The sequence below is a fragment of the Crinia signifera genome, chromosome 1, assembly GCF_055691185.1.
Source record: "Crinia signifera chromosome 1, ASM5569118v1, whole genome shotgun sequence".
In the NCBI taxonomy this organism is placed as follows: domain Eukaryota; kingdom Metazoa; phylum Chordata; class Amphibia; order Anura; family Myobatrachidae; genus Crinia; species Crinia signifera.
In genome coordinates this window covers 106,433,295-107,010,010 of record NC_139217.1, presented here as the reverse complement: position 1 = coordinate 107,010,010, position 576,716 = coordinate 106,433,295, and the positions used below count along the sequence as shown (strand labels likewise).

General features: G+C 43.4%; 2 protein-coding genes and 1 non-coding gene across 8 annotated transcripts; 2 read left to right on the top strand and 1 right to left on the bottom strand.

Annotated features, from left to right (window-relative positions):
* Positions 1 to 149,152: 149,152 nt before the first annotated feature.
* PALLD (palladin, cytoskeletal associated protein) lies at positions 149,153 to 499,315 on the top strand. 3 transcript variants are annotated; one of them, XM_083171059.1, is made up of 21 exons: positions 149,153 to 149,275; positions 151,068 to 152,088; positions 294,827 to 295,005; positions 296,255 to 296,321; positions 301,073 to 301,178; positions 302,707 to 302,784; positions 314,016 to 314,157; positions 321,490 to 321,513; positions 328,492 to 328,611; positions 338,845 to 339,157; positions 443,184 to 443,876; positions 448,800 to 448,935; positions 449,158 to 449,259; positions 455,901 to 456,122; positions 470,860 to 471,009; positions 473,550 to 473,644; positions 477,418 to 477,550; positions 481,615 to 481,822; positions 485,782 to 485,947; positions 486,973 to 487,106; positions 495,887 to 499,315. In XM_083171059.1, exons 2-21 carry the CDS (start codon positions 151,082 to 151,084, stop codon positions 496,048 to 496,050), a joined length of 4,239 nt encoding a protein of 1,412 aa, XP_083027185.1. In that variant the 5' UTR covers positions 149,153 to 149,275; positions 151,068 to 151,081; the 3' UTR covers positions 496,051 to 499,315. The 3 variants fall into 3 exon arrangements, with proteins under 3 accessions (XP_083027185.1, XP_083027191.1, XP_083027196.1); XM_083171065.1 differs by lacking the exons at positions 149,153 to 149,275; positions 151,068 to 152,088; positions 294,827 to 295,005; ... (5 more) ...; positions 328,492 to 328,611; positions 338,845 to 339,157 and adding an exon at positions 398,874 to 399,113; XM_083171070.1 differs by lacking the exons at positions 149,153 to 149,275; positions 151,068 to 152,088; positions 294,827 to 295,005; ... (5 more) ...; positions 328,492 to 328,611; positions 338,845 to 339,157 and adding an exon at positions 403,790 to 403,887.
* LOC146045928 (5S ribosomal RNA) lies at positions 487,747 to 487,865 on the top strand. The gene has a single exon (XR_014465685.1). It is a non-coding gene; the product is annotated as a 5S ribosomal RNA (ribosomal RNA).
* A 10,707-nt stretch (positions 499,316 to 510,022) lies between the features above and the next one.
* CBR4 (carbonyl reductase 4) lies at positions 510,023 to 531,463 on the bottom strand. Of its 4 annotated transcripts, none has more exons than XM_083171047.1 (6): positions 531,317 to 531,463; positions 526,255 to 526,396; positions 523,143 to 523,260; positions 512,918 to 513,054; positions 511,683 to 511,817; positions 510,023 to 510,510 (listed from the first exon to the last, which is right to left on the bottom strand). In XM_083171047.1, the coding sequence occupies exons 1-6, from the start codon at positions 531,383 to 531,385 to the stop codon at positions 510,332 to 510,334; spliced, it is 780 nt and encodes a 259-aa protein (XP_083027173.1). In that variant the 5' UTR covers positions 531,386 to 531,463; the 3' UTR covers positions 510,023 to 510,331. The 4 variants fall into 4 exon arrangements, with proteins under 4 accessions (XP_083027173.1, XP_083027176.1, XP_083027178.1 ...); XM_083171050.1 differs by having other exon boundaries at positions 531,231 to 531,366; XM_083171052.1 differs by lacking the exon at positions 531,317 to 531,463 and adding an exon at positions 530,978 to 531,099.
* Positions 531,464 to 576,716: the final 45,253 nt, after the last annotated feature.

Here is a 576,716-nt window from a genome sequence, read left to right as displayed (position 1 = left end):
GGTTGGATATTCCTATCATGCCTCCTTTACATTCGCGTCCAGGGGTGTTTCAGTCTTAATAAAAAAGTCTGTTGCATTTGTCTGTAACAAAGTGAAAACTGATTCTGGTGGTAGATACGTTTTTCTCGATTGCACAATTAATAACAAGCAGATATTGTTACTTGCAGTATATATCCCCCCACCCAGGGGAGCCGAGAGAGGGGGGGAGCAGGTACTAATTACCCGGGCCCAGGCTTGCTGGAGGGGCCCTGCAGGGGCCCTGGTCCGACCCCTCCCTTCCCCCCCTGTCCCTCCCGGGTAGCAACAGTAGCACACACTTCTACAGCATGTGCTGTCAGCACAGCACATGCTGTAGTTGTGTGCTGCCTCTGAGATTACAGTTTTTAGAGTTTTCTTTCACCCTCCTCTAAACATTTTGGGGGCGTGGCCTAAGTGTGGGAGGTGCCCACACCACACACACTTAGGACACACCCCCAAAATTTTACCGGGGCCCGGCATTCCTCTCGGCTGCCCTGCCCCCACCCAAGGGCATAACTACCATAGGTGCAAGGGGTGCAGCTGCTATGGGGCCCGGAGCTGAAGGGGGCCCATCTTTGCTGTCTAACTAATATGTTTTACATGCATTTATCACCATCAGTTGCTAAATAGGGGGCCCTTACAAACTTTTGCTATGGGGCCTACAAATATCTAGGTACGCCTCTGCCCCCACCCTTTCCATACGAAGTCCTTACCAAAGCAGCTAAATTTGCGGCCTTGGCGCCGCATGCCCCTGTGGTCTGTTTAGGAGATTTTAATAACGTGCTGGATCCCCAGGTCGATAGGAGGAGTGCGGGGCCCGGGTAGGCCAGGGGGAATAAGGGGTTTGTAGAATTTATAAATAATATGGGATGGGCGGACCCATGGAGGGAGCATAACCCTAAGACAGTAAAATTTTCATGTTATTCGTCATCGCACCAGACCTTCTCCCGGATCGATCTGGTTTTGGTCTCCCGGAGCTTACTGCCACAGGTCACTGGAATAACGTATAAACCAAGGGGGATCTCGGATCACTCCCCAATCATGGTGGAACTGGCCGAGACTAGCATGAGAGGGCAGTGCTTCTGGAGACTAAACCCAAATTGGATAGAACGTATAGGGCAGAGTGAGTCCTTGATATCACAGTGGGGTGAGTTTTGGGACCTTAACCAGGGGTCAGCTACAACGGCAGTGATATGGGATACATTTAAGGCGTATGTGAGGGGTACCTTCAAAAAGTGTATAGCAGAAATGAAGAGAGAGAGTAGAAATAAAATTTTAGAAAAAGAGAAATAGTGTGAGGATCTAGAAGCAATCTACCTGCAGCATAACCATAGAAACTGCAAACATAGGAGACTGCAGGGACACCATGGAGCGCTCAGCTAATAAAGAGGAGAGGCGAGCTGCATGCTGCCCAGCTGTATACTGAACTGAAAGCAGGTCCGCGGCTATTTTGAATTCTCCCGCTGGACCGAGAGACAGTAGGAGCTCGCAGCCGGCAGCCAATATGAAGCCCCCATTGCCGCTCCTTATTGTCTGCCGGACCGCGAGCTCCTATTGGCTCGCGGTCCAGCAGCTGCAGTAGCATTCAAAATAGCCACGGACGGTGGCAGACCTGCTTTCAGTATACAGCCGGGCAGAACGCAGTTTTCTGCCCGGCTGTCACAGCTACTTCAAGAAGTTCAAGTACCTTGTCAGCGCTCTTAGCCACCGGTTCTGCAGAACCGATCGTATATTAGGTATCAGTTCTGCAGAACCGGTGCGAACCGGCTGAATCCCACCACTGGTCAGGACCCACAGTGACAACCGCTGACATAACCTATACAGTGTATATATAGGCCCCAGTGGCATTTGAATGCAAAATCTAAACTATAAAACTATACACAGTACATTTGGCACTGAGCAAACACTCTCAGGTGTATAATTTCACCCAATTATCATTTTGGAGGGCCCTCAATACGGAGGATTAGATGGCCCTCTGTAAACATACAGGCATCCTTGACATCCATGCCCTCTTTGCCCCAGAGGTTGACACGGCTCTTTCGGCACTAGTGGGGGGGGGAAAGACCAGAGATATTCCACTAACAAACTGTTAAGGAAAGTTCTGTTTAAAGTGTCTGACACTGCCAGCCTATTATTATGAATCCTGTATAAGGCAGAAAAAGAATGCAGGCTCTCAAGATTCCCTAGTACAGTGGTTCCCAAACTGTGTGCCTAGGCTCCCTGGGGTGCCTCAGGACACTTGCAGGGGTGCCTTGGGTTGGTGGACCAGGATCAATTCATATTATTTATGGTCAAAGTACCAGGCAAAACCAGTGCTGGTGGCTGACAATCATAAAATATATGGACAAACAGAAGCAAATCCTGTCCCTCACCAGATAACTGTGACATATAAACACAATGCACTTAATTAAAAAAAATTTTCCTGAATTTCTCGATAAGAAGCATTTGGCCTACGGGTGCCATGAAAATATTTTGATGCTCTAGGGCGCCGTGATTCAAAAAAGTTTGGGAACCCCTGCCCAAGTAGCTTCCAAGATGGCCCCTTTGAAAGCTATCAACAGAGCCACTCTAACATGATTTTATATCTAATACCCACAGAACTCGCTGGTATACTGTAGCTACCAGACCAGCAGATGTCCCAAACGTCATAGACTCTGACCCTTTCAACCTCGATTTTATAGACAAGATTAAACTTATATATATATATATATATATATATATATATATATACACACACAAAAACCCCAAACTTGCGCTCAAATCAGAATGTTGGCTGCGCCACTGCGGAGTCCCCTGTAAGACAGGACCCAGGGTTTTAGAGATGCAAAGAAAAGGGAAAGCGGGATGCACTAATGGATATAATCACAGCCACTGAATAAAGAACAATTTATTAATAACAATAAAAAAAAGCCTCTAGGGCAATCGTAAACATCACTTCATAAAACAAATGAATAATTTCATTGAGGGTTAAGACTCCCAAATTTGAGTAGAATGCCCAACGCGTTTCGTCATATAAAATAACTTGCTCAGGGGTGATGGAAGTTTCCTTCCCTTTTTTTATATATATTTATAAATATATTTGATGTTTTTGTATGTGTCACTCATTTTTGTATATTGTAATTTACAGTATAAATTGTAAACTTCCATCGCCCCTGAGGAAGTCATTCTATATGATGAATGTCATAATGTGTGTGCTATTAGTACTATGCTACTGTGTTGCATTTATTCACTTCAGTCCCGAGTCCAGCTATTATACAATTGGCATCGCTGTAGCTTTCCCAAACAAACGAAGGCACCGGGCACAGTAGCAGATCTTCAGGAGTTGAGTGCCGGCACCCCACTACTATATAAACATATATATATATATATATATATATATATATATATATATATAGATATAGCCTGGAAATCCTTTGCAGACCTCAAAAGTCTGTAACCCTTCAAACGGCCCTTTCGTCGAGAGGGTCATTCTGCCGGAGCCATCAGTTCGACCCAAGTCCTGCTGATCCCAGAGGGAGCTTCTCCCAGACGAGAGTTATGAGAGCCACAGCGTCTGACAGTACATACCATCCCAAGAAATATGGAGGTACTGTATGTCTATTCACTTCCTCCTCTCTGTCTTTCCCAAGCATCAGCCTCCTGTATGCAGATTATCATGGAAAGGTGGTTGCTAAAAATTGTAGAAAAAGGTCTCTCCCTCCCCCTTTTTCATTTTTCCTGCCAGATATGTTCCTGTTTAAAGAACGCCAGTCCAATATTAGACAATATTCTTTCCTTTTGACAGAGCAAGAAAGAGTTGGCAGACACCTCCCAGAGAGGCTGGGTCAGCCATCTTTTCCCCTGTAAGGAAACAGGATGGTTCATAAAAGTTTAGCCAATGTACCCTTTATGCTGAACCAAAACAACCATTGCATCAAAATAGACATGAAGTAGGCCTTTCATATCTCTTAAGATTCTTATGGAAGGATGTCTACCAATGGACCATTATGGTCTTCAGGCTGTTCAATGCCCCTTAGACCTTTACACGCCTCATGAAAGTGGTCGTTACACACCTCAGACAGAATGATATTCTCTCCTCCAAGATCTACAGTAGGTTTCACATTCAATCTAGAGAAATCTGTTTTAGTACCATACCAGTCATTTGTCTTTCTGGGATATTAATAGATTCCCTGTCTTTATCAATAGCGATTTCCACAGACAAATGGAAAGCTATTCAGAGATATGTTTCTCATAGTAACATAGTTACATAATAATTAAGGCTGAAAAAAGCTAGTTAAAAAAAACTAGTTCATCGAGTTCAACCTATCTAACTTGTAACTAATGACTTGAGTCATATCTATATGATTCCCTTAGTGGCCAAAAATGCATCCAGTTTTGATTTAAATTAATTAACAGTGGTTGCTGTAATCACCCCCATCTGCAATGAGTTCCAGAATTTTACTGCTCTAATGGTGAAGAATCCTCTTTTTAATTCAGTACAGAATTTCTTCCTCCCATGTCTCTCCTCCTTCCTACATCAAAAATAGTCTGTGTCTAGACAACAGGACTGCATTCTCATATTTTCACAAAATGGGAGGCCCACAGTCCCGAATTCTTTGTCAGGAAGCAATGGAGATCTGGAACTGGGCAGTAGACTGGTTGATACTGCAGTTCACAAATTACGTTCCAAGGAATTTAATGAATTAGCCGATTTATCATCCAGGAACAGGATCATGCTGGATCAGCAACTCTCAGACCGGAGACCGGAGAACTTCCTCAACAAAGACTAGGCGGGTCTGTTGACAACACTGTCAATTTTGTATCCAAAATTTTGACCTAAGGGGCTCTACACATGGACACCACGTGTCCTTTCTGTGGACCAACATTCCCCTCCCGTATGCCTTTCCTCCCTCGTTTCTTTCCCTCGTATCCTTGCTGCTATGAGTACTTCACAAGATCAAGACAGACAATGTGTCCCAAGTAATTCTAGTATATCCTGTCTGGCCCTCCAGAGTTTGGTTTCCCTTGATCAACTTTCTTCGCAAGTGCCCCAATTTTCCCCTAAGGATGTCAAGAGACTGCTTTCAGTGGACTCCAGACCTCCTAGAGAGCCTTCCACACAGCATGTATAATGCAACATTACTGGGTTGTTGACCATTCCAAACCTCTCGGCCTCTTCTGTGACCTTTATTACTGCCAGCCTAGAACAAGATCCAGATACCAGTACATTATAGATACATTTTTAATCTGGCGGTCTTCTCAGATATCATCTGCAAATTCCATATCTGAGCAGAATTTTGCTATGGATTTCCTCGCTACTAGATTCGAAACAGGTTTAGCTTCTGCAACAATATGTTCATACAGTTCGGCCCTAGCTCTCCTTATATCATCCTCACAGAGAGTAAGTTATGCCTTATATTGATCAAAGGTATCTTGCTATCGAGACCATTATGTACACGGAATTCTTACACGTAGGACTTTACCCTTTTTTTGATTTTTATAGCCATATATGGGAGAAATTTACTAAGATGTGTATTCTACATCACATGTGATGTTGCTATGGTCAACCAATCAGATCCTGTCTACTATCTTCTAGAGGGTGCTAAATAAATAGGAAGTAGATTCTGATTGGTTGCCCATAGCAACATCACATGTGAAGTAGAATACATATCTTAGTAAATTTCCCCCTATACCTTCTGATCTTCCTGGCCTTTCAAAAAAGTTAGCTTCACTGCTAGCCCTTACCTTTGCAGCCATAGAGGCTGAGCTTTTCTTGATCCACTTATCCAAACTATGGATGACTCCTACTCCAATGGGTTTCCATATTGCCCTACAGTTCCAGATATTTGCATAGTCAGTTTCTTTTCTGCTTAATTTATCTATCCTTTAAAGCATCCCTGAGGGACGACATCTCCAATCTCTTAATCACATGTCTGTTTGGACCCTCTACGAAAAAGACATCTGAGAAATGTCTGTATAATAGACCGAAATGCATTGACAGAGGAGTGTAGACAATCATTTTTTTCTCTCCCTGTGAAAAGGTAACCTACATGCCTTAACACTTGGAAAATTCTTGTTTTTAATTTTGTTTATGTTTTTGTATGTTTTTTTTTTTTTTACTTTTTCGTGTCTGGACCTTTCTCCAGTTCCATCTTATACATGTATTTTATGGAAATTCTTTACTCATTTGGTGAATGTTTTGGAATAAACCTGTGCTGATTTTAATACCCAAACATTTATTGATATTTTGATCCATCCACATAACCAACATATTGGGAGATACTTGTGCAGCCAACACCTGTATGCCCTGAAGGAAAAAACCTTAATGCGCTTTGGAAACCTACTGTATACATTTATATGAGTGGGTGACTGAATACCATTTTAACCCGGTACCAGAGACTATATATGCACAAATATGATTTATGTATGCTAATTGATCGATAAAAATAATTCCCAAATTCACATTAAAGATAGTTTTATACACTTTAAAAATATCTAAGACACTGAAAGTTAGGGTATGCTTACTTAAAATACCCATGAGAAAAATACATTTTGTATATATTATTTTATTTTATTTATTATTTATTAATAGTTTCCTATATAGCTCAACAAATTCCGCTGCACTTAAGAATTGTAAACAGTGAAACAACAAACCGGGTATTTACAGATATTTACAGTTAAAGGTAGGAGGGCCCTGCTTGAAAGGTTATAATCTATAGAGAAATATGCATTTATACGCAAGGATACGTGCTCTCTATTGCAAAAGTCCACCAGAATGAAAGGCTATTGGTGGGCTGTATGATATGGTGACCCAGCCATCTTGCCCAGGGGTCAGGAGGATGATAAGTGAAATGGAATGTGGAAGAGGATATGTGTGGACTGTACACTGTGGATGTGTTGGATAGGAGAAGTTTATGAAGGTTATGTGGCGGGTTCTGGAACTTGATAAGCTTGCCTGAAGAGCAGTGGCGTAACGAAAACTTTTGCTCCCCCCCCCCCCCCCGCCGGGACAATTTCGCCGCCTCCCCCCCCCCCCGGGACAATTTCACCACTGCCCCCCCGTTAAAAGACCCCCCCGGGGAGCTGGCAGGGGGGTCCATGCGGCGCTGTGGTACCTGTAGTCAGGGAGAGCCTGGAGGCCCCTGCGGCGCTGAGTATGATGTTGCCGGGGTTCATGCAGTGAAGTTGAAATAACACGCTATCTCCGCCGCCCGGCGGCGTGGGAATCGCTTCTAACTTTGAAAACACTGGCTGCACACTGATTGGCTGAGATTCAGCCAATCAGCATGCGCCCAGTGTATTGAAAGTCAGAAGCGCTTCCCGCGCCACCGGGCGGCGGAGATAGTGCGATATTTCCACTTCTCTGCATGGACCTCGGCAACACCATACTCAGCGCCGCAGGCGCAGGGACCTCCAGGCTCTCCCTGAGTACAGGTACCTCCGGGCCGCACGGACCCACCTGCCAGCTCCCCGCTGCACCAACAAGCAGTGGGGAGCTGGCGGAGAAACAATATCGCCCACAGACCCCCGGCGCCTCCCCGCTCCTGCGGGGGCTGCGGCCCTATAGTTACACCACTGCTGAAGAGGTGAGTTTTCAGGGAACGCTTGAAGGACTGGAGACTGGAGGAGAGTCTTATTGTGCATGGGAGAGCATTCCTGATGTCACTCTTGACTCCTCCCTCTCCTTTGCACCCCACATCCAAGCCCTGGCCCATTCTTACCGGCTCCAGTTATGCAACATTGCTCGCATCAGGCCCTTTCTCTCACAGTGTGTAACTAAGCTGATCATCCACTCATTGGTCATATCACGGCTTGACTACTGTAATGCTCTCCTCACCGGCCTCGCTCAATCCCAACTGGCTCCTCTCCAATCTGTCCTCAATGCTGCAACCAGGCTTATCTTTCTCTCCCGCCGCTCTAATTCTGCCACTCCCCTTCAACAAAATCTGTACTGACTTCCATTCCCCTACAGAATCCTCTTCAAACACCTCACACTCACATACAGGGCCATCTCTAATTCCATTGCTCCATATATCTCTAACCTCATTTCCATTCATACACCCTCCGGCCCTCTACGGTCGTCTGACGGCTATCGTCTCTCCTCCACCCTGATCACTGCTTCCCATGCTAGAGTACGGGACTTTGCCCGTGCTGCACCCCTTCAGTGGAACGCACTCCCTCGCTCCATTAGACTCTCCCCGACCTTGCAAAGCTTCAAACGGGCACTGAAAACTCACCTATTCATCAAAGCATACCCTTCCACTGCATAAACCAGCTGGTTCTCCGACCCCTTGCCTGTTTACATCCTGCTATCTAACCACCACCCACTCGCTTGCACCTCTTGTAATCTGTCTGTCTCCCCTTCCTACTAGATTGTAAGCTCCTCAGAGCAGGGCCCTCTTCCCTCCTGTTGTCAAAGCCCACTTCTCTTCACATTTCACTCACAGCTCTCCTATACTCCAACACTCAGTGACCATCTTCGTCTGCATACTCATCTCCATCATTGGCATCAAGCCTCTAGTTGTATGTTGATTGAGTCCTCACTACTTACATTTAAGCTGTAATGTGTATTGATCTGTGGCGCTCTTTATTTGTACTGTATTTTTGTTATTTATTCATTGTTATGCCAAGCTTTGTCTCCCTGTATTGTTCCTTTGTACGGCGCTGCGAAACACTTGTGGCGCTTTATAAATAAAATTATAATAATAATTCCACAGAGTGGGTGCAGCCTGAAGAAAGTCTTGCAATCGTGAATGGGTGTGTATGAGATTAGATCTTTTGAGGAGCAAAGAGGTCAAGTTTATCATGGGGTGTACCATGATTCTAGGTCATTACATTTTTTTGAGCACTTATATACACACTTTCGTGAACATCACTTTATACTGTACGTAGAAAAGGACCATACAGTTCTACACATTTTTCATTCTTCTTTATTCACATATTCACGATTCTGTGGTGTGGTGTGGTGTGGAACTCCCTGAATATTTGGCAGGGACCACATTCTTTTATCATCTGTAACAATAGAAGAAAGAAACTCCAACTCCCTTGGGATCTTCACTAAAAGATACCTTTATAGGATTCCTAACATCCAAACCATCGTGAGTAAAGGTATGCTGTTCATCTTCACATATCCAGTGAGTGGGGTACGATCACTTCTCTCAACACTGTTATAAATAGAAAACATCTACATTGTGTTCCTGTGTTACTTGGACTGCTAAGGCTTTTGAAAAAATCTGCAACACAGTTTTGTATTTGTTTTATTTTTCTTGTATAGTCTTTATTTCACTGAATTTGGGACTTTCTCACTGGGAAATAAAACCCTCCGAAAGTGGAAGGAAAACCAGACCCACATAAGAAAGGAACGTATTGTATAACATCTATATCTTATTTGTGTGTGGTTTATAATTTATAGCACCTGACTTTTTTTGTAAATAGTGTGTGTGGCTCTGATGTAAAAGAACGACACTAACACAGATGCATGCAAATCAACATTTCAATCAAAAGCAGATTGTCATCTGGTCTGACGATAATCTCTCAGTTCCGTGAAACATTGGCTTTACATACTTCTCTGAATTAGGCCCAATGTGCAGTAATACCACTTCTTCCTCATATTGCTTAGTTATACATCTACCTCTGAGTCTGTATACTCAGAACTTGGCATGGAATGAAGCTGCAGCTGCTACTTTCTAGCACTTCATATACCCAGTCTCCCAACTGTCACCCTTTTCGCAGGACAGAAGAAACATTTTGTGATTGTCCCTGGACATGTCCCATGATAGGGAGGCAGTTGGGAGAACCCCCTGCAACTCGCTGCTTAGCGTAACAGCAGTGAATAGATACTGTGCGTATACACACAGCATCTATTCACTAAGTCAGAGGGAGCAATGCCAGCGGGGAAGCAGGGTGAGGCTTTGCGATAGGGGTCATTCCCATGAGGCAACACCCCAAAGGCCATGCTCTCCATACAGAGAACCAACAGTGGGGATGTATCAAGCTTCAAAAGTGATACATTGGAGTGAGATAAACATCCAGCCAATCAGCTCCTATCTGTCATCTTTTAAATCAAGCCTGTGACATGGCAGGTAGGTGCTGATTGGCTAGTTGTTTTTCACTCTCCATTTTATCCCTTTTTGAAGAGTGATACATCTGGCCCAGAATACTTACCTTCCGCCTGCATTCCTCTAACCCTAGGTCAACAGCACCCTAATCAAATGTAGACTCACACACGCACACACACACACACACAAATTGCAGTATATGTAGCCAGTATCAGTCTAACGCTGGCCACACATTGCCAACTATTGATCTATGATTTGATCGCACATATTGAAGCCCAACTTTCACAAATACATTATTTCAAGATATAAGCTTAATGTGTGAATTCACAGTGGATTTGGTAATTAGCTTCCATATCCAAATTCCTCATTCTTTCAATCAAATTGCCCATCCTTCCCAATCAGATTGAAATAAATATACATTCAAAAAGTTTTGGACAAATATTCTCTGCATGTTTGCCCAAAATGAGGGTTCCTGGAGTAATACTGGTAATCTCTCTTGATCTGAAAATAGAATTAGTTCTCCGTTATCCTCTTCTACTTAGTTTGCTATGATTGCCTGAACTGACTTGACATATTAACTGTCGCAGTAAATTGAAGATAAATTTTGAACTCGTTTAATGGTAGGTCATGGGTATGTGAATATTATTCTAAAAGTGTTTTTATTTTCCTTACGAAAACATAAAGTGAGACAGTAGCAGCCCTACTGGAGCTTGGAAATACAAGGAATAGTTTCTGGTTGTATGTACAGTATAATATAAAATAATAATAATAAAATATAACAAATAATAAAATCAAATTTTTCACTGTAACCTTCCGATATATAGTATAGAATGGTGGCATGGCTGAAAATGATTGATGCTATATAACAAAAAATAATTCACAGTTGTGTCTGGAGGAGCATTAGATTGCCACACGTGGATTCTCCGTTGGCCACTCTCTTAACATTAATAAATGAAACTCTAAGCCTTCTCTGTTTGTGTAATCCTCGCACAAGTGGATGGATAAATATTTCTTTAATAACTTACTGTTCATGGATGATGGTTTTGTTTTAAATCATTTACAATGAAGCTCATGCACAAAAACAATCTGTCAGGTTCTCTAGTGTGCCAAAACACTTGCTTGGTATGTTCTTAAAGTAATTTGTGGAACTAGTGGGTGGCCTAACTACGCAGATATATTTCAAAGTTTACTGCTCTGTTTCTAAACAGATGAAATATGTATTGGTATCTACATCACTGTACTCTCACTGTTTTATATACAGTTCCTTTTGATTTCATTACAATATGTGTTACAGAAATCCAAGAAGCAAAATGTTGAGAACTCAAATAGGCTAGGGCAGCAGTGGTTCCCAAACCTAGTTTAATCACGGTGACTGCAGGATCTCTGCAGTCAGGATACCGACAGTCAGAATACCAACAGTGGGATCCCGATGGTCAGATCTCAGTACATCTTGTTTAGTTTAGGGTTAGGATTAGTGTTAGGCACTAGGGAGAAGGTTACGGTTAGTCTGCGGTGGGGTTTGGGTTATGCTGTGAGAAGGAGAAGTTAGAGGTAGGTTGCTGGGGGGGGTTAGTGGTAAGGTACTTACAGTGATCCATCAGGATTATGACAATTGTTATCCCACTGTCAGCATTTTGGCAATCAGAACCCCAATTGCTGGGAGTTTGTACAAACCTCACCCTTGAAAATACCATGGCTTGGGGATGTAATTGTTCTGAGCAGTGTTCTGCTTCGGAACTGCAGTGTAGAAAGTAATCCTGGCCAGCAGCTATTAGGTTGTGTGCATGCATTACAAAATGTGCAATAAAGCCCCTGTTTGATGGTTAAAGGTTTCTTGGAAGTATATCATGTTACTTACAGTAGGACCCAAACATCACCATCAAGAATGCTTGCCAAAGTGGCCATAAAGTTGTGGTGCAAGGGTGCGGTTGGAATAATGTTCCTCATTGATGGTATCCCGAGCACCAAGTCATGCAGGAATTATAATTGAATCCTTAGTTATTATGACATTATACAGTATTTATAAGGTGCCACAAGTGGTCCAAAGCACCATACATATGGCTCACATTAGAACAATACAGCATACACAGAACTAACATTACAGTAACTGAAAAACAAACAGAGCACAACTAACAATTAACACCACAGTGAGAAGTTATAGATGTTCACTGAGTAGGAGAGAGCTGTATTTGAAGTGCAAGAGAAGAAGCTGTAATAACAGAGGGTAAGAGGGCCTTACTCCAAGGAGCTTACAATCTAGATGGAGGGGGAGACAGACAGGTGACATGAGGCACAAGCATGTTGTGCAGACAGGAATGTCCATTATATGAGGCAGGGTGCAGGAAGAGTAGCTTTGAGACTAGGTTATCCAGAAGGGTACACTATAATGAACAGGTAGGTGTCAGTGACCAAGCTTTACAAGAAAGGCCTGATGTGAAGGATGGAGTTATCAGAGAGGTAGCTGGTGAGAAGGCTGTATACAAGTCCCTGAAGTAGTTTGAAGGAGAACAGGAGAAGAGAGATGGGTCGGTAGCTAGTGGATGAGGAAGGATCAAGGTTGGTTTTTTTTAAGAATGTGTTTGAATGGCAAGGGAAAGATGCTGGTAGCAATACATGTAGAAATTAGAATGGAATCATCTGTACCAACACCTACAAAAATTATAATGGATTCCTGGTGTGAAGGGGTGCCCCGGAGCAGTGAGGGGATTACTGGGTTCCGAACGGGTTCCCGACAGTCGGGATCCCAACAGTCATTTACCCGACGTCGGGATCCCGTCCATGACCCCCATAGAGAGAGAATAGAATAGGTGGCTCGCATAGCGAGCCACCGTGCCCGCAGCGTGGCGAGCACAGCGAGCCTGCAAGGGTCTTTTTTGCGCTCGCCATGCTGTCTGACTCCGGGCAGTCGGGATCCTGACGTCGGGATAATGACTGTCGGGATCCCAACTGTCGGAGTCACATACCACACCCGGATTACTGACCCCCGTCCTGAAGCCACGGCTCCCAGTGCCCTGGTGGCACAGCAGCGGACGGGCATGGAGTCTGGCAGGATTCAAACTCCTCCAATAGAGGCTGGCAGCTGGGCGACTGATGGTAGAGCGCCGCATGATAGCCCCGTCCCCTCCCTGCATCAAAGTTCAGAGGCTGCAAGGTGGGAGCGGAAGAGGAAAAGATGGCGTCGCGGTGGCGAAGACTTGCGGAAGGAGAGCGGGCGCAAGAGAAGAGGCGGCGGCGACATAAGGATCCCCGGCGCCTGGAGAAGCAGTGGCGGCAGTGGTACAGGAAGAGCCAGCAGCAGGACCCAAAGACCCGGTAGCGCCAGAAGGAAGACCCTGGAGGCTCCCAACGGTTGGGGTAAGTGGCCCTGGGTGGCCACCACTTATTTATAGCCCCCTAGACCCCCGAGTGTCCGGGCGCTAGGCCCATGGGTAAGAACAGACCCTTCTGGTCTGTGCCGCAATAGCCAGGCTCTGTGAGCCTGCCCAGCACTATCAGGCCCCCTCGGTCTGTGCCTAATACCTGGCCTCCTCAGCCTGTATTTAATATATGGCCTCCTCAGGCCTGCACTCACTCTCAGGCCTCCACAGGCCTATGCTTACTCCCAGGCCTGTGCTCATTCCCATTATTTGTCTTACCTGTTCAGTGTTGTCTAGACATATTGGTTCATTGCTGTTTACATATAGTAGTCATTGATGTGAGGATTAATTGGTTGAATAAGGTTTTATGTATAATTGTGAAGTGTGTGCATATGTTTGTTAGCCTTGTGTAGGGAAAGTTATAGGACAGGGAGGCTGTGTTTCCCCTATAGGTGCGGGAGAGGGCCCGTCAAGGTGACAAGAGCCTGAAAGTGAGTATACTCTGCTTTTGTCAGTCCTCCCCCCTAAGCGCTGGCTTAGGAACTGCACACGGACGTGTGAGTCCCTTAACCAAACACCTAGGTACGAGAGTGCCCATAGGTGAAACTTGGTGGCTGAGGCTCTAGCTGATGATGACCATTCACCCAGCCGGTGAAGGTCACAGCCACCCATAGCTCCTGTACTCCATCCCCGAACAGTCAGCAGCAGGATTACATTAATTCTGCCTTTGTCCCCGGTAGTGCCGGCCACAAAGTACCTAGATGGGGATTAGAACCAAAAGGAAGGTTCGTCGTCTCGCGGCTCCGGGGCAACAAAGAAGGGTGAGTACCAGCCAAGAGGCCTGTTCCGTACACACTACATTTGGTACAGGTTGAGTATCCCTTATCCGAAATGTTCGGGACCATGAGCATTCCGGATAAGGGATTTTTCCGGTTTTTGGAATAATTTTTTTTAGGCATATTACCTTTCCCCTGGTGGTGCCCCGATGGTCCCTCGGCTCCCACGTTGTCACCTTCAGCACCGTCTCCGGCGTCTCCAGCGGTCCCAGGAGTGCATTGCGCGAGTTCCCAGGCGCGCCCGTGATGTCACCGTAGCGCATGCACACTCGCGCAATGCACTCCTGGGACCTCCGCCAGAGAGGATGCTGAAGGCCTGCTGTGGATGCCGGGGACTTGGTTAGTATAAAAAAAGGGTTAGAGGGAAAAAAAAAATGAATTGTTCCAAAAAAACACGGTTTTTGGAATAATTCGGATACGGGATGTACGGATACGGGATACCGTACCTGTACCAAGATCTGTATAAATTATAATGGACTTCTGAGTACCCAGACCTGCAGAAATTATAATGGAATCCTAGGTACCAAGACATGTATAAATTATAATGGACTCCTGGGAACCAAGACATGCAGAAATTATAATGGAATCCTGGGTACTTAAGGTTATATTTATTAAAGTGCAGGTTTTTATAATTGGAGATGTCTCCCATAGCAACAGCAACCAATCACAAACTAGAAGTTGCTAGACAAAATGATACATAGGGAGAAATGTACTAAAATGGGAGTTCTATTTCACATGGGATGTTGCTATGGGTAACCAATAAGATACTATCTATTATGTTGTATAAGGGGCTAAATAAATAATAATTGGTACCCATAGCAACATCCCATGTAAAATAGAACTCCCATCTAAGTAAATTTCCTCAAGGAAATCTGATTGGTCACTATCGGCAACATCTGCATTTCTAAATATCTGCACTTTAATAAATATACTCCCAAAACATGCAGAAATATAAAGTGCTGTATGTTTTTATGTTACGCTGAAACAAATGGAATCACAAAGCCTTGTTTTACCTTTAGATGTGCCAAGTGCATAATACTTTTACATCAATTCTAATATTAATGATTGCTACAAGGTATGTAAAATAATCAACGTTTATATGGCAATTAAAAATAGAGATTGTAAATCAAAAAGAAAACGGAGTCATTCACCACAATGTTGCAGCTCATTGAGATTTGCTGCAGATAACCAGACATCCTTCTACAGCTGTAATCTTTTAATCCATTCCAAATATTTTTTTGTATTCAAGACTCGGCAGTGTAAGCTGACCAAGCCAAACACAGACCCTCCAACATGACCCTTTCCACATGGCGCAACATGTTCCAGTAAATGAACTTTGTGAGCCGAGCATTTCTACTGGCGGGAAGGGCTTATGTTGCTGGAGGCTCTACAAATATACTTCTGTAGTTATTTATACACCCTGGGTTATATTTTGTGTTAATGATGAAACGGGGCAGTGAATGACCAGCCTAAACTGCTCAATTTTATTATCATTTGGGGAAAGAACAACCTAAAAAAAAAACACATGCAATACAGAACGCTAAATGTAATTCACTATTATTAGAAGATGATTTTGGCTGTAATATAAAAAATAAATCTTTTGTATGTTACCACATGTTGCCCAGATGCTTAAGACTCCTATGGAGCAGAATGCTGTAAGTGTTGTTAATTCCTATCACCTTGCACTGTGCTGGATGGGAACTTGTGATCACCTGCTTCAGCCTCTGTGGGGACCGATTGGAGAAGTCATTAGAATCCTGCAGACACAACACAGCTGTTGCATTTTTGGAGTCCACAAACACTGCACCTGATGAATATTATGTTATGTAGCAGAAGGCCACCCATGATGTGTGCAGCGCTCGGAGAATTCCTGACATACTGTAAAGTCGCCAAGCTAACAAATATACATGGCTCTCCAAGCCATTGCTTTTAATTTACAAATGGCAGACTTCACAATAATAGTGTTTGTTTACATTAACATTGAAAATTGTAATTTAATGCATTATGCCGATTTCGTCATCTTTTCCGATCTCAGTAGTGGCTAATTTAACTAATGCAAACCATGTGGTGTCTTTTTTTTTTTTTTTTCACATTCTTTTAATATTTAAAATGGAATTGATATACAATAGTAGCTCAGCACAGATAGAAATACTGAGTCTTAAATTGCATTTCATTTTGGACTGGTCAATGGTACTGGTAACAGTATGGGTTATGAACCTATATATATATATATATATATATATATATATATATATATATATATATATATATATATGTATTATATATATATATATATATATATATATATATATATACTTGTATCAGCTAACCAAATGTCCGGAATGTTTATACAGTATGTATGCAAGAACTAAGGTCCTTATTCTGGTTGACTCGCAAGGCTGTGAATTTCACAGCCTTGCGAGTCCCCCAGATGCCCCCCCCCCCCCCCCCGAACCCCCACAGGCATGTGAATGGATAATTTGCATAATCATCCATTCGCAGCCTTGGGTGCAGGGGAGAAATCATTGGTCGGCGAACATCGAAGGATTTCTTCAGCACTCGCAGATCTGAGACATGGTGTCTCAGACATGCGAGCGCCCTGTACGGGAAGCAGCTGATGTCAGCTGCCTGCCCCCCGCACCCACCTCATCGGGGAAATACTATGGGAACGCCCAGCATTCTCATGGGAACGCCCATGAAACACTGGGCGTTCCCATAGGCAAATTCCCTGGTGCTCGCACAAAGTGGCTTCACATGCGCATAAAACCCTATGCGCATGTGCAGTCACGAAAAAACGGTCCGGGTCCGATTGAATTAGAATAACCCCCTAAGTGCAATTTTAAAGACATGATTAGGGGGCCAATTCAGACCTGCTCGCAACAGCCCAAATTCCAATGGTGGTGATCTGAGCATGCATATTGTGCAATATGCAGGCCCTGGCTGTGAGCTAAAATAGATAAATATGAACAGAGGTTTCGTCGATGACTTCGTCAGTGGGCCCACTGACGAAGTCATCGACGAAACGCGTTTGGGCGTGTCCTACCAGATGCAAACTTACACACCAGATCTAAGTCTTACTGCGTGGAACCAAGGAGAGATCGCTGACCTGTCCCGTGAAGTGCCGGCAGCACAAAGGCGACCCTGTCAGGAGGCAGCTTCGGGGCTTGGATCTCAGGACCCTCTCTAGGTTGAAAGCAGCGGTCAGCAAAATCCATGATCTAGTGCTGTTTGGAAAAATTGGGACAATTTGGTCCGGTGGACTGCTGTGCACAAGTGCTTGCATTCTAGCACTTTTTAAGAACCCAGGCAGATAAGCTAGTGCTCCTCTAAAATCTCTCTGCATACATATATATATATATATATATATATATATATATATATACACATATATATAGACTGTGTATACATAGAGTGTACATTATTAATGCGTGTCATTTCCATTTACTTACTTTAGAAAAAGTTCCCCCTAGCTCTGGGCTGCGCCTCTGTCCATCACTAATCTTTTGTTTGCATGGGCCGGGAGGAGGAGGGTGGTGACTCAGTTCCTGGAGTCAGACTGACTCCGCAAAGGCCCATGGGAGGAGGAGCTGCTGCAGCTGGGCATGCGCAGCTGCCCTCTTCCCGGCCAGCGGCCATTTTACATATGGGCAGCCAGACATACAGCCCCACAGTCGCCGCTGCCGCATCCTATGTATGTTCATCAATCACTCGATCCGGCGCTACCGCCGGCGGGTGGCTTAGTGGTCGCGGTGCCGCACATTAAATAAAAACAGGGATTTCAGCATGCCGGGTGGGCAGCGGCACCGGGCCCCTTCAACCTCTTGGGCCCCGGTGCAGTGCACCGTCTGCACCGGCGGTAGTTCCGCCACTGGCATATATACATACACACCCGTTGCTTTATAAATTTAAAAATCCAGAATAAAGGTTCTGTGTACTTTTGCGGTGTGATAGTCCCCAGACTTAGTTCAGGGTTCGCAAAAACGCGCTATAGCGCGTATTTTACCCTAAAACGGACCCCGGGGACTCAGTTTTTAAAACTAAAGGGGTCCCCGAGAACGCGCTGTACTAAACCTGTCAGCCGCCGCTGCGAGCCAATCACTGTGACTGCAGCAGCCGCCGGGACCCAATCACTGAACAGTGGCCGCCGGCAGCCAATCACTGTAGGTTTTACACAGTTTGCTGCCGCTGCGCACCCTAAAGCCACGCACCCTGCATGAGAGCAGGTTACCGTTTCAAAGTAACTCTGCGTCCTTCGGCCTCCCCCCGCAATGTAAGTTCATTCCGCTGCTGAGAGCGGGGAGAACAGGATGGGATGTGGCTGTAACAGCCGCTCTCAGCAGAGTAGATGAGTGCGCTGTCAGGGTGGCGGGGGACTGGATGTGGCTAAAGCAACTTAGAGCAGCGTGTCAGCTATTCCAGCCACATCCAGTCCCCCGCCGCGCTGATAGCCCGCTCACCTACTCTGCTGAGCAGCATGTCGGCATGTTTTCCAGCCCTTGGGCAACGACACCCCCCCCCCCACCCGTGGCAACAAGCAAAAAATGCCCCCCCCCCTCCACTGTGGCAACGAACCTAATATGCCCCCCCCCCCGCCTCATGGCAACCAGCATAAAACGCCCCCTTCCCTGTGGCAACCAGCATAAAATGCCCCCATCCCCCCTAGCATGTGACCCCTGCAAGGAGCATATAACCCCTAGCAACAAGCATGTAGGTAAGCAGCACTTATGTGCTATAATATATACTGGGCATTACAGTGTGTGCTATGATGTGTACTGGGCATTACGGTGTGTGCTATGATGTGTACTGGGCATTATGGTGTGCTATAATGTGTACTGGGCATAACGGTGTGTGCTGTAATGTGTACTGGCATAACGGTGTGTGCTGTAATGTGTACTGGGCATTACGGTGTGTACTGGGCATTACGGTGTGTGCTGTAATGTGTACTGGGCATTACGGTGTGTACTGGGCATTACGGTGTGTGCTGTAATGTGTACTGGGCATTACGGTGTGTGCTATAATGTGTACTGGGCATAACGGGGTGTGCTGTAATGTGTACTGGGCATTACGGTGTGTGCTATAATGTGTACTGGTCATAACGGGGTGTGCTGTAATGTGTACTGGGCATTACGGTGTGTGCTATAATGTGTACTGGGCATTACGGGGTGTGCTGTAATGTGTACTGGGCATTACTGTGTGTGCTGTAATGTGTACTGGGCATTACGGGGTGTGCTGTAATGTGTACTGGGCATTACGGAGTGTGCTGTAATGTGTACTACTATGTGACAACACCACTTCCCCCCAAAAAACATGCCATACATTTTTACCGCGCGCCTTCTGCGCGCACTGTCCCTGTTTTGAGGTTTAGATAGTTTCTAGTATATATGTACCTCTATGCGATGGGCCATTGATACTTCCCCCGGTACTCTTTACCTAGATGGGCGCCAGCGATTGGAATCGCTGTCGTCGGGGGTAAAAATCGCGGGCATCGCGGGCATCGCGGGTAAATCGCGGGTACATAAAAATCTGCTACCCGCTATGACCGCGATTTTCCCATAGGGAACAATGGTAAAAAGGCAGATTGAGCGCGATTTTCATGTAAAATGCCTCAATGCCCGCGATTTGGCCATAGGAATCAATGTTAAATGGGCTACAGAGCCCAAATAGGCACAATTAACCCTTAAATGTCCCCCCAAATTTTTAACGCCACCCCACGATCCACGCCAACCCGAAGCGTGGCGAGCGCAGCGAGCCCGCGAGGGGCGGCGGTACGCGTCCTCCGACCTTTTCATGCCCTACTATCCACTAGGGTGTGGAGTGAGAATAGAATAGTGTGGCGAGCGCAGCGAGCCACCGTGCCCGAAGCGTGGCGAGCGCAGCGAGCCCCGCGAGGGGACGCGGATACCTTCACAGGTAAACGCGTCCCCTCGCGGGCTTCACAGGTGTCCGCGTCGCCACGGACACCTGTGAAGCCTGCGAGGGGACGCGTATAACTGTGAAGGTATCCGCGTCCCCTCGCGGGGCACGCTGCGCTCGCCACGCTTCGGGCTCGGTGGCTCGCTGCGCTCGCCACACTATTCTATTCTCACTCCACGCCCTAGTGGATAGTAGGGCATGAAAAGGTCGGAGGACGCGTACCGCCGCCCCTCGCGGCCTCGCTGCGCTCGCCACGCTTCGGGTTGGCGTGGATCGTGGGGTGGCGTTAAAAATTTGGGGGGACATTTAAGGGTTAATTGTGTCTATTTGGGCTCTGTAGCCCATTTAACATTGATTCCTATGGCCAAATCGGGTCCATTGAGGCATTTAACAGTAAAATCGCGCCGGTCGGGCCATTTAACATTGATTTCTATGGGAAATCGGGTGCATCGCGTCGCGGGCATCGCGGGTACATTTATGGACGGCCGCGACACGACCGACGCGATTTCCATGTTTAACATGGGTTTCAATGGGAAATCGCGGGCATCGCGTCGGTCGCGTCGCGGCCAGACATAAATGTACCCGCGATCACCACGACGGGCGCCCATCTAGGTAAAGAGTACCTGACCCACATGTACCATGCTAGGGAGAAGGGAAGAGGAGGCTTTATTTCGTTGGGACCCAGAAAAGGTCCGGTAGGACCCCAATTTTTAGAAGTGAAGGGTCCCCGGGACCCACTTTTTTGGGTGGTTTTCGCGAACACTGTAGTTATTAGTACAATTGGTATAGGCACTTCACTTGGCTCTCCTTAAGTCAGCCTCAATGATGGATTAATGCCATAGGAAATAGAATTTTTATACCTGAGACCTGGATGATTTTTGTCTCACTGGAGCTGGCTAGGATCCTGCTGCAGACCGCTCAAGCCACCCCGCTCAGTGGTCGCCGCCTGTTGATGGACCACTGATGCTGGAATCTGCATAGAAACGCAGGGAGGGCTGCGTCCGCCCCAATTTTGCGTCCATACAAGCAGCCGCTGAGTGACTCCTGGGTCATGCGGCGACTGCGAGCACCAGCAAGAGGAGGAGAGATCCTTCTATGGGCAGTAACCATGGAAGGAGTTCTCCAGTGGGTTAACTATAAATTTTGCTCCCCCCCTGCCAAAAAGTTTGTGGCACCCCCCATGGCATATACATATCCTCTGTGCAGGCGCTAGTGAATGGATGTGGACCCATTCTATACTTTATCAGAAGTACTGATATTCACAGGTAGTTCAAGCATTGCACATTTCTCAGGCACTTCACAGTTTGAATTGTGACATTTTGTGGATTATTAGGTCAACAATAATTAGGCTGACTATTTGTCGACAGGCAATAGGTTGACACATGAAAAATTTCAAATTGTCTAGTTCAACGTTGACAAAATGTTGACACACAAAAGGTTGAAATAGAAATAGTTGACACAGGAAAAAGTTTTGTTGGGGTGTCTGTCAAAATCTGCCGGCATGGACACTGTATAAGTGTACTGCGTCCCCACGCATGACTCGCTGCGGTCGCCATGCTTAGGACATGGGGCCTCTTTGCGCTCAGCACATATTCTCACTCTCTGCCCACTTGGGACATGAACAAGTCATGAAAAACTTATCCTGACCCTTTCACGTGTTAACCTGTCGACCTTTTGGTTGTGTCAAACTTTTGTCAATGTTGACATAGACCATGTCAAACTTTTTCATGTGACAACCTACTGCCTGTCAACCAATAGTGGATACACTTGGGTTTTAACAAGTGTTTTGTTAGAAATGTCTCAAGTCTATATCCCTTGCTCTGAAGACAATATTCAAGAAAAGATTGGATTTGAAGACCAGCTTGCAACTTCTTCTTTGGAATATGAAGATATGCTTTGCAACTAGATACTCTTAAGTGACTTATGACAAATGTCTTACCATTCCAAGCTTCAATCAATGGGTTTTAACTTCCTTTTCATTGTAACAGTGCATAAGGTAAGGTGTTTGCACAGAGGGGCTGTACATGCACATATACTCTGCCCACCTGGTTGATTCCAGTTTCCAGGAATGCTCTGTAGTCCCAGGTCTCCCTGCAGGGTCTGTCATGCTGACATTGTCTAGGCCTGAGCCTAGACAATGGCATCTGGGCTGGAGCTCTGGCCACTGGCTTGGAAAAGTATGCTTCCTTCTTGAGGTCAGTTGCTCCTGTTGCCAAGGTGAAGGAAGGAGGGGGGGGGAGGTATAGGAGAGTAAGTTGTGGAGGTTATGCTCCCATATCCTGGTCCCTCAAAAGAGATAGAGCCCTAAGTCATAAGGGCCATTGAGGCACTGCTGCTGTGGGATATTTGGGGTCAGATCCTGTGGGGCATGGTGTTTTAGTAGACAGCCTCCATCTTATACATTGAGGTGATGGCCCCAGGTTTACACTGAGAGGACATAAAGGTGTTTTATCCCTGGATGAAATGTAGATTTACCACAAATACAAAAAAATCCAGTTACCAGATTGACCTCCTTGGGGGAATATAATTACCATAAACTTACCAGATGTATAGGGAATTTGAGCACATCAGCTAGAATAGACAGGTGTCCCATTCACTCCTCACTTTCATGCTGCTGTACACTCCTCAGTGTACAGGCATTCAGTCTTTTGGGGTTTCACTATCAATGCATTTAACCTTCCCCAAGATGCGGGTAGTTTCTAATGAATACCAGGTTTTTATGAAAAATTTGAGTGATGCAACAACCCATCAGTTGCACCTGCAGCAGTATTTTTCTCTCCTTTACAAAGACAAAAATGAGCAGCATTGTTCTTTTGTGCTTCCAAAGAGGGTGCCCAACATGGCCCCAAATCTACCATGTGTAGAGGATCCCGCTCCCGCAGAAAACTCCTTGAATACTCGTTCCCATAGATTTCCCAATTACAGGAACCACTGTTGCCACTTGCTGGTTGCTCCTTTCTCTGTTTTGGATGTGCAAAGCCCAAATACTCCTGTGCTTTCTGTTTCACACTCACCCTCACCTGTTCCCATTGTCTCTTTTTATGCCTCTCTGTCTGCCAGTATTCCAAATGTTTCTACAGGTCCAATCCTAAATTCATTGTAAATGTTCCTGATGTTTCTGGTCATGATTGTGTGCATGCTCAGAAGAATGGCAGACAAACTGTATCTTCATCCTTCTCCATCCAGCTCACTAGTGGTTCCTGGAGGTGTTGTCCACTGTGATAACCATGTACTGATGTAATTATTGCATTTGATGCAGCATGATTGACAATCTGCAGCGATAATGGGGAAGAACGAGGGTGGCAGACTTCCTGGGCCAAAAGGTCCAGTTCCATAGGCCAGTCTGAGTAACCTTTGTAAACTGGCCAAACATTGCAACATCACAATGGTGATCCATAAATGCAGCAATTGGACTGTAAATGCATGCTGGAGGCGTCTATTTTTCTACATACTGTATGCCTCCTGTTGCATTTTCCTTTTATTTGCATGTTTTTTTCACAGTCCCTTCTTTGAGGCTGTACAAACTGCTATCAGGACGCCTTTTGTCCACGCTGCCTTTTGACTGCTGAAGTAAAAAAAAAATTCTCCGAAGTCTGTCAGCCCTGCATGACACTGCCAATACCTACTGATTAAATTCAATGATACAAATGTATCTATCCTATTTCATCTTTCTCTGTTGCTGCTACAGTAATTCTGCATTTTTTCCACTATACTCATCATTCTAGTTAGATGACATCTATTCCATGCACTGCCGGCAATAGAAATCTTGGGGACCTGTACACTGATACTTCTGGTCCCCCCAACCTTACATATATTTTTTATTATTATTATTATTATTATTATTAACAACAGTTATTTATATAGCGTTTTACAGAAGAAAGTTGAACATTCAGTCCCTGCCCCTGTGGAGTTTACAATCTATATTCCTTACCACATATACATTCTAGGATTAATTTTGTTGGGAGCCAAATGACCTATCAGTATATTTTTGGATTGTGGAAGGAAACTGAAGTACCCGGAGCAAACCCACCCAAGCATGGGGAGAATATACAAACTCTGCACAGTTAGAGCCATGGTGGGAATCAAACCCATGACCTCAGTGCTGTAAGGCAGTAATTACACGGTCTGTGCTGCCCATATAATGCCCCATTATAGCTGAGCCGTGCTCTGCCTCTGCTGCTGGGGTATGGTATGAGATGCCGACAGGTGGGATTTCAATGGTCATTAATCCAATGTCGGAATCCTGACTGCTGGGACTCTGACAGGGAGCTGCGCTCGCCATGGGTTCTATTCTTAGTCTATGGGGTCGTGGACCCCCATGTGTGAGAATAGCCCCTGTAAGTTGAGATCCTGACTTTTGGGCTTTTAACAGTCGGGATTCCGATGACCAAATGTCGGGAGGCTGTCCAACACCCTGCTTCTGGTCACTATGAAGGTAGAAAACAGAGAACAGGTTTCGGTAAAAAACAGAGAACAGGTTTCTCCCATACTTTTGGTGGCCATTTCAGATATGGCGCTGGCTGGTAAGCCAATTGGAGCACGCGGCCCAGCAGTCAATCACTGTGGCTGCTTGAGCCAGATTGGCTGGTGGCACATTTCATATGGCCACTGAGCACCAGAGGGGTTGGAGAAGCATGTGATCCTCCATATAGAAGCGCAACGGGGCAGTCGGCATTGGTGGGGGCAGTCAGCAGTGGCAGGGTAGTATGACCCCGCTAATGAGGCCACTGTGGCAGAGCTGTCAGTTTGCAGAGAACAGGATGGACCACCGAGCAGGCAGCTGAGTGGCTGGGAGCACAGAGCAGACAGCCGTGTACCCAGGTGCACAGAACAGATGGCCAGGGGAATGCAATACTGAGTACAAAATCACTGCCACCACAGCCATGCTCTGGGGCCCCTGAGATCGGTGGGGCCACTCACAGTTGTCCCCTAAGACCCCCCCCCCCCCTACCCTGAAACTGGTCCTGACTCCATGCCATCACTTGTCATGAAACACATTTTTGATACCCTGGCTCCAAAACTGTTGCATATTATCAAGCTCAAATTCACACATCCAAATCTGTGACTTGTCAAGCAATTTACATGAGAAGTGTTTGCAGGAATAAATGTCTCATTATCTCAGTTGTAGGGGCTGCTGTAGAGAGGACAGCAATCAAAAACACCTCATTTACAAAGGAAGGGAAAATAAACACATTGCCCGAGTGGATATTGATCCCAAACAATTAGGGTTTCTGTTTTCTATCATATAAAAATGAAGGTGTTTAGGAAGAATTAAATTAACACAATTACTCAATTGACCTGTAATAATATACAGATTTATAACTGACTTTAACCTTTCAATTCATGCCCCTTGGCATCATTCTAACCTAAACCAGGAAAAATAAATATTTCTAATCTCTGTATCTCAGATTACACACACTTATATTACATTTTCTGCAAATAAATTCCTATGCTTCTTGGTTTCAGTTGTCATTATAAAACACTGGAAACTTGATCATACGTGGCACTTTGCTAATTAATACACCCATTTAGGACTTTACGTGGAATAAAAATAAATGGTGCTTATATTTTAATATATTTGCATTAGGGTGCACCTGCAGGATTGACACATTTAGGAGCTAATGTGGAGTAACTCAGAGGGGAAATTTACTAAGAAGGCGGATCCCCTGTACGAACGGGATCAGCTGCAATCGGCCCAAAAATTCAAAACAGAGAATACGGCTAATTTAGAAAGATGCCGTATTCTTCGGATTCGTATTCTGATGGTGAACTGATTCGTATTTGGCTGCTGGGAAACCGGCAACCAAATACAGATGAGCATGAAGCTAACTGATCCGTGCGATGCTTCACCGTGTAAAAAACAAGAAAAATAAATAATAATTAAAAAAAGACATGCCCCCCCCCCCCCCCATGAGCATAACCAGCCCAGTGCTCATTGAGACAGTCCTAGTTGCAGAAATACAGGTGGAAATAAAATGGGGTCTCTCTGTATTTCTATAACCAGCACCAGGCTCTTGGCTCAGTCCTGGTTCCCAAAATATGGGGGATAAAAGGAGTAGGGGTCCCCTGTATTTCAGAAACCAGCACCAGGCTCAAACAGCCAGTGGTGTAATGCAACAGCCAGGCAGACACTTTTTACATAAGGTGCCATAGCCAAAGCATGATTACCACAGCCTGTGAGCCCTGGCCGGGTCCCTGGGGGGACACCCCCAATCAAGAACCCCTCCTTCAGGGGATCCCCAGCTTGGGTTGAAGTCCTCACCACCCCTGTACTGTGGGTGGTAGGCTGATGGTGTAAAACAGGGGTGGCCAAACCTGTCCTCAAGATCTACCAACGGTGCATGTTTTCCAGGCAACCTGTGGATCTATAGTAGGAATGAATGCAGCAGGTTTGAAAATGTGACAGTTAGTAATGACTACAGCTGTGCACCAGATAGGTAACCTCGAAAACATGGACTGTTGGTAGATCTCGAGGACTGGTTTGGCCACCCCTGGTGTAAAACATGTAAAAAATAAAGTGTCCCAGCATGTGGGGCATTAATGGACATGTAGTCCTACTACAGAACCAATACCCCAAGAACATATAGACACAAGTAGCCTCTCGGTCCGCTGGACATGGGTATTTGTATGTTTTTTATCCCTGGATGCTACTTGTATCAAAGAGGATGCGGTCTTCACTGGTATTATTTTTATTTACAGGTACCAATGTGGATTCTATTAGACAAGAGGACAGGCCTACGTAGGACCCTATACATAAGAATGTATGTAGTATGTATAAAAGTTTTATTTTTACAGGTGTGTGTATATTCTTGGGTATTTGTTCTGTAGTAGGACTACAAGTCCCAATGTCAGGGAGATTGCTGGGCCGTGTAGTTCTACTACAGAACCAGATATCTATATTTAAAAAATACATTTTTACTCATCAGCCCGCCACCCACAGCCCATGGGTAGCGGGGACAGCACAAGGCTTCAGCCTGGGGCTTGGGGGGTCCACACTCCCCAGGGACCCAGCCAGGACTGACCAGTCATGTTACTCCTGCTTTGGCTGGGAGACCTTATATAAAAAGTGTCCTTCTGGCTGTGGCATGACACTGCTGGCTGTTTTGACCCAGGTGCTGGTTTCCAAAATAAGGGGTCCCAAGAGCCGGCTGCTGGTTATACAAATACAGGGGACCCCATTTGATTCCCCCCCCTGTATTTCTGCAACCAGGGCCAGTTCAATGAGCCCGGGGCTGGTTTTGCTTGTAGGGGGACCCCATGTAGATTTTTATTTTATTTTTTACACAGAGAAGCCTGCATGGATGCAATTGATCCATGCAGGCTTCTGCCAAATACACCTAGAAAATAAGGAGTATTTTCCAGTTGTATTTTCTGCTGAATAACAGACCGAATTCAGCAATATAAATGATAGATAATAATGATAAGCACACCACCATTGAATTCATGGCCATATACTGTACAGCCGAGTTCTATCAATGGTGTATTCATTCGTTCACCAGAATTTGTCTGTGCTTGAATCAGCTGCCTTAGAACCCATTTGATCTTAGTAAATTTCTCACAGAGATAGCAAGTAACTGTGCACATGGGCAAAATGCCTCGCTGCAAAAGGGCAAATGTGTGGAGAGATTTAGATTTGGAAGGGGTGTGTTCCTAAAATTTTAAATTACAGTGTAACATGCTATCCAGCATTATACTGCTTTCACATTGCAGAAATGGGTAATGACACGGTATTCCTAAATGGGACTTTAAAACGGGTCTGAGCCTTGAGACCTTTCACATTGCAGGTGAAAACCGTTTTAAAAATCATTTAATACCATTCAAACATTCAACCCGTTTAACCCCCAAGGGACACGTTTCAAGCCATTGAAATAGAGCTATTCAAACTGCCAAAAAAAACGGCTTTAAAACGTGTAGGACTCTGCTTTTTAACCGTGTTGAAATACCGGTTAACTTTAACCGGTAAATCAACTCTGGCACTTTCACATTGCAGCCTTAAACGTTTTAAAATGGAAAAAAAAACGGCAATATACCGTTTTAAAAGTGCGATGTGAAAGGGGTATTAGTTAGCTACAGTACATGTAGCCAGTTTTTACCCTGCATTCAAGAAAAATAAATGTATACCATGTACAGTATGTAGACAAAAGTGATTGGACACCGATAGCAAATATATCAACAAGATTTTATTGATTTTAATACTTATGTATAGGTCCACCACATGCAGTGATTACTTTCAACACAGTTTTATTTTGTTTTGTTTTTTTTTTAAAAACAAAGTTCCCTGCATTTGTTACTTTAATCCCAAAACAGAAACAGCACAACAGTAACTCAGTTAAAGACATGGGCGACGATGTAGCAAAATCTCACACAGATGATATTTTGCACTGGAAATTTTTAGCAACAGAATCTTTACGTACTGCTTTTGCTTCACCAATGGTATTTGTAAATTACGAATTTAACAGTATGTATAGACTGGGAAAAGGATAACACTCTGGGGGGGGGGGGGGGATTCTCTAAGCTAAAAATGCGGTAAAAACCCTGTTATCTGGGTTTTTACCGCATTTTGGGATGCTGTAATCTGGCGATGCCCCATAGAAGCCAGTGGGCTTCTACCGCATCCCACCGCCGCCCCGCAACGCCCCCGCCACCCCGCACGGACCCCGCCGCATCGCCCCCTCACCTGTGTCACCTGTGACCTCCTCCCTGCACTGATACTCTTCCGGGTGCAGGGAGCAGGAGAGCCCGGCGCAGCAGCAGCAGCGCCGGGTGTAGGAGGGAGGGGGGAGCCGCCGGGACCTACTGGGACCCGGCGACTCTCACCGTAAAGGACAGCTCTTAACGCAAGAGCTGTCCTTTGCTATAATTATCTCATATGTTAGAACATATGAGATAATTATAATTGCGATGGGTGGCGAAGGGGGGTGGAGATTTTTAGAGAATCTCCCCCTGGGTCAGTATATTTTTGTGCTGTTGTGTAGTTGGGGTACTATAAAGGAGAGGTCCAGACACATAAAACATTATGGGGGAAATTTACTTATATTTAGCACCCTCAAGAAGATTAGACAGGATCTGATTGGTTGCCCATAGCAACATCACGGGGGAAATTTACTAAAATGTGTATTCTACTTCACATGTGATGTTGCTATGGGCAACCAATCAGAATCTACTTCTTATTTGTTTAGTACCCTCTAGAACAGGGGTGGCCAAACCGGTCCTCGAGATCTACCAACGGTCCACGTTTTCCAGGTTACCTAGCTGCTGCACAGCTGTACTCATTACTAACTTGTCACATTTTAAAACCTGCTGCATTCATTCCTACTATAGATCCACAGGTTGCCTGGAAAACATGCACCGTTGGTAGATCTCGAGGACCGGATTGGCCACCCCTGCTCTAGAAGATAGTAGACAGGCTCTGATTGGTTGCCCATAGCAACAGCACATGTGAAGTAGAATACACACCTTAGTAAATTTCCCCCCACATGTGAAGTAGAATTCACATCTTAGTAAATTTTCCCCAATGTGTCTGGTGTATGCCAATCATACATTAAGAGGGAAGACAAGGAGCAGAGCATTTTGTACCTAATGCAATGGGTCATGTTGGAAGGTGTATAACAGACCTTCCAACATGGCCCATTGCATTGGGATCAGTTTCTGGCAATATCACTTTTATGTAGCTGTACATAGATGTAGTCTAACCTGGTTCGCCCCATAAGCCATGTAACTAGGGTGGCCAATCCCGGGATCGGCGGGATCCCGGGATTTGGCCCCCAAAACGCCGGGATTTCAATCCCGGGATTGGAGTTTCCAATCCCGGGATTTTCGGGATTAGACTGCGCATGCGCAGTCTAATGCCGGGCAGCGTCTGAGCACTCGCTCAGCCGCTGCCGGGATACTCCCATACCCGGCAGAGCAACCCTGCGCAGCGTGACCTCTCAGTGTGACGAGAGGTCACGCTGCGCAGGCAGGCAGAGATGAAGCCGTCTGTCCACCTAGCCAGCCCACCCAGCAAGCAAGCAACTCCGCATTATGAAGTCGCCCACCCGCCCACCTAGCCAGCCAGCCAGCCGACCCAGCAACCCGGCTCCCGAAGTAGGAAGCTGCCCACCCGGTATCCCGGCTCCCACCCATCAACCCGGCCGCCGGCCGCCCCTGCAAATGTAAGTAAATGCGGGGCGGCCAGGGCGTTTTTTTATTAGGAAAGCCAATCCCGGGATCCCGGGAATCCCGGGATTGAGCATTTTTCAATCCCGAATCCCGGGATTGAAAAAATGCCCCGGGATTGTCTCCCCTACATGTAACAAGTCTCAGCTAATCCAGTTTTTTGGAACAGTAATCAAAGCTGTTTTCTGTAAGAGGGCTTCTGCTTTAAGTAAATTAAGTTTGAGATATTGGAAAACTACCATGTTATTAAAACTGAATTGTAGGAGCATACCTCCCAACAAAACCCTCTCCAGGAGGGACAAAATGCTGCCTCTGGAATTCCCTCTTAATGTATGATTGCTATCACCTGTTTTGAACAGGTTCATTGATAAGAAAGGCATTTCACCACAGGTGATGGTTATTATAAATTAAGAGGGAAGTCCAGGAACATAGCATTGTGTTTCTCCTCGAAAGAATCATGTTGGGATTAAAGTTGTTCCTATGGAGTTTCCCTTATGTACAACTCCAACATTTAAACTAGATACCCAAAGAGACACCTGCTTGCAAGGTCAGACATTTTGTGCAAAGCATGCGCCACTATGTTTTTGAGGATGAGCCGCATGTGCAGTCGGCTTCATATGGGAAATGTGTCTTCACAGATGTGTTCAAATAGGGCCCAAGGCACAGTGGGAAAAAAGTTAAGCAATAGCCGGTCATCTAACATGCACCTGTGATGAACATTTAGGCCATGGTCTAAATATTTCCATTTCAAAGGTGGATAAATATGTACAGTATTAATAACTTTTTTAATTTGAAATTTAAACAAAAATTGTCAATGGTTCTTTTTGTCTTATTGAGGAAAACTGGTACATATCTCCCGTAGGCCAGCCGGAGCGTAGCTAATTAGGTAAGACTGCCAGGTGGCCAGGCTCTGTGACCTTGCACAGGTTTCTCTGGATGTGGAAAACGCTGAATGATTTCTTCTCAAAAGAGCTATTTGTTTTTAAACTAATTATTGAATGTGCTGCGCGGAGCAAACATCTGCACACATCATGGTGTCAGCATCCAAGTTTTAACAGGACAGGTTTTAAGTCTAAGACCACCGTAGTGTGAAATAATAAATACATCTTCTCCTAAACATGGGTGTTCCAGCATTTTAAAGTGTCAGTAAACATTTTTTTTTTTTTTGTAAACGCATTGCATTACTCTGTTTGCATGTAGGCTTGCGTACGTTATTGTATAAATAGTCATAGGCATTTCATGGATGTAGTATAGACAAAATAGGGTAAAAATAAAATGTATCTGTAAGCAAGAGCAATAAACATATAGACTAAATCTGTGTAAGCTTTATAAAGGAGATACAAATCTAAGCTGTTATTGAGTCAAAACAGGGGTGTCTCAGCCAGGAGCGAATGTGTATTTTTAAAAGAATTCAACCTTGAACATTTGTTTTTGACCTTCCAGAAGTCCTGAACACACTGACCAAGACCACCTTACAACATATATACTTAATGTGTCCATCTATCTGTATATCTGTAAGTCAGCAGTATTTACAGTTAATGTTCTGCCTCCCCTGCACCTGCAGAGTGAGTACATTTGCTTCAAATTATATATGATCCTGAAATGTTTATAATAAAGATTCTGTGATTCATTTAGGACACAACACAGATTTATTTTACTGTTTCCATGCTGTAAAAATTGAGATACAGATGTGACCTTGGTTAGCCTGCATATAAACACAGGGGGGAATGTGCACATTTGTTTGTGCCATGTATATGTATAAAACTGCTGTGTAGCCGATCCACAATAATGTCCGTGACGAGGACAAAGACTGCATTGGAATATTATCCATTAAGCCACTGTTTGGGCACTATCTAAAACAGGCCTGAGGAAGGGGGTAGTGTGCGCAAAAGAGTTGTATATTATTTCTTCATCAAAATGCAGTAATTACATTTTTTATCTAACATCTGTATAATAGGTGCCGATTTATGCTTTTGCTGGTGGGTGCTCAAGCCAAAAATATAGGGGAGTGGCTTCCTGGGAAAGGGGCATGGCCACAAAATAAAGAAATAGAGAGGGAGGTACTTCTAAAACCCAAATCCCCCTAAGAAACTAATAGCGCTGACCACAATTGGGCCTTTATAACCAGTTATAATGCCCAACACAAATTAGTGGAAAAATCATTTAAGAAGAATTGGAATATTCTGCTAAAGGACCATATAATAGGGAACCATTTACCCAAAATCCCCAAGTTTATCTATAAAAAAGCACCTAATATCAAAAATAAGTTGGTACGAAGCTCTTACAATGCCCCTAAACCAACTGGGAGAATATTAACTAAGGGCTTCCACAGGTGTGGACTCTGCAGAGGTTGCAAACTCATAAAAAGTGGTGGCTGTTCAAAAACTACAGATCTGACCATTAATAGTAGCAGTGTGTCTATAGACAATTTTATAACATGTAATACGTCCAATGTTATTTATATTTTTGAATGCTCAAGCAATCTCTTTTATGTATGTCGAACCTCAAGACCACTAAAGGTTAGAGTAGCCGAGCATCTGAATAACATTAAAAAGGGTTTGGAAACCCATAGTCTTTCTCACCATTTTAAGATTATACACACCTCTAATATAGGGGATATTAAGAGATTTGTGGGTATTAAAGTGGTCTCTGATGATCCCTGGAAAAAGAACAAGATCTCTGAACTAGCCCGTGAGGAAATTAAATTCATTTATAATCTTGATACCTTGCATCCACACGGGCTTAACAAAGATTTTGAAGTAAAATGGTTTTTATAATCTGCTTTTACAAACCTTTTATTCACACCTTGGACCTTTTTTAACAATTTTTATTAACTCTTTTAATAATACTGTAATGTTATAATAAACCATTTTGTTATGTATTTATTTGTGCACTTATATGTACTGTACATAACTAATTATATTGTTCCCCCTTTTTTTCTTGTATTTTGCAAATATCCAAACCCCGCAAGAAATGGCCTCCGTCTGATAAAGCTAATCCATTCAGAATTGGATATATTAGTAGAACGAAACTGACTTCCTATACGGAGAATCAGCATCGCGATTGCGGTACAAGCCTCGCAATCAGATTAGATGACCGGTAGTGGGGAAAACTTACAGCGCCCAACATGGACGGAAGCGGGGAGAGAAAGCTGTGCTTGTGTCATCAATCGCTAACACAGACTTCCTGCTATAGACGGAGACACATAGTGGGGAGCCGCATCTCAGTCACATGATCGGGACGCCGGCTTACTTTGGCGCCAAAAACAATACGTACCTGATTGGTAATTTACCCTTTATATACCCTACCAAAAGACAGCAACGGATACATCCTTGAAAAAGACCGGAGTACCGGTAGAAACGCGTCGGATCCATTGCTGCTGTTACCTGGATACCTTTGGGGAGCTTCTCCTGCCGAAGTCTGCTGTGCTGCTTTTGTGATTTTCCAGGACTTTCAAATCAAAACGCTTTTGAGAACTTGTACATCTTGTTCTCCACAGACTTCGGTAATTGTTGCTTGCTCTCATTGTGGATTCCATTTTATTCCCCCCCCCCCTTGATTGTATATTTTAAACTTTGGCCACAAATGTTTGATATATTACTGCACTGAAAAATAAAAAACCAGTGTTACACTATATGGCCATATCCTTTTTCCTATTTATGTACACCTACGTATACGGACCACTGTGTGGAATGTCTGGAGAATTCACCTTCAAGCATTGATTGCTGTTTATTACCTGTGCGGAGAAGAGGAGACGCATATCCCCTAAAAGGGATGTACGGTATCTTCTCCCTATTCTAATAGAGTGGTGACGGGGATCCAGAATCACACTCCTTTTTGGTGATAAGATTATTGCACTGAGTCTAGAGGCGGAGAAGAGGAGTCGCTCTGCAATAAATAGGGATGTGGTAGCTTACCACTATTGTATAAATGTTTCACAGAGCGCCGGAGATCTGAACACTACTGTATGTGTCTTAGACACATAATTTTTCTTGTGCATATTTTTATGGTGTAGGGTCACCATTTAGTGTTTGGACCTCCAGCTGATCTGGAGCGCGGACTGTATATCAAATTCAAATCTCTCTTTGTACAAAATAATACTGATTTATATTACACAGTACAGGTGTCTCTAATATTGAAATTATGGCAACAGTGCAAAATACATAAAGGGGAGTGGAGTGGGACATGGGTGGGTGGGCCGCTGCTGATTGGGTGGGTTCTCATCAATTTCCGTGGTTGCTCAGGCCGTCAAGCACCCACAGAATCGGCACCTATGATCTGTATTGTACAATGTATGGTGGCCAATCCCAGCATCGTCATGCTCTATATTTGCATTTGAATTTGGTTTTCAGGAACTAAACCAACTATAGCCCGTCTACTTAATTTGCATGTAGGCCATCACTTGCTGTTGGATTTTCTATCTTTTACCTTTATTTTTACCATTATGGGTGGTATTCAATGCAAGGTCATGACTGTCGGACTGGCCCGACAGCCGTTACCCTGTCCCATTCTCGGCCAGCTCGACACTGATTTGGCAGGCCAAAAAGCTGCTTCAATCAGCCAGCACCTGGCTGCTGGGTTTAAAGCAGACCTATCACCTGGATACTACCTCCGTCAGGAGCCCTGATTTTTGGGAGAGACTCTGCTTTAAACCCAGCAGCCAGGTGTTGGCTGAATGAAGCAGCTTCTCAATACAGATGTAGAAATGAATGCTAAGCTGAACGATAAAAGGCTAAATCCCCTAATCCCCACTCTAATCAACCAGGACCATGTAGGTTTTGTTCAAGGAATACAGTCTCCTGACAAGACCTGACAACACTAGGAGAGTTATTGATCAGGTTGAGGCCTTCTCTGGGCCCAGGGACTCTCTTTTGCTGCTTTAATTGGATGAAAAGTAGGCTTTCGATAGGCTTCATCGGGACCTTCTTCGTGTCGTTTTATGCAAATTTGGATTTACAAGCCACGACCTGACGTCTATTTTCATTTTATAATCCACCCCATCGGCTAGGGTATTTGTGAATGGTCAGCTTTCTTCTTCCTTTAACATCACTTATGGCACTTGCCACAGCTGCCCCTTATCCCCCTTAGTTTTCACACTGCTTATTTGCAGATGATGTATTGCTTTCCCTATTGGATCCGGCGTTCTCCCTACCACATTTACATAGGAATATTCAATATGTTATACTTATATGTTAGTTGGGTGCCCACTAAGCTTTTTGCTTAGTTTTCTGCGTTTCGCCATGCTTCGGGCTCGGTAGCTCGCTGCACTCGCCACACTATATAAGATCAACTCCAAGCCAGCATGGATAGTGGGGGTATGAGCGTACTAACTATAGTGGGCGCATAACTAACATATAAGTAAACTATAGCTCAAAATTCTTAAAATAAATTGTAAACTGATCTAAAATGGAGGCACTCACTATTAATGTCCCTCTGGAACTGCTTCAAGGGTACTTATGTAGTATCTGGGCTGCCGATTTTGTGATTGTATGCCTTACCTTAAGGCATACAATCAGATGCGATGCGATGCGATGCGATTCGATACGATTTTGCATAGGATTCAATGTTAAGAAGGTCCTGTTCATTTCCCCACTATCCAAGTGGGCATAGAGTTGATTTTATATAGCGTGGCGAGCGCAGCGAGCCACCGAGCCCGAAGCGTGGCGAGCGAAGCGAGCCCCGCGAGGGGACGCATATTTCTTAAAAAGTATTCCTTGTACCCTTGCGGGGTTCGCTACGCTCGCCACGCTTCGGGCTCGGTGGCTCGCTACGCTCGCCACAGGTTTATATCCAACTCCATGCCCACTTGGATAGTGGGGAAAGGAAAAGGACCCCTTTTTCCCATTGAATTCTATGTTAAAATGGACTCAGACCATTTTAACATTGAATCCTATGGAAAAATCTTGACCATCGCATCGCATACGATTTGGTCGCATGCGATGCGATACGATGCGATGCGATCCGATCCGATTTCTAAATCGGCAGCCCAGATACTACATAAGTACCGCTTCAAGTATTATGAACTGAATATCCTTACGTCTAGCAGGATGGAAGCCTTCAATATCTGTATATTCACATTACCCCCACTTTAGAGGGTTTAATACAAGCTAACCATGTTTGAAAGGAGAGGAAGCCAAGACTAGCTCGAAAAATGTTATCCCTAACTAAACTGGAGGGTGGTGTGTTGTAGCCAGGCCTCCACTACTACCAACTTGCAAGCACTCTCTCTCTCTCATGTTGGGGCTTGGTTTGCAACAACTGACCCTAAAGTATGGGTGACTTAAGAGCGCAATTTATTGTCTGTTGCTCCCCCTTTGGTTGATATACACCCTTTAATTCAGGTTTCCTCTGTCCTGAATACGCATAAAGCATGGAAGTTGTTAGATTTATTTTTGATATATAACTGTTTCTTCAACTCCGGCAATGGATATTTTTTGTAACAGCAGCACCCCATGTTGTTCATACCCAACCTCTATATACATATGATAAATTATCAGGATCACATAGTAAAGGAGGTACTACTTGGTGGTATACCCTTCTAATTGAACTTCAGGAATTCCAAAAAATACCCTTCTTATTGAAATGGAAAACTGATCTATCTGAATCTATGGACGAGGATAAGTGGCGTCTAATTTTCAAAAATAATTTTAAACTATCCAAATGTATCTCTCATTCAGAACAATTCTTTAAATTACTTCATCAAATGTATTTTACCCCTGTTCTGCTACATACAATTAGTCCATCGAATTCCAACCTTTGCAGGTACAATTGTGGCAACGTGTGCTCTTTATATCATATTTTCTGGATATACCCAGATAGTCATAGATTGTGTTTGGAGGTCTTTGCCTTCATATCTATTATGTTGAAAGTCCCAATTAAACTAAACCAGAAATAGGCGTTATTTAATTTGTTCCATGGAGGCCTATCAAATAATGACTGATATATAATGGGACATATATTGATAGCTTCCAAATTGCTGATTGCTCAACATTGGAGATCAATTAATCAAAATGTTCACCATCATTTTATGAAAAGGTGGGTGAAAATCAAACTTCTTCTGTATCCAACCCCTTAATCCATCGGTATCCCTGGACTGAATATATTACTTCTAAATCTTAATTTATCGTAACTCTGCACCTTTTCTATTTGAGTGTAAGTGATGGTGGCGCCAGTCTCAATCTTTATCTTACTGGGCCGGATTAACAATGGGCCTGATCCTCCCATAGGGGTGTGACATGTTACTCATTACAGCTCATTACAGCTGATGGGGTGTGGAAAGAGAAAAGTATCCCTGTAATGGAGCACTCTTTGGACTAATAATCAAGCTGGTAAGTAATGACTTAACTAGTCAGATTGATTGCAGGCAATTATTTATTATTAAAATGTAACTTTTATTAATCCAATTAAAAGACTTTTTTGAAGCTAGCGAGATATAAACAAAAAAAAGTGTATGAAGTGTTCAAAAACCAAGTGAAAGAATGCCTTAGTTATAATAGTAGTAATACAGTAGTATATACAATCTGGGAGTATTATGACTGAAGAGCAGTGATATTGCCCTCACTGACCACTGTGTTGACAGTCAATTATATGTGCAGATTTATCCCCACATTCAGTTTTTTGAAAATAGTGCTTGTAGTAGCACTGGTCTAAATCTACATGCAGTATAGCACTGTTTTGACCCCAGTCAGCGTATTGAAGATGGTAGTGTCCAAATCGGTTAATACTTTGGACATAATTTAATATTCAAAAATAAAGATCATACTGCTCTGCACTGATTTGTCTTATGTAGCAAAATTATGGGGTCTAGCGCTAGTGTTGTCGTCGCTCAGGTGTAGATGTACTGTATGAAGCAGTGATAAGGGAGGAGAAGTGATAAAGTGCCTGGTAATTTATCACCGGCCAATCAGCTCCTGACTGTTCAGTTACAGGCTGGGTTTAGAATGTGACAGTTAGGAGCTAACTGGCCGGTGATAAAGTACCACAGGGGCAGATTTATTAAGCTTGGTGATGTGATAAATTGTCTGGTTTTTATCACCGGCCAATTAACTCTTAACTGTGAAGTAACAGGCTAGGTTTGAAAAATGACAGGTAGGAGCTGATTGGCCGGTGATAAAAACCAGACACATTATCACTTCACCGAGCTTAATAAATCTACACTGTTCTCAAGAGCAGCCCTAATGTCTCTGCTAGTCAGTGCTGAATAGTAATAGCACAATATCCACATTAATATGTGTTTATTGATCTCTGTCCACACTAGTATCAATAAACAGTGGTACTGTACTCGATCCTGACTAAGCCTACAATGATTTATATTCCAAAATCGGCTTTTTTATATATATATACAAAGGGACAGTGCTCCACATGATTTCTATAAAGATAAAGCACTAGTACAGGGGTGGCCAACCGGTCAGAGGTAAAGAGCCGGAAAATATCAGTTGTCAAGCCAAAGAGCCAACGTCATGAAAGGGGCGTGATCGGGGGAGTGGTCAGGGGCGTGGTCATATGACACAAGGAGAGTGGCCACATGACAAAACTTTATGCCCCCAGTGCCAGATATGCCCATCACAGTGCCAAACATCATATGCCCCCCACAGTGCCAAACATCACATGCCCCCCACAGTGCCAAACATCACATGCCCCCCACAGTGCCAAACATCACATGCCCCTCAAAGTGCCAAACATCACATGCCCCTCAAAGTGCCAAACATCACATGCCCCGCAAAGTGCCAAACATCATATGCCCCCACAGTGCCAAACATCACATGCCCCTCAAAGTGCCAAACATATGCCCCCCCACAGTGCCAAACATCATATGACCCCACAGTTAGGAAGCTGGGCCCTCCAGCACAGGTGTTGCCCACAGTGCAACACCTATGCTGGAGGGCCCAGCTTCCTAACTAAAGGGCCCACCTAGAGGGCCAGGAGGGCCCAACAAATAAATGAGCCACGGGCCAAGAGGGCCCGACTAATGCGCACACAGGCCAGAAGGGCCTGAATTTGCCCACGGGCCTAGTGCCCGACACCCGGTGGTCTAGGGTGGATGGAGGGTAGGAGGCCAAAGGCCCCTACCTGGTGTTGGGAGAGGCCGCTGGGGGGAGCTTCGTCAGCTCCTTTGCTTCCCACCCCCGCTGGCCTCTCCGGGAGCCATCTTCTTTTTTCTTGCAGAAGGCGCCGGAGATCTTCTGTCTTGATCCCGGCGTCTTCTGGCCTCTTCAGCGGCGCCGGAACTCTTCTCCCCGCCGCCGTCTTCTGCGCCATCCTCCGGCAGCTTCTCGCGTCTTCAGGAGCGCTCCTGCGCTCCGCTGGCGTGGAGAAGACTTTTCGCCCTCCCGCTGGCGTCTGATGTCAGACGCCGGGGGCAGGGCGGAAACGGCGCAGCGAGCGCTGATGGCTCGCCGCGGTCGTTTCCTATTGGCCGCCGATGCAGCGTTTTGAATTTGGCAGCCGAATTGGCGCCAAATTCAAAACCCCGCTTTGCAGACAGGAGGCTGGAGCCGCAGTTTACAGCTCGGCGAGCCGCATGCGGCTCGCGAGCCGCGGGTTGGCCACCGCTGCACTAGTACATATTATGATAAATGTTTAGGGGCAGTTTTTATCCAAAGTACTGTAAATGGAGTTCATCACTGGTGTTTTAACATATGTTATGTCCACAGCATGACTAATGTCCACACTGTTGCACATTTATAGGCAGAGCTATACCTACTTCAATTTATCTATAATAGCACTAATATTTTTACTTGTTACTACTTGGAAAAATGCTATTTTTTGCCCTAATGTGTATTTGAAGATAGTGCAGTGTACACATTCAGTGATCTAATAAGTATCCACACTGATGTATATCCAGTGACAGCGCTATTGAAGATGTGGTTCTTTGCCACAGTTAATGTTTGGAGAACACCAATTGTGCTTATGTTTGCACTGATTATTTAAATATCACATTCATACATGCATTATTGGACATATACAGACAGTTTGTGTCCGGAGTAAATGGCACTCTCAGATAGTGCTCTTTGTCTTTTATTAAACCATACACATGGGGAGCGCTGATTTGTATATCAATTAATATTGTGAAACAGTGTTGATATTCATGCTGGCATAGTTTGGCGCTACCTCTATATTTAATTTATATTGCTACAATATTAATGTTATACAATCATGAATTCAGCGTGTTAGCTATTGTTTGTATGTAAGATTCCAGACTCCGGTAGTCAGCGTGGCCATCCGGCCGATACTTTAAAACAGCACACTCCCTTTTTTAATTGCACATGTATCAGGCGTGTTTTCAATGCAAGACACTGGTATGTTTAATGGATTTCATATAGTCACAACTAGGACTGGGCAAGTTATATCACATTGGTTAATATATAATTAGTACAGACACAAGAAAATAAAGTGCATATGTTAAAAAAACATAACTCCAAAGTACGGAGCTACTGTCAGAAAATGCGCATTTCGCGGTAAGCTTCTTCTGGGCTCATCACATAGACTAATCATCTAACAGTGAATATAGTGGTCTGTGTGGATATTTCCAAACCCAGATTCATTACAGGTGATGTAAAGTCACTTTACACTATTATAGCACATGAGGCTGGGATGTTATCAGTGACAAACTTTTTGGAACATACTATAGATATTTGGGTAGATTCATCCAGTTATTTATCCTTGTAGGGGTCTGTTTTATTCTTTTGAATAATAATTTTTTATCTTCAGAAGGTAGGCATGGCGATGTGCCCCAGGTTCGTTCCTAGTTACACAAATATTTTTATGGGTGACTGGAAGGAGAAATATATTGGATGAAACATCAACATGGAGTAAACCTGTTGTCCTGGAAATGTTATATAGATTATGTTCTTTTGTTTGGAAGCAGGGTAGGGTCCTTTTTGGATTAATTTTTTTTTTAAATAATAATATTAATTTAAACCTTGAATTTACTTTTAACCCCTTCCCGACATTTGACGTATATATACGTCATGGCCGGGATGTACTTCCCGACACATGACGTATATATACGTCATGACTTTAAACTGTCACCGCGTCTAGGGACACGGTGACAGAGGGACGATGTCTGCTGTCCCTGACAGCAGACATGTCCCAGCATGCCCAGGGGGGGCGGCGATGCCTCCCCCCCGTCGGCGATCGCTGCGATTGGCTGTTCAATGTGAACAGCCAATCGCAGCGTTTTCCTGTGTTACCGGCGAATCAGACACTCGGTAACACAGGGATCAATCACCGCCGGGTGTGAGGGGGTGTGAGGGGGTCACCGGTGGTCACCGGTGATGACCACACCTCACCCCACCTGCCCCCAAGGCTGTGATTGGTCCGTCGGACCGACGGACCAATCACAGCCATGGCGCGTGATTTAAACTAACGGTGACTGCGCTGCAGACGCCATTCCGGTCTGGAATTGCGTGCAGAGCGGTCACCGTGCCAATCTGTCGTGATATACTGACCTGATCCTTGCCTGATACTTACCTGATCACCGCTGGTAGCGTGCTGCCAGCAGCTGGATGCTTCCTGGATCTTGTGACTTCCTGTGTGCTGCTGCTGCAGTGTCATAGAGTGAGAGATAGTGAGAGATAGTGAGAGATAGTGAGAGATAGTGACAGAGAGTGATAGAGAGTGCTATATTTTGTGTCTGCTGCCCCCCCTTTTGTGCTGATCAGTATATCTGTGCTGATCAGCAACTTTTTGAGGGTGCAGGTTTTTTTTTTATATATATATACCTGTCAGTTGCACCAAAGGTTGTGCTGCCTGTGCAACTGACTGCTGCCCCCCCTGCTGCCCCCCCTTTTGTGCTGATCAGTATAAATTAACTGATCAGCAACTTTTTGGGGGTGCAGGTTTTTTTTATATATATACCCTGTCAGGTTGCACCCACAGTTGTGTGCCTGCTGCCCCTCACTGCTAATCAGTTTTGCATCACTGCATCACTGATCTGCAGTTTTTTTTTTTGGAGAGTGCAGTGGGGTTTTGTTTTTACACCCACGTTGCTTTTGTGGGTGTCCTGTGGCCGCTGAGCGCTGATCAGTGACGTACATCACTGAACAGCATTTTTGGCACAGGGTTGATATAATTTTTTTTCTGCAGTTTTTGAAATGTACACTATACCCCTAGATGAATTCCCTGAGGGGTGTAGTTTGCAAAATGGGGTCACTTGTGGGGGGTTCCACTGTATTGGTGCTTCGGGGGTCTTGCTAATGCGACATAGCACCCACCATTCATTCCACCAGAATGTGTGCTGCAAAATCCAAATATCACTCCTTCCCTTCTGAGTCCTGCCATGCACCCAAATGGTATTTTTTGGTCACATATGAGGCATTGCCGTACTCGGGAGAAATTGGGGCACAGATTTTGGGGTGCTTTGTCTCCTTCATTCCTTGTGAAAATGAAAAAATTTGAGCCAGAACTGCATTTTTGTGTAAAAAAATGTAATTTTTCATTTTCACAGCCCAGTTGTACCACAATTGGTGAAACCCCTGGGGGTTTGAAATGTACACTATACCCCTATATGAATTCCCAGAGGGGTGTAGTTTGCAAAATGGGGTCACTTGTGGGGGGGTTCCTAACTTTTAGCATCTTATGGTGCCTAGAAACCTACATGGTGCCTAAAAAATAATCTCATAAAAAGGAGGCTCCAAAATCAAGTAGGTGCTCCTTCTATTATGAAGCCTGTGGTTTGGTCAACGTGCACATTAGGGCCACATATAGGATATTTATGAAAACAAAAGAATTGGGGGAATCATTTTTTAGTCACATTTCTCTAGTAAAATCTACTGTGTTCCTTAGAAAAATGTATTAAAATTGAAAATCTGCAAAAAAAATGAAATTTTGAAATTTCACCTACACTTTGTTTTAATTCCTGTGAAACACCTAAAGGGTAAACAAACTTCCAAAATGCTGTTTTGAATACTGTGAGGGGTGCAGTTTTTGAAATGGCATCATTTATGGGGGTGTCTCACATACAAGTCCCTCAAAGTCACATCAGAACTGAACTGGTCCCTAAAAAAATCAGTGTTTGAAATTTTCTTGAAAATTTGAGAATTTGCTATTCATATTTTAAGCCTCCTAGTGTCCAAAAAAATTAAAAGGAGGTTGAAATAATGATGGAAACATAAAGTAGACATATGGTCTATGTTAGTTATTAACTATTTTGAGTGGTATGATTATTTGTCTCACAAGCAGAAAATTTAACATTTTGCAAATTGCAAAATTTTCAATTTTTTACGACATTTTGGTATTTTTCACAAAAAAACACAGACTGTATCGACCAAAATTTACCACTAACTTGAAGTACAATGTGTCACGAGAAAACAATCTCAAAATCACTGGGATAAGTAAAAGCAAAAAAAAGTTATCCCCACTTAAGTGATACCTGTCAGATTTGAAAAAAAGGGCTGTCAGGAAGGCAAAAACAGGCTGCGGCGGGAAGGGGTTAACATTAGTGAAAGTAGTGTGGATTTTCTGGATTTTTTTTGTAGAAAATGGCACTTAACATTTACCAAACCCACCAGCTCTTGCACTTATATAAACAAAGACAGCTGCCACCACCAAAATTGGATTGACTTTATCCCTAGCAGCCAATTTAAAAGGTTAAAATTAATTGCACAAAAGATGTATATAAATATCAGGCAGTTTAAGATTAAGTTTAAGAACTGTGGGTATGATAATGAAAAGTTTGAAAAAGCAGCCGGAGAGGTACTGTAGATGGAATTGAAAGAGTTGATCTACTGAAAAAGAAACCGAGTGACCATAAAAGGAATGGCTCCAATAGATTCAAATGGGACTTTATAACAGGTTTCAATTGCCAACAGAAGAAATTAGAAAAGTCAATTAAAAATCATTGGGGGAACCTAAAAAAAAAAATCCCATTATGGGTAGTAAAATCCCCGAGAAACCGGTGTTTATTGATAAAAAGGCACCAAATCTTAGAAATTGTTTATTCAAGACCATGTAGAGATAAAAACCTTATCCAAACGAAAAGGTTCCATCAGTGTGGGGCATGTATTGACTGTTGGGAGGTTAAAAGTGAAGGTCCTACCAAATTTGAAGAAATTACTATAGACTTGCAAAATTCATTATTTTATTACCTGCAATGTAAAAAATATTATCTATATGATCAAATGTACCTGTGATCCCACAGCCTCGCAGCCGGGCTGTGGTGAGTGCTCATTGCTGCCCGGCCAGCATGAACACCACACAGCTCACATGGTGCACAGACATGTTATATAATCCCAAAATACAGGAATTGGAGTATCCAATCCTGGGATTTAAATTCTGCTGATTTTGGCCTCAAATCCCTGGATCCTGATGGTCCCAGTTTTGGCAACTCTAGATACTACTGTGTCGCATAATGTGTATAAGGGGCAATTTGTGTGGCATAGTGCATAAAAGGGGTACAGCTTGAGAATCCCTTATCCAAATATCCGTTATCCAAATTATTCCAAAAACCATAGTCTCCAAAATGTACTTTTTTTGTTTTTGCTAAAAACCTACTGGGGACATCTGTAATTGACACTACTGGGGAAATGATATGTAACTGGCACTAAATATGTCCAAGAAAATGATTGCTTGGCATTCAAATTCACAGTCTGAGATTGCACAAAGAAAGTATATTTGTGTGTATTTCATGTGTTTGATGTGCGTATACAACATAAATGCAAGATACCTCAAGATACCTCATTCAAATATAAAAATATTCCAAAATACGGAATAACCTGTTATCCAAAATGCTTCTGGTCTTGAGCATTTTGGATAAGGGATACTTAACCTGTATTACTGTGTGGTGTAAAACATTTAATGGGCCCTAATGTGTGGCCTAATGTGAATACAAAACACTACTGTGTGGTGTAATAAAAATCAGGGGAGCTACTTGCATCACAAAGGGAATACGATTGTGCTACTGTGTGGTGCAATTTGCATTGGGGTTCAATTGTGTGTCCATGCCCCTTAATTTTAATACCACACCCCTGTTTTTGTAGCACACACTGTCCCTTTATTGTTATGGAAGGGAGGGTGCAAAATTATAGTTTGAAGAGGGGGGCCAGACCTGGCATCCCCTTGGGGGTACAGAGGCTGGATGAAAGCAGGATAAAGGGGGAGAGAGATGCTAGACAGAGAAAATAGAGAAACATCAGGAAACACATAAAAGTCGGAGAAAGATGCCAGAGCTATGGAGAAAAGAGCAACAGCTATAGAGATAGGGGTCTGAATACTCCCAGACAGGGCCATCCTCAGCATTTCAGGGATCAAATTAGCATGTGACAAACTCCTCCAATCAGGACTCTTCTAATGCCATAGCATGTGCCGAACTTCTCTAATCAAAGCTCAGCACATGCTCTTCTGTTGAGTTCAGAGCGCAGTTTGGTCTATTTTCAAGTTAAAGAAAGTACCATCATGGTACTGCAGCAGCATGTGAGTGGGTGCAGGGGCTTCACCTGCTGCTCTAAGGGCCTGATTCAGACCTGATCACTGGGCCTCCTGCCCCTGTGCATGGCTGCAAATGGCATTGCAACTATGTGCAAAAGAAGAAATCCATTCATAATCACTCACCATCGATTGGATTCCACCACCCCCCCCCCCCCCAAGCTCCCACGTGTGCAGAAGCTGCATAATGCTAGGCTTACAGTACTTGGCACTGCAATGGCCCTGGAGAAATCGGGGTCTCTGCTGATCTCACAACAGCCGCAAATTTTTTTGACAGCACTCCCAGAAAATGCCGGAATGCTGCCCACAAACACCAGCCACATGTCATTCTTGGTGCAAACGGACAGCGATGTCAGCAGCAATCAGGAGGCCTGCAGTTTACTGGGTCTCCTCCTCCTTACCTTTGCTCTGATCTCTCCCCAGCCAGCCTTTGTGTCTCCCCTCCTATTGTTCACCCTCCCTGCTACCCGGCATCTCTCTATGCCCACCCTGCGTCTCACTATGCCCTGCCTATGTCTTATTATGCACTCCCTATCACCCTACATCTCTCTATCCCCTCTCTACTGCCCTGCATCTCACTATGTCCTTTCTGGTGCTCTGCATGTCACTATCTCCTCAATAACGCCCTTCATCTCACCCTGGGTGAGATGTATTAAAATGAAAATGCGGTAAAACCCCTGTTTTACCGCATTTTCCTATGTACCTATATCGCCGGGCAGGGTATCGCTACCTTTGGGTGGCGATACCCTATAGAAGCCTATGGGCTTCTTTTTGCCAGCCGCCGCCTCCGCTGCAACCCTGCCGCCTCGCCGACCCCCCCTCTCTCCCTCCCTTGGGCTTACCTTCTTACAGGTCTTCCTGGACCCGGGAAGGCAAGCCCTTCCTCCCCCTAGCAACGCAGCTGGACGTCCTTCCGGTTACAGGGGGGGAGGAGGCGCCGGGGACAGCCACGCTGAGCTGTCCCGGCTGCAAGGGAGAAGCAGGCATCTGGAAGGTGACGGAGACCCCCCGCATACCACAGTACAGGTATCGCGGGGGGGGGGGGCCTCCGTCATCGCACAGCGATATGTTAGTACATATGCACTGGCATCACGGCAGGGGCATGGCGAAGGGCGGCGATGCATATTAATACATCCCGCCCCATGTCCTCCCTAGCGCTCTGCACCTCACTTTGCCCTTCCTACTGTCCTGCATCTCACTATGACCTCCCTACCACCCTGCATCTTACTATGCCCTCCCTACCGCCTTGCATCTCTATATGTCCTCCCTACCGCCGACGCCATGTACCCGCATTAAAAAGACAGGTGAACACCTGCGCTCGCTATGGCCCACCCATCGTTTTTATGGGTGAACCCACCATTTTTAAAGGGGACCCTGCGCATGCGTATTTTATCAAAGTTTGGATGGGCTGCAAATCTGCAGCCCATCGGACAGGTCTGAATCTGCCCAAAGAGTTTGTTGCTGTACAAATTTAATTTACACAATACAACTCAATTGCCACTAGAGCAGTTAAATACTCAACAGTTGATGTCTGAGGAAGTTAATTGTACAGAAGTGTCTATAAATTGATGAAAAAATGACTCTTACAAATGCTTACTTCAGCTTGAAGAATGAGAGCAATGACACATAATAATAAACAAACATTAAATTAATGCCTAATGTGCAAGCAGCATTACTCTAATAAATATTTTATGTCAACAAGCATGTTTGTTGTAGTAACCTAGTGGTTTAAGTGAGAAGCCGGTACCATAAACCATCTTAGCCACAAGCCTGATAGGAAAACATACCCCTGCCGAGTAAAATCTACACTACAGAGACCACACAGAGTCAACAAAACATGGCAGCGATCCACAGGAAAGATTATGAAATCACATAAGAGGAGCATGTTTTGATGGCTTGTAGTACGAGGAATACAAATACTTGGTTTACCTGAGAAAATAAAGAATTAATGTTATGTAGCAACGTTAACTGACATATATTCAGACATCACAAGCAGGGACCACAGCAAGTTTACTAAACAGGGTTGTCTACAGCACATTGTTGCAGAGAAAAGGATATGGAAAATATTAAATTAATATTAAATGTGCGGATTCTTAGCAGACTTTATGCTGGGGTGGGGGCCATGCTGCATTCCGCAAAATTGCCTTCACTTGCAATGTCTTCCTTCGTCTTTCATGTACAGATGACAGAGGATGTCACTGGCGATGCACAGAGACAGGGGAAAGGGGAGCAGGCACACGGGGACAGGGAACTGGTAGGAGGGGACAGAGGAGCTGGGGCACATGTCACAGGGGAGGAGGGTAGTTTATAGCCACAGCGGCACTGCCAGAAGGTTAAATGACAGGGGCTGCAGTGATTGGACAGCAGCTAAATCTGCTGTCCAATCACATCAGTCCCTGTCAATTAGGCACTTCTAGAAGTGCCGCTTTTGACATTATTTTTAATAGGCTATTTTAGCCCACTGCTTAGCCCCACCCCAAGACCCAACCCCGCAGCTTCATTGGCTTGGAATTGCTAGTGGGAGGCACGTTTATCGGTGCCTCCCAAACTATTTTAAATACTGCAAGCTGCTAAAATAATATAAAGAAAATACTTATGACACAGAATATGTGTCATAGGTATATTCTTTGTATTATTTTAAATAGAATGACAGGGAAACACTGCCTCCCCTGACTGCACATCCCTGTGAAGTGCGCATAGCCAGCGACATAATGAGTATACACTAGAAGATTTGAAGGTTTGGTTGTTCCAACCTGTCGGAATCAGCAAAATTGTTCATATTATCATCTATTGCGTGTCACGGTCTGGGTTATCAAGCAGACATACTTACCATTAAAGTGTCTCCTCAGACAAGTCTAGGCTTCTATCTGCGCTGTTTGCTTGCAGTGTGCTGCACAGCATCTCCACAGTTCCTTTTCAGGTATCCCGGCACCACTGACATAACAGCTACTCAGCATATGCCTCTTGTCCTGACAGATGGTGTTTGCTGCTCTCCATGGCCTCCGCCGCCATTATTATAGAACTAAGCATGCTATTTCCAGGCAGACTTTAGTCAAATGACTATCTAAAGCCAATCCACTGCAGCCTGCACCCTAGCTGATTGCCCAGCAAATCCCTACTGGTTTGTAGGTATGTTTCCTGAACCAGCACTTCCTACAGTAGTTGTCAGTTCAATGGTTGTTTCACCCTGTTATGGTTGTCTAACCCAGTGTCGGATGTCACTGTGACCTTGATCCACTTAAATGGACCTGCACCAGTTTCCATGTTATACCCATTGCCAAGGATGTAATCCAGGTTGCCGGGGTACCATGTTCTGGGTGTAATGCTCGTTGCCTGGGGTGTAATGCTCATTGCCAGGGGTATCATCGTATAAGATTTGCATAAAGCTGTATCTTCTCCCTGTGGCATCAGTGCTAAGATGAACTGGCACTTCTGGGTAATGCTGTAGTACTGTGCTCCCTGTCAGACAGTAGAGACCAAATATGACCACTAGTGTCTGCCCTACTCCAAGGTGGAGGAGTGCTATAGGATGGAGGGTCGAGGAGTGCTATGGACAGGCGAATGGAGGAGCAGTCATCAGGGTCTAGCTATGGCAAGATACCAGTGCGAGGAACAGGTTGGCGATGACATTGAATTTGTATATATACAATCATGAAATGAAAATACTGTAAACATATTTTCCTACTATTGCAATGGTAGTATACCTTATTCTATAGAAATAACCATTAACAAAATGGAGTCTTTTTGTGATTGTGTAGCTGTGGAAGTGTCACTGTGGACAATTAGAAGACCAAGGCAACTGTGCACAATGCATCAGAAATACAGGTTGAGTATCCCGTATCCAAAATGCTCGGGACCAGGAGAATTTTGGATAACGGATTATTCCGTATTTCGGAATATTTTAATATTTCAATTATGTATTTTGAAGTATCTTGCATGTATGCTGTATAAACACATAAAATACACACACATATATTTTATTACCACATAAAATACACACAAATATATTTTATTTGTTCAAAAAACAAGGTTTCAAAACATGAAACAAAATTTGTGTACTATCTCAGATATTGAATTTGAATGCCAAGCAATCATTTTCTTGCACATATATAGTGCCAGTTACATATCATGTCACCAGTGATGCTGTTACAAATGTCCCCAGTGAGTTTTTAGCAAAAAAAATTTTTTTTTTTCACTTTCTGGAATGTATGGTTTTCGGAATAATTCGGATAACGGATACTCGGATACGGGATACTCAACCTGTATAATTGTACTTCATTTGTATGTGGTGTGACAAAGATAAACACAGTTCACTAAAGCTGAGCTATATTGGTCTTGTTTTCGAAAGCATACTGTACTTCACATATTCCTACATGTTATATATATATATATCATTACATGTTATACATATCATTATCCCCCAACCCAGTTGGGGAGAGGAAGATACAGACTGAATAAAGTAGAACTGCACATATCACTTACAGGCACACATGCTTTTTCAGCTTGCTATAAACACAATTCTCACATTACCTGGTTAAGAGTAGGGAGGCCAATCCCGGGATCGGGATCAGCGGGATCCCGGGATTTGCCCCCAAAAACGTTGGGATTTCAGTCCCGGATTGGAATCTCTAATCCCAGGATTTCAGGATTAGACTGCGCATGCACACTCTAAAGCTGGGCAGTGTCTAAGTACTCACTCAGACGCTGCCTGGCTGTTCCCGATGCCCCACCACTGCCGAAGGCTGAACAGCCCCTCCGCCCGCCCACAGCCGCACTGCATCGCTCCTTGGTCCGGCTCCTAGGCCTGCCACCAGCTCCCTGGCCCAGATCCAGCTCCCCAGCACCCGGCCGGCCCTCCAGCAGCACAGCCTCGCTCCACAGCCCGGCTCCCAGCCACCCGCCTGCTCCAATCCACACCCTGCCATAAATGTAAAATGTGGGTTTTTTTTTAATACTGTGTACTGAGTATAGGCTGCAGTTAGCAAAGCCAATCCCAGGATTAAAAAAAATGCCCAGGGATTGGCATCCCTAATTAAGAGGTATGAACATCCTCTAGTGACTGCTGAAGTAATATTTCATGAGCGTATCTCTACAACATGAAGTCCAATCTTATTGTCTAGCAATAATGGCCCATCGGTTTTAATTGAAATTGTTCTAAGAAGAACATGTACATTCAAGTACTCCACTGAAAAACAAACTTAAAATCAAGCGCTCAATCTATACACATACATAATAATATTAATTCAATGTTTGTTGGCTTCAAAAATATATATGCAAAATATAGCATCAAATCCCTGGTGTGTTTGTGTACACACACATAAATAAATTGGAAAATCTTGGTATCAATTTTTCAATATATGGAAAGGATAGGTGGATTTTGTGCTAATCTTATCAGGTGCATAAAGGCTGAATTAGAAACAAACAACTGTATTTAATATTAAATACTTTTCTATCATCTATCTATCTATCTATCTATCTATCTATCTATCTATCTATATATATATATATATATATATATATATATTTACAGAGGGGTAGTCGCACATCACAAACTTGGTCAGCAACTGAGTGCTCAGGCCCAGAGACATGGAGTAATGTAGAAGACAGAACTGTACGCCAGCAACATCAGATTTGGTATGAAAAAAAGATTTTTATATAGGCATATTAAAGTACATAGTGACAAAAAAGCCTGTTTCGGTGCTAAGAGGCACCTTAGTCATGTGCTGTACATGACTAAGGTGCCTCTTAGCACTGAAACAGGCTTGTCATGCCAATGACCCTAATGGAGGAGGATCGGATTACACTCTGCCATACATGCTGCTAAGTATCTTTACTTTTTTGTACGGCCTCCTCTTTATGAGAATTTAATATGCCTATATAAAAATCTTTATTTTCATACCAAATCTGATGTTGCTGGTGTACAGTTCTGTCATATATATATATATATATATATATATATATATATATATATATATATATATATATATATATATATATATATATATATATATATATATATATATATATATATATATATATATATATATATATATATATCCAGGGAGTTCAGCACTCACATCCAAAAGTGTTGAAGATAGGGGTGCACAACAAGGGTCATCCAAGCCAGATGGCCAAATAATAAATGCAGGTGCTTAATGAAAAGCGGAGGCACTCACCAAATGCAGAAGAGTCAGTCACTTTTATTCAGTGGTCATATCATAAGTCGACGTTTCGACCCGTATAGGGCCTTTGTCAAGACAGAGCAGATAAGATCCATGGGTACATTACTGCCTCTCTCTTGGTGTACCCATGGATCTTATCTGCTCTGTCTTGACAAAGGCCCTTTACGGGTCGAAACGTCGACTTATGATATGACCACTGAATAAAAGTGACTGACTCTTCTGCATTTGGTGAGTGCCTCCGCTTTTCATTAAGCACCTGCATTTATTTATATATATATATATATATATATATTCAATACATCACTGTCTCAACAGCGAACACCAGCACCAGTCCATGTAAGAATTTCAAAGCATATTTATTGGTCCTAGCCAGGACATCTCAATGCTCAAGTGTAACATATAGTGACATGACACCCAAACAGGCGAATACTCATCACATCAAGCAGACATCAAACGATGTCTGCTTGATGTGATGAGTATTCGCCTGTTTGGGTGTCATGTCACTATATGTTACACTTGAGCATTGAGATGTCCTGGCTAGGACCAATAAATATGCTTTGAAATTCTTACATGGACTGGTGCTGGTGTTCGCTGTTGAGACAGTGATGTATTGAATATTGATTTATGACCGGGCACAGTTAACCAATTACATACAGCAAGCGCTGTGCGATCACTTCTGTGGTTTATATATATATATATATATATATATATATGTCTAGTGTCCCTTTGTGTGTCTCCGTGTGTCTCTGTTGGCAGCGCATGAAACTAAATCTCTTTCTTTCTTACACACGCACAGAGGCAATCACAAGGTAGCATTAGCTTTGAGCGGGCTTACAGTACTAGTTTATTAATATTTGATATAAATCAACACATCAGGTGGCCACCTGACATCGACACTAGAAAAAATAACAGTAGAATGAATACCACATCTGTTAAAATATCATGATTTAATGTCCAGCTTGTATTTTACAACTTGAACAATTGTGTATGCCACAACTTGATTCAACCCTGTGTGTATGTTTTGGAAATATTTTATGTAGCGGAAGTTCAGGGCACCAAATGGACAATGGATTTAAATATAGGTATAAATCACCTGACCATCAAACATGGTACTCCGCTGGCAAAAGTTGATATGCGCTATGGAAGTCGGGACTGACGCAGGAAGGTACAGCAGCGTCTCTCACCTGCAGCTGAAGTGCCAGGGAGGGGCAGTCACATCTTCTTCATGTGCAGCATATCAAACCTATTGTAAAAGTGAGCAATCACCCATACATACTGAGCAATGTAGGTGATATGTCGTTATGAAACAGCATATTGTGCTGTGCGCACATTATTCCAGTGTGTAACCAGCTTAAGTATACATCATCAACAACTATAGGTAAGTACATCTCACTGTAAGAAAGTGTATTTTATTTACTCCTTAATTAAACAATGTCTGGAGCACACTTTACGCATATATATGGCCCTTATTCTGATCGGTGCGGATATTCCCGCATTCTTACGGTGCGGTCCGCACGCCACGGTGTTTTGCCGCGTGCGGCCATCGTCCGTAGAAACGCCCACGTGTCCTCCGCATTCGGACGGACTCACTCTTTAAGAACAGGGCGTGTTTACGGACGACATACAAAGCATGCGTGTGCGGGAGAAACACTCCGATTCGGCACGGTATTACAGAGTATTACAGAGTATGCTCGGGAATACCGCATCCGAACGGGAGCCAAGCGGTGCTACCGCACGTAAGCGGAGTATTTACGCCAAACAACCCACTATGAAGTATCTTCTGCTATACATCACATGACCCACTTATTCAATTACCTATCCTCATAAAAAACTTCTTATTTTGAATTGGAATCAATTAGATGCCAATATATCCTTACAAGCATGCCTAACACATGCATTGCACACATTAACCCTTACAGCAATTGAAGTGCAATGGTTTCAATTAAAGCACTGACAAGCGTCCTATTAGTGAGTAATGAGTAAAGGAGTAGATTCTATTGGGTTCAGGTGTTAATGGTTGTAGTCATTAGGCGTACGTTCGCCTAGCGCATGAACGAGTGGTGTCCGCAAAGCAATAGTACACTTGTGGACACCGCACATTTCTGCCCTTTTTGATCGCGTGCATTCGGAGTGGTTTCCGAATGTACGCCCCCCAACATAAGTGTACTCCCCCGTGTCCGCCCATGTTTCCGCCCCGTTTTGCCCACTTTGAAACTACGCCCATGTGTCATTCCGCATGACGCCCATAATACGCCCCTATTTCCCGAATGATAGCGGTGAACAGTTCTGGACGGGATCTGGCCGAACTGGTACCGAGTCAAGGCGTGGCACATGCGCGTTGCGTTCTCCACGCATGCGCAGACGCCGTAAACACGCGATCCGAAAGTATGCGGTAAAGTCCGCGTCAATCAGAATAAGGGCCATATTCTCTATAGTATCCTCACTTGGGGCCAGATTCTCTAAGCTTCAAAAGTGATAAAATGGAGAGTGATAAACAGCCAGCCAATCAGCTGCTGCCTGACATTTTTCAAACACAGTCTGTGACTAAGCAGGTAGGAGCTGATTGGCTGGCTGTTTATCACTCTCCATTTTATCACTTTTGAAGCTTAGAGAATCTGGCCCTTGGTCTTTGTGGATGACTTCATAGGGGCAAATTCAGTTGCAGGTGAATTTATTTAAAACTGGTCCAAGATTTTTGAGGGTATATTTACAAAAGGTCGATTTTTGGGTCAATGTTCATCGGTTTAAAGTCAATCTTAATCAATATTGTGCTTCCAGAGCTAAAACACACATTTACTACAGATTAATTTTTATATTTAAATGTTAGTAGATGTGTGTTTTAGCCCTGAAAGCCCAACATCGACCAAAATCAACCTTTTATATTTATAACCCTTGGTATCCAATTGGGCAAGTATCATTTTTCCTAACTATTGTGAGGACTTGGGGGTTATTCTGGTTCACTCCTTCTGGCAAATTCCTTCTCAAATGGACAAAACCATGTGCACTGCAGTTGGGGTAGATGTTATTTGCAGAGAGAGTTAGATTTGGGTGGGGTTTTACTTCAAAGTGAGATCTATATTGCAGTGTAAAAATAAAGCCGCCAGTATTTACCCTGCACAGAAACAAAATAACTCACCCAAATCTAATTCTCTCTGCACATTTTACATCTGCCCCCCTGCAGTGCACATGGTTTTGTCCATCTAATACCACTTTCACATTGCAAAAACCTGCTTTCAACCCGATTTTCTAAACGTGTCTTAAAACTGGTCAAAAGCCAGTTAAACCCCTTTCATATTGCATGATGTAAAGGTATATTGCAGTTTAAATACCGTTTTGTACCTTTCAGATTCAACCCGTTTCACCCATAGAAAGCCATACAATGTCATTTTAAATGTTTTTTTTTCTGCTTGTGGGCGGGGATCAAGTGTGGTTATCATGTATAGCAAATACCGTTTCTGAGCTGTTCACACTGCAGGTGAAACGGCTCCGAACCGTGTAGGATCCTCCTTTTAACACGTGTCAAAATGCCGGTTTTCTGTAACCGGTAAATTGACAATGTAGCTTTCACATTGCAGCTGGAAACGTTTTAAAGCACTAAAAAAACGGCAATATACCGTGTTACAGCTGCAATGTGAAAGGGGTATTAGAAGGAATTTGCCAGAAGGAGTAAATCAGAATAACCCTCTTGCTGTGGAAGCCTTTCGGCACCCACCCTAATGTCTAAATAAGCAGCTGGAAGTTCCCAATTATATTACTCCTCACCTAAAGCAACTACTCAGCTCTATGGGGGGGGGGGGGGGGGGGGGATTTAAGTGTTTTGTGTGCCTGCGGTCACTAGATGACACCCGGCAGAGCAATTTAGTCATTGATCGATTTGGACAAGCACATCATTTTGTCGGGCTGGTAACTAGTTAAACTATACTTCTATAGCGCTGTACTACTCCCCCTCTCGTCTCTTCACCAGAGTTACAATCATCAGCTCTACTACCTGTCACTCTACACCCAATCCCTGAAAATACTGAACTACACTGCCTCTAACCCTACATGACTACTTCTCACACATACTACACTAGCCCTAACCCTATATCTGCTCCCCGGACACATTGCATTACTCTACCTCTCATCCTGCACACAGCACCAACCTTCGGACGACTGCATGCTGATTTGTTTTTTATAAACCCTGCCGCGGGCTTTTGGCCACAAAAAACTTTGTGCCTGCTTTTTAAAAATTGAATACTGTATCGGGAGTGCGCATTCAAAAACAAGTGCAAGGTCTGTGAATTGTTTTTTGCTGTTGGAAATCCCGCACTCAATTGCATATGACCCTTATTTTCATTGACTCTCCATTTTGACATCATATCACACATTTGTTTGTGGCTTTCTGCCTGTGGAAACAGGTGGAATAATGAGTGACCCAGCCAAATAGATGAACTCAGCTGTGCCTGTTCAAAGACAGCCATGAAACATGACCTGCTGGGGCTAATGCTACTTAAGGACTTGAGTTGAGAGTCACTGCATTATTGGACGCTCATAAAAGCCTCATAAGTACAATGCTATTATATTTATTAATTTACCATTAAGGCAATTACATCATTATGTAATTTGTAAACAAAAATTGGCATTTCATTTGTGAAGACAATTATGTATTTACTGATTACTATCATCAGTCCCATGACTACGCACAGTGGGCCAGATGTACTAAGCTTGAAAAGTAATCAAATGGAGAGTGTTATATCACCAGCCAATCAGCTACTAACTGCCTTGTCACAGGCTGTGTTTGAAAAATGACAGGAGCTGATTGGTTAATAATTTATCACTCTCCATTTTATCACTTTTCACGGCTTAGTACATCTCGCCAAGTAGGATTATGTTCAATTATTTTAATAAAACATACTTACAAGAAAAATATTTACCTAATTAATATTGATGATTTCTTCTACTTCTCACCAAGTGATAGCAGAAATATAGGGATCATTGACTGCCAACTTCAGGGGTACTGAATGGAATGCAGTGGAAATTGTTAAGTAAAGACCGTCACACACAGGAAATACTGACTAGTTTATGAATGTGCTCCTTCATGTCTTATTTGTTGGAGCTAGTCTTCTGGTATGTGTGGGGGTTTTTTGTGTGTGGATTACTAATTGGAAAATGCTTTAAATGGTTTTATTTTCCATGATTCAAATGCAAATTGAAGAGTATATTTTGGTGCACAAAACTGTATTTTAAAACACTCTTACTTTGTGTTGTGGAGTTGACTGACCACCCACTAAGTAAGACTAGTGGACTATTTCTGACATCTTCATTTGTGTGTTGCCTAACCATCAGGAAGCCTCTACCATTACGTTGTGGTCTTTTGGCACACACATTAATGGCAGGAATCATTGGTCAGAATGTCTTTCTTTGTCATTACATGTCACCCAGTCACTATGTCTAGGTTTTCTATCAAGTGATTAACCCTCTGTGCACGTTGCACTGAACTTGTACAAGTATGTTGGCGAAGTCTATCATTAGAACAATAGACAAATTAAATAACTGATTATAATGGACATTGTTTAAAAGATAAACTAAGTCATTAATAGTATTTTGTGTTTAAATCTGCCACTATGATCCACATTTTGGGGGGGGGGGGGGGGGATTGCGTTATTGTTACGATATAGTTTATACACACTAGACAATATGAATGATACAGTATACTGTGAAGGATATAGTTATCGTGAATATCATTAACAATATAAGATCTAGCATGTACGCACCTTAAGGATTGTAACCAACAATAGGTAAAAGTCATGTCAGGCAACACACACGGTCCATGTTTCTGTAATCACCTGAAGCCTGAGAGCATTTGTGAATTAATACATTGTAAAATGCCATATATGGTTTGACCTGCAAATCGTGGCATTTTGCTGTCAGGGGCGGGTGTCAGGGGGCGGGATTAAGCAATATTGTTATTTTTTCGTAATTATTTTAAATAAATTTTTTTTGCAGGTTTTCCAATATTCTACAGTTGCGTGGTAACACTTATCCTTTGAATACAACTACAGTTCTATATAAAAGGCATGGGAGCCACTGCTGTCTATACCTGTGCACCCAGCATGCTTTGGGGCTGTGTATGCTAAAAGACAGAAGAAAGCCAACAAAAGGAAAGGAGAAGGAATAAGCTCAGATTGGGGACAATAAAGTTGCCAGAAGCATGGCAAGTGCAGAGAGCCATGCCAGGAGATGAAGTAAACTTACTTGGGGTCCATGTGCTAAAATCTACAAACTGACACAAAAACAAACTCAAGTCAAGTCAACCTTTTCATGTGTCAACCTTTTGTCTATTGTCCTTGTAGACCTTATGGGGTCAACCTAGACACTGTGGACCTTTTCACTGTCAAACTTTTCCAAAGCATGGAAAAAGGTGAGCCAACAGCAGGTCATATGACCTATGTGGGGTACACACCACGACGACCCGCTCACGATGCACATTGTGAGCGGGTCGTCAGTGTTTCTTCAGACCCGCTCATGATGATGCGGGGGGGGGCACGACCCACTCACGATGTGCACCGTGAGCGGGTCCGATCCGATGGTGACCCGCACCCGGCAGTATGGTCGTTATTCAGATCCTACCTGCAGCAGGTAGGATCTGAATAACGACCGACCGACCCGCGGGACCGCGCATCGGATCGGTATCGGTCCACACCAGGACAGAAAAGGGCCCAATCAGCACACAATCTACATCCAATTGGTCGGAATTGGATCTAGATTGAGGGGATCGGGCCCTAGTCCTCCTGGTGTGTACCAGGCATATGTATCTTCTGAATATTCTTAGATAGAGATAGAGACCTGGTAAAACAGGACGAAGGAGAGTGCCCCTCCATACAGAGTAAAAGGAGACAGAGTTATATGCTTAGATAAGTAGAAAAGCTGGCACTGCTATTAGGGATTCATCCCCAGCTGACATTTTATGACATAATTCTATACAGCAATGATAATTTAATTTAGAATTTATTTATTTAACCTTGTCTGAAAGTTTTTCTGGATCCACCCCTGAGCAGGCAATATGCTATTGTTCTCTTCCTTAGAATGCAGAAGCATGTTACTTTTCTCACAAGGAAAAAGGCAGTGGAAAATGTAGGCAGATGCTCTCCATGCCATGCTAGACACATCTTGCATATACAGCTAGCTCTGCAGGTTAAGGAAAGTGCATTCTGCATAAGCCCCTTTCCTTGATACCCCTGTCCCCCCTCCTCTGTCCTCTGCTGGGTTAGCCGACACAGGCCTAAATGGACACCACAAATCAACCAGCCACCAGCCACCGTTCTTCCAAGATTTTCTGTAACATGGAAGCCCGGTGATGCAGGCCACCCACAGTGATGCTGCAGCCTACCCCGTTCTTCTGCACATGCGCAGCGATGCGATAGCGGGAACCATCAATGGTAGGTTGTACAATGTTTTATAGCCATCAATGGTTCCCGCTTAAAAAGTCATTGATAGCAACCATCGATGGGCGATGTGTCGATGGCCATCCCTACTCCCTGCAATATAATTATAACCCTCCTCAATCTAACCCTAACAATCCCTTTCAGTCTAGCCATAACCATACACCCCCCCTGATAAATTATACTTTATAATCCCCTTTATTGATGCCCCCCCCCCCCCAAGTTTGTTGTCCAAGGCCCTTACAGACCTTAATCCAGCACTGTTCAAAGTACTCTGTATAAAAAGGTTATTCTAATACAAGCTTCTTAATACAGTAAACAATCAGTGGACTTACGGGAATTTATATTTATTTATTTATGACCAAATAACAAGCCAAGCACAGGACATTTCAGCCTATCATGGGAGGCTACATGCTGATACATACTTAAAAACGCCATTGAAAACCACCAGATAATTAATCAAATCTGAAAATAGAAGCTGCACTCATAAAGTAAATTGGTGTAAACTGCTTAACAGAGGACATATTGAATCAAGAAAACATTTCCTCCTTAATTTCCCGAAACACAATGACACAGATGAAAAATACTTTCCCAGGTTTGCTAGAATAGCAAGGTCTTCCCACAAAAAAGTAAAAGGGAAATTCTTGGTTTCCAGAGGGAAACATTAAATGTTGAAAAAAAGGGCAGTAAAATGTTGCATCCTACCACAAGTTACATTGTAGTTGAAAACAAATAAAATCTGAGTGTATGTGAAATTTAGTCATATGCTTTTATGTGGAAAATAAATGGCTTCTAATATTTTTATCCTTTTCTTCTTGGCTCTAAATAAAAAACATTATTACATATAGTATACAGTGTTAAAATGATGTGTGTGCAGGTGTAGATATTGCAGTGTTACTGTATATAGGCACACACCAGCAAATGACTCAAACTTTGAACAGTCTGGGTACTTACTCAATGTTGTTGGTTTATTAATAGGTAGCAGGCACATATGTACTCACTGTTACATGCACACTGATGATGGAGCAGAGCTTGAGTGACCAGCCGATGACTATATACTGCAAATGGGTGGTGTGCAGGATACTGGAACAGCATGATTATAGCTGAAAAAGATCCATTTCTCATAGGAGCTAATAAAGAAGATAACTGTCTCCACTGTGTTACTCTCACAGTCTCAAATTGCTCCCATGCATTAAAAATATATTTAGCAGCATTTTACAAAACTAAAAAGTTGGATAAGGAATATAAGGTACTTGTGTAGTTTTGCGGTGGCAGCTTAGCTATGCTGTTTGCATAGCCCAACGGCTTCGGCTGCGGGAACACTACACTGATTCTGACAGGGATGTTGACTATGCTAACTACGCTGCCCGTGGGAACACTACGTTGATTCTGACAGGGACGCTACACTAACTATGTAACTGCCGCCGTGAAACTACGTGTAGTGTGTAGTGTGTAGTTTCACGGCTAGCTTAAGCTACGTTGTGCAGCTATGTCTCCGGCATCCCTAGCAAGTTTAGAGAGCGCCTCTCACACAGCGTCGGTAACCGCCAGATCCCCTGCGCATCCTCCCGACCAGTTCATACCCCACTATCCACGTCAGCGTGGAGTTGATTCGATAAAGTGTGGCGAGCGCAGCGAGCCACCGAGCCTGAAGCGTGGCGAGCACAGCGGATTACTTCACATATATTCCGCGTCCGCTCGCCATGCTTCGGGCTGGGTAGCTCACTACGCTCACCACACTTTCTAAATTCAACTCCATGCCAACGTGGATAGTGTGGGTATGAACAGGTCGGGAGGACGCGTAACTCGTCCCCTTGCGAGGCTTACTGCGCACGCCACACTTCGGGCTGGTTTCTGTGGGCAACAGTACATTTTTCATTTTTAGAAGCTTTAGGAAATGTAAACATGTGTTTAAAAATGAACAGTTGAACAACATCAGTAAACAGGCATTTAACAATTAACTATAACAAGTGAAACTTTATTATACTCTAAGCCTAAATAACTTCAAGAAATATTTTATTTTTTATTTTTCATAGAACTCCATGGTACTTTCTCCAAAGCAGTTACTTCCTTCACTCTACCTGCAACTCACCCCTCTTTACACATTGCCTCCTCAATTATCCATTCCCCTCTTATTAACCTATTCTCATAAGCTTTTTACTTGTCATTAAACATTTACACTATTATCCATAACCTCAACCTAAACAAAAATCATAAACATCAATTATAAAATGATCTCTCTCTTTCCTGCTTCAGTTAGCTGGTGTCAAATTACCAAATCCAGTCCCCATCCATTTGCCTCACTCACCTTCAAATGATTTGCAGCAATATATAAATCCAGCTAACTTTATAAACATCTCCCATCACCCTCCAAATCACGAAAGTGTGCCTTTTGGAATGCATGAACTGTTCTAACAAATCAACGTCCATCCATGACCTCTTCATCTCTAACAACCTCAATCTGCTGGCTATAACAAAAATGTGGCTTACACAATGAGACGCAGTCTCTCCTGAAGCACCGCCACATGGTAATCTATACTTCATGCACACCTCTGGGCCTGGTAAATGTAAAGGAGGTGTAGTTGAAATATTAATGTTGCAATTTTTCACATAACAGTTCTGCCACAGATTACATCGCTTACAATTACATAATTTTACTTATATTCAATCTATTCCTGAGACTGCTTCATCACAACTGAACTAGCCCTTGAATAAGTAGCTCCAGCTACCCATAACACTAAACATTGAGTTAGCACCCAAAGTTAACAAGACACCTACAAAAACCCATATAAAGTAGGTCGGCAAGAAGAATCTTGTATTCCAAGCCACTTTCTAACTCATAAAACTATCTACCACTTCTAGCTTCATGTCCAGGACATTGCCACACAGACATTTCCCCAATCTCTTAAGTCTTTAAGCAATTTTGTAATACATTTGAATCACTTATGAACCCTCCATCACCCAACCACAAGCCACTATCAGTGCATAAGATCTTGCTTCCTACCTAAAGGACAAGATTGATAAGATCCTAAATAAAATAGTATGCACTTCTTCATCCAGTCTTCCACCTTCTCATTTCTGCTCATTTGTTAATACAAATGAGGATAAATTATCTACACTCTTCTCATCCTCTTACTCTTCTACCTGCCCTCTGGAATCTATACACTAAAAAATCAGTAAAGCTTGTCCTCCCATGCTCATCACAACTCATCTTTCCATCTCTGTTCAAGCTTTCAGCTAAATTCGTATCTTAACTCTCTCCCAAGCTACAGTACCATTCCATCTGTCAGCTCTCAAACTCTCCAAGATGCCTGAGAAAATTGCTTCACACATTTTCTTAACTTGCACAATGTATTGGACCCAGTTCATTCATTGTATGAGCAAAGGCTGTTCTGGCTCTTCCCTGAATCTGCCAGAAAACAAACTGTGTATGAGTAGTACAGTGTATAATGTAAAATATAAGCTGACTGACAATGACACTCACAAATCATTTCAATTAATGCTTGAAAGAGAGAATCACAGAAATTAAAAAAACTAATTTCTCGTTTGCACTTCTTGAAGTACATGTTCTGTAAAAAAGTGTTAATGTTATTACTATTATTGATATTGTGTTCATATTTTTACTTTACATTTGATAAAACGATGTAATGTTTGGACCTGCTGTTTTTCTTATTGTACTATTATTAATATCGACAACATTAATTTTCAGTTATATCCAGGATGAAATGACACCTTAAATCACAAAGATAAAAACATGCAAGATTTGGTTTTTAGATTTGAGATCTGACCTCATAGTGACCCTTCTCGATTCAACTTGAAAACCCAAAATTCCAGATATTTTTGGTTATCAACAAAACCAAATCATTCATCTCTATTAGAAATCTTACACAGACCCTGATTATAGGGATGATTACGTGACCTACAGTATTTCACTATTGTTTTCTCTGCAAATACATGACATTTGTAATGAGACTGAGTATTTGTAGATTGGCCTTGTAGATGTTTTTGATATATGTCTTTGTGTTTAGTGCATAGTTTAAAATGTGTTGGAGGTAACTTGCTTGTATATTAAGTAGAAATGTGATATTCATTTTTTACTCATTTCTTCCCTCTCCAAACGTGTCTAAAATTAGGCTAAATGTTAACTTTCAGGGTCTACTTTGATTTTTGTAGGCTATTCAAAAGAACATTTGCAGAAAGTTTATTTTTTACCCTAGTTTTGGGGTCCACATTTGGCGGGAAGAATCGAGTCCAAACCAAACTGCACATTTTTTTTTATTATGTAGGAGCATAAATGGAAACCTGCAACAGGCTCTTTTCTGGATTCCCATTCTTACAGTACTTAAAACCTAAATTTGGCTCCCAGATGTCTTCCATGTTCTCTAATTACATTCTTAGTAGTTTAAACAATCAAAGAACAATTGGATTTGAATGCAGATTAATGTCTTATGCTGTTTATTAATCTATTATTCATTTATTTACCTCAGAGACGACTCTCACAGAATTCCAACATATTGGATACACTGGCATTTAGTCATTTTAATGTACAAAAATAGACACTCATTAAAAATTCCATTCATTCTGTATTTATTAAGGCATGCATTGATGTTCTATTATTAAGTTGATGAATACATGTCTTCATTCTTTTTAAATGTAAAGGGACCATTGGCCATTGCAGGGTAAGTTGTGGGGGGGCTCAAGGGCAAAATTCAAATATGGGAGCGACCACAGACACTGCCAACTATCACTGGTTAGAACTAACCGCCAATTTGTGTGGTTCCACTATTTGAATTTTAGACTGTGTTGAAGCCCCACCTTTAAAACTGACGTTGAACGAAGCTAATGCTGACTTGGACACCTGTCCTGCAGCAGGGAAGCTGTCAGCTTCGGTGTTCAACTGATATGTACCTGCTTGTAAATGTATTCATAACATTTGAAGTAACAGGTCATACCAATACCAGGGGCTGTCTGGCAATGTTAGCCTGTAGAACAGGGGTAAATGCAATCAAGTAGCTAATTTCTGCTAGTCCTTTATGCATATATCCCTGCTGTCTTGTAGAATCCTTCCTGAAAAAATCCCTGACTGCCCCTTCCATAGCTTTTTCTCTTTACCCCCTAACATAGCTCAATCACTACCAGTTCCTTCCATATAACATTGAGCCCATTGCAGCACACACTGACCTCAAAGTCCTCACTGCTCACTCACTGCCCCCACAGCAGACACTGCCCCTTAACAGTACTCACCGTCAACTGACTCCCAGTCACAGTGTCAGACTGGACGTGCAGGAAAACCAATTTTGACTATTGTGTAGAGCAGGGCGGGGCAACAGTGGCCCTCCAGCTGTTGATGCTATGTTGCCATGCTGAAACTGATGCAAGGCATGCTGGGATGTGTAGTTCATCAACATCTGGAGGGCAGCTATTGCCCTGCCCTGGAGTCTAGTGTTCTAGTATAGTTAAAATCAGCCATAGTCAAAACCTCAAGTAAACATAGCCAAGATTATATTGTTCTGGGCTCCAGGGAGCTTAAGGAAATTTGCATAGGCAAAATCATACATAGCCAAAATCTCACCTTCTGGATGATGATGATGATGATGTTGCATCCTGCAGCATGGCCCTCCTAAACTATCTGCTCAATAACAAAAATAGACTGTGCCTGCACATTCTATTTTTTACTTGCGATACCGTCCTTACAGGGCCATGCATCGGTATGCGATTAACTTTTCTTGCGATTTTGACCAAATAGTCAATATCATAAGGAAAGAAAATTGCATATTGTTAAGGGGCTTGCGATACCGATGCATGGCCCTGTAAGGTCGGTATCGCAAGTAAAAAATAGACAAGCCCCTTAACAATATGCAATTTTCTTTCCTTACGATATTGACTATATGGTCAAAATCGTAAGCAAAGTTAATCGCATAGTGCATTTGCCAAAAGCAAAAGCCAATACAATCTTGTCTATATTTACTTGAAATTTTGACTATGGCCGATTTTGACTATACCAGGATACTAGACTGTTTACAATATAGCCAAAATTGCCTTGCCTGCATAGTCTATTTTTTCATGCAATACCAATCCCACAGGGGTGAGACTTGGCATTGTAAGCTACATATAGACTGTGGCATTTGTGCTAACTTTTCATCCAATTTTGACTATACTGTATAAAATCGGAAGCTCAAATCTCACCGTGTGTATGCACCTTTAGTTTTTAAATATTTAAGAACCAGTATCTTAGTATTATATTTCCCAGCAGTGACTAAGTTATTTTTCTAATTTCGTATTCTACTGACAAATTCCTGTTACCATTACAAGCCGTGTGGCCCAATAAAATGTAATCTGTTTCCTGTTGACCTTATGTGTATGTTCTATTGCCAAATACTATATTTATCCTCTTGAACTATGCCTTCTGAAGAGAGTGACACATTTACTCATGAAATCATTTAGAAGATTGAAGTTTTCAAATGAGCCAGTTAGAATACATTAAAAGAATGGCATTTGTATTACTGGATTGATAGTGGGCCAATGTTACGCTAACAGGAGCCATTACTACATTTGCATATTTGAGCACTTGGCGTCCACGATGACATTTGCAGCAGCATTAGTGTACAAATCAGAATGAGGCTTACACAGTATACTGTACATATAATAAAGCAATGGTACTTATGGTTTTAAGCTTTTCATACAGTATGATGTACACCTGGTATCACTCAGTCAACATGTAAAAAATTACTGTGGTCAATTGTAATGCCAATGTTTCAGCCAATTATTGTTTTCATCAGGGAGAGGGATTTTATTGGAACAAGGTTTGAAATAGTAGTACAAGTGGATGAAAGAAATTTTTGTTACCACTTTCCTGAATCCCGTCTTCATGAATCAGTAAATTGTCTAAATAATCTGTTCCAGAGCAGTAACCTTGTTTGGCCTGGTTCAGTTCTGCTAGTGACCAGTGACCTGATCTATTAATTCTGCAGGCAAACTAAAAGGGTTACTAGTGCTAAAGAATAACATACAATTAGATATCCAAGACAATTTATCTCATAAGAGTGTATATATATATATATATATATATATATATATATATATATATATATATACACATATATGAAAGAGAGCGCCAGACATCTGGGAAAATGATATATAAATTTACAAATTCATTTTCTAAGATTGAATTTCTTAAAAATATACACATAAAAACGATACATAAAAATTCATATATGAATTATAATTGCAAAATATCAGCTCCTCAATAGGTAAATATACTATCAAGTAATATTACTTAGCTAGACCAACTCCGGAGTGGTACCACACCTTCAAAGGGAAACTTTATTAGAGAAGTCTCTAAATTAGATACAGTAATAAAAGTTCTCCGTGTTACTCAGATTTTTATAAAACAGAGTAATTGTAACTGGGCAGTTCCTTTAGATCTCATAGGCCCTTATTCTGGTTGGTGCGGCCGGAGCCGCATATGCGGCTCCGACCGTGCAGGCGAATCCCCGCCTTCCATACGGATCGCCACGGCCGTCCGTACGCGGATATGTGGCGATCCGCATGAAATTGGACGGGGATACGCCTCCTCCATGGTGGGAGCAGCCCCTGCATTCGATGGTCGCCGAACATCGAATGCAGGGCCGCACGCTCCACCAGGTCCCGCAACACAAGACCACACGGACACTTGTCCGTGTGAAATCTTGTATGGGGGCGGGCAGCTGACATCCGGCGATGTCAGATGCCCGCCCCGTACCCACGCGTCACGGCCTCAATACCATGCATACGCCCCGCGTTTGCATGGGAACGCCCATGAAACGCGGGGCGTATGCATAGGGTAATGAGGATAAGTAGCCCCTCACGCCCCTCTACGCCCCCTGTGCGGCGTATAGAGAATCCTTGCGGCGAAATCGCCTGCACATGCGCAGAGTGACCTCTGCACATGCGCAGAAGATAAACATCGGCGGCCCGTACGCAAGCGGGAATATCCGCATCGATCAGAATAAGGGCCATAGTTAGGAGAAAAGTACATGCACTGATTATTCAGTACTTAGCCCGCATTTAATCACTTAATGAGTAATCCTCAGTAGTTTTATGCAAACAGTGGCAATACCTCTCTGGAAGTTATATGGATAGAGGGCCTTATTTTGGTTCATTCTTTCTGACAAAATCCTTCTTAGATGGACAAAACCATGTGCACTGCAGGGGGGGCAGATGTAACATGTGCAGAGAGAATTAGATTTGGGTGAGTAATTTTGTTTCTGTGCAGGGAAAATACTGACTGCTTTATTTTTACACTGCAATATAGATCTCACTTTGAAGTAAAACCCCACCCAAATCTAATTCTCTCTGCACAAGTAACACCTGCCCCACCTGCAGTGCACATGGTTTTGCCCATCTAAGAAGGATTTTGTCAGAAAGAATGAACCAAAATAAGGCCCAGAGTTCCTTCGGCAGCTGATGGAAGTTGTATCGGGTGCAGCTCCAGCTACATCCGCTCGGCGGTCGGCTTTTGCCTGCGGACCAACCTGTAATTTCGGCACCACAAAAAAAACATGAAAATCTCATGTCGACCATGCTACCTTCAGTCTAATGCCGGTGTCTAACTTCCGTTACTGTTGATCTAGACGTGGTCGACTATCTTTAGGAGTCTAACTAGATGGGTCCGACCATAACATGGTCAATATAGACATCGTAAATCTGTCGAACATATACGATTATGTGGTGTCTGTAGTATATTGGGTTCTAATGCTGCCTTTATTAAATGGTGGTCACTAATACTGTCTGTAGTAAATGGGATTCTAATGCTGTCTATGACAACTACAAAAGTTGTAGGAGCAAACAAAGTAAGATTATACATTGCACCTTATATCATATGTATTGTTGTAAATACTACGCTGGATACAACCGCCGTTATCAGTTTACTACAACTCTTCCGCCTGGGAGCATTGCAGTTATTTTTTTCTCTTTTTTTCTTTACTAAACAAAGCAAAAACAAAGTGGAGAGTGTTAGTATTCCACAGTGGAACAAACATGGCATGTGATCCGTTAACCGAAGTCCACAAATAAACACAGGGATGCCTGCCAGGGAGCTAAACTGAAAATCATGTTAGTGTTGTTCTTAGATTTAAAACCTGTGGCTCCCAATATGTTATCCTTGGTCTTAAAACATAATAGACCTGTAATGTCTCTCATTTTCAGTATTTATAACCGAATGACAGTATTATACTTTGCTTGAAAACATTTATTCTCTGAGGTACTATGCGCTGTGATTAATTTGTGGAGGTTGGGTAAATAAAAAATACAAGAAATGAGGTAGAACAAACAGAAGGGAATCACAGCCCCAATTGGAATGAAAATGATTCATAGTGATGTTGGAGTTTTTTCCTGGAAAGCTTTCAGAGACTAATCAAGTTACAGGATTCAGGAAGAATTATTGGCATCACGTGGACACTTGTCAGTTGGGTGACTGTGTAGCAAGGCTTCGGACAGCTGAAAGCATAGGTTGATTTATTGCAACAGGGTTTATCTAACTAAATGCAAACACATTTGGGCACAACTATTATTTTAGATTCCTATGTGCATTATGCAATTTGTTTGTTATGCATTTGCGCTGAAAAGGTGACTTTCTTTAAAACTGGTATAGTTTATTTACAAACCAGAAAAAATGTACATGCACAGAGCATATTTCATCAGTAAATAGGCGTCTTTTAGCTCCATAATCAGGTGCACCATGCATCCATTACACTAATGAGATGTACCCCTGCTCGCAGGGCCCACGCAAGGTTTATTGTCACCTAAAGCAAACCTTCAGCTTAGTGCTTCCAGCACCACCCACACACCAATACCGACTTTCCAGAACCTCAGGGGAACACATGGAGGTGCAGTCTTAGAAGTTCAACACCTGACATTTGCATTAAATTCAGAAAGGATGTTTCTCTTAGGGGTTTATTTACTAAGATGAGAGTTCTGTTGAAGATAGGGTGTTTCCACAAGGCAACCTAGGTGGCCGACAGGGGGCCCAAGCAGGTTCCAGGGGGGCCGCCATAAAGATATCCTGCCCATCCATAACATTCCCAGGGGCATTGCATGACTACCCCATGATGTTATGACATCACATGGACCTGCCTACACTCCAAAAGGGGTTTCATCCACTGTATGCAGGAGATTTACTTTTAATGGGATACAGGTGTTTATTTATTTATTTATAGTTTCTTATATAGAGCAGTAGATTCCGTTGCGCTTTACAATAGTAGACAGTGATAAAACAAACTGGGTAACAACAGACAGACTTGGAGGTAGGAGGGCCCTGCTGCAAGCTTACAATCTATAGTGTTAAGCCTTCTACTAAAAGATCTAGAGCCTGATTCATACGACATGCCGATGTTTATGCAACTGAGTACTTATAGATAGACTGTGCATGCGCCAAGTTACTGTATTAAGGTTGCCTGCAATCAGCAGCAAAAATATAGTGCTACGGCCCCATGAGGTCTAAATAAGCCTCTGGCTATGGGCAACCAATCATATTCTATTATGTCAAACTCAAATTCATCGGGGGCCGCATCAGCAGTTTGGTCACCCTCAAAGGGCCGGTTGTATCTGTAGGACTATGTGTCCACTCTTTATTATCATAAATTATTGTCACTGCATTCAATTATTGTATACTCAGCAGTAGCATTTCCCTCCTGCTATTGCTGTGAACGGCAGTGCATTGCACACACTGCCTGCACAGGGGGGCAGCACTCAGTCTTAGGGCATATGTCCTGCTTATTATCATGGGACACAGCAATTAATGATGGGCTGCAATGTGCCAGTGCACACACACACACACATAGGCAGAGAGTTTGATACTTACCCGCTCTGATGCGTCCACTCCAGTCTGAGCTGCTCCACCACCAAGGACACAGCTGCGCTCTCACACAGACGCATTTCCTCCTCCCTCCTGTGAGTAGCGCTCCTCGCACTATCTATCCAGGAGTGGGGGCAGCGTGCTCCCGGTCACTGTGCAGTGCACACTCAGCAGTAAGTGACCTGGAGCGCACAGCAGCAGCAGCACCATTCACCACGACGGACCTGCTCTTTCCTCTCTCTGGCTCCTATACAGCAGGTGGGAGCGGAGGAGGGGTTGACGACCGGCGGCACTGCGCTAGAGGGCAGATGTTCTCTGGCTTGTAGGCTGCCGCACATGCGCTGAAGAGGCGGCTTTCTTGTTTAAAAAAAAAATTGAGAATAAAAGGTGAAGGCTGGCGGCGGCTGCGCGGGCCACATGAAGAGGTCTGGTGGGCTGGATTTGGCCCGCGGGCCTTGTGTTTGACACCCCTGTTCTAGAAGGTACTAAATAAATAAGAAGTAGATTCTGATTGGTTGCTATGGGCAACGTCCCATTTTCAATAGACCTCCCATCTTAGTAAATAACCCCTCATAGTCATTCTTAATTTTGTGTAAGAGTGGCCCCCCCAGATTATTGCGCCCCTAGGCTAAACTAAACTGCATAATGGTAACAGCTATACAGCAGGTTAACCATTAAGGTTTTGGCACCCACTATAAAAGCAATCAGATTCAAACAGAAATCCATGTTAAGTACAGCCCACAGGCTTATTGGTTAATTGAATCTGACCCTTAAGGCCCATACACACTACGCAATGCTGGCCGTGGCCAAAATAGTTGACCATATCAGCCGTGAGTCGCTAATATTTGGTGTACCCACTGAATGATATTGGTAAACGTTCATTCACATCACCAGGACCCACTGAACATGCGGATGTACAGCCTTCAGGAGGGGGTGTTAATGATGCGCAGGAGGATATTATAAAAGATATAGGTCAGAAAGCCCTTTCGGAGAGAAATTTATTACAACATTCCCTAATGTGAATGGGGCTTTAGTGTGTCAATATTTTCAGTTTAGTTTTTCTTTCCTTTTTGTGGGCTACAAACTTTGCTAACCTTATTCCAATTTCTTGTAAATACATTCCTTATATTTTCATTTTATGAATTTCAATGCTCTCTTTATTCCCTGATTTACCAATATAGTTTCTTATTTAATCACATTGCTAGTCTTTTGATCCTACTGAAAAGGGGCAGACTAGATGGGCCAAGTGGTTCTTATCTGCCGTCGAATTCTATGTTTCTACGTCAAATTCTATGTAAATTGTATTGCTACAGTATAAAGGCCCATACACACTAGACGATATTGGTCATAATATCACTCACAAAGGGCTCGCTGAGCGATATTGTAAACAATATCACCTAGTGTGTAAGCTGTACATCATTCAACCGCTCCCTCGTCCAAACATGTTCAGATGGGGGAGACCTCGTTAATGACGGTGATGCTACTGTCTTCCCCTTCACAGGTGGTATTGACAAGTGTGTATGCACTTGCCGATGCCTGCCCCCCTGCCGGGTCGCTGCCGCCACCAATATCAGCAGCGGCAGGATCTTCTACTGTGTATGGGCCTTAAGACATAGTAATTCTGTTATTTTAATGAAAACTGTTTTAATTAAACGTCTATTATAGCTCTTCTATTACGTTAATTTTTTTATTTTATAAATAATTTGTAAACATTCCTTTATATGGCATTAATATGTACGTACAGTTTTGCAAAAAAATAATTAGCTGAAAGTCTTCGGTATTGTAGATGTTCTTAAACACTGAGATAGAGCTATTTGGCAGAACATGTTACAATGGATGCACTTTATACAACAAAAAGGCTGATTAACAAGTTTCAAACCATAGATAGAAGTGAGAGCAGCCAGGACTAGATAAGACACATAAACAGGCTGCAGGAAAACATAGCAACAGAAAAACAAATCTGCTATGTTTGTTGATATGGGATGTTCCTGTTCATCATAGTTAGTGGCAGCACAAGTCAAGCACCCACAGGTCAAAACCATTTGGGAAAAGGATAAATTCCACTCATTACAACAGCTGCAAATAATGCATATTAATGTAAATATGGAAGTCTATTAATATATGACAAGCTATGACATTTTATTTTGGGTTATTTAGGCATTGTCACATACAGTACAAAAATGCATACACAAAAGATAAATAATGATGATTTCATTATCACTGCTCCTTTCTGAACATTTATAACAGTAACGGAATACCATTTGATAGCTTTATATATAATTAGTGAACATTTGCTTTTAAACTGGCTGAGCGTCAAATAGACATGACGCCACATGAGCCCTATACTTTTGTGACCCTTTGTAGAAGCAGTGTAAAATGCTAGTGTCAGTCATAGGGGGTTTGGCCTCCTTAATCAGGTGACAAGAATATTCAGGAAGTGTTGGGTGTATTCAGTATGGGGGTATACTGTGACCCCCCCTTCTCTTGCTATCTTGTGGAAGCCCTCCCATCCACCTTTATTTTGTTCATTTTCAATTGATTCAATTTTATAGTCAGCTATTTAAAGCCAGATGGGTGGAAGGTCGCTACCAGCCAGCGATCAAAACAGGGCATAAGTGGTCATTGTGGGGCACACCCTTTTGGATGGATGGCAGGTGTGGCCTTCCCTTGCGGGTGGACAAAGGGCATTCCCATGTGGGAGTGTCCATTGCTCTGCCAGAGTAAAGCAATGCAGATTATGCAGTATGTGGCGGTGGTGAGCCCCTCCTCAGTTATTGTCTAATATCAAGTTGACTGGGCTGGCGTTTGGTAGCTGTTTTTACTTGCCATCTTCCCATGCTTATTTAAACAGGTCACATAGGGCCAGATGCTCTAAGCTTCAAAAAGTGATAAAATAGAGAGTGATAAACAGCAAGCCAATCAGCTCCTGCCTGACATTTTTCAAACACAGCCTGTGACATGGCAGGTAGAAGCTGATTGGATGGCTGTTTATCGCTCTGGATTTTATCACTTTTGAAGCTAAGAGAATCTGGCCCCAAATCATTAAATACTGTTGTGTGGTAATTTATTGTCTGTGTGATTATTTAGTGTCTGTGTCTTTATTTCTTAGGGTTAAGCTAGCTTAAGTATTTGATAAGAAGCATGTCACAATAAGATGAGGGGTGTCTTATTGCACCCCGGCAGTGGCTCCTACTTACTTTTAGCAGGGAGACTGCAGCTACCCCCGTGCCCTCAGAGGAGAAAGCTGCCAGCATTGGATGCAGACACCTGTGCAGTGGATCTGGCAGGTGCCTGAGCCCATAGAAGCCTACAATAAGCATGCTTTCTGCTTATCACAAAATGGTCTGGCAGTCTCAGAGAAAGGAAACACCTCCCAATGGGACTGCCCGTAGTGTCCATGAATGACAGGTAGGACTTCCGCTACAAGTCACAGTAAGGCCAGTGCAGTCACAGACCTCATCGCTTCACTGACTCAAATGGCTGAATGATGTACTGTGTCTAGAAGAATGAGTATGTGCCTTTGTATAATAATAACTTTCTTATAAAATTGGTCATGTCTGACAAAGGTACAGTATAGAACAGTGGCGTAACTATTAATTTTCCCCAAGTACAATTAACCCCCCCACACCTTACCCCACCTTACCCCCCACCCCACGCCTAACCCCTCCCGCGTCCGCCGCTGGTCTTGTCTGCGGTACCGTCCCGGCTCTCCTGGCTCCTGCTGTTAATGAAAAGGGACACTCACAAAATGGGTACCCCCATACAGCAGAAATTTTTAAGGATGCTAGAGGAGGCCGCCGCCTCCTCTAGCATCCACCAAAATGGTCTGCAGTATGGGGGCAGCCATTTTCTGAGTGTCTCTTTTCCTAAGCAGCAGGAGGGAGCCGGGAGAGCCGGGAGTCCGTGACCACAAACAGATGAGCCGGCGGCAGGTCTTGGCAGATGGCGGCAGGTCATGGCAGATGGCAGCGGGTGACTATAGACCCGCAGACCCCCCGGCGCCCACACTTTCTCTGCGCCTCCCCGCCACGGCATGGCTATAGTTACGCCACTGGTATAGAAGCCTGGTTGCTAATGTGGAAGATCAAGACCAGCGTGTTTTAGAAAAAAGGGTAAAAATAAGCATATGAGGACAAATAGAAGGGACAAGGATAAATGAAGTGAAAAGTAAGAGATATACTGTACTAATAGAAAATAGTTGATTATAAAGAACCAAGGGGTAGATGCATAAAGTGCTGTGATGGGGAACAATCAGGGCTTCATGGATCCAGTCTAGAAAAGAGAAAATGTAGACTTGAAGGAATCAGATTCCCCAAAATCTAGCTGATAGAACTAATGAGTATTTCAATGGCGTCATGAGAAGGGTCAGGGTGTTTAAAATTAGTCTTCTTGATCAGAGTCATGTGAGACACGTGAATCAGAAAAAGGTGTCTCTTCTTCTAGTAGCACAGAAGTGGCTACACTCCCACAACACTCGCAAGGCACTTCCACTAATTGAATCTCCAGGGTATACTTAAAGACAGACAGCCATACAGTTAACACCCAGAAATGTCTATTTCGAAGAGAAAAGTAGCCTGGCTGTGTGCATCAGGGAAGGTGCATATGCAGAAATATTCATGGTGTTGAGCCTGCTTTGCTTTCTGAGACGCATGTGTAGTTACTTGCTATTTGCTTAAGCATCTGCAGCCAAAGAGGACTCAGAATCAGGTCCATATCATGCAATATCAAGCAAAGACAGAGGGGAGTAGAGCTATGGTGTTACGATATGACAAGTTGGCTGTGGGCTCAAAAGTGGACAAAAAAATGCAGATCGCACAGTGATTGACTAGAACAGACAGAGTACATATAGGATAAATGGTTATATTGCCTGGTTATATTGCATGGGGGATTCTCATGAATTTATATTTGCAGATATCCATATAGGTATCTGGCCCAGCAGGAGACCCATATCTCCTCCAACCCATGTTGCCTCAGCTACCTTCAACTCCCTCTTTTACATCCTCTCCTTACCTCTACACTTCAGCCTCCGCCATTAATTTTGCGACTTACAAATACAAAATTGAAACCATCAATCAGAACATCACTACCACCATAACCCATTTGCTCCACCCTGTCCCATCTCATCCAGGCTTCCTTCCAACCTCTCCCTATCTTCCCCCTCCACCTTGACACCTACTCAGGCTTATGGAGATGGAGTCATGGCCCTCATTGGATACCACTTCCACATCTCCTTTTGCTCTTAGCCGCTCTTAACTACTTCAGCTCCCTGTCTCCTGTTGCCTTTTAATATTTTGCCAATCTTTTCAATATTTCTCTCTCATCAGGCACTGTCCCATCTTCAATCAAGCATAATCTTGTCTCTCCCATTTTAAAAAGGCCACCTTCAACCTGACACTGTCTCCCATCTTACTCGCATTTACCATTAAACTCAAGAGTAGTGTCTGCACACAGCTTATTACTTTTGTTTAGTTCCACTCTATAGAAACTGCCCTCACCGGTTGGTGTCCCCCCAAGGCTCTGCTGTTGGTCCTCTCTTATTCTCAGAGTATACTTTTTCCTTAGGTGGGGTTATTGGTTCTTGTGGCCACCAATAATATTTATATGCCTATTATACACAGATCTACTGACGTCTGAGCCCTTGGTGATGTCCTTCTCACCATCCCAAAACCTTCATAAACATGACAAGTCAACAAAGCTTCCGTTGTTTCACCATGCATTTATCACTTTTGGATAATGAAGGCAACTTCAACAGTTATATGCATATTTCAATCCTATGTGGTCATATTCAGTTATTAAGTCATGCATATTGTGGCAGGGTCAGCGTTCCCCCACATGATAGTAATGTGCAGGATTCAGACCAGGTTTTGGTAGAAGTAGCACAATCCCAGGTGTAATCAGCAGCACCTGGGATTTCCTGATATAAGGGTTTCCAGGGCAGAGTATTCTTGCTCTTGATAGTGGAATATCTACCCGAGTGATAGGCCAGGGCTGTTATAGTATAGGGACCATTGGAGCCTTTTAAGAGTCTGCTATGCTGAGAGAGCCTGTATGCTACTGCCTGTAATACCAACTATGCTGTAACCTGCTGTTAAGAATAAACAACAAAGTTGTCATCTGAGACGCTGTATTTGTGATCCTTGACACAATATGCATAGTAAGAATGGCAGGTATATAACACAATTTGGAATGTGACCTATTTCAATATACTGTATAAGGCTATACAGCATGTAAGAGTTCCTCCTATCCACAAGAATTGGGACTGCAGACCTGTTAATTAGGTACAGTATATGAGTGCTCACACTGCAAATTGGGCACCCACAATGTTAGTGACTAGGGATAAATCCCTAGAGACTCAGCAATTTAAATGGACATGCATCCAGCATTGGAATGATGAAACCCCCTGTACCATGCTGTGGTTCCCAACCTGTTTTTTCTCGTGTACCCCTTGATTAGACTTTTTATTTATAAGTACCCCTCCTTTCAATTTGATATATCCACAGTACCTACTAGAGGATTGGAAGTGAGCAGTTTGCATGTCCTTATATTAAGGAGTAGCCGAGTAGTAGTGTGTGTGGTCAGGACTCAGGACCCTCTGTCTGTCCGCTGGCTGTGTACTGTCTCCGGGGTTCCCGCTAATGCCTGTAGGATTAATGCCGCTGCTTTTTCCAACTGTGTCAATGCGGGGCGGAGGATCCCTGATTTGTGAGAGCAGAGAGGGTAGCTCCCTGTGGATTGCTGGATGGGCAAAAGCAAGAGGACGCTGATGATGCTGCAGACGGAACCAGAAGTGATGCAACATGGTTTGTCTCCAGGGCAACGGGAGACTTCTTCTGCCATCGGGAGACTTTTTCTTCTTCTGCCATTCCCAATATTATTTTCAAGTACCTCCAACCTGCCTGCAGTGTACACCCAGGGGTACAAGTATCCCAGTTTGGGAGCCGCTGCTGTATATAGTCTCAGCATTTGTGGAGAGAAGGGGAGGGAGAGATGTTATCACTCAAATATCTGCTGCAATGTTTCATACAGTGGGAGTGGGAGCAATGCTGTATTCTCTGGCACAGTGGTACTTCTGGGGAACCCTCTGCCTGGCCAGCATTCTATAGAGTAGCCCATAGGCTACAATGGGCTACCGCCATTCTCAGATGACCATAGCTGCGAATATTGGTAAACCAGGCAACATTGCACCCCTCCCATAGGAACCTGTAGGTGATGTGGCTGCATGCAGCAATGGAGGGATCACAGCAGGTATTAGAGAAACCTGCTGCAGTTCCTCCTTTGTACATGTGGTGGGACTTATATTTGTGGTAATCCCCTAAAAAGGGTGATGTTGGGAATACAGCAACAGATATAGTATGGTAAATGAAGCCCTAAATCTCTTTGTAGCCCTTGCTGCTGGGAGCTCCCAACTCTCAAGTGATGCTGGGAGCTGTAGTTTATTTGAAGTCACAGGTGGAAGCAAAAGGTAGGGCCCCCACCTCGGCCAGCATCCCTGCCTAGTGTCATCCTGGCTAAGGAGTAGATACGCCCCTGCATAAAGGGTTCTTTTTCTTCATGTGTTTTTCCTTCCTTTAATTACACTATCATCTCATTCCCATTGCTACCAATGACATTGGACCTCTTGTATACAGCCAAAGTTGCTTTTGATTTGTTTATATAGCTTATATCTCACGTTCTACAATGTTTTGTATTATAAATAGTCTGACAGTGTTTCTGCTTATGTACTGTGTGAAGCACCATGGGGCAATACTAATCATGGTGAATTGAGGTTGCCATATGTAAAGCAGTGGTTGGGGGTGGATCCAGAGAATCTATTTAGCTCCTCTGCACCTGTCATCATTGTAGTAGATACTTGCCTACTCTGTATGTACTGTATATCAGGCACCTGAATTTGTCATTGCTCTTTAGGACTCCCGGGAGACTAGTCCTGAGGCACAATGATGTAATTCCTTTATTTAACAGTAGGAAACATGATGACGCTTTTTGTGACACCCATCTTCACCCTAAAACTCCCTCCTGAACCTCCCATTATAGAAGGAATATAAAAAAATAAAATAAAAAAATAAACATTGGGCCTGATTCTGGTTCACTCACAAAAGCAAATGTAGGCAGATGTAACATGTGCAGAGCGAGTTAGATTGGGTGAGGTTTGCACTACAAACTGATATCTATATTGCGGTGTAAAAATAAAGCAGCCAATATTTACCCTGCACAGAAACAAAATAACACCCAAATCTAACTCTCTGCACATGTTACATCTGCCCCACCTGCAGTGCACATGGTTTTGTCCATTAGCGAGTGAGTTTGCTTTTGTAAGTGAACCAGAATCAGGTCCATTATGTATAACAATTGCAGACCTTCGCTGAGAACAAACAATTGAAAATATTTATCGACCTTTGCATGAAATTGCGCGCATCTGTGTCATCCAAATCATAACATGCACACACATATGTAAGCTAGACCACTCACCCTCTTTCAGAAGAGACTGATTTAGTCGATTTGGAAGTAACCACTCACTGATTTTATCATTTGAATGTGGTTCTCTCCCAAAGCCAAAATAACCTTTTATATTGTTTGTTTAGTACACTTAGGAAAATGTGGTCCTGTCAGTCACGCTGAAGAATTCGACATAGCAGGCAGCAAAACTTGTTTGAAATGTTTCATTAATAACATGTGTTTACTATTGGGAAAAGCCGACTTAGTGTGCGAAGATTTTGTTTGTCTATCATTTCTCTAACCCCACTGTTAATAACATACAATGGTTTGTGGTTATGCCACAATCTAACTCAGGTTTGAATATATAAACTACAGTCATGGTGGTCTGTACAGCACAGTGGCACAAAGGCATTGCTTAACCTGCTATATGAGCCACTGACCTGGAAAGCGCAGTGATCTAATCATATTCTTGGACTGGAAATGAAACAAAAAAGCATACTTGGGTTTGCACTCATGTGAGAAACACATTTTAATACTTTTTTCTATCGATCAAAAAAAAAAAGAAAGAAAAAGGAAAGAAGCGAGTATTTCACATTCCTTCTCCTTGAGTAAATTAAATACAGATATCACTAAGGTTTTAATTTTCAACAGCTTTTATGAGAACAAGATATTTTCCTATGTGCGCTCCGCTGTATAAGATGCCTGGGTAAACATAACAACGCTATGCCGTTCTCCCAAATTCATAAATTGTACAAATGTTTTGGATGGAAAAACTTTATTTTTGGAATAACGTAGGAGAATTGGACAAGAGTTTTCATTAATGGAAATAATATTTCTTGAAAGAGTAACAGATTTGAATGGGTGTGACGTGTGAAACAGTCCAGAACCACAAAGCGTACCATAGGGCCTGATTCGGAAATGGGTGCACTGTTGCTGCGATGGTCTTGTTTCAGGGGTCACAGTAAGGATTTATTCACAAGGTTAGTGATATTCAGGGTGGTTTTGTGAGAGGTAATGGGGGAGTGGCGGCTAAAAGCAGGTACCGTGACCAATTTGGGGGTGTCGCAAGCGGCGGATCTGAGATGCCTTAGGTGGATGTCATAATACAAATACGAGTGTCTGCGACATTTGCATACTTTTGCGCATACTCAATCGCAGCTGCCAAGGCCACAAACAGGCCTACTGTACATATTCTGTGAACATAAAATGCATATATTGTCCTTTATGCAATGTTGTTCATATGCCCCTATCGGTACGCTTGGTTTAATGCTTATCCAAGCACCTTGTATCAGTCCTCTGCTAGTAGCATAAGATACACATAACACAGTAACATAACATAGGCCCTTATTTTGATCTGGGCGGTACGGCCCGCGTGCGGCCGTACCGCCGATGTTTACACTCTGCACATGCGCAGAGGTCACTCTGCGCATGTGCAGGGGAATTCTCCGAACAAAAAATTTAGACGCCGCAAAGGGGGCGTATAGGGGCGTGAGGGGCTTAATAGCCTCATTACCCTATGTATACGCCCAGCGTTTCATGGGCGTTCCCATGCAAACGCGGGGCGTACGCATGGTAATGAGGCTATGACGCCAGTGATGGGGGCGGAAAGCTGACATCGCCGGATGTCAGCTGCCCGCCCCAATACAAGCTTTCACACGGACGATTGTCCGTGTGCTCTAAGCTTGCGTGAGCGGGGGGAGCGTGCGGCCCTGCCTTCGATGGTCATCGACCATCGAATGCAGGGGGCAGCTCCCACCATGGTGGAGGCGTACGCCCCACCATTTTCATGCGGATCGGCAGCCGTCCGTGTACGGACGGCCGTGCCGATCCGTCTTGTAGGCGGGGATTCGTCTGGTGCGGTCGGAGCCGCATATGCGGCTCCGCCGCACCAACCAGAATAAGGGCCATAGTAGGTGAGGTTAAAATAATAATTGAGTCCATCAAGTTCAACCTATAAGCATCCAACCTGGAAGCATCCAAATCTGCATAGCATTTTAAATTTAACTTCCTTAAGGGAAACATGTATCATTTATCATAAATATAATTTATTTATAAACAGTTTCTTATATAGCGCACACATATGCCGCAGCACTTTACAGAGTATAGTTGTGGCGCTTACAATCTATGTTCCCTACCACATGTACACGCAAACACAGACATTCTAGGGTAATTTTGTTGGAAGCCAATTAGCCTACCAGTATATTTTTGGATTGTGGGAGGAAACCGGAGCCCCGGAGGAAACCCACGCAAGCACGGGGAGAATATACAAACTCCGCACAGTTAGGGCTATGGTGGGAATCGAACCCATGACCTCGGTGCTGTGCTGTGAGGCAGTAATGCTAACCATTACACCGTCCGTACTGCCCCGTGATGCAATCATCTCCCCCTGTCTGACAGCATATCAGGGTTTTAGATACCTTCTTGCTGGGACAGCTCTTTCAATAGGTGATACATAGGTTTACGGGATTATGATCCAGGGATTAAAAGATCCCTTTCCAGGGATTTTTGCTAATAACACCATCTAATTAGCTTTAATCAGCAAGCTCAAGGTCTTGAAAGTTATGCTTTCTGCAGCTTGATGCATGTGTCACATTTTTTTATTTGACATATTATTTTCCTACATTACATGAGAATGCCTCATCACAATCAGTTTTCTTTATTGATTTCAGATATGAGAGGCAAAAGTGAGGGGCAGAAAGAGAGGTGAAGAGAGGGTGGGCAGAGGAAAGAGTTCAAAGTGGCAGATGCTGGGGGTTTGAAGACTTGGAGGAGACAAGGTTTTTGAAATGGAGGAAGTCTGCCTCGCAGCCAGACTTTTGTCCATTGACATTCGGAGGTTTGTGAACATTTTAGCCATTAGCTGTGCATTTGGAATGCCAGGGTTGAGGTGTTGATCTGTGGGGGTGAGCAGTGATCTCTGGAGCTACAGAGTCAAGGGCAGTATTAAGGGAGGCATTGTATAGCAGTAGCGCACGCAGGGGGGGTTTCCGAGTACCCAGAAACCCCCCCAGGAGTCTAAGGACCTGAGGCTGAAAACTGAGGGTCCCCTCTTTCCATGAGTACAAGAATTTTTTAAATCGGACCTTGGGAACCGGAGATATCTGACTTCAAAGCAGTGGTCCCCATCCAAGTCTGTTAATTGCTCTTCCCAGTCAGATATTTCAGGTTCTTTCTGACATAGAGTTTTTCTGAGGGTATATTCCAAAAGCTGGGACTCTCCCTCTGTGATGGACACTAGTAGCTTGTCTCTACTATTCCCAGAACCATAGATATCAGCCTTCCAGCAGCTGGTTACTGCTCCAGCTCCACACACCTGGTATGTAGTTTTATATACTCGTTGGCAGATTGCTCTGCCTTCTGAACTCCGATCCCCTACTCCCCAATACCATTTGGTAAGTGGGATTCTCTAGTTTTTAATTCCATTAAAGTCTAAGAAATCTATTTCCGGAAACTGGAGATATCTGCAGTCAAGCAAGTTATCCTCCCACCAGAAAATTATGAATAATTAGCCCACTCCACTATACACCCCTCCTCTGCGTATTAAAGATCCTCTACCGCCCCGGAAGTTATGTATCAGGGCCCCTTCATTCAGCTCAATGCCCCCTTCTCCCACCTCATCTCCCACCATCTGTGCAGTAAAGGGGTAATTAGTGGAAATTACTGATCCAGGCCCTACATGCTGAGCGGTTGATATAATACCCCCTACCACCCGCGGGACATCAAAGCATATACTGGGTCACCTAAGTGTCCATCTCCGTGCTTTGCTCCGCCCCTCTGGAAACCCCCTTCTGAAAATCCTGCGTTTGCCCCTGCATGCCCCTTCCCAGCAAGAACACACCCCTGTTTGGGCTGCGCACCGAAAGAGTGCACTGTTTCTATTTAAAATATTGCGGGTAGGAGCACCAAAATGTTGAATGCTATGATGAGGGTTGATGGTGCTGGGAAAGGGGAGAAAGGGTCAGAGGCGGAACTAGTGGTGGTGCTAGGGGGCACCAGCCAAAATCTTGCCTAGGATGTCATTTAGGCTAGGGCCGGCTCTGGAGGGAAGTCAGCAAGAGATTACAGAGAAATAAAGGTACTTGTGTATTTTGGCGGCGCCCATCGCATCGCATACCATAACGCATACGATGGTATGCGATGCGACATGATATCGTACGATAGTGCACGATGGCATACAATTTTGAAATTGTATGCCATTGTACATGGCATACGATGCGATGCGATTAAACATTGTATAAGCACCCTAATGGGTGCTTATACAATGTAAAGCACCCAAATGGGTGCTTACAATGTTAAATGCACCCCCACGCCACCCCCCCACTATAAACGTGAACCTGAAGCGTGGCGAGCGCAGCGAGCCCGCGAGGGGCGGCGGTATGCGTCCTACGACCTTTTCATACCCCCACTATCCATGTCGGCATGGAGTTGAGAATAGAATAGTGTGGCGAGCGCAGCGAGCCACCGAGCCCGAAGCGTGGCGAGCGCAGCGAGCCCCGGGAGGGGACGCGGATACCTGTGAAGCCCGCAAAGGGACGCGTTTACCTGTGAAGGTATCCGCGTCCCCTCGCGGGGCTCGCTGCGCTCGCCACGCTTCGGGCTCGGTGGCTCGCTGCGCTCGCCACACTATTCTATTCTCAACTCCACGCCGACGTGGATAGTGGGGGTATGAAAAGGTCGTAGGACGCGTACCGCCGCCCCTCGTGGGCTCGCTGCGCTCGCTGCACTCACCACGCTTTGGGTTCACGTTTATAGTGGGGGGGTGGCGTGGGGGAGCATTTAACATTGTAAGCACCCATTAAGGTGCTCAAAAGCACCCTTTAGGGTGCTTATACGATTTTTAATCTTATAGGGGGGCAAAATCGCGTCGCATCGCATCGTATGCCATCGGGTGCATGGCATGCGATGCGATCCGTTCATCGTACGTCGGACATCGGGGGCGCCGCCAAAATACACAAGTACCGAAATAAAAAATGAAAGTGAGAGATGCTCCAATTTCCAGACCCTGTGATGTGTGCTTGGAATATTAAATCATATAGGACACATGAAACTTATTGGGAGGGAGAGAAAAGGTGGGTACAGACTTTGCACATTCCATGCAGCATCTGGCAGTGAAAAAAACAATACAGGTAAACTAGGGGGCGTGGCCACAGCTAAAGGGGGTGTGATCACTGGTAAAGGGTGTGGCATAATAAGTCTGAGTCTGGTGGCCTGACTGCTGGAGTTCCTGGGGTTTGGGGATACATTCATCTATTTGTAGCTCTCTTAAAGGTCTACCTATCACAATCCGCATCTCAGATGCAAATCTGTGATAAACTCGACCAAAAGCTCCACCCCTGATCCACTTACGGTACTTCTATGGTTATTTTTTGTGATACTCCGCTCTGCTGCATCTCTTGCCTCCGTCTACCATACCCCCACATGACTTCCCACACAATATTACCTGCCGCCAGCACAGGGATCATTTCAAGATGGCAGCTGTACAACTGATCCTGTGCTTCGCTGTGACCCCCGGTGCTGTAGAGTGACACGCCAGCTTAACAGCATCACTTTACTGAACTGTTCCTGGGTGCCGGTTAGGATTCCTTTTATTTTTGTCATTTTTTAAAGGTTTTTTTCTTACACATTGATCACATGGCTGATCAAGGCTGCTGGATCCAATTCCAATTGCCGGCGTCCCAATATAGTAAGTCCCTGTATAAAGGTTCCTTTACACGGTGCAATAGCATAGTACAAAAAGTATGTGCTGCACATACTTTTTGTACTGTTTTCTGATCGCATCACATGCAAATCGCATGAAAAATGCATTAGATGTGAGCTGATTCAGCCCATAACGGGTGCAATAATTGCACCGTGTATGGGCACCTTAACAGTGAGGGTGAGATTTCGGGGGAGGGTAAGGCACTAGACAAGAGGGTTAGGGTTAAGTTGGCCTAACATCGTAGCGATTTCAATGGGCCATGTGATGACTTGTGTGTTTTTTTCTTGTGCACATCGGGAGGTGTTTAGGTATGATGCGCTGTCCCGCGGGACCTGAGGTCGAACCTGTGACCTTATGTGCTTCACGTATGATCTGAAGATGCAACTAACGACCAGAATGCTGGATTTGCAGATTTTACGATAGATCTTATGTGAAATTACACACATAAGCTCTATCATGTGTCTGGGAAGCTGTCAGGGAAATCATGACAGGGGGAAGATTTACCGTGTTTTCGAATGCTCTAAAGTGCGCGCGCCGTGTCTGCGCTGCAGAGGGAATTGTCAACTTTTGCTGGTTATACCCTGTAGAAGCCCAAGGGCTTCTCTCCACAGCACTGTGTGAGGGATCCATCATAAATATCTCCTAGCATGCCCGAAGGAGGGGGGCGAAAACGGACTATGGAACATCCCGCCGCAAGCTCTCGCCGTATGGTCATATTTAGTCTAGGGGGTGGGGGAGATCAGGGTTAGACTGCAGGGTAGGGTTAGGAACTAAGAGTGTATGGTTAGGGTAAAGCACTAAGGGGGTATGGGGAGAGAAAAAGATGAAAGAGAGAAAATGGGATGGGGAGAGATCTTAGGGTAAGGCACTAAGGGGGTATGCTTAGGCACTAAGGTGGTATAGTTACGATTAGGAACTAAGAAGGGAGGTGTAGGGATAGGCACTAAGGGGGTATGGTTAAGATTAGCAGCTCTTCCAACACACCCATGGGGTGGCTGCCTAATGTCGTTTTTTTTATTGGGGTGTCGCCAGTAGCCCTAATCCCCAGCTTTCTTTTCTGTTCAGGTTTATGATGATTTGGGCATGAGAGCTCCAACAATAATGGTCCATTAGGAACAGTTGGAATATATTGGAGCTCACCCTTAAACCTTCATACAATGGGCGCGACCCTGTTGCGTCTGTGGATTACATTCAGCACTGATGTTCCAATCCGTCTTATTAGTCGTTGCCACCAGAAGCGTGTGGTCTGATCATGACGTCTGCCACGGATCTCTTTCTGCTGATGCTGCAGATCTTTCAGTTCAGCATTTTTCTGCTTTATTTCAGCATGGTGTTCTATTGCCTGTATGGTGTCATTGGGAAGAGATTCTACCACTTCCTCCAGTTTGGCATTGGTCTCTGCAACCAGGCTGCCATTATCTCCATTCCCGGTGTCAGGCTCATCAGTGGCATTGGTGTCCCTTTCTGCTCTCACATCGAAGGTCCACGTTGAATAGTACTCCATGTGCATTTCCATCCAGCCATTATGAGGAGCATAGCGGTCAAATCGATGCATGATAGTATCACCGAACATCGCAATCTCCACTTTTCCATTCTCTCTGGTCACCATGAGAGTTTCCTCCTCAGGTTCTGCAGCCGTCATCGGTCTTAGCTCATAGAAATGCTCGCCGCATTGTTGTTCTCCCAGATCTTCGGTCATAGATCCCGAAAAAACTGAATTATTAGTGGGTGGTTCTCCCTCAGGACCTACACCCTGTTCTTCATTATATTCTTCTTCATCAGTCCATGGACTGGTAGATTCCCAATAGCTGTTGTTAGAGGAATCCATTTCAATATTAACTTGATGCTAATTAATAGCAAATACCAAGTAATAGCTGCTAACTCTGTACAGTGAGTAATAGATGCTTACTGTCCAGTGAGCCTACAGCAAAGACACTTGTCTGTGCAGTGAGCTGGGTTATGTAGCACAAAGCCATTGTGACATCATAATAGCAGCCTGTCCCTCTGCATATATTGGTTTTGTCAATAAAGTTTTAAGATTTTGTAAATAAATAAAAATAAATAAACACAGGCTGTAAGAGAGGAGGAGAGTACAGTAACTTAGCCTATCCTATGAAAGCGGCGCCCATACAAAATCTTTGCATTACCTCTCATAAATAGATCCACCCTACAAATTGGGCCTGATTTGAGACCTATTTGCAGGGCTGCAATTCCATAGACCTATTATCGATAGGCTGCGCATGCGCACGGTCAGTGCCAGATTAAGGTCCACATGGGCCTGGAGCTGCAATTTCCAAAAGGCCGAACCCCATACGGTCTAATGGAACCACTTATACTCAGAATAATCCCCATGGTAGCAGTGCCACTTATACACATAATAAATGCCCACGATAGCAGCGCTGCATACAAATTTTAAATGACCACTGTAGCATTGCTGCTCATATACATAATAAATGCCCATGATAGCAGATCTACTTATATACCAAATAAATGCCCACGATAGCAGATCTACTTATATACCAAATGCCCATGGTACCAGAACCACTTATGTACAAAATAAATGTCCACGGTTCCAAAACCACTTATTTATATATTAATTACCCACAGTAGCGGTAGCGCTTATCTACATAATAATGCCCACAGTAACAGATCCATCTACTGTGTATACATAATAAATGCTTATGGTAGCAGAAGCACTTATTTACATAATAAATGCCCACAGTAGCAGAACCACTTATATACATAATAAATGCCCACCGTAACAGATCCATCTATATACATAATAAATTCCCACAGTAGCAGAACCACTTATATACATAATAAATGCCCACCGTAACAGATCCATCTATATACATAATAAATTCCCACAGTAGCAGAACCACTTATATACATAATAAATGCCCACAGTAGCAGAACCACTTATATACATAATAAATGCCCACAGTAGCAGAACCACTTATATAAATATAAATGCCCACAGTAGCAGATCCATCTATATACATAATAAATGCCAAGGTAGCAGAACCACTTATATAACTAATGGATGGCCATGGTACCAGATCCACTTATAAACATAATAATTACCCACAGTTTCGGTAGCGCTTATATACATAGTAATGCCCACAGTAACAGATCCATCTATATACAAAAGAAATGCCCATGGTAGCAGTGCCACTTATATACATAATAAATGCCCCACACTCACACACTTCAACCACAAACAGCACACACACACACCCACACATTTCCAAACATATATACACCACCAAATATATACACACACAGTACAAACACACATTGGTGTAACTATAGCAACATTTTGAAAGCCCCACCATGAGAGAGAGAGAGAGAGAGAGGGTAAAAGGGGGAGAGAGAGAGAGAGGTCTCAGGAAGAGAGAGGGGGGAGTGGAAGGGAAACTGTGGGGAAAGAGGAGAGAGATTGAGGAGAAAGACAGACCAGGGATAGAGAGAGATTAAGTGATGAGATGGAGCTGGAGTAATGGTGTGTACACACTGTCAGATGTGCCTTAAGATGCGATCCACGATCAGATCAGATCGGATTGGGATCGGATCCCCAGGCACATCCGATTTGCATACAAGTCTGACTATATAGTGCAGATCTGCACTATATAGTCAAGGCAGACAAGACTTTCTGCCTTTGCGATACGTGAACGCGCATCGGGATCGTATCGGGATCGCAAGGGTTAAAACCCTTGTGATCTGCATCCGATTCTGATCCGATGTTGACTATATCGTCAACATCGGAAGGCAAATTGTACCGTGTGTACACACTATAAGAGAGTGTTAAGAGACAGAGAATGGGCAGGGGGAGATAGAACAGGTGAGAGAGAAAGAGCACACACCACATCTATGCCAGGTATGCCGACTCTCCCGGAATGTCCGTGAGACTCCCGGAATTCTGGGATATCTCACGGACTCCCGGAAGATGGCCCCTTTCTCCCGCAGCAGCGCTTCGCTGGTCCGCATTGCCTACTGCGCATGCGCCAGAGATAATCGGTGACGCGTGACGCCGTGTCATCATGTTGGCGACGTCATCGCCATTATCTTGCGCATGCGCAGAAGCCGTCGCGGAGCGTGGACCACGGAAGTAAAGGAAGCTGACTGAGACGGCTGAGAAAGTGAAAGAAGGCTGAGCCGCTTCGGTGCAGCATGCATGTAAGCATGGCTTTTTTTTTTTACAGCTGCACACCGCAAAAAGAGCCCACACACCCCAAGCAGAGCCCACACTACCCGGGGACCTTATTCACAGCCCCCCGACCTGAGGGCTGAGACAGTCACGATCACCTCACCCCTGCCCCCGGTCATCAAACAGCCATGCTTCCCCTGGTTCCCCATCCACTGGGCTAACATCAGAGCCAATTGTTTCGTCAGTGTACATGTACACTGTATAGAAAAATACAGCTGCACATGATTTTAGGGATAATGACCCCTAGCAGAGCCCACACACTCCCCAGGGACCTTTACTGTTAATTAAAGGTACCCGGGGAGTGTGGGCTCTGCTAGGGAAGATCGTCCCTAAAATCATGTGCAGCTGAATTTTTCTATACAGTGTACATGTACACTGAATAAACAGTTTAGTCAGTGTACCTGTACACTGAGTGTATACAAAAATACAGCTGCACATGATTTTAGGGAAGATCACCCCTAGCAGAGCCCACACTCACCGGGGTCCTTTAATTAACAGACCCCTGGTGCCGCAAGGTCCGCCCCCTGGTGCCACAAGGTCCGCCCCCTGGCGCCGCAAGGCCCGCCCCCCCTGGCGATGACTTTTCTCCCTGAAATGACTTTTAAAAAGTAGGCAACCCTGATCTATGCTCACACAGAGTACACACACACCGCATCTATACACACACAGCACACACAGCACACACACACCACAACATATATACACACATCACAATATACCATATACGCACACACAGTCCACACACACCGACCACATGTACACACTACACACATCACAACCTAAACAATACACACCACTCATGCAATACAGTATACACACTAATTGATGCTACTCATCAAGTAGCCATCACATAACACATTACATTACCTGCCAGGCTTCATGCAGCAGCTCCTCGTGTAGACTGGAGGTGGAGCTTGTGACTGAGTGGCAGAAGGAGAGTGCTGAAAGGAGGGGCAACCATCACACTGCCTGCACGCTATGCTCCACTGATATCAGGTGAGAGTGCTGCAGCCCGAGGAGGGGGGGGGGCATGGGAGAGGATGGCCGCAGTCTGTCTGTCACAGGAAAAAGATTTTTCCTGTAAAAACTGTCAGTGTCCTGTGGGCCTATTTACAATAGAGGCTTGGAGCTGCAACTCCATTCGACCGATTTTTAATCGGGCCCTGCGCACTGTACACGCACATGCATACAGTGACGGCCCTAGGCATAGGCAAACTAGGCAAATGCCTAGGGCATTTGGAATGCCTAGGGGCACCAGCAGCTTCTGCTGATTCAAATGATATGCAGCATGCCTATATTCTGTGTGTGATTGAGGCTGTATCTGCATATGAAATAGTGTATTCATTGAAATCACTGTAGTGTTCACGCTAGGCTTCTTTCACAGGGCGCTGCGCCCTGCCCCTTTAAAGCCTGCTGAATTCCGCCCTGCCCTTTTTTGCCCGCCCTGCGCCCTGCATAGTAAAACACTGCAGCTTACTGTTCCTCCCCGGCCGTGACAGGACACTCAGCTTCTATACAGCATGCCTCCTCCCCCATCGCGCTGACACGCCGCTCACCTCTGAGCGGCTGTCAGCTATTACAAAACGCATGCCTCCTCCCCCGTTGCGCTGACACCCCGCTCACCTCTGAGCGGCTGTCAGCTATTACAATACGCATGCCTCCTCCCCTGTCGCGCTGACACGCCGCTCACTGCGCTATTACAAGTAGCCTGACTCCTCCCCCTGCCTAGATGACACGCCGCTCACTGCCTTATGTGAGCGGCACTATTACAAGTAGCCTGACTCCTCCCCCTGCCTAGATGACACGCCGCTCACTGCCTTATGTGAGCGGCGCTCAGGGGCGGATCCAGGATAAAAGAGGGTTTAGGTGGGGGAGGGGCAGTGTTAGTGGTGCCAGTGTACATGCTAAGAGAGCGGCAGAGAGAGGGTGGGAATGGGACTAAAAATAGGCCCTAGCAATTAAAGTATGCAGGCCCACCATGACGACAAATGTGAAGGATGCAATTGTGCGCACGCCGAAGGCGCGTTCCAGAAAAGGGGGTGTGGCCACTCAACAGGGGGCGTGTCCTTGAGTGTAGTGTACAACACCATATACAGCTTCTACACATTATGCAACAAAATACTACACCGCATTATACTTGCCCCTTACACATGATGCCAAATGGAATGAGCCAAAATTCACATAATGCCACACGGATTGAGCCAGAATTTACATAATGCCACACGGATTGAGACAAAATTCACATAATGCCAAATGGATTGAGACAAAATTCACATAATGCCACATGGATTGAGCCAGAATTCACATAATGCCACACAGATTAAGCCAAAATTCACAATACGCTTCATAAACAGGGACATTGTGCGCCAAACGCGCGCATAAAACATTTACACCATAATGTCCATTACACGTTAAGTTACACGCTATTATGTCCATTATGTATTATGCCAAACACCATAATGCCTATTAAAAATTATGCTACATAAGTGCTGCTTATCTACATGCTCATTGCCAAGGGTTCCATGCTCATTGCCAGAGGTTCCATGCTTGTTGCCATGTGGGATTACATGCTCATTGCCAAGGGGTAATACATGCTCGCGGTAAACGGGGACAGCTGCCGCCAGGCAGAAGTGATAGCCACTGACAGTGGCAGAGCCTGGCTGTATTCAGAGCACTGCAGGTCCCGGCTATTTGAAAAAATACCCCTTTCACACCAGAAAATGCATTCCCAGGTTGGCCCCTTTTACACCAGCCTAGTCCCTGCATTTTCTGGTGTGAGGGGGAGAGAAAACCACCCCTTCCCCCCTTTAACCAGTTCTCTAATTTAACCGGTTATATCTTCGGAACCAACTGACCCATTTACATGAGACAAATATCATATTGAAGAACTTTTGAGTGGGCTTTGAATGATTTTGGTCCAGTGAAACTGGAACATTTGGTTCCAGAGTAATCTGCCCTCAAAGAACATGAACAGCCATGAAATTACATTTCAAAAATAAAAAAAAATTGGTTTACATGCAATATCTCTGAAACCGATTGACCGATATGGACGAGCCTGGTATCATATTGAAGGCCCAGCGATTTGGAATGGAACCACAAGCTTCTGCGATGCCAGGGGGGAACTGGCAGCGCCGGAACCGGGTGGGAGGTCGGAATTGACGGGTCCCATATTATCCTATGGGGAAAAAAACGTTACAGCTTTGCCAGGCAATATCTCTGGTTCCCGGGAGGCTAGAGACACGGGGCTGGGCTCGTTGGAAAGCCCTGGTCCTCAGCTACAAAATTAATGACAGGGGGGCACGTGCCCGGGTGCCCCCCCCCTGAATCCGCCACTGGCGGCGCTATTACAAGCAGCCTGACTCCTCCCCCTGCCTAGCTGACACGCCGTGCTCAGCACTACTGAGCGTGTCAGCTCTGTCAGCTTTGCCTGCCCACCTCGCCTCCTTGCCCAGCCCACACACAAGAAACACACGTGAAGCACTGTCAATCTACATAAATTCCCCCTCTGCGTAAATGCAGTTGGGGGTGAAATAATCTGGTAAGGTAGGAGGGCTGGGTTTGACTTTCCCGCCTTGGCAAACCCAGCCCTCTTGCAAGTATAAAATTATATAAGTGAGGACCCTATTGGTTGGCGTATTTTCCCTTTCTGGGCAGTGTGTGCTGCTTAGTGCAATGCACTATACTGTATGTCTGCATTCCAATGGACCTGGGCCACTTCAAGGAATTAATAACCCTGTAAGTAATTTGGGGCATATTACTGCTTATTTTTGCTATGCTTGTATTTTTTTATTGTGGGGGGTGGGTAGATTGGGGCCCGCCGTATTACGATGCTTTTGCTTGCTTATTGTAGGGCGTGGTGGTACTAGCCCAATTGGAATGCTTGTAATTTTTATTATGATATGCATATGGGAAGCTGTCATTGGACAGACAAGCATTAGGTTGACACCACTAGGTTGACATGCAGAAAGATCGACATGGGACAAGGTTGACATGACATTAGGTCAACATAAGTATTAGATCAACATGCACTAGGTCAACATTTAAAAGGTCAACATCCAAAAGGTTGACATGGGGTTTTTCACTGTTTTTTGAGCCAACGTGCCAACAAGTGGCATTTCATGCCCTACCATCAACTAGGGTGTGGAGGTGTTTATAATTAGTATGGCGAGTGAAGCATTGTGAGCCATGCGAGGGGACACAGAGCCCCTCACCCGTGTCCATGTCAACACTGCCGACATTAGTATAAAAAAAGTGAAAAACCCCATGTTGACCTTTCGACCTAGTGCATGTTGATCTAATGTTTGTGTCGACCTAATGTTATGTCGATCTTGTCCCATGTCGACTTAGACCCATGTCGACATTCCTGCATGTCGACCTAGTTGGTGTCTATCCAATGATCCATACATACCCATACATATATAACATAAATTACTTTGCAGAGTGATGTTTTTAAATTCAGGTGTCGCAAGATGGTTTATATATCATAAATGTGCTGTTGTTTGAAGCTCAGTTGTCACAAGATGGGTATAGATCATAAATGTGCTGATGGTGTGACGCTGAGGTGTGATAAGATGGTTTAAAACCATCTTGTGACACCTCAGCGTTAAAACATCAGCACATTTATGGCATAAAAGTACTGATGTTTGAAGTTCTGCTGTCACACGATGAGTTTTATAGCATAAATGTGCTGATGGTGTGACACTCTCAGGTGTCACAAGATGGTTATATAGCATAAATGTGCCGATGGTGTGACGCTCAGGTGTCACAGATGGTTATATAGCATAAATGTGCTGATGGTGTGACGCTCTCAGGTGTCACAAGATGGTTATATAGCATAAATGTGCCGATGGTGTGGCGCTCAGGTGTCACAAGATGGTTATATAGCATAAATGTGCCGATGGTGTGACGCTCTCAGGTGTCACAAGATGGTTATATAGCATAAATGTGCTGATGGTGTGATGCTCTCAGGTGTCACAAGATGGATTATATAGCATAAATGTGCTGCTGGTGTGACGCTCCGGTGTCACAAGGTGGATTATATAGCATAAATGTGCTGATGGTGTGATGCTCAGGTGTCACAAGATGGTTATATAGCATAAATGTGCCGATGGTGTGACGCTCAGTTGTCACAAGATGGTTATATAGCATAAATGTGCTGATGGTGTGATGCTCTCAGGTGTCACAAGATGGTTATATAGCATAAACGTGCCAATGGTGTGATGCTCTGGTGTCACAAGATGGTTATATAGCATAAATGTGCTGATGGTGTGACGCTCCGATGTCACAAGATGGTTATATAGCATAAATGTGCTGATGGTGTGACGCTCAGGTGTCACAAGATGGGTATATACAGTAGCATAAATGTGCTGATGGTGTGACGCTCAGGTGTCACAAGATGGTTTACTGTATATAGCATAAATGTGCTGATGGTGTGACGCTTAGGTGTCACAAGATGGGTTATATAGCATAAATGTGCTGATGGTGTGACACTCTCAGGTGTCACAAGATGGTTATATAGCATAAATGTGCCGATGGTGTGACGCTCAGGTGTCACAGATGGTTATATAGCATAAATTTGCTGATGGTGTGACGCTCTCAGGTGTCACAAGATGGTTATATAGCATAAATGTGCCGATGGTGTGACGCTCTCAGGTGTCACAAGATGGTTATATAGCATAAATGTGCTGATGGTGTGATGCTCTCAGGTGTCACAAGATGGATTATATAGCATAAATGTGCTGCTGGTGTGACGCTCCGGTGTCACAAGGTGGATTATATAGCATAAATGTGCCGATGGTGTGACGCTCAGGTGTCACAAGATGGTTATATAGCATAAATGTGCTGATGGTGTGACGCTCAGGTGTCACAAGATGGTTATATAGCATAAATGTGCCGATGGTGTGACGCTCAGTTGTCACAAGATGGTTATATAGCATAAATGTGCTGATGGTGTGATGCTCTCAGGTGTCACAAGATGGTTATATAGCATAAACGTGCAAATGGTGTGACGCTCTGGTGTCACAAGATGGTTATATAGCATAAATGTGCTGATGGTGTGACGCTCCGATGTCACAAGATGGTTATATAGCATAAATGTGCTGATGGTGTGACGCTCAGGTGTCACAAGATGGTTATATACTGTAGCATAAATGTGCTGATGGTGTGACGCTCAGGTGTCACAAGATGGTTTACTGTATATAGCATAAATGTGCTGATGGTGTGACGCTTAGGTGTCACAAGATGGGTTATATAGCATAAATGTGCTGATGGTGTGACGCTCAGGTGTCACAAGATGGGTTATATAGCATAAATGTGCTGATGGTGTGACGCTCAGGTGTCACAAGATGGGTTATATAGCATAAATGTGCTGATGGTTTGAAGCTCAGGTGTCACAAGATGGTTATATAGCATAAATGTGCAGATTGTGTGACGCTCGGGTGTCACAAGATGGTTATATAGCATAAATGTGCCGATGGTGTGATGCTCAGGTGTCACAAGATGGTTATATAGCATAAATGTGCAGATGGTGTGACGCTCAGGTGTCACAAGATGGGTTATATAGCATAAATGTGCTGATGGTGTGACGCTCTCAGGTGTCACAATATGGGTTATATAGCATAAATGTGCTGATGGTGTGACGCTCAGGTGTCACAAGATGGGTTATATAGCATAAATGTGCTGATGGTTTGAAGCTCAGGTGTCACAAGATGGTTATATAGCATAAATGTGCTGATTGTGTGACGCTCAGGTGTCACAAGATGGGATATATAGCATAAATGTGCTGATTGTGTGACGCTCAGGTGTCACAAGATGGTTATATAGCATAAATGTGCCGATGGTGTGACGCTCAGGTGTCACCATTTTGACCTTTTAAATTAAAATGTGCCCTCGCGATTGAAAAATGTGCCCTCGCGATTGAAAAATGTGCCCTTCCCGTGGTCAGCACCCTGCCCTAAAAAATTTCTAGAGTGAACACTACACTGTAACATAGCATTCCGTATGCAGGTACAGCCACAGTCACACACAGAATATAGGCATGCCACATATCATTTTAATCATCAGAAGCTCCTTGTGTGTTCTGGTCACATAACAATGCAAATAAGACGAATTTTCAGCCAAAAAAGGTACCCAACGTTAGCAGAACTGGCCAGGAGCTGCATGGCCTATTGAGGCAAGATGTATGAGGAAACATTTGTATCCAAGCAGAGGCAGAGGTCACAGTGTTAGGGGCTGTGCGAGTGCTGTCTGCGGGTGGGTTGGTTGTGCAATAGTGTTCGGCATATGTGTAAGGGGCATTATGTGTTTCATGTATAAATGCATTATTAATGTGCGACGTGTGTAACTGGCATTATGTGTGTCAGGTGTATAAGGGTATTAATAATGTGCAACATATGTGTAAGGGGCATTATGTGTGTCATGTGTATAAGGGTATTAATAATGTGCAACATATGTGTAAGGGGCATTGTGTGTGTCATTATGTGTATGAAGGGCATTAATAAAGGTTGGCATATGTGAGGGGCATTATGTTTATAAGGACAGTATTAATGTGTGTCATGTGTAAGGGGCATTACTGTGTGGTATCAGGGGTGCCGAGAGAAAGGGGTAGGGGGTACAAATTACCCAGGCCAAAGTCTGATGGAAGGGCCCAGTGGGGGCCCCGGGCCCCATCCCCTTAAGTGACAGCAGCAGCTGCAGCTCTTCTCCTCTGCCCAGCACACGCTGCTTTGTGCTGGGTTGCAGCGTGGCCATGGAGGTGCTTAAAATACAATATTTTCTCAGGATTTTTTTCTAAGGGTATAATGTGAATAATGTGAGGAGTAATGCATATAAGGTAAAGTGGTACTACTGTCTGTTGTAACGTGAATAATGGACACCATCGCATGATATAATGTGAATAAAGTTGCACTACTGTGTGGCATCATTTAAATTGTGGGTACTATTGTGTGGCCATGCCCCTTCCCAGCAAGAACACACGCCTGTTTGGGTTGCGCACCGAATGTGTGCACTGTTTCTATTTAAACTATTGCTGGTAGGAGCACCAAAATATTGACTGCTATGATGAGGGTTTATGGTGCTGGGAAAGGGGAGAAGGGTCAGAGGCAGAACTAGTGGCGGTGCTAGGGGGCACCAGCCAAAATCTTGCCTAGGGTGTCATTTAGGCTAGGGCCGGCTCTGGAGGGAGGTCAGCAAGAGATTACAGAGAAATAAAATATGAAAGTGAGAGATGCTCCAATTTTCCAGACCCCGTGATGTGTGCTTGGAATATTAAATCATATAGGACACATAAAACTTATTGGGATGGAGAGAAAAGGTGGATACAGACTTTGCACATTCCATGCAGCATCTGGCAGTGAAAAAAACAATACAGGTAAACTAGGGGGCGTGGCCACAGCTAAAGGGGGTGTGATCACTGGTAAAGGGTGTGGCATAATAAGTCTGAGTCTGGTGGCCTGACTGCTGGAGTTCCTGGGGTTTGGGGATACATTCATCTATTTGTAGCTCTCTTAAAGGTCTACCTATCACAATCCGCATCTCAGATGCAAATCTGTGATAAACTCGACCAAAAGCTCCACCCCTGATCCACTTACGGTACTTCTATGGTTATTTTTTGTGATACTCCGCTCTGCTGCATCTCTTGCCTCCGTCTACCATACCCCCACATGACTTCCCACACAATATTACCTGCCGCCAGCACAATGATCATTTCAAGATGGCAGCTGTACAACTGATCCTGTGCTTCGCTGTGACCCCCGGTGCTGTACAGTGACATGCCAGCTTAACAGCATCACTTTACTGAACTGTTCCTGGGTGCCGGTTAGGATTCCTTTTATTTTTGTCATTTTTTAAAGGTTTTTTTCTTACACATTGATCACATGGCTGATCAAGGCTGCTGGATCCAATTCCAATTGCCGGCGTCCCAATATAGTAAGTCCCTGTATAAAGGTTCCTTTACACGGTGCAATAGCATAGTACAAAAAGTATGTGCTGCACATACTTTTTGTACTGTTTTCTGATCGCATCACATGCAAATCGCATGAAAAATGCATTAGATGTGAGCTGATTCAGCCCATAACGGGTGCAATAATTGCACCGTGTATGGGCACCTTAACAGTGAGGGTGAGATTTCGGGGGAGGGTACGGCACTAGACAAGAGGGTTAGGGTTAAGTTGGCCTAACATCATAGCGATTTCAATGGGCCATGTGATGACTTTTGTGTTTTTTTCTTGTACACATCGGGAGGTGTTTAGGTATGATGCGCTGTCCCGCGGGACCTGAGGTCGAACCTGTGACCTTATGTGCTGCACGTATGATCTGAAGATGCAACTAACGACCAGAATGCTGGATTTGCAGATTTTACGATAGATCTTATGTGAAATTACACACATAAGCTCTATCGTGTGTTTGGGAAGCTGTCAGGGAAATCATGACAGGGGGAAGATTTACCGTGTTTTCGAATGCTCTAAAGTGCGCGCGCCGTGTCAGCGCTGCAGAGGGAATTGTCAGCTTTTGCTGGTTATACCCTGTAGAAGCCCAAGGGCTTCTCTCCACAGCACTGTGTGAGGGATCCATCATAAATATCTCCTAGCATGCCCAAAGGAGGGGGGCGAAAACGGACTATGGAACATCACGCCGCAAGCTCTCGCTGTATGGTCATATTTAGTCTAGGGGTGGGGGAGATCAGGGTTAGGCTGCAGGGTAGGGTTAGGAACTAAGAGTGTATGGTTAGGGTAAGGCACTAAGGGGGTATGGGGAGAAAAAAAGATGAGAGAGAGAAAATGGGATGGGGAGAGATCTTAGGGTAAGGCACTAAGGGGGTATGCTTAGGCACTAAGGTGGTATAGTTAAGATTAGGAACTAAGAAGGGAGGTGTAGGGATAGACACTAAGGGGGTATGGTTAGGATTAGCAGCTCTTCCAACACACCCATGGGGTGGCTGCCTAATGTCGTTTTTTTTATTGGGGTGTCGCCAGTAGCCCTAATCCCCAGCTTTCTTTTCTGTTCAGGTTTATGATGATTTGGGCATGAGAGCTCCAACAATAATGGTCTATTAGGAACAGTTGGAATATATTGGAGCTCACCCTTAAACCTTCATACAATGGGCGCGACCCTGTTGCGTCTGTGGATTACATTCAGCACTGATGTTCCAATCCGTTTTATTAGTCGTTGCCACCAGAAGCGTGTGGTCTGATCACGACGTCTGCCACGGATCTCTTTCTGCTGATGCTGCAGATCTTTCAGTTCAGCATTTTTCTGCTTTATTTCAGCATGGTGTTCTATTGCCTGTATGGTGTCATTGGGAAGAGATTCTACCACTTCCTCCAGTTTGGCATTGGTCTCTGCAACCAGGCTGTCATTATCCCCATTCCCGGTATCAGGCTCATCAGTGGCATTGGTGTCCCTTTCTTCTCTCACATCGAGGGTCCACGTTGAATAGTACTCCATCTGCATTTCCATCCAGCCATTATGAGGAGCATAGCGGTCAAAGCGATGCATGATAGTATCACCGAACATCGCAATCTCCACTTTTCCATTCTCTCTGGTCACCATGAGAGTTTCCTCCTCAGGTTCTGCAGCCGTCATCGGTCTTAGCTCATAGAAATGCTCTCCGCATTGTTGTTCTCCCAGATCTTCGGTCATAGATCCCGAAAAAACTGAATTATTAGTGGGTGGTTCTCCCTCAGGACCTACACCCTGTTCTTCATTATATTCTTCTTCATCAGTCCATGGACTGGTAGATTCCCAATAGCTGTTGTTAGAGGAATCCATTTCAATATTAACTTGATGCTAATTAATAGCAAATACAAAGTTATAGCTGCTAACTCTGTACAGTGAGTAATAGATGCTTACTGTCCAGTGAGCCTACAGCAAAGACACTTGTCTGTGCAGTGAGCTGGGTTATGTAGCACAAAGCCATTGTGACATCATAATAGCAGCCTGTCCCTCTGCATATATTGGTTTTGTCAATAAAGTTTTAATATTTTGTAAATGAATTTAAAAAAATAAACACAGGCTGTAAGAGAGGAGGAGAGTACAGTAACTTAGCCTATCCTATGAAAGCAGCGCCCATACAAAATCTTTGCATTACCTCTCATAAATAGATCCACCCTACAAATTGGGCCTGATTTGAGACCTATTTGCAGGGCTGCGATTTCACAGACCTATTATCGATAGGCTGCGCATGCGCACGGTCAGTGCCAGATTAAGGTCCACATGGGCCTGGAGCTGCAATTTACAAAAGGCCGAACCCCATACGGTCTAATGGAACCACTTATACTCAGAATAATCCCCATGGTAGCAGTGCCACTTATACACATAATAAATGCCCACGATAGCAGCGCTGCATACAAATTTTAAATGACCACTGTAGCATTGCTGCTCATATACATAATAAATGCCCATGATAGCAGATCTACTTATATACCAAATAAATGCCCACGATAGCAGATCTACTTATATACCAAATGCCCATGGTACCAGAACCACTTATGTACAAAATAAATGTCCACGGTTTATATATTAATTACCCACAGTAGCGGTAGCGCTAATCTACATAATAATGCCCACAGTAACAGATCCATCTACTGTGTATACATAATAAATGCTTATGGTAGCAGAACCACTTATATACATAATAAATGCCCGGTACTTATGTAGTATCTGGGCTGCCGATTTTTTGATTGTATGCCTTAAGTTAAGGCATACAATCAGATGCGATGCGATGCGATATCGCATCGCATCGCATCCGATATCGCATCCGATATCGGATGCGATGACCCGATTTTTCCATAGGAATCAATGTTAAAATGATTCCTATGGAAAAATGGGTCCTTTTCATACCCCTACTATCTAAGTGGGCATGGAGTTGGATATAAACCTGTGGCGAGCGTAGCGAGCCACCGAGCCCGAAGCGTGGCGAGCGAAGCGAGCCCCGCGAGGGGCCGGTATTCGTCCCCTCGCGGGGCTCGCTTCGCTCGCCACGCTTCGGGCTCGGTGGCTCGCTACGCTCGCCACAGGTTTATATCCAACTCCATGCCCACTTGGATAGTAGGGGTATGAAAAGGACCCATTTTTCCCATTGAATTCCATGTTAAAATGGACTCAGTCCATTTTAACATTGATTCCTATGGAAAAATCGGGTCATCGCATCGCATCGCATCGCATCGAATCGCATGGTCGCATGCGATGCGATGCGATCTCCCGATCCGACCCGATTTAGAAATCGGCAGCCCAGATACTACATAAGTACCAAATGCCCACAGTAGCAGAACCACTTATATACATAATAAATGCCCACCGTAACAGATCCATCTATATACATAATAAATGCCAAGGTAGCAGAACCACTTATATAACTAATGGATGGCCATGGTACCAGATTCACTTATAAACATAATAATTACCCACAGTTTCGGTAGCGCTTATATACAAAGTAATGCCCACAGGAGCAGATCCATCTATATACAAAAGAAATGCCTATGGTAGCAGTGCCACTTATATACATAATAAATGCCCCACACTCACACACTTCAACCACAAACAGCACACACACACCCACACACATTTCCAAACATATATTCACCACCAAATATACACACACAGTACAAACACACATTGGTGTAACTATAGCAACATTTTGAAAGCCCCACCATGAGAGAGAGAGAGGGTTAAAGGGAGAGAGAGAGAGAGGTCTCAGGAAGAGAGAGGGGGGAGTGGAAGGGAAACTGTGGGGAAAGAGGAGAGAGATTGAGGAGAAAGACAGACCAGGGATAGAGAGAGATTAAGTGATGAGATGGAGCTGGAGTAATGGTGTGTACACACGGTCAGATGTGCCTTAAGATGCGATCCACGATCAGATCAGATCGGATTGGGATCGGATCCCCAGGCACATCCGATTTGCATACAAGTCTGACTATATAGTGCAGATCTGCACTATATAGTCAAGGCAGACAAGACTTTCTGCCTTGCGATACGTGAACGTGCATCGGGATAGTATCGGGATCGCAAGGGTTAGAACCCTTACGATCTGCATCCGATTCTGATCCGATGTTGACTATATCGTCAACATCGGAAGGCAAATTGTACCGTGTGTACACACTATAAGAGAGTGTTAAGAGACAGAGAATGGGCAGGGGGAGATAGAACAGGTGAGAGAGAAAGAGCACACACCACATCTATGCTCACACAGAGTACACACACACCGCATCTATACACACACATCACATCATATAATATATACGCACACACAGTACACACACATCACAACATATATACACACATCACAACATACCATATACGCACACACAGTACACACACACCAACCACATGTACACACTACACACATCACAACCTAAACAATACACACCACTCATACAATACAGTATACACACTAATTGATGCTACTCATCAAGTAGCCATCACATAACACATTACATTACCTGCCAGGCTTCATGCAGCAGCTCCTCGTGTAGTCTGGAGGTGGAGCTTGTGACTGAGTGGCAGGCTCAGGACCCCGGAGAAGGAGAGTGCTGAAAGGAGGGGCAACCATCACACTGCCTGCACGCCAGACTCCACTGATATCAGGTGAGAGTGCTACAGCCGGAGGAGGGGGGGGCATGGGAGAGGATGGCCGCAGTCAGTCTGTCACAGGAAAAAGATTTTTCCTGTCAAAACTGTCAGTGTCCTGTGGGCCTATTTACAATGGAGGCTTGAAGCTGCAACTCCATTCGACCCATTTTTAATCCGGCCTTGCGCACTGTACACGCACATGCATACAGTGCCGGCCCTAGGCATAGGCAAATGCCTAGGGCATTTTGAATGCCTAGGGGCACCAGCAGCTTTTGCTGATTAAAATGATATGCAGCATGCCTATATTCTGTGTGTGAGTGAGGCTGTATCTGCATATGAAATAGTGTATTCATGGAAATCACTGTAACATAGCATTCCGTATACAGGTACAGCCACAGTCACACACAAAATATAGGCATGCCACATATCATTTTAATCATCAGAAGCTCCTTGTGTGTCCTGGTCACATAACAATGCAAATAAGACGAATTTTCAGCAAAAAAGGTACCCAACGTTAGCAGAACTGGCCAGGAGCTGCATGGCCTATTGAGGCATGATGTATGAGGAAACATTTGTATCCAAGCAGAGGCAGAGGTGACAGTGTTAGCGGCTGTGTGAGTGCTGTCTGCGGGTGGGTTGGTTGTGCAATAGTGTTCGGCTTATGTGTAAGGGGCATTATGTGTTTCATGTATAAATGCATTATTAATGTGCGACATGTGTAACTGGCATTATGTGTGTCAGGTGTATAAGGGTATTAATAATGTGCAACATATGTGTAAGGGGCATTATGTGTGTCATGTGTATAAGGGTATTAATAATGTGCAACATATGTGTAAGGGGCATTGTGTGTGTCATTATGTGTATGAAGGGCATTAATAAAGGTTGGCATATGTGAGGGGCATTATGTTTATAAGGACATTATTAATGTGTGTCATGTGTAAGGGGCATTACTGTGTGGTATCAGGGGTGCCGAGAGAAAGGGGTAGGGGGTACAAATTACCCAGGCCAAAGTCTTATGGAAGGGCCCAGTGGGGGCCCCGGGCCCCATCCCCTTAAGTGACAGCAGCAGCTGCAGCTCTTCTCCTCTGCCCAGCACACGCTGCTTTGTGCTGGGTTGCAGCGTGGCCATGGAGGTGCTTAAAATACAATATTTTCTCAGGATTTTTTTCTAAGGGTATAATGTGAATAATGTGAGGAGTAATGCATATAAGGTAAAGTGGTACTACTGTCTGTTGTAACGTGAATAATGGACACCATCGCATGATATAATGTGAATAAAGTTCACTTTTAATGTAGGAAGATTTTTAAGTAGGGGAAAAAAGTTACATAGATTTAAGATTGGACTTATTCTGGACTTAAACTGGACAGAAACTGCCAACCAACTTAACATCTTGATATCAAAGTGATTCAGAAAAACAGAAACTACAGCAACTCAGAAAACCAAGGGACTGCTTTGAGTGAGCTCACTTCATACTCACAACATACTACTCCTGGCTATCTGACTGTTCATCCAGCTTATCACCATTTCTGCAACTGCTAAAACTTTGAATATCACTGTTAATGCTTGTATTTGCACTGTCTGTTTTGAAAATGCCCAGCTGTACCTCTAATGACTTCACCACTTCTGCTCTTCCATTGATAGTAGGTGTCCCCCATCATTTTATTCTTGGTCCTCTTCTTCTATATCTCTATATGTCCTCTCTGGGTGAGCTTATTTGCTCACTTAACTTCCACTATCACCTCTATGCTGATAATACTAAAATCTACCGCTCCTTTCCTGATCTCTCTCCTTCCATCCTCACTCATATCTCCAACTGTCTCTCTGCTATCTACTCCTGGATGACCCAGCGCTTTTTTAGACTTAAAATATCAAAGACTAAGCTGACCTCTTCCCACCCTCCAGCATAAAACCTGACCATCTCTCATCCTAACCTACTGTTTATGCCCACTTCTTTCCCTTTTGTGTCACCCCTCTCTGTCTATCCCTCCCCTTTTAGAATGTAAGCTCTCACGGGCAGGGCCCTCTCTCCTCTTGTGCCTTTCTTAGAATATATAAACCTCTGCCACCCTGATGATTGCTTCAGTGTCCTGTCCCCTGATGCAACTATCCATATTTACCATGTACTTGTCCTAAACTGTCTTGTACTGTAATTTGATATATGTTTTTGCTCCTAATTATGCTTTGTAAAGCGCTGCGGAATCTGTGTGCGCTATATAAGAAACTGTTAATAAATAAATAATAAAGTTGCACTACTGTGTGGCATAATTTGAATTGTGGGTACTATTGTGTGGCCATGCCCCTTCCCAGCAAGAACACACCCCTGTTTGGGCTGCTCACCAAATGTGTGCACTGTTTCTATTTAAAATATTGCGGGTAGGAGCACCAAAATGTTGACTGCTATGATGAGGGTTGATGGTGCTGGGAAAGGGGAGAAGGGTCAGAGGTGGAACTAGTGGCGGTGCTAGGGGGCACCAGCCAAAATCTTGCCTAGGGTGTCATTTAGGCTAGGGCCGGCTCTGGGCATAACTAGTACTCTATGGGCCTCATAGCAAAATTTTGAAAGGGCCCCCTCCCCCCATTGTCACGACAATGGGGGGGGGGGGTGGAGGAGAGGGGGCTGTTGAGTAAGAAAGTGGAGGAGAGAGGGGGGCTGCAGAGGAGGACAGGGGGGTTGTAAAGGAGGAGATGGGGTGTAGAGAAGGAGATGGGGATTTTAGAGTAGGAGGGGGGTGTAGAGGAGGAGAGGGGGGATGTACAGGAGGAGAGGGGGATTGTAAAGAAGGAGATGGGGTGTAGAGAAGGAGATAGGGGTTGTAGAGGTGACGGGGGTTGGAGTTGAAGGGGGAGTGTAGGGCAGGAGAGGGGGGTTGTAGAGGAGGAAAGAGGAGTGTTGTAGAGGAGGAGAGGGGGTAGAGGAGGAGAGGGGGGTCGAGAAAGAGAGAGGGGTTGTTGGAGAGGAGGGGTGTTGAAGGAGGGAGGTTGTAGTGGAGGGAGAACAGGGGTTTGAAAATGTATTGACAGCCATTAATCCCCCTTCCCCTCAGTCATAATGCATGTACCTCCGGCTGCGCTCCTATGCTGGGCATCCTACTCAGTCCTATCCCCAGGGCAAGGCCTCCTCCTCCCTATCTGTGCCACGGTGTCAGGTTTTCTCCGCACAGCACCGGACCTCCTCCACCCGGGATCCCTGGAGCATGGCCTCCTACTCCCCTCGGTGCCCGGTGCGGTGCCTACTCCTCCCTGCGATCCCCGCCGGCGCTGTCTTATCTCTGTCAGTTCCTGCAGCTCTGTTGAGTGTGAGCATGAGACGAGACCCAGCACCAGAGAGATGCAGCCCTGTGCTGCCAGCACCGGGTCTCGTGCTCAGAGCTGCACGAACTGAGCCAAGACAGCGTAGCAGCCAATGCCGCACAACTTTCGTTTTTGGGGGTTTTTAGACCAACTTCAGGAGGGTGCAGGGGAATGCCTGCTGGGCCCTCGGGCCCCCCCAAGCCGCCAGGCCCCATAGCAGCTGCACCCTCTGTAGTTGCACCACTGACTGAAGGGGTTAATGTTTATTTAATGTACTTAAAAAATAATAAGAACTAAGAATCTTATGTACTCTACATAATTAGAGTGAAGTGATAAAGTGTCTAAAAGTATAGGTACAGTAAGTTCAGACGTAATCCAGTTATTTAGTTGCAGTACTGTGTTATAAATCTTAAATGTGGCACTAGAAAGACTTGTTCTAATATAATAAATATTGCTTGTAATTAAAGGTCCAATGTAATGTCATGCCACTTCATGGAATGTGACATATATGCTCAGCAAACAAATGATTTGATTCCAAGTAACAACTGTATGGTATCTTTTATTGTGTAACTTGTGTTTCCAACATGAATATTTTTCAACTCCACATGGAATTAAGTTAATGTTTTCCAGATCTCCTCACAGAATCACAAGTGAAGTAATTAGCTCCACCTGTGGATCTTTTAAAATGTGTCAGTCAGTAATGAGTGCACCTGTGCAGCAGCTAGTTTGTCTGGAAAATGTGAACTGTTGGTAGCTCTCGAGGACTGGAGTTGGCTACCACTGGTATAAGGTAAAATAGTAATCACGATCCTGACATTCACCCTACTCATAGGTACTGTATTACTAAAGGGAAGGTTTATCAAAACTTGGAGATAAATGGATAAAGTAGAGAGAGATATAAAGTACCAAGCAATAAGCTCCTAACTGTCATTTTTCAAACATAAAGAGAAATAATGCAGGTGCACTATTCAAACATTGCTAATTAGAATTGTAATAAATGTTGCAGTTGAGTATAAATTATTTTGCATAACTTTAGCCAAAGGTTATAGGCCTACCCTCCACGTTCACGGAAGCTCATTATTGGATGAGTCCCTAGCATTCTAGTGTTTCAAGTCTTGGGCATGGGACTACCCTAGGTCAGCCCAGTTTAACCACCCTAAAGGGGCATACAACCGGTGCGATTTGAGCTTCTGATTTTGACTATATATTCAAAATTGGAAGAAAAGTTAGCACAAATCGCACAATGGGGGTTATTCTGGTTGAATCACAAGGCTGCAATTCGCAGCCTTGCAAATCCACCAGACTCCACCCAGCGAATGAACGCCCCACCCCCCTCGCAGCGTGGTTTAGCCCGCACAGGCTGCGGATGGATGTTTAGCATAAACATCCAATTGTATGCCGCGGGTAACCTCCCACATCTTTCAATGGTCCCCGACCATTGAAAGTTGTGGAAGGTACACGCATATAAAAGTGACTTTCAAGTTACTTCCATATGCGTGCATGCTGGGACGGATATGGGCGGGCAGCTGACATCTGGTGAATTCGGCGAATGCACAGAGGACCGAATGCACTAGAATAACCCCCATTGTATATACAGCTTGTGATGCCTATAAGTGCCCTCATGGGATTCGCCTCACAAGAAAATATAGACTATGCAGGCAAGCCAATTTTGACTATACTGTGTACAATATAGTGTTCTAGTATATCAAAATTGTCCACAGTCAAAATCTCAAGTAAATATAGTCAAAATTGTGGTACATACAGTTATTATGCACAAATGTACATCACACTATACTGTGTTTGCACCTCAATAATACAATGTCATGATTGCTCTCTATACGTATACGATGGTATGCGATGCGACGCGATATCGTACGATAGTGCACGATGGCATACAATTTTCAAATTGTATGCCATTGTACATGGCATACAATGCCATACGATGCGATGCGATGCGATTAAACATTGTATAAGCACTCTAATGGGTGCTTATACAATGTTAAGTACCCTAATGGGTGATTACAATGTTAAATGCACCCCCACGCTACCCCCCCCCACTTTAAACGTGAACCCGAAGCGCGGCGAGCGCAGCGAGCCCGCGAGGGGCGGCGGTACGCGTCCTACGACCTTTTCATACCCCCACTATCCACGTCGGCGTGGAGCTGAGAATAGGGGCGCGCGCAGCGTGCCCCGCGAGGGGACGCGGATACCTGTGAAGCCCGCGAAGGGACGCATTTACCTGTGAAGGTATCCACGTCCCCTCGCGGGGCTCATTGCACTCGCCGCGCTTCGGGCTCGGTGGGACGCTGCGCTCGCCACACTATTCTATTCTCAACTCCACGCCGACGTGGATAGTGGGGGTATAAAAAGGTCGTAGGACGCGTACCGCCGCCCCTCGCGGGCTCGCTGCGCTCGCCACGCTTCGGGTTCACGTTTATAGTGGGGGGGTGGCGTGGGGGTGCATTTAACATTGTAAGCACCCATTAGGGTGCTCAAAAGCACCCTTTAGGGTGCTTATACGATTTTTGATCGTATAGGGGGTCATAATCGCGTCGCATCATATGCCATCGGGTACATGGCATGCGATGCGATGCGATACGTTCATCGTACAACGGACATCGGGGGCGCCGCCAAAATACACAAGTACCTGATATGGTTCTAGGCTCCGGAGAGTTCAAGGGAAAATCAAAGTCAAAATCATACATAGCCAAAATCTCACTGTGTGTATGCTCCTTTATAGCCCGGTGATAGCGACGTGCAGGTAAGTGAAAGCAGATTCTATGTGTAAGGAGTGATATAGGTGTGAATATATATGTGTGAAAAAAAATTGACATTGTTAAAAAACAAACAAACAACATACAATAAAGCGTTAATAAAGGGAAGCAACTATCTGGTCCCGGCCAGCGCAATCTGTGTCTCTATATTGCGCGATTTTTTTGGGGGGGGGGGGGGTGGCCTAGCGATATGAGGGGTGGCCTATTTCAATGAGGCCACGCCCCATTGTTGACTCTGTGGGGGCTTGACTAGTGGCTCTCTGAGCTGCTGGCTATGTCCCCAGCCCCTCAGGGGGACATAGGGAGGGGGACAAAGGGAGGGAGGACGTACGCAGGGTGGCATAGGACGCAGATTGTGAGGGGGACATGGTGGCACAGGATGCAGGGTAGGAGGGGTAACGCAGAGTGACAGAGGATGCAGGGAGGGGAGTCGCAAAGTGGTGGAGGATGCAGGGAGGGGAAACGCAGAGTGGTGTTGGTTGCATGGTGGCAGAGGATACAGGGAGGGGGGATGCAGGGTGGCGTAGGATGTAGGGTGACAGAGGGGAGACGCAGAGTGACATAGGATGTGGGGTGGCGAAGGATTCAGGTAGGGAGGGGGAGAAACAGGGTGGTGGAAGAAGCAGTGTGGGAGGGGGTACATTGTTTTAAGTCTGGGTGACCCGGGGCTGGCTGCGGGCATCTTTGATGAGGGCATAGTGCTGCGGCCGCGGCCACTATTCGTGTAGATAGCGTTCTGTGGCCCAGCAGGGACGGTGAGCAGCCCCAAATTACCGTAAATGAGCCAGCCCACCGGGAAAATGCCCGGTTTCCCAATGGGCCAATCCGCCCCTGAGTATTTAGTATAGTTTAATAGGTAAAATAAAAGAACTGATGTCCATGGCACAACCAGTGATTTTCAGCCTGGGTAACACAATAAAGAACCTTCACCAAAAAGTTTGCATAGACAAATAGAAAAATAGATATATTGTGCACCCCTGGTGATAACTTACACAATACTTAATAGTAGGTGTCAAAGTACCAATGTACTAAAAAACTTTGAAAAAGAAAACACCATGGTGCAAATATTTATGTCAAGTTTTACTAACAAGTTTGATCAATTGTATTATTGTTGTATTGAACTTCCTGTCATGGCGGTATAACTATATTCACATAAGAACCCAGCACAATACCTTTTATAAAGTTGTCAAGAGCACAACAAAATGCGTCATCTGCACAGGAGTATTTAATTGGGCCTATTGGGACTTAACATATGAGGAGTATGGCACCATGTACCCCATCTTGAACCAGCTCAGTCACCACTTAATTCTCCATTCAAGGCCCCACCCACCCTTGTTTGGGAATTTGCCACCATCACATGACTCCACCTGTACCCAACTGGACCTACATCCGCAAAATCGGGAGGCCACTGTCTGCTAAAGCAGAGTACAATGCCTCCAGCAGTTATTTATCATCATTGTTTGGATCACTGATTTCAGTGTATACTGTACCTACAGAATGGCTTAATAATTGTGGGGGTAACCTATTAATTCATCTACACAAGAGAGGACTGAGCAATAAAGAAACAAGAGGGATGGTATATTAACCCTGATCCTCTCTGTGCCCTTAATCAGTGCCCAATGGTTCACATTTTTAAATATGCTTTTATGTATTGTATTAATAAATGATCCTGAATTATGCCATTGATCCAACTTTTTATATTAATATTATATTACTACATATATTCATCTTTAGCGCTACTCTTTTCCTTTTTGTTTGCACATATTTTGGGAGGAACTGACCTTCCCTTGAATAAACCACTTGACAACATTCACCCTTAGGGTGCTGGATTTACCTTGGCAACTCGAATGTAATAGGGTGTGAAAATCAAAAATTGAGAGATTTTGTGAGAGTTCTCCTGTTTATTTTAAAGTAGTGATCATTTACAATGCAAAACTACAGGTTGATTTTGCCATATAAATGATTGCCACTTTAAACAAACTGGAGATTTCTCACAAAATCTCTCACTTACTGATTCACACACCCTATTACATTTGCCCATAGTCTCTATAAACCAAATGTTGTGTGATTGTGATGTAAATGACCCCCAGTGGGTTTTTTTTATCATCCCTTTGTGTGGTATTGGGTACGACCCTTATGTAGATTGTGTGTTGGTGATATAGTGGAGAGCATAGCTGCTTAGGGATGGCGTTCATCAATGGTTACCATCGATGACTACAAACTAATGGCTACAAACTACTAATTTAAATGATCATTGATGAATACACCATCCGATGGTCATCACTGTTGTTTTAAGACTGGTCCATGTGACAATAAGGACCTGGGGGCAGGGCTTTGTAGGTGTCAGGGGCAGATCTAGGCTCTGTGTCTTGGGACGTTATACTAAAAGAAATTACCCATTGGGTGTATAGCTGACATTGATGGCAGTAACTATCTGGCTCTCCCCAAAGTATTCACCATTGGCCATAAACCATCAATATATTGAAATCATCAATGGTGGATGGCCATCCTTATAGCTGCCTTCCTTATAGGGATTGGATGGCTTAGTTGTTTAGTGTGCATGTCTTTTACCTTCAGAGTGGCTTTTTCCTTGAATCCCATCCCTTGTGGACTGCCCCGTCCCCAAGTCTCCTAAGGCTCTCTCCTTATGTGGAGAGCTGAAGAATTCATTACTTATGGGGGTGCTTTGAACAACCCTGGATGACCCTGATTCTTGCAGCAGAGCAGAGGGAAGCCTGAAGTCCTTAATAACTACACAACCATCACCCTTCTGTTAGCCTTGCACGTTTTGTAAAATATGAAACATTGCAAAGAGACATGTCAAGAGGACATATATGTAGGACGGTGCAAATGTACAGTTCACAGAGGATGTTGAGCAGCCTAGCACCATCCCTGTCTTCTGTACCTTTTTATGGCTGCAATGTACCAGATGCCCCTTCCATAAGGATGTCTCCCAATAGCTAATGCCATCTTCTAAGCCTGTATATAATTGTAGCGTATAGGCTACAACAAGCAATCTGTTTTCTTCCATTAGATCCTTCTCCTGTAATGACCACTCGTGCATGCCTGAGCCAATGGCTACATGTAGGATTTCGTTTTGTCAGGTCTGAACTTGGAAGTAAGGCAATTTAGCAGGTGATAGGTCCCTTTTATCACTTCCCGGAGAGGAGATTTATGAAAGCAGAAAGAGATACAAACCAATCAGCTCACCTAATTTTTTCACACATAGGGACACAGGGGCAGATTTATTAAGCTCGGTGAAGGGATAAACTGTCTGTTTTTTATCACCGTCCAATCAGCTCCTACCTGTGAAGCTACAGGCTTGGTTTGAAAAATGACAGGTAAGAGCTGATTGGCTGGTGATAAAAACCGGACAGTTTATCACTTCACCGAGCTTAATAAATCTACCCCACAGTTCCTAAAATGGGCGCTCTATTGAAGATGGGATGTAGCCTATAGCATTAGTAACCAATTAGTTACCAAGAACCAATTCTTATTTATTTAGCACCTTCTAGAAGATAGTATCTGATTGGTTGCAATGGGCAACATCCCTTCTTAAAAAGAACCCCCATCTTAGTTAATTTACCCCATAGCCTTTAAAATGACACTTAGATACTGATTTATTGTCAAATTTTCTCTCTCCGATCTTTAATAAATCAACACAAACTTTTGTCAAAGTCCGTTACCCTGCAAGATATTTTCAATGCATACTCCAACAATAATTTCTTATTGCCGTTCTGATTCAGAACTGATGGCTGATCTGCAAAGTTGCAGATGACTGCAAGTAGACAGCTGCCACCCAGATTGCAAAATTATTGCAGATTGCTATTTACATGCAAATCCATATGCAATTCATAGACCATCTAAGTATTTTCAAGTCTGTTGAAATGTGAGTAACTCAGTCCCTTCCACCACACTGCCAGGACATGCCTCCATTTTTTTCGGATACACCCAGAAAATGGCAGGAATCCACCACCAAACATCGACTTCCTGTCCGTAAACCTCCAGACACATTGGGGAGAAAATTAATAGGTTGAGAGTTTCAGAAAGTGAGAGATTTGGTAAGATATCTCCAGTTATTTTAAAGCGGCAATCATTTACACTGCAAAACCAGTTTGATTATGAAGTGTAAATGATTGCCACTTTTAAAAAAAATTGGAGATGTCTTACCAAATCTCTCACTTTCTGAATCTGTCATCCTATTAAATTTCACCCTTTGCCTTTTTAATACATGCTCAATTGTTGCCGCTATTTGGGCTCCCTAATACACTGTCATTTGATAATCACTCAATTTGCAAATTCGCTTATAAGCAATGAATTCTGAATCAGGCCCAGTGTTATTATAGAATAAATTATGATTATCAGGGGCTAAAATACAGCCTATATATATTACATCAGCCCTTCAGTACTTGGAAATCTCCTACTGTTCTGAAATATCAGAGAAGTGGCTTCTTTATTCTGACATTTTTTCAATGCCAGTCTCGGGACCCATAGAGGGTGCCAGGCAATGTCACATGTGGTTGCTGGCAGCACAATCCCAGCATGTGTTCTGTGTTCATGCTATGTTCTTGTAGAGGAAATCTAAAGATGTTCAGTGATATAACTATGAATTCCACTATTGCCCCGCACACACAGTTCCATGTTGTCCATTTTTTCTATTTGATTTTGCTTATACTGTATAAGCAAAATTTAATTGAAATCGAATGGAAACTGAACGCATTCGATTTCGATTCAATCCCGATTTCTGGCCCCGCAGCATTGAAATCAAATAGAAAAATAGACTGTGCAGGAAAAACTATATAGTACAGATCTGTATTATATAGTTCAAATCAGTGGATGAAGTGGGCCGGGTATGCAGCAGTATGGCATACCAGCACTTCCCCACTGACTCGGAAGTGTTATTTTTTTAAATGAATAAAAGTGTGCAGTGCTCTGCATCCCACTAGCCCTACTGTGCCTGAGATTGGCTACCTGTCAGTGACTCCCAGCGCTGAGGAGCGTAAGTTGATGCTGCTGGGGACACTGCTTAGAAAATGGGAGAACTTGTAAGGAAAAAAAAAAAAAAAGACAGTCCCCGGGTTTAAAAGCTTTATTACAAAAATATAAAAATACACACATTTATAGCTATTATTCGCTCATCTTTCATATAAACTTTGCATATGATGCATCTCATTGTTCAATGAGATTTAGGACATACACATTTTGCATTCTATGATGTGTATAAAAAAATCGTCTTGCGGCCTCCTTGTGCTTTTATTTTATGGTCAGGCATGCAATCTTATATTCTGGACATTTTGCATAAAAAGATTTTGTCTGTACACTCTATTAAGTAAATGAAAATCTGTATCTGTTATACCAAGATCGTCCAGATCTTCTAACAAGTTTATTATGGCATGAAATAACCTTTACACCACCGACCTCTAGTGTCGGATCAGTATATAACATGGCCTTACAGAAAGATTAGGTGACTTCAATCAATTTTTCTTATTATCAGTTATCAGTTGCGGCTCTTACTGTTTTGGAGGAGAGGGGCTGCCGCAATGTGTCGCCCCCCATACGCTGCCAATGTCACCGCCGCCGCGCTCCACTGCTGCTGGTCCCCTACACGGGGCCAGCGCATGCGCAGTAACTTCATACATACTGCGCATGCTCTGGCCCAAGCCTCCATGGGCTGCCTTTGCCGGGTTCCGGAGCATGAGCAGTATGGTCCGCGATACTGCACATGCGCAAAACCCGTTTTGGGGGCTGCCGCACATTTGCGCAGAGAGGCATCCCAGAGGGAGGGAACACCTCCCAATGGGATGCCTTGAGTGACTGTCAGGTCGGACTTCCAATAGGAAGTCACTGCCAGTCACAGTTAAGCCAGAGCAGGCTCACAGACTGCATCTGGCTTCACTTTAGGCAGAGACAGTGGCGGATTTTACCTGGGTGGGGCTGTAGCCCTGCAGCCCATGGGTAAAAACCGCCCTGCTTATTATTATTATTTTTGCCTTTTATTGGGCAGGAGTGAAATGTTCCTGCCATGCCAAACTTGACATGAAAACTGTTTAATATATGGTGTCGCTGACCTTAACATCTATTATTTGAAGACGCTTCAACTGGATGCCATTGGTTGACAGTGTCAGAATAATTGCAAGTAATACAGCTTTGACTGTCATTCAGACACAGAGGGCCAGATGCACTCAGCTTCAAAAGTGATGAACTGGAGCATGATAGACAACCAGCCAATCAAGTCCTACCTTCCAAGTCACAGACAAGCAGGAGATGATTGGTTGGTTGGTTGGTTGTTTATCACTCTTCATTTTATCACTTTTGAAGCTTAGTGCAATTGGCCCAGAGCCTGGGCTTAACCTGCACCAATTGTTCTGACCCGGACTGGTGTATTTCTCTTAGCAATGGCAGGAAACAATTAGTACAATGGCAGTTTGTCTATTGGGGATGCTGGTAGTCAGAATACTGAAGCAGTCACCCTGACTTGCAGCCTCAAGGCTGGCACCGAAATCCCAACATCACCGAGAATGGCAACTGTAAGTATGCGGGGAGAGATAGCAATAGGCCAGGAGAAGTGTTAGGTTTAGGTACTAGCGGGGTACTTAAGTTAGGCTGTGGAGGGGGGTGCTGTTTAAATTTAGACTGTGTGGGAGGGGGCAGTTAGGGTTAGGCTTTAGGAAGGAAGGGGCAGGAGGGGGCAGGGGGAGGTAAGTTTACTTATAGAGCCCTGCCAGGATTCCCTCTATCGTTATGCTGGCATCAGTATTCTGACTGCCGACATCCCACCCTCCGGTCATCTGTATGTATTCTGTCCACTGTGCGTAACAGGATAACAAGGCTCAGCAGGTAAGATTGCAGGTCTTGCACCATAGCATTGTAACATAGCTGGTATGCCAGATATCATTAGATTATTACAAGTATTGATCACCTATAGTAGGTATGCACCACACAATAATATCATCAGGTCTTTATAGCAGAGATATTGTAATACATAAAGGTGACAATTTAGGCCAATTAATGCAGAAATCCTCAGAAAATGCCTTTATATAGTGTCCCTCTTAGTACTGTAATGATCATGGAAAAGCTACTGTTTTTTGCTTCTTTCCCATCTCAGAATCAGACCTGTCTCTGCAAGAGTGAGGACTGCAGACAGCAGACATAGGGGGTTATTCTGATTCACTCGGAAAGGCACAATCACTCTCTAATGGACAAAACCATATGCACTGCAGGTGGGGCAGATGTAACATGTGCAGAGAGAGTTAGATTTGGGTGAGCGGTGTACTTCAAACTGATATCTCTATTGAAGTGTAAAAATAAAGCAGCCAGTATTTACCCTGCATAGAAACAATAAAACACCCAAATCTAGCTATCTCTGCACATGTAAAATCTGCCCCACCTGCAGCGCATATGCTTTTGTCTATTAGAGACTGATTGTGCCTTTCCGAGTGAATCTGAATAACCCCCATAGGCCTAATGAAGACCTGACTATTTGTTCTCAAAATGGGAAAAACCATGCTGGACTGCAGGTGGGGCAGATGTACACACCATTAGAGTTAGATTATGGTGAGTTATTTTGTTTCTGTGCAGGGTAAATACTGGCCGTTTAATGTTTCCTTTGCAATTTAGAATTCGTTTTTTACACACCTCACCCAAATCTCACTCTTTCTACACATGTTATATCTACCCCACCTACAATACAGCATTGTTTTGCCCATTTTGAGAACAAATTTGCAGAGCGATCAGGTCTGAAATAGGCCCTTAACTACCAAACGGAGTTGCAAAATTTAGGAATGAATCAAAGATAATCACCAAGGAGGTTACATAGTAGCCATTCACATAGAGTTTATATAGTAAAATAGTCAATACAATGACAATGGATTAGCTCAATGATGTAAACGTGAATGGAGCATAAAACAAATCTTAAAGGGCAAAACGCAATGGAATGTCTTCAATGTTAATTATTTTAACGATTGACATTAATGCTCTGGTTGCTGGCAGCTGAAACTGGTAGTTCAGTTCTATAATACTGTACAAGTTAGTAAGAAGAAATGTCTGGAGACTTCACTTCTGGGGCGGAGTCCTCACAGTACGCCACAACTATGCTTGGTTCTCCTGCTATCTCTACCATGCAATTTAATAATTCATGATAGCTCAAGCAACCGCATATCTTGGATTCTCAATTTATGGGTGTGTAGAGTTCACCCTTTTTGGCCTTCAACGCACACCTTGGATATTGGCAGTTAGTTCAGTCCTATAATTATAGTATAGAATGCATGTGCTTCACCAGTTTATTGCTTTTGCTGTAATAATTGTGTTATGATTTTTAGCTTTGCCATAGACTACATCATTACTGTTGTAGAACAAGGGCATTTAAGGAAACATCTTGTGCTGGAGAGAGTGTATATACATTTGTAAATCAATAATATCAAACTGGATTGTATATGAAAGTGGCACAGAAGTACAACACGTGCTAGTAATGTCTTTCTGTCATGTGCTTTATGTATATTTTCTTTATTTTGTTTATATTTCTGCAAAAGAATCGGATTGTATGGAGATTTTTGGGCTAACTCCACAGAGCTGCTTCCTAGCAACCGTACAGTGGTTGCAAAGTAGTTGAATGCAGCTGTTCACAGGAAATTAGACTTTACTGCACACCTCTTGTCATGGATTAGTTCAAATGATTCTCATTAAAACTATTCCCAAGGCACGAAGTTCTGTAAGAACAGGTGCTTAATGCCCCTATGTGCCTCATGCAAAGAAGCTCAAATCAACACTAAGATCATTTTGTAATAAACTCAAGAATTTTGAGGGCAATAAATAATCAGTACTCACTGGCACCTCCTGGACATTTACCATGTTGCACACAAAATGCACATATACCAAGTAAGAGATAATGATCCATTGTATGCATGAACAACTAATGTAATTCTCCTTACAGTATCCCGTATTCATGTACAACATTTGTAAAAAAGGTACTTATGTAGTATCTGGGCTGCCGATTTTTTGATTGTATGCCTTAAGTTAAGGCATACAATCAGATGCGATGCGATGCGATATCGCATCGCATCGCATCGCATCGCATCCGATATCGGATGCGATGACCCGATTTTTCCATAGGAATCAATGTTAAAATGATTCCTATGGAAAAATGGGTCCTTTTCATACCCCTACTATCCAAGTGGGCATGGAGTTGGATATAAACCTGTGGCGAGCGTAGCGAGCCACCGAGCCCGAAGCGTGGCGAGCGAAGCGAGCCCCGCGAGGGGACGGTATTCGTTCGCTCGCCACGCTTCGGGCTCGGTGGCTCGCTACGCTCGCCACAGGTTTATATCCAACTCCATGCCCACTTGGATAGTAGGGGTATGAAAAGGACCCATTTTTCCCATTGAATTCCATGTTAAAATGGACTCAGTCCATTTTAACATTGATTCCTATGGAAAAATCGGGTCATCGCATCGCATCGCATCGAATCGCATGGTCGCATGCGATGCGATGCGATCTCCCGATCCGACCCGATTTAGAAATCGGCAGCCCAGATACTACATAAGTACCGTAAAAAATATTGGGTACTTGTTTCCTAGCAGCAAATTGCTTAGTGGGCGATCCTGCGTAGGGAAATCGCATTACATCACATCACATGGGCCATTTTAGTGCCGTGCAATGAGATGTGATTTTTTCATGTAATTTATTCACTGCTGTGTTAGCCCCAGGGGATTGCATCGCACCTCCCGCAAAATCGCATGCAATCGCATGTGATTTTATAGGGTGCAATGCCATGCCTTCGGCGCGCACACAACTCCATCCTTCACTTTTCACACCAAAGTGGGCCTGTGTACTTTAAATGTCAGGGCCTATTTCTAATCCCATTCCTGCCCTCTCTCTGCTCTCCTCCTCTCTGTCTTGCTTCACTCTCTGAGCGTGCACACTGGCACCACTAACACTTCCCACTCCCATCCCCTATCATGGTGCCCCCCCCCCTGCCATCCCCTATCATGGTGCCCCCCCTGGATCCGCCCCTGCACATTACCCTCTCCAGGAGGGACACAATGCTCTGTTCCTGGCCATCACCTGGAATGGGTCATGTTGGGAGTTATGCAACAGGAAGGGGGAGCAGGACCCAGGCCCCTCCATCAGATCCAGGCCCTGGTAAAAAAAAAAAGTACCCCCCTCGATGCCACTGATAACATGGTTTGAATGTCAATATTCAACATGTCTGCATTTTTTTTTTTTTTTAAATTGTGTTTATTTAGGACAAAGCATGAGTAATACAACAAAGTAAACCTCCAGATATTCACATATGGACATGATGGGGCCATCACAGATGAGCCTTCACCAAGTCAGGGTATAAAATTGGGTGAAACGCATTTAGCCACACTTGTCAAGTAAAGCAAAATATACAATGTTGAGAGTAATCACATATCTCTTTCAGTGGCCTGTGCGTTTTCTATGTGATATGTTTCTCCAGAGTAGAAGTGATTTTTAAACATATCATGCTTTTATCCTAACTTTTTCCAATTTTTTCAAACTGGTGGAACGTAAACATAACATTAAACAATATCTATCGGGGGTGGGGGGGGGGAGGAAAGACAGAGGGGAGAGGGGGGAGGGGGGGGGGGTGAGTGTAGCCTGTTAGTCTCTTTCTTTTCTCTTTGTGGAATCATCCTCAGAGAGGGGGTCATAGTTATAGTGCAGACTCAGGTAGTTCTAGGAGTTTGCAGATCTCTCTTTTCTGAGCCGGCGGGCGGCTGTTTATAAAGGGGGCCCAGGTCGAACAAAACTTAACATGAGATGTAGGCGAGGAGTTTCTCAGGAGATCATATTTATCATAATATAGATATTTAAGGAGTAAGGTTTCTACCTCCGTCACTGTTGGTATGTGGGAGGTTATCCATGAATTGAGGATGACCTTTTTGGCCACTGTTACCAAGAGGGTGAGAATAGGCGTGAGTCTAATTGTGGGGGGTGGTATCTGCCATGTTTCAAAATTGGCAAACAGTAGGGGTAAGGGGTCAAGGGTTGCTTCAAAATGAAAATTACATCTTATATATGTTACTACCTTGTTCCAGAATCTCGTTATGTGCCTGCAGGACCAGAAGTTGTGAATAAGTGAAGCTTTTGGGGAGCGACATTTCAGGCATGAACCATCTTCGTCTTCCACGTAAAAGCTCCGTTGGTGTTGAGACACATATGCCCTGTGTATAAATTTTATATGGACTTCCTGAAGCACGGATGACTTCAGAATCTTCAGCGTTTGCTGGTGGTGTGAAAATATCAGGCTTAAATCTGCTAATAAAATACTATCCTTCAGCCATGACTCTATTATTTGTTTATGGTATTTGGCTCCTGGGAGGGCCACAACAGGGTCATATAATAATTTGGATTTGAACTTACCCTTTTGGAATTTGGCCACAGCTCCGGATACTAACAACATAGCAGGCTCAGCTTGTGGGAGTGGGGGGAGGGATCGGATGTAGTGGCTGAGTTGTATAAGAGGGAATGTCGAGGAGTTTGGAAGATTGAATATGTTTTGTAATTCAGGGGTTGTGTATGGGTGCCCTCCTGGGTCAAACACTTGTGAGATGCTTTTTAACCCTTTATGGATCAAACGCTTGAAGCCTGTGCAATCTAGGCTGGGAGGGAACGCCGGGTTGCCCCATAGAGACATCCATGGTGTAATTAGTGGGGAGAAGCCGAGGGCTTTTGTGGTAGCCCACCAGGCAGAGTGGATGTCGCTGAAAAGTTTGTTTTGGGATATCTGTTTGGGTAGTTTGGTTTTTGGGATGTGTAGTAGAGCGTTTGGGGAAAAGGGCGCAAAAAGGGCACAGTCTAGGTCGTAGTCTGAATAGGTTCCTGTTTCTGTTAGCCATCCTAGTGCGAATCTACATAGCAGGGATTTAGAATAGAGTTTGAGGTCTGGGATGTTTAGGCCTCCTAAATGTTTAGGAGTGTGTAGTTTGTGTAGGGCTATTTTGGCTCTTTTCCCATTCCACAAGAACTTTGTTATTTTAGAGTTGATCTTTTTAACATCAGTGTTGGAAATTTTCATGGGGATCATTTGAAGGACGTATAAGAGCCTCGGGATTATTATTGATTTTATAACCTCCGCTCTTCCCAGCAGAGACAGGGGTAGGTTCACCCATGTTTCCATGGTATTCGTCATCTGTGTTATCAGAGGTTCAAAATTACAGGAGTATAATTTGTCCAACTTATCTGGAATTTGGATTCCTAAATATTTTATCTGTGTGGACTGGTGTTTAATCTTAAATAGGTCTGAATCCTCTGGGAAGAGCGGGGGGGGGGGCCTTTCAGCATTAGGAGTTCGGATTTTGTTATATTAATTTTGTAGCCTGAGAAGGAGCTAAAGTTTCGGATTAGTTTGAGGGCTTCGGGTAAGGAGTGTTCAGGGGATGTGAGAAAGAGAAGCATGTCGTCAGCAAATAGTGAGACACGCAGGTCAACATTTCCTATTTGGATGCCTCCGAATGTGGGGGCTTGACGTAGCGCAGTGGCAAGGGGTTCTAATGCCAATGCAAAAAGTAGGGGTGATAGTGGGCATCCTTGCCTGGTTCCGCGTTGTATGGGGAAAGGGTCAGAGAGTAAGCCATTGCACATTATTCGGGATGAGGAGTTGGTGTAGAGGGCGCGAATTAAATTGATAAATTTGGTTGGGATAGAATATTTGTTTAGTGTGTCGAATAGGTGGTCCCAGAGGACCATGTCAAACGCCTTCTCCGCGTCCAGGGAGAGTATCGCCAGAGAGGCGTCCGACATGGATCCCCGTGCTTTGTATAGAGCTGATAATACCTTCCTGATATTTGTTGCTGGGTTACGGCCGGCTATAAAGCCGGTCTGATCTGGGTGTATCAGTGAAGGCATTAGGAGCTTCAGCCTTTCAGCTAGTATTTTGGTTAAGATTTTGTAATCAATATCCAGGAGGGATATGGGTCTATATGAACCCGGATCAGTCAGGTCACGGCCTGTTTTCGGGAGAACTTTGATAGTGGCCAGGTTAAAATGAGGGGGGGCGATGTTAGTAGTCATAATTTGGTTGAACACATCCTTCAGGATGGGGGCAATTTTCGGGGATAATAATTTGTAGTAATCTGGGGTGTATCCATCTGGGCCAGGCGCTTTTCCCGAATGTAATCCTGCTATGGCTTTTTGAACTTCCTCTAGAGTGACAGGGGTGGATAGGGTATCAGCCTCATGGGGAGTTAAGTGTGGGATGTGGAGACCTTCCCAGAAGCTTTTGGCTTGATCAGAGTCTGGATGTGGGGCCGCGTACAAATTGGAGTAGAATGTGGTTAGGGTTTGGGCAATTTGTTTGTTAGAGGTGGTCACAGTGCCATCAGGGCGTTTTAATGGGTGTATTACCGATGGAGCTTGGTGCCCTTTTAGAAGGTTGGAGAGGAGCTTACTCGATTTGTTGCCATATTTATAAAAGCGGGCATTGGAGGCAAAGGTATATAGAGATTCTGATTTTATAAATAGGGCTTCAAAGGTTGATTTAGCTTTTTGATATTCCGTTTTATTGGCTGGTGATGGTATGTTCTTATATGTAACATATGCAAGAGATAGTTCTGATTGGGCTTTAGCAAATTCTTGGGCTATGGTTTTCTTTTGGAAGGAGGTATGGGATATGACTGCCCCTCTCACTGTAGCCTTAGAGGCTTGCCAGAACAGAGCCGGATTGGTTGTTGCAGTGGGTTGGTTGTGAGAGGAGAAGTCATCCCAGGCGTTATGCACTACTTCTTTTAAAGAGGAAGACACCATAAGATGGGACGGGCATCTCCAGGTTATGACCTCTCTCTTTTCCGGGGTTAAGCGTAGTTTGAGCCAGATGGCTGCATGATCGGAGAGGGCTATGGGTTCAATAAATGAGGCAATTACTGTCGGGAAAATGGATGTGGAAAGGAGAATATAATCTATTCGCGATAGAGTTCCAGCAGAGGCGGAGAGGCATGTGAAGTCTTTCTCTGTAGGATGAAACACCCTCCAGATGTCCATCAACTGCAGACTCTCGGCCAGTGCTGGGACTCCTAGTTTAGGTACGGGTCTGTGGGTTGGGATTTGTTTGTCTAGGTCAGGGTCAGATATAAGGTTTAGGTCGCCACAGAAAATAATTGGTAAATGTATGTATGGGGTCAGAATCTTGATTATATTTAGGAGGAACTGTTTGGAGTATGCATTGGGGGCGTAAATATTGAATATGTGATATTGGGATTGGGCCATGGTAATGCGACAAAGAGTGTATCTACCTTCTGGGTCTGTGAGTATGGTTTCGGCAGTGATCGGCAGTTGTTTTTTCGCTAGGATGACCACACCTCTTGATTTGGAGTTGTATGAAGCTGAGGAGAGAACCTGCCAGTTGAGCATCCGGAGCTTGGCTGTTTCGGGTTGTGTAAGGTGAGTTTCCTGCAGGCACATAACATCGACATGGATTTTGTTAAGGTACATTAGTATTCTTTTCCTCTTCTGAGGAGAGTTGATCCCACTCACATTCCAACTACCCACTGTCAAAGTAGACATTTGTGGGTGTCGGGTGTGGGTGGGGTCAAGTCTAACATAGGTATCACATTTTTAGTCAAACAGGCAATCAAATTGGAGACAGTATGACTACACCATAACTGGGGAAAAGGGTGGAGCCAGGGGAGGGAAAAAAGGGGGAAGGGAGAACTTATGAAGTAGACTTCCATAGGAGGTATCTGAGCATTCTCTTCTTGCATCAGAAGGCTCAGGTTCACGATAGATGGGCGTTGAGGCAGCGCCCCCACCAAGGCACTACCACCACGCTAAACAACTTAAAAATAAACATTAGCTAGCTCTAACCGTTATTCATTTTCATGAACATTTTCAAATTTGTCACAAAACTTGTCGCAAAACTTGTCGCCCGCCACAGGCGTGTATATCCGGGGGGGGGGGGCAGGGGGGGGGGGGAGAAGGGAAGGGAGGAGGGAGTTGGGGATGGAGACGTGGCATGTTTGGAATATAACAACAGGGTGGGAGTATGAACCGGAGAGGGGGAGTCTCATAATGTCCCATGAAAATGTAGGTTTGTATGTCTCTGGTAGGCTCTCTTGGTAGTTGGGTGTTTGGCTTTAGTGTCGATCTCTGAAGTGGGATCCTTCTGGAATTTTGAGTCAACCTGGTCACCTTGGTTATGGAGAATGGGGGTAGGTGGAAATGGGGTGGGTGTTTTGGGGGAGGGGGTATGAGTATGAGGGTTAGCTTAGGCGTATCTTCTCGGTAGTATATCTCGCCACTCGCCTTATTGCTATAGCTCTATAATCAAGGGGGGGGGGTAGGGGGGATGGAAGGTTGAGGATTGGTGAGGGGTGGTAGTACGAAAGGCATATGGATCTGGCAGATCCCGGGGTGTAAAGGGGGGTAGATGAGGGAGGGAAAAATGGTTGTGTGAGGGAGTTCTTTCTTTTGCGGTTTAGTATCGCTTATAAGAGGGTTGTCTCAGCTTATTCAATCACGAGTTGTCATCAGCCCAGGTATGTTGTGGTCTGGATTCTTCTTCCTGGTCTGTAAGGAAGGCTTCAGCGTCCAAGTGGGATGTGAAGTCCTTGTATGAGTTATCCTTAAATATGCGAAGTCTCGCTGGATATAGCATGGCAAATTTTATTCCATCTCTAATTAGTTTTGCACATGTGGGGGCGAAGTCTCTGCGTGCCTTGGACAATTCAGCTGAGAAGTCCTGAAAGATCAGGATTTTATGATCTTGCCAAGAAATGTCCCTTTGTTTTCTTGATGCAGTCCATATTAGTTCCTTATGCAGGAAATTCAAAGGTTTAAATATGACTGCCCGTGGTTTGGCGCCATCTTGTGGTCTAAGCGAGCCTAATCTGTGAGCTCTTTCTATAATAAGATCTTCACATCTATCAGCAATTTTTAAAAGATCAGGGAGTGTCACTCTTATGAAATCAAAAAGGTCTTGACCATGCAGTGATTCAGGCAAACCTATGATGCGCAAGTTGCACCTACGTGAGCGGTTTTCCAAATCTTGGACTTTATTGTGCAAATAGGCTATTTCTTTCTGGGATTGCCTTGCTGCTTCTTTCAGTTCCGCTATATCATTAAAGTTCTCTGCAGCAGTCTGTTCTGTCACATGTATTCTGTGCTGTAATTGAGTAATCTGCCCACTAATATCTGCTGTGACTTCTTTTAGTAAGGGGCCTATGGCAGCCCTTATGGCAGCCACCATATCCCCATATGTCACTGGGGCTGTTAGCGGGGGCAGCGGGGTGTCAGGTGCGCTGTACTCACTGTCCTGGTCAGGTTTGTCAGCGGTGGGTGAGCCTGGATTGCTGCCGATTGTATTCTCCTTTTGTTTGGAGAGCGGGGAGGCAGGGGGAGCCGTCCGAGTCCCGGCGTCCGGCGCCATCTTGGATCCCGGGAGCGGCCTTTCTCTGTCCCTCCTCGGCCGATTTGCGGTGCTGGGCATCGGGGTGAGGTGGCGTTTCATACGCCTGGGGGTCCAGGAAGGTTGTGGAGGGTGGCGGGCGGCTTTTTATTCCGGTCAGAGCCGCGTTAATTGCAGCGTGGTGTGCCCGGGCGGAGGAGCTCCTGTCTCCCTCTACCACTGCATGTGGGGGCGGAACCGGAAGTCACATGTCTGCATTTACAATGTTAGCACTGAAAGAATGTTAACAATGTTGATGTTGAGAAAAAGAATGTGGACAGATGCTGTTTGGATTGGGCTCTGTTGGGGTTAGGCTGTGGATAGGGATATGGTTAGTCCTATATGCGGGTTCAGTGCAAAAATGCATTGTTGACATGCTGGCTGTCAACAAACCATGCTGACATTCTGAAATTGATACCTTGTATGCCAAAATGATATACCGTGCTGCCTAGTGGCACTGCGTTGCAGACAGGAGTGCTCCATGGGGAATAATGGGAGTGGGCTGTGTGCATACAGGGGGCTGAGTGGAGTGAAAACCTGCCCTGTGCAAGTCTGCGATTGACTATATAGTCTGATATTGAAATATCACCAATCACCACCAGTGAGCATAACTGGGAGCATGCAGTTTTCCTGACACTCCCAGTAAACATCAAGTTACCACCCCAGGATGCTGACACTGTCAGTCAAGTTGCGAGGGGATTGTGAAAGAAATAATCTCTGATTTGTGTTGCTGTTTGGCCTTGGTTTGCGAATTCTCACAACAGCAATAAGGTCTAAATAATCCCCTTAAATCAGGCCTTAATCTTGGGGGTAATTCAGACCCGATCGTACGGCTGTGAGTTCTCAGCCGTCAGCACTCACCTTGTGAATTAATGTGCACGCTGTGGGAATGGAAGTGTACGCTGCGCAAAACCTTCACAGTGGTACAAATATGTTCAAAACCCTCTGTTATAGGCTCACCATCGAATGATTTGTCCACTGGTCACCAGTCGTTGCAGGCCAGAGAAGCCATAGGCTTATTCAGCAGCTGCGATGAAAACAAGCACATCCGGCCTGTGGCTGACATCACGCACCCTCCCCTGAAACAATTAGGCCCTTATTCAGATCTGAAAACAAATGTGTTCTCAAAATGGGCAAAACCATTGATGAACGCCATCCCTAAGCAGCTATGCTCACCACTATATCACCAACACACAATCTCCATAAGGGTCGGACCCAGTACCACACAAAAGCCTTTATTCAGATCTGATCGTAGTACAAATTTGTTTGGAAAATGGGCAAAAAGGTCGACATGGGTTAGGTCGACAGGGTCATTAGGTCAACAGGCTCATCAGGGAAAGGTAATTAGGTTGACATGGTTTTTTTTGAGCCAACATGTGACGACATGCGGAATTTCATGCCCTACATCCACTAGGGTGTGGTGGGAGAATCAAATAGTGTGCCAAGCGTAGCGAGCTGCCACCACATCATGCAGTCTGTAAGGGACAGAGCAGGGCTGCTGCACATGCCTAGTGTACCAGCTTCTTCTACCACATTTACTGTATGTGTGTATCTGAGCCCTCAAACATTGCAATGGACCAGAGAGCAGCTGCCAGGAGACAGGAGCTTTACCATGAAGTGGGAGATTGTGAGCTTAGAAAGTGTTTCTGTTATGTTTGTGTATTTATTTATTTATTTATTATGATATGTTTATCCTTTTCTTGAACACTTATTTTATTTAAATGTTTGAAACGGCCTATACTATAGACCAGTGGTAGCCAACTCCAGTCCTCGAGAGCTAAATACTTCACTTGTGATTCCGTGAGGAGACCTGGAAAACATTAACTGCTGGTAGCTCCCGAGGACTGGAGTTGGCTACCCCTGCTATAGATCATCTGTACTGTTAAATATTAAGTGGGGTATTCGAGCTGGCCCAACAGCCGTGACCCTGTCCCGTTCTCGGTCTGCTTGAGAAATTGCAGGCGGGATTCAATGTTCCGCTTGCCACGGGACGAGAAGGTAGCGTGGGCCGAAAGAAGTGGCCGGGAATCAGCGAGGTGCGGCCGGGAGCTTGCCAATTCCTGCCCGTTCTCAGCAGATTGAGCCCAACTGCTTGTGAAGTCAGGCTTGTTCTGCAAGATCCCCTATTCAATGCTGTCAAGAAAGATTGAATAGGGCCCCGCAGCCATCTCCCCCATCAGGAGACGGCTGCGGGAGATTGAATATCCCCCCTAATACTGTATTCCATACAGTATCCAGTGTATAAAAAGACCAATTTTTAGCGCTTTTACCATTCCCCCAGATTACCGTTCTAACTCCAATGCAAAGTGGGAGATTTTTGATTACATTTGGAAACCCCCTCCAAAACTCCTGCGTTTGCCACTGAGATTATGGTGTGGCTTAGAGACGTTTTATATTGTAGGAAGCACCAATAGATGATGGTAGACACATCTGATTGGCGGAGATAGACACACCCAATGGGCGGTGTTAGACATGCCCAATAGGTGGTGCTGGGCACACCCTTTTGATGGTGCACCCCATAATAAAATGTGCTGCGCACGCCTATTTTTTTTAACTCTAGTTGTAGGGGATCCTCTTTACGTCTTTTACCTTCCATACGTGTATATAAAAGTACAGCAGGCTGCTTACTGGCAATGTATAATCTAGGTTTTGCTTTACTTAGGGGCAGATGTATTAAGCCTGGTAAAGTGATAAAACAGTGATAAAGTGGAAGGTGATAACGCTCCAGCCAATCAACTTCTTACTGTCATTTTTCAAACTCAGCTGGTGCATTATCACCTTCTGCTTTATCACCACTTTAGCACTTTACCAGGCTTAATACATATTTTGTCAAAAATAGTATGTGTTATACCAAAATCTGTTTACAACAATATTCATAGCATGAAATAACTTTTACAACACTGACCTCTAGTGTTGGATTAATATATTGCTTTATAGAATGGGGCTTTTAGAGATAAAATGGATAAAATGAAATAGGGTGCAATGTTTTTGGACAGCTAAAAAAACAAAAGTCACCCATATCACCCATATCACACGTCATATATGCAATTTCAGACAAAAATCGCACATTACTAAAAATCGCACCTTATTACATTTCAACCAGTATATTTACTAAAATGTTGATTTTTTCGATTTTAATCGATTCAAAGCGATCTTTGATGGATGTTGGGCTTCCTGGGCAAACACACACATTTACTTACCTTTACATATTAGTATAAAATTGACCTTTAGTAAATATACCATTCATTTAATAGTTTTCTTTTTTTATTTTGTTTGGCCATAGAAAAATATTCATGCCATCCTTTATATAAATGTTATCAACATCTATATAGATGCATACCTCCCAACATTCATATCGGCGGCAGTGGGACATACATGCTTGCCGAAGGCAGTTTTCCCCGCTGTGTGGAGCATGGTCCCAGTCCCTCTGTCTCTCTGAATAGATGCTTTGTGCATGCACACAGTGTCTATTCACCTTAGAGCAATGAGTAGCAGAGGGTCTCCGAACTGCTCCTTCCACAGCGGAACACTCCGGCCCCGGTTGGGACGCAAGACAGTATAAAAAAAATGTAATTGTCCCGTGAATACTGGGACAGATGGGAGGTATGTATATTGGTGAAATGATTGTACCATGCATAATATCATACCTCCCAACTTTTGAAGTTGGGAGGTCGGGACGTCCCGAAAAGGGGGCGCGGCCTCGAGAAAAGGGGGCGTGACCTCACGGGGTGACGAAATCTCCGGCCACGCCCCCGTTTTCGCCGCTCGTTGGTGCTGAATAGACACTGTGCGCATGCGCACAGCGTCAATTCTCGGCAAGCTGGGGGGGCTCCCAACTGTCCCCCCCACCACGGGACAATGGCGGCCCCGGGCGGGATGCGGGAACGTCCCCGAATATCGGGACGTTCCCGCGGTAAGCGTGACAGTTGGGAGGTATGTAATATGTACTGGCTTTTTTTCTTGTTGCTGGGCAGCGGGGTGCTGTGATCAGGGGCAGGCTGCTGCGGATGGGCAGGGAGCAGAGGAGATAAGCGGAGGGCTCCGGCAGAACAGGGCGCATGAGCGTCTCTTGCGTGTACACCCCCTTCCTTTGGAGGATGGCAGCTGGATATTGGAAGGAATCGCCAGGAGCAGCTCAAATGAGATCTGCTCCATCTGTATTGTATGTAAGGATGGCAGAAGGCTCCTGAAGGGGGTTAATACCTTTCAGGGGCGCCGATTTACATTTTTCCGGTGGGTGCTCCCACAGACACCCCCCCCCCCCCTTCACAGACTCTCTCATAGTATGGGTCTATGTGTATTAGTATGGCTGCCCTTTGAGTTTGCACAATTTTCCTACTTGCTTCTGTAACACCCACATGAGATATTGGATACTGTTCAGGTAAGTATGTAAGATTTATCAATACAGGTTAACAGTATTTTCACTCAGACAACAGTAACACGTTTTCAATTCACTGAGGTAAGTTTTATTATACTGGGATCTCGTTCTTTCCTTCGGTACTGGATGAAAAGAGTTTAACAGATTTAATGAACAGGACGGTACATTTCACCGAGGTAAGTTTTAGTATACTGGAATCTCGTTTTTTCCTTCGGTACTGGATGAAAAGAGTTTAACAGATTTGATGAACAGAACGGTACATTTCTTAATGGAGTATCCGATTCCTTACAGAACCATTTATATGCATACAACTTATTAACGAATATGAATAATGTTAACCTTTTTCGTAACAGTAAACTGTCTATAAGGCAATTAAAACTATTATCATGGTATTATTGCGCAATAATGTCTATTTTGCTATATTATTTCTATCTACTAAATGAACCCTTCTTTCTATTACCGAATCTTTCCCCCCGCGTATACAGTTTAATGAATCCTGCAACAAATACATACACCACACAAACAACGGTAAGTTACATATAGTCCAACAGAACCTTACATTAGTCTCCTGTACTGTGCTTATTACAGTATGTGTCAAATTCTCCTAGAATACAGTTAAAACAAGTACCTATATGATCTTCACTGTGCACAGACTGGGGTTTGGTTTGTTTGGAAAAGTGATTAGACTTGCTGCAACAGAAGTCAGTAACAATATGCTGCTCTCTCTCGCCCTCATAATCCTTCCTGTCTCACAGTAGGCTATGCTGTCTCTCTTTCCACTCTCGGATTACATCCTCTTTAGCCTGGGTTTCCCCTGACCCTAGTGGCCGGGTTTAGCCCTCCGGTGCTGACTGCACTGATCTATTGCAATAATGGCTGTAGGCGTGTTTAGGTGGATGGGTGTATCCTGTGACAATCCTGTTTAGGGGCGTCCCCTGACCCTGGTGGTCGGGTTTAGCCCTGCTCTGATTGGCTGAATGTTGGCAAAGGCAATGCTCAGCAGGTTTCTCTAATGGCTCTCCGTCCCTTCTGTAAGCTGTGGCTATAGGGAAATCACTAACTGCAGTCCCTGTTAGATTGCTTTTCCATTGGATCGGCTGTATGTGGCTAACATTGATGCACAGGTTGGAAGGGGCGGTATTAGGCTAGGTAACATCCCTTAAGTGGCAGGACGCACACTCACCACTCCTCCAAGCCCGCCTCTCTCACAGCCTTCCTTCAATGGCGCCGCCTCCTCTTGACGTCTCTGTTAGAGGATCTGCACTGCCGAAGCCGTCCAGGTCACCGCCAGACGTCCGCCTCAATGCCTCAGCTTGCCCGGACCTCTGTCACCGGCACCAGAGCCCCCGTAAAATAAGTCTTTATTTTACAGCGCCGTCAATCCGGACAGCTCTGGGCACATCTCTGCTTGTCTTCCCGTCCGTGCACTGCGCCACAGCTCTCAACAGCCGCGGGTAACGTCTTCCAGTCCTGTGCCCGCGGCTGCATTCTCCCTTCCACCGCGAGCCATCCAACTTTATTCCAGAGACATGCAGCAACACCCGCTGTGTCTCCGGAACAGTATGTCAACAACAGCAGCACATTCAATAAAATACACTTCACCACACTATCAGGGTCCCCTATTGGGAGATATCTGTTCTTCCTATATTTTCATGGCATAACTTAAATAAAAATGCACATTCAACATGCTATAAACATACATGTGGGGTTCTACACTTCTATACACTATTTACATAACTATGCAAACTAAAATGGCAGCCATACTATTCTAGTGCGGCGTGTATGCAACACGACTTCGACAGTGTTGTTCTGTGAGCGGTGTGTTATGTGTGTGTTGTGTTGTATGTATCTGTTCAATGGGCCTTATTCTGATTGAATCACAAGGCTGCAAAATGCGCAGCCTTGAGAGTTCATCAGACGCCGCCCTTTGCCCGCAGTGCCGGCCGCCCCCCTCACACGCCGTGCCCCCCCCCTGCATGGCTGTGAATGGATGATTTACATAATCACCCATTCGCAGGCAGGGAGAACTCATTCAAGGGTCGTCGACCATCAAATGTTTTCTCCCGTGCCCACAATTCAGAATGACCTATATAGTTACTCAAAACTGCGGACGCCCTGTGCAAGGACAGGCCGGGCAGCTGATGTCTGGTGATGTCAGCTGCCCGCCCCCAACACCCGCATCACTGCCTCATTAGCCTGTCAACGCCCAGCATTCTCATGGGAATGCCCATGGAATGCTGGGCGTTCCCATATGCTAAAGGAGCTGCCCGGCCATCTCCATCTCCGTTCTCCCTCAGGGCGTGTGGGGTGCGTGCACCCGGCAAACTGAAAGTTTGCCGTGGGTGCATACAACGTGTCTGCACATGCGCAGACACACGCATGCGCAGACACTAAACATTGGTCCTCCATGTGAACGCACGGAGGACCGAATGAATCAAAATAAGGGCCTATGTGTAAGTGTGTGAGGTGCGCTACATATATATGTGTGCATAGTGTGTGTTCTGTGTTTCTGTATATGTGCAATGTGAAAGTGTGTCTTCTGTGTGTCTGTTTGTGTTGGACTGTTATAAGGTATGGGTGGTAATGTTTGTAGATGTGTGTTGTACTGCATGTGCTGTGGTTTGTATGTGTGTGTGTTATGTGCATCTGTCCAATGTGTAAGTGTGTGTGAGCTGAGCTATGTATATATGTGTGTAGTGTGCTGTGTGAGCGTATGTGGTGTACTGTGTGTGTGATGTGCGTACAATGGCCCTTATTCAGATCTAATCGCAGTACAAATTTGTTCTCAAAATGGTCAAAACCATGTACACTGCAGGTGGGGCAGATGTAACATGTATAGAGAGAGTTATATTTTTGTGAGTTATTTTGTTTCTGTGCAGGGTAAATACTGGCTGCATTATTTTTACACTGGAATTTAGATTTGTGTTTCAACACACCCCACCCAAATGTAACATTCTCTGCACATGTTACATCAGCCCCACCTGCAGTGCATATGGTTTTACCCATTTCGAGAACAAATTGGTAGTGCGTTCAGATCTGAATAAGGGCCAATGTGTCATACTTGCCTACCTGACCCTCTCAATGAGTGAGAAAATGCTCTCTTCCTGGACTTCCCTGGTAATGTAGGATTGCCATCACCTGTGGTGAAACACCTTTCTTATCAATTACCTAGCTCACCACAGGTGATGGCAATCCTACATTACCAGGGAAGTCCAGGAACAGAGCATTTTCTCCCTCATGGAGAGGGTCGGGTCAGCAGTGTAGCTAGGTGCCAAGGTGCCTGGACCAAGGGCCTGTTTCTCTCCCCTCTCCCCCCCCCCCCCCCCCCCCCCCGATTTGTAGCAGGCTTTCAGCAGGCTGCCACCTATTTTTTATATATATATAAATATATATATATATATGTTATATATACCTTTTTGCGTGGCTCCTCTCCTTGTACATACTCCTCTAAGTGTGTGACGCAATACGTACATGCTGGGGAGTGTGTTCAGAGGGAGGGGGAGACCAGGGAGTACATGGAACCTGGAGGGAGTGTTTGTCCTGACTCTTGCGCCGTGGCTCACACAGCCGAAATTGTGAGCCACGGCTTGGCGGCGCAGAAGTCAGGACACAGAAGACAGTGGGTGGCACACAGGGCAGGGATGCCATTTTCGGTGTGCAACTTCGGAGCCCTGTGAACTTTCGGTGCCCTGAGCTCATACTTTGCCCTCGCTATGCCCCTGGGTCAGGTAGGCAAGTATGCAATGTGTATGTGTGTGTGATGTGTGGTATATGAATATCCCCAATTATAATTGTTTAAAGCCTCCACTATAATGTTAGAAATAAACTTGAAAGCTTTGGAGTGGAGTCTAAGATGGTTGAATGGATAAGATCTTGGTTGCAGGACAGAAAACAGGGAGTTGTAGTAAATGGAGTGCAGTCAAAGGAGGGAAAGGTTACAAGTGGAGTACCCCAGGGATCTGTAGTTGGACCGGTGCTTTTTAATATCTTTATTGGTGATATTGTAAATGGAATTGAGGGTAAAATGTGCCTTTTTGCAGATGACACAAAGGTAAGAAACAGGTTAGACGCACCATTAGAGGAATGGTCAAGAGCATGGCAACTACAGTTTAATGCCAAAAAATGCTAAATCATGCACTTGGGTCTCAAAAATCCAAAGACCAAATATAGTATAAATGGCACTATAATGGAAACTACTGAGGCAGGTAGGCAATGTAACAAAGCAATGAAAAAGGCAAGTCAGATGCTTGGTTGCAAAGGGAGAGGTATCAGCAGTAGAAAGAAAGAAGTGATAATGCCACTGTATAGGTCATTAGTACAACCTCATCTAGAGTACTATGTTCAGTTCTGGAGGCCATATCTCCAGAAGGATAATACATTAGAGACTTACAAAGAAGGGCAACTAAAATGGTGCAAAGCCTACATCACAAAACTTACCAGGAAGGACTAAAAGAAAGCTTAAAGCAGAGAAGGGAAAGGGGGACATGATAGAAACTTTCAAATATATCAAGGGTTTTAACAAGGTATAGGTGGGAGACATTCTTCACAGGAAGAGTAGCAACAGAACACGAGGACATGCACTGAAACTAGAGTAAGGAAGATTCATGGGAAATTTGAGGAAAAATTACTTCACAGAAAGAGTAGTGGATAAGTGGAATAGCCTCCCATCAGAGGTGGTAGAGTCAAATGTGGTAGACACAGAAACAGTTTTTTCCCCCAAGCTACTTCCATAATAAACTCAAAGGTCAGCGATTCCACCCCATTGCGCTAATCTTGGCACTCAACACATTACTCTAAATACAACCTTGATGCCCTCCCCTTGAAATGATCCTGTATGTATTGGTCTGTTATTTATGTACACTGTGTGGGAGCAGTGGTTATCGGAAACAAATTCCCTGTGTATTATGTATGCTGTACATTGATATACTGTACTTGGCAATAAAGTGATTCTGATTCTGAAATACAGTAGAGCAATTTAAACATGCTTGGGATAGGCAGATTGATTAACTTACAAAGAAATAAGGATCAAATATGGTTTGAGGTAACATGTTTAAAAAAGGGGCAGACTAGATGGGTCAAGTGATTCTTATCTGTTTCTAGAATGTGTTTGCATTCATACTCAATGACAGCAATGAAATCAGGTATTGTTCCTTCGTCATCTGTTTCCCAGATTGTTGATCTTTTTTCCAGACCATGAATCAAGACAAATTCAACCATGGTGTTTTTTAAATTTCGAAGTGAAATTTTCCAAAAATGGCTTTGAGGTGCAAACCAGCAGGTCCAGAGGTATCTTGGTGTCGAATTTGGCGCCATGGTGTGTCCACAATGTGATAGAAATGCAGACACATGCACACACCCAATCTTCGACTTATATAGATAAGGTCTCTCAATACATTTTAAATTAAACATATCTAAAATATATAAATATTAGATGGCCCGTGTGAAAATTTGACATGCAAATAAAATACGATTAATTTTATATCGAGGTTGGTGGTTTGTAGTAGGATGAAAGAAGAACCGGTTCACTTGTGGCCATTTCGAATAGCCGAGCAAAACTGATTATCTTAAGGGGCCCACACATGGGGACATACTAAAGCATTCTAAGCGATGCTACAGATGGAGCAGCTCCCATTTGAGCTGCTCCTGTCGATTCTATTGCCAATCATCACTATCACGATGGACCCTACACACATAGCGATGGTGGAGCATTTTCTAAGCGATCTACTGTAGGTGTGTAGGCCCCATTAGCTGTGCCTTATTGACACTTCCAGGGGAAGTTAATTTTTAACTTTGATTTTTAAACAAACAATACAATGTGCAATTCTAAATTCTGTTTGCACCCCATTCTTAGGAATGGCGAGTGTGTTGGTACTTCTGTATCTATATGTTTGGGTTGATTTTTAATTAACCTCTGTTACTGTGATCATAGCTTTCTCATGCACCCTAGATAAGCTCATTTACCTGAAACATGTGACAGCTGCCCCTTTAATACTAATTCAGGTGCTGTGTTTGGGATGGACTCACCTTTAAAAGCCATAAGGCACTTGGCAGTTGAGCTTTAACCCAGGAAAATAACACATGTTCATTTTAGCTATGATGTGCATACAGTTGCCAGGTTCCCATGAAAACCAGTTGTTAGTGTAGGACTTGCAGTGAAATGGGGTCCCTTGGCGATGGGCTGCAAGCTTAAATGCATTGATCAATTCATGAACTAAAACACCATTATTTATTTAATTGATTATTTGAATGTTAAGGTGAGTTAGTTTGTTGTAGTGAGTGTTGGGCCCCCTGTGTTTATATATATATATACATACAGTGGTCGAAGTGGGCCGGTATACAGCGGTATGTCATACCGGCACTTCTACGACCACTGACCCGGAAGTGTGTTTTATTTAATAAAAAAGTGTGCAGCAGGAGGCAGCGGAAGTAGCCAGCCTGCTGCACATACTGTACAGGATGCTACTCGCGGGGAGGTGCCGGCATAGCGAGGGTCGTGCCGAGAACCGGACGCCGGCAGGGAGATGCTGACACTGCTGCGCCCTAGAAGGAAGGTGGAGACTGGAGTGAGACGCCGGCAGCGGGGGGGTGAGATGCCGCAGTGGACGGTGTGAGCAGGGCCATTAAACAGCAAGGGCATCTGGCAGCTACCCCCTTCCTCCTCTTCTCCCCATCCGCTGCCCCTGCCACAGCAGATATATATATGATCTCTGTTATGTGCATGTTTTTGGTGTCGCTGTCAGCATTTACAATCAGTGTTATTATGTAGGATAAGGAAAGGTGCATCTTATAACACATTTATGCCCCTTTCACATCACAAATGCCGGGTGGCACCCAGGATTTGGACACCCGGCATTTGCAGCGTTTAGCTGCACACAGCAACCTGGCTTATTGCCAGGTCACTATCATCATCTGGGGGGTAGAGCAGTGGCACTTCAGACAGGGGGCAGGGGAGGAGGAAGAACTGAAGCGACACTGCTGCCTCCTCCATAGAAGTGAACAGGACCAGGGTCATTTGACCCGAGTTACCCATTCACACTGCCTAGCAACCTGGGTCCGACCCAGGAATAACACTGCTTTTATCCCGGGACGCATGTCCGGGTTGCTGGAACCGGGATATTCAAAATGGCCATTTCACAACGCATGCTGATCCGGGTTGATCCGGCAACAACCCAGGATCAACCTCATTTTGTGTTGATCTTCAAATGAGAGACCTGTGTTCTACGTTATCCCTATACCCAATGCTGGACTACCAGTTAGTGTTACATATACAGGGTACCTTTACTACCTTATTACAGATAAAGAGTTCCCAACATTTAATATGTTAACCTAGGATGATCAATAAGTCAGTGTACTAAAAATATCATATGCTGCTTGATAAAAATGTATTATGTGTCCTACAGTATAGCAGTTCTGGAAAAGAAAACCAGTAGTGGACAGTCCCTTTTTGTTTTGCTAATAAACAGATGGCAGTAACTACATGGCAGTTCCTGTTACTGTAATCAGCTTCAGAAGAACCGTAGAGGGCGACCAAGGCCAAGACTGAGAGACAACGTTCCCAGGTGCCAAATCTACCCAGGGAACATTTAGTAGGATGTAAAGTTATTTCTGAACTGTGTCCCAAGTTATTTAAAGACCTACTTAAATGCCTGACTTGCCAAAGTGTTGTGCAGCTGCGGATCACTACATGTGGTCATTTGACATTTTTACAACACAAAGATACACACATTTTCTCCACCTGTAACCTTGTGTATCTACTTATCTACATCAAAACACAGAATAAAGAATCATAAGATGTGTTTGCAATTCCAATATGCTGCTGCCATCTTCGTCGGAGTAACAATTCCACCGTCCCAGTTCAGAAAGAACAGAGAGATCTGCCAAATGAAGCTCTGGACGATGGTACAATAATAAGGGAAACTTTTCACTTTTTATTTAATACGATCCCTGTTTTTCCTACTTTTTATTTTTTCCCTAAAATTCACTTCCCTGCACAATCCCCCTGGGTCTTCCTCACAGGCGTACCTAGATATTCGAAGGCCCCATAGCAAAAGTTTGTAAGGGCCCCCTTTTTCAGCAACTGATGGTGATAAATGTATGTAAAACATATTAGTTAGACAGCAAAGATGGGCCCCCTTCAGCTCTGGGCCCCATAGCAGCTGCACCCCTTGCACCTATTGTAATTATGCCTTTGGTCATCCTATTATTTTGGGTGTTGGATCACTCACAAATAATTTGTCGTCATTTGTTGATCACTATTCACAAAGTCACGTGGAAAATCTGAAGTCCTATATCAAATACACCAAACAGTTTTCGAAGATGATGAACATCGGACCCTAAATTTCAACATCCTTGTTGCATATAATATAATGTTCCTCCGATGAAACAAAAATTGTGTTAAGAACCTCCATTTTACTTCATGTTAAATTGCAGAGTTTATTACAGTTATTCTGATTAAAAGTGTTCTTAGTGCTTAGAGTGTGCACCTGCATTTTTCTTTTCTTTTTTTGCCACTACAAGTCTCAGAATGGTTGCACCTAACCTTAAGCTCCTTCAAGCCCTCTATCCTATAATGTGTTAAATTATAAATGAACTGCTTAGCATACTATTTAAACTTAAAATAATGATGCAAACACCAGAAGTGAAATCAAAATGTCCCAACATTATGAAGACAACATTTCTTCCAAAGCTGTAGCCAATGATGAAATTACTAACTGGAGGCTACCTGAAGACCTTTAATGTGAAGATGACACCTTGACACCTCCTCCCCTGTATTGGCTCAATACTAGTGGGCCAAATCTCTGGAAATAACACCAGTTCCCCCATTTAGGGTAGACACAACTTGCCCCTGAAAGCAATGCTATAAAGTACAGTGTAGTTATGCACTTCAAAACAAGGTACAGCCAGAAATCTGATGTGCACCTGAAAGCACACAAATATAGTCAGTAATATAATTCAGGATCCCATATGTGGTGATCTTTATTTCTCAAAGTTACTACAGTACTCTATCTTCCAGATTAATCTTTATCCACAATGTATAGAATGAGTCTTAGGGGAGTATTCAATCCTCACTACTATTTCCGACAGGAGAAATAGCGGTGGGCGCCTGTTCAATGCTGTATTATAAGACAGCATTGATGTGGCATCTCGGCAGAACAGAAAGGGTCCATTTTGTTGAGAGCGGCGGTGGATTGTCAAGATCACAGCAGTATCTCGGTAATCCGCAGCTGTTTACGTGGCCACTCCCCCTTTTTGACAATCTGGCAGTACAATGAATCACACCTGCGGATAAACAGGCGAGTGGACTGCGAATAGGCCAGGGTCACGTCTGTCGGGACGTCCCAACAGTCATGACCCAGGATTGAATACCCCCCAAAATCTCCTCCACCAAACTTCCAAGATAGCCCAGCTTTCTCACATAAAATGTCTCATGAATATAGTATTGTATTATGTATTTCCAGGTAATCCGTCACACCCACAGTGGTGTTTTTCACCAAGATGTACATATAGGGAGACAGATATACCTGTAAAAGTATAATACTGTTTATTTTATAAGACAAGTTAAAATATAGAGGCATTACTGCATACCAGATATTAAGATGTATAATTAACACCAATATAAGCATATGGACATAGGGCCTTATTCAGCATGGATCACCATTTTGAGAATTTGCAGTCCGTTTGATTACACAATGATTGCACTTTGCACATTAAACGCATAGAAGCTGCAGTTTGATTGACAGGAAGCCAGCGTCTTTGGGCGGAAACATGTCATTTTCTGGGTGTGTTTGTGATAACGCAAGTGTACCGAGGCATTTTTGGGGTTGGTCTCTGTTGTCAGCCATGACCATTGCTAGCCTGGTTTATTAGCATATTAGTGGAAGCTTTAGACTTAGATTGAAAAATCTCTTTGAGGTTTTGGATTTTGCAAACGTATCTGTGAATGCACCGCTATTTTGCAATAGATGTTCATTCTTCCTTCCTGGGCAGTGACTTTTTAATCGCAGGCATCTGCTTTTTCTCTAATAAGCAATCCATGCTGAATTATGCTCATAATTCTGGTACTTCCTAGGAATGGAAATTCACCTTGAGTGCCCTCAGTCTGAGTTTGCTGTCCTCCTCTTTTTCACCAATGCACTCAGCTCCCTGTCCCTGTCAAGGTTTGCTGGACTACTGGACTAGGACCTACAGTATTTATCCTCCTTATTCATCATTGGTGGATCCATCTGGGGGAGTGACCTTTACAATTAACTTTGATAAAAACTTTGAAACATGTTGTTACATAAATTATTTATAAAAATAAACTGCACTGTATGCAACAAGGTTTCTAGTCAATTCTTCATATAAAATATATTCTCTTAAGATCCCATGTTGCACTGCATTGTAATTACTTCAGGTTTCTCTTGTCAAAAGTGTGTCAGCGCTAAATTTTTCCTATCCCTCTCATTGTTCCTGTGTTTCAAATTACACTGCAATTATGAGGGTAAATGGCAAATACCCAGAGTAGAGGCTATATCTGCTTATGGTTTTCACCAGGGACCTCCACAAGGAGTTATGGGGACAGATGCACTAAGCTTCAAAAGTGATAAAATGGAGAGTGATACACAACCAACTAATCAGCTCCTGCCTGAAATTTTTCAGACACAGCCTGTGACATGGCAGGTAGGAGCTGATTGGCTAGCTGTTTATCACTCTTCATTTTATCCCTTTTGAAGATTAGTGCATCTGGCCCGTGGTCTTCTATCTGGGTCTCCCAGACTAATAGCTGTGACTAGAGAAACTGAGTAACTGAGGTTGGAGAGACTAACTAGAAATAGTAGGACTTGAAGCAAACTTGGGCTAAACCGGTGGGACTTGAACCAGGCTGAATCGGTGGGATTTAAACCATGCTGAACAGGCAGGGTTACTTAACCGGATGGGATCAAGTTATTGGCCTGGCTGGAACAGGGTGACTGGACTAGCTACAACCAGGTGACTGAACTGGATGGCATTGGGTGACTAGACCATCTGGGAAAGGACACTGGTCTGGCTAAGACTGGGTAACTATAACTTGACCCTAGTTAAATTGAAAATGCTGAATTGAAAGATGTAATAGAGTGCAATTTTTTAGACCAAGCCAGAAATCACTTGCCATTTTTGGTGATTTTTAGTAATGGATATATATGATTTTCTAGCAAAGGTGCAATTTTTTTTGTAATGTGTGATTTTTTTAAGTAAAAGTTATAAAAAAAAGGAGTGGAAAGACAGACTCCCTCATTACCTAAGGGGAAGAAACTGCTATTGGCCAGAGTGACCGCTACTGCAAAAAAAACTAATTTGTCCCAGTGGATTCAAAAAGAGTCGATATCATCGTCTCTGATGTTACCTCGCTGGTTTTACCTAAAACGGACTGGTTGAAATGCTCACTGGACGCAGAATCCAGATCATCAAGGTTTTTCCCCAACACCGAAGAATATATCCGCAAAGTGGTTAGACTGACCACTTGGTATAACACAGAAACCCTCGAAAATGGGTCCCCCCCCATTCTAATACTCTAATATGAAAAATAAAAAGTATTATTTTTTTTTGTCATAAAATTAATACATAGATGCCATACATATACTGTTACCTTGTCTTTTATTTTTATTATGTTGTTGACATTACAAAAAGATGTTTACCATATATACTCGAGTATGAGCCTACTTTTTCAGAACATTTTTTTATGCTGAAAAGGCCCCCCTCGGCTTATACTCGAGTGAGGGTCCCACTTGAGTCAATAGGTTTTCCCAGTTTTTTGTTGTAAAATTAGGTGCCTCGGCTTATATTCGGGTCGACTTATACTCGAGTATATACGGTATATGGCTGTTAATTTGTACACCTTCTACACAGTGTGTAATATTTCAATAAACATATTTTTAAGAGAGGCGGCCTGTCTCCCCCCCCCCCTCCCCCCCCCCCCAGCATAACCAACCCCGTGCATAACCAACCCCGTAGGGGGGGTGGCAGCGGCGGTATGCACTAATGCGCGCCAGGGGGGGGGGGCGGCGGCGGTATGCAACAATGCGCACCGGGGGCGGCGGCCGGCTCACTGCTCATCTGCTGTTGCTGCTGCTGGAACAGGAGCCTGGGAGGTGCTGTGTGCGTATGCGCAGCAGCCCTCCCACTGTCATTTTTATATTTGGGCACGGGCCCAGCCAGCTCAGGGGGGAGTGTGGCCAGCCCCTTTCTAATGAGTTTTGGGCCGGCCCACCGGGAAATGGCCCGGTTTCCCGGTGGGCCAATCCGCCCCTGGAGCCCAATGCTGGTTTCAATATACGGGGGAACCCCCTACTCTTTTTTTCTTTACATGAGATTACATTTGTAATTTTGATGTTTTCAATGAGAAAACATCTGGATGAAATTTCTGAATTTTTTTTTTTTTTTTTTTGTCACGGCAAAAAGTGCAATTTTACAGCAAATCAGACACCATTACATGTGTAATTTCAGTAAACATGCGATTTGTCCGATTTTGACCAAAAAAATTGCATGTTTTTATTTATTTATTTAATAACAATATCTTATATAGCGCAGCATATTCTGGGCAGCTGGGTATTTACAAAAGGTATGAGGGCCCTGCTCGCAAGCTTATATTCTATAGGAAATTAGGCATTGATACACAAATATAGGTGTTCTTTTCTGAATAAAGGCCCTTATTCAGATAGGATTGCAGTACAAATTTGGGTACTGTTTACCTAGAACGGCGCCCACGATTTTGATCTTAGGCTTTGCAAGGTAAAAAATCGCGTTGGTCGCATCGCATGCGGCCAAAAAATCGCATGCGATGCGACCGACGCGATTACCGCGATTTTACATAGGGAACAATGTTAGATGGCCCACAGACCCCAAATAGCCACCCTGAAGTGTGAAATGGCCCCCTCAATTGTTAACGCCACCCCACGATCAACGTCAACCCGAAGCGTGGCGAGCGCAGCGGTATGCGTCCTCCGACCTTTTCCTACCCCCACTATCCACGTCGGCGTGGAGTTGAGAATAGAAAGTGTGGCGAGCGCAGCGAGCCACCAAGCCCGAAGTGTGGCGTGCGCAGCGTGCCCCGCGAGGGGGCGCGGATACCTTCACAGATATCCGCATCCCCTCGCGGGCTTCACAGGTATCCGCGTCCCCTCGCGGGGGTCGCTACGCTTGCCATGCTTCAGGCTCGGTGGCTCGCTGCGCTCGCCACACTTTCTATTCTCAACTCCACGCCGACGTGGATAGTGGGGGTAGGAAAAGGTCGGAGGACGTGTACCGCTGCGCTCGCCACGCTTCGGGTTGACGTTGATCGTGGGGTGGCGTTAACAATTGAGGGGGCCATTTCACACTTCAGGGTGGCTATTTGGGGTCTGTGGGCCATCTAACATTGTTCCCTATGTAAAATCGCGGTAATCGCGTCGGTCGCATCGCATGCGATTTTTTGGCCGCATGCGATGCGACCGACGAGATTTACATTTTAACATGTATTTCTATGTAAAATCGCGATGGCATGCGATGTACATGCGATGCCTGCGACGGGCGCCGTTCTAGGTAAACAGTACCCAAATTTGTTCTCAAAATGGGCAAAACTATGTGCACTGCAGGTGGGGCAGATGTATCATGTGCAGGGAGAGTTCAATTTGTGTGGGGTGTGTTGAAACTGAAATCTAAATTGCAGTGTAAATTAATGCAGCCAGTATTTACCCCGCACCGAAACAAAATAACTCACACAAATCGAACTCTCTGTATACATGTTACATCTGCCCCACCTGCAGTGCACATGGTTTTGCTCATTTTGAGAACAAATTTGTACTGCCATCAGATCTGAATAATGGCCAGAGTCCACCAGAATTCTGTGTGATATGTTGCCTCAGTAGTTTGGCCAGTAAATTCCCACCCTATTACATGTCTTCCAAAGAGTCTAATACAGGACAATGAAGCTTGGTCGGCGGCTTTGCAGATTTTATGAGCAACGATTTTATTCCCCTTGCCTCGCACTGATTGGAGAACTGGCTCAGGACTGCTCACATGAGAGCCTGCATCATCTCTGCAGACAAGCATACAAGGGGTGAGATTTAATAGGATGAAAGATTCAGAAAGTGAGATATTTGGTAAGAAAGCTCCAGTTTTTTTAAAGCGGCAATCATATACACTTCAGTATGATTTTAAAGTGTAAATGATTTCTGCTTTAAAAAAACTGGAGATTTCTTACCAAATATCTCACTTTCTGAATCTTTCATCCTATTAAATCTCACCCAAGTAGCTAGTTTGACTGACAAGAAGCCAGTGTTTGGGGACAGAAACTAGCCATTTTCTGGGTGTCAGAAAAAATACAGGCATGCCCAGGCATTTTTAGGGCGGATGTCTGACATCAGCACTGACCACTTCCAGACTGTCTCAGTTGTAGATTAGTTGCAGCCTTAGACCTAAGGCTCCCATACACTATGCGATTTTGGACCGATTACACGCGATTTTGCCACTTGGGCCGATAAATCGCGTGAAATTGGACCAAAATCGCATGTGTTTGACATTTGATCCTATCCGATGCGCGGTCCCGTATGCATCGGACCGGATCAGGAGGTCGGACGTACAGCATGTACGATCACGTCCGACCTCCTGCAGCGGGCGGGCAGCGGCGGCTCTTGAATGAGTGAAGGGGGTACCCCAAGTACCCGTGAGGAAGCAGTGCAGCCGCAACGGGGATCATCAGCGTGCTGTCACTGTGTGCAGCGGGCGGGCGGCAGTGATCAGTGTGTCCAGCACCGCAGCGGGCGGGCAGCAGCGGCAATTACAACTTTAAAATAAAGGGGGACATTTACCAAAATGGATTCATGGAAAAAAGGTGTATTCGTAGGGAGAAATACACCTTTTTTTTACGAATTTGTATTTTCGGGATTTACAATCCCAAAAATACAACAATTCGTAGTCCTAAAGATGGAACATTCGTATTTGTATTTACAAATACGAATGTCCTACACCATCGATAGGATACGACAGAAATCACCATTCAAAAGAATGGTGGTTCCTGATGTACTAAGCAGCCGTACTGATAATACGGCTGCTAAGTGGTGTGAAACACCCACGCAAATACGACAGGAAAATAGAACACCATTTTCCTGTTCTATTTGCTTTAAGCCTGCACGGATCAGTCAGATCCGTGCAGGCTTCAGTGTAAAAAAATAGAAAAATTAAATAAATAATAAAAAAAAAACGGCGTGGGGTCCCCCCCACAGCCGAAACCAGCACCAGGCTGAAGGAGCCGGGGCCGGTAATTAAAAATCAGGGAACCCGACAAATAGGGGTTCCCCGATTTTTAACAACCAGCCCCAGGCTCCAGGTCCGGGGCTGGTTTCCAAAATACGGGGGACAAAATGACTAGGGGTCCCCCGTATTTCAAGAACCAGTCCCAGGCACAACCAGCCAGCAGGGTAATGTCACAGCCGGGGGACACTTATTATATAAGGTCCCGCGGCCAAAACATTAACCCCCTGACTGGTCAGCCTGGCCAGGGGCCCTGGGGGAGTGGGGACCCCCCCAATGAAGGGGTCCCCCCCCCCTCCAGGACTTACCTGACCAGGCTGAAGCCTGGTACTGTCCCCGATGCCCCTGGGCGGTGGGCATCGGGCTGATTATGGTGTAAAAAATAGATTAAACTATTGTTTTTTAGTGTGGCACTACAAGTGCCAGCAAGCTGGGACTTGGAGAACCACAAGTCCCAGCCTGCTGGGCATTAAAGGTCCCGCTGGCACTTGTAGTTCCACAGTTAAAAAAATTGTACACAAAACACACTGACACACTTTTAAAATAAAACTTTAATACATACAAAGCCCACACATACTAATACTTACCTATCTTCTTTCCATAGGTAGCCCTGGTCCTGTGTCGTCTTCTGGTCCTGTGTCGGCGGTCTTCTGGATCCATGTCGACGTCCTTCTTCATGTCGACGTCGCTGTCGGCGATGGCGTCCGGATCCGACGAAATCCATGGAGGAAGCTATGGAAGGAAACCATACTCACCTGTCCCAGCGCGACGTAGTCCAGGTAAGTGTCTTGGCAAAAAAACAAACCGACACCCCGAAACCAGACCGGACAGCTGAGCCGCACGGTACTCTGTGTACATCGTGCGGCTCCGCCTCCCGAATGCCGCTATTGGCCGCCTTGCGGCCTAGCGGCTCCTGATTGGCCGCTAGGCCGCAAGGCGGCCAATAGCGGCATTCGGGAGGCGGAGCCGCACGATGTACACAGAGTACCGTGCGGCTCAGCTGTCCGGTCTGGTTTCGGGGTGTCGGTTTGTTTTTTTGCCAAGACACTTACCTGGACTACGTCGCGCTGGGACAGGTGAGTATGGTTTCCTTCCATAGCTTCCTCCATGGATTTCGTCGGATCCGGACGCCATCGCCGACAGCGACGTCGACATGAAGAAGGACGTCGACATGGATCCAGAAGACCGCCGACACAGGACCAGAAGACGACACAGGACCAGGGCTACCTATGGAAAGAAGATAGGTAAGTATTAGTATGTGTGGGCTTTGTATGTATTAAAGTTTTATTTTAAAAGTGTGTCAGTGTGTTTTGTGTACTATTTTTTTAACTGTGGAACTACAAGTGCCAGCGGGCCCTTTAATGCCCAGCAGGTTGGGACTTGTGGTTCTCCAAGTCCCAGCTTGCTGGGGAGGCTTGCTGGCACTTGTAGTGCCACAGTAAAAAACAATAGTTTAATCTATTTTTTACACCATAATCAGCCCGATGCCCACCGCCCAGGGGCATCTGGGACAGTACCAGGCTTCAGCCTGGTCAGGTAAGTCCTGGAGGGGGGGGACCCCTTCATTGGGGGGGTCCCCACTCCCCCAGGGCCCCTGGCCAGGCTGACCAGTCAGGGGGTTAATGTTTTGGCCGCGGGACCTTATATAATAAGTGTCCCCCGGCTGTGACATTACCCTGCTGGCTGGTTGTGCCTGGGACTGGTTCTTGAAATACGGGGGACCCCTAGTCATTTTGTCCCCTGTATTTTGGGAACCAGCCCCGGACCTGGAGCCTGGGGCTGGTTGTTAAAAATCGGAGAACCCCTATTTGTCGGGTTCCCTGATTTTTAATTACCGGCCCCGGCTCCTTCAGCCTGGTGCTGGTTTCGGCTGTGGGGGGGACCCCACGCCATTTTTTATTATTATTTATTTAATTTTTCTATTTTTTTACACTCTGCAGCCTGCATGGATCTGACTGATCCGTGCAGACTGCCTGTACGAATTCGTATTAGCGGCCGTATATATGTGCCGCTAATACGAATCATTACACCATCGGAGGGTTACAAAGCAGTCATATATGACTGCTTTGTACATTCCCCTCCGGAACACGACTTTGCATACGATTTAAACAGTCGTATGCAGCCGTAGGGGAAATACCAGTACGAAAAACTAGGTTTTTCATATTGGTAAATTTCCCCCAAAGTGTCAAATGACTGCCCAGCTAATGATTGGCTGAGATAGAGCACTCTCAGCCAATCAGCGGCCTCCTTCCGCAGCCGCTGATTGGCTGAGAATGCTCTATCTCAGCCAATCAAGAGCGGGAGAGTCATTTTACACTTTTTTTTTTAAGTTGTAATTGCCACTGCTGCCCGCACGCTGCGGTGCTGGACACACTAATCACTGCCGCCCGCCCGCTGCGGTGCTGTGGACACTGATCACCGCTGCACACTAACAGCCCGCCCCACTGTTTTACCACCGGCACTGCTTCTTCACCGGCACCCCCGCCGGCCACTCATTTGAGAGCTGCCGCTGCCCACCCCTACTGCTCCTCCCCGCTGCCCCTACTGCTCCGCACCACCCCTACTGCAGCTCCACGTTTGTTTGTTTTTTACATGTGATAAATTGCATTTGATTTATCACATGTAAAAAATGGCACATCAAGTCCTCCATTATATGTGAGCCTCCCGGGGAGCTGCCGGGTGGCTTGGAAGAGAATTGGGTCCGACTTGTCCTTAGGACAAGTCGGCCTAATGTATGGGGGCCCCTAGGTTCTATCCTTCTAGAGATTAAAAGCAAGTTTCTGGATGCTGTGGGCAACATCTCTCACTTCTAAAAGCTCACACTTTAGAAAATGTACCCCAGGGTCTTCTCTTCTAGACCATCATGGTACTCCACTCCAGACATTTCACAACTTTCACAAGTCACGGTAGGAATACTATGCAAATTCTATTTTAAACACTCAGATTTTTTAAATCATTTTTGTAATAAAGTACTAAAATATTTAAATAAAAAAAAGATGAAGGGGACATTTTGAAACCCCCCCCCATGTCCATAAGCCCCCATTATAAGACAACTCTCTACCCCCAGTGGTCTTACATTTTAATAATAGTATCCCAAACACACCTGATTCGTAGTAACAAAGCATGTTTTTAAACCACCCCCTTTATCTAAAACCCTACCCCAATACCCTATAATTAGGGTACTTGTTGTTATTGTTCTCATAATTATTCCCTTCTCCAGCATAATAGCATAAATAAAGATTACCGCAGGGCGTTATACCCCCTTCCCCATGCAGAGCACGGTGTGTCAGGGGGGGTCTGTTGATTAGTCCCCCCTGCTGCAGCTGGGAGAGGAACATACTTCCCCTCCCTGCACTGTGCTCTAGAATGCAGGCCACATAACATTCTGGGGTACTTATGTATTATCTGGGCTCCCATGTTAAATGCACCCCATTTTTTCATACCCCTACTATCCAATTACGCATGGAGTTGATTTTATATAGTGTGGCGAGCACAGCGAGCCACCGTGCCCGAAGCGTGGTGAGCGCAGCGAGCCCCGCGAGGGTACGCGGTGTCATAAGAAAAACGGGAGCCCAGATATTACATAAGTACCCATTCTGGGGGCACAGGTCCATCAGTGAGATTGGCGGTCAGAAACCAGGACCTTGGACTGCAAGTGTCCTCATTTAATGTGACTAAGCCAGGTAATGCACTCTTGGCTTCGGTCGCATTATATGCGAGCAGCCAGACAAGTGGATAAGCCTTCCCCTGGTGTACTAGTGATACATCCTTGCTTTGTAGAACAGTACCCCCCTTGCCCCCAGTTGAACTCAGCCTGTCAATCAAGCTGTGGCTTAGGGGGCACTGCATGTGATGATGCAACCCCAGGTCTGCACATGTAAAAATAGAGTCCAGTGAATATGAAGATCTCCAATCAACCATTGGGTTTATGTACTAACCTGAATCAGGCCCTATATACTGTACATATAAGATGTCATGTTCTGTCTCTAATTCACTGGTTAACACTTTTCACGTTCGCGCACCCGGGTCATACCCGGGAATGTGTTCCCGGATGCTTCCCGGGACACTACCCGGGAATGTACCCTTTCACATTGGCCACCAGACCCGGAATGAAGTTGGGCGGGTGGCGTCATCTGGAGGCTTGGCCGGGGCAGCACCTCCCAGTGGCGCATTTTCACTGCAGCTAACGGGATCTGGGTCACGCTGACCCGGAATACCTGTTCACACTGACCACATCCCGTGTCGATTCTGGGTTCTACCCAGGTCAGGACTTGGGTAGAGATCCCGGAATGCTGAACACGGGATATTCGTCCAAGACCCTTTCACACTGAGCTAAATCCCGGGTTGATGCGTGTTCATGTGCAAAAACCCGGGATATTTTTGCAAGTGTGAAAGGGGTATGAATTTTCTAGTGATCTTTTCCTTCACTTATTGAATAGGTTCTTTTAAAGTCAGACTCAGTACAGTGTTAAATTAGTCTAGTAGGCCAATGGTAATCAGATATTTCAATATATTGAAATAATTGTAACATGTTTCACCACCAGAAAAACACAGTATTACTGTCGGACAAAAATCATTGTCTCCCTCCTGGATTACCATCAACATAGGTTTGACTGCTAGCCCAGATCAACAACGCAACCTAAAAGCAAAAAAGGAGCAAATAAAAAGTAATAATTACTACTTATGACCCATACACTGAACTGTTCTAAACGTGTATTCCATAAGATTATATAATAAATCTAGGCACTGATGTTTAGATTTTTTCACTGAAATCCTTTTAAGTAATGTGGACAGCAATGCTGAAGCTCCTCTGTAGATAATAAAATGAAACATACAGTCCCTCTGATATCTAAGAGGCAAGTGTCGGTGAGGTTATTTCAGCAAGGCCCAACAGCCTTTCTCTCGGAATTCCAGATAGCAGTTCACTGAAACATGAGATCAGTTACCAAATATAGTTGACTGGAGGAAGAATGACATGGTCCTGTGGGAACAGATGCGAGTTCCATTCCACATTCACCTCTTGAGTGCTGTGGGGACAAAGCAATACTTAATGTATAGCTGCACATCTCTTTCTCATAATTAAGCGCATTTAGACAACTCTTAGGTAAGTTTTACTGTTTAATGTGCTGATTATTATATCATTATGTGATTACAATTACAAGTGAAAAATATAGTCTTTTTATGTATATACTGTATGTACTGAGATGAATGTTTGTACCACAATAAATATATTTGTTATTTTGTAGCATGTTGAAAAGAATAAGGAATGTTCTACAGCTAAGTTGTTACTCATGTTATGTAAAAGAATATACTGTTAGCTACATTTATATTTGTCTTTTTGCTTTAAGATAATGAAATGATCATATACAAATGTATTAGTTCAAGTGCATGTAATCCCTGGTAAATTATTACACATTTGGACTAATTAGAATCTGCAAACCAAATGTGTACAATATAACAGTATAACATTGTGTTATAATATTCTCTCTAGGATATTATGGCAAATTAAATAAACAAAAAGTCTGTGATACTTTAGGCAAGAATGGTTTCATGTTTGCTGCCATTTCTATCTACATTAATGAATAAGAAGATTTTTTTATGTAAACAGAAACACATTTTAATTGTTTTTGTTTATAATACTAAATTGATTATTTTGAAGTTAAGAACTTTTGTATTGTGAACACAACAGGCCTTAAGCCCCGTACACATGGGGCGATGCTGGCCTCTATGCTGAGCAAGGGGCTTAAGCACGATCACTAAGCATACATCACCGTACACCTGCTAGGCACACTGCGATGTGTGCCGAGCAATCTGTGCAGAGTGGGGCTTTGCTTATTGCTAATAGACAAAGCCCTGCGATCTAGCAGGAAAGACAAGTGCAAGTGCTGCCTTTCCCTGCCCTCAATGGCAACGGGCGGGACTGTGTATCGCAGTCACCTGGGGATATACATTTCTAAGCATAAGAAATGGAAATAGAAAGGGTCCTGAAATCGCCCTGTGTGTATGCCCCTTTAGTCTGCACATACAAAGCATGCATAGTGATGTTGACATAAAATGCAACTGTACACATCCATACATGTAGATGATTATTTCCTACTGCTAGGCGCAAGATATTCTGAAATCCCCTACCGCATGTGTTACCCGGAGTGTGCACTTAAAGGAGCTGTTGCATATGGCAGTGGTTCTCAACCTCCATTCTCAAGGACCCAACAGTTAACTTTTTCCAGGTCTCCGCACAGAATTGCCAGTGAAATAATTAGCTCCACCTGTGATCTTTTAAAATGCGTCAGTGAGTAATGCAACTGTGCACCTGCCGGGTGACCTGGAAAACATGAACTGTTGGGAGTACTTGAGGACTGAGGTTGAGAACCACTGGCTTATGGAACTGACTGCATCAGAATAAAGCAGCAACACATTTGTGGGTAATCAGTGAGGTGACCTGAAGTTAAAGAAAAAAAAATCTGTCTCGTGGGCATGATATGGGAGAGTTGTGGGCATGTGATGTGCAAACGGACGGCATTTCCAGGCACGTGATCAGTTCCAGAGGGGCTATGTCTAGAGGAAGAAACTGCACCTGCCATCGGACAGGTGCAAATGTCGATGATGCATGCGAGGGTGCAGCGGTAGTGGCATGTGAGGAACCATCAGCAGTGCTACACTGTGCACAGATGCTGAAAGTGGGCATCTCAGGCCTTACACATTCAGGCACACTGTTGTATACCAATGGTAGGCTGAATCTGTCATTTATATGTTATCACACATGTGACTATGGCGACAGACATTAGAGTGGATGCTGATGTAAGTCCAGTGTGTACTTTTTAGAGAGACCTGTTATACAATTGTTGCAGTTTGATACATATTCTGACACTTATCTGTATGTCTCTGTCTTGTACTAGAACAACTTGTTGGGATGGCAAAAAGTGCCGTGGATCCGGTTCTGCCCGTTTCTCTTTTGATGAAAGATGTCTACCCCGATGAGAGGAAAACACAAGACTGTCTATCGGAACACATGTCTGAAGATTCTTCTCATGACTCCTTCTATGATTCTTTCTCAGACTTGCATGGAGATGCCATGGATGTCCCAGAACTCTCTGCTTTTCTTAGTCAAGAGGAAATGAACAAGAGCTTAGACATTGCACGTGAAGCTTTCTCAGGGCCTCAGTCTGAGAACGCAGCCCAAGGACATGTACTGAAGACATCTCATGCTAACTTACCTGACAGGTCTTTTAAGGAATTAAAAATAAGTAACTCTGCATCAGAAAACTTCAGGAAAAGGGATAATGTACTTAAGAAATCAGGAAGAGCCAATGCTTCTAGTAATCCAGCGGCTCCAAACGTTCGAGGAATGATCTCACCACTTCTGACCACTAGTCCAAGTATAATTCGGACTCTGCAAGCCCAAAAAGCTTCCAAACATCAAGGTAAAAGCGGCTTAACCACTGCTCCAATTCCAAAAGCCAGGGCAAAGTCATTTAACAGGGAAGTTAATGCACAGAGTGACATGTGTCAGAAGGCTGCTACGTTTATCGAAGAACTCTCCGCTATATTTCGAGAGACCAGTAAAGCAAGAGATAGGCGACCAAATGGAGACTCTTCCTCACCAGATAGTGGCTATCTCTCTCCAAAAACGGACAACGCCATTATCATTAACCCTACCATCACCGAAAGGGAAATTGAACCACAGCAAGAAGTAAAAATAATGGAAATGACAATTGTAAAAGATACAGGGGAAACATTGGAGCAGATAGAGAAGAAAATTAAGCAGATTGATGCAGAGAATGCCCAAAGCCAGGGCAATAAATCTTATGCTCCTTCAGTTGCTCGATTTGTACAGAAGCTTAAAAGTCAAGAAGTGGCTGAGGGGAGCAGAGTGAGTCTGGAATGCAGAGTGACAGGACACCCCTTGCCGGAAGTTAGGTAAGTGCCTTACCTTTAACAATGATCGCGGTAGACAAAGCAGCATTATGGCCCATATTCTGGTTCACTCGCATAGGCAAATTCCTTCTCAGATGGACAAAACCATGTGCACTGCAGGTGGGGCAGATGTAACACGTGCAGAGAGATATAGATTTGGATGAGTTATTTTGTTTATGTGCAGGTAAAATACTGACTGCTTTATTTTTACACTGCAATTCAGATCTCACTTTAAAGTAAAACCCCACCCAAATCTAATTCTCTTTGCACAAGTTACATCTGGCCCACCTGCAGTGCACATTGTTTTGTGCATTTGAGAAGGAATTTGCCTTTGTGAGTGAACCAGAATAATGGCCTATGACACAATCAGGACAAGAGTGAAGCCAAAATGTTAATTGACTCTCTACAGTGAATAATGGTTATATAATATTATTTTTTTTTTAACTCTTTATTTTTACAGTGGTAAACAACACAATATGAAGAGTCAGATAACTGAACAGTGCTATTACAGACATTTTGATGTAGATGAACTACCGTATATACTCGAGTATAAGTCGACCCGAATATAAGCCGAGGCACCTAATTTTACAACAAAATAACTGGGAAAACTTATTGACTCAAGTGGGACCCTCACTCGAGTATAAGCCGAGGGGTTTTTTTTCTGCATAAAAAATGTTCTGAAAAAGTAGGCTTATACTCGAGTATATATGGTATATGATGTGATGCAATGGTTATATAATATTTTATTTAAAGCGCCTACTTTAATATTTATGAGATTTGTTTGACTTTATTTTATTATATCTTTAATTGCTTCTAAACAAATACCTCAAAGGACTCTTTTCAGGCCAACATCACTCTATATAGTGAGCTGTACCACAAATAGGCAGATGGATGAGCTAATTCAAACCTAAATAGCTTGGAAAACTAATAAATACTATTTTAGATTGTGAGTTAGGTCAGGCACAGGAGATATGTTTCATGTTCTCAAAGGAAAAACACTCCGTCACTAGGTCTCAATCTTTATGTCTCTGATGTTGTGATGTTGTTCAAAATATTATAAAGGCCACGGCCACATTCTAGCTTTATAACATGCAGACACGAAACACACTAGTTCCACAAATTCCTCCTCCTCTAGTGATCCATTTCTAAGCTGTGTACTTGAATTATACATTATGCATATGTTAATTTATACTAATACTGCACATGGGGCCAAATGTTATAGGGTGTGAGAATCAGAAAGTAATGCCGCCCATACACGTCCCGATACGGGCATGCGTTCCGTGCTTAACTAGCACGCATCACATCGCATTGCATTGCCTGTGCATGCAATGTGATGCAATGTGATGAAAACTAAGTACAAAAAGTATGTGCAAGCACATACTTTTTGTACTGTGCGATGAGGTGCCGCGGGAGCGCGCACCTCAAAGCTCACATCGGACCCGCCGGGATCGCAGCGTGTATGGGCTGCTTAAGAGTCGTTGGCAGAGTTTTACCATTTTATTAAAGCGGCAATCATTTACACTGAAAAACCAGGTTGATTTCCTTACGTAATTGATTGCTGCCTTAAAAAGATGGGAAAACTCTCCCCAAATCTCTCACTTTCTGATTCTGGCACCCTATTACCTTTACTATTAACATGGTGTATTTTCTATAATGCATTTGTTATTTACCTGGTACATGATGTGTACAAGTGTGCACTGTCAGTGTTTACATTACATATTTATCACTCTGTAATGGCTAGCCAAGTCTCTGTGGAGGCTGGCTGTACCCCCTCTGGAGACTGGCCACACCCCTAAGCACTGGCTCCTATCACTGGATTCCCCCTGTGGCCCCTTTGTGCATCAGTTCCACCCTGCTTCTATAGAAAATGTAATCAGTAATAAAGTGATATAAAACAATATTTATTTCATATTTCCTTTTCTAAATGCTCTTCTGACAGCACAGCTTTATGTGTGACTATAAGCATTTGATGACGTGGTTCTGCAGGACAGTATAACAGCCTCCCGGGAATGTGAGCATAAACATAATAGAGACTAGCGTGGAATAAGACATCAATTTGCTTTTGCAGCATTGTACAAAGAGTATCTTTATTCATTAAGTCAGTAAATTAAACGGTACTTATGTAGTATCTGGGCTGCCGATTTTGAAATCGGGTCCATCGCATCGCATCGCATACGACCATATCGCATGCGATGCGATGCGATGCGATGGACCCGATTTTTCCATAGGATTCAATGTTAAAATGGACTGAGTCCATTTTAACATGGAATTCAATGGGAAAAGGGGTCCTTTTCATACCCCTACTATCCAAGTGGGCATGGAGTTGGATATAAACCTGTGGCGAGCGTAGCGAGCCACCGAGCCCGAAGCGTGGCGAGCGTAGCGAGCCCCGCGAGGGGACACAGAATACCGTCCCCTCGCGGGGCTCGCTTCGCTCGCCACGCTTCGGGCTCGGTGGCTCGCTACGCTCGCCACAGGTTTATATCCAACTCCATGCCCACTTGGATAGTAGGGGTATGAAAAGGACCCCTTTTTCCCATTGAATTCCATGTTAAAATGGACTCAGTCCATTTTAACATTGAATCCTATGGAAAAATCGGGTCATCGCATCGCATCGCATGCGATATGGTCGCATGCGATATCGCATCGCACTAATTGTATGCCTTAAGTTAAGGCATACAATCAAAAAATCGGCAGCCCAGATACTACATAAGTACCAATTAAACTATATTTACTGGTTTTGAATATAAGATATAAATAAATGTTTTCTAGTATATTAACCTTTATAATCATATGCCTTTTTCTACACATTTCTGATCACATAGTAGATTTACTTACTGTAGCTGAAATTAAAAGTAGCGTGGCATAGAAGTCAAGTGGGCACCTGTTGGCATGACTAAGAACCTGCTCGAGATTAGACAATAGTAATATCAGTTACACATTGCATAACTGCTACCAGGGGATGTGATGGTTTTGCATTGACAAGGTCACAACTTTGTTTCCATTAAGGTGTAATCTGCGTTATATATATAAATCAATATAATTAATTTTAGAGTTTCACAGGTTGCTACTTTATATCATTAGTCTGACTCATTGCGTGCAGTGTGGCAGAAGATAATGTACTGTACTGGTAACCTAGAACCTTCACACTTGCCCAGTGGTAATCCTCTTGTTGCTTGTAAATATAACTGACTGTTTGGAAGCCAGACATTTCTCTTCTGCTCTTCAAGAAATTCACAGTGCATGGTTTAAAGTAATTATTTGATTGTACTTGGATTTTTCTAGAACAGAACATTAAACTAAGGCAACTACAGTATGTAAGTGAATAATTTATATTCCTACAATTATTCTTAAATAGTATAATTTGACAATAAGTAAATATATGGAAATATTGAATTATGCATTCAATTATTTATATTGTATTATTATTATTATTATAGACAGTGTATTGCGTTAGAATAGTTTCCAAGATTTGTTTCATTATGCAAATTATAATGTCAAAATCTAGAAAACAAATTAGCGATTTAGTTGAGAATACGATACAAAGCACATCAGTAGGGTAAGTAGATGACTTTTATCAATTTTTGCTTTATTCAATTTTTCATTAAAATTCTTTTTACTCTTATCCGTGACCCTGTTCCGTTCTCGTCCGGCTCGACTTGAAATGGCAGGGGGATTCAATGTCCCGCCCGCCGAACGCCAAAAAGGGCATGTGGCTCCGAGATGCGGCCGTGGATCATTGAGCTGCGGCCACGAGCTCGACAATCCATGGCCGTTCTTCTAAAAGCAGTTGGGCACGTTCTGCCGAGATCCCTGTTCAATGCTGTCAGGAAAGCTATTTCCTCCATTGGTAAAGATTGTGTCCTAGCTTAGCGCCCCATTTAATAACAATTCTATTTACCAGTGGCATATCTCCTTTACATTCACAGGGACACTAATGAATATGCCATTGATATTTAACAATTCTTACCTCTCCAGTGAGGTGCAGCAAGGTCCCTCTGCAGATTCCTCCATACTGTTTCCTGCCACTGCCAACAATGGACTATTTTATCATGCATAATGCCTAGTGTGTACATGTGCGTGACTCTAAACAGGCAAGGGACTTGGCAGTGCCTGGAGGGCTTCATTGAAGCCAGACAGGCTGTTGCTGGGTCCTCATTGCGTAAGCGGTATAGTGATACACAGCGGTATACTGAGTCTTGTTGTTTTCTACATAATAAGCTTGGCGTCTACTGCTTAAGCAATCAGTATTTTTCCTGCATTCAAAAATATTTGCGCCCCTTCCATTGCAGCCTGGTTTATTTCATGAGCTAATTTCTTCTTTGTTCTTACGCCTTAGTCACTGAGCAACCAGCTTATTAGATGCACCGGTGCATCTCATATCTTTATTGCTTAAAAGTACCAAACAGTAAGTGGATATGTGCCAACACAGATATTGGACTTGCATAAAATTTCGGGTACTTAAGGTCTGATTCAGGTTGGCTCGTTATTTTCCAAATTCTGTCCAAGGACCGATGTTGCGGGTCTGCGCATGCGTTTGGGTGAAAGTAGGCATGTGCAAACCCACTGTATGAATGCCTACACCAAGTATCACACTCGCAGAGGCGTTCGAACAGATGGAACTGGGAAGGGGGTGGACAGTGGTCTGTCACATGGGAACGCCCAGCATTTTCCGGGCGTGCCCACAAAAATGGTGGGTGCGCACAGAAAAACGCTGGGCATCCTCATGTGAACTCAGACATCTCAAAGCCTGCTTGTGGTGGGCGGGTGTCCTCAAATGACGGCAGTGCCCGTCCCAAATTCGGCCATGTCTGTGCCAAATAAAAGACAATCCAGACTATTTTATTTGTGTATGGGTAAAAATCATTCCATGGTCATCAATTATCGAATGTTTTTCGCCCATATGGCCACATGCGAATGTAAGTGATCACATCCACTCACATGCAAATCTGGCCATTCGCTTGGCGAAGGGGATGGGGGCAGGCATTCGCTCACCCTGTGGGCAGCGTTTACCTGCTTGCTAAGCAGTGAATGTATGCTGCCTAGTGAGCCAACCTGAATCAGGCCATTACTAGCATGAGTACATTAGATCAAAAACATAAAGAATTATTATATAAAGAATATATAAAGCAAAACATTCAGCTAACAACTGTCCTGATTTAAAAAATAAACTAAGAATGGTGCAAATGGAAGCGTATACTTTCTGTGAGGAAGTACAGTCAGTCACCTATACAGCTTAATACAATGGGGTACCAAAATAGATATTTGTATACCATGGTACGCCTTTTATTGGCGGTATATGGAAACCAGCAATCCAACCAAGTTCCTCTTCTGCCAGTGACCACAGCGCCCAGGACCACAAACAGTAGTTCCCAGAGACAGTACAAACTTTACTTTACCTTATAAATCTCAGTTCCTGCTATTTTATATATTGATCAAGAAATCAGGGTTTAATTAAATACATATATAGATAGATAGATGGTATATCACTTTATAAGGATATATTGAATTATAGCTATAAAAAGATGGATCTATAATGATGCCAAACACTGGTAAAATCGCCTTGAAACCACCATTGACATTTATCCCCTTCCCAAAAAGAGTCAATCTCTGAGTGCACTTTGCAGCCACCTGCTACATGACTAGATAATGGCTGAAGTCTGCCAAGGTTCACCACCACCGTGAGCCAAGAATATATGCTGTATCAAGGTTTATTAACAGAAAGCATGCAAGTCAGCAGCTGCCACAGGGACATCACAAAAGTCTTTTAGGGATATGACTACATTCATTATCCTTCATGTAACATGATTATGTATTGATTTCAATACAAACCACATTTTACTGACTGACTAATAATGGTGGTCTCTAGGCTGCATGTCTGCAAATCATCAGCACAGATTTCTATCTGTAAAAGTATGTATAAGCTGGAGACATTAAGCCCACCAGTAACACACATGCAACAGCTGCTGCTTTTGTAAATAGGTTTCAGTTCACAGCTTAAGAAACAGAGTCCCAAACTGTGACCCTCAAGCACCTTCAGAAACTGTATCTGACAAATGCATGACTATATTCTCTCCTATTTCTTAATAAAAGAAATATCTCAAAGAATTTTTCAAATCCTCAATTTAAAATTATTTTTATTAATCTGTAATATCATACTGAAGAGACAAACCTTTTCCCTTCCTTCAGTGTAATGTAAGGATCTCTTTAAAATAAGTAGTTTTGGTGTGAGGGTGACCTAACCTGTGCACCTCAACCTCCCCCTACGGCTGAACCCCAACCCCTGTACTTACGTATGGGATCCGCTGGGATTCTGATCATCAAGATTCCGCTGTCAGTCTTCTGTCTGTATTTAAACCGGATCCCATTACAAGTAATTGTTAAAGAACAATTAGTATGAAGATTCTCTTTTGTATCTACATTTGCTGGCATGGAAACTTGTCATTGTTTCTATGTTGTGCCAGAAAATAATCCATGAGCTTGCGGTCCTCTGCAGAAGAGAGAACTCACACCAAGTAACACTATAACATTGTATGGGTTCCTCTATCCAAATATTAACCAGCCACAACCTAACCATCACAATAATTAATGTCTAAAGCAGTGGTTCCCAAACTGTGTTTTGAATCACATGAATGACAAAGGAAGTATTCTCTTTAGTGATGAGAATGAAAAAGGGCCAAACTATCTACATTACAGAAAACTGTTGGACAGAAGCTCCCATGATTTTCCCGCTAGACTAATTTTATTCAAGTTTCCAAGAAACCCTAGATAGATGAAAGTATTAGCTGAATCTCCTATTATGGAAAACTGTTGATTGCAAACTAAAGCATTGCTTGATCAATAACCTTAGCTTTCCTGTGATGAATACAATGGGAAAGGGGAACATATGTACCTTGTTTTTTCCCTTGAAATATAATGCTAAAATATATGCATAAGGAGGCCCTTATTTTTTAACTTTAACCCCTAATCTTGTTCCAAATGACCAAAAAAAAAACAATCTATGCTAAGTTTTAGCTCAATCAGACAAATGCAAGGCGGCCCTCATTGACCCTAAAATTTTGAAATTTTATAAGGATAAGTGACAATAAATAGAATGGGGAAGGCAACTTGCGAAGCTGGGGGCAGAGCGCAGGTATAGGGTAAAAAAATATTTTTCGCTTTCACCCTCGTTTGTAAATAAAAGTCATTTTATTTGTAAAAACTTGTGCTTACTCGTTCATTTTGTTGTGGCATTATGATATAGGTCTGCCCCTGTTGTGTTGGTAGCCCTGACAAAGTTGGAAAACCATGTTTATAACCTCTCCATTTTTATAAAGTTATGTGTACATATAAGTATACTTATTTTGTTACCAAATATGGGTGCGATTTTTGGGGCAGGTTAAAAATAGCATCAAATCACAAATGTTACATTTGCCACAGCCCAGTGCACACTTTTTATACAAGGTCCTCCAACCGAAACATGGGGGGGGACCTCCCAATAAATGGAACCCCCAGGCTTCACCCATCCAGAGCTGAAGCCTGGGGCTGTCCACGCCCCCCCTGGGCTGTGGGGGCCAGGTTGATAATTAAAGTGTGAAAATTAGAATAAAAAACCATTGCTTTTGACAGGAGAACAACAAGTCCCAGAAGGCCTCTCCCGCATCCTGGGACTTGGCGAAAAACAAGTCCCAGTATTCGGGGCATTAATAAGCTCCCTTAGACTTGTATGTCACCTGTAAAAAGAATGTTACAATACACAGACACATAGAATAGTACAGCTTTGTTATCACCCCTTTTACACCACACATACACAAAACTCACACTCTTACATTTTTCATGTTGTTATTTCAGTACTTTTTCAAATGACCTTTTGGAGAATTCGATTCAGAACATTTTCGAACAATTGCTGGGGTTGCCTGGATGTGTCCACATAAATTTCTCTAAGAAGAAAAATCAGAATCTACTTATTTATTTAGCCCCCTCTAGAAGATAGTAGACAGGATCTGATTGGTTGGCCATAGCAACATCACATGTGAAGTAGAATACACATCTTAGTAAATTTCCCCCTATATGTGTTGTACAGATTTCCTTTATTTTTACACTGTTAGTAAAATGTATTACAGGTTGAGTATCCCTTATCCGAAATGCTCAAGACCCACTAGCATTCCGAATAAGGGATTTTTATGGTTTTTGGAATATATTTTTTTCACATACTTACCTGTCCCCTGGTGGGTCCCCGATGGTACCTCAGCATCCATTGAAGTCCTCCGGCATCCACGGCAGGCCTTCAGCTTCATCTCCGGCGTCTCCAGCGGTCCCAGGAGTGCATTGCGTGGGTTCCCAGGCGCGCCGGTGACGTCACCGGCACGCCTGGGAACTCGCGCAATGCACTCCTGGGACCGCTGGAGACGCCGGAGATGAAGCCGAAGGCCTGCCGTGGACGTCTGGTATCTAGGTAAGTATAAAAAAAGGGTCAGGGGGGGGGGGTGGGAAGAAAAAAAAAACGAACTATTCCAAAGAAAACATGCTTTTTGGAATAATTCGGAAAACGGATATACGCATACGGGATACTCAACCTGTATAAGCAATCTACCTTGCATGTGGCCACTTTTTGCCTTTTTTATTCCTCACTATGGGCCTGATTCAGACCTGCTTGCAATTTTGTGAAATTTCAGTAATCTGACAGTAATCTGTAAGGGGCACTCAGCACAGGGTAAGTCTGCCCTGAAAACTGGGTCTCACCCAGCGATGTGCCCGCAAAAATTTTACATCACACAGCCTTAGATGCCCTCCCGCGAGTGGTCTGGACACGTCTATGTTTCTGGGCCGCTCCCAAAAAACGCTGTATCCTGCCCTTGCAACATCGCATCATTGTGCTTATTATTTCCTCCTCAACTGATTTATGTTTTTTTTTAAATTTGGGCTTATAAAAAAATTGCCTTTAGCCAATCTACATCCAGTTTATGTTTAATAAATTGTGTTGGCGGGCGCTAAAATAACTTATACGTAATTCATTGTAATTGTGTTTAAAAAGAGATAATGTACAGTATATCTTTATGTATATACAGTATATATATATTGTATCAGCTATAATAAAGCTATTAATCAGCTACTTTAAAAAAAAATTGTATTTGGTACACCATATAGTTTCCTATGTACATTTCATTCATGTTTGTGATATTGGTAATTCATCTTTTAATTTAATTAATATGTAGCATCTTGGATTTTAAGCCATTTTATATTTTCACAGCATACTTGTATTTTACTGTATTTACATTATATATTAGTCTGCTTTTTGTGTGCAATTATATCTTAATGCAATATTTTTAGAGCATAAATTAACAAGGGCAACCATTTTCTCTGAATTGTAGAACCCATGTCACCGTTCAGTGGCGTAACTACTGTAAGGCAGCCCCAGCAGCAGCTTGGGGGAGCAAGCAGCAGCATGGTCTGTGTGGGCGCCGGCACCCGCTCGACACACTGACATGCTACTGCCTGCCTCTGCCCACTGCCTGAGCACTGGAGGTGAGTCAGCCGCAGCACGGGTGGGGCCATGGCAGAGATGACAAATTCCCCCACTGATTCAATTGACTGTACACAGAGCCTGCTATTGGCTACTGTGTACAGGATGGGCGGGCAGATGGGTGTGCTAGGGCGACCTGGGATGTGTCGGAGCCAAGGGAGGCAGCAGTGTATGCTGGTCTCTCTTCCTCTCTCCTGCTTCTGCTTCTCCATTATGCGTGTGACGTGATGGTGGGGAAACATGTTGGAGAGGAGCCTGGAGGGGGGAGGGGGGCGCCACAAACTTTTTGGCAGGGGGGAGCAAAATTTATAGTTACACCACTGTCACCGTTGCCTGATAGCCTGTAGCACATCCTAAACTGGATGTCCAAGTTGTTTTTTTTAAATTTTAAAATTCTTGCTGCTGCAAATCAATCATGAAAGTTGCCAAAATCTATACACTTACGACAGTTGTAAGCTATTACTTTTAGCGCTAAGATGTACCACTATGGTACAGAATGTGCTGTGTCAAGTCGGGTACACACTAAATTATATTTTAAATAAATTTGCAGGGAACAACGTTATTACGACACATTCTTAAAAACATCCAATGTGTATTCACTACAACTATAGAATAGAATAGAATACTTTATTTGTTATTAACAATACACTGCGATCAACGCACTGTCAACAAAATTTTCATACAAGTACCTACACAAAAGAACATTAAAAGAACAATTCCCATTTAATTTCTTGTCATTTAGCATGCGAACAGCAGTTGGAAAAAAGCTGTTTAGCATGCGTTTTGTACGTGCCGGCAGAGGCAGAACTCTGGGAGGCAATGGAGTCATCTGCCGCCGGGCTCCTGCTCTCAAGGGGGCACCTCTTCCAGTTTAAATCGCTTCTGTGGCTGAGTTCTGAAATATATGTTTTCTCTCTCTCTCTCTGGGCCTTATTTTGGTTCATTCTTTCTGACAAAATCCTTCTTAGATGGACAAAACCATGTGCACTGCAGGGGGGCAGATGTAACATGTGCAGAGAGAATTAGATTTGGGTGAGTAATTTTGTTTCTGTGCAGGGAAAATACTGACTGCTTTATTTTTACACTGCAATATAGATCTCACTTTGAAGTAAAACCCCTCCCAAATCTAATTCTCTCTGCACATGTTACATCTGCCCCACCTGCAGTGCACATGGTTTTGCCCATCTAAGAAGGATTTTGTCAGAAAGAATGAACCAAAATAAGGCCCTCTCTCTCTCTCTCTCTCTCTCTCTCTCTCTCTCTCTCTCTCTCTCTCTCTCTCTGTATATACAGTTTATACAGTATATAATGTATTACCCATAACAGACTATATATATTTTGATTAATGTTGTGTGTGTATGTCTGTGTGGGGGGGTGGGGGGGGAGGGGGGGGCACCAATATTCATCTTGCCTCCGGGCAACTGGGACAAACTTATGCCACTGCGTGCCGGGACACTGCAGAACCGTTTTTTCGATGGCAAAATATCAAAGACCTCATAATTCGGATGACTGGGATCTGCTAAGATACGATTTGCTTTTAGCACTCTGTTATTATACAGATCACGGGTGTGCGGTAGAGACACCCCAATAATTTTACTTGCAGTTTTTATCACTCGGTCTGCTCTGCCGCAGTACAGTTCCCAAACCATACTACAATCCCATACGTTAAAAAACTCTCCACGATTCCCTAATAATATCTATAGCGATGCCTGCTCCCGCATTCCACAAGTGGCAATCCCTGTTGTCTGTACATGCAACTCAATTTGGAGATGCCCAATGGGGGCATTACCACACCCTTCCCCCACCATTGCTACTGTCAACTGCAATGGTATTTGCAAATGCCGATCCTGGCATCACTGCCGGGTTGTCGTGAACAATAATCATGTAGTGTATACCCAGCAGTGTTAAAAACAAAACAAAACAGCTACATACACAGCTTTACTGTGAACAAAATGTAACTCTCTCTGCACATGTTACATCTGCCCCACCTGCAGTGCACATGGTTTTGTTAATTAAAGGAGTTTGCTTTTGCAAACCAACCTGAATCACCCCCACTGCCCATAATATATTGCAAATGATATCCAAAGCTATGTATACAGGCTCTTTATTTTCACTTCAGATGTTTATTCTTTCATGCATTTTAGCAAATGTACTATAGGGTGAATATCTAGCTCTACCTTATCTACATGGTACAAATATGTCCTTATACACCAAGCCTCAATACACCATGCGGCATGAGACACTCAAAAAATATATATATTGGGGGAAATTTACTAAGAATTTGAATTTGAATTTGTAAGCGACATACGCCGTCGTATGTCATTTACAAATTCATATTCCCAGAGGCAAATTTAGAAAGCAGTTGTATTTGCAGATGTCGCATGGATTTGTAATACGAATTCAGATGGGCAGCCTGCACGGATCAGGCATAACCAGACCCAGGCATAACCAGACCCAGGCCACGGGGAGGGAAGGTTAGGCATTTAGGGGGGGGGGGGGGGGGTTAGGTGGTGGGGTATGAGGGTTAGACACCAGTGGGGAGAGTTGGGGCTAAGCTGTGGGGTGGGAGGGTTAGGGGGGCAGTGGGAAGATAAGTATACTTACCAGACCCCTGTTGGGATTCCTTCCATTGAGATGCCAGCATCGGTATTCTGACCACCGGCATCCCCACTGCTGGTCATCTGTATGTATCCCAGTCACATATGCCCTTTATAATTGTACACTGGATTGCAGAGCCGACCAAGGAATGCAGTCATACATATACATATATATTTATTATTTATTTATTAACAGTTTCTTATTTAGCGCATACATATTCCGCAGCGCTGTACAGAGAATATTTGAACATTCACATCAGTCCCTGCCCCAGTGGACCTTACAATCTATATTCCCTACCACATGTACACGCACACACATACATTCTAGGGTTAATTTTGTTGGTAGCCAATTAACCTACCTGTATATTTTTGGATTGTGGGAGGAAACCCGAGTACCCGGAGAATATAAAAACTCCGCACAGTTATTTATAGTTATATATATATATATATATATATATATATATATATATATATATATATATATTACTGCTTTCCTAGCACGGCGCCCGTCTCATTGATTGTATGCCTTAAGTTTAAGGTACTTAAGGCATACAATCAACGCAATGGACCCGATTTTTTAATCCCATGGATCTTATGCATCCATAAGATGCACAAGATCCATGAGATCCATGAGATAAAAAATCGTGAGCCCCCAATAACCATTGTTAACGCCACCAGCACTATCAACAACAACCCGAAGCGTGGCGAGCGCAGCGAGCCCGCGAGGGGCGGCGGTACGCGTCCTCCGACCTTTTCATACCCCCACTATCCACGTCGGCGTGGAGTTGATTTTATATAGTGTGGCGAGAGCAGCGAGCCACCGAGCCCGAAGCGTGGCGAGGGGACGCGGACTACTTTACATGTATTCTGCGTCCCCTCGCGGGGCTCGCTGTGCTCGCCACACTATATAAAATCATGAGATGCTTGCAATGTAAAAATCTCGTCAATCTCGTCGATCGCGTCGATTGCATCATCTCATGCATTTTATGCTGCACAAACACATAAGATGCATGAGATGCTTGAGATATCAGCCCCACACATACAATCTAGATCGTGGGCGCCGTGCTAGGAAAGCAGTACCATATATATATATATATATATATATACAAACTCCAAAATAATGGCACTCCAGAGGCAAGGTACAGCATATGAAAAAAGCGTGATGTTTTAATACACGCTTTTTTCATATGCTGTACCTTGCCTCTGGAGTGCCATTATTTTGGAGTTTGTGCATTGATCTTTCATTGGGCACCGGGGCCCGCTGTTCACGTATTCTTATTCGCATCATTGAGTGCCGGCAGATTTGGACTATCTATATATATATATATATATATACATGTTTTTATGTATGTAATATATGTGCTGGGTTAATCCCCGGGTGATTAACTGATTTCGCTGTGCTCCTTGCCGCACCTGGGATTCGACATATACCAATACAGTGTTAAGCCTGCATCCCGCTCCCTGTTCTCTATGTAACAGTTTATGCTGATTCAGCATTCACCCTGATTGCAGCACTGTGCCTGGCAATGGAACAGATTTCCAAGCTCAGGGGTAGCAAGTATATTCCAAAGGAACCTAATATTTTATATATGGCACTTCACAAGCAACACTTATACTGTAGGTAAAATGAGACTTGTGTATGTGTATGTCAATTGCACCCTGCAACATATACCTATATCAGTGGCTTGCAGTGCACCCAAGTTAATGTATTTTTCTTAGGCCATGTGCAGATCCGGATTTAACCCGGATTTATCCAGATTTACCCGGATCTCAAAATGGGATCTTATTAGCTATCAGCTGTCACATGTTTTGGCTCCAAAACATGTGACAGCCGGATAGCCAATAAGATCCCAATTTGAGATCCGGGCAAATCTGGTCAAATCCGGGTTAAATCCAGATCTGCACATGCCTCATTTTTATTTACATTTACCTTGCTGGTTGTGGCCAGAGTTCTTCCAGGATGGCAGCTTCATCATGTGCCAAGCTCCTTGGCCGCGCTGAGGCTGCTGTGAGACTATCTTCGTTGCCTGTTTTTTTGCTCTGGACAGAGGGAATATCTGTCCCGATTATCTTCTCCACAGTTCTGACTACCTTTTGAAGTCTGCATTTGTCTCTCTCGCTGCCGGAGCCACACCAGACCAGTATTGAGGAGCACAGTACAGACTCCACAATTGCAGAGTAGAAGAGGACTAGAAGCTTCTGTGGGATGTTGAACTTCCTCAGTTGCCTAAGGAAGAATCGCCTCTGCTGCGCTTTTCCAACAATAGATTTGGGTTTATAGGGAAAGCAAGTCTCTATGTGATGCACTTTCAGGAAAAGAGTATTTAAAGAATAAAAATTAACCTTTAATTCATTTGTTTAAGATGCGAAATATTTAAAATCATACATACAACATATAACAATTAAGGACAATCTAAAAAGGATATAGTTATCCTGACGTGGCAGAGGAAAGAATGTTTTATACTGTGTTTGCAATCATTGGGTATAATAGCAGAGATAGGGACGGTGCCACTCAGCTTTATTTAGTGTGGAAATTCAAATAAGTGTAATTCTTTAATCGTTTTAATAGCTAGAGTGTTTTAAGGAGCAGACACAGGTCGGCGTCCCGGCCGTTCTGGTCCTGCACTGCTGGCTTTTGTTATAAATAGATGCAATTAATGTGTTCCTTTACATATTAGGAGTCTGCGGATAATTCTGCTTAAATTAGCCTGTAAGCGCTTCTCATCAAAGGATACACAGAGTTTAAGACAGCGCAGCGCTGTAGACACGGACAGAGATAAGTGATCTCTTCCGTGCAGTCAGCGCCTGGTCCGGCAGAAGTCTGTCTAGAGGTGCGGGTTCGTTACCGCGCACTCCCTGTGGACTCTCCAATGTGAGTCACTGGCAGCGTCCGCTATAAGCAGAGAGACGCGCCACAGATCAAGGGATGCGGCACCCAATGATGTTTCCTATCTAAGCAATTCAAATTAGATACATTTCAATTTACAAAGTATAACATTCGCCTCTGCCCACGTGAAACGCCGACGTACGTTTCGCACAGAGCTTTTTCAAGGCCAACCGGATGGCCGTCAGGGGAGCCTTAATATACTACGTATCTCATGAATATTCATGGGATGCGGGGGTGTGCGCTTCAAGACGCTTCTGTCATTGGTGGGTCTTGTACTATTGCCGCTGGATCGTTATTGGCAGGTATATTATGTTTCCATAATTCATTCTCCCTAATGCCTCTTATGAGTATGACATTTTCACCTGATATGTGAAGTGTATCATCCATGTATATGCGTACCTCAGATTTTATTGTTTTGATATGAGTGAAAATAAATTGTGAAAAGAACGTGCTGAAACTGCAAAGTAAAAAGTGACAAACAAACTGTGATTCCAAAAGTGCCCTGCCTCATCTCTGATGCTCCATATATATATCCCCCAATAGGGGTTAATATTAGTGACATTTGCGATAATAATAAATAATTAAGAAAAATAAAGGATATAAAATATATAGAATATAAAAGATAAAAAATAAAAAATATATATAATAGTAATAAAAAATATATATGTGAAAATATTAAATGGAATATTAAGGTGGAGGAATATGACTAGAGGTCATTAAATATAGTGTATTGTGAATTCTAGTGTAGGGATTGCACCCTTCAGTGTGGTGATAATATCAAACACCATGAACTTACATGGTATTCTTGTACTTTGACCAATAATAGGTGTGGTGAACATATTTTACTGGAAAGGATGATGAAATAGGTAAAATACCTATTTTCTCGTGACAATCAAATCGTCACTGTGCTTATAAGTGCGGGGTTGGTGTGTTCAATTAAAATCCAAGTTTCTTTCAAGTGAAATCTTATTAGTATACATTTTAATTCTTATTCTATACCCTCTTTTGATTTTATATTATCGTATGAGAGGGGAGGGGAGGGGGAAATTTTAAGAATTATATTTATACAGAATCACTGCCCAATGTATCAATGGGCTGCCCTTTATGAAGATATAGGATGGGGATCTGATGAATGTCCGATCCATAAGCTATCAGGTCTTGAGGTGTCTTGAGAAATAATGATTTTTAGATTGGACAATATCTATCAATATCTTTATTCGCTGGAACGCTACTATATTAAGATAGTACTCAATTTCACAACAGTGTTTCTTTTATATACATATCATAGAATCGGATGATGAGGCCCTAGATAATAGTATGTTAGGCAGTGTCATATCATGATAAGAAAATCCTGGAACGGAGAAGGGAGGAAGGCAAACATAAAAAAGGAGGAGGAATAATATACGTTGTCAGAAAACTGGATCTAGAGGAAAACTGTGTAGTTATTCTCCTCATTCAGGCCATGTGGTGTCATAGTTCCCATGAGGAAGATCAGTCGAGTTTCTTGTTTGAATAACTCTCTGTCCCAGTCTCCTCTCCTAATGCCCATCTCAACCTTGAGCATGCCATATGCTTTCAGGCCCACTGCATTTCCCTGATGAAATTTAAGGAAATGTCTGGCCACTGGGGTGAGGGTTTTCATGTTTTCCCGGTCTCTCTGGGCATTTTTGATGCTCGTGAGATGTTCTGACAGTCTCTTTTTAAAAGGTCTCCGGGTCTTCCCTATATAATGTTTGCCACACGGACATTCCAAGTTATAGATGATTCCTGCCGTGTCGCAAGAGATGTAATGGCCAATTTTCCAGGTTTTGTTGAACCTGTCCACATATGAGTCTTTCCGTACTGTTAGAGAACAAAATTTACAAGTACCGCATTTGTAAAAACCCTTTTTGGTTATAATGGGTCTCGTGCTTCTTTCTGCGCATCCTTGAAGAACTTTCAGAGGAGAGCGAGGCCACAGACCCCAAACCACAAGTCCTAAAAAAGAAATCGACCTTTCTACCAGATATATCCATCTGCCCTCAGGTCAAAACTTACCTTGAAATGGTTAGTAGAGATTTGAACGAAATTCAAACCAATAAATCTCTGAGAGCTTCCAATGACAATTTAAACCCACAAGAACGGTATGCCCTAAATGAAATCCGAAAATGGGAGGATACTATAATCAAGCCCTCGGATAAAGGGGGCAACATAGTCTTGTGGGCTCGCGATAAATATGTCAAAGAACTCAGATTACAACTGGGAGATAAAGCGTGCTACAAACCCTGTACTTTAACCCCACAGACGATTACCTCAATATATACCAACAAATGTTGAATGAAGCATTTAAAAATGGTGTTATTACAAAATCACAATTTGAGTTTTTAGAGGTAAAACATGTGAAAATTCCGACTCTATACTTGCTTCCCAAGATTCACAAAAATGGGGAGAATCCACCAGGTAGACCTATTGTCTCGGGAATAGGGAGTCTGAGTGAGAAAGCCAGCCAATTTATTGATGTACATCTGAGAAAATATGTAACAACTCTGCCATCATACGTACGCGATACGATGGATGTTCTTAATAAAATTCAAGACATCATCCTAAACAAAGAGACTTGGCTTATTACTTGTGATGTGGAGAGTCTCTACACGAGTATAATACATGAATATGGCATTGAATCCACCAGATACTTTCTCAGTATGGACCGTGAGACTCCCATACATGCCTTCATCATACAACTCCTACGCTTTGTTTTAACTCGGAATTATTTCGTCTGTGAGGATAAGTTCCACCTCCAGGTGCGGGGGACTGCGATGGGGAGCACTTGTGCCCCCACGTATGCAAACCTGTACCTGGGGTGGTGGGAACGAGAGCACGTTTTTACTGAGGCCAATGAGATCTATACCAGCCATATCCTCCTTTGGCTCCGCTATATAGATGACCTGCTCCTAATATGGGAAGGTGACAAAGATCTATATATTCAATTCATCAATATGCTCAATAAGAACAATCTTAACCTCCGATTAACATTCAATATGAGTCAAACTGAGGTGGAATACCTGGACCTACGGATTAAGATTGAGGAAAATGGAGTTATAACAACAGACTTGTTTCGGAAGGATACGACAACGAATTCTCTGCTACACAAGAATAGCTCGCACTTCCCACCTGTAAAGAAAGGGCTCCCCAAAGGAGAATTCCTTCGTATCAAAATGAATTGCTCTGAAGAAGGGACATACGAGCAAAGGGCAGATGAGCTGAGTATGAGACTGAAAAATAGAGGTTACAGTAACCGGTCCATACACAAGGCCAGAAAAGCAGTCAAAAAAATTTCCAGAGAGACACTCCTGATCCCCAAAACCAAGAATGAAACAGGACAGGAAAAAGTGAGATTTGTAGGAACATTTTGCCAAGAGTGGAAGGAAATACAGTACACTCTGAATAAACACCTGGATATCCTAAAGACTGATACAGATCTAGATAAAATCTTGGGTACCAAGATAGACATCAGCTGGAGGCGGAGTCAAAATTTGAGAGACACACTGGTCCACAGCCATCTTGAAAGAAGCACGAGACCCATTATAACCAAAAAGGGTTTTTACAAATGCGGTACTTGTAAATTTTGTTCTCTAACAGTACGGAAAGACTCATATGTGGACAGGTTCAACAAAACCTGGAAAATTGGCCATTACATCTCTTGCGACACGGCAGGAATCATCTATAACTTGGAATGTCCGTGTGGCAAACATTATATAGGGAAGACCCGGAGACCTTTTAAAAAGAGACTGTCAGAACATCTCACGAGCATCAAAAATGCCCAGAGAGACCGGGAAAACATGAAAACCCTCACCCCAGTGGCCAGACATTTCCTTAAATTTCATCAGGGAAATGCAGTGGGCCTGAAAGCATATGGCATGCTCAAGGTTGAGATGGGCATTAGGAGAGGAGACTGGGACAGAGAGTTATTCAAACAAGAAACTCGACTGATCTTCCTCATGGGAACTATGACACCACATGGCCTGAATGAGGAGAATAACTACACAGTTTTCCTCTAGATCCAGTTTTCTGACAACGTATATTATTCCTCCTCCTTTTTTATGTTTGCCTTCCTCCCTTCTCCGTTCCAGGATTTTCTTATCATGATATGACACTGCCTAACATACTATTATCTAGGGCCTCATCATCCGATTCTATGATATGTATATAAAAGAAACACTGTTGTGAAATTGAGTACTATCTTAATATAGTAGCGTTCCAGCGAATAAAGATATTGATAGATATTGTCCAATCTAAAAATCATTATTTCTCAAGACACCTCAAGACCTGATAGCTTATGGATCGGACATTCATCAGATCCCCATGCTATATCTTCATAAAGGGCAGCCCATTGATACATTGGGCAGTGATTCTGTATAAATATAATTCTTAAAATTTCCCCCTCCCCTCCCCTCTCATACGATAATATAAAATCAAAAGAGGGTATAGAATAAGAATTAAAATGTATACTAATAAGATTTCACTTGAAAGAAACTTGGATTTTAATTGAACACACCAACCCCGCACTTATAAGCACAGTGACGATTTGATTGTCACGAGAAAATAGGTATTTTACCTATTTCATCATCCTTTCCAGTAAAATATGTTCACCACACCTATTATTGGTCAAAGTACAAGAATACCATGTAAGTTCATGGTGTTTGATATTATCACCACACTGAAGGGTGCAATCCCTACACTAGAATTCACAATACACTATATTTAATGACCTCTAGTCATATTCCTCCACCTTAATATTCCATTTAACCCCTTCCTGACACAGCCAGTTTTTGCCTTCCTGACAGAGCCCTTTTTTTCAAATCTGACATGTATCACTTAAGTGGGGATAACTTTTTTTTGCTTTTACTTATCCCAGTGATTTTGAGATTGTTTTCTCGTGACACATTGTACTTCAAGTTAGTGGTAAATTTGGGTCGATACAGTCTGTGTTTTTTTGTGAAAAATACCAAAATGTCGTAAAAAAATGGAAAATTTAGCAATTTGCAAAATGTTAAATTTTCTGCTTGTGAGACAAATAATCATACCACTCAAAATAGTTAATAACTAACATAGACCATATGTCTACTTTATGTTTCCATCATTATTTCAACTTCCTTTTAATTTTTTTGGACACTAGGAGGCTTACAATATGAATAGCAAATTCTCAAATTTTCAAGAAAATTTCAAACACTGATTTTTTTAGGGACCAGTTCAGTTCTGATGTGACTTTGAGGGACTTGTATGTGAGACACCCCCATAAATGATGCCATTTCAAAAACTGCACCCCTCACAGTATTCAAAACAGCATTTTGGAAGTTTGTTAACCCTTTAGGTGTTTCACAGGAATTAAAACAAAGTGTAGGTGAAATTTCAAAATTTCATTTTTTTTGCAGATTTGCAATTTTAATACATTTTTCTAAGGAACACAGTAGATTTTACTAGAGAAATGTAACTAAAAATTGATTCCCCCAATTCTTTTGTTTTCATAAATATCCTATATGTGGCCCTAGTGTGCACGTTGACCAAACCACAGGCTTCATAATAGAAGGAGCACCTACTTGATTTTGGAGCCTCCTTTTTATGAGATTATTTTTTAGGCACCATGTAGGTTTCTAGGCACCATAAGATGCTAAAATTTAGGAACCCCCCCACAAGTGACCCCATTTTGCAAACTACACCCCTCAGGGAATTCATCTAGGGGTATAGTGTACATTTCAAACCCCCAGGGGTTTCACCAATTGTGGTACAACTGGGCAGTGAAAATGAAAAATTAAATTTTTTACACAAAAATGCAGTTCTGGCTCAAAATTTTTCATTTTCACAAGGAATGAAGGAGACAAAGCACCCCAAAATCTGTGCCCCAATTTCTCCCGAGTACGGCAATGCCTCACATGTGACCAAAAAATACCATTTGGGTGCATGGCAGGACTCAGAAGGGAAGGAGTGATTTTTGGATTTTGCAGCTCAGATTCTGGTGGAATGTTGGTGGGTGCTATGTCGCATTAGCAAGACCCCCGAAGCACCAATACAGTGGAACCCCCCCACAAGTGACCCCATTTTGCAAACTACACCCCTCAGGGAATTCAACTAGGGGTATAGTGTACATTTCAAACCCCCAGGGGTTTCACCAATTTTGATACAACTGGGCTGTGCAAATGAAAAATTAAATTTTTTACACAAAAATGCAGTTCTGGCTCAAAATTTTTCATTTTCACAAGGTATGAAGGAGAAAAAGCACCCCAAAATTTGTGCCCCAATTTCTCCCGAGTACGGCAATGCCTCATGTGTGACCAAAAAATGGCAGGACTCAGAAGGGAAGGAGTGATATTTGGGGTTTGCAGCACAGATTCTGGTGGAATGTTGGTGGGTGCTATGTCGCATTAGCAAGACCCCCGAAGCACCAATACAGTGGAACCCCCCCACAAGTGACCCCATTTTGCAAAAAACACCCCTCAGGGAATTCAACTAGGGGTATAGTGTACATTTCAAACCCCCCGGGGTTTCACCAATTTTGATACAACTGGGCTGTGCAAATGAAAAATTAAATTTTTTACACAAAAATGCAGTTCTGGCTCAAAATTTTTCATTTTCACAAGGTATGAAGGAGAAAAAGCACCCCAAAATCTGTGCCCCAATTTCTCCCGAGTATGGCAATGCCTCATATGTGACCAAAAAATACCAGTTGGGTGCATGGCAGGACTCAGAAGGGAAGGAGTGATTTTTGGATTTTGCAGCTCAGATTCTGGTGGAATGAATGGTGGGTGCACCCCCAAAAAGTTGCTGATCAGTTAATTTATACTGATCAGCACAAAAGGGGGGGCAGCAGGGGGGGCAGCAGTCAGTTGCACAGGCAGCACAACCTTTGGTGCAACTGACAGGTATATATATAAAAAAAAAAAAACCTGCACCCCCAAAAAGTTGCTGATCAGCACAGATATACTGATCAGCACAAAAGGGGGGGGGGCAGCAGACACAAAATATAGCACTCTCTGTCACTATCTCTCACTATCTGTCACTATCTGTCACTATCTGTCACTATCTGTAACTATCTGTCACTCTATGACACTGCAGCAGCAGCACACAGGAAGTGACAAGATCCAGGAAGCATCCAGCTGCTGGCAGCACGCTACCAGCGGTGATCAGGTAAGTATCAGGCAAGGATCAGGTATGTATATCATGACAGATTGGTCGGTGACCGCTCTGCACGCAATTCCAGACCGGAATTGCGTCTGCAGCGCAGTCACCGTTAGTTTAAATCACGCGCCATGGCTGTGATTTGTCTGTCGGTCCGACGGACCAATCACAGCCTTGGGGGCAGGTGGGGTGAGGTGTGGTCATCACCGGTGACCCCCTCACGCCCCCTCACACCCGGCGGTGATTGATCCCTGTGTTACCGAGCGTCAGATTCGCGTCTGATTCGCGTCTGATTCGCCGGTAACACAGGAAAACGCTGCGATTGGTTGTTCACATTGAACAGCCAATCGCAGCGATCGCCGACGGGGGGGAGGCATCGCCGCCCCCCCTGGGCATGCTGGGACATGTCTGCTGTCAGGGAAAGCAGACATCGTCCCTCTGTCACCGCGTCCCTAGATGCGGTGACAGTTTAAAGTCATGACGTATATATACGTCATGTGTCGGGAAGTACATCCCGGCCATGACGTATATATACGTCAAATGTCGGGAAGGGGTTAATATTTTCACATATATATTTTTTATTACTATTATATATATTTTTTATTTTTTATCTTTTATATTCTATATATTTTATATCCTTTATTTTTCTTAATTATTTATTATTATCGCAAATGTCACTAATATTAACCCCTATTGGGGGATATATATATGGAGCATCAGAGATGAGGCAGGGCACTTTTGGAATCACAGTTTGTTTGCCACTTTTTACTTTGCAGTTTCAGCACGTTCTTTTCACAATTTATTTTCACTCATATCAAAACAATAAAATCTGAGGTACGCATATACATGGATGATACACTTCACATATCAGGTGAAAATGTCATACTCATAAGAGGCATTAGGGAGAATGAATTATGGAAACATAATATACCTGCCAATAACGATCCAGCGGCAATAGTACAAGACCCACCAATGACAGAAGCGTCTTGAAGCGCACACCCCCGCATCCCATGAATATTCATGAGATACGTAGTATATTAAGGCTCCCCTGACGGCCATCCGGTTGGTTTTGAAAAAGCTCTGTGCGAAACGTACGTCGGCGTTTCACGTGGGCAGAGGCGAATGTTATACTTTGTAAATTGAAATGTATCTAATTTGAATTGCTTAGATAGGAAACATCATTGGGTGCCGCATCCCTTGATCTGTGGCGCGTCTCTCTGCTTATAGCGGACGCTGCCAGTGACTCACATTGGTGAGTCCACAGGGAGTGCGCGGTAACGAACCCGCACCTCTAGACAGACTTCTGCCGGACCAGGCGCTGACTGCACGGAAGAGATCACTTATCTCTGTCCGTGTCTACAGCGCTGCGCTGTCTTAAACTCTGTGCATCCTTTGATGAGAAGCGCTTACAGGCTACGGCCGGCGCTGCCTTTGTTATTTGTGATAGTGTGACTACATTTAAAGCGGATCAGGCGCTGACTGCACGGAAGAGATCACTTATCTCTGTCCGTGTCTACAGCGCTGCGCTGTCTTAAACTCTGTGTATCCTTTGATGAGAAGCGCTTACAGGCTAATTTAAGCAGAATTATCCGCAGACTCCTAATATGTAAAGAAACACATTAATTGCATCTATTTATAACAAAAGCCAGCAGTGCAGGACCAGAACGGCCGGGACGCCGACCTGTGTCTGCTCCTTAAAACACTCTAGCTATTAAAACGATTAAAGAATTACACTTATTTGAATTTCCACACTAAATAAAGCTGAGTGGCACCGTCCCTATCTCTGCTATTATACCCAATGATTGCAAACACAGTATAAAACATTCTTTCCTCTGCCACGTCAGGATAACTATATCCTTTTTAGATTGTCCTTAATTGTTATATGTTGTATGTATGATTTTAAATATTTCGCATCTTAAACAAATGAATTAAAGGTTAATTTTTATTCTTTAAATACTCTTTTCCTGAAAGTGCATCACATAGAGACTTGCTTTCCCTATAAACCCAAATCTGTACGTTTTTTCTTGTCCAGTGGTAGCACGCCTCAGTCCAAAATTATGAAATTATCTATGACAATGAGGTCTTTTGTCTAAAATAAAAAAAAGGTTTTTTCCTTTTTCCCTACACTCACCAGTGCGACTGACAGTCCCATTCCCTTATCCCTTTCTTTTGTCTTTTCCAACAATAGTATCAGTGTTAGGCCCCCATTTAAGGTCCCGGGAGATTGTGGTTCCTAGGAACTTGAAGGAGTCCACTAGCAACACCACACTGTCAGCAATTGTTAGCGGAGGAACACCAGCAGCCTTCTTCCTAAAGTCCACTACCATCTCAACGGTTTTGAGTGGGTTAAGCTCTAGATGGTTGTTGCTGCTGCACCACCGGGCCAATTGGACCACTTCTTATTAGATATTAGGGATATTAGATGGGAATTCTATTGAAGATGGGATGTTACCCATATCAACCAATCAGATTTTACTTCTAATTCATTTAGCGCTTCTAGAAGATAATAGATAGAATCTGATTGGTTGATATAGGCAATTTCCCATTTTCAATAGAACTCCCATCCTAGTAAATTTACCCTGGTGGGAGTGGAGACCTGACTTGTGGGGCCCTTTAGGAATTTGCTATGGGATCCGCAAAGTTCTACTTACACCCCTGCAGCCAATCATTTTCAAGGACAGCCCTATTTTGTTTAAATGTTATGAGAGTGTCCCAGGAGGGAAACTCAACTTCCATGCATGATCGCAGAGTTCAGAAGGAGATGGGACATGTGTTTCTGACAGATCATTTGCAGCTGGCATGGGGTTGGTGCAAATCGAGATACAGAACTAATCAGTGGCAGATAAGCAAACATGTACTGTTGTATGTAATAGATGCGTTGACTGACTTACACAGGGATCAGCCACGCTGTGCATTTTACAGCTTCACCTTGGACATAGCATTTGGCTTCCCTTCCCCTCCTCAATAAGCCTACCCCAGACCCCCATTGCCTAGGAAATGCACAGCACTGCCAATCCCTGGAGTAAGGTGGCCAGCACATATATTGTATCACATACAGTATTACATGTATGTTTATATGTGCTAATGTGCAGTTGGTGTACTATATTTCACCTTTTCATTTATTTTATACTATATATTATTTGTTCACTATTTCCTAATTTTCTAGTATTAGTTTTCTTATTTTAAAATGAATAATTAGAAGAATATAGGCTCTCACGAGCAGGGCCCTCTTCCCCATGTGCTCTTCCTTCTTTTACCTAAACCATCGGTGGGGAACCTCCGGCCCACGGGCCGTATACGGCCCCCGCAGCCGGTCTGTCCAGCCCGCCCACCGGAGGAGGGCGTCAAGTACAGGGGAAATCTCGCGAGAACTACCGACCTCTCGCGAGATTTCCCCTATACCTGACTCCCTGCCCAGCCGTCTGACCACACAGACCGGCTATTCTTAAACTGCTGCAGCCGCCGGAGCGTGGGACGGCTGCCGCAGGTGAATTTGTAAGTGTTTTTTTTTTATTTATGGCCCGCGAGGCCCCACCCCTGACCTAAACCATCTCCATACTTCCTTCGATGGCATCTAATCCCTCAGTTTTACACCACCCATATACTTATTTCAGTATTCTCTGCTGTGCGGAAATGTTTATATTCCCTGTACTTGTCCTATACTGACTTCCACTGAAATCACTGTTTTCTTGTTTTGTATGCTTGTTTATTTTCTTGTTTGTATAAAATATCTGTCTGTCATAAAATCATACAACTCTCTTATCTGGTGCAAGAATGGACCCCTTTTCCCTTGCAGAGGTTCCTAAACGTGATTTCCAACAGGGTTCTGACTCCTTGTGGCGCTGGTCAGCGGGTCCGGTGGATGGGAACTGAGTGAATAGCACTATTAGCCTGGTGGCGGTGCGGGAAGCGCTGCTGAATTTAAAAATACTGTCCGGACGCTAATTGGCTGAATTGTGTTTTCAAATTCAACATTGCTTCCCGTGCCGCTGCCTGGCGAATAGCGCTATTCACTCAGTTCCCATCCGCTGGACCCGCTGACCTGCGCCGCAGAGGGACTCCGCCCCCCACCAACTCCCCAGAGATATACATGCAATAAATCACATGCGATTTATTGCATGTATAATTTGGCACATCAAGTGCCAAATCGTAAGCAGCCTCCCGGGGATCTACCGGGCAAACTGGTCCTACTTGTCGGAGCCAGTGTATGGGGGCCTTTAGTCTACCCTCTTCCAAGGTGCATTTTGCACTTGATTGCAATATACATTCTGTAGTTGTCTTTTAATTTTGATATTGACTGATGCCAGACAGATAGATAGAGGGGATAAAAAAAAAGGGGTGGGGGAGGGGGGCGTGAATTTGTGAAATTAAAAATAAAAGTGGAAAAACTGATTTGTTTTTCTCCCAAAAATATTAATCTCCAGAAATAGCAGCTGTGACAATGAAACTGTAGCAAAATATATTTCTACCTCTAGATGGCGCACATAGCCTATGAATTAATATTTAATACTACCTGTGGAACATAAGCACTGTGCAAATGGAAAAATATACCAAAATATACCAACAGCAAAAATATTCCAAATACTGTAACTGGGAACTTCCCTGTTAATTTAATCTTAAAACAATGTTACAATTTGAATAAATAAATGTAGTTACCACATGACTTAAAAATAATTATTTTCTGCAATTTTGACAGACATTTTTAAAAGGTGAAGTTATAACGGGACAGTCGGGGGGAATGCGTCTGGGGCCAGTGAAATGGGGTCAGCATGCCGGGAAATTTGCCTGATGCTCCCAATTTTTTTGACACTGCATGTTGTTGCCCCCACATGCCAGCAGCATGTCAATCATGCTGCAGTTGTAGCGCACTGTGAATATTGCTGTATCTGCAGATCTGCACATACTGTATCAGTTCTACGTGTTGTACATTTGTGAATTAGGTCCTTAGTTGCTAAAGGTCCCTGATTTGCAGAACAGTCCCAGGTTTTGATCACACATGACATGCCTACATTAAGCACAGGGAGAAAATGCAGATGTCTGGTAAGGGGTGGGGGTGGGGGGGGGTTTGTCTAGTTACATAATTGGTAACACAGGCTAAGCAGACAGCTTGCACTAGAAAAAGTATTAGCCTGGGAGAAAACTGCAGGATTTGGTGGTAGAAGATGGTTTAAGTAAGAGAAGGAAAAGCACATGAGGGAAGAGGGCCCTGCTCGTGAGAACTTACATCGTAAAGGTAAGGAGCAGACTGACAGAGGTGACACAGATGGGTTAGACTACACTGGTGTATCAATAATGGGTGCAATGTGTCTGGTGCACATGTGTTCTTGGGTCCAGGGGGCACAAACCCTGCACCAATTTAATTATACTCACCTCTCTGTTTGCTTGGCACTGGCTGTGCAGCTGTAAGAATCAATGGGACAATGGTTACAGCGGAACGCGGCGCGGGCACAATTCGAGAGTCTATTTCACCAATGTAGAGGAGGCCCAATCCGAGCCTGCGCACGGGCCCCTTCCGCTGTTAAAGCACCTCTGGGTAGACAGGAACATGGAATCACAGATTGGGTAGACAGGGACAATACCAATCACCTGATGTGTCGTGCATGATGTCACAATTGGGAGGGCATTGAAATGAGCGGGCCCAGTTGAGATGTCAGTCACAGGTCAGATGCACCAATAAAGTATATCTGTAAGTATACCGGGGATTGGCTGTGCTGCACATCATATGACTGTGAACAATGTCGAACAGCCAATATATCTGCCATTTTTTACCAAGCTTTAATCACACATCTACAGTAGGAGCATTATACTGTATAATAGATATATTTTTGTTTTATTTCAAATATTTGTTTTTATACTGTACTTTCCCATTGTTATGCCTTTCACCATACTGCCCAACTTCTAGTTGCACCGAAGAGGGACAGTTGGCGAAATTAGGGGCCGTGGCTTGCTGTGGGAGGGGGCGTGGCCTATAATCGCATTGTGCCACGAGTCCACGCCCCGTTTTACGCTGTGGGGGCATGGCCCTGAGGCTCTGCGAGCCTCTAGCCAAGCCCCAGACCCTCTGGATGCGGGGGATAGACGCTGTGCGCAGCGTCTATTGTCCGCTCGCCAGCAACTAACGGGGGACTCCCAACAGTCCCCCCCCACCGCGGGACACTGCCGGTGGCGGGAGGGAGGCGGGAACGTCCCCGAAAACCAGGACGTTACCGCGATTATTGTGACGGTTGGGAGGTATGCTTTCACCTTGCTTCTTTTTAGCAATATTTCTCATACTGTATGTTTAATTTAAGTCTCCCTAATTTATCTTTCATTTGTGATGGTCTAATTTCACATGTCTAAACTCCACATTTCACCCCCGTTGTGTAACAATGTCCAGGCATACATGTTAGGGATTGGTGCTAGTCATCACTTGTATAGAACATCTCAAACGCTGAACAAAACATCATGATCAAAGTCATGTTATTGTTCATTTCTTTTCCATTCCTATGAATATGTATCTCTATTACTTTGATCTGAATCCAGGCATCTGCACCAATATATGATGGAAGTGCATCACTTCGGATTCTGTGAGGTTGATCTGCAATTTATGGAACTGGGGGTAATTGTGCCGCACCATGACTAAAGTATACACTTGAATTGCCTCAGACATTCCCCACAGCATGTGGTATATTACCCCTTACTACCAGGTGTAGCAGTGTTCATCTCTGTGACTGTGGAAGGAATGAATTGAAGATAATGTTTCAGATGTGTTAAGCTTTGAACAGTGATAAAGCAGAGTAATAAACAACCAGCCAATCAGCTTCTATCATTTTCCAAACCAAGCCTATGGAATGAAAGGTAGAAGCTGATTGGCTGGTACTTTATCACTCTGAGCTAGATCGCTCAGAACGCTTCAGCAAGATCGCTCAGCACGATGTATCAGCGCTGTGTGCTGAGCGATCTGTCAGGGCCAGTGTTCTCTGGTGAGAACACTGGCGCTGATACCGGCAATTATAGATTTATCCAGCATGCTGGATATTTATTACTGGGTGATAGTGACTCGGTGGACCGCACATTGCTATTGCTATAGCCCTTACACATGGAGTAATGAATGCACTGAAAACGCCCCATTACACTATTACATTACATTATAGCAATAAGTATTTCCTTTTCCTCATAACAGACCCTTTTGGATAGTCGCACATGCCTACTTAAATAGTGTCCTCTCTGACAGATAAGCTGCAGGTGGCCGCTGATGACTAGTCACATCATAGGTAGCAGGCTGAGATAACAATAGGCCTGATTCAGAGGTGGGCACACTGCCCATGCTGCAGTGTAGTGAGAATGCAGTGGGCATTACTGTGCAGTGACAGGGAGGTAGGTTAGCGCATGTACGGATCCATCTAATGGGAGCGTTATTGGAGTGATGTGGGCATGTCAGTGACAGTGACTGCATACACAGGTGCTCACCCGCTCACATATGAGGCCATATTTGGATGTAGAAACTGCCATAGGACTGGTGCAAATTGCGACCAATCAGTATTATGGCATGTATAGACACTGAAAGCGGGTGTCTCAATCCTTGGCTTGCACATTCTGACGCATGTGTATACAGTGCACCAAAGGAAAGAGATTTGTATCAGCATTTGTATATATACGTGTGCCTATAGCTGCTGCTATGGTCACTTCTGTGTACACCTCTGTACCACTCCCAGAGAGTATAAGCGCCGCTGGCAGGGGGAGGTACAGCTAATGCTGCACCACTGGTGTCCATCTCAGTTAGGAAGCACCTTCTTGGTTGGGGTCAGTCAGGTGGCCAGTTGGTGACAGACCATGGAATCTCCATGATCTGATAAATTTGGCAAAGTTTAGGACCCCCTAACCTTTTCTGCAATCAAGGTATGCTAACAGGCAAAATGGTTCATCATAAATGCTTAACTTACTCCATTGAACAACAATGTAAATGGAATAACCTTGGCAGGATTATTGTATTTATTTGCATAAGACATACTTTCCTAGCATGGATTCATTTTCCCAGAAGCAGTAGATCTCGCTCTCCTGCATTCCTAGCAGTTCACCGGTGAAGGAGCATGATGACTTTATTGACTGTGAACCACATCATCATGCCCCCCCCCCCCCCCTCTCCATGAGGTAATACCACATTCTGCAGACACTATTGTGGTGAAAATAATCACTGTGATTCGTGGCCGTCTGTCAGGTCAATTCTTAGCCTCTAATACTGATCTGAAACCTGTGACTCTCTAGATCAGGGATGGGGATGTGTAGTTTAAGCTGGAGGGCCAAAGGTTTCCCCATCCCTGCTCTAGATATTATGTAGTCCCATCATGCCCTGCCAGCTATCAGCAAAGTATGCTGGAACTTGTATTTCCAAATCATTACAAGAACCAGAGGATGCCCAGGTCTCCAATAATGTGAAATTATATGGATAAAGGCAAAAAAATTTGGTCTATGACAGTGGTTCTCAACCTCGGTCCTCAGGGACCCCCAACAGTGCCCGTTTTCCAGGTCTCCACCCAGAATCACAAATGAAATAATTAGCTCCACTTGTGATCTTTCAAAATGTGCCAGTGAGTAATTAGTGCACCTGGTGACCTGGAAAACGTGCACCGTTGGGGGTCCCTGGGGACCAAGGTTGAGAACCACTGGCCTATGACATACCCATTCCACTGAATACTGTACATTAAAAACAACAGCAAAGGCAAAACAAAATGCTTAATTGTGTACAGTACAGGAAATGACATGGTCCTTTTACCTCACACAATCGTATGTTAGCTGTTACTATTTATCATGTTAGCAGTTACTGTTTAGGCCCTATCATAATATGACAACTGTTACATAAAGGTTCAGAGATAACTATACATAGCAACTTGTTCTACACAATAATAAGGAATGTGGCCTTGGAAGTAGTAAACCAAAGCTAGACAAAAGAGAACTTTCTCTCATACTGTGCCAAGGAGCTGCATGGATAAGCCCAATATTCATGCACGCTCTCGGGAAGTGACAGAGCGTGTCAACACAGACTGAGCAAACAGGCACAAAGGCATTAGGACGTCACCAACACCCTGTTCTTACAAGGTTAAAGGTCGCTTATTATTTTATTCACAGACCAATTTAACATGTAAAGGAAAATCGTGTTATGACAAGCAGCTGCTGCCAACAAGTGAAAGAGGAAAAAGCTGTAGAGACATTTTATATGCAATTTATGAAGATATTCTTAAACAAAATAAAAAACCTTAGGGACCCATTCATTATTCCTTAAAGTAGGTGGAAATATTCATTACAGAAGTTATGCAGGAAATATCATGTATACCCTGCTTATATTGCAGCATCAATGCTGTTTACTGACCCCATACACTAGTATGCGGACCTTCATTCACCAATATCCAAAAACAGAAAGTTTTGAAAGATTGACTGTAGGCGCCAACAACATATCCAGGTGGCATTGTTCCCTGGAGCTCTCCTTCTTTTTATGTGAAGCTGAAGTACTGAGAGGCAGCTGCACCTCAATCAGGAGCGGTGGGCCGTAAAATTATGAGAGGGAGCCAGATTGAGATGACTCCATCGCAGCATGGTGTAGAACGTGGCTGCATATCATGCCATTGGCTGGCTGACTCTGCCTCTGACTCAGAAGCGGCAGTTTATACCAGTTGCCTCGGAGGCAAGATGGAATTTGATGCCCCCCTCCGCTTATAAATCAGCTGATTTACATTAATCGGTCTGCAGCGTAAATCAGCTCATCAATGGGTCTCATCTTACAGTCCAGCAGCAGAAGGTGCATCATTGCTTGCTGAAGCGCAAGCAAGAGCTGTCCTGTCCCCTATTGCAGGGGTTATCATGGCTCCCGGGACTGAGACAATTAACTCTGCAGCAGCAGCGGGCAACCCGCAAAGCTCCATTGGAAGAGCAGTGGTCACTGTTGGATCCCTTTGTGAGCCACACAGGTGCTGCTGTACATGCAGGTGCCTCTTTAGGGCTTGGAGGCCCCTGGAGGCGACTTCATTGCCTCTGGGATTTACGCACCTACTCAGAAACAAATGCAATTCCAGTGCCATGGGTGATAAAGGTTAAACTACCATGGCTGGCATCTCTACAGTATATCATTCCAACTGCAACTTGTCTCCCTCACGGCTATTTGAATTGATCCTTATGTGTCCTCGTGTCCTGGTGATCAGTATGATTAATCCCCAGCACTACAGAAAAATCATGAAGTCCATGGATGGAGTAAAACTCCCCCCAACCTGACAAGAAGGAGTCCACTGGAGAAGGGGTGTGGGCCACATCTGGGTGTACCCACAGCAGGGTAACAACAAAAAGGCCAGCTCCTGCTCAGTGACAGAAGCCCAGTGCTGGATTGTAACATTACGTGCAGCACCTGTTATATGTAGAAGCCTACACAGTAGTCCCCGGTACCACACACCTCCTGGAATTGACAAAAAATGGGGGCTGGGCCAATTAAGCCATGCCCCTTCCATAAAGCCCCCCCCCACTTCATGATGCCACGCCCCTTTCCTTTCCACGGCTCTCTGAGTTTCATAGGGATAAGTGATGCCTCAGGTTAATTCTCTCTAATGATAGGTCCCATTGGTACTATGATCACCAGACAATATTATCCTATGCTATGGAAAATATATGTTTTCTGTGTATGACATGTGTGCCCTCTCACATAATGACCCTCGTAACTTTGTGGACCCCCATATTTGAAAGAGGTGGGTTTAAATAATGTGGCCCTCTACTAGCTATTATATGATCACATATGATCTCAGTTTTTATCACTTAGTGCTACAGAAATAATAGATTTGCATAGCTGGGTACATTGTGTCCACAGGCTTATCTTTATTGGGTGCAGTATGTGCGCGGTGCACATGACCCATTTGGTCTATAAGGGCCCACACCACACTCCCTGCAACCATATTCTATTACTTACCTCTCTGGAGTCCTGCATCTACTAGTGGTTTGCGCATGAACAGGAGTTCTAAGTCTCTGTGTGGTGGGCTCCATACTTCTGGAGACATGCGTATGTGCAGTAGCATACCTCCCAACATTCTCCTTTTCAGACTCGGGACTCCCATGCACACTCCTGTTGGTCTTGGGAAAGGGGGCGTGACTTCATAGAAATTACTGCCAAGCCACGGTAAAGTGGAGTAATGCTGGGGCCGTGAATTGCAACCCCCCTTCCAAATGTGTTCCCATTCATTCACTGTAACTGTAAGAGGATTATCCATTCATTGCTCACTCAGCAGGTTTTGTCAGGTGATTCAGAGTGTAATATGCTACTGTGACACTTGTACTAGTTTTTGAGACCTAGGAAATGAAGGGAATGATTCAGGGATGCATACAGGGGGACTTCAAGGTGATGTTGCCCAAGAGCAATTAATCAGATTCTATCATTCCTCTATTTCATCCTTAAAAATGATAGACAGGGTCTGATTGGTTGCTATAGACAACAACACCTCTTCTCATTGTTAGACCCTTTAGTAAATTTACCCCAGTGTGTCATGTTCTCAATCACACTATAAATTAGCTGTCCCCAAAGAGTGCTCTAAATTTATTTCATTTCTCTTTATTTGTTATCTTACTGCTCCAATACGACTATATAGGTGACCAATAGAATAAGAATCAGTGGCAGATTTTACCTATGTGTTGCAGGACTGCAGCCTCCCCAGTAATATCTGCTACTGTAGAGAGCTCAGCTGAGGAAGTTGTAGTCTGCATTACTGCACTGGCACAGAGGTTTCAGGGCCACCATCAGGGGGGTGCTGTGGGTACAGCTGTTGGCCTGTGGAGAGATGGGAGTAGCATCACCCTGTCAGTGAGCAGGTGGAGTAGTTGGGGGATGAAGGGGCCCTTGTGTGTTACGCATACTCTGCTGCCTAAGGGGGGGGTCCCGGACTAGAAATCAGTCTCCGGACCCACAATTTCTGGTGGCAGTCCTTAGTGGCTTCACTGTTATTATTTCCTATTGTAACTACCTGCTAGTCACCCGCATGACAGGCAGTGCCATTGGGAGGTGTTCCCTCCCCTTAGGACTGCCAGGCTGGGCTGCAATACGTAGAGAGATGGCTTCCTGTGGTAAGCCACCCTCTGCCTGGTCCTCAGCCCTAACCGGCTTCTATGGGCTGCAGCCCATGCAGCCTGCTAAAGGCGGGGGTTTACGCATGCATATTCAAGCTGCAACTTGTGAACTTGCACCAGGTCCTGGTACATGACAGCTCCATTGCGCAAGCATGGGAACCTGGAACGCAGGAGTGTCACCACCGTGGATGGCGGCAGCCCCCCTATCTACGAAAGGTAGGAGCTGCCGCTGGTAATAAGTTAATTTAAGTCAAAGTAGATAGACTAAACTGTCACAGGCTTTATAATAGAACTACACGTCACTCCCATAAACTTAAGCTATTATTCTCTGTACTGGTGAGCATGTTCAAGCACTCTCTCTCAATGATATCATTCTTTAGTACAGTATATAAAATGTGACATTTCCTACAAATATCTTGAAAACCTTTTAAAGGAATCTTATACTGTATGGATTAAATACTTTTTATTTTTCAAAGGTTTGTGTAGGAAAATCTGCATCACCAGGTCCAAAACTGAGCACCATTTACATAGTTTCCACTTGTTACTTCTTTGTACAATAGTTCTCTGCTTTCAAAGATAAGTGCCAAATAAAGGTTCTAGTCTTCTGTGCCCTGTGCAGGCTGTAGATGCCAGAACAAATACCCCACAATCTAAAGAAGGGTGTCCCTGGCCTTGTGCCCCCTAAGCCAAATGCATAGGCCCTATAGACTCAGTATGGGATGCGGTCAATTTCCCGGCGGTCAAAATCCTGACGCCGGAATCCCGACCGCCGAAATCCCAAAATTTTCTCCCTCCGTGGGTGTCCAAGACACCCATAGAGGGAGAACAAATTAGCGTGCCGAGCGTAGCGAGGCACCGGGCCTGCTGCGTGGCGAGCGCAGCGAGCCCGCAAGGGGGGGCGATCCACACACCCCCCCTTGTCGGGATTTCTGTGGTCGGGATTCCGGCGTCGGGATTTTGACCGCCGGGATTCTGACCGCCGGGATTCCATACCGAATCCCTCAGTATGACTCTTGCACTATAAAATTTATCTTCAAAGCACTTGTCTAAGTTAAATACATTTTATTTATATTTCTTTATTAAATATTTCTAATTTTACACAATTGTGCTATAAACATGTGTTACCATGCCATGGCTTGTGTTTGTCTTACACATATCTACATGCACAGTAGTAAAATGGTGTTGGAAAATGTATACCCAAATTATCAACTATGAGGCATGCTGACACAGAGACAGGATATAGGGCCTGTTAGGACTCGTAATTACAAAAACATAATTATTAAACCTTCAGAAAACTACCACCCAAGATTGCCAAGACAAGCTCCAATACTACTCTAAGCAGGGCTGAATTATTCTGTTGGGGTCTCCATGTTAGAGTAGCACCAGGCCAGACTTACACAAACTGTTACAGAGGTCCCAATAGTCACTGTCCTCCTGCTGTCATGGAAACCAGCCACACTGATGCTGAAAACTTAAGTAAAAGTTGTCGTATTTTTTATTTGCAGTAGATATATATTTTTAGCATAATTAAATCTACTATATACCTATCCAAAAACAATGGAAATATTCAAGGAAGGGCTTAAAATGTTGTCCTAAAGTGCTGACATGACTCATACCCTCCAACATAACCCATTCCATTAGGTACAACATTCTCTGTTCCTGGACTTCCCTGCCAGTGGCAGTTACAGATGTGAGCCTGCAGCAAAGTCCAATATTCAAAAAGGGGAGCCACACCTACTGCCACCACAAAAATCACTGTCCTGGACTCACTGGCAGTTGATGTGACCCCCCTCTTTGAATATTGGAATGTGCTGGAGTCCAACCTCTGTAACTGCCACTGGCATTGAAGTCCAGGAACAGAGCATTTTGTGCCTAATGGAATGGGTCATGTTGGAGGGTATGATGACTTAGTGGATGGTTATACCCAGTGGTGGAACTTGGTGCAAAAATTTAATTTGGGCCCCCTTTATTGACCTCAACCCAAGAAGTCATTACTGATCTGGGCAGCAGTGGGCACCTTAGTGCTCAGGGGTCCCAGTGCAATGCACTTGCTGCTACAATTGTTGTACAGTTTCCTTTTATACCAGGTAGCAATGAACAAGTAGATGAGAGCATATGGTGTGTGTTACTGATTTATTTTATATGCAACTCATATACTGTATATATATAGAGAGAGAGAGAGAGAGAGAGAGAGAGAGAGAGAGAGAGATCACAGGGGATCGCAAACAATGTGGGTCTCAAACTACAGGGCACCACAAATCTAGGAATCGTGAGTGCCAATGATAAGTGCTTTATATATACGGTATATATATACTGTATATAATGTGTGTGTGTGTGTGTGTGTATGTACAGTATATATAATACCATCATATGCATTACTGCTAGGAAAAAGATCAGCACACCACCAATTTCAGCAAGATTTCATATTATTAATTCATCCATTGACATTGGCATAGCAGCATATGTCAATGTCTCGGAACACCGCTGCCCAGGTACTGTAAGTGACACTGGTTTGGGGGGACAGAGGGGGATTAAAGTTTGTCATTATGTTGACAAACTCAATCCCAAATATTGATTAGGCATTTTTCAATCCCGGTTTCCGGAATGAAATAAATACCCCGGGATTGGCATCCCTATTACAGATTCAGAGACTCAGCCTCACACAGGTATACAGTAAAAGTGACAAAAAAGACACAAAATAGGATTCACCACAAGGCTTGGAGCGTCTCATGGGACCAGGTGCACAAAAGGGTTCTTTTTAGCGCGACTTCAGCAATGATGTAGGATGACACATCAGGACCACGACAAAATAAGACTCAGTTATTAACTTATACTGTAGGAAAATCATAAATAACAGGGCTATAAAGCAGGACAAAACCTAAATGTGTCCGCTTCTTTATCATTGCACATATATGGTAAATGTTATAAAGGTAAAGTATTATTTTTCTGGTCATTTGTCTTTAAGATTCCATGGGTGGAATGTACTGTACACCACCACAGCTTGTATAAACAGTGCTGGAGTCATCATGACCATTTCTGGCACAGTAATACAAAGAGTTTCATAATGTAACTAAACATGCTTTGAATGATCACTTGCTTGTATACAGGACTTGTACACATTTATATAATACGCATTAAAATGTCATACTATATCTGCAATATTTCGGGAATATCCATATTCCCAGTCAAGATTATGTCAATAGTCTACATTGCTAGTCAAGGTCGTCTCAACATCTATATTCTGAGTCAAGGTCATCTAAGCAGTCTATTTCAGAGCCGTAACCTCACACAGGAACTTTTGCCTCACAGTTGGACAGATAGTGCTGACCGGATCCTGGCTTTATGTTGCACATTTAGAAATACCTTGGTACTTGTGTAGTATCACGGCGCCCATCGCATCGCAGACCATAAGGCATGCGATGCGATGTCGTGCGATGTTCCCCCAATGTCATACAATTTTAAAATGGTATGGCATCGTATATGGCATACAATGCCATACAATGCGATGGGATGTGATTATAACTTGTATAAGCACCCTAATGGGTGCTTACAATGTTAAATGCACCCCCGTGCCACCCCCAGTATAAACGTGAACCCGAAGCATGGCGAGCGCAGCGAGCCAGCGAGGGGCGGCGGTACGCGTCCTCCGACCTTTTCATACCCCCACTATCCACATCGGCGTGGAGTTGATTTTATAAATTTTGGCGAGCGCAGCGAGCCCGAAGCGTGGCGAGCACACGCGCATAACTTCACAGGTATACGCGTCCCCTCGCAGGGCTCGCTGCGCTCGCCACGCTTCGGGCTCGGTGGCTCACTGCGCTCGCCACACTTTATAAAATCAACTCCACCGTGGGGGTGCATTTAACATTGTAAGCACCCATTAGGGTGCTTATACAATTTATCATCACATAGGGGACTAAAATCGCGCGATCACATATCGGGGGCGCCGTGATAATACACAAGTACCAATACCTTGTATAGCAAAGCAATAGGTTTCAGCTTTTCAAACTATGGAATTCAAACCCACTGATGTTGGTTACTGATACAATGGGCAAGTGCCTACTTTACTACCCCCAGTAATTTGCACTCTCTGGGGGCCAGATTCTCTAAGCTTCAAAAGTGATAAAATGGAGAGTGATAAACAGCCAGCCAATCAGCTCCTACCTGCCATATCACAGACTGTGTTTGAAAAATGTCAGGCAGGAGCTGATTGGCTGACTGTTTATCACTTTCCATTTTATCACTTTTGAAGCTTAGAGAATCTGGACCTGGGTTACCAGATCACTAATGGTTCCTGGCGTATGTGTTAATTACATGAATAATCAGAAATTGCCCATTTTTTTTAGGATTAAAATAACCATTTACTTGGTTATTAGTTTCTAACCATAGTAACTGCCACAACATACTGCAAAGGCTATACAAGTCGATATATTAATTACTGAATGGCGCAACATTGCATCAGTTAGCTAGTCAGTTAGTACAGTATTTGCTTATATTCATTGGTGTACAGGGTGGAGCATGTCAGAGGGGGGGTGATGAAGGGGACCATGTTAGCTAGTGCCATGCTAAAATCTCCACACATACTGGGTCTGATTCAGATTTGGGACTAAATAAAAAAAAAACAAGAGCAATTTACACCTTGATGCACTGCAGATGGGGCAAATTTACGTGTGCAGAGAGATTTCATTGTGATAACGGGCATGTTGTCCTACTTCAGTTCTAAATGTTATTGTAGAAGCAAAGCTGCCAGTTCTTTGTTTGTCAGACTGACTATTAGCCAGCATTTCCCTGCATGCTAAAATAAATAAATAGATTTTTACAACTTGCGTTGCACCATTGTTGGTTCCAGGAAAACATTTCTCCTTGTTTACTTTTTTATTTTATTTGCGTGGGTGCCCAAAATCATTTGATGGTCGCCGACCATCGAATGATTTCTGTAGCACTCGCTAATCTAAGTCACTCTCTGCTGATTTAGATTAGCAGCACCCAGGTCCGAGAACAGGGCGGACAGCTGACATCCAGCAGGTGGCCGCCCCCATTCGCAGTGGGAAGCCCAATGCGTTTTTGTTGGTCACACCCAGGAAATATGGGCAGGGGGCGTTCACATGCGAATGCCCCCTGCCCACCTCCTGCACGCCCCTGCCACCCCTGCTGAAAGCCACTCAGAGACTATGCAAGTCTCTGAGGGTGCCCACAGTGAAGACCTGGACATACTCGCTTATGCGCAGGTGCAGATCTTCACCACCGAACTCCCCGTGCGAATGCATGGGTTAGTTCGCTAATCAGAATGAAGGGCCTATAACTAAAAGACAAGGGTGAGTGAATCACAAATATAATATGGTGAGCCTGTACAACACGTTGACTACAAAAAAAAAAAAAAACAGAACACTGGACTAATCATTTCAATATGTCCATTACCAAAACCATTGCTGGTGAGTCTATGAAAACCATTTTTCTCCATAGTGACAAAACCCAAAGGTAATAAAAAACGCAACAAATAAATCAGATGATGAAAATATTGTGAGTCCAATTTACTTTTTATAGATTTTGTCCATCTGGGAAAGTTGTTTTCCCAGACTTCATATAGTATGTAGCTTATCCACATAAGGCATTCAATGATACACAAAGAAGAAAACTATAGAGATGATTTATGTAATGGACGAGCAGAAGAAGGAACTGTCAAAACCTTGCTTGGACACATTCCCTCCAGTGGAACATAATCTATCCTGTGAAACAAACAAATGATATTTTGGCTCAAGAAGGATTTAGAAAAGATCCATCCACATATTTAAGCTAAGTGTGCTGCAAAATATGATGTGTTTTGAATTATGGAGGAAAATGTGTTTACAAATGTAATTTATATGTTCGTAATGTGTACGCTGCTTACCCAGGTATGCCAGTCAGTGTCACTGTAATCAGACCAAATTAGTCAATGCAGGGTGAATTTGGGGTTATATAATATATATTAACATTTATTATTTCCCAGCAGTTATTTATAGAGCACCTACCTATTACAGAGATATTTAAATATTCACATAAATCCTAACTTCATAGAGCTTACAATATTCCAAAGATAACCAACAAACTCTGATGGTTCCTCCGATGGCAAAATGCAAAAAGTACTGAGTGCTGAGCATGCAGGCGCAGTCACTAAGGGGGTTATTCTAGTTCACTCTTTCTGACAAAATCCTTCTTAGATGGACAAAAGCATGTGCACTGCAGGTGGGGCAGATGTTACTTGTGCAGAGAGAATTAGATTTGGGTGGGGTTTTACTTCAAAGTGAGATCTATATTGCAGTTTAAAATTAAAGCAGTCAGTATTTGCCCTGCACAGAAACAAAATAACTCACCCAAATCTAATTCTCTCTGCACATGTTACATCTGCCCCACCTGCAGTGCACATGGTTTTGTCCATCTAAGAAGGAATTTGTCAGAAAGAATGAACTAGAATAAAGCCCTAAGTCTTTGTGCATGTGTTCCCCCCATTGATCATTGATGGTTAACGTATTAATGGTGATCCATATTAAACCACGGTATGATGTTGGGCAGTACGGATTGTGTTATGGTTAGCATTACTGCCTCACAGCACTGAGGTCATGGGTTAGAATCCCTCCACGGTTCTAACTGTGCAGAGTTTGTATATTCTCCCCGTACACAATCCAAAAATATACTGGTAGGCTAATTGGCTCCCAACAAATGAACCCTAGAATGTCGGTGTGTGTGCGTGTACATGTGGTAGGTAATATAGATTGTAAGCTCCACTGGGGCAGGGACTGATGTGAATGTTCAAATATAAAGCGCTGCGGAATATGAGTGCGCTATATAAGAAATGTTAATAAATAAATAATAAATAAATAATCACAATCAATTTACTATACACATGGCAGGAATGTATATGTGAGCCCGACCCTGTACGTAGCTCTGGTACTGAATTTCTTATTTCCGAAAATAGCAGTGATTAGATATTATAAACATCAGGTCTAAAAAACAACATATAATAAATATAATCTACATACACTTGTGTATACATTTACTAAACTTCAAAAATGAGTGGTGCTGTTGCCTGTAAGTGCTGTCAGAAAGAGAGAGTGTGGGATGTACTAAGCGAAAAATGCGGTCAAATCCCCGTTTTCAGGGTTTTACCGCATTTTCATACTACTAATACCCGGCCGCCGCGTCATTGCAGGGCAGGGTATTGCCATCTTTGGGTGGCAATACCCTATAGAAGCCTATGGGCTTCAATCGCCACCCACCGCAGACTCCTACCCCCCTCCCCATCCTCTGTGAATCTCCTCCTCCCCCAGCAACATGTCACAGCTGGATGTCCTTCCGGCTGCAGGGGGAGGAGGAGTCGCCGGGGACAGCCGCGCCGAGCCGGGATGTGATAGAGTCCCCCCGCACACCACATCACAGGTATCAAGGGGGTCCTCCGTCACCGCACTGCAATGCTAGGCTCATATATTAATACATATGCGCTAGCATCGCTGTGGTCGGGTGGCGAGGGGTAGCGATGTATTTTAATACATCCCGCCCAGAGAGAGACAGAGAGAGGGAAGGCCAAATGTATCAAGCCTCAAAAAGTTATAAAATGGAGAGTGATAAAAAACAAGCCAATCAGCTCCTAACTCTTGTTACAAGCTGGGTTTGAAAGATGAAAGGTAGGAGCTGATTGGCGTGTTGTTTATTCACTCTTCATTTTATAATTTTCTGAAGTTTGATACATCTGGAAAGGAGGAAGAGTTTGATACATCTGGAAAGGAGGAAGAGTGAGGGGGCAGCAAGATAGAGAAAGGGGTAGAGAGAGGGGGGGTGGCGGAGAAAGATAGAAAAAGAGAAAAAGCTGTCTCCATCTCAGAAATAAAATGGGGGTGGGATGTGTTCTGCTTTACACAAACATGTATCTCTAAAGTTCGGCTTTACACTAGGAATAAGTTTAGTAAATCGGCAGAATGAAATTCCCCCCAGATTGTTGAAATTCTGTTGGGTCTTCAAAAGTGTGGCTTACTATGTTTCCCCTGAAAAAGGTGAAATATTACAAGCTAATGCCCCTTTCAGACCGCACTTATTACCCAGTATTTTGCTGTTATTTTACTGTTTCAAAACGGTAATATGTGCGGTCTGAAAGGACCAGAGTGAATTTACCGTTTTAAAATAACTGGTATTTTGAAAAGGTAAAAAAGCAGGGTCCTATCCGTTTCAGACCCATTTTTTTTTTGCGCTCTGAACAGGTCTGAAACGGTACCCTGGCAGCAGTGAGCACTATTGGTCCATGCATATGTAACGAGCGGGACCTGCTCATTACATATGCACCAAGAGGGATAAGTGCATCAGGGATCTATAGTGAGCAGGGCAGCGTGCGGGTATTGCCACCTGCCTGTAGCCATGCCAGGGATGCTGGTTCCTGTCTGCTGTATTCTATCGCGCTTCTCTCAGCCTGACCGTGGAGACACCTGCAGCCTGTCTCATAGCTACTGTGTGTCCTGTTCTCACACCGCAAACCTGCTTGAGACCCGGTATTTACATGCAGTGTGAAAGGGGTTTTAACTTGCTCTGACCCGTTTTAAGAAATGTTTTAAATACTGGGTCTAAGCAGGTTTTGTGGTGTGAAAGCATCATAAGAAGTATTTCATGTCCCACAGCCTGGAAATATGCAAATGTGGCTCATGATGATGTAACATATAACATGCTATGAATATTTCCTATGTAGTATATGTAGCTATAGAGAAATGTTGTATCATATACGATGATTACCTCCCAACCAAGAACTATGATATCTAAGACAGCTTTTGTCAACAAATTCTTCTTGATTGTGACATGGTCATTACTAGTCGTAACTAGTGCCACACTCAAGGAGTCTATAAAACAAGACACCAGGGAGCCGGGCACGTGGTCCTGACTTCCTGGCAGTACATCTCTCAATCACCATAATAAACCTAAGGAAGATTTATTAACAATCTTCAGGAAAGTAACTCACATCACCCCACACATGCTTCACTTCAAGCCGTAAAAATACTACGGAAATAGACACAGCAATTTCCACTCCTTAACATTTGTTTGTGATTATTTTGATTTAAATTGAAATATGTTTATTGTGATGAGCATGTCGTAAACGTAGGTTCATAAACTATCATCAATGTTTTAGAGGGTTATTATGTTTGGCCCAGGAGACAAGGTCTAACGAGGTTGTTTGCTGGTATCCGGGGAATTCAATTTGGAGTCTTTAGAATTACAGATATTTTTCTTTTTGTCTAATTTCCACCATAGGAGCTGAGCAGTTATACAGAACAACTTGTTAACCTCTGCCCAGAAAAACATAAATGAAAATAACCCAGAAAGTAATTTTGAACACAGCTGCCATTGTGTCCGTTTTTATCACTATAGTCGTACTGTACTATTAGAAAGATGGCTTGAAGGCTCAAATGTGTCTATGTTCTTATTATGTTCCAACTGCTATAAAAACCTTTGGAAAATATCATAATAATAATAACTTCAATGTAAATATAACGCGTTCCTCCAGGAGACTGACTGTTTATAAAACTGTAGCCATTATAGAATGTAACTCTACGGCCAATAAAAAAAAAAGCGTAACCACGCTATAGACTAAATATAAGCTATAATTAGCTGCTCTCTGGCTTTCCATCTAATGTTCCAAGTATTCATAAAACATTGTCTAACTAAGCACTTACACGTTTATGACCTGTCTCCTGCATGTTGGGAAGGCTAGAGTTGCCAATTTAGCATTAACCTCCAATAAAAATATATGTCTTCATTTATTCCACATTGTGTACAGAAAATTGGGATTTAGGGTTTAATGTTGTTGTACTGAAAATGCAATGTTATTCTTTACAACAAAAATCTTAAAATACAAACATGATATAAAAGTATAAAGTATATATTTTAAGCTAAAAAAAAATAAATAGGCAATTACATAGACATGAACTCTATGGGACCCAGCAGGGTAGCTTTCAGCATATAATGTACATAGCGTAAGAGCAGAGTGTTTAATAAATCACAGATAAACACTTACAAATATGTGCTTGGTAAGTCGAGGCAGCAATGTGTGCACAAGGTATAAAGGCGATGTTCAAGCCAGTAGTTATTCAGGGGTGCCTAGAGGAACTAGGAAAAATTGTGCAGTGTTGGCCATGAACAACCCCCATGGTAACAGGACCCCAAGCTAGTCAGATTGCCTGACAGCAGACGGGTGCATAAACCCACATGAGAAATAGATGTTATCTCCAGGGCCATCTTTCCTACTGGGCTGGGTGGGCTACTGTCTGTGGGCTCTACAAGCAGGGGGGCCCAGAGCAGCCTTAGGCAGGGCAAATCATAAATAAAAAATACAATGTTGCTTATGGCAATCCCATTAGCAGTGGCCAATGTTGGCTGTCTTCCCTCCTCTCCCTGTCCTCTGCCTTCTAAAGTGGTCACACTGAATGTCGGGTGTGACGTAATAACACATGATGTTATCATTGAGGAGCACCAAGAGGTGAGGTTGTATAGTTAGTCGCACCACTGCACTGCATTGCAGGGGGCCCATAATGCTGATAAGATGGCCCTAAATAGCTCTACTAACCAAGTGACGCCCTTCAGCTGGCAGTACTGGGGCCAGGGGTATAACTAGACCTTTGTGCCCCCCACACTGGCACTGAGAAGTAAAAAAAATTATAAACACATTGGCGCTTAATGAAAAAAAAGGACATATGTCACAGGACCAGTATATAGGTGACAGGGTACGAAATAGGTGACAGGAAGTGGACAAAGAGGTCAGGACAGATGTGACACGTTCAGGATAGAGGTGAGGGTGAGGATAGAAGCCTCAGGAGTCATCTAGTGCCCAGTGTGTCCCAAGGGGTCCATAGTCGGGCCACCCGAAATCTGTCCCTGGTTCGCAGAATCAGGCACTATGAAGATACTGTCAGCGTCATAGAGGTCACAGATAAGAATTTTCCTCCAGGCGCCAGTAGTGGGAACTAAGAGAACCAGCTTTTCCTTAGTGGACTGTGCTGAGGCTGAGCGGCATGCAGCTTCTCGAATGCTACATGTCAGACAGTGGGATAGGGGGAGGCTTGTAGGGCCATTTCACACACACTGGTTTTAATCAGCCAGCAAAAAAAAGGACAAAAGGGGCATTCAATGTCGGGCACTATTTCCAGCAGAGGAAATAGCGCCTGCCACCTATACAATGCTGCCATTTCCAACAGCATTAAAGGTGGAATTCGGCAAAACAAATTAGACTTTTAAACCAGTCGGATCTGTTTTGTTGGAAACTCCCACAGATTGTCGAAGACACGCCCGTTTCTCAACAATCCACTGCCACTTTTGCTGATACACTCCCTTTTCGACAATCGACAGTTGGAACATTGATCCCTGCCTGTCGAATACCTGTCAAGCTGGGTGAATACTGACTGGGATGCCAACAGTCGGGACGTTCCAACAGTCGTTGTGTGTTTGATGAAAGCACTCAGAAACATTCACTTTTGGCTGAGTTGCAAGGATGGCACGGACACGGCATGGCAGCTGGGCACGTTAGCGGATATATGAAAGGACACACTAACTGTTCAGTAGGTAACTACATGTTACATCCAGCAAAAAAAGGTCCTTTCACACTGCACAGACATGACCCAGCCGCTGGGTTACAACTGGAAATATCCACTGACTTGCCCGGCTGCCTTGCCATGTCTGGACCGTCCTAACATGACAGTGTGTGCGAAGAAAGATGGGGGCATTTCACACGCACACAACGCCACACACATCCCCACCTCCAAATTTTTACTGCACGGGTTCACGGACAAAAGATAGATCTCACCACATACAGATGGAGCAGCTCTCAATGGAGCTGCTCCTGGTGATAGAATCGCCAATCGCCGCCCCGTGCCATCAGAAGGGGGCGCGTGTTTTTGTCGGAGCCCTCTAACGGCTCCCTGCAGCCCCCCTCACTGTCCACACTCCCTGCCCATCTCCCTGAAGTGGAGACGGGCAGGGAAGTCGCTCCCTGTCACCTTGCTGATGGAGACGTGCGAGTGTTTGAGACACGTGCGCGTCCCCATCATATGGAGCTCCTGTCTACCAGCCTGCCCCAGCTCAGGACATCTGCTGATCCTGCAGGCTGGCTGACAGGCCCTCCATCTGCATCATGTAGTGTGTACCCAGATTAAGGAGTACCGAACCAGAAATTGCCTTTGGTTCTTGCCCAAAATGTTTTCAACCATACTCAATGATTGTAAATCGTTGACGCTATTCACAAAGGTGCAATCTGTTTTTCTGATGCACTACATAGCCCATGATTCCATCAACCCCCTAAAAGGAACTGCAGCCTGTTTCAATTTTGGATTGTATTGCTCTGAAACGATTTTCACATTTCTTTTATTATTTTTTTTATTTTCAGGTACTTGTTCATTTTCTCTATATTACTTATTAATCTTTGTATAGACTACCAGCATATCTAAAGGAGAAATCTCTCTCCTCGAGTCTGGAAAGTATGTGAATATTATGTTTTCAATATAAATAATACAGTTGATCTCATTTCATTAGATGATTGTTAACAGTAAGCTTGTTCTTTTTTTCCAGAAGAATCTGGCTCCAGAAATACAGCAGTGAATCTTTTGGGCTTTGTTAAAGCACAATATAAAGTAACTGCCAATGACTTGCAAAACTAACTAACTACATTCTTATAATGTTCTGTTCTGTGCTAGTCACACAGTACATTTTTTCTAGAGCCGGCATATTCCAATATATTCAACATCAATGCCAGTGGGATACAAATAGAACTCAGATGATAGGGTTGCCAGTCCATTTATTAGGGGTGAGCTCACTGTCCGTATGGTACAGATAGGAACATATGTTTTACTTCCCTAGATGCTTTTATTACTATTGTTTGGAAATTTAGCATAACATAGGAATGTGTTATAAAAGTTACCATCTGACAAACTTCTTTTGAAAATCGTCAAATTTCTTTGCAAAGTTGGGCCACTCTCCTACAGTATAAAGGAAACAGACATATTACTGCAACTACTGGTGGAGGATTTTACATATAAAGAGACCCATTTATCATTGAATTTGAGCTAACTAAACTACAGTATTTGCATATGATCCAGCCAGACGGGATCGGTATGAAATCCCGGCGGTCGGAATCCCGGCGGTCAAAATCCCTATCGCCAAAATCTAGACAAGGGGGGGGGACGTGGATCGCCCCCCTTTGCGGGCTCGCTGCGCTCGCCACACAGTGTGCCCGGCGCCTCGCTACGCTTGGCACAATAATTTATTCTCCCTCTATGGGTGTCGTGGACACCCATAGAGGGACAAAGTGCCAGGATTTCGGCGGTCGGGATTTCGGTGGTCGGGATTCCGGCGTCGGGATTTCGACTGCCGGGATTCCGACCACCAGGATACTAACTGCATCCCAGGCAGACAGCTCATAACTATCATGTGTTTGAAAACTAAGAGGAGCTGATAGGCTGGAGTAACATATATCACACGCAAGGAGTTTTAAATAGATAAAACTAGTTTTTATGTATCTAGATCACGTTTATTGCAAGTACACAAGCTAAAGATGTACTGTAGGAACTAGAAAGTGCTTGTGTTTGACTGCTATACAAAAAGGTAACAAAAATAGGGTAATGTATCAACCATTTTAACATACTCCTGCCAATTACAGTATGGACGGCTGAAGCTTTTGTTATTCAGCGAATACCAGCTAAGCCAATACACTCTCTACTTATCTTTGTAGAGCAAATAAAATGATACTCTAATACTGCTTTAGACCGCAAAATGCATGGTCGCACCGCGACTTTGAAATGGTTCAGTCCGGTGCGACCCTTCATTTTGATGTTGACCTCCTCAGTGAACTGGCAATATTGGTGATTCGCTGACATCATCTGGGGGCATGGCAGAGCGTCATTGGGGGCAGGGGAGGAGGCAGCGCTTAGAGCTGGTGCTGCTCCAAGCACTGCCTCCTCCATTGCTGTGAACAGGAAATGGGTCATCAGATCTAGCTCCCAATTATTTTATACTGTTTCCAGAGATAAGGGGCATATTGAAAGGAATGCATTTTGGCGACATCAGGAGTAGTATGACAGCAGCTTCTAATGCCATTCCACAAAACTAGTTCCAAAATAGTTTTGAAGGGTGGTACATAGCTTCCCAAGGGAAGGTCTTCTGATGACCACTGTGATATTCAGCAACACGGTATGTAGCACTTACTGTGATAAGTCTTACGCTTTGCTGATGTTGGATGCAGTGGATTGGTGCCTCTAAGTACATGCACCCCTCTTGTTTGTCCACAGAATCACAGTACTGATTCAGATCTCTCTAAAATATATTACAAATGTATTGGCCAACATTGGGTGGTGACTGCAAAATAATGAGGTGGATAATTAAATGCAAGGAAATATAGGGTTTTATAGGAAAGTTGCGGATGTGTCTCTGAAAGTGATTCCATGCAAAAGCAACTTATTACTCACAATGGAGGCCATATTCAGATGGAGAACATGCACCTAGCATACCACTTATGCAAGTTTAGATGGTGAGATTGGTAGCACCTGTGTTGTGGCTAAGGACATGTAATAGCAGTCGGATTGTTGGAATTCTACAGTGTTTCTACTTTGGTCTCACAAGACAGAATGAAATGAATGCAATCAAACAAGTTTATCCCTTTCCAGGAGAATTTAGCCGTTTTCCCATAATTTCCATGTTAGATAATTGTAGGTTAGATATGTAATCAGACATTCCTGAGTCTCCAGCTGTAAATTGAATGCAGGTTTCTGGCATCTAAAATAAAATCTGACTTTTGGGCAAAGTTCAGCATAATCACTTTGCTGAATAAGGCACCAAATACAATGGCAGCCTTTTGGGCAGGGGCCTGCAGCATCCTCCTTCAGAGGAACAATCTCTTTATTCTTCATCAGGCACTGTTACTGCTTGGCTCCCTTATCCTTTTATAACCTACCATTGATCCTAAAACTTTCTTAAACTATGATTCTTCTTTCTCCTCCATTTTGCCTCCAGACTCCTTGAGTGTATTGTCTCCAATCACCTTACTGCCTTTCTTTCCTTCCACTCCCTGCATGACCCATTTTAGTCTGGCATCCATCCACTTCACTCTTCAGTCTGCAATGTCTGGCTGTCCTCCTACCTATCTAACCTATTTTTCTCTATCTCCTCTCATGACCCTACCTCTCTCTTACAGTACGTGTCTCCAAGGATCTGTTCTTCGACCTTTGCTTTTAAATCTCTATATGTCCTCTTTAGCTGAAATCATTCACTCTTCCAATTTACAATATCATCTCTGCTGATGATACGAAAATCTACCTTTGCTCAACTGACCTCTCCTCTTCTCTCCTAATCTTCAACTGTCTCTTTGCTATTTCTTCTGGGAGGTCCCAGTGCTTTTTTAAACTTAACTAACAATGAGCTGCTCATCTCCTCTATCCTTTAAGTATGCTGTCTTGGAGTTATATTCCATTACTCCTTCTCCTTTAAACTTAAATTCAGTACCTCACTAAATATATCCAGGACCAAACCATTCTTACCCTGGATGCTACTAAAGAACCTCATCCATTCACTGGTCATTTCTAGATTTGACTTCCTATATGGTCCCACTGACAAACACCTCTCTCCATTCCAATCTATCCTTAATGCTGTTACCTGGTGTATTCTTCTTCTCTCCTCTCTTACAAGCCCTACACTGACACCCCTTCCAAATCCAATTCAAGCTTTTTACACTCACTTACAAAGCCATCATACATTCTTCCCTCATTAATATTTATGACCTAATTTTAATTTACACTCCAAACGGATCTCTTCGCTCTGCAAATAAATGATGCCTCTTCTGCCAACTGATTACTTCCTGCCTCCAAGATTTTGCCCATGGTTTCCTTTACCTTTGGAATTCTCTACCTCACCCTACAAAACTTTAAACAGGCTCTCAGTACTCCCTTTTTCATTAAAACTACCCATCTCTCATCCTAACTCTGTGTTCCATGCTCATTGTCTACCCTATCTGCGTCACACCTGTCGGTCTGCCGCCATCTTCTTCTTCCTACAATAACACCTAACCCTAGGTTTTTGCCATCCTGATGTATTGTCTTGTACTGTAAATCACTGTTTTCTTTTTTTTTCTTAAATGTGGATTATTAAGTACTGTGGAATACTTGTGGCCCTATATAAATAACTGAAAGAATAACCCTTTATTAACCACTTACATGCACTCACACTACAAACCTACTGCATGACGCTGGTTGGCCCCCTTGTCCAGGTAGACATCATGGGAGCTTTACAAAAAAAACTGCTCTACAAATCTCACAGACACACAAGCAATGTACAGAAATCAATATATATGATATAACCAGATTAATACAGTAGTTATTCCTTGTGAATTACACTTTCATGTGGTCAGCCTGCTCTCTTCAGTGAGCATTGCTATAGAAACTGCCCATTGATTGGCTGGGACAATCTGACTCTTAGCTAGTCAGGCCTAAAATGCAGGTACAGTAATCATGAGAGCAGTTTTTTTAAAATGCTGTACTGTATTTATAGTACAGTGTGTCAGTGAGCTGGAAAAATGTTTTTTATTTTGTTTATAGAAGACCTTGAACTACTTCAGTAATGGGGCCAGCCACCTCCAGGGAGAAGGTAAGTATGAAGTGTGACTGTTGTGAGTGTGTATAAATGGTTAAATCATTATGTGTGAATGTCCTGTCTCATGTCATGGCATGGGGAATCCCTGATGTGTGTCTCCCTGCCATGGTATTAGCTCCCAGCTGGTATTGTCCAGTGCTGGCTGCTGAAAAAATAGGGGGAATCCATGCCGGTTTTTCCCCTGATTTTTTTCAGAAACAGAACAGTCCAGAGGTCCAGGGCTGATTATGGTGTAAGGGCGAACCCCATAATGATTATTTTTTTTTTTTATCTTTAACACTATATATTTTACACCAAGAAGCCTGCACAGATCTAATTGACCTTCAATAAATGTACCCCCAAGCCTAGCATTTGAAGCAATGTCCCAGTTTCCTCCCACAATCCAAAAATATACTGGTAGGTTAATTGGCTCCCAACAAAATGAATGTCAGTGCATGTGCATGTGGTAGGGAATTGTAGATTGTAAGCTCCACTGGGGCAGGGACTGATGTGAAGGTTCAAATATTCTCTGTAAAGCGCTTCGGTATATGAGTGTGCTATATAAATAACTGGTAATAAATAAATTTAATTTTTGAAAAAATAAAAAAATAATTCATTCCAAACCAGTTCAAGTGCAATTGAGAAAGAGAAACTTCTTTCTGGAAATGTACTGTTCTGCTTTGCAATTATCTGAACGTCAGTTTGGTTTAGTGTTTGCATGTCAGAAATAGTTCTCGGTAAAGCCTGCATTGTTCATCAGACACAAGGTAAAACCACAAATCCCAGCAAGGGAATGTAGTAAATGCATGAGTCATACAGGAGAATGACTATAACAAATAGCAGGAGCCACGTATATTTCAGTGTAACTTCTCGTTAGGTAGCTAATATTTCTCCAATGGTCAGTTATTGTTTTAAATTGCAAAACAAAGTGACAGATAACTATTCCCCAAAGTGCCATTCCTTCCAACTTCCAGACCACAGCCTTCCTGACTCTGTTTGTCTCTGCTATACAAAAGTAAATGAATGTTTATTACACACAAGTTTGTTATAAAGACTACACACATACCTTCCAACTGTCCCATGTGGGACAGTCCCACCCAGGGCCGCTAGTTTCCCCGGGGGGGGGGGGCAGTTGGGAGTCCCCCCAGCCTCAAGGGCTGGGGTGGTGGCATGTGGGTGCATCATCGACGAGGCCGCGCCCCTTTTCATAGGCCCTCTTTCTGTTTTGAAGATCACATACGTTGGGAGGTATGGGACTTAATCAAATCAAATGTATGTGGCAACAATTGTTTTCCATTGAGGAAACAGACACATTATATAGATAATATTGTCCTCGCACCTTTCACGATAAATAGGATCGAATCCAAGTGTCTAGATAATCAGTCAATATGTCAACACCAAAAGGTTGACATGCACAAGGTTAACCGTTACAAAAGGTCGACATGCAGAACGTCGACATTGACAAACAGTTAACCTGTGCTAAAGGTAGACATGCAAATAGGCGACACATGCAAATGTCAACATTTTTGGTGGATGTCAAAGTCGACACTTGAGGACGTCGACCCCAATTAGTGTACTGTATACCTCACTGCACTCTGTACACTTTACATTCTCAAATGGAGTCCATGTGGATGTTAAAGTATAAAAGGTCCAAAAAATGAAAAATAAAAATGAAAAACTCATGTCGATCTTTTCATATATATTTACTTTTTGTCAATGTCGCCCTTACGCATGTTGACCTTTTTTCAATGCAGACCTTGTGCATTTCGACCTTCTGCCTAGAAGTTATGGCCCCCCTAAACTTACACTATACGCATTGGGCAGAGGTATGTGCCGAACCTTCCATTCCGATCTGATGCGCGGTCCCGTGCACATTGGATCGAAGCCAAAGATCACAAGGGCTGCACGTAGGATTTCTCGGATCCCGCAGCCCTTGTACAGTATGCGCTCCTGCCTCCGGGAGCCCGGTGGCTGCCAGGTGGGGTATTGCATGCGAGTGAGGCATGTGATACCTCGCAGGAGTGTATGGCCACCTTTAGTTATACCTAAATAAATGCTAAAGTATACAGTATTTGTTAGCTGCATGCCAGGTGTCCTGTGGACAATGTTTTGAATCTCTGGACAACATAAAGTCATGTGAAAGTGAGAGTTAAAGTTCTGTAGCCAGAAGCAGCTCACCCAGCCCTGCTAGGTAAAACCTTTGGGTTCAAGAGATTAAATAGGTAATGGCATCCAGTGACGAGTAATGGGTTATTATAGCAGGTTGCATAGCATACAGCTTACATGCAGCTGTACAAATATATTTCAGAGCAGGTGGCATTTAAGTGCAGGCAGAGTGCCAGTGACCCCACTGACACTACTTAATGTGAATTGTAGCACCATTAGTGCAAAACACAGTAGTTGTGATACAGTATTTCTCCTTCTACCCCGCCATGACGATACGTGGCTTAATGAACGTGAAGACATTTATAGATCAGCACAGAATTTGATGGCAAACAATAATGACAGTTCCATCTACTGTACACTGATCTGTTTTGTATGTGTGCTTTTACTTTAGTTTTCATATTAGATCTTAAGTATTAACAGCCATATGTTTGTTCTGTGCATTCTTGAATGTATAACAGTATGATTCCCCACTACATCTCCTGGGAGATAATTACATGAATGTACAGGAAATTACTGTTAGGTTATATATCAGGATTCTTCCCTCAATGTAAAGATGTGTTCCTTTGTTCTAAAAATACCTCTTAATTAAAATGTTTGACACTGTATATCACCCCGGATCTGGATGACAGCTCAGTAATGTCTTGGTCAATGGTCAATAAGTTGAGACACAAAAAGCTTGACATGCACAGGTTGACAGTGATAATAGGCCAAGCGAAAGGTCAACATGGGACACTTGAAAAGATGGATATGAGTTTTGGTTTTTTTTTATGTAAAAATTTTAATTTTATTTGGAGGGGGGGAGGGGGACTTTTTCATACTTTACCATACATGTGGTGAGTGAAGCAAGCCATGCGAAGGAATGCGGTACACTACTTGAGGTTTTACAGTATGTGCTCAGGTGTCGATATTGACACAAAAATACCATGAAAAACTCATGTCAGCCTTTTCATGTGTTGATTTTTTCCTTGTGGACGTTTTGCCTGTGTCGACTTGTTGTCAATGTCAACCGTGTGCATGTTGCACTTTTTTTAAAATTTAAATATATGCATGTTGACATTTTGATGTTGACATTTTGACTATTGACCTAGACACCGTTGACCCTATAATCCATACCATTATATACCGTCTCCATACGTATCTAATCCGTAATTGCTGACCTCTGTACAGCCTCCTCTGGGAGAATACAAGCAGGTTGGCGGTGTAGGGGGAGTGGTGCTCAGCTAAGTGGGCGGGGCACCAGTTTCATGTAAATGTACCTGTTATATTATTTTGAAGCATTTGTATGGTATAAACCACAGCAATGTACAATCCCGTGAACACACAGTAGAAACAAATCATAAACAATTACACAAGCAGTATAGAAGTACCTGTCAAAATGATTTTACAATAAAAGCTTAAGGGAACAAATGAAACACATGGTTTGAGGAAAGTGGAGAAGATTCTCTGAGCAGATGTTTGGAAGTTAAATTTAGAAACAACCTGAATTAGGGGAGAATGTTTCCATAATCTATAAGTAAAGAGCAAAAGAATGCAGGCAGATAGTGAAGGGGAATAAAGCATTGATGGTAGTCTGCTCTTGGGCAGGGACTGATGTGAATGCTTAAATAGGGCCTCTATAAAGATCTGCATAATATGTAGTTACTGTATAAACTAGTAGTAGTAAAGCATACCTCCCAACATTGGCCTGAGGCTAAAGCTGGATGAGACACGTATGACTGTAAGGGTGACCATTAGGGTGCAGTGAAAAAGTTGAAATTTAGATATTCAAAATGTGTGGAAAAGTTGTGACTTGACCTGAATAAGAAACGTGCAAAAGCTTTTTGCTCTAAGTCAACATCTTCTGTTCCGGCAAGACACCTAAAGTTTCGCTTTTTAGATGAAAATAACAAAATGTATGAAGAAGCTCCAATCTAGATAAAATGATGACAGGACGTCTTAGAGTGGTTCATTAATATACTTTAGCTTAGTAAAAAATAGTACGAGCTTGTCCTAGTGCAAAGTAACTGACTTTGGCGGGAGACAAAAATCCCTGAAACTGACCTGTTTTCATGGTCACAATTGGGAATACAAGAGAATTTATATATTGGACCACCTCGGTGGAACAGTATATACAGGCGCTTCAAGGTGAGTTGTTTGGCAAGCTGCTCACACCGTGGGGAGGTCAACCCCCAGAAAATGGAAATGGAAGAAGACAAAACAAGTGGTGGAGCGCTGACACAAAAAGTATATACGTATGACCAATTGGGTATTGCAAATATTTTATTTACTATTAAAAATTGGTTTTCTTAAAAGCAATTGCATATTCAAAATGCAATAAAAGTATACAGCCTGAGGTGGGATACAGATTATTTAAACACAAATATATGCAGTATGGGGTATCTCACTTGTTCCTAGAAATACTCTCCCAGGTCGGAATGTCACAACCTCCCACATATAATTCAATGGAAACTGGGATGGCGGGTGTCCATATACCTGCTGGAGTTGTTGGAACCTGATCCAGATTATATAGGGATCCTGGGTTTCAGTCCTTGATAGGATAGCTCCAGATGAAATGGCAGGTGGTGGTGTCCCTTGGAATGTCCAGTAAACGTCCAACAGTTGGAAGTGTGGGGAGGTGGAGAGTTGGTCCAAGTAAGAATTCCTTTTTGTAATCCCAAAAGTAACCAGGCTGTACACGCTTGGCCTGACGCGTTTCGTCGTCCACAGACACAGAGGTGCACTCTTTGCAGCAAATTTTTTTTTTGGTCACTTCAATTACAGAGCATCCGCTCCAAAAAAAAAAAAAAACACTTTCGGGTGAAAACACAAAATATTAACAATTGTGACCATGAAAATGGGTCAGTTATCAGGAATTTTTCTCCCACCAAAGTCAGTAGCTTTGCACTAGGATAAGCTCGTACTCTTTTTTTTACTATGCTAAAGTATTTTAATTAACACCTCTAAGACGTCCTGACATAATTTTAATTAGATTGGAGCATCTTCATAGGTTTCGTTATTTTCATCTCAAAAGCTAAAAAAAAGTGTCTTGCTGGAACAGAAGATATTGACTTAGAGCAAAACGCTTTTGTACGTTTCTTATTCAGGCCAAGTCACAACTTTTTCACACTAGGCAATTTTGAATATCTAAATTTCAACTTTTTCACTGCACCTAGTGACCATGGGCCTTATTCTAGTTCACTCTTAGAGGCAAATTCCTTCTTAGCTGGACAAAACCATGTGCACTGCAGGGGGGCAGATGTAACAGGTGCAGATATAATTAGATTTGGTTAGTTATTTTGTTTCCGTGCAGGGAAAATACTGACTGCTTTATTTGTACACCGCAATATAGATCTCACTTTGAAGAAAAACCCCACCCAAATCTAATTCTCTCTGCACAAGTTACATCTGCCCCACCTGCAGTGCATAGTGGCTTTGTCCAGCTAAGAAGGAATTTGCCTCTAAGAGTGAACTAGAATAAGACCCCATGTCAGAGTGCCCATTGCCATTGGTAAACAAGGAAATAAGGATTCCCTTACAGGAGTACAGCTGTCTCACTCATACCCCTTTCACATCGCACTTTTAAAACGGTATATTGCCGTTTTTTTCCATTTTAAAACGTTTAAGGCTGCAATGTGAAAGTGCCAGAGTTGATTTACCGGTTAAAGTTAACCGGTATTTCAACACGGTTAAAAAGAGTCCTACACGTTTTAAAGCCGTTTTTTGGCAGTTTGAACAGCTCTATTTCAATGGCTTGAAACGTGTCCCTTGGGGGTTAAACGGGTTGAATGTTTGAAGGGTATTAAATGATTTTTAAAACGGTTTTCACCTGCAATGTGAAAGGTCTCAAGGCTCAGACCCGTTTTAAAGTCCCATTTAAGAATACCGTGTCATTACCCATTTCTGCAATGTGAAAGCAGTATCAGAGTCAATGTACCAATTCCATCTGTGGGCATCATGTTTTCCAATGAAAAGAAATGTAACACTTTTAGGAGTCCTTCAATGAACGATGATATATATGATTACATTACAAAGTAACAATATGTTCTTTTTAAAAGGCTTCGTTGTTCATTTAAAAAAATGTCATTCAGCAGACAGAAGACAGAAGAACGGTGCGACAGTGAGGTCCTTTGTACACCGCCGCATCCCATGTCATTATTCCTCTATTCCTGCTAAGTGCCGGATGTGTTGGAATGTAGGTAACCTATTCCAGCATTTGTTTGCTCTGCGAGTATCCATTTACTAGGCTGCAAGTTGTACATATAACAGACTTAGAACAATGAAGGGAATTTATTAAGCCCATGTTTAACCTGCAGTACTTTGAGCATCATTTTATGTTTCCCCACTATGCACTTATAGATTAATGCAGGAGATTTCTGGAAAAAACTAATCAGCACTGCAGACTACAGTCCATATTATTCTCAATGTGGACTACAGTCTCATACATTGGGGTATATTCAATGTGGGTGGTGAACCCCCGACGGCAAGCTATACGGTGAGCAATATCGATAGCTCGCCGTCAGAGTATTCAATGGCCTCCCCTTCACTCACCGTTTTTACTTCACCTGTTCCCTTAATGCGGCTATCAAAACAGTAGGGCTCATCACAAAATGCAGCGGGCTACATGCATTTGCAGCGAACCTCGCTGTTTAAGGGAAGAGGACGGCAAGGATTTTTTCGAAACATTAAGCATCCTCGCTGTACAACCCCCCCCCCCCCCCGCCGCCACTCACTGCCCGCATTGAATATACCTAATTATGTACCCAATTCCAAAATTTGTAGAGTTAATCCTATACGCAGGTATGGATCCTCCTGAAAAAAACTGTGCAATCTATCTACATATACAGTATTGTACTACTGTATGTTTTAGCACTTATTCACATAGTGTACTAGCAATGAAAAGGGCAGTACTAGCAATAATAAGTGATCCCCAGCACCATGCTTTGAAAAAGCTTTATTTTGGTTTGAAGCCTCATACACATAAATGAGAATGAAAAAGATCACTAAGACGGGCCCTTCTGAGCGAGAAAAAAACATCTAGTGTGTACACACTTAATTTCATTAATGATGCGTGCTGGCACACATTATTAGCGTGTGCATGTGTGTGTATCCGGTCTGCTGAACATGCGGGTCAATTTTGGTACATAGCCAATGGCCGCATGTTCAGTGGGTCCCGGTGATGTCACTGAATGACATTGTTTAGCGATATCGTTCAGTGAGTAACTATATCAGCGGTGCCCCTAGTTGTTTAGTGTATACTGGGCGTAAGACTAATACACAATAGCCCAGGAAAACAGTTCAATAAAGAATGCAATGGTTACAGCACAATTACATTTTATTGTGTGATTTGAGGCTCTACAATCATGTAACGTCATTTAAAGCCTTGTTAACAGTAAATGTCTCTTCAGCCATACGCCATATTATTTGCTTTATAATCTTTGCTACCATCAGGCTATTGAGTTACTTATATATCACTATTTCTAACGACTGAGCGGACACAATAACACCTACTTCTAATACCATGCTCTTTCTGCTGTAACATTCTGCTTCCCCCAAAGGGAAAATGAACTATTTGTTACAGTAGTATATTTCGTCTCTAGCCCAGTGCTATACATTCTGTCTGTGCTCAGGTTTCCTATTGCCTCTGTGCTCCCTCTGCAGAAAACATCTCAATCTGAAATAACTTCTGACTATAAATGGTTCTTTATATTGTATAATGCATGTGTCCTGCGTGTTTGGTAGGTGTTACGTGCACCTGGACACAACGCCAGACTATCATTTCCTTATACTGTATTTCTGGAACATGTTGCTCTAATTCTCTTCCCTTTGTACTACAGACTATATTTTTCTAACACAAACTAGTATATAATGATATTTTAATCTTGAACAAATTTTAGTGCAGTGAGGAAACATGACAGAGTAAGGGAGTGCGGGCTCTTACACTGAAGAATCCTTATAATGTTGTGAGCAATTTCCGCGAGAACGTCCCGGTTTTCGGGAACATGCCGGCGTTCCTCCCAGGGCCAGCATTGTCCCGTGGCAGGGAAGGGGGAAGCAGTTGGGATTCCCCCCGTCACCTGGTGAAAAGATGCAGCCCATAGAAGTGAGGAGCAGCATTAGCATTTTATTATATAGGATAATGCACCCCAGGAAACTGATTCTGTGTCAAATGTTTGTAGCTGCTGCCAGCCACAGAAGCCAGATTTACTACCTTGTGCTAAAGCCAAAATCCATAGGGCTGATGCGGGGGTTGGTGTATGTCCAAGGAGACACCCATGCCGAAAACAGGGGTTGCAGGCAGCAGTAGGCCATGCCCCCTCTGTCAGAGGCCATACCCATCTCAGTGGCAAACGCAGGATTTCTAGAGGGGGGTTTCCAAATGTAATCCAAAATCGTCCACTCAGCGGCGTATTGGAGTAAGTGTGGGAGTCTGTGGGAAGGAGTCTGTTTATACACTGGATACTGTATGGAATACAGTAATAATATTTAACAGTACAGATGGTCTATATAGGCTCTTTCAAACATTTAAAGTGGTCCGGATATGTTTAAACATAAAATAAATATACTAACACAATAGAACCAGTACTACACTTTCTAAGCTCACAATCTCCCACTTCATGGTAAGGCTCCTGTCTCTACCTCCTGGCAGCTACTCTCTGGTCCATTGTGATGTTTGAGGGCTCAGAGCCACACATACAATAAATGAGCTAGAAGAATCTGCTACCACTGGGCATGTGCAGCAGCTCTGCTCTGTCCCTTACACTGATGTGGTGGCAGCTCTATTGATCATATTATATACCAGTGCTATTGTTGTCATAATTTAAGGCACTTGCCAACAGGAGGGGGTTTCCGGGCAACCAGAACAATCCCCCCCCCCCCCCCCCCCTGCATTTGCCTATGCATCTGGCTTGTAGTTCCGCCTCTCTCCTGGCCAGGCTGTCATGTCCCCAAAAAAGCCATTAAAAAAAAAAGGGTTCAAAACTTGGTAGCTATGTAAAAGTCCATAAATTCGCATCTGTGCATGTGCTTTATGCAAACACTTTCCATTTGCATCCATGCACAGAGATCCATCTCACTCAGAATCAAGCACCATAAGAGCAGACAAAAGATGTTCATTTGTTTATTTATTAATAGTTTCTTATGTCGCGCAGCATGTTCCTACCTCCCAAACACTTAGCACACAAGAAATCACTGACCACATAGACAATGGGCCCATTCAGACCTACTCGCCGGACTGCAATCTTTCAAGGACCGGCGGAGCAGGTAAAGGCCACCCCAAGCCACACAGCTCGAGTGAAATTTTGCCCATGTGCCCCGGCTGCTAATGCGTTCATGGATTATTGGAGGAATTAATTTGAGGGTGAAAAATTTGAAAAACCCAGCTGTCCCAGGGGTTTTGGTATTCAGTTACAGGACAGAAGATGAGATGCAAGCTGTATTTTAAGAGCTGAAAACCCCATATGCACTTATTTCAATTGAATAGTGGGGATATTGGGAGAACTTCTATGATTGTTCATATTTCCTGTCAGTAATGTGGTGACTTATGAACGAGCAGGGGACAAAATGGAACATTCTGGGACATGGTGAATCAGAGCCCCTGACAAAAATATTGGGTTAAGAATTGCACCTCTCTATGTTAACAGGCCATTAACGCAATTTACTACTTATCAGATTCATTATAATAAAGTTCTATATTTGATTGCTATATTTTTCATTTTTGCTGTTGCCATTACATTTTGAAATAATTAGTCAGTTATGTTATTCTTGAATTATACTATTTTCTCCACAAGGATGTTATTAAAATGATGATGGTTGTAGAAATTGTCTGCATATTGGGTTAAGGGGTCATTTTTCAGCTATCCAACAGCTAATAATAATAGAAAAGGTCATGGCCTAACCAATAAAATGTTCCAATTGTAACATGCATATAAACATCCATTGGAATGTGACAAGTCACAAAGCAGGAGTCACTGCCGGGAGCCCTGTCTGCTGAGATGTCTCACATAACTCAACATGATAACGTTTTTCTTCTTCAGCATATTGGCTAGGGCTAAACCATAAGCTCAGTATTGTGAAAGCTAATTACATATCACCCTATGTGGGTCAGTCATTTATTAATAGCTTTACAATTATATACAATGCTTTAATAAGCAGTGACCACACTTACACACTACTATATTACGCAATAAACCTTATTTAACCTTTTTCTCAGAAGTTCTCTTATCCCTTTGAGTGTCAACATCTCTGTGAGAGATGTTCAAAATATCCGCAAAAAATGCCAGCACCGCTCACATTTGTTATATAAAATCAAATAAAAAACTGTGTAAAAAATAAAATAAAAAAAAAAGATTCTATTTCCCATATAAGGTAAACATTACAGGTCATTATGATGAATAAAAAAATTGGCTTTGGAATTTTTTTACACATATTTTGACAAATTCACTTGGCACTCAAAGGGTTAAACTCTGGGTTACAACTCACTACTCAAATATGCAGTACACATTTTGTTTTAGGTGGGTACATACATTGCAGACACAGGAGGTGGCATGGTGGAGGTGGTCATGGGGCAGGTAAATGCATTCAAGGGATGGGGCTACCATTACATGATTTAGCATTAATCATATCATTGTCCCACCCACTTCCACTGTGTGAGCAGATGGAAGAGGGGTACGGGCAGGGGGGAACTTAAAGTTTGACACTTGACAACTGTACCTGGAAGCCGGGAGTGACAAACTATTTTCGACAGCCTCCAAGCGTTTTGGGTTAGTAAGCAAGTATGGTCTGAAATGATCTCTATAATGGAAAAGTATTGTAAACTTAAAATGAATTAGGGGTTTATTCTAATCCACTCTTTCTGACAAAATCCTTCTTAGACGGACAAAACCATGTGCACTGCAGGGGGGCAGATGTAAAATGTGCAGAGAGAATTAGATTTGGGTGAGTTATTTTGTTTCTGTGCAGGGTAAATACTGACTGCTTTATTTTTACACTGCAAAATAGTTCTCACTTTGAAGTAAAACCCCACCCAAATCTAATTCTCTCTGCACAAGTAACATCTGCCCCACCGGCAGTGCACATGGTTTTGCCCATCTAAGAAGGATTTTGTCAGAAAGAGTGGATTAGAATAAGGCCCTTAGTTTTGTCTTATCTAGCACCCTCCTCCAATCTGTAGAGTCAAAGCACTAAACTGATCAAGTGCAGGCTTTCAGGAATTTCTGCGAGTCTGCCATTATTTTTAAAGCAGCAATAATTTCCAAGGCAAAAACCAGGTCGGTTTTTCATTCAAGTTTTAAAAATACAACCAGATTCGCAAAATTTCCAGATTTACAAATTGCCCCAACTCTTTGAGGTTAATATTGGTCCCCAAGCTCAGACCACCTCCCTCAACTTTCTGATTGATTTCCCCTGCACACATACATTTCCCCCATTCAGCTGTTGCAATGAGAGAAATATAGCATCACCTGGTTTTCCAGTCAGGTTGTGAGAGTGGTTAGGAAAATATTTTAGTTGGTGGTAATGCAGGGGGCTAAATCTAATATCCTGTTAGAAGCCAGAGTTGTGCAACCTGGTTTTGCATTGTTAAACATATCCTCTTTAAAACTACAGCACCAATATCCTGGGATATGTTTCATGTAAGACCATATCACTATTGGCGGATCTCCTTCCAACATACTCAATCAGGTAGTCAGATGAATTCTAATTTAAGTGTAGGAAGATAAAGTGGTGAAGTCTCCCAAATGTCAAAAACGTGGCCAAGTAACCACAATTCTTCATCTCTGTAAGGTAAAAAAAAACACAAAAAAAACATGTTTTCTCCTACACATAGGTAACTGAGAAATGTGTCCTCAGTGCTTTTTCTCTCTTAGGACCAGATGTATCAAGTTTCAAAAAGTGATAAAATGGAGAGTGGTAGCCAGTCAGCTCCTAACTGCCATGTTACAGGCTGGTAGGAACTGATTGGCTGGTTGTTTATCTTCACTTTATCATTTTTTGAAGCTTGATACATCTGGCCCTCAGGGTTCCTGATGATCTGACGCAGCTGGCAGTAGCTGTCACATTCCCCTGGGTGATCAGTTCCTGGTGTCTGTTCTACCCTCTTCTCTCTACACTCCTGCTGGTCCTCCCCCACATCCAGCACCCAGAGCTTGAGCCAAACCAGCTTCCCCCTTTCTTTTTTGCTGCAGACACAATCCATAGTCGCAAAACCCAAATACAATCCAAGATGGGTCAGGGCTGTTAGTTTTTTCGATAAGACTATAGACATGTGATATCTCTTGCTGATTGGCTACTTTCATCCAACGTGGAGTCTCCAGTCTGTTTTATATGTGCACTTATTTGTGAATGAATTAATCAATGGAAATTCTCTGTAATTTAAACCATTCACAAAATCAAATTAATTTCTCCCATCTCTAGTAAATAGCGAATTGCAATTTAAAATATGAAGTAATACCAAACAAGTGAAATTAATTAAGGCGTCTAATGCATTATTGAGATGAACCTTTTCTTTCAACTTAAACCTTGATTACCCCTAGCAGTAAATCACACGGACACATGACCTGAAATAACTCACACGGACACGTGACCTGAAATAACGACACGGACAACCACTGCATAAGTTTAACAGATAAAGGGTATTTATTGTGGTATGACCCTATTGAAAGGGATGGCCTAGAGAGCGCTTGACGACCAGCCAGTCATAAAGTTAGCAATGGCGGCGACTGCAACGCCCCAACTTGTAACTGGGGCGAAGAAACCGCCCCCATTGAATTCAAAGCCAGCCTGCGCTGTGACTGTCTTGCCGCCCCTCCTAGGGCCTAATGAGGACAGTTCTAAAAGTGTCCTGCGTCCCCCCTCGGGGGCAGAACTCACCAGCCTTCCTGGCAGAGGGTGGCAATACCTCACAGTGACCACCTGTACTTCAAACTGGACTGCTGATCGAGAGCGCCCTCCCGCCAATTAAATTAAAATTGATGACAGCCAAATTTGGTTGACGGCCGAAGGCCATGCGGTAGGTTAGCACAAGGGAGGGAGGGTGGGAATCCAGACTCAAGAGGAAGATGGATGCCTGACTACCTCTTATATACCTCCACCTAAGCTACCGCCCCATCTACACCTGATTGGCTACCCCATCTACACAGCACTTCTATGGGTAAGTGACACTCTGATTTCTATCTTTGTCATACCATCCCAAAATGCACCGACTCTTATATTCCCTCATGCCTAGGCAGCCCTCGCTCTCTCTTAGCTGTTTTGTCTGCTGTTCAAAATACAACAGAGCAGCAATATACACCAGCAAACCGTAACACAGCCCAATAAATTTCTCCCACTATTAGAAGAAGCTGAACTCCTTTCAGCTTCTTATAATGTATATATAGGTTTTTTTTGCTGGTAGTATATATTTTTTTTTGTTTTGTTTCATAACTAGAAAGCAAAAGTGAGCAGCACTTCCCTTGATCTCACTGGTTTTCTGTACATGAGTTTGTACAAGATACTTGAACATAAGTATGCTGGAACTTGGCATACCTCCGAACATGACCCATTCCAGGAAAGACACAATGCTCTGCTTCTGGATTTCACTCTCTTTATTTATGATGCCATCATCTGTTTTAAACAGGTTAAAAGGTGTTTCTAGCAATCAGAAATTAATTAACAGGGAAGTTCAGGAATAGAGCATTCTGTCCTGGAATGGGTCATATTTTGAGGTATGTACTGTATTACGGGGTAAATCTATTCTCAGCCATGTGCTGCTGTAATCTTTACTCAAACAAAAATTGGCAATTTTGGAGTCCTCAAGCAGCCACCTTACTTATGACATATGTGCATGAGAAGCTGTTGAGTCATTAGTGTTGCAGTTGCACATGAAACCATGCACCTCTAAATTAGGCGCATAGTAGTCTATCATAAATTGGAACTATCACCGACACAGGTATAAATAGTAAGGAAGTTTATTTACAGCTAGTAGCCAATGAGTCTGAATTCTAGCCTTTTCCTAATGCAGGGATGGGGAACCTTTGGCCCTCCAGCTGTTGTTGACCTACACGTCCTAGAATGCTTTGCTACGGTTTTAGAATGGCCAAATATAAAAACTGTTGCAGTGCATGCTGGTATGTGTAGTTCAGCAACAGCTGGAGGGCCAAAGGTTCCCCATCCCTGTCCTAATGAATGATTATAATTGGCTGGGAGACAGTGTCGGGGAGGAGATTAGTTGCCTGTGTTTCCTAGTCAAAGTGCACCGCTGCATTCAGTGCTGCACTTTAGTGCTTTTAATTAGGACAGAAAACAAAAAAAGGTGTTTCCAGGCTAAGGGCATTTTTTTTCAAAATCAAGATAACAGTCATGAGTTCAACAGTGCACGGGGCACCATATGCTTAAGCCGTGTGTAGTTTAGTTTGTGTCCAAATTGTGTCACTCCTGCAGTCGAAACAATTGCAAACAAGTGTGAAAAGCAGAGATGTGTGCAGACCCAATTGTTTTGGCCTTGGTTCTAATTCATCATTGCGTTTTGGTTTGGCAAAAACAAACCTCAAAAATTGTTTTGATTTGGATTTTTGCTCGGTTTTGGATTCCCTAAAAAAAGAATCAATCAAAAAGTTGATAAACATTGAAAGCAAAAATCGATAAAAACAACTAATGTGTAATTCAGTGCTGTTTACTAACTTACTTCATTTTTATATAATTTTTTTTATTATTTTTGTAATCTGCAGCAGGTAGCCCAAATCCATGCTACTGTACCAGCTAAATTGCTGCCAGTCAATATGAACGGGGAGTGGAGTATTGCTCATTTGCTCCGACATACTTTTTTGGTAAATTTGGGTGAAAAAATATTTTATATTGTTGTAAAAAAAAAAAAAAAAATCTTAATAGACAGTATTGCTAAATTGGCCCCAAAGTCAGATACAGCTTCAGATGTCTTGACAATATTAAAATAAATCATTTTTTATTTTATTCTGGCTACATTCTGAAAATCCGGAAATGTTTCCAGCAAGAAATAGCTGTTAGCATTTCCAAAAAGGTTCCCTAAAAGGATGTTAAGATGTCTTCTATCTTTAATGACTCACCTTTCATGATTTATGTTGATTTCCTACATAGCCATGGAGTGAGGGTGATTTTGTTAAGCCTCGTTGCACATGCAATTAATGTCTGTTGGTAAGTTAAGGAAAGGGATTGAACCATAACGATGTCAACATTTTTTTGTTAAATATAAATTGTTATTTAATACTTTAACTCCTGATTAGGAGCTGCTTATATCAGCATTTTAAAAACTGTTGAGGTGTATTATGTGAAGCCAGGTGAAGATGTTCTGCCTGTGTCTTCTCTCTGGCAGAATGTCTTCAATCATGTAAAATGTCATATCAATGTTCAGTAGCCCTTTTCCATGTGGGTAAATAATTTGGTAGGTTAGGGCTCAGGGGCAGATTGGCAGCTGAAATTGGTGGGTAGATCACAGTGCCTCACCCTTTCAGGGGGATACGGTCACTAGGTCTACAAGCATTGGGTCGACACCATTAGGTCGAGACCATTAGGTCGACATGCAGGAAGGTCGACATGGGTTAGGTCGACACAAGCATTAGGTCGACATGGGGAAGGTCAATAGTCAAAAGACATGAGGTTTTTCACATTTTTTTGAGCTAGCATGTGCCAAAAGGCAGTATTTCATTCCCCACCATCCACTAGGGTGTGGTGGGAGAATAAAATAGCGTAGCGAGCCATGCGAGGGGACATGGTGCTATGTTTCAGTGTCCATGTCGACTGTGTTGAAATTCGGGACAAAAAATGTGAAAAACCCAATGTCGACCTTTTGACTGTCGACCTTCCCCATGTTGACCTAATGCTTATGTCAACCTAATGACCCTGTCGACCTAACCCATGTCGACCTTCAGTCATGTTGACCTGCCTGCATGTCGACCTTAATGCATGCCGACCTAATGTGTCGACCAACTAGCTGTCTGCCCATTGATCCCAACCCATGAATAGGAGACAGAGACAAAATACACTGGTGTTAAGTATAGTTCAGATAATGAACAAGAGCAAACAGGGCTCTACTTGAGAGTTTAATTTCAAAATGGAAGGGTTAGATAGGAGAAGAAGAACGTCTAGGGAGAAGAGTGCGCTACTGTACAGACTCCAATCTTCCTATTCTAAAGGGAGGCTTCATGTCCTGTCCCAAGATGGCTACAAAACTCTTTACTTAACATGCACAGGGACTATCTTGCCATCAACTGTGTGAGACTGTGTTAGACCATCACAATGGAAGACATAACTTAGTTCCAGAGACCTTCAATTACCTACATATTAAGCTTTTCCGCTACCCATTTGCAGTATACACTGATTGGCTGGTGAGCTGCATAAACCCTCAAGTTTCAAGTTGACATATAAGAGTAAGTACGGCTGTAATAACCCAAACACAAGTTGGGTTGGTTGCATATAGTTTGAGTCATCTGTTTGAGTACTGCTGGGAATAAAGAGATATATAAAATTACTATTAATGTTAGTGTGTGTCTATATACAGTAACTATGCCATATCAACACCCACACACACATCATTTTCAACAGTTTATGGGCCCTAGTATCCAAACACACAAGTTACTGTACTAGGATGTCATCCCAACCACAGCCTAACCCTTAGCATTCCCTAATAGCAAAACTGTGGCAATGCATGATGGGACTTGTAGTTTCACAACAGCTGGAGGGCCAAAGTTTGGACCTGCCTGCACTTTACCAAACAGATTGAGCAATAATGCACAATATGCTGCATAAATAGGGGCATTGTGCTCCAAAGGCGCGCATTAAAAATTTACACCATAATGCCCTTTACATGTTAAGCCACACACCATAATCTCCATTATGTATTATGCCAAACACTATAATGCCTATTGAAAATTATGCTACATAAGTGTTGCTTACTTACATGTTCATTGCCAGTAGTTCCATGCTTATTGCCAGGGGTTCCATGCTCATTGCCATGTGGGATTACATGCTCATTGCCAAGGGGGAATACATGCTCGCGGTAACTGGGGGACAGCCGCTGCCGGGCAGAAATGACAGCCATTGACAGCCGGACGGAGAGCAGGGGGCTGCCCGGCTGTATTCAGAGCACTGCATGTCCCGGCTATTTGAAATAATACCCCTTTCATACCAGAAAATGCAGGGATTTACCTGGGAATATGGTCCCAGGATCGTGCAGGGACATTCCCGGACTGGCCCCTTTTACAACAGCCAGAGTCCCTGCATTTTCTGGTGTGAGGGGGAGAGAAAACTACCCCCACCCCCCTAAATTAACCATAACCAGCTCCAAAATAATTACATTGGAGATGTCCACAGTCGGGATTCTGAAGATGGCATTGTCAGTGGTGTTGGAGCACCATCGCTGCACTTCTTACCAGTGTCAGTATTCCGGCTTTCCGGCACCACGAACGCTGAGATGCTGAATGTGTACCATTTATATCTGCTATCCTGCTGCTTTATATCTGCCATGTGACTAGTGCTATTGGTTGTGACATGTAAACTCAGGATACAGAGGGATTGGAGGGGACTCTTCCAGAGGCGCACACTTTAAATGGTGTTATCTCTTTCTTCTGAGGCTGCATTGCACCACTAGAAACTGTTATCCAATCCCTCTTTTTTTATGTAGCTCAGGATACCATCAATTTTAGGACCACAAAACATTAGTCATAAACCTGATTTCCCTTAAAGCTGACAGTGATTTCACGTATCAGTATCTAAACAGTATATCACTCCTTTCACTTTGCACATTTCAAAAATGCAGTCTGTCACCAGCATAGGGCGAGATGTTTTCAAGGTAAAATATTTTTTCTTTGAAGTGGACTTTAAAATGTCTCAAAATATTTTTTTATTCTCATGTTCTTGGTGAGGAAAAAAGCCATCTGTGCAAAATGAGATATCAGTATTACGTGGATGCAAATGGTGTTTCCACATTAAATACATTTCTGGTATATACAGTACCATACTTCCTGGGTCTCTGCTACAATATTATTGTTACTATCATGTTACAATTGCTTTATTCTGCAGGGTCCCAGAGCACATATGGGGTGGGATGTTCTAACATCCGCATCCCTGTATCGCCGACCACTGCATTCTTAATGACCGCATATTCTCTAACGCAAGTCATTAATGCATGGGACAGCTCTTGCGATAAGAGCTGTCCCTTGCGATGCGGCGCCGGTGCTGGACTTCCGGGTCTGTGACCCCGGAGTCCATCTGCTCATGTGCAGAGCACGGCGCTGGCCGCAGGGCATGCTGGGAGGGATCCGTGATGGATCCCTCACACAGCGCTTCAGTAAGAAGCCCATAGGCTTCTGCAGGGAATCGCCAGCTTTTGCTGGCGATTCCCTCTGCAGCGCTGCCACTGAGGAGGAGCAATAGAGCATACAGAAATGCGGTAAAAACCCTGATAAAGGGTTTTTTACCACATTTCTGTATAAGAGAATCGCCCCCATGGAGCCTAAACCTCTGTCGATCACGTTAGCGTTTTCTTGGCTGTGTTCACAGTCATTTAAATCCAATACAGTGGTAGTAAATAAACCGTACCCGCTGATTACAGAGTGCCAACTCATCCAATATGCATCGTCTGTCATTTCTACATAACAAAAATCAATTAAGTCATCTTTCCCCGTATTTCACTTTATTTTGACCTAGAATAACCACATTCTTACAAAGGGGTGTGGTATAGCACACAATCAATGGGCCTTATTCTAGTTCACTCTTTCTGACAAAATGCTTCTTAGATGGACAAAACCATGCGCACTGCAGGTGGGGCAGATGTTAGTTGTGCAGAGAGAATTAGATTTGGGTGGGGTTTTACTTCGAAGTGAGATCTATATTGCAGTGTAAAAATAAAGCAGTCAGTATTTACCCTGCACAGAAACAAAATAACTCACCCAAATCTAATTCTCTCTGCACAAGTTACATCTGCCCCCCTGCAGTGCACATGGTTTTGTCCATCCAAGAAGGATTTTGTCAGAAAGAGTGAACTGGAATAAGGCCAAATGTCTTGGTAGACAGTCATTAGATTGACCAAAAAATCACAACATGCACAAGGTTGATACCTGGAAAAGTCGACACAAGCACAATGTTGACACCGAAAAGTTTGATCATTGAAAAGGTTGACATTAGAGTTGAGTGGGTCGGATTTACTTGGTTCTTTATTGCCAAAATAAGTTAGAATTTTTCCGATTGGCTATTTGCTGTCACATGTTTGGATAACCAATAAGATCCTGCTTTGAGATCCGAGTAAATCCGGTTAAACCCAAACCAACATATCTCTAATTGACATGAGTTTTTCACTTTTTTTGGTGTCAATGTCAACACCTGAGCACATGGAACCCCAATTAGTGTACCGACTCCCATCGCATGACAAAAAGTGTTTCACAAATCATACATTACGAGAGAAGTCCAGGAGGAACAAGAAGTGCAATGGCATTTTCCTCAGGGTTGCCACATTCAAGGCATTTAAATGTTACATGTAAATGAATGGCTATTTCCACACTGGATATATTCCTGGAAACAATGTATTAGGAGAATCTAGGGGGGTATTCATTGCCGGGTAACGACTGTCGGTACGTCCCAACAGCTGTGACCCTGACCTGTTTTCATTTTGCTCCACCACAAATCACCAGTCAGGATTCAATGATCGGTGGAAAGGGGGCTTGTCTGCGTAAGAGGCCGTGGATTGACGAGATCCGGCCATGATCGCGACAAATTTATGGCCGCTCTTGGCAAAATGGGCCCATTCAATCGATCTGCCACTTCAATGCTGTCGGTAAAGATTAAAAATTTGCGCCCTCAATGCCTGCTGAAGGCGCAAAATGAAAAAAACACATAATTGGCTTAGTAGCAGCAATATCATATGTAGACATTTTGGTGCCCTGTGAAAACAAATTGGTACCCCCCCCCCCCACACACACACACACACACACACCAAAACCAGTGATAGTGCTCGGCGTAGGCGCGTGGCACAATTAACACCGTAATTTAGACTGTAAATCCTATTACACATGATTGCCACACACCGTAGTGCCCATAACACATTGTCACACACCATAATTCCTATTACATGTTATAACCCACTGTAATGCCTATTACACATTATGCCACAACCGTAATGCCTATTACATATTATAACACACGCCATAATGCCTAATACATATTATACCACACACTGTAATGCCGGTTATATATTATGCCACATAAGTGGTGCTTACCTACATGCTCATTGCCAGGAGTTACATGTTCGTTGCCAGGGGTTTCTTGCTCAAATACAGGGGTTACATGCTCCTTACTAGGGGTTTCATGCTTGTTGCCATGGAGTTACCATTAAATGCTTATATGGTAAAGGTAGATAGCAGTTTTGGCAGTACTGGGGCAAGGAGGGGGTTAGGGTCAGGCAATATAGCTGTAGATGAGCGCCTCTTCAGTCCGGCGCCTCCCTGCACCGCATGTGCAGGGGAATGGCCATTGTTTTTATGGGCACTCCCATAAAATTTTGGGCGTTCCTCTACTCCAGCCCCCGTCCTGTCCCATTCCTTCCACTATGAAGCAAATGCCCTGGCAAGTGTGAAAGTCACGGAAGGCATATTTGCGCATGCGCAGACCCCCACTATCAGCCTTGGGGACCGAATTCGGACCTCAATGTGGGCCTAAATCACCCCCGTCCCCTGTTTCTCTTTGACTTAAGGTGGCCATACACACGCAGATTTATCTTCAGATCTGGCTGGTTGGAACAAAAACATGGTTATGGATGAGAGTAAATGACAGTTGACCATTTGCTTGGAAATGCTGGAAAACTGACAAACTGTCACTCATCCATAACCATGTTTTTGTTCCAACCAGCCAGATCTGAAGATAAATCTTACTAGTGTATGGGCACCTTTACTGTTATTGCCAGTCTTCCCCCACTGGCTTGTGATCTTCAGATGTCGCTCCACTGCTGACCAGTAACCAGCATAGCAGCATTGCTTGTCTATAACTGTCCAAACATGCCTAAAATGTGAATGTCTTGCAGGTGGCCAGTCACAGTGGGCATTCTAGGTTACCATGGCTACTGCGTTTGGGAGTTGTGTGTTTATGGTATATGTTGCAAAGTGTGTGTGTTATTTTTTTTTTTTTTAATTAAGCTCTGAGGAATGTGCACACAAAGATAAGTTAAGGCCAGGTGAATGTGTATACACCAACACAATGAACTTATTTTTATCAGCATTCAGTTTTATTATACAGATTATTAGACGCTTGTGGAGTACTGCACTGAAAACTTTTCCAGATGGAAACAATAACTGAGTTTACAGGATGCTTTGACATGAAGTATCTAACACTCCACTTTCTTTGCAGTGAACTGTTGTTCTATGATGTACAGTAGCTGTCACATTATCACTGTCCTTGGTACCTCATTTACTCCACTGCAAATAAATTATCCAGAAAAAAAAAATCTATGATAAAAAATAATTGGTGTTCAGCAATACAAATGAAGTCTTCTATCAGCTGTTCTTAGGGCCTAATTCATGTTTGTATGCAATCGTGATTTCCTAGGCTTCGGAACTGCAAGAGAAGCTGCTGCCTAGAGAAGACGATAAAACCTTCTCAGGGTTATTCCACACGGTGTATACATACACAATAATTAGAAACTTGGGGCAGATTTATTTAGCTTGGAGAAGAGATAAACTGGAGATAAAGCTGAGAAAAGGTAAAAGGAGATAAAGCACCAGCCAATCAGCTGTGTTTGAAAAAGACAGTTGGGAGTTGATTGGCTGGTGCTTTTTCTCCTTTTACCTTTTCTCCGCTTTATCTCCAGTTTATCTCTTCTCCAAGCTTAATAAATCTGCCCCTTGGACTGCTGGGGTTGCCCTATAGTCACACAGACTGTCTGTGGCAGTAACGATGCTAGTGCCATATTTCCCTACATACATGTTCTAAGCCGATGCCAGATACATGCCCCCTTAAAAATCACCATGTTTTTGCTGCCATACCCCATTACCTCCTCCAAATGGTCCCATTTTGTCAATCACACTATGGCAGGGCTGGGCAATTGCGGCCCTCCAGATGTTGAGGAAATACACATCCCAGGATGCTTTGCATTAGTTTTGCTATGTGGCCATGCTGAAACTGATGCAAGGCATGCTGGGATGTGTAGTTCCTCAACATCTGGAGGGCCGCAATTGCCCAGCCCTGCACTATGGTAACAATGTCAGTGTAGATAGATAAAGCACCTTGCTGGAAACATGCGCAGAGCAAATGCTGCACATGCACAGTGGGCAGATCATCACTCACATCAGTGTTACATAAGTATTAACATTGTCCAAAGTGGAATTGACACTTATAAAAGGGGAGTGCATTTTATGGAATCTACTACACCCATCTGCCATCACACAGAGGGCCTGATTCACTACCGATCGCCAAACAGTGGTGCTTAGGAGCAACTACAGTAAGCGCTGCCTGCCGCCCCGCCGAATGCCTGGGGACTGATCCAACATGAAAGAGGGCCAGAGCACACTATTGTTCTCTGTTTATTATCAGTTTGTCTTTTTGCAGTATACATGTAGATTGCAATAATAACATCAACTATGTATGCACCAGAACACTCTTTATAGGCATGTTCTCCTGGCAGCAACCACAATGTCCATTGCTCAGTGTCTGGTGATAGTCCTCCCCATTTTCCCATGTATAGTATGGCCAGTACTATTTGTATGTATATTTGACGACTACTATTTTGTAGTATACATTTGATTTCTCTTATCATCGCTCTAGTACTCCCCCAGTTACTGCAGGGTCACCTGGCTTCCTGCCTGTTCATATCTTTCAGAAGCATGGTAGCGCATTGTTTGAATATGGTCAAGTATTTATGAAGGTCTTTTCAGATCACTCTGAGGAACAATTATTGTGGTCAGTAGGTCAATAGATCTTATGCGTTTCATCTGCTACAACTTCAGACTTCCTCAGACAAAGTAGTGTGTGCAGCAGACAATCTGATTTTTATTGAAATATTGAAGCCACATTCAGTCAATTCCATTCAGTTTTTAAATATTAGTAAAAATGTTGTTATAGTCGGTACTTGTGTATTAGCAGGGTGCCCGGCTACGCTATCCTGTCAACGTACCTTAGGCTAGGTGGGCTCCCTGCTAATATGTGGCTTTATACTTACTCAGCAGCTGGCGGTTGGTGTCTGGCGGGGCACTGAAGGGCGGGCAGCGGGGCACTGAAGGGCGGGCGGCAGGGCTTGAGCGGCACACACCCGGCTGGGAGACTGCAGGACGGGAGAGCGGCGCACATCAGTCCTCTGATGCAAGCAATGTATGTAATGCAGCGTACTGCCGCTGGGGGAGCAGCACATGGTTTTCCTGCTACCCCAGCGGCACTACGCTAATTGCGTACATTGGGGAGCGGGCATCTGGCACCGGCGCACAGTGACCGGTTAATGGGGCAGAGCGACAAGCGCTGCAGGAGGGGTAGCGCAATGCTGCCGCCATAGTTTACGTAACTTACGTAGTTTACGTAGCCAGCATAGTGGTGTATTGGTATTCTCAATACACCACTACGCAAACTACATAATGGGCGCCGTGATAATACACAAGTACCTTATAGTCTATAGCAGTGGTTCCCAATCTGTGTGCCGTGGCAACCTCGGGTGCCTCGGGAAACTTGCAGGGGTGCCTTGGAATGATGATCCAGGAACAATTCAAATTGTTTGTGGCTAATGTAATACACAAAACTAGTGCTTGTTGCTTCCCATCATCCAACATTTAGACAGACAGAAGCAAACTCTGTCCTTCACCATAAATCTCACCCTATGGAAGACCTATAAAAAAACAAATTAATTAAATTGGTACTTGTTACCTAGCACGGCGCCCGTCGGGTCCCATCGCATACCATAACTTAAGGTATGCGATGGGACCCGATCAAACTCGACCGACCCGGGCTTTAAAGACGTTGCCCGTACAATTAAAAAATCTGTCGCATCGCATGCCATTATAATGGCATGCGATGCGACGCAACCGACCCGATTTTTACATTGGACCCAATGTTAAAATGGTCCCTGAGACCCGAGTTTACATTGGACCCAATGTTAAATGCCCCCCAGACCCGATTTTTAATTGTATACCCACCCTGATGGTTAATTATTATGTCAATTGCCCCCCATTGTTAACGCAACGCCACGGTCAACGTCAACCAGAAGCGTGGAGAGCAAAGCGAGCCCGCAAAGGGTGGCGGTGCACATTCTCCGACCGTTTCATACCCCCAATATCCAATATCTGGTCAAGAGCAGGGTCGGCGACCCGGAATTTAAGACCCAGGTTGAGACAAAAAAAACCTGGGTTTTTCATCAAATTCCCAGTTTGAAAAGCTTTAACCTGGTAATTTGCTTCTGGTATGAATGGGGTATGAAGAATGTCATAGCCCAGCATTTACTACAAGAACCCCCATCCCCCACAATGTGGTCTGCAAGAAATCTACTACTGACTTTGTGACTTCAACATCTGGCAGCAAGGTCAGCTATCAGTCATTACATGGACAATTCATGGTAATGAGCTTGTAATAACAGTGAGATTGTGAATGTGTTCGGCATCTATAGTTACCTGCTCTAGAATAATAGTATGATAGTCATTTCATTACAAATATATCATTATGACAAATAATACTTTCAAACTATTTTTCTCATAACTTCATTCGGGTTTCTCTGTTATTCACAATGTAGACACCATTTTTAAGTTAGTATGATGTTACGTGGTTCAACTTATATATGAACAGATTGTACTTTATTCTAAAGCCATGGAATTTAAAGCTAATTTTGAGAAATTAAAGGTTATCAGAAGAGGGCACTACATAACGCTGAGATTTACAGCAGCCTTCAAGAATATTAATGGCCATGGCGTAATGTACAGTATGTACTTTCAAAGCGTGTGTTCCCCCCCCCCCCCTGTAAAAGGTAGGCAGTGACTTGTTACAGTTCTAGCCAAGAATTAATGTAAAAAATATTTTCTGACTTTGGAGCTGGTCTAACCGATCTTTGCCCTGTTACAGGAAATTGGAATATAGAACAGGAGAATGAAACGTCCCAATAGAGATGTATAGATCATATTTCAGTGTATTGCATTCCTCTCCTATCCCGTGGAGATTTGTCATTTGTTTGCTGAGTTCATACCTGTGATCTTTCAAGATCACATCTCTGGTTGTTCAAAAGGGTTTTTTTTGGTACTTGTTTCCTAGAACGGCCACAATCGTGAGTGATCGTGGCTCTTAATTAAGGGACACGATCCTCACGATGTGGCCGATTTTTTACAATTTTTTCCATTTGATTGACAGAAATCGGGTCAATCGGTCGGTCGCGACCAATTAAAATCGGCCGCGATGCGACCGACCGATTGACCCGATTTTTCCATAGACTTCAATGTTAAAAAATCTTTTAACATTGAAATCGGTCGGTCTTGTGCCATTATAATGGCACAAGATGAGATGGACTTGATTAAGTCCATCTCACATAGGGAAAAATGATAAAAAAGGTGAAATGGGCCAATATGACCCATTTCACATTTTTTATGTGCCCGCCATGACCCCACGATAGACGTGAACCCGAAGCGTGGCGAGCGCAGCGAGCCCGCGAGGGGCGGCGGTGCGCGTCCTCCGACCTTTTCATTTCCCTACTATCCACTAGGGCGTGGAGTGAGAATATAATAGTGTGGCGAGCGCAGCGAGCCACCGAGCCCGAAGCGTGGCGAGCGCAGCGAGCCCCGCGAGGGGACGCGTATACCTGTGAAGTTAGACGCGTCCCCTCGCGGGGCTCGCTGCGCTCGCCACGCTTCGGGCTCGGTGGCTCGCTGCGCTCGCCACACTATTATATTCTCACTCCACGCCCTAGTGGATAGTAGGGGAATGAAAAGGTCGGAGGACGCGCACCGCCGCCCCTCGCGGGCTCGCTGCGCTCGCCACGCTTCGGGTTCACGTCTATCGTGGGGTCTAGCACACTTATTAACATTTGGGGGGGCAATTTAAACAAATCTGGTGTAAAAAAAAAAAAAATCGGGTGAAAAATCGGCAGATCGGATCGGTCGCATCGTATGCGACCAAATCGCATGCGATGCGATCGATCCGATTTTTTATCTTACGACCACAACGATCTAAATCGTTGTGGCCGTTCTAGGAAACAAGTACCTTTTTTTTTTCTTCACCATATCTCATTTAGGAAACTCAGTTCTAACAAGAAGTAGAGAACAAATCCCGGGTCCTTTTTGCAATTGTGAGCTTGATACCCCACTAATCTTCCATACATAACACCTATCCCACTCCTACCAAAACCACTCCTTAAAGCAGAGACAGCATCTCTTACATGTTCAATAGAAAGGAGAGATGAAGAAGAAGAATATCTGCCACCCAATGCTCCCAATGGGTGGCACCTAGAACTCTGTGCTCACCATAAGACAGTCAGGAAACGGATGTACTGTATGTTCTAATGTTCTGGCACCTAGAACTCTGTGCTCACCATAAGACAGTCAGGAAACGGATGTACTGTATGTTCTAATGTTCTGGCACCTAGAACTCTGTGCTCACCATAAGACAGTCAGGAAACGGATGTACTGTAAGTGTTAAGGTGCGTGCACACTAGGTAAAATAATCTACGAATGATATCAACAGCGATTTCCCTTGAACTACCGGGCGAACAACATTGCGCATACACAGTGAACGTATCGCTCAGCCACATCATCGGGTCTCGACTCCACATATTGAGCTGCATGTATAGATGGCGTGGGGTTGTTAATGACCCTTGGGACAGCGTATTGTTCACTGTTAGTAGCGTACACATGGGACGATATTACACACAGGGGTCAGAATGGACAAAATTAGCAATATAGTTTAAAGTATCACATAGTGTGTACGGAGCTTCAGTTATTATCTCAGAATAACTCAGAAATATATTAAGATCTTTATTAGTAGTGTTATTTTTGGCTCAGAACATAGGTCTTGGTAAACCCTGTTCATGAGCACAAACACTTCTTATACAGTATACAGTAAACACAATATGATTATACACTGTAATACATTATTCTTTTCACATAAAGAACAACTTGATGTCTAGAGATTGGGAATATTAAGCCATTCATGGTATTGTGTGATTCTCCAAAACTATATATGACCAATTAGGTATAGTTAATAAATTAGAAAATGTTCCAGTACTTACTCATCTTTGCGGCCACCGCTTACACCAGTTACATTAGCCGCTACGTTGATCGCAATTGGCCCCTCACTAGCTCGCTTCGCTCACCACGCTTCGGGCTCGGTAGCTGGCTCCGCTCGCCACAACTTTACTAAAGGAAATGTACCTCAAAAAAGAACCCTTGCGGCTCGCCGTACACTACGTAAGTTCCGTAGCGTAAGCAGTGGCCACAAAGATGAGGAAGTACCCATTTTCCATACTACAGTATCTTCGCATTTTTTCAGGAAATCATCTTGTGGATTTTTATGGTTGTCAAGCTCAGACTGGCCTGCCAGGGTTCCAGGGGATTCACCGGTAGGCCCCGGTGATTTATGACCCGTTCTCTTTTTTTAGGGGGCGAGGCCTGATGCAAACTGTTAATAAGTTAATGCTGCTGGGCAGTCATCAGCTATTGAGCTTTGCCCTGGTGTGCGTATAATCAAATATAAATACAGATGTAAGTATAAATATAGATATAGATATAAATGGTATCCGACACAGTGTTGTGATAGAAAAAGAAGATGCTTTTACTTGGTGATATCTTGTATTAAACAAATAGAATAAAATCAAATCAAATATCGGTGGAGTGGTAACAAATGGAACTGTCGTCTGCAATATCGGTCTAAAAAACAATACTTCTAGACAAACAATTTTCCCAACAAAAAGCTTGCGCACCGGGCTTGCTGCCCGTCTTGCCAAGGTGATTGTGGGTGTGCAGACAATTCCTAGGTCTTTAAGTAACACATATTTTAAACAAACTTCAGAACATCAATTGGGATACTGATTACTGGTTGGTCACTTCAGATGTTACATCACTCTACACAATCATAGATCACGGGCAAGGTTTAGAAAGTATCACATATCACCTCACAAAAGATGACAGCCTCACCCAGGAACAGATCAATTTCATCATCAGCAGTATAGAATTTATATTAAAACACAACTATGTCTGGTTTGAAAATCAATTTTACTTACAAATCACTGGCACAGCAATGGGCACGAGATTCGCCCCCAGCTATGCCAGCCTCTTCATGAGCTGGTGGGAGGACCGGCACATCTGGGGGCGTGGCGAGCTGGAGGCGAATCTCGTGCTCTGGACAAGATATATTGATGACCTGTTTTTTATCTGGAAGGGGGATGAACCATCACTCAAACAATTCATAACACAACTAAACAACAATAAAAACCATCTAGCCTTCACTATCCATTACAGTAAAACCGAAGTGAACTTTCTAGATTTAAATATTTTCATAGAAAACTACAAAATACAGACTAAGACATATAAAAAGGAGGTTGACGTTAACAGCTATATCTTGTCAACCAGTTGGCACCACCCGAGCTGGCTGAATGCAGTGCCTAAGGGCCAGTTCACACGGTTACGACGCAACTGTTCAAAGATGATGGATTACATACAACAGGGGGAACAGCTGACTTTACAGTTCAAAGAAAAACAATATAGTGAAAAAACCATTAACACAGCATTTGAACAAATAGGACAGACAGACAGAGATGAGCTACTCAAATACAAAATTAAAAATGAAGATACTACACTGACAGGGATACCATTTATAACACAATTCTCCAAACAATCAAACCAACTAAGAAAAATTCTAACCAAACACTGGCCGATCCTGTTAGAAGACGAAATCTTAACCAATCACCTACCACAAACACCAAGATTGATATTCAGGAAAGCACCCGACTTAAAACAGAAATTAATTAGAAACCACATCCCACCCAGAAAAATGACACAAACAACCATAGACAATAACCCCATCAGTAAAGGCTTTTATCATTGCGGACAATGCACAGGGTGCAAAAATCAGATACAAAGATCAACAAGACCGACTGCAGTATTCAAATCAAACACCAAGGGAGACACATACGTAATAAAACAAGAGATTACGTGCAATAGTAAAGGGGTTATCTACTTACTCGAATGTGGCTGTAAGAAGCAGTACATAGGACGCACTACAAGAAGACTGAAAGACCGCCTATATGAGCATATTAGGAACATCAAACGGGGATACGAGGACCACAATCTCTCAAATCATTTTAAAACACACCACAACAGTGACCCAGGATCCCTCAGATTTATAGGCATAGAAGAAATAAATCCAAATTGGCGAGGGGGAGACTACACCCATAAACTAAACAAAGCCGAACTTAAGTGGATGTCAGAGGCGGAACTACCGCCGGTGCACCCGGTGCAGTGCACCGGGGCCCAACAGGATCATGGGGCCCGCGGCTCCCCCCGTCCGCACCGCATACCGCCGCTGCCATTTCCGTTTTTTTTCTTTTTATCTTAAAGCAGCGGCAGCGTGGGTGTGCGGGGCCGCGGCCGGGAGATACGCACCTGACAGGATGCCGCCGGGCAGGCGACGGACAGCTGACAGGCATGGATGCAGTCCCGACATCTGCATCCATGCTGGGTGTGACGGTCCTTCCGCCTCCTGTCAGTGTCAGCAGTGTCAATCGTGAGGCTGCCTGTTGCTGAATGGGAGCCCAGAAGAACACACTGCCCTCAGTCAGACAGGAAGTTGGATTCCTCCTGTCTGATCTAAACATTGCAGTGCGGAGCATCAACATGTGGTCATACAATGTAAGGTATTATCTAAGTTATTATAAGGGAGGGGGAGGGAGGGCATTTTAATATCACAGGACAGGGGGTCTGTTTAATTAAATATTAATGATTCTAAAGGGAGGGGACTGTGAAATTAATAATTATATTACAGGGAGGGGGCCGTTAAAGAATAATTATTACAGGGAGGGGGCAGTTAATTAATAATTATACTACAGGGAGGGGGCTGTTAATTAATAATTGTACTACTACAGGGAGGGAGCCATTATTCATTAATAATTGTACTACAGGGAGGGGGCCACTAATTAATAATTATACTACAGGGAGGGGGCCATTAAATAATAATTATACTATGGCCACTCACCGCTGCCATGGCCCTGTGTGGTGTGCGCTCAGCTCCTTGGCTGCAGAGGGGCTCACACCAGTGCTGACGGACATTTGAAATATGGCACTTGGCCACCAGCCTATCAGAGCTCGTGGATCGGCAGCCGCAGTTAGCGATTGGCTGCCGGGCCGCGGGGTCTGATTGGCTCACAAGCCTGTGCCATTTTTCAAAATTCCGTCAGCCCTGGTATGAACTGCTCTGCAGCATAGGAGCTGAATGCATACCACACAGGGCCGTGGCAGTGAGTGCTCTCCTCCACTCTTCTCTCCTCTACTGCAATAATATGGGAATTCTGTAAGGGCACTAATGTGGGCAATGTGTAAGGGCCACTACTGGGGGAGATATGTGTAAGGGAAATTACTCGGGGCTTAATATGTAATGGGTATTACGTGTGTGGAATAATGTGTAATGGGCATTATGTGGGTGGCATAGTGGGTAATAGGCATTACGTGGGTGGCATAATGGGTAATGGGCAGTACAATGTGGCATAATTTGTAATGGGCACTGCAGCGTGTGACAATGGTGTAATTGGTATTACAGTGTGTGACAATGTATAATGGGCATTATGGTGTGAGTAATCCTGGCACAGTGTGTCTAATGGGATCGTTCAGAACCCATGATTTGAAAGGTGTAAGAGGGGCTCTACCTGGTGCAATGTGTACAAGTGACACTATTATGTGGCCATGCCCCTTCCCCATGACACCATGCCCTAAAGTTTTGTTGCCCGCCTTCGGCACACACTGGGGTATATTTATTAATCTCGGTGAAGTGATATAGTATCTGGTTTTTATCACTGCCCAATCATCTTCTACCTGTCCATTTTCAAAACCAAGCCTGTAACTTCACAGTTAAGAGCTGATTGGCCGGTGATAAAGTACCAGCCACATTATCACTTCACCAAGCTTAAGAAATCGACCATACTGATCCTATTTTGAGTAAGGGGTTGGGGGGTAAAGCCACTTCTGTATTAGCCTAGGGTGGCTGGAACCTTTAATCATGCCCTGGAGGGGGTTGTTAAATAATAATAAAAATACAGGAAGGGGCTTAACAAAAGAACTGCAGTGATGGGGCATGAAGAGGGGGTACTGGGAAAGAGACGCAGGGGGAAATGTTAGAGAAACACGGGGTAAAGTTGGCCATACAGTACCGCGAGGCCCAACTGCAAAAAAATCCAGTTTTTTTTTAAATTGCTAGTTGTTTGCAAGTAGATTGACAGGATTGTTACCCGGCTGTTTTTCTGGAAGTGTGAGGAAAAGCGTGCCCTTGAAATTTGCAGTTAACAAATTTGGGGGGCCCAAAACATATTTTTGCACCTGGGCCCACAACTCACTTGTTCCGCCACTGGTGGATGTACACCCTTAAAACATTTGCACCAAAAGGTCTCAATATGGACAATGAGGTAAATGCAGTCATATGTAAGAATAAGAAATAAAATAAAAATTATATGACCAGGATGACTTATACCATCCCCCACTGCACCTAGAGATAGATCAATAACCCCGTTCTGACATAGATACCATAGACCCCTTTTTTAAATAAAATAAAATATAAAAAATAGAAAATAAATATATGGAAACCCACGGGGCATTTTCTGTAACTGTCATACTGTGTATCAGACCTGTACACACAATTAGGATTCTGTATACAGAATCTATTCAGACAGACATTCAGACATCGACACCAAGCTAAGTCAACACTTTGTAATGAACACAGAGGGACACAGCGATCCCTGCCTGACAGAATCCAGACTATAATTATTAAAGTACCGACACCTGGAAACACTCAGCGATGGAATCAGGTGTAACTGACAATCACATGAACCAATGAACGAGCGGCATTTTGCCCAATCACAGCACTAAGGGGGAGATTTAAACCAGCTCCACAACAGACACACTAACCTCCATGAAGAAGGCTTTTTGAAAGCTGAAACGCGTTGGGGAACACGGACATTACCCACAGTCAGGTCCCCTCACAAACAACGCCCGGCAAACTCCGTGACGCAACCTCGGGAAGACTCCACAGCGAACGCTGCAACTGAGGATGGCAGTACCATCTGAGAAAGGAAGGGTAAGTAGGAGACAGGCACTGCTCGCGAGGCAGGAGGGCTCCCAGTCGGACGGCGGGACACCACGCATATACCAACACTATCGGTTTAAGCAAGGTGATCCTGTCATCCGCTCCAGTGCACACATCTGATACACCGGGACCGCTACACGCTGTGGGATCCACACGCGTGCGGCGGTAACACGTACAACAGACTTACCGCACACTGGCATACCCTAGGCTGCACCAACAGTAACCACCTCCGAAAACCCGCACCGTGCACCAACACCGTGGCAAGTTTTAAAGGGGTACCCGAAGCTAACATTGTATCTGAGCAGCGGGACGCCGCTCTCAGACAGAGACTTTCTGCATTTTTGCAGTACAAGCAACTTAAACCTGAGACATTTACTTAAAGGAACCTAGGAATTGTCTGCACACCCACAATCACCTTGGCAAGACGGGCAGCAAGCCCGGTGCGCAAGCTTTTTGTTGGGAAAATTGTTTGTCTAGAAGTATTGTTTTTTAGACCGATATTGCAGACGACAGTTCCATTTGTTACCACTCCACCGATATTTGATTTGATTTTATTCTATTTGTTTGATACAAGATATCACCAAGTAAAGCATACCTCCCAACTTCCGTCCGGAGGAAATAGGGACACCCGAAAAGGGGGCGGGGTGTATGCAAATGAGGGTGCGGCTTATGCTAATTAGCCGCGACCTCATTTTCATACGAGAATAGACGCTGTGCGCATGCACAGCGTCTATTCTACTAGATTGGGGGGACTCCCAACTGCCACCCCCCGCAGCGGGACAATGCCTGCCGCGGGTGGGACATCGGGACAGGACCCGAAAATCGGGACTGTCCCGACGGAATCGTGACAGTTGGGAGGTATGGTAAAAGCATCTTCTTTTTCTATCACAACACTGTGTCAGATACCATTTATATCTATATCTATATTTATACTTACATCTGTATTTATATTTGATTATACGCACACCAGGGCAAAGCTCAGCACTAACCCCCACTATTTTCTATGATTACCATTTTCAGTATAGTTTGAGTCAGACTATACTTAAGTGCTTTGAAGCTAGTCCGACCAGGGAACACTCAGTGCGCAGGTACACCCCCGACTTCTAGTCATCAGCTATTGACTAACCTGGTGGTGGCTGCAGGCTGGGAGGCTGTTTTTGTCTATGTTTCCAGAGGAGGCGTGCCTGCGTGCGGGAGGCTGTCACGTTGCATCATGGCATCCTGTCACATCATGACATCATGTCCCATCATTACATCACATTGCATTGTGATGCCACACGCAGGACCTGCCTGTACTACCCCCCCCCCCCCCCTCCAGTGGGCCCATACAGTCCCAGTCCGACACTGGTCAATGTGTCACACCCTGCTCATTGTGCGATATGCACTTAATTAGAATATCAAAATATAATAAAAACCATGATGGACCAAGTGACATCTAAATAAGATCTGAATAATTGGGAAAGAACATATCGGCACCTTTGAATGGGCATTATGCCTTGGAAATATCAGCACCTTCAAAACATTTTTGATTACTACACACTGTGAAGAAAATAGATATAAAGTTATAGAAATACATTATTTCTCCCCATATTCAAGTAGGGAAGGAGATCCAGATATATCAGCCCTTGAAATTGTTTTGAATACATATGTAATGGCTTGCTACTTTGGTCCTAGTGCACATCTCACCAATGTAAATACCAATTAAGGGGTAAGACATGGGTAAGATCAGAAGTTAAAAGGTCAACATAAGGTTATGCACTGTTTCTTGACCTGAATGTCGACACAGTCGACATGGACACTGAAACATAGCACCGCCTCCTCGCTGCGCTTGCCAAACTTTGGGCACGGGGCCTCGCTACGCTTGGCACACTATTTTATTCACTTACCACGCCCTAGTGGATGGTAGGGCATGAAATACCACTTCTCGGCACATGTCGGCTCAAAAACTGTGAAAAACCCCATGTTGACCTTTTGACTGTCGACCTTGCCCATGTCGACCTAATGACCTGTTGACCTTGTCCCATATCGACCTAGACCCATGTTGACCTTTCAGTGTGTCGACCTAATGACTGTCGACCAACTTATGGTCGACCAACCGACCATATCCCATTTCAGCATACTACATTTTTTATACTATAGTCCATGGGTCTTCAAACTGTGGCCCTCCAGATGTTGTGGAACTACATGTCCCAGCATGCCCTGACAGTTTTGGCATGCTCTTATAGGAAAAAATGTGGCAATGCATGCTGGGGCATGTAGTTTCACAACATCTGGAGGGCCGCAGTTTGAAGACCCATGCATAGTCATTCACATCATGTATCCCAACTATGATTGAACACACTTGTTCAGGTTTCTGTATTGTTGTGTTCTGGGGAATGGCAGGCCTCATATGATATGGATTAATACAAACGTATCAATATATTGACAAATATGACAAAAGAATGTGCAGCAGCAAATCTAGCAGTAAGAATGGCAGAGTACAGTAGCTTTTATTGAGAAGAAATAATCAACTCCGTGACCTATAGAAACTCATTTTATTCCTTTGGTGAAATCTCACCCAGCTTCTAAGGAACAGGGATAAACGTTATGGAATGGCTATTAGAGTAATGTATGGAGTAGAGGATGAGACTTATCAGAAAGAGCATGATGGATATTACTACCTGTATCTATTAGATGAGAAGGGTAAAGAGAAATGTGGAAAAAATGTTAAATACATTACTGGATTCCAAAATTCTGCAGTAAGAAAGCATATATATCAGTAGGATACATTCCAGAACCGCCTGTCATGGGAAGAACATGGAGTGCTAAAAAGCTGAAAGGAATTTGGGGAAATGGAGCAGAAGTAATACAGCAAGGGAGAGGCATAGCAGCAAAGTGTGCATTTATAAACTTTATATTTCTAAATAAAAAGACGTTATACATCAAAGTGTCATTTAAATCAGATCCCACATTCCAGCGTAAATACAACAGCGGTGTCCTAAAACTATCAGTGCAAATTGCTTTTGTCTGCGCACCTCAGGGCGTATGGTTACTTCCTGTATCCCCCCTGCATTACACTTGTTCTCTGATAATGTCCACCGACGCTCTCTATGTAGAATACTTTTCTAGACATGCTTAGTTCTGAGCCTCTGAGCATGCTAAGTATGTATCTCTCTGAAACGTGCAGGACACAGCTGAGTGCTTCCTCACACATAGCTGCTGCTGACAATAACAGAAATACATAAAACCCCGCTGAAAAGTGATCAGCTGCCATATCATCAACAGTTGCGTCTGTGTTATAGCTTCAAAACACTGCTATGGTTCTGTGCATTGACCCGTTGGGCTTGGTTTGTGTGACCATAGCTTCCAAGAGGAATATCCGGTCCTGGACCTGCTCCTTGCCCAACCCCCTCACCCCCACCCCCACCTACCCCATTTTAAAACAGACTCTCTGTCCAGACTTGATTAAAGCCTAATGGATAAGACCCTTGGATTACCCTTTTTATCTAAAATGTTTGCACAGCCACAAGGAGTCTTGTGACCTCCTGAGGCCAGAGCCACTGCTGAGCCCAACTATGGTGCAGATACTGGAGCCCAAAAACTGTATGGCGCAGATACGGTAACTCACCCTTATGTAGGGTACACACCACGACGACCCGCTCACGATGTGCACCGTGAGCAGGTCCGATCCAATGGCGACCCGCACCCGGCAGTATGGTCGTTATTCAGATCCTACCTGCAGCAGGTAGGATCTGAATAACGACCGACCGACCCGCGGGACCGTGCATCGGATCGGTATCGGTCCACACCAGGACAGAAAAGGGCCCAATCACCACACAATCTACATCCAATTGGTCGGAATTGGATCTAGATTGAGGGGATCGGGCCCTAGTCGTCCTGGTGTGTACCAGGCATTACTCAGCTCTGTAAAAGAGGAAAAGGAAGTGGCACAACCCCTTTCTAAGTGGCAGCTCTTAGCGAGACACCCTTGATAGCGCCTGTTGGTGCACCCTAGGGGGCACACCATTCTCATTACTCAGCTCTGTAGCTTACTATTCACTTGGGATTCCATTTACCAGATCCATATTTTAAAACGTGATATTGTGTTTCATTCTGTTTCTGCCAAAGTTATTTACCTCAGTACTCTGTCAGAAATTGTCTCTGCAAATCACAAGTGTGTTTACAACGTCACATAAAGGTCCAACCTCCATATCACCTCAGTACTACCACTTTTTTAGTTCATCCAGGTGCAATACTATAATACCTAGAGGTGGATTTAAGCAGCCCATACACGCTGCTTTGTGCTTGCACATACTTTTTGTACTTAGGTTTCATCACATTGCATCGCATTGCATGCACAACGGATGCACATGCAATGCAATGCAATGTGATCCGTGCTAGTACAGCACGGAAAGTACGCCCTCATAGCAGCGTGTATGGGCTGCTTAATACCTGACTGCCCACATACCTCCCAACATGACCCTCTCCAGGAGGGACACAATGCTCTGCTCCTGCACTTCTCTCTTGATGAATGATTGCCATCACCTGTTTTGAAAACCCTTTCTTATCAATTATTCTGTTCAACACAGGTGATGGCAATCATACAATTAAGAAGAAAGTCCAGGAGCAGAACTTTATGTTCCCACTTGGGTCATGTTGGGAGGTATGGAAACCTGCTGGGCCCTAGGCAGGCACCTAGGCCGCCTTGTGGAAAATCCGCCTCTGATTATACCCATGGACTTTTATAAATGTGTATCGTTTCTACATCTATAAGCAAAATGATTTAACTATTAAATACTGTGTGTCTGCTTTTACTGCAGATGAAGATGTTTATTGAAGAGAATGGTCTGAGTCCCCAATGATTACTAGTAGTCTCGGGTGTGGTATAGAGTTCCGACAGTCGGGATCCCGACAGTCATTAGCCTGCCGTTGGGATCCCGACTGCCCGGACTCAGACAGCATGGTGAGCGCAACAAAGCCCCTTGCTGGCTCGCTGCACTCGCCATTCTGCGGGCCCTGTGGCTCGCTACGCTCGCAACCTATTCTATTCTCCCTCTATGGGGGTCGTGGACCCCCACGAGGGAAAATAGCGGGTGGCCGCCGGGCACCTGTCTGTCTGCGTTTTGACAGTCGGGATCCCGACATCGGGTAAATGACTGTCGGGATCCCGACTGTCGGGACCGCGTCCGGAACCCAGTAGTCTCATCACTAGTAGTCTTAGTGACTGACTCCAAATGAGTGAAAATAAAATGAACTTTGACTCCCAGTAGTAGTAAAAATAGTCATTAAAATAAAGATATTAGTAATAATTAACCTAACATTCCACAGTACAATTAGGCCGAGCAGACTCAGCACTGACAGTCTAGTCCAGGGCTGGGCAACACCGGCCCTCCAGATGTTGATGAACTACACATCCCAGCATGCCTTGCATCAGTTTCAGCATGGCTACATAGCAAAACTATTGCAAAGCATCCTGGGATGTGTAGTTCATCAACATCTGGAGGGCCGGTGTTGCCCAGCCCTGGTCTAGTCTGTCCGTTAAACCTGAAATTCTTTATAATTCACCTCCTGACTATTATTTATATTATTTAGTCCAGTGAGAGCCAAGATTTATTTTACCTAGAAATAAAACTTTTGGGCGAATTTAGGACAACATAATGTGAATTTATTTTGTTGAGCTGGTAATGTGAAAACAAAATATAATTACACAAAAAATGTCACTGAGTGATTTGAAAACAATTAAAACATACAAAGGGGGGAGTCGATGCTTATGGCCAAGGGAGTGAGCAGGCACCTATGGGCAGGGAGGATGGCAGATGACTATGGGAAGTGGGAAAGCAAATACTTATGGCCAAGGGGGTCAGCAGACACCTATAGGCAGGGAGGTGGCCAGACGACCATGAGCAGGGGGGAGGGAGCAGGAGATATAAGGGCAGAGAGCAGCTGCCAATTAGGATAAATGGGCGTCGGTAGGGAGGTTGGAAGATGACTATGGGAAGTGGGAAAGCAAATACTTGCATACAGTGCATAGTATAGGGAAAGTCAGTGCAGAATGAGATGAGATAACGGCATAATGCCAGAGAACAGGTGGGATGCATCCTGTCTAGGGCCCATTTACCATTTAATAATTGTGGCTAATTCCTCCGAAACACCCATTTTTGGGGTTACCCACAAATATTAATATCCCCCGCATGTATCACAGAGGGACCACAGCAGGAATCTCCAATCCCTGTCCCAATCCTGCCCCACCACCAGCCACTAGGGATGGCCATCAACCATCGATTATTTGAAATCATCAATGATTCATGGCCAATGTCGAATACTTTTGCCATCGATGGGGGAGAACAAGATGGTTTCCCTCCATCGATGGGACAGCAAAACAATATTTTACGTTTTTTTTTTTTTTCAAAGTGCCGGGACACAGAGCATAGCTCCGCCCCCAACAACTGAGAAGCCTTGCCCCCATGTTTTGATTGGCCCACAGGCCAATCAGTCAATCACAATGGATGACCATCGATATGTAAAATATCAATGGTCATCCATTGCATAGTTTACCACTATTGATGGCCAGTTGCAGAATTGCCATCGATGGCAACGATATCCATCCCTACCAGCCGCATCCCCTATAGGTATCTATGGGGGGATGCAATGCTGCCCAATGTATCATCATCGGGCAGTATTGCAGTGTGTCCCAGGGCTACCGCCATTCTGAGATGGTGGTAGCCCATTGTAGCCTATGGGCTACAGACCACACTGTGGACAGGATTGTATGTTAAGGTGCCCATACACGCACCGATCCCGGCGGTGCGATCTGTTCTTTGAGGTGCGCGCTCCCGCGGCACCTCATCGCACAGTACAAAAAGTATGTGCTGCACATACTTTTTGTACTTGCTTTTCATCGCATCGCATTGCATGCAATGCGATGCGATAGGTGCTATTTAAGCTCAAAACGCCTGCCCGCATCGGGACGTGTATGGGCACCTTTACTCTCCGGCAGTGGTGCAAGCAGCAGAGAAGGGGGAGGGCTAAATGAACTGATTGTGGCATTTAGCTCCGCTCTAATTACATGTGGTAATTTAGCACACTGTTTAGCCGGATAATACTATTGGGTTAGCCATATAACCCAATATGTTACCATGTGGTAAAAGACCTGTTATCAGGCAATAACACATGGGACCCGGGATAAGTTCCCTGACCTATGTGTCAACTGGTGAAAAATTGGTGTCCTGGGGCTGCTTATCAGGGATTCTGCTGTATGTGTTGCCCTACTTGGCTAATTGAATAGCCCTCTGGGATTCCACCAGCTGCAGTAATTTAATAGGATACTGCCCTTACTCATACTTGCCTGCTTTCAAAGTCTCCTCTTCACTTCTTCCACGATTTGCATGTCCCCAAGGAGGGGGCAGGGCTAAAATTGTGTTATATGCATATTTAGCCCCACCCCTCCCCATGAAAAAGCCACAAATCATGATAACTTAACGAGGCAGCCGGGGAGATGTGGGGTGGGGAGGGGGAGGGTTGGGTGTAAATCCTGGAGGGTAGGCAACCCTTACTACTTTATATTTAAAATTATTTTACTTTAATAGTTCCGCTACATTTTGTATTATTTGCTAAATTCTTTAGAAAGATCTCATGCGTTCTAAAAATGCTTTCTGTATATAAATGCACACACGTTGTTTGCAGATAGACATTTTGTATGAACTACCTTACCTTGTATAATGGGCAGCACGGAAGGTGTAATGGTTAGAATTACTGCCTCACAGCAGACCCTAACTGTGTGGAGTTTGTACAGTATATTGTTTGCTGTGTTTCCTCCGGGTACTTTGGTTTCCTCCCACAAACCAAAAAAATACAGGTAGGTTAATTGGCTCGCAAAAAAATAAAAATAAATAACCCTAGAATGTCTGTGTGTACATGTGATAGGGAATATAGATTGTAAGCTCCACTGGGGCAGGGCCTGATGTGAATGCTCAAATATTCTCTGTAAAGCGCTGTGGAATATGTGTCATACTTGCCTACTTTTGAAAACTAGTTTCAGGGAGATTATAATTGGTAACAGACTGTTGCCCAGCGCCCCACTAAGGGGCCGTGTCATGCTCCACCCAAAGGGCGTGTCTAGTTCCATATAAGGAGAGATTGTGAAAAGAGATTGTGAACGTGGCACCTAGAAGCATGTGTAATTTAAAATGACTTATATTCAAATGTAGATGAGCCCCAAAGCAGTTAGTAAGAGCTACTATACTAGGTAAAGTCAGTGCCAGATTAAGGTCTCAATGGGCCTGGAGCTGAAAATTATCAAGGGCCTATTATGCGCAATAATAGGGGTTGTGGCCAGCACCTAATAATGTGGAGGGCGTGACCAGTGTTCTGGTTGGGTGGTCTGCTCATGGGTGTGTCTCTTTTTATGTAAATACTTTCAACTTATTATATATACCTGGAAAAGGCAGGGGGGTGGCATAGGAAAAATGCAAGGAGATATATTGGCGGGTGCCCCCCAAAGGTGCTAAAATACTTGCGGGGTGAGGCGGCACTCCAGTCATAAAAATAAATACCGGAAGCTGAAACTTGGTAGACAACATTTCAGCACCTTTTATGTGGTCACCTAAGTTTACCAATCCATATACCCCTTATACAAATCATGCAACACAATAGTAACTCCCTTATACTTTACTTGCCTCTTACACATTATGCCACATGGAATAAGCTAAAATTCACACCGACTGAGCCAAAATTCACACTATGGCACACGGATTGAGTCAAAATTCACATTATGCCGCACAGATTAAGGCAGAATTCACATTTTGCCACATGGATTGAGCCAAAATACACACTATACCAAAAAGATTAAGCAATAATGCACAATATGCTTCATAAAAAGGGGCATTGCGCATTAAAAATTTACACCATAATGCCCATTACATGTTCAGCCACACACCATAATGTCCATTACGTATTATGCCAAACACCATAATGCCTATTAAAAATTATGCTACATAAGTGCTGTTTACCTACATGCTCATTGCCAGGGGTTCCATGCTCATTGCCAGGGGGTCCATGCTCATTGCCATGTGGGATTACATGCTCATTGCCAAGGGGGAATACATGCTCGTGCTAACTTGGGGATAGCCGCCGCTGGGCAGAAATGACAGCCATTGACAGCCGGGCAGAGAGCAGGAGGCTGCCCTGCTGTATTCAGAGAACTGCTGGTCCTGGCTATTTGAAATAATACCCCTTTCACACTAGAAAATGCAGGGATTTACGTGGGAAAATGGTCCCAGGAACATGCAGGGACATTCCCGGGCTGGCCCCTTTTACATCAGCCTAGTCCCTGCATTTTCTGGTGTGAGGGGGAGAGAACACCCCCCCCCCCCCCCCCCATTAAATAACCAGCTATATCTTCAGAACCAACTGACCCATTTACATGTGGGCTTCGAATGATTTTGGTCCCGTGAATCTGGGCCGTTTGGTTCCAGAGAAAGCTGTCCTCAAACTACATGAAATTACAGCCATGAAATTACATTTCAGAAATGAAAAAAATGAAAAAAATCAGTTTACCCGCAATATCTCTAGAACCAATGAACTCATATGGACCAGCTCTGTGCTGCCAGGTGGGAATTGGCAGCTGTTGGAATCGGGTTCTATGTTATCCTATGGGGAAAACGTTCCAGTTTTGCTTGGCGGTATCTCTGGTTCCCGAGGGGCTAGCGATGTGGGGCCAGGCTCGTTGGAAAGTCCTGGCTCTCAGCTACAAAATGCTTATTTGGAGAGTGGGCCTGAAGCTGTAGCTCCATCAGGTCCATTGTTAATCTGGCCCTGGGTAAAGTGCTGGGAAACGGTGCTGATGACGCAATGTAAATGTATCTATCTCTCATTCCTTTTTCTCCAAAAATGTAATGATGTAATGTGAGCTAGGTGAAATGAGGGAGATTGCTAGACCCCTGAGGGAGAGAGGGAGATTGCTGTTATTTCAGGGAGTCTCCTGCAGAATGCAGGAGTGTAGGCAACTATAATTTATGTGTGCGCTATATAAATAACTGGTAATAAATAAATATGGAAATATGTAATAGGTACTCTTTAATCACTTGTTATAACTCTTTCAACATGTATGTATTCTAATTGCAGCCCCCAGACCTCTGCAATGCATTCACCTCTCTATCCTAGTCGTGCATTCATCCCCTTCTCTGCGGGAAATCATTCAAATCCCCAGACAATGATAACTCGCCCTGACGATAAGAGGGAGGAGGAGCGGAGGGAAGATCACAGAAGTAGTGAATGTGTTAGTGTTATTTTTGGATGTTACTACATTCCTCCCCAAAATACACACCCTGCTTTACCAGCTCCTGTTATTGCACCCACTCAGTCTCCCATAGACACATGCACACACTGAGCTAGCTCTGCAGCCGAGCCAGCAAGCAGCCCGTGAGAGGTGATTCCTCCAAGCCCCAGCAACAAGAGAGAGGTGATTCCTCCCAGCCCCAGTGTGTGCTGCAGTGAGCCGGTCTCCGTGCATGTGACCAGTGTGTGTGTGCCGCCTGGAATGTGCGCGTTACTGGGATCTCTCCTCTTACTGGACACATCAGACTGGTATACTGGGGGGCAGCCAAACTGAACGCTGGAAATAGTCAGAAGCAGCCCCTGTTGACTGTGCGTCCTGCTCCATCTCTGGTAAGCTGCATCTATATACATACATCTATATACTGCAAACAGTACTTTGCAAGCTGCCGTACATTCTGCTGATACAGTGTATACATCGCCCACATAGATACCCTATGTTACAGCTGTTATTAGTTTTTTGAATGGAACTTAAGTATCAACTTGTTGCTATATTTCCTCTGCTCTATGAGACTGTTACTTTGGAATACTCAGTTACAGTAAGAAGAGTGAATGGGATATTCATGTTTAAAAGTTTGCTGTGTGTGTATGTGACGTTGGTGCTGTCACCCGGGCGCAGCAGACCAACAGGGGACGTAACTGTCAATCATTAACCTTGGGATGTAATGTGTTACCCAGCAGCCAGTGTGACTGTCTGCCAGCAAGGGGATCAGGGACATTGTACTACAGAGGAGATGGATCATAAACACAGGGGGCACTCTGACACATTTCCAGAGACACTGCCGGTGTCAAAGCATTTCTTCATGGAAGTTTGTGTCTAATTGTCTAATAGTCTAATTGCATTTCATGTCAGTGTGTCTATGCACAGTAACATACCGATACTGCTAATTTCAGGCACTAACACCATTCATCTTTATAGCATTTGTAGAACACCAAACAATGCATTATAATATCAGTAATATATTATAGATTGCAGTGTAGCACTCACCTAGGTGGTGCAGCATCCGATTGGTTAGAATCCAGCAGTGTTCCTAGACATGACTGTAAAGGTGCGTACACATGGGGCAATATGATCGCTGGCAATATATTGCTCAGTGTCCCATTTTCATCTGCGACCAGAGATGGTCGCAGATGAAAATGACACACTGCCGGAAGAAGAGGCAGGGGAAGTTGCTGGTTGGAGCATGCTCCTCCGACCAGTGACCATTCAGGGGCTGAAAACAGGAGCGCGCACCCGGCGATTTATCGCTGGTGCACACTCCAATCACTGGCAATATGGTCGCTCAGCGACCATATTTCCAGCGATATTTGCTATAATCGCCCCCAAGTGTACACTGCCTAAAATGATGCTGTCTGTGAGGGTAATAAAACATACAACAAAGACTCTAGTATAAAATCGCATTTATTTAGATAAATAGTTTACAACATACACTGACACTAGTAAAAGCAATATTTATGATCTTATTTCCCATTGGTGGCTTTTGGGCGGTAGTAAGTACTGTATCATTATGTATTGCCACAAATCGCTGCTTTTTGCGGATATTTGAGCACCATGGTAAACCCCTCTTCTCGCGGTGATTCATTTCATGTTGCCTGCAGAGCAACATTGTTGTTTTCTTCCTGATTTAAGCTATTTGCATGGCATTGTGTCACTGGTAGTGTTCCAGTGAATTCTCTCCATTGGACCCCATTTAATCTCAAGATATGTGCAATGCTTTTCATTGCTTGATAAATTCATTAAATTTGGTGTTCTCATACAGGTTTATGGACAGTACTATGATATTCCTTTCCCTCCAAAATGCCATTTCCGACCTAAGTTTTCAACACAGGTTCAGACCATGTCACAGCGGCTTAAACTCCCCTTCACACCACAGGCTGGACTGGGGTTATTGCTGGGTGTTTAGTTTTCTTGTGCATGGGAATGGCATAATCTCCAATGGCCAGTGGTCTGGATATCTGTATGCCTTTACATGACCCAGATCATAACATTCGCACCGTGGACTACCCGAGTCAGTGCTGGGTTTGACCCTTGTAGATACCAGGGTCGGACTCCCAGGTAACATAGACCCTTTCACATCAAACTTGGACCCGGGTGGCCTGGGAATAACCCAGTTATAAGTTTGGTGGAAAAGAACTATGGGGCCCATTTACCATTGGGTTGCATATGCACTGCGATCTGGGTGGCATTTACCGCCCAGGATCGCTTTACAATATGCAATACTTTAGGTTGAATGTATCAACCATGCAGGAGCCCGTCCCTGCATGCATGGTTAGTGCTGACCCCCCGGCCAACCAAACACCATATACCAACGCTGTAAGCATGAAGAATTCTGCATAGGATGGCTATTGTGGTAAGAGTTCTGTATCTGGAGTCCTATCTGCACATGCGTCAAGTGCCGTGCGTGCTGCCGGGGATTCTGGGAGGGATCCCTCACAACAGGGAAAGCGGGATAGAAACCCATAGGGCAATGCTGATTTTAAAATTGCGTTGCCCACTGCATCTAAGCCCCGGAATGTACCGCATTCCCAGCTTGGTGCCTATGGGGGCTGTGTCCAAACCTCCGAAAACGGTATTTTTGACTTTGCTGCATCTTGCCCATGATGCAATTCTGCCCGATGATACATCGAGCAGCATTGCATCCCCCATAGTAACCTAGCGGGGCAGGAGGGATCGGATATTCCTGCTGCGGTCCCTCTTACATACATTCTGGTGATACTTAATATTTGCAGCTAACCATTTCGGGGAATTAGCCGCAAATATTATGTGATAAATGGGCCCATGGGTTTCAGTAACTAGGTTAATGTCTCAGAAATCTATTAACCTGGTTGTGAAAGCCTTTTTCAAGCAAAACCAGTTGTTTTCCTCTACAGTGACCTGTTAATGTGCAAGTGCCGAACCCAGTACAGTGTAGAGTAGAAGATCATATTTTGGGGAACGGGACACACAAATAACATGTAGACAAAAAGTCTTAAAGACTTTTCTTGAGATCAGGATATGTCTAACATTATCAGCTGTATAACCAGTGAACGCTTCCACCTGCCTGGAGAATGTACAGTGTAATCCTTGTCTTGTCTAATGAAAGAACAGCAGACAGTGTAACATGTCAGTCTGCTGCTAAACAGGTGTATATACAATATGTCACAGCAGACAGGTCTGGACTGGACTGTAAGGGCTAGGAGAAGTCAAAAGGCAGCAAATTAGCTGGAGAAATACTTTCCCCTATACAGTATTATAAAAAGTGAAAAATGCCTTTCACTGACTACATTTATGTTCCTATTGTCCATATTGGATATAATGGGCCCCGGGGGCTGTGCAGGAACGGTATTTAGAAATAACATCTTTCCGACAAGCATACCGCCATCTCTGGATGTTTCTTTTTGCCTGTAGAAGTAGAGAGTAGCAGTAGGGTAGAGGTGTTCCCTGCCTGCTTTTCTCCACTCTCTTGGTCAGCTCCGCACTTTCCTGGTCAGCTCCCCCCAGGCAGCTCCCTGCTTCCTAAGCCGTCTCGTGCTCATTACTCAGATCTGCAAACAACGACTGACGTCACTGATGGCTACCGATGCATGTTCAGTGGATGCAGACATCTTTCAAAGAAGCAAATGAGTTCAAGAATATTTTCCTTATAGGCTGTTGGCAGCATTTTTATATACATACTGCAATATGCCATTGCCTATAAGTGGCAAACAAATGGAAATAAATATGTCCACTTTATGTTTGGACCCCTATATATTACTAGTATAAATGAGATATGTCCTTATGTCTGCTCTCAAAGGGCCAGATATATCAAGCTTCATAAGTGATAAAATGGAGAGTGATAATCACTGGGCCTTAGCAGTTTACTGTTTACTGGAATACCAGTAATGAGAGGGAGTTTGGCTTTTATCAGGGTTCTGCCAGGATCATTCAGTGCTGGCTGTGGATCATGGGCATGGGCGTGTGCACAGATGCCAGGGCCGATTTGGTGGCCCAATCTGTCCCCGATCATGGGGTCAACAGTAATTACGTTGACAGTGTCTAGGCTGATCTCAAAAGGTCGTCATACACAATGGTAACATGGGAAAATGGTAAACAGAAACCAAAGGTCAACGCGGAAATGGTCGACACATGAATATGTCAACATGAGTTTTTCAGATTCCTTGTAGATGTAAGCACTTGGACCCCTAATACCCCAATACTGCATCCCCCCCCCCCCTCGCTCGCCCGTCTACCGCTCCCAATTCTAGTCAACATGGATGGTAAAGTATGAAAAGGTGAGAAGAAAAAAAACGAAGGTCGACATGGCTTAGGTCGACACATGAAATAGGTTGACATAGTTAAGGTTGCCAGGGTTGGAAGGTCGACACACACATTAGGTCGACAGTCAAAAGGTCAACATGCATTTTCACTTTTTTTTTTTGAGCCGACATGTGCCGACAGGAGGTATGTCATGCCCTGCCATCCACTGGGGCGGGGAGGGAGAACAGAATAGTGTGCTAAGTGATTTCCACATTCGGCGCAAAAAACCTGAAAAACCTTTTGACTGTCGACCTAGCCATTGTTCACCTAATGCTTGTGTCGACCTTCCAACGATGTCAATCTAAGCCATGTCCACCTTCAGGGGTCGACCTAATGCACTTCGACTTTATATTGGTGGACCCTATGACCCATACGCCACACAGTAAGATATGGCAGCACATGTTTTGGCGCAATCCTTCAGACGATGCCTCCTATGCCAATGATTGATTTCCCCCTCTGTAAAGAATACCTGGCAAAACAACAACATTTGCGCTGGCATAATTGAATGTCACGTAAGGGAACAACATTGAGTCCTATTAGCTGAGCAGCGTAGTGCAGCTTCTCCCCTCTGCTGTGTGCTGCTGTGTGCTCACCTGTGGAATGCTGGCTGACCCTTCCCACTTTTGTGTGGTAAAGAAAGCACTGTATACTCCTCTCGCCTCTATTTAAAACCATTACAAAGCGTGTTGTGTTTGTTAAATAAAATAGTTTGGGGATTAACATTCAGGAACTGAAAAAAAGGTGCTAAAGTATGAATCGATTTGACACGCTAGATAAGTCTTTTTTTCATATTGTCTTCGCTCCTGCTCATGCTGTTCTCCCTTATGCTGTGCCTAATTATAGAGTGTTAATGGGCAGGATCACAATCCCAGTGCAGAATATTAAGAGTGGTGCTTTCTACTGAGCTGTTTCCTTTCTGATGTGGCAGGCATGTCAGGTTTCACTGCATACAACTCCTTCCAAGTGGCAGCTGCAGCTTCTGCATGAGCAATGCTGCCAAACTCCTCAGCCTCAGAGTAGAAGTGTGTGGGATATCCATCTTAGACCAGGGAGACATACAAAGGCACTATGTCTAGGTAACGCGTTATTCACATTCCAGCGCACAATGCAGTTTATCCTCATATACCTGTTGGGTGGAAGGATTTCAGGCCCTTTTGTGTACACTTGGCAGCATTACTTGGTGTAAATGATATCACATAACAGTATTTCGAAGCACACGGTGTAACAGAACACAATGCCGAAATACAATAGTCTTAAGACGATTTGGTAGTACTCAGTAGCAGGTCTATATAGATTTATTGCCCAGCAGTGGTTTTTCTAGTACGTATTTGTAGACTGCAGGACACTATTTTGTTTTTATATTGGATTATAGGGGTTGATGTGGAGAAGTGGACCACTGGAGAGATTGCTAATAGCAACCAACTACAACTTTAGCATTCAACATGATTGGGCATATTTATCAAAAGGAATTGCTGCATATCCTTAGAAAACAGAAAAATAAATTTTGCGCACAGAGGCCGTCTCTCTGACCCAGATGGAAAAAATAGGGGGAGAGAACGCAAAAAAAAGGCGCTGAGAGGATGGGCTATCACGTGTAGCTGCTCGCACCAGTGGGGGTGGTCATTTCCCCAAGGAAGATTGGAAGGAAAAAAGAGGTTGGGTGGAGCGCTGTATCAATGAAAGAATCAAATCCTGATCAATTAAATGTAAATATATAAAACAATTTATTACAAAAATAAAAATACATACATCACACAAAATAATCATATGTGGCTAAAACATCTACTGATGGTATATTGCACTTTGTATAAAGCAACCCCTATGTTTTGGGGCATGGATACTTGGGAAGAAATACAGTCACACTTGTTCCTATAGGTACTCCCTTTAAAGACAGTTTTGCCAAAAGTGATATACGTTAACTGGTTTTAATGGGTGTCCATAGACCTGTTGGATAGCCTGATGTTGTATGTCACCTCGTGAGCATAGATGTTATTTACTCACGGAAAGACCGGCTCCAGAATGAACAGGTGGTGGTGTCCCTTGAGTGTCCAGTGGGCAAAAAATTGTTGTTGTGGAGGGAGTTGGTCCAAGTGGTTGGTGGAAAGTTTTTTTGTAATCCAATTTGTGTCCACAAAAGTATCCAGGGGTGAACCTGACGCGTTTCGTCATCCACGGATGACTTTATCAAAGGTCAAGTATCCATGCCCCAAAACATAGGGGTTGCTTTATACAAAGTGCAATATACCATCAGTAGATGTTTTAGCCACATATGATTATTTTGTGTGATGTATGTATTTTTATTTTTGTAATAAATTGTTTTATATATTTACATTTACTTGATCAGGATTTGATTCTTTCATTGATACAGCGCTCCACCCAACCTCTTTTTTCCTTCCATATCCTTAGAAAACACCTGTTTTGAGGTGATAGCCACAAACTTCAGACATCTCCAGAATGTATTAACAACAGATATCGGAGATATATGATGTGGTCCCTCTTCAATCCCAAAAGCAGTCCCCATGGGTTTCTACTACAGATGTGCTCGGTACATTGTTGCTGTGTATAGCGGCTAACTGTCGCAGGATCACTATGCAAAAGCAGCATGGCATGCAGTGCTCATTCGCATCACTGCATTCATTCATTGAAGTGAATGGGGGGTGTATGCACACAGGCTGCCATTCACTGCAGTGGCATAACGGGAGCGTGCCATCCCTCCTACACTGAAACTAGAGGGAGGAAATATGAGGAAAAATTACTTCACAGAAAGGGTAGTGGATAAGTGGAATAGCCTCCCAGCAGAGGTGGTAGAGGCTAGGACAGTAGAGCAATTTAAACATGCTTGGGATCAACTATGGTTTGAGGTAACATGTTTAAAAAAGGGGCAGACTAGATGGGCCAAATGGTTCTTATCTGCCATCAAATTCTATGTTTCTATGCTTCTATGCAAGGTTGCAAAAGGACAGGAGACTATATCTTCATATGTCTATATATATAGTCCCATGGGCTACTCTTCTGCATTTTTCATGGAGAGGGATCTTTTGCATCCCATCGGCTGGCCCGCACTACCCATGTTTTGGTAAGAATTGTTTGCTAAATTAGAGGAAATTTCCACTTTAATGTAATCATGATCACATCAGTATTTACGGATCGCAAAAAAAAAAAATGTATTTGCACCAATTGCATTGCAACATGTTTTGGCAAAGGGCCAAGTTACTTAACCCTAAATCTTCTGTCTTGCTCATTCTATATCTGAACACAAGTGAGATCAACACACACATGGGTCATATGACACTGCCACTGACTGAGCAGTCCGTTAAATGAGAAGGCAGGTGTTTATAATAAATTAGCCACTTTATACCATATTTGTAAACAGACTGTAGAATGTATGATTATCCAGTGACAAAACAAATGAATAGTCTATTTTAGAATGTGTTATATTTCTGTATTTCTGACAACTTCCTCATGATTAGATACATACTGTATGAAGCTGTAGGTTATATCATACTTGCCTACTTTTCCGGATTGGCTTAGAGCAGGGGTCTTCAACCTTTAAGACAGTGTGGGCCACATTAAAAAATTCAACGAAGCCCGAGGGCCACTAAGCTCTACTGTGGTATTTAGCACAGCTCTTAATAGATAGACAGCACACCCCCCACATAGATAGTTGGCACAGCTGCCCATACACATAAACCCTGCCCCCAATATATAGTCTGCACCAGGGCTATTTCTAAACAATTAGGGCCCCAGTGCGAACAGAATAAAAATGCAGCCCCCCCATACATAATTTGATATTTAAGAAATTGCGAGCGCCGCAGGTGCGCTCCCAAAAAGGGGTGTGGTTTAATTATAAGGGGCGTGGTCTAATGATAAGAGTGTGAACTAGCAGGAAAAAAATTACCTGACATCTCAATTTTGCAACCTGCATGACCAGACATTGGTTACCGCAGGAATGGTTGTTGTCCTTCCACGCTTAAGTTGGCTGTCTAAAGGCCGCACAGTGACATATAAACATGAAGGCCCATTACACCATGATGCCCATTATACATTATGCCACACACCGGGATGCCCATTGCACATTATGCCACACACCGTGATGCCCATTGCACATTATGCCACACACCGTGATGCCCATTGCACATTATGCCACACACCGGGATGCCCATTATGCCACACACCGTGATGCCCATTGCACATTATGTCTCACACCATGATGCCCATTGCACATTATGCCACACACCGTGACATCCATTGCACATTATGCCTCACACTATGATGCCCATTGCACCTTGCACTATAAGGCCCCCAATACTCCTGCTTATGCATATGATGCCGCCAGCAGTGCCTCTCACAAAATGCCACCAGTAGTGTCCCTCATAAAATGCCACCAGTAGTGTCCCTCACAAAATGCCCTAGTATTTCCCTCCATAGTCAGCACTGCATTGCGCAGCATGCCAGCCCTCCCTTGGTCAGCACCACATTGCACTGCCAGCCCCCCCTCCCCATAGTCAGCACCATCCCTATATACAGGGCCACATTGCACTGCCAGCCCCCCTCACCCACAGTCAGCACCCTCCCCATACACAGGGCCACATTGTACTGCCAGCCCCCCCTCCCCCATAGTCAGCACCCTCCCCATACACAGGGCCACATTGCACTGCCAGCCCCCACTCCCCCGTATTCAGTACCGCGGTAGCTAGCCGGCATCACCCTCTCCTGAGACACTTGCCTTAGTGTCCCTTACAGAGGTCTCCTTCAGAGGGCTGCTGCTGGTGGCGTCGGCTGTCTTAACAGCCATGGAGCAGGCAGGGACAGGTGCGCGGCTGCCGGCAGTTGTCACACCCACTCCAGTCTCCCGGCTGTCTGAAAGGACATGGGCAGGACGGGTGCGCGGCGTCAGGAAGTACACAATGCATATGTTCGCGCACAGTCCCGCCCGCCCCAGCCAGCACATCCACCTCCACCACGTCCCACTGCTAATGGGACAGCGTGCGGAAGTATTTTAAGGGGACAGCGCGCGGAAGGATTTTTTCTTTTTTAAATCAGCACAGCATTTATTTAAAAAAAAAACGCAATTCACTGGCGGGCCACCTAAAACTACTCGGCGGGCCACTCGTGGCCCGCGGGCCATGGGTTGAAGACCCCTGGCTTAGAGGATCCCGAAAATTGAGTAGTGTTCTTGGCCCCCTGAAAAAAGGAGCAAGTCTTCCGGAGCCGACCTCACCACACCCCGCAGACTTCCATTACCCCCAATTCCCTTTAGCTGTCCCTAAAAGTGGGTGGTTCTGAGAGGCCAATAACACGATTCACTGGCCCATATACACAAAAGGGCTTTCTGAGCGATATTGTTTACAATATCCCGAGTGTGTACACTCAATATTGTTAACTTTGCAATGCTGGTAACTATACGCATCGTTAACAACCTCCTTTCTCGTCCTGCATGTTCAGACAAGGGAGGTCCTTGTTAATGATATCACTCTCCCCGCTGTCACTAGCATCCCCACCGGCATCGGCAAGTGTGTATGCCCTTGCCAGTGCCGACACTCCGCCGACACCAATGTTGTGGTAGGCTAGTGTGTAGGGGGCTTAAACACATTGTCATAGCCCCAGTAACTTGGTAATTGAATAGCACAATGACGTGTGTGTGTTTGTGTGTAACTTTCTGAGCATAGTTGACAACCTTGTGGGATGCATGTGTGAGAGGAAGGTACCACAGTCAATTGTGGCGGGAGTGGTGCCACGAGGCATCTTGTCACGGTTCCGTATTTGCAGCAATTTGCAGTGAGTGGCTGGGGCCTGATATTGGCCGGGATGTATCAACGCTTACCGCAGCGCTGACATCCCGTTTACGCATCCGCAGTGCCTTCTCATGATTTATCAATAAAGTTTCCGGGTTTTGTTGTTAAAAAAACTCCGCCGGCTTGTAGCATCGCAGAGTTTCCGGCGCGGCAGCTGCTATCATAGAGTTCTATGCAAGCTGACGCGCTGTGTTATGTATTAACACTCGCAGCGCTCAGCTGTTGTTAGAAATTATTCGCCTTATATTGCTGGCGAACTACAGTGTTGGGACAGGTCAAATATTAAACGATAAGGTAATTCCAGTTGTGTTTGTTTTATTTTAGGGGCTGTTTACTTGAGGTAAACCTAGGTTGTGTTGTGGGATGCTAGGGTGAGGATAAAGGTTGAGGTGAGAGGCATGTTATTGTAATTTGAGGGCGAGTTAATAGACTCATTAGGGTGAGGTGTGAAGAGGTGTGAGGTGATAGGCTGATTGGTGCGAGTAGAATTAGGAATGACAGAATGAAAAGTCATTGCGCATGTGCAACAATACAAGAAAAAAAAAAAAAGACGAAGAGATTCCGACAGAGGACGGAGTTACCGCGGCCATAAATAAAAATGAAATAAATAATACATAACGCGGAAATCTCCGCAAAACTGCAGCGAAGATGGCGCGAAAAAATGAAACACACTTCACTACAGAAATGCGAGTAATGATACATCCCGCCCAAAGTGTTTAGCGGCTGCAATGCTGAAGTCCACAGAATGCGTGGGGTTGTCTGCAATGCCAGGAGAGCGCACCAAAATGTGTGAGTCTTCTAGACATTCCCACAGATTAGGCAAGTCAAAGTTGTACTGACATCAGATTACCTCAATATTTCCCAGTTGCAGTAGGAATTGTAAATGAGGTTTACGTGTTGTGATCTTTTCTTGGAGTTTTTTTTTCTTACAGAGCAAGCTATTCATATATATACACACACACACAGATATGTATTAGTATATCGGTCATTATTATATGCAATATACTTTCCTTGAGGTTTTGAAGAATGAGTAATTTCACTACCAGCTGTTTGAGGTATATGCATGTGTTGTTATAATTCTAATAATAATAAAGGTATATACAAACTGTATAAAGTGTGGTTTGTGGTGCTAATTTCTAACACAGAACTTAGGGCCTTATTCTAGTTCATTCTTTCTGACAAAATCCTTCTTAGATGGACAAAACCATGTGCACTGCAGGGGGGGCAGATGTAACATGTGCAGAGAGAATTAGATTTGGGTGAGTAATTTTGTTTCTGTGCAGGGAAAATACTGACTGCTTTATTTTTACACTGCAATATAGATCTCACTTTGAAGTAAAACCCCACCCAAATCTAATTCTCTCTGCACAAGTTACACCTGCACCACCTGCAGTGCACATGGTTTTGCCCATCTAAGAAGGATTTTGTCAGAAAGAATGAACCAAAATAAGGCCCTTAGTGTTTTCCAGAATGAGAATACAAAATGCAGGTGTGTTCTTTACCAAGGTAAAGGAAAGGAACTAGGCGCTGATAAGAGGTGTTTTAACACGATTGAGCTGCTGCTTGGGTGAGGTATATAGTAGACCTCTGAAGCAATAAACATAAAAACATATACATAAAATGCCGCGCTAGTACATTGTATACAAATGAAATAGCATGGGATTGCCTGGAGAGAAAAGTATATTTTATTAAAAACAATTGATAGTTGCTTTGTATGAGCAGCCTTATATTGTAGAATGTATATTGGCTTCATTTCAAGTCCTCTATAGAAGGCAATGGGGATTTTTGAAACCACAGCTTACAATAGCAGCTTTAAAGTCTCACCACTGTTTGTATGGAATTTTCCAGCTGGGGTCCGGTTATCCTCACTAGAATGCGGTTGTGCAAATTATGGTAATGGGCCGCTGGAGGAAGATGGAGGACCTTGTGGGGCTTCCCAAATTGGTGGATGATGCTTGCTGTCGGGTTGTTGGTTTCCAATCCAATACTTGTGCCTTGTGGAGGGTGTATTCTTGTGCCAGTCCAATATTACTTAAGGTCTGCTCGAATGCCACAAAACGCGTTTCACTGAGCTCTGTCAGCTTTTTCAAGGTGATCGAGGTGATCGAGGTGGTTGGAACAAAATCCTGGTAATATCTGAATGACAGTTTTTGGTAATTTTCCATCAATTCAAAACAAATGGTCAACTGTCATTTGCTCTCATCCATTACCAGGGTTTTGTTCCAACCAGCCCAATCTGACAATCGATCTGTAGATGTAGACTTTTATACTGTACACATCATATTATCATTTGTTATTGTTTATTTATATGCCCCCACAAGGATTCCACGGCACCTAATAATAAATGAGCAAAAAAAATTACAGTACAAGAAAATTGAGAACAAGTACATGGTAAATAAAGAGAGTAGCATCAGGGGACAGGACACTAAAGCAATTTTTGGGTACTCCTTTTAGGAACTCTTTTTCTTATTGATACATATTCCTGGGAGCACCTTCCTACAATATAAATAAGTAACAGTGAATGGACATCAGAATGTAAGTCTGCGCAGATTCAAACCACGATTCTGGCAATTTTTTTACATTGTATATGGTGAGGGGACGGCGAGGGGGTTTGATGGCAAGGATGGCTTGATTTCCAATAGGATAAGCTATCCTCGCCGTACAAACCCCCTCGCCGGCCACATTAAATACCTGCCATAATGTGCCCTTTTTATACCGTGTCTGTACTCATACTACAGTATATACTATACAGATATATTTACAGGCTGGACATTTGGTGTGTCTAGGGAAAAATTCAAGTGTAGTTGATAAAACTCTTGGCTATCACACGCAGCAGGTATTAAAAATATATTGAATATTATTAAGTTTATAAGCCTACCAAACAATGAGGTCATCTAAATGATATTAGTTTATATATGCTTGCTTTTTTAGCAATATTTATCATAGGCTATTGGAAACGGCTATGCATCTTCTGAAATAATATAACATTAATTTGTGATCTATGTATGGCATTAAAAATAAGATTATAATCACAATAAAATGACTTTGTCAAATGAGATTTTATTTGCTTTCTTTCCCACAGCACGCAAGGGGCTGAAAATAGGTCATTAAAAGTCAGGTCAGGTTTTAAGAAAACAGAAAGTTTCAACAGCTCAATAGTTTGGAGTGGGAAAGCTCATGTAGAGCCGTGTTATAATTACAGATAACTGGTGTCAAATAACTCAAGAGGCCTGACAGCCCAAATGGGAGTCATTGGCTTTCTCCATTCAGTGGCTGACGTAGAATGCTTTGTGACTCATTCATATGTCATTGTGGCTGCAATAGGGAATTCCTAAGCATTCATTCTAGTAACAAAAAAAGACTTTCCTAGAGATGTCTCTGATTTATGTTATATCATTATTCTTTGCTGCTTTCCTGTTGAATCTATCAAACGCTTAAGAGGTAACACTACACTATAATGATTATAGATAATGTTATATAGCAGACATAATACATTAACACAGAAAATAAAATGGTGTCTATGTATCACAATTTAATTTTCTCACCTAAAACTTATTATAGAGACAGCATAATCTTGGATACATTAATTAGAATGTGAAACATAACTACCACATTTAAGCACCATGGTGTAATGGTTAGCATTACTGCCTCACAGCGCTGAGGTCATGGGTTTGATTCCCACCATGGCCGTAACTGTGCGGAGTTCATATATTCTCCCCGTACTTGCGTGGGTTTCCTCTGGGTACTCCTGTTTCCTCGCACAATCCAAAAATATACTGGTAGGTTATACCCCTTTTCCAAAGAAAAGGGGAGGGTGAAACTGCGCTTTAACTAAAACATGCAACAGGTGTAGGTAAAAGTACAAATATTTATTATATAAAATAATTGAATATAAAACGTATAGCGGGATTACATATCCCATAAAAACATGAGTACCATATGCGTTATGTGTGAGATTATAGTCACCCACAATGTGCTGCACAGTCCTGAGTCCGTTCCTAGATTGCCTCTGTAGTATTGTCCCGGTTCACTTGATTTAGGGGAGTAGTGATCTCCACTCCAGGGAGCTCCTTGATGTTTGGTAGGAGCTCTACCTGGAATTTGATGATGGGGACCAGGGAGCACTAGGTGTTGTTTGGTGCTCTACCCGGTTTGTAGATGTTGTAGCCCCAAATTGCAGGTAGGCGATGGTGGGGACCAGGGAGCGCCAGATGTTGTTAGGTGCTCTACCTGGTAGGAGATGTAATGGCCCCAATTGCAAACTGTTGGGATGAAGTTCCGAGGCTGGTTCGGTCACAGGATGGAAGTGATGACTGCAGATAAGCTGTGGGTGTCCTAGGGTCTCATTCACCGACGCGTTTCGCTGTGTAAGCTTTATCAAGGTGATGCTTCTGGTATCATGGGGTAGTGCTTTTATACCCTCTCTATTAGAGATAATAATTACCACCTGTTGCATGTTAATTGTTAGGAGCTAATCTCATAAACATTTTCCACATCTGAAGTTATCATGAAGAATAGGAGACAAAACTATATCTATTGATAACCTTTTTGTGCAAAAACGAGTATTGTAAAATACATAAAAACGAAATTTATTTATTTCTATACATCAGACCCGTTTCCGGATATCCGGATACCTCATTTCCGGGTCAGGTGAACCGCACATGCGTTCCACCGGTCCTGAGCGTTCTAGCTGTTATTACAGCCTGTTGTGCCCTTAACAAAGATGGCGCGAAGCGCACTTCCGGGTCCTGTACAGCGCGATGCGCTCCCTTCCGGGTTCATTTAACTTATGCTGCGTGTTGCTCAGTAATCTGTCCTCCCTTTGCGGGGAACGAATGGAGAGGAACTTTATGTTCCTATCTAAAGAGTCTCCTTACTCGGGGAGCGCATGTGCAGTTTTACAAAATTACATTCAGGATACTTGTGGATTATTAGTACCCAGATCCACTCAGCATAGCGCACATACATACCATAGAATATATCATAGTATATATCAGTGATTAGCATAACAGTTTATGAAAGGTATTGAATTTATATCAGAAATTAGGGTTTTTGTCAATTCACTATATTAGCTATCTGCATATTATTTGTGTGTCCTAGGTGATATACAGGACATATACGACATTGCAGACAAAAATCAAATTAGATACAGATGTAGTAATCGTACATAATCAAGAATGAATATTTAAGAGATGGACTAAATCTATTTATGCCATTATAATATTTTGGTTCGCACTGTATATATGGGCATATATAGTCAAATGGCATATGTTTCTGACATGTATGATTTTGTACAGTCATGATATATTTTGAACCTAGTATAATTTTGTATGGTCATGACTGTACAAAATCATACATGTCAGAAACATATGCCATTTGACTATATATGCCCATATATACAGTGCGAACCAAAATATTATAATGGCATAAATAGATTTAGTCCATCTCTTAAATATTCATTCTTGATTATGTACGATTACTACATCTGTATCTAATTTGATTTTTGTCTGCAATGTCGTATATGTCCTGTATATCACCTAGGACACACAAATAATATGCAGATAGCTAATATAGTGAATTGACAAAAACCCTAATTTCTGATATAAATTCAATACCTTTCATAAACTGTTATGCTAATCACTGATATATACTATGATATATTCTATGGTATGTATGTGCGCTATGCTGAGTGGATCTGGGTACTAATAATCCACAAGTATCCTGAATGTAATTTTGTAAAACTGCACATGCGCTCCCCGAGTAAGGAGACTCTTTAGATAGGAACATAAAGTTCCTCTCCATTCGTTCCCCGCAAAGGGAGGACAGATTACTGAGCAACACGCAGCATAAGTTAAATGAACCCGGAAGGGAGCGCATCGCGCTGTACAGGACCCGGAAGTGCGCTTCGCGCCATCTTTGTTAAGGGCACAACAGGCTGTAATAACAGCTAGAACGCTCAGGACCGGTGGAACGCATGTGCGGTTCACCTGACCCGGAAATGAGGTATCCGGATATCCGGAAACGGGTCTGATGTATAGAAATAAATAAATTTCGTTTTTATGTATTTTACAATACTCGTTTTTGCACAAAAAGGTTATCAATAGATATAGTTTTGTCTCCTATTCTTCATGATAACTTCAGATGTGGAAAATGTTTATGAGATTAGCTCCTAACAATTAACATGCAACAGGTGGTAATTATTATCTCTAATAGAGAGGGTATAAAAGCACTACCCCATGATACCAGAAGCATCACCTTGATAAAGCTTACACAGCGAAACGCGTCGGTGAATGAGACCCTAGGACACCCACAGCTTATCTGCAGTCATCACTTCCATCCTGTGACCGAACCAGCCTCGGAACTTCATCCCAACAGTTTGCAATTGGGGCCATTACATCTCCTACCAGGTAGAGCACCTAACAACATCTGGCGCTCCCTGGTCCCCACCATCGCCTACCTGCAATTTGGGGCTACAACATCTACAAACCGGGTAGAGCACCAAACAACACCTAGTGCTCCCTGGTCCCCATCATCAAATTCCAGGTAGAGCTCCTACCAAACATCAAGGAGCTCCCTGGAGTGGAGATCACTACTCCCCTAAATCAAGTGAACCGGGACAATACTACAGAGGCAATCTAGGAACGGACTCAGGACTGTGCAGCACATTGTGGGTGACTATAATCTCACACATAACGCATATGGTACTCATGTTTTTATGGGATATGTAATCCCGCTATACGTTTTATATTCAATTATTTTATATAATAAATATTTGTACTTTTACCTACACCTGTTGCATGTTTTAGTTAAAGCGCAGTTTCACCCTCCCCTTTTCTTTGCTATTTGTTGTTTGGGACTGACATCCCAATTTCGAAACTGCTGCTTCTACGTTACAACTCCTCCAGGCGCACTCTAAGGCCACAGTAGTGACCGATTTTTCTTCCTATACCCCTTTTCCATCTGCAAGCTGGGTCGCACCCGGGATTTTGTACCCGACTACAGCCTGGGTGCAACCCGGCTTGCAAACCCATTCACACTAGAGTCCCCACCTGGCATAAAGCCGGGCGGTGACATCATCGGGAGGTAAGGTTTTGCACTGTAGTGAACGGGACACGGGTCGCATCGACCCCGGTTACCCGTTTACACCACACAGTGACCCAGGTTGAACCCGTGTTCAACCCTGGTTGATACCTGGGTAGAAATGCCTGGTCTCACGACCTGGGTTATTTCTACAGGGAGCGTTTCCACCTGCCTAAAATCCCGGGTTTTGCGCGTTCACGTGCAAAAACCCGGGATATTTAGGCTAGTTTAAAAGGGGTATAAATTGGCTCCTAACAAATTAACCCAAGAATGTCTGTGTGTACATGTGGTAGGGAATATAGATTGTAAGCTCCACTGGGGCAAGGACTGATGTGAATGTTCAAATATTCTCTGTAAAGCACTGCGGAATATGTGTGCGCTATATAAGAAACGGTTAATAAATAAATAAATCAGCAGACAAAACATACTACAGTATAGGACAAATGTGTCTAAACTAATTCTCAGTAGTAATTGGCATCAACCATTTTGGTTAGAAGCATAATTGAGGACTATGTGAGACTCCCTTCCGGAGATCTTGGAGCATAGGGCATAGGGCAACTGCTGGGGGCATGGTGCCATAATTCACTGCATCAGTGGTCGCCGCTATTTGGGAGGGGTGCCTACACTCACGGGGTCCTAAAAGAGCACCCTGATACTTATGAGTCTTCTGGATATTCTGCGAGAGTAAAGGTTTTGGTACTCTTTACCTAGAACGGCGCCCACGATTTTGATCTTAGGCATCGCAAGGTAAAAATTCGCATCGGTCGCATCGCATGCGGCCAAAAATCGATTCACGATTACCGTGATTTTACATAGGGAACAATGTTAAATGGCCCAATTGACCCGATTTTACATAGGGAACAATGTTAAATGGCCCACAGACCCCAAATAGCCACCCTGAAGTGTGAAATGGCCCCCCCAATTGTTAACGCCACCCCACAATCAACGTGAACCTGAAGCGTGGCAAGCGCAGCGAGCCCGCAAGGGGCGGCGGTACGCGTCCTCCGACCTTTTCATACCCCCACTATCCACGTCGGCGTGGAGTTGAGAATAGAAAGTGTGGCGAGCGCAGCGAGCCACCGAGCCCGAAGCGTGGCGAGCGTGCGCGGATACCTTCACAGGTATCCGCGTCCCCTCGCGGGCTTCACAGGTATCCGCGTGCGCTCGCCACGCTTCGGGCTCGGTGGCTCGCTGCGCTCGCCACACTTTCTATTCTCAACTCCACGCCAACGTGGATAGTGGGGGTATGAAAAGGTTGGAGGACGCGTACCGCCGCCCCTCGCGGGCTCGTTGCGCTCGCCACGCTTCAGGTTGACGTTGATCGTGGGGTGGCGTTAACAATTGGGGGGGCCATTTCACACTTCAGGTTGGCTATTTGGGGTCTGTGGGCCATTTAACATTGTTCCCTATTTAAAATCGGGTCAATTGGGCCATTTAACATTGTTCCCTATTTAAAATCGTGGTAATCGCGTCGGTCGCATCGCATGCGGTTTTTTGGCCGCATGCGATGCGACCGACGCGATTTACATTTTTACATGCATTTCTAGGTAAAATCGCGGGCATCGCATCGGTCGCATCGCATGCCATTATAATGGCATGCGATGTACATGCGATGCCCGCGATGGGAGCCGTTCTAGGTAAAGAGTACCAAGGTTTGCATAAAGGACCGGTGTCTGGTGAGAAGCTGCAAAAGATCTTTTGGTACTTGTTTCCTAGCACGGCCACAATCGTAAGTAATCGTGTCCCGTAATTAAGGGACACGATTACCCCGATGGACCCGATTTCTTTTGAAATCAGGTCCATTTTGCCGGCTAGGAAACAAAAATCGGGGGCATCGCGTCGGTCGGGACCATTAACATTGGTCCCGACGCGACCGACGCGATGCCCCCGATATTTGCATTGACTTCAATGTTAAAAAATTTTTTAACATTGAAATCTTGTCGGGAACGGTAAAATATCGGGGGCATCGCGTCGGTCGGGACCATTAACATTGGTCCCGACGCGATGCGACGCGATGCACCCGATTTTTACATAGGATTCAATGTTAAAAAAAATTTTAACATTGAAATGGTGTAAAAATGTAAAAAAATGTGAAATGGGTCAATATGACCCATTTCACATTATAAATGTCCCCGTCGTCGCCCCACGATAGACGCCAACCCGAAGCGTGGCGAGCGCAGCGAGCCCGCGAGGGGCGGCGGTACGCGTCCTCCGACCTTTTCATGCCCTACTATCCACTAGGGCGTGGAGTGAGAATAGAATAGTGTGGCGAGCGCAGCGAGCCACCGAGCCCGAAGCGTGGCGAGCGCAGCGTGCCCCGCGAGGGGACGCGGATACCTTCACAGGTAAACGCGTCCCTTCGCGGGCTTCACAGGTGTCCGTGGCGACGCGGACACCTGTGAAGCCCGCGAGGGGACGCGATTACCTGTGAAGGTATCCGCGTCCCCTCGCGGGGCTCGCTGCGCTCGCCACGCTTCGGGCTCGGTGGCTCGCTGCGCTCGCCACACTATTCTATTCTCACTCCACGCCCTAGTGGATAGTAGGGCATGAAAAGGTCGGAGGACGCGTACCGCCGCCCCTCGCGGGCTCGCTGCGCTCGCCACGCTTCGGGTTGCCGTCTATCGTGGGGCGCTGTGTACGCACTTCAATTTGGGGGGGTTTGGAATTTTTTTCATTCAATCCAATGTAAAATTGGGTCCCAGGGACCCAATTTACATTGGATTCAATGAAAAAATCGGGTCAAAAATCGGTCGGTCGCGTCGATCGCATCGCATGCGACCAAATCGCATGCGATGCGATCGACCCGATTTTTTTCAGCACGACCACCCCGATCTTAATCGGTGTGGCCGTGCTAGGAAACAAGTACCGATCTTTTTGCTCTGAAAGGGGATCCGGGACAGGATCTCATCTAACGCAAACCTTTAGCCAACCTTGAACACCTGTTTCCCACACTAAACTTGGACCACACAGGATGATGGACCAGTGTGTAGCCAGCTTCAGAATGCAGTACAGCAGTGATAACCAACTGAGGCTAGAGGGCACATCAGTGAAGCAAATATCAGCACAACAACATAATTCAGTAAATGAAAGGAAAGCAATATATTGCTTGGGCACATAATAAAAACGTACATGCATAGGAGTCTATTCATCATCACTTAATTTATACAAAAGCAAGTAGAAAAAAAAAGTTTCACTGCCATAAATCTAAAAAGATAATGCAGGAGATACCATGGATATCTCCTGCTTACTTCCCACTTGCGCACTGTTCCCATACATTAAATAGTATGAGGACCTAACTTCAGCAAGCTCTGAAAATATAATACTGTACTGTACTGTATTTCAGGGCTCCATTCCTTCCTTTTGGGAAGGATTCAACCCAGTTTTGGGAGAGATACATTTAGATCTCTCTGCAATTGCCCTCTCTCCTTCCACCAGAAGGGTCATGCATGCACAAATAGCACTGCTGTGGTCAGACTCACCAGTGCTAAATTTCACTCAGTGGCATAGCTATGGTGAGGCAGCCCCCGCGGCAGCTTGGGGGAGCCAGCACCAGCTGGGCGCACTGAAACGACATAGCCTAAGCAACCATTCTGCCAACGCCGCCCCATACTTCCTCTCCCCCTCCGCCGTCAGAGCCTCTACTCTCCTCCCCTCTCACTGACATTGCAGTCACGTGAGCCAGCCCCAGCGCGAATAATTGAAGCTGTCTGTGTCACGGCCAGGGCCGGATTAACAATGGGCCTGATGGAGCTACAGCTCCAGGCCCACTATCCAAATAGGCCCATTTTGTAGCTGAGGGCCAGGGCTTTCCAACGAGCCCAGCCCCGTGTCGCTAGTACCCTGAGAACCGGAGATACCGCCTGGCAAAGCTGGAACATTTTCCCCATAGGATACATGGGACCAGCTAATTCCGACTCCCACCCGGTTCCAACTGCTGCCAGTTCCCCATCCAGCATCATAGAAGATCTCAGTTGAACCCAAATCGCTGGACCTTCAATCTGCAACCAGGCTAGTCCAAATGGGTTCATTGGTTCTAGAGATATTGCAAATAAACTGAATATTTTATTTCTGAAATGTAAATTCATGGCTGTTCATGTTGTTTGAGGACAGATTTTTCTGGAACCAAACGGCCCAGTTTCACATGACCGAAATCATTTAAAGCCCACATGTAAATGGGTCAGTTGGTTCCGAAGATATAGCTGGTTGTTTAAAGGGGGGGGGGGGTGTTCTCTCCCCCTCACACCAGAAAATGCAGGGACTAGGCTGGTGTATATGGGGCCAGCCCGGGAATGTCCATGCATGATCCTGGAACCATATTCCAGGGTAAATCTTTGCATTTTCTGGTGTGAAAGGGGTATTATTTCAAAAAGCCGGGTCCTGCAGTGCTCTGAATACAGCAGGTCAGCCTCCTACTCTCTCCCCGGCTGTCAATGGCTGTCATTTCTGCCTGGCTGCGGCTGTCCCCCAGTTACCCTGAAGCATGTATTCCCCCACATGGCAATGAGCATGGAACCCCTGGCAATGAGCATGTAGGTAAGCAGCACTTATGTAGCATAATTTTAATAGGCATCATGGTGTTTGGCAGAATAGGTAATGGACATTATGGTGTGTGGTTTAACATGTAATGGTGTAAATTTGTAATGCGCAATGCCCCTGTTTATGTAGCATATTGTGCATTATTTCTCAATCCATTTGGTATAGTGTGTATTTTGGCTCAATCCATGTGGCAAAATGTGAATTTGGCCTTAAATCTGTGTGGCATAACATAAATGTTGACTCAATCTGTGTGCCATAGTGTGAATTTCGGCTCAGTCGGTGTGAATTTTGGCTCATTCCATGTGGCATAATGTGTAAGAGACAAGTACAGTATAAGGGGGTTACTATTGTGTTGCATGATTTGTATAAGGGGTATATGGTGTGGTAAACTTAGGTGACCACATAAAATGTGCTGAAATGTTGTCTACCAAGTTTCAGCTTGGTGCCTCCTCACCCCGCAAGTATCTTAGGACATCAGCATCCTGCAGATGCACCTTTGGAGGGCACACGGCAATATGTCTCCCTGCCTTTTCCAGGCATATATAATTTGTTGAAAGTATTTACACAAATAGAGACACACCCATGAGCAGACCACCCAACCAGAAAACTGGTGATGCCACCGACATTATTAGGTGCTGGTCACAACCCCTATTATTGCGCATAATAGGCCCTTGATCATTTTCAGCTCCAGGCCCATTTAGACTTTAATCTAGCCCTGGTCACGGCTGGTGCTGTGTGGGAGTCGGGAGATCAGGAGCGGACATTGCTGGCTGGCCATGTGCGGGAGACTGGGCTGACAGCGCTGATGCGACCATGGCAGGCTGGCACTGTACTGGAGACCTGGCGGCTCACAGCGCTGAGGACACTGACGTGGTGAGCCAGTGCTATTGAGGGGACCAAGAAGCTGGCGGCGCTGAGGTAGTAAACACACACACACTTTCACCTCCCCTCTACCCTTTCACCTCCGCTCTCACTCTCTCTGCCTCTTTGTTTTTTTTTTGAGGGGGCGCCTAAAAAAAATTCCGCTGGGGGGAGAAAAATGTATAGTTACGCCACTGATTTCACGGCTACTAAGGTAGCTGTAATAAGTTTTGTGAAGTCGGCTATCTCTGCACTGAAGCAATATTGAATTTCTCTGGCGCCTTTTTACAAATTGAAATCTTAATTATTGAGGTCTGCATAACGAATAGACCCAATACTGTAGTAATGATTAGCTCTGTTGCTGCACCTGTAACACGTAGATTGCTACCCTATGGTGTCTTACGCCAACTTTCTGAGACCATGCAGCAATGAGGGAATACAATAAATATTGCTGCCGGGTACAAAAGCCTGTAGGAGGGTGTGGGCCCACAGGCAATGATGTCTAACAGATGTTCCCCTGTACCAGTCTGATCCTGACAGTAGCTTTGTGCATCTACCCAGAGAAATATTGAGTAACTATATGTAGTACATGTCAAGGATGTGCAGTGAGGTAAATGGTTCAGGAGGCAGTAGCTAGCAACAGATTCATATATATGAGCCCAATGTGGGCATTATAAACACATGTGGCAGTATATACGGATGGAAATTTAGTGAGTTTTGGTCAGAGCTGTGCAGCAAAGGTAGGCAAGGGAAGCACCTGTCATAGGGTGGGATGTACCAAGCAGCGGTGGAACATCCCACCGCCCATCGTGCCGATGCTCATGAGTCATTGCCTATGTACTAACATAGGCAATGAGCAGCGCAAACGGCAGATCTCCTGATAAGATCTGCCCTTTGCGATCCCCGTGGCTTTCTAATGTGCATGTGAAGAGTAGCTGGTGCCCAGGGGGCATGCTGGGAGGGATCTGTGTCAGATCCCTCACACAGCAGCGCTGTGAAGAGAAGCCCATAGGCCCGCCAGGAAGGCTTTAGTTCATTGCAAAACTGGGTTTTTACAGCATTTTTTGTTTAGTACATCCCGCCCATAGACCTATTACTTCAGAGTTTTGACTAAAAAAGTGATTAGAATAATGAAAAGAAGATATTTATAATAAGTTCTTTGTATTTTTCATGACCTTTCTATAGTCAAAACTCTTGCTTATACTGGAGTATGGCAATAAAAGCTTTAGTTCACCTGCCTTACCTCACCGTAATGTGGAGGTAGACATTTTTATGTTGAAGCGATATATTGTTCAAAATACCACCTTAGTGCTTTACAGTAAAAGGACCTTAATATCTGGTCTCTTACTTCCATGTCCTTGTATTCCAGATCAATGCTTAGTCTTTCATAAGTTTGAGTGTCTGCACACAAAAAAAGATATTTTAAAAAGTAATTTTTTTTAAAGACTTGATTCTGTCACAAGTATTTGGCGTTAATGCCAGATGTAACAGACAGGGAGCTGTTTTATTAGAAAAGCAAACATTGCAATTTATAATTGTTTTTAGGATACCTTTAGGCGGCTTAGAAAACAGGTGTGGGCAAGCTTGGGCCCTCAGTAGCAGGAGCTACGAGCTCTTTTCTATTCTTTGATAAAATAATAGATGCCGCTTTATTGACATTGATCTACCAAAGGCATCTTAATGACTTGCATGATTGGCAAATAGTAAACTTTTTGTTTCTGCCTACGCCAGTGGTTCCCAAACTGTGTGGACAATTAGAACCACAACTATGTCCACCACAATGGGGTATTTATAATGGGCCCTAAATGCCAGGGGGGGGGGGGGGGCATACCGCACACAGCACCCATTTTTTAATGGAGTCCCACGATGAAGGCAGCAGCTCTGCAGGAATGATCCCAAAAAATTGATGCTTCACCATTTTTTGGGAGTTCTGCGCATGTGCAGTGAAGTCTGAGGGCCAGATGTACTAAGCTTAAAAAAGTGATAAAGTGGAGAGTGATAAACAACCAGCCAATCAACTCTTACCTGTCATTTTTCAAACACAGCCTGTGACATGGCAGGTAGATGATTGGCTGGTTGTTTATCACTCTCCACTTTATCACTTTTTGAAGCTTAGTACGTCTGGCCCTCTGTCCTCTAGCGCTCAGACTCAACTGCGTTGTGCACTAGTGCAGCACTACGGCCAGAACTCCGGGACAGGGGAGGGTGTTTGAACAAAGAAGGCTGCACATGGGCCTCCTCCTCCTCCTCTCTTAAAGCACCGCTGGTCCACCACAACATAACTAAATCTAATAGTAATGGATAAGAAGAATTTACTTAATGTATGTGGACTTTGGTTTCCTTGAAAAATGTGCTGATGCTTTACGGCAGTGGTTCCCAAACCTAGTCCTCAAGTACCCCTAACAGTTCACATTTTCCAGGTCACCTGTGGATTTTTAAAATGTGACAGTTGGTGATACACAGTGCAGCGGCTGGGGGACATGAAAAACGTGAGCTGTTAGGGGTACTTGAGGATCAGGTTTGAGTACCACTGCTCTAGGGTACCATGATTCAAGAAAGTTTGGGAACCTCTGGACTAAACTGTTTTCATTCTGTTTTATTGTCAGTGATAATGTGGCTGATGCGCAGTGAGCACTTCGCTAGTTTACATAGTGTTAATTGTGTATGCACAGTAAAAGGAGCAACTGCATTTACTTTCCATGCACAAGGCAGGGCACTGTTTCTGGTGCATTAGTGACGTCTTTGCAGTTTTTTCAATACCTAATATTGAATGCGTTTCTAAATAAAATATATGGTTAAAACATGGACTCAAGCAGAACATACTGTAAGTGTAATTGGCATATGACTGGGGTAAACAGGTGCATACATTGCTGTCGTGACCGGCAACGTTCATTTGGCATAGAACAAATTTGAAGAATTATTTAACGTCTAAAAGAGAAAAATATATATAGTCATAAGGATCAAGTAGAACTATGCATAATAGCAAACAGTAAGCCAAAACAAAATAATATTCAATTGCAAATAATAGAAGTAGTACAAAAACATCTAAACATTACAAAGAATAAGAAAAAAAATGTCAATAAAAAAATGCAAAAATAAACATCCCGGAAAACACAATGAAACAAAGTGTTGGAAAAAAGGAAGTTAAAATGTTGGGGAAAGAAGTGTAGAACAATGTATATATAAATCTACAATTTACAGAAGGCCGGGAAGAGACACTGCATGGGGGAAGTATCAGGGAGAGCAAATTAAATAAATCTTGTCCACTGTATTGTCCTGGAGGCTAGTGATGTACTTTATTTAAGATATACAGTATACTACATTCTATTCAGGAGTTCCTGATGGGTAGAAGTGTTCATCATCTTCCAGTACGTGCTAATTGATATTTGGCAGCACAAGTGATGTGGAGGATTAGTTTATTAACATTCTTGGGCATTAGTTCAACAGGTGCACACAGCAAAATATTATCAGGAGTTAAGGGAAGAGGACAAGATGCAACTGTTATTATGAGGGAGCGGACCATGGTCCAGAATGGAGTCATTTTTGGGCAGGACCACCAGATATGAAAAAAGGTGCCAACTTGGCCGTAAACGCCTCCAACACAGTTCAGTGGTAGTAGGATACATCCAATGTAGCTGATCTGGGACCAAGTACCATCTGGTAATCCCTTCATATCACGGATAGGCATGCTGATGGAATATTTTGAGATAGTAAGACGTATCGTTTAAATAGTTGCTGTGTTGAATATGGTTGGAATTGTTGCTTTTTTAATAAGTGGACATTGATCTGTGATTAAAAAGCAGCACCAATTGTTCCCATATTCATAGCAGCAACTATCTTAAGAATGAGCACACCTATGAGTGTCCATAAAGGCATATACCATACAGTGAAGTATCAGTTTGGTAGTACCGCAGGTTTCTATTTGCAAAGCCATCATTCAGTTTAATGTTTTTATTGTCTCTGTGCAGAGATGTAAGGCCTGCAGTTATGCAGCTGTTGTAGATTACAGCTCCCAGCATTCCATGTTGGGGTAATAGCACAGCAGCTGACGGGTCACAGGTTGCTTATTTCTCTTCTTAATAGTCTAATCCAAGGGCCAATGTACTTTGTGTGCCATTACACTTATGCTTGTGCTCTGCCAGCTTGCTCCCTTCTTTGGAAAGGTCTATTATATTGATTTTTCATGAATGATTTAACTTTATGACCACTAGAGGAAAGCAATTAACATATATATAGCATTCTCCTTTTTCAAAATATAGTTAATTTTAACTACACCAACTATAGGGGGGTATTTAATACGTTGTGGTAATTTACAGTAAGCTACTTGCTCACCTGGAGCTATTCAGTTGGCAATGATTGCAACCGGCTGCAGTTAACTTGGATAAAGAAATATCTATCTATATAGAGGTGAAGTATCGCCAGTAACCACTATTTACTCCTTTGTGTGCTAAAATATGTCATAACAGAAAGTGAAAGCAGTTTTTGCAGGGACACTGCTCTGTTTCAAACTTGCTGTTTATGAAGAGAGAGCTTTATAGACAGAGATTAGACGTAGGAGCAGATAGGGAATGGTGGTGGGAGAAGGGGTGGAAAGTTTGTAGGCTAAAGACTGTCACAGCTCAAAGTGAAAGTACATTACAGAAGCCATTATTTTGACGGACTTTTAACTAGTCACCAATATTATTATCGAGTGCCTCATATTACAGGATTCATTGTAATTTGCGTCATTAAGCGTTTGGACTCCCAACTTCAGGATTCTGGTGTCTGATTCTGGTTCTTGGGGAATGAGGGAGAACACCCACAAATTTCAGAGTCTTCTGGACATTCGGCAAAAGTAGGCAAGCATGTCCCAGTACTTGCTAACCACTGTGTCTCTATGCTATTGTTGATCATACAAAGCCATACAGAGGCCCACAATCAGTCCACAACACACAAACAGGCAATTTTCGGAATTATGCTAATGTGCAACCCGTGCATCACTTGTGCAACCTTTTGAAGTACGATCACATCCCGTGAAGGAAGTGACTGCACTTTGATTGACATCGGTGGCTGTCGGGGATATACACATATAACCCATGCAGGAACCACCATATACTGGTATAGCTGTTGCTATCAGCCATGTAGCTATGCATGTAGCTGAACCAGAACATTTTCTGAGTTCCACTGATTTATGCTGCATAAAATGATGTTGCGCTGATCATGGAATTCATTTTTATGAACTGGGCATTTTGACATTAGAACTGTCTAGTATACACATATATACAGTGAGTTCTGATAGCTTTTAATTCAGTGTTCATTAGTAAAAGTTGGTCATTATAAGGAATAATGCACTAATACTGTAATTTCAGATGGGCATTAGCCATACATTAGAATTCTGTACATTGACAAATGAATAAAGGTTGACATGCACTAGTGTCGGCATTAAAGGGGTTGACAAGGGATCATGTTGACATTAGTTTATAATTTTTGTGTCTATGACGACATCTGTCATTGGTGCCGAAACCAATTGTGAACCATGCGGTTCATAAAGTGTGAATAAATTATTTAGAGTGGAAAAAAAAGGCCAACCTTTTTGTGTGTCAACCCTTGTGTCGACCCTTTGTCAGTGTTGACCTAGTGCATGATGACCGTGTGACCAAGTCGACCTTTTGCCTATCGACCAATAGTGTTCGACCTGTAGACTGTCGAACTAGACACTGTCGAACTAACAACCAGAACCAGTTTTTGCTCATATTACTCCATAAACAGCTTTAAGAAATTGAACCTTTTTAATCTGCATTAATGAAATATAATAAAAACATAAATGTAATGAATAATACTAATTGTGTAAGAACCATTACTGAATGAACAAATGATGGTTTGTTTTTATAATGGACATATACAAAAGATAAGTTTCCTTAGTAAATAAGTGATAATCAGGAAGACGCCTACAGTGACTCTAATGGACTTTGAGGAGTCAAAGGAATCATTTGAAAATATGTTGCCCTATATAGTAGGAGGGTTATTTTTATATGTCCCCTATTGCTTCTATATCTACAGTCCTCCTCTCCGCACAGCAGTTGGTCATTCTATGCGCCATAGTAGTGCCCTACTTAATTGTATGCCAATTAGAGTGCCCTAGTTCACATTAAACCACACAATGCCCCAGTTCATATTATGCAACACTAGTTGCATAACATGATCGTGGGCTGAGCATGTGGAGCTAGTGCTCCAACACTGGCTCCAGTGGCCGGATGCCAGCTGTGGTGAATCCGTTATGACTTTTATTCTTTCAAAAAAACAAGTGAACAACTCTCCTCAGCTACTGCAATGAGATTTTTCTTTCCTGTCGTGACGGCGGCCATCATCTGACCTTGCCTGTATGTGGTAGTTTATGCTCTTGGTGTACCCTGGAAGGGTGCTGGATTAACTGCAAGCCTGCTACCCTTCACAAAAGGATGGGGCCACTCCCGAGCCATCATTGGGCTGCACACAGCTGGAATATGGGTACAGAGACATTTCCCTTTAATTTTATGAAGTAAATGCAGGATACATAAAAACACATCCTACAGTACCTTATCTCTGTTGCTCCTTCCACATACTGCCCCAACATTTCTCCCTCCTACCCTGACTGTCCCAACACCACCGTTCCCTCCAGGTACATCTGTATAAGGAGGTTCTGTAGTTTTGTCTTTACATACAGTAACAAGACTTTTCCTGTAGCAAGGCTACAAACATTATTTAGAAGGCATAATGCCTCCAATTTCTGTATTTGGAAAACATTTCCTACTTTGCTCTGCAAATCGCTGAGCAAGAACTGTAATAAAACTAAACTACATTTATTGAATAATAACATAATACTTCATTCAGTTTGTTCATTTAAATTTAACACACAAAAAAAGATCTGACAGTGTAAGTGAATTGGTCTTGTCGTGACTATTTAATTGAGCATGATTAGATCTGTTTCCACCCTCCATGATAACACAGATAAATGCTAATCCTGAACGTCTATGCTACTTCTGCATGGGAAGCCAGGGTATACAATTAGACAGACACTCCCTTATATTAAAAGGATATATTGTCAGACAAAATAGAAATGTGGCACAGATTCAAGATCAACAGTATTGAAGTGTGTTTTCTTAATCTCAGTAAGTCGCTGCTGACAGCAACATTTCTACAGTCTAAAGGAGAGAGAGGTAACAACATAATGGTTTTATCTTGGTGATTGCTGGTGAGAAACTAGTGATTGCTGTATAAAGTACACTATCACAATAGTACAAGATGTCATTTAATGAGAATTAAATATATTTTAGATCTTTTTTATTTGTGAACTAATACTAGACACATTTAATGGCAGCACAGATGGTGTAATGGTAAGCCATGCTGCCTCACTGCATGGTCATGGAGTTGATTCCTGCCATGGCCCTAATGGTGTGGACTTTATATATATAGAAAAAAATATATAGACACTGGCACCCCTACCTACCTCTTGCCCCCCCACCCCCAACCCTAACTCTCCCTTCCCGCAAATTAACCCTAACCCCCTCCTCGGTAGTACCTAACCCTAACCTTCCTACTTCGCAGCCTAAACTTAACCCTCCCACTTCGCAGCCCAACCCTAACCCCCTTCTAAGTGCCTAACCCTCCCTCCCCGCAGGTTAACTCTAACCACACACACACCTCGCAGTATAACCCCCAGTCCCTTGCTAGTGCCTAAACCAGTGATTTTTAAACTTTTTTACCTTGCGGCACACTAAATAAGATATTAAAATTGCCAAGGCACACCGTGAGATCCCCACAGGAAAAAAACAAGCCTATTGGCCCCCCATATAAAAAAAAAACATCACACTGGTCCCACAGGTAACAAAAATAAAACACATTGGCCCTTCACATGGACAGAAGAGACCAGTAAATAACAGTTGAATTAGTGGTGACTGTAAACTGGTTTTGGTATCTCTAGATCTGGAGGCACACTAGTGTGCAAAGGTACAGTGGTTGAAAAACACTGGCCTAAACCATAACACTCCCCAAACCCGGCCTAATGCTAACCTTTCACACATGCTTACAATTTGAATGGCAGCAGTCAGAATCCTGGAGATGGTTTTGCCATCTATGTAGGTATTTTGGCACCGCTCCTCTGGCTATGAGTATTGTGACTGCCTGCATCCTGACCGATGGGACCTTAACCGCATCCCATGTGGGTTTCCTATGCCTACTGTGGGGGGTGCAGTGATAACAAGTTATCAAAATTAGAGGCGCAAAACTATGGGTTGCTTTGTCAAGCTGCAGTGTACGGATAAGGGTTGTCACACCCGTAGGTTAAGTGGAAAAACAAAAGAAGGGTGTACAACTCGCTGCAGTCTTAAAACCAATTTCAACACAATATTGTTAAATATAAAGTGGCAATTGAATTCAGTTAAATGATTATTGTATTTAATAGTATTGACAATATAAATGAATGCATACAAATTGAAAGCAACCCAGAATTTTCGCTAAAAAGTAAAACACAAAAAATAGTAAGGTGCTGCTAGATTAGACGTCTGAGAGGAAGTTGCAAATGTTATGGCAGTTCATACGGTACCGTGTTGGCCTCTGTAGGGAGATATCGTCCGTTCCTATGATGCCTTTGTTTTGTATCCCATATTGGATCCAAATGGAAATGTGGGGGTCCACTTGCTTGGTAAACCTTCCTTACATGGAGTCTTTTCACTTAGGGGAATGCACTCCTCAGAAATGGCAAGGTGCATGTCTACTAGGTAGGTTTGCCAGCTACTCCTCTGGGAAAGCCATGGCGAAGTGGAATATTCAAGACGTTAGTACCAAAGGCTGGTCCGGTCTCCAGAAATGCTTTAGTGGTGCTTGTGGCAGGATACAGTAGCAAGGTCCCTCTTCTCCCCCAACGCGTTTCGCCCATATAGTGGCTTTATCAAGGTGTCGATAAAGCCACTATATGGGCGAAACGCATTGGGTTACAGATTTAATGTCACCCTTGGCACAATGTGAGATGAAGCATTACCACTCCTAGGGCCTTATTTAGAGTAGTACTGCTTATGGACATCTATCCCATCCCAATGAATCATGATTTTTATAAGTTTCCTTTGATCTGCAATTCTTCAAAGACTTGCCAGTAATTAACAACTTCTTATGCAATCCGCAGGTCAAACAAAATACATGTGTCATTTTCTGCTATGTTGGGGCTGTAACTGGGGTTTAGCTAATGATCAAGCTATTAGCTAACTACTGACAATCATGTAGTAAATGAACATGCAACAATTACTACACAAGATAAACAAATACTGTAATCGTAGTACGAGAAAATTGGGTATTATATCAGACTATAGTGATAGCTGTCAGGGCTGCTAGGGGTGAATGACATCCTTCTCTCTAGCTGCTGTAGAACTACATAGCTCAGAATGCCCTATCAGTTTTAGCAGGCCTAATAGCAAAGCTGAGTGGAAGGAATGCTGGGATGTATAGTTGTCTGTCTCAAGATTTATCCATACCATTGCTAAGCAGCTTATGCGTTGCTGCAGATAATGACCAATAAAGTGTTACAGCACATCAACAGCCTGATGGTATGGATCACCAGATTTGCCCATTCCACTCCTTCTTCTACTTCCAGCAGTTCCAACCACCATACTATTGTTATTGTTTGCTTAAAAAAATTTTTTGCAGTCTAAATTATTTTACATTGGCATATCTCCCAACATGACCCTCTCCAGGAGGGACACAATCCTCTGTTTCTGGACGTCTCTCTTAATTTATTATTGGCATCACCTTTTTTTAGAGCAAAATATGTTTAATGAAAATTATGTAAGCATAGTAAACAAATTTGCAGTACAGCAGAGTAATATCTTCAACATCATCATATAGTTTGACATAGGTTGTACTGACAAAGGAGGCATCAGAAGACAGAGGAAAAGAAAGAAAAATAGAGAGGAAGGTTAAGGGTTGGGGAGGTAGGGGGAGGAACAGATCCGATATAGCGGCCAATAAGATAGAATTACAAAAACGGAAAATAGTGTATATGTATTTTCCCTTGAGTGTACAAATGTCGGAGCCTGGAGATACATTAACTTGGGCAAATTATAACTAAGGTAGCGGGGATGGGATAGTCTCTAGTGCCGTCCTATACATGGAATGGGATAGTGGCATCACCTGTTTTTAACAGGTTAATTGATAAGGAATAAGCCCTTCTTTTTTGATTGAAACTTCATACATGTCTTAAATTAATTATGACTAACGGGCATCAGGACTGTACTTATTTAATTATTTAATATAGCATTTAATGTTATTTATGACATTAATCGTATTGTGCCTATAAAATGCATTTTCCCATGTAAAAAATGGTCTATTCTACCTGAGGAGAAAAATATTGTGCCCCCCCCCCCCAGTCTACAACATATTTTCTTATATATAATACTAGTAGGCCCTCTCAAAGCAAATGCGTCGAAAGGTAGTCTGCTACCTTGTGATTACCTCTGTGTATATGTGAGAGAGAAAGAGATGCAGTTTCACTCGCTGCCAACAGATGGCAATGTTTCAGAGACACACAAATGGTGCGCTGTAAAATCTAGCTCTTGTCATATTTCAAGCACATGACAGGAGCTGATTGGCTGGAGCACTATTTAAAATAACTAACAAGTGATAAGAATTTCACTTGTTAAATCAAAGGAGTGTCCCTTTACCTGTGGAACACAGGTTGTTTTGTCATCACACGAGCTAATAGCCTGAAATGTAAGACACACTCTAAGTGTTATTTGAGCATGTTCTGTTGCTGTTTTTTTCTCTTATGGCATGTAACATATTACTGCTATTATCTTATAGATGTGTTCACATGATGTAAAGGTCACTTTAGACCTATGTTATCCAGATACAATACTCATGCATATTTCTAAAGGAATGTGTTAGAGCAGTGCTGTCTAGCTTCATGGATATAAAGGGAGACATATTTTACCTTAGATGGTAGAAAGACTTATATAGCATGTTGTGCGGAATGGCGAAAAACTGTGTAGGTTGCACAACATTTAGGTAATGTGTATAACCAATGCAAATACCAGCTAAATATGCCATTTCCTCCATGTAGTACCCTAACTCCCATTTATATTTCTTCACAACCCACAGGATGCTACGGTAGAGGTATCAAACCTCTCCGAATCTCTGAGGAAGTCGCTGACTACTTATAGAGGCGGTGAAACGCGTAAAGTATTCTGAGACTCAGAGGGATTTATTTACGAAGATGGGAGTTCAATTGAAGATAGAATATTGCTATGGGCAACCAATCAGAATCTATGTCTTATTTATAAAGCACTGTCTAGAAGTTAATAGATAAAATCTGATTGGTTACCCATAGCAACATCCCATCTTCAATAAAACTCCCATCTTAGTAAAGAAACACCATACTTGCTACCGTACTCCCCAGATAAGGCTGCATGTTTGGATGGCACCAGCAACCGGGAAGTGATCTATTGCTTGTGTGTGATTGGATTCTGGAGAATATATAAATGCTAGCTTTTTACTGACAAACTTTTGGTATACCTGTTATCAGTGCCGCCAACAGGGGGGTGCTGTGGGTACAGCTGTCCCGAGCCCCGGCCTCTACTGCCTCCTGCCTTAGAGGAGGCAGTAGAGGAGCTTGCTGTATTGAATACTGGGAATCACTGTTTATGTGCGGACAACGATTGGGGTATAAGGCCAATACCCCGGTCATAAGGTACTGTACCGTTCCATCTTGTGTTCCCAGCTTCTGTATCTTTTTTAAATAAAAAAAACCTTGTCACTATCATTGAAAGAAAAACCTCTGTCTCCATTTTTATATTGACAATTGGTAAGAGGAGTCTTTCAGTGGCAACGGACTTCTAATAAAGATACCTTGATGCGACTGTATAAACACATTTACCTGTGAGTATGGTACGCATCCTACAGTTGAATTTGAAAACTGCACCTGTGGTGAATCCCTCTCAGGTCTAAAGAAACCTTTATGTGCACCATTCTCATAATATTTCCGTGAGTGCGGGTACGTCTATAGTTACCCTCCCTTCAGTCTATAGTATAACACTCTCATTATCAGGACATGTACTGATTGATGTTTTATTACATAAGCATACAGTATACCTAAATGATATCAGTGATAAATTCCCAGGAACATTGGTTCAGTTCACAAAATGGCCGCCTCTACTGTGTCAGTAACAGGTGCACTCTAAATGTGAAGAGAAACATCCAGGTCATGTTGCCTTCCTTGCCTCTAGGAGCGATCAGACGTGTTATGGGGCATACTTTCTGACATACAAATGAGTTTTCTCACAAGTGTTATAGGCGTCACATGAAAGAATGTGATATACAATATGTTATAGGATCATTCCATATGTTCTGTGGCTGAATTCCGACTTACTTTAAAAAGCCATCCTACAAACTATCCAGAACAACAGACAGGCATAGGCTTGTATGTCATTATTGGAGAATATATTCCTTGATACTACATAATATCTTTTTACATGGAATACTAGTTTTCTTCTATTAAAGAAATATGAGCCAACTGGTATTTAATTAGCTTTGTAGATGATACACATGGTGACTACTTCCTGCAGAGGAAACAGAGGCCGGGTTGCTTACTACTACCTGTCTCACATTCGGATGTCATATTTGATAATCACAATGTGATGTGTTTACAGGGTACTTTATAAATTATTATTATTATTATAATAATTTTATTTATAAGGCACCACAAGTGTTTCGCAGCGCCGTACAAAGGAACAATATAGGGAGACGAAACTTGGCATAACATTGTATAAATAACAAAAATAGAGTACAAATAAAGAGCGCCACAGATCAATACACATTACAGCAATGGAGATGAGTATGCGGTTGAAGATGGTCACTGAGTGTTTGAGTATAGGAGAGCTGTGAGTGAAATGTGAAGAGAAGTGGGCTTTGACAACAGGAGGGAAGAGGGCCCTGTTCGGAGGAGCTTACAATCTAGTAGGAAGGGGAGACAGACAGATTACAAGGGTGCAAGCAAGTGGGTGGTGGCTAGATAGCAGGATATAAAAAAATATATAAAGGATATAAATCTTTCAACAGTCCCTGTATAAGCTGGCCCATAATATAAAGGTGCTTGATGACCTACTAAGTACACAATTTGTGGTTAATACTGTCTTGCAGGGACACACCTAAAAAATACAGCGCCACTCATATGTTATTCTGGGAAAAGGAGGCTGGGAGGGGGATGTGTGGTAATTCTCTTCTGTAGAACAAGCCAGTCACAAATACAATTAATAGGGAATTAAATTGAAGAGTGCTGATAGGAGATGGATGCAGGATGGCTGTGGTAACTTCCAGATTACATGCACATGACTAAATGCGTATTTTGTGCCCTTATGCTGGGTTGTACACGTCCCTGCAGGAGGACTGGTCCTACCTATACACTTGATTGGATCTCTCAGTCATTATTATCAGTGCACCCTTGCACCAGCCCTATACTTGGGGCTAGAGATACATCGGAAAGCAGGTGTAGTTACGATTCTGGCCAACGCTGTGTAGCCTGCAGTTCTGTTGATACAACCACACTGATCATTGCCCACATGAGAACACGCCAATACTGCCCCTTCCATCACAAGTGTAGTTGCACGTGAAGTTCCCATGACTCTGCATCGCTTGTACATATTCAGTATGTATTTTACTATTACTATGTTTCTATATATGTGCTAATCATATACTGTAGATCAGTGGTTCTCAACCTCGGTCCTCAAGTACCCCCAACAGTTCACGTTTTTTTCAGGTCTCCACGCAGAATCACAAGTGAAATAATTAGCTCCACCTGTGATCTTTTAAAATGTGTCAGTGAATAATGAGTGCAGCTCTGCACCTGCCAGGGGCCTGGAAAACGTGCACTGTTGGGTGTACTTGACGAGCGAGGTAGAGAACCACTGACATAGAGTATGACGTTTTATGTTTAATAGAAAAGTTAGGGGGAAATGTCTGCCTATGTCCACCGTGTTGGATATTATAATATTGAGGGGTATATTCAATGTTCCTGATGGCAAGCTATCGACGGGAGAAGCGCCGATAGCTCGCCGTCAGTATTCAACTCCCTCCCCTTCACTCGCTGTTTCCACCTCTCCCTGTTCTCTGAGGTGAGGTGGAAACGGCGGGTGTGGCCATTAAAATGGTGGGGCTCACCACAAAATGCAGCGGACTCACTGCATTTGTGGGGAACCTCGCCGTTTAAGGGGATCCTTGCCGCCCTCTCACCGAGTAGTTCTGGACAAACATTGAATATGGTGAGAGGATGGCGATGGGGTTTGATAGTGAGGATGGCAGATTTTAAAGGTTAACAAACAAACAAAACATTGTAAACGCTATTCATAACCGTGGCACATATTGTAAAAGTGCATGGAATACAGATTATTTTCAGTCGGCATAAGGTACTGACTATTAGCTTGGCATTGCACTGCCATTATGTCGTGATAAAGCTGGTGCTCTCATCTTCTGATTCCTGGACTGTAAAACATTCATTTGTTGCTGCATAGACTGTGGTTATGCAGGTCTCACCTGGGACACATTCTGGACACACAGTAGCTGACAAAGTGTTCTGGATCGAGCACTGGCTCCATTGTCTGTTTTTCTTGGTCAGCGCAGCAACCCTACTGCTAGGCTCCGATCCCAGCTTGTAAACCTCGGAAATCTAGAAGCACTCTACTAGTACTGCTTTTTCAATTACCTTAAATTGTATTACATTTATTAAATACCTTAGTGGTCCATGCTAAATAATAACCAAGACTGTAGCTCCGAACTCATTGGGTCGACCAGTAACTGAAGTTAAGTCATACACTAGAAGAAACAAACAACACTAACAGTAGCTCTGGGAACCGATAAGCTTAAATTAACTAACAATTAATAAATAATACTATATATGTAATCAAAATATAAAAAGCCAGTCAGAAAAATTGTAATTGATATACATTTTATATAAATTAGAAATACAGGGAAAATACATAGAAAAACATGAAAATTACAATTTTTCTGACTGGCTTTTTATATTTTGATTACATATATAGTATTATTTATTAATTGTTAATTAATTTAAGCTTATTGGTTCCCAGCGCTACTGTTAGTGTTGTTTGTTTCTTCTTGTCTTTAGGGATTGGGTATCCCACATGGATAGCAGCTGGAACCCATAGGGTTACTTTAGCGCTCAATATCTGTCTTTGTTTGTTTAAGTCATACACTGCACTGTGGTATCGGTTATGGTATTTTAGATCTACAATGTCTAGGTCTACACTCATATGGTCGACCACTATAGGTCAACAGGGTCAAAAGGTCGACAGACGAAAGGGTGTTTTTGTCGACATAGGTCTTTATGGACACCGTCTAAGTGTACCGCGTCTCCTCGCATGGCTTGCTATGCTCGCCATTCTTCTGGCACGGTGCCACACTGCGCTAGGCACACTATTATATACTCCGTCCATGCCGTAGTGGATGGTAAGGCATGAAATACCGCCTGTCGGCACATGTCGGCTCGATTAAAAAAACTCAACCTTTTTCATGACAACCTTTTACATGTCGACCTTTTGACTGTGGACAGTTTGACCCTGTTAACCTTGTGACGGTCACCCAATAATGGTCCACCTTATGACTGCCGACCTAGAGTCAATCTATCATGAGTCCAGATACCGTGGTATCACATGTAAAGCCCCAGCAACTCATCATTGTATGCGGTCATTTTGCATACGATGTATCGCATGCAATCTCATTCACTGCCCCGGGGATGATAAACCCTTTCTGCAGCAGTGACACTGTGGATACGATGTGCGATACACAGGACCACGCATCAGAAGCAAATTACATACAACTTGACACTTTTCAAGTGATTTATCGGGCCGATGCATCAATATTGTGTAGAAAAATGTCAAATCGCACTAGTGTATTACACCCTTAAGTCGCTCACTTTCATCCCCGGACTATGGGGGTTATTCTAATGTCTTCGGTCCCCGGTGCGTTCACTGTTTTGCGTCTGCACATTTGGAGACGCATTTCTACAAATGCGCAGACACAGGGGGCGCGCGGGCACGGCGAACTACATGTTCACCGTCCCGCTCGCACCTAGCAGTGCGGGCTGGGGCATGAGTCGGCAGCAGGGGCATAGCCAATGGGAATCTGATGTCAGCTGCCCGTCTTACACAGAAATAGCACAACTGATATGCAAACTTTTAGGCTAATTCAGCAAAGACCCACCAAGATGGAATAAGCTACAATGTCACACTTTTTGTGCACTTTTTCTAGTGGGTGTAAAATTGTATCCCATTTATACAGTACTTTGCTTCCAACACATTTCTGGAAGTCACTTTTGGAAGTAGTATAGCCATGAATTAAGTGACAGCTGAATATGGTGATCCTATATTATAAGCTGGTGAGCAGGGCCCTCCTACCTTTTCACTGTCTGTAAATACCCTGTTTGTTGTATCATTGTCTCCTTTGTAAAGCGCAACGGAATATGCTGCGCTATATAAGAAACTGTTAATAAATAAATAAATGGTGTAAAATAATATTATGGAGTTTAGAAGTGTATCTGTGGACACGCACTAGGATATGTTATTGATGGGATTGGAGGGCAGGGGTTGTCTAGCATGAACCCTAATTGATGCAATCAGTAAGGGATAATGTTTCAAGAGGATCAATAACAAAATTCCTATTTGAACATTTGGATGTGTTCATATTTGACTGAATGAGACCACCCCATTAATAGGATAGCATTCTACCTACCATCAGCATACTAGAAACCTAAGCTAAAATTGCTACAAATCTAGAGTGCTCCCTGCTTCATTTCTCTCCCTTTGTGAAATTCTAAACTATTAATATTATTACTGTTACAATTTGCAACTTCTACATTTTCCTATGATCCCGAAGTACTATATTATGCTTATGTCATGCTTATACGTTTGGTGGAAAGGAGAAGTAACTGCTGCATTGAAGAAATTAGGCTCACACAGAAGTATTACTAAATACAGTAGTTACCAGCCCATTGACGGAACAACTTAGCAGCAATGTCAGTGCCGGCAGCTGTAAGTGCCTGAACAGAGCAACACTTGTTTCTAACTATTATAAATTAGTGGATGTCAGAAAGGTCAAGCATATACACATTATCTTTTTTGTATGACTTTGAGATGTATTGTAATTACAGCGCAATTTATTTATTACGTGTCACGAAAGTGTCACCTGCAGTCTGATTAGTTGCAGTACTTTGACGTAATAATACTAAAGGGGGGTATTCAATCTCCCGCAGCCATTCCCGATAGGGGAGATGGCTGCGGGGCCCTATTCAGTTCTGTCTTACCCGACAGCATTGAACAGAGGATCGCGGCAGAACGAGCCCGACTTCACATGCAAAGCCTGGGAAGTGACGAGCTCCCGGTTGCAGCTCACCTCTTCCCGGCCACAGCTCGCGGCCACGCCCCCTTCTCATCCCGCTGCAGGTGGGACATTGAATCCCACCTGCAAATTCTTGGCCAAGCAGACCGAGAACAGGACAGGGTCACGGCTGTCGGGCCAGCTCGACAGCCGTGACCCAAGATTGAATAACCCTCTAAGTGTATATCCAGACATACACTATTATTTCTCTTTTTAAAAATTCCGTATGTATTTTTTCCATCTAAAGTATCAGCATCTGGGTCCAGATGCTCTGTATACAGGATAGAGGGCAGATGTACTAAGCCTTAGAGAGTCATAAAGTGAAGTGACAGTTAGAAGCTGATTGACTATTACTTTATCTCTCCGCAAGGCTCTGCCCCTATAATATAGTACACACCATAATTGTAGCTTATTCAGATCATTACAATAATTCAGACACCACAGGCAGCACAAACACTGTTAAATCATGTACCTGTGCTGACTTCTAAGGTGACTTGACATAAACTGAACCATTACCGCTACAGCAATGCATTATGGAGCAAACCTATAATTGTACGTCTGTCATCCTCCTATGTGACTTACAACCTGCACTTTAAACAAGTACTAGATATGTCAATTTTGGGTATGGTTCATTAGGTCAAAAATGTCTAGGTCAACACCAAATGGCCTTCACGCATATTGTTGACAGTAAGAAAAGGTAGACACAAGCAAAAAGTTGACACATAAAAAGTTAAACATGACTTAGGCTGGCCTGCACACATTGCTGGTGTACTGCATGTGTGCCAGCTATGTGTGCCAGCTATGTGTGCTGAGCGATCCCTGCTTCCCCGTCACCCAGCGTTTATGGGGCTTTAGATGTTGTTGACTGAAATACTAAAACATTCCACAAGCAAAACCTCCTCCTTTGTTTTAATTTGTATATTGTTGTAGTAAATATTAGTACATATACTGCTGTATATGTACAGTACTAATAATACATATAATTCTTTTTTTTATAATACTCTGTTTCTCAAACTCAGTCATCTTGACCAGTTTTTTCACTCCGTACCAAGCTGAGAGCGGCGGGGGACGGAATGCGGCTGTCAGAGCTGAGCTTACAGCCAATCTCATCAGAGGAGGTGAGCGCTGAGTGGCGGGGTGTGGCTGGAAGAACTGACACGCTGCTAAGCTCTTTCGTCACATCCCACCCGTGACAGGCTGCTCACCTCCTCTAAAGAGAGCGGTTGTCAGCTGTTCCAGCTGCATCCTGCCCCCGCCCACTGATACGCCACTCACCTCTACTGAGAGTGGCGTGTCAGCTCTTCCCGATGCCCCCCTGGCACATCCACCCCCACCCTGCACTAAGTTATTGGAAGAGAATGCCTGCTCAGTTATGCAGTGGGGGGGGGGGGGGCTTCACAGTAATGGGGGGAGGGGGGGTTGCCCGCTCAGGGGGCAGCATCCTGCCCTAAAAAAAATCCTAAAGTGAACACTACATTCTCTATACTACATTACAAATATTTATTGCAAAAATGACTTTTCAATTCTGTGTTGATGTACTACATCTATTTTCTCATAATTGTGTTTAGGTCCTTACATTGTTTTCAGGAAACCACTAGAATACCTTTTTTGTATCTTGGTCATTTTAAGGGGTCAAGCCAATTAAATATGATATGTAGGAGCTATGACCCTTGTCAGTCCCTCTACTGACTTCCCCAAGCTGGTTCTGATGTTGAGCCCATGAGATCTGGATGTCTCTCTGTCTATCCGAGAGGCAGCCAGTTCTGAGGATAAATCTGACATAACAAATGGGCACACAAGATGGATTAGGGTCCTGTGCAGAGGACACTACCTGAGAAACTGTCATATCTGCCTGTCGCATCTCCGGCTCCCAGTACGTCACACTCTGGGCCCTCTTTTCGTTCCTTTCATGTACCCTCCAAGTTTAGATCTTTACTCATGGGTGTGAGTGTTGCTGTATGTCGCACTTGTAGTACTGCCAGATTTCCAGCCCCATAAATCCGCATTCAAACATTGATGAACCTGGGGGGAGAAAAGGTCATAACCAGCATTTACAGTACATGCAGTTGTAATGGCATCTCACCTCCCTTGTGTGCAGGGGAGAATTACAGTAATTGGGTTGAGCCCTAATTGGCCATATTGTTTCAAGTGCAAAGAGCTGGATGGAGAAATGATACCTGGCATGTAAGACATCTCATGCTTAGCTAGGGATAATCCATTGTTTTCTGGTGCTTTTCAGCACATAACTCAACATGGACATCAACAACATGTGCCATACAGCTGTCATAATACCTCCAGGCACCATTATTTTACATAGAAATTGTTTAGCTTGAGATAGTAAAAACCAAATAGGATCATGCAAACCCTTCACATAAGTCAGTTAAGTATCTCACTCTGCATGCTAGAGCCTCGTAGCATAAAGCAGAGACAGGATGGCTGAAAAATAAATGCAAATAATAGCATCACATGTGTGACCCGGGTGCCATAGCTCACCTGGATTGCTACATTATTCTGTCATCTGATGACTTGGAAAGCCTTAAAGTTGTGTAGTTAGCCTATACAGCAGTGGTTCCCAAACTGTGCGCCCAGGCTCCCTGGGGTGCCTCGGAGCACTTGCAGGGTGCCTCAGGTTGGTGGTCCAGAACCAATTAAAATTATTTATGGCCAATGAAACAGGCAAAATCAGTGCTTGGGGCTTTCAGTTATAAAATATGTGGATAAACAGAAGTGAATCCTGTTCCTCACCACATAACTGGACCTAAGGATGACATTTAAGCACAACTTATTTAATTTAAAAAAATATATATATTATTCTTGGTAACAAACTTTGGCCTAGGGGTGCCCTGAAAAATATTCTGATACTCTAGGGTGCCGTGATTCAAAAAAGTTTGGGAACCTCTGCTATACAGGGTTACAGGGTTTGTTGCAATAAAATTAATAATGGTCAAGTTTCGGTGTTATCAAAGCACTTATAAGCATCTGATAGCTATGTGATATTAGACAGTGCTTAAAATGTAAACTAGAAAATAACAGCGTGGGCACAAAAATTGGTGTTAACATAGTTAACAATGTTCTTGATAATAGAACTAGTGTGGTGACAAGGAGAAAGGCAAGCAGTCCAGATAACACCTATGATGACTCGCCAGGAGTATAACAGTGCCTGCAGCAGTGTCTGTCTACTCCCTCTTATCATGCCTAATGGATGACCCACCAGGCAGAGTGATGTCACTGACTCCCAGTTACAGGTTATCACTGCCATTCTGAGTAGGAGAGTATACCAGTATTCAGCACAATTCATCTCTAATCCTGACGCTTCCTCCCACCGGCTCAGAACAGGGAAACAAAAACATGATGGATGGTTGGATGGAGGGTGGTTAGTTCTTGAATAAGAAACACCAGTTGAGGTCACAGTCCCTAGTATACAGTATAACAATATTAATAATAATGTTATTTATTTAGCACTTTTCTCCTCATAGGAGACAAAGGGGGAATACCATTGTGTTCACATAGCTAAGTGGCCAAGCGGGTACCGCTCAGTGGGATCTGCTTGACCGTAAGGAGGTTGTGTGGGTGAGGTCACACACAGCGGTGTGGCCGGATCCTGTCTTTATTGTTACACAGCCGTTACAGTTACTGACTCATTTTTATATTTTTTTGTATTATTTTTTATTATAGATATATTATCACAGTATACACAATTAATAACTACACATTAAAAAAAAGTTGAAAAAGACACAATGACAAATACAAAATCACACACCTAACAAAAATACACTTGACAAACATTAATACAATAACTTTTCAAAAATGCATATTAACACTTTACATATAAGAGAGACACTGAGGCCTAGGGAGAGTCAGTGAGCCCTGGGGCTGGAGTTGGGCCCTTGGGGGGGGGGGGGGGGATCTCCTTCACTGTTGCTGCTGGGTACTGCTGCCGGGTGGTCGCCGCCTCTGGAGGTTGTGCCGAGGGCCAAGCTGTGCACCTGCGGCTGGGTCCTGTGCCGCGTCCTGAGTCTCTGGTGGATTTGCCGGGTGCCGAGCTGTGCACCTGCGGCCGGGTCATGTGCTGCGTCCTGCTCCGTCTCCTCAGTGCACCTCGGTGGTCATGCCGGTGCCGGTCCTGGTCGGGGGGGTGGTCATCGTGTCCAGGTCCTCCTCTCCTCTGCCTTCTCCCCCTCAGTTCTCCTCCTGTCCACGGGGCACCCTTTCTCCGGGGGCCGGGGATGGAAGCTCCGGTGGATGGGCGCACACATGCGTGTGACCATCCCTGGCCCCAACAGGAAGTTATCTATTCTCCAACGCAGCATATACTGTAGATCATTCTCCATCACACCTGGGAACAACTCTGTCCATCATCCTATTCCCATTTCACTACTTTACCGTTAGGCATAGTTTTAATAATAAGACAAGGCTTTTTTGTAGGGTGGGATTGTAGCAACATCGGTACTTGTTTCCTAGCACGGCGCCCATCGTGGGTCATCGCATACCTTAAGTTAAGGTATGCGATGGACGTGACCGACACGATTTTTGGCTATTTTTAGCCTTTTCCCCGACAATTAAAAAATCGGGTCTATCGCATGCCATTATAATTTCGTGGAGTTCATTTTATATAGTGTGACGAGCCACCAAGCCCGAAGCGTGGCGAGCGCAGCGTGCCCCGTGAGGGGACACGTAATACCTGTGAAGTAATGCGCGGGGCTCGCTGCACTGGCCACGCTTGTGGCTCGCTGCATTCGACACACTATGTAAAATCAACTTCACGCCGACGTGGATAGTGGGGGTATGAAAAGGTCGGAGGACGCGTACCGTCGCCCCTCGCAGGCTCGCTACATTTGCCACACTTCAGCATTCACAATGGGGGGGCATTTGACCCATCAGGGTGGGTATACAATGCAAATTGTGGTCTGGGGGGCATTTAACATTGGGCACAATGTAAAATCGGGTCTCAGGGACCATTTTACATTGGTTCCAATGTAAAAATCGTGTTGATCGCGTCGATCTCATCGCATGCGATTTGGTTGCATGCGATGCGATCGACGCAATTTTTTTGGACCCGATGGCGCTGTGCTAGGAAACAAGTACCGCAACATCTTATCTAAACCATTGAACCAACCATATTTGAATATTTGGGTTATCCCCTGGACGTAATGCTGAGCTTGAATGAATACAAAATCTAATGGGGAAAATCTCCTCATTTTCCAATGATCTGGCTGAAAGTCATAGGCTTTCTACTCCCAACATCCATTAATTGGTCTACTCTTACTATACCCTTCTCTTTCCAACGGTTAAAGGGATAATTGGCTTTACCTTCTTGAAAGCCCGTAATATCTAGGAAGTTTAAAAATATGGAAACTTTAGAGTTGCTTCCCAGTCTGTGAATCCCCCAACCATAAGGGTAGCACTCTCCAGTTGAATGTTAACATACTCTCCTCTGCCCCAAATCCAATCTCTTATATATTGTAAATGCGAAGCCAATCTATATTTCTCCAGATTCGGGAAGTTAACCCCCCTTTTGCTCTAGACTGCTGTAATTTGTGGAAAATTATCCTGGCTCTTTTCCCTTCCCAGATAAGCTTTTTAAAAATTGAATTAATCTCCATAATATCTCTGGAAGGGACAAGAGGACAGGGAGTATCTGTAGAGGGTACGAGATCATTTTAATAAAATGTATTCGCCCCATCAGAGATACAGGCAATTTCCCCCATCCCTCCAACTCCCTTGCACATTTTTTTAATAGCGGAGCCTACATTAAGGTCAGATATCAAGCTGAGGTCTTTAAGAAGATTCACCTCCAAATAGGTAATATAACTATCTGCCCATCTCAGTGGAACCTCGTTGACCCATGATGGTTTTTTAACTGACTTATCGAGGTTCATAGTAAACCCAGAGGCCTTACCAAATTCCTCCAATTTTTTTCAGCAAGATTTTAAAGGAAGCTTTGGCTAACTAATTAAAATTATTTATCAGACCAACATCTCTCCCCAAATATAAGAAAACAAATCACAAAAATAGAGCACTGTCCGTACAACAAAGATTTATTGATCCAATTTATATAGTTTTATTGATCCAATTTATAAAGTTTTATTGTGTGCTTTTACTATGGAATTGGGCTAAAATATTACCATATTAAAATATAAATTGTATCAATAAATCTTTTTGTAGGGACAGTGCTCTATTTTTTTGTGATTTGTTTTCTTTTTGAACTTATGCCAAGTTTCAGCATCTTGGTTTCCTATAGAGCTGCAGTCTGGGACAAAATAAAATATAAACAAGTACAGTATTTATTCTAGACTAGAAATAGCACCAAGCGCTCTCTCATATTGGCCCTTATTCAGATCTGATCGCAGTACAAATTTGTTGAAAATGGGCAAAACCATGTGCACTGCAGGTGGGGCAGATGTAACATTCACATTAACAGTAGGCTCTCTTGTCCCCTTTACCCCCCTGTGTTGTTCCCCATCTGACATTTTTGTACAGTCCATAACTGCAACTATTTAATAGTAAGTAGGTGTATTTTTATTAGATGCGAACATTGCATGTTTTAGAATTGTACCCTTTTGATCTCTAGATTGTGGTATGCACCCCCACTATGCATTGTGATACTCAATAATAAAGATTGCACCATAAAAACATGTTGATAAGTATACCTCACAAATGTTTGGATCAGTGCAATAAATTATCATTTTTATTTAATTGTTTGCTTTGAAAAATATTATTTCTGTACCTCAAATATCAATAGATGTTCTCTATATCCAAAACACAGACATACAAAGTTTTAAGGAAGCACAAAGGAACTAGGAAAGTAGAAAATTAGAAATACAATCTTATTTAGTTTTTCTTTCATGATCCAATTTTTTAGGAAATAAAAAATATCTAATAAAAATTCCTATAAAAAAAATTCCCCAGTGTACCCCTTCACTGACAATCACTAACAAGCATCCAGTATAGGAATTTGCTCTTTGTTCTTTTCCATTTATCTTTGTTGACATAGTATGTTGAAATGCTCAGCATGTCAACACTAACTATGTCAACGTTTATCATGTCGAAACAGATGAAATGTTGACGTTGTTAGAATTTTGATAAAACAGTGTGTCCAGAAGCAGGGGCTTCACTTAGCTGGCATCTGAGCTTAGGCGGCTATGGCGGTTCTATATTAACCTTTAAACATAGTCAACATAGCTGTCGACATTGTAGTGTCAATATTATGATTGTTGATAATTTATAATGTTGTCAAAGTGACTACATCTTATACTATTGCAGTATTAGAGTAGGAGTTAATGTTAGATGTGTAGACAGCTGGTAACATGATTGGAGAAATCTTATATGACACGGCCAGAGAGACAGTTGTGTATGAGAGTGGTGAAAGTGAATGCTGGCAAATTTGGGAAGTGGAAATTACTGTGAGAGGATGAAATCTAGAAAGACTACACGTTTCCTGCATTTTGTTACAGTTTCTGGGATATTGGAAATATAATAATATGGTTTCAATGAATTCTTTTGGGAAATATTTTTTTTTAATGCCTTTAGCATTCTGGTTTTCATTGATTCTCAAATTATAGCTACCAATGAATAAGAATATCTTTGTTTAACCCTTTGTGTGCCACGTGAATTTGTCAAAAGAATAGGTCCCAAAATTGCCAACAAACATTTTTATTCATTTATGTAATATTTAACTTTATATAGGAAATATAATCTTTTTTTTTTTTACACATTTTTTTATTTAAATTTTTATAACAAATGTGAGTGACAGTGGCATGTTTGCTAGGTATTTTGAACATTATGTTCAGCAACAGTTCTTACTGTATACAGTAAAAAGAATATGGAATTAAATCATAGTTGGTAATCCAGTTAGAATCACTTGGATATAGAGCTACTCAGTTGCTCCCTCAGTAAGCATGCAACCTTGAAGGTGAGAGCAGAATTCCGCATTTAGTGCCTCTGGGCCAGTCGCTAGCTTACTGCTTGTGGTACTAGCAAGTGCCCACCACTTAATTTGGGACATACCGTTTACCACAACTAAGCCACAGGCTTAAAGAGGCCTACACACAGGGAGATTTGCTGAGTGATCTGCAAATCTCTCTGGGAGGGAGAGGGAAGCCAGCTTAGTGAGGCAGGGGTGCTGGGCCATCACCGGGAGCAAAGAGGAGCGTTGTGGGAGCAGAGCCACCGTAGGGCTGACTTGTTTGGGGGCGTGGTGAGAGTGATTGCGTCATTTTAGCCATGCCCCCGCCGTGCAATGCCGGTATTTCAGGCATTGCACTGAGGGGGCTAAAATGATGCGGTTCGTGTCATTCAGCCCACGGACCCCTCCCCCGAGGAGCAGTTTGTGGGAGACCATCGGGTCCGAAATGGGGACCCGATTTCCGGGATTGCAGCGGTCGGGATTCCTGTCGGTATTTCGACCGTCGGGATTCCAACCGCCGGGATTTTGACAGCATCCCTGTGACAGATACAGTATGTGTATATTGAGGATAATAAGGAAGAGTAGGAATGTCTTTCATTCATTCAATCTTTCATTATTTACCTTGTGTAGCATTTGTTTATATGCCTGCTCATAGTATATGTTATTACAGGTATGTGTCTCTAAGATTTCATTTATTGATTTAATTTGATACTAAGATAAAAGGTTATGTGTGACCCTTGTCCCAGTTAGAGGGTTGCCTATCACTGCTCTAATTAACTTATGCTGACACCACACGAAAATCAATCAGCACCCACGCTGGGTTACACTGCGATAATACTGTCAGAATAACGTTTGTACGACCTTATCCACTGTATTGTTTGTTGGAATAATGTCAGCACCTTTCATATAACACATTATACATACAGTATTAAAAAATTTAAAAAAAGATCTCAGATAGGAATGGCTGGCTCTTACCACGTGTATTATTGGCATGTTCAGCTAGACACAATGTATGGGTTGCTGTTGTATACACTATAGCTGACATAAGCAGAGTAGATCTCCATCTGTAGTGGGACTAAAAGTGCCAGCAGTAACCGTAGATCTCTGCGACCGGGGTTAATGTGTAGTCTAGACAGTACAAACGTGTAAATCCTCCCAGAAGATGCCATATCCTGGAGCATTACTCTGCCTTTCCTCAGTCAGACACAGTTTAAAACATGTTGTCTTGTCTATAAAGCTATTTTTCCTGCATATGCATTTTAACAATGATTCATTGCCTATCTGTCTGCTTCTGCTGCCTCTCACTTCTGTTTGCTGCTACCCATCCCTGGCTCTCCTCCCCCTCCTGTGAAGTTTAAATATCTGGGATGCTTGTATGTCTCCAGGTGGTTCTGTGAAGGAAGAGAGCTGCATAACTCGCCTGACATTATCATCACCTCAGAGAGCGACGGACTTCATGCACTTGTCATCGCTGAGGCCTTTGAGGACGACACAGGGCGCTATACTTGTGTGGCATCTAACTGCCTCGGCTCTGACACTTCTTCCGCCGAAATATTTGTTGAAGGTAAAATATGATGTGGTCTGAATTTCGGTGCAGGAAAATGGGGTCAATTTAGAAATGATAGCTCTGGGGGCAATTTACTAAGAGGTGTATTCTACTTCACATGTGATGTTGCTATGGGCAACCAATCAGAATCTAGTTCTTACTTATTTAGCACCCTCTAGAAGATAATAGACAGGATGTGATTGGTTGCCCATGGCAACATCACATGTGAAGTAGAATACACATCTTAGTAAATGTCCCCCTCTGTATATTTTAGGGCAACAAATTATTGTCTGTCTATAAACAATATTATTTGGCATTTTTACTCAATCCCTATCAGCAGCTGCACTAATTGTTTGAAAATAGAAGGTTTATTTATTAACTAGGTGCAAATAGACCCAATGTGCAGTGAACCAGTAGCAGCCAATGAGACATTTGCTGTAATGAGTTTAGCACACCAGAGACATTAAAGCTTTCATTTGATAGGTTGCTGAGGGACACAGCTTTGGTACCATGGTAATAACTAAGCACGCAAGAGGGCAGAACTTGTTGGGCTTGTGTACATTTATAATCACAGTGCTACTTTAGTAACCTCTTTGAATGTATGTATTTATAATTACCATTTTGAATGCAATTAATGCCAATTCTAAATGATCATTCTTACTGTGCATTTGCCTATAGCGCACACACTACAGTATATGTTGTAAGTATAGTTGTATAGACGCCAAGTAAAGAGGATTATCTGGAAAGTGAACGGTTGAACTGGATGAACCTGTGTCTTTTTTTCAGTATCCATAATTATGTAGCTATGTAAAATACCTACTGTATCTTTTCTAATGTCACTGAGCTTGCTAAAAATATATTTGTCACAGTTTTGGGAATTATACAAGATCATCATTAGAAGGTTGACACCTCAGTAATTTGTTTGCTTGTAAACTGGCAAGACAATGGTATGTGCAAACTGACTGTATAGTTCTTGGATGCAGTTCTGGAAACTGCTCACGTTAGAGCCCTTGCTAAGGTGCTTTCTATGATACAAAAGTCTGTCATGGATTGGCCCAGTCCCTTGTTAATATGGCTAGAAACTCCAACTGCATCCCTGAACACTGTCTTCATGTAATAAGTAACTATGACTGTGCTTGTCTGAGTGTGTGTGTTTCTGTGTGACCCCCGTACATTGCATGTACACTGATGTTAGTGTTATTATTTACTCCATAGAGCAAGCCTATTAAGTGGAACATGTGTGTAAAGTCGTCTGTTTACATTTCAGGTGCCAGTTCATCAGACTCAGAAAGTGAAAGCTTTTCTTTCATATCAAAACAAGGAACGATGCCACAGTGAGTACGGTTTTACTACTTATCTTTGAGCATAATATTTTCTTAATTCAAACGAGTTAAGGACATTAAAAGCAATGTTTGAGTAACGTATATATACTGCATGCAAAAAATCCGTTTCTACTTGGCATCTGCTAACTTGGTGCCGGCATTCATAATCTTGAAGGCCTCGCCTATTGTGCACAGTAAAATACTCCGTGATCCACCATCTAAAATGCCACCCGTAGGTAATTATTTTCAGGGCTTTTGTCATCTCATGGATTTTTAGGGACTCAAGCTGGCTCATATTCAGTAAAAGCTGTTCTGGTTCTATGAGAAGAACAGACTAAAAACTTGTATATTTAAGTGCTATGAACGCAAAGTATTACTTTTACGACTGTTGTATCACTCTTGCCTTCAAACAGTTAAAATCCTAGCAAGAGTATATCCTACTCAGACTCACATGAGGTGTGACTGGCTTTTTTCCAGCCTAGGGCAGTCTGTCTCCATATACAGAAACCTAGAACCAAGTAAATATGGAGCGTAACAGCGGTGATTCAGGTGTCTGCGATCAGACTTGACATATTCGGAAACTTCAATAGCAGTTACAGAGTAAGAGTGACCGTGTTCCTGCCAGGAGATTAATCACCGGCCTGTCAGTTATGCACTTCTCTCCTCAGTGTGAGAATGTGTATAATGAATCCTTTATCGGGAAGGCTCATGCACAGTATACAGTCAATGAGGAGGTGATAAAATACACAACTAGGAAACCATTTCACACATTATATTAGTTTACTGTAATGTAATAACAAGTTACACTAAGGTAATGACCGACGTCCAGGAGAAGTCCATCATTAAGTCATGAAGTCTACGTATGGGAAGGAACTGATACAACTTTCAGATATACTGTATGCAGATTTTTTTTTACCTATTTTACTGTATTTCTACACAGTCTTTACAATTTGGGAAGCCAATCCTGGGGCATTTTTTCAATCCCAGGAATCGGGATTGGCTTCCCTAAAAAAAAAAAATGCCCTGCATGTTTACTTACATGTGCAAGGCAGGAGCAGCTGGGAGCGGGTTGGTGGGGGGCCGGGCTGATGCTGCCGGGAGTGGGGTGGGTGGTCGGGCAGGCTGATGTTGCTGGAAGTCGGTTGGGTGGGTGGGGTCTTCGGGAGCCGCGCAGGACGCGAGCTAACGGTGCGGGCGGTCAGCACGTCCAGCATTGTATGGATCGAGGTGGCTCTAGCTGTCTGTGCGGGTGTGTAGCCTGCGCAGCATGACCTCTGACCTCGTCACGCTGCACAGAGCTGCACTGCTGGGTATGGTAGAAGCCGGGCTGCCCAGCATTAGACTGCGCATGCGAGTCTAATCCCGAAATCCTGGGATTGAAATCCCGGTGTTTTTGGGGCCAAATCCCAGGATCCTGCCGATCCAGGGATTGGCCACCCTATTTACAATACTAGTATTTGAATGAATGATGTGTGAATAGTATTATTATTCCATTTTATTATATTGTAAGTGGTTCACAGAGCGGTACACATTAGAACAATACCAGGTACACAAAAAGTAACATTACAGTGACTGAAAAACAAAAACAAAGCACAGGTACCAGTAGCACCACAATGCTTATACACAATACCGCTGAGATGTAGGGGTGCAGCAGCGCTCTAAGAGAGGAGGCCCTTGTGCAGAGGGCTCATACTGTACTTCACATGCACAGACCTCCGAAAAATGGTGCCTTCGCCATTGTTTACGGCAATTCCAGCTGCTCTGCTGCCTTCATCACGGGACTTAGGAGGGCTCAGTATTCAAAAATGGGTACAGTGTGTGTAGTGTGGGTCCCCCTGGAACTTAAGGGCCCATGTGCACCACGCACACTGCACCCATTATAAATATGCCACTGTAGGGAGTAGGGAAGCAAAGGAGTTGTCTGCGTACCACCAGAGGTGGGTAATCATCAGAGGAGATGAACGGTTGAGAGTGAGAAGACATGTGGTTATAGACAATCACTGAGTAGGACAGAGTTATAACTGAAATGCCAGAGAAGAGGACTGTGAGAACAGGAGGAGAGTGGGACGTGCTCCAAGGAGCTTACAATCTAGGGCAGTGGTTCTCAAACTCGGTCCTCAGGATCCCACACAGTTCATGTTTTCAAGGTCACCCAACAGGGGCACTCATTACTGACTGACACATTTAAAAAGATCCACGGGTAGAGCTAATTATTTCACTTGATTCTGTGAGACCTGCAAAACATGCACTGTTTGGGGTCCTGAGGACCGACTCTGAGAACATGTGATCTAGGGGGAGGGTGGAGATAAACAAGTAAACATGAGGTGCCAGCAAGCAGAAAGTGGCCTTGTGGGAGGAAGTAAGTGAGGCAGGGATGGCCAAGGCATGAGGCAGAGAGCGACCTTGAGACTAGGGGCCTTATTTTTGTTCATTGTTACATCTGCCCCCCCTGCTGTGCACATGGTTTTGTCCATCTAAGAAGGATTTTGTCAGAAAGAATGAACCAAAATAAGGCCCTAGGTTATGCAGCAAAAATGTACACTTTGAAAAACAGGTGGGCTTTCAGTGCCTGTATGAAGATTTGAAAGGTTTGAGAGGAATAGATGTATCAAGAGAGCATCAACATGGTCTCAAAAATAGGCGACACTGTACGACCGCAAGAGCAAATGCAGGATCCATTGGTGGGGGTTTCCTTCTATGCATGCACAATCACACATTTTTATATATCATCTGGGTACAAAGTGGACTACTGTGATATTAAGTAAACAAGTTTCTACCAGTTGAGTATAGTCCAGTCATTTGTATATTTATTTATGTGTGTATAAGGAGGGAGATGGGATGTGTGTAATCAGAAACCCCAACTATGTGCCCTAGTGGACTGAGTCTGAATCTGTATATGGACCTGGCTTTTTTCACACCTAGTTCTGTTGTGTCCAAGTATACTGACCGAGGAGTCTAATAACAAACTCTTAGAGAGAGAGATAAAGTGGATGGAGATAAGTTACTAGTCCAGTGGTTCTCAAACTTTTTTGAATCACAGCACCCTAGAATATCAGATTTTTTTTCATGGCACCCTTGGGAGAAAATGTAGAAAAAATATAAAATTGGGTAGATTGTTTTTATATGTCATCCACGGGTTCAGTTATGTTGTGAGGGACAGGATTTGATTCTGTTTGAAAACATATGTTATGATTGGCAGCCACCAGCACTGGTTTTGTCTAATACATTGACCATAAGTAATTTGAATTAGTTGTGGACCACCAACCCGAGATACCCCTACAAGTTTCCTAAAGCACCCCAGGGTGCCACGGCCCATAGTTTGTGAACCAATGTATTAGCCCGCAGGTTCTCAAACGTCCTCAGGACCCCACACAGTGCATGTTTTCCAGGTCTCAACATAGAATAAAGTAAAACAATTAGCTCCACCTGTGGATATTTAAAATGTGTCAGTGAGCAATGAGTGCACCTGCTGGATGATCTGGAAAATGTGAACTGTGTGGGGTCCCAAGGACCGAGTTTGAGAACCACTGTACTAGCCAATAAGCCCCTAACTGCCAGCTGTGGTGCAAATGTATTTAGGGCCTTATTCTGGTTCACTCCTGGCAAATTCCTTCTTAGATGGACAAAACCATGTGCACTTCAGGTGGGGTAGATGTTACTTGTGCAGAGAGAGTTAGATTTGGGTGGGGTTTTACTTCAAAGTGAGATCTATATTGCAGTGTAAAAATAAAGCAGTCAGTATTTTCTCTGCACAAAAACAAAATAACTCACCCAAATCTAATTCTCTCTGCGCATTTTACATCTGCCCCCCCCCTGCAGTGCACATGGTTTTGTCCATCTAAGAAAGAATTTGCCAGAAGGAGTGAACCAGAATAAGGCCCTAAGTCTGGTGAAGAGATAAAGAGGAGATAAAATAGAAGGAGATAATGCACCAGCCAATCAGCTATATTTGAAAAATGACAGTTAGGAGATAATTGGCTGGTGCGTTATCTCCTACTATATCTTCACTTTATCTCAACTTACCTCTTAACCAGGCTTTATACATCTGCCCCTTTGTTTGAAAATTAACAGTTAGGCGCTGGTTGATTTGTACTTTATCCCTGATCGGTCAGATAAAAATACCAAAAGATGCCTGGAGCTAGCAGAATCTTGCGTCACGTGGCGTATTGAGGCTAGATGTATGAGGACACATCTTTACATTTTCTCTCATGCTTTGCAAAGTATGTTGAAAATTATTTATTTAAATGAATTATTGAAAATGCTAATAGACTCCCACATGGGATCCATAGGGACATATTAAAACATATATTTTTTTAAATGATCTCTTCCAAGCAAAAAAAATCATACAGAACCATTTTTGTACAAATTGAATGGAAATTGTAAGTACCCAAATGGTTAATGCAGTAGTGCTGCACCCAATATACAGTATTTACCACAAACCTGCAGAGTAGTTGAAGCCCTTCACCCCTGAGATTATCTCTAGCTGTCTGTCATGGAACAATGGACACATATGTATAATTTCACCTCTGATAAATGAAAGTACAAGATTATAATGTTTAAGCTTGGGAGTGACTTTTTATGTCAAACTGCTTATTATGGTGTGTGTGTATTAAATTACCCCTGACTTTGCTATGCTGATTACATCTTTATCTTACAACATTACATTGATATTACGTTTCTCTTGTCTGTGATACCTGTATGATTTCATTTTTTTCTCTACTTTAATGAGAACAAAAGTATATATATATTTTTTTTTTTTCTAGAGCACAAAAGAAAACTACATCAGTATCTTTGACCATTGGTCCATCATCACCAAAATGTGGAATAACCACTGCAATAATGCAGTCAATGTCCATACCTGTTCAGCCGGTAAGTCACTTCTGTATTAAAATTAACAAAGACATCATAGCTGCAAACTGATAATTATCCTGTTTTACCACTGGGAACCAAGTGGAGTAGGCTTACAAATATTTGTTGGGTGCATAAAATGGCTGCCTTTATGTATAGCTTACTATTCATATAATGGGCCTAAAGCAGGCATGTCCAAACTATGACCCTCCAGCTGTTGTGAAACTACATTTCCCATCATGCCTTGCCACAGTTTTGCTATTAGGGAATGCCAAAACCATGGCAAGGCATGATGGGACTTGTAGTTTCACAACAGCTGGAGGACCATAGTTTGGACATGCCTGGCCTAAAGATTCTTTGTAAATACAGGTTGAGTATCCCTTATCCAAAATGCTCGGGACCAGGAGAATTTTGGATAACGGATTATTCCGTATTTCGGAATATTTTAATATTTCAATGATGTATTTTGAAGTATCTTGCATTTATGCTGTATAAACACATAATATACACACAAATATATTTTATTACCACATAAAATACACACAAATATATTTTTATTGTTCAAAAAACAAGGTTTCAAAACGTGAAACAAAATGTGTGTACTATCTCAGCACTGAATTTGAATGCCAAGCAATCATTGTCTTGCACATATATAGTGCCAGTTACATATCATGTCCCCAGTGATGCTGTTACAAATGTCCCCAGTGAGTTTTTAGCAAAAAAAATATTTTTTTTCACTTTCTGGAATGTCCGTATTTCGGAATAATTCGGATAACGGATATTCGGATACGGGATACTCGACCTGTACTGAATTTGGCTGATTTGCCCTATTTCTATATGAATACACCATCGATAGAACACGGCCGTAAATGGCCATGATTTCTATGAGAGTGTGCTCATTTAATAACAATTGTAGGTAATTCTGCCAAAAATACTCATTGTCCAGGTGTATTTGGCTGAAGCCTGCACGGATCAATCAGATCAGTGCAGGCTTCTCTGTGTAAAAAAAAAAATCATTGTAAAAAAATGGAGTGGGGATCCCCTGCCCGGCTACAACCAGCACCAGACTTATGGCCCAGTCCTGGTTCCCAAAATACGGGGGACAAAGGAAGTAGTGGTCCCCTGTATTTTGGCAACCAGCACCAGGCTCAAACAGCCAGCGGTGTAATGACATAGAACGCATGATCACCATGGCAGTTGATGTTGGTGTTATGGAATTACAAGAACCAGCGGGGTCTCCAAGTCCCTTTTTGACAGAGGAGGCTTGCTGGTTCTTGCAGTTCCACAAAAGAACCCAATACTTTTTACATTTTGTAATTCCACCATCTAATTAGTACTTATTCATAGTATTTTAGTTTTTACCTTACTATTTATTGTACAGTGTAATTAACATATCTTATACAAAGAAAATATATTATAAGGAAGTTCTCTATACAATACTGTTCATAATATACTTAGAATTACCCCAATAGCTGCAGGGAATGTTTCTAATTAGTGTCAAGTATGAAATTCATGAGGCAGTTCATTCAATATTCTTATTGGTTCACAGGTCCACAGCCCCACCGCATACCTGTATCGTCAAGACCTGTCCACTTCCTCTACATTCTCTCCTCCTTCCTTCACTAAGGTATGGCATTTAAAATTGTCTGCTTATGGCCCTGTGTACAGAGAGAGACTTTTCGTTCGATTTTGACTACACAACACATTTGTTGGCAAGCTTTTCAAGCAGATTGTGATGTCACTCAGGTGCCAAAAGGGAGGGGTAATTCTGGTTAGGAAAAAAACATTTTGTATCCCAATTGCACACTGAGTGAGAAATATACACATAATAATCAGATAATACAGAGATCGTGGTGGCATATATCTGCAGATATAGGGCTAAGCCCCCAGGCCGTACGTCAAGGCGTCTCTGTGTCACTGGGGGTCCCTAATACTGGGTATGGGTCTGGGGTGTGGGCCCCGATTTTGACTATATAGGTCAAATTGATTCGACATTGAATGGACATGGAATGTTTTTTTAGAACATTCGAAGCAGATTCGAAATCGATGCTTGCTCCCGTGTAGTGTAAATCAAATAGAAGAATAGACTTGCCAGGCAAGGCTACATAGTATAAATCTAATGTAAAAAAGTGAAAATCGAAAAGCAGTAGCGAAATCGAATAGTACATATCGAATAGGTCACATCGAATCGAAAACCAGGTCTCACCTAAGAGGAACTGTGTGCATATTTCATTTAAAGAATGCGATAGGCAGTGTACTCCTAACAATGCATAACACTGTACTACTGAGGAGAATGTCTACCAACGTTCTAAGGAAAAACAGCTCCTTCCAACATCCTAGTAAAGTAACGAATTGCACGTCATCAAGAAGCACTAACAGTCTATGGGGCCTATGTACTAAGTCTTGGCGAGTGATATAGGATCGAAAATAAAGCTGTCCATACATCAGAAGGATTTCCGGCCCGAAAGCACGATTTCAACGGGTTGTGCAATGCATTATGTGAGTTGTGAGTGCAAATCCTGAGGTGTTTCGGTACAATGCATGGGTCCAAGGGTCATGTAGTCTGAAGATGCTGCTAATGATCAGTATGCTGGGAGTTGCAGATCTCACAATAGATCTTATGTGAAATGACACACATAAAGGCCCCCACACACTAGAACAATTTTTTGACCGATTTCCGATCGATCGGCAATAACCGGCCGATTATTGCTGATTATCGATAAAAATCGGACGATATATCGGACGATCGGTCGGAAATCGGCCAATCGGCCAAAAAAAAAAACGTTCTAGTGTGTGGGGGGCCCTTTAGATCTATCATGTGTCTGGGAAGCTGCTTGGGAAATCATTAGATGACTTGGATCTGATGCTGGTGTATCTGATGTATGGCCAGCTTTAGATTAGCATCCAATCAGCTCCTGTGCTATGTTACAGGCTGTGTTTGGAAAATGACAAGAGACCCAAGGATTTAATGATATTCCTGAGCACAGACTGCTTAACCAAATTACTGAGGCACAATACTAATTAAGTTACCTGTGTGCAAGCATGAATATGTTTAAAACTTGTGCTGTTAGTCTAGGTTTTAAACACACACATTAATTTTTCCTTACATCCTTCCTTATTGATGGAATGAGATCATTTTCGTGAAGAAAAATAAATTATCCAGACATGTTAAAAGTGTGTGTGGGGGATGCTCTAACATCCACACCCCAGCTCCGCCCCCTATCGCCGCACTTCGCATTCATAATTATCGCATATGCACTAACATATGCGATAATTATGGCAAAGAACAGCTCTTGCGTTAAGAGCTGTCCTTTGCGATAGAGTCAGCGGGTCCCATGGGGACCCGGCGGCTCTCCCCAACCTCCCTTACCCGGTGCTGCTGCTGCGCCGGGCTCTCCTCCTCCCTGCACCTGGAAGAGGATCAGTGCAGGGAGGAGGTCACAGGTCCGGGCAGCACAGCTCTGTGCTGCCCGGACACAGGTGAGGGGGGTGAGGGGCGATGCGGGGCGGCGGGGGTCCATGCGGGGCGTCTGGGGTCGGTGTGGGGCGGCAGAGGGTTGCGTTAGTAACCCGGCGGGGGATGCTTACAGCATCCCAAAATGCGGTAAGAACCCAGATAACGGGGTTTTTACCGCATTTTTAGCTTAGAAAATCTCCCCCTGTGTCTCTTAAGGTGCCCTTACACAGTGCAAAATGTGCTGTGTGCGTTTTGTGCTAGATTGCATTGCATCTCGTTCAAATCGCATGCGATATGCTACAACAGCGTACGATTTGAACTGGATGCGATGCGATCTAGTACACAAAGTACTGGCTGCACATAGTTTTTTTTTGTTTGCGATGTGAACTACATCACATTTCAAGCCAAAACAAACACGGTGCGATGTGAACTACACGCGATGCGTTTTGAACTACAAAGTTCAAAACGCATCCGATACTCGCACCAGGGACTGAGTGCATTATTAGTGATAGACTGTTCTAGGCTACACACTTATTTTGCCTGTAAGTGTGCTTGTTTTCCCAATACCAAGCCTCCTTTGCTTCATTCTTAGTCACTCAATATTGTGAAAGTGACGATTAGTAAGTGCTGTTGTATTTAAATGTGAGTAAACCAGTAAAACTTATTTTGTTTTGTTGGGACATGAATCCTAAGAATGCTAACAGAAGGCTTTGTTTTACAAGGGAGCACACAAAAACATTGCTTCATGTTTTCTTTTCAGGTTAGACGATGGGAGCTAAATAAGGGAGGCGGAGCTTACAAATGGAAATGCTGTATACCTTTACTAAGGCTTGGCACAGAGCGAAATGTCATGAGTTCTAAAATATCACTTTCAGTAGTTCCGCTGCTGTTGCACCATACTTCCCTACTTTTGATATATAGCATTTCAGGGAGATTGTGAAAGCCATACCTATGAGCACAGCATTAAAGTGGGCGTGTACGGCTACATTTATTTATTTACAGTTTCTTATATAGCGCAGCATATTCCGTTGCGCTCTGCAATTGGAAACAACTGTGATAAAACAAACTGGGTAAAAACAAACCGACATAGAGGTAGGATGGCCCTGCTCGCAAGCTTACAATCTATAGGGATAATAGGAGGGATACATAAGGATAGGATTCCATAGCATGGCAGTCCCACCAGATGACAAGACAGTCCTGATTGGATCAGTGGCGTAACAGAAAATTTTGCTCCCCCCCCCGCCGGGACAATATCGCCGCCCCCTCCCCCCGTTAAAAGACAAGACCCCCCCGGGGAGCTGGCAGGGAGGTCCATGCGTCGCGGGGGTACCTGTGTTCAGGGAGAGCCTGGAGGTCCCTGCGGCGCTGATGATGATGTTGCCGGGGTCCCTGCACTCATGCAGTGAAGTGGAAATACTGCGCTACCGCCGTGCGGCGGCGCGGGAAGCACTGACTCTGAAAACACTGGGCGCATGCTAATTGGCTGAATCTCAGCCAATCAGTGTGCAGCCAGTGTTTTCAAAGTTAGAAGCGTTTCCCGCGCCGCGAATGTCTAGCCAGGAAAATCAGCCTTGCATTAATCACTGCGTTATATAACGAGTGCATGGATTAGAGATTTTGCGGTGTCTTGTGTAAGGTACAGACAAATATTGGATATGTTTTTAGATGCATGTAACAAGATTTAGAGACAGATAGAACGTGAGGAATGAAGGACAGTTCAGAGTCCAGGATGTAGGCACTCCTAGGCAGTGAGCTTGGATTGATTGTTGGATTGATTGTTGTGTTCTCAACAGTGACAGATATATCAGTTTGGTAACTACTCTTGGCTGGTGGGAATATAATATATTCTGTTTTGGAATTGTTGAGTTTGAGGTGGCGAGATGACATCCAAGAGGAAAGGGCATAAAGGCATTCAGAGACAAGGAGCAATACTGATGGTGTCAGTTCAGGTTAGGATAGATAGATTTGAGTACAGATGATACTCAAATCTGAAAGAGTTAATTAGTTGCTCAAGAGAGCAGGTATAGGTGGAGAAAAGCAGAGGACCTAAGATTGACAGAGTTAGTGAAAAGGAGGTAGAATCAGAGAAGCGAACACTGAAAGAGCGATTCGATAGGAGGGATGAGAACCAAGAAAGGGCTGTTTTCTGAAGACCTAGGGATTGTAGTGTTTGTATGAGATAAGAGTGGTCAACAGTGCCAAAGGCAGCAGAGAGATCTAGAAGAATAAGAAGTGAGAAATGGCCTTTATGCTGCCCATACATATGTGAGATATCAAATGCAATCATTCGATTTTGGCCACATCTGGCTGATAAATCGAATGATTGCATGCATTTTTAAGCTGACATTCGACGCGATGCGCAGGCACGCCATCGAATGTCGCATCGATAGATATTATGAGCTGCACATAATATTTATCGAATTGCATGAGCAATCGCATGTGGTTTTTAACCACATGCGATTGCTCGAATGCAATCAGCGGCGGGTTCAGGGAGCGGGGCCAGGATGGGTACCGGAGCACTGGTGGGGAGCCGGTACCTTAATGCTGGGGACCAGAGGGACTCAGCAGCAGCAGTGGAGGGATGGCGGTTGTATAGCATGAAGCTTTCAGGCGGCGGGACGCGGCAGTGGCAGCAGATGAGAGAGAATTCTCTTAGCCAATCAGCGGCCGTCTGAATGTGAGGCCGCTGATTGGCTGAGAGAGCCTCAGCCAATCAAAGTGTTTCAAAGCCAGCCCAGTGTTTCAAAGTCAACTGCTGCCGCTGACAAGTCCCGCCGCCTGAAAGATCCAACGCTATTGTCCCCAGCTCCGGTCCCGCCTACACAGCCGACACACCACCCCTCCAGCACCCGATGTCCATCGCAGGATGGCATGCGACATCGGGTGCTGCACTGAGCACCACTTGATGCGATCAGATGCGATGGGACATCACATTGCGATGTCGCATCGCATCTGATCGCACATATATATTGGCAGCATTAGATTTAGTCGAGTGTGAGTCGAGTGTACGCAAGTACCGTAAGTAGCTTAGATCAGAATTGTGGTTTTTTTTTAGAATGGGAGTAATAAGTGTAAGCTTGAACAGAGAAGGAAAGATACCACTAGAGAGAGAGAGAGAGAGAGAGAGAGAGAGAGAGAGAGGTTATAGATTTTAGTTAAGTTTGGGATAAGCACAGGAGACAGAGCTTTACTGACTTGTAAGGGTATAGGATCAAGAGGGGAGTTAATGGAGTAGAAAGATGAGAAGAGTGTTGTTATTTCATCCTCACTTGTGGGGTCAAATAAGGAAGAAGTGGCAAAGGTCTCAGGAAAGGAATTGAGCAGGGTACTGGCTGAGGAAGAGCATGCCATTTCATCTTGGGTTTTATCAATCTTGTCCTTGAAGAAGGAATCAAGCTCTTGTGCACTGATAGTAGCTGGTGGGGAGGGTGAGGGAGGGCAACGAAGTGATTAAAATGTATTTAAATGTCGCTTGGGGTTGGCGGCATGAGAAGAGATGAGAGATTGAAAGTATGTTTTTTTTTAGCATTGTCCAGAGCATTAAGACTGAGTGGTAGGTAGTCTTAAATGTGATGAAGTTACTTGGATTTTGAGATTTCCGCCACTGATGTTCAAATCTATGTGATTGTTTTTGTAGGTCTCTTGTTAATTTAGAGTGCCACTGTTGCCACCTAAGCCTATGTGGATTGTGAGGAGTAGCTGGAGCAGCTTCATCAAGGGCTGTTTGTAGAGTCTGGTTCAGGTGGGATACAGCTGTCTCAGCACAGGCAAGTGTAGAAATGGGTGAGAGCAGTTGTTGTAGAGAGGTAGAAAGTTGTTGAAAATCAATAGCGTTAGTATTTCTGCGGGTTAGAGCAGGCTTGCATGATTTTGGTATTATAGAGTTTGGAGAAATGGAGGAGGTTGAGAAGGTGATAAGGTTGTGATCAGAGAGAGCAGAGCCGGCCTTAGGCATAGGCAAACTAGGCAATTGCCTAGGGCATTTGGAATACCTAGGGGCATCAGCAGCTTCTGCTGATTAAAATGATGTGCAGCATGCCTATAGTCTGTGTGTGAGTGAGGCTGTATCTGCATATGAAATAGTGTATTCATGGAAATCACTGTAACATAGCATTCTGTTTGCAGATACAGCCACAGTGGCACACAGAATTTATCCATGCCACATATCATTTTAATAATCGGAAGCTCCTTGTGTGTGATGGTCCTAACAATGCAAATAAGACAAATTTTCAGCAAAAAATGCACCCAAAGTTAGCAGAACTGGCCTGGAGCTGCATGGCTTATTGAGTCAAGATGTATGAGAAAACATCTGTATCCAAGCAGAGGCAGAGGTCACAGTGTTAGCGGCTGTGCGAGTGCTGTCTGCGGGTGGGTTGGTTGTGCAATAGTGTTTGGCATATGTGTAAGGGGCATTATGTGTGTCATGTATAAATGCATTAATAATGTGGGACATATGTGTAACAGGCATTATGTGTGTCATGTGTATAAGGGCATTAATAATGTGCAACATATATGTAATGGGCATTATGTGTGTCATTATGTGGATGAAGGGCATTAATAAAGGTTGGCATAATGTGTAAGGGGCATTATGGTTATAAGGACATTAATAATGTGTGTCATGTGTAATTGGCATTACTGTGTGGTATTATCAGGGGTGCCGAGAGAAAGGGGTAGGGGGTACAAATTACCCAGGCCAAAGTCTGATGGAAGGGCCCAGTGGGGGCCCCGGGCCCCCTCCCCTTAAGTGACAGCAGCAGCTGCAGCTCTTCTCCTCTGCCCAGCACACACTGCTTTGTGCTGGGTTGCAGTGTGGCCATGGAGGTGTTTAAAATACAATATTTTCTCAGGATTTTTTTCTAAGGGTATAATGTGAATAATGTCAGGAGTAATGTACATAAGGTAAAGTGGCACTACTGTGTGATGTAACATGAATAAGGTACACCAACGCATGATATAATGTGAATAAAGTTGCACTACTGTGCGGCATAATTTGAATTGGGGGTACTATTGGGTGGCCATGCCCCTTCCCAGCAAGAACACACCCGTTTGGGCTGCGCACCGAATGTGTGCACTGTTTTTATATTAAATATTGCGGGTAGGAGCACCAAAATGATGACTGCTATGATGAGGGTTGATGGTGCTGGGAAAGGGGAGCAGGGTCAGAGGCGGAACTAGTGGCGGTGCTAGGGGGCACCAGCCAAAATCTTGCCTAGGGCATCATTTAGGCTAGGGCCGGCTCTGAGAGAGAGGGAAGGGAGTGTTAGTGAATTCAGAAACAGAGCATAGCCTGGTGAATACAAGATCAAGACAATGTCCCTCCTTGTGAGTATAGGAGTCAGATCATTGGGTGAGGCAGGAGAGGAGGTTAGAGAGAGGAGTATGGAGGCATGAGGAGAAAGTGGGTTGTCAATAGCGATATGGAAATCACCCATGATGATGGTGGAGATGTCAGAAGATAAGAAGTGGGGGAGCCAGCCAGAGAAATCTTCAAGAAATTGTTGTTTGAGTAGCCCAGGTGGGCGATAGATAGCTGCAACACGCAGAGAGAGAGAGGGGTGAAAACCCTGATAGAGTGAACTTCAAATGTTGTGACTGTGAGTGATGGAACCAGTGGTAGCACTGTGTATGTGCACAATTGGGACAGTAATATTCCAGTGGGTGTGGATCATTTGGTCGACTGTAAGTTGGTCGACAGTCATTAGGTCAACACCACTAGGTCGACATGCTGAAAGGTCAACATGGGTTTAGGCCGACATGGGTGTAGGTCGACAGGTCATTAGGTCGACACAAGCATTAGGTTGATATGGGCAGGGTCGACAGTCAAAAGGTCAACATGGGTTTAGGCCGACATGGGTGTAGGTCGACAGGTCATTAGGTCGACACAAGCATTAGGTTGATATGGGCAGGGTCGACAGTCAAAAGGTCGACATGGTTTTTTTTTGCTGTTTTTTTACCCGGATGTTGACATGGACACTGAAATGTAGCACCGCGTCCCTTTGCATGGCTCGCTGTGCTTGCCATGCTTCGGGCACTATTTTACTCCATGCCCTAGTGGATGGTAGGGTATGAAATATCGCTGTCGGCACATGTCAGCTAAAAAAAAAGTGAAAAACCCCATGTTGACCTTTGACTGTCGACCGAATGCTTGTGTCAACCTAATGACCTGTCAACATAGACTCATGTCGACCGAGACTCATGTCGACCTAGACCCATGTCGGGCTTTCAGCGTGTCGACCTAATGACTGTCGACCTAATGCTTGTCGACCTAATGACCGTTTGCCATTCCAACACCCCCTCCTTTACTGCTACATCTTGAAGGCGTTTTATAAAAAAAGTGACTGACACCCAAATACAGGGAAATTACTCTGTTGATCCAATCTGAATGTATTAATTCCTGATGTTTTTATAAAGTATATAACAGCTACATGATGGGGGTAAGGCGCAATAGGGGAGATTACTAGGTTCTTCAGGGAGTCAGGGAGATTGCTGCTATTTTGGGGAGTCTCCCGAACAATAATGGAGAGTTTGCAAGTATTGTATGTGTTGCACTGAATGCAAGCATGTGTCCCTTACACTTAGGTGCATGTGTCAGCAAGGCTTTCAGTATCTGTGTTACTTTGGCCAACTCACCTTATTAAATCCTGGTTACCCGAGTAGTTATTTTTCATGTTAAATAATTAAGTAACAGGAGAAAGTGAATCATTTTATATTTTTTAATTTGTCAAACACTGCGTATTAATTGCATTGTCTCAGTGCGACACAGATGTGAGAGTGTTGCCATGCATTGCAGGTTTACAGTGAAATTCCAGTCTCAGCAGCTCTGGTATTAAAAAATAAAACCTACACTTTTTTTCTAGAGTAGAGCCAGAGATGACAAAGAAATGGAACAGCTGCAATACACCTACCCTTTTACTTTATTTCAATACCAATATTTCATCTGTAATTCTAGATTGTGTAACGTGTAAAGCAGGTGACAGCTAGTTCTACCTATAAGCCGCCCCACCTACAATCCCAATCATTGTCAAAGCGCAGAGCGGCACAACTTATGGTTACAATAATATCCCTGTAATCAGGGACACATGAATTACGCAGGTAATATTGCTGATTTACAGTCAGCCAGACACAGAACCTGTGTGACTCATATGTGTCCGTGATTAAAGGAATATTTTAGCTGCCCTAATGGAAGTAGACAATTTTAGCACATATGGTAAATTTTGTAAGGACCCTTGCGTCCTGCCAATGGTACAAACAAATTAAGAGTAGGTCGCCCACTGGAACCCTCCCGTAGCTTCCCCTCACCTCTACGACCAATGGTCGCCGGGAGCCTGGACACCTGGATGCCGGGGTCGCGGGATAGACGCCTGCAGACATCTGTGTGGGGCCTCCGCTAGGCAGGACCGCTGCCCAGCCCTCTCTCCTCTTCACTCCTGGTGGCCTTCTCAGCTCGCAATCCTGCAGTAGGGCTGGGGGTCCGGGGAATGGGAGCTCCGTGGATGGAGCTCCCAGTGTGGTTTCCTCTCCAACCCCAGCAGGGGACCGCCTGCCTGCAGGCCGATGTTCCTGCTGCTCCAGCGGTTTGTGGCGCTCACCGCCACTCGCTGCCGGGGGTGAGCAGCGCTGCCTCTTCCCTCTCCTTCCCTCTCCTCGCCGCCGCCATGTTGCCCGCTGCACGCCGCCCACTGCTCCGGAGGCCGGGGATGGTTGAGCTCCGTGGATGGGGGACCGGAGCTCCACGTGCATGCGACCATTTCCGGCCCCGCCGGAAGTGTGTCAGTGAAATTACATCACTTTCTCACACATGCACAAGCACAGAAGGTAGCAGACTAGCTTTCAAAGCTTTTGCTTCGAGCAGGCTTACTAGTGAGGATATATGTGATGCAGTCAGAAACATTTGTGTGGATCTTATATACTGGTACTACTGTTATGCTGACCTGTTTGGATTTTCTATAGAAAATCTATCCAGCTTGTGGTTTCATAGTGGTCGTATAGAAAATATGTCATCATAATGAAGAAACATGTCATAAGTGCCTATAACTGTGTCCAAATACTGTACACTGTGTACTGTGTGCCATAGAAAAGTAATAAATTGCGCTTTGGGTTAAAGTATAGGAAGCACTATCACTGAGATGCCTAATATTAGCAAGGGATACTAAGGTGTATCCTGTTATCGCCAGCTAATAGCTTTGCTCAGGGCTATTCAATTAGCCCCAATGTGGCGGCACTTATCTGGCACCCGACACATAACCCATGATAAGCAGTCATCAAAGCGGCGATGTTACATGGGATCCGGGGCTTATCCATGATCCCATGTATTATTGTGCAATCACAGATCCATCTTTGGATGATAAAAATACCCTCTAATTGGATACCGCAATAATGACAACCGTTCATAAATTGTGGTATCGGGCTGTTTTATATTAGTAGAAAATGGATCATATCTAACTGGATACTCCCCTAAGTCACTGTTCTATTCCAATTACACCTGCCCTCATTGGATGAAGCCTGGTGGATGTACACAATGCCCACAATTATTGCCAGACTACACAGGTGCTGCAATCATACTGCGTATGCACCCATTGATTGACAAATCATGTGTATCAAAAATGCAAGTCCTGTTTTTGGGGCGTGTATTTGCCATCAGCTATAATCGTGTGCATACAAAAGCACAGCGCCTGTGTCGATACTGCTGTGTCTAGTCTGCGTAGCCATAGGGCTACATCAGCAGTTGATGTTCCTCATTGTTGTGCATAGTATGTGTACTTGTATACAGTTGCAAATGTTTGCAATAGTTCAGTTGGGCATCTGTCTCCTTTTCTGGGTGGCAGCTTTACTTGCGATCATTAGCAATTCTGTAGCCTAAGACATTCTGCCTAGGTAAGTGAGTACAAACTTGAATTAGGCCCAAACAAACAACCAATCAGCCCCTAAATATCATTTCCCCCCCCCCGACACACAGAACGTAATGTGACAGTTAGGGACAGTTGGCTGGTATTTTATTTCTCTCTACTTTATTACTCTCCGACACCTAGTACATCTCCCCTAAAGCAGCTGCAGGAAGACCATCATCTCATTGTGAAAGTGTTAAGGGAGCACCAGTATTACAGCATATGGTATCTGATGGGTTTGGGTACCATGGGACAGTATCTCTTTTACATGACACCTTAATTATGTGAAAATTGGGAAATTGCTGTGTGGTGGGAAACCGAGCATACAAAGGCATCATAGACTGACTCATTGTCTGGGTGCTGCACACAGTGACTGTGTCTGTGACATTATATGATGATGTACTATGAAGTTGCAGTTTCATAAAAGTTAATGTTCAGAGCATTTACATTGCATCACCTTGTTTTCTTTTTCACAAGTTAAGTAACAGAGGTAATTTCCTTTCTATTGGCATTCAGGAGCTTCAGAGCTTGACAGCAACAGAAGGACAAGTTGTGGTGCTGGAGTGCAGGGTAAAGGGGACTCCGCCAGTAAATGTCAAATGGCTCAGACAAGGGATGGAGATTCAGGATTCACCAGACTTCAGAATTCTACAGAAAAGTAAGGAAATTGTATTTTTTGTACAATTGCGCTAAGGACCGTGAGATGGACTGTGCATTATACAAATTTTGCAATAGTTGGAAATAAAATAAATCAAGCATAAATAAAATTCAATGATCTTTACTTGATATCACAGTTAAAAATGACATATATCTTTAGAGACAATGGTAAAATTGGAATTACAAATTATACATTACTAATGACTTGAATAATAAAAAAATTCCATATAGAGACCAGTCTTTTTCCTTTGTTTAAATTTTATGCTTTGCTTGGCATCCCCAATCTTGCAGAAAAATTGGTTAATAAGCAGGGAATAATAAACTGTGTATAATTTAAGGTGAGCTCACCTTTCCCGGACTCCTCGGTTTGTTAGGGGAAATGTGCACTTCAATCGGCCCGTTCTCCGTTAATTAAACTTGACAAGCGGGAGGGCGATGCAAATCTCCTGCATAGCATCCAGCATTCTGCCCTCTGCTCTCTAACCGCCCCTCGGCAATCAGGCCGGTGAGTCCTGCAGCGCTGTACACCGCTCCGGTGGAGTCCCTCTCACGCCCTGGGTTAGCGAGCGTGGCACAGCTGACAGATGTCCGGCCATCGATGGTCTGATCGTCAGTGTCTCAGCAGGCAGATTGGAGCGTTGATAAAGCCAGAGAGGGGCACATCGCTTGGATTGCGTGGAGGTGTGGGCGCTGTTGCGGTAATCGTATCCTGGGCTTGGGGGGCAAATGCCCTTAAATGCGATTCAGTTTTTGTATTTAGCCGGCAATTGCAGGAGGTGGCACAATCTCAGGTTCTCCTGAAAGCTTCCTAAACGCGTTTCGTCACGCTCACGTGACTTTCTCAATAGACTTTCTCCACCTATTGAGAAAGTCACAAAGGAAAAAGACTGGTCTCTATATGGAATTTTTTTATTATTCAAGTCATTAGTAATGTATAATTTATAATTTGTAATTCCAATTTTACAATTGTCTCTAAAGATATATATAATTTTTAACTGTGATATCAAGTAAAGATCTTTTTTTTTTTCCATCAATACATTTTTATTGACACAGATTTGTATATGGGGTACAGAAATGAAAAAGGGGAAACATTAGGGGGGGAGGGGGGGACTGCAATCGGGGGTGAGGACAATATAAAACAATAACATTTTACACGCTGAGTTTTATACATGACCATATCAGACACGTTAGATCGCTACACAGAGCGAGCTGTACATAGGCATATAAATACAGAGTCAATTATAAAGTTAATCTAGGGTTGGAGAGCGTCAATTAGACAGGGGCTTGGGGTGAGGGAGGGTCTGAGTCTGGATCGGGTGGCTCATTCAGGCTAAAGGTGGTTGTTTGTCCAGGCGTGCCTAAGGGGAAAAATCTAGTACCTTCCCTTTCAGTTGTGTAGGTATGCCAGGGAGCCCATTTAGAGTGGGGCGAGGAGGGATTGGGGGAGTGGGGTTGGAAGCCGGTTTCCATGAGGAAATGGTGATTCATTTTTAGTATAACCTGAAGAAAGGGGGGGAGAAGGCTGCTTCCAATGTTGAGCTAAGTTTGCTCTTGCCGCTATGAGAATATGTCCAAGGACATATGTTTTCCCTATCGGGAGGTCTTGTGGGTATACATGGAATAAGGCTAGGAGTGGGTCAGGGGAAAGGGTTAGCTGAATCACTTCAGAGATGAGATCAAAGACATCTCCCCAGTATGCCCTGAGCTTATGGCAGGACCAGAAGATATGGTAGATGGTACCTATATTTCCGCACTGACGCCAGCACATATTGGAGCATGTTGGCCAGAAGGTGTGGAGACGGTCTGGGGTTAAGTAGAGGCGATTTATCAATTTGATGTGCATCTCCGAGTGATTGAGGCAGCGGGACATTGTATAAGAGGATAAGAATATCTTACGCCATTGAGGGCCAGAAAGCTGGGTGCCCAGATCCGATTCCCATTTTTTATGAGCTGAAGTTTTAGTAAACTCTGCGGGGGTTATGAGTGTGTCGTACCAGAAGGAGATGTCCCCTTTGGAAAGTGACTGAGAGGGTCGGGAGAGGATCGTCTGATGGCGGGGGTCCAGTGAGGGGCGTTTGGAAAAATGGGAGTTCCACCAGTGTGCCACTTGCAGATAGTGGAGGTACTCGTGGGGGGGAAGAGAGCATGATTCTTGGAGGGAGGTGAAGGATCGGATTATGTTAGCGTCGACTATGTCTCCTAGGGATGTGATCCCACTTTTTTCCAGAGGGACAAGTTAAGGTTAGGTATGAGTCTCGATACAGTAATGATGGGGAGGGTGGTGATAAGGGAGGATGAGGCGCGTAGAGTGGAGAGTAATTGGTCCCATGTATGTAAGGTAGCGGACGTCGTTGGGAGAAGGGTCGGTAATGGGGGCCTGATGTGTTTTGGGATCTTAAGGAGGTCGCTAAGGGGGATATTGGGGGAGTGACATTGTTCAATGTCCACCCAGGCCCTATGAGTAGGACTTTCAAAATAATGTTTAGATGGGGCAAGTAGGCAGGCTGCCTGGTATTGAGACAAGTCTGGGAGGTCGAGACCCCCATATGCTCTAGGGATTGACATTTTGGAGCAGGCCATCGCGGGGGGTTTAGATGACCAAATGTATTTTGTCAGGATAGAGGTGGCCTGTTGTAAGGATTTTTTAGGGAAAACATAGGGGATAGTGCGGAACAGGTACATTAATTTGGGCATTAGCATAAGTAAAAGATACAGTAGCGGCAGTAAAAGCATTAGCATAAGTAAAAGATACAGTAGCGGCAGTAAAGGCATTAGCATAAGTAAAAGATACAGTAGCGGCAGTAAAGGCATTAGCATAAGTAAAAGATACAGTAGCGGCAGTAAAGACATTAGCATAAGTAAAAGATACAGTAGCTGCAGTGACAAAAGATGCAGCTGCTACAGCAATAGTGCTAACATCTGAATGACCCTTTTTGTGAGATGCATGCACAGAACCTGTTTGCTGCTTACATGCAGTTATATCTGAATTATGCCCAATATCTATAGATTTTGAGACACCAGATATAAATAAATTCAGTTTTGCAATATTTTTTTTCTTGTAGCAAACTATACTTTTTAATACTGTAGGTTGGAAAATGTATATACTGTAATAAGCACCAAAGCTTTTGTATGTGTGTGTGTGTGTGTGGGGGTGTGTGTCTGTTTGTCCTTTATGCATGGCTTAGAGTTTTGTACATACAGTAGCTCCACAAATTGACACAGTGGTGTAGTTTGATCAGGATTAGGTTTTTGGTTATGCTTGAACTATATCGGGCCACAGAGATCTGTATGGTGGCCACCAACGCGGCCCAGTAGTCTTTGAATTGAATTTTTTGTTTCAGCAACTCTGCTCAGGATGTCTCCCAGTGCTGAAAAATGCACTGACTTCAAGGCACAGGCTAATACTGTATGTACCAGCGGAGGGCAAGCAGAGCTCCAATGGAAGAGCAATGAGTTGGAGAAACAACAGCCTCCATGCACCTGCACTGACAGTAAAGCTGGCCATACATCTACAGATCAATTGTCAGATCTGGCTGGTAGGAACAAAATCCTGGTAATGGATGAGAGTAAATGACAGTTGACCATTTGCTTTAAAATGCTGGAAAACTGCCAAAAACTGTCACTCATCCATTACCAGGTTTTTGTTCCAACTAGCACAATCTGACAATCGATCTGTAGCTGTATGGCCACCTTTACTAGTCATGGTCTCCAGTGTTGAAAAAGGTCGACATGCATTTTTTTTTACTACATTTTCAGCCGACATGTGCCACAAGCGGTATTTCATGCCCTACCATCCACTAGGGCATGGAGGGAGAATAAAATAGTGTGCCAAGCGTAGCGAGGCACTGAGCCCGAAGCATGGCGAGCACAGCGAGCCATGCGAGGGGACGTGGTACACTTAGACAGTATCCTATGATCAGTCCGGATACCGAACATGCCTGCCTTCAATCTCATTTACTCCTAATTTACTTTGATATACAAGTGTGAATTGCTTTTGAGTTCCTTTTAAAGCTTTTCCACTTTAGTACAGCACATTTAAACTAAAGCTGGGTACACACAACATAACGGGCCATATTCAATGCTCTTTTGTGAGCTGTGACAGCGAGTAGTGCTGATTGCTCGCCTTCACAGCTCGTGGGTCAGTATTCAACTGACCCCCCTGCACACGCCGTTTCCACCTCGCTGGGTTTTTACAGCGATGTGGAAACGCAAAAGAGCGAGGCTCGCGGCTAAATGCAGCGGTCTCCCTGCATTAGCCGCGAACCTCGCCATTTGGGGGAATCCTCACCAGCGAGGATTCCTCCAGAACGTTGAAAAGAGTGAGCAGCCGGGGCAGGGCGTTATCCTCGCCATTTAACCCCCTTGCCGGCCGCATTAAATATGGCCCAATGTGTGTACCCAGTGGTATCGGCGGCAGTGTGCATACACACCAATGCCAGTAGTGATGAGTGATGGTGGGGGGTAAAGGAGGGGGGTGTGGATCATTGGATAGATAGGCATTAGATCTAAAGGTCGACATCCATGTACAGTAGGTCAACGTGACTTCAGTTCGACATAGGTTAAGTCGACAGGGTCATTAGGTTGACACAAGCATTAGGTCGACATAGCAAAGGTCGACAGTCAAAAAAGTCGGGGTTTTCACCTTTTTGTCCCAAATGTCGACACTCGCCATGCTTCGTCCTCGGTCCCTCACTACGCTCGGCACTATATTTTATTCTCCCACCACACCCTAGTGGATGGTAGGGCATGAAATACAGACTGTCGGCACATGTCGGCTAGAATAAAGGGAAAAACCCCATATCGACCTTTTGACTGTCGACCTTCCCCATGTCGACCTAATGCTTGTGTCGACCTAATGTCCCTGTCGACTTATCCCATCTTGACCTTCAGTCATGTCGACCTTAAGTGGTCGTCCTAATGCTTGTCGACCTAGTGACTGTATCCCAAGAAGGGGGGGGGGGGGGTCCTCCTTAGTCTGTATATGCAAGGGAGTGCGCGTCATTAAAGCTATACTGTAGTGCGTACACACTAGATGATATACATTATAATATCAGTATACTATATTGTACATATCGTTAACTTTTAGGGGGAAATTTACTAAGGCAAATACGGCTAAAAAATTTGTATTTGTATAGTAAAATACAAATTTTTTAGGTGTATTCGTATTTTTGGCATTTACTATGCCAAAAATACACATATTCGTATTTATTGCACCATTGGGAAATATGTATTAAAATACGGCCGCTATTTATCGGCATACTGCCAATAATTTCCGGCCAAATACACCAGGAAAATAGACTTCAATTGCCTGGCATATTTGGCTTTAGCCTGCACAAATCAGTCAGATCCGTGCAGTCTTCGTGTAAATAAATAAATAAACAAATAAAACGGCATGGGGTCCCCCCCCCCCCACGACCGTAACCAACACCAGGCTGGAAGAGCCGGGGCTGGTTTTAAAAAAACAGGAAACCAATGAAATAGGGATCCGCTGACTTTTTAAAACCAGCTTCAGGGCCGGATCTGTATGTTTATATTCAGCGCTTCTCACTCCGAATGACGCTATTGGCTGTCCAGCGGCCAATCAGGACCACTAGGCCGCCTAGCTGCCAATAGCATCATTCGGAGTGAGAAGCGCTGAATGTAAACATGTAAACATTCTTCGCTTGTCACTGTGCGATGGTGCCGGATGATCGTTTTTTGTTTTTTCGTTTTGCCAAAGGGGTTAAACTTGCACTGACCCGTTTTAACAAACGTTTTAAATACCGGGTCTAAGCAGGTTTTGCAGTGTGAAAGCAGCATTAGAGTCACAGAGAACACAGCCAGTTTGGGTTATAACTTTAAAGTAAGATTAACATTAGTTTGAAAATACTCGTACATAGCTGTGTGTGTGCCAGAAAAATGCTATGCTTTTGTTTTCCCCAAACTCTTTAATTACAACTTCCATTCCCACATTATTATCCGGTACATGCACGTTATACTGAAAGAGCAAGTGGTTAAAGTCATCAAGTGCGTATTGTTCTGCTTGCTAATCTCTGAGCTCCTGGAGAGGTTGAGAGGTTATACATTGTGTCGCTGGTCTCAAAGAAGCAGACAGGAAAGTAGCTAACTGATGTGTGTTATTACAAGCATGTTATAAGTGTATATGGTCTATGTACGTGCACGCTTGTGAGATATGCAAGGAACAAAATACAGACCAGGACAGCTAATCTGTATATATTCATTTATTATACAGATATGTAGCTCAACATTACCTTCCATCTGGATGGAAGATAGACAGTAAAAGTAGATGGAGGTTGACACCAGATGGTCAACAGCCAATAGGTTGACAGGATCAAAGGGTTGAAGGATCAATGGTTGACATGGACTTAGGTCGACGTGATTAAAAGGACAACATGCAAATGGTTCACACATAAAGGTTGAGGCTTGATATTTAGGGTGAAGGTTCGGTACTTGGGGAGGGTTAGGTTGCCGGATGGGAGGCTTAGGGTTAGGCACTTGGCGTAGGGTTATACTGTGGAAGTTGGGTTCAGATGAGTGCCAGATGACTCTCCCGACTGCTAAATGCTCCACAGTCAGGATACAGACTGCCAGAGTACTGACTGCTAAATGCTCCACAGTCAGGATCCCGACAGTCAGGGGCTATATTCGCCCATAGTCTGAAATGCCTTTTATTACCGATGGAGATAGCCAAATTTGGGATGGGCGCTGGTGTCAGCTCCCCCCCCCCCCCTTTCTCCAAGCAGGCATCGACCCATCTGTGGTCCCAGGGGATGACCCAGCATGACCAGTGGGGACACCCATAAAACACTGGACGTTCCCCACCTCCTGACCATCCCCCTCTGGAGGTTGCACATGAACATACATGCACATGCGGATACCGCAACCATCGGAGAAGAGGCCAAATTCGTAAAGGAATGAATGGGTGTGTATCGCCCCCGTAGTTCTATGGCAGCCGAGCTGCACGATCTCTGAGTTGGACTTTCTGTGTATACTGGCAGACTGAGCCGCCTGTACTGAAAGTTGTGACAGAAGAAATGGTACTGAGAGGGGAGTGTATGTCCCCAGCGCAAGAACCAATCCAATCCAAGAAGCCCTATCACACATCGTTATCAATTAGTCTCATTGAGGGGGGTTACATACATTTTGGGCAAATCATCATTGAATTACATGCACACCAATGATTAGTAAGTGAGCTTAATAATGATCCAACAATGTTCATTGTAAAACATATATATATATATATATATATATATATATATATATATATATATAAACATACACACACATATTTGAGTGCCTCTCTTAGCTGACTTTTTCTCTCTCTTCCCAACAGAACCGCGATGTGCATCTGAACCTGGTAAGGAAATAACTGCAGCATTTTAATACTTTGGGGGAAATTTACTAAAGGAAATTTGTAAAAAATAGGTGTATTTGTATCCAGAAATACACTTATTTTTTACATTTACTATCCCGAAAATACGGCAATTTGTATTCGTATTAATGTGCTATCAATACGAATATGAATTGCCGTATTTTCGGGATAGTAAATGTCAAAAATAAGTGTATTTCTGGATACAAATAAACCTATTTTTTACAAATTTCCATTAGTAAATTTCCCCCTAAATGTCAAAAATAAGTGTATTTCTAAATACAAATACACCTATTTTTTTACAAATATCCCTAAGTAAATTTCCCCCTTTATATCTAGGAGGTTTGCAAGAGAAACAAGTAACGTGCAGGATTATGGAAGTGGAGATATTGTCCGTAGCAACCAATCAGATTCTACTTACTATTTATCTAGCACCTTCAAAGACTACCCGCACTTTAGTCAGTGTACCATGTATGTACTAAGGCATGGAGAGAGATAAACTGGATGGAAATAAAGTACCAGCTGTACCCTTAGCGTCTGCATCACATTACATGCCTACAGCGCTGAATGAACAGCTATATAATAGCCTCCATAAACCTAGTACCAGTTATTGTGCACATGAGGCATACAGATGGAGCTATGCTTAATCAACCTCCTGGCACGTCAGAGCGTTCCATCTCCGTGCGCCGCTCGCTGAGAATGGGTCGCGCGATGCTTGTCGGCCCCATTTGTGGCAATGGGACGCACATGCATGTGAGACAATTGCACGTCCCCGTCTTGGCGCGTCGTTCGCTCTGGTGCGCCAGGCGGTTAAATAAGTGTGGCTCCATCTATAGGCGCATGCTGTACTGATGTTTCACAGTTGATAGATTTTCTTGCTACTGAGCATGTGCGAAAAGTCTAGTAAACCGTTACTGCGAACCAAAGTTTACAATGGCAAACACATTTGTGTGTAACATCACTATTGGTTTGAGATTGATGTGTGTAAAGTTTTTGCAAATATCTGACCCACGCTCACATTTATTTAAGTCGTTGCCTGGTAATTTTAGTAATTGTAAAGGAAAGATAGTCAAAAATACAGACATAATTATTGCAGCATGTAGTTCCTTAAGGTCGTCTAACTGGTCTCTGTACTGTTTTATATCAGGGGTCAGGGAACTTTTTTACCTTTTACCCCAAAATATATTTAGATGCTCCGAGGCTACCCCCCTTGATTTGCCAGGAAGAAAATCGTATAAATGTAATACATACTGTACCTCCAGAAATTGATTATATATCCTGCTAGTACGGGACACAGCCTGGGAGCCATTGATGATGATGATTACTATGTATGGCTGTGTGTGGTACAAAATTTGTACCACACGCAGCCATACATGGTAATCATCATCATCAATGGCTGCCAGGCTGTGTGTGGTGTAGCCATTGATAATGTGACAGCCAGTCAATTATTAGTGTCAGTATTTCAAGATGGTTTAGTGACAGTCTGTGCAAATATTTCCCCCTAGACTAGAGATGGGTATATCTTGACAGGTGCCTATAACCAGGCAAAGAAACTCAGCGCCGCACCAGCAGTACAGACTGTGCGCTGCCATGGCGCAGCAACTAGTCGACAGTTACAGTACTGTAGTGTACAAGGACCTGATGCAGTGCAGTGCAGTGTATCAGGCCTTTGTGTATAACCCGCTTCCCTGCGTGGGCCCGGTTCATCACGCAGGGAAGAGTGTTATACACAAGGGCCTGAGGCACTGCACTGTGTCAGGTCCTTGTACACTACAGTACTGTAACACACATAGCCGGGCATGCATATAGATTCATATGTATGCCTGGTTATGTCTAGGCAGCATGACCGTCCATTACCCCCAGGAATTTCATTTTCACTCCATTTGGGGTAATTTACCCCAGTTTTATATTGTTTTTTACTTTTCTGTAAAGTAACACAATCATTCCCAGATATCATACGTTACTACAAACACAGGCATTACTTCTATAACAAAAAATGTATGATTATTTAAACCGTTATGTTACATACTGTAGGTTAGATTTATATGGAAGTGGCATTTAGAATGACTCCTCTATGTATGATTTGAATCACTGCTTATCAAGAACTTATATGTGTCATAAATTGGATATAAAAAAAAAACATGGCACAGTTACCCAACACATTTATAAGCTCATGTTAATATTGCCGTAGGGAAGTATTTACTTGCAGACAATAAGTCACAGATTACTGGGCTGTCCGGAGACCGTCCCTACATGCCCTGCACACTCACACAGCCTGGGGATCCCGCTTACAACAGCCTTTACTCATCACTCCAGCCTTCTCTGTCTAATGTGTTCTCCACTCGTTCTGTCTAGACAGAAATCAGCCCGTATCACTGAATGTTTTTTGAGTTAATAAACAGTTCAGTTGTTTAAGGCTAACATCCCAGTTTGTCAAATTACCTGATCTGTTCTCTTTTGTGCTTATTTTGACTCAATGCTGATTGAAAAATGAATCAATGACCAGCTGTTGCCTTTACCCATTACTCAGCTGTCTACAACCGGGGGCCTATCCAATTTCTGCTGTATGTTCTATTTAGTGACATGCAAAAGGAAAAGTGGTTTTATAGATAAAAGGGAGGAAAATTATAATGTCTAAACCATATATAAGACTTTCTTTTGTTCATCTGAGCTCATGTAACAGCCTGATGACTGCAGTAAACCTTTCACAGTAATACCAAAAGTGAAAAGTGTTTCTAGGCTTTTAAATGAAAGGCAATAATGTATTTTTGACTGCAGCCATGTATAGCCCCAGGGATGAGACAATTTGCTGGCCAGGTTTGTAACAACTGATACAATCTAAGCAGATAAATGTACTCATGTGCACGCTTGGTTTTTCACAGACTCTGTTGTTTTAAAGCACGCATGTCCAAACTATGGCCCTCCAGCTGTTGTGAAACTACAAGCCCCATCATGCCTTGCAACAGTTTTGCTATTAGGGAATGCTAAAACTATAGCAATGCATGCTGGTATGTGTAGTTTTACAACAACTGGAGGGCAATAGTTTGGACATGCCTGTTTTAAATTTTATATATATATATATATATATATATATATATATATATATATATATGGTGCATATCCGCCATTGTAAAAATGCAAACATGCAAAGAGAAGTCCCATTATAAGGGATATAAAAATGTATTCTATGGGATGTAGTTTTCATAAGTGTTCTTATTGCTTTCTCATCCAAGGACATTTTTTGTTGTCCAATGCTGTCCTATAAGGACAGGCCAGTCAGTCAGTGCGAGGACCACGCTCAGGCCAGTCTTGCTGCTCAGCCTGTTTACTTTGCCAATTCACATCTGGTTTTCAGATTGAATGAGTGATGGCCACATCTCATCAACTAAGAAGATAGATTGCTTTTTCATTTACACTAGGCCCTGTTTATGTGAATGATGGTGGCACACGCAGACTGGTAATGGTCCTTGAGCATCTGAATTTTCTCATACAGTATGTTTTATAGTACACAAAAAATTCGATCTCCTGTACATGAACGGCACTCGAAGAGTCAATAATCCAGCACAAATACTGATATAGTGGTCATCACGTCAGGGTTTCACCCCTTTTATCAAGCCATAAATAAACATAATAAGAACATAACTGAATAGTTGGCTATGGACTGTGCTCTGCACTGATATAGATATATATCCTACTTCCAGAATATTGTAGGTTGGTGGGGAAACGTTTTCGGGGAATCAACCCGTCCTCAGCCCCAAACCTACCTACAGTATGTAAGGGTCACGGGGAAACCTTCTTTGCCAAGTGGCTTCAATGGGCTACCACCATCTTCAGTGGCTGCAATGGGCTACCACCATCTTCAGTGGCTGCAATGGGCTACCACCATCTTCAGTGGCTGCAATGGGCTACCACCATCTTCAGTGGCTGCAATGGGCTACCACCATCTTCAGTGGCTGCAATGGGCTACCACCATCTTCAGTGGCTGCAATGGGCTACCACCATCTTCAGTGGCTGCAATGGGCTACCACCATCTTCAGATGGCGGGTGCTGCGCTTTGGAATTCTGGATATTGTCTCATTCTGATAGCATTGCATTCTATGGGGGATGTGGCTGCAGGTGGGAATAAAGGGATCACAGCAGATTTTGGATACTTACAGTAATATTTGCAGCCATACCCGAAAATGGAAATAGCCACAAACATCGTTTGATAAATGGGACCCTTACTAAGAAGTATCTTATGGCCTAACTACAGTTATGTTAACACAGTTCTCTCTATATAGAGCAAGACAAACTTATCACCTAAATGCTGAAACTGTTTTCTCCATGTCTTTGTCTAAAGTTATTCAGAAAATTTGATAGAACCCAGGTTTTTCCCTAATCAGCCATGCCTTTAAGTGTATATCACCATCACATGTTGAGCATATACTGGCAATCCATATACCGGTATATATATTGTCCTTAGAATACAGAAGTTATAGTCTGTCTCCTTCCCCTAATGCACAAATTTGTCTCATACAGAATAATGAACAGCGGAAAATGTAAGGCAGCATAAATTTGTATGTAGTTTAATAAGAAGGAAATGAGCATATAATGTGCTGTAAGTCAAAGTATTTATAGGACTGTTTTGAATCTCAAATTGTGTGCCAAGAAAGTAAATTTGGAGCCAGACAAAATTTTAATTTGTCAGCAAAATCTAAATAAGAAAGGGGGAGATATTAATGGAAAATACAGCTGTTTAAAGTTGAAATGTACTATAAAGCTGTTGTGTATTTGATAGGTATATTGGTACAGAGGCTTTTGCTATTTGAGCAGTGTTAAATGAACTGTACATACACTATTTGCTGGTTTATACAGACTACATTACTGTGATGCCACACAATGGTGAAAAAGTATAGGTACAATTGAGAGAAGCTAGTTTTCAGATTCATTTAGTATGCAATAATATATACGTGTGTGTGTGTGTATATATGTATGTATATATATATATATACTGTATATATATATATATATATATATATATATATATATATATATATATATACCAATATACCAATATATATATATATATATATATATACCAATATCCGGCAGTCGAATAAACTTGAATACTTGAACGGGTGCCCCCAATAATCACTTTAGCATTTCAGCCCAGCAATCACACATATATTTCAAAGTAGTGCCACTCACGTTCCTTGAAAGAAAAAGACGACTACTGTAAGGTCTTCAACGTTTCGGTTATTTTAATAACCGTCATCAGGATACAGTACAAACAAGTATGTAGTAACCTTATACAGCGTCTCAATGTAGACACAATGCTAAGAATAGCGATTCATATGATCATGTGATCATATGATGCGCTATTCTTAGCATTGTGTCTACATTGAGACGGGTTGATTCTGGTTGACACGCAGCGCTGCGTGTAATTTTTAGCCCGCCCACCGCTCACAGATGCCGCCGTCCCCCTTCACAGGGTGAATTTGCCCGCACAGCTGCAAATGTATATTTTGCATAAACATCCATTCACAATTTATGGGGCAACACCAGGGGTTAAAGTGAGGGGGAACGGGTGGAACTGAGTTCCACCACCTCTAATGGTGAGGTGGAACATTTTAACTAGGTGGCATAAAGAAATGAGTTCCCCCACCTCTGCATGACCACTTTATGCCCTGGGCAACACCCACATCATTCGATGGTCACCGACCATCGAATGATGTGGTGCGCACATGCAAATCTAAGACACTCTCAGGTGTCAAGCTTGCGTGTGTCCTAACTGAGGACAGGGCGGGCAGCTGACATCTGGTGATGTCAGCTGCCCACCCCCGGCACCCACGTCACTGGGTCATTACCACATACCCTCCAACATCTGAAGGGCAGAAATCGATGTGAGAAGGGAGTGTGACCACGGGTAAAGTGGGCATAGCCATGTGTAAAGTGGGCGTGTGTTCTGCTGCTGAGCATATTTTTCAAAGATGCCTCCCACCCTCCACGTCCACTGCATGCACAGCAACCCCGCAGGAACTGTGTTTAGTTAAGTCCCACCACAGAGATGATCATTTAGAATTTAATTAATGTGAGGACTCACTGACAGGCTGCGCGGCCGCTCCCGAGTCCCGTCACCTCCAGTCCACCTCCTGCGTCCTGCCACAGAGAGAGAAATCTTTCTGCAGCACTGCCTCACTGGCTCTGTCTGTGGCGCACAGAAATTACAAAAAGGGCATGTGCGCGCCAGGGGCATCTGAGATGGCATATTCTAGGACAGTAACAGAGCTGTCCTAGAATGTGACGTCATGACACGACGCACACAGTGCCCGGACCACAATACACCCCTGGGAACAGGTACGGGGGCTATGATTTCTACTTTACACCTGCGGGCCCAATCCGGACCATCTGCATCACAACAAGCCCGGAGTTGGAGGACCTGAGGAATGGCCTTAAAACCTTAAAAATATCGGTAAATATTTTTTAGCCGGCACAGACCTTTAAAAAACGGTACTGTCTGGCTAAATCGGTACAGTTGGAGGGTATGTTACCATGGCAACGCCCGGCATTTTCATGGGAACACCCACTCATTGATGTCAACCTTCTTGTGACTTTGTCTGATGTAGAAGTTGCAGCAGTTGCGAATGTGTATGATGTGATGTGTGAAAAACTATACAAATGGTGCAGCCACCTGTCTTTGTATTGAGATGCCCACCGGCAGCTTTGCAATTCCCAGCGGTGGTGTACAAACATGCATTATTAGTTGCAGACCAGTGGATCATCTTCAAAGTACTGTAGCAGCATGGTCACTAGAAGTAAGATGTAGCCAATGGTGACTGCATACCTGTTAAAGATGACCTGTACCCTAGCACCAGAGAATGCAGCCACTGTAATATAACGATTGCCTTGCATGTTATCTTATAAAATTCTACAGATAAAAATACATGTTAAAATGACAGTATGGGAATAACATCTGTTTTCTTGCAGAGGAGATCTGTACGCTGGTAATCGCGGAGACATTTACAGAAGATGCCGGGATGTTCACTTGCACAGCTAGAAATGACTATGGATCAATGACCTGTAGCGCACAGCTCACAGTGCTTGCTGGTAGGTCATTTAGGATGATTGCTATGGTTTCCTGACATTGACACTGATATCCCAGTAACATTATGTCAGTACATCATCCATTAAGGCCTCATTTATCAAATTATGTTATAGCAGTAAGCAGGGTTTGTCAAATACACATAGCTAATGAAGTGGAACAAAACACATCACCCACCAGGCATGGATCATCCTCGCAGTGAGGAACTGTGGGGTGAAGGGCCTACCAGGCAAATAGGTCATTATACAATACATTCACTTGTACACTATATGAGGGGTGGATGAGTCAAGCAGTGAGCGGTAGAAGCTGCTTGGTTGCTATGGTAACTTCTCCACTGGTCCCCTCTTTACACTGATTCATCAATCCCTGAGTATCTAATGAAATGCTAAATAGTGAGAAGCTGCAGAAGATTTCCTAAAGATGCAGACGTCATTGGGGGCTCATTTACTAAGATGGGAGTTCTATTAAAGAGGGGATGCAACCAATCAGTCCATAGCAACCAATCAGAATCTACTTTTTATTTATTTATTTGGTACTTGTTTCCTATCTGGGCGCCCGCTACGTTAATTGCGCACCATGCTATTCTCCGTATAAAAATCGGATCGCATCGCATCGGATACCACAAATGCACATACACGATATTGAACGATGCGATGCGATCCGATTTTTATACGGAGAATAGCACTAATTTTTAGTGGACTGATAATGGCAATTTACCGCCCCATTACCAACGACACCACCACTATCCACGTGATCCCGAAGCGTGGCGAGCGGCGGCGGTACGCGTCCTCCGACTTTTTCATACCCCCACTATCCACGTCGGCGTGGAGTCGAGAATAGAAAGTGTGGCGAGCGCAGCGAGCCACTGAGCCCGAAGCGTGGCGAGCGCAGCGAGCCCCGCGAGGGGACGCGGATACCTGTGAAGCCCGCGAGGGGACACGGATACCTGTGAAGCCCGCGAGGGGACGCGGATACCTGTGAAGCCCGCGAGGGGACACGGATACCTGTGAAGCCCGCGAGGGGACACGGATACCTGTGAAGCCCGCGAGGGGACACGGATACCTGTGAAGCCCGCGAGGGGACACGGATACCTGTGAAGCCCGCGAGGGGACACGGATACCTGTGAAGCCCGCGAGGGGACACGGATACCTGTGAAGCCCGCGAGGGGACACGGATACCTGTGAAGGTATCCGTGTCCCCTTGCAGGCTTCACAGGTATCCGCGTCCCCTCGCGGGGCTCGCTGCGCTCGCCACGCTTCGGGCTCGGTGGCTCGCTGCGCTCGCCACACTTTCTATTAAGTTAAGGCATACAATCAAAAAATCGGACGCCCAGATACTACATAAGTACCGCAAAATCCTGTTTTCATTAGAACTCCCATCTTAGTAAATGAACCCCATTGTTCCATGTTTTCAAGCATCAAATGAGTTGGGCTAACTCTATATTGGGGAACGCAGGCAGATTCCTCACCAAAATGAAATGGCCGGGACAATGATGCCTCATGTACACGTGTGATTCAGTAGCGTTGAGTAAGGAAACTTTGGGAGCAAATAAGCCAACTATTCCCCTACTGTATTTGTAAAAGTTGTTTTAATATTAATATAAGAAAACGTTCATAATGCTCTGTTGATTTATGTTATGTTTCAAAAGTATACAGGTTGACAAAAAAAATGCAAAAAAATATGTAAGTGATTCTCCCCTAGCGTCGTGAATTTAGGGCTTGATTCGTATGGTTTTCCAATGCTTGTGTGTCTGCAAGCTTAAGAGCCAGGTCTTACAATATTGCTCCTCTTAGCTGCAGCATTTGGATGGCAGAGTGGGGGCGGCAACCATCACTAGCCACCAGAATGGGGTGGGGTGTTGTCCCACGTTTTGCAGCGTGCTGAGCATAAGTCTCTTCTAAGCTGTCCGGATCCTACAGTCCGTCTGATTAAGCTTTAGCATACAGAGACTGACTGCAATCTGCAAACCTCACAAACACAGCACTGGTATGTTGCAGATGCATGCATCAGGCGTCTGTCTCCTACAAACGCCTCCTATGGCATCTGCATTCTATTTGTACCAAATTGCAAAGTCAATTCCCTGCACCTGTGCAGTTCCATACAAATCAGAATCAGGGGGATATGGTCAGTTGGTCGACCTAAAGATGGTTCACAGTCATTAGGTCGATACCACTTGGTCGACATACTGCAAGGTCGACAGGGGTCTAGGTCAACATGGGTCAAGATTGACAGGTCATTAGGTTGACACAAGCATTAGGTTGACATGGTCTAGGTAAAAAGGTTGACATGGGGTTTTTCACTGTTTTCTCTTTCATCCATCCTTGTGGCAGCTCAACCATGGGATGTAGGAGGGTCCGCAGGAGCAAGGCACCTATGCTGACTTCACAGTGGGTGCTGTGCTGGCTGGCTGCGGGCTGCAGATGTTTTTGAGTAGAGTAGCTAGGTGTTTTTTATTTTATTAATTTCACTAGTTAGTGCAGGTTTCCAGTGTGTGACTTTCACACTGACGCTGTCTGCTCCATCTGCACAGCGCTTCAACCTCCTTTGCAGAGAGGTTTCCTGGGCCCCAGGGGTGTCCTGAAACGGCTCCCTGTTTAGGGGGGATCTTGGGGGACAGACCCCCCCATGATGGCGGCCACCATCTTGAAGGGGTTTATAGGCTGAAATCCTGTAAAGGAGTTGAAGCCTATTTCAGGAGTCCAACACAGCTGGACGCTTCCAAGTGGTTCCAGAAGGAGGGTAGACACTGGAGGTGAGGAGAAACACTGGTGGTAGCGGCTGAAGGGGGAAAAGGCACCAATAGGCTTCCTTCCCTGCTGAAGCAGGGACTTGGTCTCTTCCTGCCCTCTGTTCTGGCGCCCTTTCTCTCCATAACTGCCTAGCTGAAGGAGGATTTCATTGCAGTTCAGAGGGAAGTTTCTCCTGGGCATCACTTTCCCTGCTGATCACTGAGGATCCATTGCAGCAAGCAGACAGATAAGTACACTGCTACATTATTCTGTGCAATTGCCTGACATTGTGCACTGTGTGTTATCATGACAGAAAGGTGTAGCACTGCTGCTCTGGGGGAGGGCTCGCCGGCCATGTTAATTAACTGCAGATTTTGAGGTGTTAAATTAACCATTGAATGGATGGATCAGAGGGATTTGTGCCCCTCATGTGAGTCTGTGTCCATTGGGGCTCAATTCAGAGGTATAAGCAGTCTGAACCTGCGTGGGCAGCTGCGTTGTGGAGGTCTATGTAGGCTTTGGTTAAGGCTTTGAATAGGCAGAGAGATAAACTGGTGAAATCTCCTGGTCCCCTTTCCCCCTCTTAACCCTCTGTGGGCTCTATTACCCCATCTCAGGGGGACCCAGAGTTGTTGCAGGTCATGCAGGACACTGCACAGAGTGTTTATAAAATGAATGTATTTATGGAGCAATTTGCCAAAACCCCTGAGATAACTTCACCCAGACACCTCCCCTGTTGAACTTAGATTCTGATGAGGAGGGTGCGTGCGTGGAGGATGTCTTTTGGGACCAGAAGGAAGAGGTTGAATCTTCTGTCCCTGGTATTGAGGATTTGATCCTGGCAGTTAAGCAGACTTTAAATCTTTCTGAGGAGGATAAAGTACCTGCTCATTGTGTTTTCAAGAAAATACGCAGAGATTCTGTGACATTTCCCTCGGATGAGGGCATGATTTCCTTACTGGGGGAAGCATGGAAAACTCCTGACAGGAGGCTTCTCATGTCTAAAAGGTTTGCTAACATGTACCCTATGCCAGAGGAACATGTAAAATTGTGGGCTAAAATCCCTTTAGTGGATGAGCCTGTGGCCAGGTTGTCAATATCCACGGCTTTGTTTGTTCAGGGGGGTGCTGCATTTAAAGACCCGGTGGACAAGAAAATTGAAGGATGCCTTAAGGCGGTGTTTGAAGGCGTGGGATTTACCCTACTCCCTATTATTGCCTCTGCGTGGGTATCCAAGGCTATGATTAAATGAGTTGAAACTCTAGGTAATCAGCTTCAGCCTGACTCTGAGGCCTTTGCTTTGGCTGAAAAGCTTCAGTGTGTGGCAGAATATGTATGTGAGGCTGGGGAAGAAGGTTCCAAGATGGCGTCAAAAGTGTCGGCCACTACTTTGACAGCAAGAAGAGCTCTCTGGTTTAAAGCTTGGGAAGCGGACAGGAAATCTAAGAAATCTCTGGAGGCCTTGGCCTTTAAGGGAGAACTGCTTTTTGGCTCAGAACTGGAGTCCATTATAAAGCAGGCCACGGTGGGGAAAGAGCACCTTCCTTCCCACCACGTCAAAACATTCAGTATCCAGATTTGGGGCTTTTAAGCCATCCTTTCGTTCTTCCTTTCGAGGGTGTGCATCTAATAGAGGACAGGCAGGAAGAGTAAAGTTTCCAGCCAGTAAGGGAAGGGCACCCAGATCCCATTCCAGGGCCTTTGCTAAGAAGAACCCGTCCAAAAGCAAGGATAAGTCCTCTGCATGATGGGACAGAGACTCCCCGTTCTGGGTTCAGAGTGGGGGGTCGCCTCCTGCAGTTTCAGGACCAGTGGAACATCTTTCCATCATTTCACAGAATAAATCTCAGGAGGTCTCCCCCAAAGAGGTTTCTTCCAACACCCTTACCGTGGGAAGCTTGCCTGTGGAAAGCTCTCTTGGGGGCGGCAACATTCCTTCTCGAGAAGGGAGTGGTGGTCCCGGTACCTCAGGAAGAAAGAAAGAAAGAGAGGTTTTTATTCCATTCTCTTCCTGGTCCCCAAACCAGATGGGTCCTTCAGACCCATTCTAAATTTGAAGTCTTTAAATCTGCATCTATGGGTGGACCATTTTCGAATGGAGTCTCTTTGCTCTGTGGTGTTAAGCATAGAGTCAGGAGAATTTCTAGCATCAGTGGACATCCAAGATGCTTATCTGGATGTGCCTATCTGCAGGGAACATCAGTCTTTTCTGCGGTTCGCGATAGGAGAGACTCATTTACAGTTCCAGACTCTTCCTTTTGGTCTGGCCACAGGTCCGAGTGTCTTCACAAAAGTGATGGCTGTGATGGCAGCGGCCCTCAGGCTAAAAGGGATAGTAATTATCCCGTACTCTGGTGGACGGATCTGGAGTCTCTGCAATTGGGTGTTCCCTCCGCTCATGGGATTGGCTGGTTGCCATGACCGTTGCCAGTCTCAGGGGCTGGGGGGCGGTAGTTCTGCATCTGAGGTTGCAGGGTCAGTGGTCCAAGGAAGAATCCACATTGCCGATCAATATCTTGGAGCTCCATTTGGTTTGGAATACCCTTTTGAAGGCGGAGGATCTCCTGAAGGATCACCTGTACGCATACAGTCAGACAATGCCACGGCTGTGGCTTACCTGAATCATCAGGGCGGGACTCACAGCAGGATGGCAATGCAGGAAGTCTTGCGGATTTTCAGGTGGGCAGAGGTGAACATTCCTGCTCTTTGGCAGTCTTCATTCCGGGGATCCGGAATGTGGAACAGATTTCCTCAGCAGGGCAGAGCTGCTGGAGGGAGAGTGGGCGCTTCATCAGGAAGTCTTTCAGGAGATAATGGCTCTCTGGCGGCTCCCAGAGGTAGACTTCATGGCGTACAGGAACAACTGTCAGGTTCCCAGGTTCTGCTCTCGGACCAGAGATCTGACCGCGTGGGAAGTGGATGCCATGACAGTTCCGTGGCGTTTCAACCTAACCTACATGTTTCCTCTGTTCCCTATGATTCCGCGGGTCCTGAAGAGAGTGAGGATGCAGGATGTACAAGTCATTCTGATTTCACCGGACTGGCCCAGGAGGTCTTGGTATTCAGACATACTGAGGTTGTCGAAGGACTCTTGGCGTCTTCCTCTTCGACCGGACCTGCTCAGACAAGGACCGTTTCTACACCTGGACCTAGCTCGTCTAAATTTGACGGCCTGGCTTTTGACACCTCCCTACTAAGGAAGAAGGGTTTTTCGAAAGCGGTTATCCAGACCATGCTCAGGGCTTGCAAGCCTGTTTCAGCTGCAAATTACCATCGTATCTGGAAAATCTATATCAGGTGGTGTGAGCGTCAGAAGGTACACACTTCTAGGTTCAAGGTCTCTAGACTGTTTAATATTTCTCCAGGATGGATTCTCAGCAGGGCTTAGCCAGCAAACTTTAAAAGTACAGTTGTTGGCCTTATTTTCTTTCAGAAAAGGGTAGCCCTGTTACCTGAAGTACAAACTTTTTTGTAGGGAGTCATGAGGCTTAAACCCCCATATAGGCAGCCGGTGGCGCCTTGGGACCTGTCTAGTTTTTTCAGTGTTACAAAAACCTCCGTTTGAGCCTTTAAGGTCGACTGATCTTCAATATTTGTCTTGTAAAGTTTCAAAATTGGGGGCCTTATCTTGCAAGTCTCCGTTTCTGATTTTCCATGAGGACAGGACTGTGCTTCGTACAGTGCCTAAGTTTCTACTTAAGGTAGTGCCAAGTTTTCATTTAAACTAGGATATTGTGCTCCCGGTGTTTTGCCCTCCTGAGGAGACCAGAAATAGGAACAAGTTGAATTAACTGGACATTATTCGTGCCATTGCCAGATGGTTAAGGTCCGTAATTGCCTTTGCCTACACTAAGGTAGGTAGACCTAGTCCTTCAGGGATAAATGCCCATACCACCATGTCATTTGCTTCCTCTTGGGCTGTGCATCATGGGGCTACAGCGGAGCAGTTGTGCAGGGCTGCCACCTGGTCCTCTGTTCATATCTTTACCAAATTCTATAGGTTCCATGAGTTCACGTCGGAAGACGCTTCATTTGGGCAAGCAGTGATGAGAACTGTAAGCCTGAGCGTACCCTCCCAAAGGACCAGCTCTTGAACGTCCCATGGTTGAGCTGCATCACCAGGATGGACAAAAGAGAAAAGGGGATTTATGTAAGAACTTACCGTTCGAATCCCTTTCTCTGAGTCCATCCTGGTGGCACAGCGATCCCTCCCTTACGCTCAGTAAGTTTATACCGTTTCACATGTTGTCATGTTATATGGTTATTATTTGATTGTGCATATTAATATGTCCAGGCGATGTACTGAGTAATGTATCCTAGTGTGCTTTACAAGTTGAACTGAAGTATCCTGGGATGCAGAAGGGAGGAGCCTGCCTCTCAAAAGGAGTCAGCATAGGTGATTTGCCCTTTTTTGAGCCGACATGTGCTGACAGGTGGTATTTCATGACCTACCATCCACTAGGGCGTGGTGAGAAAAAAAAATAGTGTGCCGAGCGCAGTGAGGCACCGTGCCCAAATCATGGTGAGCGCAGCTAGCCTTGCGAGGGGACGGGCTGCACTTAATCCTGTGTCCATGTTGACATTCGGGTAAAAAAACAGTGAAAAACCCCATGTCGACCTTTTGACTGTCAACTTAGACCATGTCGACCTAATGCTTGTGTCGACCTTGACCCATGTCGATCTAGACCCCTGTTGACCTTGCAGTATGCCGACCTAATGACTTTCGACCATCTTCAAGTTGACCCAATGATCCGTACCTGAATCAGGCCCTTAGGATACTCCATTGCCCTACAATTATAGAGGGGGTGATTTACTAAGCTGCGGACAATGTAACAGCCAATCCGCTCCTAACTGTCATGTCACAGGATGTGTTTGAAAAATTACAGGAGCTTATTGGTTGGTACGTTATCTCTTTCCACTTTATAACTTTTCGAGGCTTAGTGCATCTGCACCATATTGTTTTTAAAGTTATGATTTACTTCTCTAAAAACAGTAAAACCAGATATTTGCCGTTGGAATGTCTTGGTAGATTAGCATTTCTTTCCTTTTGTGCCAAAAATGTATCACTGGCCTACATTATTGCCACTCGATTAGGTGACAGCCTTACATAAAATGAAATCTGGAATCCTCTTTATACAATTAATCAACATAAAAAAAATAAAAACTGTGAAGTTTCTGTCAGAAACACCAAATAATGAAGAGAATACTGAAAGCGAGGAAAATGTGTGGCTTTTGATGTTGTTTATGGGTAAAATACGGGGGAGACAGCGGGCAAGTAGGGTTTGTTTAACTATCAGTGTAGTGATTGATAGGCCACATTCTTTTCCATCCATGTGGGATCCATCTTCCACACGGGTCCTGTCATCTTCCTTACAATTTATCATCTGGAAAAAGAGCTTCTTCTTTTCTCTTCTGTTAATGTATATAAATGGATAGTACTGTACACATCGCTGTCTCCTGCTGATGGTACCGTTATACAGCATTTGCTCCATGATTTAAGTTTTTTAACTGTTTTGATTAAAGAATATTAATCTTGTATTATAGATTAATTATTTAGCACTCTCCTTTACATCTTGGTAATGGTCTACAATTGTTGATTTAAGCCCCATACACACTAGATAAGTTTTTTTTAAAAGACATTGCTCAGAAGGGCCCTTCTGGACAATACCATTTAAAAACTTGTCTAATGTGCGAGCTCAATATCGCTAATGATGCTTGCTCCCATGCATGATTAATTAATCCCCCCTTTGTCGTCTGCGTGCCCCATGGCGAGCCCTGGTGACATTGCTGAATGATATTGTTAAACAATATTGTTCAGTGTGTATGTGCTGTATAGTTTTTCCAGTGGCACAGCCAATCTACAGTAGTTAATTATATCACTGGTGCTGTTAATCACCTAGTGTGTACAAGGTATGGGGTGTACTCGGTATAAGGCACTTCGATCATGTGCCACATTTATTTAACGACTGTGTACTGGCCCTTTTGCAGCAGAGTCTACTGAGATTGTCGGAGATGGTGGAGACCACAGAAACATTTATAAGCCCACATCCGACCCGTAGGACAGCACTAGCCTAAAGCAATCATGAGCTGCTGGGAAACTACACATCTCAGCATTTAGTATGCCCTAATAGCAAAACTGTGGCAGAGCATTCTGGGATCTGTAGTTCCACAGTAGCTGGAGGGCTGCATGTTACATCTACAAGGTCCTCAATGTAACCATTAAGGCTATACATTTTTAAATACATTTAATAAGGAGGAAAATAGGGTACTCTTTACCTAGAACGGCGCCCATCGCGACCATCGCGACCATCGAATGCACTAAAAAACGGGTGCGATGCGATGCCCGCGATGGCCGCGATTTCCCATAGGGACCAATGTTAAAAGTGAGATTGGACGCGATTTTAGTGTTCAATGCCTCAATGCCCGCGATTTTTACATAGGAAACAATGTTAAATGGGCCACAGAGCCCAAATAGTCACCGTGAAGTCTGAAATGGCCCCCACAATTGTTAACGCCACCCCACGATCAACGTCAACCCGAAGCGTGGCGAGCGCAGCGAGCCCGCGAGGGGCAGCGGTACGCGTCCTCCGACCTTTTCATACCCCCACTATCCACGTCGGCGTGGAGTTGAGAATAGAATAGTGTGGCGAGCGCAGCGAGCCACCGAGCCCGAAGCGTGGCGAGGGGACGCGGATACCTTCACAGTTATACGCGTCCTCTCGCGGGCTTCCCAGGTGTCCATGGCGACGCGGACACCTGGGAAGCCCGCGAAGGGACGCGTTTACCTGTGAAGGTATCCGCGTCCCCTCGCGGGGCTCGCTGCGCTCGCCACGCTTCGGGCTCGGTGGCTTGCTGCGCTCGCCACACTATTCTATTCTCAACTCCACGCCGACGTGGATAGTGGGGGTATGAAAAGGTCGGAGGACGTGTACCGCCGCCCCTCGCGGACTCGCTGCGCTCAACACGCTTCGGGTTGACGTTGATCGTGGGGTGGCGTTAACAATTGTGGGGGCCATTTCACAGTTCAAGGGCACTAATAGGGCTCTGTGGCCCATTTAACATTGTTTCCTATGGCCAAATCGCGGGCATTGAGGCATTTAACAGTAAAATCACGTCCAATCACAGTTTTAACATTGATCCCTATGGGAAAATCGCGGGCATCGCGTCGCACCCGTTTTTTATGTACCCGCGATGCCCGCGATTTTTTACCCCCGACCCGCATCGCGGGCGCCGTTCTAGGTAAAGAGTACCGAAAATAGACTTTGCTCTACAATGTATGTGACATATGATGCACATTATTAACTCCTGAATAATCTAAGAACAATCTGTGACAAGGATTACAGATTTTTATTTTGGCATAGCTACAGTAAATAGACAGATTGTATAGGTTACATTGAATATACCTATTGTCTTATTATTGGAACACAGGAATATGTTCTGGAATGCATCTATGTTGTTTTAAGGTGATTCATGTTTTTACCCTTGGTCCTTTGTTCTCTCTTTCGTTAGCAAATAACGAGCGGACCAGAAGCGATGTGTCAACCGGAGAGATTAGTGGTTATGATTTCCAGAAACATTCGTCTCCTTCTACAGCAGCAGTTAAAAGTAGTGGTCTTGAAACACCATCAAAGAAACCTTTGGAGTGTGCTCAGCCCAGTAGTTTGCAACTTAATCCCCCGGAGCGGAAGAGCAATGGTGTACATACTGATAATGGTGTAAATGGTGTTAGCAGTCATCCAGACAGCAAGTATCCTACCGCCACATCTCCCAGTGCATTGTCTCCAACCAAAGAACCACCACCGGTGCCTTCCAAGCCTAAACTGTGAGTACCCACACAATATATGAAGTAATTAATAGGAGAAACAATGGGAATTTGCATAGAATGCGATTAATAAGCTCACTTCAAATCTAGATTATTACAGGTTGTGTATCCCTTATCCAAAATGCTCGGGGCCACGAGCATTTTGGATAAGGGATTTTTTTCGGATTTTGGAATTTTTTTCCCATACTTGCCTGGTCCCCTGGTGGTGCCCCAACGTCCACAGTGTCCCCCGGGATCCACAGCGACTTTCAGGATCCTCATCAGCGGCTTCTCCGGTCCCAGGGGTGTATTGCACTCGAGCAATGCATCCCTGGGACCAGAGATGCCACTAAAGAAGATCCGGATGCTGCTGTGGATATCAGGAGACAAGTTAAGTATGAAAAAAGGGGCGGGGTGGGGGAACAAAACAAAAAAAAAACAGAAATATTCTGAAAAAACACAGTTTTCGAAATATTTTGGTTTTTGGAATACACAGATAAGGGAGACCCGATCTCTATTGTATTTGGGGCCTGTTGATCTCACATAGGCATAATTGGTCTTCATTGGCCACATTTTTCCCCATATGAATAGAAAATGTTAAGTATAATCAGCATCCCATATGTGTAATGTTCTGTTGCAGTAATTGCCAGGTGTTTACTTTCCGTGTTTTATTTATTTATTTGGCTGTCGCTGTTGTTTATTAGAATGACTTTGGTATAATATACATTTTGGGATGTATTTATCTATTGGTATGAATCATATACACACTAAGCACAAGATTAATTTACAAATTGCACAAATTCTGGTGACGACAGCCCATTATGGAAATGTACTGTACACAACTCATGGGCAGTATTTAGAGTCTGTTGACACAAATGCTGATGCACTCTACTTCATTGTTGTTTACTTGGATTGGAATAAACAATAAGCTGAAGAGTCTTGAATGGGTATTTAACTAAAATGCAAACCTAAAGATAATGTAGACATTGTTTAATATGCAGTTTTCATAAATGGTATTAATTGACAAAAATAAAAAATGAAGACTCACAGAAAAGTAGTATAATTTGCTGACACAGCTCTATTACTTAATTCTTAGGCTAGGGTTAGCTGTGTAATATTGTATATTACCCATTGTACCGATAGACCAGTCAAGGAGTCCGCTTTGAGTCCCATTGTAGTAGTTTGAATTATTACTGTTTTTTTGTAATGACATAACTGCTGGCTGCACATTAAAGTGTTCATATATGTTTAGCCTGTAGACCTTGTTATAGGCACAAGATTTGCTTGGACCACCAAGGGTAACATGTGCTTGCACTACTCCTCAGCAGCGGTTACTGTGCCTAATTTACACCAGTTAGTACGAGCTTCACATTGATAATAGCAAATGCTAAAATCACAGGACATCATTTGTACACAACGTACTGCATGACCAAGCACTGTCATTGATAACTAATAAAGTCACTTTTGTCTGTAAAGCAAAATTAGGGAAAAAAATAAAGAATATAAAAAGTATCCATGTCAGGAATACACACACATTGAACCCACTTCTCTTCCCGCCTGCACCCAACGCCTGTAGTCCTTCGTAGCCCATAACTCTGCTCACTTCCTTCATAGATTAAATCAGCTCCATTTGAAATAGCACAACCTTCTGCCATGCTCTTTACTGCCCATTATCCTTCTCCTGTCATTCTCCTGTTTAAATAATTTACTATTTTTCTTTAGCCCCGTACACACGGGGGGAGATATATTGCTCAGCCATATATTGCTAGCAATATATGGCTGAGCAATATATTGCCCAGTGTCTCCTTTGCATCAGCGACCAGAGATGGTCGCTGATGAAAAGGAACCTCTGCTGGCGGTGCCGCAGAGGTAATCAGCTGGTCGCAGGAGCAAGCTCCTGCGACCAGCGATTAGAAAGGGGCTGAAAACGGGAGCGCGAAACACGGCGATTTATCGCCGGGGCACACTCCCAATCACTGGCAATATGGTCGCCAGCGACCATATTCCCAGCGATTATAGCCCCTATCGCCCCCGTGTGTACACAGCATTTCTCTTCTCACTCCCTTCTGAATACCTACTTATCCACTTCTACTCAATCTTCGACCTCCTTGGGATAAATTTACTTAGATCCAATTGTTATGAGTAAGGTAACCTTGGCTGGAAATCCCATATCTGACATTTACTAAACACAAAACTCGGCAGAGTTTGTTTACATATGAATGAAAATAACTGCAGGACACACACGTTAGAATCAATAGACCATCGGCCAAACTCTGCAGGACTTTCCATAGGCACCCACTACAACGCTGGAACTGCCATGGATTCTGCTCAAAATGGGTTTCTCAAATAAAACTGCTTGTTTTGCAGATGCATGCGTGGATCAGTTAGATCCGTGCGATCCTTCTGTGTGTAAAATGAGAGAAATAAAGTAAAAAACAGCGCGGGATCCCTCCTCCTACGCATAAACAGCCCGGACTCTTTGAGATACTGCTGGTTCCAAAAATACAGTTGAAAAAAGATGTAGGCCGGGATGTAATGAGCAGCCCAAAAAAAAATCAGATGGTAGAATGGCCTATCTGTGGCCTATCATTTCCTATCTTTCTTTCTATGTTCTCTTGACTTCCTAAAAGTCAGATTGGATTTCAACATCCAACATTTCACTGAAGCTGCCCTCACCAAATCAATGATCTGTTTAAAGCAGTATCAGGGTTACTGCTCTGTACTCATCCTCTTGGACCTCTATGCCACTTTCAATTGAACAGAGTATTCAGCTTCATTACCTTGGCCTTTGTCATGTTGGGGATGATATAAAGAGTAGAGCAGTAGCGTCAGCTTCTAAATATCATTTTATGGGATGTATTTAATAATTCCAACCTTAAAGCTGGTTGTTATTGCCAACATCCCCACTGGCCCACTTCTCCACTGTTTTCACAGCTTGATGCATCAAACTCCTTGTTCTTTCCTTGTTCACTTTACAGACTAATCCCGCCACCCCAGTGTCTTTACCTCTGGCATATCCCCCCCACACACACACACACCACTTTCTCTATACTTTTAAACCCTCTATATTTTCTGATTGTAAATCCTATTCTGCTGGTTTGTTTGACTTCATGTTCTTCCTCGCAAATCTGCTTCACAATTAATAAAACCAGTTTGTGTCATTGTCCAAGGTTTCTGCCTTGGGTGACTCTTGACTTAACCCTTACCTGTATATTAAATAATCTTCATATACAGTATATTTTGCAATCCTTATACACTTCCATCTTCTTTACCCAAGATGCCACAAAAAACTATTGACCTTTTCTCTCACCTACTCAACCTCCTTCTACTGTATCGACCATCTATCCCAGCTTGAATTCATCCTAAATTCTCAGCAATCCCTTCCCTGTATTATCGCTCCACACACACCACTCCACTCTGCAAGTCCCTGTGCTAGCTCCACATATTCCCATAATTTACCATTCAAATTACTCAAACTCACTTAAAAATCTCTCAACAACCCATGCCCTGGGATTCTCTGCATGTCATCTTAAATGTATCTCTGTCCAGCGCCTTTCTCTTCTATGATAACGACCTCTAATCTATTTTTCCAACTTGTACTATGAAATCCCCCCCCCACCGAAAATTTCAACTTTCAACAGCTTAAAATGTTTAAATGATATCTGAAATTCCGCCTATTTATTAAGGCTTACATACTCCCACCAGTCTCTAGTCTGAGGCACACTAATTCCTCTTGTCTCAGCTCTAGCTTTTCTCACTTTCAAAAGTGTTCAGTCCCTTGGAACATCTACTGATTTGTCTGTATACTGTACATGGATTGATCTAGACCAGGCATGTCCAAACTGCAGATGTTGTGAAACTACACATCCCAGCCATCGTTTCAGCATTCCCTAATCGAAGTCAGTGGCAACCCCCCTCCAACTGTACGTTAGAAGCCATAACTGTTTGTAATACAGTCAAATCAATTTTTTTTTTTTTTAAGGGGGGGGGGGGGGGGTTATACTTTTTCTAACCACTGTACATGATCTGTTTTCCCCACTGTCCAGCACTGAAAAGCATTGTAGCACTGGACAATCTCGTTAACAACACAGCAAGATTAAAACATTATGTAAACTAGCTTTTTTGGTAGAAAGCTGGAGACATCATTGTCTTTATAAAATAATTATAATATAGAACATAATAGTATCATATTGCACAAACAAATGATTGTAATAAAATAGGGCATGCTTGGTACAGCATTCCAAAGGTATGTCCATATTTATGTTCTTCAATTACTAGTTTACAATGATATGTTATGAACATAAACAAAACATCCCCTCACTTCCAATTAGTTCTAAATCAGAATGAGACCATTTTTTCATTATTCAAACATGTTTCACATCAGTCTGTCGGTTGTGAGCGCAAAACATTTTCTACATTTTCGTTACAAATAACTATTTGAGTTGATTACAACACTACAGACACAGCAGGTTTTAACTACAGATAATGGCCATATTCAGACCTGAATGCAAAGCACCTTTTTTCTCAAATGGACAAAACCATGTGCACAGCAGGTGGGAAAAATGTAACGTGCATAGAGAGTTAGGGCTATTTCACACACTCCGGCTGATGCCAGGTGGCGAAACTCAGCACAGCCTAAAGCCGTTCCGTACACAGTAGTTAACAATGGACAGCATTCACCTTCACACAGGACGGTCACGGCGGATGTCACCACTGGACAGTGGCCGTCCTGTCCATTGTATATTTCTGTGTACGGCACGGAGAGCAGTCATGTACAGCGTACACACTGGGCGATAAAACAAGCGATAAAATGTTATTTTCTTTATGTGCAGGGTTAATACTGGCTGCTTTCCTTTTACACTGCAATTTAGATTTCAACAACCCACACCTAAGTGTAAATGTGTTGCAGCTGAACCATCTTGAGATGTAGTCATTTAAACGCTTGTAGGTGTAGAGGTAATCTACAGTGTGTAAAAGTGCAAAGGTTGTGTGAAAATTCATCTTTGGTAACATCACTTGCTGTGAGCTGCTAATGGAAAGTGAGTTTGCTGGTGCTGGCATTTGCACATGCTGACGGCACATGGTTTTGTAGAAAGTGTTTGTTTTGCATGGGTTGGATACCAAATTCTGGCAGGTGGGATTCCGACAATCAGAAGGCCAACATCGTAATCCGATGGCCAGTATCCCGGTAAGTATTTACATCCGACCTATCCCTCCTATACCACAGCCTAACCCTTACCCCACCCACTGCAGCCCAATCGCTTCCACCCTAATTTTCCCCACCCCACATTTTAACCCTAACCCTCCTAGTGCCTAGGCCCATACCTAACCCCCAGCCCTTACTGGCAGGATTCTGACTGTCTGTCTTCCGACTTTTAGAATTTTGACCACATCCCATGCAGGGCAGGGGGGGTGCACTTTTTAGCATATTTCTTGTTTGTGGCAAGGCCCACACCATTTCCTCCACAAAATCACTTGAATTGGAATATTGAGTAATTTATTGTTAGACTTTATTTGTTAATTTACATGCAGATTTCTCTGAATTTGAATTGGCACAAACAGAATTCCTGGGGGTTTGTATGTTATTTCACTGATCGTGAAGTGATAATTGCATTCTCATACATTTACTTTCAGTTTACAAAATGGCAGCCTCCAGTCTATGCAATAAAAAACCTTCATGCTAACTAGTATTCAGTATCACAAAGTGTCATATACATAATTATTGTCCAGGTTAAGTAGATGTTCAGTTCCTATCTAAACAAAGGACGCTGCATTATTATAAATACACTGTTGTGACATGGTTTGAAAACTAGCAAGCAATGCTTTGTGTTAGCACTTGCATTGTGGAATATTCTATGAAGAGTACTGTTTAAAACACAGACATTACTCAGGCTGTGATATAAATCATATTGAACATGAAGAGTCCATAGTAGGAGCTGTCCAAGTATTATTTTAAACCACATAACTAAATCCTGTGCCAAAAGAGCTGCCAACAAAACTCAGCAAACAACCCAACTTAGCTGCTCAGGATATATCATCACAGACTTGGACCATTCACAAAGACAAATCCTGATGTTTTTATACAAGAATGTGCTTATTCTGAACATTGGTGAAGGGACCAAAAGGCAACATTTAAAGCAATCACCATTTTTAAGCAAATCCTTAACAGATCACTGTCTTAGCCGTGGAGTAGTTGCTAGTCATTTGTTACAGATTCATAGTAATCAGAGCTAGTATTTTGGAGATGTATGTCTAGCTACAGTGGGACTTACCTTAAAACTAAAAGAGGTTGTGCCTTGTTCTCTCTCTCTCTCCTGAGGAGACTGGTTGAGTAAGTAGTGATAGCATACTTGCCTACCCTCCTAAAGGTCCTTATTCTGGTTGGCTCGCAAGGCTACAGACGCCGCCCGTCACCCGCATGGTCACCCCTGGTGAAGTGGTTTACTTATTAAAAATGCATGCTAACAGCTATCTGCTCTTTAGTAAATTACAGTAAGCCTCCATCCCATAGAGTACCAGAGAAATATCTGCTTTCTCCAGTGTTCATCTGTTAATAATATAAGAAAAGTTGATAAATAGACCCCTGAGTGACAATTGACTTAGCAATGTAAAAGTAACTGCATCTATAAAGGTGTATCACAATATTGTCAGAATGTAAAGCTAAAATCAAATATCAAGTTGCTGTGTATTGTTTTATTATGTCTAATATGCCTTAGCCACAATGTATCCTGGTGTCATTCAGGTTGCATATTAAATGTCGGTGAACGGAATCTCAACCATTACAATGCAGACAGATCCCAATGAGTATTCTAACCTCTATTCCTCCCATCCCACAGCCCGAGCTAACCATTCCTTTTAGCAGCCTAACCCTGTTTCCTCCCACAAGCTAACCCTCATCCTACCCCTACTGCCAAACCCTAGCACACCACTTCCACAGCCTAACCCTAAGCATCTACTTCCGTGACATAATCCTAACCCTCGCCCAAATGCTAAATCCTAGCCCACCCCTGCCATAGCCCAACCTTAACCATCTCTTTCAGCAGCCTAATTCTAAACATATCTCCCTGCAGCCTAACCCTAAGCATCTACTTCCGTGACATAATCCTAACCCTCTCCCAAATGCTAAATCCTAGCCCACCCCTGCCATAGCCCAACCTTAACCATCTCTTTCAGCAGCCTAATTCTAAACATATCCTCCTGCAGCCTAACCCTTCCCCTTTTACAAACCCTAGCCCACCCCTCCCTCAGCCTAACCCTAACCATGCCCTTTGCCAGCCTAACCCCAATCCTGCCCCTAGTGCCTGATCCTGACCCTAAATCTAGCAGCCATGCCCTTTGGCAGTCTATCCCTAAACCCCATGTGTGCCTGACCTGAACCTGAAACTAACCTAACCCTAATTCTCACCACCGGCTTTGTGAACATTAGGATTCTACTGCTGTTATTCTGACCGTCTGTATTTCTTCCCTCTCGTTCGGTCTCTCTCGGTTTAGTCATGCAGAGAAACTAGTTGAAATGGTATGTTCCGTATAATGAGTACATGAGATTTATGTCAGATGTGAAGATGTGAACATTCCTGCAGTTACAAATAGTGAATATGTAATATACAGCACCCTGTGTAATTTGCCAGTGTATTCCAGCACAGATAAGTATGTGTAAAACATAATGAATGGCATTTCATAGAATAGACAAGGATATCAAACGCAAGCTTTATACACACTAAAATCTGCTGCTCATAAAACAGTTTTCATTTGCATTTCTGAAAGAAACCCCCCAGAGCGAAGTGATTTGTATAGAAGGAGATCTGTGTTAACACAAATAAAGTTGTGTACTGTGAGGATTACAATCATGTTAGTTGTTAAATTAGAAACATTTTGAAATGTGTCATGTCCTTGATGCAATCTGTCTGCTTGGTTATGTTACTCACTTGTACATAAATGCCCAATTACTACAGGGCTCAGACAAGAAATGAGCAGAGAATGGATTCCATGGAGTATATGGCTGTCTGTAAACATCGCACATGCATCACAAGTTGTGCAGCACCAAATATGATTTGCTTTGTGTACAGAATATGATGATCATTTATTGGATGTGGGAGTCCAGAAATATGTCGGTGCTCTGAAAGTTTGTTGTTCCAGCCTACGTAGTTCTAGGCATCTCTCTGGTAGACTAGATTGTTTCTCAGGCGTTCATTAGAGTTAAGTAGGTCACGCTGCAATGGCTTTGGCATTCTGATGAACAATTAGTGAACATTAGGAAATCATCGGCATGGAACTGACAGTTAGGGGCTAATGTAGAAAAGGAACAATCTGTTTCTGGATTAAACCATGTTGCAATTCAAGGGGTGCAAATGCATTTATATTTGTTGTATGGAGGGAAACAATGTAGAGGAGAGTTTCGGTGAAGCTTTGTTTTTAAGCTGTAATTTTATTTATTTATTTATTTATTTACAGTTTCTTATATAGCGCAGCAGATTCCGTTGCGCTTTACAATAGTAGACAGTGATAAAACAAACTGGGTAACAACAGACAGACTTGGAGGTAGGAGAGCCCTGCTGCAAGCTTAAAGCTTAATTTAAAATGGAGCTAGGACACACACCGTACCGTTCCAACAAGGATACATTTAACATAGGTTTTTATGTTAATTTCCATAATCCTCAAACATTTAAAATATATAACCCACCTGCAGTGTAACATGGTTTTGCCAAGATGCAAGTATACCCTTTCTGGGAGGGTATACTATTAGCTATGGTAATCTAAATTACCGTGGCTAATGGATCCCCCAGGTGCGATCCAATTAGCCCTGACCGTCGGCATTTATCAAGGATTTTGCTTTGCAGGGCTTTGCTAGCCTCAGAAAGTAGAATCCTCGAAAACCAGCCCCATTTTTCTCCAATAACACAATAATACAAGTCTTGAAACTTAGCCCTTGTGTTATGGCCAGAAAACGGGTCATTAATGGGCTATAATTGTACAGCCTGGTAATACCACAATATTAGCCCATTTTTGACTTGCGGCAAATAACCGCTGGCAATAGAATAATACGCTTTGTTTTCTTTCTTTGATTTTACTCTGAATCAGGAGCTTTATAGGTAGGAAATGATAGAATATCTGGTTGGGATTACTATTCTACTGAACAATGCCATAGGTACTGTATAGCTGAGTGCTGTCACATAATATTTCTGCCAGTGCCACGTCACTGCTGCTCTTACTGCCAGTACAAATGATTTGTACACAGATCAGAACTGTTATAAATCATAATAAAATCACGACTAACCATAATTTACAGGTTTATTCTAAAGCTTTACAGTGTAAGGTACAAATTAAGGTACAGTGTAAGGTACAGTTTAAAGTACAGTGTCATTCAATTTTGCCAGTAAATATTGGCCCGGTAATTTAATGGGAGGGATACAGTCAGGACCATCTCGGCTGGGATCCACACTGAGGGCCTTATTCAGATCTGAGCTCAGTACAAACTTGGGTACTTGTTTCCTAGCACGGCGCCCATCGCATACCATGGCATACCGTATGTGATGGTATGCGATGCGATATTCGGGTAAATGACCCAGAATGTACAATTAAATATCGCATAGCAATTTTTAATTGTACAACCACACTGATGGGTGCTTACAATGTTAAATGCACCCCCATTGTCAACGCCACCCCCACTATCAACGCCAACCCGAAGCGTGGCGAGCGCAGCGAGCCCACGAGTGGTGGTTGTATGCGTCCTCTGACCTTTTCATACCCCCACTATCCACGTCCGCGTGGAGTTGATTATAGATAGTGTGGCGAGCGCAGCGAGCCCGAAGCGTGGCGAGCGCAGTGAGCCTTGCGAGGGGACGCAGAATACATGTTAAGTACTCCGCGTCCCCTCGCGGGGCTCGCTGGGCTTGCCACGCATCCCGCTCGGTGGCTGCGCTCGCCACACTATTTACAATCAACTCCACGCCGACGTGGATAGTGGGGTTATAAAAAGGTCAGAGGACGCGCACCGCTGCGCTCACAATGCTTTGGGTTGGCGTTGATAGTGGGGGTGGCATTGACAATGGGGGTGCATTTAACATTCAAAGCACCCATCAGGGTGCTTGTACAATAAAAAGTCGTATTGCATCGTAAGCCGCTATATTGCATGAGATGCGTTGCACTGCGATGGAAATCGGGGGCGCCGTGCTAGAAAACAAGTACCCAAATTTGTTCGGAAAATGGGCAAAACCATGTGGGGCAAATGTAACATGTATAGAGAGAGTTAGATTTGTGTGAGTTATTTTGTTTCTGTGCAGGGTAAATACTGGCTGCATTATTTTTACACTGCAATTTAGATTTCAGTTTCAGCACACCCCACCCAAATTTTACTCAGGTTACATCTGCTCCACCTGCAGTGCACAGGGTTTTGCCCATTTTCCAAACAAATTTGTACTGAGCTCAGATCTGAATAAGGCCCTGAATGCCAACAGCTGCATCATAATGGTTAAAATTGATGCTGAGGGTAAGGTTAGGCACTATGGGGAGGGTCAAACTGCAAGGTCGGAGGGGGGGCAACTAGTGTTAGCCTGAGGGACAGTTGGGTTAGGGGTAGGGGAAGACTTAATATACTCATCAGGATTCTGAATTTCAGATTACGGGTCATCATTCTAACTATCAGGATCTGGATCACCTGGATTTGGATTCTGTTATTTGAAGGAAAGTCATTTGAAATAACCCCAATCTCTGTAGTACAGTAAGAGGCATGAGCTGCTCTTGTTTAATGCTTTCGTGATGGTGGTGTCTATTATTGTGTAGCAGATCAGGGTATTTATATAGAATACACCTTCTATAGAATAATGTGGGAAAAACAACTGCTTGCCACTCCAATCTGGTTACCATTCTGTGCTAGCATGTGGTTTCCATCTTGCCTTGTTGTTTAATTAACATCAATCCTTCAAAATCAATCAAATCTTCCCTCAGAAAAAGAATATCTTTTAGCAAACACTCTTTGTAATACACATGCCAATAGCAGCAACATGGGTTTGATTAGCTACAGTCTCTGCTTGATTTCACATGAGTTTGGTCTTACGCTTCAGTGGCCAATACGCTTTAACAAAGGCAAATTCAGCTCCGGATGTTCCAAGACGTCTTATTCTTAATTTGTCTAAATACCAAAAATGAACACAGAAAGATGAAATGTCTATTTGAACAAGGTTATATTTCATATCAATACCCACATTCTTCCAATTGTCCCGAATTAGGCAACGCTGTTGCAGTTCTAAGGGAGACAGCTAAGACTGGCTGCCAGGATTGTTTGGATGTGTAGTTCACCGCAAGCTGGAGTGAAGCAGAATGGGCCAACTTGTAATAGAGAGCCCCATCTTCATAAAGATCTATAAGGAGTACATGTCCAATATATACATATAATAGAAGTGAAGGCGAGCAAATAACGTTTTTCTTAAGCGATCATTGTTTTTGTTTTCATTCTGGTAGGCACACATATTATTTATGATGAGATATAGCGGTTACTTAGTAAACTGCTCTTTAAAGTAAATATGAACATCAGTCCATGCCCTAGTGGAGCGTACAAACTAGGGATGCCAATCCTGGGACATTTTTTTCAATCCTGGGATTCAGGATTGGAAAATGATTGGCATCTCTAATTAACAGCCGGGTTTCCAACGGCTGTCGGCTATTTTCCCTCTTGGGGGTCCACGACCCCCATAGAGGGAGAATAGAATAGGTGGCTTGCTACGCGAGCCACCGTGCCCGCAGCGTGGCGAGCGCAGTGAGCCCGCAAGGGGCTTAGTTGCGCTCACCATGCTGTCTGGGTCCTGCCATTCATGATCCCGACGTCGGGCTAATAATTGTTGGGATCCCGACTGTCAGACCCCTGTACCACACCCTCAGCTACTACCTGACATTTCTTCAAACACAGCCTGTGGCATGGCAGCTATGAGCTGATTGGCTGGTATTTTATCATTTTCCATTTTATCACTTTTCAAGCTTAGTACATCTGGGTCTATATATTTGAACTTGTATGTTTTGCTGTTGTGATTTCCCACTTAAAGGAATACTTACAGATGTGGCCAGAATCCTCTATCCTTCAATGGAAATGCAGGTGCGCACGCATCTCAGGTACAACTAGATGCACCTTGCCGCGTCTATAACCAACTGCGACTAGTCACTGTATTGCCTATGAGCCTCGAGAGCGTCTACACATCAATGCATGTGCATACGCTCTGCGAATACATAGTCACAGGTGCGAATAGCCGCAGCTCAGATGAGCGTAGCTACATCTCTATCTTCTTCATGATAGGATAATCATACACCTCACACTTTCTACCTTGTTGCAGATTATAGTATGTCCATTTATGATGCAAATCCGGAGTAACTGGAAACACTGTAAACTGCAAAGGTATACCGTCATTGAGTCACCAGCATGATGGTCGACATGACATAAGGACGACATGCAGGAAGGTTAACTTGACTTAATGTCGACATGTGTTAGGTCGACATGATCAATAGGTCGACAGGGTCATTAGGTCGACATGAGGTTTTTTTACTGTTTTTTTTTAGCCAAAATGTGCCAACAGGCGATATTTCATGCCCTACCATCCACTAGGGCATGGTGGGTGAATAACTTAGTGTGCCTGAAGCATGGCGAGCAGACGTGGTGCTACGTTTTAGTGTTTATGTTGACTGTGTTGACATTCCAGTTAAAACAAACAAACAAAAAAAAACATGTTGACTTTTTCAGTGTCGACCTTACCCATGTCGATCTAATGACCCTGTCGACATGTCGACCTTAACTCATGTCGACCTAAATGCATATCGACCTAATGTTGTCGACCTAATGCTTGTCGACCATAATGCTGGTGACCTAATGATCCATACCCACTGCAAATATGGCAGCAAGTTGTGCTTGCGCGTAATATTTATGTGAGCTGCAACTATATATATTATTTTAAGGTGAAGCACATACAAGTGTGCGGCCTTCAGCTGTTTTGCAGGGTTTCCGAACCTCAGTCTTCAATGTACACCAACAGTCCAGGTTTTAAGGATATACATGGTTGAGCAAAAACAGTTAAATCAAAGTAACTGAGGTACGAACTAAGTCACCTATGTTCAAGCATGGCTCTCCTTAAAACCTGTACTGTTAAGCCCCGTACACACGGGGGAGATATATTGCTAGCAATATATTGCTCAGTTTCTCCTTTTCATAAGCGACCAGAGATGGTCGCTGATGAAAGGGAACCTCTGCCGGCGGTGCCGCAGAGGTAATCAGCTTGTCGCAGGAGCTTAGCGATCATAAGGGGGCTAAAAACGGGAGTGCGCACCTGGCGATTTATCGCTGGTGCGCACTCCAATCGCTGGCAATATGGTCGCCAGCGACCATATTGCCAGCGATTTTAGCCCCAATCGCCCCCGTTTTTACACAGCTTCAAAGCTGCCTGGAGGACTGAGGTTGGGTAAAACTGGCTGAAAGCTTACCCATTGTAGCTGCTGTAATTAGCTTTAGAAAAAAAATACTATATGCTGCAATTTTTGTACAGTTGTTGGATGGAAATGTTTATAAGTATATAAACTCAGACTTCCTTCAGGAAAGAAAAAAAAATCCAGTTTTCAAAAAGTATTTTTCATTTTTATGCATTTTAATCAAATTATTACTGGTAAATGTGTTTTTTTTTTCTTTGTGAGATACTGCCTCAAGGTGGCAGGGCAGACATGCGAATCAGCCTACTGTATTTCCATGTATCATTTTCTCTCAGAAGAGTTTTTGCTTTGGTGTAACTTGGTCTGAGATCTCTGGTAGAGTTGTGGTATAATGTCGCATTTAGCCTGTACACCGATTTAGTTTCTTACACCTTATGTATGTTTTTTTTGCTTTAATGTTCAGATAGTCTCTGTTCTTGCTTTGTACATTATAGCAGTGTGCGCACAGAGCTCAAAACACATTTATCCTTCTGGGGGCACTTTCAGTTCTTGGTAATGTGGTGCTGTGAAAAGATATTATAATACAGCACAAAATCCTTTGCCCATTACAAAGATGGAGGCATAGTAGCAACAGGTAAGAAGATTCCAGGAGCTCTCCTCTGTGGCCCTTATTCTGGTTCACCCGCAAATGCAAATTCCTTCTCAAATAGACAAAACCATGTGCAATGCAGGTGGGGCAGATGTAACTTGTGAGAGAATTAGATTTGGGTGAGGTTTTACTTCAAAGTGAGATCTATATTGCAGTGTAAAAATAAAGCAGTCAGTATTTTCCTTGCACAGAAACAAAATAACTCACCTAAATCTCTCTGCATATGTTACATCTGTCCCCCCTGCAGTGCACATGGTTTTGTCCATTTGAGAAAGAATTTGCCTTTGCGAGTGAACCAGAATAAGGGCCTATGTCAGCAGCAGACACTCAGTGTAAGGATGCTGTGGTAATAAGACTTTACGCCACCCATTCTGTATGTTAGGAACCTCCTGCACCCTGGCAACCAAGTTGAGTGTTTAATAAGAATGTGCTGTAATTGGGGATCCCGAGTCACATGCTACATTTAGAGCACTTTTCTTATATACTGCCCTCGAGAATTCTTGATAAACACTCATTTAAAGAAGGGTGAAGAATGAGCACGAAAAACAATGCAAGCATCATTTGTCATCTCTCCCCCCCCCCCCCCCATCAGAACAGACCAAACTTTAAAATCAGTAGGTCACACATTAGTACCCCCGATTTAAATTAGTAGCACAATCTCATTCACATTACACCATATGGTAGTCCCCTTGATTTGTATTACACCACAAAATAGTGCCCCTTATTCACATTACATCATTCAGTAGTGTCCTTATTCATGTTATGCTACACAGAAGTACTCCTAATGCATGTATGTAGTGTTGCTTGTACACAATGCCCACAGTAATAGTACCCCTTACACATATTGCCCACAGCAATAGTACCTGTTGAGGGCTTGGCATCATATACACTGCACCAGACACACACACATTAACCCCTGAGTGTGGCACTGCTTTCCAGGCTCACTTGTGGCATTGCTATCTGCAGAGTCTTGGCTAACAATACAAGCTATGACGTCCCACTTCTGTGAAAAATCTCTGACCTTTAGCTTCAAGTCAGATGAATCGATTTCCTCCATGGTCATATTTCCACCACGTTACAGTAAACTGACATTTAAACAGAAGAGTCACGTTAATCTCTCCCAGTGTATCCGCTTTATTCCTTCCAAATTCCTTTACAAGACAGGTTGGGAGAGATGTCTTAAGCATTTTGTCTTATTTGGTACCTCAAAGGAACTGGTGTTTTTACAGTACAGTCCTTTTATAGACCTAGTATAATAATAATTTGGCAGGTGCGATGTTCAGTTGCCTATACTGCTTATAGTGTTTCATTTCTGCTCACCATTTTCCTGATGGACAATCTCTTTCTGGCCTTTCTATGCCGTGTAATCAGTGTAATCAGTCGATCTTAATGATTTGCTTGATTAAATGTTTATTTGTGATGGCTTCCTGCCCCTTTCATAGTGAAGGGTGTTTCCCTGCTATCCTTCTAGTATTGTCAGTTAATTCACACAAATCATTTTTTTGACAGTGAAAGAAAAATTAACCTCTTCACCTGTCAGATTTTTGTAGGTTCTTTTTTTATTTTGGCTGCACAAGATAACTTATAGTGTGATCAGCAGAACTATATTCCATTAGGGAATTGTGATTAGAACAGTTGTTTACTGCAGGAATTCCTGTAATATTGGGCCTAAATCCATACTTGTCTACATGACCCTCTCCGTGAGGGAGAAAATGCTCTGTTCCTGGACTTCCCTGGTAATATAGGATTGCCATCACCTGTGGTGAAACACCTTTCTTATCAATTACTTTGCTCCCCACAGGCGCTGGCAATCACACATTACCAGGGGAGTCCAGGAGCAGAGCATTTTCTCCCTGATGGAGAGGGTCAGATAGGCAAGTATGCCTAAATCTTACTGGTCGCTGGTTAATCCTTGGTGATGCAGTATAGTTAGATACTGATTAGCTGATTTGGGTGGAAAGAGAGTTGGAACTTCGCTATCTTTCCACCTTATGATTTTCTCTCACTCTCACCGTCTGACACAGATCTCTCTCCTTTCTGCTTTCTCATATCTTGATCTGCTTTTTCTCCATTCCCCTGCTCGACTCCTTTTTCTCTCTCCCACCTCCCCCTTCCTTTAATCTTTCTTTTCTCCTATCCCCTGCAGTTCTCTACTGTACATTGCAGGCAGCAGATGCTATTGCCACCTATTTTCTTCAAAATCTCTGTACCACCTTCAGCAGCATTCCTTCCATGGGTATAGGTGCCAAGTATAGGAGGTCTGAATTTCAGCTGTGTCTGCGCGGTTAGACAGAGTGCTGGCTGATGTGTGGCTGTGTGACGTCCTGGTAACACTTCACCGGTACAGCGCCACTCTGTGTTACACAGCAGAAATCATATCTGCCATTACTAGGAAATTACAGCCCTATCTTCCAGCAGGTACACTTGGGCCGTACATTACTCCATGCAGTTCTGATGGATTGCAGTTTTAATTCCTTGCATCTGTGTCTGTCAGGCTCATAGGTCTTATGTAATAATAATAATAATGATATTTATATAGCGCTTTTCTCCCAATAGGACTCAAAATGCTTTACCATTGTCTTTACAGCTCAAAATACAAAACAAGCTTAACAGTAGATACAGTAAAATGCTTGAGTAAATAGGTAGGTTTTTAGTCTATTTTTAAAGGATTCTACAGTGGGGGCTTCTAGCACTGTGCGAGGAAGAGAGTTCCATAGAGTTGGAGCCACAAAGTTGAAAGCTCGACCCCCAGATGAATTCAGGGAGATTCTGGGTACTATTAGTAGTCCTTCTTCAACGGATCATAGTAATCGAGTAGGACAGTAAGAGATCAGCAGCTGCTGCAGGTACCTTGGGCCCTGGTCATGTAGGGCCTTGAAAGTGAGTAAGCCAATCTTGAAAACAATTCTCCATTTTACAGGTAGCCAGTGAAGGGCGTATAGAATGGGAGTTATGTGGCAGGAGCGCGGCTGGTTAGTTAATAGTCTGGCGGCTGCATTTTGTACCAGCTGCAAGCGGTGCAATTCTTTTGCTGGAAGACCCAGGTAGAGAGCATTGCAGTCGTCTAGGCATGATGATATAAATGCATGTATGACTTTAGGCAGGTCTTCTGAGGGAATTAAGTGCTTTTATGTATGTAAAAGAGGACTGTTATTGTGGACTGGGTTATTGTGCTAGTGAATTACTGCAAGAGTGAGGCTTTTTGGTAGGATAAATGTGTAATATATGACTGTGCAGCCCAATAATCCCTAGTTACAGTATGTCCCTGACACTACAGGGGTTGCTAGGCAAAATGCACCTAAAACACACTGCTACTATGCTCCAAGGAGATCTGCCAAAAACAAAGCCCAGGTTGGTATTATAGTGATAGGAGCTGGCAAAGTGCCTAACCTTTAAAAGACCCTGCGGTTATTGTGCAAATATGGTCATTATTTTCCCCTTTTCAGATATGCACTGTACTGAATAAGCGGTATAATAATTAATTGGCACGCACTGCGTCTAGTTGTCAAAACAATTCTCCACTTATTTCCTCAATCAGCATGGAACAAATTCAAACCAGTATTCACAAAGCAGACGTGGGGAGTTACTTTTCACACATTTCCTGATTTAAAACCCTCAATGATTTTCGGATACTGTGTTATCTGAGTTATTTGCCTGACTATTTCCTTATTTTTTTATTGTTCCACCCATTTAGTATCAAGAATGCAGCCCTACCCTTCTTAATATTAATTACAAGTTTACTCACCCATATACAGTAACGTTTATACAGTATGCCCCCTGTAGTCAGTAAAAAAACAGCACAAGAGGAATGAATGTTAACATTATATTATTGATTATATGGTACAAAAGAAGAAATACCGTATTCTTTTATATATATAGCCTTGATTACCATGATAGGACAAGGCTGAATTTTTAATAAAAACAAAAAAAATAAATTAGTGTTCATTTTTAGCACCCGCCATCTTTGAAAACCCATGCAGTTCCTCTTCCCTGTCTGGGGTGTCACTGTCTACTGTAGTGCTTCTAGCACAGTGTGGTCTGTATATCAGCACTGATATGCAAACCAGACCTGTGCTAGAAACACCACAGCAGACAGCGACACCCCAAGCAGGGAAGAGGAACTGCATGGGTTTTCAAAGATGGCGGGTGCTAGAATGAACACTAGAAATACAGTCAAAGAAGCCAGGATGGCAACATCAAAGCCAGGATGGCGGTCAACAGGATAGATAAGCGTGGCTACAGCTGTATGTCCTTGATCAGCATCCATACATGGTACCAGGAATAGTATGGGCTTGGGGCAGATTTTTATTTCTGCATAGTCCCCATATTTGTCCATTTACTCCAGTGGTACATCAAGGCATCTTCACTCAGCTCAGCAACAATGTCACTAATGTTAACACAGCATCCGAAATCAGACCCTGTGGTGGACGTTAGACCTCTGTTTATCTTGAACATTATAAAAGGCAGTGCACCAAACCAAACATTTCCATGACATGACCTTATCACCGTGCATCTCGACAAGTTGGTGATACATTTCAGCTGCTGATCTGCCCTGTAGATGCAGAAATCTAATCACACTACACTCCATAATATTCACTATGGTTCCGCCAGCATCACCATCTTTCAACTGAGGTTGGGACAGTAAGGGAAAAATGTACTTAGATGGGATTCTTTTTCACATGGGATGTTGCTATGGGCAATCAGAATCTACTTATTTATTTAACACCTTAAGATAATTTATAATTTGTAGGGGGGCGCCAAACACCCTTGCACTGGCCCTGCTCCCATTACCATATACCGTTATGATGATAACTCTATTGGTTTTGATGATAGCCTGCTTTTGAGAAAATGGTGGTTGTTCCAGGGTATAGTAAAAGTAGTCTTATACGCTTACCATTCTTAGAGGATTCTGCAATATTCTGTCTCAACTTTTTGCTAAATGTTCTTTGATCTTCATGAAGCGTTTGCCCGGAAAAGCACACATCTCATGGACCGGAGAATTTATATTTAAATAAACTGAAACATTTATTGTAAACAGATGGACTCCATTAATTACATGTCCTCTGTAAGTAAATCACTACACCAAGGTTTTCTTGTGTGAAGTTTAGGCAAAGGAGTGAATGCTCATGTAACAATGTATTTATTATTTATGATTAAGATACAGATTTAGCGTTTTTATATTTGATTTTAGATGACTATTTATTGCGAATTTGCAAAGAAAATATATATATTACAAAAACAAAAAATTTAGCCAAATGAAGCTTAGTAATAATTACTCTATGAGAACATAAAGCTAACCACAAAATATGGAAAAAAGTAATATATAAGAGAAATCTTAAAAATATATTATTCCTACTGGACACAGGGATAAAGGTATCTGTCCCCATGTAGCACAGTTCGAATGTGACAACAAGCAGGAAAATAGTGACATGATCCTTGGTGTTTCCTGCATAAAGGAGTTTTAGTGGAATCCAGATCTAGGCCCCTATTCAGATCTGATCTCAGTACAAATTTGTTCTCAAAATGGGCAAAACCATGTGCACTGCAGGTGGGGCACATGGGAAAGATATTTACACACCAAAATGGCCACCAGGCTGGTACCTTATGCAACAGAGTCCCATTCAAGTCAGGACACAGCAGGTAGTTTTCAGTGTTTCTGCAAATATTTCATGTCATACGAGCAGCAAACCAACTTTACAGCAAACAAACTTCATATGGACACCCAAAGAAACATATATTTCTGCCCAGCGCTCCATACGCACAGTATCTCAGTGCCCCCGGGCACTGACAGTCCAAGACCCTGGTGCTAGATTACTTGGCCTACCAGCTGGCCACTCTTTTACATCCGTGCCCTGAGCAGCAGACTGACCAAGGTTTAAATCCCTTTTACTGCAATCAGCCCACTTCCCAGCTGTGGCTGTGAAGGTCTGAAAACCTGGACTGGAGCTGTGTGCTAGAGAGCCCACCCTTCTCTCCCTTTAAACCAGGGCTGGGCAACACCGGCCCTCCAGATGTTAAGGAACTACACATCCCAGCATGCCTTGCATCAGTTTCAGCATGGCCACATAGCAAAACTAATGCAAAGCATCCTGGGATGTGTAGTTCATCAACATCTAGAGGGCCGGTGTTGCCCATCCCTGCTTTAAACGCACCTCAGAGACCCATTCCTGGCTTTGCAGTGAACCAGGTTATCTTACCTGGCAGCAAAGCACTCTCTCTGAGGCTGGACGTCTCCTATTTACAGGGCAGTTGTGACAAAGAAAAAATCACTCTCTTGTGAAACTAACCCTTTTTTCACCACAGTACTTACTTAACAGAATGGCCTTTTTGTAAATGATTAATAAATGCAATGATGTTTGCTATTATTAGTGTGAACCTCAAACTCTGATAAGCCAGATCATGATGTTTATATTGCACACCCCCGTGTCCATTTATTTGTCCAGCATAAATCAGTAGTATGCAATTGCATAATTATTTTCTCCGCATAAAGCCCCTTCCCCACATACGGTATATTTCCACAGGAGGATGGCCAAACATGGATATCTACTGTGCCTTTTACTTCTCCTGTCACATTACTATTGTGTTTTTACATATGAAGTTATGCCCAGTTACAATGGGTTAATTTTAGACATTTTTTTTTATTTTAAAAAGCAGTGCACTAACGGCTAGCCTGAACTTCCCACTTCAAAGCACATGGCTTTAACCACCATCTTAGTAATTTCATAAAACAAATAAGAACCCAGCAATACAGAAAGCTTTTGATGTTTGTAGAATGATATGCTCTGACAGTACAAAATCCCAAAACTTACTTTCTAGACTAAAGATATGTAATGCATTCCCTGTATTCTCCAGTGCCTGGCTTGCTGCCCATCTATTGTTATGTTGTGCATTTATGGGCCTGATATTTATGATCCCTTTGGAGCATATATTCACTCCTATATGGCTCGGATCCAGGAGATTATTGTTCTCTTAGAGTGAGCCAAGGGAAAAAACATTTGTTTTAATGGAAAATATCAATGAGGAGCCACGGGGCACCCTGTAACTTTCCATTATGACTTCCTGTCCACATTAATGAGCAGCTATGTCATGGGCCGAGACCTTTACAGAGCAGAACTAGCTTAGGAAGAACACTAACTCCTATTATTAGTTAGTTTTGTCAAGGCACTGTATCATACTAATCCTTACTTTATGCTACAGTATATAGGGGAATACATCTTTTATAAAATAACTGTGTGGCTTCGCCTTATAAATTATTGTTATTTAAAAAAAAAAAAAAGAAAAACGTTAATATAGCAAAGGAGGATCTTTGCATACATCAGGACAGGCCAACCTGTGGCTCTCCAGATGTTGTGAAACTACAAATCCCAGCCTGCCTTGCCACAGTTTTAACACTCCCTTATAGCAAAACTGTGGCAAGGCATGATGGGATTTGTAGTTTGACAACATCTGGAGAGCAATAGGTTGGCCAGGCCTGGCATGCATGAATATGGCAATAAACTCGGTATAACTCCGCAGAATCCATTTGCCCAACAAATCCATTTTCTAATAATAATTATTACCAGTATTTATTATCTGTTATTTATATAATGCACAGATATTCCCCAGCACTTTACAGACTCTTTATCTTTATCAGTCCCTTCTCCAATGGAGATAGCAATGTATATTCTGTTCCAGATTTACAAACACACAATCACTTGGCTTTAGTGCTTGTCCATGGACAGTTAGCCGAGCAGTATATTTATGGAGTGTGCAAGGAAACCAAAGCGCCCACGCAAGCAAAAGGAGAAGTTGCAAGCACAAGGAGAAGTTGCAAGCACAAGAATATTGACATTCAACATGTCGACATTTTCATAAACACTAGGGATAGGTTAGGATTAGGGTTAGATGCAGAATGAATGCTAAAACATACCGTAGAAATGCTGACTCTCAAAAGTCACAATTTAAATATTCCGCAATATCAATCTCCTCTATGTCGACATTAAAACGTCAATGTCAAAATAATATACCATACCATCTGGCTGCTACTGAAATTGAGCTATGGGTCATGCACTGTGCCACCCCATTTGCGATCTGAGTTATATGAAGAGTAGAAGCACAGTTGCCTGTATGACATGATCCTTATATCTAGGCCCCTTGTTCCTTTCACTTCCATTATGTTCCATTACGGTCACTATATCTTCTATACTCCGGTATTGCTGCGTGCGTCAGTGGCAGGTTGCCCAGCACACATATACTACTGCATGCTGCATGGCCATGACCCTATATTCCAACAGTCAGTACATCGATGCCAGTGGTCAGGAGTCAGGACAGTGGGACAGAGTTTAATAGTTACACTCTAAGGACCTTATGGGCGTTCTCATGCTAATGGACCAATGGTGCTGGGGGCAGGCAGCTGCCATCACCGAATGTCACCTGCCCGTCCACTTACCTCAGAATGTTCACACAGATCTAAGGTTGCTCTGAGCAACCTTAGATCTGTGTGCAAGTCCCACATCATTTGATGGTCGGCCACCATCAAATGAAGTAGGTGTTCACCGGCAGGCTGTGAATGGATGTTTATGTAAAACATCCATTCGCAGCCAGTGTGAACGTACGCGCCTTGCGAATGGTGGACCGGCGTACCACCATTCACAAGGTGGGATCTGGTTGACTCGCAACAATGCAAATTCGTATCTGAGCGTATCAACCAGAATAACCCCCTAACTGTAGTAGCATAATAATAGGTGGAATTATCATATTTTCTGCAGGTACCCTGTAAAACATGTTTCTTAATTGTCCCACACTGGGCAATGTCAGCTCCTCTCCAGCAATACAATAATTTACCTCAGATTAGGAACATTGATACTAACCGTACAGCAGCATGTGCGGCTATTATTTACACCTATAGATGCTATGCCCGCAAGACAAGAAATTCTATTAAATGCATAGTTCTCCCAGCAGAGCCAGTGGTGCTGAACGCTGACTGATGACACACATGGAAACAAGACCATGGTCCAGGTCACCCTACTGCTTTTCCAGATGGAGATTCCGGAAGGACTGTAATAGTACCCGGCATATGGAAACATTTTTTTTTTTTTTCAATGAGTGGTTTAAGTGTGGAAGCAGATACAATCTCAGCTCAGTCTGCCTGACTTTCCTCTGACATCGCACATGGATACAAATTACAATTGACAGGTCTTTAATCCTTGATTTCCATGTGACTTCTAATGCTGGAATCCACCTCATTCTGCTGTGTGCTACATGAATGCTCAAGTACTATCGTGAAAGCACAAGGATTGTAACTAATGGTTTTGACCATATTAGACACTAAAAATAGATTGGATGTGCTCAATGAAAACCATTTGTTCTGATTTACTGAGATTCTTTTAAAGTTATTTGGAGAGAGAGACACATACAGTGTGCGGATAAGCCGGTCTGTATGAGAGAAGGAGAGGTTAGCCGCACTGCCACCTATAAGTATCCCGTGGGAGGCTCAGGACTCGTAATAGCGTGAAGGGATCTGTTTCAGATCCCTTCACGATAAAAGAGCAGTGATTCCTGACCTATGAGTCAGCAGTCTGAGAACTTTCAATTGCGTGATCAAAAAATGTATAGCGGCATTGCTTTGTATTTATATTGGTAATGTCCTCCATCACTGTGTAGATTAAGTCTGTCATTAAGGGTCTTGTCCTCTCTGTAGAATGTTTCCTGTCTACAATAGCAAGGCGACCATTTTGTTTATATGTATATGATTGCAAATAATAGAATATGACCAGTATAGTACTAGCTACAGATGATTGAAATCATGGGGGTTATTCAGACCTGATCGCACGGCTGGGTATTTATTGAAGGACTGCGCATGTGTATGGCTTATAGCTCTGGCCCCGATCAGGCTGTTTCTATCGCACACCCTGAGTAAGTCCTGGGCTACACACAGGCTGCACCCAGTGGAATAATCATCCAGTGGTGTGCGGCTTGCATATGGATTTGCAGTGAATTGCCAATTGGCGTTGTTTTCACAAGCCTTGTACAGCAATTAGCAGGCTTGCACTAGGTGGACTTGTTTCAGGGGATGCAATGTTCCAGAGGTGCAGGGGCAGATCTACTATAAAACTAGAGGTGCCCTAAAGCAACCTTTTCTTAATGAGAGAAGTTTTCAACAAAATCAATGGCTTTTTTTAATGTGTTATTAACATAAGGGGCCTTATTCTGGTCTGTGCGTACTTTCCCGAACTCTTTCGGATGGCGTTTTTTAGCCGTCTGCGCATGCGTGGGTAACGCTATGCGCATGTGCCACGCAAGGTCTCCGTACTTGTTCGCACTAATACCGTACAGAAATGTGCACCGCAATCACTCGAGAGATATGGGCGTATTATGGGCGTCATTCGGAAATACAAAGGGGCGTAATTTCAAAGTGGGCTAAACTGGGCGTAAACATGAGCGTACACGAGGGAGTGCACTAATTATGGTACGCGTACATTTGGAAAGCACACCGAATGCACACGAACAAAAAGTCAGGAAACATGCGGTCTTCATACGCAAGTATTGCTTTGCGGACAGCACTCGGTCATTCGCTAGGCATTCGGAACGCCCAATCAGTACGGGCGCACCTCAACCAATGTCAGCTGAACACAATACAATCCACTCCTTTACTCATTTCTCATTAATTACACTCTTGTCATTGCTTCAATTGGAACCATTGCAGCTTAAATGGACCAGTATGTATTAGGATTTAATTGATTCCAATTCCAAACAAACATTTTTTAATGAGGTTACCTAATTGCATAAGTGTGTCATGTGACCGATTTCGGAGTTCAGATAAGAGTGGTGATTTTTGCGAAAATACACCGCATCGGTGCGTACGGCCAGGTTCCCGTCCGTTCTGACGCGGTAAGACCGTGCAAACGCTGTAAGACCGTGCAGAATATGTGTGTGTCCACCGCACACGCAAGGTTTGGATGTCGTCCGTAAACACGCCCTGTTCTTCTACTGTGAGTCCGTCCGTATGCGGAGGTCCGGTGGGCGTTTCTTCTGACGATGTCCGCACAGCGTGGCGTGCGGACCGCTCCGAAAGATTTCGGAAATGTACGCACCAACCAGAATAACCTCCAAGGTTATTTTAGTGATAGAACCATCACTTCTTGTTTTTATGTACTGTATACAATGATTCAAAATGATTGGTTTATGACCGATGTATAATCGGTCTTAATAGTGTTGATGGCCATCACTATGCTACAGTGATATTTGTGATAAGTGAGAAGACTCAACAGACCTGTATGCAGTACTCTATTTCAGTCACAGCAGGAGGAGTGCCCCCTTCTCCTTGTGTTGCTGACTGCCTTTCATCTGTCTCCTCCGTGGGACTGGGACCCTGGGGCCTCATCAGTGTCAGTGCTGCTGTCATGTGTAGTAAGTGCTGCTGCTTTCTCCTATGAGCTCCGTCCGTCTCAGGTACTGGCAAGCGGAGCTTACGCTCCTCACCTGGGCCCCCCTCCCTCCCATACTCCAGAGTCTGACTGTAAGCTCCGAGTCCCGCCACTCAGCAGTCAGCATAGATGAATTTCCTGATCACTGACCACTGGCTCTGTGTAGAACAGCAACGGAGGAGTTGCCCCCTGTTAGTCATGCAGCATGCCCTCCTGTGGCTGCAGTACCTCCTTCCGTTTCTCCACTCTCCACTGTATTCCAAATTGCCACATCTATACTGATTTTGGATCTGCCTACAATTTGACCTTCTACAAGTGTCTGTCTGGCCCTGCAGCAGCGCCTGCTTATTTTCGGCACACCCCGCTGGCTCCCCCAAGCGACTGTGGGGTCTGCAGCACCATAGTTATGTCACTGGCTGAGTGGAGTATGCTGTCAGGTGTTTATTGAAGAGAGAGGGGAAAAGGTGCTGAGAGGTGATATGAAAGGGGCATTCTGAGAGGTGATTATTGAAAGGGGGTGGTGCCTGTGAGGTGATTACTGAAGGGGGGGGGGCAGTTAGGTGACTACATCTTACATAGCATGCAGGAGCACACAAGCGTTACTGAGAAGTATAGAACACTGTCTCTGTATCGGAGCTCTTGCATAGCCTGCAGGAGTACACACACATTAACGGGAAGTATAGTAGAACATATGTGGGCCATCTGAACAAATTACCCAAATGTTACCCTAACAAACCTGAGTAATGCTGCTGATAAATCATGTTTCATGGGTTCGAATATGAAATATCCCACACACAATGTGCGCTTCCTTCAGTGTTCCCGTTCAGCTTCTTGGGTAATTTAACAAACATCTTCCATTGTCTGTGGTTTTCTGTTTATCCTTTAAAGCTGTATTCCCTGCATAAATTCTTATTACTTTTGAAGCTTGACATGAAATAAGAATTGTTTACCAGATTTAAGAGTGATTTCAGGATTTTACAGGGTAAATGGAGAATAGCTGAGGTTACTATTAGAAAAAATAGGATATACAGATGTCCGCGCTGAAAGATAGCAGCCTGGTGTCAAAAAGAGATAAGAGGGATGTCACCACACCCCTAGGAAAATGCAAAAAGACAGAAGGACAATCTCAGTGTCACTGACAATAGGCGCTCTTAGATATAAAGGAAATAATTTGTTACTCCCCTCTGAATATCTTTTATGGTGTCCTCTTTTCTTATATATTTTTTCTCTCCTCGGGATACGTGTATTGTTTTCCCTTATTTCTTTCATGTATCCCGAGGAGAGAAAAAATATATAAGAAAAGAGGACACCATAAAAGATATTCAGAGGGGAGTAACAAATTATTTCCTTTATATCTAAGAGCGCCTATTGTCAGTGACACTGAGATTGTCCTTCTGTCTTTTTGCAATAGCTGAGGTTAGGCCACCCACCTCGGCCGAATACGGTGTGGTATCTGCTACTTAGAAATAATTCCCCTCTATTTTCATTATTCTCATGTAAATAAAATAAAGAAAAAATAACTAGTGATGTTTTACTTTTCCAGATGGTAATGCTGTATCTGTTCTTTTTTTTTTTTTTTTAACCAGCGCATAAACATTTGCTTTAATCTGCAAAGGGATAGACACCTTCTGAGAAATAGTTCTGAATACAATATTCACTTTGCCAGTGTTGTCGGAACAGCACTTTTTAATCCCTGCCCCAGGCTGGCTGTTAGAGGACAGCAAGCAGAAGTAATTGTAGAGCACATTCACCCCTATGACATCACACTTCCACTGTGCATGTGGGATCTGCTAGTCTGCTCATGCATTGGCGTATCCCCAGAGATTAGTCCTGCAATAATAGTTTTCCGATAAATAGATTTTATAGAAAATCATTGCTGCCACCGTTTGTCAATAAATAGGAAACAATGGACAGAATTTAATGCCGCCCAAGTTCAGTTGCGAGATGTCTGCCGAACTCGGATGTTTTTTAAAGGGGAAATAACTTGCAAGGCAAAACCATGACTTGTAAATTAATTCCCCTTTAAAAAAAAGTCTGAGTTCGGACATCTCGCACTGCCGCTGAACTCGGGCGGCATTAACCCCATCAGTGTCAATCCCGAGAATTTTCCGGGTTGTGCCTCAGTGCCCAGTCTGGCAAGCCTGGAAAATATTCTGGAATGCCACTGTTTAGAGCCGGGCAGCACTGCTGAGTTCACTCACTGATCTCAGGCAGCTTTGGCGCTGCCAAGCTCCCTCCCCTCTGTGACGCCTCCTCCTTCCCCCTCCCCTTCGACTTTTGTATTGTCCGGCGCCAGCTTATGACAGGCCGGCTGTCGGGAGCAGAGGTGGGGAGCAGGGACGGGCAGCGGCTGATTCACAGTTCAGCGGCACTGCCCGGACCCAGGGAGAGTGTGGCGGGTTTTGTTTAGGGAGCACTCCCTATAAAAAACTTGCCTAGAGGGGAGCGCTCCTTAAAAAAAACCACCACTGAAGGGGTTAAATTCTGCCCTATGTATCATATACTAGCCACATTGCATTGCTAATAAGATGCTTTTTTTTATCAAAAAAGTTGCCATCTGCTAACTCTCAGGACTGTGGGCATTGACTGTAGTAGACTAGGGATGGCCATTGGTGCATTCACCATCAATGGTTGCCATAGATAGTGATACTGCAAAAAGCCATTAATGTTAATAAACTATGTGATGGATGACCTATCGATGGTCAACAATTTCCTTTGATTGAGTGGCCTATGGGCCAACCAGAACATGGAGGCAGTGTTTCAGGGTTGTCGGGAGCTATTCTCTATGACCCAGTACATTGGTTCTGCTGTGCCATCGATGGAGGGAAACAAACTGGTTCTCCCCTATCGATGGCAAAAGTATTCGACATCGGCCATAATCCATTGATTATTTGGAATCATTGATAGTCGATAGCCATCCTTATAGTAGACTTCAGGAATGATGTATGATGACAGATCTGTATGTCTTTTCTTTGTGTCTTTTCTGTGTGTCAGCAAGCTACTCTAACCAGTGCTTTACTTCTCCTGTTGCAACTTTGGGCTGTCATTTCAGCCAAGCCACACAATAGTGTGGTTCGTTCTGTACAGCAATAAGTGTATAGGGCATCAGATTTATAAAACAGCCAGCATCATTTATTGAAAAATTCTCAGTAATGTAATATCCTCCTCGCAGCAGGATTCAGAGCTCCAAGGAGATTTCACTCAAAGATAGAGAAGATATCAATCAAAATATTACAGATTTTTTCCATGAGTTGGGCAGAAATCCTCAGATAAGTGAGATGAACTCTATAACGTCTCTTTATTCACATATGCTTGGGAGGCTGTATTTTCCTGCATGGGGCTGCTTCAAAGAGCCCCGCACCCATGCCCCCCTCCCTCACATAACTACAATAAATCACCAATATGGATTTAACACATTTGTAGTGCTGGCAGAATTACTCATTACACTTTTTAATAACATCAGCCTATTATATTGACAATTGTATTGGTAGGGGCTTCATAAACCTTAATCCAGCCCGGCTGCATCCCAAACTTGTTTTAAAAAGTACTTATTTTCCAAAGAAAAATCTCAGTTACACTGTCTGGGCAGAACAGTAAACAATGGTATTCAATCAGGCTTATGGACACCTGGGGACTTTCCTTTTAAGGTCATTAGAAGATCTAGGTTTGGCAACACATTCTGATGCAGGCTGATTCAAACACATTACTTTATTAAAATCTGACATTTTATTTAACCACATAACGTTATCATGTCAACAGACATGAGTTCAGAGCTAACGGGCTTTATCCACTTACCCTCAGCGTATGAGGGATTCACCTGCCTCAGGTAGTCAAAAACCAAATCGCTGCGGTGTCCAAAAATGCACAGGTTTCACTAAGGTGACTATAATTGTATCGCTCAAAAAATTATTGGTGAAACATCGGTAAAAACATAAACAGTAAAAAAAACATGTCAACCTTTTCACTGTCGACCTAGACACTGTCGACTTAATGCTTGTGTCTACCTAATGTTCTGTCGACCTAAACCAACGTTGACCTTTCCCCATGTCGACCTAGACACATGTCGGCAAAAACCATGTTGACCTTTCCCCATGTCGACCTAACGGTATCGACCTGATGCTTGTCGACCAACTTTTTGTAGACCAAGCGATCCCAACCCCTTATACCATACATCTACCTGGTCTGCAACTACTAGTGGAGATAAAAGTGGCCACAGGTTCCCAAACACTCTAAAAGAACAGAACTGCACAGTTTCTGTGACACAACCTAGCACTCAGTTTAGTTGGTGTTTCCCTGCTTCTAGTAATCAGTAATAGTTACAGCGTAACCTTATGCTGCTTTCACACCGCAAAAACAGCATTGACCTGGTAATTTAAAACGTTTTTAAAAATGGGTCAGACTGCCTTAACCACTTTCACACAGCATATCTTAAACGGTGTATTGCCCGTTTAAGTGCGGTCTGAAAGGGGTATTATCGTTTCGTCCTGTCACATTACACAGGGACACTGAAACGGGTAGGACCCTGGTTTTTAACCGTTTTGAATTACCGGTTTTCTTGAACCGTTAAATTCAAAACGGAACTTTCACACCGCACATACTGTATTACCGTTTTGAACGGTAAAAAAAACAGCATTTTACCCGGTAATAAGTGCGGTCTGAAGAGGGTATTAGTGACCTGCTTAGTTACAGAAATGATATAAACAAAAAGGGATTCAGATTACATGCAATTCCAAAAAATAAAAAATACCCAAAATGCCATTCTGCAAATTCTGGGCTGGGGGGCACAGAAGGAAATACAGCACAGATGAGCAGAGCGCTACAAGCAGCAGCACATTATGCAGCTCTGTCTGCAGCAGTCACAGGTACACTGTGGCTGTATAGACCCCTATGCTGCTTCTGTTTAGGAAAAAAAAATCTTGTACTGCCAGGGGGTTTCTGGGTACTCAGAAACCCCCCCTGCGTGCGCCACTGGTTTATCCTGGTTTAGTGTCCTGGCGATTGGGTTGAACCAGGACTGACTAGTGTAGTCTGCAGTGTGACAGCAGGCTCAACATGAGCTCTCACACTGTCACTGAGGCGCGCATGCTCAGCCTGCTGTAGGTGTGTGCTGCTGCCGCCCGCAAGGGACGGAGGGGGAAGGGGGGTACCAGGGCCCCTCCAGCAAGCCCGGGCCAAGGTAATTAGTACCCGCTCCCCCCCCCCCCCCCCCCCTTCTCAGCAGCCCTGTCTCTAAGTGCTAGAAAAGGGATGGCCTATCCAATCCATGTACAGTCTGCAGCTGTGACATGGATTGAAACAGTTTACAATTATCCAGGTATTTTGTGTGCAAGGGATATTAATAACTCAGGGTCAAGGTAAAGACTGCCCACATTACTTTGATCCTGTTTACAAATAACTGTACATAACTTCCCTTGTATAGTAGCTACATGAATTATGGGATGTTACAGTAATCTCTATTAAACTATTCAACGATATTAAACAAGACTGCTCCAGGATGTGTGATTGGATATATACCAGACCATACCAGATAGAGTACAGACTTTTAACTATATTTCTATGATTTTGGAAACCCTTAGCTGTGGTTGAAATATCAAAAGCCTCCCTTTCAGGCCTTCTGAGTGGTTAAAACTATCTTTTATTTGTGTGGGCAAAATGATCACAGAACATCACAACATCATTTGCAATGTGTCCTGATAATCCCATAATCTCTACAGCCATTATACTGTATACAAACTAATAGTGATACATTTGGAAGGCTGCATATATAAATAAAAAGTAGCACAGTTGTTCTGATGACCTTGAGTGACCATTCATACAGGGAATGATACTGAATTATTTATATTGTCAACCACTTTATTATTGGTTCATTTAAATTGTGTAACTGATACAAATGGTAATTTAATTGACAATACTGAGACTCTAATGTCATTTTGCATAATCTCTTGCTATGAAAACCTTAATGTGTGAATAACTTATTTTTAATTGCCCATTGTTAGCCAAACATAGACACCCAGACAAGGGTTTTGCCAGATTAGTGTAGCTGGCACCTGCCAGCCAACACAAACAGAAGTAAACCTACTCCTAGTGCTGGCCTCATAGCATTACAGTAACTGGATCATTTTAGCTTTATATGCTGTATACAGGACTGACACAATGGATACCAATTTAGTTGTCGGAAGGTGACATTGGTGTTGTATCTATACACAATTAAAGTTTAGTCACTAGTGGATGTTAATGTAGGAAAAGTATGATATATGTGTCAAGTAATTGTATACTGTATGTCCTTTTATCATTAAATTCACTTTCTGAATGCATATATTACACAAAATATTTAGGAGGCTATTGTTTTCTTATATTTTCTGTATTAAAGATGGGATAATCTGGCAGTACCGGTAATTGACCTCTGTTCTTTGGGGTACAGAACAGTATTTCTGCACAGATCTGTGGATTACTATTGGTAACACAGGAAGGTATATATTATACCATGTCATTTAAGCACTGTCTAATGGCTGACGGATGTGTTTTCTCCTTTTTATGAAAATAGAAGAAGTGTCCTAAGGTGAGCTATGGGAGGACAGAAATATAGAATTTGCTTTTGTAAGCCTTTGCGGTATTTATCATTATATTGAAATAGGCACCATTGTTTATTATTCCTTAGTACTGCATGTCACTGCAGTCAGGGATTATTTCCACTAACTATTTATCAAGGAGCTCTAGCTGGGACAGAAGTAACAACAAGAGGCTCGCCATGCATGGTTGTGACATTATACCAGGTTTTATTGCCTATCCAGGTTTATTTATTTATTTACAGTTTCTTATATAGCGCAGCATATTCCGTTGCGCTTTACAATAGCAGACAGTGATACAACAAAACAGGGTATTTACAGACAGTCAACATGTAGGAGGGCCCTGCTCGCATGCTTACAATCTATAGGGAAATAGGCATTGATACATAAGGATAGATACTGTATTCTTTATTGCATCGATTCCACCAGAACGCAAGGTTCTATGACTGGTTCTGGTATTTGATAAGCGTGCCTGAAGAGATGAGTCTTCAGGGAACGCTTATAGGTTTGGAGACTGGAGGAGAGTCTTATTGTGCTTGGGAGGGCATTCCACAGAGTGGGTGCAGCACGAAGAAAGTCCTGCAGTCGGGAATGGGAGCGGGTAATGAGTGTGGATGAGAGACGCAGATCTTGGGAGGAGCGTAGAGGTCGTGTTGGATGATATTTTGAGATAAGAGAAGATATGTATGTTGGTGTAGTTTGGTTTATGGCTTTGTATTGAATACGGTAGAATACAGGTAACCAATGAAGTGACTGACAGAGTATCTTTGCAGACGATGAACGTCTGGCTAGGAAGATTAGCCTTGCAGCTGCATTCATAATGGACTGTAGTGGTGAGAGTCTGTATTGGGGAAGGCCAATAAGGAGACTATTGCAATAATCAATGCGTGAGATGATGAGAGCATGGATTAGAGTTTTTGCAGTGTCTTGTGTAAGGTAAGGGCGAATTTTAAATATGTTTTTTAGGTGCATGTGGCATGATTTTGAGACAGATTGAATGTGGGGTACAAAGGAAAGTTCTGAGTCAAGGATAACACCTAGGCAGCGAGCTTGAGAGGTAGGAGTGATTGTCATCTTCTCAACAGTGATAGAGATATCAGGTTGGTAACTACTATTTATTGGTGGAAATATAATTAATTCTGTTTTTGAGATATTAAGTTTGAGGTGGCGAGATGACATCCAGGATGAAACAGCAGAAAGACATTCAGAGACACGGCTCAATACAGATGGGGACAGGTCCGGGGAGGATAGGTAGAGCTGAGTATCATCCGCATACAGATGATACTGAAATCCAAAGGAGCTGATTAGTTTGCCAAGAGATGAGGTATAGATTGAGAAAAGCAGGAGACCTAAAACTGAACCCTGAGGTATTCCAACTGAAAGAGGTAGCGAAGAGGAGGTAGAATCAGAGAAACGAACACTAAAGGAGCGGTTAGAGAGGTAGGATGAGAACCAAGAGAGGGCTGTGTCTTTAAGACCTATGGATTGTAGTGTTTGTATGAGAAGTGTGTGGTCAACAGTGTCAAAAGCAGCAGAGAGATCTAGAAGAATTAGTAGTGAGTAGTGGCCTTTAGACTTAGCAGTGACCAGATCATTCACAACTTTAGTCAGTGCTGTCTCTGTGGAGTGTTGGGCACGAAAGCCTGACTGATGCGGGTCCATTAAGTTGTGCGAGTTAAGAAAGTGTGTGAGGCGAGTATAAGCAAGTCTTTCAAGTAGTTTGGAGGTGCATGGAAGTTGAGAAATGGGACGGTAGTTTGAGAGAGAGCTTGGATCAGAATTCTGTTTTTTTCAGAATCTGAGTAATAACTGCTTGTTTGAACAATGAAGGAAAGACACCAGTAGAGAAAGAGAGGTTACAGATTTTAGTTCAGGTTGCTGGAAGTGGCTAACAGGCCACTTTTTTGGGGTTTTAGGTAATGGGCCCAAGTTTATTAAGGACCCATTGATGGTACTGCATTCAGTAACATTATTTGGCCTATTGCAGGAGGCATCCCTGAATTCTCCTGCCTTAGGTTATACTTAGATAGCCTCAATACCTACGCCAGGTGGAAACTGCATCATTTCAAGGAACATGCGTTAGAAATACTGTAGCTCCTAAAAGGGTTTGGATTAGGCTCAATAAACTTGTGGCTGTTTAGTTCATGTGGAAGAAATAATAAGGCTATGCTGTGATTTGTAGTTCCAGAAGGGCTAAACTCGATTCTCTACCTCGGTCCTCAGGACCCGCCAACAGTGCACGTTTTCCAGGTCTCCACACTGAATCACAGGAGAAATAATTAGCTCCACCTGTGATATTTTAAAATATATCAGTGAATGAGTGCACCTGCCGGGTGACCTGGAAAACGTGCACTGTTGGGGTTGAGAACCACTGGGCTAGAGGGAAAGGTTGTGTATCATTTGTTTATAGCAACATCTGACCAGTGATATCACTTTGTATTCACTTTGCAAATTACTGACTGTGTAAAGACAGTTATGTTAACGTTACATGTACCGCTGGCAATGCCTGGAGTAACCTTTCTATCTCATTAGTGCAACATTTCTTCATTGTTTGCCACATTCTGAAGAGAGGAGAAATCCATCATAAAATAATTACACATTCATACCGTATGACGTACTTTCACTTACCGAAAGCGAGAGTGCACAGTGTGTGTGTGAGACCAGGCAGATTGCTACTAATGAGATGACTAGGGTGAAACCACAATAGAAAGTACCTTACATTCACAGGGTAACTCACAGAAATATGTGTGAAATAATGTGAGGTCAGTTATCGCAAATAGATGTGACGTTCCTGAAGCCTCACAGACTTTTGAAACATTCTTACATATGCTTGTTAGCCATGTTTCTTTGCCTTTAGCCTCTTCATTTATGTAGTTAGATCATTTACAATGGTGAGGTAGACAGGTGTAAAGAAAGATGGCAGGGACTGGAAACTCAGAAATCCCCACAGTGAGCGCCTTGGAAATAGAGGAGTTCCTCCAGATGTTCTTTATTCATTCCATTTGGTAAATGTTCCCTGCCCTACTGCAGACCTAGGTGATAGAGGGCACTTCCAATAGGCAGCTATTGGCATGTGACAGCATTTGTGATGTGGCATAAATACTTTGCAGGTGTATGTAAAACAGTCTGGGATAGAGGTGTGTGTGTGTGTGGGGGGGGGGGGGGGGGGGGGAGTATTTCAGGTCCTGTGGGACCTGGACACTGAGAAATTGGGAGCCTAGGCCAGTTTTTTTCAAAATCATTCCTCAGGGAACCCAGCACTAATGGTGCATGTGTTTTCAAGATACCCTCCGTAATAATTAGTGTACCACCTGTAGATCAATTGTGTTAGTCATTTGGGAAACCTGTGATCTGGAAAACATACATTATTAAGCTACTGTGTGTGTGTGTGGGGGGGGGGGGGGGAGGTGTCACGGTTAAGTGGCATGAGCTCAAGGGAATGCCATTCCCAAGAGCCACACCCCGTTTTCCATCACTGTGAGATGTGCTCTGGGAGTTGTTGTCCATGCCTTCAGTCTTGCTCTCTGGTGGAGTAGACGCGAATGCACACAGCATCTATTCACTACCACTCTGCTATGCCTTCCAACTTCCCCTCTACTGTGGGACGCTGCATTGTGGTTTATTGTCATGCTGTAAACAGGAATACTGTAGCATTGTCAGGTAGGTAGCACTTGTTAGCTGGAGGCTATATTGTCAGTTGTTTTTTGAAAGATTAAAGGTGGTATTCAATCCCCTACCACTATTTCCGATGGGGGAAATAGCAGCAGGCGCCTATTCAATGCTGTCTCTCCTGACAGCATTGAACAGGCATCTCTGTAAAACAAGGCTGTCAGGCTCATTTTGCATAGAACGCCCGTGAATTTTGAGCTTACGGCCGGATCTCGATGATCCACGCCCGTTTCTCGCAGCCACGTCCCCTTTTCGGCGCTTGGCAGACGGGACACTGAATTCCGCCTGCCGAGATGCAGTCGAACGGGCCGAGAACGGGACCAGGTCACGACTGTCGGGCCATCCCGACAGTCATGACCCGGGATTTAATACCCCTCAGCTTGAGGTGTGAGATGACATCCACGGTAAAATGGCAGAAATATATTCAGTAAAATATGGGTCAGCACAGATAGTGAGAGGTTTCCTCCTCTAGCAAAAATAGGACTTGAATACATTTATATTTAGATTTGTGACAATGATTCCTTGATGGGATCAAACTGGCATTCAGATAACAAACAGGAAAATCTGTTTGAAGTACAGTATGCATATTGCCTATGCACAGCGAATGCAGCTAGTTTGTGTGTATACAGTCACCATATTCATAATGGCAACACCAAAATGTGGAATATTATGATGTAGATCTATAAAATGTCACCATGGAGTAAATGGAGACATATGACATGTTGACATAATGGAAAATGTCAACAATACAAAAGGAAGTGGGAATGAAAGGGAGAGTGGGAAATTATGTTATTGTGTCAAGGAAGCTGTTATATGTAAATCACTTCATTTAGTTTGGCAATACTTAAATTTTATTGGAATTTAAACCACCTATGGTATGTGAAATAAAGTCATTATATGTTTAATTCATTCAGCATGCCAGGATATTTAACCTGCAGTGACACGGGGCTATAACCCCAGCATAACATGTGGATGATGTAAACACTGTCACATGAGACTTTTGTTCTCTGTTACTTGATCCAACATTTGTTGCCATTATTGACCTCTCATTACATTTCAAATATCACATGAAAGACAGATTTTTGTCCCATGACTACAGACGTAAGACTCACTGGCTGCACTGCCACCTGCCTGATACACAGTAGAATAAGCCCACTGGGAATTTCCCAACAGAGGGAAATTTTGCTCATGGAAAATTAAGTGTCATAAATTGGAGGCATTTGCAAATGGAACATATGCAGAGAAATGTAGCATAAATGTGTTTGCTGGAAATCTTATGTGCAAAAAGTATGATCTCTGGGTCCGATCCAATGCGCATGCGACCGTGCACTGGATTGGATGTCAGACATATGATATTTGGGCTGATTAAACACAATTTCTCAGCCCTATCCGCCGGAATCTGGTGAAATGGGCCCAAATCGCATAGTGTATGGGGGGCCTTTATATTCGAATGTAAATGAGCACAAAGTAGTTAGTAAGATCTACTGGAATTTTACAAGAAATTCTATATATGTGGGCACGAGTAACCTTATTTTAAACTGCATGTAGCCATATGGATCATTGAGCCTAATTCATTATCAGTTGAAGTTTTGCTAGTTTTAAACTGCAGACTCTCGCATGCTGGGGGCCGCCCAGCACAGGGCAATGCCATCTAGCATGCAAAGACTCGCCCTGTGATGTAATTTCAATCGTATTGCGGAAATGCCGCATGGCCGACATTTTCAGGCTGGCAGAAGCTGCATGTGAAATCACACAGCTGCCCCAAACTGTCCCTATAAAGTTCTAGACACACCTGCCTCATCTGGACTGCACTCTCAATGCCGAGTCACCACCCCCTGCTCCTGAAAAAAATGCAGTTGAATCCTTTCCTGATGTGATTGCATTTTGCCACTGCGCACATGCGCTCTGTGGCCACTGCGCATGTGCGAAACTGCAAAAACGTTTGCACTTCTGCGGACCTTATTGAATCAAGCCCATTGTGCCTTATAACCAGTGTAGGAAAATGAAATGTTACTAAGATGGTAGTTTTCTTTCTCATGGGATGTTGCTACAGGAAACACATCAGAATCTACTTCTATTCATTTAGCAACTTGTAGAGGATAATAGAATCTGAATCTGATTGGTTACCCATAGCAACATCCCATCTCAAATAGAACTCCCATCTTAGTTAATAAACCCCATTGTATTACAAGTGTCTAAGTATACTTACAGCTAATATTAGCATAGAGATGCAGTTTGATAGTGTTTGTAGTATATGTTAAGTTACAGATGTGCCTTTATACAATGCACAAGTGATGAATTGCAACACCACCATACCGCACCAGGCTTCGTAGGCCTGTACCCCCAGCTTTACCTTGCAGTGCATTTGGATTGCGTGTGTGAGTTTATGCACCCACCCGATCACCTGCAACTTGCATGCCGTGATAACCCATGACAGGGTATTGTCTAATCGCTGTGACCCATATTTCCTTGACCCCGCTTACCCAATAATGCCACAAACACTTCTTGTTGGATAAAATTGGCCACAGCGGCCATCTTTATTAAAACAATAAACAAGTTTAACAATAACCAAAACATTCCCAACGGAGGTGGTCCCCGAGGCCCCAAATAAACCGATCCACACATTCAAGCACTTCCAGGAGTTCTTACCCCCAGCCGATAGCAATTGGCTCGGGGGCACCAAATGTCAACACCCAGTGCTCATTACTTAACCTCACCCAGGGGAGTCCAGCCCCCTCATGAGGCCCTCCCCGCCACATAAATAAGCCTCAATGCCAACAACCTCGAGGACCCCCCTCCGCACAGGCCACTGTGACAAAAAGGACATAATATTACAATCATCTACCTAAACTCTAAAAACAGGGAGGGTGGGTGGGAGCTGCTGTAAAAAACTCCCAGTGTCCCCTTTTCCCGCCTGGACCCTGCTTATAAACCCCTCCAACACCCTGTTAAGCCCCTCCCACTATGACCCTTTCCTTTGGAACCCCTTCTATAACTTCCCCACTAATCAGCTCCCTACAAACCCTGTCAGGGAAGGCCTACCTCTAGGCTTTGCCTCAAGTCCGGCCCCTACATGACAGGGTATTGTCTAATCGCTGTGACCCATATTTCCTTGACCCCGCTTACCCAATAATGCCACAAACACTTCTTGTTGGATAAAATTGGCCACAGCGGCCATCTTTATTAAAACAATAAACAAGTTTAACAATAACCAAAACATTCCCAACGGAGGTGGTCCCCGAGGCCCCAAATAAACCGATCCACACATTCAAGCACTTCCAGGAGTTCTTACCCCCAGCCGATAGCAATTGGCTCGGGGGCACCAAATGTCAACACCCAGTGCTCATTACTTAACCTCACCCAGGGGAGTCCAGCCCCCTCATGGGGCCCTCCCCGCCACATAAATAAGCCTCAATGCCACCAACCTCGAGGACCCCCCTCCGCCACCAAGCACGGGATTAATCCCTTAACCCCGTGCGCCCCCCCCACATCCGGACCGCTGTTTCCACTCCCTCTTGGAGCCCTAAAGACCAAATATCTATCCCTACAGCATTCAGATGTACACCATCCCCTCTCCAAAACGCACCAGCACCGGATTCAAGCTCCCTGTGCCTCACCACCACTGCCCCCTTCCTGGCCATAAAACGCCCAACCGCCCTGTTGACCTTAATCCTCGCCTTATTGATCTTGTCAGCCGACCTCGCATCCCTCCAAAATTGACGTGGCACAATATCCGACCATACCGTGATCACATCAGGAAACATAGCCCACAAACGCAGGAGATCAAACTTGATATCCCGTATCAGTTCCCTAAATGGTCTGCCCCCAAGGTCATTTCCCCCAACGTGTAAGACCAATATATCGGGTGCCCTATCGAGCCGAACAAAGCGGTGGAACTCCTGCAATACTCCGCTCCATACCATACCGCGCTTCCCCAGCCAGCGGACCAACGCCTCCTCTCTAGCCAAACCCAGCTGGCGGCCATTCGGTCTCACATCAGCCCGTAACGCTCCCCAAAAGACATACGAATGGCCTAAAATCCAAATTAGGCACGGAGGCTGCCCTAAAACAGAAAAAACACGAAGTCAAACATTAACAATCCCCTAAGTGAACATAAGAACGAAAACGAGACGATTCCCAACGCCCAATACGCTTGATCAACTCATCACCAAACCCCATCCTAGCAGCCTCAGTTGCGGCCCCAATCCGGAAAGAGTGACCAGCATATTCCTCCCCCTTGAGGCCCAACGCCCGAAGCACTGCCCTGAACACACTTATGAACTGGAATCGCGACAGAAAAGACCCATTTGCATGCAACAACAAAGGATCACTTCCCCTGCCAACTCTAATTTCCTTAAACTTCCCGAGTCGTGCCACCGGGCACATATCCGACCATGGTACAGAGAAGAGGACCACCCGCTTCCCCCTCCCCAACTGATCCGTCTTTGACCTCCTAACCAACAACTACAACCTATCCGAGTATAAATCCACATCCTCTTCCAACAAGCCCCCCGGCCTGGACACACTTGGACTCACAAGCTCCCCTATCCGCAATGCCCCGAAAAAGGCAAGCGAAAAGGCTACCCCGAACAACCTTTCCTCAAAATTGGAACTACAAACCGCCCCTAACTTCTTGCCCATATTCTGCAACAACTGAAAAGAAACCGGCCTTCTCTGATCCCTGACCACATGACCTCTCCTCCACCCCTTCAATGCTTGCGAAATCAGAAAATTCTTTGTGACATCAGACCTACCACATGAACGAAACCCAAAAGCCAAACCCGCCATGCAACGAGTAATTTTTGCAACTGACCAACCAACCTCCTTACAATGGCCAATATATAACAGGACAGCCAACTCATCATCATCCTCCGGCAAACCTACTACCTCACGCCATTCCATCCAATTCCGCCAGTCCTGATTATACGCCGACCACGTGTTCGGGGCCAGAGATTCCCTGATGAGCTGGTCAACTACCTGTCCAGCAGAGCCTAGAGCCGGCTTGGGCACACGGTCCCCTTCCTGTCTGCATCTGGCGCCAATTCCCGAAAACGCTCCCACTGTGAACGAGACAAAGAATCCGCAACACCGTTAGAGACACCAGGGACATGCCTCGCCACCACCCACAAATTTAACGCCAAACATTCCAACACTAACTGCTGCAAAATCGTGACCACCGGCGGGGAAGATGCCGACAATTGGTTGATGGCCATGACGACCCCTAAGTTATCACAATGAAAACATACCTTCCTGTTGCGGAACAACTCCCCCCAAATCACCACTGCAACTAGAATAGGAAACAACTCCAACAGTGCCAGGTTTTTTACCATGCCTCTCTGTACCCAAGACTCCGGCCACCGGCCCGCGCACCAATGTCCTTGGCAATAGGCCCCAAAACCGACACTCCCGGCCGCGTCCGTGAAGAGGTCTAAATCCGTGGCCACACACGCATCTGACATCCACAACGCTCTGCCATTAAAAGCCTCCAAAAATGCTGCCCAGACTCGCAAGTCCCCTTTCAATTCACTACCCAGTCTGACAAAATGATGAGGAAGAACCACCCCCGCTGTCGCTGCCGCCAGCCTCCTGCTGAATATGCGGCCCATAGGCATAATGCGACACGCGAAATTCAATTTACCCAGCAAGGACTGCAACTCCCGTAATCTAATTTTCTTCAAAAGCAATGCCCTCCCCACCTCAGCCTTCAGCCCCAGCAATTTCTCCTCGGGCAAACGGCACTCCATTTTCTCAGTGTCAATGACAATACCCAAAAAACTGATCACTGTAGCAGGGCCCTCTGTTTTACCAGGCGCCAGCGGAACCCCAAAGTCCGCCGACACCCTTTCAACAGTCCTTAACAACAAGTCACAGACCCCGGCCCCCCCCGGTCCAATACATAAGAAATCATCCAGGTAATGAATAACTGAACTGCACCCGGAAACATCCTTAACCACCCACTCCAAAAAGGAACTAAAGGCCTCAAAGTAAGCGCACGACAAGGAGCAACCCATCGGCAAACACCTATCAACGAAAAACTCCCCGTTCCAACAACAACCTAACAAACGCAAACTGGTTGGGTGAACAGGCAGCAAACGAAAAGCCGATTCAATATCAGTTTTTGCCAACCGGGCCCCTTTCCCAAACCGCTTCACCCACTGAACAGCCGCGTCAAAAGATGTATAAACCACCGAACAAATGTCAGGGTCAATGCCATCATTGACCGACGCCCCCTTCGGAAAAGACAGATGGTGTATAAGGCGAAACTTGTTCGCCTCCTTTTTAGGCACCACCCCCAACGGTGAAACTATCAAGTCCGGCCATGGTTGCGACCCAAAAGGCCCAGCCATACGACCCAGCTGCACCTCCTTAAACAGTTTGTCCTGAACCACCTCAGGGTGATCCCTTGCGGACTTCAAATTTCCCTTAAAAACACCTGAAACCCGTACCTCGGAAGGTATCTTGAAACCTTCCCTAAAACCCTCTTCCAACAACGCGGCTGTCCGCTGATCAGGGTATCTACGCAGATACCCCAGCATCCTTTCCAGCCGCACCGGCGTCTCCCCCTTTTGAAGTAGCATCCCGTGACTTCCCCCTAAAGCATTTATTTGCACCATGCATCATCGTACCGCAGCCAGGCCAGGCCCCCATAAACCCGGTACGCCTCCCCTACCGCATCCATGTAACAAAACAAAGCTGAGCAATTTTCAGGTGCTTTTTCCCCAATCACACTAGCCAAAATAGCAAATGCTTGCAACCAGTTCGTGAACGACCGCGGTATCAACCGATACCGCCGCCGTTCCTCCTCCTCCTTCTTCTCCTCCTTACGAGGCCTATCCAGATTAAAACGCTCCAAAGGGAGCAATGAAAATATATCAACATACTCCCCTTTCCAAATCCTCTCCTTCACTTCCTGCTTTAAGTGGGCCCCCAAAGGCCCCTCAAACAGACATACACCTCCCCTTTTGCAGTGTCACTGAGCCTCCCTAACTCCTCCTGTGTCTCCCCACTGCTCCCCTGAGCCCCCACACTACTGCTAACTGGCACACTACTGCCCACCGGCACACCACTGCTAACTGGCACACTACTGCTAACCGGCGTGCCCGCATTCTGCGGAACCCACGCCGCCGCCGGGGACGGCCCCGCCCCCTGCCGCAAACCAGCCAACCAATCAGCAAAACCACTCAATAAATCAGCAAAACCCCTGCTCATCTCCCCCTGGAGGGCTAACCCCCCCCCCCCCCCCCTGACTCTGCGACAAGGTATTAACAGACATAGAGACAGACTCACCAGGCTGCCTGGGGGCTGTGGACCCAGCAGCCGCAGTTCCAGCGTCCCGACGAGCCACGGCGTCAGTGGAAGGACCAGGTACCTCACCATCACCCGCTGCAGACGGCATCCCGCTTCCCCTGGCATCCCGACCATCAGGGACAGCGCCAGCCGGCGTGACATCATCGGAGGCGGAGCCAGCCGGGCACTGCTCGTTCCGGACACCAGGCCTGCTCCCATCCGCACGCTCTTCTGCCCCCCTGGCACAGCCCACAACGCGCCGGGCAGCAGCATGCTCCGCATGCCCCACCGCTCCAGGTCCCGCACCCCGCACCGCCGGATCTTCTTGCACGGGGGGGGGGATCCCCCCCGCGCGGCGAGTTCCGCCTCCTGGCCGGATTCCTCCCAGACCGGGTCCTGCGGGAGGAAGGTGCCGGTCAGCTGCTGTAAAAAACTCCCAGTGTCCCCTTTTCCCGCCTGGACCCTGCTTATAAACCCCTCCAACACCCTGTTAAGCCCCTCCCACTATGACCCTTTCCTTTGGAACCCCTTCTATAACTTCCCCACTAATCAGCTCCCTACAAACCCTGTCAGGGAAGGCCTACCTCTAGGCTTTGCCTCAAGTCCGGCCCCTACAGGACCGTCCTATATGGAGACATCTATATATTAAACTATTTGTAGTAAAGTAGTGAACAACAAAGAAAGGTCCGTTATTAGTAATTGCCAAAGTTCCATTTTCCATATGGAATCTAATGAAATACAAAGATCCCAACACATGCTTTGTTTCCCCTTTATGAAAGTCAATTGGAAACTTTTCTTGCATTACGTTAAGCAATGACAATAGACGACCGTGACTTCATATAATACAGCAGTGACACTAATTAATTTAGTAATCCAGCTGCGGAGGTCAATGGACAATCAGCCAATCAGAAGTGGCTGTCTATTGCTGCTGAAGGTCATCATCATTGTTTCATAGCTTTGAACCTGCCCACAAGTACTTTTAAAAGATACGGCTCCAAAGAGGCATGTCTGGGAATGGGTTCATGTCAAAATAATGTTGTACCTATGTTATCGCACCCTTAGTATAGTGAGATTATGCTGTGCTTGGTTGTACCTTTCCGCTTTCCAATGCCTGAGGTAACGCAACATTGGGTGTATTATCACGGCGCCCCCGATATTTAGTCGCACGATTTTTGATCGCATCGCATGCCATACACCCAATGCACTGCGATGCGATGTAAGAATTTATATAGTGTGGCGAGAACGCAGCGAGCCACTGAGCCCGGTGCGTAGCGAGCCCCGCAAGGGGACGCATATACCTGTGAAGTAATGCGCGTCCCCTCGTGGGGCTCGCTGCGCTCACCACACTTCGGGCTCAGTGGCTCGCTGCGCTCGCCACACTATATAACATCAACTCCACGCCGACATGGATAGTGGGGGTATGAAAAGGTTGGAAGACACGTACCGCCGCCGGTCGCCACGCTTCGGGTTCACGTTAATAGTGGGGGTGGCGTGGGGGTGCATTTAACATTGTAAGCACCCATTAGGGTGCTTATACAATTTATAATCGCATTGCATCGCATTGTATGGCATTGTTTGCCATATACAATACCATACAATTTTAACATTGTATGACATTGGGGAACATCGCGCGATATCGCATACCATCGCATGCCTTATGGTCTGCGATGCGATGGGCGCCGTGATAATACACAAGTACCCAACTCTGTGATGCATAAAAATACTGTTAGGAGTGGATTGACATGTACGTTTTCTCTCTCCACTTTATCACTCTTCAAGGCTTAGTACATCTACCCTGAAGTCATGAGGTCCATTTAGATTTTATGTGCATATACAATAACATTTACTGATGCCTTTTATATAAATATGGGATTCTAGCATTCTGGATTATGGTAAAGGCATTTTACACTTCCACAATTCCTGACCAATCAGATACCTTCTGACCAATGAGGTACTTCCATCTGAAATGTCTCCGTTTTTCATAGCACTCTGCCAAAAATCTGCCATATCTGTGGTTAAAATTTGATGCTAGTAGGTGTATCACCCAAGAGCTTCTGGGAATGCAGATATGCCACACTATTAATGTATATTTGGTTTCTGTTTTATATGGAATGTGAAGCTGTATTTAATGTTGAGATAATCTGAGCCTATGCCAATGTTTATCTTTCTAGGTCTATAGACGAAACACAAATAGAAGTAGGTTTGTTTACAATAATCTTAAACGTCACATTTCGGTCAATTAAACTTTAGGGAGGGATACAAAACTTTTTTTTCATTGGCAGATCTTCTATACATTTCCTCTTAAGTTACATATTTGTTGTGGTTTTTACTAATGAAGTGATCTGGGAAGAATTAATAAAATGGTATCTGATTGGCACACACCCAGTGGCAGCTTAATTATCACCAAAACTACTTGCCACACTTGTTTTACACAGAACATACTGTAATGTAACTGGTCACGCAGCAAATGTAGTGCCATGATATTGTACAATTCCTTCCTTTGTTGAATTATGTGCCCAGTTAACTGACCCCACTCTGGTAAAATTTAGCCACTCTGATCCATAGTTTAGCCATTTTCTTGATTTTCCGATTCCTAAAGTCAGGGCTGCCAAACGATCTGTTTATCCCCCGTAGCAGCTTGACCAACATTGTGAGGGCATGGTTACATTCTGTTGTAAATGCTGCACCTCCGTGGCAGGTCTCGCCCAGGGCCGGTGCAAGGTTTTGAGACACCCTAGGCAAAACTACTGCACCCTTCATTTTGTTGTAGGCAGAATCAGAGGCACCCCCAGATTCTGAAGCCCATTTGCCATTTGCAATATGTTCATCAGGGATGCCCCTATCACAAAATTATGGATGATTCTGAAAGAGTCGGGGGTGTTCCGAGATTCTGGAGCCCCTGTTCTGTGGATTTGACTGTATCTGGGATCATAACAGTCAATTTATGGCAACATTTAGGGAAGGAACAGTTAGTGATATGCTTTGGAGGGCTCTGGTTTGTTAGAAAATGCATGGGGGTTAACCCATGTACAGTGAAGCCCAGGGTTGTAATAAGCCTTCAAGGGGGCCTAAGCACTTAAAACAGGGGGGCCACACCAAATCAACTGGGCCTACCCATCTTATCAGCATGGCCTGTCCTTTATTAACGATGCACAGAAGATGGAGGGGGTTGTTAACGACCCATTGGAGGGTGCATCGTTCATTGGGCAGAGCTTACACACTGTGCGATATAATCAACGATATCGCTCAGAAGGGCAAAAATTATCGATATCCTTTTATTATATTGCCCACGATATTAAGTACACACCTTAACATTGTACAGTGCAGTAATGTGCTTCTCAGTGCAGTGGTGGAACCAGGGCACTCAAGAAACATTCATCAGCCACTGCGGTGCCATTCAATCCAGTGCGTTTTGGAGTAAATATATATATATATATTTATATATAGGGTATACACTCTAGCATCTGTCTCCTCTAAGGTGGCAGACATTTTTGGAGGAGATTCCATTCACATGGCCATACCATTAGAATCGGCAGTGACCATGTGTCCCGACAGTGCTAAACTCCCCCAAGCCACCACTTGGGCTGCAGTGTCATTGTTACGCCACTGGGCTTTTGTCCACACCCATCTTAATTGGCTCTGGTGAAGGCCCATTTTGGCTTTTACTGCTGAAACTTAAAGCCAATGAACAATCATGACTAGCGGGCTGCACCGCTGGTAATCCCAAAATGTTTCCTGGTATCAGAGTAACAAAATAATCACACAGCATTATAATAATATATTATTGAAAAAAAAAATAGAATGTAGCCAGATAAATAAATGCATTTAGTAAAAGTTATATAAATCTGTGTGCAATTAAAGTCATATTAATGTGGAAACCACTTTGAAGATTATGGGCCTAATTTTGCATAGATCGCCAGTTACAGAAAAAGCAGTTCCCATCCAGAAAAAAAACGGACCTTGCAAAATTTTGATGCACTCGCACAACTGAACCTTCAGGGTTTTTTTCTCTATCTGAATAAATCTGGGGTTTCCACTAATCTGCTAAAGAATCAGGCGAGATGTGGTCATCGCTGATGTCTGAATTCAACCCCAAAAAATTGCGGTGTTTTCACAATCGCACCCAGAAAACACCATATTCCAACCCGTAAATGTTGGCTTCCTGTCAATCAAACTGCGACTGCTATGCCTACGGATTTTTAGTCACAAATTGTAGATGCGCATGCAGAGTGTGCACTATGCACAGACGCAGTAATTCGATAAATGAATGGATTTTTAGTTCTCTTTATTATCGATCCATGCTGAATTAGCCCCTATGGCACTTTAAATGAGTCTGCAAAAATAAAATCTGTAATTTATGCCTGTATTAATCAAAGACCTCAAAATCAGTTTACAGTTCCGGCTAACTACTCTGAAAGAATAAAGCATCCAGCAAGGCACACAGAAATGTGAATTTCCACATAGTTGCTAGGATGTGTGATTCACATTTGCTAAAGCAATGATACTTTCCAAGAGAGCATAACTCCCTGTAGGCTTGTGGATTTATGAAAGGAAAGGTGCTCCTTAAATGGGCATAACTGCTTGTGTGATTGGCTGTGGAAGTACAAATGAGGCAGAGTCAGGGTGACCTGTTTGTGTGAGTTTGTGTCTATGGAGAGATGTGGGATAGCAGCTGAAAGGGGGCGGCTCAGCCTTCCCAGTGCGTTCCAAGCAGACAAAGCACTAGCGACCAAATAAGGAGTTGTGAGCCCAGGATTTTCAGAATACAAGTTATTTTGGAGAATTTGGGAACGCTACAGAAGGGACTACTTGTGTAACTCAGGGATTTCTTTTCAGGCATGAGAGTAAACACAAAAGAAAAACACCCTTCTTATGATTCCTTGTTTTATCCTCTGTGTCTGCACAAAACATGTTTGTTCTTTCACCTTAAGCCTTTAAGACAGTTGCGTTGTCTTGTAAGGCAGAGCATTTTTCAGTGCTTAAGCCCTAAATGCTTCATGCATCAAAACACTTTAACCTTACTGGCTTTAATACTGCAGAAAGGCCTGTGAATCTTGGTGTCAGTAGTTGCTGACCTTGCCTAACCATGTTGCTGGAGAGTTTTACAAAAATACATAGGGGGTTATTCTGGTTCACTCCTTCTGGCAAATTCCTTCTCAAATGGACAAAACCATGTGCACTGCAGGGGCCAAATGTAATAGGGTGAGAGTTTCAGAAAGTGAGAGATTTTGGGAGAGTTTTCTCCTGTTTTTTAAAGCAGCAATCAATTACATGGCAAAATCAACCTGGTTTTGCAGTGTAATGGATTGCTGCTTTAAAAAACAGGGGAAAACTCTCCCAAAATCTCTCACTTTCTGAAACTCTCACCCTATTACATTTGGCCCCAGGTGGGGTAGATGTTACTTGTGCAGAGAGAGTAAGATTTGGGTGGGGTTTTACTTCAAAGTGAGATCTATATTGCAGTGTAAAAAAAAACAGTCAGTATTCTCCCTGCACAGAAACAAAATAACTCACCCAAATCTAATTATCTCTGCATGATTTACATCTGCCCCCCTGCAATGCATATGGTTTTGTCCATTTAGAAAGGAATTTGCCAGAAGGAGTGAACCAGAATAACCCCCATAGTGCAGAGCTGCATCACTTCACATGCTGAATGAACACTGTGTACTGTATATGACTTCTGCTTCTTATACCCAAGCTTAAGACACTTTAAGGTGTTTCATCTACTCTATGCGGGGGATGCAGTAACATTCACTGCCCCAAATCGCCGCTTACCGCATTGTTCATTATCGCATATGCACTAACATATGCGATTATTACCGAAAAAGACATCTCTTGCGATAAGAACTTCCTCATGTTTACGGCCACCGCTTACGCTATGGAACTTACGTAGCACCAGACCCTGGCGTCCCTCTGCGCATGAGCAGAGTGACAGCACCGGCAGCGGGGAATGCTGGGAGGGATCCGTGACAGATCACTCACACAATAGGCTTCGCGGTGCCCCGAAGAAGAGGCTTTAGTGCATTTGCATTCCAAAGAGAGGCTTTTATCACACAAAACACCTACAAAAGATACAGAAACACAAAGGCTAACAAATCTGTCTTTCCTACTTTATACTGTATGTTTTCTTGCTGCGCTATATAAGAAACTGTAAATAAATAAATATTATTAGTTTGAATCTGATGATGGATGTATTACAGTACATTTTATGTTTTCAGAAATACAAATAGAGGATAATCCTCAAAATGAATTTGGTGACATAGAGAATATCGACTATCAATTTGTAATGTAAATATGTATGTAATTAGCAAACAATGGCATGGCTGGATACATGCATACTGTACATCTCTCTAATTCTCATATCATCCATTCCATTATTTTTGGAATGGATGATATGGGGGGGGGGGGTGCGAGTGACCAGCCAAGGGGGGTGGTCGGGGCTAGCAGTGACCAGCCGGGGGTGGTTCCTGCATTGCAGTGCTAGTGAAACGGGGGGGGGGGGGGGTGGTGTGTGCCGCTGCTTACCTTATCAGACGCTGCAGCTGTAGCCAGTGATGACGCCATCCAGGAGTGACCGGCGGCCAGGCCATCGTCAAACTGCTCAAAGCCATGTTTAGTGTGGGCAGGACAGCCGGGGGGGGGGGGGGGGGGGGGGGAGCGGCGGCCCGGACGTGGGAGGTTTAGTAGGAAATGTGGTCCGGCCCACCGGGAAATCACCCGGTTTCCCGGCAGCCCAGTCACCTTGACTTACACCACACCTCTTCCCTAACTCCCACCTTAACTGCTTACACATACATTTAGCTCTTTTTTTTCATCCTTTTTCTTCTCATTGTCTGTTCTTCTTCATCCTCTTGTTTCCCATTTTAAACCTTTTCTATTTACTTTCATTAGCACATTGCATTAAGTTCACCAAGAATGCCTCTCTGAGTCATCCTTATTTTTGTAATAGTCAGACTCAGGGGTGCCCCCTCCCCCCAAAAAGATAACTGCCTAAAGCTAAAGCTAATGGTAGAGCCAGCCCAGTGTGTAAATTAGTTTTAGTAATAGCTGGTGACAGTGGGTATTTACATTCCCATATAAAGTGTATCCTTCTGCATCAATCTGGGAACTGTCCGATGACAGAACCATGTTTATCTGTCTCATTCAAAATCTAATTAAAAGATATCATCCACCCTATTATTTTGCCTGCAGGTAGGTGGGGGCGTGCAGACTAAATTCATATCACACAGCCCTATCACTGCAGCAGAATGCCTTATTCATGGCATCACACAGACGGGGGAGATAAACATGACGTGATCTGTCAGTGGAGAGAGCCGGAGCAGGGAGGGTTGGCCACTCACCAGGTAGCCTGGGGGAACTCATCGATTATCTGCAGTCTGGCCAAGTTCGGTGTAGCGTTCTCAGCAACTATTTCCAATGTTACTCCATTAAATTGCCTATGGTTCTTGTTTTAAGCTGTTTAATATTAATAAAAATCATTAGTTTATGCTTATTAAAGTCTGGTACATTCACACAGTCCTGAGTAACAGTACTCTCAGCAACACAAGTTGTCCTGCTCTTTCAGGCATACAGGTCCATCACAGAACATGTGACTGACTGGTCCAATAGAAAACCTGTAACAGTATAGATTCCTGCCAGCTGGTATTACTGCAGATGTTACAGTGCAGACACACATGCGGTGCTTGTGCCAAAATACATATCTCACACATCTACATGTGTACAGGAACAAATACAAATGGGTGTGGGCACTGTTGAAAGAAGGAGGAATAGCTGGCATTCAACAATAAAAGAAACTTGTTTAACATCAACACAAATTAGGTGAAAAAGTTGTGCTAAAAGAGAAAAGCGATGGTTAGAACATGTTGGGGCTGTCAAATGTCTTATTAAGGGCCCTCTTCAGACCTATTCGCAGGGCTGCAAATTCACAGCCCTGACTATTATTGTTAGACCGCACATGTGCACGGAACGCTGTACACATGCGTGAGGTCCCACTGCAAATGAAGCCAGCTATGGCTAGCCATTTGTAGGCTGCACCCCGGCGTTTTCTGGGAGTCCTGCTGAGAAATTCAAATGGGCTTGGCCATTTGGAGGGAGGGATTCTGACCAGCAACCCCGATCTCCCCATGGCCATCACAGACTTACTCAGCGGCTGCACACAGGGTAAAATGTATTCCATGGTGATTGTTTTCAAATGGATTTCCCCCTGTTCGCACATTTTTTAATGCATTCGCAACCATGTACAGGGGCGGGTAGACACTTTGGTGGGGTGGCGTTTACCTGACAGTTGGGCTCTGAAGATTTGCAGCCCATCGATCAGGTCTGAATCGGGACCCGATCTATAGCAGCAGGATAAGCGCATCTACCTAGGGATGTCAATCGGGATCGGTGGGATCCCGGGATTTAGGACATTTTTGGCTGGGATTTGAATCCCAGTATTGGAGGCTCCAATCCCGGGATTATGGGATCGAAATGCGCATGCGCGTTTAATTTCTTTCTCCTGTGTAGCTCAGCGGGCCGGGGAGGAGGCGGATAACTCGGGAGTCCGGGCAGACGTGGCAGCGTGGTAACACTGTGTGGTTGCGCAGCGAGACCTCTAACATCATGCTGCGCTGCCTGGCAACAAGGTTGTGTGGCTGCACAGCGTGATGTTAGAGATCACATCACAATGCACAGCCACACACTGTTTCCCATGCTACCGCGTGTGCCCGAGCACCGAGTTACCCACCTACTCCCCGGCCTGCCGAGTCTCCTGGAGTCACCTCGCTTCATACACCATATGCCGGCGCACCTTTTCTCCCTCTACCACCTCTCAGAGAGGTAACGGATTCATCATTGGGCATATCAAAAAGCCAATCCTGGGGATCCCGAGATTTACAGTTTTTCAATCCCGAATCAGGGGATTGAAAAAATGGCATGAGATTGGCCTCCCTACATCTACTCCTCTGTTCCCAGAACAGATTTTTATTTTACTTTACTCTGCAATTATCAGCATTTTTATTTTTAAATGTAATTTCTTTCTGCCCAGACAATTGCAATAGTAAATAAAATCAAGCTTTTTAAAATTCAGTTTTAAGTCATTATGAATACAAAATGTTGAATTAGTTACGTCTGGTGTTTGCCTATGCCAGACCTAAGGAAAGTAAACTTTGGGTATGGGATGCAATGCAAATATTGACTTATATATTTTAATTATTGTATAAGCGTATATTTAATGTTAGGTGTAAGGTACATGTATTGCTTGGTGTGCAGAGTCATGTTGGAGGCTCAGTTTATGGGGCACATTTTTCAATAAGTTTTATTATATGCAATGAGCAGGGGTGTTTTAAAGAGGATGAGGCCTGTGTCATGTGGGCCCCTCCTCTTCATGACACAATAGACGCTGGCCTCTTGCCAGACCCTACTGCACATTCACAGGTCTCCAGAAACATGGCGCCCACCATGATCCGGGGACAAAATCACTACTGCACATGTGCAGCACTCTATAAAACATTGCACCTATTATAGAAAAGCCTATAGCTTGCGTTGTGTTTTAATACTCGCTGTGTACTCATTGTACAAACGGTGCTCTCAACTGTCATTTTTCAAACACATGGCAGTTGTGGACTGATACACTGGATCACCATTTATCATATGCAACAAGTTTTAAAAACGATAAATGGGCCCCTAAAGCTGGCCATACACTTATGCGATTTTCCCCAATTTCACCCAAATCCGATGCATCAGGCCGAGGAGTTGGGTAACAAGTGACAAATTGCAAGTGTTTTAGATACGTTCTGATGCGCAGTCCCAGGTGCATCATATGGGTGCCCCTAGGTCGTACTATTGATATGTCGCACGCGATCCTGCCGCCTGGGAAGCTGACAGACTGTTCAATGTAGGTTAGCTGCGACTTCGGTACTCTTTTCCTAGAACGGCGCCCAAGATTTGGATCTTGGGCATCGCAAGGTAAAAAATTGCGTCAGTCGCATCGCATGCGACCAAAAAAATCGCATGCGATGCGACCGACGCGATTACCGCGATTTTACATAGGGAACAATGTTAAATGGCCCAATTGACCAGATTTTACATAGGGAACAATGTTAAATGGCCCACAGAGCCCAAATGGCCCACCCCCCCCAATTGTTAACGCCACCCCACGATCAACGTCAACCCGAAGCGTGGCGAGTGCAGCAAGCCCGCGAGGTGCGGCGGTACGTGTCCTCAGACCTTTTCATACCCCCACTATCCACGTCGGCGTGGAGCTGCGAATAGAAAGTGTGGCGAGCGCAGCGAGCCACCGAAGCGTGGCGAGCGGACGCGGATACCTTCACAGGTATCCGCGTCCCCTCGCGGGCTCCACAGGTATCCGCGTCCCCTCGCTCGGTGGCTCGCTGCGCTCTCCACACTTTCTATTCTCAACTCCACGCCGACGTGGAAAGTGGGGGTATGAAAAGGTCGGAGGACGCGTACCGCCGCCGCTCGCCACGCTTCGGGTTGACGTTGATCATGGGGTGGCGTTAACAATTGGGGGGGCCATTTCACACTTGAGGGTGGCTATTTGGGCTCTGTGGGCCATTTAACATTGTTCCCTATGTAAAATCGCGTTAATCGCGTCGGTCGCATCGCATGCGATTTTTTTGGTCGCATGCGATGCGACCGACGCGATTTACATTTTAACATGCATTTCTATGTGAAATCGCGGGCATCGCATCGGTCGCGATGTGCATGCGATGCCCGCGATGGGTGCCGTTCTAGGTAAAGAGTACCGCGACTTCTCCCCTCGGAATGCAGTAATGTATGGCCAGCTTAAGTCTCTTCTTTTATATAATGCACTTAGAATAGCTTGTCTTTCTGTTTAAGACTGATTCATATTTGTATGGTAGTAGGGTAGCATTTGTGTCTGCTTCCTAAACATGATACATGTACAAACCCAGTGATGAAACTGTCTGAGAGGATGACTCAACATCCTCACTCTGGAAATACTCTGGGTACTGCGATCATCAGCCCAAACAATATACGTTGTTTCTGGGCATTTATTTTATTAGTTATCTAACTTCTATCAATCAACACTTTTTTAACTCATGGTAGCAAAGTAAACCGCTCCTTTCTTTTCCTGTACATGACTATGACTTGCTATAAAAAGCTGATGGTGACACTAGGGCACGTTAGACCAGCAGCATGTTAAGTCATTGCTGAGTGATGGCTAAATGGGGATGACTAACCTCGCTGAAACAAATGATGTCAGGATATTAAAAAAAACATATCTAAGCCTTTAAGACCTCCACTGTATGTGCTTTGAGTACATCTCAGATCAGTAATCTATCTCTTCTTAGATCAATGGAAACTATGTTAACTATAAATGGTTAATCCCTACCTTTTCCACTTGCACTTTGTCTTTTTGTGTTGTTATCTAGAAGAGAATAGGACATAGCATGACTTCATGGGGAAATTTTAAACTATGTTACAGCAAGTAGTATGCCAGCTTGTTTCCGCAGTACACTTGACAGTACATGTTACCATACTATTGATTACTCATTGATAAAGCTGGCATGCAATGTGGTAAATGTTTTAGTTGCCTTTTTTAATATAAATAAATGTTGCCTGTTGTTATTATTAATAAAGGACATAATTAAATATAATACCCCTTTTACACTAGGCAAGCGACTCAGGATTTTGTACCCGGCTTGCTAACCCTTTCCCACTAGTCTCCCGACCCGTCATAATGTAGAGGGGTGACCTCATCAGGAGCTTGGGCGGCGCTGGGAGATGAGAGCGTCTCCCATCGGCAAGTTTTACATTGCAGTGAACGGGAAGTGGATCACATCGACCAGGGTTACCCGTCTCCACTGCCCTTATTGACCCGGGGCATGTTTTCACTAGCAAAAAATCTGTGTTGATGTACGACCCCACACAAAATCCTGGGTTATTTTATGCTAGTGGAAAAGGGATATTAGTGTCTGTTCAATGGAATTTCTCGAATTCCGATTTTTGAGGTCAGGCAAAAAAAAAAAAAAACCCTCTTTGGAGTTAAATTGGAAACTGCTGAGGCGGTGGGGAGTTTTGCTTGGATTTTACAGGACCAATCTTCTTGGAATTCATTAGAGGATAAACTATCTGACAAGTGCAAGCCTATATGATGTTAGAACTGATGATATACTGTATTAAAGCTTGCACACAAGAAAAGTTATACAGGTGGGGCAATAATGCCAGTAAAGTATGTGGGGTCACATTGAGTTGATTTAACCATTTCATTCTTTGATAAAGTTGAGCACCTTTTCTGTTTATTAACATAGGTTAAAAATGTAACAATGACTTCATATATTTAATATATAGTAAGGTTAGATCAGTTTAGTCGCACTTAACTTTTGTGAACTGAGCATTGATAGAAATATAGTGACAATTTGATACCATTCCTCAAGGTGCCATTCTGTTCTGTGGTCCTAGTAGAACAGGCCCGCGCATACACTGAAATCAAGTCTTCTTAACCAGCTCAGCTATAATGGGAACTTCATGGCCTTATCTTGGAGTTGGAGAACCCTATTACTATACACAAATGATGACAAATTCTATTCTAATTATATAGAACAAGTAATCCCATACACTACAGTTTCACATGAACCTTTGTGTCATGGGAAAGGAGGATTAACCGTTTAAAATGATGGGACTTCTTCTCACTGACATACAAGCACCAATGCTGTGCTATTTTTATTCCATTAATGTACCAGGAATATAATCTGGGCGTATAATGTTTCAGCACCTTTTAAGATATGTACACAGCAAATCACTCTGAATATTACGCCACCAATGGTGGACTGCAGGGTCTTTGGTCTAGAAGGGAGGGTATTGGGATGGCTGATGGACAATATCTCGGTCAACAGTGAATAGGTCAACAACATATGGTCGACATGATCAAACGGTGACAAACAAGCAATATGTCCACATGGCTATGGTCGACACATAAAAGGCCCACTTTTTTTGAGGGGGTTTTTTTCCGTCATTTTTTTTAACTTTTTCATACATTACCATAGACGATTGGGGCCTGAAGTCTGGTGAGAAAATCAGTACACTTATTGGGGGTCCAGTGCTCGACAATAACATCAACATAACTGAAAAAAAACAACAACTCATATTCACCTTTTTATATGTCGACCTTTTCAATGTGTTCTTTTTTTGATTGTGTCGACTTTTTTTTGAGATGTATTAAGCCTAGGGAAGTGATAATGTGGAAGGTGATACTGCAGCAGCCAGTCAGCTCCTAACTGCCTGTTCCAATCCAGCCTGTAACTTGACAGTTACGAGCTGATTGGCTGCTGCGTTATCACCTTCCACTTAATCACTTCCCCCTGGCTTAATACATCTTCCCCTCATTTACATGCATTTAACTTGCCTTTAGAAATGCAACTTAATTGCAGAAATTATGTACACATCCTTACTGGCTGTATTTCAAATAGTGTTATATGAAAAATTGTCATTGTGCACTGACAATCTAGTGTGTTGTTCATATCCCAAAAAATCTTGTGTGTATGCAACTAAGAGGCGTACAGCTCTGTGTATCCACATACTCATTGTTTTCCTTGACGTCAAAATGGCAGTAATTGCAGCCAATTTGCATTCAACTGTGCATTAGTGTTAGTATGTGTTAAAGCCCTTAGCAAAATGTAATTATGTATAAGTAACTTGAATCTGCCCTAGTAAATGACAATTATGGTCATACATATTTTTTTTTAGCATTTTATACCCCTTTCACATCGCTAAGCTGGGTCCGACCTAGGATCACTTTCACACTAAACCCGGATCACCCATTATTGCATAGGGAGAGGTATCAGCAGTAGAAAGAAAGAAGTAATAATGCCAATGCATAGGTCATTGGTACGACCTCACCTAGAGTATTGTGTTCAGTTCTGGAGGCCATATCTCCAGAAGGATATAAATACTTTAGAGACTGTACAAAGAAGGGCAACTAAAATGTCGCATGGCCTACATCACAAAACTTTCCAGGAAAGACTAAAATATCTTAATATGTATACTTTAGAGCAGAGAAGGGAAAGGGAGACATGATAGAAACTTTCAAATATATCAAGGGCTTAACATGGTACAGGTGGGAGACATTCTTCACAGGAAGAGGATCAGCAGAACACGAGGACATGCACTGAAACTAGAGGGAGGAAGATTCAGGAGAAATTTGAGGAAGAATTACTTCACAGAAAGAGTAGTAGATAAATGGAATAGCCTCCCATCAGAGGTGGTAGAGGAAAATACCGTAGTACAATTTAAACATGCTTGGGATAGGCATATTGATATCCTTACAAAAAAATAAGGATCAAATATGGTTTGAGGTAACATGTTTAAAAAAGGAGCAGACTAGATGGGCCAAGTGGTTCTTATCTGCCGTCAAATTCTATTTTTCTATGTTTCTAAGGGTTTAACCCTTCTTATAACCTGTGTCGAATTGCCAGGTTGGTCAACCCAGGCTACAAGCAGTGGTGCTTTCACACCACACCTCAACCCGGGTCCATCCATCACTAACACGACAATAACATGGGTCCGAGGTGGGATGTGAAAGGGGTGTAGGTGGGTTTTTATAATTCCTAGGAACATCATCAGACTAGCCTCATGTACAGGGCCGACTCTACTATTAGGCAGTTTGTGTAATCACGCACCCTACATTGGCCCATTTGCAAGTACGTTACACAATGCCAGCAACAAAATGCTACTAATGGTACAAAGTGTGTTGTAGTAACCTGCACAAATACTGTAGGCTTGCAATACATCACACATAAATACACCCATTCAGACATAACATTACAATGAATAACATTGATTATCTTGTTATAATGGCACAAGGCAATGGGTGGGATCTATTAGGCAGGAAGCGGGAATAGGGAGCCTAAATCATCTGAGTGATTTTGACAAAGTCCAAATTGTGATGGCTGGACAACTGGGTCAGAGCATATGCAAAACAGCAGGTCTTGTCTTCCCGGTAGGTGTAAGGAAGGACAACCGGTGAGGAGATGGAATCCTAGCCCTTTTGGCCCGATCCCACAGAAGAGCTATTGTAAATGCATAGTTACTAAAGGCTTTGATAGAAAGGTGTCATACCACACACAGTAGTGCATCAGGGCTGTGTAGCTGCAGACTGGTCACAGTGTCCATGCTAACCACCTGTCTATTGCACAAAGTGCCTACAATGGGCACGCAAGTGTTAAGGTGCCCATACACAGAGCCGATTTGGTCCGATTTCGGACGATTGCGACCAAAATCAGACACGGTCCCGTGTGCATCGGACCCGACCAGGTGGTCGGACCAGCAGGCCATCCGACCACCCGTTCCTCCTGGCGGCGAGGCGGGAAGCAGGGACACGTGATCCATCACAACAGATAAAATGCGTCCCTGCCGCCGGGAAGGTTCCAGTCGCAGGCTGTCGGGTGTCCGTACACTGCTGGGAGACATCGCAGCAGTGTATGGGCACCTTTAGAATTGGACCACGGAGCAATGTAGAAAGTGACCTTATGACTTATGTTTTCTTTTTACATTATGTGGAGAGCTCAGTGCACGGACATTGCTTACCTGGAAATGACACCGGGATGCACTATGAGAATAGGGCAAGCTGACAAAGGTAGTGTGTGTTCATCTTCCAAACCTTGAATCCTGGACTTCATGTGGATGTTATTTGGCACATACCATCTGAACAATTTAGAGGTATTTTCTCAGCACAAGGCGTCCTGCACAATATTAGGCAGTTGGTTTAGTGGTATGGCCGATGCGGACACACTTTTTTGCCCCAAACTAATATTTATACGCAGCCACTAATATTTATACACAGCCTTATTGGGCTAAAAACAAATGGTAGCAAATCTGGAGCTATTGTTTGGGGCAAGAAAATTGAATCAATCATACAGTATGTTGTGTTTTCATTGGAATCACACATAAGATATGTAGGAAATCTTGTGTTAGGCCCTAATAGCAATGGATAAGACCAGTGGGTGCTTTAAGAGAGGAGGATTCTGTGCAGCCTCCTCTCTGCTGGGAGTGTTTTCACCAGCTATCCTGCGGCTGCCATTGGGTAAGTATTATTTTACTTATTCGCATACATTACTCTGTAATTGGGAGCATTGGATCCTTTGTGGCGTCATAAAGTATAATAATAATATTTAGGTCAACAGTTAAAACGTCGAACTTAACTGGTCGATATGCATGCGGTCAGTATGTATAAATAGGTCGACATAGTAATGGCTGACAACACACACAGCCTGAAAAGGTTGACATTAGTTCTTATTTAATATTTTTCCTTTAAGTTTTTTTATTCAATATCATCCACATGGACTATGATTAGAAATGGTAAAATGTGCTGTAGCATGGCAAAAGCGGTACACCAATTGGCAAAAATTTAATTGAAAAAAACATGAAAAACACATGTCAACCTTTTCATATGTCAACCATTTTCGTGTGGGCCTCTTGCTTGTGTCGACCCTGTGCATGTTGACCTACACACTGTCAACCTAATTACTGTCCACCCTATGATCCACCCTCTGCACATATACTACGTGAGGTGAGTACCAGACTCCTATGTACAATAGTCTGTACAATAGTAGCTGCCCCAGAAGCGGCTATACCGGCGCACAGGCCCTAGTGGGGACTGTGCCAGTGAAGTGCAGAGAGCTCCGGCATCCAGCGAGAGGGCAGTAGGTAACGTGAGTGTGCCCTGACTGAGTGCAGCCCCCGCCCCTCCCGTACACACAGGCAGCAGCGGGTATGATACGCACAGGGGGAGGACTCTCACTGTGACAGAGCAGCAGCTGGACAGCAGCAGCAGCAGCAGCAGCAGGGAAGCCGGCGCCCGGGTATCATACGAGGACTGTGCACTGAGTCATGCCGCCGGTGCTTCCCTCTGACACTGCGCTGCGTCCCGGCCACACGTCACTGTGACTCCCCGCAGCCGGAGCTGCCACCACTACTGCTACTACAGCTGCCACCACCACTACAGCTGCCACTACTGCTGCTGCCTGCCCGTGCAAAGGAAGGTGGGTGCTGCCGGGGAGCTCTATTCTCTGTTAATAATTCCATTACATTGTCACTTATTAGTATACAGTATCTCTTCCATAGAGAGTCCTGTCTCTGGTGTGGAACTTTGTGTACCGTACAGTATGTATATCTGTGAGCTGCTATATACCTTAAACACTATGCCAGTGGTTCCCAAACTGTGTGCCTAGGCTCCCTGGGGTGCCTCAGGACACTTGCAGGGGTGCCTTGGGTTGGTGGACCAGGATCAATTCATATTATTTATGGTCAATGTACCAGGCAAAACCAGTGCTCGTGGCTGCCAATCATAATATCTGTGGACAAACAGGAGCAAATCCTGTCCCTCACCAGATAACTGTGACATATAAACACAATGCACTTAATTTAATTTTTTTTTTCTGAATTCCTCGATAAGAAGCATTTGGCCTAGGGGTGCCTTGAAAAAATTTTGATGATGTAGGGTGCTGTGATTCAAAAAAGTTTGGGAACCACTGCTCTATGCCCATTATATATCTGTCTGTCTGTCAATCTGTCTGTCTGTGTATGTACAGTATCTCTCTACAGTGTGTGTGAGGTGTGTAGCAGTTGCAGAAGAATGTAGTGCATACAGTGTTATGGTGTGTACACACGGTCAGATGTGCCTTCAGATACTATCCACGATCCGATCAGATCGGATCGTGGATAGTATCTGAAGGCACATCCGATTTGCATACACGTCTGACTATATAGTGCAGATCTGCACTATATAGTCATGGCAGACAAGACTTTCTGCCTTGCGATATGTGAACGCGCATCAGAATCGGATCGGGATCTGAAGGGTTAAAACCCTTGCGATCTGCATCCGATTACGATCCGATGTTGACTGTATCGTCAACATCGGAAGGCAAAAAGTACAGTGTGTACACACCATTACAGTATGTCTACTTTGACAAGTGTGATTTCATTTATTTTATTTTATATTCTGTGAAAGAATGAATCAGGCAGCACAGACAGACCGATAATTCCATTCCCACCATTTTTTTTGTAGTAAGAGAAGCTATAACTTATAGGAAGGCTCCAGCCTGGGTCTTTCCTCATTGCTTGTTATTATTCATTCATATACATTATAAAATATTATGCATTAAGGCAAATTCCCTGGCTCACATAGGGAGAGGGAAACTGCCCAGAGCGGTGCATGCTCACACTGTGGCTATCAACAGTTCTTTAAAATTGAGTTTCGCAGACAAAAATACTGCAGTTTCCTGGCAGAAGGAATGTATTTTTAAGGAACGCTGGGAAGGAAAATGAAAAAGACTGGCCTTCTAATGATGTGTTTACAGAAACTTGGAAAGTAGAACTGAAGGGTTGGCTTTGGAAGGAGACCAGCGTTTTCTGAGACGGCATAGAGGACTGGGGGCTTAACATCTAAGTTTGACTTTAAGTGGTATAAAAGTTCAATAGAGCTATTGATAATCGGTGACATCACCTTCTTCACTCATGGAGAGAATAGTAGTATATGCGCCTGCTTTACTCCTGGAGAGATAAAAGTAGTATATGCTCCTGCTGAACTCTTGGAGAGAATAGTTTACAATGCAACCTTGCTTAATCAGGGCCCTCTCTCCTCATGTGCTTTTTTATATATGTTATATATCTCTGCCACCCCCCAAAAAATTATGTGTCCTGTCCTGTTACTTACCATGCACTTTTCCTAAATTGTGCTTTCATTTATTTGTTTCTGCTCATTTATGTATTGTTAGGCTTTGCGGAACCCTTGTGGCACAATACAAATAAACAACAACAATAATAATAATAGTATATGCTCCTGCTTTACTACTGGAGAGATCAGTGGTTTTACGCCTGCAGAGAACAGCAGTATATGTGCCTGCTTTACTCCTGCAGAAAACACAAGCAAAAGGTGGACACATGAAAAGGTCGACTTGAGTTTTTCCTCAATATCACAATGCTGTACCATCCACGTGGAATACAATTGGGAACGGTAAAGTGTGCCAAACACAGAGGCGCGGAGCAAGGACCTTGGGCCAAAGTGAGGGGATGAAGTGCAGTAATTTGGGGTCCATGTGCTACAATCTAGAAATTGACACAAACAAGTGAAAAAAACTCAACCTTTTCCTTTGTTGCCATTTCCGCACTGACTTTTTGCTTGTGTCAACATTTTTTCCCATTTCGAACTTTTGAAATCGACCTAGACTCTGTCTACCCCTGTCTAACTGTTGACCCTATAATCCAGACCTGTATTTACTGCCACCTTCATGACCGTTTGGCTGCCCAGACTTGAAGTGTTTGCAGGACATTATTCAACATAAAACTGATATGCCATCAAATTGGTTTCAAAATGTAATTCAAATAAAGAATAATGTTTTTGCGGGGGTGGTGAGCTGAAATCCACAAAAAAGTAGAGGCTTCAAACGGTACTTTTCACAGTGTGTCTATTAGTTTGGTCGGGTTTAGCCCATATGCGTGGTTAAACCGGCCCATAATGAGTGCAATCAGCGTGAAAAAGATGATCAATTGGCTATCTGCCCCTGATCTCCCATCAATTTAAATATTGCCCAAAGGCTTCTTAAAAGATGATAGGGGAATTGTTGTAATTGTTCCTTTTACATTTATCACCTTGTATAGTGGATGTTGCACTTGGGGGTGATGCAGCTGTGCATATGCTCTGGAGCTGATTGTACAGAACTACAGGCAGTGCTGAGTCACACACAGCCCTTGTAGCTGGAGCGGTGTAACTGGGTGGTTAGCAGGAATTTGCAGGATTCAGAGTGGGCACGACAGCCGTACACATTTTTCAGCTGTGGCAATTATATCTGTTCTCATAGATCCTACACAATGGATAGGCAAACTGCACACTGATGATGACAGCTATGAAACCAAGCATACGCATAGGGCCGGTCTGACCACAGAGATGAGTCCAGTTGTGTATACAGGTGAACATGCACACTTTTTCTCATGCACAAGATGCAGTTGTGGTTACTGCGAACTTACTTTACATTCTGCACCCTTATCTCTTTATTTCTCCAGAATATTTATTCCCTGGCTTTAACACACTAAGAAATTTCCAAATACAGTAACCTACAGTAGAGCCCTATCTCAGACAAAGCACAAAGCCAGCAAGTGAGCACACAAGCCCAGTGTATGAGCAACCCAAGTAGGCTTCAAAGCATAAAACAAGACACTTGTTATGATTGGCTGAGACATTTAAAGCTTGTTTTATGCATTAAGCCTGAAAATGTTAGTCCACTGGTAAAGTTCCTTCACTGACTGAACCATACTAATGGGGATATACTGACATTATTGGGGTAAATTTACTAAGGCTTCTAAAAATGAAGAGAGGTGATGTTGGCCATAGCATCCTTCAAATGCTGTCTATTATTTCTCTACTGGAGCTTAAAAAAATGATAGACAGAATCTGACTGGTTGCTATGGACAACATTACCGTTTACATTTTTAGACCCTTTTAGTTAATGAACCCCCATTGTGGCACTATGGCGCTTTTATGCCTTAAAGGCAGCAATGTGCAAATATATTACAGACTTATACTGCAATCATGAAGTTTAGGTCAGCAACTTGCAATACAGCATGTTCCACTCACTTACAGTAATAGCATACTAGAAAACCTCATATATTATCATGAAGGCGATTAATGCTATACTGCACATGCCAGTGGCTGCTGGCAATCATTCTGTTTCCATTTGAAATGTATTTCTTCTAACCAGTGTAACTGGATTCCATTATGACACACTGCACATAAGAGCTAGGCTTATTGTGGTCCTGGAGAGGTGAGGCAACTCATGTCCCTCTGCCATGTAATTACCCCCCTCCCCCCCATTAGGCAGAGGCAGGGTCGGTGGTAGGGTTTTTGGCACCTCCTGCAAACAAGAATGCTTTTCTGATAGAATTATTGTGCAGGGCCAAGATGGAGGTTTAAATGTTCCATCTCACCATTACAGGTGGTGGAACTCACTCCCCCCCCTCGTCGTCCCCCCCCCCTTCCTCCCAGGGGTGAAACTAAACAATTTGCTGTACCCATAGCAAAACTTGTAGTACCCAGGGGGAACAAAAAATATATTGACATAGGAGGTGCCTCTTGGTGCTTGCTGCCACTGCTACTGTAGTAGATACACCTTTTTTTCAGTTAATGCTGATTGGAAGGTTACTAATAGATCATTGATAACAAATAAAGAATAGCCATTCCCCCCGGATGACTCCTGGGTAAATGTAACTCTAATTGTCACTGAATGTGCTGGCGTGCGTTGCAGCTGACAGGCAGCAGCAACATGGGATCTCCATGATCTATTTAGGGAAGTGGAATTTTTTAGGACAATTGATCCTAGTTGAGGTATGCTTTCAGAAGGCAATGTGTGCGCACACTGACTTATATTTAAAATAGATCATGATGACAAATAAACAGCTCTTTGGAAAAATAAGGGTCAATGCTTATTTTGATTTGTGTTAAAGGGTCCTAAAGTAAATTTCCATGAAAATCCATTTCCATTTTACTATAATACAATTAAGCAAACTAATACAGGACATGGCAGTACCTATTTCTCACAATGGGGACTGCAATCTGGAACACTCTACCAAGTTTGGATCAGTTACTGTAGGTTATGCCACTTTTAGATGAACTATTGCCTATTTATATGCCTATTGTATCCTATACGCTAGCTTTTTACAATTCTATTCGGATCCCTGCTTGGCTACCACTACTCACTCATTTGCAGAATGATGGTCACTTGTGTGTGCAAGGTCAGCCGGGTCCAAACCCAGCAGTAATGTGTAAGTGAACACTTTACTTTTCATTATTCGCTGAGATGGCTTTTATGGGGCCCATGTCCTAGTGTCTCTGCAATGATAAATACCCTAGAAAATACAATCTAAGGGGTCTACATACTAATTCTTGGAGAGATATAAAGTAGATGCAGTGCCAGTCAGCTTCTAACTGTCACGCTAGAGACTGTGTTTCTAAAATTATAGTTAGGAGCTGTTTGGTTGGGACTTTATCTCTGTATACTTTACCTCTCAAATTGCTGCAGTATACTTAACTCCACCCATCTCTCATTCCAGGTATTATCTGTTTCATGAGATGTAGGGTACACACCAGAACGATTTGGCCTCAGTTCACCCGATTTCGATTCAATCTTGACCGATTTTATGTAAAATGGGCATGTTTTGGGCCATTTCTGATACCTACCCGATGTGCGTCCCTGTTGGTTGTTTTTTAGATCCTACCTGCAGCAAGTAGGATTAGAAAAAGATCCATTCATCTAGATACAGATTGGAATCGGAACATATGCAGATCATGTGCTCCAACAGATCATAAGACGATCATACAATCGTCTTATGATCTGCTCACAGTCTGCATCGTTGTGGTGTGTACCTAGCATTAGAAAGCACTGGGCATTACTGCTGATCAGCAGATCATGTGAAGGCAGAAAGGGAGGTGGAGGGGCAGCTCAGAGCGAAGAAACGTAGACTATGACACGTGCAGAATTATAAATCATTAATAGCAGCCTGAAGAAACAAAAGAAGGGAAAATAATAAATACAAAGTTTCTTCCTACATCTTGTCTGTACACCAGTCCTTCCATTGGTGTGAATGCATGTACTACATTAGTATATATAGATGCAATCACAACTGATAAAGACTCTAAAGTAGTCACAGCTTTGTGCAACTCAGATTCAGCCAAATAATGTGTTTTGTTAAAGCACGCACATTATTTATTTATTTTTTTATTTATTTTTTATTATGCATTCACCTTACAATAAATTTGTGAATATGACATGCGATGAACACAAGTCTACTGACATAGATAGTATTTGCTTGAATCTTGATAAAAAGAAAATTATTATTTCTGAAGTACAAACAACAGTGACAATAAATTTATGTCCACAGCAGTCATTGTTCAACAATTGTTATCTGTGTTGTTCCTTTGTCCCAATTTCGGTAGAGTGAACCCAGATCATCAGCTAAAGCACGCACATTCTTTTATGAGATTGCTGCTCCAAAATGGAGATAGTTGGTAAAATGTCATGTTTTTGTTGTCCACATGTTGGTTTTGAATAATTGATGTCATACATTCTGCAGAAAACATTGATGGTGTTTGTAGCTGAATAGAGCGACATATGATGCACAAATATTTGAGGCTTGATCTTCTTATTATTTTCTAGGTCCCTAGATAATTGATATCCTCTTTATGGTCACAAACTTTGATGATGAGTTATGAGAATTGCATGTCGCAACTGGAAAAATGTTGGATTACAATTCCCACATTGGGCAGTATTCAATGACGGAGTTCTCCGTGCATGGAGAGCGTTTTATTTTGCTCTCCATGCACTCTCCGTGTTCCGGAGGGCTCGCTGCCACTCCTGCTCCCACTATTCAACGTTTTTAAGACTCGCCGGCACTCGCCGCGAGTCTTAACCCCTGCAGCGGACGAGCGTCCGCGGCAGGGAGCTGACAGGGAGCTGTGGGACGTGGCATCCAGGGAGATTAAAGTCTCCCTGGATGCCACAGAACATATGTGAGGGTAGGGGGCCCCCCTGGGACCCAGGCAGCACAGGCTGCCCCCCCCCCTATAGCCAGCGGGGGACCCAGTATTCACTGCACCCGAACGTGCATACGGGTGCAGTGAATATATGAATATCTAATGAGCGGCTCGAGCGCTCCGGCCCCCTGCTGGCTACACTGTGTAAAAAAAAAAATAATAATAATTAAAAAAAATATTTTTTTTTTAAATTAAATATATATTCATGTGCTATAAGCACATGAATAAAAATCACATGCCCCTTCACAGAAAAAAAATCCTGATTTTTTGACACCAAAATTAAATACAAAACCCTTTTAGATTAAAAGTTCACATTCCAGCTCTCCATCAAAAGATGGAGAATTTCTACACGGAGAGAGACGGCGAAAATCACTTAGAAAGACGGAGAACATTTCACATTGAATAGGGTTGCTCGCTTTTGGAGAGCAAAATGCTCCGTCCAAGGCGAAAAAAGCACAAATTCTCCACAAAACACGAAGAACTTTTCTCATTGAATACTGCCCATTGAGTTCTCATAAATATTATTAATGGCACTACCCTGTTTAGCCACTTAGGGCTTTATTCGGATTTGTACACTAACCAGATGGTTTATGTACAAATTTAATGGTTAGTGGTCTGCGTATGGGCAGAATGGGGCTAGCAATGTGAAATGCTGCAGCATGGGGCTGGGGCCAGCAACTGACATTGTTCTTCAAAATTGGGGCATGTCATGTAGGCATGCCAAGCCTAGGGTCTGCATCATCAGATAGAGACTTCCTGGACCCAGCTGCCGGAATCCTGCAGCCAGTCTGATTAAGTTTCAGCTTATAGGGCCTACACACAGGGCGACTGTGCTAAGTGATCTGTGCGATGCTAGATCGTTCAGCAAGATCGCTCAGCACACAGCGTTGCACAGCAAAGTGTGCTGAGCGATCCCTACCTGGCGATCTGACTAGATTTATCTAGCATGCAGGATCTTAATCGCCCGGCGATAGTGATGCCCAGGGCTGCGCATCGCTATCGCTATGACTCCTACTCATGGAGCGATGTAGGGTCATTTTCTAAGCAATCTAGTCAGATTGCTTAGAAAATGGGCTGAAATTGCCTGTGTGTAGGCCCCATTACACTTGGATCTCACAGATGCATGCAGGAACCAGCTATCTCCTAAAGGAGCCTACTGCTGCATCTGCATTTTATGTGTATGCGTTTCTGTGACTGTGCAGTTCCATAGAAATCAGAATCAGTTCTTTAGTAGGTCATTTTCCTGGCAATTTGCACTAAGGATAGCTGAAGCTGCTTAGGTTACCTACCTAAAACCATTATACCAATACAGTATGTGATTGTTTTTTTTACAACTTCTTATTGACGCATCACATTGCAATTGTCAAGTACAGTAGTCTGTTAAATACAAATTGAAGGTCAATACACTGTTGCAGATATACAAGGTATTTTACAGAAATGAAATGAAAATTCCATCTGTATTACATTCAAAACAGAAGCCTATAACAGATTATAATAACACATTAATACGTTAATACCCCTTTCACACAGCAGCTCTTAACCGGTATATTGCCGATTTCTTAGCCTTTTAAAATGTTTAGAGCTGCAGTGTGAAAGCACCATTTACCGGTTACAAATAACCGGTATTTGCAAACGGGTAAAAAGCAGAGTCCTACACGGTTCAGAGCCGTTTTTTAGGCAGTGTGAACAGATCTGAACCGGTATATAGGACTCATGAGAACGCAGTGCATATGTAATGAGCCGCTCATTACATATGTACATATGTGATGAGCGCAGTGCATATGTAATGAGCATTTCATTACATATGCGCATATATGATCTCTCATTGTCTCATTCATATGCACTGCACTCATTACATATGCACATATGTAATGAGCGGCTCATTACATATGCACTATGCTGTTTTATAGCTACTGTCTGTCTTGCTTTCACACTGCAAACCTGCTTGAGACCCGGTATTCATGTGCAGTGTGAAAGGGGTTTAAAACCCCCGTTTTAAATACCATTTCAAAATACCGGGTCTCAAATGTTTAGGCAATGTGAAAGCAGAGTGAAGTGTTTTCAGTATTCAACCCTTACAAACATCTTTTTAGGAGTCTAGAGACTAAAGGGATCACAACCCACCCACAGGTCTAGTCATTTAGCGCAATGGGGGGTTTCCTAGTAATCTTCTGGTTTCATACCATTCTGTATCCCTGTGGGTGTCCCTAATCCTTTTTTGAAAATCCACCGGAAGAAATGGAAACATAAATCCCAAGTCTCCTGTTTTTCTCTATTTAAAGTTGTCTCCAGCCAGTCCACCTGAAAAATATGATGGAGTTTCCCTTTAAAAAGTTTAAGGGCAGGAGGTAGTGGGGAAATCCGTCCCTGCAGACCTACAGTATACATGGTTTTATAGTTGAAGACATTGTGCATATTTTTTGTCTGATTTTTCAGTTTTGGAATAAAAATATTTCTCCAAATCTGAAAAATACATAAATGTAATTTGTGGCATTTTGTATTAAGTAAACTCGGCCGGTGACACTGGTGAACAGAAATAACAAAGACATTAAATTCTCAGACATAAAACTGATGACATAATAAGCATTTGCTCTGTGTAATGACACACACACACTGTTCAGACTACAGCCATTTACCCTGTAAACTTTGGTCAGCACGGACAGTGTAATGTTTAGCATTACTGCCTTGCAGCATTGAGGCCATGGCCCTAACTGTGCAGAGTTTGGATATTGCTTGTGTGGGTTTCCTCTGGGTACCCCGGTTTCCTCCCACAATCCAAAAATATACTGGTAGGTTAATTGGCCCCCAACAAATTAACCTTAGAACGTGTGTGCTTGCACATGTGGTAGGGAATATAGATTGTAAACTCCACTAGGGCAGGGACTGAAGTGAATGTTTAAATATTCTCTGTAAAGAGCTGCGGAATATCTGTGCGCTATATAAATAACTGGTAATAAATAAACCTTAGTTTGTTTAACCATATCATTAAAAGTTCATAGGAATTCTACTTCAGATACGATTTCTTCTGGTCTACTTTACAGTCACACTGGTTTATACTTCTTGGCATTACCTCTTGGCATTTTCAGAAATTAGGTTGTGTGACCCCTGTAGCTGGTAATATTGTTTTCTTCCTGTACTTCTTACATTTCATTTAGTGGTCTCAACTGTTTGGCGTGATTCATTTCTTGTGACTTAATACATTCAGCTGAAGTCCAAGCTACTGTAGTTGCATTAATCCAGCAGTCGTTGGGGCTATGGAACGGGAGAAGGTCCAGAAATAACAAAGGAGCCAACTACAAAAACAAACTGGGTCTACGAGATTATGGGCCATCTGAGCAGTCATAGGAAACATACTCAGAGGCTGAGCATTAATACCTGCAAAATTGCAGTCTGAGTCATCAGTCATCCTTAGATCAGCTGTCCTCATGGGCAAACTGAGAGAGGAAAATGCCATAAACATGATCTATACACTGACAGCGCCAAAACCCGAATATAGACCAAAACAGGATTTAATTAAGAATCCTGGGGTCAAAAGAAGACTTTGGCAAGTTGTGTTCACAAATATATGGCAGATCATATAGTGGGCTCTTTTGTTCATCACATTGAGCTTTTTTTATCTTTGGAAAAAAACAACAAATTTTATTAAGTCATTGGGTCCCTCATGGTTTATCTAAAAGAGAAGTCACAATTAAATCTGATATTCTAGAGCTTTACTGTAGGAGATGAGTCAAATGCTTATACTGTTACATGATATAGAAATAGTAAGAACATTGAGACGTTCCCTGCACACTTTATATTCTTCCTGTGAGGGAGGGTATGGGTATTCCTGGTATGAGGTCACGGAATGTTCCTTTACTAATGCTTAACCTTATGTTTGCTTCTTACTGTATGTACAGTATAATGATTACATTTCCTACTAAAATAAAGGTTCCCAGCCACAACAGTGGGCCCAACACTGAGAGCAGGTGTCCAGAAATGTTAAAAAAAAAAAAAACATTTCACAAGTCTTTGGATGGATGTATTGATGTGTGCTGTGTACAGTAGTCACTTTGGTACTCTTTACCTAGAAGGGCGCCCATCGCGGGCATCGCATGTACATCGCATGCCATTATAATGGCATGCGATGCGATGCCCGCGATTTTACATAGAAATACATGTTAAAATGTAAATCGCGTCGGTCGCATCGCATGCGACCAAAAAATCGCATGCGATGCGACCGACGCGATTACCGCGATTTCCCATAGGGAACAATGTTAAATGTCCCAATTGACCCGATTTTCCATAGGGAACAATGTTAAATGGCCCACAGAGGCCAAATAGGCACCCTGAAGTGTGAAATGGCCCCCCCAATTGTTAACGCCACCCCACGATCAACGTGAACCCGAAGTGTGGCGAGCGCAGCGTCCTACGACCTTTTCATACCCCCATTATCCACGTTGGCGTGGAGTTGAGAATAGAAAGCGACCCCTGCGAGGGGACGCGGATACCTTCACAGGTATCCGCATCCCCTCGCGGGCTTCACAGGTGTCCGCGTCCCCATGCGATGCGACCGACGCAATTTTTTACCTTGCGATGCCCAAGAACAAAATCGTGAGCGCCCTTCTAGGTAAAGAGTACCGTCACTTTACCTTTATACACGTTACAGGCCTATAGGATCTGAGTGCACAAGAATGTTGGACTATTCTAATCAGTTTCATGTCAACTTCAGATATGACTTATTGTAATTGTAGTACAGGTTGAGTAGCCCTTATCCAAAATGCTCAGGACCAGAAACATTTTTCATAACGGATTATTCCGTATTTCGTAATATTTTTATTGAGTAATGTGGTATCTTGAGGTATTTATCATTTATGTTGTATAAACACATCAAACACATTAAAACCAGACAAATATAACTTATTTGTGTATGAAACAAGGTTTCAAAACATTAAACAAAGTTTGTGTCCTATCTCAGGTACTGAATTTGAGTGCTAAACAATCATTCTCTTGCACATATTCAGTGCCAGTTACATATCATGTCCTAAGTAGTGCCAGTTACATATCATGTCCCAAGTAGTGCCAGTTACATATCATGTCCCCTATATTGCCAGTTACATATCATGTCCCAAGTAGTGCCAGTTACATATCATGTCCCCAGTATTGCCAGTTACATATCATGTCCCCTATATTGCCAGTTACATATCATGTCCCAAGTAGTGCCAGTTACATATCATGTCCCCAGTATTGCCAGTTACATATCATGTCCCCAGTAGTGCCAGTTACATATCATGTCCCCAGTAGTGCCAGTTACATATCATGTCCCCAGTAGTGCCAGTTACATATCATGTCCCCAGTAGTGCCAGTTACATATCATGTCCTCAGTAGTGCCAGTTACATATCATGTCCCCAGTAGTGCCAGTTACATATCATGTCCCCAGTATTGCCAGTTACATATCATGTCCCAAGTAGTGCCAGTTACATATCATGTCCCCAGTAGTGCCAGTTACATATCATGTCCCCAGTAGTGCCAGTTACATATCATGTCCCCAGTAGTGCCAGTTACATATCATGTCCCCAGTAGTGCCAGTTACATATCATGTCCCCAGAAGTGCCAGTTACATATCATGTCCTCAGTAGTGCCAGTTACATATCATGTCCCCAGTAGTGCCAGTTACATATCATGTCCCCAGTAGTGTTTTTAGCAACAACAAAAAAATACATTCTAGAAACTATGGTTTTCTGAATAATTTGGATAACTGATATCTGGATAAGGAATACTCAACCTGTACTGATATTATTAAATAGTCATGACATTTTTACAGCATGTGGAGAAGCCTTCTATGGATCAAGCATAACATCATTGCTGTCACTAATTCCCTAATCCTTAACTTAGACTAGACTGAAGAAACAGATTTGAAATGAGATACTTTGGGATTGCCTGACACGTCCAAAGCTGGTATAGCCCAGAATGCAAGTTATCTTTATACTGCTCTGTATTTCGTGAGGCAACCTTTGAGTGAAAAGTGTCTCTGTAAGAGAAGTGTTCAGTACTATATTTGATGGCCGAGCACTGCAGAATGGACACTGTGTGACTCGAATGTGTAATTATTATGCGTTTATTGACTAATCAATCCCCAACTTCAACTTCTACCAGGATATGGCTTTATTATTTAGCAAATAGGTAATTTTCCTATTACTGCCTAGGCCTGCAAACCAAGGCTTTGTTAGTACAATGCTGATTCTGTATTATACTGATAAATTCCCTTTTTCCTCACTATATAAATTCACATTTATTGAGGGCATTTCAGTATAATACATGTTAGAGGACAGTTGAATTCCCTCCAAAAGCTTCCATGTTTTTCATGTGTGTCTCACTGATCATGCCACTCACCCTGCTTGCAAAGTGTAAAAGACTGTATGTTCCTAATTAAAAGCATATGCAGATATAAAGCAATACTTTGTCATTATTCATCATTAAATAAGATTGTTACCTAAGCCATGTTAAAGTAAAAGGAACGCTTATAGAAACATAATGAGCCTTTAATCCTGCCACAACAATGTGTGTACAGATCTGAGCTGTTACCTGAAATGGCCCTGTTTGGAACGCTCTGTACTTCCCTGCGGCTCAGCTCCAGAAAAAAGCTAAAAACGTTTCCAGTTTCTTATTTTCCAAGGAAAACAGCTTGCTGTCAGTTGGTCGTGCATCAGACACTTTTCTCCCCGTCTAGAATTAGGCCTATTGCACTTGAGATTAGGAAATTCTGCTGTAGAGAAGGACTTGGGGGGCATCATAGATGAAAAATTGTGTAATAGTTCACACTTCTCAAGTTCAGCAGCAAAAGCAAACCGGACACTGGCATGCATTAAAAGGGGAATGGATTCAAGGGATGCCAATGTGATAGTGCCTCTTTACAGGGCATTGGTGAGACCACACTTGGAATATTGTGTGGAGTTCTGGGCACCGCACCTTAAAAAGGACATAAATGAATTGGAACAGGTACAGAGAAGGGTGAATAATCTAGTAAAAGGTCTTCAATCAATAGAATACAAAGATAGGATAACCAGGCTGAATATTTTTTCACTGGATAAATAGAGGTTGAGAGGTGATATGATTAGTATGTTAAAATACAGGATTGGGAATCATATGGAGCTGGGAGATGATTTGTTCACTAACAGGCCTATACTTAGGACACGGGGCATGTACTGAGGCTCGAGGAAAATAAATTCCATACTGAATTAAGAAGAGGATTCTTAAACGTAAGAACAGTAAAATTCTGGAACTCATTGCCGGTGGGGGTGATTACAGCAACTACTGTTAATGAATTTAAATCAAAACTGGAGGCATTTTTGGACACTAAGGGAGACCTATAGATATGACTTACTCAAGTCTGTAGTTACAAGTTAGATAGGGTGAACTCGATGGACTAACGTCTTCTTTCAGCCCTAATTACTATGTATGTTACTATGTATGTTACTATGTTAGATTCAGCCCGTTGTCACAAAGCAGCTGGTAACACGGTTGTCATCCCATACATATGTAAAAAAAAAACAATGATAATGAAACCAGCGCTAATATGTACAAATAATATTTGATGATGGTATGCTCTTGAGGAAGCTGTGTGACCATAGCCCATTGAAATGCTTGTATCTAAACTCCTGTTACTCCAATGGACTTCTGTTTGGACTTTGCCAATCTCCTTGGAACAGTCTGCATTGTTCTGGATCCCTGGTGGATATTCCTTCCCCCTAAAGGGACTATTTGAATGTACAAGATTCACATTGTAATAGGAAAAAGTCCTCATTAAACACTGATTAATACAGGTGCCTGTCTGGAATTGCTGAACCTTAATATACCAATGCACCTGTGGTCTAGCAAGAGATTGTTTCTTATACCTTGTGTTTTATTTTTATTGTGGTTTTTAAATAAATATGTATATCCCCCCCCCCCGCACCCCCCTCAACAGCAACCCTCCTACCCTGCAACTTAAACCTAGCCCCTCTGCCCAAAATCCTGACCTCCTCCCCCTTCTAAGTGCCTAAACCTACTCTCCCTCCCAGCAACCTAACATTAAGCTTCCTATCCTAATACTAAGTCCTCACCTCCGCCCCACCACCACCACTATGCCAGCCTAACGCTGTGAGACCCCGTGGTATTCCAGCTTCGGCATTATACTCCATGTCGGAGTTCCAGCGTCAGTCTTCAGGTGGCAATTGGTATTCTAGCTCTGGGATGCCGTCAGCCTGCATCCCGACCAATGGCTTTTTAACTGCATCCCCCGTAAGCATATATGGGCATAAATATGTTGTTTTTATTGGTGGCTTGTTTGAACATATAATATGTCCAACATGCCACCAAGTAAGCATCAGACTAAGAACCAGATGCATCAAGTGGTAAAATGGAAAGTGATAAACTAACAGCCAATCAGATCCTACCTGTCATTTTGCAAACACATCTTGTAACATGACTGGTAGGAGCTGTTTGGCTGGCTGTTTATCACTCTCCATTTTATCACTTTTGAAGCTTGATACATCTGGCCATAAAGCTCCATACACACAGAGCAATATATTGTTCAGTGTCCCATTTTCAACAGTGACCAGAGATAGTCGCTGATGAAAAGAAAACACTGCTACGGAAGCCGCAGGGGAAAAAAAGCTGATCGCCAGGGGATGCCACTGGTCGCAGGAGCATACTCCTCCAACCAATGACCACCCCAAGGCTGGTCGCGGGAGTGTGCTCCCAGCGACAGTCACCCCATACACACGGGGATATGGTTGCTCAGCGTTCATATCCCCAGCGATAATAGCTGAAATCGCCCCGTGTGTACGGGGCTTAATTGTGATTTTACTGTTTGTGCTTTGCCCCCACAAGCCACTGGCGTAACAAAAAAAATATGATGCAGGTAATCTAGGGGATCAGTTTTCTGCAGGTATTTAGGACATTCTGTAACTGCGATGAAATTAGAATAGACTTGTCACTATAATAAGTATGGTGTGGGTGCATTTGATGTGTATCTCTCCCATAGCTTTAATTTTGTGGAAAAAAAGCGTACAGTTAACATACATTAATTATATTAATGAGGCAATTCTTCGCATCCTGAACAGAACAGAAAAACAAGGGTGAGGTAACGATATAATGTCTGCGCGTTATTGGCAATGAGACTTGAATGATGTCATCTTACACCTTGAGGGTGGGAGTATATTCATCACCACACCCTTTATATTTGCTCATTTAGTATTAGGTAAATCTTACTCAGATTCAATTTGATTGTTATTTTTACTATTGTTCCTGTCAGAATTTAATAGACCTAATGCCAACACCAAAGATTTGTTTCTACCTGTCTCCGTAGTTATTTAGTTAGCACTGTTAGCACATGTCACTGCAATATAGTGAAGCCTTTTCCTGCAAACATAATAGTATGTGATGTGGATATTCAGTGTATATACTGTATCTCAATGTTGGGCAATAAGCGTCCCTCCAGCTGTTGATGAACTACACACCCCAGCATGCCTTGCATTAGTTTTACTATTTGACCATGCAGAAACTGATGCAAGGCATGCTGGGATGTGTAGTTCGCTAAACAGACCATGGATAAAAAGTATATATATGCACTATGGGATTCATGCATAAAAAAAGAAGCAGAAAATAAGCCACTGGTGGAATATAGTCGAATTTGAGGCACCTTAGGATGTTATCATCCGCTACATATGAGAAAGCAGAATATATATCTATATTATAAAAACATCACAAAAAAAAACACATTTGTATTAGTTACCAATGTTGATGTGAGTAAACAGAGATGACTAAATGAAATAATGGAATATTTCTTTACTAGATAAGTTAATATGGTATAGTTGTAATAATTCATAATGAATATTACAGGTATTAGAAAGGGCCCTGCATGGGAATGCTACCAGCGTTTTTAATATTTGTGACAGAATTAATTTTCCAATTGACAGAGAACATCTCTTGAGCAAGCAACATGTTTTTGGCATGTGTATTTGGCCTTGGTTGCAACACATGTAACTTGGTAGAGTTCATCCCTTAAAAGGGAAAAAGAGGAATAGTAAAAGTAAACACTGCTTTTGCAAAGAAGATTTTTAAGTAATGACCCATCATTATCTATCATTAAAACTGCATTTTAATACTTCCTGCTCTTAAGTTGCGTGGTTTCATTTGGCCTTGTCATTGGCAGAAAGGGGTTGGAAGTGCCTCTGAGTGATGGGAGGCTATCATTTCACCCTGTGTGAGGCGTTCTCTGTAAATATGTGCAAGTTTAGGAGATCAGTAGCCTGCAACATAATTCTCCAAATTTCCATCCGTTGATGTCATTCCACCCCCCCAGAAAAGTTTAATTATGGATGCTTTATAAACGGTTTATCTAAAATAATTCACTACGAAGAGCTTGGTGAAATATGAAATGGAGTGGATCCAGAACATAACTGTCCAGTTTCCTCTTCCTAATTGGGTTAGCCATAATATCATTCAGTAATCAGGGCTTGCTATCATTGGTCATATGTCATACCCTGGAAAACTGCAAATGTGTGATATGACGGGACAGCTACAATGCTTTATTTATTTTTTTCATTTATAAATTAGCAAAAACTTCTACAAAAAATGTTTTTTTTGTGTTGTCATTATGGGGTTTTGTGTGTAGAATTTTAAACGGAACATTTATTTATTCAATTTTGAAATAAGGCTGTAACATAACAAAATGTGGAAAAAGTGAAGCGCTGTGAATACTTTCTGGATGCACTGTATATTAAGGACTTAATTCAGGTTGGTTTGCAAAAGCAAAATCCTTCTTTAATGGACAAAACCATATGCACTGCAGGTGGGCAGATGTATCATGTTCAGAGAGATTTACATTTGGGGTGGGGTGGGGGGTGTGTTCAAACTGAAATCTATATAGCAGTATAAAAATAATGCAGCCAGTATACACCCTGCACAGAAACAAAAACACTGACCCAAATGTAACTCTGCACATGTTACAGCTGCCCCACCTGCAGTGCACATGGTTTTGTCCATTAAAGAAGGAGTTTGCTTTTGCAACCCAACCTGAATTAGGCCCTTAATGCCTTCAGTCTTTGCCTTCAGTCTTGTAATTCTAATTCCAGACACAGACCCAGATCCAATAGTGTTCTAATAGAAAGTAAATCTCACCGTGTCTATGCACCATAAGAAGCACATATAAACATAATCTACTTCATTTTATATATTTTGGGGGGGGCCTAGGGTTGCCGTGGAAAAATTATGATACTCTAGGCTGCCATGATTCGAAAAAGTTTGGGAACCTCTGCAGTATACAATTAGTTTGCAGATTTGTTTATTATTTTTTTAAATAGTTTAACTACTAGCAATTTTTTTTTCACATTTGGTGGCTGCTCCCCTGTTATAGGTAGAAATCACATTTCAGGTTTCTAAGCCCATTCATTCTTGACAAACCTCTGTACTGTAACAACAGTGACCTGTACGATTGTATTAGTCACATAATGGTTTTAGTGTAATAAGCATGTAGGGATGTTAATTATTAATATATCCCTATGGATCATTACCTTGATCTTTAAACAAGGTAACAGCATTGTCAAGACAATGAGGTATGGGGAGGTAAAGTATAATGATGTGCAGATCTTACAATATCTGTAGTTACTTGTTATGTAAAATAGCCAACAAAAGAACCATGCAGTGAGGGTGTAAGTATAATGCAATAACATTTACAGTGTCCAAAGTAAACTATGGGTCCAAAGTAAACTAAACAAGATGACTGTATATTCTTTGTGTATGTCCCAGATCAGGTAAAGGTATTATATATAATATCACAAGGACAGGACTACGCAGATGTCTATTTATAACTAATGGGAAACAGGTACTTGTGTATCTGTGGGGGCGCCTGTAAATGTGTTGCTTTGTCAAGCTGCAACCGGAAAAGGGGTGTCAGTCCCTTTAAAAAGGCAAGGACTTATAAGGTGCTGATTGCCCTAGGTCAATGGGCAGTATTCAATGAGAAAAGTTCTCCGTGTTTTGTGGAGAATTTGTGCTTTGTTCGCCTTGGACAGAGCATTTTGCTCTCCAAAAGCGAGCAACCCTATTCAATGTGAAATATTCTCCGTCTTTTTAAGTGATTTTCTCCGTCTCTCTCCGTGTAGCAATTCTCCATCTTTTGATGGAGAGCTGGAATGTGAACTTTTGAACGTAAAGGTTTTTTTTTTAAATTTTGGTGTAAAAAAATCAGGTTTTTTTTCCTGTGAAGGGGCATGTTATTTTTATTCATGTGCTTATAGCACATGAATATATATTTAATTTTTAAAAAAATATTTTTTTAAATTTTTTTTTTTTTTTTTTACACAGTGCAGCCAGCAGGGGGCCCGAGCGCTCGAGCCGCTCATTAGATATTCATATATTCACTGCACCCCAACGTAACTATGCACGAACGGTGCAGTGAATACTGGGTCCCCCGCTGGCTATAGGGGGGTGCAGCCTGGGTCCTGGAGAGCCCCCCTCCCCTCCACAGTCCTCTGGAGCAGCCAGGGAGACTTTAATCTCTCTGGCTGCTTCCGGCTCCCTGAAAGCTCCCTGCTCCCTGCAGGGGTTAAGACTCACCGCGAGTGGCGGCGAGTCTTAACCACATTGAATAGAGGGAGCAGGAGTGGCAGCGAGCCCTCCGGAACACGGAGAGTGCATGGAGAGCGAAATAAAACGCTCTCCATGCACGGAGAACTTGTTCATTGAATACTGCCCAATGACAGCATAAAAACTGTAATACAGCAAATTTAATAAAAAATAAATGTCTGCATTTAATAATACAGTAATAATTAATAAAAAGCTCAAAACTGAGCATTACGATTTTGCGAAAGAAGCTGCATAATAAAAGATGTTGAATAACATCAGCTCAATGAGTGGTGTCCCTCTTTTTGGGCCCAAAAGAGTTGGTCCAAGTAATGAATGGTGTTGTGGCGTCCCTTTAGATGCTTCCTCCAATTAAATTGGGGGTGGCGTTCCTCCAAGAAGCCGGAATATCTGAAGCAAATAGTGGGGTCCACGATCCCAGATCGACCCCGTGTGTCGCCCATCGCTATTGCCAGAGAACACTGGCCCTGACACATCACTCAACACACAGTGCTGACTAATCGCTGTGTGCTAAGCGGTGTTGCTGAGCGATCTAGCATCTCTCAGAACGCTCAGCACATCTCCACGTATACAGGGATCTTATTCTTTCCAAGCACTTCTGAAATACATACAATACCTCCCAACATAACCATCTCCAGGAGGGACACAATGCTCTTTTTCTGGATTTTCTCTTCATTTATGATTGCCAACACAGGTGATAGCAATCATGAATTAAGAGGGAAGTCCAGGAACATAGCATTGTGTCCCTCCTGGAGAGGGTCATGTTGGGAGGTATGGAAATAGCACCAAAAACCAACCACACAAATTTGTTCTCAAAATATTTGTTATTTTTTGTAAGGAAAAGGAGATTCTCTGATGCCCAATTCTATTCACAGCCATTTCTCTGGGGGTTGGCAGAAGCCAGCATTTAAAAAATCCCAAAATATAGGGGTCAGAATAGGGTCAATCCAGATTGTCCAACATGTTGCATTTTGCCGATCACCTGGCCCATGTAATGGCAGAACTGGGGATTGCTCTGATAGATGTATGGGCCTCATTAGACTGTTATAGTGGTAGAATCTTTGATAATACGATGTCCATGATGTTTTATATTAAGATACCCCACCCTTTCTAACCTGGTGTAGAATAAAAAATAGTCCATAGTTACATTTCATTTATGTTAAATTGTTACTTTTTCCCTCTGATATTCATACTCTGCATTAAAGCTTTAGCCAGGGCCATTAGGGCAAATGACCAGATAACAGGCCTACAGGTAGGTGACATCAACTATAAATTGGCCCTATTTGCCGATGATTTGTTAACAATCCTTACACGACCTGCCAACTAACTTCCTCACTTCATGGGTGAACTGGATGTCTTTAGCTCACTCTCCAACTTCAAGGTCAATACAACCAAATCCTATGCCCTTAATATTTCCACGCCCCCTACGGTAGTAGATAACTTAAAAGCCTCTTTCCCATTAATTTGGAAAAGCTCCCATATAGCATACCTGGGGGTACAGCTTCCCAGCGACCTTTCCCGCCTATTATCATTAAACTTTTATCCATTACTCAAATCAATTAAAAACGATTACTGTAGGTGGCAATACAATAAGATTTCCTGGCTGGGCAGAATTAATGTTGTAAAGATGAACACCCTTCCTAGACTACTTTACCTCCTCCAGACACTACCAATCCATATCCCAAATTCCTGGTTCCAATCAGTACAGTCCCTGATCCAACAATTCATTTGGTCTCAGAAACGACCCAGGTTTTAGCAGACTGATCCTTTCGCGCTCACCTCAACAGGGCGGCTTCCGCCTCCCAGACATAGAATATTATTACCATGCCATCCTGTTGAGTAGAGTGTTGGATTGGACACGGAGTCGGGAGGTTAAGCAATGGGTAGTATTGGAAAGCTTATATGTCCAGCAGTACCCTGAGATTTTCCCATGGCTCCCGACTCTGCCCAGGCTCCCTCACCCAACCATATCCCCAATACTAACCTGCTGGAAACTGCTGTGCAAGAGACCCGAAGTCTCTTCAGAATTAGGTCCTCTTACCTCATTCCTAGGCAACACTGCATTCCCTCCCGGCCGCACTCTATACCACTACAAGAAATGGGCCTTAGAGGGCCTCTTTCGAGTGGGCCAGATGTCACAGATATCTGGAGTAAAATAATTTTCAGACATACAGATAAAATGGGACATACCAAGAACTGATTTCTGGAAATATTTACAGATACGAAACTTCCTGCTCACGGGTAGTATTGTTAAACAGGCTTCCAGAGAAATGTCCACATTTGAAAGACTCTGTGTCTCACCTACCCATCCTAGTCATATAATATCTTCCCTATACCAAATATTACAACGGACCAACCCCCAAACAAACACTCTCTTTGTTCAAAAATGGGAAAAAATCAGAAAATCTCATTATCAGAGAAGGAATGGGAATCTGTTTTTCTCAAAGCACATAAAAGCTCCGTTTGTGTACAAGTAAAAGAAACACAATTTAAAGTGTTGATGAGATGGTATAAATACCCCTCTCTCCTGCACGCTATTTACCCATCTATATCCCCCACGTGTTGGAGACACCACAAGGACCTGGGAACCATGCTACATACATGGTGGTCCTGCCCTTTTATTAAAACTTTTTGGGAAGATGTAATATCAGTCTCAACAGATATTCTACATGCTCCTGTCCCCACAGACCCGGCCTTCTGGTTGCTGAACCACTATTCCATGTCTATATCCGCCTATAAGAAATCACTGTCACGCCACCTCCACAATGCTGCACGTGCGGTGATTCCCACTTTTTGGAAATCTTGTACTTCCCCCACCCGAAATTCCTGGTTTTCTAGATTAGATTATTATATGAACATGGAAGATATACTTTTGAGTTCAAAAGACAGAACATCTGAGTTTACATCTGTATGGCTCCCGTGGATAGAATATAAATCCTCTAAAGTATATAAAGATTATATCTTCTTATCTGTAAGCTGTGATAGCTGATCCATTGATGATTAATATATGCTATTACTCTGGTCTATATATACTCCCGGCTCTAGGTCACCCCCTCCTATCTTTCATTTATTTTCATTCTCTCCCTTTCCTATCCATTTATCTTGTTATATACTGATACAGAGCTAAGCGATTATGGACTCATTATCTTGACAGCATATGTATGGATATAGATCGTTATATCTCAGTTTGAATAACTTGTCAGATGATGTCCTACTGTTTGTGTTTCAATTTGTATTTGTGTCTTTCAATAAAAATAGAATATACTAAAAAATTGTTACTTTGATACAATGTAATCCTAGTAATAGGATCTCCATTTTCTACCTAGATACAAAAAAAACCATCAGAATTGATTTTCCTCTGAATAATTGTAACTATAGTAAATGGAGTTTTCAGTGACCGGCCATCAACTCATTTCAGTTCAAAATGATAGCTGGCTTTCTTTTACATGTGTCAGTGGTATCGCTGTCTGCAAATGAGAGGTGACTGGCTTAATTGTTCCATTGCAGCTAACAGTGCATGTTCTGAAGATACTATGGTATAGAAACATAGGCAGCCATTGCTGGTACGGTGTAATGGATACCATTACTGCCTCATAGCAATGAGGTCATGGCTCAATTCCTTCCATGGCCGTCACTGTGCGGAGTTTGTATAGGTACTTGTGTAGTTTCTGGCGCCGTGCTATTTCCGGGTTCTACGCTCGCCACGAACTATGTTAAAAAAAGTAACTTTACTCCATGCCAACATGGATAGTTCATACCCCCACTATCCATGTTGGCATGGAGTTGATTTCAAATAGCGTGGCGAGCGTAGCGAGCCACCGAGCCCGCAGCGTGGGCGAGCGAAGCGAGCCCCGCAAGGGGACTCAGACGCACGGCGCCATGCTGGCGCCGTGAAACTACACAAGTACCTTTGTATATTCTCCCTGTGCTTGCATGGGTTTCCTCTGGGTACTCTGCTTTCCTCTCACAGTTCCAAAAATATACTGCTAGGTTAATTGGTGCCCATCAAATATTAACCCTAAAATGTCTGTGTGTGCGTGTACATTTGGTAGGTAAAATAGATTGTAAGCTCCCCTGGGGCAAGGACTGATGTGAAAGTGAAATTTCTTTAATAAAGCACTGCGGAATATGAGTGCGCTATATATATATATATATATATATATATATAACTGGTAATAATGGTAATAATAATAATGATACTGTGGTATAGAAACGTAGGCAGCCCATTGCAACTAATAGTGCCAGATGCATGGTCTAATGAAACTATAGTAAAAAAACATAGGCAGCCCATTGCAGGTAATAGTACCAGATGCATGGACTAATGACACATTGGTGCAGGAACACAGGCAGCACTATATGAGATGTGACAGGTGCGCGTGTTGTCCATTTTGTCATGTATATACAGTATGATATATTTAGAACTGTTTTTTTTTTTTTTAAGTATTTAAGGCACATCTTAAAAGTCAGGTTGCTCGTACACTTACAGATAAAGACTGGAATAATACCCTTGACCAGGTTTTAACCTATTCTCCACACATTTATTGGTCCACTTGCTGTTTTTATTTATTACTATTGGCATCTTTTATTCTTACTTTTATTGTATGTTATGTATGATTAATACCCCTTTCAGACAGAAAAATCCCAAAAACCCAGGTATTTCCCGGATACAAAAACCCGGGTACAACTAGGCAGCAAGGGGCTGACCCCCTTTCACACAGGAGCAAAAACCCGGGTATTTCCCGTGTCGACCCCTTTCACACAGAAGCCGGATTTTTCCGGCAAAACTCTGTGTGTCATAAGAATAGGACAGTTTTAAAGGCACACAGAGATGAGGTAATCAAAAGTGGGTGGTGACTGCTCACTGCATTGCATTAACCATGGCATGACACAAGGATATGTTGTAAACAAGTGTTATTGTTTTTATATACTGGAAGGTACATGTTACCTCACATGGCTGTCAGTATATTTGCAATGTTTGAGTACACTGTGGCATCTTTGACTGTCCCAGTCATCTGCCGATATCCTCCTCCCCTCTCACTGCCAGCAGCTCTCACCTCTTGCTTCTACCAGTGGGCCATGCTATACTTTTTTCAGCTCCCTAATGACCTCAGAGGCCAGCTCCATTGCCATGCCCTCCCAGCCAATCAGAGAAGCCTATCCTCACAACCAATCAGCCAGCACCCCACCAGGAGAGCCAACCAGTGCCTAACACTGTGTAATAATCCCAAAAACCCGGGTTGTTTCCTTTCAGACAGCCGGCGACCCGGGTTTTTGGAATACAGACCCGGGAAAAACCCAGGTAAATACCTGGGTCGAAGTCCCGGAACTTTAGACCCGTGTTGACCCTTTCAGACAGAAGAAAAACCCGGGTCAACACGGCAAGAGCAGGGAAATTCCCGGGTCTTTTTTTCTGTCTGAAAGGGGTATAAATAATTTTTTACTGGTATTGAGATTACACACTCATTAAAATTTGAGAGCGCTGCAACAACCCCCTTCTTTTCCAGGTTTTAACCTACCCTAACCCAGACTGTAAAGCAAAATAAAAACATTATAATTTCTTACGTAACATAGTAGACTACAGTTCCCTGAGTTCTGGTCACCCTCAATGGAAGCGTAATTTTCCTGATGTTACGGTAGACTCTTTGTTGAAAAATCTTTATAATTCTTGGCGTATTATTCCAGTTAGCTCATATAGGGAATTGTTTTTAAACATTCATCATAGAACTTATATTAGTCCACAATGCAGTTTTATGATGAATCCCTCTCAAAATCATAGATGCTCAAAATGTCAAGAAGATAAAAACCCTACTGTATTCCACAAAAACAATATCAGCCACGTCCTATAAAGACATGCTTTTTGAAATATTTTACAGGGGTTATTTATCTCCCCATCGTTGCAGTTTAATGGGTCTAACTAATTCTTTGGCGTGCCCTAAATGCAATCATTTTGTTGCAAATTTATACCACTGTTTATGGGAATGTACAGCTATTCAACAATTCTGAATGACAGATGAAAATTTGCAGTAGATCATTTGGTAAATTACTTACTATTGAAACCAGAGTGGGCCATTTAGGGATATTTGCCAGCTACTCCAAAAATTTTAGTCGGCTGTAAGAGGTTGTTGCTGTACCTTTCTTGTGAAGAAATGCATATTACAGCAGTGGATATCTGCCACACCCCCTTCATTTCTTATGTTTAAAGAAAAATTATTCCAAATATTCAAACTCGAATGGACTGAAACAACTCTCCATAAGGAAACCCAAACAAAACTTTTTTTCGAGGTATGGGAGAGCTACATAGACACATTACCAGCGGAGACTAAACAACAAATCCATAAGTGCTTCCGCACAACTCTCTGGTATGAGACCAGAATACTTTTACAAGACCCACCAATTGTTTAATCATAATAAGGAGATGGACATCTTGGACAGGCATGGTGTCCCCCCACCCCCCCATTCCCTCCCACCCTCCCCCTCCCTAAGTTTTCCTTTCATCCTGTTTTTATAATAATTTTTTATTATTTATTTCTTTTTCACTTGATTAAGAATAACATGCTGTAAACATTGAAAAAAAAAAAAAAGATTACATGATTCTTTTAACTTCACGAAAAAGCAAATAGACACACCATGGTTTCAATTATTGATCTCATTTATTGAAGTTTGTTTTACACAAAAGTAACATTTACAGGAACTGGTTAATACATTGTATATTTAATAAACATATATCCCTTGTTTGTTCAAAAATATACAAATATTAATGCATATAATTTATACTTATACAAAATCTTTATTGTACAATTTTCAAACTCATAGATGTAGTCAATATTAAATGTAAAGAAAAGGAAAATGTTTGCATTATACAATAATGTTCAATGATATTTCACACTGTTGTACTCATCCTTTGCAATAAAAACTATTTTGACAAAAAAAAAATGTCAAGAAGATAACGCAGACCTATTTCATTGCCTATGGCTATGCCCAAAAATTTGAAATTTCTGGCTTAAGGTGTATAATATTGCTGTAGATAATTAATAATTAAACTATTTACCTCTTACGCCCGAATGGGCTATCTTTGGTATGATACCCCAAGGCCAAAGAATCTCACGAGGTGGTCATAAACTTTTATTAATCCGTAGCTCAGCTGCCAAAAAAACAACTCTTCAGGTATGACCCATCCGGAGTCTCCTCCTTTTTCATTGTTTAAGGAAAAGTTATTTCATATATTTCGGATGGATTGGATAGAAGCTTCTTATCATAAGTCTAAGGTGGCCTCTTTTTTTGAACTATGGGAAATTTATATCTTAATTCTCCCTGACTCAACAAAACTATTAATTATGAATTGCTTTTCAAATACTTCCTGGTATCTAACACGATTGATGGCTAATGATCCGCCACTTTAGTGACACCATAGGTTTGGGGCCGTAAGAGACCTTTCCTTAAACAACCTGTATTGTTTATATCAATGTACACTATAGTTTGCTTTGTGTAATTTGATGTTTGTAAACATGGACTGTATATTGTTTATGAAACCTGGTATCTTGTACTAATACTTTAAGGTGCCCATATACTGCTGCAACGTCTGGCAGCAGTGTTCGGACACCCGATACCCCATCTAGCCGCCGGGACCTTCCTGGCGGCAGGGATGCATGCAATCTGTTGTGATGGATCGCATGCGTCCCTGCTTCCCGCCCACCTCGCCGCCAGGAGGAACGGGAGGTCGCGACCACCTGGTCGGGTCTGATGCGCACGGGACCGCGCATCAGACCCGACGGCATGTTGGGGAGGGGCGATTCGGTCCGATTTAACGGACCGATTGGTCCCAATTGGCCAAAATCAGACCAAATCGCCTCAGTATATGAGCACCTTCAGAGTCTTCTAATAAAAGAAGTAAATACAAGTATTTAAGGAGTAAATATAAAAACTTATGTCTCAACTAATAATATATTTTGTTAAGCTATCAACTTCGTAGGTTTGTAGCACCAAAAAAAGAGGATTTTCAGTTTTCTCATAAATATAATAAAATACAAGTTTAAAAGTAAATAGAAAATAGGAATTTCATTTCTGAAGAACCTTCTTTCAGATGTGAAGTTCCAAACTTAGCATTTGCATGATGTAAACAGAGCCAGTGATCCATAAGATTGGATCCAGCTGTGTAAGTATGATGTATATCATGTATGCAGACGGGTACTTGCGTCACTTGTGTCTGACTCTCTCTTGTATCACATTGGAGGCAGCACGCAGCAAGTAGGCATGTACTGGAGCAAAGTAAGCCCGTCCAGTTTTATACATTAAACAACATACCAATAATGAAATCTGTAAAATCAGGTTGAAATTACATTAAACAAATTGAGATAATGACTATGGGCCTCATTCAGACCTGTTGTCTAGGCTGCATATAATCGCAGCCTAGCCAACAGGTCAGCCCCACCCACTGAGCCCCCCCCCAACATGCGCTGCCAGCATCCCCTCGCTAGCGTGCAAGAGGATGTTTATGGGAACGAGGCGACCATTGAATGATTTCTCTCCCCTTCGGTAATAAAAGTCAGTCTGACAAGTGCCAAGTTTGCCCAACCGCCATATATTGAAGGAAAAACAGCTTGCCCATTTTGAAAGTCGGGTTATTCATAAAAGGAAGGTGTATCAATTTATAGGAGTTGAATACTTATTTTTATATTTGTGCTCCTGTCTTCTTGTCTGAGACTTGTTTTGGTCTAATATTTTACCGTTGAAGACCAATTGGTTTGCTTAGCGATTTATATGCATCTTACACACTACCATGTGTACAGTGATATATGTTTCAAATGTAGAGGACCAGACTTCTATAAATCCCTTCTTATTGCATGTACTGTACCATTCTTACCATTATACTTTATCTGATATTTTAACAAAACTATACAATTTTCTTTATACTGCATAATCTGTACATAAAATTGTGTTGAAATAAATGAAAACTTTTTTTTGTAATTATTAAAAACTTATATAGACTTTCTTAGCAAATAAGTAATGCTGTAAATGTGGAAGGTGTACAAAGGACAAAGTGGAAATTTTTGAGCATAATCACATTATACCTTAAGGCTACATTTTAATGATTTTCCTTTTGCAGTTCCTAAAATGAATTAAGTGCATGATGTTCTTCCCCAAAACACATTAATTCAGGTCAGGAAATCACACTTATATATAAAGGGCCTTTATCGCCTGGTGTTTAACTGCAGCATCTACTTACTTTTTAAACCCAAGTGCAAAGCATACAATCACATTTGAAAATGAATCCAATTCTGTAATTATCCATAGAAATGTGTACTCTTACTGCACGTTCATCTGCATGTACCTGTTAACGCATCATGCATAAAGTTCTAAGGAGGGTGTTCATCAAAGCATTGAGAAAGATAACATTTTGAGAGTTAAAGTACCCACCAATCAGCTCCTGTCATTTTTCAATACAGCCTGTAAAATGTAAGGCAGAAGCTGGTTGGCTAGTACTTTAACTCTCAAAAAATTCTCTCTCTCTGAGCTTTAGTACTCCCCTATGAATGTGTTTTTAAATTACATTATTGCCATGTCAGTATGCTGTATTTACATAACACTGCCCCTTCCTACTGTAGATATTATAGCAGTGGACAACTTTCAGTAACTACATCCAGGCTATCCAGTGGCGTAACTAAGCCTCCGCAGCCCCCGCCGTGGCGGGGAGGCGCAGAGTAACTATGGGCGCCGGGGGGGCTGCGGTGCTATAGTTACCCGCTGCGCTGCTGCCCGGCCGCATCTGCGGTCACTGTCCCGTCACTCGCTCCCGGCGCCGGCTTCTGCTGATAATGAAAAGTGACACTTAGAAAATGGCTGCCCCCGTATTGCAGACAGTTTTGGCAGCCATTTTCTAAGAGTCACTTTTCATTATCAGCAGGAGCCGGCGCCGGGAGCGAGTGACGGGACAGTGACCGCAGATGCGGCCGGGCAGCAGTGCAGCGAAGACTGGAGCAGCGCAGCGGTGACTAAGGGAGTCTGGATGGGACAGTGACCGCAGATGCGGCTGTCAGGTATGGGTATGGGGGGGGCGCCGAAAAAGTTTGGCGGGGGGGCGCAAGATATATAGTTACGCCACTGAGGCTATCTAAGCTATGAAGCAATGTGGTCAGCTTTGTGTTTTATTTTTTTGCACATAAAGGGCCTTATTTTGGTTCATTCTTTCTGACAAAATCCTTCTTAGATGGGCAAAACCATGTGCACTGCGGGTGGGGCAGATGTTACTTGTGCAGAGAGAATTAGATTTGGGTGGGGTTTTACTTCAAAGTGAGATCTATATTGCAGTGTAAAAATAAAGCAGTCAGTATTTTCCCTGCACAGAAACAAAATTACTCACCCAAATCTAATTCTCTCTGCACATGTTACATCTGCCCCCCCTGCAGTGCACATGGTTTTGTCCATCTAAGAAGGATTTTGTCAGAAAGAATGAACCAAAATAAGGCCCAAAGAGAGGTAATCTGTTGCCATTGTTGTGTAAGCAAAGCAGGGAACCCTAGTACTCCCTCTGCCTGTTCCATTGGGGTAGCATAGGAAACCACTTGTGATTTGTTTATTGGAAAATTACACCACCCCCTGCCAGAGTCTTCTCCTACCCTGATTCACATAAGTCCCTCTCTCCTTATTCAAAAATCAAGAATCAGGTGAGTGGTGATAGAGAACAACAGAGCAATTAAAGGCTTAGGTGAACCCAGAACCCAGATTGTGCATCAGAAGTAAAGGCCCCCATACACTATGCAACTTCTCCAAGGGGAGAAGTCGCATACAATCTTCCTTGAGCCGCCTGGGACCTTCCCCGATCGCCGGAATCGGGTGAAATCGGGCCCAAATCGCATAGTGTATGGGATAGGAAAGCTCAGGATTTTATGGTAATAAAGTAACCTCCAACAAGTATGCAATTTTAGGACTTTGTCAGACCATAGGTATCGGGTTAATTTGCATCTTGTTGACAGTTCAATATGCATAATGATAATCATTTTAATTCTGAAAATGTACAAATGTCGGAGTACCAGCAGTCAAGATTCTGACGTTGGTCTAATGACCGTCGGAATCCCAACTGTTGGACCCCAATACCACACCTCTATGCTCCATCCTAGTTTCCTGTTGTTAGCGGAACTGCAGTTTGGTTTGTAGAAGATGAGAGAGCAAAAAGGAGGGTAGATCATCACTCCACCTATTAGTCCCTTATATACGGGTATTTGGATCCACCTTGTTTTAAATTTTATCAGGTGGGGGTGCTATCTTTACAACCATTAATGTATGCAAGAAAAGAAGAGGAAAAGCGGTTGCGTGCACGCAACCGCTTTTCCTCTTCTTCTTCTTTTCTTGGTTTGTAGAAGAGGAAGGCTTGTTGGCTATTGGCTTGTAGAACGACTGGCGCTATGCTCAAAGGGTGAGCTATTTCACTCTGTTTTGTAAACTTAATATTTTTAGGTCAATCCAGAATTAACAATGGTAGCTGCAATTTCTTAAAATGCACCTCAACTTCGATAACACTAATACACTATATAAGTGAATAGCGCTGGGTTTTCTTTGTTTTGGTGCTACCAAGATGTTTCCCGCTTAAACACGCAGAGAAGCAGCAGCTAGCTTGTACCCCAAAATGATAATGATCTTTTCACCTTTTTTGCTTTTCTACATACAGTGAGTTATTCCATACCCGTGAGTTAATAGCTTGACCATGATTAGGGTTTGTGTTTTACATTGTTAGAATGAGATATTGATTGATTTTCTTGTACAGATAGACCGGATACATCCAGGTTTATATTTCACCGTCAGCATGATTGAAGATAGTAATTACAACAGCACGGACTTAAGTGATTGTTACCGTTTTCCTTTATTGTGAATGTAATAAATAGCCTTGATTGTTTAGAGTAACTTGTCAGATTTAAACAAGTTCCCCAAATACGGGAGAGTGATGTAACAGTGTTGGACGTCTGCCAGGTCCTCCGCACTCACACTGTTTACGTAAGCTGCATACCAGTGGAAAATGCCCCACAACAGTTTAGCATTGGATATATATATAGTAAGGATGGTTCAGTGGAAGAGAACATTAGATTTATATGGAATGGAAATATTTATTGTAGCATTTTTAAGCTGTGCTTCAAAGACTATAGAATTTCCACCCAATCTAGAAATCTATTTGAAATGAATACAGTATTATTATGCTAGGGTTAGACACATAGACGGATTAACTCTGTTATCTTTGTATTTAAAGAATTAAGGTGTTGGTCTAAATTTGAAACAAACTCTAAACTTTAACGTAAATACATTTTGCATTTAAATACTTTAATATGATTTAAAGCATTTACATATTGTACCTCACATAGTTTAAATAATCACCGTCTTCTATAAAATTCTATAAAATTACCCTTCCTTCCTCCCTCCCACACTGCACATACTGTAGGTATAGGAGTCATGATTTGTCACACTTACCTGACTTATACTTAAATATCATCAATTCCCCATTACATTCCGGTCTTGCTTTCTCTGGCTTTTCTCTCCAGAGCTCCTAGCCCCCCCCCCCCCCCCCTCACACACACACACACACTTTCCCAGTAGCTTCTGTGCCCACATACAACAATGTAGTCCTCCATGGGGTAGTACCACCCATTTTAGAATGGAAACCATTGCTCAAGTCTAGTTAATAAATTCTCAAATTCGGTCCTCAGGATCCCACACATTTCATGTTTTCCATATCATCTTTAAATTTTTAAAAGGTGACAGTTGGTGATGCACATCAGTCCTGTCGGGTAACCTGAAAAAAATTACATGTGATTTGAGAATCAATTTCCTAGATTGTAACTGATGATCTACTGAAGACAAACAGGGTATAGCAGATGTATACATTACTGTTTTGGGGCGAGATGCAGCAAGTGGGTAATCCTCAAAAAATGCAGTTTTTTGGAGGTTTGTCTGTACTCGGCATATGTACCAAGCCAGCTATGCGATACATTCTGGGGCTTGCATGTGGTGGGCAATGCCATCTTCATCGCATGCGGTCCTTTTACATGTGATATATTGCGTGCAATCCCACTGATGGGAGGCTGTACGAGACAGAGGTCGGATGTGCAAGCAGGTCCTATCTCCAACTCCAATTTGATTCATACGGGATCGCGCATCAGATCAGATGTCAAACACCTGCGATTTGGCCACTTTTCACTCGATTTTTCAGCCCGATCTGTCGGAATTGGGTGAAAAGTGCCCAAATCAGACAAGTGTATGGCCAGCTTAAAATAAAAGGCATGGTAAATGGTATACAAAATTTAAATTCAGTTTATTTTCAATAGAGGGTACGTCCTCCTATCCACAGCTTCAATGGGACAGTCACAATTCGAGGGCTCTGTCCTGCCATGATCGTTGAGACTGCATTGTGCTGATAAGCTGGGCAGTTGTACCCTCACCCCCCTGCCCCATGTTCAGTTGTTGGGAAGTATGGTATATCTAAGCATCACACTCCCATGCCATCACACACACTGAGAAGCAGCTGCTTCCTGTGTGCCGGCAGTAAGCACTCCATGTCATCTAGGTACATCTGTTGGTAGCGCAGGCTCGCCATTCCTATCATAATCAGAATTACAACATTTTTCTTGTGATTAATAACCAGAATCTGTGGCATATACCTTTTGGATTGAAATTCTTTTGATAGATGATAAATGGCAAAAACAGTACAGCATGTTGTGATCTGCTTAGTGAGCGTTATTGCGTCGTGTGCACTTTATGACACAACAGGGCTGCACATAGCACACCTCATTGTCTAAACAATATTAATGCATCCTATACAAAAGGCGTTTAAATGCAATTATGTTAAATCCAAGAAAAATACTGCTTGATCTTGCATGTAGCACATGACTAGTACACAATATACTCCTAATGCTTGGTTAAAACTGGGACGCTACTGTGGCTGTACTTGTGTCTGTCTGTGCAGTCGTACCAGTGCACAATGCATATGCTAGTTTCAGCCTACCGCCATGCAGATACCAGCTCTGGAATGTGCATGTGGTGAGGTGTCTACGCTCTGTGCCGATGGTTCTACGCAGTTCACCATCAGTACATCATCACACCCTGCCGTCAGCAGTTGCACCTGCCTATGGCACACACTGGGTCTCCAGCCTACCATGGATCCTTGACAATGCAGCTGCTTGCATTGACACACCCACAACACTCCCATTATACGCCCAGGAGAGGGCTTTCATTCTAGACATCGCCCATGAATAACCATTGTCAACTTTTTCAGGGTATTGCATGTGCTGTATTTTTTTTTATTATTATTATTATTCTTATATGCGCATTAACTAACTATCGATCATTGTATTCAGTTAGCATCCACCTCTGAATCAGGCCAACTCTGCAATGCATTTTTGCCATTCCAAACCGTGTGAACTTTCTGTAGATGTTTTCCATGGGGCCGGGAGGTCGGGGCTGAGATACTGTAGCGTGTGCAGCACACCAGATTTTGACCTTCCGTTCTGACTGGTGCTTGACGTTGTATATGCTAATGCTCCTGCATATGTACTAGCCAATTATTGGATCGTGTATACCCAGCTTTATTGTAAGTGATGCCCTTAGAGTTTACTATAACAGGATGAGGGACCATAGGGTTGTGAAAAATCTAATTTACTCCTGGTATATTTCATTAGCTCCTTTCACCAAGTGATGCCAAATTGCCATTATCCATTGAATCATTAATGAGTTACTGTTATGCACAAAGCATGACAGTAGATTAGAGATCAACTCAATATTGTCTACTATGGGTTAAGGACGGTACCCTAGTGCATAGTGTCGTCATGTATCAACCTGTGATATAATTATAACTTCACTAGAATTATTGGATGGTTACCTCTGCAGTAGCCTGTTGAAGGACTATATAATCACTATCCTGCTTCATGTTTTATGCTTTCTAATTTCTTTGTCACTCTTTTGATTTAATTACACTGCCAAGCACAATGCTATTCTTTTGGGTGTGCAGCATCGTAGCTCAGGTATTCTGCCGAAGAATGTGAGCTTAGCCTTTAATCTTTGGGCCTTTGCAGAATGGCACCTGTGAATCTAGGGTCTAATTCAGGTCAGTTCGCTAAGCAGCGGTCTTTTGCTGCTTAGTGAGCGGTCTAACACCGCTCGCCAACCGAAGCGAATAGATGAATGGATCTGCACGTTCACACAATCATTTGCATGGGGAATTCGTATGGGGAAAATCATTCGGTGGTCGCCAACCATCGAATCATTTTTCCCCTGTTCACAAATAAAAGTCAGTTTAAATTTAAACTGACTTTTATTTGGCTCGGAAATGTCAGAGAACGGGGCGGGCAGTGACGTCATGTGACATCAGGTGCCCGCCCGTGCAGGCTTCTGCACACCAGGGTTCGCATGGGCACACCCAGGAAACACTAGGCGTCCCCATGCGTCAGCCCGCTGCCCGCCCACTACCCACCCTGATGTTTACGAACGCCCTGGCGACTGCGTTAGTCCCCAAAGGCATTCGTACATCAGCTCTGCACATGCGTATATTCGCCTATACGCATGCGCACACCCCAGCCATCGGTCCTCGGAGCAAATACGCCGGGGACTGATCCAACATGAATCAGGCCCTATCCGCTAATATTACTGTCCAGTGCTAGCTCATGTTCTGTAGCTGAGAGAACAGATGACAGGATTTTGCAGCGGTTGTGATGCAGTGTGACACAGATGTTCAGCATATGTAGATTTATGGGTGGTTCCAAGTAGGATGTAATCACTTGAGTATGATGTTTTATGTTTGTCTGTGTTGTTAGGAAGAATAAATGTCAAATTGTCCAGCTCTGCTTTTCTTCAGCATTATCTGAGATCCCTATGGCATGTTACTGTCAGGGAAATTATAGAGAAATCTTTAATGCTTAATCTTGATCTGAAAACATCTATCACAAATGGTTAACGCTACTTGTAAGTTGTGATACATGTTTTTAGAATGAGAATGTTCATAGACGGGATAGACTTTTACTTCAGCGTTTATGCTGGATCCAGCGCTGTCACTGACCACATAATAGTCACTTTAAGTAACATGTGCACTTTAGTACGTAGCAAATGAAATTCATATACAGATGATTTCCAGCTATTTGTCCAACTTCTCCTATATGGCTGTTTGTAGAAACTCTAAGCAGATGTTTTAATAAGAAGAAACATATTTATTCCAAGAATACGGTGATGTGCCTATAGCTAATGATATCTGGTAAAAGAGGAAAAAACATTTACTTTCATCGGAAAAACTAGCTCAGGGCCTGATACATGTGACATTCACAAATGCGTAGACCGTAGACCTTATTGCTTTTTATTTGCAAAACCTTGTAGATTTGCTCTGTACAATAGAAACTGTAGAATAATAAGTCCAATGCAGGGCTGCTGTACCCTGGGGGGGGGGGGGGGGAAGGCATCTTAATCACCTCACTCCCTGGAGGGTGCGTCCCCACAACTGCTACTTCTTAAGGGGCCTACACATGGGGAGATGCTGAGCGGCGTTCTGATCGATGCTAGATCACTAAGATTGCTCAGCACACAGCGATGTGCCAGCGCTGTGTGCTGAGCAAACAGTCACGGACAGTGTTCTCCGCTGATTAACTAGATTTAGCCAGCATGCTGGATATTAATCGCCGGGGGCGATAGCGCCACGTATAGCTATCGCTATGGCCCCTACTACACACAGAGCGATATTGGGGCATTTTCCAAGCAATCTAGAGAGATCGCTTAGAAAATGCCCCTTAATAACTGTATGTAGGCCCCATTACATTGATAGGGATTAAGATTGTGATGCATATCTGTAACACCAACCGAGCCAGAGCCGCCACCACTGGAGAATATATGTGGTACTCGGATCCACCCTGGCTAGTAAGCTCACACCGACTACTGTAGGTGGATGTCTGACCCACTATTAAACTTTTGAAGTTCCTGGGGCTGCAGCCTTGCAACTGGCATCTTGTAAAAGTGGGCATACCCACGCAGAGGCGGAACTCCCATTGGTGCAGCAGGTGCATTGTATCGGGGCTCCACTGCTGCCACTCTCTGCTGTGTGGCATATTGTGAACTTAGCTTGAAGTGGAGGAGGGGGGCTAAATTTAGATCTTTGCACCTCGACCAACCACTCACAATTTCTGTCACTGTACCCACATCTACATCCACCCACCCGGTAATGAGCGCGTAATTGGAGTTCTCGTCAAACCAGATTGTAGCAATGGCATGGAGATGCAGGAGGAGTTTAACATGTATGAAGCTGCTGGCTGCTTCCCAATATTGTTAACTACCGGTGCTCTGTGTGGGAGCAAAGTGGGAGCATTACAATTACTGGATGAGTCATATTATGTCACTCGTGCCTTGTCTTAGACACCCCCCTAACCATTGGCACCCAGGGTAGCTGCATTGGTTTGCCTAAGGCTTTTCATCCTACAGTATGGGGAAAACAACATGCGTAATCCATACTGAACTTGTTAATGTTTATAATTAGAGACAGGATTATATGCATTTGCATATTTGCATATGCATTTGCATATTTTGCCCATTCTCACTGGTTATTGCATATTTTACCTAAAATCTAGTGATGGTGCATATTTTAGGCCCCCCTCCCCCCCCCCTGCGAGTTACAGTACTGCTTTGCCCTGCTGCTGCTGGCCAGGTAGTGGTAGAGTGTGCAGGCTGGGGCAATGCACAGTGTTGCGAACCTTGGATGTACGGATGCACTGCTCTAGGCTGACACTGCTCTAGGCTGCCAATCCATGTTGATAAAAGTCAGTCGGGGCGGATGCCATTACGTAGCTCCTGAACCTTTGCCTACCCCTGGCCTGGGACTTTACACCAAGAGACAGACTTCTGCAGCAGAGGAGGTAGGCGGAAGGGTTGTGACATCACGCGGCGTGGAGAAATGCCGTGTCACAGTCAGTAATGCAGCGCAGGGAGGAATCCTTCCACTCTGCTGCCCTCACATGCTAAGTTGACATTTGATCCATCGGCGCTGGGGATGAGGGTCCGTGTAGTTGATGCCATAAGAGCCTAGGATGCTGCAGTCTGCTGTAGCAGCCAGGAAGAAAAAAAATCCTGTGTACAGCACTAGACATCTGCAGATGCTGTGGGCCTATTTTTGAGGTTTATTTGCAACTAATTGTATGCTGATTTTTAAATAAATAAGTTTAAAATTACTTTTTTTATTATTAAATGTAGCATATTTTAACACTTTTTTATGCATATTTTAAGTATTTTTATGCATATTTGCATGCATATTTCAAGCTTTTTATGTTGCATATAATCCTGTCTCTATTTATAATACTTACGTGTTCTTTATTGTTCATGGAGAAAATGACACTGTTTTGGTATTATCCTTATGACATGGATTCTGATACAAAAAGGCAAGAGGCTTAAAATAAACTCAAAAACTAACAGAGTGTTTATATGTGGCAATTGTTTCCACCTCAATAAACAGACGTCTCTCCGATTGTCAAGATTTTTATACTTAGAACACCTTGATTTAGCTAATTTCTTACATTTTAGAATGCTTACCTTTTACAGCAATGATTTGAATATTTGTAGTGTGTTAAAGTGAAAACCCGGAAACAAACAAAAGTTACCAAATTTATACTTTTCCATGATTTTACTATAATTTGCTATAATTTAGTTTACATATAGGCGGCACCACTAATTCATTTATATGAGACGGGGGCCTGATTCAGAGGGTGTGAACATGCTACAATCATAACGTTGGCGCAACCCCTATCTAGATTCACAGATCAGAAATGTTGGGTATTATTGCTATAGTGACAATGCAGAACTGAATGTTCTTTACATGGTGCTGGTATTTTGGGCACTATACAGTGTTGGATAGCGGACAGTATATGTTGGACATTGAGTTGTCTTTGTTTTATATAGGGCTGAATATGTATATATGGCCTTTTGGAAAATAATTGTATGTGTTGGGACTTATCTGTTCATGTGTGAAGAAGGCCAATTGTGTATGATGCAAACATAAGGGTGGCTGTGGAGAAATGAATATATTAGGTTTATTTAGTCACAGTCCAGGGCTAAGGGGTGTCCGTGTCCCTTCTTGCCCCAGGCACTATAATTTTTAGTTACGGGTCTGGAAGAAGGGTCATCTCCTGCTACAATAGGATAAGGGACTTTCTAGTGAATGGCAGAGGCATGTCCTATGATATAGGGGAAGGGCATTTTCTGTGTGAAAAATAACATACAGTGGGTCTACCTGCATACAGTGGGTCTCCCTGCTGGGGTTGGCATGCTAATGAGACCATTGATGATGGAGTCAGATTCCTGAAGTGGAGGAGAGTGCAGTCACCATATATCGGAGTGATGGAAGGGTACATTAACGTGGAGTAATTTTGCCCGTACAATAACATATTGTTATTTTCATGATTTAATCCCTTTATATTATTTTTATAAGGAATAAATGACACCAGAATTCGGCAGCATCATTGCTGTGTAAGCAATCATTTTGAGATACATCCTGTACGGTTCTAAAGGCTTTTATTCTATTTTTGTTGCCTTAACAGAAAATATTTTACATACAGAAGCCTTTTCCCTCACATAAAAAAACCCACAAAACTATGCTGTTCCACAGCAGGCCCGAAGCCCCCGGGACTTGTTACTGAATATAGAAAAAAAGCTATTTTATAAAGGGAAAATATGGTGTAATAACAGTGGACCTCAGAGTGATAAATCACCCCCAAGCCTCTCCACATCTGGAAAGCTAAATCAGAATAAAATGCTGATCCAAATAGGAAAGATTCCCAGCAATGGTAATTCAATGTAGCCATTTCCAGCAGCCCCTGCAGATCCCTTCCTGTTGTGTGGTTTTGCCCCAGACGACACATTACTGTGTGACAGGAACTGTGTTATGGGGAGATAAACCCACTGTTGTGTGTGAGGCTATGGACATTAAACCATTGCTCTTTTATAGCTGTACAACACTACAGGGTCCTGCTCCTCTCTGAGACGTCCAGCTTTACACTTCTTCATTAAGCACATGTGTCGTTTTCCAGACACTCCCATTCATGCATGTAGTAAGTGTGGAGACCTGTGTTACATTGTACAGTAGTGTGAGGAACTTTTGACTGCTGTAGTGTGCTTTGTGACATGGTCTATGACAGGGATGGGGAACCTTCGGCCCTCCAGCTGTTGTTGAATTACACATCCCAGCATTCCCCCACCCAAATCTAACTCTCTCTGCACATGTTACATCTGCCCCACCTGCAGTGCACATGGTTTTGTCCATTTGAGAAGGAATTTGCCTCTGAGTGAACTAGAATAAGGCCCATAGTGACCAGGCAACTTCATGCGCATGGACTGTACGCACCTCTGAATCTGGACCCAAGTTACTTGTTTCAGAATTTAATTTAAGATTGCAGATAGGTTTAGGAGGGTTGTCACATTCTGTGGTGAATATGCCCTCTTGTAACTACTGTACATATTTAGCTTTTGTCTCTGGTTTTGCAAGTTCTACATTGAAAACATACTGCTTATTCTCCAGTATAATCCAGCATCAGTGCTTGGATGACACACAGCACAATGCATACGTGTTGCTGACTTGTCACTATCAGGCGGCAGAGTACTTCTGAATCATTTCTGTCATCTCACAGTTAAACAGATGATTTCTTTAAAATAGACTTAACATAATTTCCTTTGGATAGATTAAGTAACAAAAAAGGAAAACTGGCCTCAGTTCAGTTGTTTGTTCATCTAGTGATAAAACCATGAGCTGTCACAAAGCGTATTACTGTGTGGAGACTGCCTTTTTAGGCATTGCTGTGTTATACCAGCTTCTCATCTCCTCATAAAGATGTTTGTACATGTTCATAAAGTAAGGGCAGTTATCGCTTTCACTACAGCAGTGGTTACCAAACTGTGTGCCGTGGCACCTCGGGACCCCTGTAGGGGTGACTCAGGTTGGTGGTCCAAGAACTATTCAAATTATTTATGGTCTATGGGCAGTATTCAATGAGAAAAATTCGCTGTGATTTCTGGAGAGTTTGTGCTTTTCACGCGGTGGAGAGAGGTTTTTTTTCTCCAAAGGCGAGCCACCCTATTCAATGTGAAATATTCTCCGTCTTTCTAAGTGATTCTCGCCGTCTCTCTCCGTGTAGAAATTCTCCATCTTTTGATGGAGAGCAGGAATGTGAACTTTTAAACTAAAAGGGTGTTTTTTTAATTTTGGTGTAAAAAAATCAGGTTTTTTTTTCTGTGAAGGGCCATGTTATTTTTATTCATGTGCCTATAGCACATGAATATATATTTTAAAAAAATATTTTTTTACATTTTTTTTTTTTTTTTTTACACAGTGCAGCCAGCAGGGGGCCGGAGCGCTCGAGCCGCTCATTAGATATTCATATATTCACTGCACCCGATGCACGTTCGGGTACAGTGAATACTGGGTCCCCCGCTGGCTATAGGGGGGGCAGCCTGTGCTGCCTGGGTCCAGGGGAGCCCTGCTCCCCTCCCCATATCCCCTGCAGCAGCCAAGAGAGACTTTAATCTCTCTTGGCTGCTACGTCCCCCGGCTCCCTGACAGCTCCCTGCCGCGGACGCTCGTCCGCTGCAGGGGTTAAGACTCGCCGCGAGTGGCGGCGAGTCTTTAACACGTTGAATAGGGGGAGCAGGAGGCTCCGGAACACGGAGAGTGCATGGCGAGAGAAAAAATCTCTCGCCATGCACGGACAATATTTCACATTGAATACTGCCCTATGTAATAGACAAAACCAGTGCTGTGATTCAAAAAAGTGTGGGGATCACTGCATTACAGCAAACATGGTAGCATCTTTTACTGGTAAACATGATAGCATCTTACTGGTATACATGATAGCATCTTACTGGTATACATGATAGCATCTTACTGGTAAACATGATAGCATCTTAAGCTGCTTTCACATTGCATAAACGGCATTGACACGGTAATATGAAACGTTTTTAAAAATGGGTCAGACAGCCTTAACCCCTTTCACACCGCATAGCTTAAACGGCATATTACCCGTTTAAGTGCGGTCTGAAAGGGGTATTACCGCTTCAATGACGCTTTTTCCCATCACTATTTTTAACGTGTAGGATTCTGCTTTTAACACGTTTCAAAATACCGGTATTCTGTAACCGGTAAATTGACAATGGAGCTTTCACATTGCAGCTGTCCCGGTTTTAAAACGGTAAAAAAAACGGCAATAAACCGTGTTAAAGCTGCAATGTGAAAGGGGTATTACTATGGTATTTTCTGTTGTTGCTGCTGTTGTTGTTAGAAAACAAATGTCCTATCAGGAGCCCAGTATCATCAGATATGAGCAGAGTATTTGGAACCCTGCAAATCAATAACGAATAGCAGGTCCTGCATTGGCTTTTTACTATGACTATTCACATATGTTTATCTGCTTCAGTAAATATGGTTTTGCTTAGAATGGTATTGGAAATATAATGAGCTAGTTAACATATATAGCCAGACTGGATTCAAAAGTCTTGGGGGCCCAATGCATCACTAATTCTTTCTCATTACAGCTGTAAGAAATCTTGGAGGCCATTGCATAATATAGCCTTATGCCAAGATATTTACAGTATTAGAGGAGTAAAGAATTCTATTGTTTTTCTGAGTTTCGGTAAGATGGCCCCATACGCTTATGCGACTTCTCGGAGGTAGAAGTTGCATAACAATTTCTCTGAACCGCCCAGGAGCTTTTGAACGTGAACCTTTTGAATGTGAACTGTACCTTTTTGGCAGGTACAGTACTGTTATTTTATGGCCTGTACCTTTTTTTTGGTAGTATGTATAGGAAAGGGGGTGTGACTACGCCCCTTTTAACCAAGACCATGCCTTCTTTCCAAATTTGTACCAGTTTTTGCTCTTCAGATGTTGGAGGGTATGGATATATTGCATGCAATCTAATTCCCCGCTGCCAGGAGACTGCCCTTGTCGAAGGACTGATGTGCAAGCAGCTCCTATATCCGACTCTGATCAGATGTCAAACACATTTTCACCCAATTTCGCTGCCCGATTAACCAGTATCGGGTGAAAAGTGGCCAAATCGGACAAGTGTATGGCCACCTTTAGTGAGAGTGGATGCACCTTAGCATACATAATGTGGCAACACTGCAAACAACAATTCACATTCACACCTATTTATTACATTATTTTTATATCACACACATAGGCCTTTATTCAGATCTGAGCTCAGTACAAATTTTTTGGGAAAATGGGTAAAACCGTGTGCACTGCAGGTGGGGCAGATGTGGAGCAGATTAAAAGCAACTGAGGGATCTGCAGAGATCCCTTTTTGTTCACTAATTGCTCTTTTCATAGGCTAAAGCTAGCCATACATCCAGATGTGGCTGGTTGGAACAAAAATCTACTAATATCTGACTTACTGTTTTTGGGCAGTTTTCCAACATTTCAAAGCAAATGGTCAACTGTGATTTGCTCTCATCTATGATTAATCCATTTTGTTTCTACCTGCCAAATCTGACAATCAATCTGTATGTATGGCCAGCTAGTGTCTACTATTTACATCTGAAGGTATCTTCAGTTCTTCAGGTCCAGGCCTGAAGAGTGCAACTTTTCAGGACAATGTGGAAAAGGCAGATTTTACCATTACAAGGGTTTACCATAGAAGCGGTGACTGATTTGCCTATAGCTAGTGCAAGGTGAACTCATATATGGGCCAGTGGGTCCCAGTTATTCTGGAGCTAAAAAGAATTACAACTAGGCCGAGGGATTCAGTATTGAATCCCGGCGGTCGGGATCCCGGCGTTCAGAATCCCGACGCCGGAATCCCGACAGCCGAAATGCCGACAAGGGGGGGACGTGGATCGCCCCACCTTGCGGGCTCGCTGCGCTCGGCACGCAGCGGGCCCGGTGCCTCGCTACGCTCGGCACGCTATTTTATTCTCCCTCCAGGGGTGTCGTGGACACCCCAGGAGGGAGAAAGTGTCGGCATTTCGGCGGTCGGGATTCCGGCGTCGGGATTCTGAACGCCGGGATCCCGACCGCCGGGATCTTAACTGCATCCCAGGCCGAGGACCCACAGTTTGTATCATATCATTTAGTATACTGCAATATCCTCTAACTTGATCTTACAGCAATAGAACTGCATTGCTTTCAGCTGGTACAAAATGCAGCTGCCAGGCAGAGCCTTTTTAATGTATGGGCTCAATGGGCAGCTGCCCAAGGGCCCCCCAATTCTAAAGAATGCTGTCTGGTCACCATAATTGTGAATCACACACACACAAACAGAGCGACCAGGCAGCATTATCTTCCTGCTTCCCAGTCTGCAGCCAGACCGTGAATTTTTATCGGCATGCAGATTGGTGGATGGCTGGACCTATCCACCAATCAGAGTGCCATTCACTTTATGGAAGCAAATGGAGAGATGGCACGGGATCACAGGAGGGACGTGTTATGATTTTTGTTTTGACCTTTTTTTCCCGTGAATGAGTGTGGCCCCAAAAGCATTGCTTTGCCCGGGGCTTACAATGCTGTTAAGACGGCTCTGCTGCCTGGCTGTTAACTAACCAGCCCTGTTGCACCCACATAACACCCATTCTCTTCTCCCTTTACTGGTTGCCTGTTGAATGGTTTGCAGCTTACACTGGTTGCTATGATGAATGCCTTAAAACAAAAATGTAATGTTATGTGTTTTATTACTAGTAAAGTAGATTGCTTCAGTCCAACGACAGTTAATATATTTGTGATGCGAAAAATCCTTTCAAGTTGCTGCAGTTTTTCCATTACTAGCTTTATATAGGATAGAGGTTAAACAATGTTTTTTTGTTGTTGTTGTTTTTTTAAAACGAGTCTATGTGAAAATAATTCTACTTCATTCTTTGTATGGCTCCCTTTTCACACTTCTCAGATGCCATGCATACCATTTCTCTGCTTATAATGTTTTGTTCTCTCTTTTTTTCTAGGGATTCTCAGACATTGCAGCAGCTACAAAATCAAATACGTCAGGAGAAAGAATCTGCTGTCTGGAAGCAACAAGCCAGCACTCAGCAGAGTACACCTCCCTCGCCATCCTTTCCTCCTCCACCTTCTTTCCAGGAGCTACAGGCCAGTCAATTCATACCTCCACCAGCACAAATGAGTGTTCTCAACTCCCACAATTCTCCTTCAATGCAGCCAGCAAGTTCATTCAACTATGCTCGGCCTAAGCAATTTATTGCTGCACAGAGCATGAACACCACCCCTGGCTACGTCACACCATCTTCTGGTTCCTCTACATCCAGCCTCCCATCTCCAATGTCACCCTCAACACCTCAAAATCAGTTTGGCAGAGTTCCAGTGCCTCCTTTCTCTCAGCCATTTGTCAACGAAGGGGAACAGTTTTGGTCTCCAGCATCATCCTCCCCACCTCCTCCTCCACCTCCTGTTATGAGTCCAACTGCAAATTACTTTAGCCAAGACCCATTTCCTCTTCCTCCCCCTCCTCCTCCACTTCCAGCATCTGCACCACTACCGTCATACAGCCCATCTCATTCGCCAGCATCAAGAACACCTAGCTCCAGCCATAGCCCTGCTGCCTTCCTTAGTTCCATGCTACCATCCCAGGGATCACCAGTCTCATTCAACGAGCTTGGGCTTCCAAAAGGTGTGATGCCCCCGTAAGTATATTTTATTTTAAGTATAATTATTCTCTTTGTATATGAAATATACTAGTAACTTTACTATTTCACACAAGCGCTGTAGGTGTGGAATATAAATTTAGTAAATTGTTTTTGCTAACAAATAATAAAAGTTTGCATTAATCCCCTTTTCTCCTGAGCTCTCTCCTCACTCATATTTCCAACTGTCTCTCTGCTAACTCTTTTCTGATGCACACTCTAATACTGATGCACACTCTAAGGCCCTTATTCTGATCGGTGCGGATATTCCTGCTTGCGTACGGCCCGCCGATGTTTATCGTCTGCGCATGTGCAGAGGTCACTCTGCGCATGTGCAGGCGATTTCGCCGCATGGATTCTTTATACGCCGCACAGGGGGCGTAGAGGGGCGTGAGGGGCTACTTATCCTCATTACCCTATGCATACGCCCCGCGTTTCATGGGCGTTCCCATGCAAACGCGGGGCGTATGCATGGTAATGAGGCCGTGACGCGTGGGTACGGGGCGGGCATCTGACATCGCCGGATGTCAGCTGCCCGCCCCCATACAAGATTTCACACGGACAAGTGTCCGTGTGGTCTTGTGTTGCGGGACCTGGTGGAGCGTGCGGCCCTGCATTCGATGTTCGGCGACCATCGAATGCAGGGGCTGCTCCCACCATGGAGGAGGCGTATCCCCGTCCACATTAATGCGGACCGCCACATATCCGCATACGGACGGAGGTGGCGATCCGTATGGAAGGCGGGGATTCGCCAAGACGGACATCACCGCATATTTCTGATCGGGCCGCACCGATCAGAATAAGGGCCTAAGTGCTAAGAACACTGATAGTAAAAATTATTTTGATAAGCTCTTACAATTAAATTGGAGAGTAATTGAAGTTCTTAGCACACATTTACGCTAATATGGGGGCCCATCCACCACGTCCAGGTGAACTTTATTAGATGGGTCCCTAACATTTCTAATACTAACACATTATATAAATGTATGTAGGTCTTACCTTCAAATAGAGCCCATATTAACATGCAGGATCCTGTGCTTATTAAAACACCTGAGGGTAGAGGGGAGGGGTGCCAATACCAGAATGAAGGAGCCTTACTTTCAAGTGTATACATAAATATTGTGGAAAGAGGGGGGTGCTGGAATGCACACCATTCTTTAAAAATATATAAAATGTATATTATGTCTCAGCTGATTTGGTGAGCCCCACTCAGCAGAGATCTCACATGTGTTGGTGTGCATCAGGCCATACCTGATTGGACAAGCCCCAGTCAGCAAAGATCCCATGTGTTGGTGTGCATCAAGTATCAGCTGATTGGATGAACCCACAAGTCCGACCTAATTTCCCTTGAACTTCCTGGAAGCTCCCCAGGAGTGCTTCCATCCAATTTGGCACTTCATGTGCCATTTGTACATGCAATTTAGTGCCTGTGAAAGGACTACCAGGCAGCTGCCGGGGGAGTTCAAGGGAAACCGCATGCAATACATCTCAAGTGCTAAAAAGTATCAGATTTATCTTACGTGCATCACATCCGACCTCAGTGGACCGCGCATCGGATCGGATGGAATGGGCACTTTTAGTGTCTGGATGAATTTAATGGTTCTCAGCAGGTTTTCTATAGCAGGGTTGGGCCATTATTACAGCTGGAGGGGTACATACATTTTATTTATCGGTCTATGGTAGCACACAAAAGAAGCGTAATAAGCGTAATATTATTGTATTAATTATTTGAAACAAACTTGGGGAAATGCAATGACCTCTCCTGCATATACAGTAGTATAATTACTGGTCTTTTAAAGTGGCACCTGCATAATATGGTATAGTAATATGATGGGTATATTTAGGGCAGGGTTGCTAGCTCGGATCTAAATGACCTTTTAACAGTTTGTCTTTTTCAGATTTCCTATCCAGGTTATTCATTATTAACAGACATTTTTTTAAAATATGCTTTGGTGGTCTGGAATACAAGGGCTGGGAGACACATAGTGGCCAAGTGTGTCCCGTTCAGCGGGAGGCTGTGTGTGGCCGGATCCTGCAGGACAGGATCTGGCCACTGCCGACCGGATTTCAAGTGAATCAAAGTGTGGCACCACTGCACTGTGTGAATGCATACATTGAAATGTATGTGTTCACCTTGAAATGTGGTTGTCCTTTCATCCTGCCATCCTGTCCTATTGCAGCATGCTGTGGTATGAACTGGCAGCTAAGGCCCCGCAACTAATGTGTGGGCGGCCACATAGGAGCTGTCTCCTTGCGGCACAGCGGGTCCCAAGCACCATAGTAAAGTTTGGGTAGGGGCCTGGCGATGCTGCTCCAGCCTCCCAAGGCACCATCTGTGCTCTTGGAAGTGCAAAGTGGGCACCTCTTCTGGTCATGTGCATCCTTGATAAAGCCATAAAAGTGTCCTGTGCATTGGTGGAACAACCGCTGAGAATTTTTATGGCAACAGCTATATGTTACTATGTGTGAGTGAGGGTCAAATAGTGGGGTTACCTGCAAACCATAGAACAGATAGGTGCCGAATGCTGATTGGCTATACTGACTCACCCAGTCTATATTGTTATATGAGGCTCTACACTGTACAATCAACCAAATACGGGTTACAAACAGTGATGCGATGATCAGTGTATTGGCACATGTCAGAAAGCAAACCGATCAATTCTGAATGTCCAAATGTAGTTGTTGCACAAAAAAGTAAACGAGAAGAAATGTTACGGACCCACTAGCGGTGAAACAGGCGCAGCTTGCAGTGTTTTATCTTATGATTTATGACTACAGTTTTTATGTCTGGACTCTGCAGGGCGCTGTAAAATCACAAAAAGAAACATGTCTTTTTTGTTTCTATAAAAGAAAGCCCACATTTAAAGTTATGAGAACAAAATATAAAAAAACAAACATTAAAGTTAATTTAACTTTAAATGAAACGTTTATTGAGGGCCACCTTCAATTTTAAAGATAACGATTCATAAAAAAAATAATGTTGACTTTGGATGGTTTGGGGAAAAAGATTATTACAATATTGGAAACATTATTATTCATCTGCATGTAACCAGCAAAGAATTTAAAATGTGTATTGAGTGCAATCTGGTTTTGGTTACAGTAACCCCAGCTGCCTATGGCACTGGCAGTGTAGTATTGCGATACTCAGCATCTATAGCAAATTTGCTGTTCTCACAGAATGCCTAGTAGTGTTCCATTGCACTTAATGTAAATATTGAATATAATTAGTTTTTGTTATGTATTGGTGTCTTGCCAGCCCCTTCCTATCATCGGAACAACCCATGTGTCATTTTATCATTGCCTGATATCTGGGAGACTATTTTTTCAAGCTGTGACATGAATCATTTTTCTCTAGTTCCCTGGTGGACGTTGGATTTAGCTAATATTGTATCCTCTTCACATATACTGCTCAATATAAACCAGGAAAGTCATCCAAACGAAAATACTTTGAAGGATTTATTTTATAAGGTTCAGTGTTTCGAGCCAACAATTTTCCGTGGTTTTTGTGGGCGGATTTGAAAAGGCTGCTTTTAGTGTATTTAAAGGCAAAATGCAGCACATTGTTGTAACAGAGTTGTTGAAGTATCTGAGCCTGATTCAGGTGGAGATGTAATAAGCATGCAGTAATGCAGCAGGACGCAGGACCCATACTGCATATGTGCATTTCAGGCCCTGCTCTTGCACAGTGTACTAATTAGTGGTGTACGGCAAGATACACGCTACTTTTACCGTCCCGGGGCCCTCTGTTTTAACCTAATGGCCAATATATAATATGCTGATAATATGCTGATCCCCAGCATGATTTCGGCAAGGTATCCACTAGATTTAAAGCAGCATTTAGTTTTAAAGCTAATCTAGGCTAGTCTTACATTAATACTAGCAGCTACATTGCAGAAATCACATCAGGGCAAGCAAGTCACAGCTTATTAAGGGGATACATATAGATGGCCGGCTAGTGCCTAACTCCTGTACCCAGCCATCTAAACCATAAACTCCCCACCCTGCAGCCTATCCCTCCACCCCGCAGCCTAACCCTAAGTCCACACTAGTCCTAAACCTAACCAACACCCCTTTCCCGTTCTAACCCTAACCCACCTGGCATACTTACATTCGGCATCCCGACAGTTGGGATTCCTGCACCAGCATTTTCATTGATGTGAGGATTCCGGCATTGGTCTCCAGGCAGTAGTTGGGATGCCAGAGTCCACTAATCTGCAACTGAGACAGGCGGAAAGTGGTTATTGGGGACGTCACAGACCCTACTTATAAACACCTGTGCATGCCTGATTTTTTTTTTTTTTTACACATCCAGAAAACAGCAGGTGTCCACCCCAAAATGTCAGCTGTCAGTCAAATTGCAAGGGGATCCCGTTTCTGATCCATACGCATTTTCTGACGCTATTCATGCATGCACAATGCGAACGGCATGCATGCGCAGTAGTTGAGTAATTACTTGATTTTCAAATTCTCTAATTAGCGCTCAACGCTGAATCAGCCCCCATGTCTTTAAATTTGCGATCAGTAAATTCTTGATAAATTCTGTAATTAAACATAATTTTGCATACATATTATTTAGCTACGATATATTCTGGGTTTCCCACAGCAGAATTGGATTCCACCCAAATATTTTACTTAATGTTTTATCAAAAGAAAGCTTCCAGTGGGATTTATAAAATAATAATAGGTCTCCTGGATGTCCTGATTTTTTTGTATGGTGGTACCCCAACCATGTATGATGGTACCCCAACCATACTGTACATAGGAAATTTTAAAGGCAGAACTAGACTGTTACATTCACTTCTAGTCAGTCAGGCATAAGCGACAGAATGCCGTTATGCCGTTGTGTAGATTGCATCTAAAATAAAAATTTGACCCTCGTGCCTGTTACAAAAAGTCATTAATAATATCTGTTAACTCTGACAGGGGCTTCCCAAAGAAAGCCGGCCGGACTGCCCGGATAGCATCCGATGAGGAGATACAGGGAACAAAAGATGCAGTGATACAAGATCTGGAGAGAAAACTACGCTTCAAAGAGGAAATACTAAACAACGGACAGCCGGTATTACACTAAAACAACTTCTGTTAGACACTGACTGTAACAGACAGATATGACGCACAATAGCACACAGATTTCACCACAACCACAACGGTGTAACCTCAGTACAGTGATCCCACATGTTGGTACTGACTGAACTAGGGTACTCATATTTCCATACATCTTTGCTGTGTTTATAGCAGAAGTATCAGAAAGGTTCATTCACTTTATTTTTGTCCTCTGTAGAAATTGACCTATGAGGAGAAAATGGCCCGAAGGCTGCTGGGAGCTGACAGTGCAGCAACGGTGTTTAACCTGCAGGAACCAGAGGATGATGTAAATACTCAGGTAGGAAAATGTATAATGGGAAACACTTATTTAAATCACAGATGCCCATTTTGTGAAAAGCTGGTAAATAAGGGAGCCTGGCTGCCTTATCCTATATGTCAGCACATTTCACCTTCAGGAAATCTACTCTCATGTATTCCTTGGCAGAGAACTGACTATTGCCTGTATTCCAAATGGAATGTGCCCTTGGACACATAAGGATAATTAAGAATTAACTTACGGAGAAACAAACAATGCAAGGACATTCTGTGAATCGAGAAATAAATAACTGAAACCGCTATGTCAGGAACTGGCAGTTACTTAATAAGTGAACTTTCCTTAGGGGTCTTTCCTCGTTCAGCACATAAATTCAGCAATGGTATAAGATCCTTGATTGCAAGTGCTGAACCCTGTGGTTTTCCTACCAACAATGACTACAATTGTGTGACCACTGAATGCTTCATCCATGACATTCATTTATAGCATTGTATTGTGCCTGTGTGCATGTGTATTCTTCAGGAAATACCCATAACGCCCCAGCAATGACCCGACCTTCCGCCATCTCCCTACATACATTTGTCTTACCATAGGGCACATACACTTGCGCATGCCCTTATGTTCTCTAGAAAAAGCAATGTGCAGCTGCCTTCTTATACACTGCTATCAGGTAACAAGCATGTACCTCTTTTACACCAAAAACCCAGGCCCGACCTGGGCAATTGACTATGATTTTAAACCTTGTCATAGCAGCTTGAATCCCTGTTGCAGGCTGGACCCATGTTACGTACCCTCCAACATGACCCATTCCATTAGTTACAAAATGCTCTGTTCCTGGACTTCCCTGCCAGTGGCAGTTACAGATGTGAGCCTGCAGCACAGTCCAATATTCAAAAAAGGGGAGCCACACCTACTGCCACTCCAAACATCACTGTCCTGGACTCATTGATAGTTGATGTGACCCCTCCTCTTTGAATTTTGGACTACGCTGGAGCCCCACCTCTGTAACTGCCACTGACAGGGAAGTCCAGGAACAGAGCATTTTGTACCTAATGGAATGGGTCATGTTGGAGGGTATGATGTTAGTGGAGCGCCTGGAGATGACATCATCGTGTTTATTTATGTATCTGACTGTAAGCAGCATGGGGAATGCACCCTTGATCCACTACATGTAAACCAGACAGTAATACAAGGCCCTGCAATATGCTGAGGTAACGCTTTTGGTTCAGGATGCTCGGTGTCACTCTGCAAGTCACCAACTTGGAATCCAGCAAAAGAGCAATAGGCCCACGTTTGACAGTTGGTGTCATAGTAACTTGTTTACTGACCAAGCTGACTCCGCATGTATAAGCCCAAAGTATAAAAGGGCAATGCTTTTAATACCAAAACATGACTTATTAATTACCTACCAGGGAGATAAACCCCACAAATTGAGGAACCATTTATTCTCCTACCCAACAGTGTGTGAATGTTGAACCAGATATTTAAAATTGTGCTTCTTTGGCCCATAAGACCTGCACTGGCATAGCTTCATGGCCCAGGCAAGCCTACACTACAGAACAGCTGTACGTTCTTACCCATTACCTGTTCCCTGAAAACCACTTTTTGTTATAACTCCATTATCTAATGGGCTAATGGCCCCACTTTAAACAAAGCTGACATGACAGAGTTTAAGTCTGATTCCTTTACCAAGTGCTAGAAAGCAGCACAAAGCCCACCACATAGGGATGTGATAACTACACACTTGCTGACAGCTTTCACCTTCTTTTCTACCTTTGCAGGAAGTTGCCTCTCTCGATGCTTCTGTACAGATCCCTCTTGACATGCAGAAGGTTACTATTCCCTGTCTTTCATATCTGCACTTTTACTATTCTTTACTCTCACTAAACAGTCTACATTCCTATGCGTTGTGGTTTACCCAAATTTAACATGTTAGCCTTTATGCCTCTGTGTTTTGTGTCACATTGTATACAGATGTGTTCTCCTACATCTTTGCTGCAGCCACACCAAACAGCTTCTGTTGGCACACCATGTGACATGAGAAACCTCTAGTGCCGGGTGTCTTTTTTTCTTTCTTTTTGCTGTAAATGCTTATTCGCAATACAATGCAGCTAGGATGCGTGAGGGGACTGTGCTGAGTACCTTGATGTGTGACATTTGTATATCTGTGTAACTGAGTAACAGATCTATACATGAAGTTCCATGTATAATATTAATCAGCAGCAGGGCCGCCAATAGGGGGATGCTGTGTGTACAGCTGTCCCGGGCCCCGGCCTCTGGAAGGGCCCGGGAAGCTAATTTTGGCCACCGCAACCCCCCCACCACCACCTCCGACTGCCTCCACTGCGCTGCGCTCAGTGCACTGGAAAAAGCAAGTCCTGGAGTGCAGGCTTATTCAACCTAGGACTCTGGCGGCCAATTAAAATGCTGCACCAGCCTTTGGGCCAATCAGAGCTTGCGTACAAGTAGCTAATCAGAGTGTTTGCCGGTACGCAAGCTCTGATTGGCTCATTGAAAGTGCTGCATTTTAATTGTCTGCCGGCATCCTGAGTTGAAGAAGCTTGCACTCTGGGACCTCTGGCTGCAGCTCAGCGAAAGAGGAAATGGGAGAGCAGGGTTACAGTAAGTCAAGTAAGGAGGGGGCCCAGACTAGAAATGAGTCCCAGGCCCCAAAATTCCTGATGGCAGCCATGATCAGCAGTCTCCTGTCCTAGCCGCATTGTGTCAGAATTAAGAAGCATTTTTATTTTTCAGCAAAAAAGACTCCTGATGTTAGCAGAGCTGCGCTGCACCTGGCTACTCGCTCACATCAGCCTTAATATTGGCATATTAAGGCTGGATGTATGAGAATGCATCTGTTATGTATATTTTAGCACCTATGTAAATAGAAAAGTAAACTGAAACAAATCCTAATTGCCAAATACTTATATGAACAAGAAATCACTATGGCCCTTATTCTGATCGGTGCGGCCAGAGCCGCATACGGGGCTCCGGCCGCACCAACCAATCCCCGCCTACTATACGGATCGCCACGGCCGTCCGTACACGGACGGCTGGCGATCCGCAAGAAAATGGTGGGGCGTACGCCTCCACCATGGTGGGAGCTGCCCCCTGCATTCGATGGTCGGCGACCATCGAAGGCAGGGCCGCACGCCCCACCAGGTCCCGCAAGCTGAGACCACACGGACAATCGTCCGTGTGATAGCTTGTATGGGGGCTGAGAGCTGACATCCGGCGACGTCAGCTTTCCGCCCCCATCACTGGCGTCATACCCTCATTAGCATGCATACGCCCCGCGTTTGCATGGGAACGCCCATGAAACGCGGGGCGTATGCATAGGGAAATGAGGGTATGAAGCCCCTCACGCCCCTATACGCCCCCTTTGCGGCGGACGAACTACGTCTGCGGCGAATTGGGCTGCACATGCGCAGATTGACCTCTGCGCATGTGCAGACTAAAAACATCGGCGGTACGGCCGCACGCGGGCCGTACCGCACGATTCTGAATAAGGGCCTTTGTGTCTGTCAAGCATGCTGTAAAAAATAATAATTGTATGGCACCATGGTTTAATTTTCAATCACTAAATAACCTTAATTATAGCATCCGTATCATCCTCTTACATCCACACATATCAGCTCAACTAGAAGAGGAGCAACACCTTTACGCACCTTTCTGAAAAAGTTTTGTTCATTTTTGAAGAGTGGTATTCGGTTAAGTGGGAGATGCAAGTACATATTATAGATATTCAGCCCTTTTCCATTTGTGGTTCTGGTTGTGGAACAATCTAATTGAATTGGTATTGGTACAGTAAAACATTGAACCTGTAGTGGGACATTTACACATAAGGACCAATCAGATTCTAGCTATCATTTGTCTAGTACCTTCAATATAATGACAGGTAGAATCGGATTAGTTGCGCTACGGGCAAGCTCTCCATCCGTGGTGTTTTTTCGTACATCACTCAATTGTTGATGCACAAGGGTGCTTATGGGGGAAAAATCATTCGATCGTTGGCGACCCTCAAATAATTTTTCCCCTGTTCGCAAATATAAGTCTTAACTGACCTATAATTGCGCCGTCCAGTCCAAGAACGGGGGAAGCGGCCGACGTCCTGTGTTTGCATGATGGTGCCTGGCTTTTTCCTGGGCGCACCCATGCAGATGCCCCCTGCCCACTTTGATATCCCCCCCCCATGCGAAAATATCGGCGACTATGCATGTCCCCGATGGCGTCTGCACAGCAGCTCTGTACATGTGTCAAACATCGGTACCCGGTGGAAATACGATGGGGACCGAACAGATCAGAATGGCCCCTATATTTCACTTAACACAGTTTAATGATCAGAAAGGGAAAACCTTCAATAATACAAAGTACCGGTATATTCCAAATTACCCATGGAGCGAGCTAATAAAGCAGCATACTGTCACCTGAAGTGTGTAACCCAGTAATAGTGTAATGAGGTGACTGAGAATGACCGATTTGCACATTTGAAAACACCTTTTTCTAAAGTTGTTTCTCTGCCAAATTTCTGGTTTTATTGAGAGAGATTTTCCATCAACCCTATGTGGTATATGTAGTAACATTTTACTCTTAATATTGAGCATATTTTGCAATGAAATAATTTCCCATATAATAAAAAGTTCATTGTTAGCACAATCAGAGTGAGCACCTTTTAATAGAACAAACTTGTAAGTAAATTACCAATATTAAGCCGCTGTTACATTATAGGAGTTCTGTCTTAACACAACTATACTTTGCCGTTTATTGGCGTTAACCCGTAGAGTTTATTTATATTGTTTCAAATCTACAGGGGTGCTGCCATGTTACAGTATATACCAGGAAATAATTAATTGCAATCTCATATACTGTATGGTGACTTGGAAGAAGGTAATATAATGGGAACAAGCTGGCCTTTACAGAACCAGGTGTCTGCCAGATATGCAAACATACTAGTTCTACCCACGTGCCAGAGGGATTGGATTAACAGTCCCTTCATGGGTGGCCAACTTACTTGCTCTGTTACTCTTTACTTTTAAGAAGCATTTGTATCTTTATATTTAGAATGTTGTGTTAGACTGTAATATCTTGTTACGTGTCTATGGACCAAGGCGAGGGGAAGGGAATAATAGTTTTTTAGATTCCAATTGAATGAAAAGAGACATCTATCGTTAATAATTACTAATGACCAGAATAAAATGCTGCTGCCCCAGCTATACCTAATACATTATATAAAACCGACTGAAATGGTGAAAAATATATAATTTTTTGGTCAGATAATGCACTGAGATCCCCCAGTCCAGCGAATGTACGCTCATTTACAAAGTGCAAAACATCTGAGTGCAAGATAAAATCAGCTATGTGCCTCAGTTTCCAGATAAAGTCCATAGGCTTATAGATAAAGATGGCTTTGTGTTTCAGGAAGCAGAAATTAGCACATGACTAAAGGGAGGGATTGGGTGGACTGAGGATGGTCCATGTGGGTGCCGGATGACCTCCTGACAGTCGGAATCCCAACTTACAGGGGCTCTTCTCTCCTCGTGACCCCCAGAGGGAGAATAGAACCTATGGCAAGCACAGCGAACCACCAAGCGCGCAGCATGGAGTAACAGCCGTTGGAATCCCGACTGTCAGCTCGGCATACCACACCCAGGAGGAAACCCACTGAATGTAACATACAAGTGCAGCCATATCTCGCATCTTAAAGATCTACATTTGCTCATTATAAGCCAAATAATGGAAACTTTTTTTTAACATGTTTTTAATGATTTAGTGGTTAAGCTTTAATGACAGTTCCTTTGTGAGTAGCACCCACACGTTATAGCTGCCAGCATTCGCTTTAGTTACAGATGTATTGTTCTGTGCATAAGTAGGAACATAAAGCTTTTCTGGCACTGTAAGTGCCCTCAGCTTCTGTTGGAGCTCACTAATGTGTCCGTGACGATTGAGGAGACACCTTATTTGCTCAGCGGACACATGGCAAATAGTAATTGGGAGCTACAGGGATCTCTATCAATTGTTCTGTTACTCTCAGCGAGGTCTGTTTGCTCATTCCTTACTGTAAAAAAAATCCTATAAATAATGTCTGACATACAGAAAAACATCTAAAAGTATCAGGAGTTTAATATAAGCCTTTAAAATCAAGGTATTGCTATGAAAAGTATGTGGTGTGTAAACAGCTCCTATCTCCTGGGGTGACAGATAACGCTACAAAATAGTTCCCTTTATGTAACATTTACAGGCCAATAAATACACATACTTCAGTCTTACGGACTAATATTTTCCTGCAATCTTCTCCCTGGAGAAAACTAAAATTAAACTTGAGGTGGTAGCGAACAACTGTAGAGGTCAACAAATGTGTCTTTGTAATTCTTTTAGCGCATAACAGAAGCTGTTTGAAACTCTCCTGTGAGTATTATACTGTATGTGATGTTTTCTCTAAAACAAATAGGTGTATTCGGGTTTTTTCTGTTTTAAGGAGCAGTGGTCATTTTTTTTGCTTCAGAATTTGGATGAAATAGTCAATCTGTGGTTTGGGGACTTGGGAATTTGTAATTTTTCACTTTTGTTTATTTGATTTCAGGATTGTTCCAGGAATGCAGATGTGAATGTAGATCTTATTTGTTCAAGCTGGTTAAGCAGACATTTATTTATTTTTATTTTGGTAGGAGTACAAAGTGTCCAGCTTTGAGCAGAGACTCATTAGTGAAATCGAGTATCGCCTTGAACGGTCTCCCGTTGAAGAATCAGATGACGAAGTGGAACATGATGATGAGTTTGGGGAAGACAGCGCCCCCCCTCAGTTCGAGACAAAACTGAGGCATTACAAGATCTTTGAGGGAACTCCAGCAACTTTTACATGCAAGGTGACTGGCAATCCAAAGCCAAAGGTAAGGAATTTCTTTCTGCTTTCTAAGATCTAATTACCGTGTGTATGGGTCAAATAAATGAATGCATTTCACAAATCACATATTTGTGTCCCCCTTGTATTGACTAGAATACAGTCCCGGGTCTCTGACTAATGAGGAAATAACTAATGTTACGTTATTGAAGATGGGATGTTGCTATGGACAACCAATCAGATTCTGTCTATTATCTTCCAGAATGTGCTAAATAAATATAAAATAGTTTCTGATTGGTTGAGATGGGCAACATTCCATTTTCAATAGAACTCCAATCTTAGAGAGATAGGAAGGCAGGTATATATTAAGTGCAGTAGAGGTGGGTTCACACATATGGGTATGGGTCATAGGGTCGACAGCACCAAGGTTGACATGCATTGGGTCGACCACTGAAGGTCGACACACCTGAATGTCAACATGGGGTTAGGTCGACACATGCATTAGGTTGACATGGGCTAGGTCGACAGTCAAAAGGTTAACATGGGGTTTTTCACTTTTTTCATCCCGAATGGCGACATGGACACTAAAAAAAAGTGAACCGCATCCCCTTGCATGGCTCACTGCACTCACCATGCTTCGGGCACACTATTTGATTTTCCCACCATGCCCTAGTGGAAAGTAGGGCATGAATATTGCCTGTCGGCACATGTCAGCTCAAAGAAATGTGAAAAACCCCATGTCGACCTTTTGGCTGGCAACCTAGCCCATGTTGATATAATTCATGTGTCGACCTAATGACCTGTCAACCTAACCCCATGTCGACCTTCAAGTGTGTCAACCTTGATGCATGTCGACCTTCCCCTTGTTGACTTACTGATTGTATACCCACGCATATGTGGTTACGGTTACCGGCGGTATTCTATTTTCCTTACCAAAACTGCTGAAGTTTTTCGTTTCTTTTTTCCACTGTTGCTGGTTTTTTTTTTATTGAGTTATCCTATTGGATTGCCCGATCAAAAGACCTGTTTCGTCCAAAAACACAAAGGTTCAGTGAAACCTGTGTGTTTTCGCAAAGTCGCAGCCCTGTTTACAGGCACTATGCTTTGCATGAATGAGGCAGATGAAGCAAATACCCGATAACCCGCTGCTCATGCTATAAGGATAGCCCAGAGTGAGACTATTACACAGGTAATAGGATATCGCCCTGAGTCTGACCTGGAGACACATGCACACCTGTTTGGGGCCATGAAGGGAACGTTCCCTTAGTTTCCCATCTTACAGCAGGCTAACACATTCACATGCTATAGATTGAAAGCTTGCGAGTAGGGCCCTCCAACCTCTATGACTGTCTGTAATGCCCCAGTTTGTTTTATCACTGTTGATTCCAATTGTATATAAGAAATAATAATAAATAATAAATAGATAATTCAATAAAGAGTATATGCTGGGTTGCATGGATCTGGAGAGCTGAGTGACTTGGCATATACTGTACGGGTGTGGTATGACACACCGACAGTCGGGATTCCGACAGTCATTTCTCTGACGTCGGAATCTCGACTGCACATCGGGGGGCGGGGGGGGCTGGGACACTGCGGGCACGGTGGCCAGCTGCGCTCGCCACCTATATTATTCTCCCTCTATGGGGGACGTGGACCCCCACCAGGGAGCAGTCAGGATTCTGACGTCGGAGTAATGACTGTCGGAATCCCGACTGTCAGGGAGCCGTCCGGCACCCTACTGTACATTATGTATTATTGCAGGATTTGTGTGATTTGAAGCAATTTACCCCTGCATTTTAGTCACAATTGCGTACAAGTCAGCATTAACCCTGTAGTGCAAAGAATCCTTCACTGCAAATAAAACCACCAACTTTTTGGAGTGTTTATTTGTGATTGTATGAATGTGTCCTCATACACCTTTCCCTTTTGCACCATATTGCATGAGACACCTACAGTAGCATAATTCCCAGGCTGAATACATTTTCCTGTTCCTATTTCTGCTGCATTTTCCTCAATTTTTCGGCCTTTTTTTCTGCTTTTTTTTGCCTTTATTGTTGTACCTTTCCACAATTCTGCATCTCAAATAGTGTACCTTGGATTCGGTTCTATCACAAAGGACATTGCAGGTTCTTCTACATCTTCTCAATTTTCCTAAATTGCAAAGTCAATTAAATGTGGCTTTTTGGTGCAGATGTAGGGTACTTATTTGTGTACACATCTGTATAAAGAATTGTGCACATGTGACCATCTTATGTTTATTACAGATTATGGTTCTTGGCATCTGGTCCTTGTTCTGTTACTTTGCGTTGTCTCTCTATCTCAGAGGACCATAGTATTCCCCCCTATACAGCCTCCACCACAGTCAGAGTGCAGATCAGCTTGCAAGAATAAATCATCTGCTACATCTGTATCTTATCAAGCTCTTTGTCTCATATATGTCTGCTCGTGATTTAAAGGGTGTCAAAAATGAGAAGATATAGGGTATTCATTTTATAGATTTCCTAAGTGTGCATTTTGTTATATCTGGACTAGAGCTTAGGTGTTGTCTGTATAGCAGATGTAAACAATGTAATCAGGCTTACACCATGACATGCACTGAGTTGGATATCTCTAGTGATTTCACGAAGAGTAAACTGTTGTAGCTGGCTTGCATTTTGGACCCCTGCGCTAAGGGTATGGTGTCCTATAGGTCTGCAATGTTCGAGGACACTTAATCACTGGAGTTTGTTAGTACACAAACACCATGGCTTAGAAGAAACAGATTTAGCAGGAACCTGGCGTTCCATTACCAATTCATTGGCTGGAGAGAGGCCAGAGTAATGAGTTACTACACAAGGAAATCATTCAGGAGGAAATGGTAAACACATGTGAATCCCTTGTTTACTATAAGAAAAAAAGCCACTTAAGAGACCATTTATGTCACAGACAGGTGACATTGTTTCCTACAGCCGCATAAGGTTCAAATATTACCAGTTCAGCTATTGTTTTCCCCCTCATGTTACATTATAAATTATATTTTGTTTCCTTAATGCACACTACATGTAAAGGTTCGTTATTTTGTAAAAGCTTTGCTAGGCTTGGCACAAGAATGTTACATTATTTCTTTGTAGACTGAAATGTTTATAGGCTGTTAGTTGGTCACGCGGTATATGGTAAGCCAGTGCTTATGTGTCTTTCAAAGTCATAATACTCTTTTTAACCTGATCATTCAACCAATCAAAGACGAGAATACTGATGGTTGCTAAGAGGGGAAATTCGTTTTTGTTGTAAAGTTAGGTAATTTTACCTCATTCATTGGTTCTCTTTTATTAACTACAATATTAAAAGCCTTTCCAAAAGAAATTCTCCCTGGTATTGCCTGGTAGTGGCTCCAGTGGTTCCGGCAACTAGCATGCTAATCAGGCTGCTAAGACCAACTAATAGGTTATTAATTATCCCGGAGAGTATGCTAATCACTGAAACTGCTGGGTGCCTTCTCTGGGTCAATGAGAAGCACTGGAGTGCTACAGAAGATTATATAGTAATTATTATTAGTAGAAATATTATTTTTTATTTATAAGGAACAAATGGTTTGCAGCACCATAGAGATTGCTGCTTAGTTTACAATTGGCACTCTAAGGGCTCTCTCTGTCCTGTGTCTCATCTGCCCCTCCATCGTCAGCCTAGGCCTGCATTATTTGTTTTTAGACTGATTGATATGCTGACTCTGCTATTATAGAGCTCGGTGGTACCTTAGAAATAAATTAGGATTTCAAGGCTAATCTCCAAGCGCCAGTAAACGTGACACCACCATGTGTTTCACATGTGCACATTTTCCCCGTTGCAACCCATCAGTGTTTCAGGATGCAGGACTGTAAGAGAATGATGCTTTATGTTTGCAGTTTTGAGAAAACTTCCCAAATTGCACCACATAAAGACAAGCCTGCTACTGTACGGTAGGAAGACCTTAGCTCTAAAACATCCATGCATTTAAATTACAAGTGTTTCATTGGTTCCTGTAATGTTCTCAGGTTATCTATTAAGACATTATATGGGCCTGTAATTGTGTCTCTAAGTGAACCAAACGTGTGTGAAAAGGTGGCAAACAAACTGAGTGTGTTCAGAGTTACAGACAGCGGTAGGCTGCATAGGCGACTTTATATTCCTCCAGCGATCCGATCCTTCGCTCATGCAAATTCTTCACTAGCAGCAGAGCATTAGAATTGAGAGGTGAAAATAATGATTATGCAGTCAGGCCAGATTATGTGGGTTCATTACATGTGGCAGCTGTATCATGTACATACAGATGCATACATAGAAACAAGATCATGAAAAAGAACCTGCTACCTGCAATATAATACAATTTAATACTGTACAAAATCAAACTTGGGTCCCCTGTCTGAGGATGTATGGTCAGCGGCCTTGAATAGCCCTCATGTATCTACCACCATGGGGCGATGTCAACAAATCCAGCTGTTGTGCTACATAGGGTATATATCACACCTGAGGGCCTGGTTAGAATAGGGGCCAGGCAGACTGCAAGATGCCCGAAGTGTGACTCTCTTGATGGCACTTTCTGGCATATGCCCAGGTCTTGCCCTGTCAGTGCGGCATTCTGAAGGGACATTATTGTAACTATTTCACTAGCTGGGATTCCCGTAGATGCCTGCTCTTGTTTGGTCTGCACTTTGACAGCCTTTGACGAGGATTGTGCATTGCTAGGTTCTGGTTGGCACCCCTTAGCCCCATTGTTGGTGCTTGGACAGCACTGGTCAACCAGACGGTTGGGCACTTATCTGTCCCGGAATGCAGAGACCAAATTCCTCAAGGTCTGGAACAGGTGGCTACAATCCCCCTACTACAAACATATGGGGAGCTAAAGGAGTCTTGCCACATACAATTGGGCAATCTTGGACCCACTAGACCTATCATAGAAACTTTGTGCAGAGGATTGTCTTAGATAACCCCCCACTAGACCTATCATAGAAACCTTGTGCAGAGGATTGTCTTAGATGGCCCTACTCACTACTTATACAGTTATTATATATTGTTTTGCTTGCCCACCCACCATGGTGACAGAGTAGTTATTTTCCTGCTGTGTACCTTTTGGATATTGCTCTCCTACCTGCCTAAGACCACAATTGCCCAATGTTTGTGGAACTGTGCCTAATACATTACAATGACCGTAATAAATACTGTTGATATATGTTATGCAATATTGCACCAAAGTACGATTTCATATTTACTGATAAACATGTAATGAGGAATTGACACACTGCTACTATTGAGTAAGGTTTTGTTTATTATTATTATTATTATTATTATTATTATTATGTTTTGTTATAAAAAAACACAATTTTGCAAAGTAAACTGAATCCACTTAAGGTGCCCATACACATTTCGATTTTAGTGTGCTGTGTGTTTTGAACTTTATTGGTGCTGTGCGCATCTCATAGCATTTACTATAAAAGTGATGCAATGTGATGTAGCACAAAAAGGACTGCCTGCACATACTTTTTGTGCTATACAATATTGTACCCGCGGGGATGCGCATCGCATCCCCGCAGGTATACGGTGCGATTATAAGCACATGCTATAATCGCAACGTGTATGGGCACCTTTAGACATGTCCAGCATAAATAGGTGAGGTGCCCTCATAAGGTAATAGCAAAATGACCATTAATCAAATAAAATGCATTAGAGATAAATCAGCCATAGCCAATCAAAAGTGTCCAACTAGTTGAGTTTTTTGTCACCATTATGATTATCATCTCTCTTAGTTGCATCAGGGGTGGAGTAGCGGTGTCATACATGGCAAGTGTATGGTGCAGGTATGCAATTCTGAATCAGCAGTAGTTGCTTGAATACACTGTGACTGCACTTTCACTCAGTCAGCTTCGAGCCTCAACCCCTTCCCCATCCTACATCGGTTGGTCTACTATCACAGTAATTTAGCATAAGTTATCATATAGCCTTGTGGACAGTTGGGGGAGGGGGGGCAGGTATGGGGCCAGATGCACTAAGCTTCAAAAAGTGATCAAATGGAGAGAGATCTTTCAAACACACTCTGGGACATGGCAGTTAGGAGCTGATTGGCTGGTTGTTTATCACTCTCCGTTTTATCAATTTTTGAAGCTTAGTGCATCTGGCCCATGATGAGGAAGGGGGGTCTTATAGCGAAACATGCAAGGAGGACCAGTGGCAATGAGGCTTATAGAGATGAATCCCATTCAAAATATAATTTAATAGATCTGATTGGTTGGTAACGGCAAACTCCCACTCTTTTTTTTTTTACATGCCATGTGTAGCCTGCCAGTAGTAAGGGAGAGTAATACCCAGAAGTCATTTGAAAATCATTACAAAAAAATGATCCCGGCTTTATATAATCAAATAATTAATAAGTATTTTACTAATGTTCAACAAATACAATTTAGTAAAATTTTATAATATTTTTGTAGGATTCATTTTCTAATTTGCAGCTCTTGTTGTGTTTGGAAACTACTGTATATTGGCCGTTCTCCTTAACAAATGTTTAATGTTCTATTTTAAAACAACAATTCAGTAGGTGGCGTGGAAGAAAAATACACCCGTTATTGTTCCTAGAACTTCTGCTCGCTCTGAATGGGACCTTTCTTCTTCTTACTCCAAATAACGCTAAAGAAACTTGAGATCAATGAATGTCATAAAGGGATACTTCTTATACTTGAGAAAATTATTAGTGTTGGCAGGTTGCGGCTGAAATACACAGTACAGACACAGCAACGGTATCATAGCAACATGTTTATTAGACAATATACTAGGCATTCCAGAAGTAAACTATTAGCATCCGAGCAGGTTTTGAACATGCCTCATGTGGGATGAAATTTACATTTATTTTTAAGTACAGAAAAGGCCCGATTACATCCAGTTTTTGCCTTTTTTCAGATGTTTTCATGACTGCTTACAGTATATCAGAATAGTTTGCGGTAAAATCTGCTGCCCGATATATTTCATGTGGAGGCCCATTGGCGGAACTTGTGGGTTATAGGCCCAGGTGCAAAAATATAATTTGGCCCCCCTCCTCCACCTCAACCCACGTTCACAATATGCAACATGGCAGTGGGTGACAGGGAGAGGCAGAGGGTGGCAGGTGCAGCAGTGGTGATATGAAGAAGGTGACAGGGGCAGCAGTGGGCCCATTCAGTCCTCAGGGGTTCCAGTGCACTGCACCTGCTGCCCCATTGGTAGTTCTGCCTCTGTATAGGCCAATGAGATATGAGCCCTGTATTACAGATGAGCCACCATATGGGCTGCTTAGTTGTTTTTCTCTGCAATAAGCCATGTTTGATAGAACATGTACCATAAGAATGTATTTACACTATGCACTATGTCAGTGATGGCTAACTTTGACACTCCAGCTGTTGTTGAACTAGACATCCCAGCATGACCTGCATCAGTTTTACTAATTTGCCGTGCTAAAACTGATGCAGGGCATGCTGGGATGTATAGTTCAACAACAGCTCTAGTGTCAAGGTTAGCCATCATTGCACTCTGTAGTTATTTCCATGCATAACTTATAAAGGCATTAAATGACCAGTAATGTCGATAATTAAATGATTACACGTCAATCCCGCAGTGCTAATTAATTTTCTAGTGTATGAGGGCCCTTTTGTTGCAGCTGTTTTTGGAGACAGGAAAAGGTATTGTAGGTCTACTAGTGGCTGCTTCATTTGGTAACTTTGCTATTTTTGTTTTCCCTGTCATCTCCAGTAAATCTCTTTGAATATTTGTCTTGGGCTCCTTTGTTAATACAGTGAGTAATGAGTGACATAAGCTTCTGTCTCTGGGTCAGTGACTCCGCTAAATAGTTGTAAATAGATTCATCCAGACAGTACCATTGTGTATCTATATTATAGCCCTGTAGCTTTCTAAATTAGAGTAATACAACTTTTGGTTATAGATAGGTATAAAACCTGTTATTACTGAGATATGCAAATACACAGGGGGTGGTGGAGCGCTAAATGATAAAAATAAATATGACCAATTGGGTATTACAATTTATTTTATTTTCACTAAAAAATTAATTAAGTACTAAAAGCAATTGCATAAAATTACTGGTGTACAGCCTGATACGGAATCACATAAATTAGGGTACAGACATGAACAATGTGCAGTGTCTCACTTGTTCCTGAGATTACTCTCCAGATGGAAAAGGGGTACAGACTCCCAGAAGGTTTTGGGAACAGCTGGAATGGCCGGTGTCCATAAACCTGACCGGAGAAAGAAGCTGGATCCTATTTTGGTAGGATAATTGGTCTCAGTCCTTAAATAAGGAGCTCCGGTGAATAGCAGGTGTGGTGTCCCTTGCGGTGTCCAGTGAATGTCCCAGATGGAAAAACCTTGGTTATGGGGGAGATGACGGAGAGTTGGTCCAAGTGAGAGCTTGTTTCTGTATAAAGTCCCAAATGTCAGACTGTAGCACCTTGACTGACGCGTTTCGTTGCCCACCGGCAACTTTTTCAAAGGTATAGTGGCATGGATCTAATCATCTAATCTAATCAATATTTTTATACCCAGGGCTATTTTTCAGCCGGAACGGTCCAGAACGCCATTCCTGAAGCTCATATTAAAAATGATGTCATCAGGAACGGCGTTCCGGAACCTGCTCCAGGACGCCCGGCATAGCCTGCTCGCTCCCTGCTCCCCGCTCCCTGTCAGTGTCCGCCCACCCCATGTATCAGGACACCCGCCCGTCAGCTCCGGCTGCCCTTGACTTCCTTCCCCTGCACACAGAGAGACAGACACTAGAAGTCATAGTTCACCTCTAGCGTCTGACAGGTAGCACAGCTCTGCGACTTCCTGGTAACGCTGCAGAGCTGTGCTTCCTGTCAGACGCTGGATGTGAAAAATGACTTCTAGTGTTTGTCTCTCTGTGTGCAGGGGAAGACAGGGTAAGGCAGGGGCAGCAGCTGACGGGCGGGTGGGCACATATTAACCCCTTAGCAATGAGCTGAAACCCCTGGCAATGGAATATAACCCCCCTTGGCAACGAGCAAAAAATATTAACCCCTTGGCAATAAATAAGCAAGAACCCATGGCAATGGACATTAACCCCCCCCCCTTGGCAACAAGCAAGAACCCCTGGCAACGAGCATTAATCCCCCTGGCAACGAGCAAGAACCCCTGGCAACCCCTGTTCTGGAAGGAGGAGATGGAGCTGACCCTGGTGGGGCTGCAGTACTCCGGGAAGACCACCTTTGTGAACGTGATTGCGGTAAGAGATGGGGGCAGCAGGAGGCCCGGCCAGGTAGTGGGGTACAGGGATGGCGTGTAATTACAGCTCTACCACTGGGATTATTTCACGGTGTGGGGCATATGTATAATGGGCATCTCTGTGTGTGGCATATGTATAATGGGCATCTCTGTGTGTGGCATATGTATAATGGGCATCTCTGTGTGGGGCATATGTATAATGGGCATCTCTGTGTGTGGCATATGTATAATGGCCATCACGGTGTGTGGCATATGTATAATGGGCATCTCTGTGTGTGCCATATGTATAATGGGCATCACTGTGTGTGGCATATGTATAATGGTCATCACTGTGTGTGGCATATGTATAATGGCCATCACGGTGTGGGACATATGTGTAATGGGCATCACGGTGTGTGGCATATGTATAATGGAGCATCACGGTGTGTGGCATATGTATAATGGGCATCTCTGTGTGTGGCATATGTATAATGGCCATCACTGTGTGTGGCATATGTATAATGGCCATCACTGTGTGTGGCATATGTATAATGGCCATTACGGTGTGGGACATATGTGTAATGGGCATCACGGTGTGCGGCATATGTACAATGGCCATCACGGCGTGGGACATATGTGTAATGGGCATCACGGTGTGTGGCATATGTATAATGGAGCATCACGGTGTGTGACATATGTATAATGGGCATCTCTGTGTGTGGCATATGTATAATGGCCATCTCTGTGTGTGGCATATGTATAATGGCCATCACAGTGTGGGACATATGTGTAATGGGCATCTCTGTGTGTGGCATATGTATAATGGCCATCACGGTGTGGGACATATGTGTAATGGGCATCACGGTGTGTGGCATATGTATAATGGAGCATCAAGGTGTGTGGCATATGTATAATGGCCATCACTGTGTGTGGCATATGTATAATGGCAATCACTGTGTGTGGCATATGTATAATGGCCATCACTGTGTGTGGCATATGTATAATGGCCATCATGGTGTGTGGCATATGTATAATGGCCATCTCTGTGTGGGGCATATGTATAATGGCCATCTCTGTGTGTGGCATATGTATAATGGCCATCACGGTGTGGGAAATATGTGTAATGGGCATCTCTGTGTGTGGCATATGTATAATGGCCATCACGGTGTGGGACATATGTGTAATGGGCATCACAGTGTGTGGCATATGTATAATGGAGCATCACGGTGTGTGGCGTATGTATAATGGGCATCTCTGTGTGTGGCATATGTATAATGGCCATCACTGTGTGTGGCATATGTATAATGGCCATCACTGTGTGTGGCATATGTATAAATGCCATCACTGTGTGTGGCATATGTATAATTGGCATCTCTGTGTGGGGCATATGTATAATGGCCATCACGGTGTGGGACATATGTGTAATGGGCATCACGGTGTGTGGCATATGTATAATGGAGCATCACGGTGTGTGGCGTATGTATAATGGGCATCTCTGTGTGTGGCATATGTATAATGGCCATCACAGTGTGTGACAAATGTATAATGGCCATCACTGTGTGTGGCATATGTATAATGGCCATCACAGTGTGTGACATATGTATAATGGCCATCACGGTGTGGGCCATATGTGTAATGCGCATCACGGTGTGGGGCATATGTATAATGGAGCATTATGGTGTGTGGCATATGTATAATGGAGCATCACGGTGTGTGGCATATGTATAATGGGCATCTCTGTGTGTGGCATATGTGTAATGGGCATCACAGTGTGGGACATATGTGTAATGGGCATCACGGTGTGGGACATATGTATAATGAGCCTCTCTGTGTGCTGCATATGAATAATGGCCATCACGGTGTGGGACATATGTGTAATGGGCATCACGGTGTGTGGCACAATTATAATGGAGCATCACGGTGTGTGGCGTATGTATACTGGGCATCTCTTGTGTGTGGCATATGTATAATGGCCATCACTGTGTGTGGCATATGTATAATGGGCATCACGGTGTGTGGCATATGTATAATGGAGCATTATGGTGTGTGGCATATGTATAATGGAGCATTATGGTGTGTGGCATATGTATAATAAGCGTTACGGTGTGTGGCATATGTATAATAGGCCAATTCTCTGCGTGCAGGTTGCAAAACCGCATTATAAAGTAGTCTTTTCCTGTAATGCTGTGCCCCTTGCAGTGAGGCTACACCCCTGTTTTTTGGGCGCGCGCCTTTGGCGTATATTCTCCACTTTGCTGCTGGGGATTGTTATGTTACTGCCACTGTTGGGAGGAATTATATGTTGTTGTTTTTTTAACTGTAATGCCCGCCCCTTTTGTAGCTCCTCCCACATCACCGCCCACTTTCTGCCCCCGCCCACAGTTCCTGAACCTATTTTCCTACAAAAATAGCACTGTTTATACCTCTTTACATGTAGAGGTGTTCAAAGATATGCTTCCAATGTGTTTGACCACAAACACATTGGAAGCATATCTTTGAACACCTTTACATGTAAAGAGGTATAAAAACCCTGATTAGATCCATGCCACTATACCTTTGAAAAAGTTGCCTGTGCGCAACGAAACGCGTCAGTCAAGGTGCTACAGTCTGACATTTGGGACTTTATACAGAAACAAGCTCTCACTTGGACCAACTCTCCGTCATCTCCCCCATAACCAAGGTTTTTCCATCTGGGACATTCACTGGACACCGCAAGGGACACCACACCTGCTATTCACCGGAGCTCCTTATTCAAGGACTGAGACCAATTATCCTACCAAAATAGAATCCAGCTTCTTTCTCCGGTCAGGTTTATGGACACCCGCCATTCCAGCTGTTCCCAAAACCTTCTGGGAGTCTGTACCCCTTTTCCATCTGGAGAGTAATCTCAGGAACAAGTGAGACACTGCACATTGTTTATATCTGTACCCTAATTTATGTGATTCTGTCACAAAGGATGAAGGTGTCATCTGCAATGCGCTTCACTTCTTGTGCGATGGCTTCATGAGCTGGCTTCTGGTCCACTTCCTGCTCTTCCTCCGAGGATAACAAAAAAAGGGGAGAGATCAATCTCAGAGATTGCAAATCAGTATAAAAAATACACATTTAATTAATAAAAATATTGTGTACAGTAAAGAGATAATAATAATAAATTAATTAAATAAATTCATAAAACTACTGAGCACATATTCTAAGACAAAGCATATATAAAAATGTCATAACATAATTTAATCCAACATTTCAAGGTAAATTAATGCAAAGATGAAATCTTAATTCCTAGCAGTAATAGAGGATTTATTCTTTCCTACAAGGTATTTCAGTTTGCAAGTTCCATTTAACATCAGAATCTTGAATAGTAATGGATGTGGATAGAGGTTTATATTTCCAAATTAGGATGACAAAGGTTCCAAAAGCCCGCTCAGTAGGAATTATTTCCTTTCCATTCACCTCAATGCTAGTACATACTCACCTTTATCAGATTGCAATCTGTACTATAGATTTTCAAAAATATTGCTGGCATACAGGATTATTCTTATTGAGCAGGCTTTTGGAACTTTTGTCATCCTTTTATTTGCTATAGTTGTATCTAGTATCTAGTAATTGTCCAGATTACAACTGTGAGCTGCATACAGCAAAAAAAACATTTAAGGATCACTAGAAAGTCTCATTTAGAATTGTTTGCGCCCGATTTAGATTTTTTATTTACTTTGGTTGTGTGTTCCTAAGGATGGTGCTCCAGATGGTGCCCTTCCTGGAAGTCTTCGTCCCGTTGGTGTCCTTCTTGAGAATGTTGCTCCAAATGATAATCTGCACAAGGGTGATAGGTTATCTCCTTGCATGATCCCCGCCCACAAGCAGGAAATAAACATTTAAATGACATTGTATGGGTGAAACGGGTTGAATCTGAAAGGTACAAAAATGGTATTGAAACTGCAATATACCATTTACAACATGCAATATGAAAGGGGTTTAAGTCGCTGCAGCTCTCTGATTTCTTGATTCTGTTTTCTTGATTCAAGTGTAACTGTTTGTTAATGTATATTGTATCACTGTTGATTTACGAAGTAATTGCGGTATATTTTGCTGCTTGACTTTATAAAAATGTATTTTGGAAAAAAAGGAAAATATAATACATGGAGCTTTCCAGAGCACTCGTAGCACAGAGACACCAATAAGTCTGTAAGAGCTATTGTGGCAGTGAAGTGGATAGCTTTCCTGGTATATACTAGGACTACAGAACACATACTGTAGTACAATCTTACATTTTTTTTATTTCTCCACACGTTTTTATTGTTAGCGTCTTTCTGCACTTGCACAAATCTGTCAGAATGCCTCTGTTTTTTTCTCTACATCTGTACACACAATGAGAGGGCATTGTACTCATGCATGTACCCGCACAGCCACCCGCCTAAAGTTAGAGTCAAGTTGTAGTGATGTGGCATTTATTGTGCTTTAGACTTGGTCCAATTACATGATTCATTGTCTTTATAAAGCAACGTAGCAATATCTTGGCCAGAGGGGTGGATACATATTCCATACTCTGATTGCATTCTATAAAAGAAAAAATGTGATATGCAGCAATAGCAGTTTGTGTGGTTACTTTCAGACATTATTAACTGTTTTGCTTTGTGCCTATCAGTTGTACACACTGTTATGGTTATATACTGAAGTTTGACTGTTACAGAGCATGTACAGGCAATGCAATTGTCACTGCCATAGGTTTCATTATAGTAGCACAAAAAGTTAGCACACATCGCACAGTGTATATACAGTTGATGTGCGCCCCTCAGGGGTCGGCATTGCAAGACAATAGTAGACTGTGCAGGCAGGCCAATTTTGACTGTATTGTGTAGAGTCTAGTGTTCTAGTAAAGGCAAAATCAGCCATAGTCAAAATCTCAAGTAAATATAGTCAAATTGTATGGTTGTATGGTTCTAGGCTCCGGGGAGTTCCAGGAGAAATCAGGATAGCCATGCACCAAGACTACTATGATTTTGCCTAAGTTTGTGTTGGGAAGAATTGCCTTTGTTAAAGACTTCGTGGGCAAACAGACATATGTAAATGTAGATTTGCTGATCTTAATTGTCCACAAGCTGAGAATGCTAATTCTGTGTGCTCCTCGCCCCTTAATCTGTCATAACCATGACAGCAAATCACTTTATTATCTATCTGCATAACTGTAGTGCCCAGGCTGTATTAAGATGCAGCCACGATAAAGCTATTAAACTGCTTTCTTGAAACTCCTCTTTGAAGGAGTACAGATCCCCGAGTCTGATTTCATGCCATTTATTCTGTGTGTGTGTATGGAATGCATGAGATGCCCGCAAATTCATGATGCCTTGTAACCTTTCAGAGATTAGCATTCTTGGCAATGCTTAAATCCATTTTTCTTGCTGTTTAAAATAGCTTTTGGATCAACTTGTACATTTGTTTGATATGTTAAACTACAGAAGAGTCTATGTGCAGCTGCCCGGAGCCTCAGCTGTTATGCCTACGTATGTTTTCATTCGCTGACTCCGAGATGCCGCTTTGCCCTGCCGTGATAATCTAACATTCCTTTGTCTCCGCATCTACAGATATACTGGTTCAAAGATGGGAAGCAAATCTCTAAAAGAAGCGAGCACTACAGAATCCAAAGAGAAGCTGATGGGACCTGTTCCCTTCACACCTCAGCCTCCTCCCTGGATGATGATGGAAACTATACCATCATGGCTGCCAACCCACAGGTATTGTTACCTATCCCATTTCATGACAGGCGTGTGAACTCCTACTAAACAATTGCCGGTATAACCACATTCTCATTTTCCATAACCAGGGTGTGGTGCATACATTCGCTCATGCAACAGACCGCACAGTATTTAGAGACCCATCATACTTTGGACCTCATAAATATGCTGATACTTTAAAATGTAGTAACACAGAGGATCCATTGTTTTCAGTTATGATAACAATTTCACAATATATAATAAATATTCACAGAAGGACAAGTAAAGCAAAGTCATTGTTACATTATGCTATATTTACTTAAAAAAAAGAAATTCTGCCACATTCCAGCCCCCTGATCAGTCTCTCCCGCTATAATAACTTAAGCTGTGGCTAGATATGAGAGAGACTCAGGGCCAGATGTATCAAGCTTCAAAAAGTGATATAGTGGAGTGTGATAAACATCCAGCCAATCAGCTCCAACCTGCCATGTTACAGGCTGGGTTTGAAAAATGACAAGTATGAGCTGATTGGCTGGTTGTTTATCACTCTCCACTTTATCACTTTTTAAAGCTTGATACATCTGGCCCATAGAGAGATATATGAGTGAGGGGCACATATAGATAGGTGGATGCAGAGTAGGGCAGGGTTGCTGCAGTGCAATTCACCACACTTTGCCAGCCTCAAACAAATAATGTCATAATGTCTCTCTGAAGAAGGAATTAGCTGACTGCCTAAGAAAGGCATGTCCAAACTTTGGCCCTCAGGCTGTTGTGATGTGAAGTCCCATCATGCCTTGCCACAGTTTTGCTATTAGGGAATGCTAAAACTGTGGCAAGGCATGCTGGGATGTGTAGTTTCACAACAGCTGGAGGGCCACAGTTTGGACATGCCTGACCTAAGGACTCTGTAGGTCTTCTAGGCTGCCATTTGCCACTCCAGCCACCCTACTTGCCCACCATTAGTTACTTGCAGCTGCACTGCCCTCTTGGTTCACACTACAGTTATTCAGTGACATTAAGCTAAGAACAGTTCACATAGAAGTAATGTGCTGGCTCTGACAATGTGCTCCTATTACATGTGAGCCATTATTGCTAGTGAACTTGTGGATGGATGACTTTCATAGTAACATATAGTATCCATGATACAGTTATCTATTATGGGCCTTTGTTGAATCATTCTCATGTTTGAGTAAACAAATATAGTGAATTTAGTTTAACTCTGTCAGACTTCCCAGAGGTCACAGGTCACCTCCCGTCCAAGTGTTTGTGAGTGGGCATTGCTAATATAGCAAAATGGGGACTTCATGTGTTCATTCCCATTTATCAGGGAAAAAATAAATTAACGAATACCATTTTCCTTTCACTAATTAGCCAAAAGGTTTATTAAATGGTTTTATTCTGTCAGAATCATCATGCTAATCCCCTGTGAATAAATCCACCTAATAACATCTCAGTATTAGCATCCTCTCACATCCCATCTCTGCCCCAGTTCAGGCTGCAGGATACTTTATTTTTTATCCCAAATCTCTGGATCGCAGTCACTTAAGCTCCTAGACATTAAGTGCTAGAAAGTAATAAAAAAAAAAAAGGACTAAATGATTCCGATGTGACATACAATTTCTGAGAAGGCAAATGGGAATATTCTATCACAGATCAGCTGCAGTGAAATCTGTGTCTCCTTATACAGTACAGAGACAAGTGCCAAGATAAAAACACAAAGCAGATAATATTCTAAGCAAATAAACTCTTGTCATTGCAGCACAAATAATCCAAACATGAGAACTGTGTTGTGTTTCTGGCGCTGCTAGGCTACAGGCCCTGCTGTTGGGAGTGTTCCTTGTTTCTTTTCCACTTTTTGTTTCAGGGATTTAGGAAAGGTCACTTTGGGATGACCGCCATTGGTTTGCCCAGCTCCAGGGATCATCCCAGCCCCTCTGTTCCCAAGATACATGTTGAAATGCATGATTAAACGGCTGTCTCGAGTTGCACGTGCCTGATGTAATTCACGTAATGTTTACACTTACAGTAGATACAGGGATGCAAATACAGCTAAACACTTAATGAAAGCCATGATGGTTAAATACTAAAATATACAAATTATATATATAAAAAAGTGGTGCTTTCCCCCCGATGGTCAGAATCCTGACAGAGGCTGGGTAAGTATACTTACCCTTTCCTCCTACCCACTAATGCTCTGCCTGCAGCCTAACCCTTGTTTGGGTGTTTGCGCCTGTTGGTGGGCGCCTGCCTTTGGCTTTATACAACTGCCGCTACAAAGCTTCCCTTCCATGCGTCTGAAGGTGCAGGATGTCACCACCGCTAATGCATAGGAAATACGTGTCTGCTGTTCTACAAAATGCATTGGCTACCAAAAGCCACTTTCTTACAGGATAATGTATATCGTGGGACCATTTCATACCAGATATATATCCATCCTGCTAACGTATGCCACTTTTTTAAACTTTGGTAATAAAACCAATGTACTGTAGCAAATGCATTATTGGTTCTTCTATTAGTTTATATGATCAAATAGCATTTTCATTTTGTTGTATTGTTAACAGGGCAGAGTAAGTTGTACTGGAAGGCTGATGGTACAGGCGGTGAACCAGAGAGGAAGAAGTACCCGCACACCCACATCCCAGCCCCACGTTAGGAGGTTTGTGAAATGCTTATATTACGGCTAGAACAACATTGCTTTATGAATCATTAAGGACACAACTCAGTGCTTCGAATGTAGTCAAAAAGAATTTGTTAGCAAGTAGAGAATCATAATTATTGGGCAGTTTTTCTCTGAAGCATTGTGCTGTAGGTAAAAGGTTTGAGCACAGATACAAATCTGGTCTGGCTGCCTGCTAAGGACGGATGGTGATGTACTGAATGAATCCGGCATTGGGAGGAGCTTCCTTACTCTTATATGGACAAGATGGTCGGGCTGTGCGTGCAGTGGGCGAGGGGCGGGGGGCGATGGGCAGCCTTGCGAATCAACCAGAATAACCCCTATATACTAGACTAGTGATTGTGAATGGGGAATAGGAAAACCCAGTACACTGTATGTCAACACAATATATTAGTGCGTTGTAAATAAACATACCTAAATACTTACTTACGCACATATATATTTAAAAATAGTATGATATTTTATTTCTGAGATAATATTCATTTAATTGAAATGGTTATTTAAATCAGCTCAATATTTACTTGAAAACATATAGTTAATTTAGTAACCAATATTAGATAGTGGAGTTGAATCTGCACACTTTATGGCAGGGATTGGGAACCTTCGGCCCTCCAGCTGTTGTTCAAGTACACATCCCAGGATGCCCTGCTACAGTTTTGCTATTTGGCCATGCTAAAACTGTTTGCAGGGCATGCTGGGATATGTTGTTGAACAACAGCTGGAGGGCCGAAGGTTCCCTATCCCTGCTTTATGGCATGCACATAATTGGGCTACAGTATGTGCCATAACCTGCTTCCACTGGACAACGTTTCAGTTTTGAAAACCTATTAGTAGTGGGAGATTTTGAGACAACCATTCAGGAATTCATTCGTCCAGAAAATATCGACACAGTAAAATTGTCAGCCTGCCAACCATATCCATGTTCATCCTGTATACCTAGATGATTTGTTCACATGATACACTGTTGTAAAACCATCCTTGGGTTGGACACCCCACAAGAACGATATTCCAAATGGCAACACTTCATACTCATAAAGACACCCATATAGGTCCATTAAAGAAGGCTTTGAATGAAAAAGAATTAGCTTCTTAGGAATGAAGCACTGCTCTTACACATAATATAAGGTCATTGTGTGATAGGATTTGACGTCACTAGGACATCTGCTCAGTGATAAGCACCCAAAGGTAAAACAGAAGGTGCTTGAATCTATATCTTCAATGCCAGCCTGTGCTAATTGGTTCCAGTTTCTATGCGATGCAGCTCACATTGGGGCAGATTTATTAAGCTTTGAGAAGAGATAAACTGGAGATAAAGTGGAGAAAAGGTAAAAGGAGATAAAGCACCAGCCAATCAGCTGTGTTTGAAAAAGACAGTTGGGAGTTGATTGGCTGGTGCTTTATCTTCTTTTACCTTTTCTCCGCTTTATCTCCAGTTTATCTCTTCTCCAAGCTTAATAAATCTGCCACAATGATTCTTTGCTTGCTGTATATACCAGAGGTCTCTTTTGCTTAATAAAAAAAAAAGTTAAACTATTTAAAAAGTTTGTAAGACTTGTAACCAAACAACCTTGTGCTTTAGTATAGACCAGTGGTTCCCAAACTTTTTTCAGTCACGACACCCTAGGGTAGGGGTAGGCAGGCAAGTAATTTTTAACGGAGTCCGGATATTTCTAATTATTTTGATCGAGGTCCACAAAATCAAATATCTGTATTGTAATTAAGGGTCACCTTCTGATGACAAAAACCAAACTGCCACATAAAACCTCACTCCCTGTGCCCATCAGGACAACCCCCCCCCCCCCCCCCCACACACACACACACACAAAAGTAATGGCTTTTTTTCCATGGGGGCCACAAAGCTCCATCCCATTGGGATGAACAGATACCACCATTCTCCACCCCCTCCATAGCAAGCAGCAACCGCGTTAAAAGGAGAAAAAAAAGCCAAACATTTTAAACTTACACAGCAGTATTCTGCCCACTGCTGCCGCAGCTGTATTCTGCCCGCTACCTCCGCCGCTGTATTCTCTGCACCGCCACCGTTCCTGCCTCTGCTGCTTGTGCTGCTTGTGCTCCTGGCAGACTGCCAGAGATTATCAGCCCTTGCAGTGTGCAATGCATTACTGGGACCGCTGAAGCCAGAAGAGGCTTCAGGAGGCAAATGGGGCCAGGAGAGACGTAAGGGCTACATCTCATTTCTGCCCTTTGCGGTCCGGATTTGGACCGCGGTCCGCCAGTTGCCTACCCTTGCCCTAGGGTATCAGTATTTGTTTCCTGGCACCCCTAAGCCAAAAGTTTCTTATTGAGAAACTTAGAAGTAAAATATTAAATTTAGTAAATTGTGTTTATGGGTCATCCTTAGCTTTATTATCTGTTTGTCTGCATATTTCACAATTGGTAACAACCAGCAGTGGTTTTGCCAATTACATTACATATAAAAAAAATTGAATTGGTCCTGGGCCACCAATTAATTATTTTAGGTTAAAAAACGCAATGAAAAAGGGTCTGGTCAGTGAGGTACAGAATAACTGCTCATTAAGGGGTTAAAGAGGAGTGTTTGCATTATCACATAATGGGGCAGATGTATTAAGCCTGCAGAAGAGATAAACTGGAAACAAAGTGGAGATAAGGTAAAAGGCGATAAAGCACCAACCAATCAACTACTAACTGTCATTTTCAAACACAGCGGTAGATTTATTAACTAGCGATCAAGGGAATATGTGCTATCCGCGTGCGTAATGGCAGGGGATAGCGCTTCCCCTGATGCATGACACCCACAATGCGGGTACTGTATCAGCGGTGCTATGTGGCAGGAGGCTTAGAGCATCTACCATATTTTAAATTGCGTGCCTGGCTCTTACCTAATGTATGACCGTTCTGCCCTCTGCAGCTATTGACTTCAACAGCTGCAGGTGGTACTGCCCTATCCACACAGCAGGGACAGATCTGTCTCTGCTGCTGGCTCTGAACTGCGCTGGAGATCTCACTTGTATAGCGTGATCCCGCAAATGCCCAGTCCAGCCAGCGTGTCAGTGTTAACTGATGCGCTGTCAGCAGGAGGAGGAATCGCCGCAGGGAGAAGTTTGCGCTCCCCCGCTTTGGAAGGCAAGATGTTCATGCGGTCTCCCCTCCTGCTTTGCCTCGTTAATGAAGCAGGACGTGTTATAGTGGTGCGCTAAGCGCCGCTATAATAAATCTACCCCACATTCATTGGCTGGTGCTTTGTCTCCTTTCACTTTATCTCCACTTTATCTCCAGTTTATCTCTTCGCCAGGCTTAATACATCTGCCCCAGGCTATGTTTTGTTGAAAAAAAATGACAGAATACTTCTTGCCAATGTTAAAATGGAGACATTACTGTGACTATACTATACTGACTATACTGTAGTATACGTTAACCGTGAATACATAACTCACTTATGTGCCATTGACTGATAAAAGGAAAACTTGGGGCACAGAAGATATTAAAATTCCCTGTGAGCTTTTGAGTTCATGGTTTTCCATTACTTCAAATATTAAAACATTACTCAGACATGAAGTGTATATACTGCACGTTGTGTGTAGCACAAATAATTTATATGGCGTCTGACCACAAGACTTTGAAACAATATCCTGGAATATTTTTGTGTAAACTCATGGACTTTTGGCCACCCAGCATTTCTGGCTGATGGCATCATAGTCTAGCACTCAGATTGTAAACGGCATTTCTGTGGAAAAAAATAGTGTTATACTGTATGTTTTCTTTTGTTTCAGACCACGATCTCGGTCAAGGGATAGCGGAGATGAAAATGAACCCATCCAGGAGAGATTTTTCCGTCCTCATTTCTTGCAAGCTCCTGGAGATCTTATTGTTCAAGAAGGAAAGCTGTGTAGGATGGACTGCAAGGTAAGGAACGTTCCATGAATCAGTGCTACGGACAGTTCCAGAAATAGCTGATGTGTTATACTGCTGAGTCATGTTCATGATCTTAAAGAGGACGTTCCCCTTACAGAATACATCTGTGTAGGCAGTTCTGCTGTTCTCATATCTAACTCAAAATTGTTTCTGACAATAGAATTCAACAAACAGATTTACTGTAGATGCATATTGACTGCTGAATGACAGCCTAGTGCCTGAAATAAGTTGTAGTTATGCAGTGGCACACGCAGGTGAGAGTTTGTGAGCACTCGGACGCCCCCACCCCCTTAGTGACCAATTTAGGACCAAGAGATCAAGACAACCTTGTCTCATCAGTTCACCCGAGGGTGTGATCACAAATGCTCAGCAGGACTGTCAGCATTGGATGGCTGAAGGAGCTGCAGCACATGCCCAGCAGCAGAAGCTCCGCTCATATTCCATCTGTTATTGGACGCAGATGGCCAGCGTGATCCACCCCTCCTCTTCTCAGTCCTTCGTTTGTGTACGCATGCTATTTGTGTGTTGTCTGGGTGTGTCTGCGTTTGTGTGTGTGTGTGTGTGTGTGTATGATTTGTGTGTACACTATGTATGATATAAGTGAATAAAACAACAAAGAGCTAAATTGTAAATATAAAAGATTGCAATAAATATAAAAGATTTTATCTTTATCTTATATTTATCTTTTATATTTACATTTTAGCGCTTTGTTTTTTTATTCACTTCTAACTACTTATTTCTTACAAAGCAGCTTTTATTATGATACAAATATCAGGCACAGAAGTACAATTTCCTATACTGTACACTATGTATGATATATACTGTATGTGTACACTTATACTGGTGCCAGCATACCGCTGATCTCCTGCATGCCATCCTTATGAGTGTCAGCAGGCAGAGAGCATAACATTTCCAGGTACCGTGTGCGATAAGTGCATGTGCCTGATTTCTACCCAAATCTGCTAAGTATTCGCATATGTGGATAAAACAGCTTATTGCAGCTACTGGCTTCCTTGCACTGCTACTATTTCATCCGATATCTGTAAAGCCCCATATACACTACCTGATTTTTTATTGACGATATCACTTTGTGGGGTACTTCTCTGCAATATCAGGTAGTGTGCACACTCAATATCATTACCAATGCCCCGTTCTGCACATCATTACCGACCCAACCCTATTACTATCTACATACCAGTATCTCTGTGCTGTGCTGAGCTTCATTCTAAGCAATCTTTGTTTGTGCACTCTTCCTGCTCAACCTGCTCAATGTCTGAATTGGCCCCAGCGAATTTAGCCCTGTCTCCGATGGTGGGGGACTGCGCATGTGCAAAAGGCGTTAATGCGCATGTGTAGACCCCCGCAGCGAGTGCCTTCAGTCAATTTTTCCTTTGCTCAATGCCTAATAGACATGCAGGGGGCGTTCCGGGATGGGCACCCAGCGTTTCATGGGCGTGCCCACCAAAATGGTGGGCGCACCCATAGAAACACTGTGTGGGCTCCAGGGAACGCAGGCGTTTCCCTACCTGCTTGGAGTGGGCGGAGGAAGTCACATGACGTCAGTGCCCGTCCCCAATTCGGACAGAAAAGTAAGTCCTGGGCTACTTTCTTTGCCCATGGTGAGCAACCATCACATGATTTCTCCTCTGTGCGGGCGCATGGGAGCGGATGTGTGGGCAGCAGGGACAATGTAATGGGTAGCATTACTGCCTCACAGCACTGAGGTCATGGGTTCTATCCCCACCATGGCCCTAACTGTGCGGAGTTTGTACATTCTCCCCGTACTTGCGTGGGTTTCCTCTGGGTGCTCCGGTTTCCTCCCCCAATCCAAATATATACTGGTAGGCTAATTGGCCTACCTAGAATGTCTGTGTGCGTGTACATGTTGTAGGGAATATACAGTAGATTGTAAGCTCCACTGGTGCAGGGACTGATGTGAGTGTTCAACTATACTCTGTACAGCGCTGCGGAATATGTGTGCGCTATATAAGAAACTGTTAATAAATAAATCTGCTTGCAGCGTAGCGAGGGGATATAGTCAGCGGGGGGTGGGGTTGTGCATTTGCCGGGGCTCCAAATATACGCAGCCTAGCAAGCAGCTCTGAATTGGGCCCAATATGTGATCCCTGCATTTGATTGTTTAGAAGCTCAACTTGTTCTAGTGGCAAAAAATTCTTAGGGTGGTCCAAAGAAGCTGATACCACGGAGAAGGGATGTGAAGTTAAACATCAGGGGAATGCAGTGTAGAGATTACTGGCACATGTGTAATGAGGTTGGGCTTCAAAGAACTGCCGACCTTCCCATGGGAAAGGAAACCTGAGTGGGGCCTGTGACATTCATAGCAGCAGGTAATAGATATACACAGTGTTGAAAGACAAATTAGCCAGTGTCACGTCTAGCAGCTTAAGGTCTTACAGTATTTTTCAGATAAATGTTGTCATTAGTAAATGCTGGAAGCAGGGTCTGACGTGGACTGTGACATTGTAAAGCGGTCACATGGGATAGCTGCTGCAGCACCGGCGCAGTGATAATACATGCTAATATCATACAACCCGGAGAGATCACACTAACGTGGGGGGTACTGTATCACAGCTGTTATTATTATTATTATTATTAGTAGTTGTTATTTATTAGGTGCCACTAAGTACACAGCACTGTACATGGGGTAGGCATCAAGTAAAATAAACAGCATACATCAGTACTAGTAAATTACAGACAAACCTTGATTATAAATACTGGAATTTTCTGCATTTATTAAAAGTTACATAAACTCAATGTTTATAATTTGATATAGCACGCGGAGACCCTGATATAACAGAACACTGTTTTGTGTTGTTTATATAGCTGCTTGCAATTAAGTAGCAGCATGAATGGCAATAAAGTGGGCTTCTCATTGGTCACACGTGGTTTGCCGGAGTTTTACTAAAATCAACAAATGTTTCTGCAACTAGTTCTGAATTCTGCAGGCCTCAGATTTACTGGCAAAATGCTGTTCCCCAGTAGCGCACGTCAGTGTCCATGCAGACTTTCACCTCTCTGCTATTGCTGGTGAGGCAGAATGGGTGATATCATAGCTGGAGTAATGCTGTACCTTATGCCACATACAGAGTTCTTAGAGGGCATACCTGTTGTAGCTGCCATCCATCTAGCACAAGATCCATGATGATAATATTTCCTTTACCTGTAGAAAAACAAAATACCCTTTCTTAAAAGTCCAACCAACACTAGTGCTGCAAGCCTAAAACTGGGAACAGAATAAGCGGGGGTACAAAAAAGCATGGTCCCCCTGAATTGCTACTGCCAGCACTAGGCTTGCCAGCAATGGCTGGTACATACCTCTCAATTTTTGGTGGCGAGAGGAGGATTTTCCACAAGGCAACTGAGGCACCTGCATAGGGCCCAAAGGGCCCCATAAAGATATCCTGACCATCCAAAACTTTCCCAGAAGAGCATTGCGTTACTGACATGACATCACATGGACCTGCCCACAGCCCTTTTGCTGTTTTTTTTATTTTTTTAGGATAAAAAATATTTGGACACACAAAATGTATGTGGGCAGTCAGTTTACTTAAATGTGACATAGTTATTAAGTCTACTTCCAAAATACCTAGAGCCTGATTCAGATTTGTATCCAATGCCGAAGTTCATGCAGCTGAGAATTTATTGAGGAGGGCCCAACCCGGTATCTTGCCTAGGGCCCCAAGAGGTCTAAATCTGCTTCTGCTGGTGGCCCTATAACTGGAAAACTTGCATCTTGGGGGTCCCACCACCATAGTGCCAAACCACCCCTGGTTAGCATAGAGGTCTTATTCCATAGACTCTTTCTGAACTACCATAGGCTGTAGGTGGAGACTAATATATTTTTGCAATCATAGAATAAAAGTTTTTTCTCTGCCAAAATACATGTACCAGCAAGCCCTGTCATGCAAAAATGTAATGGTATTTGTTCCTCACATATATCCACATGTGGGAATTCTCTGGTCCAAGTAGCATTTGAACTACAGTACATAGCAGTGATTGTTGGACAATACTAATATCAGATTCATTCTATGTAGGTGAGTGGACTACCAACACCTGACTTAAGTTGGCAACTGAATGGGAGACCTGTCCGTCCAGACAACTCTCACAAAATGCTGGTGCGTGAGAATGGAGTACACTCTCTGGTCATTGAGCCTGTGACCGCAAGAGATGCTGGTATATATACATGCGTGGCCTCTAATCGTGCTGGGCAGAACTCATTCAGCCTGGAACTTATAGTTGCTGGTAAGTCATTCTTTAGCACTTCCTGCTATTTTATTAAGGGTTTCTTGTAGTAATGTGTTCTGTGGAATATTCATTTAATGCTGCAAGCTCTCATGAGCAGGGCCCTCTAACCTCTTGTTCTCTTCCTGCAATATCCTTTTTCCAGTGTAATTAGTGGGGGGTATGCAATCTGGGATCACAACTGTTGATACCCACCGACAGCCGTGATCCTGGCCCATTTGCTGTCAGATCGACCGCATAAGGACAGACGGGATTCAATGTCCTGCCTGCCGATGGGCACAAAGGGGGTGTGGCCGCAAAAACGGCCGTGGATTGTCGTTCTGAAGTCAGGCCCGTTCTGCCATGATCCCACATCAATGCTGTTGTTAATGACAGCATTTAATAGGGAGCTGACACTATTTCCCACGTCGGAAATAGCGGCGGCACATTGCATACCCCCAGTGACTTTGATCTTTTTGGCCCATCTCCCGGTAATGCCTTTAATTAGTGTCATGCTGTGCCCCCCTCTATGTATTTGTTTGTTGAACCTTTTTTACATTGTAGCTTATTTTATGTTCATATCATTGTGGGTTTTTTCCCCTGAACAGTGTTACGGGCACTTGGTGGCACCATAGAAATTAAAGGAAATAAATAAAAAATTAGGGCAGATTACAGATCAGTGGGGCAGATGTATTAAGCCTGGAGAAGAGATAAACTGGAGATAAAGTGGAGATAACTTGGAAGAGTTAACGCACCAGCCAATCAGCTGTGTTTGAAATATGACAGTTGGGATCTGATTGGCTGGTGCGTTATCTCCTTCCACTTTATCTCCAGTTTATCTCTTCACCAGGCTTAATACATCTGCCCCAGTGTGCGGCATTATGAAAAACTTGTGACCTATTAGGCTCTATTTACTAATATCATTGCTTTTTTGTATAGTGCTTGCTGATAATCTTGCTCAGTTAAGGGATAAAGCTTTTTGTTTTCCTCACAATGCAGCCTTTTTCACAGGAAAGCTTATCAACAACCTGAATAGAGTTCAAAAGTAAATGTCCCAATCCCACCACCACACCACAGACACCAGTGCTATAGAGACCACCTCACCTGTGTATACAATAACACATGTACCAGTGCTCATTGACCGCCACCACATCCATGCATACAATAACACACGCACCATTACTCATAGAAACCCCCACCACACCTGTGTACAGAATAACACAGATATCAGTGCTCATAGAGGCCACCACCACACCTGTGTATACAACACAGGCACCAGTACTCATAGACCACCACCACACCTGTGTATAGAATAACACAGATATCAGTGCTCATAGAGGCCACCACCACACCTGTGTATACAACACAGGCACCAGTACTCATAGACCACCACCACACCTGTGTACAGAATAACACAGATATCAGTGCTCATAGAGGCCACCACCACACCTGTGTATACAACACAGGCACCAGTACTCATAGACCACCACCACACCTGTGTACAGAATAACACAGATATCAGTACTCATAGAGGCCACCACCCAACCTGTATATACAATAACACACGCACCAGTACTCATAGAAACCCCCTCCACACCTGTGTATACAATAACACATGCACCAGTACTCATAGAGACCACCACCACATCCATGCATACAATAACACACGCACCAGTACTCATAGAGACCACCACCACATCCATGCATACAATAACACATGCACCAGTACTCATAGAGACCACCACCACATCCATGCATACAATAACACACGCACCAGTACTCATAGAGGCCACCACCCAACCTGTATATACAATAACACACGCACTAGTACTCATAGAGACCACCACCACATCCATGCATACAATAACACATGCACCAGTACTCATAGAGACCACCACCACATCCATGCATACAATAACACACGCACCAGTACTCATAGAGGCCACCACCCAACCTGTATATACAATAACACACGCACTAGTACTCATAGAGACCACCACCACATCCATGCATACAATAACACACGCACCAGTACTCATAGAGGCCACCACCCAACCTGTATATACAATAACTTGTCTCCTCAATGTGGTTCATCCAATATTGCGCTCCATTTTTTCTTTAGAAAAACAAGAAAAATTGCCTCTGTAGTGTAATAGGGCAGGGAAAACTTGATAAGTGTGTACTTGTTGCACTCACATTACAATATATAACCCATGCTTATAAACAGAGCATCAGTAAACTCTTGAACATTCCCCAGACTGGATAGGGCAGAATTGGGAAGGACTTTAAGGTAAATACATTATGCTCATTACATTTTTATATATCATGGTAAGAATGGGTTCACTGCCTATGTCCTGACCATTCCAAGACTAAATTCTCACACTCATTTTATGAAGGGCAGATTTCCAATAGACTCAGTCCCTAGTACCAGTGTGTTCACTTTGTAACTATGGTGACTGAGGCCTAGAGAAGAGCTGTTTTGTGTCTCATAGACCAATGGAAGGTGATTGGGAACTCCCTGTTACTTTCTTGGCATGAACTTTAAAATTCACAACTATTTTAGTGCATTTGCTTTATGACTTCTGGTTACATGAAACATGCAGCCGGATCTTAGGAGGCACTGTGCGCGTCTGCAGAGCACAACCGTAAGACCTTTTTTGGCCAAGTAAAATCTATACACAGGCTGGAAAGTATTGCACTTGCTCTGCTTGTCATCTGTTTGTAGTCAGTCTTGGCACGGTTTCCACTTGTTCAGATGTTTCTTTACAAGGTTTAGCATTGTCATTTTTATGTCTTAGTTAACCATTACGCTCCAAGGCAGCATTTTAGGGAACAATGAGGTTTATATATTTTGTTCACATTTGCTGAGAGCAATACCCGTGTAGTGTTGCAGACCACGTGCATAATGTAATATGGTGCGTTTTTTTTTGACTGTGCGACTTTTTTGGTGATCAAAATCGCCTGTTTACTGCAATGCAAAAATATGATCGGGGGGGGCAAAAAGACTAGGGATCCCCCGCATTTTGGAGCCAGCACCAGGCTGTGACAGCCATCAGTTTAGTGCCACTACCGGGGACTTTTTTGAAAAAATACAAGGTCCCCCGGCCGAAACATTAACACCGTGACTTTCAGCCTTTTTCTTGTGTCAACCTGTCTGTTAACCAATAGTGGTCGACTAACCAGTAATAAGCTGGTGATGACATGGGCGCACGAGAAAGTGGCTGCGTTCACAGCCATAGACATAGGAGGCCATGGTCATATTGAAACAGAGTATCCTGCCATTGGGCTGGTGCGTCCTATGTTTGTGGCAGTGGTTCTCAACCTCGGTCCTCGGGACCCCCCAACAGTGCATGTTTTCTAGGTCACCCGGCAGGTGCACTCATTACTCACTGAGACATTTTAAAAGATCACAGGTGGAGCTAATTATTTCACCTGTGATTCTGTGAGGAGACCTGCAAAACATGCACTGTGTGGGGTCCTGAGGACCAAGGTTGAGAACCACTGCTCTAAGCTATGCACTGATCAGTATTACACAGTGTACACAGGAGCAATAAGTGGGAGTCTTAATCCTTGTTCATACCGCTGTGTGGATGTACACAGGGGAAGGAGTCTGTAGTGGGATATGCATGACCCCACAGAAGGCTACCACTAATAGAAGCTGCATGCACTTTTCCTACTACTCAGAATAAGCCCCATGGTGTCCAAATGTTCCTACTTGATGATGTTTCTCGATGTGTCTTCTGGTTGCATTTTACTCATGAAGAAAGTAAAATAGTAAAAGAGCAACATGTTGGGGAAAGAACACGAAGCTGTGTGCCAGCAGCTCACAGGCCCAAGAGACAGAATTGGCTCATGCCGCCTTTCCTGCACACTACTGTCCAGATGACTCTGTTACTTCCATTTCTAGGCATTATGGATAGGATGTTGTCAGTGATGCAATGTTACATGATAGAATTATGGTGTATATTCTGTCTCAACAGCAAGGGATGCACACAAGCCACCTGTGTTCGTAGATAAACTTCAGAACACGGGAGTGGCTGAAGGATACCCAGTGAGATTGGAGTGTCGTGTCGCTGGGATGCCCCCTCCACAAATATTCTGGAAGAAAGAAAATGATTCGCTGACGTACAACACAGAACGAGTCAGGTTGGTATTGCCATTATGATTTGTTGGTAATCTTTTCACACATGCAAACTTGATAGATACAAGTTACTTTCATAAGGATATTGTACTTACAGTAACAGTAACTTGTAAGAAACTATATTACACATGAATAATGATACTCCAATATCAATGTTCAGTCACGTTCCTTGATGCTGAAGTTGCCACCCACTCAGGGCAGTATTTAATGAGAAAAATTTGCCGTGTTTTATGGCGAGTTTGTGCTTTTCTCGCGTTGGACAGAGAATTTTGGTCTCAAAGAGCGAACAACCCTATTCAACGTGCACTTCTCGCCGTCTTTCTAAGTGATTTTCGCCATGTCTCTCCGTGTAGCAATTCTCCATCTATATATATATTTTAATAAAAAAAAAATATATATATATATTTTTTTTACACATAGCAGCCAGCAGGGGGCCGGGAGCCGAGCCGCTCATTAGATATTCATATATTCACTGCACCCGATCATTACATATGCATGATCGGGAGCAGTGAATATGCCCGGTCCCCTGCTGGCTCTGGGGGGGGGGGGCGCAGCTTGTGCTGCCTGGGTCCCGGGGAGCCTACCTCCCCCCCACATACATTCTGGGGCAGGCAGGGAGACTTCAATCTCCCTGCCTGCCACCGTCCCACAGCTACCTGCCGCGGACGCTTGCCGGCTGCAGGGGTTAAGATTCGCCGCGAGGGGCAACTCGCCCCTCCGACATTCAATACAGGGAGAGCGAGTGTCAGCCAGCCCTCCGGAACACAGCGAGTGTGCAGTGAATCCTAAACAGGATTCGCTGCACACGGCGATATTTTACATTGAATACTGCCCTGATAATAGTAAATGTTGAGAAATAATGTTCTGAAAAGAGCATTTATTTTGATATGGTTTATTTTACATGCACCGCACAATGGAGTATAAACGGTATGTGTTACAATTGTGCTATCTATCCATTTATGTCAAATGTTTATTGTTGCAATTGTCAGCAATGTCTTCTAGGTCCTGATTATCATTTTTCTTTTCCCAGCATGCATCAAGATAACTATGGTTACCTCTGCCTACTAATTCAAGGTGCCACTAAAGAGGATGCTGGCTGGTATACTGTATCAGCAAAGAATGAGGCTGGCATTGTATCTTGTACTGCAAGACTTGATGTACACAGTAAGTCCTGACCGGCATTTCCTGAGCTAATGACTTCCTATTGGTAGCTGTAGATTCCATGCACTTTTTTTTCCAGAAAATACAATTTTATCATAGCAAAAAAAAGCCAGAAATGATGCTTTTATATAGATATGTGTGATGATCCTTCTGCTGCTACAGTGGCAGTTTTGGGGCTGTCACATTCACATAGTAATCATTAATGCAGCAGTCACATAAATTATACTGTTTTTCTTCAGAAGACTTTGAATTTCCTGAAAATGTCTTATCTCATGCGGCAAAGACAGTCCAACCAAGCTAGGCAACAAGGGTCTTTCTACTGATGGTACAAGAAGGTGAAAGCAAATGAGCATATTTTTATTTTTAACCACTTCAAAGAACTACTTTGTGGTTCTTGCTTCAGCATTAATCCCCTTTTTTCCTTCAGCCTATGGTGGACCACTGGTACCATGGGATATTCTAGGTCCTCCAGACCGGGCACCAAGGAGTTAAACTTCTGAGTGTGCAGCTGGGCTGGCCTCCTTAATACCCTGCCCTGCCCCAGGCTAATCAGTTTTTTTCTTGGTGCCTCAGGAACAGGCACATTTGTAGGAGTAGGGCTGTTTCAGCCCTGGTTTTAAACTTCATTTTTTCTTTTATTTCAACCTACAGCCATACCACACTGAATAGGCCCAATCTCATCCGAACTTGGCAGCTAAGCAGTGTTGGGCCTGGTTAGTACTTTTGTGGGAGACCTCATGGGAACACCAGGTGCTGTAGGTTGCCTGCTGCAGGCGCTGTGCACAGTGCACTGCAACAGAAGGAAGCACGCTGTGCTGGGTCTCTGACCTCCATGGCCAGATGCCTCAGCATCTCCACAAGGCATCGGGGGAGCCGCTGCAGCGTCTGGAAGCTTCAGTCAGGTAAGCGGAGTCCCGGTGTGGGGCTCCTGCATACCTATAGCGGCGACCCCCGCTGGCGGAGGAGGCAACGCCGCGGTCCCGGCAGCGGGGTCCCGTTCTTTCGGTCTCCCCTCTAGGCCACCAGGGCTGACCTGTTGCAGGTCCTATATGGGCATATAGCCCTGGTTAGGCTCCGGGAGGGGGTTATTTTTTTGAGCAGCCCATAGCTCCACCCCCAGCCCCAGTGCAGGTCCTTTGTTTCAAATTTCCTGCCTGGTTGACATCACTCCCGCCTCTCTCCTTCCTTCTGGTGCCTGTTTCAAACAGGTGTGCCAGAGTGTTAGTCAGACACTGCCTATCCTGCATGCTGCACGGAGGGAGACTTGAAGGAGAGACTGCTGGCACTGAGTGTTATGCCTCCCTGTCCTGCACTGTCCTGGTGTCAGGTTGCATATTCCTCCTTCCTCACCTCATGGTGCTGGTTGTTGAGAGTAGATGCCTATATAGGGGTTAATTTTTACCCTATTTTTTCTCACTAAGGGCAGTATGTATTAAAATACATCGCCGCCCATCGCGGCCCCCCGCCGCGATGCCGCCGCATATGTACTAACATATGCGGCTGGCATCGCGATGCAGTGACGGAGGCCCCCCGCGATACCTGGAATGTGGTGTGCGGGGGGTCTCCGTCACCTCTCTGCCCCCTTCTGCATCCCTCACGCCGGGGACAGCTATGCAAGCTGTCCCCGGCGCCTCTTCCTCCCCCCTGCAGCCGGAAGGACGTCCGGCTGCGTCACTAGGGGGAGGAAGGTGTTACCTTCCAGGTCCAGGAGGACCTGGACCAGGTAAGAGAGGGAGGGGGAGAGGGGGGTCGGCGGGTTTTTCGGCGGAGGCGTCGGGCGGCGAAAAGAAGCCCATAGGCTTCTATAGGGTATCGCCACCCAAAGGTGGCGATACCCTACACTGCGGTGACGTGGCGGTCGGGTAATAGTACATAGGAAAATGCGGTAAAACGGGGGTTTTACCGCATTTTCCCTTTAGTACATCTCGCCCTAATTGAGGTTATCTGTGTTTTTATTTAGTATACTCTGTTACTTTACAGTTTATTACTACTGTGGTAGGCTCACAGAAGCAGATAACAGAGACACTTATCTTATGTTTGTGTCTCTTCCAATTAGTGTAGTGCCTGTCATTACCCACTGTCCTAATTAAGGCTGTGTGTGTGATTTTTTTGTCTCCACAACCCTGTAGACAGTTCCCTTCAGGGGCTTTCTGCCACAGGGCTCCCATCTTCTCCCTCTCTCCTCTCATTCTCCCAAACCTACAGCCATACCACACTGGATAGACCTAATTTCATCTGATCTTGGCAGCTGAGCAGTGTGGGGCCTGGTTAGTACTGGAGTGGGAGACCACATGTGCACACTGCACACCAGGTGCTGTGGGTTAGGCATTATAGCAGAGGAGTGTGGAGCTGCCTGTCACAGCCTATGTCATGCATAGCTACCTCACCTCATGGTGATTAGTGTGATAGAGAGAGAGTGATAGAGGAAAGTTACTACTACCCAATACCAACACTGTCCTAGTGTCGGGGTACATGTCCCCTACCTCACCTCATGGTGTTTGGTAGCTGGGAACAGAGTGTTAGTTTCACTTTCTGTTTTCCAGACATTATCTAGGATTACTGCTCTAGAATGTGTTTTATTGCTTAAGATCAGAGGATCCGCGGGACGCGCATCCGATCGATATCATCCGATTATCAATAGAAATCGGACGATTTTTCATTTAAGAAAAAAAATAATTTTGATTTTACTTCTGCCACTTTTGGTATATATATTGGCTGCCAGTTTATACTGCATGTCAATTTAAGGTGTTTCATTGTATTATACACATTCCATGTTAAGTACCTCTGTTTACCTAAACAGCAGCTACTTCTGTGGTGGGCTCACAGTGCAGTAGTTTTAACTATTTATTCCATATAGATAGTTATCCTTTTCAGTGTCTTGTGGCCCCACTGTTCACTTAGTAAGTGTGTGCGTGCATTTTCTCGGTGTGAGTGTACATATCGGCCCTCTTGTTCTACAAGGGTCACTATGTCTTCTAAAGGCCCCATCCCCCCAAAAGGATGCGGCATATTTATACCTGCACAGAGTGTCAGGTTTTTTACCTGTGCAGTACAGGATTACACAGGCATGTGTGACAGCTGCTCTGTGGCTCTACTGCCACTTGCTACTGTAAAAGGTTCAGCTGAGCCAAAGTGGAGCTGCTTCACAGTGGCCTCTACAGCGCCTCATGTTGCTGTAACACAGCCGAACCCCTGTCAGGGAAAACAGCATGAATTCATGGCTTATCCTGGTATGTGCAGGATTTAGTGCAGGTTTCTGCATCCATGCAACAATCTGAGCTAATCTGCTAAGCGTAAATCCTTAGCTTCTGCTCACTTGCCAAATTTTGCAGTTTGACGGCTCGCAATCAGAGGATTTCTGCTTTGCATCAGAAATTTCTTCAAAGTCAGACACTGAAAAATGTCCCTGACCAGCGTGGCTGCATTAGGTAAGGACATCCCTAGCAGCCCATACTAAGCCAGACCCTCAGCCTACAGCACAGCCTCCTTTATTCAAAGGAAGGACCTGTCCGTTTTCACGTCTCCACAGCTAGGAAAGCTCTTTAGGGAGGAGACCTGGGCACATCCTAGCAAGAACTTTCTCTTGACTAGGTGTTTTTCCTTTTAACCTTGTGAGGAAGGAAAAGGAAAGGTTGGAAAACTTACCACCAGTCGATGCCCATGTTGCACGTCTGGTAACGTCCCTTAAGGAACCTACGGATAGATTTATGGAATTATTCCAATTTTCTATCTATGCAAATTCAGGAGCAGTTATATGCCCTGCATTTGCTTCTGCATGAGTTTCATTGGCCTTTACTTTTGACATACTGTACCTTTTCTGAAGAGCTAAGATCCGGAACAAAATGTTCAGATCTTATAGTCCTCGTGGACAGTACTCGTGTAGCCAATACCTAAATAGGACCGCTTCCAAAAACTGCCTTATTACCCTCAGCGGTCCCAAAGCCTAGGATGAGGTAATTTTGCTAGACTGGGCAGGCCCCAGAGCAGAAGTACAAACCATCTGCCTGACTGGGTTTGTTCTCACCAGGGGGCTTAAGAGCAAACCGCATCGGACACATCGATCAACAGAATCTACTCTTCTGTTTTCAAAGGGTACATTCCCAGGCAATTCTTTTTCAACAAGTCTGCCTGTAGACATTGACAGGGCTACTGCTCTCCGCAGGGCCGTTCGCTCCCTCTTCACGGCGGGGGTTGTAATCTCGGTCCCTTTATATCAACAGGGCACCAGGTTCTATTACACCCTGTTCCTGGTAATGGCCTCCTTGGATGTGCAGGATGCATACCTGCATATCGCCATTCGTGAGGACCATCACAAATTCCTCAGGTGCACTGTTCAGAGAAATCTCTTCCAATTCCGAGTTTTGCCTTTTTGGTCACTTCATCACAATTTGTGTGATCACTAGGGACATGACAGTGATGACAGCCCTTTTGCGACTGCAAGGGATTTGAATCCTGACATAACTGGACGATATTCTCCAATGGTAAACTCTCAGGCCAGTCTCCAGGAACATGCCAGTCTGACAGTAACAATTTTACTGGGATACAGATGGTTCATCAACTGGCGTAAATCCAGCATGATTCCCTCCCAGCACATGATTCTCCTGGGTGCCCTTCTGGATACCTCGTCGCAACAGGTTTTCCTCCCCAGGACAAGAGAGAGAGTCTGTTCAGGACTTAGTGCGGACGTTCCTATATCTAAGGACAGTCTCAATTCACCTTGCATGCGCCTTCCCTCCATTCAGAAGTATTTCACCAGTTGGTGGTGCGGTGGGTTTGGCCTCAGATCGACCTGTTGGCCTCACGGCAAAACCACAAGGTTCTTTTGTTACGTGCACCCACAAGAGACCCGGTGCATTTCTAATAGGCGCACTGGCGGTTCCATGGCCGTTTTAAACGGTGTATCTCTTTCCTCCGATTGCCCTGCTTCAGAGAAGATTCAGGTTGAAAGGGTAATAGCCATTCTGGTTGCACCCAACTGGCAAAAGCGAGCGTGGTTTGCAGATCTCAAGGATCTCTCCAGCACACCCCCGTGGCATCTACCTCTACGGCCAGACTTACTCACGCAAGGCCCCTGTCTTCATCCAGACCTTCCCCATCTAAATTTGATGGCATGGCGGTTGAGCGGCCGGTCTTAAAGGCTAGAGGATTTCAGACCAAGTTATTCATACTATGATTTCTGCTCGTAAACAGTCTACAGTTAGAGTTTACCACAGGGTGTGGCGGACTTATTTTGCCCGGTGTTTAACGCGTCATTTGCCTCCTAGGCAATATTCTTTGTCAGGGTTATTGACTTTTTTACAAGAGGGACTGGATACAGGATTGCGTCTGGCATCCTTAAAGGTCCAGGTGTCCGCCTTGTCTGTTTTATTTCATAAGAGGATTGCTCAGTCTTCTGCGGTTAAGACTTTCCTGCAGGGTGTTTTACACTTGCAGCCTCCATATGTTTCCCCAGTTCACCCTTGGGATTTGATAATTGTTCTCAAGGCTTTACAGAAGGCTCCGTATGAGTCTTTGGCGGAGGCAACTTTGCATTGGTTGATGTGGAAGACTGTTTTTCTCCGCTTCGGCTCGGAGGGTTTCGGACCTAGGTGTTTTATCAGTTAAGACACCTTTTCTAGTTATCCACGAAGACCGGGCAGTACTCCGTACTCGTTTGCACTATCTTCATAAAAGTGGTATCCAGTTTCCACTTGAACCAGGAGATTGTTGTCCCGGCTTTTTTGCCTTCTAATTCTTCTTCCGAGGATTCGGATTTAGTTACTTTAGATGTTGTGCGTGCGTTACGCCTTTATGTTCAGAGAACCAAGGCTCTCCGAAAAACGTATTATTTGTTTATTCTTTATGATGAGCGTAAGAGAGGCTGGCCAGCCTCTGATCTATCTTGCAATGGACTGTTTAGAATGGCCATTCGTCAAGCCTATCTTTTCTCGTGTAAGCCAGTTCCGGTCTCCATTAGAGCCCATTCTACTCAGCTCGGTAGTATTGTCCTGGGCGGCGGGCCGGGGTGCTTAATCTGAGCAGATTTGCAGAGCAGCTACCTGGTCTTCTGTACATACGGTTATATGTTTTTACAGGTTTGATTCCTTCGCCACTGCTGATGCAGCATTTGGCAGAGGAGTCTTCAGTGCAGTTAGGGAGCGTTCCCACCCTTGAGGGACTGCTTTAGGACGTCCCATGGTACCAGTGGTCCACCATAGGCTGAAGGAAAAAACAGGAATTTTGGTCTTACCTGTTAATTCTGTTTTTCTGAAGCCATGGTGGATCACTGGGCGCCCACCCTTCGCTCTTATCTACTGTGTTTGAGTGTCTCTCTGTCTTGGTTTTTCAAGACTCTGGTGTTGGGGTGTATGTGTGTGTGGGTCGGCTTCGCCTTTTCCTTTTCCTTGGGCTTTGGTAGTAAGTAAACTGATTAGCCTGGGGCAGGGCAGGGTATTAAGGAGGCCAGCCCAGCTGCACACTCAGAAGTTTAACTCCTTGGTGCCCGGTCTGGAGGACCTAGAATATCCCATGGTACCAGTGATCCACCATGGCTTCAGAAAAACAGAATTAACAGGTAAGACCAAAATTCCTGTTATCCACAACAGCAAAAAAGTAGAGAGTATACACATAGGTTTTTTTACAATTTTTTCATTTTAAAAAATAGGCACTTACCACTTTAAATGAGAAGATCCCCTATGTTCATTAATGCCAGGTTATGGGAGATTCGAGCATCATAACCTCCCTATGGGCCAGATGTATCAAGCTTCAAAAAGTGATCAAGTGGAGAGTCATAAACAGCCAGCCAATCAGCTCCTACCTGTCATTTTTCAAACCCAGCCTGTAACATGACAGGTAGGAGCTGATTGGCTGGTTGTTTATCACTCTGCACTTGATCACTTTTTGAAGCTTAATACATCTGGCCCTATATCTGTACTTCCTAGCACTATATTATAGGGTGTTATTGTCTGGTGATCACCAAAAAAATAACTACAAAATAGTCAACAGCATTTGAAAGAGTGTACCCCTCAGTTTGTAGGTGTCATGTGTTTTTTGAAGGCTTGATGGGATATATTCCCCTGTCCCTGAATTTCTGCAGTACAGGAGTGTTCTCCGGCAATCTCACATGATCACCAGAGAATAACGTCTTAGTGGTCGCTTCATTTGAAAAAAGGAGACTATCCTGAAGTTACCCTCTGTTGGTGGTAGTCTGTTGGTGCCAGGATGGGGGGATAATGCTCTCTTACCTATTTCCTAGCTTTTATAAAGCTCTGCAGTGTTTATTCGGGAAGGTATTGGCCTTAATGATGTCACAGGTCTGCTGTGATGACATCATTACACCCCTCTGGAGTCCAATTGTCCTTAGCAGTGTAGGAGATAATTTACTGAATGGTGTACAAGGATCACAGCAGAATTCATATCCATTGTGTATACTATTTCATTTATAAAGTGGTAACTTTGTACACCATAAAGGGATCATAATACAAAATAATGATCATTTTATTTATATAGCGCACGTTATCCAATGGGGCTGAAGGCACTTGACATTTAAATAAAAGTAAAATATAACTTCCATGGATAATCCAATCCACCAAAAAAGATACCAGATGAGATAGCCATGTTGGGCACACTAGGTCAGGACTACCCTGGGTGGAATAGGCCACACCTAGAAGAGATGACACAAAATGGGATTATTGCAGCAAGCTTAGGAAAGAAAGTTTTGTGGCGTGGCTTCACATTAAGGGTCGTGGCCACATATTAGTACCAATTCACATTACACCACACTGTAGTGTCCGTTATTCACATTGTCCACATTCCACTTCAGCTGCACAAAAAGTGCGGGCCAGTTACATTGCAGCGCTCAATTTTCATATGTACGGTAACTTAGGAAAATCGCATTGCATGGGCCATTTTAAGGGCGATGCGATTTTCCTATGTAATTTATTCACTGCTCTGTTCGCCCTGGGGAATCGCATTCCACCTCCCGCAAAATCGCATGCTATATGCAATAATATCATTGTATGATATACAATGAGGTTTTAGGCACCCCCCCACTATCCACTCCACCCCGAAGCATGGCGAGCGCAGTGGAATGCGTCCTCCGACCTTTTCATACCCCCACTATCCACGTCGGCGTGGAGCTGACTTTATATAGAGTGGCGAGCGCATTGAGCCACTGAGCCCGAAGTGTGGTGACGCAGAATACATGTAAAGTAATCCGCGTCCGCTCACCACGCTTCGGGCTCGGTGGCTCACTGCGCTCGCCACACTATATAAAGTCAGCTCCACGCCGACGTGGATAGTTTGGGTATGAAAAGGTCGGAGGACGCATTCCGCTGCGCTCGCCATGCTTCGGGGTGGCGTGGATAGTGGGGGGGGGCCTAAAACCTCATTGTATGTCATAAAATGATATTATTGTATAGCTAATGTAATGGCATCGTACACCCTATCAAATGGCATGCGATGTTGCGGGAGGTGCGATGCGATCTCCCGGGGCTAAGATAGCAGTGAATAAATTACATAAGAAAATCACTTTGCATCGCACGGCCCTTAAAATGGCCCATGCGATGCGATGCGATTTTCCTACGCAGAATAGCCCACTAAGCAAATTGCTTAGTGGGCGCCCGTCTACTACATAAGTACCCAAATAGGTTCCTGATTTGTGTATCAAAATAATTGTTGCAGCTATTTCCCAGTACAGGTCATACTGTATGTACCCTAAAATACTCATCCTACTATGTATGTAATGTGTGTGTGATACTGCAGCTGATTCTTCTTCTCCAATATGTTTTCCTGCTTCTCCACAGCTCAGTGGCAACAATCACACACTCCAAAAACAAGGAAAGTACGGCCTTCCACTAGTCGGTATGCTGCACTTTCTGACCAAGGGCTGGACATCAAGGCAGCTTTCCTGCCAGAAGCAAACCCAGTGCATCTGCAGCCAGCACTGGTAGAAAGCGACGACCTGTAGATGGGACATGTGGGAACTTTTATGTAGAAGTCATAGGAGGAAATCACCTGGAGCCAGAGCTGCCACCTGGCAGCTTTCACATCGTATAACAAGTCAGACACACTTTCAGCTAACCTGATAGAGACATGTTAAACTGCATATTAATTATACGTGTAAGCCATCTAGAATAAATCTGTATTTATGGCACATGTAAGTATCGCTCACCCTTCTGCTCCACGAAAAGGAGCTCTTAGTTTTTTGCGCTCACGTTTGTATCAGAAAATAGGATTTTGCGACACACTAGTGCCTTCGGAGTGTGTAGGGCATCAATGTGCAATGGTTTATATCAGAGTGCCTCATACATCCAAATTATGTTTTAATATCTGTCCATTGCAAAAGGCTGTCGAGGTGAGATGCTAGAACGCTTCAGGACTTTCAGAATAATCCGGCTTGCTTTTTGTGTGTCATTGTATTGGCTATGATTGTTACTTTAACCTTGGACGTCAGCAGAAAAGAAGTCAAAGTATCAGAGGATCTGAGAAGAAGAGACAAGCGCTGATGTCAGAGGACGTAGTTGGCTATGAACTTGGAACGCTCTATTAAGAGCCCTCATACCCTCTGTGTGCACTCTCAATTCATTTCTGTTCATGAGGAGATATTATATGGCAGGGGATAGCGGATATATTGTATCATTCTTGCTATATACTCAATGCTCAGTAGCCTTGCTACATCTTTTAATTCATCTTAATATCCATTACATGAAGACATTGTAGAGAACTTACCACAGACCCCGTAAATAACGGGGCTTGTTACAAGGTGGGAAAGCAGAGTGTTTAGAGTCAGGATATGAAGTGAGTTTTGGGATTCTTGCCGGGTGGCCTCTTACAGTTCTAGACATACCCAGACAAGATCCAGACACATGAAAGCTACTGCTCTCTACAGGATACAGTCTGATGAATTGTAGGGTTTTCTTGACTGGAAGATAGCGACCTTCCACGCACAAGGTCAGCGTTGTGGACAGTGTCTTGTGTAATGTTTATGGATTCCAGTCATGATCTACAAAACCATTTAAATTAGTGTTAGAAAGGGAACCATTTGCTTGGAATTTATTAGATGATTAGTGAAAGTGAAGATGACAATTTTGAGAGTTTTATCATTCAGTGAATGTTTAACATACAAGATGCTGTAGAATTCTTCCCACAGCAGGAGGTTTGGCAATAAGTAGATCTCAGAAGCATGAAAAGCAGTAATAAATAAAAAGATGAGTTTGTATAAAACAAGATGGCTGGACGCTCAGCCTCTGTATGGAATGTTTGTGGCAGGACAAGGTTACATCCATGCAGTGAGGCTCACCAGTGCATGAGTTATTGGGAGGCATCATCTGATCTGTTTACATGAGGATGAACAGATATGTTTACCACTGATGCTAATTACCTGACCCAGACAGTTTATCAATAGCCTCCTCAACCAGCTACTGGGAGTCACATAAACTACTGCACAATGAGAAGCAGAATTTTGGATTGATTAACAAGAGTTCAGGTTCTGCGTAATCTATCATACAGAGAAGTCAGCGTAAATGCTACAAAATGGAACGCTACTTCGCAAAGAGTCCCCAACAGAGTCTTGAACACTTGACTCTGACTAGTGACTGCAGCCATTCCTCTGCTGCCTTAAGCATTTACCACGCAGCGATAAGAAGACAGCGCGGGACACACTGTCAGCACTCCGTAGAAGTTTACAGGTATTTAAACATAGAACAATCAGCACATAGAAAACTGATGGTCAGCTACCTCTCAGTATTGATACAACACTGCCAGTTTATACGATGTACCACTGATATAAATATCTGTCGTATATTTGCCCAGGGTAAAGACATGCTCTCAAACCGCTGTGATAATTTTACAGCGTATTTAGTTAAAATAGGACACAAGTTAAAGCAAGTTCCATTATGTTTCCCCACAATAGTGTGACTGCCTTAATCACAATGAAAGGAGTCTGAGAACACTGAATGCTGTATTACTATGAAGAAAATAAAGCGAGCTTCTCATGACATGCAGTACTTGGACATACACTGAGAGTCATAAGGATAAGATGACATTTCAGCGTTATTTCCTTCAGTGATAGCGGACCTTCCAGGAAATGATTGGTTGTGGGTTTGCAGGAGTTACTTGTTCAAGACAATCACCAGATAAAGCCAAACAAGTTGTTTCAAATATTGATGGTACAAAAATAATTCGCCAAGGAAAAAAAGCAACACTGTATACCTTGTTCGATGCATTATTTATCTGTTTTATCTCAGTTATATTACATATGTATCATTTTTTTTACACACATATATAATAACTCACCATATGTTATGCTGTAGGACTTTAGGGGCTTTTTATACAATACATTAGACTTTTTTTCTTTACTTTTTTTTTGTAGTGTGACAGCACAGTACAGGTTTTGGTGCTGTATTTAAACAGTTATAACTATATGCATTATTTGAATTACACCATAGATATATATTTGTCTGTGTCTTCCAAGGTGTGCAGTTCTTGTACCAACACATGCCTGCGGAACTCTTGTGGCGCCATATAAATAAACAATAAGGTACTTATGTATTATCTGGGCTCCCATGTTAAATGCACCCCATTTTTTCATACCCCTACTATCCAACTACGCATGGAGTTGATTTTATATAGTGTGGCGAGCGCAGCGAGACACCGTGCCCGAAGCGTGGCGAGCGCAGCAAGCCCCTCGAGGGGACGCGGCCTCATAAGAAAAACGGGAGCCCAGATATTACATAAGTACCAACAATAATAATAATGCCTTTTATTGCTTTTTAAAACTAGATGTTGTTATTCCATAAGCCACCAGTAGGGAGATGGGAACACATTAACATTATATACAGTACTGTATGTACTGACAACATGCTATGGCATTAGATTGCGCTGCCAATGAAGTAAGGCTAGGGAGTGTTTTACTTATGGAATTAAATAACTCAACATTGTCTACGTTGCTTCCTAATTTTCTTCTAAAAACTTTTTAATTTTTATCATCTGCCAAAACACCTCTGATATGACTTGTTGTTATTTAGGAAATGATTCATTTCACCTGTGCCACCACCATTTAATCTGTATTTATAGAAAACGCCTCCATCTGTGTGTATTTGTCATGTCATGAGTTGACACAATTTGAAGTTTAACGAAGTCTGTTAAATAACAAGAACAAATGTACTTTTGTGGGGTAAGGTTCTTATGATAATTGCTATGCAAGGATTTAAATAAAGATTGTTTCTTCAAAAGACGTTTTCCGGTGAAGGTTTATTTTCATACAGATTTCCGTGCAAGGGGCTGCGAGAATATCCTTGTATATTACCCCCCACATCTCCTGTTACTATTATTATCCTGAGCGCAGACAGTTTCCTACTGTGGTACTTTAGTTGTCATCATCAAAAGCTATTTTTGCTAGGCAATAAAGCCTTTTTCCATTCTTCCATTCACATAACTTCCATATGAGGACTAGAGCCTAACTGAGGCCTGTAACTAAGTGTTATACTTGAAAACTAAATATAAAACGCATTTACGTAAAAACAACAAATCACCAACTGAGTGATTTAACCTACATTGGTTTATTATGCTGTATTAGATAGAACATAATTTATAAGCAGTGATTTACACACCTATACAATCATTGGACCGTACAGATATTGGGCAAATGACGAATGACATTTGGAGCACATTTTCATTGTTATATTAGCCTATATTAGGAACAGGAGATCGCATCTTATGTGCTGTTAACCTCCCAATCTCATAAAGATGCCATGTGAGACAGCCTCCCCTCACTTCCGGCCAGTGGCGTAACTAGATACATGTGGGCCCCATAGCAAAAGTTTGCAAGGGCCCCAATTCATCAGCTAATGCTAAAAAATGTATATAGCACATAATACTTTGACAGGCAAAGTGGGCCCCTCTCAGCTCTGGGCCCCATAGCAGCTGCACCCCCTGCACCTATGGTAGTTACGCCCTTGCTTCCGGCTCTGCCGCTGCCACAGATTTTATCATGTATACATACAGGTGCGGATTCTGAGTTGGATGCAGTCAAACCCTTCCCTGGAGTATATCTGTTAGAATGTGCAAAGTCAGAGATGCCCACTATCAGAGGTCATAGGCTGGTGACTCTTTAGACTCCTCTTGAAGTTGCACTAGCCCTGTGGCACGTGCAGTAACTCCGTCCGAGTGCAGCCTCCTTTGTAAGCACATTGACCTCTCTGTACACAGGTACTCAGCGACACACTCATAGAACGGACCTTCCCCGTGTTTGCACTAATCCCCCTACCTGTTACCACCTAGAAATGCCCAATACTTTTCTGAGACCATACGTACGCCTCAATCAGCACAGATGGTCATACACACATGCAGAGAAGTAAAAAATGCTCTACTGCATCTGATATCGGCAGTTATGATTACATATATTCTTGGTTATAACCTTTGTATGTTTAGTTTGTTGCCAAAACACTGCTGTATTTGCTAGAAAGCTTTTAGGGGTCTATTTTGTAATCATGCAGATATAAAAAAACAAAATATGGGAAGTTTTAGCACTTCCCTTTCCCCCTGTACTAAATATAGAGATGCTGTGAATAGATCCCTTAGTCATTGATAAGCCTCTCTGTTACGTGTCTGTTGCTGTCCAGGCTGCAATACTTCTATATTCTAAGGCTGCAAGTTAATTTATTGTTCCAGGAAACAGAATGCGACACAGAATATGGATAGGTTTATGTCTGCATTGAGTGCGCCTGCTGATTTAATGTGTGACGGAGCTGATTCATACATACCTGTATTGTGCTACACTTTTATATTAAGAACACCCTAAAGAAAGAAAATAATTATGTCCCACTTCTGTGACAGATCCCTGAGATGCCCCAGTATTAAACAGAAAGAACAAAGTCACAAAGTATAGCTATACAATGTACTGCCACTCCCATAGTGACGGAATTTGTCTCTTGTACAGAGAACAATGAGTCATTCTGTACACAACATTTCTACATACAAAGTGCATTAAACATGGTCAGACAATTAACTATTTTCTCATTTTAAATATATATATAAAAATGGACCGCTGTAGGGATACAAAAAAAAAAGAAAAAAAAAAGGAAAGAGTGGAGAAGGAAAGAGAATGAATAGTAAAATGGAATTACAGCACCTGTAAAGAAAGCATCTCGTTATAACAATGTTTTGTGCAATTTGGCAGAGTCCTTGGAATGTGGAGAAATTCGGCACTTTCCAGACTTCAAAAATAGGTGTGAGGCAGTGGTATATGCATCGCTGATTGGTGGATTATCACTGGCAGTTTTTCTCTCCTCCTCTGATTGGTGGTTGATGTATGTGGCTCGGATGTGTGCCAGCGGGTAATGCCAATCGGCCTGGATCGGTGGACTGTCACTGGCCATTCCCTCTTCTCCGCTGCCTGGTGTTTGCCATTCATGGAAAAGTCAGGTGCCGGCAAAGAGCAATCAGTTCATGTAACTGAAAAACATAGCACAGGTAACAATTAGGACCACAATTCTTTATACACAGTTCATCTGAGATGTACAGTAGGGAAGCAAAGGAGTTGTCCACTTACTACCAGGGGTGGGTTGGTATTGGAAGAGATGAATGATTATGAGTGGGAAGAAATATGGGTATAGACGGGCGCTGAGTAGGAGTGAGCTTTAATTGTACGAGAGAAGAGGGCTAGGGTAGGGAGAGCGGCCTCGGTACTAGGTTATGCAGAAGGGTATGCTGTGATGAACAGGTGGCTTTTCAGTGCCCGTTGTAAGCTATGTAAACTTGAGGAGAGTCTAATAAAGTGAGGGAGCTCATTCAAGTGAAGGTGTCGGCACAGCATGGGATGCAGTGATCAGGGTACAGGAGAGGCAATGGCTATTAGCAAAGGATGCGAGGTGCCATTCCGGTGCTGTTTTCATGCGTTTAAACGCTGAAAACAGCACCCGAATTAAGCCAATCTCGCACCCTTCGCTGGGCTGAATTCGCTTCAAATTGCTTGCACCCCTATGGAGGTGAGAGTGCTTTTAAGCATAGTGAGCCTGCCATAAAGTGCCCTGGTGCCGTGATGAATCATCCGCACGGAATAGGATCGACCCTCTTGTATGTTTGAGCCAGTGCAAATTTTCTTGAAGGGGTGCGGCAGAAGTGGAGCGGTCGGAGAGAAAGATAAACCTAGCTGCATAGTTCAGCGCTAACTGTGAGCGTGGGAGGCCAGTGAGGAGAATGTTGTAATGGTCAACCCATGAAATGAAAAGTAAGTGGGAGATGAATGGCCTGATGCAAGCAATGTTGCGTAGCTGGATTCGACAGGATTGAGCCAGATGTTGACATGGGGAGGAAAGGAGATGGAGGAGTCATGAGTGATACCAAAGCAGCAAAGTTGGGGAAAGGGGAGACTACAACAATGATGGGGATATTGGGGGGGTAGGGGGTTGAGATTCTAGATGGAGGAAAGATTATGATTTTGGTTTTAGTCTTGTTGAGTGTCAGAGAGAAATCAGACATCCAGGAGGAGATGGCAGAGAGGCATCTGGATACCGTAGAGAGGACAAAGGGGTAGAGGTCAGGAGAGTAGAGGTATAGTTGCTTGTCACTGGCATAGAGGTGGTATTGAAGGCCAAAGGAGCTTATAAGAGCACACATGGAAGAGGCGAACAGGGAGAAGGGGGCCTAGGACAGAACCCTGGGGGACACCGACAGGGAGGATGGAAGGGGGTGAGGTGGAGCCGGTTAGCAAGGTAAGATGTGAACCAGACCGGAACAGTGCTAGAGAGGCCAATGGTCTGGAGGGTCTGGAGAAGAGGATGATCCACAGTGTTGAAGGCAGCAGATCGGTCCAGTAGTATAAGCAGTAAGTAGTATACATACACACATCTTTCTCTCTATCTCTCTCTCTATATATATATATATACACACACACATACACGTTGGGCACCTCTGCAACCCGGAAGGGTACCAGGGCAGAGGCACCCAACATACAGCAGTATTTTATATAAATACAGTATAAATATACTGTAAATTTTTTTCCCAAAAAGGGATGCCCAAACACTGCATTTGTTTAAATTGCAGGAGCCAGGTTGAATTGATGAATATAACCTTTACCTGAGCACCAGGTGGATGATCTGGGATTTATATGTTCCAGAATCATCCACCTGGGGCTCAGGTAAAGAGCAAATCAGCACACTGCTCAACTTTATCAAAATCTAACAGCAATATCTTTATTGATTATAATCACAGCACAAAAAAAATTGCCATACTGTGATAAGTACCAATACTTGCAGTAGTACAACAGTTTCTTATACTGTATATCACACACATATTCCACAGCGCTTTACAGAGTATAGTTGAACATTCACATCAGTCCCTGCCCCAGTGGAGCTTACAATCTAAATTCCCTACCACATGTATATGCACACACCTACATTAATTGTTGGGTGCCAATTAACCTACAGTACCAGTATATTTTTGGTAACATCCAAATCAATTGTCATTCATTTCAGTCAGTAACCTTCATCGGGGGACCACCACAATCAAAATGTTCACATACAAGTTGCTGCATAGCATAAAGTGTTCAGGTGCAAATTGCTACATAACATGAAAGTGCATAACGTAAAGTGCTAGCATAATACCCACCTATGTCTGTTAAATATGAATTATCTCCTGCCATCCTGTCACACCTGAACCTGCACCGTCCACATAAAAGCAGAAGCATCCCTGATGACATCACGCAGGAAGTGATGCCGGCGGACAGAATCCAGGAGCAGTCCCTGGTTCCCCACAGACAGCATGTAGGTTCCTATGCACTTGGAAATGGCTTCATAACAATTGTAAACGAAACCTCCAATCCATTATAATACATAAATATAGACTGCAAACAAATAAAACATAACCAATACACAGCCATGACACTCACAATATAAAGCCCCATCTCAACTCCCGTGGCATAAGTATGCACCCACATCAGCAGGTATGCAGTCATTAGGTCAAAAGTCAAGAGGTCGACCACAATTGGTCAAGACACAATAGGTCGATGCGTTAAAAAGCTTGACATGGTCAAAAGGTTGACATGCAAATGGGAAAAGGTCGACATGAGTTTTTCATTTTTTTTTGTTCAAACCAGCTTATTCTAACTTTACCATCCCAGTGGGCATAAAGGGAGCACATAAAAGTTTGCCAAGCTCAGCAAGCCACCGTGCCCGAGCGAGCCATGGGAGAGGATGGGGTGCCATCATACGGTGTCCATGTTGACATCTGCTGACACAGACACCAAAAACCCTCGAAAAATTCACGTTATCTGTTTTTCCTGTTGATCTTTTGCTTATGTCAACCTTTTGACCATACAGTATCAACCTTTTTGCTGAGTAGACCTTTTGCCTGTCGACCAATAACGCTTGACCTAGACACAGTCACCCTAATTATCTGCACCCCATCAGCAAATACATCTAACAACATTAAAGGACAAGTACTCAGCCTGTTGTCTAGTGGACCAAAATACAGGCTGATTGTGTAAGCAGTCCTCAGGATATATGTATAAAATCTAGGAGACAGGTGAGAGGGGGCACCCCATAGTGCAGATCAATGTATTCTTTAAAAGCAATGTGACAACATGAATTTAGCCACAATAGTATTACTCGTACCCAGTGGTTGACCACATGTTATATAATAAATAAGGCACAACATCGGACGGTCCAGCCGAGTTCACCATAGTGCTTTATTATATAGCAGGTGACACACAATGTTTAACCACTGTGGCTAAATCTTTTTTCACACTGCTTTTAAAGAATAAATTGATCTGCACTATGGCCCTTATTCAGATCTGATTGCAGTACAAATTTGTTTGGAAAATGGGCAAAACCATGTGCGCTGCAGGTGGGGCAGATGTAACATGTGCAGAGAGAGTTACATTTGGGTGGGGTGTGTTGAAACTGAAATCTAAATTGCAGTGTAAAAATAATGCAGCCCATATTTACCCTGCACAGAAACAAAATAACTCACACAAATCTAACTCTCTGCACATGTTCAGGCCTATGTGTTGCCTCTCCTTCTAGATACCTGAATTCCCATGTAAGCCTGGATGTCTGTACAACGGGGAGTAATAGTCTACAATTTATTGGGATCAAGTGCTACCAACTCGTGAATGTAATTTGTGAATATGGCACTTGACTTTTTTATTCCTTTGTGTGTTTTATGCTGCAATTTTTAGCGCACCTATATATTGTTTGTTATATAAATATATATATCTATACACACACACATCTGTCTATTACATTAGTACTTGGTATTGAAAAACAATGTAAATAGCTGTAGCGAGGTTCAGCACTAGTGACTGACTGAAGAAAGCGGCCACAAGTAGAACTGTCTCAGTAGGGTTTGGAAGATGAAAGGTTAATAGGTAGCTGAGTACGTGTGTGTACAAATAGCAGACATCAGACAAGCACAAAAGTTGTATCCTGCCCTTAGAAAACCACACCCAATAACAGAACCTATTTGTATATCTAGATTTATTTCCCCTGGCACACAGGTGGCAGTGCCGATCTGAAATGATAAAATGATGCCGCAGGTATGAGCTTGCTTGAGTTGTTTGTACCTGCATTGTACTAAATCATGTTCAACATGGCATTTATCCGGATCACATCTGCAACTATTGTATCTACCTTAGTTGACCCTGTTTTATGTATGTCAAGTTTCATGAATGTCCAGGAATAAACCAACACACACACATGGGCCGAAATTTGTAGCTTTGCGTGTCATCTATGCGCCACCCGCACAAATGCCCACCCCCGCTCACACGCAGAATGACCCCGCAAGCATGTGAATAGATGTTTAGCATAAACATACATTCACAGCCTTGCATGCGGAGACAAAATCATACGATGGTCGAATGATTTTACAAGAACTCGCCTCACCTCTCTGGTGTCTTAGATCTGCGGGCTCCCTGTACGGGAAGAGGGCGGGCAGCTGACATTCGCTGCCCGCCCTCGCGTCACCGGCGCATTCACATTGGAATGCCCATGGGCGCAGCTCTTTGCTTCCCCCGAAGCCACCCGCCCGCATGTGCAGTTGCAAAACATCGCTCCCCTGTGCGAAAGCGCAGGGGAGCGATGCTATCAGAATAACCCCCATATTACATACTAACTTCTAGCCACGACTTTGTCCTGATGTATCTTGTATTTAATGTGGTTGGCAATGTTGATGTGTACAGCACTTCGTGTTTTGGCTGCATTAATTTTAATGCAAATATAAAGATCTGTGTTTGTACTGACATAGGAACAGGCTTGCGTCCAGTTGTCAGGTCAGTTACTGGGAACTTAAGTCTCTTAAACTGGAAGAAAAAGTTATTGGGAATTCAAGGAATAGATTTTCACTTTTACCGCATCCTGTCATTACAGTGGCCTCTGTGATGTTTCTTTGAAGAGATTTAACTTTGTCGTGTCCCACTGCACAATTAAGGCGAATTCAAGTTTCTCATCAGTATGATTGGCACACCCTCATCAGTATGATTGGCACACCCTTTTCAGGGTTATAAGATGTGTGGGTAATCCAGACACTGATAGAGTATTTAGGAATTCAGGAAGATAGTACACTGCATCTTCTACATTCATGGCAGTGACTATAGCATTGTAAACTCTCATCTCCCTAGGAATCCACCAATATATAACTGGTAATAGAGTGAGCTTGTTCGTTCTTGTATCACACATTCACATAACCATGAGTCACTTCGTCCTGCATTGGTGGCACCAATACATTTTGTTTTGGTTTTTGCTCAGCTTTAACTTTACAGATAGAGAAGAAACAAAGTGCAGGTAATTATTAGGAGTTGCCATTAAAAAATTATGTAGTTTTCATGACAATCACTTCAGTAGTTTCCCTACCACTTAGGAACAATCAGACAAACAGAATGATTTTATAATATTAGTATAGATATCTATAATTTCTTATAATCTTTGGACATGTACTGTATACCTTCTTATAATCTTTAGTACATATACAGTATACCTACTTACTGTATAATCTTTAGTACATGTACTGTATACCTTCTTATAATCTTTAGGTCATGTACTGTATACTTTCTTATAATCTTAAGGACATATACTGTATACCTTCTTATAATATTTAGTACATTGTTCTGTATACCTTCTTATAATCTTTAGGACAGGTACTGTATACCTTCTTATAATCTTTAGGACATGTACTGTATACCTTCTTATAACCTTTAGTACATTGTTCTGTATACCTTCTTATAATCTTTAGGACATGTACTGTATACCTTCTTATAATCTTTAGGACATGTACTGTATACCTTCTTATAATCTTTAGGACATGTATTGTATACTTTCTTATAATATTTAGGTCATGTACTGTATACTTTCTTATAATATTTAGTACATGTACTGTATACCTTCTTATAACCTTTAGGACATGTACTGTATACCTTCTTATAATCTTCAGGTCATGTACTGTATCTTATAATATTTAGTACATGTACTGTATACTTTCTTATAACCTTTAGTACATGTATTGTATACCTTCTTATAACCTTTAATACATGCACTGTATAGTTTCTTATAACCTTTAGGACATGTACTCTATACTTTCCTATAATATTTAGTACATTGTTCTGTATACCTTCTTATAATCTTTAGGACATATACAGTATACCTTCTTATAATATTAGTACATGTACAGTATACTTTCCTATAATCTTTAGGTCATGTACTGTATTCATTCCTGTAATCTTTAGTACATGTACTGTATACTTTCTTATAACCTTTAGTACATGTACTGTATACTTTCCTATAATCTTTAGTACATGTACTGTATACTTTCTTATAACCTTTAGTACATGTACTGTATACTTTCTTATAACCTTTAGGACATGTACTGTATACTTTCTTATAACCTCTAGTACATGTACTATATACTTTCCTATAATCTTTAGGACATTTACTGTATACTTTCTCATAACCTTTAGGACATGTACTCTATACTTTCCTATAATCTTTAGTACATGTACAGTATACTTTCCTATAATCTTTAGGTCATGTACTGTATACTTCCTATAATCTTTAGTACATGTACTGTATACTTTCTTATAACCTTTAGTACATGTACTGTATACTTTCCTATAATCTTTAGGTCATGTACTGTATACTTTCCTATAACCTTTAGTACATGTACTGTATACTTTCTTATAACCTTTAGTACATGTACTTTATACTTTCTTATAACCTTTAGTACATGTACTGTATACTTTCTTATAACCTTTAGTACATGTACTATATACTTTCCTATAATCTTTAGGACATGTACTGTATACCTTCTTATAATCTTCAGGACATATACAGTATACCTTCTTATAATATTTAGTACATGTACTGTATACTTTCTTATAACCTTTAGTACATGTACTGTATACTTTCTTATAATATTTAGGTCATGTACTGTATACCTTCTTATAATCTTCAGGTCATGTACTGTATCTTATAATCTTTAGTACATGTACTGTATACCTTCTTATAACCTTTAGTACATGTACTGTATACCTTCTTATAACCTTTAGGACATGTACTGTATACCTTCTTATAACCTTTAGGACAGGCATGTCCAACGTTGGCCCTCCAGATGTTTTGAAACTACACATCCCAGCATGCTTTGCAATAGTTTTAGCATTCTCTAATAGGAAAACTGTGGCAAAGCATGCTGGGATGTGTAGTTTCACAACATCTGGAGGGCCAACGTTGGACATGCCTGCTTTAGGACATGTACTGTATACCTTCTTATCTTTAGGACATGTACTGTATACCTTCTTATCTTTAGGACATGTACTGTATACCTTCTTATCTTTAGGACATGTACTGTATACCTTCTTATCTTTAGGACATGTAATGTATACTTTCTTATAACCTTTAGTACATGTACTGTATACCTTCTTATAACCTTTAGGACATGTACTGTATACCTTCTTATAATCTTTAGGACATGTACTGTATACCTTTTTATAACCTTTAGGACATGTACTGTATACCTTCTTATAACCTTTAGGACATGTACTGCATACCTTCATATAATCTTTAGGACATGTACTGTATACTTTCTTATAAACTTTAGGACATGTACTGTATACCTTCTTATAACCTTTAGTACATGTACTGTATACCTTCTTATAACCTTTAGGACATGTACTGTATACCTTCTTATAATCTTTAGGACATGTACTGCATACCTTCATATAATCTTTAGGACATGTACTGTATACCTTCTTATAATCTTTAGGACATGTACTGTATACCTTCTTATAACCTTTAGGACATGTACTGTATACCTTCATATAATCTTTAGGACATGTACTGTATACCTTCTTATAACCTTTAGGACATGTACTGTATACCTTCTTATAACCTTTAGGACATGTACTGTATACCTTCTTATAATCTTTAGGTCTTATGATGCTGTCTTGAGCAGTGCCGTTACGGAGAGAGGGCCACGCTAACATTGTACTAGAAGTCATACAGTCCGCACGGCCTGCAGAGAGGATGAACGCATGCCTGTATGCTGAGAGAAATAAAATACCAAACTAGAGAGGTTTGCAGGGAATCTGACAAGATAATAAAGAAGCCAAAAGATTCAAGAAAACGAATTATTACAAATTAAGGCTACACTAATACTTTCAGCATTATAAACAAAATCCTATGTCAGATTAAAATTCCCGTCAGCAGCAGTCTACTAACCTTCTGGGATTCATTACAAATGGTTTATGTGCAACTATACTTCAAGTGATATAGGAGCATTGTAGCAACGTGCTGTCTGCGTCATGCTGTGACAGTGTGGCCATGAGGTCTCACCATGACACACTACTGTAGCTCAGTGTCTGCACCACCCACTAATTACTGAACACTTTATCCGATTCATCTGAAAGTCATTCACTGCATTGCAAATAACTAGGAATTCCGCTTGGACAGAGCATATTACTTCCAGTGAATTTATTTATATTACGCATTTTCAGCAGACAACAAGGGAAGTTTACCCTGTTCTAAACCAGTCATCTAGGAAACAAAACACTACAGCAAAGCTTTGTTTAGCCAATGGTGAGCTACTTGTACAGCTATTCTTTTTGTCAGGATGGGATGTTGTCCGATCATTCTGTAGGTGATTTCCTCACAACTAGGTGGATACAGCAGTTGTACAAATGTTTGCCCATCATGCCTGAAAATGTTGTTAAAACTGTCACCGGTCTCCATTCATCCGGACTGCAAACTCCCCCTAATGAAGACAGCTCAGATCTGTAGCTGCAACCCTCCATCCACTATCAGTACATGTCCAGTAATGTACGGAGAATTCAACAGGAAAGCTACTGCGTGCGCAACTTCATCCGCTTCTCCAAATCTGCCCAGAGGAATATTCTCATTCAGCGAGTCCTCATCCAGACTAGAAGTCATGTCTGTGTGAATGAATCCTAGTGAAAAGGAAAAAAATCTTAAACCAAGGGGTAATGTAAATCAAGCAAGTTCTGAAAGAAACATTCTGCATGTCATTGCCACCTTAGGCTTCACCCATATGTATATATTGCTTGTTTCTCCATGTAAATGGACCTCACCCAACACCCTGTGGCCTGTAAAGTTTCAACACTCCACATACCAACCCCACCTCAAGCCTTGCAACCAACATGGCTACCCTATCAGCTACCTATTGGTATGCTAATTGGCTCCCAACAAAATTAACCCTAGAATGTCTGTGTGTGCGTGTACATGTTGTAGGGAATATAGATTGTAAGCTCCTCTGGGGCAGGGACTGATGTGAATGTTCAAATATTCTCTGTAAAGTGCTGCGGAATATGTGCGCTATATAAATAACTGGTAATAAATAATACATAAATATGTTGCGTTTTGTATTTTTTTATAATACTGTGTTTTTACAGGGCAGCAGAAACTTTGTATCACCTTATAAATAAATCATAACAATAATAATAATCCTCCAGGAGATATCGATTTATACCGCTTTCACACTGCCAAAACGTTTTAAAAACCAGTATTTTTAAATGGTATTTAAAACGGGTCTGAGCCTCACATTGCAGTAGATTACCGTTTTAAATACCGTTTAAGTACCATTCAAATCAGTCAACCCGTTTAATCCCCTGAACACGTTTCAAGGCAGAATGCAGGGGACAGCCTGTCACAGGTCTGTAATCTGTTGTTTTTACTAAATACCGTTTCAGAGCCATTCTCACTGCATAAAAAACGGCTCTGAAACGTGTAGGACTCTGCTTTTTAAACGTTTGGAAATACCGGTTATCTTTAACTGGTAAATCAACTCTGGCGCCTTCCCACTGCAGCCTTAAACGTTTTGAAGTGGGAAAAAAACGGCAATATACCGTTTAACAAGTGCAGTGTGAAAGGGGTATTAGAAAGGAGGAGAAAAATAAAGCAACAAAAACTATCCATTGTGGTGAAGCAGCGCAGAGCAGAGAGTTCTAATGAATTGTGACTATAGTTGTATTACATTCTTACAAAAAATATGGAATAGGGATGTAAATAAAATATGAATCTGATTGCAGGAAGAAATGGATCACTGCCCAGTTTCCACAGAAAGTAAATGTAAGAAATAAAATGTCTCTGACAGAAATCTCACCAGGAGCGACCACATTCACACGGATGTTCTTCCGTGCAACTTCTTTAGCTAGCGATTTGGAGAATCCAACTAAGCCTTCCTTACTGGCACTGTAAATACTCTGCCCGGCATTCCCTTTGTGACCAACGATACTTCCTGCAGACACAGAGAATAGGAGTAACATTGAGGATCAAGTAGGAGACAAAACAACAACTAAACCAGTCCGAGTACTGTGGAGGCACCGAGGAGGAAAATATCAGTCCAGAAGAAGATGCCGGGGCATAGTTATGTAGTTCTCAGAGTAAACTATGAATTCACAATAACAAATACGGCTATACAGTATGACTGCTCTATTTCCTGCCGCAGCTAAACTCCATTCACCAGTGCCAAAGCAACTAAGAAATACACAAAGCTATTAAACACACAAGCTACTATGCAGGCAGACGGCTCCTTGTACATACTGAGGCACCTGCATCAAAACAAGCAGTTTTTATATATGAATGAAGCCCTGGGCAGGATGGGTTCCCTAAAGGCTGTTCCCTTTGTACATAATGACAAATAATGATTCTTTATATGTTACGCTTTGTTTCTTTGCTCTATTCTATGACACAGCAAAGGCATGCATGAGATAATAGCTTTAACTTCCATAACTTTTCAGGGGGAATGAAGCATCGCTTCAATGTGCTCTACAGGTACCAACAAATATGTCTACGCTTGTGTATATTTTTATTTTAGCAACATTAGAAAAACATGGAAAAGTATTACAGATCTACTAAAGCTTGAATGTGCCATTAGGCATAGAATTCTTTGTGTACACTATAAAAAGTGTGTGTTTATCCAGAATTTATGTAATTTCCATTAATCAGCTGCAAAAATATTCCTTTACAAATACTGTACTTTTTGTTTCCTACTATAATACCTAAAAGACATAGGGGGGGATTAATGAGAAGTGTGCACTGGTTATTTTGTAATATGGCGCTCTTACCCGTAACAGGACCCACAGTCTGAGAACTGCTGCAATAAAGCATACAGTATCTATCCTTGTACCCTGTTTGTTGTATCACAGTCTCCTTTTGTAAAGCGCTGAGGAATATGCTGCGCTATATAAGAAACTGCTAATAAATAAATAATAACAATAAATAACATCCAGTTGTAATAAATAACCTTGTAATGCAAGCAGCTAAATCAGTACAGACAGAAGTGTCCTGATCATTACAGTCTAGAAGTAAATAACTTGCTATCAAGTATATGCTTACCTATATTGACAATGGCTCCACCTTGCTGCTGGACCATACCCCTTAAGGCCAGTTTACATGTGTGCATTGATCCGATGAGGTTGGTGGACAGCTGAGACAGTATGTCTTCTGACTTGGTTCTCAGTAGCAGCCCGTCTCTGAAATAGAAATAACATAAAACGCACATTTTATTTGACCACAAGCCAAAACAGCCAAACACCTGCTTGCATTCCTCACCAGCACATTTGCACTTACACCATCATCTGTTTTGGTAAATATAAATCACTTACATACAGAGTAACAGTCAAAGTCCCACTGACACTGCGAGAAGAAGGCACTGCTCTTCTCAGAGGAGTAAGTGCGCAGATGGCAGCCCTGGGAATATACCAGACTAGCACCTACGGCGTTATTCACAACAGTCAAAGGAAACATAGGGCCCGATTCATATCTGATCTGAGTGAATTTGCAGCGGCCAGCGAACAGGTAGATGCTGCCCCGCTATAGTGAAAGAATGCCCTGCGAATGAATGTGCTCACTGTGTGAATCGAAGTGTACGGCTGGTGAAGACTTTGCAGCCGAGTGAATATGTCCAAAACCATTGGTTAGACGCCCACCATAGAATGATATTTCCACTGGGCACCAGTCATCACAAGCTAGGAGTAGCTAAAAAGCACCTGCAATGTACCGCTGATGGGTCCGACTCTGACCCATGTTATGGTCTGCCCATCCGACCACCGACTCCGATCCGCACAGGACCACACATAGGATTGGATGACAAACACATAGAGCAGCAATGTCAGGTGCAGTGGAGCAAAGTTTTTCGCTTTCCTCAGGCATCTCAGTAACACCATGAATTGGTGCTGAATCAGTACATAATAAATTGCAATACAGATTTGGACACAATGTAATGCAAATGTCGCCCTAGAATCTGGACCATTGAGATCTGCATATGGGCGTAAATATACTACTTTTGAATTAACGATTCTCTCTTTTACTTCTCTCTATGCTATACACTCTGGATCAAAGCCCTGGAATTCTCTCTAATACCCCGTTCTCACTGCAGGCAAATTCCCGGGTTTCTGTCGACCCAGAAATTTGCCTTTACACACTGTTTTTTTTTGCAGTGTGAACGGGTCGCATACCCGGATCTCATACACGGGTAAAACCCTTCGAGTTTGAGATCCGGGTATGCAGACACGGATTGACCCGTTCTCACTGCATAAAAACCTGTGTTAAAAGGCACCCGGAAATTTGTCTAGCAGTGAAAACGGGGGTCCGTTGCTGCAGAAAGCCGTGTAGTTCTCACTTGCAGTGAGAACATGGTATAATTTAAACCTGAATATTAATCAAAAGGTTGTGGCTCCCCCTCGTGGTGGGTAGTGGAAATTTTTTCCCAAAACTCAAAGTATCTTCAAAATCCATATTCAATATTTCACATATTTATTAAACCTGGTCCAAAAAAATAGTTACAATGTAATATTTTCATGTTCTATGCTGATGTAATTACAATTTAATTATTGCTACAAGTGGCAATATGTCATGCCCCAAATTGTGTCCATTAACATACAGTATATACAGTACTTTGTGCTATTAAAAGCATTTATATATATATATATATATATATATATATATATATATATATATATATATATATATATATATATGTGTGTGCTAAGGAATTCAGAATAATTCAAGTCAGTATCAATATGTGAGGGCATTCCATGCTGAATATTCCTAAAGTGTCTGCCATCCCTGCAGAAAGGAAGGGGGTACAATACATTATTACCTGATCTCACACCTACTGCAGCTGGAAAGCACCAGCCTTTGCAAACTCTGGTCATCACACACATCCAAATCATCAAAGACATACATTGCTAGAGTACTGTATATAAAACAATCAATACTTTGATATCTCTAACTAACATGGATTAATGTAAATGTTTTGTGTGTATTTATGTTGTGTCCCGCATATTTGTATGTATGTATATGTAGAAATGTACAGGCTTATTGAATAGTAATTCAAGCAACATCAGCTTCCATACCAATGTGCTAAACTTAGAAGCAGGAGACAACGCAGCGTGTATACTGATAAGACAGCGCCACCTTCTGGGGAAATGAGAGATCACACAAGGACGCAAAAAAAACCCCAACTTCTTTCATATGTGATTAAAGTCAAATAAATCATCAAAGCCTATAAGGGTTTCTCATTCTATTGGTGCTGGCTCTTAGCTTTAATGTAAGTAAGGTGAGCTCTGTGTAAACAATAGTACCAACTGTGAGGGGGCGACGACTTATAAAACAGTTTTGTTTTATTTTTGGTTTATTGGGGTTTTAAATAAAAGTCACTGAAACAGGCACCTTGCTCATTTCCATATCTGGTCTTTCATAGGATGTGTGTATTGTATATTCCTAAGGTCAGGATGCCAGTCATGACTTAGCAACCCAATACAGCACATTAGAATATACTAGTGCACAGGTTCTCAAACGTGGTCCTTAGGACCCCACACAGTGCATGTTTTGCAGGTCTCCACACACAATCGCAAATGAAATAATTAGCTCCACCTGTGGATCTTTTAACCCCTTCCCGACATTTGACGTACATTTACGTCATGGTCGGGAAGCACTTCCCGACACATGGCGTAAATGTACGTCATGGATTTAAACTGTCACCGCGTCTATAGACGCGGTGACAGTTTCAACATGTCTGCTGTCCCTGACAGCAGACATGTCCGTGCATGCCCAGGGGGGGCTGCGATGCCGCCCCCCCGTCGGCGATCGCTGTGATTGGCTGTTCAGTGTGAACAGCCATTCACAGCGTTTTCCTGTGTCACCGGCGAATAACGTTCGCCGGTGACACGGGATCAGAGGTGATTGGTGCTGTAAAGTACAGCACCAATCACCGCGGGGTGTAAGGGTGACACTGGTGTCACCCCACCTCACCCCGCCCGCCCCCAAAGGCCGTGATTGGTCCGTCGGACCGACGGACCAATCACAGCCAAGGAGGGGGATTTAAACTAACGGTGACTGCACTGCAGACGCCATTCCGGTCTGGAATAGCGTGCAGTGCGGTCACCGTACCCCCCTGCCGCCATATACTGACCAGAACCTTGCTCCATACTTACCTGATCGCTGCTTCATCACTGCTTGATCACTGCTTGATCTGTGCTTGAAGTGTGCTGGATGCTTCCTGGATCCTGTTGCTACTTGTGCCTTCCTGTGCTGTGAAATTGTGCTGCTGCAGTGTAATAGCTAGATAGAGAGATAGATAGAGAGAGATAGAGAGATAGAGAGAGATAGAGAGAGATAGAGAGAGAGATAGTGTCAGAGAGTGCTATATTTTGTGCTGCTGCAGTGTGATATAGTTATAGAGAGAGAGAGATAGAGAGATAGAGAGAGATAGAGAGAGAGAGATAGATAGAGAGGCCTAGTGACAGAGTGCTATATTTTGTGCTGCTGCAGTGTGATAGTTATAGAGAGATAGAGAGAGATAGAGAGAGAGAGAGATAGAGAGAGATAGTGACAGATTGTGCTATATATTTTTTATATAACTGACTGCTGCCCCCTCCTTTTGTGCTGATCAGTATAAATTAACTGATCAGCAACTTTTTGGGGGCGCAGGTTTTTTTTTATATATAGATATACCTGTCAGTGCTGCTGCTGCAGTGTCATAGAGTGATAGATAGTGAGAGATAGTGACAGAGAGTGATAGAGAGTGCTAAATTTTGTGTCTGCTGCCCCCGCCTTTTGTGCTGATCACTATATCTGAGGTGATCAGCAACTTTTTTGGGGGTACAGAGGTTTTTTTTTTTTATATATATATACCTGTCAGTTGCACCAAAGGTTGTGCACCTGCTGCACCTCACTGGTAATCAGTGTCGCATCACTGATCACCTTTTTTTTGTGTGTGTGTGCTGTGGGGTCTTTTTTTAATTTTTTTTTTACACACACTGTGATTTTGTGGGTGTCCTGTGGCCGCTGTGCGCTGATCAGTGACGTACATCACTGATCATCTTTTTCGGCACAGGGTTGATCTATTTTTTTTTTTTTTTGATCAAATTCCTGTTGCCTTTGAGCGCTGTTCAGTGACAGACGTTACTGACCAACATCTGTGCTCAATTTTTGGCGCAGGACCTTTTTTTTTTTTTTTTTTTTAACCCCTTAAATTTTTTATTTTTAACCCCTTCATTTTTTTTTTTTTTATTGGTATAAAGTATTTTTTTTTTCTGCACTACATACACACTACACACTACATACCCCCCGGATTGAAATAAAGTTTGTACCCCCCCCCTACACTATACACGTGTTGAAACATTTCACTACCAGTAACACAAAAATAAAAATGGCATCCCAAATGTCCTCCCAAATGTCCTCCCAAATGTCCTCCCAGTCATCCAGGAGAATGTATTCAGTGGAGGAGGCATATGCCATGCTTGCTTCTGACTCTGACACAGCCAGTGATGCAAGCGGGGAATTTGAAGGATTTGCCTTAAGCTCCTCTTCCTCCTCTGGTGATGAGGGACCCCCTCAAAGACGCCCCCGTAGAGCAGCTGAGACCCCCCCCCCAATAATTGATCTCGTATGGACCCCACCACCAGACAATTTTGAGCCCCAGGTTCCTGAGTTTTTGGCCATGCCAGGAATCCAATTTGATTCCACAGGTCTCAGAGAAATTGACTTTTTCAAATTATTTTTCTCTGATGATTTTATAAATTTAATGGTGGACCAAACTAATTTATATGCCCAGCAGTTTATTGCTCAAAACCCCACGTCATCATTTGCTAGGTGGACCCCTGTAGATGCAGTAGAGATGATGACGTTTTGGGGTCTGGTGTTTCATATGGGCATAGTAAAAAAGCCAGAAATTAGGCAATATTGGAGTACAGATGTTCATTTTACCGTATGGCCATGACCCGGACTCGATTTGAGACAATTCTTAAATTTATACATTACACCGATAATGCACAGTGCCCACCCAGAGATGATCCCTCCTTTGACCGGCTATTCAAAGTCAGGCCGGTCATTGATCATTTCAGTGCCAAATTTGAAGAGGTGTACATCCCTGAAAAATTTATTTGTATCGACGAGTCCCTTATACATTTTAAAGGAAGGGTTAAATTCCGCCAGTACCTTCCCAGTAAGAGGGCAAGGTATGGCATAAAAATGTATAAGCTGTGTGAAAGCACCTCAGGGTACACTCACAGGTTTAGGGTATATGAAGGGAAGGATTCAAGAATTGAACCGCCAGAATGCCCCCCCTCCCTCGTAGGTGTTAGTGGGAAAATTGTCTGGGATTTAGTGCACCCCTTCCTGGATAAAGGTTATCACCTCTATGTGGATAACTTTTACACCAGCATCCCCCTGTTTAAGGCCCTTGGTTCAAGAGGTACAGCAGCTTGCGGTACTGTGCGCAAGAACCAAAGAGGCCTCCCAAAAACGCACATTGCCCAAGTAATGAGAAGGGGTGAAAGCAGGGGAATATGCAACGAAAATATGTTGTTGGTCAAATATAAGGACAAGAGGGATGTCCTTATACTGACAACAATTCACGGAGACAGTACCACCTCCATCCCTGTACGAGGTACCAGTACCCACACCTCCAAACCTAATTGTATCCTGGATTACAATAGGTACATGGGCGGAGTGGATCTTTCAGATCAGGTACTGAAGCCGTACAGTGCCCTGCGGAAAACAAAAATCTGGTACAAGAAGGTGGCCGTGTATATCATCCAGATGGCACTGTATAACGCTTACGTGCTATTCCGTTCTACCGGCCAGAGGGGGACATTTATGCACTTTCAAGAGGAAGTCATAAAGGGCCTAATATTTGGGAACCAGCAGGCAGAGGGCCCCAGTACTTCTAGTACTGGTCCCCGTATTGTACCAGGGCAGCATTTTCCTGATGAAATCCCCTCCACTGGAAAAAAGGGCAGGACACAAAAAAGGTGCAAAGTTTGCTATAAAAAGGGAATAAGAAAGCAAACTATTTTCCAGTGTGACACTTGCCCCGACAAACCCGGCCTATGTATAAAGGAGTGTTTTAAAATATACCACACATCTATGGAATATTAGGTTCATAATTTCACCGTGCTTCGGGGGTCTTGCTAATGCCACATAGCACCCACCATTCATTCCACCAGAATCTGAGCCGCAAAATCCAAAAATCACTCCTTCCCTTCTGAGTCCTGCCATGCACCCAACTGGTATTTTTTGGTCACATGTGAGGCATTGCCGTACTTGGGAGAAATTGGGGCACAGATTTTGGGGTGCTTTGTCTCCTTCATACCTTGTGAAAATTAAAAATTTTGAGCCAGAACTGCATTTTTGTGTAAAAAAATGTAATTTTTCATGTTCACTGCCCACTTGTATCAAAATTGGTGAAACCCCTGGGGGTTTGAAATGTACACTATACCCCTAGATGAATTCCCTGAGGGGTGTAGTTTGCAAAATGGGGTCACTTGTGGGGGGGTTCCACTGTATTGGTGCTTTGGGGGTCTTGCTAATGCGACATAGCACCCACCATCATTCCACCAGAATTTGTGCTGCAAAATCCAAATATCACTCCTTCCCTTCTGAGTCCTGCCACTTTTTGGTCACACATGAGGCATTGCCGTACTCGGGAGAAATTGGGGCACAGATTTTGGGGTGCTTTGTCTCCTTCATACCTTCTGAAAATGAAAAATTTTGAGCCAGAACTGCATTTTTGTGTAAAAAAATGTAATTTTTCATTTTCACTGCCCACTTGTATCAAAATTGGTGAAACCCCTGGGGGTTTGAAATGTACACTATACCCCTAGATGAATTCCCTGAGGGGTGTACTTTGCAAAATGGGGTGACTTGTGGGGGGGTTCCACTGTATTGGTGCAACATAGCACCCACCATTCATTCCACCAAAATCTGTGCTGCAAAATCCAAAAATCACTCCTTCCCTTCTGAGTCCTGCCATGCACCCAACTGGTACTTTTTGGTCACATGTGAGGCATTGCCGTACTCGGGAGAAATTGGGGCACAGATTTTGGGGTGCTTTTTCTCCTTCATACCTTCTGAAAATGAAAAATTTTGAGCCAGAACTGCATTTTTGTGTAAAAAAATGTAATTTTTCATTTTCACTGCCCACTTGTATCAAAATTGGTGAAACCCCTGGGGGTTTGAAATGTACACTATACCCCTAGATGAATTCCCTGAGGGGTGTAGTTTGCAAAATGGGGTCACTTGTGGGGGTGTTCCACTGTCTTGGTGCTTGGGGGGTCTTGCTAATGCGACATAGCACCCACCAAAATTCCACCAGAATCTGAGCTGCAAAATCCAAAAATCACTCCTTCCCTTCTGAGTCCTGCCATGCACCCAACTGGTATTTTTTGGTCACATGTGAGGCATTGCCGTACTCGGGAGAAATTGGGGCACAGATTTTGGGGGGCTTTGTCTCCTTCATTCCTTGTGAAAATGAAAAATTTTGAGCCAGAACTGCATTTTTGTGTAAAAAAATGTAATTTTTCATGTTCACTGCCCACTTGTATCAAAATTGGTGAAACCCCTGGGGGTTTGAAATGTACACTATACCCCTAGATGAATTCCCTGAGGGGTGTAGTTTGCAAAATGGGGTCACTTGTGGGGGGGTTCCACTGTATTGGTGCTTGAGGGGTCTTGCTAATGCGACATAGCACCCACCAAAATTCCACCAGAATCTGAGCTGCAAAATCCAAAAATCACTCCTTCCCTTCTGAGTCCTGCCATGCACCCAACTGGAATTTTTTGGTCACATGTGAGGCATTGCCGTACTCGGGAGAAATTGGGGCACAGATTTTGGGGTGCTTTTTCTCCTTCATTCCTTGTGAAAATGAAAAATTTTGAGCCAGAACTGCATTTTTGTGTAAAAAAATGTAATTTTTCATTTTCACTGCCCACTTGTATCAAAATTGGTGAAACCCCTGGGGGTTTGAAATGTACACTATACCCCTAGATGAATTCGCTGAGGGGTGTACTTTGCAAAATGGGGTGACTTGTGGGGGGGTTCCACTGTATTGGTGCAACATAGCACCCACCATTCATTCCACCAAAATCTGTGCTGCAAAATCCAAAAATCACTCCTTCCCTTCTGAGTCCTGCCATGCACCCAACTGGTACTTTTTGGTCACATGTGAGGCATTGCCGTACTCGGGAGAAATTGGGGCACAGATTTTGGGGTGCTTTTTCTCCTTCATACCTTCTGAAAATGAAAAATTTTGAGCCAGAACTGCATTTTTGTGTAAAAAAATGTAATTTTTCATTTTCACTGCCCACTTGTATCAAAATTGGTGAAACCCCTGGGGGTTTAAAATGTACACTATACCCCTAGATGAATTCCCTGAGGGGTGTAGTTTGCAAAATGGGGTCACTTGTGGGGGGGTTCCACTGTCTTGGTGCTTGGGGGGTCTTGCTAATGCGACATAGCACCCACCAAAATTCCACCAGAATCTGAGCTGCAAAATCCAAAAATCACTCCTTCCCTTCTGAGTCCTGCCATGCACCCAACTGGTATTTTTTGGTCACATGTGAGGCATTGCCGTACTCGGTAGAAATTGGGGCACAGATTTTGGGGGGCTTTGTCTCCTTCATTCCTTGTGAAAATGAAAAATTTTGAGCCAGAACTGCATTTTTGTGTAAAAAAATTTAATTTTTCATTTTCACTGCCCAGTTGTACCACAATTGGTGAAACCCCTGGGGGTTTGAAATGTACACTATACCCCTAGATGAATTCCCTGAGGGGTGTAGTTTGCAAAATGGGGTCACTTGTGGGGGGGTTCCTAAATTTTAGCATCTTATGGTGCCTAGAAACCTACATGGTGCCTAAAAAATAATCTCATAAAAAGGAGGCTCCAAAATCAAGTAGTTGCTCCTTCTATTATGAAGCCTGTGGTTTGGTCAACGTGCACACTAGGGCCACATATAGGATATTTATGAAAACAAAAGAATTGGGGGAATCAATTTTTAGTCACATTTCTCTAGTAAAATGTACTGTGTTCCTTAGAAAAATGTATTAAAATTGCAAATCTGCAAAAAAAATGAAATTTTGAAATTTCACCTACACTTTGTTTTAATTCCTGTGAAACACCTAAAGGGTTAACAAACTTCCAAAATGCTGTTTTGAATACTGTGAGGGGTGCAGTTTTTGAAATGGCATCATTTATGGGGGTGTCTCACATACAAGTCCCTCAAAGTCACATCAGAACTGAACTGGTCCCTAAAAAAATCAGTGTTTGAAATTTTCTTGAAAATTTGAGAATTTGCTATTCATATTGTAAGCCTCCTAGTGTCCAAAAAAATTAAAAGGAAGTTGAAATAATGATGGAAACATAAAGTAGACATATGGTCTATGTTAGTTATTAACTATTTTGAGTGGTAAGATTATTTGTCTCACAAGCAGAAAATTTAACATTTTGCAAATCGCTAAATTTTCCATTTTTTCACGACATTTTGGTATTTTTCACAAAAAAACACAGACTGTATCGACCCAAATTTACCACTAATTTGAAGTACAATGTGTCACGAAAAAACTATCTCAAAATCACTGGGATAAGTAAAAGCAAAAAAAAGTTATCCCCACTTAAGTGAGACATGTCAGATTTGAAAAAAATGGCTCTGTCAGGAACGCAAAAACTAGCTCTGTCAGGAAGGGGTTAAAATGTGTCAGTTAGTAATGAGTGCACCTGCCGGGTGACCTGGAAAATGTGAACTGAGTTTCAGAACCCCTGTACAAGTGCATTAAACATAAAATGATATAAGAACAAGCCAAGCTGAGTCGCATCTACCCAGAATTGCATGATCACGTCCACCATTTGCTCAGAGATGAATTAGTATAGAATCTATGTTCTCTGCCTCTTTGTACAGCCAGGGTTTGTATATGTGGATTGACAGGTCTGAGAATAATTTTGTTTGCAGGCTGCTAAATAAATTATTAATTTCTTAAATGATTTCTCACGGTTTTATAAACTATAAACTTATAAAATAATTATTATACTGAAGTAATGCGGTGGTACCGTGTTACACATTTACTCTAGTGCCATTAATACTAAAAACGATTTTCTGAATAATGAACATAAGAGTTTAGTGAGCACCAGACAATCTAGTTATGACCCATCAAACTGTTTTGCATATTATCACAGAGCGGTTGAACACCAGATGGCACAGTATAGCGGCACAGAGGGTGATGGACTAGTCAGCAGTGTGGTGTAGTTGGGAGGAAGTTATGTACAGTACAGTCATCTCTTACCTACTTATGCCTGCTGCGTTGACCAGATAATTAACATTGCCAAGATTTTTCCTAATCTCATAAAATGTGCGTTGGACATCTTGTTCTTTAGCGATATCACAGCTTAGGGCCAGGTGAGCTGGAAAACAAGGCATCCAGTAAAAAATGGGAACTGTATTTTGTCACCTCAACATTTGCCTTAAATAGTGAAATAAGAACTACATGGCCTACCAAGTTATTATCCGTGATCCTTCCATTGCCACAAACTCCAGGATTTGCAATGTATATGGTAAAAGGCATGTCTGTGGTACAGGTGTGTACTAAACTGTAATAAGGTTCAATTCTAGAAAATTGAGACGGGAGGATTACACTTACTCAGTGATCTGTATAGGAAGCTGCACTTTGTTCTCTGAAATCCTTATAAAGAGCGCTAAATTACTATATGTCTAAGTCATGTTTGTATTGAAATGCAATTACGATTTTCTGGCTATGGAACAGCTAATAAGCCTAATTCAGAGGGGGTAGTAGTTTAGCAAGGACGCGCTTAACTACAATCCGTGGTGGCTGGCTATGGGGGGGGGGGGGCCAGCCCAGCCCAGAGATGTGCCTGCATATCCCACAGAACCAGCTCTCCCTGGGCGGTACGGTCATGCCTGCAGCCCCCCTTCACAAATTAAACTGCAGTCACGGCAAGACTGCCATTGAAGTGCCTGCGCATGAGCAGAAGTGTAGAATAGCACTTTCCGCACTTCCGCTACTGGCTCTAAATCAGGCCCAATGTTAGCAAGTGAAGCTGCCATGCAGGAATGAAGAGGCACCCACCGGAGCCATCACAAACTTATTTGCATTCACATTTGCAGCCTATGCGCAAAAACCATCAACATCGGGCTAAGAGCGATTGCACGTACGAACTCACAGCTGTCAGCAAACACACGCCCTGAAAACGGCTGTTTACTCCCCATTAATACTTAAATCGCTTTTTGAATGAAATTGTCAGTGCAGCCTATATCGCAGCAGCACCTCGCATATGCGCACTGATAGTCATCCAATTCTCTGATAATCGGCCATTGTGTACAAACAATAGGCCCAATGTACAGATTTATGGAAGTAATTCCTCAACAAGAATATTTGTAGGCCTATCTAATTTGCATTACAGCCAGAGCTATCGAGGGGGGTGGATTACTTTTTACCTGGGCCTGGGTTTGCTCCCTTACCCTTTGCAGGGAGCCGGACACTGGGGAGAGAGATGACAGACCGCATAGCCTTTCTCCCCAGCTTAGCACACACTGCTCAATGCCATGTGCTGAGCTGGGGAGAGAGACAACTGCAGCATCAACCTGTCATCTCTCTCCCTTTTGTTTACATTTTTCACAGAGATGTGACCACGCCCCCTCTGGAGGCCACACCCCTGCCAGGTAGCCATGCCTCCATCCTTAATTTACTGGGCCCAGTGACGTCCCTGATTACTGCTACTGGGAATGTACGGCATAAGTATAGTAAAAACATCCCATGTAGGCTAGTGATATCCATCGATAATTAATAACGATCAATGGTTTGCCAACTATGGTCAAATGGCTTTCCCACTGATTGTGGAGATCCAGTGGTTCTACGTCATCAATGACAGACTTAAAGCCAGTGGTGTGCAGGGGGTTCATACCATCAATAACGGGGTGTGGTCTCACAGGTAGGAGAAGTTTGGCCTCACAGCCTGGACCCTTGTTTTCATCACTCCGGGGGTCCGGAGATGCAGGCTGCCCAAAAAGACCAGTCAGTATGCAGTGCATACACTATAACAGGAGCTGGGTTCTGCACATAATGTTACAGCACCTGGCTCCTGTCTGCAGTCTGCACTTTGGTATCACATCTCAGTGGATGACACTCGGTATAACCCACACTACCTAGTCATGTCACTGCTCAAAGCAAAAGCATTCAGCAATGGTTCACCATTGATGATGTGATGCAATCGATGGTATTCACCGTCGGACATCCCTAACATAGGTAACATCTACCCATAATAATACACATATGTCTGACAAAAAAATGACACATTTCACCAGATTATATAAGGGTGCTTGTAGTGGCAGCCTGGGGACCATTGTTGAATGGGCGGCTAGACCTCACCCTTTTAAGTGATGCAGAATTACCTTGAAAGGAAATGTAAGGAGCTTTATATGAGGTATATATATATATATATATATATATATATATATATATATATATATATATATACACACCTTTAGATTTGCAGAGATGTTTATACTGTTAAATGCATAATACTAGGGGGTAGCAGCATTGCTTCATAGCAAACAAACATATTTTTAAGATTGTCTGGAGTGGAAAGTGGATGAAGTGATTGAGCCAGGCATGTCCAAACTATGGCCCTCCAGCTGTTGTGAAACTACAAGTCCCATCATGCCTTGCTACAGTTTTGCTATTAGGGAATGGTAAAACTATGGAAAGGCATGCTGGGATGTGTAGTTTCACAACTGCTGGAGGGCCACTGTTAGGACATGCCTGGATTAAGCACATTTCTAAATAATGTGTAGTGAGGATTGGAAGCATGAAGAATGCTCATGATGTTCTAATCTTCCCACACATAAATAAGGGGTCTGTGTATTAAACCGTGGAGAGAGAAATATAGTACCTATATATAGTAACTAATCATCTGTCATTTTTCAAAAACAACCCGTAAAAAGACAGATAGGAGCGAATTGGCAGGTACTTTATCTCCATCAACTTTTTATCTCTCTAAAGAGGGCTATCGATGGTCAGTATACCTACATCAGAATCCCGACTGTTTAAATGCCCGATAGTCGGGATCCCGACTGACAGAGGCTATTCTCCCTAGTGGTGGACCACGACCCCCATAGAGGGAGAATAGAACCTGTGGAGACCAGCGTGACAAGTGCTGCGAGCCTACAAGGGGCTTCTTTGCGCTCACCCCTTGTCGGGGTACTGGCGGTCGGGATGCCAATGTTAGTATACTGACCTTCAAAATATCAACTGCCAGGCCAACATACCACATCCCTCCAAAGATTAGTACATACACCCTTGAGTAACTAAAAAAAAAACTGCTAAATCATAAATTCATAATACAACAGGCACCCACTAAATATGAATTATATTTACAAACCTCCAATCTCTTCAGCTGTGGCTTTGGCTACATCCAAGTTTCTTGATATAACAACCACCTTATGATCTCTTTGAACTAATAACTTTGCAACAGCTTTGCCAATTCCTCTGGAGCCACCAAATACAGCAGAAATGTTGGCCATCTAGAATTAACAAAACAAACTATGTAAAAAAAGAACATAAAAATCAAATCACAACATGTTGTTAAGCAGCGTACAAACAAAAGAAGCAAGATCTCCATTTGTATTATTTTGTCTTATTGCCACTAACTTCCATATGACTGTACATATCTTTGGCAGAAAGTGACCCCAACATGGGTAAGAACCAGTGGTGGAACTCAGGTGCAAGACTATAATTTGGGCCCCCTCCTCTACCCCAACCCAAGAAGTAATTGCTGGACTGAACAGAAATGGGGCACTTAGTCCTAAGGGGCCCCGGTGCAATGCACCTGCTGCACCAATGGTAGTGACCTCATGCAGCCATCCCAAAAGTGGTCTGGACATGCCTGCATTGTCCATACTGCACCCACAAGTGCTGCATCATCACCCCAGCTGTCCTTCCAACTGCGATCGCATCCTGCCCTTTGAGCATCACACATGTGTAGAGGTGCAAAAATTGGTTGATTGCAATTTTTGCACTTCTTGTGTACAATGTTACATAACTGAACATTAAGTTGGCAGGTACACATAATTTTAGTTTTTTCGGTACTTGTTTCCTAGCACGGCCACAAATCTTGGCCATCGGGGGTAATTTTAGTGGCCTGCGACGCGACCGACGCGATGCCCCCGATTTTTCCATTGAAATGCATTAAAAACAGTGAAAAATCGGGTCGGTCGCGTTGTGTGCGCCTAAAAATGCTTAAATGGTCCACCCGCGATGGCCGCGATTTCCCCATAGGGAACAATGTTAAATGCCTCAATTTACCCGCGATGACCCCGATTTCCCATAGGAAACAATGTTAAATGGGTCAATTTACCCAAATCATCTTAGGGAACAATGGTAAATGGGCCAGAAAGCCCCAAAAAAAACCCTGACCAGTGAAATGTCCCCCCAAAAGTATATTAAGAGGAGAAGGTTGGTAGTCGCACAGGAAGGGATGAATGTAGGTCAGAAATGTTGGCCCCTCAGTAGGTATTAAGATCATTCGATTTGCATAGCATTTGAGGGTGTGCTACCACTGGACATCAAAAGGTTGCATGTACAGTTTGGGACAGAAAGAAATGTCACTGTGTGGTGCACCACACAGTGACATTTCTTTCTGTCCCAAACTGTACATCCCCCCAAAAGTAGTTCACGCCACCCCGCGATGAACGTGAACCCGAAGCGTGACGAGCGCAGCGAGTCCGCGAGGGGCGGCGGTACGCGTCCTCCGACCTTTTCATACCCCCACTATCCACTAGGGCATGGAGTGAGAATAGAATAGTGTGGCGAGCGCAGCGAGCCACCGAGCCCGAAGCGTGGCGAGCGCAGCGAGCCCCGCGAGGGGAGGCGGATACCTTCACAGGTAAAAGCGTCCCTTCGCGGGCTTCACAGGTATCCGCGTCCGCTCGCCACGCTTCGTGCTCGGTGGCTCGCTGCGCTCGCCACACTATTCTATTCTCACTCCACGCCCTAGTGGATAGTGGTGGTATGAAAAGGTCGGAGGACGCGTACCGCCGCCCCTTGCGGGCTCGCTGCGCTCGCCACGCTTCAAGTTCACGTTGATCACGTGGTGGCGTAAAATACTTTTGGGGGGACATTTCAATGTTCAGGGGTGTTTTTGGCCCATTTACCATTGTTCCTATGATAATTTGGGTAAATTGAGCCATTTAACATTGTTTCCTATGGGAAATCGTGGTCATCGCGGGTAAATTGAGGCATTTAACATTGTTCTCTATGGGGAAATCGCGGGCATCGCGTCTGGCCCATCGCACCCGATTTTTTTGCGCATGCGATGCCCGCGATTTTACCCCCGATGACCGCGATTATGATCGTTGTGGCCGTGCTAGGAAACAAGTACCGTTTTTTCTAAGATTATCAAGGACTCTTTCAACATGAATTTGATGTGGATTTTACGTTTTTAATGGATGACCTCCCGACAGTCAGGATTTCGACAGTCAGCATACCAACATTGGCTATTCTCCCTCATGGGGGTCCATGACCCCATACCTCCCAACAGTCCCGATTTTATCGGGACAGTCCCGATTGTCAGGGCCTGTCCCGATGTCCCACCCGCGGGCGGCAGTGTCCCGTGGTGTGGGGGGGCTGTTGGGAGTCCCCCCTGTCAGCTGCTAAGCAGCGGGGAATAAACGCTGTGCGCATGCGCACAGCGTCTATTCCCGCAGCCAGGGGACTGGGGGCATGGCTAGAGGCTCACAGAGCCTCTGGGTCATGCCCCCATAGTGGCAAAATGGGGGCGTGGCCTCGCGGAAGAGCCGCAAGTATAGACCACGCCCCCAAATTAGGCCACGCCCCCCGAAAATTTCGGCGCGCAGAAGCTTCGTCCCTCCTGCGGCCCTTCAAAAGTTGGGAGGTATGCATGACCCCCATAGAGGGAGAATAGAACCTGTGGCAAGTGCAGCGAGTCACTGAGCCCTTAGAGTGGCGAGTGCAGTCCGCAAGGGGCTTTGATGTGCTCGCCCCCCTGTCAGAGTACCAGCAGTCGGGATAAGATGTTGGTATACTGACGGTCAGAATACCAACTGTCTGACCGCCACACCACACCCCTTTTTAAAATATTTTCTACAAAGTCTGCTTTTTCTAAATATTTAATATGGATCCTGTTTTTCTTATATATGTAGAATTGTTGTATGGTAATGTGTTTTACTTATTACCATACAATGCTCTGAAACTTGGTTTAAAAACATTATATGTCATTATATATAAAAACGTTTTTATAAATACTGACATTTCCCTTTATCTGCAAATGAACTACATAATATTTGATAAAATAACTTTTAAGGTGTGTACACATGGTGCAATTGCCTTGCGATTTGATCTGTGTCAAATCGCACAGCAAGCAAAAAGCTTTCGATTTTGACTATATAGCACAGATCTGATCTGTACTATATAGTCTTGCCTGCACAGTCTATGGGTGAAATTTAATAGGATGAGAGATTCAGAAAGTGAGAGATTTGGTAAGAATTCAACATATTTTTTTTTAAAGTGGCAATCATTTACACTGCAAAATCAAACTGCTTTTGCAGTGCAAATGATTGGCGCTTTAAAAAAAACTGGCGATTTCTTACCAAATCTCTCATCCTATTAAATTTCCCCCTATATTTCTGTTCGATTTCCATTAAACGGGAGCTTGCATCAGGATCGAACAGCATCGAATGCGCCTGAAAACCGTTCGATTTCGATTTGATTTCTATTCGATTTTGAATATATAGTCAAAATGGAATAGAAAGTTAGTCATAATCACACTGTGTGTACACTACATTACTTCATACTTGCCTACATTCTGGCTGCCCTTTCCGGGAGAGGGCAGCTAGCTCAGGGGGGGCGGGGCTGTGGGGAGTGAAAAGGGGTGGGGAGGGGGCGGAGCCACACAGGTTGCTATTTGCTTGTGGGCATGACCAGAACGATCGTGCTGTTTTAGCCCCGCCCCCAACATGCAATGCCATTTTTAATGCATTGCACTGCGGTGGGCGGGGCTAAAACGGTGCGATTCGCGTCATTTGACCCGCGGACCCCCCTGCCGAGGGGGGGCGCGGGGGGCCGTGGGACCCGGGCAGCTTTGCGGGAGGGTTTCGCTTCTTTTTGGGGGGCCGGGAGGGGGACCCGATTTCCGGGAGGGTAGGCATTACTTTCAGCTACTGTTTGTTCATAGAATGTAAACCAGATGTTCCTGTATGTCCTAACACATTCAGTAATTGCAATGTACTACATTTACATCAAATAATTCAACTGGATCTTGCTTTATACAAACTGACGGTAACCAGGAAATAGCACTTCCACAACGTAGAATGAGATTTGTTTTCCCTCCTGATTGTGACATGCACTTGGAATTACCCTAATTTGTTTAAAATAATATGTCAGCGTGCATGTCACATACACAAGTAGGTATTTTATTTTGGTAATTAACAGTTATCCCTGTGATTCTATAATTAAACCCTGTCACAGCATTTTTTTTTATAAAGGTTAAAAGGCCTAGAATATAAGTTCAGTCAACAGGAAAACATTGTTTGTGACATTTATAGAAAGCACAGTATAAGTAAAACTAACATTACTCTGACAAGGCAGCAACCAGAAAGTGAACAGAAGTTTTAGCAATATAATGACAGTGATTAGTAAGGAGATTATTCACAGGTCGCAGTGTCCCATGGGCGCCGGAGACAGTTGTAGCCAGTGATCACTGACTGAATAGAGCCACAGGTTGCCCAGCTGCTCAGCGAGCACTGGGCACACCCCCAAAATGACAAATTGGGGATGAGTGCTGCTAGGCCACGCCCCCACCACTGGTGGCCCCATGCTAAAGTACTACAGTGATTGTAAATTCCCTGGGTAAACATGCCACTTATAACCCTGACAAAAGAAATCGCCAGCTTAAGCATTTAGACCCAATAACTTCCTTCTCTGTGTGCAAGAGTCATCCTCCCATTCCTAAACTTTTCCACAAGCCAGATCTAATATTCAAGAGAGAAACGGGGAGGCGCACAAAAGTGATGCATGTATAACATTTAAAACTTTACTTCAAATAAAATGGAACACTCGCAAATGCAATACAGTGATAAATTACAGACAGAGCTTCAGTAAATAGGACTAGGCAGTTCTTCAGCCAGCGCCGCTGGCATCCTCAGTGTGTGCCGAGCCTCACTCCTGGACTCCGTGACAAAATAGTTGGTGGTGAAACGCCTTCAGCACGGGACTAGCAGAGATGACGATTTAGCAGTTTTATGGACGATAAATAAATAATGCTACCGGCACCTACGCTGCTGTTGTGGGACCATAAATCTCAGCATGCAGAGGGAGGGAGACGGTGTGTGTAAGACATACCATGATGTGACACAGGGAGCAGCAGCGTTACAGTGCCTCACATGGAGCAGTCACAGAGCCATAGTATAGTAGAGGATGACACTTACATGGCACTGCACAGTGCACACAGAACCAGCAGTGCAGCACGGGAAATGTGGGACTCTACAGCACTGCATGGCTGGACTACAAGTACGGGTCCTCGCACAGGACACACTTGTACTGCTGCTGCTGATGCGTGAGGTGGAGACTTTATGCTGCTGTGCTGCCTCAGTATCCGGTCACAGGATGACACTGACACCTGCCCATAACACAGCAAGCTTCAATGTTCTCCACTCAGCAACAAGCCGCCACAGGCTATGCGGTGATTAGTTCACGGTATGCTGCTGTGTTCCCAAGCACACAGCTACAGCAGCAATCCTGCCTGCGTGTCATGTGACTTCCCATCTGGGACAAGCTCCGACCTAGGGAGACTGATGCAGCACTGGTGACTTCACACAAACAGATTTTCACATCAGTCTTGCAGGGGTGTTATATTTTATGTAAATGTATTTATCTATGTATGTATGAATGAATGAATGAATATATGCATGCATGTATGTGTGTTGTGCGTGGGCCTGTGTGCATTTGCAAGCCTGCCTGTGTGCCCACCCCATCTCTGTCTGCCCTCCCCAATGATAGGAGGAAGGTGGCACAGTGTGGAAGCCTGGCAGTGGCACCACATCACTACCTTACCACGAATCAGGCTGGCAAATCCATTCTAAACTGATTCTAGGGTGACCAACTTTCCAATGGGCGAACCCTGTCCCGGATCATCCGCGTGGCACATTTGCGTGTGCCACTCTGACTGTGCTGCAGTGGAGGTGCGTAGCAGCAGGTACTAGGGCAGTAGTAGCAGCCCGCCCGACTGTCCAAAGTCACGTTGCCGGCCGGCCGCCAATGCCTGCCTGCGCCAGCCCTGCACAGCATTACTGGGAGTGTGGGAGGTGACACGGTCACGCGGCGGCCGCACTAACCCCAGTCCCTGTAATGCTGTGCGGGGCGGGAGCAGTTGAGCATCGGAGGCGCAGCGGCACCTGGGCACCGCACAACTGCTGCTCTCATGTTGTATTATTACATGGGGGGGGGGGGGGGGGAGTGGTGCTGGATTAAGGCATTTGCCATGCCTGAATCCACCAACATTTTGAGTTACCTAAAACTGGGACTTTCCGTGTCCCGGGATGGGTCTGGCCGGGACGCGGGATTTACGAGTCAAAACCGGGACAGTCCCGGGCAAACCGGGACGGTTGGTCACCCTAACTGATTCTGTCACTCACCCCTTAATTTCTCGGCAAGTGGGCACTACACATCCTGCACGTAAAAGAGGGCTATCATGTACCCTCTTATTGTATAAGAAGGAGCCATATCACCCCTTCATCATAAGAAGCCAAATAAAGAAAAATGGGCCTATTTATCATTGACTGTCTGCAACATACCAGCAACTGTTAACAATCCCCAATTGTATGAAGGTGAGGCTGCAGCAGATATTTCCTTATACAGATGTGGCCACTGTCATCTTACACGCATCTTACACGGGTTTCACAAGCAGCCACATTGCAACAATCGTTGTTTCTAAAGTATATGCACCATACAAACTTATGGATCGCAGATGCATTTGCAGTACATGCGCACACCCGTGTGCAGGCTATTCATGGTTACAACAAGTTGTGTTTGCCACAAATAGACATGAAGCTGAACACGGACACATCTGTATGCCGTGGTCCCTCCAATTCCCGACAGCAGCTGTGGTCCCAATAGATCACACAGTAGTTGCAAAGATTTCAAATTTACTGTACCAATACCCAGAATGCAAAGCTTTCCAGAGTATGGCCTTGGCAGCTAACACCATTTTCAGATGTAGGTTTGCAGTCATTTATATATATATATATATATATATATATATATATATATATATATATATATATCTGTTACTGTGATCATAGCTTTCTCATGCACCCTTGATAAGCTCATTTACCTGAAACCTGTGACAGCTGCCCCTTTAATACTAATTCAGGTGCTGTGTTTGGGATTGTCTCACCTTATAAAAGCCATGTTACTTGGCAGTTGAGCATTAACCCAGAAAAAAAAAACACATGTTCATTTTAGCTATGATGTGTAAGCAGGTGCCAGGTGTAAGGATAAATGTGTAGCCCCTCGACCTGGTGGCCCCTTAGGTACCAGTGAGAATGTAAATTAACCCTACACACCAAACACACGGTGGCGAGTCAAGAAACATTCTGTTTAATATCACAAAGGCAGCTAGTTAAAAGCATAATACATGGGAGTATACAATATGTATGTGTTACATTCTGATTGGTCTGTTAGGTTGCAGGGCAAATTCAACAGGGGGGGGCATACAAAATATCATACACAAAGAAAATGAGTAACAAGGGGGGTTTTCGATTATACAAGTGTTTGTGCAGGTGCACGCTGCATAGCAATTCCAAGAGGGGGAGATAGAAACAGTATAGAGATAAGACACACGCTCAGGCTTATTATCGGCAACCTTGAAATGTAGCTAAGGAAAACATGATGAGAACAGACTACGTGCAAATTCTTATATGCTAAATGGGTTCTAAATTTTAACCCTTCAATCCCCTCTTAGAATCATGAATTTAGATGATATGATTCTTCTTACCAAATTCCTTATTTCTGTGCTTAGCGAGATATTGTTTGTAACCTTCAGGGGAATTTGCGTGTGCAGGGGCAATGGATTCATACATAATACCTTTAGTAGCAAGTTTTCTACAACATAGTATAATACAAAAAACGACAATACAGATAATAGTAAGAATAATCAATATATAGATTGCTAATTGAACAAGGGCCTGTTCTATACCATTTGGGTGACCATTTTTATTACATCCCTATGTCCATCGTTTGGAGACACAGGGGTTAATGGTGCAAAAGTCTATCTGGTAGGCGGCTACCTCGGTGCTGAAAAAATTGTACCAGAAAATGTATACGCCTGCCTTTTCAGTCATGTCCACTTCAGTTTTTGTGCAAAGGTATCTGGCAAACAAGAATCAATAGAATAATATACGTTATCCACCATCGTCCAGAATTCTAGAATGACCTCATCTGCTGGTGAGTCGTCTTCTCCATCATGTAGGAGGTTAGGGCTGTCTGCCCCCATTAGTACCTCGCCTTGATCTGTTCTCTATCCGGGACGTTACTCGGGATTCTCTTTACTCTGGATGCGTGTATCCACACTGGACTCTCTTCTGTAAGGACAGCCGTCCTCGTTACTGCTACGATCTCTGTTTCTGGACCATGGGTGAAATCTCCTGGACCTTTATTCCTGGGGAGAACCTTCACAACGACCTTGTCTCCGACCTGGAAAGGATGTGTTGATTCCTGTGGATTAAAAAGATTTTTACAAATAACACTATGTTCAATTTCACTAAGTCTGGTGATGAGGGGGAAAGGTCTTCCTATTAAAATTTCAAAGGGTGAATAACCCAGAGTCTGTTGGGGGGGTCATTCTAATTTCTGCTAGGACTATGGGGAGGGTTTGTTTCCATTTATTAAATATTCCTCCTGTTGCTTTCCTAAGTTTGTCCTTTTAAAGTCCTATTCATTTTCTCCACTATCCCTGAACTTTGAGAATGATAGGGAATGTGAAATTTCCTCTCTATTTGAAGTGCTTTCACTAAAGCTTGTGTGATTTTTTTTGCTGTAAAGGCAGTGCCTTTGTTGCTATCTATTTGGAGCGGGCATCCCCATCTAGGGATGATTTCTTGTGTTAGTATGCGTGCAACTGTTTTTGCATCTTCTGCTTTTGTGGGAAATGCCTCTGGCCATCTGGAAAACATATCTACTATGACCAGAGCATACTCCTGTTTTGTACCTTTGTTAGGTATATGTGTAAAATCAATTTGCAAATGTGTGAAAGGAGTAGTTGGGTACTCCAGGTGTTGATGCTTTGCTTTCATTGGGTTATTAGGGTTGTTGCGCAGACAGGTAATACATCTGCTAATGTACTAATCTACCAATGTTTTAGCATCTGTGATATAAAAGTCTTTGCTCAAAAGTATAGCTGTGGTGATTTTGCTATAATGTCCTACCCCATGGTAGTGAGCAATGAACAATGGGGCGCTTGATTGTGGTATGCATGGTCTCCCCTCTTTGCAGATCAATCCTGTTATAGGATTTTTCTGCAATATTGGAAATAACCAGTCATCCAAGTCTTTTTTGTGATGCTGAGCTTTGTAGTTCAGTGATCAGGTTTATCTTTCTATATTTGGCAAGCTCTTGTGAGCGCTATGAGTTCTGCAGCTTGTGCTGATTGATATGGGATGGGTCTCGCTTCTAAAATGTCATTTGGGAGGCGTACCACTGCGTAGCCTGCCTGATATGTCGAGTCATTGGGTCTACTACAAGAACCATCCACAAATACATGGTCAGAACCTGGTATTGGTACAGGGGAAATGTCAAGTCTAGGGGAGGTCTCTGACTCTATTGATGCAGAACAGTCATGATCGTCAGGAATGTCATCCTGGGAGCCCTTTAGTCCTAAAAGTGCATTTAGAATGGGTGCGGGGCCTGAGGATGCGTTTGCATATTTAATGGTGAGTGAGGGGCTTCCTAGCAACAGAACCTCATCTCCACTAAGACGCTGGGCTGACATGTTGTGTGTGTAGCCCTTTAAGTAATGCTACAACATTATGTGTGGTATGGAGAACAGTGGGTGAGCCTAGGGTGAGTGTGGTTGCCATCTCAGCTACCATTGCACAGGCCACCAGTGCCCGAAGACAGGCAGGCATACCTTGGACCGACACCGGCATCACTTTGGAAAAGAATGCCACGGGGCGCAGCTTACCTCCATATTCTTGTGTCAGCACACCCGCCATGGTTTTACATTTTGTCCCTTGCATATAAATGAAATGGTTGTACATAGTTTGGGAGGGTCAATGCCGGACTTTTCATCAACATACATTTTTAAGGCTTTCATATGCATTTAACATTTCTTGTGACCATTGTATCTGTTTAGGTTTGTCATTGAGTGTGGCTTGTCTCAAAATGTTATCATAGTAGGAACAGTCAGGAATCCACTGTCTGCAATAATAGTGTTTGGGCGGACCAGACCCAGTACAGACTGTATGCGTTGTGGGCTGACTTTCCTTTCCCTTTTTGTCAAGACAAAACCTAAATAATCAACATTCTTTTTGCACCATTGCATTTTTGCTTTTTGACACTTTGTGCCCACATTCACAGAGCCAGTTTAACAGTGATATACCATCCTCTCGGCATGCCTCCTTTGTTGAACTACAGATAAGCAGATCATCTGCATACTGTAGCAGGACTGAACCATAGGGGGGGTGCCAGGGGGGTTGTGGCTTGGAGCACGATGCTGTACACAACAGGGGAGTCAATATACTCCTGCATCATGTTAACTGCTGGCCTCAAAAGAAAATGCAAATAACAGTTGTGTCTGGGTGTCCACAGATATGTTAAAAAATATATTTTTCAAATCGGTTACTGAGAAGTAGGCGGCATCTACAGGGATGGCTGAGATGAGTGAGTTTATATCAGGTACAGTGGGTGCAATGGGAACAATTAATTGGTTTATTGCTCTGAGGTCCTGTTGACCATATCTGAGGATTTACAGTGTCTAATTCTGTGTTTGGGTCAGAACTGTCAGTCATGAGCAAGTGTGGTGATGAAACATCAATTCCCTTTCCTGCTTCTGATGGACTAATTGTGATTTCTAGCACAGAGAGAAGATCTCTGCCTAGCAAATTCATTGGGCAGTCAGGTATTACAGTAAATTCATGTTTTCCTATGTCATGGCCCTTTAAGGTCTGTCTCTTTCACAGTCAATCTGAAATCTGGGGTTGTCTCTAGGTCTGGGTTGGCTGGGCTGCATGGGGTTACTGATCTGTCGGGGTTTGTTTGAAGGGAACGGACAGTCTCTAGCCCAATGGCTATCCCTTTTACAATTATAGCAGCTTGTCTGCCTGTTGGGTGGGGGTCCCGCAGGAGCCCTCTGAGGTAGCCTGTCTCTAGGAGAACGGAATGATTTATTCTGTCTCCTAGGATTGTTTTGATTTTGGAAGCGTGTGAACGGGGTATGTGGTGGTGTGACAGTGTTTCTTTTAACTTCAAAACAATCTGCTGCTTCCTTTTTATACAAATGTTTTTTTCAAAATCCTTCACTGTATCAGAGGTTTAAGTTGAAACATTCTGCTTCACAGCGAGGCTATACATCGGCAGCAGATTATTAATGAAAGTGGAAACAAGTAAATTATCATTATGCAGAAGCGGCAGACCTGCTTCCTCGGTCCCGCACTTCTTGAATCTTTTCCAGAAATTTGTACTGTTTCTGTTTACAACTTACAGCTATGGGGAGAGATGAGCGTGCTTTAAACACTTCATTCATATGTGCACATAGCATCTATGCCTTCTTGTGTATTAAGTGGGTAACCTACAGTTGTTTGTGTGACTGAGGGTACACTGATAAGTGGAACTTTTTTCCAGTCTCATTTATTGTAATGGTCAATTATATCATTAACAATGAGTCTCATATCTCCTTGGGTAAAACTGCGTCCTTTGCATGCTTTCTTTAAATATATTATACATCCTATTGGTGTTATTATTGTTTTGGGACAATTTTTAATTATCCTATCTATCCCGCTAAATTGTCTACTCAAGAGTTAATAAAATAGTAATTTGTGGGGGAGACACGGGCAACATATTCTTTACATGTCTCTCCTGGTAAAAGCGGGGAATATTCTGTTTCTTTACTCTAATATAATCCCATAATATAACAGTATGTCAGTCAATATAGTCACAATAATATCTGTCACAAGTCAAGTTGCAATTGTACTTAGAATCACTTTAAACAAAATGACATTCAGTAGCCAAATCACTTTGCAAATCTACTTAGAATCACTTTAAACAGCAATAACACTCAGTGGCCGTACACTTACCACCCGTTCACTGAGTATTCTTAATACAAAACATACAGTAAGGCAGACAGAACACTTCAGCGTACGTACACTTACCATCCGTCCACTGAGTGTTTAAAACAAATACACAGTTGCAACATTAACAGACAAACATGTACATACATATATTTAGGCGATCAGATCGAGGAGGCTTTCTCTGTGAACCCCTGGTTCAATTGCGGTATCCCGGATACCTGTTTCGTAATCTCAAGTCCCGGACTTGAATTACCTTTACGTGGACCCCAGGTCCTTTTTTATGACGTGGACCCCTGGTCCTTGTATCCCTGATACATTTATGGCGTCATAAATTTCGTTACATACAATTACGTAATATTAAGGCCCGGACTTAAATATTACCTTGTCACGTGTTCCCGGAACACGGAGTGAGTTCAGATCCAGTAGATGGTCGCAATCCCTTAGCGGAAAAAGACAGACAAGTAATTCTCTATCTTACCGATCAGGGGACGATCGTCTGGACCCCGGACTGGCCCCCAAATTGTAAGGATAAATGTGTAGCCCCTCGACCTGGTGGCCCCTTAGGTACCAGTGAGAATGTAAATTAACCCTACACACCAAACACACGGTGGCGAGTCAAGAAACATTCTGTTTAATATCACAAAGGCAGCTAGTTAAAAGCATAATACATGGGAGTATACAATATGTATGTGTTACATTCTGATTGGTCTGTTAGGTTGCAGGGCAAATTCAACAGGGGGGGGCATACAAAATATCATACACAAAGAAAATGAGTAACAAGGGGGGTTTTCGATTATACAAGTGTTTGTGCAGGTGCACGCTGCATAGCAATTCCAAGAGGGGGAGATAGAAACAGTATAGAGATAAGACACACGCTCAGGCTTATTATCGGCAACCTTGAAATGTAGCTAAGGAAAACATGATGAGAACAGACTACGTGCAAATTCTTATATGCTAAATGGGTTCTAAATTTTAACCCTTCACCAGGTTCCTAAGAAAACCAGTTGCTAGTGTAGGACTTGCAGTGAAATGGGGTCCCTTGGCGATGGGCTGCAAGCTTAAATGCATTGATCAATTCATGAACTAAAACCCCATTATTTATTTATTGATTATTTGAATGTTAAGGTGAGTTAGTTTGTTGTAGTGAGTGCTGGGCCCCCTGTGTTTGTATTTACTAGAGTGTGTGGTCACAGGCCAATGCACCCCATCCTGGGAAGTGGGTGCTGTTTGCACCCCATTCTTAGAAATGGCGAGTGTGTTGGTACTTCTGTATCTATATATTTGGGTTGATTTTTAATTAACCTCTGTTACTGTGATCATAGCTTTCTCATGCACCCTTGATAAGCTCATTTACCTGAAACCTGTGACAGCTGCCCCTTTAATACTAATTCAGGTGCTGTGTTTGGGATTGTCTCACGTTATAAAAGCCATGTTACTTGGCAGTTGAGCATTAACCCAGGAAAAAAAAAAATATATATATATATATATAACAGGATTGGGCTTCTTTTGGCATCTGTAGTATATGACGTTCAATAATGCCCTCTGTTATAGTGAGATCACTGATGTCCTCTTTAGTATACGGCAGTCAGTGATGTCCTCTTTGGTATATGGCAGTCAGTGATGTCCTCTTTGGTATAGGGCAGTCAGTGATGTCCTCTTTAGTATACGGCAGTCAGTGATGTCCACTTTAGTATACGGCAGTCAGTAATGTCCTCTTTGGTATACGGCAGTCACTGATGTCCTCTATAGTTAAGTGCTTAAACATGCAGAATCAGAAATTTCCATATATTTTTTGTCAGTCTAAAGAATGATTTTTGTTGTATAAAAATTACTCTGGGTACTTGTGGAGTATCACGGCTCCCATCGTATGGCATCGTATGCCATATGTAGTGGCATACGATGGTATACGATGCGATTTTTACCGATTTTTGATCATTTTTGTTAAAAAATCGTATGCGATCGCATCGGATGCCATACAATGGCATCCGATGCGATGGCACCCGATTTTGCACTGAAATGCATCAAAATGCATTGAAATGTGTAGTAAACATGTTAATTGGCCCCAACTGTCATTTTTCACTGTGTACCACCCCCAATATCAACGCCAACCCGAAGCGTGGCGGTACGCGTCCTACGACCTTTTCATACCCCCACTATCCACGTCGGCGTGGAGTTCAGAATAGAAAGTGTGGCGAGCGCAGCGAGCCACCGAGCCCGAAGCGTGGCGAGGGGACGCGGATACCTGTGAAGCCCGCTAGGGGACGCGTATAGCTGTGAAGGTATCCACGTCCCCTCGCGGGGCTCACAGCGCTCGCCACGCTTCGGGCTCGGTGGCTCGCTGCGCTCGCCACACTTTCTATTCTCAACTCCACGCCGACGTGGATAGTGGGGGTATGAAAAGGTCGTAGGACGCGTACCGCCACCCCTCGCGGGCTCGCTGCGCTCGACACGCTTCGGGTTGGCGTTGATATTGGGGGTGGTACACAGTGAAAAATGACAGTTGGGGGCCAATTAACATGTTTACTACACATTTCAATGCATTTTGATGCATTTCAGTGCAAAATCGGGTGCGATCGCATCGCATGCGATTTGATCGTATGCGATGCGATTTTTTGGCATATGATCAGCATACGATCAAGGTCGTGGGAGCCGTGATACTCCACAAGTACCTTACTCTGTAATTTGCATTTATTATCTGGATTTTATATAGGTTACTAGAATTGCATCTGCGTTAACTTAAAATCCAATGGGGCTGTATTTTCACGTAATAATTCATTGATTATATAAAACCACGCCTTCTTTAGAGATACCATGCCCTCTTGTTTCCATCATTCCATTTTTCCATTGCAGCCAGTATTGTCTATTATTTGCATCATTATTATTATATGCATCATTACTGTTGGGCATTGACAGACTGGGGCCATGAAGCAGCACTAGCATGCAGACGCGCATACGTATGACTGAGGTGTGGCCACAGCTCATGGAGGCGTTCCTGGCCTCATGTTATGCTCGGTATACCAGACGTATGGAGGAGCGAGTGGTTGGCCACTCTCTGTCTGGAGCGGCCAATTTGACCTTTGGCTCTTTTGATATTTGTCAGAAGTCCCAGATAGCCAGTCCATTCCTGGTTAAAGCCTAATTTTAAACTGGCATTTCAAGGATGTCTCCCCTCCATAGTGACTAATAAGAGGTTTATTGTTCAGGAAATCATTGGTAATATATTTTCGTAAGAATTGAATAACCTTCGTTGTCATTTTTTTCAATACTTACCCTTAAACATAGCATAGATTCAGACCAGATGAAAAGTTAGAAAGTAATATGATTATAGCGATTTTTGTGATTTATACTGTAATAAGTTGTTTTCAACATTTTCTGCCACTGGCAGAACACTTTATATAAAGACGTGAAATAATATATAATATCTGCCATCAAAGAGAGAGAGTGGTACAGCAGCCAGCAAAGCAGCACAGCACTTCCAGTATCATCATTACTGCAGATGTAATGCTCTTATCGGGGTTTAATAGTGTGTCACGGAATGAGATGTGCTTATCTCTTCCTTGCACAGAAAAAGGAGCACAATGTAACGTTCAGACCAATTTTATGTTTATTCAGTTACATAGTAAGGTTCTAAAGAAAACGCATAGGTGACTTTTTGAGTGACTTTAAGGCACCCCATCAATAATGGGCAATGGGACCAAGGTTAGCAGGGGTTTACATTCTGATTATTACGCCATCCCCTGGGTCTAGATGTCTAATATAGTGCCATCAAGGCCTGGCTGTTCCTGCAGACAAGCAAGGCATAGAGGACATCAAGGTTCCTTGTGCCAGATAACTGCACTTCTGCTGAAAGAGGATGGGTTAGGTGGGTGCTGTGATGTTTTAGAGGTTCGGTGCTACCCTGGCAATAAAGCAAATACAGTATTGCCAGGCCACCTAGTATAAAATACAAACATGAAAATGTTCTAGCATGTATTAGCAGATAATTCGCCACTAGAGGGCATGATTGCCAAGGAAAATGCTGCTTAAAACAAAAATTAACAATAGCGTCTGTCCGAGTATGGGCTTTACTGGGATACATGAGAGTGTTTCGCGATCAAACACTCAAATTTACTAAGAATATTTTTCGATAGTCTATGGAGTCGTGTTTGGTTGTGTGCGAGTTCGGTCAGATTATTCTAAAACCAATAGACCTGCCTGTGAGAAGCAGGGGGGGACGGGGGACATCACTGGGTCCCCCAGGCCAAAACATTAACCTCTCCCAACTAGCAGCCCAGGTCAGGGACCCCCAATAAATGGAAGTATTCCCCAGGCCCGGGTTGAAGTCAGGGGCTATTCCCAGCACTATTTGGTGTAAGTGCAAGGTTGATTGTGTAAAAATAGGATAAAATATTGATCAATATGCCGGGACTACAAGTTCCAGCAAGCCTGTCCCATATTCTGGCACTTTAAGAACCACAAGTACTGCTTAAAGGGCTCACTCATGCTGCTTTCACACTGCAGAACGGGTAAAGACCATGTATTCTTAAACGGGACTTTAAAACGGGTCTGAGCCTTAAGACCTTTCACATTGCCAGTGAAAACCGTTTTAAAAAGCATTTAATACACATTCAACCAGTTTAACCCCCAAGGGACATGTTTCAAGCCATAGAAATAGAGCCGTTCACACTGCCAAAAAAAACAGCTCTGAAACGGGTAGGACACTGCTTTTTAACCGTTTAACAAATATTCAGTATGGTGAGCGTAGCTTGCCTCCAAGCCTGCAGCATGGCGAGCACAGCGAGAATGCAAGGGGCCTTTTTTGTGCTCGCCTCTCTGTTGGAGTGCCAGCATCCAGAATTCTGATGCTTATATACTGACCGTCGGGATCCCGACCATCGGCAGTCACACCACACCCATATTTTGTTACATTTATGACTATATGCTACTTCTGATCTGTCAAGAACACTAAACATATACAGTATATACAGTATTTACAGTGCATTTAGGTGTTACATTTCAGCCCAAAGAATTTGACAGGTCTGTGTGTGAGCATCAGTCAACTTAATCCAAGAGCAATGCTCAGGATCAAAACCCTTCCAGCGCAATAGGTACTGCATGCCGCGTCACTGGGGTTTAGTGGATTCAGGTTGGGACCCCTAGGGCTAGATGTGAGTGCTGAAGAGTAAATGAAGCTGGATAGCTTGATTCATGTTTCTTGCAGATCTCTGCTGTAGGCAACCCTGAAGAGGCGGGTGGACAAACAAAAACCTACAAATTCTGACAAACTCCAAGCATTGATTAAGCAAGAATGACCGTCCATTCTTGCTTAATCATCAGTCAGTAAGTGGCCCAGAAGATGATTGACAGCATGCCAAGGTGAATTGCAGAGGCCTTGAAAAATAATGGTCAACACTGAAAATACTGACTATTTGCATAAAAGTAATGCAATTGTCAATAAAAACCTTGGACATGCTTTTAATTTTAATTCATTATAACATCTGACAAAAAGGCCTTAAAACATTGCAGCAGCAAAATTTGTGAAAACCAATTGTGTCATTCTCAAAACATTTGTCCATGACTGTAGAGAGAAGGGGGGCATGGATGGAAACTGTACAAGGCCCTCTCCTCTTGTGATGTGCCCCTGGCACAGGTCCAGGTTTAAGTAGGATACTCTTAGCTCTGATAGGCTGGGCAGGTCATGTGACAATAGTTGCAGGAATCTGATTGGAAGAACAGGTCATGCGATCATAACCAAGATGATGATACCGATGGTTCAGAATAGTGAAAATGTCAGCGCAAGAAACACCAACCACTCATGTAGATGTGTATTGGCAACCCTCAGGGATGCCATAAGCATGCCGGTGGTACAAGTATGGTTCTGAGAATGGCCTGACATGGTAAAAGGGACTTGGACTGCCATATGACACTGCATACTTACTTCAGATCTGCTGCTTCAGTGACCAACTGGATAATGAATTTCTCATAACCATCAAACTCTTTTGCAGAAGGTGGAACCGCAAACACTAAACCTGAAACCATGACCCATGAGATGAGATGTGCTGCACATACTTTTTGTACTAGATCTCATCTAATCTCATCGCAAAACCGAGATGCGATGAGATGCAATATTGTATACAATAATTGTAACGTGTATGGGCACCTTAAGACAAATCATCCCAGTGCAGTTTTTTTCAACCACTGTGCCGTGGCACACTAGTGTGCCTTGAGCTGTTCTCAAGTGTGCCTCCAGATCTAGAGATGCCCGAACCAGTTTACAGCCACCACCAGTTCAACTGTTATTTACTGGTCTCTTCTTTTCATGTAAAGGGTCAATGTATTTTATTGGTGTTACCTGTGGGGACCAGTGTGATTGTTTTTATATGGGGGGCATTATGTTTGTTTTTTTCCTGTGGGGGCCAATGTGTTTTGCCCTGTGGCGATCTCATGGTGTGCCTTGGCAATTTTAGTGTGCCGCAAGGTAAAAAGGTTGAAAATCACTGTCCCAGTGTATGGGGACCTTTAGGGAGAAAAAAAAGAGAATTCATGGGAGCAGAGCTATGCCGATTACGCATGTCAATCATTTACAGTATACCTAGTTCACAGAGTAGTAAATAAGTAGCCAATACTGAATCCACTGACAAGTGCTCATTAAAATAAGAATATATTTTAATAGCTAAGAAACAAAGCAGTTGAAATTCTTCTTTCAGTTATTGTTACCAGTAATGTATTCTATAAAATAAACTTACTTTATCTGACAAGTAGGAAAAAGCAATTATAATTAGTAGAGGTACAAACAACTGGCTTATACCTCAAATGTATGGATATAAAATAATGTTGTAAGTTTGGGCACATTGTAGTGTGACTTGCTTATTTTAGTCAAAGGAAAAATGTGCTGTACGAAAGAAAAGATATGCGTAATAGTTTTCTGTCTGTGTCATTTGTCCTGATTAATTAAGAAAAAGGGATGATACATCTGACACTATCTTTAATTCGGCAATTACGTTTTCTATTTTCTGTGGAGTTAATTAATGTCCCCTGAGGCGTATATACAATACAGTGCAGAATTAATGACATCAGATGTAGGATGTGCAGTTTTCTTTGCTCAAATTACACATTGTGTATGGGGCCTACACACGGGACGATTTCAGGGCATTTTCTAAGGGTTGTGACTAGTTCTCCTTCGCCGTAAGGACCTGGGGAGGAGAGGGGGTGGGGAGAGGAGGAGCAATTTCAGAACATGGGAGCTTGCTTCGCTTGCCATGCTTTGGGCACGGTGGTTACTAAAGGCAACCAGTGGTGGCATGGATAGTGAAGGAACAAGCCCTCCGTGCCCAAAGCATGGTGAGCGAAACAAGCCCACGAGGGTCTGTTTGGGTCCCTTGTTCCGACCTTGCTCCTCCTCTCCCTGCCCCCTCTCCTCCCCAGGTCCTTACGGCGAAGGGGAACTAGCCGCTACCATGTGATCTCACTAGATTGCGTAGAAAATGGCCCTACAGTACATTGCTCTGTGTGTAGAGGCATAGCGATAGCAGATGATGTTTTGCAATTAGCAGATTACTACTATTTTTCATAGCATATTTAGTGTTTCACAAATATATTTTTATTTTCCTGCACAATGCTGCTCTTTTACAGCTGTTAAGAATTGAAAAGATTGTATTAGTACATCTAACATTTCCAGACATAAAGCAGTAAAGGCTGTTACTTATTTAATATTCAGGACTTGGAACAGATATTTTCAATTTGGAAAATGTATCACGTTATCCTTACAAATACCATATGCAGTTACACATAGCATTATAAGACCTAGTTTGAAATCATGTTTAGCATACTTGCATATATGTTTCTGTTGTAAGATTTGCCAACTTAAACCCTCTTTCTGCTGCAGGAGGCGGCCTGCCCACATCTGCACTGCACACTTCTACAGCTGGTTACCGGCCAAGAACCTAAAATAATACTGTATCATGTCGAACGTATACATCCACCCACAGAAGACTCTTTACATACAGTAAGAGGGTAGTTTTGCCTCAAACTCATCTTGACCAGTGGATTCTATAATTCATAGAAAGATGGATGCCTGTTGCCATCCCCCATGTAACTAAAAAAGACTTTGTGCCAGATGTAATAGGGTGCGATTTTTTTAGACATGTGAGATTTTCGGCAGAATAGGGTGCAATTTTTTAAAACAAGCCAGCAATTTTTTTTTTTAAAGTAATGGGAATGTGCATATGGCATAAGGTATCGTCCCACTCCTGAGCATAACCAGCCCCAGGCTCTTTGAGTCGGTCCTGGTTTCCCAAATACAAGGGGGGGGGGGGGATTTGTTGCTGTCCCCTCAATAAAGAGGGTCCCCCCATGCTTCACCCATAAAGGGCTGAAGCACAGGGCTGTCCCTGGCACCCCCGGGTGGTGGGGGCCAGGCTGATTTTTTTAATGTAAAACAAGTATAATAAGAATAGCATTGGGTTGTGCTGTGAAACTACAAGTCCCAGCAAGCCTCCCAAGATTTCAAGGACTTGAGCCAGTCTTGGATTCCCAAATACGGGGGGGGGGGGGTATTGTTGGGGTCCCCCATATTTAAGAAACCAGCACTGGGCTTTGGACCAGTCCTGGTTCCAAAAATACAGGGGGACAACAACAGCCACTGACCTCTTATACATTATATACCCATACCTGCCCTAGCCACGAACTCTCTCTCACACACACACACATAAAACCAGCCCTGCCCCAGCTATCTCCATCTCACACATATATCCCAGCCACCTCACTTTCATACATATAAATACAGTACCGTTACCCTGCCTCACCGCTGTCAGAGAGCTTCCCCGTTCACAACTGCAGAGGTGGGCAACCTCTCTGCCCATGCCTGGTACTGCATTCCCCTACTGATGAAGACCTTACCCACCAGTAAAGCTCACTATCTTTTTATACCATACCCTGTCTAGTCAGTAGGGAGTCACAGCAGATTATTTACTAAGTCGGTGTCCAAGGCTCCCAGGATTCCAGGCTATTTCTACCAGCGACACCTGTGCATCTGGCTGTGCTGCACATACTTTTTGTACTAGATCTCATCTCATTTCATTGCAAAACTGAGATGCGATGAGATGCGATATTGTATACAATAATACCCCATTTACAAAGCAATTCGACCTGGGTCGGACCAGGGACTACACCATTTACACTGGACCGCCTTTCCTTGTGTATGTCATTACAAATGGCCTGCAGCAGCACCACATCACTCCCCTGCACATCATCACCCCCTGCACATCATCACCCCCCCCTAGCAGCAGCATCACCCCCCTAGCAGCCCCCCCATCATCACATCACCCCCCTGAAACATCAAATCACCACCCCCCCCCCCCCCCCCCCCCCCATCATCATCACCCTCCCCTGCTCATCATGGCCACATAACCATTGGTTCCCAGGCCGCATCATCATCTGCTCCCAGGCCACTTCAACATTGGCTCCCAGACCGCATCCTCCTAGGCCACATCACCACTGGCTCTCACAGGCCACATCATCAGTGGCTCCTGGGCCGCATAGTTATCGGCTTCCATGCTGCATCGCCTATCAGATCTCAAGCCACAGCTCTAGTGCTCACAGGCTTCCAGGCCTAATACCTCAGATCCCAGACTGTCACCAGTACTTAAGTACCTATCACCATCGGTTCCCTGACCGATAAACTTCACCATTGATTACCATCTTTCTCAAGACCTCCAGTGTACATTCCCTTGTGTATCCAGTTTCCCCAGCATCTCAGCCCATAGACAGCTGTACATAGAGGACCAGGGCATGGGGCCGCAACCTGCTTGTTGGGCGCAGCAAAAACCAAAGCCACTTGTGGGGTTCCCTGGCAAAGATCACCAGTGGGATAGACTCTGCGCCTCTGTTCCTGTTTACAGTCAACACTCTGACCCAGCTGCTCCCTTGTGCTACAGTCATCTCCGGTTGCTGCATGTCATTCCGCTTCCTAAAGCCGCCCCGTTTTCCAGTATGCAGCACCCTCTATCATGCATCTGTAATTTTGGTAACTCCCTTGGAGAAATCCTTTTTTAGGGACAAAATGCATAGGATATCTAATTGCCGTATTGATCCGCCATTGGTGAAGTCACTGTAGTTGGTCTCATACCCAGCTTAGGGTGTAGACAGAAAGCGGTCACATGTCACATCTATTCCAAAGTGGTGGTGCCATGGGGTATGTTATGACGGCCAGGAAGTCGAGATTCCGACGGTCAGTATACTGATATCGGGATCCTGACCACCAGTACTCTGACAGGGGGCAAGCCCAAAAAAGCCCCTTGCAGGTTTGATAGCCAGCTATGCTCGCCACAGGTTCTATCCTCCCTTTATGGGGGTTGTGGACCCCATGAGCAGGGCTTAAAGTGGTACTGGAGTGGTGGTGGAACTCCTTACCCCCTAACACCGACCCCCCCCTCATTAGACAGAGCTTAGACCAGTGCTAGGAAATTTGTACCCTACTTTCCATAAAGGGATAATGGTCCCACAAAGAAGGTGTGTGGTCATACAATAGTAACTTGAGTCCTTGAATCAAGCGCCTTGAGTCCCGTTGGAGAAAGTGCGCTATATGAATTAAACTTACTAACTCCAATAAAAATTACAACACACAGTACCACAATCATATACACATTACACTGCATGTAGTGCCCTTGATTCATATTATATCACACAGTAGTGCCCCTTATACACATAGAGGTATATACAATGTGGGCGGCGAGCCCCTGACAACAAGCTATATGGCAAGCAGTGCTGATAGCTCACCATCAGAGTATTCAACAGCCTCCCCTTCACTAGCCATTTCCATCCCGCCTGTTGCCTGAGGCGACGTGGAAAAGGCGAGTGCGGCCATCAAAACAGCAGGGCTCACCACAAAATGTAGCAGTCTCGCTGCATTAGCAGCGAACCTCGCCATTTAAGGCACGGCAAGGATTTTTGCAAAACATTGTATACGGCAAGGGGGGTTGAATGACAAGGATGGCTTTTTCTCACCCCCCAAAAAAAAACCACATCCTCGCCTTACAACAAACCCCCCTTGCCGCTGCTCACCGCCCGCTTTGAATATACCCCATAATTTCCACAGTTGTGCTACTTATACACATTTGTCTCTGTCACTCGAGCAGTTCACTGTCCATGTCCCACAGCAGCTCCATGTCCTGTGTCCCTCCAGCAGCTTTCTCTCAGAGTCCGTCCAGCCCCCTCTCACCCTTTCCTCAGCAAGCACAGAGCCTGCTTCTCATTGGCCCTTCTTCACTTCAGTGGCGGTGATGACATTACATCACATACGCCGTGCCAGAAGAAGAAGCTGCTGGGACAGGCTTTTCTTTTGGAATTAGAATTTAGGGCTGTGGCAGAGGTGGAACTCAGTTCCCACTACAAACAGTTCCACCCTGTTCCCCCTAACTTTAACTTCTGCCCATGAGAGAGAATAGACCCTGTCAGTCGGGATCCTGACTCTCATGCAACTGAGCAGTCGGAATCCCGACTAATTGTATTCCGACTAATTTGTCAGCAATTTTATGAAGAATAAAAATATTCTTATTTTCACCAATAAGTGTATAGTACATTGGGATTTTTTCAGGTGATTTTATTTGGTATTAGGGTCCACTTCCAGAATCCAGCTTACTACTCATCACATAAGTATATCCTTGGTGGCTTAAGAAGAGAGAACCAACAACTGAGAAAATCCCGGCGGCACTCAGGAACTTGAAAGAAGGACACTCGGCGGCACTCAGGAACTTGAAAGAAGGACACAGCCTCAGGCGCTCTTAAGCCAACGTTTCAATAAGTTTATCTTATTTTCATCAGGGCATACAAGAAAATGAAAATTAACTCACCATTTATGTGCACAACCTTCACCAAGTGATGCTGTCAGAGCCATGCAGCCGACTCAACTCCGCCCCAGGCGATGACATCATCACTGTGCTCCCACACCAGTACAAAAAAAACTTTATTGACTGTAACAAAGAAGCACAACATGAACAATGTGCTAGAGTATGGAGAGATATAGTAATGAAAAAACATATTCAAATGTATGCCAAACTGTGGCTGCTTGTTTATATATAAACTATAATCATCTCGTACATGTTATCAAGTTATTTTAGCTCAAGGGAATAAAGTGCAAATAATGAATCATAAAAAGCAATGCAAACCAAGAGTTTCATTAAGACCCTGAGGACTTAAAGTCCCCAACCTAAAAATCCACTCCGCCTCACGCTGTAATAAAAGCTTTGATCTGTCTCCGCCTCTAATGGAAGTAGGGACATGATCGATAATGCGATGTTTGAACGCTGTGGGGGAATGTCCCATCACAGCGTAATGTCTCGCAACTGGCTGTTCGCTTGTCCCTTTAAGGACAGCTGTGCGAATTGCCATGCGATGCTGGGCCATACGAGTTTTGAACTGACAGTCAGTCTTGCCTATGTAATACTTGCCGCAAGGACAAACTATTACATAGACAACGTACATGGTGGAACAAGTCAGTCTAAATTTAATGGGAAAAGTGACATTACTGTGGGGGTGTTTGATGTTGTCCCCAACCCACATATAGCTGCACGTCACACACCCTGTACATTTGACACATCCAAGTTTGGGACTGCCAAGGAAGGACGTGTTACTTTGTTTGGTAAAGTTGGTAATATCACTATGTACCAACAGGTCACGTAGGTCTTTACCTCTAGAGTAGCTAGTAACTAGTTTTTTGTTGCGCAAGCTGGGCAATTCTTTGTCAGTGGTGACAATGGGCCAGTATGTCCTGACCGCAGTATTTGCTTTTGAACTACTGTAGCTGTGTTAAATCTATTTGGCCAAAATATCCTGTCAGCTGAGGTTTTATGTGCTTTGCGTTTGAGAGTTTTACTAGGGAGAGCTAAAACACGTTTCTTGGTGAGTATTAGTTGATCATAATCATAACCTCTCTCAAGAAATTTATGAACCATCTGGTCCAGCTGAATATGCAAATCTTCATCACTGCTGCAGATTCTGCGAACCCGCAGCATTTGGGAATACGGTAACCCCTTAGTGACTGAGGCGGGATGAAAACTACCTGGGGATATATATATATATATATATATATATATATATATAATGACTGAGCATGAGGCGCCAGACGGCAGCAGGTGAAAGGGCTGACAACGAGCGCCTCAGATGAGAGTGAGGGATTTGCTAATTGAATGTGGGGGCGGGTTTTTTCCCTAGAGTATTTAGATGTGTCACTTTTTGCTGTGCTGTTAATCCCTGAGGACGGGCCACATAGCCTGAAACATGTAGGATTAAATAAAAGTTTTTTACACTGCTTCAAGAAATCCTGGAGTGCCGCCTGCTCTTTCATCCTATACAAGAACCACAAGGCTTTTACAGGAAGGCACCAGGTCAGCTTTATAAATATTTGTGCATGAGAGTGCCGGTTCACATACATTTGTATACAGGTTGAACACCGATTATCCGGCATCATCGGTTCCAGCACTGAGCCGGATTACCGAATTTGCCGGATTATCAGTGATACTATTTTAAAGCACCCAGCAGCGCGATCCCTGCAGCCCGACTCTCACCTCCGCCACACCACCCACAGCTTGTCTCCGGCTCACAGGGCATATATATATAGAATAAATGTTGAGTAGCATTTGTATTCAATGTATATTTCTTTTTTTGCTTTATTTTGGGTGGTGTTCTTTTATATATATTTCTATGAGCCTTTGTGTGCACATAAAATCACTAGGCATACATTACTGTGTGAGTCTTTCTCCAATGGTTATAGTTTTATAGTGGTTTATTGCTGGCATGAATGATGTATGGTCACACAAATACACATTATTTCTCTGCTATTGCATTAAAACAATGAGTCCCTGTTGCTGGAGAACTGACCTGGGTCTCACAACTCTTATACCCCTTTCCCACTGCAGGCTTTACACGTGTAAATGCCGTTTTTTTAGCCTTTTTAAACGGCTAGAGCTGCAGTGGGAAAGCTCCAGGTTGCTTTACACGGGTAACAAATACCGGTTTTTGTTACCCGTGTAAAAAGCAGTGTTTTTAACGTGTAAGAGCCGTTTTTTCGGCAGTGGGAAAGGGGTAGCCCTTACACGTTAAAAAAAAAAACGGCATGGGGTCCCCCCCCAATGCCGTAACCAGCACCAGGCTGAAGGAGCCGGGGCTGGTAATAAAAAATCAGGAAACCCGACAAATAGGGGTTCCCTGATTTTTTACAACCAGCCCCAGGCTCCAGGTCTGTGGCTGGTTCCCAAAATACGGGGGACAAAATGACTAGGGGTCCCCCGTATTTTAAGAACCAGCCCCAGGCACAACCAGCCGGCAGGGTAATGCCACAGCCGGGGGACACTTATGATATAAGTTCCCGCGGCCAAAGCATTAACCCTACCGACCAGTCAGCCTGGCCAGGGGCCCTGGGGGAGTGGGGACCCCCCCAATAAAGGGGTCCCCCCCCTCCAGGACTTACCTGACCAGGCTGAAGCCTGGTGCTGTCCTCGATGCCCCTGGGCGGTGGGCATCGAGCTGATGGTATGGTGTAAAAAATAGAATAAAAACCATTGTCTTTTACTGGTGAACTATGAGTCCCAGCAAGCCTCCCCCGCAAGCTGGGACTTGGAGAACCACAAGTCCCAGCCTGCGGGGCATTAAAGGGCCCGCTGGGTCTTGTAGTTCCACAGTAAAAGAAAGAGTTAAATAAACACACTGACACACGTGAAAAATAAAAGTTTAATACATACATAACACATACATACTGATACTTACCTATCTTGAGCCCGTAGGTAGCCCTGGTCCTGATGTCCTGGTCCGTGTCGGCGTCTGTATCCATGTCGGCATCCCTGTCGGCGACGGCGTCGGCGGTCCGGAGTCCGAAGAAATCCATTTGGGAAGCTGTGGAAGGAAACCATACTCACCTGTCCCAGCGCGACGTAGTCCAGGTAAGGTCTTCGCAAAAAAAAAAAAACGACACCCGAACCAAGCGAACAGGCAGAGAGCCGCACGGTGTGTTTACATCGTGCGGCTCCGCCCCCGAATGCCGCTATTGGCCGCCTTGCGGCCTAGCGGCCAATCAGGAGCCGCTAGGCCGCAAGGCGGCCAATAGCGGCATTCGGGAGGCGGAGCCGCACGATGTAAACAAACACACGTGCGTCTCCGTCAGTCCGGTCTGGTTTCGGGTGTCGGTTTGTTTTTTTTGCAAAGACCTTACCTGGACTACGTCGCGCTGGGACAGGTGAGTATGGTTTCCTTCCACAGCTTCCCAAATGGATTTCTTCGGACTCCGGACCGCCGACGCCGTCGCCGACAGGGATGCCGACATGGATACAGACGCCGACACGGACCAGGACATCAGGACCAGGGCTACCTACGGGCTCAAGATAGGTAAGTATCAGTATGTATGTGTTATGTATGTATTAAACTTTTATTTTTCACGTGTGTCAGTGTGTTTATTTAACTCTTTCTTTTACTGTGGAACTACAAGACCCAGCGGGCCCTTTAATGCCCCGCAGGCTGGGACTTGTGGTTCTCCAAGTCCCAGCTTGCGGGGGAGGCTTGCTGGGACTCATAGTTCACCAGTAAAAGACAATGGTTTTTATTCTATTTTTTACACCATACCATCAGCTCGATGCCCACCGCCCAGGGGCATCGAGGACAGCACCAGGCTTCAGCCTGGTCAGGTAAGTCCTGGAGGGGGGGGACCCCTTTATTGGGGGGGTCCCCACTCCCCCAGGGCCCCTGGCCAGGCTGACTGGTCGGTAGGGTTAATGCTTTGGCCGCGGGAACTTATATCATAAGTGTCCCCCGGCTGTGGCATTACCCTGCCGGCTGGTTGTGCCTGGGGCTGGTTCTTAAAATACGGGGGACCCCTAGTCATTTTGTCCCCCGTATTTTGGGAACCAGCCCCGGACCTGGAGCCTGGGGCTGGTTGTAAAAAATCAGGGAACCCCTATTTGTCGGGTTTCCTGATTTTTTATTACCAGCCCCGGCTCTTTCAGCCTGGTGCTGGTTACGGCAGTGGGGGGGACCCCACGCCGTTTTTTTTTTTTAAATTCTCCCCCCCCCCCTATCTTTACACTGCTTAAACAGGTTTTTAAACGGGTAAGTGGGAATGTGACAAAACAGCTTTTAAACGGTAATTTACCGTTTAAAAGCTGCAGTGGGAAAGAGTCTTTATGGCTCTTACCCGTTTAAAGACCCGTTTAAAAAAAACGGGTCATTACCCGTGTAGGCAGTGGGAAAGCAGCATTAGTATAATTACGGAATAAAATCCAGCAATTTCCCAGCAGCAATGTTTGCGTAAGTCATATTTATGCTGTAAAACTAGGGAAGGTAAAAAACACAGTATATTGGAGGATATGGCCCCTTCTTATCTGAGCTCAAATCGGGTCACCTGTGCATAATAAAATCGACTTGTAAACTCTGGAGCCAAGAGCGGAATTTCCATTGGTGTAGCAGGTGCAGAGTCACAGAGGCCAAGCTGCTGCAACCGGCAAAGTAACAATGAAGCTTAATGCTGCTGCTTGTAGAGAGAAAGATCAAAGTGACACTTCATCCAGGTTCCCGATCTCAGCTACTGACTACATTCAGTTTTACCTGTCCTATTGCAGGACTATATCGTTTACAAACTTGCATACATTACAGACCATTTTTCTCTCAGAAGTAAACCTGAAAATAATTATTTAGAATTGCGGGATGTGATTGCGTACATCCTCTCGTACGTTACCAAGGGGATTTAGCGGCAGGGGCCACTCGCTAAGCAAAGAACGACTGCTGCTTAGCGAGTGGTACTGAATCAGGCCGAAGATGTATAGGGCTGAAGCAGTTACATAAACATGGCCAATTCTGATAAAGGTGGAAATTCACAGCATGTGGCGCTTTGTTTTTGACTCTGCATAAGCCCCATTGCTTATTACTGAGAGAAGTCTTTTTCCAGTGCAAGTTGTTGGCTGCTGACATTTATTTAATGATGACAGCCATACTGCCTCACAGTTAACACAGCAGTAGCAGGCCTGCCAACTTACCACATTAAATATAGGGATACATTGAGATAGTCCCACTATCCAACCAACTACTGTAAACCAAGGAGGATTATCCACAAGGCAACCTAAGTGCCAGGATAGGGTCCAGCAGGTCCCTAGGGCCACATAAAGATATCTTTATCATTGAAACAGTGGCGTAACTAGTGTAAGGCAGCCCCCGCTGCCACTTGGGGGAGCGAGCGGCAGTGGGGTCTATATGGGCGCCGGAGCTGGCACCCGCCCGGTGAACTGCCCACTGGTTGATTACCGGAGACGAGTCAGCCGCAGTGCATGCGCCGTGCTGCTATGAGAACCTGATACAGAGACAAATCCCCACACCTGATTCTCTTGCCTGTACACTGGCACATGTTATAGTTGAAAATGTTTCCCAAGGAGCATTGCGTGACTACCGCGTGATGTCCTGGTATCACATGGACCTGCCCAGACTCCCAAAGTCCCGTTGATGTTCTTTGATATGATCAAAAATATTTGCACATAAAATGGCCTCATCCACTGTATGTGGGCAGTCAGTCTAGTAAATGTGACTCAGGTAATAAGAGCTAGCGCCTGATTCAGACGTATGCGCGATGCCGATGGTCACGTAGCTGAGCATTTATCAGTAGACTGTGCTCTATTAAAGCTGCCTGCCATCAGCAACAATAATATAGTGCTATGGATTGCTTGAGGAGGGCCCCAGACAGGTATCCTGTCTAGGGCCCCATTAGGACTAAGGACCTTATTCTGGTCCACATGCAAGGCTGTATATTTTGCAGCGTTGCATGTCGATCTAATGCCATCCGCTGCCCCCTCACACGCTGCGATCCCTCGCACGGCTGCGAATGGTTGTTTAGCATAAACATCCATTCACAGTTTTGGGTGCTGGGGAGAAATAATTTGATGGTTGTCAACTATGGAATAATTTCTCCAGAGCTCGCAGAGGTAAAGGTGCCCATACACTAGTAAGATTTATCTTCAGATCTAGCTGGTTGGAACAAAAACATGGTTATGGATGAGTGACAGTTTGTCATTTTTCCAGCATTTCCCAGAAAATGGTCAACTATAATTTGCTCTCATCCATAACCATGTTTTTGTTCCAACCAGCCAGATCTGAAGATAAATCTGCGTGTGTATGACCACCTTAAGACATCTCCGTGGTGTCTTACCTCTGCGAGCACCATGTTCATTATCATTGGAATGCCCATGAAAATATGTGATTTTTATTGTATTCTGACATAATTGTGGTTTGAAATAGCATTTATTAGTCTATAAATTATTATAACATGGAATTACATATCCACATAAATGTTGAGATTACATAAAATGTACAACAAAAATGCTGCAGTAGGATGTTGCCTCTCCTCAGGGCCGGACTGGCCATCTGGCACTTCTGGCAAATGCCAGAAGGGCCGATGGCCTTGTGGGCCGGTTTTGTGCATATTACTGAGGCAGCGCGGTCATTATAGACTACAGATTACAGATTGACGTCATGACGCCGTAGCGTCATGACGCGCCAGTGTCAGAGAGCCGCGCCAGCGGGGTTAGCTCAGCCTGAGGTGCCGGCGCGGGAGTCAGAAAATGAAAGGTCCCATGGAGGAGGCAGAGAGAGCCGACGCTCCCCGCTCTGCATCCTCTCTCTCATTTCTGCTGTCCTGCCGGTCTGCGCTGCCTGTCACAGTGTGTGTATGACAGGCAGCAGCACCAGAAGCCTTTTACACACAGAGCTGATCAGTACCTCCCAAGTGCCCGCACAGGCTGGCTGTAATAACTGCGTCTGCCTGCTGCTTGATGGATTTCTCTGCTGCACGGAAGTTTTCACCCTGCACTCCGATTACAAGCCCGGCCCTCCCCCTCTACAAGCTGCTGCTGCTTAGAAAGATTTAACCCTCTGCCATCCTGGTTTTTACAGTAAGCTTCAAAAGTGTGTTTAATTTTTGTATGTGTGTGTGTGGGGTAATGGGAATAATGTATTGTGTTATATTTTGTAGTGGGCATTACAGTTTGTGCCACAGTGTGTAACGGGCATTATGGTGGGTGCCATGATGTGTAGTGGGCATTATGATGTGTCGAAATGTGTAATGGGCATAATGTATTGTGTCATAGTTTGTAATAGGCATTACAGTGTGTACCACCATGTGTAATGGGCATAACTGTGTGTGCCACCATGTGTAATGGGCATTACGGTGTGCTGTATAGTATGTAATGGGCATTACGGTGTGCTGTATAGTATGTAATGGGCATTACGGTGTGCTGTATAGTATGTAATGGGCATTACGGTGTGCTGTATAGTATGTAATGGGCATTACGGTGTGCTGTATAGTATGTAATGGGCATTACGGTGTGCTGTATAGTATGTAATGGGCATTACGGTGTGTTCCATAATGTGTAATGCCTCCTTTTTGTGATGCCACGCTTCCTCTCCATGAGGCCACGCCCCCTTTTCGCCGTGCGTCTTCGCCGCGCAAGGGACCCGTCTGCTTCAGGTGGGCCTGTGTGCTGAAAAATGCCAGGGCCTATTTCTGGTCCCAGTCCGGCCCTGCCTCTCCTATATATATATATGTGTGCGAGTGTGTGTTGTAATATATTGTAATGATAACGTCAGTCAATATTATTTTAATCTTTTTTTTTTTTTTAAATTCATCTTTATTTGCATTTATACAGAAAAGGAAAGACAATAAAAAATCACAAATAACATTTAAAACACACATTGACAGTTGGGTGGAATGTATTACACTCCATCCATACATTACATTAACACATGACGAGAGGACGTGGCGGTTACTGCCACCAATAATCATTTGATAAATGCGGAGAAAACACGGTATCGACTCATAATTATGCACAGTTAAGCTACCTACTCATTCTTGGGCCCTCTAACCCCACTTTTTGCTCGCCCCACTTCTTACCACCCACAGCCACCCGCCTGTGCAACAAGCTGACACATTATCTTGTTATGTATACTGAGCAGTATTACCATGGTCATCTAAATTATATAATAGGACACTTGTGGTGATTAATAATTCATACATATATATTTTAAAGTGCATGTGCCAGTGTTAAGGGTTAATATATCTTAACCAGGGATAAAGACGGAATCTAAAAAAAAGAAGAAATATGATTTGTCAAGAAGAAGGTGAAAAGAAAAAAGAAGGGGAAAGAAAACTATCCCCCACGTGATATACACTATTTTAAACTTGATTTACTGCTGGTTGTCAGCGTGTTGCATAAGCAGAAGTGTTCCATCTATGCCAAATATTGAAGAAAGTGCTCAGTTTATTCCTACCTAAATATATAAATTTTTCTTGTGCAACTGTGTAATTGACCAAGGCAATCCATGCTGCAAAATCGGGGCCATTCTTTGAATGCCAGGTTCTTGCTATCATCATTTTAGCGGTTGCACATACATTATATATGTATAACCTATCATATTTGTTCAAACCTACATTAGTACAAATGGATAATATACAGCTTTTAGGGTTAAGGGTGTGGGCGGGAATATTTGTCTGAATAAGAGTTAATATTACTTCTTCCCAAAATTTCTGCACCACGTTGCATTCCCAAAGAAGGTGCCAAAAAGTACCCTCCATCCTGTTACATTTGGGACAGATGGGGGATGTCCTGGCATGCATCTTAACTAATCGGGTTGTGGATATATATGCTCTATGTAAAACGTACATCTGCACCTGCTGCATTCTTATAGAGTTGGTTGCGTGTTGTATTGACGATAGGGCCAATTCCCATTCACCAGCCGAGAATACTCCCACATCAGCCTCCCATTTTTTAGTTAACAAATCCAATCTACCGGCACTGTCCGCCTCTGAGATTACACTATAAAGCCTTGACACAATTTTATTTTTCCTCCCTCCCTCCTTAAGAAGTTCTGTTTTAATTGGGGAAGCAGAGAAAATTGGCATATTATTCTTAAATTGGGTTTCTAACGCATTCCTGATCTGTAGAAATCTAAAAAAGAATGCTTTTGGCAATAAGAATTCTGATGCTAAATTAGAGTAAGATTTCATGACCCCATGGTCATAAAATTGACTAAGGGTAGTCACCCCATATAGACCCCAAACAGCATCTGGCTGAAGTATTTTCAATTCCCTGAATTTCAAATAGTCTGACAAGGGGTGGTCTAACTCAATATCGGAAAATCGGGTGAGGTTATTGGCCTCCTGCCAAATCTTGACCGCCTGAATTACCAAGGGGGGATCGGTTGGGGCTATTTTACCCTTCAATAGATATTGGAGTGGGGTACAGTTGCCATTACTTTGGCCCAGCAAAATTTGGACTATATTGTTATTATCCTCCATAGTGACCCAGTCCCTAATATGTGACAATTGCCCTGCTACATAGTACCATCTGAAATTAGGCATAGCCAACCCTCCCTGGGTTTTACCCCTCGTTAAGGTACTCAATTGAATTTTGACCCTGCTGTTACTCCAAATAAATGATGATAACAGGGAATTAAGTTTTTGAAACATGGATACTGGCAAATATACTGGCGACTGCTGAACAATGTACAGGATTTTAGGCAGAATAATCATTTTTATCAAATTAATCCGACCTGTGACGGTGAGCAGCAACTTGCTCCAGGATTTAAATTTTGCTGTGATAAATTCCAACAGTGGTTGTATATTCAATTGCCAAAATTTATATGGGTCTCTCGACACCATTATCCCTAAATATTTGAAGGAGTCAGTCCAGCTAATAGGTAGGGCAATTTGTCGCATACCAGGTGCGCACTGCTTCAGAGCCATTATGCTAGATTTATTAGTGTTTATTCTAAAACCTGAATATTTCCCATGGTTCCCTATCAGGTTTAATACTTTAATAGCTGATGTTGTGTAATCACGCATAAAAATCAACAGATCATCGGATTAATGCCGGCTGCAAAGCCATCAAAATCAGAACTAGATCTTAAAGCACACGCCAGGGGCTCAATAGCCAATGAAAATAGACTTGGCGATAGTGGACAGCCCTGCCTCGTTCCCCGCTGAAGGGTGAAGGCAGCGGATGTCCAGCCATTTATTGACACCCTGGCTGTGGGGTTATTATATAAGATTTGGATCCACCTAATAAATTTTTCACCTATACCAAATGTTTTCAAAGTTGCCCACAAATACTTCCATTCGACTGCGTCGAATGCCTTAGCGGCGTCCAAGGTCATTATTGCCGATGTATCCGTGACATTTTGCGGGATCTGAAGGTGCCTAAACACCTTTCTGATATTTAATGAAGTGGATTTACCTGGTGAAAAACCAGTCTGATTGGGGTGAATAATTTTTCCCATGACCTTGTTCAATCTAGTCACCAATAACTTTGCCAGTATTTTCGCTTCCGCAGGGATCAGGGAAATTGGTCTGTATGCCTCTGGATCAGTGGGATTTTTCCCTTGTTTCAGCAATAAAATAATTTTGGCCTCCAACATAGTGTGAGGGCATATACCTGTTTCAAAACATGATGAAAAAAGTTCCAACAATAATGGGGCAAAAAAGGTTACATATTTTTTGTATAAATCTATGGGTAGGCCATCAAGGCCAGGGGCCTTCCCCCCTGGTAGCATCTCTATGGCCTGTATTATTTCGTCCAAACTAATAGGGGCATCCAGGGCAATACTATCATCTGGGTGCAAGGAGGGTAGCTCAATATTGTTCAAAAAACTCTGAATTTGCAAAGGGTTAAATTGATTATTAGAGGAATACAGGGTTTCATAAAAATCCTTAAATACTATACCAATGCGCTCTGTACTACATTGCAGGTCCCCATTTTTATCCAACACCTCGCAGACAGTATTTGAGGATTTTTCGACCCGTGCGAGATACGCTAAGTAACTGCCCACCTTATCTGAGAACGCATAGAATCTCTGGGTATTAATTTTAGTATATCTTATATTTTCAGATTTTATGAAATCAAGCCATTTTTCTCTGGCTTGATCCCATGCCAATTTAGCTGCAGGGGTATTATCTGATAGAAATTGGGCTTCACAGATATTGCAAGCGTTCTCAAAATCTAGCGTTTTTTGCCTACTTACTCTCTTTATCTCACCTGTTTTTTTTTTAAGGGTACCCCGAACATAAGCTTTAAAAGCATCCCAAACTGTCGTATCTGGTGCTGAGCCCTTGTTAAACGCCCAGTATTCAGACCACTGTTCCGCTAGACCTGACATAGCCTCAGTGTTTGTTAACCAAGTGGCATTAAATTTCCAAAAGGATCCAAATCTACTGGTGGAGTCATCTATCTCTAGTTCCAACGGAGAGTGGTCTGAAATGCCTCTTGTTTTGTAGCATATATTCACTATAGAAGGTAACAATTCTTTAGAAACCAGGGCAAGATCTATTCTTGAGAATGCTATATATGAAGTTGAAAAACACGAATATTGCTTAGTCAATGGATTTCTCACCCTCCATGGGTCAATCCAGCCAAGATTATCTATAAAATTCCTAAAGTTTTTAGAGCAACTATCACTACTACAGCCTGCCTGAGTCCTACTCCACCTATCCAGACTGGGATCCTGCACATTATTAAAGTCACCAATGCATATTATTGGTACCTCTGGTGTGGTTGCCACAAAATCGGCAGCAGCAATCAACACATCAAATGTAAACGGGGGTGGAATATAGATGGCTAACAGTTGTAAATATTTGGTATTGATTATTCCCTCTATAAAAATATAACGTCCACCTGGATCAACTTTAACTCTATTACATTTAAATGAAACAGTTTTCTTAAACAAAACAGAAATACCTCTTGCATGTGAGGTGAAGGGAGCATGATATGCCTGATTGATCCATGGCCTGTTAAGGGCACGAAGACTCGTGCCTGTAAGATGGGTCTCAGACAAGCATATTATTTCTGCTTTGTTTTGTCTCACCTGGCGCAAAACCAGAGAGCGCTTCACCTTGTCATTTATACCTCTGGTATTCCATGCTAAAATACGAACCATCTAAACAGCAGAAACATATAAATATACCAGTAGACCCAAGTTACATGAGAACGAGCACTATTAGAACACATTATATGCCTACCGTGCTCCCCGCTGATAACAAAACTATTACCATCAATATCGTGGCTTTCCACCGTCCTCTTACACATTACTACACATAAACAAGCACAATTACCCCCCTCCCCCCACCCCATATGCCCAACCCCTTTAGGCACACTTATTAACCCCTCCAGTCGAACACAAGAAAAAAACCTAGAAAAAACAAAAAAATTACAGTACGATAAAAAAGACATAAAAAAGAAAACAAAGAAAAAAAAATTCACTCTCAATGGGGCTATCATACCCTGGACCACTGAGAAAAAAATGAGGCAGTTATCTCTTCTCCCTCTCCCCTGACTAGTAAATTTGACTGAAACCTTAAAAAGAAAAAAGAAAAGGCTTCATATCGTATTAAGGGGCAAGCTGGTGTCCCGCCGGAGCCCTATTGTCCAACCATATACCGGCCTCTCTTGGGGTTGAAAAGAAATGTGACACTCCGTCTGATATAACTCTTAACTTGGCAGGGTATTGCATAGAGTATTTGAAGTTTAGTTCCCTTAAGCGTTTCTTGACATCAGCAAACTGAATTCTGCTTTTTTGGACGTCGAGTGAAAAATCGGGGAAAGCTGAAATTTTAACACCTTCGTATTCCAACGCGCCCTTTGTACGGGCCAGGCGCAGTACCATATCTCTGTCCCGGTAATTTAGCATTTTAAAAATAAGTGTCCGAGGTGGAGCACCAGGTTGGAGAGGCCTAGCGGGCACCCTGTGAGCCCTTTCAACAGCAAACTGTTTTGAAAATGAAGCTGCGTCATAATTTTGAGTTATAAGGTGCTCAACAAATTGGGAAGCATCATCACCTTCTGTTTTTTCAGGGAGCCCCACAAGCCTGATATTATTGCGGCGTAGTCTGCCCTCAACGTCTGATAATTTGAATTTAATTTCACAGATCTGGGACGCCATCTCGGCAACTGATTGCTGTATTTTAATGCCTGAGTCTTCAACCACCGAGATGCGGCTCTCTGCCTCTTTCAGCCTGTTCTTCACATCTCTTACATCTTGTTTTATCAGCAGAACATCGGCCTGTATATTATTAATCTTTTCCCCTAACCGAATCTCACTGTCCTTAATAGCATCTAAAACCTGTTGCAGGGTGGCATCGGGCGTAACCTCGAGTGCAGCGGCAGAGCTTTTATCTTTTGAAGGGGTGGTTTGAGGGGTGGTGATAGAGGTTTGTGAGGTGTTCCCAGCCTGTGTCCTGGCGTATTTGCCCAAGCGGGCAGCTGCTGAGGCTGCTGTGCCAGTCTTCCCCATAGTGTATTAACCGCACTCTGGTATACTTTAATTTGAATCCCGGAGTGGATAAACAGGCCGGTCCAGCCGGATGAGCAATAGGCAAAACAGGATTTTAATGTTTTATGTCCGTTAGGGCCCAGTAACTTGTACAGGTATATAACACCCCGCGCACCGCCAGTTTTACCACCGCACACTTTATAAGACTGTGGCATATAGCATGGAATGAATTTCAATGTCCGACTCACCCCTGCCGCTCACACACGTGGCACCCGTTCTTGCGTGATGCAGTTTGCCGGCTCCAACAATCTTATCGGTGTATAGCCCCCAAAATCTGCGCCAGACGTTCACAGCAGTTGTGGACGATAGTATTGTAAATACCTGGATAGGCACATACAGGGGTTGAAGCGATTTGGATGTACTTGAGTTGGGGTCACCCTGCAAACAGGAACCGCGAGCAGGACCACTGAGGGGTGTATGGAGGTACACTCGGCTTCAATGCCGTACTTGTACGCGGCTGGGAAATCAGCCTCAGGAACCAGCCACGCCGCCAGCTTCACCCCTTGACTGCGCGAGTCCCCACGTGCCGCTGCCAGACGCTGCGGCGGACACCGACAGGAACGCTGGACGTCCAGGACTGGGGGTGGATGCACACGTGCCGCGCGTCACCCACCGCGACAGGTCCACACGGCGCCGGCTACTACGTCACAGCCGGGAGGACAGAGACAGGGGCCTGGAGACCGAAAGGCGGGTAACACCAACACCAACTCGCCGCTCAGTATTGCATACGGATGTAGTCAGGAGAGAGCACTGCCTCACGCGTCCTCACTCTCCCTCAGCCGTGGCCACGCCCCCCGGAGGTAAAACAGTTTAGTTCCATATTATTTTAATCTTTATTGTATTCATGATACTTACTGTACATTTTATTACCATATACAACATTTTCAAAATTTGTAAAATCTGCAGAATGTACCGGTTGATTTTAATAAAAACATTTCTGGAAAAAAAAATTATGTAAACGACAAAATACAAATGTAACAATAGGAAAAACATGAGCACCGTAAAGCTGTCTGGTGTAAATTTGAAGCAAAATTGTTCTGTTTGCATTTTAAAATGGATTTAATTTGTGTGAAAATCTGTGCTGCATTTTTGTTTCTAATTAACACCCATCTGACTTCCATTCTGCTGCCTGAAATGTCCATATGATCATTTCTTGTTCTGGAAAAAAAAAACTATTTGCTAATCGTCTGGACTCCATCTTGTGCACGCTGCCGCGCTGCTATTTCAGTAGGCTTTGTTCCTTGGTAAATGGGAAATGTATGCAGTACACTGGGCTCCGCTGCACTTCTGTAGTTGTGCTGTTGTTTAATTTCGCTGGACTATTTGTACCAGATGAGTCTCACGGTTGTTCATGAAGAAAAAAATGTAAAATGAAAGCGATTATTTGGCCAGAGGCCCTCCAGGACAGTCCAGATGGACGCCAAGTATATTAGAGCCAGGAAGGAACAAGGTTACATTTGAATGAAATGAAACAATGAAATAACCCATCTGTGCATTTTTTCTTAATGGAAGCAGAAATTGAAGGATAATTGGCTGTGGCCCATATGCTGTCCCATAACATGTAATGGGTGTCATTATTTTGGCTCCAGATTTAGTATTAAATGAGAGAACAGTCCGTAAAAGAACAGTCAGACTACATTGGGTGCTCGGGGGAATTCACATGATTAAATTTTATGGGTTCTGGAGCAAGAGAAGAAACATTGATATTATATCTTATACACATATTATTATTATATGGATAGAGAGATACATATTTTACATCAAGACTGCAATAAAAGTATTGTAACTTTGGATAAGGTACATTTAAGTGGAAATAACATTAACAATTTATATAATATGCCTTGCATCTTTAAAGAGACTCTGTTGCCAAACATTTCTTTTTATTTTATGGAATTTTTCTAATAATAGATAAGTTCCCCACAGATGACAGTCTCTTCTTATTTCACTTCATGTGATCTCTGTAGAAATCGGTATACTGTAGTTCACCTTAGTTCACTGCTTGTTTATACTTATTGAATTGAATCTATTGAATTGTTTATGTCCTGGTATAAAATCATCCTGCAAAATCCAGAAATAAGTGAAAATATTCTCATTACCACAAATAGATCTGATATATATATATATATATATATATATATATATATATGTATGTATACATACATATATATGGCTTATTCTTTTAACAGAATTATTCCACGTACAGATGGAGACGTTGTCATCTGAGCAGCTTCCGGCGGATGGCTTGATGCACCGCAGCGTGAATGTGAGACACTCGCATGCGCCAATCCGCAGCATTGGACACGTGAGCATGTGAGACGCTCGCACGTCCATGTCAGGTTGCTTCGGCGTGCCGACACACCCGTTGGTGGCGGCTCCATCTGTATGATGATCACTGAAGATTTTCTACCTCCTCGGAGCGGTGTCACTTCCCAGATGGCTTCCGGGCTACGGGTCAACATGTATTAGGTTGACAGTCAATAAATTGACCACTATTGGTTGACATACATTAGGTCAAATGGGCAATAGGTCAACATGGTCATGAACGACATATGAAGAGGTAAAGTTTGCAGAGCTCAGACATGGCGAGGGTTCTCGTTACACTAAGTGTTGGTCCATGTGCTGTGATTGTTCTGTGTATATGAGTAGCGCTAGGTGTATTACTGTACATCACAGCTTTTGGGCACGATGTGTTGTTAATACAAGAAATAATATTGTTGATCTTGTGGAACACAACAGGAAACTTGGGTATGAAGGGGCCTCCGGGAAATGCAATGGTAATGGCCCATGCTTTATATCAGCTTGATACCCCCCCCCCCCCCCCACCTGCTAAGCCCGTCTAAACCCGACCCCGAGCAAGATATAAACCAACAACTGAATGTTGCCCCCTCAATCTTCTGTCACTTTAGATGGGAGATCGGTTGTGATTAAATATTTGAATCCACCACTCTTATCCTGACACTATTGTGTTCTGTATCAGTCTACCACAGCTGAATAAGCTTGATTGCATGACGATAAATGTAGATGCAGTACAGCGTATATAGATACACAGTACGGAATAATCTTGAAGGTGACTCATTAGTCTGCTTGCGGGTCTTGGGCTTCTGTCTCATGAGACAATATTAATAACACGAGCCATCTTTTATGTGTGCTAGTACATAGTCTCACCTGCCATTACCTGAGGCTGCCGCCACCCCCCAGATCTCCTACGATTGCCATGTCTTCCTGCTCCCTTGTACAGTTGCTGGCAGAAGCCACAGGGCTGGTCATGCACATTCGGGCCCAGCCTCGGACAGCTGTGGCTTTCAGGGTTGCACATGTCCCAGCAATGATTTTAGATATGTTCAGGTACTTGGTTGGGTGAGTGGGGGAGCACAGGCAGGGCTGTATTATCAGGTTGATTAGGGCTAGGGGCCCCACAGGGACTCGGCACCCACTGTTACCTGTACCTTATGGCTCCTATGGTTAAAGGCGGGGACAGTGCACGGCCATGAGTTCATATGGCCCTGGTGCCAGGTGCTTGCATGATGTATTATGTTAGCGAGGAGAACTGTATATATAACCAGCAGTCCAATGAGAGCATATGGCCTTAGCTTGTTATTTAAAACATTTTGATATTGTGTCCTCTCCCTATGCTTCCTGTGGTTGTCATGACATTATAGTGGCAGGAAGTAACACCATCAGGTTGAAGATGGCTCCTGCTCATGGTGCAACCACTGTAACAGCTATACTGTAGGTCGCCACTGTTTTTACTATATTTTGTGGCTTAATTTTATACTATACGGTGATTTCTGTGTTGTAGTCTAAGCTGCCTTCTTTATATTGATAACAGATGTTTGGCGGCCCTGATCTTCTATTTAAATTATTCACTTTAGGAACAAAAAATACATTTGTGCAAAGAAGTGCTGGCCAGGGTTTCTCCGCTGCTCTTATTATGTCCAACTGCAACTCTTGTGAGGATTTTGTGTCCTCTGCCAGTTTCCCCCCACCAAAACAAACTCACGTGCAGCTGTATGCAGAAGTACACATTATTCAACTGAGGAGAAGCTAATTCCAATGTCAGATCAAAGCACAATGGGACCAATGGTGTTCTTATACAGTCATATCATGGGAAATGCGAAAAAGAAGAATTAAAGCAGCGCTGATGTATAACACAAAACTGTGGCATTGCCTATAAATTCATAACATTTATTTAACACACATAAAATATATTAAACACTTGTTATTTAGTAACATTTAAAATAAGACTCTCTCCTGCTAATTGACCATTAATTGTAAATGACTGGTTGGTAAATGTCCCTTCCAAGTTGGCTATGATCTTGAAGCAACCCGCTGTATTTGTACTTATTGTATCTCACCATCAGATGGTATAAGGGTTTCCTGCTTATGGTCCCAAAGTCCTCACTATGGTGCGGTTGTGCACAGATGGTAACGGGCCGCTGGAGGGTTTTGTAGGAACCTTTTTTGTGCCTTTCCTGAAGTTATAGATGGTGTCCTTAGATATAAAATAACAGCTTGGGTCGCACCCTTTGCCAGGGTGTTGGTGGTCAGCTTGGAAGGATTACTATGTACCAAGATGGATGTCAAGAAAGTCTGGGTCATGCAGGGGGTCCTTTGTGAGCAAGCACAAACGCGTTTCGCTGGACTGTGTCAGCTTTTTGCAGGTGATCGGGGAAAATTGGGAAATTGCTACTGATCTTTAATGACTACGTGTTTGTGGAATTTTTTCCGCCCTTCAGTAGTACAGGTCAGAGTTTGCCAAGGATGTCATTCCCCCCGGTTCTCTAACTGCTAGCTTGCCCTGGCAACTACAGTATGGGTATGTTTGTAGTACGAATAAATACAAGTGACAACATGACCCATAGTTTTAGAAGCATCTGGACATGCTGGTTCCTGTAGTTCAACTTAGATTTTTTACTTTTCCTATTGGTAGTAGTTCAGGGGCAGTCTGTGTTCATCCATATAATTGTTGGGGTTAAAATTGAACTTCCAGTACAAATCTATTCTGCAGAACCTGATTTTTGACTCTTAATTTGCCATAGTACACAATGTCAATTACTGCACCATAGTTGTTAGCAACATTACGGCTTACTGTAGTGCAATATGCTGACTGCCTAAATTAACACGTACATCACATATACTTTATACTAAATCAGCATCAGTTGTGGTTCTACTAAAATTCATTAAACTACAACTGTGTTCCATAGCATGTGGGGGCTGCTCAGCACTGGGCAAGTCCACCACGTGTGCAGGGTAACTCCCTGCAATACAATTGCATCACAGAAACACGCAGAAATGCAGGACTACTAGGCTAGCAGCGAAGGCAGTTGCCAGGCCACCATTTTCCAGCTCGCAAACCGCCCTAAAATGCCTCTATTGTCAGGACCGCAGCCTCCCAAAGCCCCATCCCCAGCCTGTCCCTGCCCCCTGCCTGCACTCATTTTCAAGAGTGCGACCGCAGTTTGTGGGCTCGCTCATGCACCCGGCAGTATGTGCAGAATAGCAAAAATTGCCTAATTGTGATTTTTGCTATTCTGTGATGGATACGGAATCAGGCCCAACATTCTTTTTATGAATCCAAGTGACTTTTCTTTTATCCCCCCCCCCCCCCCCCCCCTCTTCTCAGTAAACTACAAGCTCTTTTTTTTTCATTTTCTGCCTGGATGCAGAAAACTCCTCCTATGCTACTTCCGAAACCTTATAGCACAGGGAGTTGGAGAAATATTGGGGGTTATTCAGAGCTGTTAGCTGTTGTGCGAATTTGCAAGCGGATCAATTGGCACATGCACTAGGCCAAAACAGCGACAACAAATCAGCGAATACTTTTTTGGCAACCCCCTCGCACCTTGGCTGACAGGAAGCCGCAGTTTGTGGGTGGGCACCTGCCGTTTTCTTGGATTGTTAGAAAAAACGCAGGTGTGCACAGGCCTTTTCCGGCATTTTCATGGGGGGTGTTTGATGTCTGCTCCAGCCTTGATCAGTCTGTCTCTGTCACAGAGCTGTGGAATGGTCAGAGTTTCGCACACTTGCACAGACTGGGAAAATCAGTTGATAGGAAGTGAGTTGCTTTTGGATTTGAAGCTGGCGATTGGCGATATTTTTGCAAGATCTGATTGCAGACCTCTGCAAATTCGCACAGCAGTGATCAGGTCTAAATAACCAACATTGTGTGTAGCCAATAATTGTATTACTGTACTACAGTTAATCAACTACACACATGATATATTTGATGGTATAATTATTTATATGGCATATACATTTTATGGAGTCTTTGAAACCTGATGTGAGACAACTGATGTTAGTGCATTTAGACAAGATATTTATATGCATGTTCTTTTTCTGAATGTAACAATGTAATGTGGCCAGACATAAGCCTGCACTACAGTACATTGTATGTAAAGTCATTTTGGTGTGTATTTAAATAAATAATGCTGGTTATTCTACAGTCCCTCTGATGACAGATTAAAATACAAAATGTTAGATGACATGGACCCTGGGGTAGATGTTTGAAGCAGGGATAAGGGAGGAGAAGTGAGCCAGAGGAGCAGTGGCCCATGGCAACCAATCAGCTGCTCTGTATAATGTAATATTATGCAAATTATAGATGTTACTTCAGTGCTGATTGGTTGGCCACTTCTCTAATGTCTCACTTCTCCTGCCTCATCACTGCTTCATACATCTACCCCTCAGTGTACTAAATATTATATTTAGTAAATATACCTTGGATTGCATGCATGGATGGATAGGGAATGGGGATATGTGTCTCCATTAGCAGCTGACCCTGGCCTCTTCAACAAGCCTGGGCCTAGGTAATCAGTACCACAGCGCCTTCATACTGTAGCTAACTTAGAGAGTAGTCAAAAATGTAACTGTCGTTTCAAACAGGCAGGCATGGTAACCGGTGATACCACACTGGAGATGAAGATGTGATTTAAATCATCCAATCAGAGCTCTGAGGAGAATAGTTTGCAATGGGAAGGCAGCCATGAGCTATAGAATGTGTTACAACCCTGCAGCCAGTTCAGTATATGGATATCATTGGTGAATTCCCTTAAGGTGATACTTGGGAAAATGCTCTTTAATGATGGTGCATTTTCACATGATTTTATGGTTTTTGTTACTTTTGATTACAGATTACATATAGTAGTTGGCTCCTGCTTCAGCACATCCTCCAGCTGTTATCCACCCACACACTGTAGATGCTGAACAGCTGTATAGCACAGTCAGTCCTGAAATGATGGTTACAATAATTATAGCTTGCAAAGTTGATGTCAGCCGTTTGCTGCAGCTCAGCCCTCTGATCTTTTGCCTGATACCTGGAGGCTAAGGGTACAAACCATTAATACTGTTCATTTGCTGTGAACCCAGTAATGACTACTTGTCACATTCAGGCCAGGATGTATCAATGCTCACTGCCACCACCTAAATCACACATCCCAGGGAGCTGCTGGTGCAGAGGGAGCCGTGAGCCAAGCTAAGCGGTGCGGGGGGCTGCAGAGGGGACCAGAGAGCCAGGTAGCAGTGGGCGCACATAGAAAAAAACCAAACACAAATAAATGGACTGCCAGTGATTGGCTGACAGCTCTCAGCCAATCGCTGACTGTCCATTCATTTGTGTGTGTTTTTTTTTCTATGTGCGCCGGCTGCTACCCGGCTGTCGGCATTCACCACCCGTTTCACCCGTCCCAGTGCGCCCACTACCTCCCCTGCTCGGCTCTCTGCTTGCAGCCCCCACTCCACCCTGCTTGGTTCCCTCCGCCACCTGGCTTCCCATTCGCCGCCTCCCCTGCATGGTTTTCTGCTTGCAGCCCCCACCCCACTCTGCTCCCGGCTCCCTCCGCTGCTGGCTTCCCGTACGCCATGTCCCCTGCCTGCTTACAGGCTGCACATAAGATTTACCAAATCTTATGTGCAGCCCGTCCGACCTCCAACCCGATGCGCATTAGGTCGGACGGGATGTCTGCACATGCGATTTGGCCCGATCCATCCGGTGAAATCTGGCCCAAATCACAGTGTATGGGGGCCTAAGAACCTACAGGACAAATGATTTAGTACAGTATAATGGGCATTAAAAATAGTCCAGAACAAGACTCTGAGGCTCTGGCATCTGCTGTGGAACTGGGTGTTTGTGTTACTGAGCACTTATTGTGATATTTCATGAGATCACTTATATTGATGTATTTCTTATACGGTATGTTTAAATCTACCATGCGATGGTACACCTCCTTATTCTCTCTTTGTATGCATATACAGGTTGGGTCTCCCTTATCCATGTATTCCAAAAGCCGAAATATTCAGAAAACCGTGGTTTTTCAGAATATTTTGGTGTTTTTTCTTTGGGGGGGGGGGTCCCCAGGGGTGCAAGGCTGTGGACACTGGAGGACACGGTGGACATCAGGGCACTAACCGTTCGAGTGCCAAGGTATTTTGTCAAAATATGTGTGAAAATTGTCAAGCAAACCATTTTTATTAACCCTCTGAGTGCCAACATTGCTGTGAGAGAGCCTCAAAATATCCGTGAAAAATGCCAGCACGTTAAATAATATCGTTGGCGATGCTGGCATTCTAAACACTGTGCATTCTAAAGCTGTTGATCCCCCCCCCCAATACACCAATATGTGGGGATGAAATAATTGCTTAAAGAAAAAAAGGCTGCACATTTTTTTCAACTAACTTTATTTTTGATGAAAAAAGGCTTAGTTATGTCTTTTATAAATGTTGTACTGCTGTGCGACAAATCCTTGTTACAAAACATTGATCATCAAGTGATGCATAAAAATGACAGCAGATTCTAACAGAACACATTTTGGAGCATGAAATGTAGCAAACATATTGGCAAGGTTAGAATTCTATTTCTTCCTTGCAGATTCCTCTATTGGTCCTTGTCAGCAGAGACCTTCTTGTCACTGTAAAGTGATACGGTCACTAATAAAAGTCTGTTTGTCCTAAAAAGATTACAACCCTACAAGTATGAACCAGTTGTGTTAAGAAAAGCTGAAGCCAGCTTCATCTTCATTATATCATATTTCACAAGACATGTATTTACACTGAAATTCAAGTATGCTATTAAAAAATAAAAAAAGTTACTGGTTACAGAACTGCGGAGAAATCTGCATTTAAACAAATATAAGCAGAATGATCCAACAACTTACAGCAGTATCGGTCTAATCTTTACCGGTCGGTCTAAGCTGTCCTGTTACTTATATCAGTGTGGCAGGGGAAACAGCCCAGTGTCAGCTGAACTAGGACACAATGAAATCCTCTATGCACACATATCAGGTGAAATGTAATAGGATGAGAGAATCAGAAAGTGAGAGATTAGGAAAAAAATCCCGTTTTTTTTTTTTTTTTTTAAAGCGGCAATCATTTACACTGCAAAACCAGTTTGATTTTGAGGTGTAAATGGCTGCCGTTTAAAAAAAAAAAAAAATGGAGATTTTTTTTCAACCAAATCACTTTCCGATTCTCCCACCCTATTACTTTTCACCCATCTAGTCTAACGCTGCTTCCAGACGAGTGACCTGGGAATCTGATCCGTCTCCGCTCCATATCACTGGTTGGGAGCAGGACTTAAGGCCCATACGCAAGGGGCCATTTTGAGCTGAAAGCAGCTCAGTTTTACCGTTTGAGCTGCTTTCAGCTCAAAAACCACCCATTGTGTATGGCCGGGCAATGAGCGCTGATGCACGCTCCGGCATCATCGCCAGCTGCCACTGCCGTGACAGGGTGGATGACTTTCCATAGCGTCATGCTATGGAAAGTCATCGGCCCCTGGGAAAAATCGCTTGGACGGGCGAAAATCACTCAGTGTGTATGCACCTAAGGGGAACCTTAATCAAATCCTGGAGAGAGAGAGAGAGAGATACAAATCTTGGAGAGAGATAAGTTATCAGCCACTTAGCTTCCGACAGGCTGTGCTAGAAAAACGACAGTTAAAAGCTTTATTGTTTACTTACTGTACATCTTGTCTGAGGAATTGTTTTTTTTTATTCAGCTGGTAAATTTGCAATGATTCTATGGGATATATTTACTAATGGTTTCATTTAAAATCAATGAAAAAAAAATTGATCTGTGTGTTTCCAGGGCTAATACACAATAACAGATGGTTGTTATTTTTTATATTCATTTATAAATGTTAGTGAATGTGTGTTTAGCCCCAGAAACAAGACACCGATTTAGATCGATTTTCATCAGTTTTATTTTGATAAGAATCAATGAAAATCAGCCTTTGGTAATACAAAGCTCACTGCCAATACCTGCTAAAAACACAGACCACAACCAGCATACAGCTTATCTCACATTATACCAAGGGTGACATTTCAATATATATAAATGCACTCTGTTGCATAGAACATACCTGATGGTAATACTGCTTAAAAGGTATTGTAGACCTATGATAAAGGGGCATTCGGACCTCCTTACTGTCTACTGCATAATCCATTGAAACATGAACAATGCCATAGTATAGACAGGTGCAGGCAATGTAATGTTCCTAAGAAGTGGCTAGTATGTTGAGTTGCCGGATGCGTTCCCGACAGTCGGGATCCCGACAGTCATTTACCCGACGTCGGGATCCCGACTGTCAAAACGCTGACAGCCAGGTGCCCAACGGCCACCCGCTATTTTCCCTCGTGGGGGTCCACGATCCCCATAGAGGGAGAATGGGATAGGTGGCTCGCATAACTGTCACAGAGCATGCTGGGATGTGCAGTTCAAACGCAGCCCCCGCCCCCGAGATGGTGGCATAGCTTTGGGCCTGATTCTAATGGACAAAACCATGCTGCACTACAGATTGGGCAGATGTAACATGCAGTGAGAGTTAGATTTGGGTGTTTTATTGTTTCTGTGCAGGGTAAATACTGGCTGCTTTATTTTTACACTGCAATATAGATATCAGTTTGAAGTACAAACCGCACCTAAATCTAACTCTCGCTGCAAATGTTACATCTGCCCCACCTGCAGTACACATGGTTTTGTCCATTAGAGAGAGAATCTGCTTTTGCAAGTGAACCAGAATCAGGCCCTTTGTGTGGCTGTGAGAAGTAGGCCAAAAAAATATATATAAAAAGGTCTGTAAATTGGAGGCAGTAGAGAAGGCAAAGGTGGCAGATAATATGACCCTTTGTTACAAAGCTCTAACAGGAAACAGTGTATAGCACAGAGGGGTATGGTATAACTCTCCGCCAGTCGGGATTCCAACGGCCATTTTCCCGACATTGGAATCATGACTGTAGGGAGCCCGGCAGGGTGATAAGCGCATTCAAGCCTATTGCAGGCTCACTGCGCTCGCCAAGCAGTGGGCTCGCCACCTATTCTATTCTCCCTCTATGGAGGTCGTGGACCTCCACAAGGTAAATTAGCCCGTGTAAGTTGGGATTCCAACTTTTGGGCTCCTGACAGTTGGGATTCTGATGTCAGAGAAACGACCATCTGAATCCTGACAGTCGGTGATTCATCCGGCACCCATACAGAGAGGGTTTGGTTACAATGGCATTTATTAGTATACACAGCACAGAAGCTGACGCACAGCCCAAGCTTGGGGGTGTAATGTAATGGTGTTGCTATGTGGTCAGTGGTGCACACAAACCCTGACCGGTATTTTGTCTCCAATTATTCTTCTGTATTATAAACCTTAGTTTAATGAGGATTACCTACCACATGCCTTCTTAGGGCTGTGGCACAAAATGTCGACATGAACATAATGTCAACAGTTAGCATTTTAGACTAATACTAATATGGACTGCCAACAATGTGCTTGTCCACATTCACAATAACGACAGTTTGTCCAAATATCAACATTTTCACTGCCAACGGTTTTAATATTCTGCATGTCATCAGAATGACCATATACCCTTAGTACATTGTAAACTACAACTTCTAATTAAAATCCCCCATAAACACTAGATGGTGTGTACCTAGCACAACATCGCATGTGAGAGAGGCAATGGGGACCCAGCATCGGCAAGTGTATTCACACAACGGACGGCCATGCTGCATTTACATAGTGTCACTAGCGAGATATTCTGCATGTGGGGTCAACCAGAAGACATTGCTATTGACCACGGTAACGTGCAAATAGTGTGAACATACTGGATGATTTGAACGATTTGTCATTCCAATCCATTGGATATTGGGTAAATCTTTCAAAATATCATTTATGCCCCTTTCAGACCGCACTTTTTACCCGTTATTTTGCCGTTTTTTTGCAGTTTTAAAACGGTAATTTGTGCAGTCTGAAAGGTGCTGAGTGAATTTACCGATTCTATTGAACTGGTATTTCTAAACGGTAATAAAGCAGGGTCCTACCCGTTTCAGAATCGTTTTTTTTCATCCACTGTTTTCTATGGGTTAAAACGGGTTCAGTGTTGTGAAGGGACAAAAACTGCATTGAAATACTGTTTAAGGACAAAAACCACTGATTTGTTTGGAAAATGGGCAAAACCATGTGCACTGCTGGTGGGGCAGATGTAACATGTATAGAGAGAGTTAGATTTGTGTGAGTTATTTTGTTTCTGTGCAGGGTAAATACTAGCTGCATTCAGTTTCAGCACACTCCACCCAAATGTAACTCTCTTTGCACAGGTTACATCTGCTCCACCCGCAGTGCACATGGTTTTGCCCATTTTCCAAATTTGTACTGAGCTCAGATCTAAATAAAGCCCTATGTGAATTCCCTTGACTCCACGAAGCCCGGAACCATACAGCTATACAATATTGACTACATTCACTTGAGATTTTGACTATGGCCTAGTTTTACTACACCAGAATGCTAGACTGTATACAATACTCAAAATTGGCTTGCCTGCACAGTCTGTTTTTTCTTGCGATGCGGATCCCACGGTGGCGTGCATCAGCATCGCAAGCTCTATATACACTGTGTGATTTGTGCTAACTTTTCTTCTCATTTTGAATATATAGTCAAAATCTGAAGCTAAAATTGCACCATGTGTATGTATGGCTCTTTTAAGACACTGCTAGTGCTGTGTGTTACTGTAATAAATGAACATCTTAAATACAGAACATGTTTTTCAACCTGTAATAGCTGCCTAACTTTGTTCGGTTCAGATGGAGCTGGTGTTTCTTACAACAACCAGGACACTTCATACACAATATTAAATGTTTGTTCTTCATGCTGTTAGATGAAATGTGAACAGCCAGAAGCCTTAAGCTGGCCAATCAGAATAATTTCAGGCCTGAACGCACGATTCCATGCAATGCATTGTGT

What these genes read in the sequence shown, in the direction of transcription:
- PALLD (XM_083171059.1), top strand. Translation starts at nt 151,082, where the DNA reads ATGGCAAAAAGTGCCGTGGATCCGGTTCTGCCCGTTTCTCTTTTGATG. An exon ending in CGCCGAAATATTTGTTGAAG is followed by an intron (nt 295,006 to 296,254) that starts GTAAAATATGAT and finishes TTTACATTTCAG; the next exon opens with GTGCCAGTTCATCAGACTCA. An exon ending in CTGGCAATCCAAAGCCAAAG is followed by an intron (nt 456,123 to 470,859) that starts GTAAGGAATTTC and finishes CCGCATCTACAG; the next exon opens with ATATACTGGTTCAAAGATGG.
- CBR4 (XM_083171047.1), bottom strand. Translation starts at nt 531,385, where the DNA reads ATGCAGTGCTGTAGAGTCCCACATTTCCCGTGCTGCACTGCTGGTTCT. An exon ending in CACAGCTGAAGAGATTGGAG is followed by an intron (nt 523,261 to 526,254) that starts GTTTGTAAATAT and finishes CTTGTTTTCCAG; the next exon opens with CTCACCTGGCCCTAAGCTGT. An exon ending in AACGCAGCAGGCATAAGTAG is followed by an intron (nt 513,055 to 523,142) that starts GTAAGAGATGAC and finishes TTTCTATTTCAG; the next exon opens with AGACGGGCTGCTACTGAGAA.